Source organism: Natator depressus, chromosome 3 (genome assembly GCF_965152275.1).
Source record: "Natator depressus isolate rNatDep1 chromosome 3, rNatDep2.hap1, whole genome shotgun sequence".
NCBI lineage: Eukaryota > Metazoa > Chordata > Testudines > Cheloniidae > Natator > Natator depressus.
The window spans coordinates 121,614,730-122,191,445 of NC_134236.1; the positions used below are offsets into that span (position 1 = coordinate 121,614,730).

At 41.7% G+C, this 576,716-nt stretch overlaps 3 protein-coding genes and 1 long non-coding RNA gene across 10 annotated transcripts in view; 1 reads left to right on the plus strand and 3 right to left on the minus strand.

Moving 5' to 3' along the window:
- Positions 1-18,566: 18,566 nt before the first annotated feature.
- On the plus strand, positions 18,567-163,018 carry MAP3K4 (mitogen-activated protein kinase kinase kinase 4). Of its 4 annotated transcripts, none has more exons than XM_074948723.1 (27): positions 18,567-18,702; positions 52,718-52,908; positions 65,380-66,767; positions 74,855-75,097; positions 81,618-81,764; positions 86,975-87,132; positions 89,312-89,428; positions 89,804-89,903; positions 90,009-90,092; positions 92,679-92,945; positions 105,843-105,992; positions 107,245-107,406; positions 108,567-108,700; positions 120,024-120,102; positions 123,429-123,507; positions 127,712-127,808; positions 128,782-128,898; positions 134,158-134,258; positions 136,046-136,126; positions 136,928-137,119; positions 137,919-137,989; positions 141,825-141,941; positions 147,483-147,642; positions 158,248-158,370; positions 159,742-159,848; positions 161,098-161,277; positions 162,530-163,018. In XM_074948723.1, exons 1-27 carry the CDS (start codon positions 18,626-18,628, stop codon positions 162,548-162,550), a joined length of 4,743 nt encoding a protein of 1,580 aa, XP_074804824.1. In that variant the 5' UTR covers positions 18,567-18,625; the 3' UTR covers positions 162,551-163,018. The 4 variants fall into 4 exon arrangements, with proteins under 4 accessions (XP_074804824.1, XP_074804826.1, XP_074804827.1 ...); XM_074948725.1 differs by having other exon boundaries at positions 123,429-123,495; XM_074948726.1 differs by lacking the exon at positions 128,782-128,898.
- Positions 163,019-163,046: 28 nt separating this feature from the next.
- On the minus strand, positions 163,047-286,265 carry AGPAT4 (1-acylglycerol-3-phosphate O-acyltransferase 4). Of its 4 annotated transcripts, none has more exons than XM_074948728.1 (9): positions 286,122-286,265; positions 265,530-265,769; positions 219,207-219,376; positions 211,135-211,296; positions 207,149-207,302; positions 198,007-198,109; positions 195,410-195,485; positions 184,679-184,877; positions 163,048-167,513 (listed from the first exon to the last, which is right to left on the minus strand). In XM_074948728.1, the coding sequence occupies exons 2-9, from the start codon at positions 265,705-265,707 to the stop codon at positions 167,422-167,424; spliced, it is 1,134 nt and encodes a 377-aa protein (XP_074804829.1). In that variant the 5' UTR covers positions 265,708-265,769; positions 286,122-286,265; the 3' UTR covers positions 163,048-167,421. The 4 variants fall into 4 exon arrangements, with proteins under 4 accessions (XP_074804831.1, XP_074804832.1, XP_074804829.1 ...); XM_074948729.1 differs by lacking the exon at positions 286,122-286,265 and adding an exon at positions 285,420-285,438; XM_074948730.1 differs by lacking the exons at positions 265,530-265,769; positions 286,122-286,265 and adding an exon at positions 256,624-256,795 and having other exon boundaries at positions 163,047-167,513.
- A 25,627-nt stretch (positions 286,266-311,892) lies between these two features.
- LOC141984066 (uncharacterized) lies at positions 311,893-313,890 on the minus strand. Its single transcript, XR_012638631.1, has 4 exons — positions 313,618-313,890; positions 313,490-313,517; positions 312,784-312,951; positions 311,893-312,066 (listed from the first exon to the last, which is right to left on the minus strand). It is a non-coding gene; the product is annotated as an uncharacterized LOC141984066 (long non-coding RNA).
- Positions 313,891-320,473: 6,583 nt separating this feature from the next.
- PRKN (parkin RBR E3 ubiquitin protein ligase) overlaps positions 320,474-576,716 on the minus strand; it is a 1,223,721-nt gene continuing 967,478 nt past the window's right edge. Inside the window, exons 8-12 of the mRNA XM_074948732.1 lie at positions 526,261-526,322; positions 504,819-504,968; positions 347,998-348,084; positions 329,377-329,494; positions 320,474-322,188 (exon numbers count right to left, since the gene is read on the minus strand). Of these exons, the coding sequence (XP_074804833.1) occupies positions 322,079-322,188; positions 329,377-329,494; positions 347,998-348,084; positions 504,819-504,968; positions 526,261-526,322 (527 nt within the window). The 3' untranslated portion in view covers positions 320,474-322,078. The remainder of the gene's footprint in view (positions 322,189-329,376; positions 329,495-347,997; positions 348,085-504,818; positions 504,969-526,260; positions 526,323-576,716) is intronic.

Here is a 576,716-nt window from a genome sequence, read left to right on the forward strand (position 1 = left end):
GCACAGCCTCCCGCAGACTCTGGTACCTGCTGCCTATGTGCCAATACAGCTATGCAGGTAAAAGCTCTAGGGCTAGATTCAAGGGGAACTTAGGCATTACAATGCTCAGCATTGCAGCACCTAACTTTTAGGTGCCCTGCCACCTAGTGGAATTCACAGCCCCCAGTCTCCCTGTACAATGCATGCGGAAAGTTAGATACTTGAAAAAAGGGATTCACAGAATCCAGCAAGCTGAGTGGTAAACTGCATAAGCTAGCCAGTAAGAAATGCCAATGAGAGGGGCATGGCCTAAAACCCATCCCTCAAAGGGAGTTAGGCATGAATCCTCTCCTGGAGTTAGGTGCCTAAGCCAGGTCAGCCCTTTGTCAAGAAAAGCTGAGGAAGGGGTGGTGGTGCTGCTGCCCCGATGCACTATAGCCCAATAGTTAGAGCACTCACCCAGAATGTGGGAAACAAGGTAAAAATCCCCACTCTGCCTGACGTGCAGCAAGGACTTAAATCCAAGCCTCCTAACTAGAACATCTCCCCTGTTGAAGCTGTTCCACTTTGTATAATACTTAAATATTCATTGGAGCAGGGACTAGAACTGAGTTTCCTACATAGTGGAAGAAAAGTGGCTAAAGTTGATTTAGCTAACCACTTTTATTCCACAATAGGTACCCACACTGAGACTAGCACCAAAATAACTAAATTGATGTTAGCAGGCCCATGCCGTTAAATCAGTGCAAGTTTCTATGTAGACCAGCCTAAAACATGACTCAAGGCAGGTGCTGTTTTATCTTAACCTTAGCTATACCCTCCTGTTCCTTGTTTTGTTTTTTTAACTAAACTTTAGTATTTCTTTTTCTGTGTATGTGATATATCCCCTCATTTGCTAACTCACCAGTGTGTGACACACACCACCATTTATGCACAGATTAATAGATTCCAAGGCCAGGAGGGACCATTGTGATCATCTGTGTCACAGGGCACATCACTCACTGCCGGACTGGCGCCTCCTCCTGGTCGCTCTGGGGATTAGCTCAAGGCCACCCCTTCCTGTCTGCGGTTTACACACCATCACTGCAGCTGCCTGAAACCCCTCTCACAGCCTCAGAAACTGCAGCACCCACTTCATGACTCAGCCGTCTGGCTGTGTCACCATCTGTGTTCCCGCCGCCCCCCTTTCAGGGTTTAGTATCGCTTCCCCAGTGGCAAGTTGGGGGGACCCAGTCCCACCCACTACTCCGGGTCCCAGACCCAGGACCCTGTGGATGGCAGCCATGTACTGCATCGCCTCCAGCTTCTCAGTACATTTCCCTGGCCACTTCTCTGTGGCCCCAGCAACTTCACCCTTAGCTCAGGGCCTCAGCATGTCAATCCTAGCAGCCAGTTAGGAACTCCCTCTCACTCCTCCAGTCCCTGCCAGCAACTGCTCTGTCCATGGTGCCTGCAAGAGACACAGTCCTGAATCCTTGTGCCTCTGCCCCAGCAACTTCTTAGCCACTGGGCCCTGATACTGGTTGCTCCCAGCAGCCCTTCCCTGATTGGCTGCACCCAGCACAGCCTCTCTAAGCTTCTTGAGGACTCCCCTCCATTCTCACACCCAGGATTAATCCCTTTTACACCTGTGTGGAGTAGATACACCATCACAATCTGGTCTGACCTCCTGGAAACACAGGCCAGAGAACTTCCCCAAAATAATTCCTAGAACATATATTTTAGAAAAAACACCCAACCTTGATTTAAAAATTGGCAGTGATGGAGAATTCACCAGGAACTTTGATAAATTATTCTAATGATTAATTACTCCCACAGTTAAAAATATACATGTTATTTCCAGTCTGAATTTGTCTGGCTTCCACTTCCAGCCATTGGATTGTGTTATTGCCATAGCACCAACAAGATTTTATTACCATGACAACCAAATACACAACAATATCTTTCTTTGCTAGATCGAAGAACCCTTTATTAAATAGTTGTTCCCTACATAGATTGTTATCAAGTCACCACTTAACTTTTTCTTAAACTAAATAGATGGAGCTCCTTCATTCTATCACTATAAGCCATGTTTTCTCATCCTCTAATCATTCTCATGACTCTTCTCTGAACTCTCTCCAATTTATCAACAACCTTCTTGAATTGTGAGCACCAGAACTGGACACAATATTCCAGCAATGGTCACACCAGGGCCAAACATAGAGGTAAAATAATCTCTCTGCTCCTACTTGAGATTAATCTGTTTATGCAGCCCAGAATTGCATTCGCTCTTTTGGCCACAGCGTCACACTGGGAGCTCATGTTCAGTTGACAAAGCACTGAACCCTCTGATCTTTTTAAAGTTATTGCTTCACAGGATAGAGTCCCCCATCATGTAAGTATGGCCTACACTCTTTGTTCCTAGATGCATATGTTTATATTTAGCCATATTAAAATGCGTATTGTTTGCTTTTGCTCAGTTTACCAAAGTCACATCTGACTTTGTCCTGTTGGGTTAAAACCCTGCAGTGTTTATATTTTTATTTAAACATTTGACTTTTTCCCCTGTATATTTTATTCTACATAAATCTTTCTTATATATATAAGCAAAAAGATGTGAACCAAAATATTTCATATTAAAAAGCCTTGCTAAAAATAGACAAGTTAGAAAACAGAACAGACCAGCCAAATTATTTTTTTAAACAGCTGATCCCACTGATTCTTTAGGATGGTTATTATAGAGCTCACATGTTTAAATAGTTTATTTCTGACTATTTATAGATGCAAAGGGGAACATTTTGAAAATCAGCCTCTAACATTGTGCCCACAAATGTGTAAACAATTGCACACTGAATCCTCAGATTTGCATATGAATATGGGTATTTGCACACATTAGTCAGGTCGTTACATGTCTAACTGCTGATTTGCATGTGCAAGTATACATTTGTAAATGCAAATATGTCTTTTTCAGCTCCAAAAACTGCAGGCAGACAACTTGTGAGTATAATTTTAGTTGCTGAGCTGAGGATCAAAATGTCTGTGATCGAGTAGGATATAGACACAACACAAAACTAATAGAATTTTTTTGTTTTTAGTTGTTGCTTCCTAAGTGGAAAACTTTAAAACAAATAATGACATATCTAACCTTATTGACCACAGGAAAATCTGACTCTGTTAAGATAGTTTAGCAAGCTATAATTATGACACCTCCAGTTTAAACTTTCTAGGAGACTCAATCTTGTAGGATTGCATCAGAGGGTAATCTGATTGCTCTGCCCTTATCCGCTATAGACAAGTGATGATGAAGGCAATACTTCCCTTTCAACAGACCATGTGACACAGCTATCCCAAGTAGATCCATATACAGTAGACTCTTCTTACTTGGGTCACCCTGGTGAGCAGACTGTCATATATCTGAAGAGTGTACTTAGAATGGCTGTAGTAAATGTGGTACTAAATGTTACTTTGCAAACATATATAGATTAAATAGATTAAAACCACTTCCCGAACACTCCCACCACACACACTTATTATTTCCTCTAAAATGCAGCTGGTAGCTTGGTTACAACATATCAAATAAATCACTTAAGGCTCCATTGAACCTTTGCTCAATGTGCTGAGTAGGGGATGTCATGCAGCTGATTCAGGTGAAACTCACACTGGTTTTACAAGTGTTTTGCCTGAGTAAGGACTGAGTAAGAATTCCAGAATTTGACCCTGTACAAGTAAGCAGGGGGCAGTGTAATCACTGTTTATTTCCATGATCTAGAACAGACCAAATACAAACAATATATGTCTTCACTTTCATTAAGTCCCTATATTTAAAGTCCAAACATTAAGAATAACATATTTCCTACAATAATAACAAAAAGTAAAAAAACAAACAAAATACAATATAATTACAATTTGCCTGAATGAACTTCTCAAAATACTGTGGACTACATCCAGCATTAACAAAATATAGTATCAGAGTTTTCCAAAAATAAATCAGTATAGCACAGGCTGGCTGTAAAACATTATTGAGTTGGTATAATGTAAGATGGTATAGAATAATATAATTGATTATTCAAAGTAAGGGAAAATAGATTCTTCCATAAAGTTATTCTAATACCTTTGTAAATAGTTTTCATGCAGCCTCTTCGTGTAGGCAATTCTGAAGTAAATTCTAACATGTGAAAGAAATGGCAAATTCTACTGTCTGTTACAATGCTGTTAATCTGGAATAACACTAACAGCATTCTTAGCTGGAGTTACTCCAGATTTAGATCATGGTAATTAAGAGCAGAATCTTACACTAGTTATTACACTACTCAGTTATTTGACACTACTCCTACACTACACATTTATCATATTTATATCTGTATGAGGCTGTGTGCTTTTAAACAGCTGCTGTGGTTCATCCTCTCAGTAGCTGCATTTCACTGATGAATTAAAAGATCCTTCTATACTGTAGTTCGTATATAACTTGAAAGTGCTTTGAAATTCCTCAGTATGGAGGGTACTCTATAAATGTGTAGAAGTCTACCACTATATTTTAATGCAAAGACTGACATTAAGTATTACATTTGAAAATTAAAATCCAGAAAAATAAGGAAATTTAAAGTTTACATTTGTATGTAAACTGTCCCTTAAACATATGAATAATAATCTTTATGCATGATTGTATATAATATCTCCTTATTCTGTGAGTAGTCATATATAAAAACTAGGTTTCAGAGTAGCAGTCGTGTTAGTCTGTATCTGCGAAAAGAACAGGAGTACTTGTGGCACCTTAGAGACTAACAAATTTATTTGAGCATAAGCTTTCGTGGGCTACAGCCCACTTCATCGGATGCATAGAATGGAACATATAGTAAGAAAAGATATATATATATATATACACACACATACAGAGAACATGGAGTAAGAGGCTAATTAATTAAGGTGAACTATTAGCTCATCTTAATTAATTAGCCTCTTACTCCACCTTTTCATGTTCTCTCTCTCTCTCTCTCTCTCTGTGTATATATATATATCTTCTTACTATATGTTCCATATAGAACATATATCGAAGATATATATAGAAAATATATATACATACAGAGAACATGGAGTAAGAGGCTAATTAATTAAGATGAGCTAATAGCTAATTAATTTGTTAGTCTCTAATAGCTCATCTTAATTAATTAGCCTCTTACTCCACCTTTTCATGTTCTCTGTATGTGTATATATATATATATATATATATATATATATATATCTTCTTACTATATGTTCCATTCTATGCATCCAATGAAGTGGGCTGTAGCCCATGAAAGCTTATGCTCAAATAAATTTGTTAGTCTCTAAGGTGCCACAAGTACTCCTGTTCTTTTTATAAAAACTAGTTTTACAGCACATCAAGATGAAGATCAAAACTGGATTGTTTCAGATTAGTCTGGCTAGAGTTTATATGCCTAACTAATGAGGTAGAGCTTGAAGATAAATAACTTTATGACCTCACCCATTACTGTTATCTAACTAGTGTGATAAAATTTTGTAACTGATGATACCAAATGCCTTTGACAGATCAGCCAGCTAGCTCCAGTCAGCAATCCCTCCCCCGCTGCTACTGAGAGAATAGCATGAACTCCTTACATTAAAAAGTGGGTGGTGAAATCAGTGCATTAGCATTTTTCTTTTAGCCCTCTGTAATATATATTATCACCTATTCATTAATGACCAATCCAGGGACAGCCTAAGTAATAGGGCTGGATGCTGAATATCTCCACTAGGGATTAAGGAGAAAAAAATTCTTCTTCCAAGCCATGGAATATCTGTGCATGCCTTGTAGATAGGGTTGACATCATTTCCTTATTACCCATCATTCCCTTATTTTTTCATCTCTGTACAACAAGATCGGGAGTTGCTGAGTGCTGCAAAAAGCAACAATAAATACCCCAGCAAATGTAGGTGAGTACCACTTGTTAATTATTATTAAATAATAATTAATAATATCAGGAAGAAGAGTGGCCCGGGGTGCTCAGAAAACAGTCCCTTATTTTTGAAATACAGTGTTGGCAACCCTAATTGTAGAGATGCTATTCAAAGGCCTCACTGCATCTACAAGGGATGAAAGAAGGATCTGCATTGTGTCAGCGCCTTGAGCCCCATTCACTAACCAGCCTACATGATGCTACAGATTGATTGGCAAACCAGTACCTTTCACACATACTAAATTAACTTTCAGAACTTCCGTCTGTAGCCTGTATATTTGAATCTGTGATTACCAATCATAGCAGTGTAACATTATGACACAAATTCATAGAGTAACAAAGTTAAAAGTAGCCACTTGCTTTTTAGTTTAAAAAACTGTTTACCATCAGAGACATAACTTAGTAAAATCCTCCCAAACGTGTTTGTGTTATCCACCATTTTGGAACATCATCAAAAGTATTTCACTTTCTAGCAGTAACTGTAGAATATAGCTATGAAAGCTAGGCTCAGGCTATATAGTATTTTAATATAAAAAATTAACAATGCTCATTAATATCAGATTTAAAAAACTCTTTGTTTTTTGTGTCAAAGAAAACATTGTCAAACAGTAACACAAATGTTACATATAGCAGAGCTACAGTAGACAAGGCTAATTGTAGAACCATAAAGATGAACCGTAAAGTTGGGGGCCTTATTCTGATTATTTTCACTCGCTTCTACATATTGTGCAATTAGCTCTTAAGTGTGACAGACTTTTAGGTATCTGCATTGCAACCTCTGCCAAATACTTATCAAAGCACCTGTGTAACTTTCTCCTGTAAACCTCAGCATAAGAATTCAACACCCTTTAGCTGGCAGTGCTGTGTCCCAAATTATGCTTAGTATCTCTTTCACAGCTGGAGGAGTGAAGTTCATTCTTGGCCTGCTATTCTTCTCTTTCCATGTTTAAGAGTGACTACAGAAGACCAAATAAAACAACCTTAGACTGAGATGAACTTTCAGATGGATTTCATATACATGGACATGATAGCAGATGTCTGCTGCATGTGTTCCAATGTGATATTTTTCAGCCATTTATAGCTTATTCACTCAATTCTTTTCAAATTGATCATAGATTTACCCCTCAGCTAGAACTATTTCCATGTCCATTTTTTATTTTTGTTTGTAGATTAATAGCTATTTAAAGCCATTATATTTATTTATAAAATATAATTTCAATGAGATGATCATCAAAGAACTAAATTCCAGTTCTAAATTTCATTTCCAAATTCCAACACTCACTCTACAACAATGAACAACTATAGTGAAGGTATCTTGTTTAGCAAAACTTGAACACATTTTCCCTTTTTAAAAATAATTTATGGCTGAATACAAGCCACATATGGCATTCATTGTTGTGTCCTCATACTTCTTACACCTGCCGACTTTTTGTCTGCCATCCCTGGATGCACTCTTTATGATTTAGGTTCCATTTCTTAAATTATGTCCACATTTTCACAAATAGGTGCAGGTCAAATGGGTTGATGGAGGGAAAGTAGTGATACTTTCCAAAGGTTTGCGCAAAAAAATAAAGTTGCACACGCAAACCAAGGTCCACTCTCTAATCACTTGAGATGTAAAAACCAAGATGTCACACAAAACAGAGTCTGATGATCTTCACAATATGACCCTCCCTCTCCTTTCTGGCTTGCTCTGATCACCTGTGTTAACAAGGTTTCAGAGTAGCAGCCCTGTTAGTCTGTATCCGCAAAAAGAAAAGGAGTACTAGTGGCACCTTAGAGACTCACAAATTTATTTGAGCATAAGCTTTCGTGAGCTACTGCTCACTTCATCAGATGCATTCAGTGGAAAATACAGTGGGGAGATTTTATATACACAGAAAAAAGAAAAAAGAAAAGGAGTACTTGTGGCACCTTAGAGACTAACCAGTTTATTTGAGCATGAGCTTTCGTGAGCTACAGCTCACTTCATCGGATGCATAGCATATTGTGGAAACTGCAGAAGACATTATATACACACAGAGACCATGAAACAAAACTTCCTCCCACCCCACTGTCCTGCTCATAACAGCTTATCTAAAGTGATCATCAAGGAGGGCCATTTCCAGCACAAATCCAGGTTTTCTCACCCTTCCCCCCCCCCCCAACAGGCACACATACAAACTCACTCTCCTGCTGGTAATAGCCCATCCCTCTTTGAAACCTCTCTTTATAATGCGCATGATAATCAAGGTGGGTCATTTCCAGCACTAATCCAGGTTTTCTCACCACCACCCCCCCACACACACACCCCCCTCCAAAAACCACACACACAAACTCACTCTCCTGCTGGCAATAGCTCATCTTACAATGTGCACAGCAATAATCCAAGTTTAACCAGAACGTCTTGGGGGGGGGTTTGTAGGAAAAAAACAAGGGGAGATAGGCTACCTTGCATAATGACTTAGCCACTCCCAGTCTCTATTCAAGCCCAAATTAATAGTATCCAATTTGCAAATGAATTCCAATTCAGCAGTTTCTCGCTGGAGTCTGGATTTGAAGTTTTTTTGCTTTAAGATAGCGACCCTCATGTCTGTGATTGCGTGACCAGAGAGATTGAAGTGTTCTCCGACTGGTTTATGAATGTTATAATTCTTAACATCTGATTTGTGTCCATTTATTCTTTTACGTAGAGACTGTCCAGTTTGACCAATGTACATGGCAGAGGGGCATTGCTGGCACATGATGGCATATATCACATTGGTGGATGTGCAGGTGAACGAGCCTCTGATAGTGTGGCTGATGTTGTTAGGCCCTGTGATGGTGTTCCCTGAATAGATATGTGGGCACAGTTGGCAACGGGCTTTGTTGCAAGGATAGGTTCCTGGGTTAGTGGTTCTGTTGTGTGGTATGTGGTTGTTGGTGAGTATTCGCTTCAGGCTGGGGGGCTGTCTGTAGGCAAGGACTGGCCTTTCTCCCAAGATTTGTGAGAGTGTTGGGTCATCCTTCAGGATAGGTTGTAGATCCTTAATAATGCGTTGGAGGCGTTTTAGTTGGGGGCTGAAGGTGACGGCTAGTGGCGTTCTGTTATTTTCTTTGTTAGGCCTGTCCTGTAGTAGGTGACTTCTGGGAACTCTTCTGGCTCTATCAATCTGTTTCTTCACTTCCGCAGGTGGGTATTGTAGTTGTAAGAATGCTTGATAGAGATCTTGTAGGTGTTTGTCTCTGTCTGAGGGGTTGGAGCAAATGCGGTTGTATCGCAGAGCTTGGCTGTAGACGATGGATCGTGTGGTGTGGTCAGGGTGAAAGCTGGAGGCATGTAGGTAGGAATAGCGGTCAGTAGGTTTCCGGTATAGGGTGGTGTTGATGTGACCATCATTTATTAGCACTGTAGTGTCCAGGAAGTGGATCTCTTGTGTGGACTGGACCAGGCTGAGGTTGATGGTGGGATGGAAATTGTTGAAATCATGGTGGAATTCCTCAAGGGCTTCTTTTCCATGGGTCCAGATGATGAAGATGTCATCAATATAGCGCAAGTAAAGTAGGGGCGTTAGGGGACGAGAGCTGAGGAAGCGTTGTTCTAAATCAGCCATAAAAATGTTGGCATACTGTGGGGCCATGCGGGTACCCATAGCAGTGCCGCTGATCTGAAGGTATACATTGTCCCCAAATGTAAAATAGTTATGGGTAAGGACAAAGTCACAAAGTTCAGCCACCAGGTTAGCCGTGACATTATCGGGGATAGTGTTCTTGATGGCTTGTAGTCCATCTTTGTGTGGAATGTTGGTGTAGAGGGCTTCTACATCCATAGTGGCCAGGATGGTGTTATCAGGAAGATCACCAATGGATTGTAGTTTCCTCAGGAAGTCAGTGGTGTCTCGAAGGTAGCTGGGAGTGCTGGTAGCGTAGGGCCTGAGGAGTGAGTCTACATAGCCGGACAATCCTGCTGTCAGGGTGCCAATGCCTGAGATGATGGGGCGCCCAGGATTTCCAGGTTTATGGATCTTGGGTAGTAGATAGAATATCCCAGGTCGGGGTTCCAGGGGTGTGTCTGTGCGGATTTGATCTTATACACAGAGAACATGAAACAATGGGTGTTACCATACAGACTGTAACAAGAGTGATCAGGTAAGGTGAGCTAATACCAGCAGGAGAATGTGTGTGTGTGGGGAGGACATTTTGCAGTGATAATCAAGGTGGGCCATTTCCAGCAGTTGACAAGAATGTGTGAGGAACAGTTGGGGGAGGGGGAAATAAACATGGGGAAATAGTTTTACTTTGTGTAATGACACATCCACTCCTAGTCTTTATTCAAGCCTAAGTTAATTGTATCCAGTTTGCAAATTAATTCCAATTCAGCAGTCTCTCATTGGAGTCTGTTTTTGAAGTTTCTTCGTTGAAGAATTGCCACTTTTAGGTCTGTAATCGAGTGACCAAAGAGATTGAAGTGTTCTCCGACTGGTTTTTGAATGTTATAATTCTTGACGTCTGATTTGTGTCCATTTATTCTTTTACGTAGAGACTGTCCAGTTTGGCCAATGTACATGGCAGAGGGGCATTGCTGGCACATGATGGCATATATCACATTGGTAGATGCGCAGGTGAACAAGCCTCTGATAGTGTGGCTGATGTGATTAGGCCCTATGATGGTGTCCCCTGAATAGATATATGGACACAGTTGGCAATGGGCTTTGTTGCAAGGATAGGTTTCTGGGTTAGTATTTTTGTTGTGTGGTGTGTGGTTGCTGGTGAGTATTTGCTTCAGGTTGGGGGGCTGTCTGTAAGCAAGGACTGGCCTGTCTCCCAAGATCTGTGAGAGTGATGGGTCATCCTTCAGGATAGGTTGTAGATCCTTGATGATGCGTTGGAGAGGTTTTAGTTGGGGGCTGAAGGTGATGGCTACTGGCGTTCTGTTATTTTCTTTGTTGGACCTGTCCTGTAATAGGTAACTTCTGGGTACTCTTCTGGCTCTATCAATCTGTTTCTTCACTTCCGCAGGTGGGTATTGTAGTTGTAAGAACACTTGATAGAGATCTTGTAGGTGTTTGTCTCTGTCTGAGGGGTTGGGGCAAATACGGTTGTATCGTAGAGCTTGGCTGTAGACAATGGATCGTGTGGTGTGGCCTGGATGAAAGCTGGAGGCATGTAGGTAAGTATAGTTGTCAGTAGGTTTCCGGTATAGGGTGGTGTTTATGTGACCATCGCTTATTAGCACCGTAGTGTCCAGGAAGTGGATCTCTTGTGTGGACTGGTCCAGGCTGAGGTTGATGGTGGGATGGAAATTGTTGAAATCATGGTGGAATTCCTCAAGGGCTTCTTTTCCATGGGTCCAGATGATGAAGATGTCATCAATGTAGCGCAAGTAGAGTAGGGGCATTAGGGGACGAGAGCTGAGGAAGCGTTGTTCTAAGTCAGCCATAAAAATGTTGGCATACTGTGGGGCATTGCAGGTACCCATAGCAATGCCGCTGACTTGAAGGTATACATTGTCCCCAAATGTGAAATAGTTGTGGGTGAGGACAAAGTCACAAAGTTCAGCCACCAGGTTTGCCGTGACATTATCGGGGATACTGTTCCTGACGGCTTGTAGTCCATCTTTGTGTGGAATGTTGGTGTAGAGGGCTTCTACATCCATAGTGGCCAGGATGGTGTTTTCAGGAAGATCACGATGGATTGTACTTTCCTCAAGAAGTCAGTGGTGTCTTGAAGATAGCTGGGAGTGCTGGTAGTGTAGGGCCTGAGGAGGGAGTCTACGTAACCAGACAATCCTGCTGTCAGGGTGCCAATGCCTGTGATGATGGGGCGTCCAGAATTTCCAGGTTTATGGATCTTGGGTAGCAGATAGAATACCCCTGATCTGGGTTCTAGGGGTGTGTCTGTGCAGATTTGTTCTTGTGCTTTTCCAGGGAGTTTCTTGAGCAGATGGTGTAGTTTCTTTTGGTAACCCTCAGTGGGATCAGAGGGTAATGGCTTGTAGGAAGTGGTGTTAGAGAGCTGCCTAGCAGCCTCTTGTTCATATTCTGACCTATTCATGATGACGACAGCACCTCCTTTGACAAGTTGTATCTAAATCACAGCTGTTATGCTTCATAATCAGCACTCCATTGAGATGAATAGGGGCTGTTCACAACTCTTTTGGTGCTTGATCATATAGATAGCACTGCACTGGTTACACATGGTTCATATTTTGAAGGTTATCTTTGTAACCATCTGGAGACCTGGAAAAAGGGAGGGTTCAGATAACCCTGGGTGTTCAGGCTGCAGGAGACCATGTAGCATGTCAGAGAGAATTCTGCAATTGTGTTCACAGAACTGTGTAATCAAGTAGACACACTCAACACAACTGGACATAGGCCATACCTACGAAAGATATAGTTTCAGTCAGATAAAGGGGCAGGGTAGGCCAAAATTTAATATGCTCTAACGCTGAGATCCAGAGGATGTGTAAACGGGCAATTACTGCAGCGAATACATTGCTGCCACAAAATGGAGCAAAAAACAGTGCAATGAACTTGATCCTATGTGTGGAATCCTATCCTGCCATGGCAGGATGATGATACCCAAAGCAGAATAGCTAGCAATGTTTTAGTGTACAGGCAATGGGCCCAGGGCCAGGGTTTTGCCCATTAAGATCATGCCACTTCATCCACCACCAAAATTCATATGCCTCCTACGTGGGTCATGCAGTCATATTAATGGCATCAGCAACCCTGCACAATCACTATTTAGTACGGGAAGTAGAGAAGAATACCTTATCCAGTTGAAGTGGCAGGCCAATAATCCTAAGAATGTTTCTGACCTCATGTTACTATTACTAACAAATGCTCCTATAATAGAGATGACTTAATGGCACCAAAGACCAGCATGATCTGACATGCAGAATGTGGGCTGACAGTGTTTAGACAGAAATGTCAAGTTGACTGGCTCCTATTATAGCACAGCTGTTGAACGCTGCAGCTGAGCAAGGTCTAGCAGCTATTAGACAGGCTGCTGCAGTGAATGAATCACAGGGCTAACAGCTGATTGAGCAGACGTGTATACGAGATGATGCCTTAATTTCCCACAGAGAGTCATATATTAAATGAATTGTAGATAGGCTCAAATTATTCCATGCTGCAGATCGAGGTTCATTTCTTAAAAAGAGATCCTCTGTCATGCTATTATTGAACTATAACTACTATGAAAAAAACATAACCGTAGATGGGAGAATTGCCAAGTTTTCACATGGAAATTTGTCTTGGTACCCTGTTTGGACTCTGGGACAAGACAAAGATTTATATAACAAATAAATACTGTCAGATGAGGTTTACTAGTTCTCAGACACAGGTATCATATATCCTGTACTACTCCACTGGATCACAGAAGAGCTGTTTTAATCTCTGACCAAGGAAATATGCAAATCCATTCTTCAGCATTCTTAACTAGATTTTGCACTTCAGTGCTTTCTAGTGCCTAATGAAGGTAGGATTTTGTTTACTTTACTTTGTTTCCAGTTTTTAAAAACTTATTTATTGTGACTCTCTAATAGTTATGAGATGAGGATAACTAAACCCACAGTCACTCTTATTTTCCTGAAAAAATGTTTTTCAATGCATACATGAAATGTTCATGAGATGAACATGGGTTCGGTCCTGGGGCCGGTTTTGTTCAATATCTTCATAAATGATCTGGAGGATGGTGTGGATTGCACTCTCAGCAAATTTGCGGATGATACTAAACTGGGAGGAGTGGTAGATACGCTGGAGGGCAGGGATAGGATACAGAGGGACCTAGACAAATTGGAGGATTGGGCCAAAAGAAACCTGATGAGGTTCAATAAGGACAAGTGCAGGGTCCTGCACTTAGGATGGAAGAACCCAATGCACCGCTACAGACTAGGGACCGAATGGTTAGGCAGCAGTTCTGCGGAAAAGGACCTAGGGGTGACCGTGGACGAGAAGCTGGATATGAGTCAGCAGTGTGCCCTTGTTGCCAAGAAGGCCAATGGCATTTTGGGATGTATAAGTAGGGGCATAGCGAGCAGATCGAGGGACATGATCGTTCCCCTCTATTCGACATTGGTGAGGCCTCATCTGGAGTACTGTGTCCAGTTTTGGGCCCCACACTACAAGAAGGATGTGGATAAATTGGAGAGAGTCCAGCGAAGGGCAACAAAAATGATTAGGGGTCTGGAACACATGACTTATGAGGAGAGGCTGAGGGAACTGGGAATGTTTAGTCTACGGAAGAGAAGAATGAGGGGGGATTTGATAGCTGCTTTCAACTACCTGAGAGGTGGTTCCAGAGAGGATGGTTCTAGACTATTCTCAGTGGTAGAAGAGGACAGGACAAGGAGTAATGGTCTCAAGTTGCAGTGGGGGAGGTTTAGGTTGGATATTAGGAAAAACTTTTTCACTAGGAGGGTGGTGAAACACTGGAATGCGTTACCTAGGGAGGTGGTAGAATCTCCTTCCTTGGAAGTTTTTAAGGTCAGGCTTGACAAAGCCCTGGCTGGGATGATTTGATTGGGGATTGGTCCTGCTTTGAGCAGGGGGTTGGACTAGATGACCTCCTGAGGTCCCTTCCAACCCTGATATTCTATGATTCTATGATTCTATGAAAAAAGCCTGACATTAGTCTGTGTAAGTGCATTTGGTTGAGATACAAGTCTTACCTTCCTGTGAATAACTGACACAGAAAATGAAATAAATGTTTGAATCTATGACCATGTTCAACTGAAGAAGTCTAATAAAGGTATTCTCTGACATTGCTTGTAGCCATCTAGTTGCTGGACATATATTTTTTCTTTTTTTAACTGTTTCTTTATTAGTATTTGTTGTGGATAGAGCAAACATATCTAATCCAGAAGTAACAAAACCATAGACATGTAGGCCTATCTGATGTTTGTGATGGCATGGGGAGAACTGACCCTATATGCCTTTAATACAAAGGATTTAAAAGAGCACTCAAGGTAGAAATTCAAATAGCTATTCTACAACTATGTCCCTACTTTTGTTACTAAGACAGTGTTGCCATCTGAGTCCCACAATTTCAGTGTATTTCTTAAAGTCCCAATTCCTGGAATAAAGAGATTGCATGAGAATCTCCACATTTGTTAAAGTAAGTTTCTAGCCCCCATGGTTGCAGAGAAAAGTTGAAAACATGAACTGCACCCTAAAAGCTCAAACAAGAAGGCAAATAAAAAGAATCTTAAATTTCGTATTTTTTTTAAATCATGATTTTTAAGCCAGTCATGGTATTGGGGGGAGGGGGGGGCTAACTCATGATTTTTGTTTGCTTGAGGTTGGCAACACTGCAAAGAATACTTGAGTAAATTGAGAAAGATTTAAAAATCTCATTTACTGTTCCCTAAGCTTTGTTTCCTTTTTGCACTTCCTTCTGCACCAACGGTGAAACCAGACTGGTCAGTTTTACTTGTGGGACCTCATACATTAGTACAGTGTTGTGTCTGGAATCACAAACTAGCAGGGGAACATTTTGAATTAAAAGGAGAGAATACTTGTATTGAAAAAAATCATTAATATAATCTTATCCATATTAGGTTCTGCAGATCCTTGGTTTTTAAAAGCAAGCAAAGAAAAATCAAATGTGAGTCCTAACCTATGTATAGATTTCATTGCTACATAGATCTTTAGGTCACCAACTATGCCACATATCATGGCTGAGTGTAGATATACTTAATGGCTATCCGTATGTGAAAAAACTCAGGAACTCCATGCCCTTACTGCTTGAGCTAAAAGAGAATATCCAATAGAAGGTCACACACCTTGTTTCTTGTGGAGGCCACCAGGCACACACCAGGGGCTCCCTGCATTCTATCCCCTCCCCCCATCCTAAGTTCCCTTTAGGCCACCCTCCTATCCCCCTCTTTAAGCAACTCTCTGGAACCCCCACCTTCTCCCTCATGCAAGGGACTCTGTGTGCATCCCCATTTCTCCCTTCTCCTCTGTGCCAGGGGCTTCGTGTGCCCTCTATGTCCCTCTCAGACAAACAGAGAAATGTAATCTCTCAAGTTGAGTGTGACATCCCACTTTGCTTGACCACTCAGCTGAGGCAGTAGTATATCCTCTGCAGGCCTCCCACAAGCATAGTCACAACATGACATTATCTCCATGGCAAAAGGTGGCATCAGAAATTTTTACACTAGATAATAAAATCAGTGTGATTCTAGTAGACTATTATGGTGCTATGGAACTCAAAATCTTCCACAGTGACTGCTAAGCATAACCACATCTTTGCCTGACAAAAAATACCCAAGGAGATGGTATCAGACAATGCTACCACAATACAATACACAAAAATTCCAACAGTTTATGTATAGCTACAATTTTTGTCACACAACATCTAGTCCTTTCTATCTGCAGCAATCAAATGTACATATTGAAAAAATAGTAGAGCTTGCGAAGCAAGCAATGTGGGAGAGACCCATACTTCCATTTAGAGTACATGTATTTCTATATACTGGATAAAAATAAGGTACTTATTTATTGGGTAAATAGGGTAAGATTTATAATGTCAATTTCTTTGCTTTTCAGTACTTTGGGTTTTGTTAATGACATAAATTTTAGTTGTTACATGACAGACTTACAGATTTACCTGGCTTTTGAAACTCTTTTTTGTTTCCAGATTTACATATTTGAGCCAGAGAATCTTTCACACTCATTCACACTCATTCACTTCAGTACTGCTTTTGTTAACTGTATCATTTTACTTTGGAAAGTATACAATGTGCACAGTAATATTCTCTCTTGATGGTGAACTATCATAATAATAAATGCAAGTCTGCATAAATCCATTGATCTGGCTCCAGACATTTGGCACTGGCTATTTAACAAAGCTGATAAATTTATATTAGCAATATCTTCTGGATTATTAATGTTCAAAATTAATTTTAATACAACACAGAAAGATTCTTACTAACATAAATAGTACATACTGCTTAACTGTGATTAACAGGTCAAGTATTTTAAACGTACTGAGATATTTCTCTTTGACTCACAGGAACATGTCAATAATTTTACATCAATTAAGAATCTGTTGTAGAGTCTGGTGCAATATTTGTAGAATCTTAAATAGATTTGCACATCTGGTGTATGGTTAATTTCATGGAGGATCTTGGCATAAAACAGTGGCTCTCATTGTAATCCCTTATTTTTTGTATTTCATCCTACAAAGAAATATAATATATACCATATGGATATTATTCCTGGGTATAGGAAGTGGAAATGATGATACAATATGTAGCGCTCTTTCTAAGTCAGTACTAGTGCTAGGGGGCGCTGCTCTGCTTTCATGATAATTAAATGTGGAAGGCTTGACCACCCAAAGTGATGAACCATCTCATGGTTCTCTACATGTTAAGGGTGTTAACCTATGTATTCTAGCCAAGTTCCAGTTCAGGAAATTGCATTTTTCCTTCCTATATTCCATCTATAGTTGCAAATGGATAATGTGGTTCTACTTCACTTTTTGTTCGAAATTGGTGGAAAATTCTGCAGTGGGCTTTAAAGTGACCAGATTTCCAAAATGAAAAACCAGAACACCTATTGCAGGGGTTGAGCCTGCAGAGGATAGTTTTGTTGACAGGCGGTGCACAAGAAACTCTGTCAATTGAGGAGAAAGAATTAGGTGATTGCTTCACCCCTGTCAAACTATGCACCTCCCCTTTCTCCTCTGCCATCCTATCCATTTGACGACACTCTACAGACCAGGGTTTTCTACAGAAGTGGGGAGGGACTGATAACATCTGCCAAGTCTGGTGAGAAGTGCTCCTTGAGGTGCGTATGTGCCTAGTCAGCCTACTGTAAATTTCTCTGACAGCCAAAAGCTGTTTAAAAAAGCAAGCCCCCCCGTCTCCTCCAAGGCCACTAGAATAGTCAGTTTTCAGGGTCACTTCATGTGTTTGTTCCTGGACAACTCCTTGAGTGATTCCTATCCCTGCATCCCAGGGCATGGGGAGAGAGCTTAATTAATGTTCCCAGCATCCACTGTCTTCCTTAGATGAAAGGATGCTGGTACCACGTCCTTGGTATTAATTCAGTATCACCATCCCTAGGTGTTAAAAATCAGTCAGACCCCCCCCGCCCCCATTCTTAAAAAAAAAACCATGAGATTTTTACAGAGTAATGAAGGGTGGGTTCATTTTATTTGACTTCCGGCTTTTCAACCTCAGGGTTGAGGTTTCGAGCTTTTCTCTGTAACGGGGAGAGCTAGAAACGTCCTTTGCCCATAGCAGAGCTGAGCGTGTCCCCCATCTCCTGACCCCAAAAGCTGCAGCCTGCGCGCCTCATCCCCCTTGCGGGAACCGGGGGGGGGGGGCGATTAGGAGAAAATGTGGGTCACTAAAACTAACAAACAACGTATTTATCAATGACATCATCATATTAACCTCCCCCCCCGTTCGGTCCCCCCAGCCTTATTGGGATGCAGGCGGCCCTTTGGGAGAGGCTAGTGACAGCTCTAACACCGCCCCACCCCCTCCCGCTTCTCTCGCTCGGGGAGGCGCGAGCGCCTGTGGTTGCCCTTGTTCCTCGGCGCGCGCCGTAGCGCTGCTCCCGGCTTCTGCCCCCTGGGACTGTTTGCAAGATGGCGGCCGCGCGGGCGGCTCTTCGCGGCCGGATCCCCGCAGCCGGGTAGAGACACCTCCCCCCCCTCCTCCTTCCCCCCCCCCAACGCCGCTCCGCGCCGGGCTGCAGACAGGGGCCCGCTGCTGCCATGCCGACCTCGGTGCATGCATGAGAGACGTCGCCGAGCTGCTCCCTGCTGCCGCCGCCGCCATGGAGGAGCCGCCGCCGGGGCTGCGCCCGGGGAGGTCAGTGACCGCCGCTGCCAAATAACGAGCCACACACAGACAGGGGCCCGGCCCGCCTGTTGCCACATAGTGAGCCAGCCTTCCCGGCCGCACCTGATTCCCTCCTCGGGGACCAGAGCAGCCACCGGGTCTCCCTGCCCAGGCGCCACCTGCCCCCCGACCCACTGCCCCCTGGTGCTGGCGGCTCCGTGATCCGCACAGGCGGGGCAGCCTCCTCTCCCCTGCGGGAGCTGGGAGCCGCTTGCCGCGGATCGCTGGGGCGTGGATTTGGGGGCTGCTCGCCTCCCCCCGCCCGTGCCTGGGCGCTTCCCAGCCCCCCGCGTCCCGCGGCACGCACTCAGCTCGCGCGCGGCTGCCCTGGGGATTTTTTCCTCCTTGGGTGGAAAAGCTGCGGCTGCTTCAGCCGTTCTGCAAACGGCCCCGGAGGAGAAACTCGTTAGACAGCAACTCTCTCGCGGCGGCTGTGGGGAAAAGCAGCGCTTTGTGGGTATATCTGTGATCGTTCAACACGCACCGGAGCAGCAGGAGAGGATGAGGGTTCTGAAGCATTCACAAAAGAAACAGGCGTCCCCGTTCCCATCTCCCCCCGAAAAGCTTTACAAACTGGCAATGTTTTATGGAGGTGGCACATTCCCTGAGATCAAAAAGGAGAAGAAAACCCATTCAAATCACTTATTGTTTTTCAGTGAAGGAGGCACAGGGTGACCTATCCGTGCCGACCGAAATATAGGCATGCAAGAAGGTTTGGGGATTTTGTAGCTGTTCTGGATAAAAATAGGTAGTTAGATCTCTGTGGCTCTTAGAGAAAACAGCAGTGTCTCAGAGAAAGCACCTCTTCCTTAAATTATTGCTTTTGGCAATGTTGCAATAGATAACTGATAGAAGAAAACATTTTAAAACATATCTACAGTCTCAAGCTTCTTACTATTACCTCTGCCTGCTGAACATGCTGAACTCAAACTGGCTTCTTGCAAGTCTCCATCTCAGCCCCACTGAGAGATGAGTATGCAAATAACGTAATGTTTTAATGATTCCAACTAGCTGCAGAACTGTTGCATAACTTCAAGTTATTAATTCCCTAGCAATTATTTCTCTCTCTAAAATAACATCCTGTTGATACATTACTTCTCACCAGGAGGCATGCAGGAAACATTCTTTTAAAACACTTCAAGTGTGTACAATTAGTAACATAAGGGGAAGAGTCAGGCACACTCCATCTCAGGTGCACTGTAAAGAAGAACTAAGTGCAGTCACATTAATGAGATCCTTCTTGGATGTTGCTAGTGACTCTTTTATTACTGTAATGTGTTGAGAGGGACATGGTTATTTACCTTTAGATATAGTTTGGACTAAAGCTGTGAAGTTGGATGGCAACTAGTGTGGATTTGCTTTAATATCTTTTAAGTAAAATAATTTTTAAAAATGTCATAAAAGCCTGTGATTGTTAATATGTTAATAATTTTGTCTCATACTAATTTACATTGACATTAACAGGAGTATTATGCTCTGTAAGTGCAAATAGGACAAATGAATTCAGAAGTTTCCCAGTTTCTTTTCAGAGGTCTTCTAATAGTAGCAGTTTAGATTAAGCAGAAAAAGACTTAAAAACAAAACTGGTATAATCAAGACCCCAAACTAAGAGTCAAATTTAGTGTCTTCATGTACAGTAGATTACTTTCCCACACAAATAGAGCATGCCCGTGCATTTCCTGCTTAGGGCCACTTCTGACCTCTGCTGGATCCTGCTTATTAAAATCCAGTTTATGTGAGTTGGATGTGGGTGTAGATCAGGGGTGGGCAAACTTCTTGGCCTGAGGGCCACATGGGGTTTCTGAAATTGTATGGAGGGCTGGTTAGGGGAGGCTATGCCTCCCCAAACAGCCAGGCATGGCCTGGCCCCTGCCCCCTAGCCAACCCCCCCTGCTTCTCGCCCCATGATGCCCCCCTGGGACTCCTGCCCCATCCAACCCCGCCTATTCCCTGTCCCCTGATAGGCCCCCCCCAGGACCCCTGCCCCATTCACCCCTCCTTGACTGCCTCCTGTCCCCTGCTGCCCCATCCAACCCCCTCTCCTTCCTGACTGTCCCCCCCCCCCAGAACCCCTGCCCTCATTCAACCCTCCTGTTCCCTGCCCTCTGACCGCCCTGACTCCTATCCACACCCCTGCCCCTTGACCACCACCCTGAACTCCGCTGCCCTCTATCCAACCCCCCCTGCCGCCTTCCTGCACTGCCTGGAGCACCGGTGGCTGGCGGCGCTACAGCTGCACTGCCCAGAGCACCAGGCTCTGCAGCTTCGCTGCCCAGCAAGAGCTCGCAGCCCTGCCACCCAGAGCATTGCGCCGGCGGCACAGTGAGCTGAGGCTGTAGGGGAGGGGGAACAGTAGGGGAGGGACCGGGGGCTAGCTTCCCAGACCAGGAGCTCAGGGGCCAGGCAGGAGGGTCCCGCGGGCCAGATCCACCCCTCCCCGTAGTTTGCCCACCTCTGGTGTAGATAGTGTGGTGGCAATTCTTTCCAACAAATGAAAATTAAATACTTAAATTAATTTTTTCAGAGTGGGTAGGAGGTGTCTCAAAACAATTGGGTATTCTTAGTTTGTATAGTGAAATTGCCTGTTCTCCACTGTAATTCACCTTCATATGAACTGTAGATACTGACTTACCTTTAGGGTAAAATGATTTCCATAGTTCTATAGGAAACTTGTGCTTATTTTTTTAAAAAATGAACAGAGTACGCTAAAGTTTTTGTAGGAGAATTACAGTGGATTTAAACATTGCTGGTACATTTAGACCTCAATCTCACAATCAGATTTACGTGGGCAGAAGTTGAAGTTGAAGAACCCTGTTGAAGTTGGTTAGACTCTGCACAGACTCCAGAGTCTGCCCACAGGGATCTGATTGGAGCCTTTGGTTTTGAAAACAAGATATTTTAAATCAGTGCTCCCTTCACTTAATTGTCAAATTTTGTGTTTAAAATGTAGGGTTTTTGCTAGAATATTTGAAGGCCACTTGAAGACGTATGACACAAACTGAGAACTTCCAGTCGAGTTATAAGAGCACAAAGATGCTCTCTTACCGTTATTACCGGTCCTTCAGGTTTGTGTTGAGGCACATTTCACTGTTGTGCTTGTACTGTACTCTCTTTTGGAATAAACAATGAAGTGAGGCTCTATGCATTTTCCATAAAGAATACACTTGCATTTGTAAAATATAAGTTGACCCGTTTTGTCATTTCTGAAACATTGTCTTGGTCTAGCAAACTACTGAAATAAATCAAGGATTCCATAGCTTGTCAGAGCATAATTTTAGCAATATATTTATTGGATCAAGATAAGCACACAGTGCAAAGTCACATTTTGTTTGAATTACATAAAATCAGTTATTACTACAAGATACTCCAAAATATTTGATTGAGAATCCTTCTCCAAAAACAATATTTTCTCCCAATCCTTCCTTCTCCTTCTTCCACTCCCTCCCCTCCTCCCCCTCAGAATAAAGAGTTTTTGGGCAAGAGAAAAAGTGAATGCTGGGCAGATTGGAGCACTTAAGAGCATCAAGTGAAATCATGCTGCTAGTGGGGTTTGGGCAGGAGTTCATATGTGGTGGCTTGTTTGATTATTTTTTTTAAAGACAAATGAAATATGATTGTATTAAACTTTTAAAGGTAAAAGATGTGCATACTTATATGAATGAGAATATTTGTTCAAAGTGTTCAATTGCTTAGCACTTTTTGAGAGTTTAGAAGCTTTGGCTGCAGGTGTTAAACTGTTAGGCCCCAATTACCAGGGGTGTCCAAAAACTGCCTGGCACAAAATCCAAGATAGAGGAAAAGGTGTCCTTAGTTCACCTATACTTTGTTGATTTGCGTGCCAATTTGATCCTTGGCAAAGGGGAGAACAGCCTTAGAGATTCCCTAACTTTCACTTTGTTTCTGTAGCCCTTTTTTCTCCTGTCACAGCTCTGGTGCCAGGACTTGGGATTGGGTGGAGAAGCAAGGAATAGGGCTGCCAATGAGGCATCTGAAGCTGTTGTGCCAGCTATGTACCATGTGGAGACTGGGAAACTTCCCAGCAATTGATCTGCCAAATTTATTGGCCATAGGGCAATGATGAATTGAGTGCTTAATCTATTGGGGAATCTAGTGTTTTGGGAAGTCCAGTGTTGTTTCATGAATTGAATTCAGTATGTTTCTCACGCTGATAAATTACATTTGTAGGACTGATAGTGAAAAGAATATAAAATTAATTTTCTATTCCCGATTATATTTTCAAGTGGTAAATTAATCTGAAAGAGCTTCATCTGTTGTTTTTCATGTATTTAAAGAGACAAAAAATACTCCACTTTTATATACCATAGTCTCTTGTTTACATGTTCGAGACTGGGATCAGTGAGTGACTGTCCTCGCCGCCGCCCCCCCGCCCCCCCAAACCACACACACATGGAGTGCTAGGTGAGATGTCTTTGGCATTCATAGCAACAAGGATTAGTTTGCAGAGTGTGGCTGCTTCAGTTGTTTTCCTGGTTGTTAATTAGTGCTTTCTGTGTCAGGGTTGGTTTTATTGTTATGTAAGTGGTGATGTTGGCCCTTGTGGAATGCAAGCCATGCTGTTGTGAAAAACAGATCCACTGACTATAGAAGGAAAAGATTAGGGGTATACTGGTAATTTTTAATCTAATGAGTAATATTAATTAGTCTTCACACTTTGCTCCCTTGAAACCTGAAAATTTAAAAAAGTTCCATCCAGACATATCCTGTGAAATATTTTATACTAACTTACTTTCTTCTTTTTAAAAGTGCATTTTTATTTTTAAAAACCCTCTTACTTGAATATTTAATATATTGGCTTCTAGAAGATCTTAGAAGATACAGCTAGCTCAGCTTCTTTCTCCATCTCTGTGACTTAACTTGTTTTACACACACAAAACACTTTCATTGCTACATAGATCTGCAGAGCAACAGGTTTTCAGCATTTGTCCATAAAACATGTTAATTGCTTTAAAATTATTTGTTGCTTGCCTGGCTTGATACATAAATTCTGAATTAATATACTTTTCAGAAAAGGATTGAGGAAACCCATCATGTAGTTTAGAATAAAGAAAAACTAGCATCTGTATTATATTCTCTACATGGGGATTGAAAGCTTTACCTGGCATCTTTTAACCAGAGGCCAATGTGGAAGATATGGGTGACTGGCTCAGTGAAGTGTCAGGGTGATGCCCTGATGAGAAGCCCAGACTCTCTCCAGTTCCAGCTGCTGGGAAAGGCAAGAGTACTGGGATTCTTACCAGGGTGCTGCCCATACTCCTTACTTGGGGCCTGACATTTCAATCTTATTAGTAGGGATTAATGTGAATCTACTTTTACACTACCTACACTCTTACTTACTGCTGGAAGAGAGAAGCTTTGTATCTTTTTAATAGTGATAGTAGAGTCTTCTGACTTCTGCAGGAGTAGGTGGATCTCCCATTACCCTAGCTTTCTGACTGTTCCAGGGGAATTAGACAGTTTCTGCTACTTTACCCCTTTCCTAGCTGCCTCTTTTTTTGAAGGGTGTGGGGTGGGGACTCTTCTCTGGAGAATTACTTCAGCACTTTACTTCTGTGTTTCTCATAGCTTTCCCAGTCAATAACAAAATGAAAGTGACTTAATCTATGTCTGCTTTACTGTACCTACTGGGTTCTTAGTAGCAGCTGTGAAACTGACCCGTGTTTTGTCAGTTTTATTTTTTCTGCTCTTTGGGTTGAACTTTTACATTCTTCCTCTAAAGGTACATCTACACTTATGGTGGCATATAGTGTACGGACACTGCATGCCCAGCTAGCATGAGCATTAACAGCAGTGTAGACAATGGGGCACTGCTTGGGCGTGTAGAGTGTCCTAGGTGCCTGAACCTTAGACCATGCACCCTACATGGCTCTCTATAAGCTCAAGCAGGGTCTCCCATGTCTACAGTGCTAAAAACAGCATTGTAGTGTCCCACTCCCTTCCCACTGCCAGAGCTTTTTCCTGTTGCCTCCCCTCGCTGGAGCCTTTTGCTGTCGCGTGTAGCACCACAGTGACTAGTGTGGATGCAGCCTACCTTTTACTGCAGTATGTAGCTACATGCGGCATTATGTAGGGTACAAGTAGACCAGGTCTAAATCTGCAAGAATTACTTTAAAGGTCCTGGCTTAAATGAGTACCCATTTGATAACAATTATCTCCTGGCACAATCCACTCCTTAGCCTATCATAGTCCAAATCAAAAGGAATTGTCCAAGGAAACAAAACAGGCATAAGAATTCAGATTCTGGATAGCTAATATCTATACACTGCAGAGGACAACTAGCTATGCATGGGCCTGAAGCAGATAGAAGAAATCAACGGAAATAAAAATTGATGCTGAACAATGCAAGATTTGCTGCGAACCAACAACAATCAATTTAATCAGCAATGATGCATCCAATATAACCTGCATCCCAGAGACCTGGCTAGATGATGATGTGAGTCCTTTGTCCCTCCAGGATACTTGGTACATCACAGACTTGGACAGGCCAAGAAAGTCTGGGGCACTGTGTTCATTTTTTTTTTTATTGTTTCCAAAAGAGGTGCCTCAGTTAAGACTCATTCATTTGAATTTCTCATCTGACAGTAGAAACCAGAGTCAATGCTAGCAGATTTTATACTCATTTACAGGTCGTCACAGGCTAAAGAGTTCATAATGGAGCTCACTTATACCTTGTTGACAGTAGTATTATCCATGGAGATTTCAACATGCATGTTGACAAGGCCACAGATGCAAAAGTCCCAAAACACATATCCTCACTTGCCTCCCAAGAACTTTCATGGGTCAGCTCTGGTGCATCCCACATAACTGGTCACACCCTGGCCCTGATCTTTGGCCTAGATGTCAATAGCAAGGGCATCATGATCCAGACACTGTCTTGGACAGACCATCACCTTTTTAAGTTAGTGATCAGAGCTCTTCCAGCTTGCAAGCAACAAGAAAGAGCCATGACCCTGATTCAATCATGAAGACTCATGGACTATACCAAATTTCAAAGCCTCCTAAAGGACAGCAGTACCCCACCCACAGGATGAGTTGAGGAACTGGCCAATCATTATCATTGTATACTAATTTCAACCGTTGACATCTTGGCGCCCAGATGGCCCCTTCTTAGCGATCAGCACAGATCTCCTTGGTTTTCTAGATGAAGAGAAAGAGGTGGAAACTCAAACACCAATGGTGGAAAATGAAGATTAATACAGGCAGGATGAAACCAAATGAATTCTTCCAAGTCAATGCTGTGGCTGTATTACAGGCCAATAGCACCTTCCTTTCAGCTTCCGTTGAATCTGCCAAATCCTGCCCCAGGAGCTGTCCAGGATAGTAAACTGCATCATTGCGTCTGAATGTCTACAGCTTGCACAGAGTACAGGACAGAGTACTAAACTCTTCAAAGAATGGTCATTGTACTTAGCTGAAGAGATTGTGCACATTTGAGGATGCTTCCCAAACTACCTTGATCCGCCTTGTCTGCTCCCACCAACCAGTAGTCTGTTTGCATTCCCAGAGACCAGTACATTCACTCAGCCAGAAATTCTGGATACAGTAAAGGAGCCTTGACTCAAGACCTGTGAATTTGACCCAGGCCTTTCCTGGCTTTTGAAAGAGAGACATGAACAACTGGTGCCACACATTAAGAAACCCACCCTGGATGCATCTAGAATAGCCAGCTACTGCCCAGTGTCAAACTTCCCATTCCCATTAGCCAAAGGCCAACTTCAAGCTCATCTAATTGTGCTGAGTCTAGGTTATAAGCATCAGTCTGGATTCAGGCCAATATGGAACTGAAACCGCTTTAGTGGCACTGATGGATGATCTCCTACTGTCAAGGGGTAAGGGGCAGACATCCATTCTCATTCTTCTGAACCCAACAAATAGTGATGGGAAACCACACCTTCCCTACTAGAACCCTCACTTGTGGAGTCTCACAAGGATCAGTTCCGTCTCCAGTTCTGTTTAACATCTGCATGCAGCCACTAGTTGAACTGGTCATTCCAGTGCTGGCAATATGCAGGTGAAATGCATTTCTGCGGCATATGACCACACCACTACTACCAGGATGGCCTAGTGCTTTGATGAAATCAGCTCATTGATGGACAGCTGGTTGAAACTGACCAAGACAGAGGTTATGCTGATTGGGCAGAGGATAGCATTTTGAGGAGTTTACAGTCCTGGTGCAGTCTCCTTTGGTTGAAAATGCATACCTGCAATTGGTCAATTCTTTCTGTAGTGTAGGAGTTTCTTGAGTTTCTCACTGATGCTAAGCTCTCCCTTACCATTATCCATGAGAAATGTCTTCTGTCATCTCCCATTACCTAGGAGACTCATCCTATCCTAGTGAACTGTGACCTCACCTCAGTTATTCATGCTTTCGTCACCTCTCTACTGGACTACAGCAATGCAGTATACTTAGGCATGAAGCCCTCAGTGCTAAGGAAACGCCAAATAATACAGACGGCTGCAGGATTATCGCCTCAGTAATGCTGGCTTCTGTGAACACCTCTTCTGCGCCCTACACTGGCTTTCTATAGAATATTTAATCGTGTTCAAGGTGCCAGTCCTTTATTTCCCCCCCCAAGGTACTGTACTTAATGGCCTGGGCCTAGGGTATCTAAAAGATAGACTAAAACTCTGGGGTGAAGACTGTGATCAGTAAAGTCATTCCTCTGGCACAATGGGACTTTCTACTAGAATCTTGCCTGTGCAGGAGACAGAGCTTTCTCGGAGCCCAACCCAAAACTGGAATGAACTCTCAGGAACCAAGCATGATCACAAACCTCACCTCCTTGCACTCATAGAGCGAGACAGATTTCTTTGACCTTGCTTTCTATAACACAAACATATAGCAACATACGTGTGTAGAGCGTTTTTTAAAATTAAAAACGAAACACTACTGCATGCACTTCTCCCCCACAAGAGATGAGAACAGACACTTGACAGATGTTAGTCATGTTGCTTAATGCACTGCTGGAAGGTGCTTAGATATGGTGATGGCAGTGATATAAAAACCCTTAGTGTATAGAATAGAATTATGTAGGCAGAGTAAATGGTGGTTGTCTTTTGTGGGGGACATCGATTAAAGAGATATGTGGATCCTTTAAAAGTTTTTGTGTGGTTATAGGATACTTTCTGATTCTGCACAAGAATACATTAGTGCAGCATTGTAAAATCATTATAACAATTTGCAAATCTAGACTGAAACGTGCTTGGTCACTCTTGCTGTCATGATGAAAAATCTAATATCTTGGCTGTATGTCATTTAACAAAAAAGAAAAAGTAGTGGGCTCATGTGAATGAGCAAGTAGAATTTTGTAAGTTTGGGCTAGAATATATCAGGGCTTGAAAAATTCACCATACTTACTAGCCAAAGGATGCAACACAATGGCACAATTGATGCACTGTCAACTTCAATAACTGTCATCCTGGGCATGGAGGGAAGCAGGAGAGGTGGTAGTTGAAGGGCTGAGTGGAGCACAGCTACCAGCTCTGCTCCTTCTGCTGCAGTCCCAGCTGGTGATCCATTTGTGTCTCACCAGCTGATACTCTCGTAGTTTGTTGGAGGATTTGTAGCTTGCAAACTAGCCAGCCAAAATATACCAAAAGTTTCAGGCCTTCTTTATAGGTCACAAAGAAATGCCCCGCACCCCCCAAAAAAGGTACAGCTCCGTTTCTTTCCCTTTGCAGGTTACCTTTGAACAGTAACAGTTTTATTTAAATGAGCTTTTTGTGAAGGAATAAAACTCATAGTTCTAAACGTACTCACCTTTACATATTATGCTACAAAAGCTCAAGCTGGAGTTGAAAACAATATAATCTAAGGTGAAAAAATTTGTTAATATTTTTCTATTTCCAGTTTTACTAGTTACAAAGAACTGGGAGTTCTGATTATTATTTTTTCTGAGGTGAGAACATGAAGGGCTGCCAAAAATGTTAAAGAGCTCTATTTATTTATTTATTTGTACTTATTTCTAGCTGGTACCACTTGCAGAATAAAAGTCCTTTTCTGTAGATCATTTAAATAGTCTGCAAAAGTTGTGAATTCTGCTTGTGACCAAAACAGACATATTGTATTGAAAATTTATTTGTATTTTCCTTAATTCATTCTCTATTTTTGACCCTCTGTTTTCTTGATGTTGATCAGATTTTACTTTCAGCCACACTTCACTTACACTTATCGTTTTTGCCTCATCACTCTCTGGCCATACATTTTTCCATTATAAATAGTTATAATAGTATGCTTTGGGGTTTTCTTCCCAGGATGTTATGAAAAGTTGGGGTAAGGTGTCAAGAGTATCAATAGTGCAATGATATAGCTAGTCAGATCATGGATAATTTTTTAGTTAAATGTAGTTATTCCCCAGTTTCCCAAGATGATTTTGATTAGTTAGTAGGACTGTGAAGAGTTTAACAGGAAAGGATCTGACTACAATTAGAGAACTCTATTTGAGATATCCTGGAGAAAGGAACTATACTGTAGCCTCAGCATACCTCTGTTTGGGATGGCTTTTTATTTTTATTAAAGGGCGTTAGTGGGTGAGAGACATCTTCCCTCTTTCTAGGTACAGTATCTATGGAGTTCCATTAAAGAGAAAACTATTTGGCTTTGAGCCCCCATTTAGAAGTGAAAATAGCTATTTCCCCCTGCAGTATTTTGCAGAAAAGTATTTTATCTCTCTGAGGAAAATGTTAGACTCTCAGAAATTTTATCAGGGTCATGCAGCAGAAGTACTTATTTGGCACATCTGTCTCTTAAGGCCTTACCTGTGCTGGGGATTTACAGTCCTTGGTGGCAGGTTGCTAGCCTAGTTGCACTACCACAAGCCCCTAGTGCAGACAAGGAAAGCCACTGTAAATCATGACTGGCACTGGTGCACTTTACTTTGGTATCAAGCAGGGGTTAGCTGCATTGGTGCAAATCATGGCTTAGAGCACCTGTGCAGCCACATTGGGGGTTGACCTTCAAGGGCTGTAACCAGGACAAATGCCCAGTATAGACAAGGCATTAGTAGGACCCAAAGATGATGATTACCATTTTACGATTGTCTCAAATTACTAAGCAAAATTCTAGTCTTTATGTAACTTTCTTTACTGAAGAGCCTTTGTTCGCATCATGCAGTTATGGTCTTCAGGTGTCTCCTTTGTAAATTATTGTATCTGCGTGAACACTTTTCACTTATTGTTTTTACAAATAACATCTAAGATTGGAACCAAAATAATGTATTTTTTCCTGATTGTTTACTTTGTGCCTGTGGCTTAAGTGTGTGAATATTAAGTTTTGCTGTTTCCCCATTTTATTTTATTTTATTTTTTATTTTTAAATTATAGATTATCTTGATCAATTTTGGGTACTTTAATACTCTTAGCACTTATTTAGTTTTAGTATACTTTTATAACATTTGTGCTGTGAAGATTAGTTTTAATGAAAGCTTAGATTCTGAAAACTTGTATATAAATGATTTATTTGGGGAAATTTTTAATTCCTTTCCTTCCCTTCCAAGTCATCACCATCTGGATAAATGCTGTCATCTCAAAAAGAGATAATACTTAAGTAAAAGTTGTTTTATATTTGTTTCATCAGGTGACTGTTAGGAGTCCATTCACAAACATTTACTGTAGAAATAATGGCATATTTCCTTTAAAAACCCTCAGTTTAAATTGAAGTCAACTTTGTGTGCTCTTTAGAATATTTGTCAAAAACTGTGGGATTACTTCTGTTTCTCTTTTGAAGTGGTAGTTGAAAAATGTTTACTGAATCAAAATTACAAAAGCAAATATGGCTTGGATTTCTGCCATAAGACAGTTTAAAAGATGAAAATGTGATGGAGAATTTCTTTTTCTGACTCACTTCTTGGCCTTATCTTTACAACTTCATGTTTTCTTTTCTCCTTTCAGAAAAAGTTGGCATGTACAGAGGAGTTTTGTGGCTTATATAGCTCATTCTGTATATCAGGCCCTGCTTTTGAATTCTAATACTGATTGCTTTCATTTTGATAGTGATCTTGCTTGTTAACTTTTATTGAACACCCTCTAGTAGGGCATATTTGGGTAGATGACTTGGGTGGTAGGAGCTATGGTATTCAGTACCAGATTTCGTATATTTTTCAAACTTCTTCCCCAAATCTCTAGTTGCTTCCTGATTAACTTTTTAATATTCTGATCTGCTTGAGTTCCACCCAGAGCCCTACATTGTAACTACTTAACCCTACAGAGTAATTATTTGGATTGTAATGTCTTTGGGTCAGGGACTGTCTGGGAAATATACAAAATTGTGTGATAACACTGTTGCAATACATTAAACTTAGGAGTAAGCGTTAAGGTGGCAATGCTTATGTTACATTTCAACAGTAACTCTTACAGACCATTGCTAACTTATATAAATCTTTTTAAATAGCTGATCAGCCATAATGGCTTTTCACTTAGTTTTAAAGATAAATTTCAGGGCTGCTTTCTCAGTGGTAGAGTCGGAGCCTTTCGGTGTGTGTGACATAATATCTAGGTTCTGTGAATTTATTTTATTGGAAGAGAAATTAAAGAAATTTTAAAAAGGGCCACATCTAAGTATCTTTGTGTTCAGCCAAGATGGAGACTGAGTGTATTCAGCCAGTGGATGTGAGTTAGCTCTTATAGAAAAAGAACAATGCTACAGATCTAAAGTAGATTCTATGGACATGGAAGCTGACCCAAAGACAGGCTTTGAAAAACAGTTTCTGGGAGAGCAAGAGTGGAGGAGTTGGTAGCTGGCCAGCAAGCAGTCTGGACAGAGTGATCAGGGAGCATACTGCTTTCAAGAGATGAGTGCAGTTCACTTTTCTTGTTTTTATCTGTGACTAAGCTGAGAGTACTTAAGATTACTGTTGCATAAGTCATTTCTCTCAGACATCTGTCCCCAGAGGAAGAAAACCCTGTAACCTCTAAGAAAAGGTGCTGAAGGGTAAAGCATTTCTGTAATCTAAACCCCTCCCAGTCTAAATTCTGGGGGATGGACAAAGCTATCCTCTCCCAGTGAAATTTGTTGCCATTAAGCTGTGATGTGTGAAAATAAGGTGAGAAACCCAAAGGCTAGGGAAGAGGTGAGAATTGGCAATGGTGTTGGTCAAAATGTACTAGAGCTTAAATGGTATAAAGCATGATTTTACTTTTGGGCTTTATTTATGTGATAACTGTTAGTTCAGCTGGAATCATTAATCAGGCTAACTGCGCTATGTTGCCTATCAAGGTTAAATCATCCCTTCAGTGGTTTAGGATTAAACATTTTAGCAGAGAAGTTAGAGCAGGGTTTGCTAGCTATGTACTTGTTTGCACTGCTAAGCACCTTTATTATCCATCGGAAAGTTTTATGCTGCTCACCACTGATGTAGTATTATGAGCACGTTCCATGTAAAATTTGAGTGGCAGTAGCAAAGTATGTAATGAACTTCATGGAATCTCTGGATTTTCTCTTGAGATATAAAAAGTTGTAAGGTTGTTTTTTGTTTTAAGGAGGGGGAAGGGACAAGTAGAAGGGGTGTTTAGTGTCATACATTAAGTGGGGAAAGAGTTTGTTAAAAATGAAAGTTCTGCAGCCTTTTCTAAAGATGGACAAAACTCCAATTTCACCTGATCCCCTCTGGAAGTTTGTTCCACAGCCAGATACTCTCAAATGAAAAGGTTTTGTCCCCCAGTTGCATATGCTTTGAGCTGGACTTCATGATCTGCATTGTCTCAGAAGAGTACATCTTCCTTGGCAGTTCATAGATTGAATAGAACATTCGTGTGGGGGAGAAAATACCAAAGAAGCCCACCATAGTAGTTTTAACTTCAAAAGGGGGAACTACACAAAAATGAGAGCGATAGCTAAATGAAAATTAAAAGGAACAGTCACAAGAGTGAAATGTCTGCGGGCTGCATGGAAACTTAAAAAATACCATTATAGAGGCTCAAGTTAAATGTATGCCCCAAATAAAAAATATAGTGAGAGGACTAAAAAGAGGTCTGTGTATAAACAATAGAGTAAAAGAGGTCGTAGGAGGCAAAAAGGCATCCTGAAAAATTTGGAAGTTTCAGATCCTACTGAGGAAAGGAGTATAAACTCTGGCAAGTCAAGTGTAAAAGTATAATTAGGCAGGCCAAAAAAGAATATGAAGAACAGCTAGCAAAAGACTCAAAAACTAACAGCAAAATATTTTACATCAGAAACGGGAAGTTTGCCAAATAGGCAGTGTGGCCACTGGACAATCGAGGTGCTAAAGGAGCACTCAAGGAAGATCCAGCCGTTTTGGAGAAGCTAAATTAATTTTTTGCATCGATCTTCACTGCAGGGGATGAGAGGGAGATTCCCACAGCCATTCTTTTTAGATGGTAGAAGGGGTTTTAGAATGTAGAAGCCATTCACTGAGCCTTTCTTTTTAAGTGACAAATCTGAGGAACTGTCCCAGATTGAGGTAGAATCACTCAGTAGAAGAGGTTTTGGAACAAACTGATAAAAGTAAACAGTAATAAGTCACTAGAACCAGATGGTATTCACTCAAGAGTTCTGAAGGAACTCCAATATTAAATTGCAGAACTACTAACTCTGGCATATAATCTATTACTTATATCAGCCTCTGTATCAGATGACTGGAGGATAGCTAATGTAACGCCAGTTTTTAAAAAGGATCCAGAGGTGATCCTGACAATTACAGGCTGCTAAGCCTAACTTCAGTACCAGGCAAATTCGTTGAAACTATAGTAAAGAACAGAATTATCAGAGAGATAAATGAACACGATGTGTTGAGGAAGAGTCAACATGGCTTTTGAAAAGGAAATCATGCTTCACCAATCTATCAGAATTTTTTGATGATGTCAGCAAACGTGGACAAGGGTGATCCAATGGACATGGTGTGCTTTGGCTTTCAGAAAGTCTTCGACAAGGTCCCTCATCAAAGGCTCTTAAGCAAAGTAAGCAGTCATGAGATAAGAGGAAAGATTCTCTCATGGATCAGTAACTGGTTAAAAGATGGGAAACAAAGGATAGAAATAAATGGTCAGTTTTCCCAGTGGAGAAGGTGAATAGAAGTGTCCCCCAAGAATCTGTACTGGGACCTGTGCTTTTAAACATATTCATCAATGATCTGAGAAAAGGGGCAAACAATGACCTGACACACACAGTTTGCAGATGATAAAAAAAATTACTTAAGATATTTAAGTCCAAGGCAGACTGTGAAAATTTACAAAGGGATCTCACAAAAGTGGGTGACTGAGCAACAAAATTGCAGATGAAATTCAGTGTTGATAAATGCTAAGTAATGCACATTGGAAAGCATAATCCCAACTATACATACCGAATAATGGCGTCTAAATTAAGTGTTACCACTCAAGAAAGAGATCTTGGAGTCATCATGGATAGTTCTCTGAAAAATCTGCTCAATGTGCAGTAACAGACAAAAAGAAAAAAAAAAAGCTAATAGAATATTAAGAACCATTAGGATAGACAAGTCAGAAAATATCATATAAATCCCTGGAACACCCACATATTTACTACTACGTGCAGTTCTGGTCCCCCATCTCAAAAAGGATATATTAGAATTGAAAAAAGTGCAGAGAAGGACAACAAAAATGATTAGGGATATGGAACAGCTTCCGTATGAGGAGAGATTAAAAAGACTAGGATTCTTCAGCCTCGAAAAGAGACTACTGGGATGGGAGGATATGATAGAGGCTTATAAAATCATGAATGGTGTGGAGAAAGTGAATATGAAGGTTTTATTTTCCCCTTCACATAACGCAAGAGCCAAAGGTCACTGGGTGAAATTAGTAGGCAGCAGGTTTAAAACAAACAAAAGTACTTCTTCACATAATGTACAGTCAGTCCATGGAACTCATTGCTGGGGATGTTATGAAGGCCAAAAGTATAACTGGGCTCAAAAAAGAATTAGATAAGTTCCTGGAGGATAGGTCCATCAGTGGCTATTAACCAAGATGGTCAGGAATACAACCCCATGTCCTGGATTTCCCAAAGCCTTTGACTGCCAGATGGTGGGAGTGAATGATACTGGATTGCTCACTCAATAATTGCCCTGTTATGTTCATTCTCTCTGCAGCATCTGGCATTGGTCACTCTTGGAAGACCGAATACTGGGCTAGATGGACAATTAATCTGACCCAGCATGGCCATTCTTATGTTATGTTCCTATGAAATTTGATGTCTAAAGTAGATGGGGCTTGGTCTGTTAAATGCTTTGAGGGTTAGGACTGAGGCCTTAAACTGAAATTGGAACTGCACTGAGAGCAAGTGGAAGGACAGGAGCACAGACGTGATTTGTTCATGGTAGCCTGAACCAGGTAAGGAAGTGGGCAGCTGCATTTTGAACCTGTTTGTTGTTTTCATGTTCAGTTTCAGATACTGTGAATTACATTCATCCAATCTGGAAATAGGTGCATGGATTATTGTGGCCAGGCTCTCATGAGGGAGCAAGGGGTGGAGCTGGAGATGAAAGAAGGCATTTTTAGACATTGCTGCTATCTGATCATCCAAGCTGAATGAGGAGTCAAAGAGAATCCTGAAGCTTTGCACCAATTTGATGAATGGGGGATGTATGCCTTCAAAGGAGGATGACGCAGATGATGTGCTGACTAGTTTTCAAAGCATTTCCTTCTGCAAACTAGCATCATTTCGGTCTTTCCTAGGTTGAATTTGAGTCAGGTAGTGTTGATCCAAGAGCTGATCTCTTGAAAACAGTGGATATGGTAGCATGAGTGGAGAATTAGATATACAGTTCAGTATTGGAAGCTAAGTCCATAATGTCTCTTTAGCTCTTCTAGTCTCATGTAGCTGTCAAAGAGAAGCAGAGTTAGTAGGGATCCATGAGGGCCCTACAGGTGAGGGCCTTCAAGGAAGTTACCCATCACCACTCTCTGGGTTCTGTTGAAAGGAACGATTGGAGCCATTGTAATGCTCTGTCACCTATTCCTGCTGTGCCATGTAAATGGGTTAGCAATATCTTGTGATCCTCAGTTTTTAATACAGTAGAGGGTCCACTATTGTGAATATGGAGATCTTGCCTGTATCCATGGTCATGTGGAGGTTGTCCTTTAGTGCTGCTAGAGCTGTCTCTGCCGTGCTCTCTGAGGCATCCAGGAATTGGCTGATGTCACATGTTGTAGAAGGTTGGTGATTACTGCTTTCTCAATTACTTTTCCCAGAATAGGAGACTGGAGACAGGATGGTAGTTGGAGATGTCTCCTTGATTGAGTCATGGCTTTTTGAGGGTTGGGCAGGTTATTGTCTCTTTCAAGGAGTTTGGTAAGTGTGCTTCACAGAAGGAGACATATCCTTTACTAGTGGGCATAGTATTTCACTGTCTTTCACTGCCCAGGAGGCACATGGATCTGTTTCACAGGTTCTAATATTCTTCATGGCTACTTGAGTTTCTGCAAGTGTGACGAGACTGAACTCTGTCATGGGAATTGAGATGGATAGTGCAGTCTGGTCAGCGTCCAAGGTCTTAGTTGATTACTTGGTTTACTGTGCAGAATAGCTCTGTCTGCTGTGATTCTGCTGCATTGATGGCAGAAGAGTAGAAGACACTTTCTGCCTCCTTTACTGCATTAGCGTAATTCTGTAAGAATTATTTGTGCTATTGGTGGATGTACATCCTGCAAGATATTCTGAGCCATGCTTCCATGGCTGCCATGCTTCAGCAGCCCTCTCTCTGTGCTCCAGGACAAACGTTGCTTCAGGTGGCTTTACAGCTTTATTGTTCCAACCTCTCTTCTCCTCACAGGGACAGAGTAGTGATTAGAAGATCTTCCAGTCCTGGAAACCTGGAGCATCACATCACTCAGTCCTGCAGCCCTATTTCTCCCCTTCAACTCAACTCAGTAGTGGGCTTTCTGTGCTGAAGTTGGGACATAGATGGTTCTCAGTGCTCCAGTTCTCACTAGCTCTTGTGAGGAAAGATGAGTAGTGGACGTTTCTCTCAGGCCCTTATTCCAAAACATGAGATTTCAGTTGTCAGAGTCCTTCCTGTCCCTTCCCTTTGCCTTAAAAAGAAGAAGAAGCCAGGAATGTTTTCTGCTGCAGGGATTTACCTTGAGCTCCAATCCTTAGTCTGCTCATGACACTTTTTTTCTTTTTCCTCTCTCAAACAAATTTGCTCATTTCCACCCTTCATTCTCTGACTCCTTTTTACAGACTCTAGGCAGGACAAGAAAAACTTCCAAGAGGACCATTGTAACACTTGGTCTCTGGTGGTGATTTAACAAGGATGATGATGAAACAATGTTCACTGCTTCATTATATCTCCTCGCAATTGTATGCAGGTAGAAAATAGTTTTAATATGCTTAATAAGGCTTTAAAATGCTTGAAAATATGCTTGATAAGAGGTAATAGTATTTACCTCCTAATTGAGCATGTTATTGGCTTCTTTAATGCAAATTGTGTCACAGATTTGTCATGATCTCTGTATTTTTCTTGGCCTCAGAGGTATGTGTTTCTAATGTGGAAAATATTAGTGTCCTAGGTTTTCACATACAAACTGCTCAGAAATGCTGGATACAGAAGGCATAGTAACTTTATTTTGTATTTATGTTTGGATCCTTCATGAATGAGAATCTTTATTAGGAAATATTGAATAGCCTATTGTAATACCCTAAAAGGACATGCTGCAGTTTTGCATAGGAGGCAGTAGTAGAAATTTATCCCTGGGATGTACAGGGCTGTCGCAAACTTTGCATATTTTTTGTTACTCAGGCCACTATCTTTTCATGAGCGTGCAGTTTGCAAGTTGCATAGTATATAATATTATTATTTATTTGTATTAGCATAGTGGTAGGGTCCCCAATCATAGACTAGGACCTTGTTGTTCTAGGTGCCGTACAAACACAGAACAAAAAGAAGGCCCTTGCCTGAGGGGGCTTACAATCTATTTTTCTCTTCATACCAAATAATTGAGTGTATTGCTGCCATTTCATAAAATTCCAGCATCTAAAAAAAAAGAGTTAAAGATTTGTTCGTTGCTTTTTACCGAAGGTCTCCAGAGAGTTGTTTGTACTTTTTTCCTTGAGATTTTTTTACATTGTTCTCTCAATGCTGCTTCTATACCGAGGTCTCTATTGTCCACTTTGTGTAATGTTTTTGAAACTTCAAGAAGCTATTTACAACAGCAGTGTGTGGAATGCACATCTCAGTGACTGTTTTCGTGGATGATTACTCTAGCTACTGTAGTATAGTCTGCTATAGTACAGTCACCAGATCTGAATTTATTATTCTGCACCTAAAGTTTAAACAGTTGATCTCTGTTACTGTGATTGCTTGCAGGCTTTTGTGCCACTTCTGAGGAGATGTGCATTGCTACAGGTTGGCAAGCACTGGCTGACAAAAACCTGATCTAATGTACATGCTAAATGTTTATCTTGTTATAATTTCTGTTTTTGTGAAACACCATTTAAGTAGGACACTAGTTTTTCTCTTTAAATAGCTTATACTCTTGTATATTTGTTATGTAAGATAAATATTGTCAGCCGCTTGTTTCTGTAGTGTTTTTCCTACCAACAAGAAGAAAACCTGTCACAGAAATTGTTAACTTAATATTTTGTTCAGAGACTTTCTTTTGCAGTTTGAGTGAGTATGCGAAAACAGGAACAGCTTACTCAGCAGATCCTTACTCAGTTCCAATTGTAGGGCCACCTATGCTACCCCTTTTCAGCTATCCTAAGCAACCACAACTTAGTCTTTGCCCAAATCCACGGTGATTATCTGTTGGTCAAAGAACACGCATAATGTAACAACGAAAAGGACTTGACTTGAGTATTTGAGAGGATAGAGAGGAAAAAACAGAACAACAACAAAAACCAGGATCAGTGGAAGCTTAGCTGTATGGAGAGGTTAGTGACATATTTTAATGAGGCTACAAAATTGAAGTGTTAATCATTTGAACTGTGGAAAACAGAAGGTGAAGTTACAGCTGTTTTAACCCTTGTGTAGTGTCTTCAGAGCAGTAGTATGTTGAACAGAAGACAGTTATGGAGTCAACGAATACAATGATTAAGGGAGGGAGAACTGTAGGAAATTAGTGTGAAAGTGAATATGTTGAACAAGTGCAAGGCCAGATATTGCACAGCATGCATTAGAATTTTTTTTAAAATAAACAAAATCAAAGATTAAGCCAACTAGGGAAATAAAGGGTGTGATAAAATGAACAGCTACTAAAGAGGCTAAAATATACTGGTGGTAGGCTTACAGAAAAAAAACTGATGCCAAATATTACTTAGGAGGAAAGTAGGGAGTACATAGCTTTCACACCTCTTTCAATTTATACAGCAACTGCCTTCAGCTTTTATGGACAATGTTTCTTATCAATTTTACTCTAGAGAGTAGTTCAGATTTGGGGATTGGGATGCAAAGATCAAGAGCATTGCTAACGTTTCAGGAGGGTTTGAAAAAAAAAATGGGACTTTCCCCTTTTTAATCGCACAATAAATAATCCATGATTTTTCCAGAAAATAAATAGTATATGATGTCAAGGTATATTCTAGCCACCAAGGCGGAACACATTATTTCTCAAAAGCTACATAAATCACATAAATTTTGTGATTCCAAAGCCTTTTATCCATTTCAAAAAGTATCTTTTAGTCTACACAAAGGCCTGAATTCCCTAATACCATCATAAGTGAGTTATAGAATTTTCCACTAGCTTCATTAATGCCCCAAGGTTCAGCTTTTGTCATATAAAAGTTTTTACGATGCAGCTGCCACTCTTCTTCCAATGGAAATGGCCATTGGATTGCCCTAAATAGACATATGGTGCTTTAATCTAATTACCATTTAAAATTAAGAAAAGAAAATCAGACTGTTTTATAAAAGGTGATTTTTAAAGCACCTTTACCATCCTCCATTAGATTGATGATCCACTTTTGGTTCATCAGTCATGAATTTTCTTAGTAGGAAGTAACAGAAGCATGTAGTGTCCTACTGATACATTTTCAAGAGCCAGATCCCATGGTTTTCATATGGGCGGTGGAACAAGAGCCCTATGAGGATAGTATTTTATTTTTTTAATGAGAAGAAAGAAAATCTTTTGTAAAGATAAACTTTAAAAAGGAACATCCCTTCATTAAAATGTCCATTCAAACATGAGCTGGAAATAATTGGAGAGGAGAAGTGTAAGGGAGGTGTACTGCATTTGCTATAATATCTAAATAAGGTTTTAACTTTACCATCAGTGTTTCTACCTGTATTTGTCCCCAAAAATATGTGAAATCAAAACATTGAAAATATTTGACTTTTTTCAGTGATAATGAATTATAAAATTTTATGTTAGATCCCTTAACTTCTCAGGTTCTTGAAAGTATATATAGAGAGAGGAATAAAGATAAGTGATACAACTGCACATTGCTGAATACTACAGTTGGCTGTCACCGGATAATTTGACTCCTGCAGGTATATCAGGGGCACCAAAAATTAACACCAAATGGCAACATCTAGTCTGTTTATAATTTATATACTTTTGAAAAATTATATATATGTACTGTACTGTAACATTTTCTTGTACTGATACTTGAATCCTTCTTGATGATTTATAGAAAATGTTTATTGTTGGTCTTCACCAGCTGTGGAAACCTACAGTTTTTCCTAGCAAATGACAGTTGATCAGTTTAGATCATCTTTGCCAGGGGTCATTTTATGAATCCGCAAGCTTCATGTTTAGCACCCTTGGCCTTCTTAAGTGTTAAATGTAACAGAGCCATTCATTTTATAAACAGCACATTGACCATATGTCAATGTTCTGTTATAATGGTAACTGTTTCTTTTAAGCAGGAGTCTTGCTGTGAGAGTTTATCTGAAGGCTCTTGGGACTTGTCTAGGTTAGAGAAATGTGCGCCAGTGTAACTAAATTGATGCAGTTACCCTGTTCAAATCCTTAAAGTAGGCAGAATGCACTCGTGCATAGTGAGGCTTGCACTGGCACAACTAAGGGCTTGTCTTCGCTGCAGAATTAATTTGAGTTATGACTCGAGTGTTGCCCTTAACTTGAGCCCCATCGACACACACGTCTTACATTGCTTTTAATTTGAGTTGGCTATCCTGTGAGGGGAATATTGGCTACAGCTCAAGTTATCACAACTCTTTCACAACCACTCTGAGTAGGTCAATCATTATTTTACTGTGTGGATCCTGCTGTAGGTGTACATGTGCCTCAGGTTTTTTTAATAAGTGTCTGTTGGGGTCACAGATGCTTTCTGTGCTACTTCATGCTCCTGTGCAAGGGCTTAGCGGCCAGGACCCTCTGTCAGCGTCTGACCGGTTACTCTCTTCAGAGACCTTAAACTGGTTCTTTTCTATTCAAATTGGTGAAGAAAACTTGTCTTCACATAACAAGAGTGATATAGTGGTGGGAGTCTGCTATAGACCACCGGATCAGGGGGATGAGGCGGATGAGGCTTTCTTCCGGCAACTCGCAGAAGCTACTAGATCGCACGCCCTGGTTCTCATGGGTGACTTTAATTTTCCTGATATTTGCTGGGAGAGCAATACAGCGGTGCATAGACAATCCAGGAAGTTTTTGGAAAGCGTAGGGGACAATTTCCTGGTGCAAGTGCTAGACGAGCCAACTAGGGGGGGAGCTTTTCTTGACCTGCTGCTCACAAACAGGGAAGAATTAGTGGGGGAAGCAAAAGTGGATGGGAATCTGGGAGGCAGTGACCATGAGATGGTCGAGTTCAGGATCCTGACACAGGGAAGAAAGGTAAGCAGCAGGATACGGACCCTGGACTTCAGGAAAGCAGACTTCGACTCCCTCAGGGAGGGGATGGGTAGGATCCCCTGGGGGACTAACATGAAGGGGAAAGGAGTCCAGGAGAGCTGGCTGTATTTCAAGGAATCTCTGTTGAGGTTACAGGGACAAACCATCCCGATGAGTCGAAAGAATAGTAAATATGGCAGGCGACCAGCTTGGCTTAATGGTGAAATCCTAGCGGATCTTAAACATAAAAAAGAAGCTTACAAGAAGTGGAAGGTTGGACATATGACCAGGGAAGAGTATAAAAATATTGCTCGGGCATGTAGGAATGAAATCAGGAGGGCCAAATCGCACCTGGAGCTGCAGCTAGCAAGAAATGTCAAGAGTAACAAGAAGGGTTTCTTCAGGTATGTTGGCAACAAGAAGAAAGCCAAGGAAAGTGTGGGCCCCTTACTGAATGAGGGAGGCAACCTAGTGACAGAGGATGTGGAAAAAGCTAATGTGCTCAATGCTTTTTTTGCCTCTGTCTTCACTAACAAGGACAGCTCCCAGACTGCTGCGCTGGGCATCGCAACATGGGGAGTAGATGGCCAGCCCTCTGTGGAGAAAGAGGTGGTTAGGGACTATTTAGAAAAGCTGGACGTGCACAAGTCCATGGGGCCGGACGAGTTGCACCCGAGAGTGCTAAAGGAATTGGCGGATGTGATTGCAGAGCCATTGGCCATTATCTTTGAAAACTTGTGGCGAACGGGGGAAGTCCCGGATGACTGGAAAAAGGCTAATGTAGTGCCAATCTTTAAAAAAGGGAAGAAGGAGGATCCTGGGAACTACAGGCCAGTCAGCCTCACCTCAGTCCCCGGAAAAATCATGGAGCAGGTCCTCAAGGAATCAATCCTGAAGCACTTACACGAGAGTAAAGTGATCAGGAACAGTCAGCATGGATTCACCAAGGGAAGGTCATGCCTGACTAATCTAATCGCCTTCTATGATGAGATTAGTGATTCTGTGGATGAAGGGAAAGCAGTGGATGTATTGTTTCTTGACTTTAGCAAAGCTTTTGACACGGTCTCCCACAGTATTCTTGCCAGCAAGTTAAAGAAGTATGGGCTGGATGAATGTAGTATAAGGTGGGTAGAAAGTTGGCTAGATTGTCGGGCTCAACGGGTAGTGATCAATGGCTCCATGTCTAGTTGGCAGCCGGTGTCAAGTGGAGTGCCCCAGGAGTCGGTCCTGGGGCCGGTTTTGTTCAATATCTTCATAAATGATCTGGAGGATGGTGTGGATTGCACTCTTAGCAAATTTGCGGATGATACTAAACTGGGAGGAGTGGTAGATACATTGGAGGGCAGAGATAGGATACAGAGGGACCTAGACAAATTGGAGGATTGGGCCAAAAGAAACCTGATGAGGTTCAATAAGGATAAGTGCAGGGTCCTGCACTTAGGACGGAAGAACCCAATGCACAGCTACAGACTAGGGACCGAATGGCTAGGCAGCAGTTCTGCGGAAAAGGACCTAGGGGTTACAGTGGACGAGAAGCTGGATATGAGTCAGCAGTGTGCCCTTGTTGCCAAGAAGGCCAATGGCATTTTGGGATGTATAAGTAAGGCCATTGCCAGCAGATCGAGGGACGTGATCATTCCCCTCTATTCGACATTGGTGAGGCCTCATCTGGAGTACTGTGTCCAGTTTTGGGCCCCGCACTACAAGAAGGATGTGGATAAATTGGAGAGAGTCCAGCGAAGGGCAACAAAAATGATTAGGGGTCTGGAACACATGACTTATGAGGAGAGGCTGAGGGAACTGGGATTGTTTAGTCTGCAGAAGAGAAGAATGAGGGGGGATTTGATAGCTGCTTTCAACTACCTGAGAGGTGGTTCCAAAGAGGATGGTTCTAGACTATTCTCAGTGGTAGAAGATGACAGGACAAGGAGTAATGGTCTCAAGTTGCAGTGGGGGAGGTTTAGGTTGGATATTAGAAAAAACTTTTTCACTAGGAGGGTGGTGAAACACTGGAATGCGTTACCTAGGGAGGTGGTAGAATCTCCTTCCTTAGAAGTTTTTAAGGTCAGGCTTGACAAAGCCCTGGCTGGGATGATTTAATTGGGGCTTGGTCCTGCTTTGAGCAGGGGGTTGGACTAGATGACCTCCTGAGGTCCCTTCCAACCCTGATATTCTATGATTCTATGAACTAAGGATGTTTCTTAAAAGTGGTGGGGGAGAGAAATGATCAGACATACCACACGAAGTATAGGCCATGATAGAAGACCTGCCTGTTAAAGGAACATAGCTCTTTAACCAGAGGATAGACTAAGTGTGGCAATGTAGACGTAAATGATCTACAGAAATCTATACAAATCCAGTCCCAGTTCAACCAGCAAAGTTGAACCCCAGTCATGTGCAACCCCTGTCATGCAGGAGTGTGCTATTCTGCTCCTGGGACAGACAGCCGGAGTGCCAATAAAGAAGCAAACCCAGGTACTCCAGGGGATTCCCATCTTCCCTCTCCAGTCTGGCCACCCCAAGGCAACAGATTTGATGGGAGTGTAGAAAGTCATACTGGAGCTGTTTTGAAGCCTGCTCCCTTCCCTTCAGGAACTGTTTTATCCCTTTCCATGTGGCCTGAGTTACTGTCACAGTGGAAAAATGGGCATTAGACATCATGCCCAAGGCTACTGTATACATTCTATGCTCTCCTGCCTGCCTACCTACCGTCTTCCCCCCACTGTGCTTAGGGGACCCTTCTCACAAGAGCCTCTTACAAACAAAAGTGGCCTCATTGCTTAGTCTAGAAGCTGTAGAAGAGGTGCCGCTGGAGTACAGGGCAAGAGACTTCCAGTACCAATATCACAAAGAAGAAAGTTGGTCTTCATCTTATCCTAGACCTGAGGAGATTGAACAAATATATATTCAAATTCAGGATATTCAAATTCAGGCAACACTTATCTTCATCCCATTTCTCCAGCTCAAGACTGGTTCGCAGTTGTTGTCTTACAGGATGCGTACTTTGGTGTAACGATCTGTCTCACCACAAGAAGGTCCTAAGATTCACAGTGCGGGCCCAACCATCACCAATACAATGTACTGCCATTCAGATCCTCTGTGGCACGAAGAATCATCACAATGAGCCTAGCAATAGTGGTAACACACCTAGGAAGACAGGTCATTCGTGTCTGTCCTTACCTGGAGATTGCAACAAGCCTAGAATGCGCCTTTTCTCTTTTCTCTCAGCTAGGCCTGTGAGTGAGCTATGAAAAATCATCTCTTAGCCTGTCACAAATGAAAGAGTTCATAGGACCCCTGATCAACTCCAGTTCTGCAAGGGAATACCTTCCTGAAGACAGGTTCCTGTCAATGCTATTGCTAGTGTTGGGGTAGAATCAAATCTCACTATGCCACTATGGATGTGTCTGGGTCTGCTAGGCCATATGTTGGCATGCAAATATGTGATGCCAATTGCCAGACTTCACCTGTGCCTGCTCCAACTCTGGCTTAGGGCAGACTGTTCCCCACCTAACCATCAGATGGACAAGGAGCTTGTGGTTGCACCTTGCATCATCACAGAACTGAGATGGTAAATGTAACTCAGAAATATGCATGGAAGAGGTACTATTCTCTGTTACCTACCTGACAGTAATTAATTATGAACACATCAGGCACATGTTGGGGATCCCACCTGGATCATCTGCAAACGCAAGGGACCTGATTCCCAGAGAACATGGGACTCTTGGAGTTTAGCTGTGGCTATCCGCTAATCAAACAACATGCACAAACCTCTTAGGACACCAAAAATCCAATCTTGTTGTTAAAAAAGATTAATTTTATTAAAAACAAAAAGGGAAAAAATACAACTGGAATTTAGGTTTTTTGCTAGATCTTAAAAGAAACTATTACAAAAATTAAGCACCCAAAATAGCTTTTTTGGGGGTTCAGCTTAAAGGTTACAAGCAAACAAAAGCATCTGGCCCGTGCACAGGAATAGGGTTCATATTCACACAAACTTTAGTTAAAATCTTTCCCTGGTGGAGTGAGTGGAATGTGAGGGGGGGTGGGGAATACTTCAGATCCTTGGAGTGAGGATATAATCAATTTTTTTCTTTTTCTGGGACTCTTATTTTATCATACACAGTTTTAAATGCAGTGAAATTAACATGTTGAATGCCTTTTCCTCTCATGGAACAATTACTAGTTCATTTCTTTAGACATCTTTTATTTTTTCATGGCAGTCCTCATTGAAGTGTAAGTATATTTTGCATTCCACATTATTGCTTCACATCTGACCCTGTCATGGTAGAAGAGAGCATTGTTCCACTCTTCCTCGTTAACCTGACAGATGGTGACTTAAAAAAAACTGGTTTTGTTTTGTTTTTTTGCTTTCAGACGTGTATAAAGAAAGCACTTGCTCTACTATCTGTTTCTATTAGGCCACAGTCAGATTTTGAGGTATGTTCAAAACAGTTGAAATTTTGGAAGTAGGAAAATACCTGTATATTTTCCTAGCAATTGTAGGAGTCTCTTTACATATAATGTAGATTATGGAAATCAGTGTCCTACTATGTGAAACTCTCTTCTGTTCTAGAGTAAAATTTACTTTTATTTTTTTCCCTTGCAGCCTCCCCTCCCTTGTTAGATGAGGGGGCATTTGGCACCCAATCCACTAAACACTTACACACTTGAGTTACTTTACCCACATGAGTAGTCCTATTGAGCTGATAAATTATAACTTTTTCATTATATTGCTTTTTAAAAACTCTATAATGCCTTGTGACAAATGAAATTTTTGCACATTTTATCAAATGGACTGTGTACCGAACAGTGAAATTGCTGTTTCAAATTTATTGATAGTGTAAAAATGAAACTTTAGTTAGTAATCACATTATATATAACTGTAAATGATATTTTATGGATTCGTGTTTTGGTTGAAGCACACAAGTATCACATCGTTATAATTAAGTTTGAGATATTGTTTAGGCTAGTCCAAATCCAACAGTATAGTGAGTGATGGCATTGCAGCAGTAAACATTTGGATGAAATTATTGTAGATGTAGAGCCATGGTGAAGCAAATTTTAAATAATGATTAAATAACTTTTAAAAAAAAAGTTGATATAAATAAGATTGAGGCTTAAATTATTTGATAATTTGTGCTATTGCAATTGTAGATGTGTAATGAACTAGACTATTTTATAAACAAACCTAGTATTTCAGTGCGACTACTTGTAGGATATTTTATTTGAATTTTACAAAATTGCTGTAGACAAAAACCAAAATGTTAAACTATAGCCCTAATGCTGCACTTAAATAGGTAAGTAAGCTTACTCGCATGAATAATTCCATTGACTTCATTGGGATTATTTGTGTTTAAAGGTAAGCATGTGCATAAATGTTTGCAGTTTCAAAGGCTAAACATATTATTAAACTTTTCTTAGTGGCATATACTCCTTGTCACTTCAAAACCAAATTGCTTCTGTATGAACAATCAAATGTTGTTTAGATTTTTTTTTTAGTAGGTTAGCAAAGTTAATTTGAACATTTTTAATACACAAAGGAAAAAAATTCAAAAATAGCCTGAAGTTAGCCTCCTTAGCATATTTTTAGGCACTGAAGGGTGGGATTTTTCAAAAGCACTAAATGATTTAGGTGCGTGAGTCCTACTGATTTCAAACTGCTGATTCTGATGGAAGGATATAGATTGTAGGGACATAGCCTGATTGAAGCTTTCTTGACTTGTGATAGTTCAATATATCAGAATGTAGTGTAAGTTACAGATATAGCATGGTCTATTTGCAGATGGATTTAATGGTTTGAGTTTGTGGTGGTCTTGCAGTAACAGTTTTAAAGAAGCCCTGAATTGGTCTTTTTCAGCATAGATGATCATTTTAAGTATGAAATTTGTTAGTAGAAAAAATCTCTATGTAAAATCTAAAATCCTTCTAATAATTAGGATTCTAATAAAGAAGTATAAAACATCCACTTCAGAAATTTAAGACTATAAAATGGGAAGAAAGTAAAGAACTAGCAATGTTACTAAAATATATATTTAAATAAAAATCATTTATATTTGAAAAATCATTTAATTTTTTTATCATTTTTGTTCACCTTGTGTAGGACTTGATTTTAAAAAGCAGTTTCCTTTTTTGCATCTGCAAATGGTTGTGCCCTTAAGTATTAGTAATTGTCATTTTAACTAACAAACTTGCTGTTGCAGAGTAGGCACATTGACATCTATTTGTGCCAAACTAGTCTGCATTGAGGCTGAGCTGAAAATCAGGCACTTCATTGTTTGTTATAGGTGTATTCAAATACTGCCACAAGATTGATGTCTCCTCTCTTGAAAATATCGCTTGATTTCACCTTCAGCTTTAGATTGCTTTATGATTTATGCAGTATTGAGAGTCTATCATCATATGAAAATGATCTGATCTGTTGACTTCTTCATGTTTAATTGTCTGTTTGCTAGCCATGCGATTCAGTGTTAGGAATCATGCTTATTTTCAAATCTATTTCTGCAGAATTTGCATGCTGCTGTTGAAATAAATGGCCTTATTTCTGTTTTTATAGTAGAACATATACATGAAAGCATATTAATATTGTCATTATGGTAGTACTCAAAGTTCCCAGTTATAAGAGAAATAGCATGTTGCTAGCTGTATATAAATATAAGAAACAATCATTGCCTCAAACTTCTTATTTTAAAGGCAAAACATAGAGGGTCGGGGGATATGGATAAAATAGTGAAGCTCAGTGATCAGAGCGATGTTAGGCATATAACAACAGTTATAGCCAACTAAGATACATTCAAAGAAAGTTTTAAGGTTGCAAAGTCAAGCTCTCAGAATTTAGGTATTGCCAGAATTAAGGTTCCCTGTGCAACCTTCATTTGGCCTCCTTGTGTGTATAAATTGATAATCTTATTACGTGCTCACTTAGTGTTTTTGTTTTCTACAGGACCCTTGCATCATTCAATGAATAGATAGATTTCTGAAGATAAATAGAAATTGAATAACTATCATGAGAAATTTCAACTTTAACACTTAATATGTATAGGTTTTATACCTTTTAAAGACGAGATTACAAGTTTGGTAGATTAAGGTAATAGTATTGATGTGATATACTTCTACTTCTGTAAGGCATTTGTGTTGGTACCGCATCATAAAATAAAACAAAACAAAACTAGAAAAATAAAATTAACATGGCACAGATTAAATGGATTAAAAGTGTTTCTAGTGGGGGTCTTTTTCTTGGCCCTACACTATTTAACATTTTAAATAATGACCTGGAAGAAAACATAAGATCATCACTGATAAAGTTAGCAGATGACACAAAAATTGTGGGAGTTGTAAGTAATGAAGGCAGGTCATTGATTCAGAGGGATCTGGAAGATTTGGTAAACTGGGTTTTAATGTGGCTAAATGTATCCATCTAGGAACAAAGAATGTAGGGCGTGCTTACATGAAGGGGGACTCTATCTTGGGAAGCAGTGACTCTGAAAATGAGTGGGGTGGAGGAGATGGATAATCAGCTGAACATGAACTCTGTTCTATAGATATTGATCCCAAAGGCACAAAGAGTTTAGGGTGTTTATAAACTCTCTCACTGTCTCAACACTAAACGGTGATAGATAGGTTTGGGGTTATTTTTAAACAGAGCCCTTCATTACTTGGCAAACACGCAAAAACATTCATACAAATTGAAAGTTTATTAGTTAAACACAAGAAGTTAAAATAAGCATGTGTATTGAAACTGTGGTTGAGTGATTGTACAAAATGGACAGCAAGACTCTATCAGAGTCTCTTTTTCCTTTTGGAGTCAAAATACCAGTCTCTTATTTTCTGAACAACCTTTCTTTATTGAGAAGGAGGAGGTTAATTTTACTCTCTGTCCTGATGAGAAGGGCATTCACTTATCCTGTTCATAAACAGACAGATGCAAGTTGGACGAGAGACAGGATAGAAAAGATGGGTAAAATATGGCTTTGGGTGATGTTTTTTGGAACATTGCACTACTGGGTAGTTAGTTACGAGTGGATGGTTTGGCTGGCAAGTAAACCATGACACCTGCTGCTTGAATGTTGGTTAATTACGAACTAGTCAGGGCTGTCATCTGGTTGGAGCTTACTCTTTAGACAAGGCAGGTTTGAATGATAGCAGTATAGGTGACTTGAGGATTGGATGAAAAGCCAAGCGAGTGAGACAGTATAGAAGGAAAGGAATAGTGGAGCAGAAAATAAAACAAGGGAAGGGAAATGCAATACCGGATATTGTGTGCCTTTGCAGTGCTGCTAATTAGGTATCCCCATTGGTGGGCTAAGGACTGGATGTCATGATAATGTGATGACTTTCAGTGTTCCCAGGTGAAAACAAAGTTCCTTAAACAGGAGCAAGACAATCCTCCTTCTCAGAAAGAAAGTCCTTTAGATGAGTCAAGATGAGCGAGAAGAGTTGTAGTGCTGGCAGGTATGGGGATGAGCTAGGGAAAGATGAGATGAGATAAGGTGAGCTGGGATGCAAGTTGGGACAGGAGATGAGAGAGAGAGAGCTGAACTGAATGGATCTCTTTTCAAAGTCTCTCTTTAAGAAACCCCAAAAGGGAAAAAGTAGGCAGCATAGTTCAACCCCTCCCCACCCCCCCCATTATTTTGTCCACCAACTGGGAGTAATATCTATCACACCAATTTTGGTCTATTAACTTCTGGTTCCACATCTTCTGTTTTTTACCAAGCATGATTTGAACAGTCCTCAGATTATATCCATTTGGCCTTTTTGGTTTAGACTAGTGGTTCTCAAACTTTTTGGTTTTGCGGACTACTTGAAAATTGATGAGGGTCTTGGGGGACCACTTAATGATCTTTCCAAATGTTGTTTGTACCATTAGCTAACTATTGTAAAGAACTTTGGAGAAAAGTGCTCTATAAAAAAACCTGTAATAATAATCGTTTTTTGTTCTACAAATAAAAGCACACAACTCATATTTTAATATCAGTAGTCTTACCTTTCTAGTGCAATGGATGTGCCCTCTCTTCCCTGCCACGGCAGCCCCTGAGCTGGGGCTGGGAAGGAGGGGGGTCTTTCCCCTGCTGCGGGAGCCCCCGAGTTGGAGCTGGGAAGGAGGGGGGATCTCCTCTAATTAGGAGATTAGTTAGTGCGTGGCTCCACTAATTAGGTGGGTGGTCCTTCATTCTCTTGTGTGCGGTTGCCCAGGCGTGCACCTCAGGGAGAACTATCTGCAGACCACCTGAATGGAGCTTGCAGATCACAGGTGGTCCGCGGACCACAGTTTGAGAACCTCTGTTTTAGACTAATCCAAAATTTGTGTCTGGTTCTCTTGCGCTTGTTATTGCATTCAGCATTGTAAACAGCTTGACCTATTTTCCCTCGTTATTGTAACATCTTATGAACATTCACATATTTTTTTTACATTTGAGCTCACAATAAGGATACGCTTTGTAGGCCCAGTAGTCACAACAACTCACAGTACAACACTGTGGCCAAAAGGGCTAATGAATCCTTGGGATGCATAAACAGGTATCTTGAGTAAGCGTAGAAAGGTTATTTTACCTCTGTATTTGGCACAGGTGTGACCTCTTCTGGAATACTGTGTCTGGTAGTGGTGCCCACAATTCAAGAAGGGTGTTGATAAGTTGGGAGAAGGTTCAGAGAAGAGTCACGAGAATGACAGAAGGATTAGAAAACATGCCTTACAGTGATAGACTCAAGGAGAAGCTCAATCTATTTAGCTTAACAGTGAGAAGATTAAGGGGTGATTTGAGTAGTTTGTAAGTACCTGTGTGGGAAAGAGATATTTAATAATGGGCTCTTCAGTCTAGCAGAGAAAGGCATAACATGATTCAATGGGCATAAGTAGAAGCTAGGCAAATTCAGACTGGAAATAAGGTCTGAATTTTTAAAGGTGAAAATAATTAACCAGTGGAACAGCTTACCAAGGGTTGTGTGGGATTCTCCATCAGTGACAATTTTTAAATCAAGATTGGAAATTTTTCTAAAAGTTATGCTCTAGGAATTATGTTGGGGAGGTTCTATGGCCCGCTTTGTACAGCAGGTCAGACTAGATGATCACAGTGGTTCCTTTTGGCCTTTGGATCTATGAAATTTGGCAAAATTGTAAGCAACTGAAAATGGGGTATTTTATAATCAAAAGTGTCAGGAACCATTAACTACAGGCAGTGTTACTTGTTTCACCTATTGTAATATTTATATTATGGAAGCCCCCAAAGACCAATTGGGATTGGGACCACATTGTGCTGTGCTCTAGATAAACGTGGGCCATGATCCAGCAAACATGCATGTGTTTAATTTACTCCCATAAGTAGTTCCATTGAAATCAATAGGGCTGCTCACAGAGGTAAAGCTAAGCATATGTCTAAGTTTACAGGATTGGGTTAGAGAAAAGACAGCTCCTTCTGTGAAGAGCTTGTGCTTGTCATCTTAGTTCATTTTAATGTGTTTGTGTGTGTGTATATGTGTAATATATATATACATACAAGTAATACTTCAAGAGCTGGGAAGATGTGTATAATATATGAAGCTATCCCTAAAAATCAAGGTAGACTTAAACAAACAAACAAACAAAAAAACCTGTTAACAAGCAAAATAAAACCTGCTATGAAAAAAACTATTTTCATGCTACAAGGAGGAAACAAGAGACTGGGCCAAGAAGAAACTTATTTTATATTGAAATTGATGGAATAGGCACTGAACTTCCCTCTCCCTGATGTGAGTGTACTGGACAGAGTGGAGTGCTTCCCTTGATGGACTTAGGCAATGCCTCTGAGAGGTAGTAGAGTATCAAAGTGTAGTGGAGGACTGGAGTTGGCCAGTGACCAATTTAACTGTGGTAGTGTTTAGTAGTTCAGTACGTTTTTTGAGCCTTGCTTAAAATCATCCATCCCTTATTTGATTTTTGGTTTCTGACAATTTTTTCTTACACACATTTTTTTAAAATGCCTAGTTCTCTTACCTGTATAGTAGACCTATATGGTAACTTTTGTTATTTCCAGTAAAAGTTTTCATATTGACATGTATGACAAGTACTACATATACACTGCACAAAGGATGGTAACAAAACTGTGCATTAGTGGAAGGTGAAAGGAAACTTGCTGTGTTTACCAGCAAGTTTGCTGGTAAAAAGAGTTGTTACATGGGAGCGGCAGGAAAGTACAGATATGGGGAGGTGACATATTAATGGGTGGGCTTTCTAAAGTAATTAGCTAATTTTTTTTAACTCCCTATTCTGACTTTCTTTTCCCTTGTTCAGACAAGAGTGCAAGTCAGAGGATGTTGCTTGCAAGATTTCTGAATCTGAACCTGAGGAATTATCAGATGAAGCCAGTGCTGACATTTTCTATGGGACCTCTCCTCCTAGCACACCCCGACAGATGAAACGTATGTCAACAAAGCACCAGAAAAATAACCTTGGGAAATCTACTAGCCGCTCCACTTTAAAAGGTGTGTGACTTTTTTAAAAAAAATCTGTAATTTAAAAGTAGTAGTATATGATATTTTTTTGTAAGCATTCAGTAGTCTCTGAACTTTCATAGGTCCTTTTTATAGAGAAATCTAGATTTGCAGTAATTCCCCCTTTCTATTTAATGTACATTGGGCAATAAATCATAGCAGCCATTGTATATTCCCAATTGCAGTTCAGTTTCAGGCAGACCTGTTTACCTTCTGGTGGTCAGCAATCAAAAAAGCAGTTTTTGTAAATTGTACAGACCATTTAGTTTTTGTTACGGACCATTTAGTTTTATTAATTTTTTATTCTATTAACAAACTATAGATACTGGGTAACCACACTAGTAAATGTACGTACAGGTACATCCATTGTTACAAAATGAATAGGAAAATACACTGGGAAGCAAGCAAGCATTTTGAGCAAAATTATTCAACTTATTATACAGTTTCAGTGAATGATGGACAGCATTTTTTCTGTGCATGATATAATGCAATTTTAGGCAGAGACTAACAACCAGTTTCTTTGCTATTTGTTGTTCTATTAGGTTCCTCTCACCCCTTTTACTGTAAATCAGTTTTACAAGTAGACTTGGTGTTTGCACATATTTGCCGGGAGGGTATTGCACAGAGAAACATGGGTTCAGAATCATGGAAGTTCCCATTGGTATGGACTACATGAGAATAGTTGATTATTAGGAAATGCTGGTCACTTTTGTCCAAGTTTTCTCAGTGAACTTAACAGTTCTCTTCTCACCTGTGTGCATAGAGCTGTGTGCTTCCTGGGAGCTCTCCAGACCTGGGTTCTAGACTTGCTGGTCCTTAAACTGGCTTGCAGGATCTCACTGAATACCAGTGTGTCATTAACAGAAGTAAAAAGAAAAGGGGTACTTGTGGCACCTTAGAGACTAACCAATTTATTTGAGCATAAGCTTTCGTGAGCTACAGCTCACTTCATTGGATGCATTCAGTAGCTCACGAAAGCTTATGCTCAAATAAATTGGTTAGTCTCTAAGGTGCCACAAGTACCCCTTTTCTTTTTGCGAGTACAGACTAACACGGCTGCTACTCTGAAACCTGTCATTAACAGAAGTGGCTTTCTTGGAACTGTTCTTATCTACTGATTCTTTTACTACTATATACTGAGCGATTTTAAGAGAATGGAATCCTATTACCTGGGTTCAGAATAGTAATAATTTTCAAAGTTGTTGCCTGTAATATTAAATTGATAGCATTTTATAATATCAGGCAGCCAGACATGCTTTTCTCATTATACTTTGCACTTTTATACCATCTTCCATTCAAGGATCTCAAAGGTGCTTTACAAACACTCATCTTTAAAGTGAGAAAATTATTAAAGGGACACTCTTCACTCTAGCCAGTTTAAGAAATTGAATTAAAAATATTTTCAAATGCTTGAGATTCTGTGGTTTTACATTTACACGATCGTGTTTCTTTAATTGTTCCCCCTTTTTGCTGTGTGAAAGATCCACACAAACTGGGAGAAATTGACTGGCTATACAGTGAACTTAACTATATAGAAAGAGCTGTCAAAGACACAGCATAAACAAGCTGATAAAAAAAAAAAAAACCCAATGTCCCGTAATCATTTATAATATTAGGTAACAACAGATACATAAGTAATGTTATCTGACAACAATAGGTAAACATTTTCACCCGGAAGTATGAATTTTTAAGTTGATGGTGTTCTTTGCTCATGTTAAGTATCATTAGTAGTCAGACTTCTGATAGAAAACCGCATCAGAACTCCTGCTCTACCGAAAGTGCCACTTTACCTTTTTTTTTTTTTTTTTTTTTTTTAAGTTTATGTTGTTCATATTGGTGGCAAAGTTTTGTTAAAGCTGTTTTAAAAATAATGATTGGTTCATTGTTGTTGTCATAAAGAATATACCTACAGTTTTTTAGAAATTTTAGAATGATGTTTAGTAAAGTTACAGTGGTGGCACAACTGCACCAGCTGACGTTTGTTTTTAAAGCAGTTTTTTTAGTGTATATATGAAATCTTAACACTGAATGTATGTTTACTAAAAGGATTGCTTTGCCAGAATATAGTATAGAAAAAAAGTAAATGCTTTAGCAGAATCAAAGATATACACAGTATTCATTGAATAATTGTGGGCGTGGAGCTGTCTAATGAAACTATTCATGATAATGGAGTATTTATACTGAACATGTTCCAAAAGTTTTGATTCCCCACTATTTTAGGCATCTTCTGTGTAAGGTCATCCTTACAGTATCATTCCCAAAAGACCTTTTCTTTACAGTAGAACTTAAAAAGAAGGCACACTGTATCTGTTGTTAGCTGCTTAGTCATTTGAGCTGTTAAACTCATTTTACTAGGTTTTAATTGTGCCTTTTTAAACTCTTTTTTGTGAAATATTAAAGCCTGTCTAATTTTGCACGTAGCAATTTATCAATAGCTTTTCTTGCCTTCATGTGATTTTAATACCATGGTAACAAAACTTCAGTCTCTGAACTAAGAAAATATAAATCAGAGTAACTGCAGCTGTAGTTCATAGCAGTTTTGGTATATTTTAGGGAATTGAAATACCGAGAGTATATATCCGAGGGTTTGTATCTTTGTGAGAGAGAGGAGTATTATATCAATTAAGACAAATTTTCTTTTGTTGGTTAACTTTATCTGTGTTCGTAAAGTTCTGCCAATAGACTTCAAGCTGTGTAGAGTGAGATCTGTCGTGTGTGTCTGTGGAAGGCAGGGGGATGTCTGGCACATTGTAAGTTCACTGGAATATAATAATACATTTTTAGTTGTATTAATATTTTAAAACTTATTAGGCCTTTTTTCCCTTTTGTTATAGAATATACAGATAATATGCTGAGGCAGGAAATCTGAGGAAGTTGATGGAGGGGTTAAAGTCTTCTATCACTAAAGAACTAACTGAAATTACTCTCCTTATTTCTGAACTAAAACAAATGCTTTCTAGTTAGGCTGAGTTTGTATAATATTTGCTTTAAATGAAGCACCAAACAAACTGTTTTTGAAACAGATCATGAAGCATTTTATTTGGCTGTCTTGAGTTGATTAAATTTTACTTTAACACGAAATTACTTCTATCCTGCAGTTAACCGAGAATTAACAAAGCTTTGAGAACAAGGCCTGTTATTGGTGTCACCGGTGTTTGTTTATTTAATCGCTCTCTCACTGGATTTCTTACTACCGTGTATTCAGAAGCAAAAAAGATGACATGACAAACTCTACCGGTTTAATTAGTTTCTGGATCCTCACCTTCCCCCCACTCTGAAACATCTGCAATGTACCTTTCTTCCAGCAAATGATGACTGCAGTTCAGACTTGTCCATAAGGCTGGGCTGAGCAGTGCCCCTTCCACACCCTTGCCAGATTCTGTGCCTCCGGTGGTGCAAAAAGAGTGGCAGTTCAGTGCTCCTTACTTAGCCACTGAAATCTCATCTCTTGTACTTGATTTTGGGATTGCATCAAGAAAAAATCATCTCATCTCTCTCTCCCTCCTCAGGGGGTCTGAAATTTCTGGAACTTTGTTTCCCAAATGGGACTGCCCAATGATCTTATTCTCTCCATTTATTCTCCCCTCCTCCATTGTGATGCAACAGGCCAAATGCAGGGAGCCTGAAGGGCAAGAGAACTCTCAGGAGCTACAGAAAGGGAGCTCTGCTACAGTTGTTCCCAGGCATGGACCTTTGTTTAACCAGGGGAATGAATTTAGAGTCTGGACAGTTTGTTGGAATCTCTGCATTCCCCCACAGCTCTTGGGGCTCTTCTGGAGACACCTCCAGAAGATCAGATTAATCCTCTTCAGCCAGCCAGACTGAACCTCCTTCAGTAATCAAGGACTCTTCAGGTCATATCCACATGCCTCTTATTCCCTGCCCCAGACTTGCTTTTCCAAAGGAAAAAATTCCATGGTCCCTGCCCTGTTTTTTAAGGGGTTTTTGAGTCACTTCGTAAAGCATCTAACATCCTTTAGGACTCTCCTTCTGAATAGGAAAATCTGGGCTCCCCTAGGGATATTAGAGGATGATGATGAGAAGTGGGGCTCATGACTTCTTTGTGAGTTGTGACCCAAAAGATAAGAAGAAACTGACCTTTTGATGCTGGTCCGTCCCTCCACCAAAACAAACAACCAACCCAAGAAAAGACACAGTGCTTCAGGACATTATCTGCTTCCATGCGCTCTAGCTTCTCGCCTCAAAAATGAGAACTCTCAAATTTGGACCATGATAACTCGGAGCAAGAGAAACAGCATAGGTTATTTTGCTTCCAGACCTTTTTGAAACCATGTAGAGGAGGTGCGGGCAACCAGTGAGATCTTTTATTCAAAATTGAAAATGTAATTTACCATACCCATTAATTCCTCCTTTGAACAGATCACTCAAGAATGATAGAAAATACCCAACAAAGGTAGAAGGTTTTGTAGGGAATCTCTGAAACTTGTCAGGGTCCTACAATGCAAAGACCAATTAGTCTAACTTTGGTACCTGGAAAGATACCAGAACAAATTTTCAGATTTTCATTTATAAGCACCTAGAGGAATAGCCAACATGGATTTATCAAGAACAAATCATGCCAAACCAACCTAATTTTCTCTTTGAGAGGGTGATTGGCTTAATGGATGTGGGAAGCAGTAGATGTGATATCTCTTGATTTTAGTATGGCCTTTGGCACAGTCCTATGTGACATTCTCATAAACAAACCAGGGAAATGTGTTATAGATGAAATTACTATAAGGTAGGTGCACAAATAGTAGAAAGATCATACTCAGGAAGTACTTATCCATTGTTCGCTGTCAAACTCTGAGGCGGTATCTGTCTTTTGAAAAAAGTAGACCAAGAGGAGACTGGATAATAGTCTTCAAATATATTAAGGCCTGTTGAGGATGGTGATTAATTGTTCTCCATGTCCACTGAAGGTAGGACAAGAAGTATAATGGGCTTAATCTTCAGCAAGGGAGGTTTAGGTTACATATTAAGAAAAACTTTCTAACTACAAAGGTAATTAAGCTCTGGAATGGGCTTCCAAGGGAAGTTGTGGAATCCCCAGAATTGGAGATTTTTAAGAACAGGTTGGACAAACACTGGTCTAGGTATATGTTGTCCTGCCTCAGCACAAGGGGCTGGACTTTATGACCACCTGAGAGCCTTCCAGCTCTACATTTCTCTCATTCTTTTTATCCTCCCTAATGCTGATAGAGCAGTAATATCCCTGGCAAAGGACATGATGATTTTGCTGAGGGAGACTTTTTTTCTGAAAAGATTCCATGGACAGGAAGATAGCCACTCTTAGAAGGGACTTGGAAGCTTCATCAATGGTTCTTAGTACTTTACTGGCTGCCAGTTGCTTCACTAGAATCAAGGTGTTCTGGTATGATGACTTATTCTTGACCTTCTGGACCATGGCTGATTCAGGTCTGTTCCAAAGATATCTCCAGCTAATGAGTTTGTGGTGGACTAGTGCGTGGACTTGGGTAACTGTAAAAGCTGTGGCTGCTAACACAGTGGTCAGGTGCCAATTCTGTTTTTAGCCTTGGACAGTAGATTATTATTAAAAGTAAATCCTCCCATCCTTAATGAACATACTTATCAGAGCATTATCCCCAGAGACTGTGCAGAAAGTAACATGGAGAAACCCTCTGCCTGAACTGAAAACTGTACGGTTGACAAGTGTAACTGAGGTCATAGCTTGACCTGGAAGACCCTTAACTTACGGTGGTGTGTGAGAGAGGAAGAACTCAGCTTGGCTGTAAAAGCAGGGTGAGTCCGTGACACTGGTGCTTAGAAAAACTATGTATGTATGTATGTATGTATTTGCAAACTGAGCAAATTGGATGCATGGAGCAACAGCAAACATGAAATCCCATGATGCCATTCTTCAGGGTGGGTTTGATTTAAATCACTAGTCAGGAAGACTCAGTTTAATCATGGTTTTCTACATAAAAGTGGATTCTTGTTGGTTGTTATAACCTTCATACATATTCTTCACAACTCGAGATAGATGTAGGTTTCATTTTTAGAAGGTACACGCTATACATTTTTAAACAGTGATTTATTTTGAAAACTTTTTCTGATTAGTTTTACAGCTGTATCAGAAAATTAATGATTGGTTATTTCATTTACCAAAGGTAAGTGAAGCTGATATTTATGAAGTCATTGGGAGGTGGACTATCTCCAATTCAACAGGTTAATCATTAATATTTGGAGGATTTTCTTGCCATGCTGTATTAGGAAGAGAACATCACCAGACAGACATTTAAATTGTTTTATTTAACTAAAACAACAACGTTAAGTACTGAACAGCAAACATATAATATTTTAACAAAAAAATGTCTCTCGCGTCTCACATTTATCTCCAGACTTCTTCTCCTTGTCCAGATCTATTCAGCCCCCAACAATCTTCTATTCATTGAACTTTTTGAAACTTTGCACTTTTAGAGAGAGCTAAGGGATTGACTCTGTGTACACAAATTTTGCAGAGGGACAGTAGAGTTGAGGTCTGTTATTTCTCACCTCTATATATTAATTTATTTATTTAAAAACATTTTTGCTGTTAGCATGTTACCTCTGGAGACACAAATCCACAGTTTGAGAACTGCAAAACTAAGCATCTCTGATGGTATCTTCTAGATGGAGCACTGAGTTGCATTGGGTAGATAGGAAGATTAACCTAAATAATCTATACAGAAGCCTGTGGAACCCCATAAAATTGGGTCCCTAATCCATGAACTATTGGAATTTATTTAGAAAACTTTTCTTAAACATTACATGAATATATTGTCTCATACTATAGAATTAGAATTTATAAACCCTATTCCATGATGAGATATCTTTGAGCTTTAATGTGTCTTAATTAAAACTATCTTTAGATAGGGTTTTTTCCTCAAAAAGCATTTTTATAAAAACAAATCCGATTTTAAATTAAAAAAATCCAATTTTTTTTTTTAAAAAAAAATCATTGATTTTTATCCGCCCTGTCATTCTTCCTAGAAGTTCCATTTGAGGGTAGAATTGCACTTTTTAATATTGACCACAGGAGAAAATTACAGAAATTAAACAAATTGTGTCTCCTGCAGTTTCAATCTTCCTCAGTTTTTTTTTGCTACATTCCACAATTTTCTGTAAACCAATTTTGTACTGCCCAGTTAACCAAACTGAACCTTGAAAAAATCTGTCTCTGACCAAACAATAATAACTGTAAACTCGCCTAAATGAGATGTGAATGTCAAAGCTTAATAGGGGTTGATTAAATGCTAACATTTTTAAACCTGGGCTATCTTTTTCTCTTGTCCTTTAAAATAAAAACCACACATCAACTTGAAATCTAGTCCAATTTAAAAAAAAAAAGTTGAAAGTAATGTCATGTTCTACATCTGCAATTAGGTTCCCCAGGCCTTTTGTGGTTTTACAATGGCTTTCTTTGTTTTTTAAATGTATTTTCTCTACCCTGCTGCTGTGAGTCTTGCCCAGAAAAAAGGGATAGTGGACTGACTATGTAGAAGAATCTGTGAAACTGGCTACACACACATGCTGTCAAACGCACAAAGCAAATTGGACAATGAAGAAATAAGCTCCCCTTCCCAAAATAAATTTTACTAAGGTTCAGGGGCAAAAGGCATCTTTGGTGGATTTTTTTAAAGTGTTTAATGTTGCACTTCAGAATTAAATTCTATATAGTTGGACAAGGAAAAAGGAAGATATCAGTTGCTGAACAATCTGATCATTAAGTACACGTGCTGGAATTCCTTATAATGAGTGCCTAAAAAATAATTCAGTAATACTATAGTAGAATTCAGTGATACTACAGTAAAAAAGATGATTTGTAATTAAGAAGCCAGTGTCCACATACTGGACATATAAGAATGTGAATAGACATATAGCGTAGGGTCTCCTTATTTCCCTTTCTCACCCGCCCAAAAAAGGGCAGATGTGGGAGAATGCCGGGGTGTGGGAGCAGAGGCAGAAAAAGAGGAAGGAATGATTTACATACCAAGCAGCAGTTCACAGAATCATAGACTTTAAGGTTAGAAGGGACCATAATGATCGTCTAGTCTGACCTCCTGCACAACGCAGGCCACGGAATCTCACCCACCCACTCCTGTAACAAACCCCTGACCTATGTTTGAGCTACTGAAGTCTTCAAATTACATCCATTCCAAAGATGTCAACATTTTCCAGGGAAGGAAATAGACAAAGCCAAAGTTTTGTTGATAAAATATCTGGTAACCAAGACAACACAACTTTATTCTATGTAAGGCCTATTTTCCAGCATCTGTCATATAAACTACATCCAAAAATGCTGCTTCATCATTACATATAAATACCAAATTAAATATTTATTAGCATTAATAGAGAGTCTTTCTGCTAGAGGCAAGAAAGAGAGAAAAATTAATTTCTGCTCACTTTTAAAATGAGCTGGAGAGTCTGTGAAATTGAGATACACAAGAAGGCTATTCCTGGTGGCAGAAGCTGTGGTAAAGAAGGGGTGAGATTGTGCAGTGGGACAGAGAATATGTGGGTGATGTAAGGAAAAGGTAGGATGGTCAGAGCAGGTTCTGATAAGTAGATTGGAGTGGATCCATGAAGAGATCTATACAGTGGAGGGGACATTTTAAATTTAGATCCTTCATATGAATGAGTTTTTTGAAGAAGGGGGTGATACGGTCATGCTTCTTTGTATGCATGAGAAGGTGGGCGGTAGCTTTCTGTGTTTGATAGAGCAGGGTTCGGCAACCTATGGCATGTGTGAGCGGGGGCTGAGCGGGGCCGGGGCTGGGACCCCGGCAGGCAGCAGCGTGCCATTAAAAATCCTGCCCGCCCCGGCCCGCTCTTCTCCGCACCCACCCCCCTCCCGGGGGGGAGGGGGCAGGGTGAAGAAGCTTGGTTCTGCTGGCTGCTGCTGCAGGGCAGGCAAGTTCCCTCTCCCCCACCTCTTCCCCCAGCATGCTGAATTCCTGCCCCTCCTCTCCCTCCCTGCCACCGATCAGCTGATGGCCTTGCAAGGGAAGGAGAAGCGGAGCCGCAGCGTGCTCGCTGCTCTGGGGAGGAGGCGGAGACAAGGTGGGGACAGGGCCTTGGGGAAGGGGATTGGAATCAGGGCATATCTCCTCCAGCACCCTGCTGTGTGCCGCTCTAGGCAGGGGGCTGGGAGCACCCCCATGACCCTAGCCCACACCCCCAGCCCTCTTCCTTGACCCCTGCACCTCCCCCCACACCTCAGCCCTCTGCCCTGACCCCTGCACCCCCCACGACCCCAGCCCTGACTCCAGCAGTCCTCCACATACCCAGCCCCCCACACCCCATGCCCTGACTCCTGCACCTCCACACATACCCAGCCCCCCCACACCTCATGCCCTGACTCTTGCACTCCCCACATTCCCACCCCCACCCTGAGCACCAAACAGGAGCTCCTGCACCCCTCACACCAAATGGGAGCTGCCCAGATAAGCACTCCACACCCAAACTTCCTGCCCCAACCCTGAGCCCCCTCCCTCATTCTAGCTCCTGGCCAGACCCTGCACCCCAACCCCCAGCCTGCTCCTTCACCCCCAGCCCTGTGCTCAGTGCACTCCCACCCTCAGCTCAGTGCAGAGAGAGAGGAAGAGAATGGGCTAGAACCAGGGAGAAGGTAGGTATCCACTCTATGTGGGCAGGGCCGGGATCCCTGAGTGGCAGCGGGCTGAGCCGCTCAGTCCACTGCTAGTCTGGGGTCCTGGCCGCCGGCCCCACTCAGCCCACTGCAGGTCTGCGGTTCTGGCTGCCGGCCCTTTGCCAGCCGGGGTCCTGGCCGCAGGCCCCGCTCAGCCTGCTGCCGGCCTAGGTGAACAGAACCCCAGGCTGGCAGCGGGCTGAGTGGGCTGGCAGTGTAAGATCAGCATTTTAATTTAATTTTAAATGAAGTTTCTTAAACATTTTGAAAAACTTGTTTACTTTACATACGACAATAGTTTAGTTATATAATATATAGACTTATAGAGAGAGACCTTCTAAAAAATGTTAAAATGTATTACTGGCACGCAAAACCTTAAAGTGAATAAATGAAGACTCGGCACACCACTTCTGAAAGGTTGCCGACCCCTGTGATAGAGTATGGAGCTTTGGGACCTGGGTAGCCTATAAAACAGGGATTGCAATTAATGAAGATGAAAAGAGCGACAGGTTTGGATGGAGAAGATTTCAGCAGACATGGTGGTCACTTGTTCCGCTCTTCTGCCTCTCTATTGATTCAGCTTTGTCTACATGGGGAAATAGTGTAGCATTAGTAACAGGTATAGCTGAACAGAGTACAAACACAGTTTTTGTCCTCTGCACTTACATTTATATCCATGAGCAGCATTGATTCTGCAAAACCAGTTGCTGACATAATGCTATTTTCATATGTAGACCAGGCCTCATTCTTCCTCACTCATTCCATTCCCCACACTTACCACTAGACTTGGCTGACATTTTTCAAACAATGCACTGAAAAATGCAGTTTTGGGTTGACCAAAACTATTTGCAAATTTGTATAGAGTTTGCCAAGCCAAATGAAAAAAGTCAAAATGTTTTGGTAAGTCAAAACAGAACATTTCATTCTGAAACATTTTGTTTCGCCTTTCACGCATTTTGACAAAAGCAAACAAAAGGCACACAGAACAGTCAGAGAAGAAGGTAGTGCTGCTGTGCAAGGCAGCAGGCTCCATATAGCCACTTGTTGTGTGGCAGGCTAGAGCACTGTAGATTTACATCCCAGCTTGCCGTACACTAAATCACTATATAGACATGCCCTTAAAATCCCTTCTTCAAGGACTATTTATTTTATAAAAAGTGGAACAGCTTTGAGAGGAGAGACTGAGAAATTCCTCTATACCTATGACTAAGGCAGTCTCCTGCAGTGGGGGGGGACCCAAATTCAAATTCCTAACTCCCTATCAGGTAAAGGGGGGAATTGAACCAGGGACTCCCATATTCCAGGTGAGTGCCCTAACTGTTGGGCTAAAACTGATAAGGGGAGGGGTACCACCACCACTTTTTCCTCTGGCTGTTTTGTGAAAGGGGAGGCCAGTGGCTGGACTTTTATGCAGCAGGCATCAGTCTGTGAAGAGTGTCTTCTAGCAGAGGCTGTGCAAGCACAGAGTTTGAGGAGAACCTTGATTAGTGGCCACCTCCCTGATTGCTATCAGGGTTATAATGCAGATACTTTCTGTAAGGAAAGGTATGAGAATGTACTCAATATAGGGAATAATCGTGCATTGGCAACATGGGATGTTTACAGCATTTTGTATTGTTCCTTTGTTCTAGGGAAATAACAGTTTGTGATTTGTTTCCATCTGTTTGTGGATACAGCTAGTGTTAGCTACTAGATATATATTTTTAAAAGTGCTGAATTGTAATTAGCATTCCATCGTTGCTAAAATATTTTCAATAAGATACTACTGAGATGTGAGGATCTAGGTGGTTGGGTACACTGTTCTGACTGTTACCACTTTATTACACTTCTAATGTATTCAATGTAAAGAAAGGAGAGTTACTTGCATCAGACAAAATGCTTGGTGGTGTAACTTTGACAATTTCACATTTTGATCACTTGCTGATTTCCCCGTTTTGTAAATACTGTATGCAAGAAACTAAAGCAGGCCCCAACCTTTAGAGTCAATCTGCCTCCAGGCTGTTAGTCCCTCTGTGCCCTCTGGATTGCTGCTTAGTCACTGACTCCAGCTGCCACATGCAGCAAAAGAGGTAATTATAATTAGAAGTCAATTATTACAATTTTATTTAGTACTGCAAAATGTTCTTACCAGTGGTTGCAGAGTTAAACCTATTGTTAGAAAATCCCACAATACAATGGTGTGCTCTTCATTTTTAAGTGGATTCAGCATTTCTTTATTTCAGGAATTATATGTGTTCTAGGGTTTTCACTTGTGTATATGAATTGTTGGTGTCCATGTGACTGTGTAATTAAAAGAGCAAATTTTGGAGCTATTGTGTTGTGCCAGTAATTTGTGGATTAAGATTGATGGATATTCAGAGGTAGAAAAATCCTGTTTAGTCATTTTATAGATACCTAATATTTGACCTAGATTTTTTAATTTAGCTTTTCCCAGTTCAGTTTTTTTAAATTCCCATAGATGGAGATTTAGAGTAACGTATCACTATGTATATAACCTTTAAAATCAGTAAGTTGATCAGATACCATGATAACTACAGTATAAATTCTATTAGTGGAGGTTATGGCATTCTGTAAATAACAAGGAAATGCCACCTAAACTTATAAAATCAAAATGCAGATATTACTTTTAATTATGGAACTGTTTGCTTTCTATCTATTTAGCATATGCTATAAATAAAACAAAATTTGGACGCTTGGGTGGATAGAAAGTACAAATAAAATAAGACTCATAAAATGTAATTAAGGAGCAGTGTTCTTTAAAAAGGTCCTCATGTTGCTGTAGTCAAATTCTTTTTCAATTTCTTTTACAGAAAAGATGAGTGCACCAAATCAGCCTCCACAAAAAGACAATGGCAAAACCACTGACAATGTGGAAGAGCACAGCTATAAGCACGGGAAAAAGATTCGAGCCACCCTTAGGACAACAGAACGAGATCTCAAGAAAAATGTGCAGTGCTCATTCATGTTAGACTCAGTTGGTGGGTCCTTGCCAAAAAAATCAATTCCAGATGTTGATCTCAATAAGCCTTACCTCAGCCTTGGCTGTAGCAATGCTAAGCTTCCAGTCTCTGTGCCCATGCCTATAGCCAGAACTGCACGCCAGACTTCTAGGACTGATTGCCCAGCAGACCGCTTAAAATTTTTTGAAACCCTGCGGCTTTTGTTAAAGCTTACCTCAGTCTCAAAGAAAAAGGACCGGGAACAGAGAGGACAGGAAAACACCTCCTCTGTCTGGTTGAATCGATCCAATGAACTGATCTGGCTTGAGCTGCAAGCGTGGCATGCAGGCCGGAGCATTAATGACCAAGATTTCTATCTGTATACGGCCCGTCAAGCCATCCCAGATATTATTAATGAAATCCTCACCTTCAAAGTGAAGTATGAAAGCTTCTCCTGTGTAAGAAATGAAGCCAGTTTCAATGGTACTTCAGGAGAAGGACATTGCAAAGCAGCCCATGGAACTAGTGCTGTGGGTTACACAAGTTACTATGAACACCTCCATCGTCAGCGGGTCTCCTTTGAGCAAGTAAAGAGGATAATGGAGCTGCTAGAGTATGTAGAAGCACTTTATCCGTCTCTGCAGGCCCTTCAAAAGGACTATGAAAAGTATGCTGCAAAGGACTTCCAAGACAGGGTGCAGGCACTCTGTCTGTGGTTAAACATTACAAAAGACTTAAACCAGAAACTAAGGATTATGGGAACTGTTTTGGGCATCAAGAATCTGTCTGACATTGGCTGGCCAGTGTTTGAAATTCCTTCTCCTCAGCCGTCCAAGGAAAATGATCCAGAGGATGAGGAAGATGGTAGGGAAGCAGAAGTAAAAGAATCCTCAGGAACATGCATTGAGGAAAGTGAAGATGAAGAACAAATCTCTGAGGAGAATGTTGAGGAACTCAGACAAGCCATCAAGAACAATTTTACCAATAAGCCAAATTTTGATTTTCAGCTACAGGACCATTTTTCAAGGAAGCTTGACAGGCTTGAATCAGAGGATGACTTGGCCTGTTGGGTTATTCCAGAGTGCAGTGCCGAGGCAGGCTGCAGCAGACACTGTTTGACCTCTATTTACAGGCCATTTGTAGACAAAGCACTGAAGCAAATGGGGTTGAGGAAACTAATTTTAAGACTTCACAAGCTAATGCATGGTTCCTTGCAAAGGGCCCGTATGGCATTGGTAAAGGGTGATCACCAGCTGGAGGTAGGTTCCTTGCTGGCATAAATGGGAATACTGTAGATTCACTCGACTCCCCCCCCCCCCCCCCCAATATTGTTTCAAATGTTACCTACCACAGTTGAATCAAGAGCTTGGAAAGCATCAATTATTTTCACCTGACAAACCAGTTTTCTGACTTACATTTTTCTCCTTCTTAAAAATAAAAATAAAATCTCATTCTGGACACACCTGTTTCTTACCTTTTGGTATGTAAGCTCTGCTAATTAGAAACAGGTGTTTTCTCAGGTATTGCAATTTGATTTATAAAGTGTCTCACTCTCATTATTTAAAGTGTAGTAATAATTGGTAAATTCCAAGAATCACTAGCTCATTCTAATTGCCATATTTGTTTGAGATAACTTTATATTAATGAGTTAATCCTTTTAATTTTATGAAGAAAGGAGGTGCGCTACTATTAAGAGCCTACAAGAGCTAACAATGAAATTAAGAAATGTTTCTGTTGACCTCAGCAAAAGTAAGAATGAACCTTACATGTAGTATAAACTGTGTTTACTATAAGCACCATTATTGTTTGGTAAAGTTCTGATGGTTGGAAGTTAAAGCTAGACAAGTTCCAATTAGAAAGAAAGGCACACATTTTGAACAGTGAGGGTGATTAAACATTGGAACATACTACCAAGGGGCAAATGGTGGCTTCTCCATCTCTTGTCTTTAAATCAAGACTGGATGCCTTTCTGGAAACTGTGCTTTTGCCACACACAAGTTATAGGCTTCAATATTGGATTAAATTCTATGGCCTTTGATATACAGGTGGTCAGAGTAGGTGATCTAATGGTCTCGTCTAACCTTAAAATCTATAAAAGAAAGCAGCTTAAGTCCATTAAATTTTTCCACTGGCTCTTATTTGTTTTCATTTTTTTGTTTCAGGTTATAATACACTAAATAAAGAAAATTATGAGTGAATTAAATGGAAAGTAATGATGGAAGCAATAAACTGTGTACTGGTTGAAATGTCATGCAGTAATTAAGGTCCAGGATAATTAGCTATGGACTTCTGAAGTTTTTGTGGCTAGAATTTGTAGCCCAAACAGGATCTGAATTCAGGTCTCCAAAGGTGAATTAAGCCACAATGCCATTTATGGTTTACCGTCTATTTTTGTAGATGTAGACTTCAGCACACCGCACATGTAAGGACAGTATATGCAAACGCTTCACTTCATCTAATCCTAACTACACAGTAAACTGTTCTTACACAACATACTACAAATTTAGTATAACACTGAGCAATAGTGAAAAAACTTTAAGGCATATTGGTCACTTCAGTGTTAACTGCTTTATCCACAAACTTTACCTAAGAAAATCTGTTAGCTGTTGAAAAGAAATTGCATAATACCAGCTGCTGACTAAACTTAAAATGTTCTATGGTGTATATTTTCTTTCTTGTTAATGATGCTGCGAACCATTGTGACCATGATAGTAGTGTAAGTGTACGTGAATGGAAATAATCTTGCAAGATTCTACGTTTGTATATAACTTTAAGAAGAAAAAGTAGGGTATTGTATTATATTTTAGAAATGGCATCTGATCATGTAATTAAGTTGCTATTCAACGTAGCATAAGTATTCCCTTAGTTGTGACTGATGATATAACCTTAACAATGTTTTGATAGAAACAACAATTTTCCATGGAGAAATCCTTTCCAGTAAACTAGTTATGTACCTTCATGAATTGCTAACTCTCCTGACACTTAATACTGAAATAAGCATAGCTAATTTATGGAATTTGTTTATTACATGTTTGTATTTTGGAACAAAAATAACATTTCCTACCATATATTCTTCAATAATCATGACATAAACAGTGTTACGTAAGTTTTTGACAATATGTATTTAGCAATACTAGTAGTCAGGGTTTTTTCTTCCATCATGAGGTAGCATTGTTTAGTGGCATGACTAGTCCTGGGACACAGGGATCCTTCTGCGTTCTAATCCCAGCTCTAATATGAATTCCTTCTGTGCTCTTGGACAAGTTGCTGGATCCTCTTGGTTGTGTTTTCCTATTTGTAAAAGGATAACATTTATATACCTCACAAGGGTTTTTTGAGGATTAATAAATTCACGTTTATAAGTAACTTGATGGTGTGAAGAATCATGCTAGTAGTAGTACTGTTGATTTTGAGATCATTTTGTTCTCTACAAAAAATATATTAAAACTATTGGCTGAAGTTGCAGCCAGCTTCAAACTGGCTTCTACTTATGTTCTCCAAGATTTTGTATGAGAATATGTTTGTGCATTTCTGAAGCATATGCATGTGCAAAATCTTAGTTCATGTACATGCTGATGTGTGTGTGCCATTCTGTATTAGTGAACAAATGTGCATTCACATTTTTATAGGCTAAAAACAAATGGAAACTATGTATGAAAGTTTGGCCTGATAGGTAGAGCATACTTTTAAAAATGAATAGGAATGAAAAATAATTCCAAGGTTTGAAGGAACGTCTTTGCATATTTTTTTCCTGTTTATCTATTCAAATACAGCTGCATGCCTTTCTAGAGCAATGGTTCTCAGACCACAGCCTGTGAACCACCAATAGTTTGCAGAACCCTTGCTGGTCCCTGTGATTAAACATTCTGAGAATCAAGCAGAGGAGTACTTCTAAAACCCACTGATCATTTATCTTTTAGTAGAATAATTGAGAACACCTTTATGACCTCATAGCACTCAGTGGTGCTCATTTTCACTAAGCTGTTCCATCATTTTTGGACTATTGAAACAACATTTGTAAACTTCCTGTGCTAGCCCCCAAAATAATGGGATATTATCAAATTGGAAATCACATTTCTCTGAAATGCTTTACCTACAGTAGTAATAGATTACAGCTAACGAAGAGAATACAGCAAATATATTTTTCAGTTTGCCTACTTTTTGCATTTTGACATACTCTGAATATAGTCGTTTTCACTGTTTCCCTTTGTAAGTCAGTCCCATTGTCCTTGCTGAAAAACTTTTGTAGATTTCAAAAGGGAATAACAATATAATTTTTATAATTAAAAAAAAATTACTTAAATTCAGGGATTGCTATTAAAAGGGTTAACTTTTAGAGTCTATTAGAAACTGCAGTTTTTAAAAGTCCCTTTCAAAGAAAAATTCCAGTTAACATTAAGGTATAATATCCTTTTTTGTAAGTGTACGTATGCAACTCTGAGGTTCTGTGTATTGTAAATATCTTATCAGTTTTGCAGGGTTGTTTTTTATTACTGCAGACCATATACATTAAGTAATTCCACTTTTCCCTTCCCCAAAACAACCTATAGCGGAAACATTATGTAATTATATATTTCATTGCGAATTTTGTTTTTTCTTACACTTTATTTAATCCTTGTATGTGTATCATGTTAGTGTACAAATGTACTTGTGTTGAGAATCAAACCATAATAGGTACAATTTTTAAAAATGCGTGAATGCCGTACGTGCCGAAGTCCCAATGGGGACTTAAGTGCTTTTGAAAATAAGACTTAGGCTCCTAAATTACTGTAACTTAAGCACTTTTTGAAAATTTTACCCAGTGTTAGCAGACTTTGTTTTCTCTAGGTTTTATATTCAGCCTCCTTTGTCCTAATCTTTGGAACACATTTTCAAATGCTGATTAGGGCTGTGATTGTGGCGGGTTTTATTTCACTTCCATTTTTGTGTTTTTTCGTTTTATTAGTTTCCTGTAAAAGTATTAAAATCGTGACGTTTCACTGATTTTTTTTGTACTGAAAACACAAAAGTAAAATTTAGACTAATGCACAATTTTATATATTGGATGTGTGATATTGGCTCTTCAGTCTGAGGACTTGTCTACACAGTGGAAAAATCATGGTGTAGCTGGTGCGCACAATCTCCTCTGTACTAACTCTCTACATGGACACTTATTGTGCATTAGAAGTGCCTTTGTGCAAATTAGCTTAATACACTTTGAATGTGTGTTAAGCTAATGAGCACAAAGGCATTCCTAGTGTGCCGTCAGACTGTCCACGGGGGGAGTTAGTGCAGAGTAGCTAGTGTGCTTTAAATTCACACCCAAATTTATTCCACAATAATTTCCCCTTGTAGACTAGCTGTTAGAGACAATGACAGCACTGCTAATCTACAAGAACACTTGTTGTAACAAAACTATCCTACTTGTAGTACTTTGTTTTCAGATAAGACTTGCAGAAGGAGTTCTGTTACATATGTGTATGTTATGTATAACTTTAAAGTCTTGCAGTGATTATGCAAATGTCCTTACATTGTTTTCTTTTCCTTCTGGAAATATTACCTATTATATAGTTGTATCTGTTACAGTTTACTTTTGTGGGTTGGTGAGTCTTATTGTAAATCAGGGTGGCATTCTTGCCATAATAATTGAAATCATTGGTGTTTCATTATAAACCTTTGTGTTACTTCCGTTAAAGAATTTTTATATATTGCCTGTGTGCTTGAGTATACACGTGTACGTTTTACAAAATATAAAGAAAATTTTAATGCAGTGGCTCTTTAAAAATGAGCTTTGATTTAAAAAAAAAAAAAAAGTTTCCTGAACTCTCCTATTTTGAAAATGAATTGTTTATGTAATTTAAACATTAATATCTAAAAACTCAGGAAATTTAATTTGTTTGAATAAAAATGTTTATATGCAGTATGAAACTGAGGTTAGATATTCATCACACTTATGACCCAGTACTACAATGAGCTCCATGCAGATGAAAGGCTTCATCTGTATTAAAGTCATGTAGGACCTGGGCCTTAAAGATTATGGCCAACATTTTCAAATGTCTATTTCAAAATTAGAGACCTGGGGTAAAATTTTGAAAAGTGCTTTGGGCTATGTCTACATGGCAATTGAACAGTGGTATCTGGCCCGTGTCAGCTGACTTAGGCTTGTGGGGCTCAAGCTGCAGGCTCTAAAAACTTCAGTGTCGACATCTGGGCTTGGGGGAGCCTGGGCCCTGGGACCCTTCTCCATTGTGAGGTCCCAGAGCACGGGCTCCAGCCTGAGCCTAGACCTCAACGCTGCTGTTTTTAGAGCCCTGCAGCAGCTCGAGCCCAGTGAGCTTGAGTCAGCTGACCCAGGCCAGATGCCAGGATTTAATTGCAGTGCAGTCATACCCCTAGTGACTGAGTCCCACTTTCAATAAGAGTTAGGTGCCTTACACCCAGATTTTTAAAAGTATTTAGTTACCTAACTTGTGTGGATATGGAACTAAGGCTTGTAAGCAGTTTAGGCACTTTTGTAAATTTTACTAAGAAGGCCATATTTTGACACTTAAATGGTGCGGTATTTCAGAGGTGCTGGAAAAATGTCTGCAGAGAACGATTTGTGGCTAGTCAGAACTTCTGAAAATCAGGCATCTTAAGTGGCTTAATAGGGGTTAAGGTGTCTAATAATAGATGCCCTGTATTTGAAAGTCTTGCTGTATTATCTCCAGTGTTAGAAAATGAAATACCATTTTTAGTTATTTTGTATTTTAGTCCTGTATTCCTAAAAATAATTCCCCAGTATTATGAAAAGTCACGTTGTTTGAAAGAGTCTTTTAAAAATTTACTGAACAAACACTAAAATCTATATTCTCATTAGCTATATTCCAAGTTGAGAATTTAAATTTCATTAGGTTATTTTTGCTACTAGTGTAGCTCTTAAAACATTGTTGGCAAAAGTGTGTTTGGAAAAAAATGTATTTATATTAAAACAAAGACTTTAACCTTCAGATGTTTGCACATGGGCAGTAAAATTCATCCTTACTAATTTTTGTATGGCTTATTGCTAATGAAAAAGTCCCCTTTAAAAAGCCTTGACTGCTATTGTTATGGTTCCATTAAAGCCCCCTGAAAATAGATTAATTTAAAAAAATTGAACAGGGTAAAAAGAAGGTGTAGTGAGAATTCTTTTGAAAAGATTAATTACTGCAGTAGCAGACCATCGAGTCGCAGGGATACACAGGAGTAGTGTTGAAATAAATCATTGATTTTTTTTTTTACATTAAATTTTATACATGTATAAGCAGAAATGTTAGGCACTTTATATCACAGATACATGCTGATTGATTCATCTTGGTCTCTTGATTTTTGTCTCAGCAGAGACTGGGAGTTCTGTGGAGACAGTGGGTGAAATCTTTATCTCATTGAAGTCAATGGCAAAAATCCCTAACTTCAGTGGGACCAGGATTTTATCCAGTGTATTCCACCTTTTGGGTGGAGGAGAAGGGGTTCGTGCCTTTTAAAGCTGCTGGTTCACTTGAGAAACAGTTGATTAGCTGTAAAGGTGATTTCCTTGGTCATCCTAGAGAGGAAATGAGGGTGATGACTGGGACATAAACTTTGAAGGGGGCAGGAATTGAAGTTTCAATTTGGAATGGCTAGATTATTGGAACACAGAAATCCCTTCTATTCATATTGTTTTTCACGGGTTGGTGGAAACTCTCTGTAAGGAATCACCATACTACCTATTATATGCACAGGAATTAGTTTTACTAATTATAAGATGTGTATAATGCAAAGAAGCCCATATCAGCCCTTTTTTGTGTTTAAGGTGACTAGTCTGGTCAAATTCAAGGAGTCATCACACACTGTTTCTATCGAACAGTAGGCTAGTGCTTTTTAAAGTCCCTTTAGAATCTACGCCTGCCAACTAGTTTTGTGCCATTGCTAAAAAGCAATGAACACAGTATGTTGCTGGAAAAGTACATTGCCTAACTTTGTCAGGCAGAATAATTCTGTGTGACTGTTCTGGGGAAACAGAACTTGCCTGATGCAGTAGGAACAAAATGTCAAAAATGTGAATGTGGGTGTAAAGGAATAAACAAGTTTTCTATTAGCTGGTGAGCCTAAAAATAGTTAGCATATTTAAAGTTTTTAATTTTCATGACTGTACTTGATCATTTGATCTACTTTATATTCTTAATCCATTTACCTTTCACGTTAATCCATATTGTATGCATCTGACACTGAAGAAAAAGGAGAGAACTACATGTGAAAGATGCTAGTCACATCTCTTAATGCATCAATGGAAGGTGTTCAAATATTACAGTAATGGGTGCAATATAAGAACTGGATTAGAGTTTAAAGAGCTTAAGGAAAAATTTTGTCCTTGGATAATGCACAACTCCCATGAACATTAGTGAGCACTGCATGCATATTAAAGGACAGATTTCTAAATTGCTATCACTCACTAAACTTGCATGTGCAACTGTGCCTGAAACACACATTACATTTGGGTACACGTATAGTTTAGATAAAATCATTGAGAATATCTCTGAATGCAATCAGCTTAAGATGTTAAATATAAATTTAACTTCCTTAATTTGAAAACATACTAGCTATACTTACCATTTTGTATTACTTGTTTTAACCACAATGTTGCTTTAAGAAACATAACCAAGTTTGACAAACCCTTGCAGGAGGACACTTTCAAGATTTCTTTTTTCTTTTGGTTTTGGGGTTTTTTTTTGGTTCGCTGTGTGATGACTCCTATTTGTTGCTTTGTGCACTTTCCCCACTGTGCTATTTCTAATAGAACAGTTGGAGGAAATACGGTAATGCTACCATTCAGATACAACACACAGCTTGACAAAGCCCAGTATCACCTTGCTTTTCCAGAATTACTCCATTAGTATAAAACACTTGAATGTTTTTTGAAAAAGCTTAAATCTTGAAATTACCTTTAAGTATCCTAGGATGATCTGAATAGATGTTCCAGTGTTGTTTTAGGTTTAACACTATTCCAGGCTCTCATGTGCAATCCAGTTTTCTTTCTATACAGAGAATATTCTGCTTCATTGGATAGTTTAATCATATTCTGATCTTGGAAATAAATTAAGATTGGATTGTTCACTCTCAAGTGTCCACACCTGTTGTTAAATTATTTGTCCTCAGTCTGGCAGCTTTATGAGGAAATTGGATTTTAGCTTTTTTAAAAAAAAGACTTAATTTGAACTCAGTGTTGCAGACTTTCCAGTATATTAGATCATAGTGGATTAATAGTCTGGCTCTCAAAAGCAGTTTCTTTTTTCATGCATGCAATTTCCTTAAACTTAGATTATTTAAAATCCTTGTTACAATACTTGTTTTATTTATTTTTTTGTTACAGTTTTCAGAGTTCCCAGATCCCATGTTGTGTTCAGATTATGTGCAGTTGTCAAATTCCTCACTTTCCTCAGAGCAAAAATGCAGCACTGTATCAATGGAAGAGCTGAAATCTATGGATTTACCATCTTTTGAACCTGCATTCTTGGTCCTTTGCCGAGTACTTCTCAATGTTATCCATGAATGTCTCAAGTTAAGGTTGGAACAAAGGCCCGCTGGGGAACCATCTCTCTTGAGTATTAAGCAGGTTTGCTTCAAGAGTTTTTATTAAAAACTGCTTTCTATTCTTTAATTATAATGTTGTCTGTTTAATTGTTTTAAAGAGAATTTGTTACAGAAATGATAGTACATTATGTGTCCCTTAAATTGCCTTCAATTGCATATGGAAATGAGGTTTATGTAATAAACAACTGGTCACATATACCTGTTTGATTTATGCGGCCAGGAATCAAAATGTCTGAGTAAAGGATTATGAGACACTAAGGATAAATAAATAAATAAATAGCATTCCATTGCTGTTATAGGCTGTAGACGTCATCTGCAGTAGGGTTGAAATAGTTCTACCAGCAGTTGTGTTGAATGTGGGCATAAGCTAGTATGAGTGTAGTATGGTTTCCTTCACCAGTGTAGACTAGGATTTTTTTTTGTCTGCTCCTCATTCCACAATCTGAACCAGTGAATTCTTCTCTACTGCTTATACTCAATAGGCAGTAACCAGTCGCTTGTTTCCAAGTTTTGGGGTTTTTTCTCCGCATCCAAAAGTATTCCCTCTACTTGCTGGTTTCCTCACTTTCCTTTTGGTCTTTCTTGTGAATTCAAGACCTGTACAAAACCTGGACGTTCAGTGCAGCATGACTAGAAAAATTAAAACAAAGCTACCTCTCATTGCCAACCAAACTTGTATGTGACACCAGAGACTTGCTTCAGGTACTGGCCTGGGAGATGGCAGACAGTGTAGTCATTCTGGCTGATAGGTAGGCTTGGCTGAACTCTATTTTTATTTTTTATCATGTCAATGGATAATATTGATGTTTATTTTTAAGAATATTTTGATTTTTATTGATTTAAATTTTCTCTGTTGGAGGAAATTATGTGGGTGTGGTCAGACAATTTATTTAATGACAGCAGATGTTGAGATATAGAAAGTTAAAGCTTTATAGCCATCAAAACACAAATTGCCAACATCACATGTCAAAATATACAAAGTAAATATCCTCAAATCAAACTAAGTTCTCAAGCAGCATTTTACTTTGGCGATCTGTAAGTTTTGATTTTTTGATGGAAATTTTTTTTAAATGATTTTGTGTGTTTGGTGAAATTGATGTTTACTGTCATTTACTAGTAAAAATATAATTCTTTGGCCTACTCAAAGGTGATGGTCTACTAGGCCCTCTTTTATGGCCCTCTCCTTTCAGGAGATAGACTTTTTTGGGATAGCCTGCATTCACTGCTGATCCTAAGACATCGCTTCCTTCAGACAACCTAAAAGCTCTTGGCTTCCTCATCTAAGTCCTTTTAGGTACCACCATTTCATAAGTTCTCAGGTTGATTTAGATCCTGATTCTAGATACCCAAGATTAATTTCCAAACTGTAATCGAGCTCCATACCTCTTGACTGACTGACTGACAGGTTTCTTAAGACCACTTTCTGAGCCCATTCCTCTCATCTCTCTTGGATCTGGATGTCCTTATGTTGGAGGGCATGGGAGAAAACCACTTCAGTCTGATGGGTCTTCTCCATAATTTAAAAAAGATGGTTGCACATTAGTTTCTCTTTTTCAAACTCCTTGAGGGGTGGGGGGTGCTTTCTCTTCGTTTTCCTTCCCTTTAGTTTGTAAACCAGCATTCTTCACTGTTGGGTAGAGGTGACTAATTCTTGCTGTCAAAGTTGTATGCCTGGCAGAGACAAGATCAACAGTGAATATTCTGGCTAATTGACTCCTCAGAGAGAATGGATTCACCCCCAACAAATGCCAGAGGTGTCCCAATCAGTATTTTTAAGAACCTGTAGTTCAGAGGTACTTCTTAAATAGATCTCTTTGCTAACTGAATGAACTATGTAGGTTCAAGCCACGTACTTTCATCTCACTTTTTTTTTCTCCATCAGATGGGCAAGGAGCTTGAAATATGCATCATCCCAAGGGTCTTTCAGAAGTGCTTCTTTTTTTTGTTTATTTTAAAGTTGGAGGTATTTGGCATACTCATCACCACAGCATAGTTTTGAGATCTTGGCTTTCCTACTCCTACCTCTATAATCTCAAGTTTTCCTTTTCATTGCCCCCTTCTTTGAGCCTAGTCTTGTATTGATCACCATCCTCCTTATTGCAATCCTTAAACATATTTCAAGATGGTTATCCTGTCCCCCCTTGGTCTGCTTGTCTCAAGACTGAACATGAGCAGTTTATTTAACTGAAGCAAAATAGGCATTAAACACCTCAGCCTTGTTGGTGTCATCCATTTGTTCTGCTTATCCACTTAGTAGTGGACCTACACTTTCCTTTGCTTTTTTCTTGTTCTTAATTAATTTATAGAACCTCCTTCTTATTGTCTCTTATGTCCCTTGCTAAGTTTATGGGTTATCAGCAGTGGTGCTGGAACAATTTGTATAGTGGAGGTGCTGAGAGCCTTTGAACCAAACTGTAAACCCTGTACATGATGGAAACCACTTCAAGCCAGGGGGTGCTACCACACCCCCAGCATCCTTAGTTCCAGCACCCCTGGTTATCAGTTGAGTCATTAGAACCATAATACCCAATAGATGTTCATTCCCTTCTGAATTCTGTAACAGGTTATAGGCAACTTTTCCCCCCTCTCCCTCCCTCCCCCATTTAAAGCTGCAGGTCTTCTCTCCTGGCAGCAATCATAACCCATGTCTCTTAGGGCTGTGACTACTAGAGTTGGGTGAAATCTTTTGGATGAAACTTTCTGCTGCTGAAAAATGCATATTTGGGTCCACTGAAACACTTCACAAATTCTTGGCGAATTTGCTGAATTGTTTTGTCCGGGGGGCGGGAAACCACTGGAAAAAGTCTAGTTCCTTTGTTCCAAAAATGGCAGTTTTTCTATTTGAAATGATTGTTTAGAATTTTGTATCATTTATGTTTTTAAAAAGTTTAACACCACCAGCCCTTCTTCCCCACAAAAAAACAAAATGAAATTAGTGTTTTTCTTCATATTTTTCATTCCCCCCCAAATTAAATTGTTTTGGGTTGGCCCAAATGAACTTTTTCCGTTTTTTTTTTTTGTTTTTTTTTTTTGTGTGGCCTTGCCACTGAACCAGAAAATCAGCTATTTGCACATCTCTAATGGCCACTTCTCTGGCTGAGAAGGAAAGGTCTTCAAAGGAAGATTTGTGTAAGGTTGCCACCTGTTGGTCCTACATACCTTTTTCAGGCACTACAGGTTGAACAATCAGTCTGCACCCTTATTAGGTGAGTGCTGAGTTCTGTCATTTTGTAAGAGCTTTTCCCCTCCTTCACTGGGGAACCAGGGGGCACTGCAATTTATAGCTTTTTGATTCATATTATAGACTGATTAGGAGCAGAGAGAGAGGGAGGATTCCCTACCTGTAAACTGGGTTTCTAGGATGAAACATTTTACAATCTGGAGCCATCCCAGGTTGTTTTAAATTGACCCTTATGATTAACTAGTAGTTAGATACTTAATTAAAAAAATTGTCTATTCTCCACATGTTTGTTGCTATCCGGTTAGTATTTTTCACAAGGTGTGTTTAAGGACTAAGGAAAAATCTAATTAAAGAAAGTCTAGCTGGGTGGGGAGATTAACCTTGGAAGCTGGTGATTAGTCACTTTGCCTAGTGAGTCTGAACAGCTTAGGGAAATTGGTTGGTTCAGTTTGTCAAAAGCTTGGTTGCAGAAGCCTAATTTACAGGGGAAGAAAATCTCTGACAAATAATCATATTATAAAACTGCTGTAGACTATAGTGATTTGGAGATTACGTTATATGTCCAGCATGGTTTTCAGAAAAGAATCCTTGAATTGCTATACTTATTCCTCAGAGAAACAGCATTGGCAGCTGCACTTTCGGTCCGTGTAGATTGGACCATAGTTGACATCCCTTAGTATGTACAGTTTAGACCATGTTTTTGGAGGTGCTCACTGCTTTGTTGTTTTAAATTCCTATCAAACTGCCACTTACAACTTTCTTAGCCCAGTTACAGTTTTTTCTATAAAACTTGGATTTAATTGTTCTGTTATGAAGTACCAATAATTATTTTTGCATGTGGTAATATTAGATGCCGGGTTAAGGTTTTGGAGTGAATAATCTGCTTTATTTTTTTAATGAAATTTTTAGTTTACCTGTATTCAAAAAGTGACTTGCACATATGTGCAATATCACTCTGCCTAACTATTTGATATAAATTATGGAACAGGTACAGTGTTTCAGTGAACAATGCATATAGTTGCTATGTAGTTAAACTTCTTTGAGGCAGCTGTAATATGGATACTTCATTTGGATTTATGTATAAAAGCTGCATTATTGCAAAACTCCACCAAATGGAAGTATTAGTTTGTTCTAGGACTGTCACACAAAAATCTTGGATAAAGTTTATAAACATTTCAATTCACTACTTATTTTTGATATGATTCTTTAAAAATCTATTTAAAAAAAGGAATTAAATGTTACACATGTAAAATACTGTATGTGCCACTATGGGAACAGCTATTAACAACTTTTAGAAAGGCCATTATAAAGTGGTAACTGAGCTATTTCTAACTGTGAACCCTACTATTAGGGTCATAATTTTAACAAATGACCCATAGGCCCTGTAGTAAACTATGCAGTTCGTTTTCTTTTACCTGAATTATGTAGGTACAGTCACTAATCTTGCACTAATACTAGCAATTTTAAGGCAGTCCTTAGTTTTCTTCAGGAGCATAAATCAGCTGAGAACTTCTGTAACAACCCCTCAAACCTATGTAAATGGGTCAGCAGCAATGGTGAGTGTTAGCCAATTTGCAAATAAAAGGCTTTCAGCTGGTCACTAAGCATCCACTGCCACCACTACACTTACTTAAGAGCTGAATAATATGATATATGTCATGTGAAGGAGGGCTGATATACTGCTCCTTGGACATAACAAGTCAATAGATTGGCAGGGTGCATATTGTATGAGTGAATGGAGAGTAAAGAAAATGGACTTGTTCTTTAAAATATGTGATATGCTAGGGGTTTAGTTATTCTTTTTGCCTGATTTCCAAATCTGTTTCAACAGTCTTAGTTGTGCAAAGTAAAATGAGCTGCATTTGGTGCACCTGTAGAATCAGAGCAACCTTTCTTCCTTTATCCACGAGACAGTGTATGTATACTTTTTTAATACACCAGGTCAGTAATACATGACTACTGTAGTTCACGCAGAGGCATGTCTAAGCTACAATGGCACAGCTACCATGCAGCAGCTCTGCCGCTGTAGCACCATAGTGTAAACACTCCACGTCTATGGAAGGAGTTTTCCATCAATGCAGTTAATCCATGTCTCCAAGAGGCGGTTGCTAGGTTGACGGAAGAATTCTTCCATTGACCTAACTGCATCTACTCTTGGAGTAGGTGGTACATGGCACTCAGGACACACAAATTTTCCGAGTCCTGAGTGACATAGTTAGGTTGATCTAATTTTTAAAAGTGTAGACAAGGCCTAAGAATAAGTGATTATTTGTTTCAGTTCTTTGAGACAGTGATTGTCTTTTTGTTCTGTTTGTTCAGCACCTTGCAGAATGGGGTTGTGGTCCATGGTTGGACGGCATAGGCACTGCACCCTAATAATAATAGTAATAATACAGGATTCTACTTTTTGTATTTCTTGACTTCATTCTGTTAAGCCTTCTCATACACTGGGATCAGTGTAGTGATTTTTTTTTTTCAGAAAGAAAATTAGTCGTAACATTTTCCATAGAATTAAAAAAAAAAAAAAAAATCCCACTCCCAAACCTAAATCTAATGAAATCGGTATTCAAGGACAGTGATGCATAGTCAGACCTATGGATGGAAGTTAGGTTTGGAATAATACAGATTTGGGAATGGAAAATTCCTATTATTTCATCCAGACTATCTCTTTGCCAGTGCATGGTTGATTCCTACAGTGTGCTTCTAGTGTCTTCTTGTTTAAAAACTTATGCTTCCTAGAGCAGGTATGGAATGGCCAGCCTCACTGATGTGCCCATGGCTTGACCTGAAGTGATCACTTCTGTGAATAAGTAGATTATTCATTCAATCCTTGGCTTCTTTTGCCCAAACTGTCAACAAGGTAGGGTGCCAGTCATTGTCAGTTGTAGTGATGTGTTTCATGTTGTGGATATCTGCCCAGTAGGAATAGGATCAAGACCAGTATAGTAAATTATTTCACATAAGCTTCCAAACAGCTGACAACTGTCAAATGACCTATTACTACTGACTTGCTATGGATTTAAACCATTGATCTAATAGTGTGAAGCTCCTTGTCCAGTTATAAAATTTTAAACTATCCATTCAGTTGCATACAATGGTTTTCCAAATAGCAAAAATAAAATTTGAAGCATTTGCTGCCATCCCTACTTGCAGTAACTTGCTGAGTGGCATTACAGTCTCAGGAGAACTTATTCAAAACTTCCCAGGAGATATAGGAACAATCCAACTAGTCTGTGAAAGCTAGAGAAGCACAATAGTGACACAAATGTATTATTTAAATAAGATAAACTTTAATTCCCAAATCTCAGAGGAAATTTGAGAATAGCAGATTGATTGCAGTTTGTGGTCTCTTCTATTGCAGCTAGCAAGAGAGTGTAAAGAGGTCCTGAAGGGTGGCCTGCTAATGAAGCAATATTATCAGTTTATGTTACGTGAGGTGTTAGATGACTTACAGAAGATTGACTACAACATAGATTCTTTTGAAGAGGACCTGCATAAAATGTTAATGGTGAGTAGCAAAAAAGGGAATATTTTTGGTGTCCTGGTAAATGTGTTAGCATTACTCTGTGTTACCAGTACAAATCTGTTATATATTTGCCTGATTCTAGGTCTTGGGATCATTTCTGATTGTCCTTCCTTAGCCAGTAACTGTCTAGCCTGCTTATATTACCTTTTTTAAAAATGGCAATAATGGTCATTGTTCTAATAAATTTTATCAAAGGATGTAAAAGTATGTGAGAGACAATGTTGATTTTTTTGATGACTGGATTGTGGGAATGCTATTATCTTAGGTACTAAGAGAGTCAATAATATGCTCTTTTGGCAAATTGCCTCTGTTTATGAAATAGCTCATCATAGAATCATAAATGTGATAATAAATAAAATTAATTTAAGTAATATTAAGTTTTAAATTAAACCAAGGAAAACAGTTGTCTGACTAACGTCTTTTTGCTTTAATTTTCACCTTGATATTGTAGCCATCCTAGAAGCATGTCTTATTTTTAGTATATTTGGTACGGCAATAACTAAACACAGAAGGCTGACTTAATTATATGCTGCTGGTCTCCAGTGAGTGTAACTGAAGTTGTTTTGTTTTTGAGAGTTTAAATTAAAACCTCATTTCTTTAATGTGGCTTGATATATTTTCATTGTGTGGCTTTTTTTTTTTTTTAAGTAGCTTAAAGAATAAGGGAGGCTCAGGAAGACTCTGATTTTGGTGTCTGATGATAGGGAGAGCTGACAGCGCTGCATATAGTTAAGGTTAGCTGACACTTCCCATTATTAGATCCTGTTTTCAGTCTTATAACGTTGCCAGACTTCAACCGTTGGAGCTGAAATTTTCCGTCTGCCTTAGGCAGAATTTTTTGAAAACTTTCAGCAAAAGTGGTTCAGCCATTTCTGAGAACTAGATTAGAGGAAAAAAATGTTTTGACCATGTTCAAAAAAATAAATTAATTAAAAAAAAAGAAGCTGCTTTTAACCATTTCATTGAGAAGTTCTAGTGCCTCCATGCTTTGAAGCAAGGGCTTGAAATTTGGCAGCTGGCTTGCCTTTGTGTCAGGAATGGGTCTTCTGCTGTTCTTGTGAAAAACCTCCCCAATTGGGCCAAGTAATAAGCCTTTGAAAAAAGTCACAGTTCACCAGAGAATTGTTAGTCTGGCAGCTAAATTCTTCAAAGATTCTGTGTGTACTGGACATGCCCCAGGCTGCACAGGACATGAGCAGGGCTTTTGTTAAAAATGCTGCTCCTGGCTGCTGTGGTGCTGGGTACTAGAGCTGAGAGCAGGGGCTCTCACCTATGTTCTCAGTGCTTCCCTTACCGGTTCTTGGGCAGGAGAGAGGATGAGAGTCAGACCTAGTGAAGGGTTTAGATTGGGATTTGGAGTTGGGAGCATCTGGCCAAGGTGATTTGGTTTGGGAGCCGGTGGAGAGAAATGGGGGTAGGGAATATGAGGGAATCGGGAGGAGGTAGACAGAGATTAGATGAATTTTAGGGGAGCAGAAAGGGAGATTGGGACTGGCCAGTCAGGGAGACTGGGACTGGGAGCCAGTGGCAGGGAAGTGGGGAGACTGAGCTTGGACAAGGAGCCAGGGTGCAGGATGTGGCTATACGGTGGATATCTGCTGATTTACAGGGCTCTAGATATAAAATTTGGAATTGTATCCACCTGCGATTTGCTGGGCTCTACTTATGTTCCTTGGTTCCACTTCTGATACAATGTTCCCTTTCTATATGGGGTAAGTAAGTATTGTCATTTCCTCTTAAAAAATCTTCTAGGAATGCACACTCATCTCCTCAGGAGTGCCTTCAGAGTGATTAGCAAGAACCTCATAGTGAGGAGGAAGATCTTGTGGAGGAATATGAGGACCAACTTATTCCACTGGCTATATCATCTTTATCACTTGGTGAAGCTGTGACTCCATCTAATACATCCACAATAGAGAATTTCAGGACTTTCTTAAAAGAATGGTGGACACCTTAGAAATTTCTCTAATGGTCATCCAGGAGGGATCTCATAAATTATTTGACATTTTGCACCCACTATCCCAAGGTCATTTAGTCTAGCCTATAAATGAGGGCATTCTTGAGCCTGCCAAGGACCAGTGGCAAATGCCAATATCTATCTCAGCCATGCTAAAAAGGGCAGATTACAAGTATCAAGTTCCCCTGAAGGGGTTTAAGTTTTTGTGTTTTTTTTTTTACCCACCCGGTCCCTGGGTATTTGGTTTTGACAGCAAGGCTAAGCCCAAGAAGATGAATCTTCTAAGGAGAAAAGCTGGCTCCTTTGCTAGTTTGCAGATTTATATAACCAACTATCTAGCCATGTTAGTTAAGTATGATTTTTCTGCAATGGGACAAGGTTTTAGAGGTAACTGAAAAACTTCCTCAGGAGACCAAGGACTAAATAAAGGTGGTGGCTACCTAAGCCTGGTTGGTGATGAAGACAGCTTTGCAGACTTCCTTAGATGCCTCTGACTTTGTGGCAAGGTCAATGGCCACTGCGGTCATTATGCAAAGAACATTATGATTGCATCTGTCAGCCATTGCAAAAGAAGTTCAGGCCACAATCAAGACCTTCCTTTAAAAAGGCCATGGCCCCTTTAATTGGGGAACTGACAAAACAATTCACTCTCTGAAGGACCCGAAGGACATCTGTAGGTGTTCACACTCCATTGCAGAAGTAGTAGTAAATTAGATCCTAACCTTTCTCCTTCTCCATCTTCTTCATATCTGTACTCCAAAAGGCTCCTGACTCTTTTAGAAAAAGGCCTCTCTTCTAAACTTCTGTGACAATGCACTCTTCATCTGACTAGAGGTTTCAGATTTGAGGCTGCAGTTGAGATTCTTGGACCAGGTGTAGAGGATCTTTATTTCTTCTCCCATTGGCAATCACGTTTCTCTTTTATGGATGCTTAGGTTGTAATTACTCCTGATCAGAGGGCTAAGAAATTATCTAGAAAGATTACTAGCTAATAAATTATCCTGAGGGTTCACTAACTAGTTCCCTTCATTTCCAAAAGTTTGCTTTTTTTGAAATTGAAAATGTTTTTGATTCTCCTTCCATTTTTAATTTTAACTAAATCAACTTTTGATTGCTCTATCCAGTGTTGTTTTCTATGACTAACTTGTCTGTAATGTCCTCACTGCTTACCAAAACCAAATGTAAAATATCACCTCTTGTTGGTTCCAGTCATGCTAACTGTTCCACCCTGTTTCTGTTACTTCTGTATTATCCAGTTTCCTATACTGAACCGGTAGCTCAAGTTTATCCATTTTATTGCCCAAGCTCATCACATTAGTATACCAACATACCAGTTTTTTCTCTCTGACCTCACCCAATTTCTAGATGTATTAGGTATAGTCCTTTTGCACTTTTTAAAAAGCCCGAGTCATGTATTTCCTCTGGTTAAAGAGCCATTGCATTGCCTACATGAGATTTGAATGTTGTGCTCCTGTTTCTAATGGATTGTCCCTATGAACCTGTCGTTATGTTGACTTTTTTGGTAGGTATCACCTTGGCTTGCTGGGTGAGTAAAATTCAGGCTTTGATGATAAGTCTTCCATACACAATTTTTCAGAAAGACAGGTTTACTCTCAGGCTGCATCAATTTTTTTTACCAGAAGTGGTTTCAGAGTTTCATATAAATCAAAGTATACATTAAATGGTATTTTTTTCTAAATCTTATGGCTCGCCTTCAGACTCTGAACTCCACACACTAGATGTTTTTAGGGCTGTGTCCTTTCATAGGTCATCCAGACTCTTTGGCTTTTGCTAATAAATCAAAGGACAAGCTGTTTCCTTTCAGAGATTCTCTAAATGGGTTACAGACTGTGTTAAGATTTCCTGCTCGTTAAACTACTTCTTCCCTCTTGAGTTAGGGCACAGTCTCTACTAGGGCTCAGTCAACATTTGTAGCTTGCTTTAGGAGAGTCCCTGTTTCTGAGATTTGTACTGTGGCTTCTTGGAGTTCAGTTCATATGTTTACCAATCACTACTCCATTGTGGCAACTTCTAGAACAGATGCCCAGTTTGGAAGAGCTGTCCTACAGTCATAATTAAGATTAGATATTGTCATGGGTGTTTTTAGTAAAAGTCACGGACAGGTAGCAGCCAATAAACAAAAATTCACGGAAGCCTGCAACCTGTCTGTGACTTTTACTAAAAATACCCGGGGGGTTGGGTGGGAAGTGGACTAACAGTCCGAGCCCCGCTGCCAGGAGCTGACCACCGGATTCCGCTCCAGTCCCGGGGGCTGACAACTGCTCCAGCCCCGCTGCTGCAGTGGGCAGAAGTCACGGAGTTCTGTTAAAGTCATGGAATCCATGACCTCAGTGACAAAATGGTATTCTTAGTGATAGGTGATAGGATTCCCATCTAAATTATCTCCTTGGAAAGGACTTCTAGTCACTCTCCTACAAAGGGATTTGTGGACAAAGTGCAGACACTTTCCTTAAGTAACTGAAATTCTTCAAGATGCTTTTGTCCACACAGATCCCAAAACCCATGTTCCTTTCCCACTGTTAAGGAGTTTTTGGATTTCTGTATTAGTAAAGGAACTGAGTAGTGGTTGTGGCTGTTCTGCCCTTTATACCCTCACTAAAGGGGGCATGAGAATGCGCACAATGCATGTGCAACCCCAGTGGACATTCCTTGCTAAAAGATTCTTGGCTTATGTGGGTAGGCTGTGCACACTGACAGTGGGATGCATGTAGAAGAAAGAATCTCTGAGAACACCACTATTATTAAGATACCTTTAAATTGGCAATAATTCTTCCCTCCACTCAGTAAGCCCACCATTGGCATGCCATGGAATTCACTGTTGTCAGTAGTGGATGACAACTTGTAGCGACAATGACACTCTTGTCAGTAGTGAATGACAGCGGAGCTAACTGTACTTGTTTGCATATGGGAGAGGGTTTGGGAAGGAGTGCATGTATAGTGGAGCTCCTCATGTTTGTGAAGAGATCTGCAGTCTCCAGTGTTTTTCTTTGCATATGTTTCTCAAAATAATAATTTGGTGTGTCATTCATCTTCCAGTGCCATAAATTGCAGAGAAGCTTGCAGCATATTTTCTGCTGCAGCAAACAGAATATTACAGATAGTTCCCTCCATCTCCTTGGTATTATGTGGAATCTTTTGTGGGTGTGAAAATTCGGCCCCTTAATTACAGGTTTTATAACACGTACCATTTAAATGACTTTTTTTCCATTTGCAGGTTTATTTTGATTATATGCGAAGCTGGATCCAAATGCTACAGCAGTTACCTCAAGCATCTCATAGTTTAAAAAATCTCTTAGAGGAAGAATGGAATTTCACCAAAGAAATAACTCCTTATATACGAGGAGGTGAAGCTCAAGCTGGAAAACTGTTCTGGTAGGACTTCTTAAATCACTCTTCTTGTCCTGTCAGTTTATTCCAGACATTTAGGCCTTTTAGAGTCACACTGTATAATTCTAATGACCTGATCTTTCAGAGTAATTTCTATTATGCTCCAGATTAATGTCACACACACAATTTTCTCTGTGTGTTGTTATCAGTTCCAAGATTTATTTTAATTGCAGAATCAGGATCCAAAAATAAAAGAATACATAAACTCTATAAATAGGACTTTAGAAGCTACTTAATTGAATGTCTGAGTGGTTTCCAGTTCATGCAGTTTTAAATGACCATCTTATTTTTAACTAAATTTATCCAAGTATTGTTAGCATCGGCTAATATATTCTAGGATCATGGAAGTTAGATAGATAAGACATGGTGAATAGAACGTATGTGACCCCTAAAATTGACCTCCTATAGAGGACTTTCAAATTTCAAACTTGTGTCAGTTGAACTCACTATAAAAGAAACATGGTTACACTTTATATACCTTTTTATTATTGGACAAAATTAAGTTTCAATTTCTGACCATTTTAAAAATATCAAAATGCCAAACAGTACTGCTGCCCCTTTTTGACCTGAGTGGGCAGTCAAAGTTCAATGCCCTGGGGATATTCCAGTTAGGAGCAAAAATTGATAATGTAGTTTGCTATTTTTTTATTCAGTCTTGTTTATGTACAAGGAATGTACAAAGACCTGTTTTTCTGAAGGCCGAAGGAATGAAAACCAGGGGATAGCTGCTTTGCTTACAGCCGTAGCTTCTTTCAACTTGCACCCCTGACCCCGAATCTTCCTTTAGGCTTCTCCCAGGGTTACACTGTGCTTACAGGCAGTTGCTTGGCTTTTTTGCTGCCTCTGAGATCTGGTCTACACCTAAAAATTAGCTATATTGTTCAGGCTGTGAAAAATGTCACACCCAGGGCAACACAGTTAAGTGTAGACACAACTAGGTTGAGAGGAGAATTCTTCCATCTCCCTAGCTACTGCCTCTCAAGGGAGTGGATTTCCTGCATTGCCAGAAAAAATCCTCCATCGCTGTATAAGTGTCTGCACTACAGCAGTGTAGCTGCTGCACTGTAGCACTTGTAGTGTAGACATATCCTGAGTCTCTCTGTTTCTTGTCTGCTTCTCTCTGCCCCCAGGTAGACTTTTTTTTCCCAACCTACAGATACCCACCCACATGGTCAAAACAATACCCAGTGGAACCCTTTGTACACATGGTGCTAGTTTCTGGATAGAGTCCATTATGCCTTGTTTTAGGTGTGGCTCTTTAACCATCCCTTAAAGCAGTTTTAAATGATGTGCACCCTTCGCAGAGAGCAAATGCTAATAACCTATATGACCTTCAGTGGACATGTTAACACCTCTAAGGGTACAGGGCAAGTAGGCCAGAAATCATCTCAACAAACAACAAATTTCAGCAACTACAATTAAAACTGCAGAATAGTTGCTCAGTTTAATAGGAAATATCTGTTTCCTGAGTTTTCTCCAATTAAAGTAGCTGTTTTGATTGTCCACATCCTATGTAAGCAGTTACTGGGGAAGGTTTCAGAGCTGCTAAAATTCCAGAAAAGTACCACAGTTATGTAGCTTCCATTCAACTTGAATGAATGAGTCAGAGCAAATTCATGGTGCCTAATTCTTTCAGGGTGTGACTGCTGCCATATTTACAAAATTTCCAGTTCTCTTATTACTACTATAACATCACATAGCCCAGAGACATCAGTTCTGTGAGGAGCCCCTCAGTCTGGAATCTGGGCTCCTGCTTCTACTTGCCACATTGTTGTGGGTAACTAGGCTCCATAGATGATTGCTAGGCTTTTGGTGCCTAGCATAACCTCTCCCTCAATCAACCATTGTTCAGCTCTAGTCTTCTGCTATGTCAAAGTGAGACAAACTCATGCTGAAAACTTTGTAGTGGTTCTGGTGGCAGGAGACAACAGGTACGCATGCTGCTGCAATAACTGAAGCAGGCGTGGCCCCTTCTGTGGCAAGACTGTTTGGCCTTGCTTGCCTTACTGGGCTTTCACCCTTTCTTGAGAAGAAGGGCAGACCCCACAAGATGCTGAGACGGGGCAGCATGGCTCTCTGATGTGGGATGCAATAAAGAGGAAATAAAAGGAGTGGTAGTGCATGAATGAAAGTGACATTTCTCCCCATTTTCTTTTTGTTTCAGTGATATTGCAGGAATGCTGCTGAAATCTACGGGAAAATTTCTAGACTCTGGTCTGCAAGACAGCTGTGATGAATTTTGGGCCAGTGCTGATGACAGTACTGCATCAGATGAAATCAGGTATTCCAGCCTTCAATATCTAGTCTCTCTTATTCTGATGCTCCTTTAGTCCTGTCATGGACAAGCTGCAGTGTTGAAACTTTTTGAAGCACATGAAAACAAACTGCCCAAACCATCTCAGGGATTTTCAGTCTGTAGTTAGTAATTCATCTTTGTTTTGTGTATGTGAAAGCTAATAACCTTGGTTATAGCTAAGGGCTATATTTTATATACTGTTCTCTGTGTTGTTTTTATATTCCTGTGACATATGTGTCTGAGCGATGTAAGTTCATTTCAGTTTGCTGAAATGTTTGCACATTTATCTTGTATTTTTTCAGGCTGTTCATACTATTGTGTATTTAAAATGTAGTAACGTCATTCTAATCAACATTACAGGAGGTCTGTTATAGAGACCAGTCGGGCACTGAAAGAGCTCTTTCATGAAGCTAGAGAGAGGGCCTCCAAAGCTCTTGGCTTTGCTAAGATGCTGAGGAAGGTAAAGTAACTGTGGTGTTTGATCTAACTTACTAATGTTCATTTTTATTTCTCTGCTTAAAAAACTTCAGTTCAGTAAAGAGTTTCTTTTTATAACTGTCATTAGGACCTTGAAATAGCAGCAGAATTCACATTGTCGTCCCCTGTGCAAGAGTTCCTGAATGTCCTGAAAACAAAACAGTATGTGAAGGTAAAATCCATTTAGAGACTTCACACTTATATGGTTAATGCTAAACAAGGTATCCAAAACAAAGCTGTATGTGACTTAAGTGCATCTATTTCTTGCTGAATTTGTAGTATCAACTTCTTAGAATTGAGCTGCGGCAATCAAGTTAATTTCTTCTATTTTGAAAGTGCAGGTTTTCTAAAACCACCAGCATTTGTGTTAGCTGCAACAGCTTTCAAATAATCTACAAGATTGGGTCAAATCTCCAGTCTGTATTCCTGGTATATCTTGTACTTGGAGGAAGAATCCTACAGTGGCAAGCGTGCTAGCCTAGGTCTTGGGAGACCTAGGTTCACTTGGCTGCTCCGACACAGATTTCCTGTGTGATATTGGGCGAATCACTTAGTCTCTCTGTGTTTCAGTTCCCCATCTGTAAAATGTGATTAATAACACTTCACTTCTCTACCTCACCTATTTGCGAGGATAAATACGCTAAAGATTGTGAGTTACTCGGATACTATGGTAATAGAGTTTCCTACTGTGTCCTTTTGTCTTTGCTGTGTAAAACGTATAATATAAAATTTCTTCCTTGACAGTAGTCTGTTATCCTATGTGTGAGCATAAGTCTAGTTAATGTTAATCAGAGTTGTATATACATTTTGAGGGGAGAATAAAATCGTTAGTTTGAAATGGTTTTTTATTGCATCTATTCTGTAATGAGATCTTTTAACCTTCTTTTTCAAAAATGAATTTTGGGATTTATCATCTTGGCCTTCTGAAAATGCATTTGACTTTTAATGTTGGCAGCCTAGTCAGATCAGATGCAAATTAGTTTCACAAAATGTTTTTTTTATTTCTAAAGTATCAATAACAACCTTGTAGTTTTAAGTTCTTTTCCAGCCTCTAATCAAACTGGTTTAAATTGTAAAATTAAGAAATGTAATTTTAAAAATGTTGAGTGCAGTATTTGAATTTAGCCTTCTTGCAGAGGTCATATTTAGCCTAAAGAGTTGGGTTTAGGGGATTAAAAATTCCCTAAATGACATTTGCAGTGTCCCCTCCTCCCGACAGAGAGGCATTGACATATTGAGTATACCTACTGCACTGTTATCCTCTGTGCCAGGAAATTGGTGTAAACATAGTTGTTTAAAATGATTTGTGTGATTGCAGATGTGGTGGAGAGTGTGGGCTTAGCTTTGAAAACTGAAAAACTAGTAAAGTTAACGAACCCTTAGTAATCTTGAATTTTTTTTAATGTTTTGCCACATTCCAGCCAATGCAGCTGTGTTTGTAAAAGCTGTTTATAGAAACTGTTTTCTTGCACAGGGAAACTAGTGTAGATGGGTCCTGACAGACTCTGAATAGAGTTTTGTCTTCTCTGCAGCTAGAAAAATGCTGACTGACATGTTAGGCCTAGGGGGCAGGAGAAGGCATTAACAGGCAAAAGTAAATGGATTTTGAGACCTCGTTTATGAGGTTCAAAAACCACTGAAGGGATCATGATAAAGAGGGAAAAGAAAATGGACAAATTCTGGTGTTGTGAAAAAAAATTATGTAAATGGCTTAATGATGTAACTTTAAAAATGGGTTATACATGATAGCTAATTTTTGTTGCTTTCTGCCATTAAGCAGTTGTTAAGATGAGGCCAGGAAGGGAGGCAGCAGTCTTATTTTTTTGAATAGTGTAGTCAGAAATGTAGTTATCCGTGAAGATCCGTTTTACAGTGAACAAGAGAAGAGAGAATTAAGTTTCATTGGGCACTTGAATAGCATCATCCTTAGAGATTTTGCTCTTTTCTCTCTACAAATTGCCTTAATGTGTGAGATCCATTATGTGTAACTTCTGACAACACGAATTCCTAACTTCGTAAAAAGAGTTGTGGCACCATTTTTTTGAATAAGAAATTTATTTACCATATGTAATATTCCTTAAATAATACTTTACTTAAAATGGAAATCTGTCCTTGGACTCTATCACAATAATACAAAACAAATTAACCTCTGTAAATTTGAGTGTCAGCAATAACTAAAGAGACAAGCCATTGTTTTGATCAGTCCTTTTATGCCAAGACAGTATGTGTTTCTGTCATGGGCTGTCGAGGAAAGTTATATGAATAGTTCCAGAATTAGAGTGAACTTTTTCCCCGATTTTTTTTTTTTTTTTAATGTTCCATTGTTTAAGCAGAAGGGAACTAATATTTAATGTCATGGTAGCTTTGACTTGTTTCTTTGTTCCTTATAATGATTTTAATATTGGGAAGGGACATCTTTTTAAATGATACATATAAAATAATCATTTGAAGATGTGTGTGGGAGCAACTTTGTATTGTAAGTTGCTGTGGCATCACCATACTTACAGTGTGTTACTTTGATTTTTAGCACATAAGTCCTCAGCACAGGTGGTGTGATGTGATTAAAAGTGAGTATATTGCTAGAGTGGCTGCACTTCTAGAGATATTACCAGTTTAATGATATTTTCTATGCTTAAAATGGAGAATATGTCTAGAGCTGAAATGACCATTTTAAGCGGACTCTGCTGTGTGTGCAACAACTGAAAAGCTGAGTAGTGTGCAGTTTTGCTCACTGAATGTCATTTTATTCTTTCTGCAGGTGCAAATCCCTGGACTTGAAAACTTACATGTATTTGTCCCAGATAATCTTGCAGCGGAGAAATCTGTGATTTTACAGCTACTAAACGCAGCTGCAGGAAAGGACTGTTCTAAAGATTCAGAGGAGGTTGCATATGAGGCCTACTTACTGATGACCAAGCACAGTGATAAAGACCATGAATTAGATGACAGCTGGAGCACATGGGAAGGACAGCCAGTCAAAATAGTGCCTCAGGTGGAAACTGTTGATACCTTAAGTAGTATGCAGGTACGTGTTTTCCATTTTATGTAGTCTACTTTTCCTTGGAGGTGAAGTGCTTCCAGAATAATGACCACAGACGTTAAATGAGACATTCTGCCTTCTGTGGCTAAGGTGTATTGGAAATGTAATAGTTATCCAGGACAATAACTTAAAATGTTCTTGCTTTGATATTTTATCTCTAAATATATGTTACTTTAGGAATTGAACGAGACTATTTTTGAAAGCAACATTCTTATTTACAAAAACAGTTCCTTCCCCATTAAATCAAAATAATTAATAAATTATCCACAACAGAGCTGCTCAAGATCAGATGTATAGTTAGACTGATAGTGTTTTGTTTTAGCCAAAAAACCATCATATCTTGTGAACTGATAGGCCATTGGTGTTTCTTTTGGGTGCATTATGTCATGAAACAAATTGCTTCTGATGCTGGGCAAATCACTTATTCCAAAATATTAATTAAAAAAATGGGTGCCTCAAATTAGACTTGAGTTGGTGCTACTGGATGCTCAGCATTTTTGAAATTCAGGCCACTTATTTAGGTTGTAACTTTAGGCACCTGTTTTTGAAATCTTGGCTTTAATCTCTGTGTCTCAGTTCCCCATGTGTAGAAACTGAACTAATAGTTCACTATCTCACTGGGTTGATGTGCAATGGCATTCATTCATGTTTGTGAGGTGCACAGATACAAAAGTGATAAGAAACTTGTGAGTACCTAAATATAGGAATTCCTAAGCTCTGCAGGAAGAAATCTTCCCATTCATACCCTGAGCCAGCCGGGGGTTCCTTCCACCATTCCCTCTGCTTCACTATATGCAGCCAGGACTCCCCTTCCCTTCTGCCCACAACCCCTACCACCAGAGCCAAATAAGATTTTTCCTTCCGGTGTTCTCTACGCTTCCTCACATCCCTACCCTGATTCAGCTCTCTTATGCCCTGGCTTTTTTAGCTCCTAAACCAGCTTTGGCTTGCCTTCAGACTTCCTGGGCTGACCTACTAGTTAAGTGTTAGAATACCTCTTCCATGTATACGGCTGTTTGTAATATACAGACATTGCTTCTTGTTTGTTAATACTACAGACTGCTCAGTGATAAGTATACACTAATGATAGCTAATCTAGTCTCCGATGACGTCCTTGTTAATTTTTTTTTTTTACAGATATTGGAAAACATCAGGCTTTTTTAAAGTTAGTATTTATTTCTTCAAGAAAATCACAAGACACAGAATTTGGTTTGGAAATTATATCCACCGTCTTTTATTTTTATTTTTATATATATATATTTATATATATATGTAAAAAGCATTATTGTTTTTTTTTTTTGAAAGGCTATGTTTAAAAAGTAAGGAAGTAAAAAATTAAAGTAATATATGAAGACCTACTAAATCTTCCACACTTTCTATATTCTAAACTGCAGGGAAATGTTTAAAAATTATAAATTTTCATTGAAAATTAAAAGCAATATTTCTGAAAACATGTCTTTAAATCTTAAGCTTTGTAAAATTCTTTTTAATATAAAAAGTTTAATCCTAAAAATAATTGACAGTGTCCCTTCAATTAGAATCTAACATTCAGTTTTTGTTCTATATTGAAGTACATTATGAATGACAGTCATGACTCTGGAGTACTACCATGTAGCTGAATTTGGACTTGATCTGCTGTAATTAATACATTATCACAACTGGGTTCTTGCAGTTTGTCATTAACAGCTCAGAGTGTGAATCATGACCTTGGCTTTGCTCTGGGACCATCTGTCATCTTATTTATCTTTGTAGGTTTTGCTGAAACGCTGAACGTTGGTTCCTAAAGGATATATGCATATTTTAGGAATTCATAAGTATAACATAGTTTGAGTGCTTGCTCATGTCCATTCCATTGTAGGTGTGTGTGCCGGTGCTGGAAGTTTTTCCCTCAGTGGTATCCATAGGGGACCGGCTCTGGAGCCCTCTGGAGTGGCACGAATATGCACCAGTATAAGGAGAGCTGCTGGCTCCCACCCACCCTCAGTTCTTTCTTACCGCCAGTGACGGTACTGGAACGTCTTCTTGCCTTGGCAAGCTTACTCCTCTCAACTGTGCCTAGTTGTGAACTTTCTGTTTATAGTTGTTAGAAATTTGTTAGTTTTATAGTTCCCTTAGTGTAGACTTAGGCCTTGTCTACACTACGAAATTAGGTCGAATTTATAGAAGTCGGTTTTGTAGAAAGCGTTTTTATACTGTCGATTGTGTGTATGTCCCCACACAAATGCTCTAAGTGCATGTAGTCGGCGGAGTGTGTCCACAGTACCGAGGCAACCGTAGACTTCCGGAGCGTTGCACTATGCGTAGCTATCCCACAGTTCCTGCAGTCTCCGCCGCCCATTTGAATTCTGGGTAGAAATCCCAGTGCCTGATGGGGCTAAAACATTGTCGCGGGTGGTTCTGGGTACATATTGTCAGGCCCGCCTTCCATCCCTCCCTCCGTGAAAGCAAGGGCAGACACCGGTTTTGCACCTTTTTTTCTTCAGTTACCTGTGCAGACGCCATACCACGGCAAGCATGGAGCCCGCTCAGCTCACTGTCACTGTATGTCTCCTGGGTGCTGGCAGACGTGGTACTGCATTGCTACGCAGCAACAGTTTATTGCTTTTTGGCAGCAGACAGTGCAGTGTGACTGGTAGCTGTCGTTGACGTAGTCCAGGGTGCTCTTTTAACTGACCTCAATGAGGTCAGGGGCGCCTGGGCAAACATGGGAGTGACTCAGCCAGTTCATTTCCCTTTTAAGTTTCATCTCATGGCGATTCAGTCCTACCGGCAGTGCACTGTTTTTTAATCTGCAGCCAGCAGAAGACGATGGCCAGCAGTCATACTGCACCGTCTTCTGCTGAGCACTCAGGTGATGACGATGGCTAGTGGTCGTACTGCACAGTCTGCTGCCAGCAAGATGTATAAAGATAGATGAAGATCAAAACAAGAAATAGCCCAGATTTGTTTTGTACTCATTTTCCCTCCGTGAAATCAACGGCCTGCTAAACGCAGTTTTGAGTTCTATCCTTGAGGGGGCCATTTTGTTTCTCGCAAAGCCACCCCCTTTGTTGATTTTAATTCCCTGTAAGCCAACCCTGTAAGCCATGTTGTCAGTCGCCCCTCCCTCCGCCAGAGCAACAGTAAACGATCATTTCGCTCCCTTTTCCCTGGATTGCCCAAGCAGGAGCAGACGCCATAGCACAGCAAGCATGGAGCCCGTTCAGCTCACCCCAGCAGTTATGACAATTGTAAACACCTCGCGGATTATCGTGCAGTGTCTGCAGAAACAGCACCTGAAAAACCAGGCGAGGAGGCAACAGCAGCGCGGTGATGAGGCCCTGAACACGCTTTTCTCTAAAACCGCGTTCCCCCGCAGTTTGGAGATCATGGTGTTAATGGGGCAGGCTCATGCCATGCAACACCGATTCTAGGCCCAGGAAACAAGCACTGAGTGGTGGGACCACATAGTGTGGCAGGTTTGGGATGATTCCCAGTGGCTCCGAAACTTTCGCATGCATAAGGGCACTTTCATGGAACTTTGTGACTTGCTTTCCCCTGCCCTGAAGCGCAAGAATACCAAGATGAAAGCAGCCCTCACAGTTCACAAGCGAGTGGCAATAGCCCTGTGGAAGCTTGCAACGCCAGACAGCTACCGGTCAGTCGGGAATCAATTTGGAGTGGGCAAATCTACTGTGGGGGTTGCTGTGATGCAAGTAGCCAACGCAAATACTGAGCTGCTGCTATCAAAGGTAGTGACTCTGGGAAATGTGCAGGTCATACTAGATGGCTTTGCTGCAATGGGATTCCCTAACTGTGGCGGGGCTATAGACAGAACGCATATCCCTCTCTTGGGACCGGACCACCAGGGCAGCCAGTACATAAACTGCAAGGGGTACTTTTCAATGGTGCTGCAAGCACTGGTGGATCACAAGGGACGTTTCACCAACATCAACGTGGGATGGCCGGGAAAGGTTCATGATGCTCGCGTCTTCAGGAACTCTGGTTTGTTTAAACGGCTGCAGGAAGGGATTTACTTCCCAGACCAGAAAATAACCATTGGGGATGTTGAAATGCCAATAGTTATCCTTGGGGACCCAGCCTACCTCTTAATGCCATGGCTCATGAAGCCGTACACAGGCACCCTGGGCAGTAGTCAGGAGCTTTTCAACTATAGGCTGAGCAAGTGCAGAATGGTGGTAGAATGTGCATTTGGAGTTTAAAGGGTCGTTGGCGCAGTTTACTGACTCGTTCAGACCTCAGCGAAACCAATATTCCCATTGCTTGTTTATTGCTGCTTGTTGTGTGCTCCACAATCTTTGTGAGAGTAAGGGAGAGATGTTTATGGCGGGGTGGGAGGTTGATGCAAATCACCTGGCCGCTGAATACGCACAGCCAGACACCAGGTGGTTAGAAGAGCACAGCAGGAAGCGGTGCGCATCAGAGAAGCTTTGAAAACCAGTTTCATGACTGGCCAGGGTACTGTGTGACACTTCTGTTTGTTTCTCCTTGATGAAAACCCGCCCTCTTGGTTGACTCTAATTCCCTGTAAGCCACCCACCCTCCTGCCTTCGATCACAGCTTGCTTGCAAAGGAAATAAAGTCACTATCGTTTAAAAAAACATGTATTCTTTATTAATTGATTATAAAAATAGGGAGATAACTCACAAGGTAGCCCAGGTGGGAAGGAAAAGGCCACTTTAAATCTTGTTGAATGCCAGCTTTCTGTTGCTTGGGCTGTCCACTAGGGTGGAGTGGTTGGGTGCCCAGAGCCTCCCACCCCATGTTCTTGGACATCTGGGTGGGGAGGCTATGGAACTTGGGGAGGAGAGAGGGCGGTTAAACAGGGGCTGCAGCGGCAGTCTGTGATCCTGCTGCCGTTCATGAACCTCCACCAGACGCCGGAGCATGTCCGTTTGATCCCACAGTATCCCCAGCGTTTCCTCATGCCTCCTCTGATCTTCCTGCCACCACCTCTCCTCACGTTCATTGGCCACCGTCCTGTACTCTGCTATTGTGTCCCTCCACACAGCTCTGTCAGTGCCGGATGACTGCATGAGCTCAGAGAACATGTCATCGCGCATGCGTTTTTTTCGCCACCTTATCAGAGAGAGCCTCTGGGATGGAGGAGGGAGGCTTGAAACATTTGCAGCTGCTGGAGGAAAAAAAGGGAGTGAAATATTTAAAAAGATACATTTTACAGAACAATGACTATACTCTTTCACGGTGAACAACACTATTCACATTACATAGCACATGAGATTTTGGTACAAGGTCGCATTTTGCATCTTATATTGAGTGCCTGTGGCTTTGGTGTTAGAGATCACACACACAGGGCCGGGCAACAGAATTCGGCTTGCAGGTGGCCATGGTAAGCCATAGTCTTTCAGGTTCTGCAACCGTCATAGCAGCAGCCCCCTCCTTTCCCATATCAAGCAAAGCCCGTTGAGATGGCCATTTACTGCTGCAGTTTTCCTGTTAACGTGCAGCAGCAGAAACTAACCCCCTCCCCCCATCCAATTCTCTGGGATGGTCGCTTTTCCCCTCCCCCCACCGCGTGGCTGGTATCAGGGAAGATCCCTGCTAGCCAAACGTGAACAGCTCAGCGCCAATGCCCTCCCCCCCGCCCGTGTGGCTAACTGCAGGGAGAATTTCTTTTCAGCCACAGGCAAACAGCCCAGTAGGAACGGGCACCTCTGAATGTCCCCTTAATCAAATTCCCCTATTTGTACTATTTCCCCTATGCAGTACTGGCCACGAATGCATCCCAAGTCCTCAGGGCTACTTAATCATTAAAAAACGCTTGCTTTTATAACATGTATTATATTTAAAAAGGTACACTCACCAGAGGTCCCTTCTCCGGCTTCATTGGGTTGGGAGGGTATTTCAGTCAGGGTGATAAATAGATCCTCGCTGTTGGGGAAAACGGTGTGCTGTGTGCTCTCCCCAACCTTGTCGTCGTCCTCATCTTCCCCATCTGCAAAATCCTCAGCCATGACGGAGAGTATCCCATCCTTGGAGTCCATGGACAAAGGTGGGGTAGTGGTGGCAGCCCCCCCCTAGAATTGTATGCAGCTCAGCGTAGAAGCAGCATGTCTGGGGCTCTGTCCTGGAGCATCCGTTTGATGCTTTGGTTTTCTGGTACGTTTGTCTGAGCTCCTTAAGTTTCACGTGGCACTGTGTTGCGTCCCTGATGTAGCCTCTGTCCCTCATGGCCTCTGAGATTTTTTGAAATGTTTTGGCATTTCGTCTTTTGGAACGTAGTTCTGATAGCACGGATTCCTCTCCCCGCACGGCGATCAGATCCAGTACATCCCGTTCGGTCCATGCTGGAGCTCTTTTTCAATTCTGGGACTGCATGGTCACCTGTGCTGATGAGCTCGCCTGGCCAAACAGGAAATGAGATTCAAAAGTTCCCGGGGCTTTTCCTGTACACCTGGCCAGTGCATCCGAGTTCAGAGTGCTGTCCAGAGCGGTCACAATGGTGCACTGTGGGATAGCTCCCAGAGGCCAATACCTTCGAATTTTGTTCACACTAACCCTAATTCGAAACGGCGACGTCGATTTCAGCACTAATCCCCTCATTGGGGAGGAGTACAGAAATTGGTTTTAAGAGCCCTTTATGTCAAAAAAAAAAAAAAAATGGCTTCGTTGTGTGGACGGATGCAGGGTTAATTTGGATTTAATGCTGCTAAATCCGACATAAACTCGTAGTGTAGACCAGGCCTTAGTATTAGTTTGTTAGTCCCGAATAGGACTTAGCCTAAGGATGGGGCATGCCCTGGTTCCCGGTCTTCGAACCTTGTGACTGTTGCAAGAAACCCATGGCAGTCAGTGATCCCCATAGAAGATGTTTGAAGTGCTTAGGGGAGACCTATGTTAGTGACAAGAGCTTCAGACCGTGGACCAGAAACCAGCGGGACATTAGTCTCTAAGAGATCATTGTGGAGTCAGCCCTTACGCCAGCCTCAGAGCCGACCAAATCGGACTCTGCTCCTAGCACTGCGGCCTCAGTGTGGAGCGCGCCGCTGGTACCGGCCTCAGACTGGTGCTGATCCCCATCCTGGTACCGGCTAAAAAGCAAAGAAAGGTTGGGAGGGGACGTTCTTCTATGTCCCGTAAAGGGAAGGAGAGGGCCGGAGGAGAGCAAAGACCTGTGAGGGGCTGCTCTTCCCCTCCAGACAGAGGTCGGGCTCTGACTCCCGCTGAGTGGTTGAGCCCAATCCAAGACCTGCCTGCTACCCCGGGGAGCAGCAGAGGCACTCGGCACCTGGCAGTGCCTTCCACACCGGAGACATTTCAGGCCACAAAGGACATTTTGTCCCTGCCGGTGCAGCCCATGCCAGTCACGGAGATACCCTGCTCTAGGGATAAACCTGCCTTGAGACCCTTCCAACGGTCCCCATTAGTGCAGCACCGATCCTTGCTGCTGGGGGTGCCCTGCCAGCGCTCACCTGAGCAGAGCCATCTGGATGAAGGTTGGTTTGCCAGCCAGAGTTCCTGGAGTCGGTCCCCGGACTCCGGGCAGTGTTCCTTGGGCTCGAGGCAGCGGTCGCCAGTGGGCTGGCACAGAGGTGCAGCACCAATCCCCAGCAACCCAGTGCCAGAAGCAACCAAGCCACTTTCCCAGCTCACTATACTGCTCTGGAGGGTCAAGACACTGGAGCCAGATCACCGTACCGCTGCAACGCGAGCGCGTTGACAGTCTCCAACACATCAATTTACTCACATTCCTGCTCTGTGGAGCAGCACCGCTCGCTAAGTGTACGGCGTCAATAACAGGGGTACCGTCACCGATCCGCCAAACGCCACTGCCGCACCGAGAGCCATCACCCTCCTACAGAACCTCAGCGGAGGTCTGGGGCCAGAGCTGACAGGATCGGGGTAGACAGGTGGCCTTGGCGCCATCCTGGTCCCTCAGGCATGTATCCCCCTCCTCGGGCTCTGACAGCGAGGAGGAAATCTTGCCTGTGGGCCAGGGCACCCATCAAGGTGCTGGCATTTCCTGCTGGGTCACCAGTGGCAACATGGCCCCAGGGCCAGTGGCCTGCCCCCTGGCAATTTTGGAACCCTTGGGAATTTCCCCAACCATTGCAGGGGCATAGGTCAGCCTCGGGGGCATCTGACAAATGGTCAGCGACAGTCACCCACCTGCCCCTGATTTGGATGCGGAGTCAGAGCAGGTTCCCCAGCTTCAGCCGGCTTCTGCTGAGGCTCCCGTGGCAGAAACGGCGCAATTGGGAGACCTGCCTGTACCTGCTTCCTCGTCTTCTTTGCCTGATGAAGGATAGCAGGGCCCTCTCACCCAGTTCCCCAGGACGATGCCAAGGCTCATCAGGAGCTCCTGAAGAGGGTCCCCTCAAACCTGGGGCTGGAAGCGGAGGAGCTGGCAGACCCCTCGAACTCCCTGTTTGATGTACTGAGAGTGGCAGCCACCGCCAGGGTGACATTGCCAGTGCACGAGGGAGTGGTGAAAATCACTAAGGCCCTGTGGCAGACACCTTCCTCACTGCCTCCCATCTCCAAGCGGTCAGAGCGAAAATACTACGTCCCCGCTAAGGGGTATGAGTATCTTTATACCCACCCTGCCCCAAGCTCACTGGTTGTTGGCAGCCAATGAGCACAACAGACAGGGCCAACCGGGATCGACGCCTAGGAACAAGGAGGCAAAGAGGCTCCATCGCTTTGGTAGAAAAATTTATTCTACATCCAGCCTCCAGCGGAAAGTGGCTAACCATCAGGCCTTGCTTGGCCATTATGATTTTAACATCTGGCAGTCAATGGCCAAATTCTCAGACTTGCTGCCAGAGGAACCTAGGAAGGAATTCCTGGCTATCCTCAATGAGGGCAGGGCGGTGGCCAGGGCAGCTCTCCAAGTGGCCTCAGATGCGACAGACTCTGTGGCCTGAACTATGGCCTCGGTCATTTCGATGAGGCAGGCGCCCTGGTAGCAGTCATTGGGCCTTTCGATGGAGGTTCAACAGTCCATCCAGGACCTCCCATTTGATGATCTGGCACTGTTTTCTGAGCAAAGAGACAAGAAATTGCATGGCCTATAAACTCGAGGGCTACCTTGTGCACCCTGAACCTGTACACGATGGGGCCGTCAAGGAAGTTGAAGCTGCAACAGACCCATAGGTTTGGGAGCCCTTCTATAAGAAGGGCAAGGGCTGTAAGCACCAGCAAGGCCACCAGCCAGCATCCTCTGCTCAATCGAGCTCCACCTATGACCAGCTGGGTGGTAAGCAGGCATTTTGAGGGTGCACTCGAGCGTGACCTTCCAGCCTGTGTCCCGGATCCTGCTCCCTTGTTATTTTCCAGCCACCTGTCTCCCTTCCTCCCTGCCTGTGCTTCTATAACATCAGACCAGTGGGTCCTCAGCACAGTAGCAGGGGGATATACTCTCCAGTTTATTTCTATCCCCTCCTCTAGCCCCCCCCCCTTCTGTCCCTCTTCAGGGACCCTTTTCAGAGGCATCTGCTCGCTCAGGAGGTGCAGGGCCTTCTGCAAGTGGCAGCTGTGGAGGAAGTCCTATTGCATTTAAGGGGCAAGGGGTTTAACTTTCGCTATTTTTTAAGGCCAAAGGGGGTCTACAACCTATCCTCGACCTGCGGAATCTCAACAAGTACCTCAAGAAGTTGAAGTTTCGCATGGTCTCCCTGGCCTCCATCATTCCTTCCCTGGATCTGGGAGACTGGTACTCTGCCCTCGATTTGAAAGCCGCTTACTTTTACATACAGATATTCCATAGTCACATATGGTTCCTACGGTTCATAGTTGGGACCGCCCGCTACTAATATGCAGTGATCCCTCTTGGCCTAGCAACAGCGCCAGAGTGTTTACAAAGTGCATGTTGCTGGTTACGGCCTACCTCAGGCATCAGGGTATCCAGGTTTACCCGTGCCTGGACGACTGGCTCATCAAGGGCTGCTCCAGGGTCCAGGTCCAGAGCAGCATCAATGTGCTGCAAGCCACTTGTCAAACTCTGGGCCTGCTGATAAATGAACAAAAATCAATTTTAATCCCAGTCCAACAGATAGAGTTTATCGGGGCGGTACTCGACTCTACCCGAGCCAGAGCATTTCTACCAGAGGCCAAGTTCAGAACAATCTCGCATCTAATTGCCAGCGTCCGCGCACATCTGCTCATCACAGCCTGGGTCTTTCTCAGACTGTTGGGTCACGTGGCAGCATTGCACATATGTTGTCCGCCATTCGAGACTCAGGCTGCACCCCCTTCAAATGTGACTAAGGGTAGTCTACTCCCCAGCCAGGCATCACCTGGACAAGGTTGTCGTGGTCCTGCAAGGGTAATTAACTCTGCAGTGGTGGACCAACCTGAAGTTGGTGTTGGAAGGAGTGCTGTTCGAGAGTCCATGACCCACGGTCTCCCTGATATCGGCGCACATCTCGGTATGCTGTGGACTCAAGGGACATGGTCTTGAGAGGAGCTCACATTACATATAAACGTCAAGGAGCTTATGGCCATCCGACTAGCCTGTGGCGTCTTCCTTCCACACCTTTCCCGAGTTGACCTGTTCGCCACCAGACAGAACAGAAAGTGTCATCAGTTCTGCTCTCTCCAAGGCCTCGGCAGAGGCGTTCCCTTTCCAATGCTCTTGTCCTGTCATGGTTGGGAGACCTGATATACGCGTTCCTGCCAATTCCGCTTATCAGCAAAGCCCTCTCAAAAATCAAGAGCGACAAGGTGCGAGTCATTATGGTTGCCCCAGCGTGGCCTCGCCGGCATTTGTTCTGATCAATGGAAGTGGCTGGGGCAGCTCTGTGGCTACTGCCTAGCCGCCCAGACCTACTCTTGCAGGATCATGATCGGCTCCTGCACCCAAACCTTACCTCTCTCCACCTCATGGCTTAGATGTTGAATCTGGAGGACCAGGCCTGCTCTAGTCAGGTACAGCAAGGTTCTCTTGGAAAGCAGAAAGCCCTCCACCAGAGTGACTTACCTGGCAAAGTGGAAGTGTTTCTGCTGCTGAGCGACGGAGCACATCATCTCCCCAACCCAGTCGTCTTTGCAATCCATCCTGAATTACCTGCTTCAATTAAAGCACCAGGGCCTTGCCTTCTCTTTGATCAAAGTGCACCTGGCAGCCATGTCGGCCTTCCATCATTGTGTCCAGGTAAATCGGAATTCTCGCATGAGATGTCGATCCATTTCCTGAAGGGCCTTGAATGGCTCTTTCCGCCGATCCAGGACCCGGTCCCTGAATGGGACCTCAACCTCGTCCTCTCCAGCTCAGGGGTTCCCCCTTTGAGCCCATAGCGTCTTGTTCCCTTTCCCGTCTATCGGGGAAGGTTGCATTCCATGTAGCGATTAGCTCAGCGAGGCGTGTATCTGAGATCAAAGCCCTTACTTCAGAGCCACTGTACACGGTATTCTACAAAGACAGGGTCCAGCTGAGGCCCCATCTGGCTTTCCTGCTGAAGATGGTGTCTCATTTCCATGTTGACTAAGATATCTTTCTCCCGGCGTTCTGTCCAAAGCCTCACTTGACCAATGAGGAGAGATGGCTACACACTCTGGATGTCTGGAGTGCCCTGGCGTTCTAACTGGAATGCACCAATCCCTTCCGCGTGTTGGCCCAGCTCTTTATCATGGCAGCTGACAGGATGAAGGGCCTTCCGGTGTCCTCTCAGATGATTTCGAGGATCACCACCTACATCTGTACTTGTTGCAACTTGGCACAAGCTGTGCCTCCACCGATAGTGAAGGCTCTCTCCACTAGGGCTCAGGTGTCTTCATCTGCCTTCCTGGCGTGTGACCCTATCCAGGACATCTGCAGGGCCGTGACGTGGTCTTCAGTACACATGTTCACAATGCATTATTCCATCACTCAGCAGGCCAGAGATGATGATGGCTTCGGCAGAGCTGTGTTGCAATCGACATGTCCATAAACTTCTACCCACCTCTGGTGGCACTGCTTGGGAATCACCTAATATGGAATGGACATGAGCAAGCAGTCGAAAAAGAAAAGACTGTTACTTTTCGTAACTGGTGTTCTTCAAGATGTATTGCTCATGTCCATTCCATGACCCACCTTCCTTCCCCACTGTTGGAGTTTCTGGCAGGAAGGAACTGAGGGTAGGGGGAGCCCGCGGCGCCCCTTGTACTGGTGCATACACGCACCACTCCAGAGGGTGCCAGAGCCAGTCCCCTACCGATACCACTGAGGGAAAAACCTCTGGCACTGGTGCATGTGGTGAGCACATACACCTACAACGGAATGGACGTGAGCAACACATCTTGAACAGCAGTTACGAAAAGGTAACTGTCTCTTTTCCTGCTTAGGAAATGTTTGTTCATGTTGCTAAAGCCTCTTCTGTAGCATGGATGAAGTCTGCTTATTCCTGGCATTTATCACCTATTTTGGGTGACAGTGTAGTTATTTTGCTAACAGGCTAACTTTTCCAAGTGTAACTGGTTGATTCCTTGGCACAGTTTTTCCCAAACTTCTGAAATCTTAGCTTTCCTTCAGGAAATGAAACCTTTTATGTCTCCCTTGCAACCCAGTCATGTGGTGTTAAAGCCGTACCCATCTTAATTTTTGTATCTTACGCTTATAAAAACGATTGAGGACACATACTACTAGTCAAAGCACAATTGCCAAAGAGCTCCTCTTTGTATAAGTGGGTTTTCGCCCATGAAAGCTTATGCCCAAATACATTTGTTAGTCTCTAAGGTGCTCGTTCTCTTTGTATAAATGTAGTATCCTTATAGTATCAAAGAATAAGATTTATAATATTTGGGGGTTCCAGAAAACATTTGGGAACAGTAAAATTGCCATTATGAGACAGTTTTTTCATAAAAATGGCTACCAGAGCCTATTGTATCTGTAAGAACTTGACAGTATCATCTTTGGCAGTATGTTTAATCTTGTATTCCTAGGTTGACAACCTCCTCTTTGTAGTCATGCAATCTGCCCATCTTGTGAGTCAGAGAAAAGCTTTCCAACAGTCTATTGAAGGGCTTGTATCTTTGCATCATGAACAGACATCCAGCCAGCCAGTCATTGCCAAAGCATTGCAGCAGCTAAAGGTAAGCAGCCTTCTAATTTATTTCCATGAGGATTGTTTATTGTTTTATCATTTGCATTTCATTCATTATATAAATTAAAACACAAATGGTTCAAAAGCTGTTGACGTGATTTGATTCTAGTGATGATAATAAACCAATACTCTGCATTTGTACTTTGTACAAGTCGTTGTAGGCCATGTTTTCTGTTCAGTATCCGTTGCGCTCACACAAATCACTGTGAATGCAACTTTTGAGCAATATCATGTGCATGTACAAGTCAGAGAATCTACTCACAAAAAATAGGAAGCCAGTCTGTAGTACAGTAGACACATGAACCATGGCAAAACAAAAAGTTTCATAGAAAGGGATCACAGAGTTGAAATGAAGTACATTTGTTAGTTCTTGAAAACTTCCTGTGTTCAAAATGTCAGAAAAACCAAACTTCATTTATTATATCTAATGTATTGTCACATAAAAGCATTTTAATGTTTGCTGTCCACAGTTTTGAAAATTCTCCTCATTTTTCCATCATCTATAAAGTTATAACTTTATAGATGATGGAAAAATGAGAATTTTCAAAACTGTGGACAGCAAACATTAAAATGCTTTTATGTGACATGAAAGTGGGTAGGCCTACAAAACCACAGGACCCACGGAAACAAGGATTTACTAATTGAAGGAGTCATGGCTGTCCCCAGATGTCCCACTGAAGTCAGTGGCACCCGTGCCCACGCACCCACGGATAGAATTTGACTCTGGGTTATGTTCTATATAGATAGTAACGGTAGTGCTCTTTTTCTAACTCAGCCAGCTGTTACTGTGAAATGTAGTGTCTGAGAATGTGGGCATTTATTAACTAGTCATGTATTTATTTATTTCCCTCAAAACTATAGATTTTGGTCAGAATTTGATAAAATAGTACTGTAGCCAACAAACAGTATTTTAAGCAACTGTTTGGTTTGTATAGATCTGCATAAGTTAAGAATTGTTGATTTATATGAATAAAGCGCATCACCTGCTAAGTCACGTAATTGTAATTCATGATTGTCTTAAAAGATCTATGGGTGTACTCTCTTATACAATCATCCTCTTATTCCTGTGACTTCATCTTCACTCAGGCATTTGTTTTATCCACTCTTTGACTGTGTGTCCTTACAGTGCTTAGCATAGCGGGACCCCAACTACTTTGGGACTTTGGTACTACTGTTCTATAAATAATAATAATAATTCAGTGTGTCTCTTCAACTGAAGCTGACTTCTTTTTGTTCTTCAGAGCGATGCATTACAACTATGCAATAAGATAAGCTGCGCCATTGATAGAGTTGATCGCATGTTCACGTCTGAATTTGATGCTGAGGTTGATGAGTCTGAATCTGTCACTTTGCAGCAATACTACCGAGAAGCCATGATTCAGAGTTACAATTTTGGGTTTGAGGTAAGTGAGCAAAAGGGAATGCATTTTTTGTGGTAAAAGAATGTTTTTAACATATTTTGGGGGGTAAACTGATAAAATTCCACTCTTTCACTTCCAAAAATTAGTGAATTATGCTTTTGAGTGAATTCTGTTAATTCTTATAAGAGTATTGTGTGGAGCTGTGCAAATCTTTTCATAGTGTGAAAATTAAAACTTTAGACTACATAAGAGAGAGAGAGCAGTTCTGTTGAATCTGCCAAACTCTTAAACTCCTTGAAACTTTTACTTTGGCAAGGCATTCCTAGTTGGCCGTCTGAATTTTAAGTTTAGTCTTTTCAGGCTTTGCCCGCTGACAAATTTTTACAGGAGATCAGAAATATTTTGATGTGAGCTGTGTCACTTAATCTTTCTCTGCCTCATTTTTTCTTCCTAAGCCCATACAAGCTACTGTGTAAATACAAAATATTTTAATTGTTTAATGTTGAGCCCTTATTCTAAGGTTCTCTTTAAACCCTTCATGTCAGTTGATGCAGCTCATCAATGCCTGTCTTAGTGTGCCAACCAGGAAATGTCAGCTTCAGGCCACTTCTGATACATCTTCACTTGTTTGATTCCTTCAAACCCTTTTTCAGTACACCTTTGAGACAGTACACACTTCACTATGTACAGAATCCTTGTAAGAACGGTCTTCTAAAACAGCCCATGTTCCTACTGAATCTTTTAGTGCACATATCTACATATCCAAAGACTTTATTCTTTCTATGTAGTACTTAAATTAAATTTGCCTCTAAGGTATGAATATTACTCAATGCTAGTTTGAGACTTACTCTATATGATAGCAGAGCTGCGTATTGTTCCCGTCAAGACAATATAATTCTTTCTTGGTATGCACATTGTTTAAAAGTAGTGCATGCTCACACATAGCATGCTATATGGCTGAAATGCTACCTTTTTGTCTTGGTTCTTTTGCACTAAATGTCTTGTATTTGGGGCTTTCCCTTGAAGATATTGTTAAATAAATAATCATGCAAATGGTATGGATAGAATTAATTATATGAGAGTGAGATGTATTCGTGCTTCCTTGTAATGTTGTATTAGCTAGCAAATATTTCAGTAGATATTATATATAATGGATTTATTTTAATTTTAATACTTGAAGGATAATTTTTAATATATTGTAGTACCATAAAGAAGTTGTTCGCCTGATGTCTGGAGAATTCAGGCAGAAAATTGGAGATAAGTATATCAACTTTGCCAGAAAATGGATGAATTATGTGCTAACAAAATGCGAGAGCGGTCGAGGCACGAGACCCAGGTAATGGCTAACTGGGCACCTTATCATAATATGATGTGTTGCTCTTTTCTTAAGTATAATGCGGGATATTTCTGCATTGATTAATGAATAATAGCTACTTCCCATATAAATTATTGGTGCTTCCATTCCTTTTATTTCCATGAGATTTTCCATAGTAAAAGTACATAGCAAAGCACTACCCAAACTACTTAATGAGTTTTTCTTTCCAGACTCCTTGCCCTGAGTGTTAGCTGTCATGGAAGAGAGAGAGAAGAGATATCTGAGATAAGTAGGGCCCAAACCATTCAAAGCTTTCAAATTAAGGGCTGACACCTTGATGAAAAATTACTATTTGGTCAGGAATCAGTAAAGATGGCAGAGCATTAGTGCAGCATGCATTCGTTGGGGTGTCCTATTTAAAAGGGTGGTGATGTTGCGTGGTGAATTACTACGTGTGCAGCATCTGATGACTTTTTCCTTCAGTAAGAGTTCTTTGTATTAATCCAGCCTGAAGGTGACAAAAACGTGGCTCACAAGTGACTAGATCTTCTTCTAACAGGAAAGGTTGGGCAGTCTTCTGACTAGATGACAATGATAGAAAGCATTTTGCCATTGTTTGATATTCAGGAACAACGAGAAATCTGCTAAGACCTTGGGACTATGTACTGTTTTGAGCATCGGATGACAGGTGTCTTTGTATGAGGGTGTGGTCATTGTTCTTGGAGTAATTTCACATGTCCTTTCCGCTTCAGGTGTGTGCATGCCCAAAGTCGGAGATTTTCCCTTAGTGGCATGTGTGCGCCCTTTGTGGCCTTGTACTGCTGTGTGATGTATTTCTCTTTATACCACCCTCTGCCCTTTGTATCACCCTTGAGCCCTCTCAGTTCCTTTTTACTGCCCATGTTGGTAGTCTGAGTGTGTTGACTTGCTTTGCAAGTGTTTTCCCCATCAGGGAATTTGTTCTCTTGTATATAATTAGTGTACTCATCTATAGTTAGCTAGAGATTTAGAGTAAATTTCATTTGTTATTTTACTTAATTTTAATAGTGTGTTGATTCCCAAATGTTCTGTACTAACTCCGAGTACCAGGGCATGCCTCAATCTCTAGACTTCAAGGCTTACACCAGCTGCAATAAGTCTATGCTGGTGAGTGACCCTCATTCCAGGAGTCTAAAGTGCCTCAGGGAGGATCACATCAGGGACTGTTGTCAGATCTGCAGGGACTTCAAGTCCTGGACTAGAAAGGATAGGGAGGTGAGACTGCGTAACCTTTTCATGGAGTCCATCTTGCATCTACCATCTGAACCTTCCCCCTTAGGATAGGTACTGAGCACTTCTTCCATCAGAAGTGCTCCTCCAGACCTAGCATAGTCTCAGAACTGTTCCTGATGCCCAGGAAGGAGCATAAAAACCGTGCCTCAAAAGTATGTCTGGTTCCTCCACAAAATCGAGGTCTCTGGTACCGTCTGCCAGCAAGCAAGCTGGACGGTGAGGTAGAGTGTCCTCCGATGATTGACAGGTCCCACTACCAACTTCATCTTGTCCAGGGTTGTTGGCTCCATCACCAGTGGTGTTGAGACTGACCCCTACTGTTGTATCACCCCTTCAATGCCACAGCCTCGGGGGGGAACCTCGTGGTAATGACAACACTGAAGGCTTATGCTGTGGCATGAGATCTGCTATGCCTCTTGGTACTGGGTGCTCCAGCAGTACAGGAAACAAGTCATCCGGTACTGATATATTTTCAGTCTTTGTTGGAGTCACAACAGTATTTAGCTCTTCACATAAACATGCAAGAGTTGAGGGATAATCATCTGGCCTTTTGGACTTTTCTGCCTAGCATCAAAGGAAAACTCTGTCCTCATGAACAACACTGCAACAATGTTCTACATGAACAGACAGGGAGGGGCCAGGTCAGACAGTCTCTGTCATGAAGCATTACAGCGTTGGGAGTTTTGTATCATCAATGTAATTCACCTCAAAGGACCCCATCTTCTTAGGGTTCACAACAGTTTGGCAGATTGCCTGACCAGATCTTTCAGCAAAGCTCATGAATGGTCTCTCAGGCCAGGTATGGACAGATTATATGCCCAGATTGCAGTTCCTATCCCTCCCTGGGACTTGAATCTCATGCTACGAAGGTTGATGGGTCCACCCGTTGAACCGATGGCTTACCTGCTCATTACTCCAGCTATATATGAAATTTGCATTTTTGGCACAAAGAGTAGCAGAATTACGAGCGTTCGTAGCTGACCCTCCCTACACAATCTTCTATAAGAACAAAGCAAAATTATGTCTGCATCCAAAAGTTTTGACTTTAGTATCAGAATTCCACCTCAATCAAGCAGTATACTTACCAAGTTTTCTAAGCCTCATTCTCCTAAGGATTAAGAGAGACTCCATACCTTGGAAGTTAGAAGGGTGTTAGTGTTTTACTTGGACAGAACTAGGTCATTTAGATTGTCCTCCCAGCTGTTTGAGACTGTTGCAGAGAGGATGAAAGGCCTTGCAGTCTTGCCCCAGAGAATCTCATCCTGGATTTCCGAGTAGTCTGTCAGTCACTGTTCAGGTAGACTCTAAAACCCGTCTCCAGATTGAACTACTTGTGAGTCACCTGAAGTGGCATGGACATGTGCAATGACTCGAAGAAGGAAAAAAAATGGTTACTTACCTGTTCTGTAATTGTTGTTGTTTGAAATGCGTTACACATATCTGTCCAGTAAGAAGGAACTGAGGGGGTCGGGGACAACCCTGTCCTTTATACCATTGTGTAGCAGTATGAGGCAGAAGAGTTTGCATGTGCTGCCCCAACAGATACCGCTAAGGGAAGTATCTGACTCTGGTGCACTGGACAGGCGCACACATGAAATGAAATGTACCTGTGCAACACATCTCAAAGAATAACAGTTACAGAACAGTTAAGTAACCATTTTTTCCTGTAGCTACTCAAAGTGCTTTTTCTTCCTGCTAACTTCACCTCCTTCCCAGATTTAGCTTAAGTCAGTTTTCTTTCATCCATATTCCAGTTTTATGCAGATATTTGGATTGTTGAGCAGCAGAATTGTCTGCTCTGAATGTGAAAGATTTAGGGCTGGGTGTTATCAGCATATTGTTGGCAGCATTGCCCATGATGTGTCTCAGTCTCCCCATAGTTCTTACAAAACGTTCAGTAAGAGGGGTGACAAGATTGAACCATGTAGAACACCACATCTCAGAGCTCTTGATGAGGAAGACAAGCTACCCATCACCCTACTCTCAGATTGATCAGGAGAATTGGCAAAGCCGACCTAGCATATCTGCACCCTCACTTGGCTTCCATAGGTGGTACAGAAGTATTTTGTGATGGTTGTTGTAAAAAACCTCTATAGGATTCAGTCACTTCAGAATGAATGTCTCATGCAGTTTACAGCTAGAAAGAGACCATCCACAAGTGACAACTGCACTTCTTAGTGCTTCAATCTGAGCTGAAACCCAGTTGGAATAAGTATATAATATTAATACTGGTCAGATTCTGCTTAAGTCTACTTGCTAGTACCATGTCTTTAATTTTGCCCAGAAAGGAGTTCTTAGTGACTCCTTATTAAAGTAGTTGCCAAGATCTTATGTTCTGGGCTGGGCACTTGAAAACATATTCATAGCTACTAAGGTCAGAAGGGACCATTATGATCATCTAGTCCGACCTCCTGCACAGCGCAGGCCACAAAATCTCACCCACCCACTCCTGTGAAAAACCTCTCACCTATGCCTAAAGAAAAGGAGTACTTGTGGCACCTTAGAGACTAACAAATTTATTTGAGCATAAGCTTTCATGAGCTACAGCTCACTTCATTGGATGCATTCAGTGGAAAATACAGTGGGGAGATTTATATTTGTATATATGTATTTATATACATAGAGAACATGAAACAATAGGTGTTACCATACACACTGTAACGAGAGTGATCACTTAAGGTGAGTTATTACCAGCAGGAGAGTGGGGGGAGGGAAAACCTTTTGTAGTGATAACCAGCAGTTGACAAGAACGTCTGAGGAACGGGGGTGGGGGGAGATAAACATGGGGAAATAGTTTTACTTTGTGTAATGACCTATCCACTCCCAGTCTCTATAAACACCTACAAGATCTCTATCAAGCATTCTTACAACTACAATATCCATCTGCTGAAGTGAAGAAACAGATTGACAGAGACAGAAGAGTACCCAGAAGTCACCTACTACAGGATAGGCCCAACAAAGAAAATAACAGAACACCACTAGCCATCACCTTCAGCCTCCAACTAAAACCTCTCCAACGCATCATCAGGGATCTACAACCTATCCTGAAGGACAACCCATCACTCTCACAGATCTTGGGAGACAGGCCAGTCCTTGCTTACAGACAGCCCCCCAACCTGAAGCAAATACTCACCAGCAACCACACAACAGAACCACTAACCCAGGAACCTATCCTTGCAACAAAGCCCGTTGCCAACTGTGTCCACATATCTATTCAGGGGACACCATCATAGGGCCTAATCACATCAGCCACACTATCAGAGGCTCGTTCACCTGCACATCTTCCAATGTGATATATGCCATCATGTGCCAGCAATGCCCCTCTGCCATGTACATTGGCCAAACTGGACAGTCTCTACATAAAAGAATAAATGGACACAAATCAGACGTCAAGAATTATAACATTCAAAAACCAGTTGGAGAACACTTCAGTCTCTTTGGTCACTCGATTACAGACCTAAAAGTGGCAATTTTTCAACAAAAAAACTTCAAAAACAGACTCCAACAAGAGACTGCTGAATTGGAATTAATTTGCAAACTGGATACAATTAACTTAGGCTTGAATAGAGACTGGGAGTGATGGGTCATTACAAAAGTAAAATTATTTTCCCATGTTTATTTCCCCTCACCCCCCACTGTTCCTCAGACATTCTTGTCAACTGCTGGAAATGGCCCACCTTGATTATCACTATAAAAGGTTTTTCCCCTCTGCTCTCCTGCTGGTAATAGTTCACCTTAAGTGATCACTCTCGTTACAGTGTGTATGGGAACACCCATTGTTTCATGTTCTCTGTGTATATAAAAGCTCCCCACTGTATTTTCCACTGAATACATCCGATGAAGTGAGCTGTAGCTCATGAAGCATTGAGCTTATGCTCAAATAAATTTGTGAGTCTCTAAGGTGCCACAAGTACTCCTTTTCTTTTTGTGAATACAGACTAACACGGCTGCTACTCTGAAACCTGTCACCTATGTCTGAGCTATTGAAGTCCTCGTGGTTTAAAGACTTCAAGGAGCAGAGAATCCTCCAGCAAGTGACCCGTGCCCCATGCTACAGAGGAAGGCGAAAAACCTCCAGGGCCTCTTCCAATCTGCCCTGGAGGAAAATTCCTTCCCGACCACAAATATGGCAATCAGCTAAACCCTGAGCATATGGGCAAGATTCACCAGCCAGATACCCAGGAAAGAATTTTCTGTAGTAACTCAGATCCCACCCCATCTAACATCCTATCACAGGCCATTGGGCCTATTTACCATGAATATTTAAAGATCAATTAATTACCAAAATCATGTTATCCCATCATACCATCTCCTCCATAAACTTATCGAGTTTAATCTTAAAGCCAGATAGGTCTTTTGCCCCCGCTGCTTCCCTTGGAAGGCTATTCCAAAAGTTCACTCCTCTGATGGTTAGAAATCTTCATCTAATTTCAAGTATAAACTTCCCAATGACCAGTTTATATCCATTTGTTCTTGTGTCCACATTGGTACTGAGCTTAAATAATTCCTCTCCCTCTCCGGTATTTATCCCTCTGATATATTTATAGAGAGCAATCATATCTCCCCTCAACCTTCTTTTAGTTAGGCTAAACAAGCCAAGCTCCTTGAGTCTCCTTACATAAGACAGGTTTTCCATTCCTTGGATCATCCCAGTAGCCCTTCTCTGTACCTGTTCCAGTTTGAATTCATCCTTCTTAAACATGAGAGACCAGAACTGCACACAGTATTCCAGGTGAGGTCTCACCAGTGCCTTGTATAACGGTACTAAAATCTCCTTATCTCTACTGGAAATACCTCGCTTGATGCATCCCAAGACCACATTTGCTTTTTTCCCGGCCACATCACATTGGCAGCTCATAGTCATCCTATGATCAACCAATACTCCAAGGTCCTTCTCCTCCTCCGTTACTTCTAATTGATGCGTCCCCAGCTTATAACTAAAATTCTTGTTATTAATCCCTAAATGCATAACCTTACACTTCTCACTATTAAATTTCATCCTATTACTATTACTCCAGTTTACAAGATCATCCAAATCTTCCTGTATGATTTCCCGGTCCTTCTCTAAATTGGCAATACCTTCCAGCTTTGTATCATCCACAAACTTTATTAGCACACTCCCACTTTTTGTGCCGAGGTCAGTAATAAAAAGATTAAATAAGATCGGTCCCAAAACTGATCCCTGAGGAACTCCACTGGTAACCTCCCTCCAGCCTGACAGTTCACCTTTCAGTAGGACCCGCTGCAGACTCCCTGTTAACCAATTCCTTATCCACCTTTCAATTTTCAGATTGATCCCCATCTTTTCCAATTTAACTAACAATTCCCCATGTGGCATGGTATCAAATGCCTTACTGAAATCTAGGTAAATTAGATCCACTGCGTTTCCTTTGTCTAAAATATCTGTTACTTTCTCAAAGAAGGAGATCAGGTTGGTTTGGCACGATCTACCTTTTGTAAAACCATGTTGTATTTTGTCCCATTTACCATTGACCTCAATGTCCTTAACTACTTTCTCCTTCAAAATTTTTTCCAAGACCTTGCATACTACAGATGTCAAACTAACAGGCCTGTAGTTACCCGGGTCACTTTTTTTTCCCTTTCTTAAAAATAAGAACTATGTTAGCAATTCTCCAATCATACGGTACAACCCCTGAGTTTACAGATTCATTAAAAATTCTTGCTAATGGGCTTGCAATTGCATGTGCCAATTCCTTTAATATTCTTGGATGAAGATTATCTGGGCCTCCCGATTTAGTCCCATTAAGCTGTTCGAGTTTCGCTTCTACCTCAGATATGGTAATATGTACCTCCATATCCTCATTCCCATTTGTCATGCTACCATTATCCCTAAGATCTTCTTTAGCCTTATTAAAGACTGAGGCAAAGTATTTGTTTAGATATTGGGGCCATGCCTAGATTATCCTTGACCTCCACTCCATCCTCAGTGTTTAGCAGTCCCACTTCTTTCTTTGTTTTCTTCTTATTTATATGGCTATGGAACCTTTTACTATTGGTTTTAATTCCCTTTGCAAGGTCCAACTCTACTTGACTTTTAGCCTGTCTCACTTTATCCCTACATGTTCTGACCTCAATAAGGTAACTTTCGTTGCTGATCCCTCCCATCTTCCACTCCCTGTATGCTTTCTGCTTTTTCTTAATCACCTCTCTGAGATGCTTGCTCATCCAGCTTGGTCTACAACTCCTGCCTATGAATTTTTTTCCCCTTTCTTGGGATGCAGGCTTCCGATAGCTTCTGCAGCTTTGATTTAAAGTAATCCCAGGCCTCCTCTGCCTTTAGATCCATAAATTCTTCAGTCCAATCCACTTCCCTAACTAATTTCCTTAATTTTTGAAAGTCAGCCCTTTTGCAATAAAAAACCCTAGTTGCAGATTTATTTTTGTTAATCCTTCTGTTCAGTTTGAACTGAATTAGCTCATGATCATTTGAACCAAGATTGTCCCCTACAACCATTTCTTCTATGAGGTCCTCACTACTCACCAAAACCAAATCTAAAATGGCATCCCCTCTAGTCGGTTCAGCAACTGCTTGATGAAGGAATCCATCAGCTATCACATCTAGAATCATAGACTATCATAGAATATCAGGGTTGGAAGAGACCTCAGGAGGTCATCTAGTCCAGCCCCCTGCTCAAAGCAGGACTGATCCCCAATTCAATCATCCCAGCCAGGGCTTTGTCAAGCCTGACCTTAAAAACTTCTAAGGAAGGAGATTCCACCACCTCCCTAGGTAATGCATGCCAGTGTTTCACCACCCTCCTAGTGAAAAAGTTTTTCCTAATATCCAACCTAAATCTCCCCCACTGCAACTTGAGACCATTACTCCTTGTTCTGTCATCTGCTACCACTGAGAACAGTCTAGATCCATCCTCTTTGGAACCCCCTTTCAGGTAGTTGAAAGCAGCTATCAAATCCCCCCTCATTCTTCTCTTCCGCAGACTAAACATCCCCAGTGCCCTCAGCCTCTCCTCATAACTCATATGTTCCAGTCCCCTAATCATTTTTGTTGCCCTCCGCTGGACTCTTTCCAATTTTTCCACATCCTTCTCGTAGTGTGGGGCCCAAAACTGGACACTGTACTCCAGATGAGGCCTTACCAGTGTGAAATAGAGGGGAGCGATCACGTCCCTCGATCTGCTGGTCGATCTGCAATCACGTCCCTTGATCTAGGAAAATCTGAGCCCTATTATTATTATTACTAGCACTCGTCCTCCAATCTATATCTGGGAAGTTAGTCTCCCATGATCACGCAGTTTCCATTAGTATTTACTTCATTAAAAACATTAAAGTGGGCTCTATCCGTATCCAAATTAGATCCTGGCGGTCTATAGCACACCCCAAGCACTATCCCAGGGGAGGCTCTAGTAGTTTTCTTCCCCAATGTAATTTTTGCCCAGACGGACTCTGTCTTATCCATTCCTCGCTTCTTACTTCTTTACATTCTACCTCATCATTGATATACAATGCTACTCCACCACCTTTACCTTTATTTCTGTCTTTCCTAAACAGCACATACCCTTCAATACATGTAGTCCAGTCATGACTACTATTCCACCATGTTTCTGTTATCCCTATAATATCTGATTTCACTTCCTGCACCAGTAGCTCTAGTTCCTCCATTTGTTACCTAAGCTCCTCGCATTGGTGTACAAACATCTTAATTTTTGCTGTTTGGCCTCGCTCACATTCTGTCCCCTATTAGGCACGGTCATTCTACAGTCAGTATAACATATTAGATTGGTCTCCACACTGCCCTTCCTCCTTATATACATTCTCCTACCCACAGCTGTATCCTTTCTTACTTCGTTTTCTTCCCTCTCAGTGCTAAAATCTGGCATGGAGATTACCTGGACATTTCCCAACCATCTCCCCCAAATTCCTAGTTTAAAGCTCTCTTAATCAGTTGTGCCAGCCTCCATCCTAGAAGTCTATTTCCTTCCCTGCTCAGATGAAGTCCATCCCGAGAGAACTGTCCATGAATGCCTCCCAGTGGCTATACATCCCAAAGCCCTCCTTATAGCACCACTGCCTAAGCCATCTGTTGATAGTCATAATCTTGTCACACCTTTGTTGCCCTTCTCTAGGAACAGGCAGAATCCCACTAAAGATCACCTGAGCCTCGATTTCCTTAAGCGTCTTCCCCAGCCTAGCATAGTCTCCCTTAATACTTTCCAGCGAGAATCTAGCCATATCATTTGTTCCCACATGAAGGATAATTAGGGGATTCTTTCCTGCTCCCTTTAGGATCCTTTTCAACCTCAGGTCTACATCCCGTATCTTAGCACCTGGAAGACAGCACACCCTTCTATTCTCTGGATCAGCTCTGGTTACAGGCCTGTCTATTCTTCTCAGTAAAGAGTCCCCGATCACATAGAGCTGCCTTTTCCTGGTGATGGTGCTATTCTCCAGTCTATCCCCTGTTCCCTCTGGCTGCAAGTTCTTTCCATTCCTATTCTCCCTTGTAATCCTCCTCAACCCATCCTGTATCCTGGGACTCATATTTGGTGTAGTCTTCATTGACTCTTCCTGTTTTCCTATAGGACTAGCCACTCTTCTCTTCTTCTTCCTTGCCCTTCCACCTTCAGTGACTACCTGCTGAGCCCCTTCTTCATTTTCCAACTCGCAAACTTGTTCTTGAGCTCTGTTTCTCCTTCACTGGCCCGTCTTTTCCTCTGCCTGGTTCTTTTAGTCACATGCTTCCACTGACCACTTTCCTCACCCAGTCTGCCCTCAGAATTCCTCAGTCCTGCTTCCATCTGCAAGTCTGAGCTTTTCCCTTCAGATACCTCATGTCTTTGCTCCATAATCTGCTTGAACCCCTTTCTAAACTCAACCAGACTTTCCAACTGCCTCTCCAAACCTCAGATGTTTTCCTCCATCAGCTCTATCAGACAGCATTTCATGCAGACAAAACTCTTACCAGGTACCCCCTCCAGAATCATGTACATACCGCAGCTTCCACATCCAGTCATCTTCATTGTGTCTTCCGCTACATGGGTCGCTCCCACTGCTGCCTCTGTATCTGTCATTGCCTTCCCACCTAAATCCTGTTAATCTGGGAAACACAAACCACACCAAAACACCACCACCCACAGCAAGAACAAACCCCAAACAAGCACCACAAGACAAACTCCCACTGAAACTCCCCTGTTTACAGCTCTGTTTGCTGGCTCCTGTGCCGCTGCAGCTGTCTGTGCCGCTGGCTGCCTTTATAGGACCCGGAGTCAGAGAAGCTCCCCCCCCCCCCCCCAATCAGGGCTCAGCTTCTCTCCCAGCACAAAGCCCCTACAAGCCTCTACACATACAAATAATACAAATACAAAACCAAATACAAATACCTTCTCCTAGCTAGCTCCTGTGCCTCTACAGCTGTCTGTGGGGAATTGATATGTACTTCCTAAGATATTAGTGGGCTGAGATGTATAACCAGGCCTGAGGAAGGTAGCCTACTATCTTTATTTGGGGACGTCCGTATTAAAAGTCCAGAACTCAGAATTTCATGTCCATTTATCACCTGGCTAAAGATTAACCCCTTGGCAAAAGCCAGATACTTCACTCTGTGCATAAATCCAAACTGTTATACAGAACTTCTGTTAACATAAGCAAGTAAGCAGCAGTCATTGGGTATGCCTACACTGCAAAAATAAGCAATAAATAAATAAATAAATAAACCCGCAACAGTGAGCCACAGAGCCTGGGTCCATTGACTTGGGCTTGCACTATGGGGTCAAAATAGTAGCGCAGACATTTGCGCGTGGGCTAGAGCCTGTGCTCTGAGATCCACCCCTGCCTTGCAGGGTTTCAGATCCTGGGCGCCAGCCTGAATCCAAATATCTGTGCTGCTATCCTGTAGCGTGAGTCCTGCAAGCCCAAATCAGTTGACCTGGGCTCTGAGACTTGCTGCCATGGGTCTTTTTTTTCTCTTTTCTTTTTTTTTTGTTCCTCAATGTAGACATACCCTTAACCATGTATATTAGGATAAGTCACTAGAACTCATGTGACATTTATGTAATTGTTTTTGGCTAATGAACAATTCTCTTCTGCTTGACAGGTGGGCAACACAAGGTTTTGATTTTCTTCAAGCCATCGAGCCAGCCTTTATTTCAGCTCTGCCTGAAGAGGATTTCTTGGTATGGAATTAATTGTTCTCCCATTGTAGCCCAACCTGCTTTCAGTTCAGTTTCAATCAATAAAAATCTATTTGTCTGTCTGTTATCTGTTTTCTGTGCTCTTATGTCTGATTAATTATTGTTCCAAGACTGTTCTGTATAAATCTAAATGCCTATTACTCTAATTAAGCTTGCAAAATTCTGAATAGTGCATGCTAATGACATCAATATACAAAAATATTAAAATTGTCATGTCAGGTTTCTTCAGTAGTGAAACCTTTGTATAGTAACTACACTCACGACCTGGGATACTTGGCAGCAGTTTGCTGATGAGCTATTAATTTACACTCAACCTAATATTGCTTTCTACTGGATGATCTGAAATGTATCTTTAATAGCCCTAGTTCATGTATGGAGCAAACATAAAACATTACAATCTAACTGTATTTCTTTAGAGCTAAATCATACTAACGTACAAGATTTAAAATTTGAATCTTGCCGTGTTACTGTTAAATTATATGGTAGAGCATAGTTTGTGTTTGGTTTTGGTGGGCAGGGGTTGTTTTGTTTCTGTGAAACAGAATCCTGGAAGCTTTAGTTCTGTAATGTGGTATGTTCTAGGTCTGCAGTGGAGGTGAAAGTACAGCCCCCACAAAAGTAGCAGAACACAGAGAATAATATTGATGGCAATTGATTGTATTCACTTTTATTTAGAGTCAGCTTTTCTTTGGAATTTTGACAGATATTTCCCCAGTTAATATTTCGTCTCTCAACTAGTGTGTCTGCATTTATTTAAAGAAAAGGACAGGTTACTCAAAGCCTGTCCCAAAGTCAGTACATTAGTATCACTGCAGAATTTTTCAGCTCTACTGTTTCAGGAGGGAAAAGAGCATTGATCCCCAGTGGCAACACGCTGTAGTTGAGCCACTGTTAATTAGGAGGCAGATCATTATGAACAAATTAAAGATACATTATGAAATACTAGGGTACAGTAATCTTATTAAATAAATACTGAAACTATAGCATTCATCCTTTTCCTTTAATATTATCTTTAAAACTAAACTGGCTATTAGCACAAAAATCCTGAAGTGGACTATTTTCCAATGTTTGCGTTGCTGGGAAACATAGTGCTTTTAAAAAATTCCAGTTCTTTAAATATGATCTTAATAAGCTTGAGTATTGTGCCTGGTATGGCAGATAAGATGTAAAGTTCTAGCTTTAAAAACTAGCCCCAGCCTGTTATTTTTTCCCCAACTTTGATGCAGTTTCTAAAGTATCTATAACAGTTTGATGGATAGTACAAATATTTTATTAAATAATCTAATTGTAGTCCTGGCACCTTCTGATGTGATCTCTTCAGTTCTCAAGCTCAGATGAATCTCAGAGACTTTGAGAAAATAAATTTAAAGTGGTTTTGTTGCTTTACAATCATAGTATTCTTTCCTCTGAATGTGTATGGAACCAACACCTCAGCTAGCATTGTATAGTGTGGGAGCTATTTATGTGATAAAACCTAAACTCGAGGTTCTGACCACTTTTGGTCATTGAAAGATAACTTGGCAGTTTTGCAAAAAGTGGGATTTGCAATGGGAACTGCACACAAACATCAAGAGAATACCCCAGTAACATTCAGGATAGCTGAGCTAAATTCAGACCTGGTGTAAACAGAAAACGACTGAGTTGAAGTTAGTGGAGGTTGTGCCATCTTACACCTGGTTTCAATTTAATAGATTTTTACGGTCAGATGGGACCATTATGCTCTAGTCTTATCTCCTGTATAACACAGGCCATAGAACTTCACAGAGAAATCCCTGTGCCAACCTCAAACTCTCTGTTTTGAGCTTATATATATATACTAGAAAGACATTTATCTTGATTTAAAGATTTAAAGTCTTCAAGTGATGGAGAATCTATCATATTCCTTGATATTTTCTTCCAGTGGTTAATTACCCTTACTGTTAAAATACATCTCTCAATTTGTCTAGCTTCAGTTTCCATTATTATGCCTTTGAATTGCAAGAGGAATTTTAGCAAGGTGGAATAATGTTTGTCTATATTTATGACCCTCACAGCAGTTGTAACTGAGCACATTAAAAACATTAATAATTTTATCCCCAGAAAATACCTGTAAGATAGGGAAGCATTAGTACTCCTGTTTTACAGATGAGGAAACTGAAATATAGAAAGATTAAGTAACATGTCCAACTTCTCTCACACAGTGTGTAGCAAAGCTGGGAGTTGAATTCAATCCCCTGCATCCCAGTTCAGTACCTTAATCCCACAAGACCATCCTTTCTTGAGAGAATTGCTGATGTTGTGGGTGGACAGAAGAGGGTCTCCTCTTATGCTAACAAAAGCAATTTTTCTGGGTCAGTGTTGAGCACTATATCTCAGAGTGAACAGTATCTTTGAATGTCAGCCAGGTCTAATGCTTATCCCTGTGACATAGAACCCTTTTTTTTTTTTTTAAAGAAGATAAGGAAAATAAAGCAGTTTATTCAGTAAACGTGATACTTAGTTTTATGGTCTTTGTCAATGCTTGCATATAATTCCTACTAGCATTATAGTGTAGAGGGGCTGTTTTATTATATATCGTTCATGCAGTGTTGTTATAGCCATATTAGTCCCAGGATATTAGGAGAGAGAAGATGGGTGAGGTAATATCTTTTATTGGACCAACATCTGCTGGTGAGAGAGACAAGCTTTTGAACTTACATAGAGGTCTTCTTCAGGTCTGGTCAGGTTTCCCAGATCTGAAGAAGAGTGCTGTATAAGTTCGCAGGCTTCTCTCTCTCACCAACAGAAGTTGGTACAATAAAAGATATTACCTCACCCAGCTTCTTTCTATCATTGTTCAGTCTTTTTAACTACTTAATTCTGGCAAGTCTATTGCAGAGAGGAATGTCTAGCAATGAAATCCTAACTTTTGGCTCCAGAGATTTAACTTAATGGAATAGATAGAAGCAGTCGTATTGCACGTGATAGACTATGCATGTATTAGTACATTTTAAGCAATAACACCCTGCCTGTGTTGACTTCACCCCAGGATAATTGACTGTTAGAGAAATCATGTTGCAGTCATTGTCTAAGCTACCTCATACATTTACAAATATATTTCAGTTAGCAGCATACATAACTATATAGGTCATATCTGTGGTGAAGAAACATATTTTGGAGATTTCGGATTTTTATGTCTGAAGACAAATTTAAAGGCTTGATCAAAATTGGAAAAACTAGTAAGCCAAATTTTCTTCAAATCTAGATAAATGACTTTTTTGGGGGGGAGGGCAATTATCTTGTGTCGTGTACAATATCATAACTTTTTTGTTGTTGTTTCCCTCTCCTAGAGTTTACAAGCTCTGATGAATGAATGCATCGGCCATGTAATTGGAAAACCTCACAGTCCTGTTACAGGTTTGTACATTGGTAAGACACCAGTTACTGGCATTACTTCTGGAACCTAGCTACTGTAGTTTGTATAAATAAGTTTGAAAAATAACAATTTGATTGCAAGTTCATTTTAAAACATTAAAATTAACAATAAAAAGGTACTTTTAAAGCTTTTCCTGGTTGTTCTTATATGAACATTACTGTCTGATTTCAGAGTAGCAGCTGTGTTAGTCTGTATCCGCAAAAAGAGAAGGAGTACTTGTGGCACCTTAGAGACTAAGGTGCCACAAGTACTCCTTTTCTTATTACTGTCTGAGCCATCATTAAACTGTGGAAGTGTTAACACAAGTAATGTATAAAATGACAACAGTCCATATTTTCAAGTAGTTTTTTTTATAAAGTAAATCACTCAGGTGATTCCTCTGACTAAGGGCAAGTCTACACTACAAAATTAAGTAGACCTAAGTTATGTTGACATACAGTCACTGCAGTAATTAAATCGCTTTTGCATGTCCATGCTATGCACCTTGTGTTGGCAGTGTGCATTCTCACCAGGAGCAGTGCACCGATTTAACTGTAAATATGGGGCATTGTGGGACAGCTTCTGAAAGGTAGCAACAGTCGATGTAAGCAACACAGTGTTTACTCTGACACTGTATCAACCTAAGTGCTACGCCTCTCACAGAGGTAGAGTTATTAAGTCGGTGTAATGGGGGAGTTACGTTGGTGGAAGCTACATTTTAGTGAAGACACTTACAGAGTTAGGTCGATGTAAGCTGCCTGTAGTGTAGACCAAGGCTAATTAGTGTCCTTAAATGGCTCCCAATAGAGTCCCATCAAGTCTTCTGAAGAAAATATTATGGCTGTGAGGAGTTATAGTTTTGGGGAAAGTCAGGGCTGTATAAAGGCCTCTACTGTAGTTGATGCCATTGCAGATAAGAATAGAAAAGTAAAAGGGTGGCTACAGCAGAATTTCAGATTCAAGTCAGAGGCAAATGTTTGTAAGAGCAAGCTAGTTATTCTAATACAGTGTATTATCCAGCTGGGGGGCTTGTCTGCAATGGCAAGTCACTGCGTGGAAAGTCAGGGTCTGAATCTACAGAGCAGCTGTTTGCCACATAGTAATGTCTTGTGTGGATACTGCTAAAATGCACTGAAAGCCAAGCCATATTCCAGGATGTTTAGTGCACTGTAGCAGTGTCCACAAGTGACATTATTGTGCAGCAAGCTGGTACACTGCAGATTCATATCCTGGATTGCTGCACGGTAACTTGCCGTGTAGACAAGCTCGAGTGATTTGATGTGTTCTGTGGATCAATTTCCTTGCAATGCATTTTTGACTTGTTTATTTTTATATTACATTGAAGGTTTGTAGACACAAGTGATAATGAAGATATTAAAACTGTTTGAAAAGAAGCTTTAAAATGTTCCTTGTTGTTTGATCCCCGTTAACACAAAACAAAAATTTTACTAGATCTAAAATGAGCTACTTCCCATGTGGGCTCATAACCTCCACTGAAGTGTTAAATATGGCATTGTATCCTTGTTTACAAATCTACTTCTTGCCTAAAGTTACTATTTTCATTCCCAACTAGATATATATTTCCATGTAGTGAGTGTCATAAAATTAAGCTAATTTATTTTTTAAAAGACAAATGTTTATATTACATTAGTTTGCATTGAACATCTATTGGTTCTAAATATTTTCATAAATAAGATTATCTAATGACTAATGAATGAGTCTGATTACATTTATTTTGGTTTAGTATTAAAAATGAATTCTATTTATTTGTTAAAATAATCATATTCAGACATGATTCTGGATAAAGAGTATACAACAATACGTTTGTAATTACCATCTACAAGGGGAAATAGGTTGGAAACCATCTGAAAGAGCCGAAGTTAAATGTCAATCTGTGTAAAATGTTGATACTGTAGCTGCAGGCTATTGTGAATATCTTTATTATTGTATGGCCTAGGAAAAAGCAGTGTGATGCTTTCTTAAAATGTAGATTAGAAGAAGAATTGCCAAATATGTAAGTCAGTGCATCTAAAATTATAATCAACTATATTATTGACTCAGAACTTTAAATTGAATTAAGCAAATGTTAATTACAAAGCTTTTCTTTGATGTTGCTATTCAGTAGCGTTGCTACAACAATAGAGATGTGACATTCTGTTAGGTTTTAAATGCAACCAAACTGCCTTGCCAACAGAGTATTTCTGATTGTACCTGGAACTCTTGTAAACCTTCTTGTGATTTGGCAAGGTTAAAAATGTCCTTTGTTAAAAAGGTAAACTTCTGTGTTGTGGGATTTCATGCATGAGGAATATTAACTTTTTTTTTCATACATATGTTTCTGTCTTATGTCCTTGTAGGAGACTTCTGTGCTGATGTCCGGTGCAGTACTTTCAGTATCTTTGTTAGATTCCAGAAGATATAACTTCCAAAATCATTTTGGCTGCTTACTGCCCACACTGCAATTATTATTTCATTTTAGCACCATTGTTGTGGTTAGGAATGCTATCTAGTAATTTCTCTCATTTCCCACCTCCTTGCCAGTGCAATTAGTCATTGTTAGACGTTCATAACTCTCATTTTTCCTGAAGTTGCATACTGGTCCCTCATGTTTTCACATGGTCTTGACACACTTCACACGTGTTAAGGCACAACATGGAGTGGGGCGCACCTGTTGGTTTTGAAATCATAAGCAGCTCTTCCACGCCATGATGAATGAGGGCAAATGGGTTTAGATGGCAGGGGGAATGAAGGGATCAGAGAAAAACAGGAGAAGGAAGAAGTGTGGGTATTGTGTAAAGTACAGAGAAGTGGCATTGGGAAGAGAGAAAGTAACAGGGTTGAGCTGAAGATATCACGCATGGAGGGAGGGAAGCAAAAGTAGTACAACTGGAGGAAAAAGCATTATCTCTTTGTTTTAAGTTCAGTGAATTTAATATCAAAATAGAACACTTATTTGCAAGTAACAAAAAAAATAAAAAAACTTTATTACAGTATCTGTGTTCGAATGACTGTGACTGTAAACGGTACAAGGTTCAGTGTGTGTGTGTAAGTCTTTGCAGTATTGGGATAAAACACTGGGTTTAATGTACAGAAAGATAGAGATATACAGATATCTAACTTCTTTAAAAAGGAAGTGTCCAACTTTCTGGTCAGTTGCACAGCATTAATTGTTCATTTTGGTTGCTGGGGGGAGGTATGTTTCTTATTCTGGCAGGGTAGCTTTCTCCTGTTGTGATCCCCTGTCTGCAGATCACATATCAAATACGTAGTTTGAAAGAATAATGTGCAGTGTCCTTCTTGAGGCTAGAGCTAGGGTTCATTTTATTATACATCACACCAACAGTTTGGGTTGTAAATTTACAAGGGAGTCAGCTACTTTTCTGTCCACATAACCCTTACCCCACTCTATGCTTTCCTTTAGAATGGAATAGTTAATGTACAATAAATACTATTTAGAATAACCCAGTGAAGTGTTCTGTGCTCTTCATATAAGCTCTTAGATTCACAGTGAAACTAGTTTAGAGATGAGACTAATGTTCATTTTGGTTAAAACAATGGTTTTAGCATGCATATGAGCCCAAAATACTGAACCACTTGCAAATGCTGCTTCAGCCATGACTGAATGCACAGTCTTGGCTGACAACTTTTAGTACTCATCAAACTATTTATTTAGCTTACTGCATATATTCATGGCATTTGACCTGCATGCTTTACTTTCTATAGTTGTCCAGAAAATTAATATTTCTGGTGCCAAGAGCATCGTATAAAGCAGTAGTGTTGGCATTATTCATTTTTTAACATTTTGTTTATTTACTGCATAAAAAAGTAATAAATTAACACTTTCCTGTGAAGTTGAAAAAATGAAAATACAGTTACAGTATTTTCATTAGATGCACATCCTGTTACAGCTATTTTTTTCATTCCCTTGATTGTTTTTAATGGCTGTTTATATTTTTTAGAAATCTGATGCTGAAAGTTACTAGTATGATTAGTATTACTTATAAGTGATTTATTTTAAATGAGTTTTTTGGGTTTTGTATATACAAAATCAATAAAATATTTTGATGTAAATAGAAGCTGAACTTATATTATGTAATTGATTAATTTGTGGGGGGATCTTTAACAAAATCACAACAGTATTATTTTTAAAAATTTTTCATAACAGGTGTTTTTCTGACATTATAATAATATCTATGTGTTGACTTTTACCATTTGCAGCTATTCATCGAAACAGTCCTCGTCCTGTGAAGGTACCTCGATGCCACAGTGATCCACCAAATCCCCATCTTATCATCCCAACTCCTGAAGGGTTCAGGTATTCAGCACTTGTCCAGATTCTTAAGTGTCAGCTTTCTCCTCTTTCACTGAAAGTTTGATGTTACTGAAGCTGTTCGTTTAACTCAGGGAAGTGAATATAGTTTCTCTAAAAATTTGTTCTGATAAAGCCAATACTTCTGTTTTTGCAAGAGGAAAATCAAGGAGATTTTTAAAAAAGAGTAAAAGAAATCTGTATTTTAAAGGCATGCTTTTGGAGATGATGCATTTTCTCATTTGTTTAATGCTCTTATTGCTGCATGCTTTCCAACTTTAAAGTCGTTCTTTGTTTCCTTTACAAAATTGCTTTGGGAAAAGAATATTTTATAATGAGATTCAGTATTTTAAATACTGGTAGTTAACTAGCTTTTTCCCTTCCCCTGAGTGAGTGAGCGAGCGAGCGTGTAATGCCTCTGACTTTGCTTCTGTAGTTTAGTTTACATGAGATTTTTCAAAGATAACACCCTTGAATATGGTGGCATTTCTGTATCTTAGTGTTAAATAATTTTTAAACTATATTCACATAATTGTTCCCCATTAAAAGTTTTGGTCTTGAAATAGGGCTAAAATATTTTTGAAAAGCTTCCAAACTAATTTTGCCATGGAGCCTTCCACATAAACAAAATAAAGGGCTATATTTTCAAAGGGGATGTTGCCCAGCCTCAGAATATGGATCCACATTTTTTCAAAGCCTGGTATTTACACACACAAAGTGGGAGCTATTCTAGAGGTAACTTGAAATGTTGGTCTCTCAACATATTAGGTGATTGTTTGCCCATTGACTACTCTGCTTCTAAAACTTTTGGGACCAAATTTATTTTACCAAAAAAAAAAAAAAACCCTTTCCCCCCCCACATGAATAAACTTTAAAAATTGACACTGTTTTTGATTGTTTCACTATCTTATTTTTAAATTAAATTTTCAACTCCATCCACTTTTTCAACTGTTTCCTGAAGTCTTTCTTCTCATCGCAGCACGCGGAGTGTCCCTTGTGATGTACGGAACCATTGCAGCGCTGCTGTCAGTCGCCCCGCTCACATCGGTAGCGACTCAGCTCAACCAAAACCTGTCAGCAGTGCAAATGATACCAGGTAGTTCCACTCCGCAACGCAGAAGTCTCATTTCTGTTTACATCACCCATGCAAATTGCTCCCATTAAATACATTCCATTAGATAATTTAAACAGTGAAAGTCCATCCCGTCATGTGCTCTGTTCCAGTGGCTTCTTCATCTGTGTTCGACTTATGTGAAATTATTATACTATAGAAGTGCATGTTTATAAGTCTGCACTGAGATGCACAAGATGGTAATTTGAACATACAGTTTTGACCTTACATATTGGTCAAAAGACTATACATTAATTCATGCAGTAAAAATACTCATGCAGTTAACATGTGCCATTCAGTTCCTCAGTAGATTAGCTTTGATAGGTTATTAGTAATTGGCAAATGTTCCACTGCACATGTATTTCTCAAGGAGGTTTTAATATGCAAATTAATCAGTTTATTGTTCACAATTAAACTGTAAGAATTTTTAATATAATACAGAACTGGAAAGAAATTATTTTTAGTGAAGAAAAATACTTGTGAAAATTTCCTGGTGGCAAGTACAGAGTATTACAAATAAGTTTTGTGGGTAGATTTCTACCTGTGGTTTCTTATACCTGTGCAGAATAAGAACATGACCAAAGATGCCTTTCATGTTTCAGAGCAGTGCCATTTTCAAAGAACGTCAATAAATTGCTGGACAAATCTATTCCAGTACCTTCCCATTATCAGGCTTGCAACATTGGTGTCACATTTTAATTTGTCCCCTCACATCTGGCCACTGCCAAATGCTGTTTGTTCCTCCATGGTTTCTAAGTCTGCTTTTTCCTCTGCATCCTGACCACAAAAATCCTTGTTGATGTCTTGGTAATCTCTTGCCTCATCTACCGCAATCTTATCTTTTCTGGCCTCTTCTTACTCCCCCGCAGTCCATCCAAATAGTTGCTAAAGTCATCCTCCTCTCCTATGATTGCTGTCACTTGCTCCTCCTTGCCTTCTGCATCAAGTTTAAACCCTTGTTCTCATGTTCAAGTGTCATCCTACTCCCCCTCTCTGTACCTTCCATTCAAGCCCTTCTTATATCCTTTCCACCCCTCTCCCCTCCACTCTTTCCCCTCGTATATTCCTCCCATGTCCATGTTCAGGCTTCTTTCCCCTTGCTTCCTGTGTCTGGTGTAATCACATACGTACTGTGTGCTAATTGACCACACCTTATCCCCACAAAAATCCTGCATTGCTTTGAGTTTAGACCGGCTGTATTACATCATAATTGTGTTTGTGACAGATATAGCAATTTCCTGCAATATCCTGAACAAACCTTATTGAATTAAGTTTAAGTAATTTAGAAGTTCATTTTATTAAAAATGCAAATGTTTGTGTTACTGTGGGATTGTATGTAACGTCCCTAGGGAGGAGACATGACTAATGTAAACCCTGAGAAGTGTTATCAGCTTCAAAGGACTGTTTGAAACATGTGTCAGAATGAACTTCTAAAGTTAAGCAGGTTTCCCAGGAAATCTCTAGTGGGGGGTGACAGCGGATATAACTCCTCCAGTTTTGCAAGAACTTAGCCTTTTGAAGCTTCACCCAGTGGGAAGGGACCTTTATCTGCTAATAACCTGTTACATGAGGACAAGATCAGAGGCCCAAAGGAGTGACTTACAGATTCATGGGTGTTCTTATTCTGAGCTAAGGTGGTTATGTACCTCACAGAAGAACCTCTGGGTGCAGTTTTGAAGGCCTGTTCACCTGCCAGAGCCCTTGTTGGAGCTGGGGTGATCTCTGGTAAATTTATTAGAATGCATGTAGTTTTTTATTGTTATGTTTTCTCTGTAATGCTTTCACTTTAAGAATAAATGTTCTTGCTTAGGAAAAGTTGTGTGGTGGTTTATAACGGTGGATAATTATGCTATTGACAGCCTCTGAAGAGAAAGCAAATCAGGCTTGCTTAGGCAGTCTGACTTGATGGGGATCTCACAGTGAAGGCAGAGAACTATGTGGCCTGGAAAACACCCCAGTGAGGAGGGAAAGAGACACAGTCTCCACCCAAGAAATATAAAATGCCTGAAAGTGGTTCCCTTGCTGGATTACAAAGGGGGATTATTATCTAATTAATGTTGCAAGCCCCTTTTGGCTGAGACCACATCTGCCTCCACAGCTCTGAGCACTGTGACAATACTCAGCAAATAATCTTGGGAGTAGCAATCTCATTAGTGTTCTACGGTTCCTTATAGTTCAGGGCGGGGGGAAAAATTAGGAAAGGGAACAGTCTGTCAGTGGAACATTCATATAAGGACTGTAACTAACTTCCTGTGTGAGTTGAGTGGGAAAGAAATGAACTTCAATTTTATTTGTTCAGCAATTTTCTAGCAATTTTGTTAACTTACATTTTTGTGGTACTAAAATGTTCATCACGGCAATGCTTTGAAATAACATCTGTTAAAAGCATGAGACACACTTTTAATTACAGTGGCTAGTAATTGTGCAGAGGTATGATTATGAGTTCATAAATGAATAGCAGTTATTGTTTAAGACCTCTTAATATTTTGACATTAAGAGGATTTATGCAGTTAGAATACTGTTAATTATACTAGTCAAATGGTGACTATGTCTGGAGTCTTAAGATTTCTAAATACCTTATGGATCTCAATTCTTTTATTTGTATGGTCATAGTGCCAAGAGCTCTGTTGTGCTAATCATCATACGCACCTGGTTCATGCTCTAAAGAGGTTACAAACTCATTTGAAATAAAACGTGACAAGCAAATGTAGCAAACATTAAGAGGCGAAGGGGAGGCAGAAAGAACAGGACAACAGTAATAAGATTGCATGGTTACCTAGATGAACTATGCACACAGCTTAATTAGTCTGAACTATTTTAAAGTTTGTTATTTTTAATAAGTAACATCCGCTATCTGCAACTGCAACTCAACCAACCATCCTGGTTAGCTGATTTGTTGTAGGTGGCAATGTAGAAGCAGGTTTTGAGATATTTGGAGAGGAATGGATTATGACCTTACAGATCATTTCAGAGGGAGTGTTCCAGGCGTAAGGTGGCAGTTCTTTTGACATAAAGCTCTAACTAGCATATCTCCAAAGTATCTTGTGACTTCACGTTCTGTGACTTTTATGCTAAAAGTTTTGATTTGCATCCCAAAATGGTCTCTACATGTAGAAGCTGGCTGTACAGTACACTCTGTGTTCACTAAAAGAACAGTCCTAGTCTTTGGAAGAATACTTCTGGATGCTATTTGTGTGTTTATCAAACATTCTCTGTACTTCCATTTTAAGACCGTCATTACAGAAGACCCAGTAGTAGTGATCAGCGGTGCCAAGCACTTTACAGATCCTTTTCATGGTTTACAAACAGAATAAATAACGCATGAACTATACCTTTCATTTAGGAGCTCTGGCAGTTTCAGAAATCAAGAGAGATGTGGTTGAGTAGTATTTGTGGTTTCTAAAAACACATATTGAATCGATCCATTATTTAAATATTCCTCTTATGTTACAGACCACATAAAACAGATTTCCCCTACTCTGCCCCCAGCTCCTTCTGTCCCGCTCCCTTCAAATTTCCCCTGGAGCGTGTGAGTTACTTGAAGTGGTGCCTGAGCAGCTGCTTTTTGAACAGGCACAACAGAGGGATACAGTTTTTGACTATCTTATGCTTTGGTGTGATGTTATACTATTGAATGCAACTGGGACAGACTTGTAATTCATGTGTGATGGTGAACCCATGTATTGTGGTATCTGTAACAGTTACCGTGTGTGTGTTTCTTGTTTTCATTTTTTTAAACAGATTAAAAACGAAAGAATTAAAATGTTTGTCAAACTACAAAAGAATCGAATGATCAACAATAGTTGAGGGAAGGAAAAGAAATAAGAAATATACATTTCAAAGAACTGGGACTTCACTTCTTAAGAGCATCCACATATATATTTTGGCCAATAATATTAGAACGTTGGAATGGTTGCAGTGTGGTACAGAAATCTATGTATTCTGTTCATTAAAGAAATAATTCCCTAGAAGTTTGCATGCTGTTCTTGGAGCCATCTACTTTGCCACTCTTTTGGGAGTTGGAAATAACAAACTGCCTTGTTTTCTTCTACAACAGAGGCAATGAATTCTGATGTGCACAATCTGTATTTTTAAGTTGAACTCCGATCGCCCATGAACTAAATAAATAGTATTTAAAAACTAACTATGGAAACGGGAAATCTGTAGTAGCATTGAAGAGAATTGTCATTCAAGAATGACTATCATGTTCTGTGCACAGTGTAATCCACTTAAAGTGAACTTCAGTTTGTAATGAAGTAGAGTGAATGTCCCAAACATTTCCAACTCAGTCTGCAGATTGCTGTCTTAATTATAGTTATCCTCATTTATAGTGACGTTATTCTATGGGGAAAAAAACCCTCTTCACTAAGGAAGGTTCTATTGTATTTAAGAGGATGGAGGCCTAGCCACTGGAATAGCATAGAAACAAAGCTTTAATCTGTTCTAAACATTTGCATTAGGTGCATACAATTTATAGAATATGAGAACTTTCTAAACCAGTTGCACTAAGCAGTGTGTGGTGCACAAATGCTACCATAGTTCATTCAAGGCTGTTCTTAAAATATTCTTTTTTTATGTAATTTGAAAATTAAATGCAAAGCAATTTTAATCTATTAGTTTATATTGAGCTTTTTGACAGTTTGGGGCTGTGCTATTTCTATACTAATTTTTCCAATTTAGTTGTTGAATGTCCAAGGTCGGAGAAGGTTGTGGTTGGTCATTTTGTATTTACCCAGACCTAGTATTTGAGCAGATTTCCTTCAGTCTTTCTCACTGTTTCTTTACCTGTTTAATAATTTGCATATACAGAGGCTCATAATTAATTTGTGCAAGGTAGGGTTCCTGTTTTGTCTTCTGGCAGTATTTATCTTTTAAATAGGACTCTGAGCGGAATATAGCTCTGAAGTGCTTTGAGCTTGATCTGGTAAGGTGTTGAACCTCTGTAGATCCCATTTTAATCAATAGGCGTTTCAGGTGCTTAATGCTACATAAGATCCAACCTTTAGGTTGGTGGAGTGGGACAGTTTCTCCATCCAGGATTTAAATAATGTCACGGAGAGAACAGGAAAGAAAATGCTGAAGATACACAATACTTCAGTTTACTTGCCAAGAACTGGTTTTGCCTTTGTGTGGTTTTCATTAATGGGATCACGGTGGATACACTTGCCTCCTAAGCCTTAGAGGTTCTGTCACTTCAGAAGTGCAGTTAAATTGCTAATTAGGACGGTGGCTGTTTTTTAACAGGGGTTCCAGTGTCCCTGAAAATGATCGACTGGCTTCAATAGCAGCTGAGTTGCAGTTTAGGTCCCTGAGCCGTCACTCAAGTCCCACTGAGGATCGAGAAGGTGATTATTTCGATAACAGATTGTGATCTGGATCTGCAAATGATTCATGTGATTAATGAACGTATTGTCTCTCTCCTGATCCAGGTCCATAGAATTCCTTTATCAACTCTTTATTTCTAAACAGGTCTTTACTGTGTTAGATTTAAATTAATGACCAAATTTTCAAATTAGGGTGCCTACGTTTTCCCACATATGTATGTGTGGGTTTTTTTTTCATATGTAGCTTGTTTGACTTTTTTAATAGACCCGTGGGGTGTTCCACTACAGCAGGGTGGGCAAATATTTTGGCCCGAGGGCCACATCGAGGAATAGGAATTGTATGGTGGGTCATGAATGCTCACAAAATTGGGGTTGGAGTGCGGGAGGGGGTCCAGGCTCTGGGGTGGGGCTGGGGATAAGGAATTTAGGGTGTAGGAGGGTGCTCTGGGCTGGGACCGAGGGGTTTGGAGGGTAGGAGGGGGATCAGGGCTGGGGTTGGGGCGTGGGGAGAGGTTCAGGAGTTCAGGCTCCGAGCGGTGCTTACCTCATGCGGCTCCTGGAAGCAATGGCATGTCCCTTCTCCGGCTCCTACATGGAGGCACAGCCAGGCGGCTCTGCACGCTGCCCCTCCTGCAGGCACCACCTCTGCAGCTCCCATTGGAGTGCCAGAGGGGGCCATTGGAGCACGTAGGAGCCAGAGTGGGACCATGCCGCGGCTTCTGGGAGCTGCTTGGTGCAGATTCCGGGAGCTGCCTGGTGCGGCCTTTGCGCCCCAGACAGAGTGCAGGAGCGGGGCTCAGCCGTGTGGTGCGGCCCCCAACCCAGTGCCCCGGCCAGAGCGGGGCCGGGCCGAGTGGTGCGGCTTGCAGGCCATAGTTTGCCCACTCCTGCACTACAGCATTCAAAATGAGATTGATACCATAGTGACATTTTGTTGGAATATCCCCTGTATCAGTGACTAGATCTACTCTTCTCGCACACCTTCTCAGCACAGTAACCTGGCTGTGAGGTGAGGATTTCTCAGGCTGTGGATCAGAAGCAAAGACTGTAGCTGCTATTGCAGCATCAGTGTTACAGGTAAGTCCCCAGAGCCAGTACTTGCACCCACCACTAGTGGGGAGAAATGACTGGATCCACATGTTGGTAGATGGATTGATCTGGGCCTCCTCCTCCTCCTCTGGAGGTTTCTCTGACCCCCCCATATTCTTAGGCATATAAGTGAAATATATTTAAACAACTTCCTTAGAAAATAAACTTGTTCATTAAGAAGTTTCATTTTATATTTTGTATGACAGACAATGGACTTCTCCAGTGTTTCAGCCATCACTTATGGCTGGAGTTTGAATATAGTAGATTGTGTTGTCCGTTTCCAAATTGGAAGAAACGTTTAACAAACAATTGAACTTTTAAAGTATATTTTTTGATTTGCTTGGTTTGCCTGATCATTGCCTTTTACCTTTGCCTGATTTTGAAGGGGAGACTAACTAGGTTGGATTGACTATTTATAAACAATTTTGCAAAGTCACTTTTTATGTATACAGATGCTGAATTTCTGCCGTGTGTTATATATAACTATTTCTAAAGATACTAAATTGTCTTAAAGTTCAAAGAATGTAACTAGCTGTGGTGTTGCCTCAAATACCATAACGAAGATCAGTGTGAGTTGTTAAATTATCAGGTGTTTTAATCCTGAAATGTAAAATGTAAGATTTTGTTGTTGAATATGGCAACACTGTTAATAACTTAAAAGTAGTATGAAAACAAACAATTTTTAGGCAACATAATTTCTCACATTACTGTTTTTACAGAACCATTGTATCCTAAAGGAGACTTGAGTGGATCAGCCCGAAGGAGTTGGGAGCTTCGAACTCTCATCAATCAGACCAAAGGTAAGAGACAAAGGAACACTACTTAATGCAGTATATTTCAAGCTTAGCTAAGTCTGTATATTTAAAAAAAAAAATCCTTAATGTTGTATTTAAGAAAAATACTGATTTCTGATATCAGAGGAGTTTAAAAAAAGAACAGTATGTCGTCTTTGAGGCATTATCTACTGTTCTTGATATACAAAATTAGTATTAATAGTTGCCAACATGCTTATTATCATCAGTTGATAGAAGACATTTTTGAGAAATTGGGTTTACATGAAATCTCTAGATCTAGAGGTTCATAAAGAAGTTAGAGGTTCACACAAAACTTCAGAATTATTTAAATTTGAGAAAAGTTCTCAAATCTACATGAAGTAAAATCTTAAACTTCTTCCTTCCCCTGTTTCAATATGGTAATGAACTCAACTGTATTAATATCCAAACTAACGAGCAGTGCTTTAATTAAAGGCTAAACGAAGATAAATCATATTGTAAGTTTATTACTTCAGTGCAGCTATCTTCTTTGAATTATGTTGGTGGGAATTAAAATTATGTTAGTGGGAATTAAAAATAGTTCAGTATTTTCATCTAAGTTGCAAAGTAAGAAGTTTCATATGAAACCGGAACATATATCTTCTGCTTTCCTTAGTTCCAGCTTCCTTATTGTTTGAACTTCTGTTAAGAAAATAGTTGCATTGTACATCATAACACTTGTTCAACATGGTCTCATCATAATACAGTAGTGGCAAAGGAGTAGACATGCAATTCAAACGTAGGGGTGTAGGTCTCTGAATCAATGAATTTGTGCACTGCTTTTTTTAGACACCGCTTCCAAGCAAGGACCTATTGATGCTGTTCAGAAGTCTGTCCGATTGTTTGAAGAAAAGAGATACAGAGAAATGAGGCGAAAGAACATAATTGGCCAAGTCTGTGATACCCCCAAATCTTATGATAATATCATGCATGTAGGTCTAAGGAAGGTGACGTTCAAGTGGCAGAGAGGAAACAAAATTGGTAAGTCTGTAATGGACTTGTCATGTAGCTTAAAATACTGTATTCAGAGCTTGTTTCACCTTAAGATTTACATTTGAAATCTTGCATCTTGGTGTAGATATTAAAGTTTGTTTTACTACACAAGGAAGATTTACAGAATATTAAACACAGAATACTATTGGAACTAGCATTTCCTATATAGCATTTACTGCGAAATCTTCACTGGTCAAGTAGTTAGAAACAAAAATTGATATGTGACATGAATTAATTCAGTAGCATGTGCTGAACAGCTTCATTTTGTGCTTGATTCTGCAGTCTCTGAACATGTGACATCCTCAGGGCCATACAGGTAGTATACATATATTGTGTGGGTGCGGCCCACATAACTCATAAAGAGCTGCATATGTGGCCCACAATGATAAAATGCGTTGAGAGCCACTGTTGTAGGGTATTCTGCACATGGAAAGATTGCGAGGTTAAGTGCAACACATGTTTGGCACTAACTTCAGTAGACTAGTTTCACTTACTGATGTCGCTATTGGCCACACTTGAGAGAGATGATTATTTCCCCACTGATTCTGACTGTATATGTCTCAGACTATTACTGCATAATCATGAGAAGGTTCTACTCCTGATAAAGCATAGAGTTAACATGCTTACCTTTTAATCAACTTGAACATAGGATTATAATTGCTTTATTATGTTGAACAAGCATTACAAGTTGAAATATTTTTGAAATAAAAAAGGAAATCAAGGAAGAAAATCTGCCAGGCTGAGAAGTGTGTTTGAGCTGTTAATTGTTTTTATTGTACTTCTATAGGTGAAGGCCAGTATGGGAAAGTCTATACATGTATCAGTGTTGACACTGGTGAACTGATGGCCATGAAAGAAGTGAGTACATTACCTACAAGTGCCACTGCTATTTAATTTTAATGATGCATATGCTGTTTCCATAACCACGAATGCATAAGTTTAGTTGGCAGGTCTCCTTGTCAGAGCATTGTTGACAGATGGGTAGAGCAGAGGAAATGGGAAGGAGAGTTCCTGCTTCAGATAGGCTGTCATAGAACTTTTCTGTAAAGTCAGGTTAGTCCTAAATGATCAGTATATACATAAGCAAATCTATGTATGAACTGAGACCTTCTGTCTGTTTTGTATTACATTTTGCTTGATAAGATATTTACTAGTCTTTTTAGTTTTTTTGCATTCATCCTTATACTTACATTTGGAAGGCTGCCTTGGTGTGACTGGCTTCCAGCAATTGCTCTGACAGCCACTTGACACTAATGAAATTACAGGTTTGGGGCCAAATTCTGTCCCCAGATTTACATTACAATGCTGTTGTCTAACATTTGTATAAAAGGGCGGAATTAGGCCCTGTTTCTATTATTCCTATCCCAGTATTCATCCACTGAGCTTGTAACACTGACTCCCAGAAGTTCACCCTGATGTTGTTTAAGAGGAGGTTATCTTTTTCCCATCAGGAGCGCTCCCTGTCCCTCTTAGCCTTAGGTGCAATTATTTAATTTTCTAGATATCAACTGATATATTCATTCAAGAGAGTGCATTGAGCAAAGACTAAAGTTAGTGCAAGAGAGACTCACGCTTGCTGATGGACCTCACATTGATGGGTTAAATATTTAGTACCGGTATATTATTTTCCTTATGCTGTTTTCTAGCACTTAGAATCTTATTCCTCACCAATTGTTTTCAAAATATTCATTCCTCATTGGGGATTTATATACAAGCTGTGTTTGAACTTTTCAGTACAGAGTCTCCTTGAGTATAAAAAAGGTTCAGAGGTTTTTTTGGTTTTGTTTTTTTAATACTGATTGAAAAACAATGTTTTTTCCGTCTAGGTGTTTCTTCAGACTTTAAAAAAGAAAGCCTTTCTGAGTAAAGGAGAAACTTTTGAAACTTCAGTCCAAAATATATTATTAACAAAGCTTCAGAAACCACTGAAATAAGGGTTAGAATAGATATCTCAAATATCACTAACATCAGTAAAAATGATGGGGAGTGCTTGTTTACAAATACACATCATACCTTCATAATTTTGAAACTTGAGAGAAGTATTTGACAAAGAAAAGTATTTGAACTTTCTTTGTCACTGTTATTACCTTTTTATAATTAAGTTTATCACTGTTTACCAAAGTATGAAACCTCATGTTCTGAAATTGTTATATGGAAGCAACCAATCATAATGTCCTTGCAACACTATGTACTTCTACTTTTTCTTAAGGTTGTCACTAACTTGGTGTATTAAGTTTTTTTCTGATCTCTGACCACACAATAAAAGTAATTTTTACTAAGCTTTTTGTTTGACTTAGTCATATGTTGACTAGGAAAAGAGGAAATCACTTTTTCAGAAGAAATTTTTTTGCTAATTTGTATTTACCTCCAAAAAAAAAAGAAAGAAAAAAAGAAAAATCCATGACAAGGCATCATTGGGATATTAATGAAAACTGCTCTTTTAGTCAAAGCCTCCTGACTCTGTGCCTCCTTCCATTCCACACCTTACTCTTGGAAAAGCCTCAGCTAAACTGTGCACATGAATCACACCTGGAGTTGCAGCTAGCAAGAGATGTTAAGAGTAACAAGAAGGGTTTCTTCAGGTATGTTAGCAACAAGAAGAAAGTCAAGGAAAGTGTGAGTCCCTTCTGAATGAGGGAGGCAACCTTGTGACAGAGGATGTGGAAAAAGCTAATGTACTCAATGCTTTTTTTGCCTCTGTCTTCATGAACAAGGTCAGCTCCCAGACTGCTGCACTGGGAGGAGGTGACCAGCCCTCTGTGGAGAAAGAAGTGGTTTGGGACTATTTAGAAAAGCTGGACGAGCACAAGTCCATGGGGCCGGATGCACTGCATCCGAGAGTGCTAAAGGAGTTGGCGGATGTGATTGCAGAGCCATTGGCCATTATCTTTGAAAACTCATGGCGATCCGGGGAAGTCCCGGACGACTGGAAAAAGGCTAATGTAGTGCCCATCTATAAAAAAGGGAAGGAGGATCCTGGGAACTACAGGCCAGTCAGCCACACCTCAGTCCCTGGAAAAATCATGGAGCAGGTCCTCAAGGAATCAATTCTGAAGCACTTAGAGGAGAGGAAAGTGATCAGGAACAGTCAGCATGGATTCACCAAGGGCAAGTCATGCCTGACTAATCTAATTGCCTTCTGTGATGAGATAACTGGCTCTGTGGATGAGGGGAAAGCAGTGGACGTGGTGTTCCTTGACTTTAGCAAAGCTTTTGACACGGTGTCCCACATTATTCTTGCCAGCAAGTTAAAGAAGTGTGGGCTGGATGAATGGACTATAAGGTGGATAGAAAGTTGGCTAGATTGTCGGGCTCAACGGGTAGTGATCAATGGCTCCATGTCTAGTTGGCAGCCGGTATCAAGTGGAGTGCCCCAAGGGTCGGTCCTGGGGCCGGTTTTGTTCAATATCTTCATAAGTGATCTGGAGGATGGTGTGGAGTGCACCCTCAGCAAGTTTGCAGATGACACTAAACTTGGAGGAGAGGTAGATACACTGGAGGGTAGCGATAGGATACAGAGGGACCTAGACAAATTAGAGGATTGGGCCAAAAGAAATCTGATGAGGTTCAAGAAGGACAAGTGCAGAGTCCTGCACTTAGGACGGAAGAATCCCATGCACCGCTACAGACTAGGGACCGAATGGCTCGGCAGCAGTTCTGCAGAAAAGGACCTAGGGATTACAGTGGACAGGAAGCTGGATATGAGTCAACAGTGTGCCCTTGTTTCCAAGAAGGCCAATGGCATTTTGGGATGTATAGGTAGGGGCATTGCCAGCAGATCGAGGGACGTGATCGTTCCCCTCTATTCGACACTGGTGAGGCCTCATCTGGAGTACTGTGTCCAGCTTTGGGCCCCACACTACAAGAAGGATGTGGACAAATTGGAAAGAGTCCAGCGGAGGGCAACAAAAATGATTAGGGGACTGGAACACATGACTTATGAGGAGAGGCTGAGAGAATTGGGGATGTTTAGTCTGCGGAAAAGAAGAATGAGCCAGGATTTGATAGCTGCTTTCAACTACCTGAAAGGGGGTTCGAAAGAGGATGCATCTAGACTGTTCTCAGTGGTAGTTGATGACAGAACAAGGAGTAATGGTCTCAAGTTGCAGTGGGGGAGGTTTAGGTTGACTATTAGGAAAAACCTTTTCACTAGGAGTGTGGTGAAACCCTGGAATGTGTTACCTAGGGAGGTGGTGGAATCTCCTTCCTTAGATATTTTTAAGGTCAGGCTTGACAAAGCCCTGGCTGGGATGATTTAGTGGGGGATTGGTCCTGCTTTGAGCAGGGGGTTGGACTAGATGACCTCCTGAGGTCCCTTCGAACCCTGATATTCTATGATTCTATGATATGAAGGAAACTCCTCTTCCAAATCCCTCTTGGCAGCCTGCTTCTTCATGAAGCCTTTCTACACTGATCTCACCGGTGTTTAACCTGTTGTGTTCTAGATCATATCTGTCTGAGTCAGGTTGCAAGCTTTTTAGAGCAAGAGTCTTGGGGTTTTTTTGTTGTTTTTTTTAAGTGACAACACCCTATCCCTGTAGATGTCTATAAATCATCATATCCCCAAATCTTTTCCCAGAAATATCAAAAGACGTCTGTAGATGGCTTCTTAGCTGTTATTCCTCTCTTGGTGGTTTTTCTATTTCACACTTACGTTAATAGCAGCAGTAATGAAAAATAATCACTTTTGCAGATAAGATTTCAACCGAACGATCACAAAACCATCAAAGAAACTGCAGATGAACTGAAAATTTTTGAAGGCATCAAGCACCCTAATCTGGTTCGTTACTTTGGTGTGGAGCTCCACAGGGTAAGCAAACGTTCATCACTGGATTTTCATAAGTTAGGAGAGAACCTTTAGGAGTTCAGAAATGGAGTCGTGTGTTCTACACCACAAGTTATCTCACTTCTGAGAACTGTAATTTTGCCTAATTATCCAGGAAATCTCCGTGAACTGCATCATTTCTGTCTTCCCTGACTCTAGAATTCTTCCTGAAACGTAAGTTGTAGAAAGCTGTTAGACATCAAAGCACTAAAACTCACCCTACTAGTAACAGCAAAGGACACACGAGTGTCTTAGCACTCCTGCCCACCCCCCAAAAGCATGTTAGCTTGTGTGAAATCTTCATGTGCAAATTAGGTATGTAAACACTTCAAAAAAGACAACATTTTCAAACAGCTAATATTTGTTACCTATAGTAACCATACCACAGACTTTTCAGCATCTTTTCATGAGAAACTAAAACTGCAAAATAGTGAGGAGTTAGAGAACTGAGACGACATTCGTAGAGGCGCAGAAACTGGAAGCTGGCCCACAGAGCAATTGAAACATTCCATCATAGCAGAACCGGCAAAAGAGGGGATAAAATTACTAATCTTGTTTATTACTTGCTAGTTTACAAAATTTTCTTTTTAAAATGTGACTGTAGTTCTTAAGCTATGGAAACATTGTAAGTATATTATCTTATTCTAGTATTACAAAGTGCTCTACTTGCTATTTGGGCGATACCAAGAACCCCTCATCTATAACTTGTAGTATTTGGTGTCTCAGCTAACTTTATAGTTACAGATTTACATGCATGGGAGATCTTATACATATGTGAAAGAGAATGTAAAACTCATTTGCAGCAAGTGAGATTGAGGTTAGATATTAGGGAAAACTTTCTGACTCCAAGGATAGTGAAGTACTGGAATCGGTTACTGAGTGGGATTGTGGAATCCCCATCATTGGAGATATTTAAGAACTGGTTAGACAGACATGTGTCAAGGATGGTCTAGGTATACATGGCCCTGCTTCAATGACAGGGGATGGACTCTTGAGGTCCCTTCCAGCCTTTCATTTTTATGATTCTATGATACAGATGTTCAGTCTGTAATCTTAGAAAAGTACAATGAAATTTGCATGAAGGCCTGGTTGTCCAGGTTATCCCAATTGAAACTGACCCCTCTCAAAAAACAAACAAATAAATAAAAACCCTGCCAGTGTAAAAATAATGCAGGCAGAAGTCCAGCAGCAGGGGGGGCTATCTGGTTTAGTGCATAGAATGCAGCATGTATGATTACTGCCTTGTGGGCCGATGGCAACTCATGGCCCTCAGAGACCGAGTATGGGCTCTTGATAGAGTGGTTGAACTGGAGGAGCTAAAGAAGACAGAGGTACAGAAATGAGACTTTCCAGGACACAGTAGTGAAGTCCCATCCCCAGTCTGACAGCCTCTGTGCTGTTGAGGAGGATGAAAATCTCGTGGAAGAAGACCCTCAAGCTGGAGTGCAGAGAAATGATCCCATAGTTGGGACCATCCTTCCAGATGATGTCATGGTATCCTCTTGCACTGAGGATACCTCTCTGGGAGAGGGAACCTCAGTTATTAGGAAGAAACAGGTAATAGTAATGGGGAGTTTGATTTTTAGAAATGAAGATAGCTGGGTTTGTGATGACCAGGAGAACTGCATGGCAAATGGCCTGCCAGGTGCAAAGGCTGTGGATCTCTAAAGAAATCTAGATAGACCTATGTGCAGAGCTGCGAAGGAGCTGGTGGTCACAGTTCATGAAGGTACCGGTGACATAGGGAAAGGTAGGAGAGAGGTCCTGGAGGCCAAATTTAAGCTGCTAGGTAAGCGATTAAAGTCCGGGACCCCCATGGTAACATTCTCTGAAATGCTTCCAGTTCCATGCGCAGGGCCAGTTAGACAAGCAAACTGCAGGGTCTCAATGCATAGATGAGACAATGGTGTTTGGAGGAGGAACCTAGGAGCAACTGGGGAACCTTTTGGGAAAGGAGGAGCCTATATAGCAAGGATGGGCTCCACCTAAATCAAAACAGAATCAGACTGCTGGTATGTAAAATTAAAAAGGTTGTAGAGGAGTTTTTAAACTAAGGGAGAGCTGACAAATGTGGAGGAGCACACGATTAAGACACACCTATCCCTTAAGGAAGGAATTATTAAAGGGGATACGCCTATCTTCTGAAGAGGAGTGGCTAGAAGTTGAAAAAGCACAGGTAGGAACTGAAGAGAAACAGTGAAATGAAAGAGTCCCAATCAGAAGGCAAACAATATTGACAATTTTATAAGTGCTTGTATACAAATACAAGAAGTCTAAATACTAAGATGAGTGAAGTTGAGTGCCTGCTATTAAAGGAGGATATTGATATAACTGGCATCCCATAAACTTAGTGGAAGAATGATAGTCCGTTAGCCAGTAATACCAGAGTATAAAATATATAGGAATGACAGAATAGGTCACGTTGGTGGGGGAGTTGCACTATAGGTGAAAGAAAGCATAAAGCCACATATAATAAAAATCTTAAACAGTACCACAGAATCTCTGTGGATAGAAATTCCATGTTTGAACAGTAAGAGTATAGTAGTAGCAATATCCTACCAACCACCTGACCAGGATGGTGATTGTGAAATAATCAGGGAGATTAGAGAGGCTACCAAACCAGAAAACCCCATAATAAAGGGGGAATTTCAATTATTCTCATATTGACTTGAGTGCATGTCATCACAGGATAGGTTGCAGAGATAAAATTTCTAGACACCAGTAATGACTTCTTGGGGCAGCTAGTCCTGGAACGCACAAGGGGAGAGGCAGTTCTTGATTTAGTCCTAAGCGGCACACAGGATCTGGTTCAGGAGGTGAATATAGCTGAACCACTTGATAATAGCGACCATAAAGTAATTAAATTGAATATCATTGTAAGAGGGAAAAATACCAAAGATATCAACCACAGTACCATTTAATTTCAAAAGGGGGAACCCTACGCAAAAATGAAGAAGCTAGTAAAATGGAAGTTAAAAGGAACAATCATCAGAATGAAATACTTGCAAGCTACATGGAAACTTTTTAAAAACATCATAATAGAGGCTCAAACTATATATATACCCCAAATTTTAAAAAACAGCAAGAGGACTAAAAAAGACACGGCCACAGCTAAACAACAAAGTAAAAGGCATCCTTTAAAAATTGAAAGTCAAATACTACTGACAAAAATAGAAAGGAGCGTAAATTCTGGCAAGTCAAGTATAAAAGTATAATTAGGCAGGCCAAACAAGAATTTGAAGAGCAACTAGCAAAAGACACAAAAACTAACAGCAGAAAATGTAAGCACGTTAGAAGCAGGAAGCCTGCCAAACAATCAGTGGGGCCACTGGATGATTGAGGTGCTAAAAGAACACTCAAGGGGGTATGTGTACACTGCAGATAAAAACCTGCACTAGCCTGTGCCAGCCTACTCAGGCTTGTGGGGCTCAGGCTTGCGGGGCTCAGACTTGCGGGGCTGTTTAATTGCAGTGCAGAATTCCAGGCTTGGGATACTCCCACCTCGCAGGATTCTAGAAACCCCAGAAGTCTACATTGCAATTAAACAATTGCCCAAGCTCCGCAAGCCCAAGTCTAATTGCATTGTAGACTTATGCAGGGAAGAAGACAAGGCCATTGCAGAGAAGCTAAATAAATTCTTTGCATCAATTTTCACTGCAGAGGATGTGAGGCAGATGCCCACATCTGAGCCATTCTTTTTATGTGAGAATTCTGAGGAACTGTCTCAGATTCAGATGTTAGTAGAGGAGGGTTTGGAATAAATTCAACAGTAATAAGTCACCAGGGCTATATGGTATTCACTCAAGAGTTCTGAAGGAACTCAAATATGAAATTGTAGAATTACTAACTGTGGTATGTAAACTCTTGCTTAAGTCAGCCTCTGTACCAGATGACTAGAGGATAGCTAATGGGACACAGATTTCTGAAAAAGTCTTCAGAGGCAATCCTGGCAATTACAGGCCAGTAAACCCACTTTCAGTACCAGGCAAATTGGTTGAAACTATAGTAAAGAACAGAATTATCAGACACATAGACGAACACAATATGTTGGGGAAGAGTCAACAGAGCTTTTTTAAAGAGAAATCATGCCTCACCAATCTACTAGAATTCTTTGAGGGGGTGAACAAGCATGTGGACCAGGGGGATCCAGTGGCTATAATTTACTTAGATTTTCAGAAAGCCTTTGACATGGTCCCTCACCAAAGGCTCGTAAGCAAAGTAAGCTGTCATGGGAAAAGAGGGAAGGTCCTTTCATAGATTGGTAACTGGTTAAAAGATAGGAAACAAAAGGTAGGAATAAATGGTCAGTTTTCATAGTGAAGAGAGGTAAGTAATGGGGTCTCCCAAGGATCTGTCCTGGGAGCAGTGTCATTCAGCATATTCATAAATGATTTGGAAAAAGGGTAAACAATGAGATGGCAAAGTTTGCAGATAGTTACTGCAAATAGTTAACTCCAAAGCAGGCTTCAAAGAGTTACAGAGGGATCTCACAAAACTGTGTGACTGTGCAACAAAATGACAGATGAAATTCAGTGTTGTAATGCACATTGGAAAACATAATCCCAACTATACATACAAAATGATGGGGTCTAAAGTAGCTGTTACCACTCAAGAAAGAGATCTTGGAGTCATTGTGGACAGTTCTCTGAAAACATCCACTAAATATGCAGTGGCAGTCAGAAAAGCTAACAGAATGTTAGGAACCATTAGGAAATGGATGGATAGATAAGACAGAAAATATAAACCCACAGTATTAATCCATGGTATGGCCACACCTTGAATACTGAGTGGAGTTCTGGTCATCGCATCTCAAAAAAGATTAGATATTGGAAAAACTACAAAAATGATTAGGGGCATGGAGCAGCTTCCATATGGGGAGAGATTTAAAAGACTGGCACTGTTCGGCTTGGAATAGAGGGGAGATTTAACAGAGGTCTATAAAATCTTGATTTGTTTGGAGAAAGTGAACAGGGAAGTATTTACCCCTTCACATGACACAAGAACCATGGATTACTCAAAGAAATTAATAGGCAGCAGGTTTAAAACAAACAAAAGGAAGTACTTCATCACACAATGTGCAATCAACCTGTGGAACTCATTGCTGGGGATGTTATGAAGGCTGAAAGTATGACTGGGTTAAAAAAATAATTAGATAAGTTCATGGAGGATAGATCCATCAATGGCTATTGGCCACAATGGTCAGGGATGCAGCCCTGTGCTCTGGATGTCCCTAACCGTCTGACTGCTAGAAGCTGGATCTGGACGATGGAGATAGATCACTCAATAAACTGCCCCATTCTGTTCACTACCTCTGAAGCATCTTGCACTGGCTACTGTCAGAAGACAGGATACTGGGCTAGGTGGACCATTCGTCTGACCCAGTATGGCAGTTCTTGTGACCCTGTTTCACAAATAGCAAGGAAGTGGGAGGAGGCTACGGGTAAACATTAACATTTGAAAAGAAATTAAGATTAGAAATAAAACCAGCACAGACATCAAAGAAATCTAATTTGGTTCCCACAACAGGAAGAAATGTATATCTTCATGGAGTACTGTGATGAGGGCACTCTGGAAGAGGTGTCAAGGCTGGGCCTTCAGGAACATGTCATTAGGCTCTACACGAAGCAAATCACGATTGCTATCAATGTACTACATGAACATGGTATTGTTCATCGGGACATTAAAGGTAAATTGTTTTTTAAAAAAAGTTAAGGTAATGTTGCTTTACGGTGTTGTAAGTAAGGTATTGCCTAAAGCATCTGTGGGGATTTAAGGCAAGTTCTCTGCTCTAGAGCAGTAATTATGTTAACATGCACTGCCCCAGCACTGGACAGTTGATAAGCTTGCATTACTGGCTATTCACTTTTATTTAACTCATTGAGCTTGAAATGTTGGCACACAGGGTTGCAAAATTAGGGACAAATTCTGCCCCTGGGTGCACTTATGCAACTTCCTTTGAGTTCACTGGAGCCCTGTGGATCCATCCAGGGACAGAAATTTGGTCCTTACACTTCTAACACTAGTATTACTGTAACTTATCTGGTATATTTTTATTCTGGGCTTTTCAAGAAATGATGGAATTCTCTGGGAGCTGAAGAGTATCAAAAAGATAATTTGATCATAATATTTTCTCTGTGGTTCTCAGGGCCCAAGAAGGATTGTAGGATTTCAAAGGGATGATAGTCATCATAGTGGTGAAAGGCTGCTGTTTTATGTTAGAGAGATTATGAAAACAAATAGGTTTAAAATTAGACCTATCCAATGATTCTCTGATGTTTGTTAGTCTACGCACATTTCGCTGTCAGCCATCTCTTACAATGAACAGGCTGGAGCTACAAAAACTGCAGAATTCTTTGTCATGCTCATAGAAACCTCCTCTATCTCCAGTTTAACTCCTTTTCTGACATGATCAATAGCACGGCTTCTTGTCTCCTGCTCCTTTCAAAACATTCTCCTAGTCTAGCTGTTCTATTTTTGTTTAGTGTGACTTGTCTTCCTCAGCAGTGGTAGAGAAACCAGAGAAGGAAAGGAAAAAAATTCACACAAATTATTCCCTGTAAATGCTCAGTTTACAACAAGGCAATGCAACCCAACCATGCTGGGTTTCTATGTCCCTCTTGCTCGCAGGGTTCTGAATCATCGCAGCAGTCTAGGAGATTCCCAGTTGCTCTTGGTCCTTTGGCCTCGTGCTCCTCAGCTGGGAAAGAACTGTCCATGACCCAGAGGCCTTCCACCCAGGTAGGCCACTCTTGAGTTGGCTTTGGCTTTTTTTAGGAGATAATTGCTCTCTCCTCTCCTCCACTACCCTCCCCTAGCATTCTTTCCTTTCCTGTTTTCCCTGCTGGCCAAGGCTTTTTGTCCAGGTGTGAACTCAGCTCTGTATTCCCCATAACTCCATATCTATGGTGATCATTTCTTGTTTAGATAACTATTTAGTAGAAGGTTGCTCCCTTGTGGAAGACCAGGTTAGCTGTGACAAAACCCAAGGCCTGTTACAGAAACTGGGCCTCATGAACAGGGTCAAGATTCCTTTTGCGCCGGTGCAGTGTTTCATTAACGTTGGGACGCAATTCTAGGCTGACAAGGAGGGTGTCTTCCTCTTGTCCAAGAGAAACACTGAAGTGAGAACTTTTATCCAGCAGTTCAGGGAGCTGTATCACTACATCATCCAATAGGATCTCCACTAGCTTAGCTTCCTAATGTCCAGTATTACAGGAGTGTTCCTTGGGAACATTCCAGCTTCAAATGTTGAAGCTATATCAGATAAGGGTCAGTGCTTGAACTTCCCTAATCCTTAATATTAAAGTAGTGCTCACATGGTGACTGCGGGAAGGTCAGCTATACAAAGGGGGCATCTTTGCACCACTCCTAGTCTGTAATTTCCTTGGATAAATCAGATTAGGGATTTATATAGGTTGCCAGATGGCACATTGTAAATCATCTCCCCCGAACTCATGTTATATACATGTTCTCAAACTCAGAGCAATGAAACAGGCTCTATTCTGTTGTCCTACTAGGGTCCCCATAAAACAAATAAAGTGGTCAAATGCTTCTGTTTTTATGGAGGGGGGGGAAAATCATATAACGGAGAGGCTGAGCTACAGCACATTCCATAGTATTAGATCCTTAGTGCCCAGCTGGCATCATCTTTTGGTGAATCTTTCTGTTAGCAATAAACACCCAGTTCGTCTTTGAGTGATTGTCCATATATATTCCACTCTTGGTGTTGTATTGGAATCTTTTGCCACTGGTGTCCTTTGGAGCAATGCTTGCACGCTGACTGCTCTTGGGCCTCCCTGCTCTTCCCCACCACTTGAAGATATAAAGGGCAGAGTGGGGCCAACAGTTTCTCAGTTCCTTCTTTCTGCACATGGCTGCCGGATGGAACTGCACGTAATGCCTCTATCTCTTGCACTTGGCTAGCTTTATTTGAATACAGCTACATATCTTGGCATACACAGCAGTTAATTAGTATTAGTAGGTATGTTTTTGGGGGTGCTTTTTTTGCGTGTTTATATCTGGTACTAGACTTCAGCCCTTATGGCTGAAACCAAATCTCCCTCTCTAAAATATTGTCCCTCTTGGGAGGGAGCTAACCCCTTCGATGATGGGATTACCAGATGCCTCTTCTGTCTGGGGAAAAAGGCATATTTCTGAAAAGTGTTCAGTCTGTAGATCATTTTCAACACAAACTCAGATGGTTGAGGGGAAGCTCCCCTGAAACTTTGCTTATTTGACAAGTCGATGAGACCTGCCTCTGATCCGGGTAAACAGGCCCCTCCAGGGACAGAGCAGTTTTCATTTAAGAGTGCTCCAGTGAGCTGTGGCTCCGTTGTTACCTCCCATGTATCTCCTTCTAAAGAGACCTCTTCTGTTTTTCCTGCTCTCAGGTCCTTGTCATCAACTACTGAGAGGTGTGTGAGAGAGCGCCACACCACTCTACAAAAGAGCGCAAGCATAGATCATCTTCCGAGGGTCTGAGTAACAAGAGGCAGCTAAAGTTGCCTCACTTATTCTTATCAAAGCATAGCATATGGCCTGTGGCAGCATAAAGGACTCTGGTCACCAGGAAACAGTTTCAAGCTGCATCCATTTCTGGAATTGCAGTAGCATCAACAGGGCTCTTAGTACTGATGCTGGGACTTTTGGTGCTGGCACCAATATTTTCGGTACCAACATCTTTGGCACCTCCCACTCTAGTGCTGTCTGTTTCCAATGTGGTGCTCACAGTACTGACTTTCTTGGCACAGAGATTCACGATACCAAGTGACCTCACTGTATCAGTGTTTCCTGAGTCACCACTGTTAACATCTGGGGTGAAGGTACCCCTCTGAACTGACTGCTGGCTTGATATTGTTACTGAGTGTTTCCGGGGCACAGATGAGGGAACTCCTTATAGCACACCAAGGGACACCTAGAAAAACTTCACTAGTACTCAGAAGCACTCCTCTGAAGCTGACAGGGAGGGTAGAGGAGCCTGTCCTGGATACTCCCGAAGATCTTAGTCTGCTTAAAACCCATACACATCTGATAGGGATTCTAGGTCCCGTTAACTATCACATGCAAAGGGGATTTATAGAAAGACAGTCCTCATGGTATCATTCCTGCCCCCCCCCCCCCGCCCCAACTGCCCTTGCCCTTTTCTCCTTCCTCCTGTGGCTCCCAACCCTGGCCATATTGGACCCCATGGGGGTTACACGCAACAAGGAGACTCTCCTCAACAGCTTTTTCTCGGTGCAGGGCCTAGTCTCCAGTAAGATCCCTTAGTGTGCAACATCCTCATCAGCCCCCAGGGCCTCACACTGAGCCTCAGCAACAACCACGACCATCTGATGAACCTCAACAGATAGCAGCTGCTGTCTCTTCTTCATTGCCCGATGAAGCTGTGGCTCCTGTATTTCCTCCTATCCTGACAATTACAAAGCTTTTCAGGACTTTCTGCATAGGATGGCAGATGCTCTGGAAATCCCTTTGGAACTTGTACAGGTGAATCATAGAATATCAGAGTTGGAAGGGACCTCTGGAGGTCATCTAGTCCAACCCCCTGCCCAGAGCAGGACCAATCCCCAACTAAATCATCCCAGCCAGGGCTTTGTTAAGCCTGACCTTAAAAACTTCTAAGGAAGGGGATTCCACCACCTCCCTAGGTAACGCATTCCAGTGTTTCACCACCCTCCTAGTGAAAAAGTTTTTCCTAATATCCAACCTAAATCTCCCCCACTGCAACTTGAGACCATTACTCCTTATCTGCTATCACTGAGAATAGTCTAGATCCATCCTCTTTGGATCCACCTTTCAGGTAGTTAAAAGCAGCTATCAAATCCCCCCTCATTCTTCTCTTCCGTAGACTAAACAATCCCCGTTCCCTCAGCCTCACCTCATAAGTCATGTGTTCCAGACCCCTAATCGTTTTTGTTGCCCTTCGCTGGACTCTCTCCAATTTGTCCATATCCTCCTTGTAGTGTGGGGCCCAAAACTGGACACAGTACTCCAGGTGAGGCCTCACCAATGTCGAATAGAGGGGAACGATCACGTCCCTCGATCTGCTGGCAATGGCCCTACTTATACATCCCAAAATGCCATTGGCCTTCTTGGCAACAAAGACACGGTGTTGACTCATATCCAGCTTCTCGTCCACTGTCACCCCTAGGTCCTTCCCTGCAGAACTGCTGCCTAGCCATTCGGTCCCTAGTCTGTAGCGGTGCATTGGATTCTTCCGTCCTAAGTGCAGGACTCTGCACTTGTCCTTCTTGAACCTCATCAGATTTCCCTTGGCCCAATCCTCCAATTTGTCTAGGTCCCTCTGTATCCTATCCCTACCCTCCAGCGTATCTACCACTCCTCCCAGTTTAGTGTCATCCGCAAACTTGCTGAGGGTGCAATCCACACCATCCTCCAGATCATTAATGAAGATATCGAACAAAACCGGCCCCAGGACCGACCCCTGGGGCACTCCGCTAGATACCGGCTGCCAACTAGACATGGAGCCATTGATCACTACCCGTTGAGCCCGACAGTCTAGCCAACTTTCTACCCACCTTGTAGTGCATCCATCCAGCCCATACTTCTTTAACTTGCTGACAAGAGTACTGTGGGAGACCATGTCAAAAGCTTTGCTAAAGTCAAGGAATAACACGTCCACTGCTTTCCCTTCATCCACAGAGCCAGTTATCTCCTCATAGAAGGCAATTAGATTAGTCAGGCATGACTTTCCCTTGGTGAAGTCCTATAAGCTTCTGTGAATTCTTCGCTCCTTCATGCTGGAGAGGTTGGCTAAGGCAATCAGTGAGATCCTGCTGGAGCCAGCACAACGTCTATGACAGACACCATAATCAATTCCACTTACATCCAAGAGAACTGACAAATAGTATCCGTGCCTGTCTGTAACACAAAGCAGAAAAGTCTGCCCAAGACTGATGTATGCAGCAAAGTGCAAAAGATTTCTATTTGGGCAATTCTGCAGCAGCCTCTCCTCTGGAAAATCTGATCCTCTGTGTTTTGGACTATTGGTTATTTTTCAAGAAATCTGAATTATCTGTTGTTTATATCAGAGTGCACCTCGCAGCACTTTCAGCCAGTCCAGGGCCACGTGAGATTCTCACACTCAACGGTAGCTGGGTTCCTCAAGGGCCTAATTCATGCTTTTCCTCCAATACAGGAGCTTCCTCCTTCCTCAGATCTCAGTGTAGTTTTAGCTAGAGATTGATAGGTCCCCCTTAGCATCATGCTCTCTAGACCATCTTTGAGTAAACAGAGCCTTTTTACTAGCCATCATGTTAGCTCAACGAGTAGGGAAGAAGCAGGCAGTCATGGCAAACACGCTGTCTTCCACAAGGACAAAGACTCCATCCAAATTTTTTTACCTAAAGCGATCTCAGACTTTCGTCTAAATCAGATAAGCCACTTACCTGTGTTCTTCCCTAAACCACACACCAATGGGGGGAAGCTAGACTTCACACCTTGGATGTACCCAGAGCCCTCTACTTGTACCTTGATAGAACCAAAACACGCTTGGTATCCCCTAGACTGTTTGTTGCTTTTGAAGATAGGGTAAAGTCAAAGGTAGGTCAAGCAATATCATCCAAAGGTTTTCTAAATGGGTCTTTGGTATTAAATTATGTTAACAGCTACCTAGTTTAGACTCCGTCCCAGTCAAGTCTAGGGTTGCCAGGTGTCCAGTTTTCAACCGGATCGCCTGGTCAAAAAGGGACCCTGGCCGCTAAAAGTCTGGTCGGCTGCACGGTGGGGCGAAGGCAGGCTCCCTGCCTGCCTTGGCTCCATGCGGCTTCCAGTAGCATCGGCGTGTCCCCACTCCCGCTCCTAGATGTAGGGGCAGCCAGGGGGCTCCGCACGCTGTCCCTGCCCCAAGCACCAGTTATGTAGCTCCCATTGGCTGGGAACCATGGCCAGTGGGAGCTGCGGGGGCGGTGCCTGTGGATGAGGCAGCGCGCAGAGCCGCCTGGCTGTGCCGCCACATAGGAGCCAGAGTGGGGACATGCCGTTGCTTCTGGGAGCTGCTTGAGGTAAGTGCCACCCGGAGCCTGCACCCCCTCCCGTGCCCCAACCCCCTGCCCAAGCCCTGATCCCCCTCCCTTCCTCTGAACCCCTTGATCCCAGCCCAGAGCACCCTCCTGCACCCCAAACCCCTCATCCCTGGCCGTACCCCCAGCTGGAGCCCTCACAGCCCCCACACCTCAACTCCCTGTCCCAGCCTGGAGCCCCCTCCTGCACTCCAAACCCTTATCTCTGGCCCCACCCCGAAGCCCGCACGCCTTCCCTCACCCCAATGCCCTGAACCAGCCTGGTGAAAATGAGCAAGTGAGTAAGAGTGGGTAGAGGGAGCGACAGAGGGATGGGGGAGGGAGTGAGCGGGGGCTGGGACCTTAAAGAAGGGGCGGGGCCTTGGAGGAAGGGCGGAGCCGGGGCGGAGCAAGGGTGTTTGGTTTTGTGCAAGTATAAAGTTGGCAACCCAAGTCAGGTCAGAGCTCATTTGACTAGAACACAGGTGTTGATAGGTGTGTGTGTGTGTGTGTGTGTTTGCTCTGGTCTGTGCAGATAGCAGAGAAGATAGTAGACTTTGATTGAACTGCCCAATAAATCCACAGACTCGGGTTTCAGCGAAAGAACTTGCTCAGGTTTGTTGCCAACGAAGCAAGGTGCTAATGCCCCGGCTCAGTGCTTACAGGAATACTAGCACCTGTATGCTCATGCCAATGGACTGGCTCAGTTAGTGGCAGGACTGTCCACTATCCCGTTGGCCAGACAGAGACACTTCCTTTGATGCTTCATTTTATACAGCAATACAAACAAGTTAGTATTGCCCCTCTGACGTGGGTTGTTACCACCCATTACCTTGTACGTGTTGGTTTGATCACAACATCTTTATCCATCATCCTGAGCTTATCTTTAAGAGAGGTCAACGTGTTCCTGTTCTTTTGGGGGAATGTGTTTGTATCAACTTGGTATTGGGGTTTTCTGGTACTACCCTTCTGGAATGTGTTAGCGTGAGTGTTGTGCCTAGCACTCCTTAGGAATGTATGTTTCTGCACCGTCAGCCCTGTTCTTGCTAGATTCTCTGAGCAGGGCCTGCCTCTTGCTCACAGCCTGACTTTGCTTTATATCAGCAAAGTTTTGACCACTACTTTAGTTCAGGCCTCTGATACAAGGCCTTATATCTCAGGCTGTCTTTCTACTACAACAGGCAGCCTCTGTGGCTTCTTTGAGAAGTGTAGCCATCTCTGAAGTTTTTGAAGGGCAGCTACCTTGGCATCAATAACATACATTTATAGAATACTATTCCCTTGTAGGGGCATCATGCTTGTTTTCGCAGAGCTGTCTTACAGTCACTGTTTGGGTAGACTCCAAGCACTCACCTCCTACACATCAGGTCACTGCTGAGAGTCATCAGAAGTGGAATACATATGGACGAGTCCCTCAAAAAAGAAAGACTAGTAACTTACGATAACTGTGGTTCTTTGAGATGTGTAGTCCACATCTTTCATGACCTATGCGCCTTCCCTGCTACTGTGGAGATGGTAACACCTGAATTATGTATTGGCAAAGGAACTGAGGGATGGTTGGCCCTGCCCTGCCCCATAGACATGGCCCCAATGGATACAGCTGGCCAGAAAACTGCAATCTCAAGGGGCATGTGCAGCCAGAGGACAATACATGTAGACAACACATTGCTAAAAACCACAGTTACTGTAAGGTAAGTTACCATTCTTTCCCAACAGGTACAGATTCTGTTGGGAATCAAAAAAAGCCTATAAATGGAATTTATTCCTGCTACTCATTTTCTCCTTTTAGTGTTACTAAGCATATAACTTCTCTGCCTCCCTTATTTTAAATAATATCTAAACTTTGTTTCTAAATGCTTCGATAGCTGTCAAGGAACCTCTGAGTGAGAAGGAGAGTCCCAACTTCATGGGGCTGCACTCCCTTTCCATAAACTGAGCATTTTAAGGACTATTTACATTTTCTTTCTGGTTTCTTGGGTTTCTTTGTGGAAGAGCTAAAATGCACTAACTGGAAGTTGGAGAATATTTTAGAAGGGCACAGGAGACAAAGGGTCCTGCACTGCCCCCTGTGCAATACAGAGCAAAAGTGGGGAGCTGGTGGGAGGACATAGTGCCTAGACGAGCACAAAAATATCTTTGTGTGATGTGGATAGAAGGCTAGTAAGCGTGGATAAACCTGAGACAATGCTGGGATATACCATTTGCAGGGAGCAATTTTGTTGATCCGTGTGCGCCACTCATTTTCCATCAAGAAGAGCCACCACTAAAGTCACAGCATTAAGGTTTCAGCATCTCTGCTGGGAGACCCACCACCAACCAAGCGAGAGCTTCATTCTGATTACTCACTATTAGTCAAGATTTTGCATGACTTGCATAGTGTGCTGCTGCTTCTATACTTGCTTGCTCTAAACATGTGGGTTGGCACAATATTGAAATGGAAAAGAATGCTGGTCACCAAGGGCCAGGTTCTCCAGTCCACTAAGTTCACTTTCCAGCTCCTACATGAAGCAAAGTGAATTTAAGATGACCAGTGATTCCTCCTGGAGAACTCTTCCGCACCCCATAGGGGGAATCTCCACACATTAAGGTGGCGGTGGCAGAGTAGTCACCTGCTACAAATAAGCAACGTTTCTGGCAATGGAAAAGGGACTGTATCAGGAGTGGGGTAGGGGGTAGTGGTACAAAACTCCACTATCCCTGATAACTAGGGCCCTACCAACTTCATGGTCCATTTTGGTCAATTTCATGGTCATAGAATTTTAAAAATAGTCAATTTCATGGTTTCAGATGTTTACATCTGAAATTTCATGGTGGTGTAATCCTGGACGGGGAGGATCACAAAGAACTTGGGGTGGGGGTGGGAGGGCGATATGGGATTGCCACCTTCACTTCTGGGCTGCGGAGCTTCCTGCAGCTGGGGGAAGTCCTGGGAGATGGGTCTGATCTCCCACAGAGAGTGGTTGTGCAGGGGAAGAGGAAGTCCCATCCTTCCCCAGCCTTGCTGGGACTAGCAGCTGGAGCCTGGTCTACGGTAGGAGCTAGATTTCATGGGGAAGATCTGATTTCACGGTCCGTGGCACGTTTTTCATGGCTGTGAATTTGGTAAGGCCCTACTGATAACGCAGTGGTGTAAGCTCCATTAGCCAGGTTGGCCATAGTGTTGAATTGGGACCCAAGTGCTTTAGATAGCAGGGTTCCATTATACTGCAGTGTCCTATCTAGCTCACTTGAACTGAGCAGATGGTTACAGTGAGGGATTCCATGATGAGCATGTATGAGCCCTTGCTTGCAAGGAAACCCATAATACTGGAGTTTGAGCAATCACTTAACAGAGCACCTGGCAGCTGTCCAATTATGCAGCTCTCATTTTGACAATCTGATAACTATTTCAGGCATAGGATTACAGTGTTAATTTCCTTCACATTCTTAATGGAGCCAATTTTGAATCCGTTAACCATGACAGGGCTTCTTAAAAGTAGTGTTAGATCAGTTAAAATCTTAAAAATCCAACCAAAAATAGCTCCTAGGGACAGAGTGTGAATGTGATTTTGTGACCTATGCAAGGAGTGGAGCACTTGTTCCTTTGCCAAAAGGAATTCTGTACTTATATTGAATATAATGGACCAGGACTCCTGAATTCCTAGGAGGGTGGTTTCATTCTTGTCAACACCCAATATTTTGTTCAGAGGAGAATGAACACTTTTAAAAAAGTAGTTTGAATTTTTCATAATGTTTATAAAAAGTTGAGTAGCAGTGACCATTCTGGGCTTCCCTACACAGCTGTGCCGCTGCATCTCATTCCTGACTGATAGTCTTGGGCCCACCAATGGAGGCAGATTTTGTGGTGATTTTTGCCATATGGAGCAATGCCCTCATGAGATTCGAATGAAACTCCCCAGATTCCTTGTGCCCTAAAATGGCACAAGAACACAGGTCTCCGACGTTTGTAAGACAGATGAATTAACCCACTGGGCCACCTAGCCCCCTGGACTCTTTGTTTTGCTTTGTCATGAAATTTAATTCTTGGATCATACTGACTTGATCTGTGGACTTCATGGGTATGCCTAGGCTTAGTGTTTACAGAAGATGCCCAGCAAAAGGCCAGTTTGTGTGAAGAATGCATCATCTCTGGAGTACTGCCAAATTACACATTCGTCACTTACTATACGCCATTTGTCTTAGCATACTATGCTGAGATGTCCTAACCTCTCAATTAAGCAGAAATTTAACAAGTTGTTTAATTTTTGTTTTGTTTTGTTTGCATTTCCCAGGAGCCAATATCTTCCTTACCTCATCAGGACTGATTAAGCTGGGAGACTTTGGTTGCTCAGTAAAATTAAAGAACAACACACAGACAATGCCTGGAGAAGTGAACAGTACTCTGGGGACTGCAGGTGAGGAAGAATGTGCTAAAATGCTGACATGTTATGAACATGTTTAGCACTGACTAGTGAAACCTTCTGTCGAAAAAAGAAAAGGAGGACTTGTGGCACCTTAGAGACTAACAAATTTATTAGAGCATAAGCTTTCATGAGCTACAGCTCACTTCATCGGATGCATACAGCGGAAATATAGTGGGGAGATTTTATATACACAGAGAACAATGAGTGTTACCATACACACTGTAACAAGCGTGATCAGGAAAGGTGAGCTATTACCAGCAGGAGAGTGTGTGTATGTGTGGGGGGGACATTTTGTAGTGATCATCAAGGTGGGCCATTTCCAGCAGTTGACAAGAACGTGTGAGGAACAGTGGGGGGAGAAGGGGGAATAAACATGGGGAAATAGTGAGGGGGGGAATGATGAAGTGAGCTGTAGCTCATGAAAACTTATGCTCTAATAAATTTGTTAGTCTCTAAGGTGCCACAAGTCTTTCTTTTCTTTTTGCGGATACATGACTTCTGTCGAAACAGTGCTGGGGACAAATTTGAGTAGAGCTTGGTGTGACCTTATCGGGGAGGGGTGCCTGGGGCAACTTTAATTGGTAGAGTGTATAGAGAGAGGAAGGCCCAAAGTATAGCACAACAAACAAAAGTTTAACGGAACAAAAGATGTGTATATAGCTTCTGAAAACTAACTCATAGTCAGTGGAAAGTGTACATAGCTGTACTGTTCTCTTTGACTAGATAAACATCAAATATCTTTGTCATACTTTCTATTCTTGACACATTGATTTTTTGCATCCCTGTTATGACTATACAAGATAGCCTAAATTAAGACCAGGGGTAAGTAGCTGCAACTCCGTAGAAGTCCCAATTTCAGCAGCTATGAATTTGGTTCTGTGTACTGATTATGGGCCCAATCCTGTGTGTGAACTCCCACTGAGTGCACCTGGAGGACTTGGGCTTAATTGGGTTACAGAATTCTAGAGAGGTAAGACTGCATCTGCACAGGAAGAGTGTGTAACTACATTTCACAGGAGTGTCCCCTTTTTTCTATTTAAGAAGGTACCTTCCTCTGCCCCCTTATGGAAATGGCATAGGATTCTTTTGCATTGGTGTTGAATTTTTTGAAAATAACTGAAAAATATGTACTGTTTCAGCCCTGTTAACTCTTATCCTTGAAGATGAAAAACATTTATGCTGGACTATTTCAGAGAACTCAGAAGCCAGTAAATGACATCCTAGAACAGAAAGGAATAACCAGTAGTAATTGACTGCAGATGTATTGAAAAGCATTTGATTGCTCAGTTTAATCACTTTATTTAGATACATACTGTTCCTTCTGTTGTATAAATTGACACCACCGTATGTGTTGTTTCAAAGCATACATGGCACCCGAGGTAATTACTAGAGCTAAAGGAGAAGGGCATGGACGTGCAGCAGACATCTGGAGTCTGGGTTGTGTTGTAATAGAGATGGTCACTGGCAAGGTAAGAACATTTCACGTACCAGACTGGTTCTAAATGCTCAATAATACAGGCTCAGCTATTTGTAAAAGAGGCTGGTGCAATCCTCCTCATTGAACAGTGTAAAATGGATATTCATTTATTAGCTGGCATTTCCCAAAGAAAAATCAAGTTTGCAGACTTGTATACATTTTTATTTCCAATGACTAAGACTGACTTGGTGTTGCAGGGAGGTTCTGGAATCTCAGTCATTGGAGATTTTTAAGAGCAGGTTAGCCCAACACCTGTGAGGGATGGTCTAGATAATACTTAGTTCTGCTGTGAGTGCAGGGGACTGGATTAGGTGACCTCTTGGGGTCCCTTCCAGTCCTATGACTCTATGATACATTAACGGTTGGGGGATGGAACAGTCATTTGTTTGTTGACCTAGAGCAAGGGAGATCTTTCTGGTCCTTGGGTCTAAATGTTTAATAACTTCTTGACCATAGCATTTTCTCTTCCTCCTGTGTAATTTTTGGGGTGTGTCTCATCACTCAGCTATGTCCTGCAATCATTTCAAGACCTGTGTGTGACATTCGCTCCCCATATTCTCAACCTCTCAGGAATTTCACAATAAAATCACTAGGAAATGCCCTCTACTCTGACCACTAGAAATGGCATTTTGTCATGTAACTGCAGATTGTTTCCTGTGTCCCACTTTGTTTCTTATTCATTCTTCCCCTGGTCTGTCTTCTGTTCTGTATAAACTTGTACTACTGTTCCATACGTGTGCTGTTTAATACAGAATAACGATCTCTCCCCCTCCACAATTTTAGGCTTGCTTCAGACTGAGTGCCAGTCAAAGCGTGTTTGGCTTTCTTACTTCCTAGGCATCAGCAATTGCTCTGTTTAAGCACAGCTTGGGCATAGAAGTGTGGCTCTAAATGATATGACTTTCTTTTGGTTGCTCACTTTGACACAACGCAAAGTCTGAGGACAGAATTTAGCGTTCATCACTGTAATTATCTGGGCACCTTCCAGTAGTGCATTAAGCAACGCAACTGGCATCCATGAATTGTCTGAAAATGAGCTGCACGTGTTCATCCGAGGCCTACTGTGTTCTTAGCAGTTTGTTTTAAAGGCTTTAGACCCACAAGGCGCAATTCAAGTCCACGAGCACTGGGGTTTTTAGTAGATTTCTGGAGCTAGAGAAATATATGCTCCCTTCACTATTGGCTAACAAACAGACCTATTTACCAAACCTTGCATTCAGCAATTCTATTATTTGTTGCAGAGACCCTGGCATGAATATGAGCACAACTTTCAGATCATGTATAAAGTGGGGATGGGTCATAAGCCTCCTATACCTGAAAGGGTAAGCCCAGAAGGAAAAGACTTCCTTTCTCACTGCCTGGAAAGTGATCCAAAGATGAGATGGACAGCTAGCCAGCTCCTTGATCATCCATTTGTCAAGGTTTGTCAAGTTGATTTAATGTCAGGATCGTAGTAGATAGGAATGAGAGAGAGATGTAACTTCATTGAATGCATGTACAACTGTAGGGCGTCGTCTCCTGATAGTGCCTGCAAACCATGTGTGTTTTAAAATTTGTTACTTTTTGTATTCTGCATAGTATTGGCTTAATATTTTCACTATCAGATATCTGAATGAAAAGATCTTCAGTTATTTTCATAGCTAATAACTTAGGTTGGTACATTACCTGCTTAAAAGAGTGTGGCTGCAGCAAACTTGCACTGGTGTCTCTGTACATCTTCTAGTACACTTTCATCATTGAGTTTTAAGGGCTGTTACTATGTACATATGTCACTTAAACACAGAATAAAGCAACCTTGACACCTATCTTTAAATTTTAAAAACCTCTAGTGAGAATTTAGTGGTAGTACCAGCTGGGCTGTTAATGGGAGTCAGACCTAAAACTTTAGAGAGCACATTTACAATGACTTGAGTATTGCATAGATGACAGTCCATTCCCTGGCAATTTAAACTTTTTTATGCCAGAGAACTATATGTATGTGACAGGGTTTAAGTTTTATTTAATGACTACTTTCTAGTTTTTTGTTTTTTTTTTTGAGGGGTTGGGGTTGGTATTGGTATTGGTTTTCAAGCACCTGAAATGAAAGTGCTCTGTCCATTTCAAAGCCTATGTTGTTCAGTGGGATGTAGATTTTGTTTGGTTCTTCAAAGATTGGAACAGCTTATATAAATGTTAAACTTTTTTCATTATTTAAAGATCTTTTAATATACAATTTAAAATGTATTCATAGAATCAGAAAAAAGACAAAGCAGGCCATCTGTCCCCCTCAGCCACTGCAAGATTGTTTAAGCTAATTCAAACAACAAAGTCAACTGTGCATAATCCACACACTCCGGCTGCTTTCCCTTGGTGTTACTCCATATAGCCAGCAATGCTTCAAGAAGACCGTTCGTCTTACCGGAATTAGAGTAATGAAATCGGATCAGTCACGGCAGCAGAAAGCACTATTATTCATGGGAAAGTTTTTTTGATGGGTGGGGATAGCATACAGAGGCATTAGCTTGTATCATAATATTGTCAATGAGTGTGATGAAAAAAGAGGGAGTTAAACTGTAAAAACGCTGTCCACTTGGTGAGTGGGAAGAAGAGATGACCTACTGATTTCTTTACTGCAGGCTGTACAAGTTAGACTCATTTTAATTGCTGACAGTGTCCTGTGTCGTCCTTTCACAGGTTTGCACAGATGAAGAATGAAGTTACTCAATATGTGGCCACTTGTACTCTGGCGAAGTATCTGCTAATCACTACTGTATGTAATATTTACATAAAGACTGTGCTAAGAAACAGTATAAAATTTAAACTTACCATGACTGAAGACTGCACAAGTGACAAGCGTCACTTTTACTGCTGCTCCTGTATGTTTTACTTGGCACATGTTGCTCATGTGACAGTGTCTGCATGTTTCAGTGAAAGTGCCATTACTACTGTATATGGACCATTACCTTTTTGTTGTTCTTTCTTTAAATGTTTCTCATTTAAGTGAGAACTGTAATGTTAATATGTAGTATTTTTGGACTTTCTAGGTTCGAAAAAAGTTGTAGTGTTATCAGGCGTTCTGGACCTTGTTTTTTAAATCTCCCGTTTGAGTGCACTGACTGTGAACTTTTACTCTGTTTTTTTGCCCAGCTTCAGATTTGTTATGCAAAAGGCTGATTAATGAAATTACAAAAAAAAGTTTTTCTCAATAAATGGTTTATTTTAGGAAGTTTTTTGTGCAGTTCTCTCTCCATGGTTGAAGATGCTAATATATATAACAAACCCAAGACATTCTGGGATAAAACATCCACCCTGAAGCATTTGAGAAGCAACAAAGCATGGACTAAAATCACAGCCTTCTGTGCCAGTGAGTTCTTCTGGATAAGTTACTCTTACAAATGCCTGTTGAGTTCATCAGCATGCAAGCAAGAGTAGTTAAGGTTTTTACCCCTTGTGCTGCTTGTGAAGGAAGTATGAACTGTTCAGTGGTTACAGCTGTGTTCAATATGGCCAATGCATTTTTGCAAGTACACAGCATCTGCAGTGAGGAAAAAATCACTAGAGCTTTTGGCACAAATCACATGGGTGGGGTTCCTACAAGTACTTTTTAAAACCTTAGAACTCAGTAGTGTGGAACATAAGAGCAATCTTTTACCAGAATGTGGGGCATTTCCTTTCATTCAGGAGGTCCTGGATTTTCTTTCTGTGCTCTTAAAAAGCAGCATACCACCTCCTGATATATGTATGGGTCTCTGAAATGTCAGTGATCACCTAATTTTTGACTTCTTGTACCCCCTCTGGCTAATCTTCCCAGAGGCAGCAACATCTCCCCCTGAGTGTATCCACAGATCATGATAGTCGAACAGCCTTCATCACATATGAAGGCTTGCTGCCTATCTAACCTATTTAGAAGACCACTGATGTTAGGCCCTGCTTAGTGTAAGATACACCAACCAACTCCTAGTTTGCATTGAATTTCAGAACATACTTGTGACTGCCAGCAAGAAATATAGAATGCTGATCAATGTTAGGAAAACAAAGTCAACACAGCAAGGTATGGTGTGCAACAGCTGTATCGTGATGGTCAAGTGGTGAAACAAGTGAATGATGTAGCCATCTCTTGATTGTTCGTGTCTAATTTCCCCTACTTAGGGAGATTAACACGGATGTGTAGTTTAATTTGACAACAGTGCAGTTTTTGCAAGCTGTTCATGTCAACCCTCCTGTAGGGCTGAGAGAGCTGGATACTTCCAGTGGAGGATTTGAGCTTTGGTGATGCTGCATAACCAGAAGTGTGAATAATAAGAGATTAATTTTTAAAAAAAGCACAATGACTGCAGAAAGTTGTGTAGGGTCTCAAGACACAGTACATTAATCAAGCAAGATTGCATATAAATGACAAAAGGGAAGAAAGATCCAGATGCACTAGGATCCAATATAGAGAGTGGACATTTTACAAGTCTGTTGCATCTGAGGGTAGTCAACCGCTATAGTGGAGCTGTCACCTGAAAAAGACCACCTAACATAGTTTTGAAACATTTCTCCACAACCAACTAGGGCTACGGGAAGTTCACATTTTGGCTGCTCTGCTTCCTTGAGTGTGATACAGGAGGTAGAGTTTTACATTCTTTAATCTGCTCTTTAGCCCAGAAAAGCCAGTTGTGTAACCTAATAAAAAAACCCTCCACATTTGCCAATCAACTCTAAACATATACCTTTTAAACAGGCCAGTGGTGCAGTGTCCACAGCTGGATTGAAACATTGGTGAAGACACCTGCAAACATCACCAAATAGGACAGCCTATAAAGTCACACTACCCACCTGAAGCTCAGAGGTGTTTTGAAAAACACAAACAAAAGAAAATTTATTTTGCTTCACTTTAACAGCCTTCACATTTTCCTTCCCAGGCTGTTGAAGCAACCCTCAGCTAGAGTGTGTTTGGTATCAGTTGCATTAAAAATTCCTTGCATTTCAAAGACAAGTTTTGCACTCTAACTCTTTATTTTTTTGGTATAAACAAACTTAAGACTACTTTTGTTAAGGCAGTTGTAAAACATAAGTTGCTCAGGGGAGGGGAAGTGAACACTGATGTCTAACAAGACAATATGTATGTCATTCTTTTAATACAATAAACCAGACTTAATTTTGGCAAGTACCTTTTACAGGCATTCCAGCAAAGCCACAAGAGGTACAATGCTGATTTCAGCAGTAAGGGCAGGATAATCACTTAAATTTATGTAGAGTTTTGGAAGGTCCAATCCTACATTCCTTGTGCATCTAAAATTCCCAGTTAAAGCAATAGGACTTCTGGGAGTGCATGGAATGAAAGAGACAGATTTAAGTGCTTTAGCCTAATCTAATCTATTTTAATTCTCTCACTCAGAATAATTGATATGTATGAAGAAACACTCCACAATTACATAAACATTTTCATATTAACATTAAAATAAATACAAGGGATGTATGCCTCTGAACTAATACACATTTGCTGTTCAGCAGTGAGCCCCAGTTGAAAAAGACCCTCCCCCTACTTTACCAAACCATACACTTTATCTGCACCAGTAAAATGGCTTAAACAGAGTTTTCCCTTCCTGCCTTCACTTTCAAAATGACAGGGACAGGCTGTGCAGGATTATGGGTGGTGGTGTCAGCAGTCCCCTTCATGTCAAGCCATCCCCTAAGGGGTTTCTGTGCAGTACTGTATTGGGCTGTGTTTCTCCCTTGGTGGAGCGTTCCAGTTAGTTCTGTTCTCCTTCTCTACACCAGTAACGCACTGTGGCAAAAGCATGGGAGCAGCCTTTATTCTCAGTATCTCCAAGGAAGTTACTCCATTCTATAATGTAGAAAAGGCCAAAGGAAGCCTGCAGTCATGTCGTCTTTGTTCACCTAAAGTTCACCTTCATTTCACTGAATATTGAGAATCTGGAAGGAATAGGCTAGCCTTAGCAGTGAGTTTAAAAGACCCTTTCCCACTAAGAGCTAGTTAAGGCTGTGTGGGCAGGAAACCCTGAAGTCTCAGCAATTAGATACCAGCAAAATCAATCTGCCTCAGACTCCTTCCTTCAGACTAACAGCCATGAGTTTCAAACCCATTCCTTGCAACTGCCCCTCTACTAAAAAATAGCACTACCTACCCCCTTATTAAGTTAGAAATATTCATCTCAAGTAACATTTCAACTACCGAACAGCAAATACCTTGTTCATGGATTTCTTTGCACTGTTAGCCCTGTTTCTTTGAGTATCCCACTGCACTCTTATCTGGTACAAATAAACCTGCTTGAGAAGCTTTCACTAAATTCCCAAATACAGATGGAAGCTGTGGCTTGGTGAAATGCACTATGCCAAAATCTAGAAGAACAAGTGAATAGTGACCTTTAGGTATTCACTGGTTACAAAAAACTTTTTAAAGGAGGCGATTTCCACAGGTTATGATGTTTAAAAACCAAGAGGGCACAAAGGCAGCAGAGCTAGGATATAAAAACAAGCCTAGCTTAATGAAGGACAGAATTCTTTCCACAGGGCAAGGGACTGGAATCGCTATAGGCAGTAAGGTTTTGTCACTGGAAACTAGATCAACTCCGCAGGACTGTGAACTGGAAGGCATGCCCAGAAAAAATTAACACCTAAGGAAATCGTCTAGCTTCAAGTTATCTTAAGCTGCACCCTCTGAGGCTAAGTGTAGTTATTTCTCAGAAGAGACAAAAGCAAATGATTCCCCAACCTTGTTTTGTTGAAGGACATACAGCTGCTTTTCTTTCCTACCACTGTATGAAGGCCCATAGGTATAAGTATTTTGTAAGCTAAAAATGATCTTATTACTTCTCCCAAAATGTAAACAGCATTCAGTCTAATCATTGCACACATCAGTGCTCTGAAGCTAATCCCAAACTGCTTAGTAATTGTAAGGAATGGTGGTGGGGTAGGTACATTTGTCATGTCTCAACACCACGGCTCTGTTCAAAATTCACTGGGCCAAATTCTACCACCAGTTACATCACAAAGACCCTACTCTTGCAGTTTGAGCTGGAGGGACAGACCCTCATACTCCGTCCCGTTCAAGTTAATAGGTGCAGGGACTGAGTGGATCTCATTGTACAATTAGGACCAATATTGGAATAGCTCTGCTGAGACCTGTTTTCTGCAGAGGGCTTGGTTCAATTTGTCATTTCTTTAATTGAGCAAAGTATATTGAAACAACAGATTATGGTCATTAACATGATCTAGACATACAAAATTTCCATTTTAATTTTCTTATACCCCCATTTATGATCCATTCCTGACAGCATGTTAAGAAAAACCTGTATCCCTGCACAGTCAACTGCTTATATCACACTAGATTTTTTTTTTCTTCCAAATATAAGACACTTCATAGGAAAACCAACAAACAAAGGCCAACCTGTTTTGGAGAGGTGAGATGCAGAACACCTTTCAGCGAGCCTGAAATCTAGCCCCAGCTCCAAGGAAACAAAATGGGAGCACAAATTCAGTTACGCTCACCCCCACCCTCACTTGAAGGAGCATGATGTGCAAGTAAAGAGTGTTCAGAAGTTGCATTTGTTCCCTCTGGATTGAAGCAGTCTCTGGAGATATTACATTTGTTTCTGCTTGTTGTCATTGTTGCCATAGGTAGAGCCCTTGTTAATTTCAGTCACCCCTATCATCCATCGGACACCAACAGAAGCTGTAGTGAGAGAAGAAAAAAATTACGTAAAACTTGACTGCCACCAGGTAGCGATTACCATGTAAGCCACACAGAAGAGGTTTTAAAAGGCTAGTGGTGGTAACATGAGGCTTGCTGTATTACCTTGTTGACAATAGTAATTATAAAGCACTTTTTAATCCATAGATCTCTGGGCTTTACAAAGGAAGGTAACTATTAACCCTGTTTCACAGACAGGAAATCAGAGCCAGAAACATGCAGTGACATGCCCAAGGGAAGACAACAGTTCAGCAGGAGCTGTGGAAATAGAACCCAGCCCTTGCAAAGACTGGACATGCTTCAGTCCATAAGACACTTTATACGCTTTTGCATATTAGAACCCTACTGCTGTTCCTGCGCTAATGAGCGCCACAGTTACGAATGTGCTAAGAACTAACCACATTTCACTAGTTAAAGTCCAATGTCAGCTTCAACGTTCTGCATTTGAAGGAGCGAGTGTATTAATATGATCCATTTGCAATATTTGAACTAGAAAGGAATTTCATTTCTCACAAAAAGTGAACAGACTTGTTTAAACAGGTTTCAGAGTAACAGCCGTGTTAGTCTGTATCCGCAAAAAGAAAAGGAGTACTTGTGACACCTTAGAGGCTAACAAATTTATATGAGCATAAGCTTTCGTTGGCTACAACCCACTTCATTGGGTGCGTGCAGTGGAAAATACAGTAGGAAGATATATCTACACACAGAACATGAAACAATGGGTGTTGCCATACACTCTGTAACGAGAGTGATCAGTTAAGGTGGGCTATTATCAGCAGGAGAAAAAAAAAACCTTTGTAGTGCGAATCAGGATGGCCCATTTCCAACAGTTGACAAGAAGGTGTGAGTAACAGTAGGGGAAAAATAAACATGGGGAAATAGTTTTACTTTGTGTAATGACACATCCTCTCCCAGTCTTTATTCAAGGCTAATTTAATGGTGTCCAGTTTGCAAATGAATTCCAATTCAGCAGTGTCTGTTTTTGAAGTTTTGTTGTTGAAGAATTGCCACTTTTAGGTCTGTAATCGAGTGACCAGAGAGAGGGAAGTGTTCTCCGACTGGTTTTTGAATGTTATAATTCTTGACATCAGATTTGTGTTAATTTATTCTTTTATGTAGAGACTGTCCGGTTTGGCCAAAAGTTTTTTTTTCCTCCTGCTGATAATAGCTCTCCTTAACTGATTATAGTTGGTATGGCAACACCCATTTTTTCATGTTCTTGTGTGTGTGTGTGTGTGTGTGTGTGTATATCTGTCTTCCTACTGTATTTTCCCCTGTATGCATCTGATGAAGTGGGTTTTAGCCCACGAAAGCTTATGCTCAAATAAATTTGTTATTCTCTAAGGTGCCACAAGCACTCCTCATTCTTTAGACTTATTTAAAGTGCATTGGAAACCCTCATTCCCTCACACTCAATAATAAGCACACTGGGGTAACTTTGCTAAATACCTTACTTTTTTCAGCTAACATTGCTCTCGACTGTGTGGTGTTCTCTGGGTATCCCTTGTAGACTGATTGATAGGTTATCAAAGGCTGCATTGAAAAGATTTTCAGATGTAATCACTGCATCCTATAGCTCATTGTAGAAAGGGGAATCTGTCTATAAAAGGGCAAGCTTCATAAAGATATCTTGGTGGCTAACGCTCAAGTGCCATAGGAGCACAAGTCTCCGTGCACAGCCATGGCACTTGGAGCCTGATCCAAAGCCTACTGCAATCATGAAACTATTCCTACCGATTTTTTTAAAAGCCCAGCCCCTGTTGTGGTTTTGGCTGAGAGTGAAGGGGGAAGCCCCTGCACATTCTTTGTATCCATTATTTTTCTATCATCATTTGCAATAGCATCATTAAATTCATGTTTTTCATGAGAAGAATTAACATTGAACAAATTTCCCAAGTCCAAACATCCTGCACATGGTAGCAGAGGCCAGACGCTCAAGTGCTTTGTATCAGATCATGGCCAGTACTGGGGCACCCTTGGACATAGAGCAACTGGCCCATTATCTCAGAATGTAAAAGAAAAACAGTCATACTTAATCTAACAGTTGTGTTTAAACGGCCCAAAGTCAGTAGGAGGCCTTCTCAGGGTTGGTCCCATCAGATGCTGCAGCAGCAGTCAAATCAACCAAGAAAAACAGAAGCTGAGGAAACTTTCCTGTGTTACTTTAATCAACACCAGCTTTAAAAAGTGATTTCCCCTCTTACAACACAATGGACTGTCTCATGGGGGATGTTTCCCTTTACTGGAGTCATAAATGAGCCATTTGATACAGGTATCACATCTCCCCCACTGCCACAACATGCCAGCCAGGTGTAAAGAAAACCTCCCAGTGTCCTACACAGTGCAGTGAAAGGAAAGCATTTGCAGAACAGGTTAAAGGTTCTTGATACAGGGCCCTGGAAATGTCCCATCTGAAATTATGATGGGATATGCATTACTAGGGAGGTATTGAATTCAAACATTAGACTTCACTTTGTCTCTTGGAAAGGAGTGTGCAGTTATATCATTAACAAGCTCCTGCTCCTGGATCACTGACCTAGAGGGGAGTTTTGCTATTTGCCTCCATGGGGATAAGATCAGGGTCTTAGAAAACTGGACATATTGGTCAGAAATTCCCTAGATGGTTTATAACAGGAAGAAGCACAAGTTGATTTGACAGTAGGTCAAAAATAATCAACTGATTAATAACCTTATTCCCCCTGGCTCCTGCTCCCCAAGCACAGGGATGGCAATTCAACCCAGCCTTTACATGGTCACACAAGCTCCTCCTCCCGTTGAAAAGACTAGGGACAAGCTCCAACAGGGGAGTCCTCACCCTTGGCCTGCTCCTGCAGATATTTTGCAGGAGGAAATGCTCAAACTCCTACTTCCAGAATGACAGATTGATTCCATTTCCCCTCTCCAGCATCCATGCAGTTGTTCGCAAATCCCTTTTTCTTGGGATTTATGCACTGTTATTCAGCTGGAATCTTCTCTGGACACCTCCCCTCATTAAGATCATTCAAAGGCAAATCATTAGCAGGTGCCTGTGCATTTAATTAGTTCCTGTCATATCAGAATATGAACCTCCAAGCAAGGGTTGTTTTGTTTTTACTGAAAAGCACAGTTGGTGGCAAACGTATAGCACTAAGCCTATGAGAAGCATCACCACAAGGAGGAAAAGGCTTCTCTGATGAAAAGCTCAACACTACCAACCTATCCCGAACCAGCCAGCCCAAACATGAATAATTTCCTGAAGTCTTATGGGCAACCCTAGGGAGCTCACATGATTTCACTTACTATAGTCAAGCCTTCATCAAGGTCTTTTAGCCACCAAGCAGAGTCTAGGAGAGAAGGAGAGACAGAGGAACAGAGAAAGAGAGAGACATCCACACACACTCATGCACAGTTTATTAGAAATACATGCTCTCATGCTCTGTGAGGGCCCAATCCAACACCCACTGAAGTCCGTGGAAGACACCATAAATACTGACCAAGTTGCTTATGAATTAATGATTTTTGTACCAATCTGAAGAAAGCAAGAAATAGCTCAGCATTCTTCCCTAAAGCATCAGCACATCCCTAACCAACCTGAGAAAATACAACCAGCATGACCAAAACCAGTGGCTACCTCTTGTCCACATTCCAGTCAAGGTCACTCAAATCACTTCACTGATGGGGAGTAATTAAAAATAACCAGTCTCTTCTTTGCTGCAAGTATTCCCTGACTGGTTTGCCCAAGTAGGCAAGATGCCCAACAGTGGTTCACAAGAGTTGCTCATTTGAAATATAGCTGAATGAAGTAAAATCTTTTTGTATACAGCCAGAAGCCACTAAACGTGCAATCCACTGAGATTGTGTATCAGGCCTCTCTGGCAAATGCTAAAAGGTTTGAATTGTTACAGCAGCTCCTGTTTTGTGCCCTTGGCAACTTGTTCCAAGGAGGTGAACTGGTTGGCTTGTTAAAATACCCACCTGCCTTTTTAATAGGAAGAAGAAGAAAAGAAATTTGAAAGAGCCGCATTATCAAACTACAGAATGTTGAGAAAGACACATAGGAAAGTCAAAAGGGCATATTTTGCCTACAGGCTCAATTTCAAAAGAGACGGAGGAAAAATATAAGGTACAATAGGGATTTTCCAAACCTCTTCAGGAGAGGGATCTATAGGCTGGAAATAAGCTCACAAGACACCCTCATTTAGGAAGGCATTAAAGGAAGAGATCAGAAACTGCAGACCTTTACAGCTAATCTCAGTAGTGGGAAAGACTGTAAAGTCATTGATTACAGACAAAAATAGGAAAATACCTGGACACGTATAAGCACGACGATAGTGAATATGGATTCAAAGGGAAGGTCAGGATTAACTAATTCCTTTCAAACACAGTTTGATCTTCCAAGGATGAAGCCACACATGATCTACCTGAACCTTCAAAACAGGTCTCGACAGTGGAAGGATGTTGTAGTGGTTGGATCAGGTGAAGGCAAGACTGCTTGGTTCTTTTCCCAGCTTTCCCCCCAACTCACCATGTAACCAAATTCTACGCCGATTTACACCCTCACTGAAGTAATGGAGAGTAAGGATAATTTGGCCCATTGCACTTCATCTTACTGATCTGTAAAACAGATCACCAATTAATAATAATACACCTGGCTGGGGTGTAACAAGGTTCACTGATGATATAGAATATACTTTGAGCTGCTTGGATGAAAGGCTAAGTTAGGCCAAAGTATTTCTTTTTAAAATGTTGTATACAGGGAGTGTGCTAGGGTAAAATATTACAGGAGCAAAATCACAAGTGAAGGGCTGGTGGAATGAAATGTCCAGTCCCACCTCCTCCTGCTCCCTTTCAGGCAGCTGTTGCCCACAGTGAGATCCATGGTCCTCAGTGATGCTGTTGTATATTTGTGCACAGCAGCACATGGCAGGGAAGGGAGAAGCTGCCTCGAGATGGCCTCACTCGTGCAGAGAGAGGCCGCACTCTCACTCGGACTGGAAAAAGCCTGTAACACGAGGACTCAGTTCAACCAAAAACAAAATGGCAACAATGATTTTGGTTTCAAATGGCCAAGAGCTGGGAAAGAGAGTGGAGAGGAAGAACCAGAGTAGGACATGTGAGCTGGGATAACAACAAGACAGAAAATCAAACCATCACCGCAGTGCCTGGCAACAGAAAAAGAGGAAATCAGCATGTGGAGCTGAAAAACAGAACACAAATCAGAGCGATTGTTACGGCAACCAAGCAAACTACATCCCAGGGCTTTTACAGAGTTGTGGGCGCAGTGCTGTACCTGCTACAGAAAGGCTACTGCAGAATTGAAGAAGGTACAACAGATGGGCCTTAGAAGGATGACAGGGCTGGACAGGGGTGAGGTAGTCACGCTTAAGAGAGTATTAAGAAGTGCTCAATTCTGAGGTTTATGTGGAGGAGGTGGATCCCAAAAGCTGCCTGGGGAGGGTGGAGGGGACAGAAAGAAAAAGAAGTAATAGCACAGCACTTGAACCTTTGAAGGCAACACTGCATGGACAGGGGCTCATATTTAATCCCAAAAGGTCAGATTCTCTTTACTGAAGTTCTCAACCTGAGCCCAGTAGCAAACTGAGTAAAAGGGTTTTGTCCAAAAACTCTATTTAAGTTCGGGGCATGGAAGGCCCAGCACCAGGAGCATGCAGAGACAGGGTACAGCTGCTACTACGGCCCAGCCTATGGCCTGGATTTATAGATAGAGTTCCAGCTTCAGCCACACAAATAACTTTGTTCCCAGTTCCCCCACCCACTATAAACTATGGATATGGTGCGAAGGGAGTGCAGTCTCTTACACTTTACCCTCTTCATGCAAGGAAAGAGTTGCTTTAAGATCTAAAATGTCCATTTAAGCAGCCTGAGTTCTCGCTCAGGCACAACTGAAGGACTTTTGAAAGAATAAGAAATGGAAGACTGGGCTCAAAGAGTTCGTCAATGCGAGGAGAACCTGCCAAAGGCACCAATATGCGGTACAACCACCATGGTATTATAACAAATCCACGGTAACTTACAGCTTCACAGTTAGCCCCTGTCCCCATTCTCCTCCCCATGGGGGACTTGAAATTTCATGGCTATAATGGGATTAGGTAGAAACTTCCCCTATGGAACATCTCTCATCCCCTCCTCTGAAGCACCTCAAACTTGCCATTTTCTGAGACAGACAGGACATGGGACTAGATGGACCCCTTGTCTGATTCAGTAGGGCAATTTCTCTGTTCCTAAGTTTGATTTTACAAATATTTTATCTAAAATTTTGACTTTTCCCCTTTATGCTATATTCTATAGTTCCCCCCCCCCCAAACTTTGAGAGACTTAAAAACAATTCTACAAAAAAGAACCTTGCCATTCCAAACTATTATACATTTGTCATGATGTGCATGCATGGAGAGGGGGAAAAATTACATTTGTGCAATTTCTTTTTAATACCCTTCACATATTGTCAGATTATTCTTCACATTTCTCTTAAATTTCCACTTACAGCGGGAGTGCTCTAGACAACCAGGGATGAAAGATGCAACTCTGACAGTTCTAAGATATGCTTTTTGTAGGCAGAATGTGAACCACAGCAACCAGAATTTAAAACAGAGCCAACAGTGCAATGTGCTGCACTCGCAGAAAAGGATTCTCTAACAGAGCTCTCAACCACAAATACAAATTCTTTGGCATTCTCTGAACTCTGTTATAGCTGATAACACCACACTGGTTTTTGAGTCAATTCAAAACTACAAGCAAAAGTTACAATAAAATTAAAAGGTCGGTCTTACAGACTCAAATATTTGCAATACTTTTCAAAGGTAACACTTGAAGTCATCTTTTCTTTCTCTCTCTTATACCTTATGTGTCAAGGAGAGGTGGAATAAGGTGTTTTTATTGTTCTCCTGCAGAACATTCTTATTGACTTACTACACTCCGGTGAAAAAGAAAATTGCTAACTTGGGTATTTCCAACCTTGCTATGACTCAGTCATGTTTAAGGTTATAATAATAAAAAATCCCAGCTGCAATGATAGGAACACATGCCTCTCATTAAAGAAGGGGAAGGAGTAACCAGGCTGTGACTGCTACTATGTCATTCCAGCCTTTCTAACTTGCCATGAAAGTTTAAGTTATCTCAGAAGATGATAGCGGGGAAGCCTATGGCTAGTTGGTCCCCAAGAAACCAATTGGCGGGGAGGGGGAAGGGATGTAAACCAGGACAAGGTTGCCCCAGAGCAGTGTTAAGGAGGGAGCTGGGCTCAGATTGGGTGGCTATGGTTCCAGACCAGTTGACCAATTTACAAGGCCATTAGGGAGTTGCTCTTGATTGGCAGGGTGCTGGCCAGTGGATCTATTCACAGGGATTGAAAAGCGTGTCAGACTGAGCCTTTGCTCTGTGCAATTGGTTCTAGTACTAAGAAAAGAGTCTCAGTACAGATCCTATATGGTAATATACAGTATTTAAAAATATGTTAATTCCCCCCTCATCAGTTAATTCCTGGCGTTTCCTCAGCATAACCACTGCTGTAAGCAACATGTCGGTGCATTCTCGGTAGGTACAGGGAAGTTCCATATTTATGTTACAATACATATGTAAGTCATATCGCTTACATAACTGACATGCAACAGCATTTGAACAACCAAAGCTGCTTCATCAAGATTTCCACTTGGTCTAGTCCTGAATAGTATAAAAAAAGTTAACATATACAGAAATCAGGGAGTTTAAGAAGGGCAACTTTTTCAAAGCTGTGTGGCTAAGTTGCATGCACAAAACATGCAGCTACACATGCAGAAAGTGAAACTACACACAGAGTTTTCATTCGGACACAAATTAATCACTTCTGCAGACTAGGTGGTTTTTAATTTACTGACTATACTAGGGGCCCATTCTGCCCTCAGGTACACTCATGACAACACTAGTTCTACCACATAGAACAGTTTATTTTAACCTTTAAAACCCTGTTACAGTTCATATTGGAAGCTGTTGGGAGTTATGTCAGTAGCGAGCCACTCCTGTTTCCATTGCAGCCAATGGTAGCAGGTCCTGTGACAGCACTCGCACACGTATAATAGAAACGTACACAAGCTCATGCAGATTTTAAGAGATCTCATTATTACTCATGCTTGTTTTGAATTGTATAATTCTCTTGCCTGTAAAAGATACTTTATGGACTGGAGCCATGTCAGACAGCCCAAATGTTATCTTTTTAGCATTAGACATTTAAGAGCTATTTTCCCCCTTAAAACCCAAGAGCAATCCTTTATTCTCCTGCATATGAAATCAACCTTCCCCTTTGAAATACTGTTGACAGCTTCTTTATTAACAAAGGGTAAACTTTGGATATAACAAGAACTGTTCTCTTCTATATCAAGTGTAGAAATCCAGAACATGACCCAGTCCTGTGTTCTGTCTGAAGTCAATAACCACATTGAATTCTTCCAATAGAGTTACCAGAGTTTGGTTTAATCAGCCCTCATTTCTTGATCTAACCCATTAAGTAGATGCACCATAGGAATTAAGTGTAAAATTTTCAATGGTGCTGTAGTAATTCAGGAACTTAAGTCTCACCAAAAGTCAATGGGACTTAGGCTCCTAGTCACCTTTGAAAATGCAAATTTAGGTGTTTTGGGATCCTAAGTCACTTAGATGCTTGCTCTTTGGGACAAGGGACTCCCATACAAATAACACCAAGATCATTTATTTATTTATTATTTTTGTGTAACATTGAGAGGGAATGGCTCAGCATTCACAGTATGGAATTATAAAATCACACTGGGGGCTTGAAGAGTTCAAGCTGAACTGATGTAGTTAAATATAGTCCAGTTATCTATTGCTCCCATCAACACAAGTTAATTAAAGATACTATAATTATCTTGGGTAGATGGGAGCAATAGATAATTGCTAGTCTACTATGATATTATTGCTCTGATTCAACCATAGAATCAGCCATTTCTCTTATACAATTCTTTTCTTCAAAAACACCAGGTGCTGAGATTGCAAGCAAATACTTTTATTACTCTATAATAAGATTGGTCAGAGAGTGTCTGTCTGGAAGAGAAAGAGGGAAAGGTTTGAAACAGAATTGAGGATTACAGGCAAGAGAAGCACTCAAATACCTCTCATCTCTTTTCCCTCACAGGATGCTTGTTCACCGTAGCTCTCTTACCTTGAGCCCATAAAACAGAAATACATGACAAACCTGGCTCTGAAATTTCTGCTTTGACAGAGTGCAGTAAATCTATGATCAGATATTATGGACTTGGGTGGTCCAGAATCAGGAAGCTTATCTGTGAAATATGGGACACAGAACAATCATAAACACAAAAAATACACCTGCATATCCTGGATGCCACCTTTTGATCTAAGGTATTTTCATTAGTAGAATGGAAGAAAGAACTACATCCTAGGATGAAATATACCTATCAATTTTAAAAGTCTATTCTAGCATTAGGCTATGAACAATGGTAAATTGCTTTCAGTACATTCCACTAACCCCTGTTTACAATAATATAAGCTTCCTTTGGCTGAGATATGTTAACTCAGCTGGGCACTAGAGCTCTGACTCACATTGCCAATGAAGGCAGAGAAGCTAAGATTGTGCAAATAGAGTATGGATGTATTACATACTGGATCTGCCAAATAAACAGCTCTACTTGGTGCAGAGGGTCATGAGATTTAATGTAGTTTTATATTGTTCCACCATCATCTCTTGGCTAGTAAATTTTTGGAAAAAACAAAACCAAACCCTGCTGACTATTTAGCTATTGCAAAAGATAGGGGCCCACAACTATGTGATGTTAGGGCACCTCTCCATAGGAGCAAGTGTAGCAAGTTCATAGCAGAGATCCTCAATACACAGACAACAGGACCGTTTTTCCAGGACTGTTACTGGAGCTCTGCTATTGGCTACAACAGCTTGTGTGACCAGATGAGCTAAAATTGAGGTGTCCCAGCAGAATGTGACTGAAGATGTTGCCAATTAAAGATAAAATACATACATGTTGGAATTTGTAGGGAAAAGCATAGCCCTGTAAATTAAACAAAAGTAACTGACTAAAAATAAAACCGGAGGTATTGTATCCTGTAAAGGCTCAGTATTCTTTTACTCCTGTCCCTTTCTGAACCCTCAATTTAAATGAGCTTGCTGTTTCCTAACGAGCCACGAAGCTTGCACCTTTTGGGGCTCAGATGTGGCCCAGTATCTTTTGGGTGTCTCAACAGCACGATGAACCAGTCCCGCCCCAAATTGATTGATACTATGTTTCACATGCTACGGGATTTTTCCCTCCTCACAATAAACGCAGTGGTTGCAAGTTGTCATTAATTATCGGTTAAGCTCCAAGGTTGGGCTATTCAAAGGAACCTAAGAGAATTAGTCCCTCAGTTCCCACTGCAATTCAACAACACTGGGTGCCTAACTCCCCTGAATTTCAGGTTTCTTTTAACATTAAAACACAGAGGAGTGCAGAGCTGCTGTGAAGCATAATAGGTTCTCAAATCCCTGTTGAAGGTTAAACCCTGCAGCGTCACACAAAATGCGACTGCCAGGCACTTACTAGCAACGAGTATGGTATGCAACAATTCATTAATCTTGCTAGCTTCACTGCATCCCTCAACCACATCTCAGTGTCCTGGGAGCTTGCTCACTTGCTTTGGCTGCAGCAAATGGTTGTAGATTACTTTTTCAAACTTCCAAAGTAGAGACCTAAGAACCAGTCCTGTGGATGAGCATCACATTCAAACAGTCTCAGCAACCTGCTTATTAAACTAGCCTATTAAATTGCTGGAACCAGCAAAGTGCTCTAGTGAGGATGAGGCAGGAAAGAAAAGCAAAGGGCTTCTTTTGTATTTGTCGTACCATAATCAGCTTTCTTTGGTCCCTTCCTCCCTTATTGTTCAGGGAGAAAAGATGATGTAGTAGTTAAGGCACTAGGCTACACCTTGGGAGTCACTCGACTAAGTCACTTAAGACCCAGATTTTTAAAGGTATTTAGGTGCCTAACTCCCATTCATTTCAGTAGCAGTTAGGTGCCTAAATACCTTTAAAAATCCAGCCTTAGTCTTTCTGTGCCTCAGTTCCCCACCTGTAAAATGGAGCTAGTAGCACTTTCCTACCTCACCGAGGTATTGAGAGGGTAAATGCATTAATGATTGTGAGGAGCTCAGATATAATGGTAATGGGGGCCATATAAGTACCTCATATAGATAATAGAGTGGTGTCAAATGCCTTAGGCTATAACCTACTGCAAAGGACTACACAAGCACCATCCACTTAGACAATAACCCCGCTACCTCTTGATCGGAGTGTCAAGTCCTCCCCAGGATGAAGGAATGCTTGAGGTGGCTCTGCCTCTCTTTTCTTAGACTCATGCCTCTCTTTTCATCTCCCTCCCCCCTTTTGAGCAGTTGACTGAACATGGATGGCTTTCTACAGGAGATGCCCTAGTTCCAACCACAAATTATTGGATTAGATGCAGGAACCGCGGTGTGTCATGCAAAAGGCAGACTGGATGGCCACAGTGGGCCCTTCTGGCCTTAAAAGTTCATGAATCAATAAATATGTTGCATTTCTTTGGACCTTTTGTAAAACTCCAAGACCAGGAGAAGGTATTTGCAACAGTCAGTGTCACTGGATGCATAACTCAACAGAATGAATGAGCATTAAATTCCTCTCCTGGGCTTTCATGATGTCCCCAAGCCCACACTCTACAAGAAGAGAAAACTTCATAAACCTGTAGGCAGCAATCTGGAGCATCACTGATTCTATGGCTTCTATGAAAACCACCACCTTATTAAGTGGCACGCCAACAAAAAAACAACTACACCAGACTTAGAGCAGTAAGACAACAGATAATATGGAGATACAATTGATACTCTATTGGATTTATTCGTTATAATGATTTTATACTTAATGGGCCAGATCCTCAGTAGCTAGCTCCACTGCCTTCAACAGGGTTGTGCCAATTTACACCAGCAGAGGCTCTGGGCCTACATTTTTAGCATCAATGTACTCAACATGATCTCGGTAGCTGGCAACAATACAATGCTCATACACAAGTACATAACCTCTAAGAATACTGTTGAGTTGGGGGTCTGAAAAGGCTTTGTTTCTTTATTTTCTCATTTCAATTTTAAGCTTCTTTTCATGAGAGAGAGAGAGAGAGAGAGAGATCGATCGATCTGAGGTCCAGAAGAAGGTGAAAGGCAATCCAGTTGAAAGTCTCTGGCTGAAGATAAAAGAGGAAGAAAAACAGGGGTGACATAATGGTAGGGGCCTAGAGCAACAAATCAAAAGGTGGATGAGGCATTTTTTAAGAACAAAAACCAAACTACCTGGTAGTAACAGGGAATTTTAACTACCCAGACATCTGTTGGAAAAAATAACAGAAAAAAAAAACACAGAATGTCCATTAAGTTCTTGGAATGCATTGGAGGCAATTTCTTGTTTCAGAAGACAGAAGATGTAACCAGGGGAGACGGGGGGCAACCGTTTTAGACTTGATTCTTACTTACAGGGAAGAATTGGTTGTTAAATCTGAAGTTTGAAGGGAATTTGGGTGAAAGTGATCATGAAGTGGTAGATTTCATGATTCTAAGGAAAGGAAGGAGTGACAGCAGCAGAATGAGGACAATGGACTTCAAAAATAATCAGATTAACAAACTCAGAGAACTGGTAGGTAAGATCCCTTGGGAAGAAATTCTAAGAGATAAAGAAATTCAGGAGAGCTGGAAGTTTCTCTGACAATATTAAGGCCCAACAGCAAACTATCCCAATGCGAAGGGAAGATAGGAAGAATAGTAAGACGCCAATAGGTCTCTATCAGGGATTCTAATGATCTGAAAAATCATAGAATCATAGAATATCAGGGTTGGAAGGGACCTCAGGAGGTCATCTAGTCCAACCCCCTGCTCAAAGCAGGGCCAATCCCCAACTAAATCATCCCAGCCAGGGCTTTGTCAAGCCTTACCTTAAAAACCTCTAAGGAAGGAGATTCCACCACCCCCCTAGGTAACCCATTCCAGTGCTTCTCCACCCTCCTAGTGAAAAAGTTTTTCCTAATATCCAACCTAGGAAAACCAACCAAGTTTTTCACTAGGAGGGTGGTGAAGCACTGGAATGCTTCAAAATCAAAAAAGAATCTTGCAAAAAGTGGAAATATGGACACATTGTTACAGATTAGCAAGCAAGTAGGGACAAAGTCAGAAATGCTAAGACACAAAACAAGTTATACCTAGCAAGGGACATAAAAGGCACTAAGAAGAGTTGTTGTTAATACATTAGGAGAAAGAGAGGTGAAGGCAAATGTAGGTCCAGTACTTAGTGGGGGAAGGAGAGCCAATAACAGACTATATCAGCAAGGCTTTGGTGTTTTATGTCTATTTTGCTTCAGTCTTTATTCAAAAGTTTTATGGTGACCAGATGCTTAACACAATTAATATTAACGGGGGAAAGACTACAAGCCAGAATAGAGAAAGAACAGGTTAAAGAATATTTAGGTAAGTACAGTGTATTCAAGTTGACAGGACCGGATGAAATTCATCTGAGAATACTTAAGGAATTAGCTGAAGCAATTTCAGAACTGTTAGCAATTATCTTTGAGAACTCCTGGACGATGGGTAAGGTCCTACGAACTAGAGAAAAGCAAACATAGTACCTATCTTTAAAAATGGGAACAAAAAGGACCTGGGGAATTACAGGCCAGTCAGCCTAACTTCAATACTTAGAAAAATACTGGAACAAATTATTAAACAATCAATTTTTAAGCACCTAAAGGATAAGAGAGGATTATATAAATATTAGCCAGCATGGCTTTGTCAAGAAGAAATCATGCCAAACCAACCTAATTTCCGTCTTTGACAGGATTACTAGCTTAGTGGATGGGGGAAAAGTAGACATGATATATCTTGATTTTAGTAATGCGTTGAAACAATTCCACTTGACATTATCATAAGCAAATTTTTAAAAATTGGTTTAGATGAAATTTCTATAAAGTGGGTGCACAACTGGTTAAAAGACCATACTCAAGAAGTAGTTGTTATCAATGGTTCACTGTCAGACTGGTAGAATGCATCTCATGGGGCTCACAGAGATCTGTCCTGTGTTTGGTATGATTCACTATTTTCATTAATGACTTGGATAATGGAGTGGGAGTATGCTAATAAAATTTATGAATGACACCAACCTGGGATGGATTGCAAGCACTTTGGAGAACAGGATTAGAATTCAAAATGACCTTGACAAACTGGAGAACTGGCCTGACTTCAACAAGGTGAAATTCAATGAAGACAAGTGCAAGGTACTTCATTTATGAAGGAAAAATCAAACACACAACCTCAAAATAGGGAATAACTGGGCAGGTGGTAAAGAGTCCTGTGGCACCTTATAGACTAATAGACGTATTGGAGCATAAGCTTTTGTGGGTGAATGCCCACTTCTTCAGATGCATGTCAGGTGGTAGTATTGCTGACAAGGATCTGGGGGTTAGAGTGGATCACAAACTGAATAGGAGTCAACAATGTGAGGCAGTTGTGAAAAAGGCAAATATTACTCTGGGTGTATTAACAGGAGTGTAATATGTAAGACATAGGAGGTAATTATCCTGCTGTACTCATCATTGGTGAGGCCTCAGCTGGAGCACTGTGTCTAGTTTGGGGCATCACACTAAGATGTGGACAAATTTGAGAGAATCCATAAGAGAGCAATAAAAATGATAAAAGATTTAGATCTGACGTATGAGGAAAGGTTAAAAAAAACTGGTCATGTTTAGCCTTAAGAAAAGCAGACAGAGAGGACTTGATACATCTTCAGATACATTAAGGGCAGTTATAGAGCACAGTGATCAATTGTTCTCCATGTCCACTGAAGGTACAATAAGTAGTTATCAGCTTACTTTGCAGTCAGGGAGATTTAAGTTAGACACCAGAAAAAACTTGCTAACTATACAGATAGTACTAGAATAGGCTTCCAAGGGAAGCCATGGAATCCCCCCCAGCATTGGAAGTTTTTAACAACAGGCTAGACAAACACCTACCAGGGATGGTCTAGATACACTGGGTCCTGCCTCAGCACAGAGCATCAGACTATATGACTAGTAAGGTCCCTTCCAGCACTACATTTCTATGAGTCTATGAAATCAGACCTGAGACACGAAGTTCAAACCCCATCTACACTCCCCCAAGCTCAGGGGAATTTGGCACCAAAGTTTTGGTTTGTAGCCATCTTTAATTTAAAAAAAAATAATAGTAATGAAATGTGGCCCAATGCCTGCTCATTTTCCTAACAAGGGATTCCACAAAAGTCAATAGGAATACTCTTTGTGTATGACAGGGCTCTGTAGCATGGATATCAGGCAATACTTAGTTTCAGAGTAACAGCTGTGTTAGTCTGTATTCGCAAAAAGAAAAGGAGTACTTGTGGCACCATAGAGACTAACCAATTTATCTGAGCATAAGCTTTCGTGAGCTACAGCTCGCTTTGTCGGATGCATAGTGTGGAAAGTGTAGAAGATCTTATTATATACTCACAAAAAGCATGAAAAAATACCTCCTCCCACCCCACTCTCCTGCTGGTAATAGCTTATCTAAAGTGATCACTCTCCTTACAATGTGTATGATAATCAAGTTGAGCCATTTCCAGCACAAATCCAGCTTTTCTCACCCCCGCCCCCCAACACAAACTCACTCTCGTGCTGGTAATAGCTTATCTAAAGTGACCACTCTCCTTACATTGTGTACGATAATCAAGGTGGGCCATTTCCAGCACAAATCCAGGGTTTAACAAGAACGTCGGGGGGGGGGGGGTAAGGAAAAAACAAGGGGAAATAGGCTACCTTGCATAATGACTAAGCCACTCCCAGGCTCTATTCAAGCCTAAGTTAATTGTATCCAATTTGCAAATGAATTCCAATTCAGCAGTTTCTCGCTGGAGTCTGGATTTGAAGTTTTTTTTGTTGTAAAATAGCGACTTTCATGTCTGTAATTGCGTGACCAGAGAGATTGAAGTGTTCTCCGACTGGTTTATGAATGTTATAATTCTTGACATCTGATTTGTGTCCATTTACTCTTTTACGTAGAGACTGTCCAGTTTGACCAATGTACATGGCAGAAAGGCATTGCTGTGCTAGGAGTGGCTTAGTCATTATGCAAGGTAGCCTATTTCCCCTTGTTTTTTCCTACCCCCTCCCCCCCAGACGTTCTTGTTAAACCCTGGATTTGTGCTGGAAATGGCCCACCTTGATTATCATACACAATGTAAGGAGAGTGGTCACTTTGGATAAGCTATTACCAGCAGGAGAGTGGGGTGGGAGGAGGTATTTTTTCATGCTTTGTGTGTGTATATAATAAGATCTTCTACACTTTCCACAGTACGCATCCGACGAAGCGAGCTGTAGCTCACGAAAGCTCATGCTCAGATAAATTGGTTAGTCTCTAAGGCAATACTAAAACAATGACATTTTCAGACTGTGTGTTACAACCTCACAGCCACCAACAAACAATTTTATCTTTAGCCACAATAATGAGAGTCTGGGGAGGGGCAGGAAGGAACGCTCTCTGAGTGCTAATTATAAATATATTCCATTAATTATTCAGTGCCAGGTAGGGCCAATCAAACTGGTTTAAATGAAATAAAGCAGTTCAATCATTTTTCCAAACTCTGGAGTTTTGTGTAAGTATGAACAACAATTTCCACTTTTACTCCCCTCCCCTCCATTTCCTTACCCAGTTCAGAGCTGGAAGTTCAGAAACAGGATTTTCCTGAGAAATTTCCAGCTCAATTTTGCAGACTCCAGAAGGTTAGACAGTTCAGAGAAGCAACTTACGGAGATTCACTCATCATTATTTTAAAGTACAGTGCAGCTGTGCCCACATCCACAAACCCCAGTTCTCTCACATGCACTGGAACAGCATTGCTTCTGGACCGGTCTGTCTACAGCCCACGTTTTAAATCTACACCCACATTTTTACATTAGCAACTGAATTGTGGGTGTAAGTCTGGAGACCTGCACCCTAATTACCTGATTGTAAGTGCAAATATGCACCAGGAAATTACATCTGATTTGCATCTGGAAATTCATTAGGCAAGTGCAAATAGTACCCAGCAAAAAAATGAAAGATGGGCCTTTGCCCTTTTAAAGAGCTATTCCTCAAGTGATCTTCAAACAACTTACCCACAATGATGACAAAAGCAAAACTAGCCAGCGTCAGTGATGATCCACTGCTGACCATGTTGATAAGCAGCTGGAATAAAGGATATAGCAGCAATAAGGCCCAGAAAAGCCAGTTCAAAAGAGTCCATGGCCGCCGAGGTGGCACTATGGGAGTAGCTGGATAGGTTCCTGTTCGGTAGTATTCTTCTTGAAAGGCATCCTGGTTAGAACAAAGAAACGTAACATTTGAATCCCTATTGGATAATAGAAGCAGCCTTTTATAATTCTGATATTTCTCTTGCTGAACAGTAGTTATTCTGAAAAGAAGATCAAACACCAAGTGATGGCTGGAAATCTTGTGCTTTTTAGTGAATGAAAGTTCATGCTCCTGAGTACACACTGATTAGTGTTCCCTTCCCTTCCTTTGCTCGTTTAGATGACTCTACATTCCCGCAAGTCTGCAGTTTTAATGAGCATCCAGCCTGACCGTACTCAATTCTGCGTACATCCTTACACCAATAGGTACAGGACTGCTGTACCTACAGACAGCAGTGACAGCCATCAGACAAATACCCTTGGTACATCACAGAAATGTCTAGGAATGCTCTCATCACCAAACCCTCCATTTTCTAATGTTTTCTGCAACTTGTATCTAAACGGTTTCCACATTCCAGATGGGAGTTCGGGGTAGTGCCAGCTGGCCTCGTCCTCCAAAGAATGTTTTTCCTCAACACCCACCTTTTTGGCAGTAGGCTGATGCTGCCAGCGTAACCCAGATTCACGGAGCGTGGGCCTTTATCCTCCCTCTAGAGCAGTGGCGGGCCACGAGACAGTTTATTTACATGGACTGTTCGCAGGAATGGCTACCCACAGCTCCCAGTGGCCACGGTTCACCATTCCTGGCCAATGGGAACAGCAGGAAGTGACGTGGGCCGCAGGGACGTGCTGGCCACCGCTTCCTGCAGCTCCCATTGGCCAGAAACAGCAAACCACGGCCAATGGGAGCTGCGGGCAGCCGTGCCTGTGGATGGTCAATGTAAACAAACTGTCTTACGGCCCGTTAGCGGATTACCACAGGCTGCCCACCACTGCTCTAGAGACTTGTCCACATAAGAGGTTTGAATCTCATCTGGTTTTCAACTAGAGGACTTTTTCCTGTTACCTTCAGTAGGAGAGGGTTGTGCTTGTAGCACTGAAGGTCTTAATTCCAGTGCCATCCCCTACATCATATAACAGAGAGAAGCATGTGGCCCTTAGCTACTTTCTCAGCTCAAGCTCACCACTTTACCTGTTCCCACTGAAGTCAATGGAAAAAACCCTCCAACTGGCTTTGGGATGGAGCATCCAGACACTGCAGCAATGTTTACCAGGAGAAAAAATTCACTGAAGATAATGGATTTACACCAGTGTGAAAAACATTGTAAGAGAAGTCAGAATGCGGCCGTATCTCCCTGTCCATCAAGTTACATAGCTAGCTTTGTGACAGAATTAATTAATAACTCTTCAGTAGCCAGCATTGCCCCAAACAACTGAGTAAAGGTCATTTAATTTCTGTTCTTTTACATGTTCTTAAACTCTAATTTACTCTAGTAATTCTTTAATCAATAATAATTTGAGCAATTACAGGCTACTGCTGTTTTATCTAACTCCAAGTGAACATACAACTTTCAAAAGATTATATAATACTTAAAATGTTACTCTTTCTTTTTAGGGAGATTAAAGAAATGTATTACACGCCTTTTCTTGCCTGTGAATTAGAATGAACTGGAATCATTATGGTCAATTAACTGTCTTGGGCAAATTACCCAAAATATGAAATTTCCTTTTAAGTGCCTTGAAGGTCTGGCTTATGAGCAGGTTAACCTAAATATACTAATAATGAGTGGCTTATGTCATGTCACATATAGTTATGTTTCTAAATACCAGCATTAGTCAGGAATTCTTAATTTTCCCTTGCTGTTATAGACATCACCACTAGGGGGATTCTGCACTACCAAAGCAAGTGTTTAGCCTTGCTCTCCGCAAGAGGTTTGAGACTGACTTACACAAGAGGTGCAAGGACTCAGATTTCTTCACCTTTATCCATGACATTGTGGATGCAATGGTAGCCTGGTTAAGCTGGGTTGCCTCCATTCAGTTATGGAGCCAAGTTTCTTGCTGTGAGGAATTTCACAGAACTTTGCAGATAAGGTTGTTGGAATCTGTGCCAACCTGTCTGCCTAGATTTCTAGGTTTTTATAAGGTCACTCTTTAACCATGGCATCCATGAGTAGCTTAAATTTGTTAAAAATATTACATCAAGTCCTGAAGCACTAAGTCAGCCTGATGCAAGTGATGTGATTCAGCAAAAATCTCCACTGAGAATATTAAAAAAAAAAAAATCTATTAAAGCAAACATTTACTGAAATTTATTTTGGTAATTTGTTCCCACATTTCAGGATGATTCCTGTCAGTGCTTCATCAGTTAAAGCACGTTTATTAGAAATAACTCAACACTGTCACATTTGTGCATCTCTTTCCATTTCATTAATTAAAGGGCTTTTTACTTAGTTCAGCACTTTTTACTTAGTCAAAACTCCAACTCAAATCTAGCTTTACTTAAGTGCTGGATAGGGCTCTTCATAGACATAAGGCCAGAAGGGACCATAATAATCTCCTAGACTGACCTCCTCCATATCACAGGCCATAGGACTCATCTGAGCTGATTCCTGTGTGAACTGGAACAGCACTTCTCAAACTGGGGTCCGTGAGTGTACTCCAGGAGGCCCGCAGGCCCCACTGATCAACTCCTCTGCCTCCCTCCCAGTGCCTCCTGCACACCTGGGAACAGCTGTTCCCTGGGGCCTGCAGGAAGCGCTGGGAAGGAGGCAGAGAAGTGGGGATGGGGCACACTCGGTGGAGGTGGTAGAATCATGTCTGGGGCTGCTGGCCTGCTGATCAACTATTTCCTCTCCCTACCAGTGCCTCCTGTACGCCGGGGAACAGCTGTTCAGCAGCATGCAGGAGGCACTGGGAGGGAAGGAGAGGAGCAAGGCAGGGAAGAGGTGGGGTCGGGGTGTGGCCTGAGGGGAAAGGTTGGAGTGAGGGCAGGGCCTGGGGCAGAGCAGGGGACTTGGGGGTCAGTGAAAAATTTTAAATCAAAATGAGGGTGCTCGGGTTGCTAAAGTTTGAGAACCACTGAACTGGAGCATATATTTTAGAAAAAACATCCAATCTGAATGTAAAGATTTCCATTGACAGAGAATCTACCACAAACCTTGGTAAATTGTTCCAATGGTTAATTGCCCTCACTGTTAAAACTGTGCATCTTATTTATAGACTGATTTTGTCTAGCTTCAACATCCAACTCTTATTATACCTTTGTCTGATAGATGGAAGAGTCCTCTGCCATCAAATTTCTTTTCCATAGAAATTTGATATGTGTGTGTGTGTATATATATATATATATATATATATATATATATATATATATATATATATATATATATATATATATATATATATACACATACACACACACACACACACACTCATTGACTGCGATCAACTCATTCCTTAAGATTATCTTTGTTAACTAAACATATTAAGATCCTGGAGTCCATCACTCTAAGGCACGTTTTCCAACCCTTTAATCATTCTTGTGACTCTTCTCTGAGCCCTCTTCAATGAATTAAAAATAAACATTAACTGGATTAAAAACTGCCTAACTGATAGGTCTCAAAGCATAATTGTACATGGGGAATTATCAAGTGGGTGTGTTTCTAGTGGCATCCCACAGAGATTGGTTCTTGGCCCTATGCTAGTTAAAAGTTTTGTCAATGACCTGGAAGACAATATAAAAATCATTTCTGATAAAGTTTGAGGTGACACAAATATTGGTGACGGGATAATTAATGAGAGGACAAGTCACTGATACAAAGCCATCTGGTTTGCTGAACTGGGTTCAAGCAAACAAATGTGTTTTAGTATGGCTAAAAGTAAGGTCATACATCTAGGAACAAAGAATGTAGGCTGGGGGACTGTACTTTGAGAAGCAATGGGTCTGAAAAGAACTTGGGGGTTAGGGTGGATAATCAACTGAACATGAGTTTTCAATGCAACACTGTGGCCAAAACGGCTAGTGTGATCCTTTGATGCCTAAACAGGGGAATCTCTAGTAAGAGTAAGGAAGTTGCACCAATGCCAAACAGGTAATACAACACCACTACTGAAACCGTGTGTCTGTTCTGGCACCCCTTACTGGTATCTTTCTGTCAGCTACCAGCAAAATCCACATGCGGACTTATTTCCTTTTAAATTGTGTGGATTTAATTCTACATGGAGGAACTTAATTGATTTCAATAGAGTCACTCCTGATTTATACCAGTGAGAGATAAGGAATGGGCTCGGGGGGTCTAAACTATCAAAAATATTTATCTTGCTCCTTTTATTATCCCAAAATGTATTTTCCACTTTGACCCTCAGATGCTGGTGTCATTAATACAATAAAGTAACTTTACCTGATGAAAAGTCAAACTGAAGGAGCTGAAATTTGTTTAAATAATCACAATTTTGTGTACAATGAAATTATGAACCCGACCCCCTTGAAAGAGCTGAATACTCTCAATTTCAACTGAAATCAGTGACTCAAGGGTGTTCAGCACTTCCCAGGAGACACTCCGCAGGATCAGCTGCTAATTTTTAAATTACATGAGTTTTGTTACTCTGCTTTCCTTTTATTTCCAGTTGCTAAAGTGAGTTAGGTGATTGTTTTTACATCAGAACAGAAATGCCTACTAATGTTTGTCCTGAAGCCTATGAATATATATGTCACCAAATTTGGGCTGTTGCAACCTTCAAATCCCCCCTTGGTCTAAAAGTTCCAAAGTCTGAATCCTGTTTGGGTTAGTCAGAAATAAAAATTGGAGAAAAAAAAACATATCCGAATGTTTACATATTTTAAAAAAAGATTCGGATATGTTTTTTTTTTCTCCAATTTTTATTTCTGACTAACCCAAACAGGATTCAGATTTTGGAACTTTCAGACCAAGAAGGGGATTTGAAGGTTGCAACAGCCCAAATCTGGTGACCTTCTGAGCATGCTGAAAGATATATCTGCTTAAGAGAAGTCCAGGATTCGGGGCCCCAAGTATCCCCACACATGAAGAAACCCACGAGAGAGGAAAAGATGCTGTTAATATAATATTTGTATGCTTACTTATAGTGTTCTCCTGTGGATTTCCCCACTCTCCTATAGATGCACGTTGCTAACTCCACCATTAATCTCCCTGGCAATTTGCCATTGATCGTCATGCCAAATTGTGTTGTGGGAGCATATTCACTAAGGACTGGGGCAAGACCAATAAATTCAACGTCCACCTGGGTCTATGCCATGTGCGCTCTGGTGTTCAGAGGCTGAAAAACCATTGCATTAATTCTCTGTGCCACCTAGTCCATTAGCAAAATATGCCATATCGATGAAAGATATAAAATTTTGCTACTCCAGAAGAACCAACTCTTCAAACTTGATTAACAGATTGCTCCACTATGCAAATGTGTCCCATGGACCGAATTACTGTCTCTATCTCCTAGCTATGTACATAGTTCAATTAGAAAGTTGAAGTTGGAAAAATTGAATGTTTTACTGGAGCTCAATAATATGAACATATTTTCATCTGAATTACACTCAACTCCCCATTTGTTCAGATAATTGGGTTGCCACAGCTGCTGCCTATTTGTTTAACCCCTCAGTTAATTTACCCAGGAAATAGGAAAGCAAAAATCAATCAATCACTCTTGTATAACAAAATGGGTTCCATTCATCAGGGACTAGCATCTACAGGAGCATATAGCGGAAGGAGCAAAAGGTCAGAAGAATAAAAGGCCATTTTGAAGCACACTCCTTTGTTTTGGTGGAGGAAAGATTCTGGGGTTTCAGTGTGTTTGTTGAGAGTTAAAATTGTGTTTGTGCTCACTGAGAGTGGAATGTTTGCTGTGGAAAAGAAATTTTTTGCTGACTGCCATATTGCCAACTCACAGCATCTAAAAAGAGAGAGTCAGCATCACAGTTGCCAACTTTCATGTGGTAAATAAGCACCCCAACTTTCGCAATAAGCCAAAAATCAAGTGAATCCCATTTTAAAACAAGGCCAAAACAATCCCTAAGAACCCCAACACTCTGTGTGACTAGATCCCCCTGAAGTGCAGTCTGGGACTGCGGTGGGCCCTCTGGGCACCCCTGACTCTCTCCCCTTCTTGCCCCTCCTTGCCGGGAGCCAATCAAAAAAAAAAAAAAAAAGAAGCAACAGGCTACAAGCCAAACAAGCAACAAGCCAAAAACTAGCCAACAAGCAACTCACAAGCCAATTAAGCCAAAACTAAGGCCAATTTCTGTATTTTTTTCCACGGGTTTGGCATGTCTGGTCAGCACTCAAAAATCATGGTTTTAAAAAATACTATATGTTGGGGCTCCTCTGATCTGCATTCTGTGTTGGAGCGATGACCTTAACAGCATCCCAGTGCTCACTGGTATGGGTAGTGAGTTTCAGCTGGCCTGGACAGTTGAATATACCCCAACTCACTAAGGTCATAACCTGTATCTAAAAGTGTCATGTAAAATATCAATAGAAAGCTAATAGCATACTGATAATTCATATTACTACATGGTGTATGTGTGGAGGACAAATTCAACATTATTTCCAATACATTCGTAATTTTTAGCAAAGAATTTCTGCTAGGAATAAGTGATATTTGTTTCCATTGCCAGGGCCATTTATCTGCAAAGGCTGTGTTTGTTAGGTTTGCTATAATGGCTAAACCAGAAAATGAACCAAACTGAAATGGAACGCACCCCTGCATTTACATTCCACACACTACTGCAAAAATCTTTGTACAAAATATGCTTTGTGAGGTATCATTTGAAAACTAATAACTTGATGGTAAATATCACGGAGAAATGTATGAAGCAACATTATATGTAAAATTATGAATTCCCCCTATATGATATAGTTAGCACATGTTCAAACTCACATTGCCCTGAGTAGGCAAAAGTCGTTAAACAGGTCTATCCTAAACAAAGGAGTGTGTGTTTACCTCAATTTACATACAAGTAGTAAACAGGGTCCTTGAGTCAGAAAGGGGGGAAATGACAGGACACAAGGCAAATCTACATTTCAGCATACACAGGGGAGAAGAAAGAGCCTGGAGCCACCTTCACCACCAAACTCCATGTCACCTTCTTCACTGTTTGAATAAACTTTGTTTGGAGGGGTAAGTCCCAGAAATATCTACTTCAAAGGGTGACTGGACTGTAAAAGTGAAGGCAAAACCACCCCAAGGCATCTCTCCATAGAATCATAGAAGTGTAGGACTGGAAGGGACCTTGAGAAGTCATCTAGTCCAGTCCCCTGCACTCAGGGCAGGACTAAGTAATAACTAGACCATTTCTGACAGGTGTTTGTCTAACCTGTTCTTAAAACCTCCATCCCTCTCTCTTTCACCTAAGACTATAAAGGAACCAGCCTTTTGATGATGGGGGAGATCCTGACCTGAGAATTTGGTCATCACTCGTGTTGGGAACACACGGTAAAGATTTTACCTTGATCCAAGTCTAGCTGGTTACGTTTTAGCCACTAGAAAAATGTTGATATTTATTTCTCTTTTAACTATTTCTGACTTTAATGCCTTATACTTGTACTGTCTTAAAACCTCGCTCTGTAGTTAAATAAATCTGGGTTTTTTAAAATTAAAACTAATCCAATGTTGAGTTTAAACTTAACTGTTCGGTAACTCCAGTTAAAATAGCGAACTGGGCAGGGGCAACAGACCTTTAGTATCTGGAGAGGGCTGGACAATGCAGAACACATGTTTGGGGCCAAATCCAGGACTGGGAGTGTGTTGGGGCCACCATGCAAGTCGTAAACCAGGCAGGTGGAATCCAGAGTGTGACTGGAGTGTTGCTGACAGGCTCTGAAGTCAGAGCTGCTGGACCAGGGCTGTAGCTACACACAGACACTCAGGGTGTGACCTGCAAGCTGGAAGCCGATTTGTAAGCGGCGCAGGTTGGGAGCTACAACAGCAAAGCATTGTGAGGCACCCAAAGTTGCAGTGCAGACAGTGATGACCCCTCACTGGTCTGGATTGCATCCCAGAATGCAACAAATGGCATCTCTGATTAGAGAATGCATAACTGAAACTTGACAAGAAGGTGATAATGCAGTAGAACCTCCTTGTCTAAGGAAACAGGATCATGTCCACTGGTTTCCATTAACTACCCTGAAAATTCCCTCATTGATTCAAACCCATTAATCCAAACAACATAGAGGACATTTATCAATATTGTGTGGATTTATGCCTGGATCCTGCAAGGCAAACATTACTCTGGACTTGATTCATGCTTTACTTTAAGCACTTGCATAGTACAGTGATCTTAGGGGAAACTAGGGCTTGATCCAGCACCACTCAAGTCAAACTGGAGTTTTTCCATTGACTACATGGAAGCAGGATCAACCCCTTACTCAGGTGCTTAAAGTAAATCCTCTGCTTTGGTGCTTTGCTGGATCATGGCTGGAGCACTCAGCACTTTGCAGGACTGAGTCCTTAACATTTAAACAGTAATTCTGGCATGCCCCGGGTACACTGCAACAGGCCAAAGAAATGCATTGCCTCAAGGGCAATAAAACACAAACAACATACAGTAGTATGTCCAGCAACACAGGATAGGCACCAGGGAATATACTCAGCAGCTAACAGATGCCCACCTTGGGGTGCCTCACCTCATTTTTAAAGGTATCCCATTCATACATAGGTTGGCTGATAAGTACATATCTTGCAGTGCATCATTGCCCCATTAAATAAATCATTTGTTAAGTTTTCAAAAAATAAATAAATAATCTGAAAATATTAACCTGCAAAAGAAAATCCATTTTAAAATATCCCTAATGTGGCTCTGTTACTTATTATCCAACTTAAAAATATATACTTTAAAAAAAATGGTGGTAAAAAAATTAGAGGGAATTACTGTTTTTCCTCCACAGTTTCTTGAAGAAGCAATCAAGAGTTCCTTTCTCTCAAAACTCTCTGCCTCCAGCCCTGGGGAGAATATGGATTTTGAGTAAGAGCCTGATTCTGCTCTCATATACACTCGTGAGAGTCCGGAATAAATGCAACGAAATCAGTGGAGTTTCACTGGAGTACAAGAGGCATGGGAGCAGGCTCAGACCTTAATCTTTTTAAGGATTCCCCTCAGACAGAGGAAGAATTGGCTGCACAGAGCTGCATATTTTTCCTTCCTATACTTAATGGAATATTAGGATTTATAAATAACTGGATGTAGCCCAGCGTATATTACATAGAAGAAATTATACTGTATACCCAGCCTATTTGTGAACCTAGTACAGGATATTTTTAAACTATTTACTGGCATTGCCTGAACATTAGCCGGTAAGAAAGAGATCAATAAGATATTTGATAAGTAATATAAAGGCTGTGACAGGGAGACAGAAGTAGGGGAGGAAGTGGAAAGCAATAATCACCACCTTGTTCAGTTCAAGCGTTCTATTGTCAATTGACTAGATATTATCTTGGGGACAGAAATTCCAGGGAAGAAGCCACCACATGGTAGAGAGTAGTAAAAAGTGGCATATTAGTGACCCATGAAAGGACCACGTGTGTTTACTTTATACCTTCCACAAGGTCATAAGGCAGAAGGTGACTTAATATACTTACTGTGGAAATATACCGTTTATGTCCCCCTCAAACCAGGCCTCAGTACCATGACTTTGGAGCCAGGGGGGAGGGGAGGAGCCCAAAGACAAAGCTGACAGAACTATGTCTACAAGACTTGAAAGTAATTTATACTGTATGTCCTTATTAATAAGCTGCTTAAGGGAGTTATGGATGAAGCCAAGAACGGGGCTAGAACTTAACCAGTTCAGGAAAAATGTCCTTTACACAAACAGTTTGAATACAGAAACACAGTAAGTGGTATAGCAAGTGGCTTACTATTCCATCAATATGTTGTACATGAAACAGGTCTTGGCAGACCCCATAGCCATCTCTGGGTCTGAAAAGTCCTATATTATTATTATACATCAAAAGATGTCACTCATACATTTCCTGGCTAATCAGACTAGACCCACATTCCTTGCACATACTGACTCCCATTGACTGAAATGGGAGTTTGGGGTGCGTAACTAATAGACCCGCAAAACATTGCCTCCTATGTTTATAGACTAGGAAAACCCAGAAGCTGAGCAGTTCTGCCACTCTAAAGATGCCACACTCCATTAGCAGAAAAACACTGACATACCTATTTTTATCATTAACATGTCCTAAATTAATATTTGTTTTTTAAAATGTATGTCTCCTATACATCCTGTAGCAGAGACAGGTGCTCAGCCCATTCTAAAATTATTTTTGTGACTCTGTTAAAAAAAATATTCCCAAATTCACGAGTGGGAATATTGAATCTTCCATCTGCAGTGTACCCAGAGAGAATCAGTTATGAGGTTTTCTTGCATACAGCACTTTTAAATGCCTTCTCCATGATTCAGAGGCAGTTACCATTTTGTATTCCTCTGTTCTCTCATTGAAACTTTACTTATGTTCTTTTAATTTAAAATAAAGGTGATCCTGACTGACTGACAGTATAAGGCTGCTTTTTGTGTATGGAGAAAGAACACCTGCCCTACTAAAAAGCCCTGCTGCAGTATGCATGATAATATTAATGTAAATTATTTATCTTAATCTAGTGGTTCCAAATAATAAACCAACCTTTTCTTGATAGAGTTTGTGAAGCCACTTAGAACATTCCTGTTCATCTTCTGGGACTTCCTCTAATGCAATCCGTCTGCAAACAGTAAAGAAGAGATAGTAAAGAAAAAGTACACTCATATTGTTTAATGTGGATCTTAAAACTGCTATCTAATTAAACTACTACTCATTTACTTTACTAATTATTTTTTTCCTTTTAGTTCTGCCTTTTGAGGTACAAATTCTGGACATAGTGATGTGTAGTTTCAAGTGTAAGAGCCATAAACAGTCTTTAGAAATATCTGGAGCTAGAAATATACTGTAAAACTTGCAGCTCAATAAAGACTTCTTCCAGTTAATAGGATGATGGTTTGCATTTCTATATTTCTACATAAAAGTTTCAAATAGGTTAACTTCCTACCTCACAGATTAAGTCATCCCAAGATTTTGTTTAACAACTGAGCACTCAGAGGTAAAACTTGTTTCCCTTTGCAATTAGGGTCAATCATATTTAGTGCTTTTGGAACAGCTATTCCCAGTGCTTAAAATGTCTTTATAAAAAACCTTTGCTTTATTTCAATTGTAATTTACCAGTAAGAAAAGGAGATACCTATGAAAAACTACAACCACCTCTGGGAATGAAAATTACATTGTCCTTGGACAAGGACTTGACATTGTTCACTTCTAGAACAGTACCCAGAGCACCTGCTAGCCTAAGGCACCAGTGAAAATTTTAAAATCGAATTGCCCATAAATCACCACCACCAGAAATGCATGTCCTGTGTCTTTGAAAAGCTGCAATTTTTTGGGCTTTGTAATGGTATGAAGCAGCCATTCAAAAGTCCCAGCAATTCACAAGATACCAGATATTAGAAAAAACGTTATGATTAACATAATTCCCGTCCCCTCAAAACTCCAATTCTCCCATCTTGAGAACTGCTACAAATAGAAACTAATACTTGTTTCACAATTGGCAAGCTGGAGTGCAGGCTTTCAGTGGAAAACATTCTTTTTCTCTAGAAATCCATGAGACAGCAGCTGTTAAAGTGATACAATAATTTAAGTGGAAACAGGTAGGTGATCAGAATCTTAAAAATGCAAATTGTCTCATGATCAGCAAGACCTTGAAACACTTTGCTGGGCAAATATGATGCTTCCAGGATCAAACTTATCAGCACTGATCTTGAAGCAGTGACCGGAAAGGAGAAGTTTAGTGCCCAATCCTGCGCTTACTTCAGGATCTACGCAGGAAGTTCAAAGAGGCAGAGGAACGGTGGACTAGTGAGGGCCATGTACAGCTAATCTGTGTTTCCAGAGCCACCCTCAGGATGATACAGGGCTCACAGCCTGGAGGAAAAGGAGAAGGGACGCATGCAGGGAGGCACATATCCTACTTTAGAAGGACTGTTGAACGCCTGTGGTTAGAACAAGCTGCTCACTTGTGAGCAGTATATGAGCTGGCCACTTGATCACATTCTTCAGGCATCACACAGGGATTCTAGAGCGTGCTAATGGGTTTGGTAGCAACCTCTCCCCTCAAATTCTCTCGAGAGCTTGTAGCTCTCTCGATATTTTCCACTGGCACTGTGTGGATACTCAGGGGTGTGTATATACAGTGGCTTCCTATTAGAGCTAGTTGAAAAATTCTGAATTTTGAGGGGAAAAAAACTGTGCTACAAGTGCCATTAAACACATGAGAAGCATAGCAGGCTACCTATCAGCTGGTGTTCTGTGCTCATGAAAGTAACCCCCAAAACACAAACAAAGGAGCATTAGCCAACTGAATTAACACAACGTTTCAATTCACAGGGATTCCAGCTACAGATGGCAGCTTCATATTGTGGCCAGGAACTCAGATTCTGCTGTTTGGAAGCTGCATCTGAATCAGCACATCTCCCTTTTGTGGGCAGTGCTGTAGGTTTCCCAGTATAGCAGGGATTAGAGCATTGTACTTCCACTCCTGGTGGACTCTCTAGCTTCAGTGACCTGTCACCTAGATTCTGCTGGTGGAACCGAGACTGTGAATAAGGTCCTACATATAATCACACCTCCGCCAAGTGATGGCAGATTATGGGACCTTGCTGGTTGGCAGAGAAATCCGGGACATGGAGTCCAGGTATTTCTTATTGTAACTTGTTTTATTTACACGATATGTACTAGTACCTACACAGAAGTGGTCTCACAAAACACAGGCCGACCCCTCTTTCAGGATCTCACCCAAAACAACAATGGCATGTCCACTGGTAGCAACTAACTAGACACAATTCTTGGGGCAGAGAGACTAAGGCAATGGACAAACTTTTCCATGGCTTACAACAGCTCTCCCAAAATGAAAGTGCATCACAAGATAAACAATCCAGCATTTCATCAAAGACTAAACAATGCTTTTGTGCTAAGGAAAAACAAAACTTGTTAACCTATATGTAACTGCTCTCTGAAGACTCCTATCATATAGTGACACAATTTGAAAACTTACAGCTATAAATGTTCACCTTAGCTCCTCTGAAGAAAGTTTTACATGAATTTATAATCAATTACCTGCAAGAAAAAACATTTCCCTGCTTGTTAGTAAAGTGCACACCACTGTATATGGAAAAACATGAGCATGGATAACTTGCCTTACATATAAATCTGCATGGTATTTCTTCCCATTTAAAACTCCCAGCAAAGTTGGATTCTCATTATTTCTAAAATTGAGCGTAGAATCATACACAGCTGAAACTACAAGGAAAAAAAAAAAGCAGTTTTACTGTTTGTAAAATCAATTTTCAAAGTTAATAGGGTGGTCTTGGTTATATTTAAGGTGCTTTGAAATGACATTTCATGAACTATTTCAATTTTCCATATTCATTCTCTCTCAGATAGTGGGTATATTTAAACATATAGCCTCCAGCAGCAGCTGACATAATTAAAGTTGTAAGCAATGTCAAGATGACAGGGACAAATTCAAATACACATTAGTAGAAGCAGGGCGTCTAAGCATGTTTTTCAAGACCAGTACCAACACAATTTACTTCTAAAAGGGTTATCTTTGTCTCCTATGATGAACAGGTGGGTGGGTGAGAGAGGGGAAAGAGAAGAAACTAGACGTGATTAATACAAGAATGAGAGGACACCCAAGGAAATTGAATGGTAACAAATTTAAAACTGATAAAAGAAAATACATTTTTGCATTAAGTGAATAGTTGTTGAAGTCACTGCTAGAAGATAGTGAGGTCAAAAGCATAACAAGATTTAAAAAATAAATTAGTCATTTAAGTGACTAACATCCACAGTTGATCTAGAAAACACAGAAGTTTAGTTGGGATACAAACCCTCTTGCGTTACAATACAAGAGGTTAGGAACAAACTTTCCTCACAATTTTTCCATCCATTATGGGGCTCTTGCAGCCTCTTCTGAAGCATTAGCTACAAGCCACTGTCAGAGACAGAATACCAATTTAGACTCACTATAGGCTGATCTAATCTGGCAATTTCTATGTAGGCACATGACTAAGATGAGAATCATTGGGATATGCATTTCACAGAACTAAACTGCAGCCAAACTCTCAACAACTAGGGAATAAAACTTTCTGTAATTCAACAGATGGCCTGAATATTTCCCAGCAACAATAAAAAAAAAAAAAGCAAAGTATATTGTTAGTTCATTAAAATAAAATGCTATGGTACAGCTTAGAGACAGAGAGAGGGAGAGAAAGGGCACAGGAATAGTTGACAGAGATGGAGGGGTTTTATTTTATTTTGAAGAGTAATAGACTTCAGAAGTCCAGACGCTAAATACAGTAAAACCTCACAGTTACAAACAAGACCGGACAACCACACACCTAACCTGAAACTGCAAACATACAAGTAGGCAACAGCAGAGACACCCCCCCCCCCCCCAAAAAAAAAAAGGCAAATAAAGTATAGTATGGTGTTAAACTACTAAAAAAATGGAAAGTTTAAAAAAAGATTAGAAAGGGTAAGGAAACTTTCTGTGCTGGTTTCATTTAAATTAAGATAGTTAAAAGCAGCATTTTCCTTCTGCATAGTGAGGTTTCAAAGCTGAATTAAATCGCTGTTCAGCTGTAAACTTTCGAAAGAACAACTATAATGTTTCATTTAGAGTTACAAACATTTCAGAGTTACAAACAACCTCCATTCCTGAGGTGTTCATAACTCTGAGGTTCTACTGTAGATTCATACATGAGTTAGCCTTTAACACACTCTATTTCTCATCCAGGTCATAGAATTGGCGAACAGCAGTTGGTTCTTCTGACCTGATCTACTCCCATTTGAAAGGGGAGGGGGTAGGTCAAAAAGCACTAGGGAACAATTAGTGTACAGCAACGGGGTTCACAGGGACACAATGTGTAACAGGCTAGTGTGGGGTGGATTTACACCCCAGTTTGCCACAAATTAAGTGTCTGTGTGGACGAGCCCTAAATCTGTTAATTCTCTCTCCTGGAAACATGTTACAAATTTTGACTTTGCACTGTATAGAATTTTTCCTCGAATTGTGGGATCAGACATCCTGTATGAACACATATTGAGCTGGAAACCCTAACGCCTGCTCAGCAAGCCCAAACAACATGGCCCAATTCTCCTCCCAGGTATCCCTGTCCCTGGGTACATCCAGAGTGATTCCACTTAAGTCAATAGATGTAAAACCAGTTGAGAGAAGAGAACTGGGTTCATTGCGTGTAGGAAGTTTGGTTTGATCTTTTAGAGTTTAGTATAGAACTGCAGGGCACAGTTCTGCAATAACCAGCCACCATATGAAGACTATTTATATCCCACTCTGAAATCCAGCCCAGCCCTGGTTTTAAATGTCCATGTTTGCAAGGTGTTTTCAGCTGCTACTTATTATTGGAAATAAAAACCAAACAAAAACACGAAACCCCCACTGAAACACATTCCTAGCTGCATGTTTGCACACTAAAGATAGGAAGGATCCATCTTTTCAAGGTCTCATATTTTAAAAGCCTCTTAGGGTAAAAAGCGCTTATTAATCCCTGTATTACATCTTAAAGGATAAAAACAGTGGTAATGACACAGTTTAATGCGACTTGTGCAATAAGGAGTCTGTTAGGTTAATCATTACTTAGCAGCACAGAAACCATAAAAACAGGATTTACCCAGCATTCATTCTGTTGTCTTACCCTATACACATAATAGTTAGTGCTCGTCTTCAGAGGAAAGAAAATAGATTCCTTTTCCGTCTGACTAACCTAGAGTATGATAATCAGTCCTGAAGGGAATACTTTTTAAGGATATAAGCTCATTTGTTGCTTGCACGACACTGGCAAATAAAAGACATAATTAATATTGTACTCTTGATTAACACTGTTATTGGGAAGTGAAGTAACTGTTCAAATTAATTCTGTTTGTTCAAAGCTTTTCCACTTGGTAAGCACAGACAATGCACAAGTGTAAATTTATAAAACACAACAATAGAGGTGTCAAAGAGAAAGACTGAACAAGACCAGAAGTTGCCAGAAAGTTTCTATAAATAAGGTGGCATTAATACAAGTTGTGTTTTCTTATTCAAGAATTGGTCATGTTTGTGCAGAATATGGGAAACAGGTTTTAATTCTTTTTTTTAAAAAAAAAAGTAATACTTTATAATCCCTAACTAGAGTTCAGCAGGAAGTGGTTTTCCCCTACCATGTGAATTTTGGAAGTTTCAAACAATTTTCCCATGCCAAATTGGGACCAAAAAAAAATCAAAGTATTAACAATTTTCAAAAACTGAAATTATTGAAACGAAAACATTTAAATTGACCCAATCCAAAACCTTTTTTCATATAGTTAAAGTGTTTCTTTTGATTCTGTCCTATTTTATTTCATCATTTCTTTTACTATAAATTTACCTACATTTCAAAACAAAGCATTTTCAAACTGAAAAACAGAATTTTTGTTTCGAAAATGTTGAAACAGGACACTGAATTTCCCATTTTAAATTTTGGAAAAAAAAAAGAAAAGAAAAGAAAAAAAAGTTTAGAAATTGCCATTGAAACTGTCACAGGGTCCCTTTAAGAAGGAGCTGGGTCAGTGCATCTATGACTGGACAGCTGACCTCAGTTAGGTTTAAAAAAAGGACACCTGGGCTTAACGATGGGGGAGGGGGAGGGTGTGGGTATTTTGCTTATGTTGGAGAAATAAAACTGCCTGGAAAGACTGTGCGCGTGCGACAGTGGGTTCTTTGTGAGCTGGGGAGAAGGCCAGCCAATTACACCAACCTTTTCCCACGAAAAGGTTCAGTTTCAATGAACTGTTATTTTCTGACAAAAATGTTTCATCAAAAAAATTCCCGACCAGCTTGAACCATACACTTAACAGAGGTTTCTTCTGTCCAAAATGCTGTTTGCTTTGCAACGCTTAACAATGTGAGTGAATCAGGCCAAGGACTGTTTTAAAATTGGAGACAGGCCCTTTCCAAAATCCCAGATCCCTGAGCTCCTGAGCTTTGGGGAAGTCTAAATCTAGATCAGCACTGTATGGCTCAGGCCCTTGTCTACTTTCCTTGAGGAGACAGTGTTCTCATTGTATTCCTTAGTCCTTCATTGCACATGTTGGTCAACTCCTACATAGGACACATACCCCCTCTCGCCTTCATGTAACTGAAAAGGACTACATTGTGCAGCCCAATTTGCAAAAGACAAGGTTATCACTGTCATAAAAGCTAAATAGTCATGTTATCTGCCTCTCTTGTGAAAAGCTCTACAAAATCTGAGAGATACCTAGCACATTACTCACTGCAGAATATTTTGTTACAGATAACTGTTTAAGATATGCTTGGTGAAAATCTGATCCTGTTGAAGTCAGTGGGAATTTTGAGATTGACTTCAGTGGGGTCAGGACCTTTTGAACTGAATGAGGTTGTCTTACCTATGAGTTAGTGTTCTAACTGCACACATATCTACCATTCCAAAAGGATTGCTAGGTCTGGGCTAGCTATCAATACACAAATAAGTAGCTCTATCCATTTTTGGTTTTCACAACAGTTTTATTTGCTACAGGCTGCAATGCACCTAAATCCCCAGAAAATAACTTCCAAAGTTGTGTAATCATTGTACCAAGACCAACTAAAGAAGAGACAAGCAAAGAGACAACTGTGATGAATTGGGCATTCTGTCTGTACTACTTCTGAATTGTAGACGGTTTTATTAAGTTTTCTCATAAAAATACTGTGTCCTGGAAAGCCTATATGTATATGGATGCAATCAAGGCTTGTCTACACTTAAAACACTGCTGCAGCTGGGCTGCTGTAGTACTTCAGTGTAGACATTACCTATGCTGACAGGAAGGGTTATGCTTATGCTCAAATAAATTACCTATGCTGACAGGACGGGTTATGCTAATGCTCAAATAAATTTGTTAGTCTCTAAGTCTCTCAAGTACTCCTTTTCTTTTTACAGTACTGTACTGTATTTGCCTGGGTTTTTTGGGTTTTGGGTTTTTTTTGGTCTCTGCTGCTGCCTGGTTGTGTACTTGCAGTTCCAAATGAGGTGTGTGGTTGACTGGTCAGTTGATAACTCTGGTGTTCGTAACTCTGAGGTTCTACTGTATAAAGATTATGGGTGATGTAAACAAGCTTTTTGGTGAACCCCTGAAATGTAAAGAAAACAGTTTTGGGGAGTTCAGAAGAAAGGGGATCTGACCTAAACTGAGGTATCAAACCAAATTAGGGGTTTTGTAAGAAAATGGGGGAACTAGTCGGGTAGTTCCCATGGAAGATGAGGCCCACAAATTAATGGGTTTAGAAGAATTCTACTAACTCCACTCCTCTGACCTAAAATCGAGGTTAACGGACAAGGACAAGAGACATAACTGTAGCCGGGAAGTGGGCAATATGCGGATAGCTGGCAAAGGTTTGATAAAAAAAATTCAAGGGACAGTGGCACAAAGCTGAATGGAGAAGGAGAATGGGCTAAACCCAGACCTGTGAAGGGAGGCAAACCCTAATCGGACCCAACAAAGGAACATAGGGATCTGAAATGCTTTTACTGTAACAAAAAAGGTCATAAGATGTTACACTGTCCAGTGCTGGAGAGACCAGGGGCTAGTGATAGCCTACAGTGGTTCCAGGGGGCAGTGACTCTACCAATGGAAAACCCAGATCCAGCCCTGACAGTCAGTAAACCTGATTATTTCAGACGCAAAAGGAGAATCAAAAGTTTCCCACTGGAGTTGGATGGGGAAAAGGCCCAGCGGTTGAGTACAATGGAGCCCAAGTAACTGGCACCCAGAGGTGGTGGACCCCTCAAGAATCATCCCTGATATTGTCATGACCATTCAGGGAATAATGCCAAACCAGGGGCCTAAGGATGTCAGGATACATTCCCAGCTACTGACAGAGGTCTTGCTGATGAATGACTTAGAATCCTGGCTCAAGGCCACTTGTGTGGTTACTCGGAGTATAAAACAGAAAGCAGCAGCCCTTGGCTCTGACCCTGGGCTACAAGCTAACAGGCAGAGAGGCAGCTCTGAGCTGCTGCCTGGCAACCTAAATACATGCCCTGGGACTGAGCTGAATCCAGCTGATGAACTAGGGTGACCAGACCGCAAGTGTGAAAAATTGGGACAGTGGGTGGGGGGGTAATAGGAGCCTATATAAGACAAAGCACTAAATATCGGGACTGTCCCTATAAAATCGGGACATCTGGTCATCCTATGATGAACCTGAGGGAAAGTGGGTTCCAGTGACCAGGCTGAGTCAAGTTGCCCAGCTCCTGCTAGGGAATTCCAACAGTAACAATTGACTTACCCCTCTCCAGAAAAGCTAGGGTTGCAGCTGACTCTCCTGGCAGCCCTCTGACAGGAGGGCACCTGGAAAGGTTTCTCTGGGATCAGCTGCTACTCTACAGGGAGTGTATGCTCCCTGGAAATGTTGAGCCATGGGGAATACTGAGACAATTGGTGGTACTGATTTAGGCTACTCAGCCTAGCCCACGATATACCTTTCTCAGGGCACTTGGGAATACAGAACACTAAAAAGCACTTACTCCAGAATATCTACTGGCCTTGGGTTTCTGAGGCAGTGCAAAAACACTGCAAGTCCTGTGACCCATGCCAGAGAGTAAGGAAGGGCCAGGACAAGGGTAAGGCAGTCCTAATTCCCATTCCCATCATAGAGGAACCCTTTCAGAGGGTTGTGGAGGACCTTGGGGCGCCCCTTAGCAAAGTTACCCAGATGGAGAAAAAATATATTCTGATAGTAGTAGTTTACACTACCCGCTATCCAGAAGCGGTAGCTCTGTCCTCTATAAAGGCAGACAAAATGACTGATGCCTTGCTAGAAGTATGTAGCCAGGTAGGGTTTCCTCATAAGGTTTTGATGGATCGGGGACAAACTTTACATCTGTCCTACATGAAGGGATGAGAGAGAGATGTGGGATTCAACACTTCTGGTCACCTTCCTATCACCCCAGATTAACAGGCTATTCGAGAGATTTAAAGAAACCCTTCAAATGTTGAAAATGTTTGTGGACCCACACCGCAGTGACTAGGTTAAATGTTTACCTTAGCTGCTGTTTCCCTATCAGGAGGTTCCCCAGGAATCCACAGGATCCTCCCCTTTTGAACTGCTCTCTGTATGGAAGGAGAGTACAAAGCCCCCTGGCCCTAATGAGAGAAGAGTGGGAAAATACAACCTCTCCCAACAAGGAGTCCATAATGAAGCATGTGTTGGCCTTTCAGGAAATACTCACTGAGTCCCTGCATTTCACCCAGGAGAATCTAGCTTAAGCTCGGGACAAACAAAGTTTGATATGATCACACTGCATATGCTTGGACATATGATACAGCTGAGAAAATTATGGTGCTCATTTCAGTGCACAAGAATAAATTCCATGCTGCCTGGGAAGGGCTGTTTTAAATCAAACATTTCAATGAGGTAAACTATGTGGCTGAGCTATCTAAATCGCTCCCATCGACACTGAGTGTATGTGTGAACATGACAAGATATTACGGCAGAGAGAATCTGGCCCTGGGAGGGGAAAGAGGAGGTTCTCCTCATAGATTTGGTAGCAGAAACAGGGGACAGCCCCGCCCTGGACTCCTTATCTCTCTCTGATCACTTAACCCCCACATAGCAAGCAGAACTCAGAGCAAAGCTGCAGGCTTACCACTAGGAATTTTCCAATAAGCCTATACACATCTTGCCTGCTGTCCAATTAAAAGTTCACCCTTCAAGCTTACTGGGAAAACAGCCCAGAGCCTGGAGAGAGAAATTGCCGATATGCTGGAGTCAGGGATGATCCAATGGCCAATAGTCCATGGGCATCCCCCAATGTACTGGTACCTAAGAAGCCTGGGTCAGAGTCTGTGGAGATTATAGAAAGCTCAGTATCATCATAACATCTGATACATACCCCATGCCTAGAACAGAGGAGATCCTGTCCAAGTTGGGAGGAGCCCCAATTCCTGACCACAACTGACCTCAGTAAAAGTTACTGGCAGGGGCCACTGGCCTCAGATGCTAGGCTTAAATCAGCATTTACCACCCTAATCGGGCTCTGAGTTCTTGGTCCTACCTTTTGACCTCAAGGGGGCTCTAGCTACCTTCTAGCAACTAGTAGATGAGTTACTACATGGGATGGGGGCGTTTGACCTGGCACACACAGTATTTGCATCTTCAGCCAGACATGGGAAGAGAATGCGACCCATGTAAGGAGCATGCTTCACACAGCAGGCCTGACTGTAAAGATGAAGAAATGGAAGGTTGGAATGGCAGAAGTGGAGTCTCAGTCACAGAGTGGGGAGGAGCTGCATAAAACCAGAACCTGCAAAAGTGGAAGTCATTAAGAATTGTCCCACTCCCAATACAAGGAAGAAAAGATACAATCGTGTATTGAGATGTCAGGATATTACAGGAGATTCGTCCCTCACTTCAGAACACTGACTGCCCCATCACTGATCTATGTAAAAAGGGTGAACCAGGATCTGAACACTGTCAACAGGCCTTCTGCGAACTGAAGAAAGCCCTGAGTACAGACTCGGTTCTGGTAAGCCCAATCTTTGACACATCATTTATGGGTTTTAGAGACACCTTTGACATAGGTCTGTGCCCATGCAAAGGGATGAAAAGGAGGGAGACACCTCATTATGCATCTGAGCAAGAAACTGCTTCCCCGAGAGAAGGCCCTCAGCAAATTGCAACCCTATCTTTTCAGATATTTCACTGTGTATACTGATCATTCACTTGGTTGCATCAAATGAAAAGATGAATGCCTAGTTGCTAAAATGGAGCCTGGTGCCCCAAGATTATGATATGGAAATGCTTCAGGTTAAAGGGAATGCAAATTTGGTCACTAATGCTCTGTCCACGAAATAAGTTAGTGGGTCCCTGTGGTGTGCCTGACAGCCACCCTTGTTAATGTCCACTTGTCTAAGGGGGAGATGAGACAGATGTGAGACTTGGAAGTGTAAGAAGTTCAAACAACTATATTTAAATGTGCCAGACAGGCATGGACTTTGGGGACAATAAGCATTAAATAGGTTTCCTGTCCAACCTTCTGAAGCTATGCCCTTAGGACAGGGCCATTGAATGGTGATTACCAGTTCCAGAGTAAGCAAAAACAAGTTAGCAGAGCCGCCTCTGTGAATTTTGCTGTACAGTCCTAATCCATTAGTCTTTGTGAGCTGGTAGAAATATAGATCAATGGGGATTCTAGTTTAATTTTACAGACACACATTCTAGAGGAAAAAGAACAAGGCAGGATGACAGCAGGAGACTGAAATGATCATTTAGAATTTGCTCTGTGACACTTTCCTTACCTACATTTCTCAAACATTGCACGGTGACAGCAAATCCCTTTGTCCGGGGCAGCAGATGATACTTGAGCTTAGGCAGGCCTTTGGCTTCAGCAACCTGCATGCTGATTTGGTGCTTCTGCTCTGTGAATCTCGTGCCCTCACAGTGTATCAAGAACTGAAAGCAAGACAGGGCTGTAGTTACAAAACCAGCTCACACATTGATCACAAAACAAGCAGTCACTAGTTTGGGTTTCTTTAAACCTTCCTTCTCCTTAGCTGTATTTTGGGAATGAAGTGGGTGAAAGGAAACAAAAATCTTGAAATACCTTACTTTCCTCCCGATAGCTCTTTTGTCTGGTATTACGGCTCAGACTACTGTGATCTGTGGAATTTTGAGCAAGAAATGCAAGTGTTTCTTTCAATAAAACCACTCCCTTTCTTATATCATCACAGCAGACAAAAAAAAAAAGTTCTCCAGTGATAACACAGAGGCTGGTTACCATGAGGAGCACCAAGGCAATGCACTAGGGCTTCTGTTCTGACTGAGTAGTATATATATTATCATCATCATCTCAAAGGGGATGTACTAGAGACAGGCCCAAACCAGAACTTCAGATTCCAACTCCCCTCAACTATGGGAAAGTTCAGATCCAGATCTAGATCTCGATCCGTATTTCATGGTTGGCCTCTCAGGCCCATTCCCAATAAATATTTACAGAAGGGACCCATCTGTGACAGTCTATACTATTATGTTCACCACTTTGTACATAATTTATCGTAGTCTTGTAAAAGTATGCCTTGTGAGGTATCATTTGAAACATCAGCCTGCTGAACATTATTGTCCTAGTAAAGTATGTGTAGCAACACTATATGAGAGGTTATAAGAGTCTACTGTATGATTGTTACTGAAGTGTGTTATAATTCTGCGTAACACCCATGAACCAGTTTTTCAGAGACAAAAACTCACTGGCCCAGCCAGGTGTTAAAGAGTTATCACCGGCTTAAGCAGCCATTCTTCACTAATGGGAAGGTGCAAATAAGAAATTTACATTTAGTCACAGAGATGGTCCAACCCTCACATCCGCAAAAGACTACTTGCTGCCTGCACCCCAGTCGGGGGTAATTCTCAAAGAGGGGAGGGTGGTATGAGAGAGAGAGAGAGAGAGACACACAGAGAGAGAGAGACAGAGACAGAGAGGCCTTCATTTCACCTCTCCTCCATGGCATCACAGACTCTCAAATCACTGAACTAAGCAGGAAGGGTCCCAGGCTGAAAGGAGACTCAGCTTGTGAAATTTACAACAGCGTATGGTGAGACAAAACCTTTGCTTTTAAACTCACTTAGCTTAAGATATTAGCCCGCGTTTTCCTCTTATTTTCTTTTCTAACCAATCCTGACTTTTATGCCTCATCATTTGTAATCACTTAAAATCTATTTCTGTAGTTAATAAACTTATCTTATTGTTTTTATCTTAACCAGTGTGTTTGGATTAAAGTGTGAGGGTACCTCCATTTGGGATAACACTGCTACTGCATGTATCATTAATTGCTGAAATGGACTTTCTATGAGCTTGCATTGCTCAGTAGTGTGCTAGACAGTACAAGACACATTTATGAGGGAACAAGGCTGGGACTAAGGATGTGCAGGTGTTGCCTTATATGTAATACACAAAGGACTGGTCAGAGGGCTCGTGTATTTAACTGGGGGTGAATTTGCATGCTGAAGGCTGGGAGAGCAGGCCAGGAGTGGATGTTCTGACAGCATAGCAGTTTAAAAGGCAGCGCAGACTAGAGAATTAAGAGGACACAGCTGCTCAACAGTCCAGATTGTACTGTGGGTAATTTTCCACCAGGATGTCATTTTCTTCCACCTTTTAAAGTTCAATAGCACGGACAGCTACAAAGATACATGGGCTGTAAGATGCTGAGGAGGAAATAATCCCATTCACATTCCATCAATATAAACCATATAGCCTGAGGGTTTGATACCTGAACATAGTCATGACACAGTGCTCCCAATGAGATAACAAAGATCAGTTATTTTAATTTCCACAGAGAAGAGGAGCTGTACTAACCTGCATCATGGCCCTGTAGAGCCCCCCGGCTACAGCACAAGTAATTACATGTAAATGCATGTTTCCTAGTGGTGAGATGGGTGTGAACAAATCCTGGCTCTTAAATAGCCTTGGTGCTAGAGAGGAAGTATATGCCCATCCATCGGTTAGGGCGCCAGCCTTGGGAGAGCTGGGTTCAAGTCCGTGCTCTGCTACAGACTGCCTGTATGACTGTCATTTAGTTTCTCTCCATCTCGTTTCCCCATCTGTAAAAAGGGGATAACAGCATTTCCCTACTTTACATGGGTGTTGCAAGGATAAGTACATTAAAGATTGTGAGATCTACAGATACTGCAGTAATGAGGGCCATATAAAATATCTAGAATGGATAGAAAGGGTTCTGGCAAGTCTTTAGGGGAGCCCGTCCTTCTATTGTGTCCTAAGAATCTGACTACACCGTTCATAGGAGTATAGTATGCAAGACACAGAAGGTAATATTTCCACTTAACACAGCACTGGTGAGGCCTCAGCTTGAGTATTGCATCTAGTTTCAGGCACCCACACTTAAAGAAAAATGTGAACGAACTGGCAGGAGTCCAGAGGAGAGCAACAAAAATGATAAAAGGTTTAGAAAACATGACCCAGAAGGAAAGGTTGAAAGACTTGGCTTGTTTAGCCTAGAGATGAGAAGGCTGAAGGGGGACATGGTAACAGTCTTCAAATACATAAAAGATTGTTATAAAAAGAGGACGGTGATCAATTGTTCTCTATATCCACTGAGGGCAGGACAAGAAACAAGCAAGCAGCTTAGTTTACAGCAAGAGATATACAGGCTGGATATTTGGAAAAACTTTCTAACTAAAAGGGTAATTTAGCACTGGAAGGTTACCTAACCTAGGGTGATTGTGGAATACATATCACTAGAGGCTTTTAAGAACAGGCTGGACAAACACCTGTCAGGGATGGTCTAGGTTTACTGCATGCTGTCTCAGTCAAAGGGATGGACTAGATGACCTCTTGAGCCATAGGCACTGACTCCATGGGTGCTCCAGGACTGGAGCACTCACGGAAAAAAAAATAGTGGGTGCTCAGCACCTACTGGAAGCCCTGCAGATGAGCTCCTCCCCATCCCTCCCAGGGCCTCCTGCCCGCCGTGATCAGCTGTTCAGCAGCATGCAGGAGGTGCTGGGGGCGGGAAGAGGCAGGGCGGGGGTTTGGGGGAAGGGGTGGAGTGGGGGTTGAGCACCTCCTGGGAACTATGGAGGTCGGCACCTGTCTTGAGGTGCATTCCAGCTCTACATTACTATGATTTCTATGATTCCCAGCTGCAGATGCAATTACGTTTCATCTATGAATGTGGTGAGGACAGAAAACTATAGACCTGTAAATGCAGTGCCACTAAACAGTGTCCCATCCTATATAAAATATACCATTTCTGGTGAAATTATTCAGATATGAGAGCCTAAAATGTAATTTCCCCCATCAGCACATGCATGAGAACAAATTGATTGCTGGAAGATTAGTGGAAAGTAAACACAAAGGGGCTGAGCATTGCCAAAGTGAGCTTATTTTTAAATGAAAGGAAATATTTTGTGGCATTTGACTAACTCTACTAGTAACACAGAGCAAGGATTTGTCCCACAGAAATTAGAGATGGATCATCTGCTCTAACCCCCAATGCACCATGCTCGTGCAGTATACACATCTTGTTAAATATGCAGATGAAGCATTCAGAAGGTGATGAGAAAATCCTTTCAGCAGGTCTAACCGGTTTCCTTTCTGTACCCAAGGTGCTATTCCTATCTCCTCATTGTTCTCTGACTTTTTCTGGGAAGTTCATGAAACACTAAACCAAATTCACAGCATTGGCCCAGTGAAGGCCTGTTGCAATTATGTTCTCTGTCCCTCGAGAAACAACAGTGCCCTAAACTCCACTCCCCTGTCACCACTTACCCAAAAATTTTCAGGGTAATCCCGGATATTGAGCAAGCTCTGCATGACAATTTTCCGATCTTCCTCCCATTTACGCTTGCAGAAGACTACCTCTAGGAAATACCACATCCAACCAATGATAGGCACATAAGAAAGTTCCTTTTTTGCAAGCACTTTGGAACTCTGCAAGGAAGAGCATAAGAAAAGCATTACATTGTTTCTTTTTAAAAAAAATAAAATCTGTTTATTGAATTTTATGGGTACATGACACACAAAGGGCCAAATGCCAATACGCTGACTCACGCTGAATAGTATCTTACTGTGCAGCTTGTATCATTGGTTTTAACACTCAAAGGTTCTTCACAACATCAGGTAGGGAGCAGAATTTGGCCCCAACTATGTGCATAAAAGGAAGTTATATACAATTTTAAAAACCCACATCAGCTAAATTGTTTTGGAAAGCGAGGAACTCATGCAAGGGGTTAGGCTGCCAGTCACAAAGAATTAAGTTCTTGATTTATCCAGAGAACCAATGCTCAGCATAGTTGCTGCACCGTGGTAGGGGCTATTGTAAGTATCAAATATCTGGACTGATTTTTGGAATCAGATTTGTACAAATATGAATGAGACAAAAATGGCCAGATTCATGCATGCCATGCCACAGCCTGGGCAGTGGCAGCACAAGCTCCTTTAAGGGATCCTGCCACTATGCTTCCATGCTGGGCTAACAGGATTAGATATTATGAGGGAAAGAGAACTTCTTTTTGCAGGTCTTTGTTATTGAATCTGAACAATCTGTTGTCGAATTTTTTGACTGTCTGCATCACAATCAGCAGTCTACCCATACAACTTACAGAGTTCATAGGGAAAAATTTAGTTACATATAGGCTTTTTTATAGCACTCATCACCGTATTCCCTCAGCACCACTCATACATCAATGAATTTCTCTTCACAATACCCCCGTAGAGAAAGGAAGCATTGGCTCCATTCTATAGATGGGATACAAAGAGATTCAAGTGACTTGTCCAAGGTCATGCAGGTGGTCTATGCTAAAGTCAGTAATACTACTCAAGTCCCAGTCCAGGGCCCTAAATGCAATACTTTCCTTCCTCTCACAAAACCACCTTTCCACAATGTGTTTTATTGTTCCTTTCCTCCCTTTCTAACCAGTTCAACTCTAAACAGTCTTGCAGTTTGTTTGGTTATTTAATGGTCAGAATGAAGAATAAAGCTGTGTGAAATGTTGCTCCAGCACTGACTGAAATAAGTTCCATTTTCTACAGGGTAGATGCAGCAATAAGGGGGTCCATTGTGCATTTGTTCTATCATCATAAAGCGCTGTAGCCAAGTGCTTGGACATCAGATTTGACTAGTGACAATGGGTGAACTCGACATTCAAGTAATGACTATTAGAGATATATTTGCTTTTTTCATTACTACGGCAATAGAGACAACTTAGTTCTTGTCTTCTAGCCTCATCCTTCTTTTCTGCTCTCCCCACCTTAGAAAATTTCTGTAAGTAATTAAGCTACCTACAATACTCATGAGACTAGAAGGCAAATATACGTCACTTAGCTTTATTAGTAACAGCCACACAGAAGCCAAGGAGAGCAAATGTGGGGAAGTCAACTTCCAAAAACTGGAAATAGGAATTAAATTTTTCCAGTCATCCAGACTGCAGCACACAGACCCCCACTCTCCCTCCCTCCCTCTCAGTTCTATTAGTTAATTAGTAGTGATGGGCCCAAAGCAGAACCCTGAACCCTCTACCCTCACAGCTTGGGGTAGGGGGGTTTACCATCAGAATCTGAACTTCATGGCTGAGGCCAGCTCTGTTGATCAGTGATCTGATGAACACCCGGTTAAGAATCAATTTGTGCATGAATCTGGCCATTTTTGTCTCATTCATATTTGTACAAATCTGATTCCAAAAATCAGTCCAGATATTTGATACTTACAATAGCCCCTACCACGGTGCAGCAACTATGCTGAGCATGGCCCAGCTCCCCAGGGGCCCTTCCTGCCCCTAGCATTGGTCCTTCCCATATAATTGTTAGCTCCCTTGTCTCTGTCTCAGTCTCAGGATACCCCTGCATCCATTCCCACCTGCTAGGATACCTTTCTACCACCGATACTCATCACCTACTACCTAGGTATATGTTATTTGGATTGCCAGGAACCAGGTACAATGATGAATCCACTTTACAATATTTCATAATCATTAACCAACAACCCTTCCGCCCCAAAGAAAAAAACCCATTGTAAACATTTGACAGACCTAACATATTTAAATTTAAAGGGACGCTCTTTTTTTTTTTTTAGTTCAGTTTTCAGGTAGAGTACCCTTTAAATGTGGTGATTTCTTAACTAATTTCTTAGAAAAAATAAGGGTTTTTCTGCTAACATTCAGAACAGTCTCTCAAAATGGGCCTGAGCATGCAACAGTAACAAACATGCTTAGCTTCACTTCCCTTCTCCTCCCCGCCCGCCCCCCACCGCCCCACTCTTGCCTGATGCCTTTTCAGTTTCTGCTTTGCTATTACTAGTAAACACCCTCTGGCAGAGCCTGGGAAGGATATACATCAACAAACCAGTGAAACTCACTAAGTGGTCTCAAATGCACCAAGTACAGTAAACAAACAGAAAAAATTAGACAAATATTTTTCTTCGTCTTTCATTATAGTATATTTAGTGGTTACTTCTAATAGTAACTATTTTCAGATGGAAGTGTGATTTTCAAGTTGCTTGCGTCTCTTTAACATAACATTACACTTCTTACAAAAAACAAACCATCTAAAAGAAAAAAAAAAGCACAGTTAAGGTCATATGTCAACTGCACAACCTGAATTCTGTCCCTTTAGCAATACTTGCCCCTCTTGTTTCCAATCAAGTGCTGACCAGGAAAGGCTGCGAGGTTTACTTTGTGTTTTTGGAGCATTCTGGGATCCTCAGATAGCAGATGCTATAGAAGTGCCAAGGACCACAGCATTAAATAGGAAAGAAACCTCATGGGTGCACAGAGTGCAGTGTAAGGAAATGGGATGTATTGTATTATGCATTAATTAGAAGCAGTCACAAACTATACACTGCCTCACACTAAACAGTTACAGAGCTATATATCCACATTTAGAGCATGCCTGTTGGGTATTGTCAAGGTGTCTGCAGAAAGCCAACTGTACTGCATGAATATATTAAAGATTCCCCCTTCCCCCTGCAAAAACTCGAAGTGGACCTTGCACTGTGCCAAAAGATCAACAAATCCAGGCTGTTTCACACCAGCAAAGGAAGAAAATTTCAGCTAAGATCCCTCCCTGACAGCACCCTGACCCCAGATATTTAAAATCTAGGAACCATTAACTCAGGGGCCTCAGCTAATCTCAGCTGCTACAACCATAAGGTGGGGAAGAACGATGTGGTATTCCAAATAGCCACACAGCTTTACAGAACAAAACCAAGCACCTTGAATTGCAGCTGGAAGCAAAAAGAAAGCCAGACCAGAATTAGGTAGGCCCGGGGTGGCCAACCTGTGGCTCTGGAGCCACATGCGGTTCTTCAGATGTTAATATGCGGCTCCTCGTATAGGCACCAACTCCAGGGCTGGAGCTACAGGCGCCAACTTTCCAATGTGCTGGGGAGTGCTCACTGCTCAACCCCTGGCTTTGCCACAGGCCCTGCCCCCACTCCACCTCTTCCTGCCTCCTCCATTGAGCCTGCAGTGCCCTCGCTCCTCCCCCCTCACCCCCTGGAGCCTCCTGCATGCCACGAAACAGCTGATCGGGAGGTGCGGGGAGGCACTGGTGGGTGAGAGATGCAGGGAGCAGGTGAGGGGGGGAAGCTGATGATGTATTACTGTGGCTCTTTGGCAATGTACATTGGTAAATTCTGGCTCCTTCTCAGGCTCAGGTTGGCCACCCTTCAGGTAGGCAAACGTTGCCCAAAAGAGGGAACAATCTTAGTCTTGTAATACACCGGTAATAGTCAATATGTACTGTACCGAAAAGCAGAAAAGATAAGATTGACCTGCAACAGGGCCACTGCAGCACAGCTTCAACGACAATTGAATACAAGGGTAACGGTGAAATTCTGCGTTATGCAAAAGGTCAAAGTCGATGATCTCATGATCCCTTCTGGCGGTAATCTGAGTCTACAAAGGTTATGCCTCCAAAGCACAATAAAGGTTCTTACCATTTCTTGTCACCATCTACTGTTTAATTATGCTGTCTTAGCATATGCAAAAATTCTGACAGTTACATGCGGTGGTAAATTCTCTATTCTCCCCCATTTTTGATTAAACAGAAAATGACATGCTGGAATGATGTTTTAAAAGTACTTAAGTGAATATCTATGCTAGAGATAAGGAACGTATGCGGAGGCAATTTGGACACTTGAATTCTGCCCAGTATGCGAATACTCAAGGCTATATTGGATTTGTTTCTTGTTTTCTTCTGCCAACGGCTTCCCCCAAAACTTCGTTTTCGCACTGAAGTGGATAATCTCTTTTAGATGCCCATGAAGAGAAACTAAAGCATCTTATGCTATTTTGTGCCAGAAGTCTGCATTAAGTGTAGAAGGAACTCTCTAATTACAGAGAGCTAACTACAGGAAGGAAGCTTTTCAATGAGGTACATTAGCAAGACTGTTCTCTTGTGGGAGGAATAAATTAGACTTGTAATAGACAAATTATCCCCTCCTTTCTCCCAGTATATAGAACTAGAACCTGCTCTGTGCATATATAACATGCAGAAGAATGGAGGAAAGCATGCATCCGCAGAATTTATTTTATCCCATTAGCGCTCCTTTTAATGAACTGTTTCTTTGTAACATACTAATCCTCTTCTGTAGCCTTTAAATTTCACCTTCCCTGCAAGAGAAATTCCATTGACCACCACTGGGTGACTGCACATAAGATATTGCCTTCCGGCAGAAAAGGAGGGATTTTAAGGCTCCAGAACTATATTACAATTGCATATGTGATTACAAGGATGCCTGCAGGGATTAAAGCTGGATGATAACAGAAAGGATATATTTCTTCATATACTCAATCCAGCTTGGAAATGAATTAGCTTTGGTTGTGTATGCACTTGTGTGTTTAGTTACAAACACCTGTGTGATCAAGTTCCACTTGTATGAATGGCTGCAGAAAGCAAATTTCAATTCTACATATACATATGAGTAACCACAACAACTGAATTTTAGATTTGTGCAAGCATTTGCATACTTATCCACTTAAAGAAAACCCCTCGTTACTTATCTGTGTAGTCCCAGCTAGCTAACCAACACAGCTTGAACCGTGAACACCACATACTGACAGAAAACTAAACCACTTAAAGAGCCAACAACAATTTGTTTCATAACTTCAAACTGCTAGCAGCAAATAGGCTAAATCTGACTGATAAATTATTTGCTGTGAAATGTTTTGATGATCTGATTTGTTGGATTTTGGGAGTGCTCTGTTTTTGGAATATATTTCCCCAAAACTAAAACAATCTGAGGGTACTAGAATGGAGCTGAGGGGGCATTTCCTTAGCCCCCACAGCAGTCCTCATAGAACCTTAAGTATGCTTAATTTATAAGGCTTTACTTTCCTGAATTCAGTAATTCTTCAAAGTTAATGCTGCAATCATATTTTTTCTCTCTCTCTCTCACACACACACACACACACAGAGATCTGAGTGACAAAACTTGCACACGCTTGCTTGCACGAATCCCACTTTTATTTCCTGAATTCGCTTTTATAAATAAAAAGTGAGTGCTCTCAAAAAATGAGCAATTAACATTCACGTGAGACATGGGTCCCTACTGGACAGTGACCTGGTAACACAACAAAGTACCTAGCCCCATGTCTGAGTCTAGGATTATGCTCAATGCCTTTGAAAGTCATCACAACTGTTCAAAAAGTAACTTCCTTATGTTTCATTTTTATTGCCATGTGGAGAGATTTAGAACAATTAACCAGGGCTAAGAAGAATTATCTGACTCATCTGCACTCCATAGGGTGTTTTTTTTAAAATAAGAAAATTAAAATTAAATTAATTTAAAATGATGGTTCTGTACCAAAGAATTTTGTACCAGATGATCAACCTCAATAAAATGATGACTACCCCCCCCTTTTTGAAATATATTTATTTTGCAGCCAATATTATGAATTGCTCAATGGATAATGTACACCAGTCCGAACTTGATGCTTTGCTGAGGCAGACAGTCCACTGGCATTCGGACTACACCACCATCACCACATATTATACAAAAAGAAAAGGAGGACTTGTGGTACCTTAGAGACTAACAAATTTATTTGAGCATAAGCTTTCGTGAGCTACAGCTCACTTCATCGGATGCATTCAGTGGAAAATACAGTGGGGAGATTTATACACACAGAGAACATGAAACCCATTGTCACCTAGCAGGCCAGTGTCAGAGCCAGAAATAGAGCCCAGATCTCCTGAGTTCCAATCAATAGGGGTAGAAACGCCTTATCTCCACTGTTTCGCAGATATTTATCTGTTAAATTGTTCTAACCTTTTCTTTTCATTTTTTTTAAGGTTCCCTGTACTATATATATATATATAAAGTGATAGTTTTCTTCTACGGTTTCTTACATCCATTACCTTCCTTGAGAACACAGCAAGTCTGAAGCATGATGAAAAGGTTATAAAAAACTCTTCCAGAGCAGCAAGAAGCTTATAGCTGATTCAGTAAAATGCACAGTCTGAGGAGTTTTGGTAATAATTTCCCCCATTTTTTCCTGCCTCTGAGTGTGACAAGGGCATTTTTATTATTAGGTCCCTTTATCATAATTTTACAAGATTTGTGCTGTTGCCTGTAAAGCCCCACAGAGGCTCAGAACATAGGGAATAACACTGAGGTGAGAAAATATGGAAACCCCATCTCCCATACTCCAGCTCAAAGGAAATGTCAGACGAACACTAGTCCATTCTAGTGCCGAGGTTTGGACAGTGGTCAGTAGCAAATGCTTAAGAGGAGGATATAAGATAAATGTAATGGACTACTGTAACATGCTTATGGGAGGCAGAGGGTGGGGGGAGATAGATGCTATCTTCCTAACCCCTAGCTGTTAGGGTACATCTTCACTGCAGAGTTAACTCAGTTTCTGACTCAGATGTTGCCCTTAATCTCCTCCCACCACAAACAAACAAAATGCTCTCTGAATTTGGAGAGGTTTTCTGTTTGGGCTAGTTGGCCATCTTGGACTGTAGGCTAAACACTGAATCGGGGTTTCACTCATGCTGGTAACCCACCCACTTTGCAGTGAGGACGCAAGCTAAACGTCTCAAATGCTAACAGTCCTCCAGTGTCTTCCCACAATGCCCTTGTGTGTGTTCAGGACAGACAAAATCTCCTACAATTTACTGGGGAAGAATTGCAGAGCATTTCAGTTTACATCAACACAAAGAACCATGGGAAATGCCCCCCAAAATCCTAGTGAATGACAGGGGAGTGCAGCACCAGTGAGGACACAGTAACTTGAGGATGGCTTTGCAGTGGAGCTGCTCACACCCAGGCGAAGCTAAGCTGACCCAGACTCATGTGCTGACCATTCAAGTTAATTCTGCAGTGAAGACATACTTTAAATGGTTGGCTTCTGGCCTGAATCATGAAGGTTAATATCCCATGTAGTAATAATTGTGGATATCTTAACCATATAAAAATGTTTAGTCTTTTTAAAAATCTTACTGAACTGTTGAGCTCAGTGAAATATGGTAGCAATGAGTTCTACAGATTAAGTTCTACATTAAAAATATTTCCTTTTATTAGTTTAAACGGTGCCTTTTTTTTGGATGCCTAAGTGACCCGCTCCACACCATTCATTCATTCTTCTGTATACCATCATCATATCACCTTTTATTCATCTTTCCTCTGGATAGTCCTAACCCGGTCAATCTGTCCTCCAATGGAAATCTTTCCAAACTAGGAAAGACAGCAAGATGAAGGGGGAAAAACACTAAGATCAAGTAATGCCTGAAAAGAGCTGTATGAAATTTGGACACAAATCTGGTTATTTACTAAAATATGAATGTTTTCTGTACAAGTTAAAGGTGAAATTTAATTGGCTTAAATGCTAATCAGAACTCACCCCTAAAACCCCAAATCTTTCACAAAAGTTCCAACCACAGAGAAAGTCGATTTCATAGTTGTGATTAAGGATTACGATGGCATTCTCTTTCCCGTACTTGTGGTAATTCTCTGGGTCAGTGTAGAGGGTGCAATCAGTGCCTGACCACCATTCCAGCAACATCACCATTTCTGGAACAAACAACAACAAATAAATGAATATATAAATTACATGTGCACTCACAAATCACTTACGCGCCGAAAGCATCACTTGCCTCTTACGGGATGTAGCAAAAGAAATCACTGCAGCTCATCTAGGTTGAATCTGCAAACATCAGTCACACACTCATGCAGTTGGACAGAGAGTGGGGGTACAGGGTTAGATGGAAGATAAGTAGAACAACACTTTCTACAGTGGCCAAGTTCTTTTGAAAAAAAGCTTTTGAAAGGAAGGCAGGAATCTGCTTCCATTTTGTGGGAGATCTTGCCAGCACTCTAGCAACTCTGAAGGCTGAGGTCAACCAACAACCTATAGCTAGGCTTGGAAGGATTAGATTGTTTATCGGTAAACGCCAGTAAATGTCAATTTCACTGTACACACACACACCCCAATGAAAAAAAAAACAATCAAAATTTACAGATATGCAAAGAAAAATGCTGCTGGAGAACTTAACAGTTTGATTTAAGGATATTTACTTTGTATATTTTGACATGTGATTTGACAATTTGCACTTTAATGGTTATAAAGCTTTAACTTTTTGAATCTCAAATGTCTACTGTCATTAAATATCGTCTAAACCCGTCATCATCTGACCCTCCCCTCCAATAATTTCCCACAACTGTAAAACTTTAAATATTATCCATCAAAATTGTAAACAAAAATAAAAATAAAAAAATAAATCACATTTGGCCAAGTCTACCTATAGCACATAGGGCCTGATCTCAGCCGCCTTCTGGGGGTGTTCAGAATCTTGCTAGATCAGGCTCAGACTCTAGGGCTCTTAATCTCATCTGCAATATGAAAAAATATAATTGCATATTCAATTATTTTGTACTAGGGTGTTCATAAGGTACCATCCATTATTACCACTCATGATAACCGCCTCCTGACCCTCTGCCTCTTCAGATACGAAGAAGAGAAGAATGAATACCCACTCCCCAGATCATATCCCTATAAATACACAACAGTAGTTTGTTTGGTAACAGGTGACTTCTGTACACTCACCAAGAGGTTTATCCTCCTGGTCAGGCAGCCAAATCAAGAGTGCTGGGCAGAGAAGCAGACAGGTGGGATCAAAGCCACAATGTTTTCCCCTTGGGTTGGGCTGGGCCTCAAGTGCCCATATTAAAAGACTGATGTGAGTGAAATGAGCAGTGACGATTATCACTTCAAGCACTCGTCCAAACCAGGCGGCAGTAGCACTGACCCCATTCTCTGCTGGGCCAGAGCACCCTCTCTGAATATGGCCCTTCCTACTGCTGACAGACAGGAGGCACTCCTTCCAACAGGGCTAATACTGAGGAGGGAGGGGCCAGTCAGCTATTATGTTAGCAGCTGCACGTCAAGTATGTTACACACTGGAACAGCTGTCAGTTGGGAAGGCTCATTCTATGGCAGGGTGCCCATTTCATAGAACCACACTGTTGCCAGCTTTGTCTAAGGCTGCACACTTTGCTACTCAAACAGCAGCTTTCTCAGAAGACCCCGCTCCATGTAATTGGATCAGAATTAGGGACCCAATCCACCTTCTGCTGTACTAAATGGAAAGGCTCCCTCTGGATTTGATGGGAGTTGGATCAGGCCCTAGATGGACAAGTCAATAGCATGGGATGGTGTAAATGAAGGGAAATGATGAGGAAGTGAAATTTAAATGGACACTGTCCGTTTATAAATCATTTATTTGAAAAAAATCCTTTCCTACTTCACTAACATATGTTATTAAAACAAAAAAAGGTAATTGTTTAATTGGTTATTCCCCACTTATGCTATTTGTTTACTTTCTGAACTTCTCTCAGCCTGGACAATGAAAATAGATGAGTCAATTTCACTTTGGTTTACAGTTAGTTACTCTGGTGCCCATGGAGAGGCCTAACCCTACAATGTTTGGGTTGCAAACTCTTTGTGGAAATGTTTAAGTGCAAACAACAATTGGTTTCATTCTCAAGAAGAACACTGCTATTAGGAGCAGGTTTTGAAACCACATTAAACTAAAGCAGTTTAAGTGTGATTTAAAGTGAAGTACGTTCATCTTAAGGATTTGCACTGGTACAAATGAAGTCATTTTATATCAATTTAGTGACACTAGTGCGAGTTTTCTACTAACGGCCTATGGTAAAATTTTCAAAAACACCTGAATCCCGTTTTGAAAAGTGCCTAAGTTCCACTGACTTCCAATGAGACAGACTCATTAGTGCTTAAGTTACTTTTGATAATGGGATTTAGGTACTTCTGAAAATTTTACTCCTGGCCTCAGAGTGCATAGGTAAAGATGTAGTTAGAGAAAGAGGGTCATATTCAGAGGCATGGGAACTGTCAATTCAACCCCATTACACGAACTTAGACACCTTTACATTTGGGGCTTGTCTACATGATGCCAAAGTACACTAGAGGTGTGAGATTTTTAAACCACACAAACATGCTGGGCTTTACCTGCCCTGCACAGACCCTGCTGGCACGCTATAAAAGGTACCTAGTTCACATCAACACAGACTACAACATCAACACAATGAGCGAGTTGTGCTGATCATCATATACACATCTGCTTGGAATTCGGCCCAGAGACAGATACTGGCATTGCTTTCATACACTTACAAGCATCCAAAGTGAAGACTAGAGTTTGGCTGTAAATAAAAGGGACAGCTATTTGCTTCTAGGTTGCTTCCATCTATTAGTCCAGCATTGCTTGCACTGAAGTCATTGCAGTGTTGCCTACTATCAGTTGTATCATGGGTCTCAATATCTGGTGTTCTGTTTTAAGCCCAAGATGCTGGATTCACAAGATTCCATGAGAATCTTGACATTCATTTATAAAAGTTTCTAGCTCTCCTGGGTGTGGAAAAAAGCTTGAAAATGTGACTTGAGTGCACCCTAACATCTCAGAAACTAGAAGGCAAATAAAAACCCCAACATTTATCTATTTTTATAGTTTCATTTTTGAGTGCTTGGTACCAGCAACACAAAGACAAAACACTTGTTGACTTCAGTGAGAGCTAGATTAGGTCCCGTGTTGGTGTTTTTTCTCAGGGACAGATGCTAGAGCTAAGAATACTTGCCAAGAACAGTGTGGAGTGGTTGTCTGGGAAACAAAGGAGAAAAATTGGATCCATTAAAAAAATTAAAACCACACTTGTATACAATAAGAACATAAGAATGACCATACTGGGTAAGACCAATGATCCATCTAGCCCAGTATCCTGTCTTCTGACAAAGGCTAATGCCAGGTGCTTCAGCGGGAATGAACAGAACAGGGCACTTTATCGAGCGATCCATCCCTGTCGTCCAGTCCCAGCTTCAGGCAAAAATTGGAGCCAGGCCAGCCTTTGAAACACTTTTGAAATCTTTTCAGTTTAGTTTTCTAAACCAAGACAACTGGGAATAGCCAAGAACAAATATATTCCTTTTTTCAGTAATCCTTTGGTAATTAATTGCCTGAAGCTTTGGGATGACATCGTTCTGGGGGGAGAAAGGCCACGTTGTATGTGCTAATGTTAAACTCAGATTAATAGGATCCTCCATCCAGACAGCAGTATCTTAACATGGTAAGACTAGCTGGTGTCTTATACAGTTTACTAGTGACTTCCCAGTGTCTCCTGCTTACTCATAATCACAGCAAATAACTATTTAACTGTCAGGAAAGGACAAGGAAACGTCCTGCTAACTTTTGTTGCAATGGTTAGAGGTGGCGGTTAAAATTGCAGGGTGGGTCTGAGCCATGTTAATGAAAAAATGCTTCTAAATGTCACTGTTTCGGAAAGCATCAGTTTCTAACAAGGACCAAAGTATTTCATTTGAGAGAGAATGCTATGAAGATACACAAATGAGTAAAATAAATGTGGTTAAGCCTCCAGAAATGATCCGCTAAGAAATTCCCTATAAGAAACAATCCTTTATTATAATTTGAAATCCTACATCTCCTGTAGTTTACATTTTTCTATTAGCTTTTTGCTCAAATTAAAAAAAAACATTTAAAAAGTACTGAAACTAAAGCCTGAGTAATTTTTGATAGCATCTCTAAGACTATGTAGCAGGGGCAGAACAATAAGGATCACAGAGAGGAAGGAAATTTGTGGTGGGGGGTTTTGCTCAGCTTTATATACAGTTGAGGAAGGGGGAAAAAAATCTGTTAATTCATTCCCTTATCCTCTTTTGCTACCCAATTCATCACTTAAATCATTTAAGAAGTTCAAGGGAACAGATAATTGTGTACGACTTCTCCAAACAAACTACACGTTATCTAGATAAGAACCCTTTAATGAAGGTCATCCTGTTTTATTCCAAATGTCACTTTCTTTTTTTTTTTTTTTTTTAAAGAATCTGAACTGAGCTAATAATACATCAGGACGTTCATTATACAGGTACTTCACATGCATGTAGCATTTTAATTACATGTTTTCAACCTCAAATACATTCCATAGCAGAAAGACTCCATTTGTGCTACCTTGGTGTGATCCTGTATGATTTTTGCCTGAGAAAATACTGCAGGATTAAACCTTTTGCCTCCTGTTTGCCTAGTTATTTATAATTGACGTACTTGTTCAGCTGTTGCAGAAAACATGCCCCAGAGTAACACTGTATGCTTTTTTATTAAATGCCAAAAAAGCAGTCTCTGAAGTTCTTAACATTCCCCGCCCCCCGCTTATTCTTCCCACTCCTTTTTTTTAAAATTCCTCTAGACCTTTTTCTCTTTGTGATTGTCATGTGACACTCCCTAGTGCCAGTTTGCAATAAACTATCATGCTACCAGCTTACTCCCACAGACTGCTATAGTAATTTATTATTTGGCAACTTGCTGTGGCAGCTCAACAGCACAAAGTCATTCACACACACACACACACTCAGCCCACCTCCTCTGCACTGCTGCTGACCAGTGCAAATTAGCTGTAACCCTCCCCTTCAATTAAACATTCTTTTTGCAAATCAGCCATGCTGTAAACCATACATCAACTTTTTCTCAAGTGCACAGCTAGCACCAATTGAAAATTTTCAGACTAAATTGTTTTACAAGGTCTTTCCAACAAAAAGTTTCTGCTTTCCACAGAAAATTTACACTTCTTAATAAAAAGAATCAAATGCCCCAAATCCAAAATATTTCAGATGGGATATGCTGCCACAATGCCTCTCAAGAGTTTGAGTTTGTTGTTTCATGTCCCCATTCTGCTCTATAGGCTGGGGTCCCCACCCTGACTACACCTCCCATGATGCACCACCTTCCCTCCACAAAAGGCGAGAGCTGGAAAGGTCACAGGAAATGCAGTCTGACAAGGAAGCCAGGTCTATAGAAGAAAATGGGTGTCTGAAGCATACAAATTACAACTCCCATGAGGCATCATGGCAGCATTTCAGAATAGAAATATGCCAAATTTTGATTTCTTTAAACCGAAAAGTTGAAATTTTCTACTGAAATACCCATCTCTGATCTTCATTTTTCCTTTTGTTCTTTGGAAACCCTTTACGTTCCCTAGGCTTTATTCTCTGTTGCTCTTCCCCTGCACAGTCAATCACTTACACCAGTACAAAGCAAGCGTAATAGGATTTTGGAGCATTTTGCACCCACTGTGCACTAGGGTAAGTGACAATAAAATATGTAAGGCAACAGAGAATCAGGCCCTCTACATATTATCTTATAAAATTATACCAGTGCTGCAGTCAGTGTCCCTGTAATGCTTTTAGGGTTCTAGTTGTGCTCACAACTTAAAAACTTATAGGGGGTTGGACTAGATGACCTCCTGAGGTCCCTTCCAACCCTGATATTCTATGATTCTATGAATCATTTTAAAATTTGATATTTAATTTTGTATAAGTGATATACATGTCCCCTGAGCCAACTCCAAAAACTCTTCATCCTTTAGCCGGTGTTCATATAAAGAATACCACACCTGCTAATAAATATAACCAATCAAATTCATTCAGGGCTGAATCCTGCAGTTTTTACTGAATCAAGCAGTCCGTCTGATTTCAGAGAGCCACTGTTTAGGGACAGAGGCGAACTGACAACTGCACATTGGAGTTTGTAATTTTAAATAATTGGTAATATATATATATACACCGTGTGTGTGTGCGCGCGTGTGTGTATATAGATAGATAGATATAGATATATGTTTTTTATTACACTAAATTACAGTAAAATAAATAGTACTGACTATGTAAATAGGAACTACACAATTGAGCCCAAAGTATATTCAACATTTTATAAAACTGAACTTCTCTTAAGTTCAATATGCTTGTATTTGTATCTAAAATTCCTCCAATGACTGAAATTTAGACGTTTACTATGCGGTGATCTCAGATTAACCTAATATCTACTTCACTTAGTCTTTCTTCATTGGACAAAATTAAACCTGAAATATTATTCCTCATAGTTGTCTCTAACACATATTGCTATAAACATCCTCTTCCAACAAACAGCTTCTGTAAAACCCTTGCGCTTTTTTCCACTCAGTGCTTGAATACTCCAATTGATCTTTGCCAAATTCAAATTTCCAGCTTTCACTGTGGTTCCTAACCTAAAACGTTCCCACCTCCACTCTGACATGAACAGCAAAGGAAGGAAGGAAGGTAGAAAAAAGAAAAGAAAAGAAAAGAAATCCCTTTGTCTCTGGGGAAGGAGGAAGGAAATCAGAACACAAGAGGATCTTTACACTATGCTCGTGATAATCTTTGCAAAATTCTGATAGTAGAGTGACAAGCATGACATTCATGTATTTACACAGACAGATGCTATTTCTGTTTTCTCTAGCACTTCATTGCCCTGATCCAAAGGGTAGTAACTAATTTGTATAAAGATTCTTGGCCCCTTGACCTGTAGTATTTCAATCCTACCCAGCTCAACATTCCTACATTTTTAAAAAGTCTCCAGGACACCTTTACCCAGAACTAATTTCACTTAATTTTTTTTAAAGGGGTGGGGGGAAATCAGTCTATTGATGCTTGCTATTTCCTATTTCAAAGAAATGCATTTTAAAAAGATGGTTCTATTAAAATAATTTAAAACTGTATTGTATGTGTAGATTACTTTTAGTAAAGACTTCTGTTCCATGAGACATGCTTGATAAGTCACAGAAATACTTACGTATTAGGTTAAGCATATGAAATTGTTTTCAATAATTAAAGGGGAAAATGATGGGTATGCAATCCATCTTAGTAGCGTATTCAATTTTTTAAAATGTTATAATTGCAGATTTTGCAAACACATGGCCTGTTCTAAAACTCAGCAACACGTCTTCCCTTTACATAGGGCTTCATTTAATCTAACATGAATATTAAGAAGGCACCCAGAAAGAGGACAGTTTTAATTTGGTTTTTCCCATGGGTTTGTTGCTAAAGCAGAAGTTACCACACACTTACACTGCAACAAAAATTAAAAACAAGGCAAAACTAGCAGACAATGCTGTAGCAAGAGCCATTCATAAAGCCTAGTACTATGTTAATTCCTCAGGATATGAATACATGGCACAGAAAACAGGGAAGGAGATTCCACACCATAGGATCAGCAATAAGAATATGAAGGCAGCCCTGGGTTTCAGGCTCTAAGGTTGTGCTTGTGTACATTAATAATTAGAGCTGAGCTGGAATGGAATTTCTGTTCCACGAAAACGTCGGAGATTTTTGAAAAAGATTTTGTTCCATAGCAGAATGGAGAGAAAGGCTACAACTACATTGCACATCACTGGGGGTGACTTATAGGCTACATGTAGCTGCACGCTGCAGTGGAAAGCAGGCTGTGTGGGGAAAGGCTCCAGCAGCAGTACATGACGCTACTAAAAACAGCAGTATAGATAGGGAGAGCACTGCTTGGGCATGTACAGAGCCATGTAGAGTGCATATCCACAGAGTTCAGGCATGTCTTTACTCGCCTAAGCAGTGTCTCACTGTGTACACTGGTATTCATACCCATGCTAGGGGCGTGTAGCATACGTAGTCTACATGCCGCCGTACAGAATGTGCAGTGTAGATGTACCGAAAAGTCTCCGAATGCTAGGGAAGCCCACCAACCTACCTTCCAGGAGAGTAGCCCAGGGATCCTGCTGGGTGGGGAAACGGCCACCCAGCCACAGTCAGAATCCATTCCTTTTATGCTGTCTGAGTGGTACATGGGACCCAATATAACAGAGAATCTGGTCTTGATCTTCAACCAGGATAAATCAGCATAGCTCTACTGACGCCAATGGACTTACACCAGCTGAGGATCTGACCCGGTTTCATATTTTGGGCTATTTGTTTGAGAACCAGTTTTAAAAACAAACAGACAGAAAACTGTTCTCTCTCTGTGTGTGAGGTTAAGATTCTTGTTGATACTGTGACTGCTTCAAGCTGGTGGCTCATATTTTTACTCTAAAAACATAAACTGGATTCCTAGAAGTAATACACACTGGGTCAGCGACAAAGACCTTTGAAATGAGATAAATAGACATTATCTGAGGTCCACACTCCAAAGGGACTGCTAAATAGGATGTGCAGAAAAATATGCGCAAAGAAACAGAGTTGATCTTAAGGCCTAAAAGTAGGTAGCACGGAAAGGGGCACAAGCGGTAATTGAAGAGAAAATTAACTAACGAGTTCCTCTTTCAAGTAGTCATCTTTGTTTTACTTGTCTCTTTCCATAAGAGATAGTGACACCTCATGAAATACTGAGAATAACATGGTTACTTTCAGAGAAATACCCACGTACAATTCTAGAGAGTTTGTTCTCTGTAGATTCCACCCTTCCCCCACCCAAGTTTTATTTAAAATTTTACATGGGACATTGAAAACAAGTTACTTGGGACCCATCATCTGTGGGCAGAACGGAAAAGGAAACCCAGAAGATCCAAGTGGTGGGAGGGTAGGATGGTGAAGTGCTGCTTCTGTGGCATTACAGCCTCCTTTCTCTGATTCTGTAGAAGACATTCAAAGCGGTTTGATCTGAAGCAGTATCCCCACCACTCCCTCTTGATTTTAGCAGAGAAAGTAATGTTGACCTTGTTATTTAGCTTGACCTTTCTAACTCCTTCTCCATGCCCCTAACAATATAGAATTCCTATGTGTGTAATATACTGCACACATTTTGTGAGGGAGCAGCTACTCTGTGGCATGTGCCTTGAAAGCCAATTAGTAAGTGAAAGTTTGGGAATTATTCCACTCAATTTCTATTTGAGCTCACCCACTGTACTCAGTTCTGACACTGACTCAGAGGGCAGCTACTCTTAGAGTACCATATTGATGACACGAGGGCCGGCCCTAGACCAAATGGTGCCCCACGTGTGGAGCATCTTCGGATTGGGATTGGCATTGATGGCCCTTCTCTCGCACCGCATTCACCATGAGGGAATTCAGGGCGGGATGTGAAAATAAAAACTCCGCATTTTTTGCAGGTACATAATATTTCCTATCTGCCCATTTGCACGTAGGGGGAGACAGAGGCTGGCGTCTGACAAAGAAGGTTTGCACGTTCAAGTAGTATACTGTTACTAGGTAGGGCAATTTTTGTTGTTGAGGAGGTATGGAGAATGTCAATCAGTTTGTGTTGTTGTTTCTTAGAGTGGCTGACTCCCTACACATTCCACTTGAGGTGGTCAAGGAACAACTCCTGAAAGTGACAAAAATCATCAGCCACTGTGGGAGGTGGCGGCATGACTACTTCATCAGGTGAAGATGAAGGAAATGGGAGGACTGGAGATACCTCTTCATCCTGCTCTCCTTCCAGTTCCTCCCCCAGTGGTGGCTGTGGTTCTGGAGGTCGAGAGATTGTTGAGGAGGGGATTGATGGAGACCGGCATGTTTGCAGCAGTGGGGGATTACCAAATTGTGCCCTATACATGGCCCAGGGGCCCCAATATGGCCAATGGTGTGTGTGTGGGGGAATATATGGTTGCATCCATGGTGGGGCCTGAAAAGACTGGGTGCCCTTAAGTGCAGCAGGGTAAGGCTGGTAAGTTGATGTCAATTGTCCTGATGTTGATGGGGCAAGAGAGTTGATAGTGATGTCGATGAGGACAAGGGACTAAGGAAAGGAGGTGCTGTCCCTGTGGGAGAGCATGAAGAGTGTGTTGATTGAGAAGTGGGTGAGACTTGGGACACCTCCTGTCTGAGGAGTGGAGAATCCGGAGTGTCAGATACAGCTGTGTGAATTCTTGTGGGTGATCTCTCTTTAGTGCCTGTGTTGAGCACAGTGCCAAGGTGTGATATGGAAAAGTCAGCAGATGGTGCCAGAGAGCTTTTCGGAGCCGTACCTTTAGTAGGAGTTTGTAACCTGGCTAGAGAGTCTCTCTTGGAGCTGAGAGCTTCAGTGCTGTGTGCAGCATCGGGGCCGAGGGCTTCACTGGAGCCAGCTGTTTTGCCAGTACCAACTGCATCCTTGGTGCCAGAAATGGACCTGGAGCTGCCGAGGAGATAAAGGGCTCACTTCGGTCACCCACAACAGGAGGTGGCGCGATAACTGCTGCTTCGCCCTGGCACAGTCCTTAGACTTACTTTCAGGGGCTGAGGTTGTCAGTCTAGGACAGTAGTTCTCAACCGGTGGCCCATGGGCCACTTAGGGCCCAATCAGCACAGAGCTGTGGCCCATGTGACATCCTCAGGGCCATCCAGGTAGTATTGGGTGCAGCCCACAATGGTAAATAGGTTGAGAACCACTGGTCTAGGTGCAGCCTCACGTCTCTTGTCAGAAGCCGTTAGCACCACTGCTCTAGCCAGAGACGGCATTCCTGCAGTTTGCGCCTCAGGAGCTGAGGGAGGGACCACTCTCTTCTTGGCATCAGCCTGGTCAGAGGATGATCTTCCCTTACTTGGACAAGGGGAGGGAGGGTCGGCAGATGACCTTTTCAGCGTGAGGGTCTCTCCGGTGACGAGTAAGAACCAGGGTCCGACGCTGGTCGCAGGGACTTTCCATAAGGAATAGTTTGAGTTTAAGGTCCCCGTCTTTCCTTGCTCTTGGCTTTAAGCCCAGAAAGTAGGAACACTTCTGGGAAACATGTCCCTCTCCCAGTCAATGGATACACTGGGAGTGGCCATCCATTACAGAGAATGTAGCCTGCACAACACACACTTCTTAAACCCAGAGGAGCCAGGCATAAGGGTGAAGGAGTAGCTTCCCTGATGGGAATTAGGGAAAACAAAAAAAAACTAATTTTTTTTTTTTTTAAAAGGATGAAGGAGAAGAAAAGAAAATGAAGCAGCGAACTAACAACGAGAGGAGAAAAACAGGTAAGAGTCTATCTAAACAACAAAAGTGGGCTCTGCTAACTGTTCCGTTCCACACTGCAGGTGGTAGAGAAGGAACTGCGGGTGGTGGGACTACTCAGCGCTATTTACACTACCTGCGCACAGCGCGGGGGGAGGGGAGGTGTGCCTGTGCGTCCAACGGGCACTGCCATTGAAAATCTCAGACTCCAGCCAGAAAGGCACTGCCGCACCCACAGTGGAGTACCCCTGGGGACATCACTCAAAGAAGAACACGGTATTTGATGGCACTGCTCAGCAAGTCTCGCTGGTTGATTTTCACCCATCCAGCTACATAAAAGAGCCAATACTACTTTCTCCTCATTTCTATTATAACACAAAGGCAAGCCTCACTGGAACTTGGCAAAGAACAATCCAACCCACAGGTTTCAGAGCACTCTCTCCTGGGGCTCCTCCTAAGATGGCAATGCTCTGCATCACTCAACCCAGAGCTGAGTGTAAAAACTTATAGCCCAAGACATGCAGAAGTTAAGGTTTCAACAGCAATGTTAACTTGACCACACGGTACATATGTGGCAGTTCCAGTTTGTGTTTTTCTGGTCACTGTGTAGCGTAATTTATTATTGTTTAAGTCCTAAAACAGAAGCTCTCAAACTTATCTTAATGGAGAGATGACAGTGTTGCAGATCCCAAGTATTCAAAAATCATAAATCAGGCCCTAAAAAGTCATGAGATTGGCATAAAAATTATGAGCTTTCAGAAAAAAAATATATATATATATATATATTTTTAAATGTATTTGCCATCTGGTTTTGGAGGTTTTAGGATTCATGTTTTCAAGCATTTTTCTGCAACTAGGAGTAGGGTTACGATTATGTCACAGAGGTCACAGAATCCATGACTTCCAGAGACCTCCATGACATTTTCTGCCCTGGGGCCAGACTGCTGTCAGCAAGTAGCCCTGTAGCTCTCAGCTGCTGCTACCAGAAGCCCCCAGCAGTTTCTAGCCACTGGGCAGCAGGGGACCCCGGAGCTCCCTGGGGGTCCCCCAAAGCTCCCACTCGCCGTGGGCAGCTAGGCTCCCCACAGCTGCCCAGCTGTGGGGGGCAGCAGAGGGAGGGCAGAGTGACCCTGCAGCAGCCCAGCTGCTGGACTCTCCTCCCTCCCTGTTTTGTCAGGGATATTTTTAGTAAAAATCACGGACTGGTCACGGGCTTCCATGAATTTTTGTTTATCACCTGTGACCAGTCTGTGATTTTTACTAAAAATATCCATGACAAAATCTGAGCCTTAACTATGAGAGCTAGAAATTTACTCTTTTGTTTGAAATGAAAGCTGAGATTGTCACATAATGACATGACTCTTAGAGCTGGCTCTTTAAGAGAAGACAAATAAGATTTACAATAAGGTAATGAAAGTTGACAAAACAGATTGCTTTGCAGACCCACCCACGACTGCTTGGATAATATACCCCTATTTGTGATTACACAGGGACCCTGTGGCAACTACAGTAAGTGTTCACAGGAAGATATAAGTATCAAGGCAATATTTAATGCCCCTGAGCAGCTGGAGCCAGCACCATGAGATCCGCCAGTTATCTACAAGTAATTTCACCATCCATTAGTGGCCCATAGACCAGAGTTTGAAAAACTGGTCTTCTACAGTGTACACCACAGAACAAACAAAATGTGTACTGTGGTCAAACTAATGGTGTTATTGGACCCTTAATGTTTGTATTTCCTGGTTGACGATTTTGACTGTGCAACCTTAACGCTGCAATAATAAGTTTTTGTAGTTCATTATGTTACCTACATTGTTATGAGCAAAAGCCCAGGGTATCAGGGTATGCCCTCATGAGATTATGTTTTCATGCCTCATGAAATGCTTCTCTAAGAACGCAATACTTATTGGCCAGCACCGCATTCAACATCTCCTCCCACATGGAGCTGATATTTAAATGCTTCATTAGTGCTTTAAAACAAAACACTCCAGGAAGTGGGAATCAGCATTTTCAAGTTTTTTTTTTTTGTTTTTTTTTAAATTAGCCTTTATCACCACACCTGATTTTACAAAATACTCATTGCTTTTGTGTAAAAGTAGGTTGTCCTCCTCAGCTTAATCCAAAACTGAACAGAAATTAGTTTGAACAAGGGAGGAACAGTAGCTGCTCCATTTCCTAGCCATTCATTCCCCCTCTCTCCACATCTTCTGAAACCTCAAACCAAGAACACAATTTCACTGCAGCTAGTTTCTTGTCTTGCTCCCAAGTGGTGCTCAACCAGCCCCTTCAGTGACTGAGGGGAAGTGATAGTTCAATTCAGCTAGGAGACAAGCACTGGGGATAGAGAGCAGAACAGAGACTAGGGATTGGTATAGAAAGCAGTCTGGAACAGAGACTGGCTATGGGAAGAGAGGGATAGTTTGATTATGGAACCGGGGGGGGGGGGGGGGGGAAATAAAAGCCCAGGGAAGTCTGTAATACTACAATTTGTGGTTTGGGTTTTTGTGTGGTGGTTTAACTTTATTAATGGGTGCAATAGCAGGGGATTGCCTTGATAACCTAGGAAGTCCCTTCCAGTCCTATGTTTCTAAAGAGTATATCTAAACCAGTATAAAAACAGAGAGATTAGAAGAATCAGATTATCACCCATTATCTGAATGTGCAATAGTGTAAGTATCTTGGAGGTGTGATTAGAGAGAGAAAAATGAAAATTATTTCTCCTCTGGAATGAATTCAGCACAGGTGAGATGTGCAGGATTGGCAGACAGAGACCACAGTTTTCCATGAATCTGTAGAACAGGAACAATGCGGGCAGTGGAAGCCTCCTTTCACGGTCCACGTCAGTTTGCCGACATGTCATCATTTCTATGTACCGTATGTATTCCTAATAAATCCTCAAGTCTTGATATAATGAAATGCTACAAATAATTTCTTTTTGGGAGGCAAGAGAAGGCAGCATTATGATCTGGCTTCTCATGCACAGCATGTTATATCGTGCTTTAGGGATTCATCATAAGAGCTGTGCTGTAGCAACAGTATTTTAAACTAAAGCATCTTAGCACCTGCACTGTTTACACTGGATTTAATTGTGATTTAAGCTAATGCAGAATAATCATTCCACCTCTGCCACTCTGAAAACACTGCTCAGAGCACAACCACCCACTTTTTATTTAGATTTCTTGGATTCCCAGACTCTTGGCTTGTAACTTAGAGTATCACATGTCTCTTGAGGGACCAGAACTGTGGCCCAGAGTTTATTTTACTTTCTTAGCATGTCCCCCACCCCAAACTCAGTGATCTTTACCAATTCTTCTTTAAAGGGACATTGTCAGGTCAGAACTGGGTTCAAATTGAGACCAATAGAAATGGTTTCCATGCATACAAAAAAAAAAAAAAGAGAAGAAAAATCCTTTTCAACAATTGCAACCTAAATGTTGCAGCTTTGTGCATAGTACATAAAACCTTCAAATTGACTAGATATTTAAAAAGCAGTCTCTTTTCCTCACTGAAAAGAAATGCCAAAAGAATATATACAGTAAAAGTGGTGAAAAACAATGATGTAATATTTCATTCATTTTTAATGTAAGCCACTCTTTGTACCATAGGTAAGGACACTTGGTTTAAAAAAAAAAAAATCTGCCTAACCTGACTGCATTCCATTAATTCCTCCCCAAAATTTACATAGTGCAACCAGAAGAGAGAGACGCTAATGTGTTTGGAAAACCCGAAAGCAAGTGATGTTCACATGTTGAGACTCCACTAATTCATCTAACCATTACCTTTTACAGCTCAGACTAAAAGAACCTGCAAGAGGGCTTTATGAGCCTCCCACTTTGTATTCCCAATGGGACAATGCAACAGCTCCAGAAATAATATGCATGGTAGCACTACCCACCTGTTCCTTCTGCACGATCACCTGAGACACAATGTCGTGTGCCTACATTCAAAGGCACCTGCACTGAACAGCTTCCCTAGCAAACTGTATCATTTGAGTTATGTGGTGAACTGCAATCTGATATGGTCATAATGATTAAAGGCTGCATCCTGTTTAATCACAAACAGACCTTGCCAGCACCAGAAGGCATGCTGCCTCCTTCTGGAGAACAGGACTGTATTGTATTTGCCTGTTATAATTGTAATAGGAGTCCTCTTTCCACTCAGTGCTAAGCTGAGCAGCCAGTCAGACATGCCACTTCCATTAGCCTTAGCAGGAAGAGCTATTGGTTTCCTTTAAATGCATTGGCTTGTCCCAGAAGTAACGATATAGCTTGAGGAAGTCACCACACAATAACCTTAACTGTGTTAAACAGGAAAACGTTTTGATGCTGGCCTCCCCACGTTCATTGTAAATACACCCTGTGTAAGAGGTGAATATAAGGGGATTACAGAGACAGGAGAAACTAAGAATTAAATATTTTAAGACTCAAAAGGAATATAATTATATATAGGACTGTTTAGTGTCAGCAGAAAATGGAGAAACTTAATTGGTATTAAGAATGTTAAAAAATGTCATGACAAATTGATGAAAATTTAAAAAGTTAGAGAAAAATTTTTTTTTATAAATTGAAAAGAGAAACACACAACTTTTTGTACTCCTGGTCTATGTCTCTTTCCAAATAAGCAACATCCCTTATCAAATTTCACATCAAGTAGCATGAGGCCTATCCTAAAATTACGAAGTATTGTTGCCTTATGACACCCAAAGAATGCACACCACAGATTTTCTTTAAAAGAAACCAAAAACATTAAGTATGCTCCCTCCTCAATAGGAGGCAATTTTCAGGAAAAGATGAATGTACTGAAGAGGTGTGTGTTATGAACTGGATGCCACTATACAAAGATTCTTTAGGAGGAAGCAGCATGCTCATAGAGAATCCTATAATAATAAACGTATATGGTATTGTTTTGTATGAAATGCCCCTCTGACATGAGAAAGTGGATTGGAATATTAGAATACAAGTTATCCTGCTATTTAAAATGAAATGAGAGCAAAAACCCAGCATTTTCTTAACGAAATTAATCAAACTATGTAACCCACACTGTGATCATTATAAAAATAATACAAAAAAAACAAAAAACAAAACAAAAACACCCCACACTTAGAAATGAAAGACCTGAATGTAATTTAAAAACTGAGAAAAGTGTTTTAGCAACCATCAAAATTAGATACCAGTTCTTATAGTACACATGGGCAAGTGAGTTTTTTTCTTTACAACTAACATTTACATAGCTGAGCCAGCTGGTCAACTGGTGTAAATCAATGTAACACTATTGACTACAGTGGAGCAATGCTGATTTACACCAGCTGAGGATCGGATTTGAAAAATATGTTGCAAAACTAAAGCTTAATTACTGCTTTGATCCTCACACAAACCCTTTTCTCCTTGGTTGTTGCTTAGTTACATGAATAAAGAGTTTATTTAAATGAGTAAGGATTGGACCCTTTATCCTCTCTTGATGAACATTAGCAACAAGAAAGGCTATATGGGCAGAAGGAAATGCTCACCCCACAGAGGAAACTAAGACCCACACAAGGTGCTTCCAAATCACATTTAGACCTACTAGATAGAGTGAACCCTACAAACATGGCAGCCATGGAACTTTGTGCTTTATTACAGTGATGTATATTAACTCTCAAGCCAGCAGGAAGGGAGGTGCAGTTAAGTACTTGATGACACATCACTGGACTGCAGTGGCCAGAAACCACTGTTACTATGGGAAAACAAACAATGGTACAACGGAATCTCCAAGTTACAAACTGACCCAACAACAACACACCTCATTTGGAACTGGAAGTACGCAATCAGGAAGCAGAGACCAAAAAAAGGAAATACTGACAGTATAGTACTGTGTTAAATGTAAACTACTAAAAAATAAAGTGAAAGTTTAAAAAAAGATTTGACATGGCAAGGAAATTGTTTCTGTGCTTTTGTTTCATTTAAATTGAAATGGTTAAAAAAAGGCATAATTTTTCTCCTGCATAGTAAAGTTTCAAAGCTGTATTAAGTCAATATTCAGTCAAACTTTTGAAAGAACAATAATGTTTTGTTCAGAATTACAAACAAGCTCCATTCCCAAAGTGTTCAAAACTCTGAGATTCTACTGTAATTGGAAAAGATGGATTCCTGCAACACTGTGATTATACAGAGGTTAACAGAGCTCAATGTTTCTGTTCTTTTAATAAAAGCTTTGAAATCATGAATGGCCATCAGCCAATTTCCTCCCCCTGCCAAGTTGCTACACTGACCAGTTAATGACTACATAAAGAGAGTGTTGCTTTAATGCAACATTATGGCTATGTCTACACTACAGCTGGGATCAACGCTCTGAGATTGATCCACCGGCAGTTGATTTAGCGGGTCTAGTGAAGACTCACCAAATCGACAGATCTGCTCTCCAGTCAACCCCTGTACTTTACCCCCAATGAGAAGAGTAAGGTATGTTGACACAAGAGTTTCTCCTGGCGACCCCCTGCGGTGCAGACCCCGCAGTAATGCAACCTAAGATATGTCGACTCCAGCTATATTATTCACATAGCTGGAGTTGCATAACATATGTCGACTTACCGCGGTAGTATAGACATAGCCTGAGACTGATATTTTAAATGCACAAATGCAGGAAATTCAAAATTGCGATTCCATGGCAACCACAACTCGGTCTCTGTGAATGTTGTGTTTAACTCAATTATCACATTAATCTGTGTTACTTTAATCTCCACTATATAGAAGCATTTGAGCATTTTATTCCATACTTACCTATTATAAAGCTTTGTGCACCTTCTTTGAAGATATCTGGTACTGGTCACCTTCAGAGAAGACACATGAGACTAGACAGACCTTGTCTGACCTACGTGCAATGCCTATATTCCTGTGATGTAGCCAAATTATAGGTGCTGTGTGAACTATGACTGAAGTAATCTGCAGGGATTGAACCCAATGTCTACAAGCATGAGCCTCTAATACTCAAAGGACCAGGTCTATTAGCTTAGAGGCAGTAGCAGACTCAAACCTTTACACAAAGTTTCACTGCTAAAGGGGAGAAAAAGTCACACTCTGTGGTAGCATGGGTTACACACTCACTTGTCCAGAGCAGTTCAAATCCCCTCACAGGCCATCACATGTAATGAATGATGCCCTCAGCTAGGTCATTTCGGGGACTGAACCAAAGCACCTTTGGATCTATAAGCATAAGTCTCTACTGCTTTGAGCTAATGACTCTTGTGCCGGATTCAATCTCTGTAGGTAATCTTTCCAGGCGTGTCATTACAGCCACCCTACCTGACTTTTCTATGTGGGGAATCTCAGCCATAAGTATGATTATCATAATGTGCATTCACTGAAAACAAATACAGCTAAAATTGCTTCCCATTTACTTCAAAAGGCCCCTGAGAGTCAGGGAAGTTTGGATCCATACCTGAATATTGTCGACTTTTTCCTTCAGTGAGCTGAACTAAAACCCCAGATGCAATCATCACTGAACTTTGGGAAAGTTCACACCGAAATCCAGACTCATACCTATCTCTACTAAAAACTGTGCTGTAATCTTCTGAAAAATACCAGGTGTCCTCCCCGTTCTGTTGTGATCATTCAAAATTGGACAAATGAATTTCTTCTCCCCAACTCCCACAAAAACTATTTAAAAAGTAAACAGACATCTTGACTGGGAGAGCAAGCATGAGCATGTTAGCCTGAAATATACATTTCAGAAAATAGCGGCTTGATACTATCAGTTTATCTCAATCATAATTACAGCACTGGGCTAACCAGATGGGCAAACATACCAAGTTTGTTCCTCTTTAAGTATGCCTACTTTGCAATTAGACACCGGTGGCTTGGCCGTGCTAGCTGACTCGGGCTCGTGGGGCTCAGGTTAGGGGAATGTTTAATTGCAGTGTAGACATCTGGACTTGGTCTGGAGCCTGGTCTCTAGGACCCTGTGAAGTGGGAGGGTCCCAGAGCTTGGGCTGCAGCTTAAGTGTCTACACCTCTACGCTGGGAGCCCGAGTCAATGGCCCAGTTGCAGGTGTCTAATTCCAATGTAGCCATTGCCTCCATGTAAAAATGTCTTGCCCCAAGTGATGTTAGATGTGCATTAAATAGCTCTCCTTAAAACAGCTGCAAGCTCTCAGTCTAAAGTTTCACTGCTTTTTTTTTTTTTGCGCCCTTTCCCACCTTACAGGAACCTCTTATAGATCAATTATTTCACTCTATTATAGGAGTATGTGGAAACAAAGCCAAGTACTCATAAGTACATTAAGCTATACTATACACAGGCCTACAGTAGTGCACTGATTTGAAATACCCTTTTTGACCCCTTTCGGGAATTCATCATGTAATAGAGCAGTCCAAAGGACATATTTATCTCCCATCTGAAGGCTTCCCTTATCTCTCCTCCCCAAGGAATTTAGCAATACCTCAGCAAACTTTTATGAGCATTTGCGCAAGCCAACATCCTCTTCCAAATGGTAATGTGACCGGTTGGTAAAGATAAGAATCAAGCACACAGTTCCTGCCTCACAAGTCATCCACAACTGTCCCTGAAGGCCTAGATGTGAATTCTTGTTAAAGACTTAATGAGGCATCAAATGGAGGTATTAGTAATGACCTTCCAGCTGCTATACAGAAGTGAAATGACAGTACACACTGTCCCTTTAAGACAAAGTAGCTCCCCTAGCACACCTCTGTTCAGCTAACATCTCATTCATTTGTGTTTTAGTAACACTTAAAAGCTTCAATCAAGAGTGAGGGCCAGCTGTGCTAGGCACTGCTCATACACAGCAAGCCACAGTCATGAAAAGGAACAGTCTCAGAGAGCTTACATTCTAAATAGACAAGACAAGGAATGGAAGAGAGATGAAGTGACTTGCTCAGGGGTTGACAGCAGCTCAATGGCAGAAATGGGGAAAAAGCACCTGTCGAGTCCCAGCTCACTGTCCTCTCCACTGGATAACTCTGCCTCTAGCACTAGATTGTTAAAATATGCTTACACATAGCTTCATAATCATCTTCTTCGGCTACCCTTCAGTGCGAGGATGTCGTCTGCCAAGGGGGCTCATTGGTGAGTTTAAGTGGCTTAGGACCCCAATTCTTGCCCTGCAGATTTTCCCACAGAAGTGACAGGTGTAATCTTGGAGGAGACAAAGTTGTTGGCTGGAGTGTTATGTCCTTTCTTTCCTCCTTTGTCGTTCTCTGTCTCATGAGCATGTCTGTTCTCCTCCAAGTGAGCTGTGGCTTGGTGTACGGTGGGGCACCACTGTGTTCTGTTCCGCACCGAGTCCTCCCAGTTTGTTGAGTTGATGCCTCCCTTTTTAAGATGTACTTTCAGTACGTCTTTGAAACACTTCCGCTGCCCTCCACAAGCCCTTCTTCCCTGACTTAACTGAGAGAAGAGTACTTGCTTTGGGAGGCGAGTCTCAGGCATATGTACATAGTGGCCAGCCCAGCAGAGTTTGTATTTCATGACCTGTGCTTCTATACTGCTGATGTTGGCTGCAGAGAGAATGCTGATGTGCTGGCACAGCACATCCTGTATTCAATTTCTGTGTCAACATCGGCATAATATAGAGTGCATTGAAAAGTAAGGAGAAATTTCAGTCCAGCTTTCTACATGTCAGATCTTGTCACACTCTTTGGGTATGAGGAAAATAAGATTCAGTGTTTTCAATGTATTTATACTACGGGCTTAGGTCAAGTTACGATCTGGGGACACCATTTTCCACTCAGACCCACACAGCAGTTCTGGACTCCAAATTTCTTCTACTTCTATAGAAGTCTGTCTGCCAGTTCCTGTTATGTGCCCATAGGAAGAGTGGAATTTACAACAATTAATATAAAGATTGTCTTCAAAATGAGTAATGCCAGAAGACCAGGAGATTAACAATTAAGGTTCATATCTTTGTCCAACCTCTACCTGTAGGTCAGAGACAGCTATACAGATGGCACTGAATGTGGGTGTATTTCCAGTGCAGGCCTCAGACCACCACTCTTCCTACATAACAGTTGGTGAACCACCCACCCACTACATATGGGTGTAACACACTGGAGCTGTGAGCCAGTGTTAGCTCTCTGCCTCAGCAAGAGAGGGCTTTGCAGGAGATTAGACACCGACAGCTCGATGCCACACAACTCTGTCTTCCTCACCACCAAACCCCTTAAGGCTCTCCCAGCCCAAATCTTGCTTGGCAGGTAATAATCAGTGAAATCCATCTCCCAAGCTCCTCAGAGATGTTTCTCTGCAATGCATAACCCCTATTGCTGAACAATTACAGAACGTATTAAGTACACTGCTCTTTTAAAGAGTCGGTACATTACAGCTTATTAACATAACCGGGGTAAATACACCCTTCGCTTCAAGCAAAGTACTGTGTTTGTTTGTAATCAAAATAAAACTAGTTTATTCATAAAAGAGCATAGGTTAAGTGGTACCAATTAGAAGGAATAAAGATAGAAACAGTTACCAATAAACAAAAGTAAAAATATGCATTCTAATGGCGAACACCTAACTTAACAAGCTACAGTTTTTGTTCAAGGTAGTTTCCTCACCAATCTTCCTTTTCCAGCAACAGCTAGCTAACTCTTAGCAAGGATCCCCACAGAGTCCAAGGCACTCGTTTTCTTTGTCTCCTCGGGTGAAGGAAAAGCCAAAGTCTTTTTTTATGGTGTTTTTATATCTCAAGGTCTGCCTTTGTTTCAAGGGTCAAAATGATCCCCTGGAGTTTAGTATCCTGTCTCTTGAAGGGGGTGGGGCGTGACTCCATCTTGATTAAGGGGCCCTGGTATGTTCTAATGTGATGCTTCCTGCTTCAATTTTACAACATAAAATTATTCTCTTCTGGCAATCGCCAATAAAAATGAATAGCACACTGATTTTGGCGAGACTTGGTTTGAGGTGTTGGCCTCTTTCCTTTATCTCGAGAAAACCACTTTATCAACTCCCCCTGGTCACAGACTTTGAAGAATATCAGTGAATATCCATAATTCCACACACAGGATTGTCGTACACGTTTCACAATGTTATTGACAAGTGTGTTAGTTTTCAAATGATACCTTAGAATGCATATTTTGTACAAATAGCATGGCAGTAGTGTGTAGGGGTGTGAACACAGGGCCTCAGACCACACTCTCCCTGCTCTATAGGCTAGAGCAGGGGTAGTCAATAGGTGGACCATGGGCCAAATCCAGACCACCAGACCACAAAACCTTTTTATTTACTCATCATCATCGTCGTCATATATTTAATTATTTTGTATTATTTTCTCTTGATTCAGGACCTTGACTATCCCTTGACAAAAAATAAATTGATTCCCTCTGGGCTACAGACTCAACCTTCCTGCTATAAAGCATAAAATAACACATCTGGCTTCTTACCTTTCACATACAGCCCAGAGACACCACCACCTCCCCTAATCCTCCATTCTGGTGTGGATCAAGGTACTCAGTCTACTCCATACACCCTCCTGATGTGGTTCAGAGAGCTCACCTTCCAGATTCAGTGCAAGAGATCCACCATTAGCCCATCTATTCTCTGCACAATACAGGCAAATCCTGGAATATCCCACATACTTCAGTGGAGGCTTTACTACTTCTTGACAGAATCAAGTATGGCACACATATCAGCCCTGCTTGGCAAGTTCTTTCCATGTCAAGTAGCATGCAATTACCAGCTCCTGCCAGCCCATTCCCATTCCCCTTCCCTCAGGTCATATCACCAGGCCATGCAATGTGACCTAAAGGGGGTGGGACACCCCTTGTCTATTGCCTGTTATTTCTGCTCACGTGCAAACACATCAGCAACATATGGGCCATCAGCAACCACCTCTATACCACTTGTTGACAATCTCAGGGCCTCTTTTCAGCCTAAGATCCAGATCCCAAGGATACATGGAACTGCCATTAATCCACCCTTACATCTTCCTAGCTAATGGCTGAATGTACTTGTCAGTTCAGGGCAACTATGCCTGTATTCCCTCCCCATGGTTCAGCAAGGGCACCCACTCTAGGCTCCCAGCTCCTCAGCCATTAGCTCTCTTGGGCAGAAAGCCACATCTCCCTCCTGACCAGAGTTTTTCCAGGCTACACAGCTACCTGCCTACATTGAGATATTCCCAGCAAGACTGACGACCCAAAAAGACCAGCATCTGCGCTTTGCTTTCTCTTTGAAAGCTTTGAACAATGTAGTTGCCAGCAGCCACAAGTTACCCCACAGCTTTCTCTAAGCAAGCATTTATTCTTAAAATGGAAACATTACAAAGAAAACAGAGACAACAAAAGAACCTACACACATGCTAATAAGCTCACACAGAGATCAACCGAGCTCCAACAAGGCCTCTGGTAGGAGTCAGTACTTCAAACCTCACCGAGGGATTTTTCTGTGGTTACAAGTTCATAACAGCCATTGCTCAAAACAAGCACACCCATGAATAGTTTGGGGCACGTCTTCACTGGCAACATTAAAGCACTGCTGCGGCAGCGCTTTAACATGGCTTGTGTAGTCATGGCACAGCACTAGGAGAAAAAAAAAACCAACAACAACAAAAAAAACCCCACACACCTCCACGAGGGGAGCGGCTCCCAGAACTGGTGCACGGTCAATACTGGCACGTTACAGTGCTGAAACTTGCAGCACTGTAAAGTGCCAGTGTAGACAAGCCTTTAGTCTTTCCTTTATACTGCTTGGGCCTTCTATCTTGGCCTTATGTAACAGGCAATGAGCAGACAAGGGGTCGGTTCCTCAAAGTGTTGCTTCAAAAGCCTGGATTTTTGCATAACCAGGGGTGAGGAATTTGCAGTCACCTCCCACTAGACAGCTCCCAGGAAATCCACTTCACATGAATTGTCCCAAAAGCCCATCCTTGTCTGCCACATTATTCAATATACCCAGGCCCACAATAATACATAACTTTTGCATTTTATACAATGGACTCCAAAGATTAACTTAATTCAATAAGATTTTGCCAGGATATTGCAGGACATTGCTATAACTATCACAGTACTCAGCATACAACTAGAAGCTTCTAGCATAAAACTAGAGACCTTATTCTGGGAATTCAGTCATGCAGGCAGACTTGAGCTTTGTATGACAACAGTACAGATGTCCAGCAGAAATTATGTATTCATTTAGACTGAGGCTGGGCAGTGACTTGGGGAGGACAGAGCTATGGTTGTCATTGGGACATTAACTATGACTTCATTGAGTTTCTAGCATTCAGGGTATTTATAATATCTTTAGTATTGTTTTGTCAAAGTGTAACATATCCTCAACCTCAACTCTAGTTTAACTAAGTCTGTCTGGAAATTAATCTGAAATTTCATATGTGAGTGTGCACGTGTGTTCGTTCACACTTAAAATGGGAACAGCATATTTATCTACGAGCTGGTGACCGATTTCTGTTTCCACATGAAGGCAATAATCTTTCGTCTCGATCGGATATCAGTATCACAAAAGCAATCAGCACCATATACACAGAATTGAGTTTATGTTCAGACAATAATAAACCATATCCATAGATATGTCAGATATAACACTTCACAGATTAATTAAATTGACAACTTGGGAGGAGCAGTGATCAAGCTCTGAAGATGTAGCTGAATTCAGACAATGAAAGCATTTTTCTAAATACAGCTGGGCTAAAATTTCTCTCCCTCTGTCCTTTGTCTGTGTGGAACAAATACCATCAAGAAATGCAAGGCCAGAAAGACCCTTGAGATAAGAAGCCATTACAATTTTGTTCTTTCAAACTCAATTAGACTATTTAAGTTTGCTCTAAAGCCACTTTTCCAGTATAGCAGCTTCCACTAAGTACAGGGTACTATAAAGCTACCTTTGCTCGGATAAGACCCCAGGACAACAATAACGGCTGGAAAATGTAATCAGTTTTTGATTATTTTGAAAGCAGCATTAGAAGAAGGTACAGAAAAGACCCAGAGTGCAGCAAAACATTTTAACAAGAGCCCGTGTAAAATTCCTTCTGGCTAGAACCCTCCTAGTTTCCCAAAACCCAGGTAAACTTCTTAAGTGGTGACTGCCAGAAATTTCCACATTCCTTCGCCCAGCACAGTAAAATATATCCATTCCTCAGAATCTCTCCTCAGTACTGCACATTGATTCGTGGACTTTGGTTCTAACTACAAAACCACAAAAGGTCCTAGCCATGTATGGAAGAGACTTCTTGTTCAAAACGTAACTTTCCAAGTCATAAATACACAGTATTGAGATTCCAACTAAAAACTGCTTAAATACAGAATAGATACAAGCAGGAAAAATTTAAAAACAGTGTCATAAATATAAAGGGAAGAGTAAACCCCTTTAAAATCCCTCCTGGCCAGAGGAAAAATCCTCTCACCTGTAAAAGGGTTAAGAAGCTAAAGGTAACCTCGCTGGCACCTGACCAAAATGACCAATGAGGAGACAAGATACTTTCAAAAGCTGGGAGGAGGGACAGAAACAAAGGGTCTCTGTCTGTCTATATGCTGTTTTTGCCGGGGATAGACCAGGAATGGAGTCTTAGAACTTTTAGTAAGTAATCTAGCTAGGTACGTGTTAGATTATGATTTCTTTAAATGGCTGAGAAAAGGATTGTGCTGAATAGAATAACTATTTCTGTCTGTGTATCTTTTTTGTAACTTAAGGTTTTGCCTAGAGGGATTCTCTATGTTTTGAATCTAATTACCCTGGAAGGTATCTACCATCCTGATTTTACAGAGGGGATTTCTTTACTTCTATTTACTCCTATTTCTATTAAAAGTCTTCTTGTAAGAAAACTGAATGCTTTTTCATTGTTCTCAGATCCAAGGGTTTGGGTCTGTAGTCACCTAAGCAAATTGGTGAGGCTTTTTACCAAACCTTGTCCAGGAAGTGGGGTGCAAGGTTTTGGGAAGTATTTGGGGGGAAAGACGTTTCCAAACAGCGCTTCCCCAGTAACCAGTATTTGTTTGGTGGTGGTAGCGGCCAATCCAAGGACAAAGGGTGGAATATTTTGTACCTTGGGAAAGTTTTGACCTAAGCTGGTAAAGATAAGCTTAGGAGGTTTTCATGCAGGTCCCCACATCTGTACTCTAGCGTTCAGAGTGGGGGAGGAACCTTGACAAACACTAATAATCAGGTTCAAGCATGCCCTTCCTTCCTCTAGCACCAGGAACTAAAGGAAACGTTAACTATGTATACCCCACTGTGTTAGTGCGGGAGGGAGAGAATACAAACACAAATACTAATTAAAATTGGCAATGAGAAGGCAGGAACAACCTACCAGTAGACAGTCAGACTGGAAGGAATCTCTTATGCTGTGTTGGCTTTGTAGTTTCCTATTTTAAGTTATGAACACTATCACAGTGGACAAAAAGGATACTTGTAAGACCAACTGCCTACCAGAAAGCAAATGGCCTGCAGACCTGTTTGTGTTTCAGTTTGTTTTTCCATCCTGAAATAAAGAACTTGTAACCCCAGTGGTGGGGGGAGAGGGAGAGAGAAAAAAAATTCAGATTTACAAACAGTATAACAGAGGAAATTCAACTTGGCGAGTGTTGCTGTGTTTCCAACAGGTTTTTTTTGAAGGCGTTTTGTTCCCTGCTGCAGCATTCTTCAGAGACAGGGACAACACAATCCTGAATATCTACATTCAGTTACAGCATGGAGCCTCATCCCGAGGGTCATAAGCAGGTTCAGGGGAGCTAAAGCCATCAACCACCCTCCTTTCCTCATGGGTAGATAAGCAGAGTGGGGAGAGAGTCCAGAAACTTTCCTGTTCACATGAGCATCATGTTATAGTAACCACTGAGTTGAAGATACGAAGTAGTAATAGAAGAGAATGTTATTTACCACCTGATTTGGGTAAGAGCCCTGTGGAAGACATCGCCAAGGGAGAAACATGGGACAATACACTAATAACTAGACCAAGCCTGGGCAAACTTTCTGGCCTGAGGGCCACACTGAGGTTGCAAAACTGTATGGAGGGCCAGGTAGGGAAGACTGTGCCTCCCCAAACAGCCTGGCCCCTGCCCCCTATCCGCCTCCTCCCACTTCCTGCTCCCCTCAGATCCCCCGACCCATCCAACCCGCCCTGCTCCTTGTCTCGACTGCCCTCTCCTGGGACCGCCAGCCCCTTGGGACTCCCTGCCCCTATCCAACCCCCCTGTTTCCTGTCCCCTGACTGCCCCAACCCCTATCCACACCCCTATCCCCTGACAGGCCCCCCCAGGACTCCCCCACCTTTCCAACCACCTCGTTCCCAGGCCCCTCACCCCAGAACTTCCACCGCATCCAACCACCCCGACAGGCCCCCCGGGACTTCCAAACCTATCCAACTGCCCCCTGCTCCCTGACTGCCCCCTGGGACCCGCTGGCTCCGGCCCCCTTAGCATGCCGCTCAGAGCAGCATGTCTGACAGCTATGCTGCCCGGCCGGAGCCAGCCACGCTGCCTTGCAGGAGCGCACAGCCCCGCCACCCAGAGAGCTGCCCGCATGGCAATGTGTCTGCGGGGGCCGGGGGATAGCGGGGGAGGGGCCGGGGATTAGCCTCCCCAGTGGGGAGCTCAAGAGCTGGGCAGGACAGTCCTGTCGGCTGGATGTGGCCCGTAGTTTGCCCACCTCTGAACTAGACTCTAGTATGGGTGTACAAGAAGTCTACCTCTCCATTGCAGGTCACGATGCAGTCCTTGTGCTTGGCGGTGCACGTTATCCTCGAAAAGGCAGGGAGAAAGATGGGTGTGTGCCCCACTCTCACCCCCTCCATCCTCCCACACACACTCTGCACCAGCCCTGTCAACAGAAAGTGCACAGGGGAGTATGCCCCACCCCCCCCCCATCCACTCAAGGTGCCCTTCCCTCGGGCACTGGAGAACACTCAAAGAAATACAGAATTCCTCCTACAGCGTCACATATGGTTAGAGCTCTGCATAACCTCCAATGCAGAATTGAGTCCAATTTTTATGTGCTAGTCTTTTGCCACGAACAACCAAGGCCCAGTTCTCCGCTCCCTTGTACAACAGCTACACAAGATGCAAAGAGGGTATAAGAACAATGCCATTCTGGTTTGGTAGTGCTTTACACTATTGAATCCACCCTTCAGTCTTTAGAAGATTAAGGGTGGGATTTTCAAAAGCATGCAAATAATTTAGGAGCACAAGTTTCAGTGACTTTCAAGGGATACGGTGCTCCTAAATCATTTAAGGGTTTTAGAAAACCCCACCCGAAAACCAAATAAGAAAATATATCATTGTATTAGTATGTTTTAACAGTAAAAAAAAAAAAAAAAAAAAAAAATTTTTTTTTTAAAAAAGCAGCTGATCATATAATCGCAAGGCCAAATTCTGCTCAGAGTTATACCAATGTAAAACAAGAGAACCGCCACTGAATTCAATGTCAAGAAAAGCAGAATTTGGCCCAAAGACACTGCAGATTGTGAACTGGCTCGCCAGCTTAGCAAGAGCTGCTAACAGATTTATTTCACCCAGAGATGCAGACACTAGATAATTGTGCATGGACTGCACCCCCTTTAAAGTCTCATAAAGCAGGGAACTGTGTTTACAATTCAGTCAGAAGTCTGACTGAGCCACAATAGTAAATGGTGGAGACACAGAAGGGCAGATGGAGGACAAGAGTGTGATTACTACAGGCACTATCTTGACGTTGACTGGTAGCAGCCAAAGGCTGCCTGGAATCTGTCAGTAACCCACATTGCCTCAGGACTATTCCATGGCCCAGGCTTTATGCCCTGCCCCCTGCCATCCCTTACAGAATACACTAATCCTATTGGATATTATCACATCATCATAGAGCAGACCCTCCCAGACCCAGACATGAAGTTCTTTACCTCCTGTGCACAACCTGTCCTAAAACCAGAAACATCCCTCTGAGCATCCACAATCTCCTCCTGCGAGCTGGGAAGTCTTCTCTCCATTACAGGTCCTGGCTTCCTCTTCTGCTCTGCTGTGTAAAGCAGATGGACCTGGCTGTCTGAAGAGATGTAGCTGCCTTCGGTCCCCTACCCTTTTCTGTCTGGCCACTGAATCCTATTATCAAGCACAGGAAAGGGAGGTTGGGAGTGAGAGTCAGACTCCTCTTGCATAACCCCAGCCACAGTGCCGGATTCTCCTCTCACACAGCTGCAATGCCATTCACCTTCAGTGGCGGTGCTCCTGATTTACACCATTCTAGTGGGAGCAAAATCAAGGCTATGAATCCTCTTGAAACCTAGACCAACACTACTGTCAGAATGTCTACAAGTAATCAGCTCTTGGATGAAGAGCAGCTGGCTCAAGATTGAACCAGGCGAGACTGAAGTGATAAAAGAGGAAACATTTTGAAGAATTAGCTGAAATGTCTCAACCTCTCAAAAGGAATACAGCTTCCATTCATTGAAGTGGTGTGAAGCCTCGATCCTGTTTGACACCTCACTTAGCTTGCATGACTAGGTAGCATCAGTATCTTAAACCATACCTTCTTTCACCACCAGCTTGCTAGGACACTTTGTCCCTTCCTCCCAGATGAGGGCCTGGCTACAGTGATCCAATCTCTTGTCACCTGCAGGCTGGATTACAATAATTTACTGTATCTGAAGATGTGGCACAGACTCCAGCTGGTACAGAATTTGGCTTCGCTCCTTCTTCATGAGCATATCAGGCTTGTAACTCAAGTCCTTCTACTAACTGCAGTCAGCTTCTGATGCCAGTTTAAAGCCTTGGTCCTAATACACAAAGCAATTAAGGCGGGGTGGGCAAACTTTTTGGCCTGAGGGCCACATCCGGTTTCAGAAATTGTATGGATGGCCGGTTAGGGGAGGCTGTGCCTTCCCAAACAGCAGTAAGCCCCCATCCGACCCCCCCTGCTTCTCACCCCTTACAGACCCCAGGACTCTTGCCCCATCCAACCCCCCTGTTCCCTGACGCTCCCCCCCGCCCCCGGGACCCCTGCCCAATCCACCCCCCCTACTCTCTGACTGCCCCTGGACCCTGGGTTTTTTTTAGCCATCCTCTGCAGTGTTCCCATGGGTCACTTGCTGGTTTGAATTAGAGAGAATGGTAGATTCTTTGTCACTTGACGTCTCTAATTTAAGATCGGAGGACTTCAGTAACTCAGCCACAGGTTATGGGCCTACTACAGGAGGGGGTGGGTGAGGCTCTGTTGCCTCCAATGTGCAGGAGTCAGACTAGATGATTAGGATGGTCTCTTCAGCCTTAAAAGTCTGAGTAAATTCTTCCCGCTATATACTCTAAAAGAAGATACTATGACCCTGTATCATCACAAGGCAATTGGCAGAAGAGGCAGCAGCAAAACCAAATATTTAAAACTGAGCCCCTTTCAGGAGCACATTAGCAAGTTTGTTATTATACAAAGGCTTAAGAGGCGTCTTTACACAAGATCTAAAAAAAATACGTAAATAAGTCAGTAGAACGGAACAAGTGCCCTAAAAAAAAAAAAAATCCAAAATTTTGAAATTGATTCCATTTTGCAAGTTTAAACAAAATATAATGGTTTTCAAAATGTGAATTTTAAAATCAAAAGCATTCTAATTTTTCATTTACAAAACATGGTTTTCAGTAAGTGAAGAATTCTGATAACTATTTTGACCAGAAGGATCACAAAAATGTTTTTTATGAAAAACTTTAAAATATGCTCTCTCTTTTTTTTTTTTTTTTTTTTTTTTTAAAAAGAGGGCTACTTTTCAAATTAAAAAAAACAAAAACAAAAACACGTGTTAGAAAAATTTCACCCAGCTCTACTAAAATCCTTATGAGGAAGGTATGTGTACGCAACTGTAAATAATGAACAAACAGACTATCTAGGCGAAGTCCTAGCAGGAAAATGAATTCTGCTTGTATCAGTAAACCAGGGACATGCTTTGAAAGCCAGTGGAACCTTGCCATAAATTCAGTAGGGCCAGGATTTCAGAAAAAGTCATACAAATGAGACCCATATCAGGGTATTTTACTTCCTTCTTTCCTTTCATTGTTGAGTCTGGTATTTGCACACAGTCCTCCTTCTGCCCCTTTGCCACCAGCAGGGATGCACAGTATTATCATCAGCACAGTAAGCAGTTTGGGAAAAGGGGAGTAAATTGCTGTCACTATCCGATCTCAAAAAGACAAGGAGTACTTGTGGCATCTTACAGACTAACAAATTTATTTGAGCTTACTTCATTGGATGCCTGTAGTGGACCGTAGCTCACGAAAGCTTATGCTCAAATAAATTTGTTAGTCTCCAAGGTGCCACAAGTACTCCTTTTCTTTTTGCGAATACAGACTAACACGGCTGCTACTCTGAAACCTATCAGATCTCAGCCTTTGCTAACAGAACCATAGTCCTAACCTCTCAAGCCATTAATTTTGGTAAATGACTCCTAAACCAAATAATATTTTGGGGTTTCACAACTACTGGACATCACAGACAACTGCCTATTTTTCTTCTCATTGTTAAGCCAATGTCAGTGAAAACCCTTCTGTTCAAGGGAGAGTACAGAGACCCGAGGCTACAATAGTGACTGCGGGGCAACTCTGCTGGTGCTTCCTGGACTGTCAGGGAGAACCCTGGGCAAAGCCCAATTATGCAGATTCTCTGAGGGGGTTCTTATTTGGACCAAAGTAAGGGTGAGTTTCAGCAAAGAGTTTCTTCTCCATCCCCTAATCCCTTGGCTTCTTAGTTTCAGAAGGCATTATGAATATTTGCCTATCACCTTTAAAAAAAATAAATAAATAAAAATAAAAGGTGAACAGACGTTATCTGCTTTATGGCCCACATACCAATAATGGATAGGTGGGGAGGAGAACATTTGGTTAAAAAAATGTAAATGCATCTTTTAGGTCCCCTATGACCAGGCCTCACTAGCTCCAGATCAGTGAGGTATTAGGCCATGCATTATGTTTGGTGATGACCACAGAGCTCAGCTCCACGAGGGATTGGGGAGTATTATCTAGTGAAGGTTACTTTTTCACTCTCAGGTGTAATATTACTATGATTACAACACATTTTAAAAAAGCCTACCCAGGTTTTTTGTAAGTTAAATTTACATTATCTGAAGAACAGAGTTTAGATATTTTAATTAGTATAAGAAGGAACCAAAAAGTCAACAAGAGTTCTGGTTGTGTGTGTTTTAAACAAGTTAACATTTAAATTGCTACCATCCCAAGTTAGGGGATGTGCTCTGTTCTGTCATACTTCTATTTGGGAAAGACCTCATATTCCCCCTATTCTGACAGTGATTAAATCAACACCTCTTTCCCCCAGTTCACTACCTTTGTTCTCAATAGAAAGGTCAGATCTCACCACTTTGCTGATTTGTCATGAAGTTTTATGCAATGCAGTGTTTCATGACTAATACCAGCACGTGACTCGATGGTTTATCTAGCGGGAACACAAGGCAACTTAGAACGTTATGTATTACAGTGGTTATGACACATACAACTTTGCAATTTGGCCATAAAGCTTTGTGCAATATGGAAAAATCCACTGTAGCATTGCTATAAGTGCATCTCTTTAAATCTAACGCATAAGACAAAGAGCTATGGCAAATAACGTACCATGCTCTACCATTTACCATCTTTATTAATGAATGTTTACATTTGGATTTAATCCTTCTAAGAAATTACTGTTCTACTAAGAATGGATCTCAAAGACAACTAATCAGTTATATAAATTACGGGCCAGTTCATTCCTTGGGTCCATGATAGGCTTTCGTTCATTTCTGGTAAGTGTCGTTTAAATTATTAAATGATAAAACCTCCCAGAATGCTGACAAAGGCACTGTAGTATATTTTGTAAAAATAATGAAGTCTTTGTAATATGATCTCATTGCAGCTGCCAGCTATTAAATCTCTGCTGAAAAGTGGGACAAGATTATTTGATTAGCTTTGGAGAAAGTTACTGGGTGTATGAATTAATAACGTGAGAATTTCTTCGGGGTAAATTGTAATAGAATTCACACAGCATAAAGGAGAACATGTAGTTGCTCTGCCCACACAAGCAGAGCAGGGCTCTACCTGTAACTCAGAGTACTTTACACTGCAGCCACAGCCGTAATTCTCAGCTTGGGTGGACAGACACATGCTAGCTTTGATGGAAGTAGCGTGCTGAAATTAGCAGTGTAACCACAGTGGCAAGACCGGTTGCCTTGAGTCCAATCTCACCCAAGACCCTGGGTAGATATTGCACGGCTAGTCCATCCACTGCCCATGCCACAGTGGCTACATTTCTGTTTTTAGCATGTTTGCTCAATCAAAGCTAGCATGTGTATGTCCACCCAAGCTGGACATTATACCTTCAGCTGCAGCATAACAAGGGCCCTACCAAATTTATGGTCATGAAAAGCGCGTCACGGACCGTGAAATCTGGTCTTTTGCATGCTTTTACCCTATACTACACTTATTTCACAGGGAGAGACCAGCGTTTCTCAAAGTGGGGGTCCTGACCCAAAAGGAGGTTGCGGCGGGGGGGGGTTATTTTAGGGAGGCTGCAGTATTGCCACCCTTACTTCTGCACTGCCTTCAGAGCTGGGTGGCTGGAGAGTGGTGGCAATACACCACCAATACCATACCACGCCATCTTTACCTCTGTGCTGCTGCTGGCTGCGGCTCTGCTGTCAGAGCTGGGCTCCCGGCCAGCAGCCACCGCTCTCCAGCTGCCCAGCTCTGAAGGCAGCACTGCAGCCAGCAGCAGAGCAGAAGTAAGGGTAGCAGTACCGCAACCCCTGGCGATCCCCCCCCCCCCCGCACCCTCTCCTTTTTGGGTCAGAACCCCTACATTTATAACACTGTGTTATACATTTCAGATTTAAAAATAGCTGAAAAAAAATGAAAATTATTTTTAAAAACCTATGACTGTGATATTGACCAAAATGGGCCATGAATTTGGTAGGGCCCTAAGCCTAACCTTTCCCTTTCAATCCCTACTGCTTACTTGCTCCATGGGGGAAAAGTAAGCCATGACCTTCGTGGCTCATCTCGCTTCCTGTGCATGCCTGCCTATCCACCTGCACAAGAGGAGAAGGAAGTCATGTTCTCCCCACCACAACATTTCCCTTCACACAGGTAGCAAGTATAAGGATGCAAGAGGGCTCCTTACACTTCTAACAGGACACTGGGCCTTGGGGCACATATGTACACCTCAGCATGCTTTGAGCTGTAGTCACAGGGCACATGATTAGGAGCGAGCATGCATCTGTTGATAATAGCCAGGAAAGGGTGACCTCAGGGGAAGGATGCATCTTCTCCCTGCCAAGTTTATGCAAAGTAGAAAAGTCAGTTACACAACTGTGCATGTTACTTTCTGCCTTTTCCATCTGTTATTAATAAAGCACACCCTGTGAAAGGGGACGTGAAACTGAACTGAGGATTTAGGCTGTCACAGCAGCCTGTCTGCCGCACCAAACTCCTTCAGACTCTACCATTCTTAATCCTGCCTAGCAGGTAACATTCAGTGGTCCCCAGTTTCCCAGGGATGTGTTTCTGCAGTGTCCAGTCCTTCTCAAGATACCCACAGAAATCAAGTTTGCTGCCTCCAAAGTGACAGTGTACACACCAGCCTGTTGGCTCACTGAGGGCACACTGTACCTTAAATATAGTAAACCTCTCTCAATGCTAAGAATGTTTATTAATAAAAGAGCAGATTTAAGTGACACTAAGGCAAACAAAGAAAGGGTTACAAACAAAACAATATAACACGCTTTTTAGTTTCTAAAGGCAGGTCTACACTTAAAATGCTGGTTTCAGAGTAGCAGCCGTGTTAGTCTGTATTGGCAAAAAGAAAAGGAGGACTTGTGGCACCTTAGAGACTAACAAATTTATTTGAGCATAAGCTTTCGTGAGCTACAGCTCACTTCATCAGATGCTAACGTGCCACAAGTCCTCCTTTTTACTTAAAATGCTGTAGTGCTTCAAGGACGCTGCCACTATGCCGATGGGAAAGCTTCTCCCCTGTCGGCACAGTTAATCCACTTTACAAGAGGCGGTAGCTATGTCGCTGGGAGAAGCCCTCCTGTCAACATAGTCTACGTTGGAGGTTAGGTTGGTATAAGTGCATTGTTCAGGGGTGTGGATTTTTCACACCCCTGAGCCAGGCAGTTATACCGATGTAAATTTAGAGTGTAGATTTGGCCTAAGATAACTTTACAATCTTTGCCGAAACAGCTCTCTCATGTCCATCAAGTTATCAGCAGCACCAGCCTTCTGGTAGGAGGATCCAACGTTCACAGAATGAGAGGGTGCTCTCTTTTCTGTCCTGTAAGTGATGGAGAACTAGAAAGTCTTTTGCTCTCCTTATATTTCCCGAAGTCCATGGTCTTTTAAAATGGAACCCAGACAAAGTTCCTTCGCCCTGCTGGTGTGCAGATGCCAGGCTGTCTTCTTCATGGTCCTGTGAATTTGCTCTCTTTAATTACTTTGGATACCGTGGATGTTCCTTCATTGTCTCCAGCATCACCTTACTCAATTTACAATGCAGACATGGGCAAACAGCTAAAACAACAGGTTTCAGAGTAGCAGCCGTGTTAGTCTGTATTCACAAAAAGAAAAGCAGTACTTGTGGCACCTTAGAGACTAACCAATTTATTTGAGCATAAGCTTTCGTGAGCTACAGCTCACCGATGAAGTGAGCTGTAGCTCATGAAAGCTTATGCTCAAATAAATTGGTTAGTCTCTGAGGTGCCACAAGTACTGCTTTTCTTTTAGCTAAAACAACGTTCTTTTGTCTAGGACAACTTTGTTTCACAACATGCCTCCACAGCGTGTTTTAAGAACATATTACCAGCATACATACATACCTCTGCACATACAACTATACATACACCATGCAAAGATATTCATTACCAGCCTATCACCAGCTATTAAGATAATACCTTACAAGATGCCATTTGGCTAAATGCTCGGACAACAGCAGGTTGAGTGGGCCCTTTGCTAGTTGACATAAAGGGTCTCTTAGGGTCACAGAAAATTTAAATCCACAGAAAGCCAAAGGGTACATGTTACTGTCTGCACATAGGGGCAAACTCTACCCAACCCCCAGGACACAAGGCCCCATGCTTGGCAGAGCTAGCTCTGTTCCTTCCACTGAATGAGGGAGGCAGGATGCAGAGCACCTGTGCAAGGGCTATGCATGTCTTATGCACTAGAGCACAGTTCTGTGCGATTTATGTATACCCTGGAATAAAGGGAGGTCTTGTGGTATATGATGGCAGGTGAGAGCTGGGCTAGTGGATCCATTGTTTTTCCATTTCATTTCTGCTCCCTCAGCAAATAAGGGTGAGGAGCACCCCCTATCCCCGGCTCTCATATCCCCCAAACAGTCATTTGTAAGTCGTAATTTGCAAAGTAACTTTACCCAGAAGTGTAATAATATCTCTTTGAAAGCACAAGAACAGTTATTTAGCACTGCTTTAATTTATTTATAAGTCAGATTAGGAGCCAAGACATTTTAAAAGTAAGCATTTGTTCACACAACTGTACCACTGCTTTTATTCTTCAGTTTCCTTTTGAAAGCCAAGTGCACCCATTGTGAAGCAGCATTGTCAATACATAGGGCAAAATTTACTCACCCATGCAGAGAGCCTGCAAGAGCACTGAAGTGCGTGAGCTAATTCTCCCCTGAGCAGATGGCCCACACAAGGCCTAGGCCCCACTGAAGACCCTCTGCATGGCACTAAGTGACACCTTGAGGATGTTGTTTACCCAATCACTGGAGTCACATTCTGGTTTATTTTAGCAGAATAATTTTTAATGTGGAGAAGAATCTCTCTGTAGCAGAGCTACATTCTAAAGGCCGCTTCAAAAACTGGTCCATGCTGGGGGTCAGCGCTGCCCCAGTCAGAGCTCTGCCACAGAGACTGTGACCTTAAGAACCCTTCAGTGCCAACTGATACAAGAATATCCTGAAGCTAGTACGTACATTCTGGTTCCACCAAAGAAAATCAAATGAGATCTTAAAATGAAAGACAAGGTCACGATGGTCATTAATATCATTGTGAAATGCATGTACACAAACGATGTAAAAAAGTTCGCTGGATACAGAAAATATGTTCATAAAGACTGTCAAGGCAGAGGTGACAAACAGCTTTCTGCCAGACAAAGGATGTTTATTCACCTGTCTCCCTCAGTCTAAAGTTAACAAAACCGGAAGGTCCTTCACATACGAAGTCAGCAGTGCAGGAAGCAGCACACCAGAGAATAAGCGGCAGGCAGTCGTCCTGACACGGAGAACAAACAAACAAGGAACTCTGGAGAAGATAAGAGAAGGCAAGGCAGATACTCCTTCATTTTGCACCTAGGAAGTAATCAGGCAGTGCAATTACATGAATGAAAACAGATCACAACCTGCCCTGCTCGAAATACTGCAAAGGACATTTGGGTGAAAAAAACTTATTCAGACTGGAGGTTAACTTAAGTTTAGTCTCTAGGAATCATGTTATGATTCCGGTTTTTTAATGTAACCCTTCTGTTTGCATTGTCCTTACTCACTATCTCTTACATTTTGAATGTTGATAATAAACTTATGATTGTTTTTACTATAACTGTAGCTCAGTGCTGTGGTATTACATAAGCAGCTGATCCGGAGTTGAATCAACCACGCTGGTGTGTACACTGACCCCTTGGGGACAGCAGATGTGTTTTTTTCTGTACGTAACCAGTGGGTAAGGGGCTGGACACTACAGAGAAATGTTTCAAAGGGACTCAGACTGGGTACACCTATTAGCCTACAAGGCAAAGTAAGGGCTGGCACAGCCCAGAGGAGGTTGTTTGGGTGGCTAACAGGCTAGAGGTGTCAGGGAGCTGACACCCAGTTAAGCACATGCAAGTCTCCCTCTCACTGGAGGGGGATGTAACAATGTCACTGTCAGTCCTGGTCATCCCAAGAACAATCACAGAGACATAGTCCCTCTCTCAGCTCTCATGTAGGCTGTGGGAGTACCCAAGCTATACCCTATCTGTAAAGGGTCCAGACTGCTCCCCACATTACACTAGACCAGCTCCACAGACCAGCACAGGTGGGGGGCATGGTTCTGCATCATCCTTTTTGTGGTGGTTTGCAGCCTCCCCAAGATCATACAGAGGAAACAGTCCTTCTACAAGTGCAAGAACTGTGATTGCCCCCCAAGGGCTCCACTGCACCCCACACTAAGAGGGGGGGAGAGAAAGATTGATTCTTGAGTGCTCTCAGCTTCTATGCAAAGGCTGAGCACAGTCTATCCCTATGTAGTTTTATAAAAATCTGGTGGTTTGCCAGATCTATGTTCCAACACCAGCTTTTAAGCACACATTTATTTTAAGCTCCATGTTGAACTTTACACTGTTTGATATTATATTACAGCAGCACCCAGCAGTTCAGTACAGAGGAGGGTTTATCGGCGTTGTCATTTTAAAGAGGGGAATTAACAGAGATTTGAATCAAAATTATTAAACACATGTTTGAAGCTAAGCCTTATTGGCCTAAAAGTGTTTTCAGCCCAGAGCAAAGATTTTGTACCAATATTTTGTTTCATTTGGGATAGAATGTTGTACTCACTAAAGTGAGTGACTGACAATCACATACTGGGCTTGAGCCAAGAATAATGCAGACTAGCAGTGTACAACTTCCCCATACAGTTCTGCCAAGGCAAATGAACACCCTCTGCTCTTGCAGCCAACAGGGAGTGATGTGGACAAACAAGACTCTCACTAAACTCACTTTGCCAGATCCACATCAGGATTTGACTAGTGGTTTGCAACGGAGACAGTGTGAGCACGAAGGGTCAGCATGCAGTAGCCTAAGTTAGTTACAAATTACTTCTGCCCATTGGAGTTAGAAGCAAATTGCAGCCGTAATAACCCCCTTCAAGTTAAAAACTTCCCTGCAGCATTTGATCGTATTTTAAAAACTGGTCAGTGAAGACTGAAGTGCATTATTTCATTTAGGGTGGTGGCCTCTCAGGGCACCAGGAACATTGGTCAGGCAACGCAGGGAAGCTCATATAGCTGCCATCTATAACTCTTCCTGTTTTAAGGATGGGGGAGGGGTGTACTAAAAATAAGCCAATGATCTCTTGAAACTAACAGCACATATAAGGTCTGATTATGATCACTCTTATCTGGTGCAGGAGAGATTAGAGTCAGGATGAGAACATATAAATTCACAGACTATTCCAAGAAGCCAGCAGTACTTAGTCATGATGAGAGAATAAAGGAAGATAAGCTACCATGACAGCAGATGCTGAAAATGGACAAGTGAGAATACTGTATGTCCAAAGCAGAAAATAAAGCAAAACCAATCTCTACCACCCTTTGCATTTGTGACGTCATGAGAACTTCTGTAGTGTTGAAGATGAAACAATTCCCCTGAATTTTGTGAAATTATCTTTACCTTCAACATCAAAACGGAGGTGCTCGCTTGATCTAATGGAATTTGCTATGCTGCCCTCACTTAGCTCTGGAGTTATGCCAACAATTCCTGCTCTATTTCACTGTTTTGGTTGACTCTGTGATTCATGCTATTACAAATTGCGCAAAGCAATATGAGGGTTATCACCATTTCAAAGTACGCTTCTTTACTTTCTCCAAGCATAAACCAAGGGCCCGATCCTGCAAAGACTTCCGTCAGAGCTACACATGGAATGACCCAACCTAAGTTGTTTTGTTAATCAATACCCCAAGGCTCCAAAGACTTTACTGCTTACACTTTTTAAAACACTAATTTTTACTGATTAGTTTAATGCAGTTTCTTTCAAATACAGATTGTGTTGTTGTTTTAACCTTAATACCATTTTCCCCTTGTTCAAACACCAAGCACATATGGATAACTCATCATATGGATGACTCATTCCAGGCTTGCTGACCTTTAGTGCACCACGCGGGGGCGGTGGGAGGAGAGAATCACTCTTACCCTACAGCTAGCTTGCTCTGGGCATGAACGGCAAAATTTTAAAACAAGGCCTCTTTCAGCCAAGTCAATGTTGTGGGCCAGATGTGCAACAGTGGCTGAAGCAGCGCATTGCATAATTGAGGACAGTGTGCAACAGTGGCCACCACTCCTGATCCCAGGTCTATCCAGATGCTAGGCCAGCCTCTAGCATAAACTAGAGAAGCTCAACAGCTTTATTTTCCACTGAATGCATCCGATGAAGTGAACTGTAGCTCATGAAAGCTTATGCTCAAATAAATTTGTTAGTCTCTAAGGTGCCACAAATACTCCTTTTCTTTTAACAGCTGTTCTCATCTAGGACAATTTTGCCAGCCTCTAGGGGCCTTGTGAGCAGCTGGGGGATCCCAGTGTAGTTAAGAATGCTATTGCCCTCAGGAGACAGAATGTTTAACTAATGCACTCTAAGAGATCAATCAGTAATCAATACTCCCATCCACAAATAAGACAACACCAGGTTGCAGCCCCTGCAGTCACAATCATGCATGAGGGTGGAATAGAAGCAGCTGTGGCTCGCCAGCCACACAAGTCCTCTCAGCAGGGGTACTTCTCTAGTAGACAACTAAGCTGGCTTTAGCGCTACACTGCCCCACTGGCCTTGGCTCAGCTCCAGTATCTGGCCCTATGCATGGAGTCACTTATGCACACAAGTGAATAGCATCTGCAAGCAAAACACTCCATGTTCAGATACAAATAGAGTACAAATGCAATCTGAGTATTAAAACACATTAAAAGTGACAAAACTTGTTGCCTGCAATACAAATGGAGGCTTCTTTGAAATCTGGTGTGGCAGGGTGCATTCAATTTTGTGGCTCCCTGCTTTGGGTTCCCACGGTCCTGCTACACCCCACTTCAAGCAGCAGTGAGCTGAGGGGAACAGAGAAGGGAAGGTGGGTCCTTCAAGCTTGCCTAGAGAAGACTCTCCAGAGCATCCATTTTGAAAGCTAGACACACCTAGCCCTCCAAGGGCTAGCAGCCACCAATCAGGGCCTGCTGGCTGCCTGGTCTTGGCAGTTCAGTTCCAGGCTGGGAGCAGTGCAGTGAAGGATGCTCCTCTCTGGCCAAAGGAGCCTGGCAATCAGACAGAGGTACACAGCTGGGAAGAACCTGAGAACACTGGCCCTGACTTATGGCTAGAAAGAGGGGCCGGTAGGAAGAGGCCCATGGAAATAGCAGTGAAGGACTGAAGTTGATCAGCACATGGCTGGTGTGTATAGGGTCCCTGAGTTGGAACCCAGGGTAGTGGGCAGGTCTAGGTTCCCCTACCAGCCACAGGTAAAGGGACATAAACCTCAATGGAGGAGGCATGGCTTATCTGGGAGCCCAAACATGGAATGAATTTAAACGGCCCAGAGCCAGGGCTGAAGATCCTAGTGAGGGAAAATAGAATCCCATAAACAGTCTAACACTGTGGAAGGGGTTCACTTGGACTTTTTGACATGGCTTAAGGCCCAAGACATTGAAAAAAAAAATCAACAAGATCATCTGGCAGACTGCAGAGGGTGTGGTAAGTGGTAAGTGTCCCTTTGCAACTATTCTTGTAAAAAAAAAAAATGCTTAGACCCTGGTGTAAATGAAAACCATGTAAAAAAAAAGTAAACACCTCAAAAGTCTATCCCTACTAGTCTCTAGAAAATAAAGTGAACTTGGGGTTTTTGGTGGAATGGGCCTGGTGACAGCTCTGTGAGGGGAAATTATCAGACATCAGATGTCTTTTCTTTGGAGCTTCCCCTGATCCAATGATGGCTTCATGAGATTCTAAGAGGCTCCCTTTCTCTTTATTTGAGAGTCATTTGCCATTGGACCCCTCCCAACTAAATCATTCCTATGCTCATCTTCCACCAAGTGCCTTCCAGTAAACAGACACTAATGTCTCTGCCCTTAAACACATCTTCAAGAGGCACTGAGCAGACTGACATCTACCCCGCTCTCCATGCATCAGAGCTTAAGACAGTCTAATCTACAACATGCCCAAGGTTGGTCACAGAGCTGCATATGGCAGGGGTGGCCAACCTGAGCCTGAGAAGGAGCCAGAATTTACCAGCGTACATTTCCAAAGAGCCACAGTAATAAGTCAGCAGCCCCCCCCCCCCCCACACCATCTGCTACCCCCTCCCCCCGAGCCTCCCACCTACCAGCAGCCCCACCGATCAGTGTCTCCCCCTTCCTCCTGATCAGCTGTTTTGTGGGGTGCAGGAGGCTCTGGTGGGGGGGCAGGAGGGAGGAGCGAGGGCACAGCAGGCTCAGGGGAGAGGGTGGGAAGGGGTGGAGTGGAGTGGAGGCAGGGCCTGTGGCAGAGCCAGGGGTTGAGCAGTGAGCACTCCCCGGCACATTGGAAAGTTGGCGCCTGTAGCTCCAGCCCCGGAGTCGGTGCCTATACGAGGAGCTGCATATTAACTTCTGAAGAGCCGCATGTGGCTCCGGAGCCACAGGTTGGCCACCCCTGGCATATGGGTTCTTGCTCTCAGGTGTAAAATGAAAGAGTCCATTCAAATGACAGTGTTACCAGTTTAAAAGATTGTGGTTACACTGATTGACTGTGTGGATAGAGGAGAGCGAGACGGGGAAGAGGAACTCCATTTTGTCTCCCAACAAGCAAAGTGTGTCATGTGTTGTGGAAAACCAGCAGCTGCTTATGAGCAGAGAAGTATAGCTGATTTTCCAAAACACACAGTGATTCATCAGGCACTGATGGGTAGGATCAAGCCTTTTCCTGTCTCAGGTTCTTAGTACTGGATAAACTGAAACATTGCTTTCAGCAAGCCCTTGTTACTGCACTTAACTGCAATGCATTTCTAGGGGCTCAGGTTTAGGCAGTTTTCTGATAGAATGAGGATATTCTCTCTTCTAGAGCTGTGCCAAGTCCTGTGCAATTAGAGCACTGGGACAGTCGTATGCGGATCTCTTCCGTGCACCTCACAAGGCATGCACTTTTACAATAACACCGAAAAGCCAACCTGTCCGACAGCATGTTTCACCACCACGTGAAACTTGTATTTATGGCTCCAGGTGGTCGAACAGCAATGGGCCAAATTCTTAACTCCTTGCTCACTGAAGTCAATGGAAGTTTTAGCTGAGCAAGGACTTTGTAAAAACTGAACATGGATTTAAGGATTTAGCCCAATGATTTTAGAAACAGTGACAGTTGGGAACACATTAGTATTCTACAGTCCCTATGCTGCTATTGAAAATGGGCAGGTTACATTGTTTCTCCTTTTGGGCTGATTCTGATCACAACTGTTTTTTATGCTAGCGGAATTCTTCTCCCCTCTGTGGACTTGTTCCTGATTTACACCAACGAGATCACAGCCATTTGATTTTTATTAAACATGCATAAACACTTTACCATGTATTGTAGAAAAATACAGGCAATAATAGATACTTATGCGCCAAATTCTGCCACCCTTTTCCTCCCTGAGTGCAATCTTATTGTAAAACTAGACCCACTGACGTCAAAGGAACCAGATGTGCTGCAAAGTAGTACTGAACATGAGTAAGTACCAGAATCTGGCCCTATAACTTTCTCTTAGTAATATTCTGAACATTATTTTCCTCAATAAAATAAGAGGCCAAAAATTCAGGAGCCCTTATTCAAACAAAGCTCCCATTTGGTGCTAGATGAGCAGTCTAACTATTGTATTCTCTATTAGGATTCATTAGGAAAAGGATAGATAAGAGAAAATATATTGCCTCTATATAAATCTATGGTACGCCCATATCTTGAATACTGCATGCAGACGTGGTCACCTCGTCTCAAAAAAGATCTATTGGAATTGGAAAAGCTACAGAAAAGGGCAACAAAAATTATTAGGGGTATGGAACAGCTTCCATATGAGGAGAGATTAATAAGATTGGGTGGGACTTTTCAGCTTGGAAAAGAAATGACTAAGGAGAGATATGATAGAGGTCTATAAAATCATGACTACTGTGGAGAAAGTAAATAGTGTTATTTACTCCTTCGCATAACACAAGAACTAGGGGTCACCCAATTAAATTTATAGGCAGCAGGTTTAAAACAAACAAAAAGGAAGTATTTCTTCACACAACGCACAGTCAGCCTGTGGAACTCTTTGCCAGAGGATGTTGTGAAGGCCAAGACTATAACAGGGTTCAAAAAAGAACGATACACAGTAACTCCTCATTCAACGTTGTAGTTCTGTTCCTGAAAAATGCGACTTTAAGTGAAACGATGTTAAGAGAATCCAATTTCCTCATAAGAATGAATGTAAATGGGGGGGGGGGGTTAGGTTCCAGGGAAATTTTTTTTTTTGCCATACAGTACAGTAGTATAGTTGGGAGGTGCCCCCGCCTTACCCACACAGGCACCGCCCACTAGCACTGGAGACAATGAGGCAGGCAAGGAGGCTGAAGGTGCTGTAGGCTAGGAGAAGCACATTGCGCCGGCAGCTTCCCCTATTCTGCAAGCACCAGAGGCAGGGGCTCAACCCTCGGCCCACCTACTCCACCCCTTCCCCCAAGCCCCCCCCTTAACCCGCCTCCTCTTCCCTCCGCACACAGAGTCCTTGCTCCTCCCCGCTCCCTCTGCCTCCTGCTCGTGGCAATCAGCTGGCTTGCGGCATTCAGGAGGCAGAAGGGAGGGGAGAGGAGCGAGGACACTGCCTGCAGGCTCCCCCTCCCTCCCCCGCCTCCTGAACACCGCAAGCCAGCTGATTGCCATGGGCAGGAGGAGGAGGGGGAAGGCTGCTAGCTATGGACAAAGCAGGCAGCCAAATGATATTATAGCAAAGCATAGCACAACTTTAAATGGATCATGTTCTGTAATTGAGCAGGGACGTAAGATTGAAACAACATTAAGTGGGGAGTTACTGTACATTCATGGAGGATAGGTCCATCAATGGCTATTAGCCAAGATGGGCAGGGATGCAAAACCAAACTCTGAAGCGTCCCTAGCATAGTCTTGGTTTGCCAGAAGCTGGGAATGGGCGACAGGGGATGGATCACTTGGTCATTACCTGTTCTGTTCATTCCCTCTGGGACAGCTGGCATTGGCCGCTATCAGAAGACAGGACACTGGGCTAGATGGACCATTGGTCTGACCTGGTATGGTCATTCTTATGATTATATACACCTAAATACTGTGCACAGATCAGTGGTGTAGGAAATTTGGGTGGGCCCCGACTTTTGGGTGGATGGGCAATGACAGACTGTGCTAGCTCAGCTTCTCCCCCGACGCCACGCCCTCTTTCTAGCCCTGGTGCCCCCAGACACAGGGTTGCACCTGCCAAGATGGGCATGCACATGGGGTGGCTTAGAAAACGGCAAGGCAGAGCTGCTGGAGTGGACACACAGCTCCATCCTGGATTTCATGTGCTTGAGTGCTTTCTGAAGGGTGGACACACAGCTCCATCCTGGATTTCATGTGCTTGAGTGACACTCCAGGCCGCTGTGGCAAAGCTACACCTTTGCTCAGATTTGGGTGGGCCAGGATGCTAAGTGAGTGGGCTGTGGCCCACCGAGGCCCACCAGTGGCTACACCCCTGGCATAGATACAGTACTCTAAAATTTGACATGTTTATTCAATGAATAAAAGCAATAGTTTCAAATCAAGCTAGTACTGTATGCAGGAGTCGTATCGTGAGCCAGTATTATTTATCATCTTTTCATGCCAACACTACTGAAATCTGGAACACTTACCCAATTTAAAAAACAAAGTCATGTGTGTCCATGAATCTCTTCAGGATAATGGAGAAATCGGAAGATATACTAGATGAAAACCATTTAGAATGGTATGTAACTATATACAGTGACAGTATGCCTCTGTAAATATTAAGTTGCATCATTCCTTGGTCAGTATTTACTTTTTTGGCCAATCAAACGTGATGCTTATCATAAGAATCCAATATCTATGTTATCTTGTGTCAAATGAATGCCCCAGTATGAGTGGACGAAAAAGTTACACTCTAGCACATTTTGATAAAAAAAAAAAAACCCTCACATACTTTAACCAATACACATATAGTATCACAGCAAAAATGTAGGGATTTATATGCATGAATATGCAAACATAGATAAGATTAATACCTAACAACTAATTCATTGGTCAAGATATGGAAATAAAACTTTTTAAAAATTCTTACGGCTTGAAATGCAGTAAGCCAGTCTGCAATTGATCTTCCTGAAAAGCTGCTTGTTGACTGGCCAGAGGACAAGTGTGAAGAGCTGAATGAAGTTAATCATCAGTCCGGACACTATAAATATGTAGCAGATAAGAAGGTGGCAAATGAACTGAGACTTCAGAAAGCCAATGATGTCCATGGTTCTTTAAGAATGGAAGGGTAACTGCCAGAAAGAGAAAATCCAGGAATTCAGAAGATAGTCTGCAAAACCAAGCAACAACAGCAGCTGTTAGTAAACAGAAATAAAGTTAAATAGAAATAAAAATTTGAATACGTAGATAACTCACGACTAGTGTTAGCAGTGAAGTCACTGCTTTCCTACTAAATCTTTTTTTCTATTCTTAAGAGAAAGACCTGGTTACAAATACTTACAAAAACAGACACTGAAAAACAAAGCCACATTTTCAAACAATTTACATCGCTTGGTGATGAACACGTGCTCCTATGCCTAAATCCCACTGACTTCAAGAATGAAGTGCTTTGCTGGATAGAGATGGGATTACCCAGGTACTCAATGTCAACCATGCTCATATGCTCTGCTGACTCAGATCCTTATTGATAAAGTATGAAATAACTGTACAGAATGGTGTTCAGACAATTACATTTGAAATAAGATATATTCCTTGAACTTTACCTTCATGAGGAGCCCCAAAAGTTACATTCGTACAGTCTTGAGAAATTAAAGACAAAAAACAAAGAAAAACTGTTTGCTTCATGCCCTGGGACAGCAGTTTTAATCAAGGTCCACCAGACCTCTGAGAAAGTGGCTGATAGGTCACGCGTCCTTAGTCCCTGCTAGTGAATGGTACTACATACATACCTGCATGTGTAACTTATTTTGCTTTGGAAGCCCAGTCCCCCTCTACAAAACACTCAGTTCTGCCAGGTGCTAAACATTCTGGCTCAGTGCAATAGAGATGAGAAGCACATGCTTAAATTTTAAGCATGTGAGCAGTCCCATTGAAATCAATAAAGCTACCCAGCTGTTTACAGTTAATCACATAACTAAGTGTTTTGCTAGATAGAGCAAGTGAGCTGATCATCTTGCAGGACTGAGTCTTTATTCAATAGTGCAGAGAAGCTGAAAAAGTGAACCAGCTCAGAACATTTTGCAGCTCACTTTTAAGCCTACAAAAGCTCCAAAGGACCATCAAACATCAAATCCTTTCTCGATCATTTGAAATGAACATATAGCTTAAAAATGAGGAGAAGAAGTAGTCCTCCTTTTTAAAAATAGCATGCGGCTTTTCTCCTGCTATTCTAATATAATGCAATTATCAAGTCTTGGTTTACTTCTTTATGCACTGGCATCCTCAATGGGATCTCCGCTGCAGAGCTCTCAGACTAGTTTTGGTTAGGCAACTGTTGCTACAGAGCCAGCAAACAGCACCCCAACAATATAGCCTTTAGATCCCTTGTAAAGGAATTGTGTGTGAAAGTGGTGACATTTTAAAAAAATTTTTACCACCATTAGGCAATTTTAAGATAGAAGTTAAGGCCCAAAAGGTGACCTGCCAATGTCCCTTGAATAGATAAAGCAAGAACTATCACAGATCCAGTCTATTACTCAAAATCAGTAGCATTAATACAGAATGTTCTCTCTTTCCCATCTGTGCCGACATGCTTGACAAGGGAAATAACCCTGCTTGACAGATATCATCAATGGAAGGTTATAGCTCTGAATAGCTATTTATACCTATACCAACCCTGGAGACCCTAAAAATAACAAAGATTGACTATTAAGACTTCATGGGCAGAAAATGTGATGGTTGTCTGGTTGGTAGCATCATTTTTTTTTTTTAAACAAAAATCTGAATTCAGTCAGCTGGGATCATCACTGTAGCTAACACGATCACATTACCAGGAGCATAACTACAAAGTTACCAACAAAATCCAAGTAAATTTGCATTTTGTATAAGTAACATATAGATTAGTTTTAACAAAGCATGCTTCCATGGATAAACAAACCTTCCATTAGATTTACCCTTTCCATTATTAAAGTAAGCAGTTAGGAGTTTTCTGCCACACTGCAAAAGAAAGTATGTTATCTCATTTTTATGATTGTTAAAAACCTCTCCTCAGGGCGTATTTACGTCACTGCTCACTATACATAAACATGCCTTTTTTGGTATATTCAAATTAAACCCTCAATCTATCATTTGTGTTTTTCTTCCCCAGTTGGGCACAATCCTGCTCCTGCAGGAAGCAGACCCTCAATTCTAGACATCATTTTGAGGGCCTGTTGTCATTTGAACTCAGTGAGGGACCTATCAAAATTTGGGGGGGGGGGGGGGGAAGAGAGAGAGAGAGAGAGAGAGAATTTGCTTGTCACAGCATTCAGTACGCACAGCTTGCTCAATTGCTTCATGTTTTCACAGTTTTCTCATTGGGCACAATATACACAGGAAGCAGTATAAACATTAGTGCTCAGACATGAAAGACCCAATTCAGTAGTGTTTACTCAAACAGAACTCCCACCGATGCCAGTGAGAGTTCGGCCTGAATAAGGAGCGCATATTTGGGCCCATGCTCGTGAGGCAGAATTCTGGTCTTAGATGTATGAACTACTCCCTCCATTGATTTCAGCAACATATGAGCCCCCACATTGCATTGTGCTGTAATGCTAGTGAATTGTTCATTAAAAAGATAGCCCATCTCATTTGCTATAAAAATCAAAGGTCACTAATTGGAAAAACTAACACTAATAAAATTTCATACTAATAGAAAAAACAAAATGTTCCTTTAATAGCTTACCCTGTTCCTGGATCTTCTATGTCGAAGGAAGTTACACAGTGGGATCTGGTAACCCCACAGTATTTTCACCTGGATTGCTAGCTCTTTGAGGCAGGGACTGACTTTGTGCAGTACCTAACACACTGGGGCCTTGATCCTGAGTTAGTGCCCCTAAACACAACTGTACTATTTTATTGGTATTGTAGTAAACAATCCAGATCCAAATCAACTTGAACCTGATACCCCATGTTTAATGGCTCATCTGTTTCCGAATACATTGGATTGACACCACTGTGAAGCAATAAGGAAGTGATTTGTCCAGGGATTAAAGGTTGTTTTTTTGACCAAGCTGTAGCTAGAAAAGGACAATTAAAACACCGAATCTCATAGTTGCTGGTGACTTACATGAAATGAACTAATGGTGGTATCGATCCCCATCTTAGTGTGCAATATATGCCCTTTGTGTAATGAAGATTTGCTTCCTTCTACTTGTTATACTGTGTACTGCCTGAAGACAAGTTAAGGTTGACAATTCTCTGTAGGTTGGAAAGTGGCAATGTGGCATATGTTTATTGCAGCAGTTGCAGGTTGCAGCCATTATCAATAAGGCTGGAAAACAATTATTATAACACCCTTATCACATCCCTGTTTTCACGTGTTATTAAAAAATTCATTTTTGAGACCGCAAGTTTATTAGTTTGGTCAATGAGCCAAGGGTTTTTTTAAGTTTGTTTTTATGTTTGAGGAGTATTGGATATAGTTACAATTCAGAAACCAGCCTTTGATCTTATAGAACCTCAAGATAGGACTGGTGCTTTTTCCTCAATAGGGTTTTAATAAGTTTTGCCAAAAGTAAACAAGTATATGGAGAAAACCACAGGAACCCTCTCTCCTGATACAGACCAACTTCCTCAATCCATCAGTGGGACTACTTACACGTTTAAAGTTAGATAAACATAGATAGCAGGCACTGAATTACAATTGCATGGGAAATATATCAATGCATGCCGTACGTTGACTGAAACTCCAGCAATTAGGCTTATCATAAAATCATTCATTAAAACCAGCTAGCCTCTTTAATTCCATGTCACAGAATCCCTCTAATCTAATGTAATTCCCAAAGACCAGTGAGGGTCTGGATCAAAGAAGAAACCCATAATATAAAATGAAAACAGAGTCTGGTATAATGGTGATCCGGGGGCGGGCGGGAAAATCACTGTTTGACATGATTAACAAAATCATGTATTAAGGGTAGCTGATCAAAAGCCTTTCAAAAGAAGGAAGAATATACCATTACTCCACTGATTCATTCTTTTCACTGTTACAGTAGTTTTCCAAAGAAAAATGTTAAACTTGAACACGTTACATTTATGTTCAACATATGACATACTGCAGGCCTTTGATGCTAAACTTTGTAAGATTAAAGCAATAGCCACTGATAAAACAGGGTATTCAAAATAATTCATGAAGACACAATGGTACATTTGAAAGTCACTGTCTTGTTTCATAGCTCAGCCACAAAATTTAAGTTTAATAAAAATAGTTAATTTAATTAGGGATGGAACTTTGTCATAAGGACAAAGTAGAGACACTTGTTCTTGTAAAAAAAAAAAAAAAAATTAAAAGCTTAGGGAATTACAAAGCCTTATTTCAATAGGTTCTCCCTCTCTCTCGGCTCCCCCAATTCAATCCAAGCTAGTGTTTTGGATTTAAGAACATTCCCCTACAGTGTTTGCAGCTCAAACACCACCGCACTGGTGCATGAAACACCACAAGTGCATGAAAGAGTGAAAGTAACCGTAAATAAAAATGCACTTCTTGTAGCCTGGGAAACAGTATAAATAAAAAGGCAAATAGTGCAAGGTACAATTTTATTTTAATAAAATCAAAAGGTACAGTTGTCAACACAGGCAAGGACACTGATTTTTTTTAAACACTGAGGGGACAATGAAGCCCTGTGACTAAAACCAATGTCACCCTATTGTTTTCAGTAGTCATCCACAGTTAACCCCAGTGTAAATGAGAAGAGGATAAGGCCCATAACTCTTAGAGTGTGATTTATTAAACATACACACTAATTTTCTTACAGCTCATGACTGAAAGCCATAACAGCCGTTTGAAAACAAAAGGCCCAATCAATACATTCTCAGAAGACATTAAGATAGAAAACAGTTTTTTTGGCAGCCATCTTATCAACACCCTTAAATTAATTGGGGGAAAGTGGTCAGAACAAACAAACAAAAGGATGCTTTGTGATGGGCATTTCCCTTTGGTATGAACAGATAGAGGGCCAAACACTTGTCTAGTGAGTAGTCTAAGGCTACACACTTATTTGACTAAGGGGTTACAAGGTCAGGACCATAAATAGCAGCCATTACTCTGCACTCCTCCTTTCCCGTTATCAGAGACATCTAGTTTTGCTCTGAAGCGAGACAGATCAGACATCTCTTCTGTTTACACCACTTCCAAACATTCCTTTTATCCCCACATGCAGGCTGTTGCAGTAGTTTATCTCCAGTGCCCCCTACTGACCAATTCTTTGGTCCCGAAATGAGTTCTCTCTCAAAACACGTTCAGTGACTTAGCCCTCTGGCAAGGTCAAATTTTTCGGAACCTCAGAAGGGAACAGAAATGGAAAGTCCAGCTAAAGAGTCCACACCAACTGCCAAAGAGAAGAGCTTTAGGCCCCTCTCAAACTATGAAGTTCCCTGCTCTTCCCCCCTTACTGGGAATTGTAGAGTTCTCTTTGGTCCTCCCTCTTTCCTATAGGCCTGTGACGGGGTTGAACCCCCCCCCCCCCATTCAGGGTTCTACCTGATATGCTGGGGTCCCACTGATTCTGCCCGTTCTACCAGCCTGGGTTTCCTTACCCTGCTCTAGCTGAGCAGGCCTTCAAGCCTTCTCTAGCACATAGACAGGTAAGGCCACACCCAGCTGCAGACAGATTGAAATCAGCTCAGGGATTTACTCAGCACTCACATGCACACCTCCTTTGGAGCGTAAGCCCAAAATAATATTGTCTTGTACTGTATAGAGAGATCTGCACATTGCGAACTCATACAAATCACCCCCTCCCTCAATGTGGAGGGAGATATGCACAGCTTTTTGTGCCCCCGCCCTCATGAATTGTACAAACTGGGATTTGTAACAAACAAACAGAAGTTTAACAACCACAGAAGGTAGATTTTAAGTAATTAAAAGGGATAGCAAACAGAACAAAGCACATTACTGAGCAAATAAAATAAAACAAAACATGCAAACTAAGTTTAATACACTCAAGAAACAGGTTACAAAATGTAATTTCTCACCCTAAAATGTTGTTTTAGGCAGGCTGCAGAGTTTCTGTAGCTTAGCGTTCCAGTTATTTCCAGGACTCAGGCCCTGTCTTTCTCTTCAGGTGTTTTTAGCAATCTTCCCTCTTGGACTGGGAGGCAATAGAGAAGCGTCTTGATTGACTTACTTCCCAGCCTTTAATAGAATTTACCTAAGGCAGGAATCTTGTGTTTCCCAGTCTGATCCCCCCCCCCAATGGAAAAATACTGAAAGCCCAAGGTGGGGGTCTAGTACCAGGTGACCCACTCACCTGACCCCACAGCATTAAAGCAGCAGCCTGGGGAGCTTCTCAGGAAGGCAGGAGATTAGTATCTTCCAAGTCTTGTTGTTCTTCCTAATGGCCCACTGAGGCTGATTGGGGGGGAACGCCCACCAGACAGTAGGCAAATACACACACAGTTGTAATTGTTACATAGTCAATATTCCTAACCTCCAATACAGAAATGATACATTCATACAAATTGGATAAACACATTCAGTAGATCATAACCTTTCTGATGATACCTCTTGCATAAAACATCTTAGTTATGCCATATTCATATCATAACAATATTTCTATGAAGAATATGGGGTGCAGTGTCAAAAGGCCCTCTTCAGCCTACCTTTACCAGACCCTTCCCTGAGATTGAGAGCTCCCTCGCTCTTCCTTCCTGGGTCTCCTTCACTGCACTCTCTTTCCTCCCTATGTAGTCCACCTTGATCCTGTCACAGCTGGGATCACCAACTGTAACTGAGGGCTTGGCTACACTTACATTTATAGCGCCCTAACTAATCACCCCCCTGAGCGCAGCAAGTCAGAGCGCTGCAAAGCGCTGGCGTAAACAGGCTCCTAGTGCTCGTAGCTAATCCCCTCGTGGAGCTGGATTACCAGCACTCGCGCACGCGACCACATTCACACTTCAAAGCGCTGCCAGAGGAGCACTCCTGTTACAGCGCTTTGAAATTTCCAGTGTAGCCCTGCCCCGAGTCACCAGATCAGGATCAGCTGGGGGTTAACTGCCACATCACAGGAAAAGCTGAGCTGAGTCCCCTTAAAAGTGCCAGCTAGCCCATGACAGTCACACAAGGAGATTATGCGACTTGCCTAAAGGTCACATAAACTGGGGCGGAGAGAGTCAGGAACAGAATTTTAGAGTCCCTAGCAGCAAATTCAGTCAAACTGCACTGTTTCTCTGGGCTCTAGGCTACGCTAATGGGACACAACAAGAAATCACATTTCTGCCTGAGCATTTTGTACCTGCTATGCTTACAAGTAGTACCTAAGATATGTTTTACCTTAAAGCACTGTGTTTAAACCAAAGCATGGGTTTAAACTGCTTTGCTGCATATGGATGGATCTGTTGTAGACTAAAGCATCTAAATCTGGGGTTTAGGCTCTTAGTCCCAGTGGTAGGCGCTGCAAAACCCACACTGAGCTGCCACCCGACTCAGCAGGCACCGACATTTTTCACTACAAAAGTCTCCTAGGTGCAGAAGTTCCTGCCTCTAGGCATGTGCTCTGCTGCCTCGCTCTAAGGACCCAGGCATTTATCTCCCATGTATGTCCCAGCACAATCCTTAAATCAGGTGGAAGAGGCAGCAGGGGACACAGGACGGTGACATTCAAGGGAAGGGACACACACACACCCCCACCCCCCTCGCCTGTAGGGCCTGATCTGTTAGAATGGGGCCCATTCAAAATCCAGAGGAGGACATGCCTCCTTATAAAACTTTTAGTCCAGGGGTTAGAGCACTCATCTGGGATGTGGGAGACCCAGGTTTAATTGCTTCTTCCCCCATCAGGCAAAGAGGGGGGAATTAAACCAGTCTCCCACAGCCCAGGTAAGGGCTCTAACCACTGGATTAAAAGTGATAATAGAGGCCGAGGCACCACCACCTCTTGCATTTCTTGCCAGCAGCAGCTTAGGCTCCTAAACCATTTGAGTTCAGGGGAGGGATTTGCAGCTGTTGCTAGCAGAGCAGGGGATCACTGCATCTTGGATTAAGGCATCTAATTCCATGAGAGGTGCAAGGTTTAGGACACACCCCTCTTGTCAGCATCTCCCATTGGCTAGTTTAGGTAGTTCCCTGCTGAGCATGCTGGCTTTTGTGGATCCCATTCTTTAGGTATGTCTGCGTCTATGCATTGTATAGGGAGCCAAGATACCTAACCCAGGCTTTACGGATCCCATTGTTGCACCAGTGATTTTCTAGGGGCCTAAAAGTTAGGTGTTGCAGTACTCAGCACTGTCATGTCTAAGTCTCATTACAGATCCGGGCTATGGTTAAGTGCTTTGCTGAATGACAGTCCAAAGTGTTGAGCTTCAGGGGAAGTTTAGAACAGCTAGATATCTTACAGGACACTGCACACTGCCACATTTGCTGTTGACTGAAACTGACTCTCACAAACAGGAACCAGTTGCTGAGGCAGAGAATACAGTCAGGCTAGAATAAAGCAGCCTCAGTACTGGGTTTAAATAAGCTTTTATTCAAACAAGAAATAAGCATTATCCTAAAACTATTTTTCAAATCATCACCGAATGAATACAAGGATGACTGCAGTACAAGAGTTTCCTCTAATGATGCTTCTATATACATACATATAGCAAGTCACAGGAAATCGTGTTTTGTTCTTCTTCCTTGTGGTTAGCAAGTGCGTACATGATTCACACTAAAGCGTCTCCACAAGAAAGCATAGTCCAATAGATGCCACAATAGCTATAACTGAAGGAGTTTACAGGAATTGTCTCTATTTTCCCATTTTTTCCTCTTAGAACCGGATCCAGTTCCCACTGAAGTCAACTGACAAAATGCCGCTGACTTCAGGGCATAGGATCAGGCCCTGAGGTCCCAATTCAGGATTGCATTGAATCCCATGGTTAAATATCATTGACTTGATCAGCACTTAAGCATAAATGATCTGGAAAAAGAGGTAAACAGTAAGGTGGCAAAATTTGCAGATGATACAAAACTACTCAAGATTGCAATCTGCTTTGGACGTAACTAAGTTACAAAGGACTCTCACAAACCTGGGTGACCAGACAACAAAATGGCAGATGAAATTCAGTGCTGATAAATGCAAAGTAATGCACATTGGAAAACATAATCCCAACTATGCATATAAAGTGATGGAGTCTAAATTAGCTGTAACCACTCAAGAAAGATCTTGGAGTCATTGTGGATAGTTCTCTGAAAACATCCACTCAATGTGCAGTCCAAAAAAAAAAAAAAAAAAGGCAAACAGAATGTTGGGAATCATTAGGAAAGGGCTAGATAAGACAGAAAATATCATATTGCCTCTATATAAATCCATGGTATGCCCACATCTTGAATACTGCATGCACATCTGGTTGCCCCATCTCCAAAAAATATTTTTTTATATAATTAGAGGTATTGGAAAAAGGTACATAGAAGGGCAACAAAAATGATTAGGGGTATGGAACAGCTTCCAAATGAGGCGAGATTAATAAGACTGGGACTTCAACGGAGATTACTAAAGGGGGATATGATAGAGGTCTATAAAATCATGACTGGTGTGCAGAAAGTAAATAAGCAAGTGTTATTTACTCCTTCTCAAAACACAAGAACTAGGGGTCACCAAATGACATTAATAGGCAGCACGTTTAAAAAACAAACAAATGGAAGTACTTCTATGCACAATGAACCTGTGGAACTCTTTGCCTGAGGATGTTGTGAAGCCCAAGACTATAACAGGGTTCAAAAAAGAACTAGATAAGTTCATGGAGTATAGGTGCCTCAATGGCGTCCCAAGCCTCTCTTTGCCAGAAGCTGGGAACAGGCAACAGGGGATGGATCACTTGATGATTAGCATTCTGTTCATTCCCTCTGAAGCAGCTGGCATTGGCCACTGTCGGAAGACAGGATACTGGGTTAGACAGACCTTCGGTCTGACCCACTATGGCTATTCTTATGTGCTGCAGTACCTTCCTGAAGAGGGATGCTTTCCTCCACCGGGGCCTTTATGCTCAATTCCCCTTTACAGTCAATTCATCCTTTGTGAAGGAGCACTCTTTAAATAGTTCCTTTTAAAAATTATAAGTGTGTTTCTACTTCCTTGTTTATGTCTATAAAGCTCTTTCAGCAAACTGGAATTTTTAAAAAGTTGGTCCATTAAAATAATCACATTGACAGTGTCCCAGCTGATGTAAGAGGGGGAACAAAAACAAAAATAATCCCAGAAATCGTTAACTAATAAAGCCTTTTGCCCCCTTTCAGAAGTAAAGGAGTGGTGCAAGCTCTTTCCAGGTTGTTTGCCACAGCATATTGCTTTTTGTATATGTTTTAGTTCTGTTGTTAATAATGCAGAGGGATGTTGCTGTCTGCTCTATCACCCTGAATGCTGCTTCTCTCTCTAGTAAAAAGGGAGTGCATGCTACCACATATCCGAGTATAGCAAGATAAGTGGATGAAGGCAACCTGAGAAGGCGACAATGGTGTCCTGGTCTGTAACAGGGGCTCCTAGGCAATACAATAATATAAATAATAAGGATTGGGAGCAGCCACCTGAGTTATTTTCAAAGGGAGCAGCCATACGTGAAGCAGCTTCACATATGCTTCTTAAAAGAACCAATTAAATCCAACTAATTGTTCAGAGCAGCGTGACAATGCCAGGGAATGTGGGGAGCGGAACAATGAATGCTGAGTTATCGGGAGGGAATGGAGAGCAATGTTGCAGGTGGCCGGGAGGAGGAGATGTGTGCAAAGAGCTTGGAGCTCAGCATTTCCGAAGGGCTTGGAGCCGGCAATGGGACTGGATAGAGGACATGATGATGATCCAGGGGTGCCACACATCACTGAGTTCATACCTCTTTTAAAGGGTAATGTTCTGAAATGGGCAAGCAAGGTAAAACGGCACCAAGTTTTCTATTGTTCTCTGGGCCTAGAAGTTCTTTTGGCTGCACTGAAGCTTAGAGAGAGTTTATATTGGAAAGGGGTTTGCTGAGAGTACTTGGAAGAGACTAGAGGGCCCAAAAAATCTTTGCTATCTTGTTTTAAAATGAAAACTATGAGTGAAATTCACTCTGAGCAAAGGGTTAGCACAAGGTCCAGGTGTCACTTCCAGCCTTTGAATCTTACGGAGTGTAGTCCTTGCTGTCTTGAACAAGGGTGAATTCTCACATGTTATTTAGTTCTGGAGTTTAAACATTTATTTCCAGTCCCTACCCATGGGGAGCCCTTGATTTTTCTTAAAGGGAAATGACAAAGCCATTTAAAAAATGTTTTTTTTACACTACTATTCCACACCAGCAACACATAATGTCCTGCAAACACTTACATGCCCGAGCAGCTTTGAGGCAACTAATCCCCCCTGAGTGCAACAGGACTATCCATATATGTACACAAGTGAAATTACTGAAGTGTTTGCAAGATCAGGTCCTTTTAGGTGTAGAATTAGAAAACGATAGGATTTTAAAAATTTATTTATTGCTGCATTTATACAGCTCCTTTCAGTGGAGGAGTCCAAGCCACTTAAACACAAATGAACTAAGCCTCACAGCACTCCCTGAGGTATTACTATCCCTATTTTACACAGAGGGAAACCTAGGGTAGATGGAGTCTGTTGGTGCCAATGGACTTAGCAGGTATGAACACAGAGTATGTTCCAGTCCACTCGCTCCGTATAAAACCTGATCCTAACTTATTCCTTCTCCCTCCCAACACTCAGAAGTAAAACCAGGGTACTCAGTAGTAAATTTGGTGGGTCTCTATTATGATTTGGAGGTTATGAATTTAGGCCAGGCTCCACAAAGGGACTTTTTGTGAGTACCGCAATGCCTAACTTTTAAGAGCCTAGGAAACTCACCTGAGATGTGAGAGATCCCGGTGCAGTTTCACTTTGGATAAATAAAAAGAGTCATCAGGCCAGAGAGAGAGGATTTGTTTACACTGCAATTCAAAGCTTGTGGCTGGCCCACACCAACTGATTCGGGCTTGCTGGCTTGGGCAAAGGGGCTGTTTAATTGCAGTGTAGCCATTTGGGCTCAGGATGGATCCCGAACAATTAAACAGCCAATTAGCCTGAGCCAGAGTCAGCTATCACAGGCAAGCCATGAGTTTTTAATTGCAGTGTAGACATACCAACATGGGCAGTACATGCACCGCCGGCTGGGGGAGGCTAGCCCCCAGCCTCACCCCTTCCACCCAAGGCCCCATCCCTTCCGCCCATTGCCCCCGCTGGAGCCAAGTCCCTCCCCCCCCACCTGAGCCCTGAGCCACGCCTCCCCCCACCATGGTCCCTGGCCCAGTCCCTCAGCTAGCCTCCCCGGCCCCGGGAGTTTAGGTGCCTATAAAGTTCACTGCCTATAAAGTTTAGCAGCAGTCAAGCAGGATCACAGTGAAGCCAAAACTGGAACTTCGGCACCTAAGTTCACAGTTTAGTCCCTCAGTACCTTTGTGGATCTGGGCCTTTAAGGTCCACAATGTAGCAGGAGTAATATCATGTACATAAGACCTTCATTATTCCCACCTGGAAGGGGTTCTGGGAGGCAGAGGATAAAGCTGAAATAATTAACAAACAAAAACCACCAAACAAACCTCATTTAGGGCCCGATTGATTAGGGCCTGATCCAAAGCCCAGTGAAGTCTGTTAAAAGACAAGACTCCCATTGGCTTCAACAAGTTTTGGATCAAACTCTAAGAGCTTGGAAAACTTGACCCCCTCAAAAGTAGCTGAATGAAGAGTAACTATGAAAGTACTTACATTCTCAGAATGCAAAGCCAGGACCAGATCAAAGCAATCTGAACTCCCTTTCAGCAAAATCCTTCAATTATAGCCTGATTCAAAGCCCATTTAAGTCAGTGGGAGCCAGATTTTTAAAAGGTATTTAGGCACCTCAAGATGCAGATTCACTCATGGTAGAATTTTCAAAAACACCAATCTAACTCTTTAGGCACCTACAGAACGTTTAGAAATCTAGCCCTGAGTGTCTTTTCATCAACTTTAATGAACTTTGGAGTAGGCCCAAATTTCAGTGTGTGACACACTCCACTTGTCCCAGACTCCTGTGTCACACTAACTGCCAGGTGTTGGGTCCTGTTAAGATGGAGGGCAGGGAAAGAGCAAGAGAGAATGTAGCACATTTAAGAAATGGTCCATGTATTTTTGGAAATATTTAGGGGAATGGTCAGTAGCAGGTTCCTGGGAAAAAGGGGGAAAGACTAAGGTGTCCTGGCTACATCTGTGATTTTGGAGGGTGGGGGGAGAGATACTGAACCCCTAGGCACTCAAGTAATTGTGCCAATAGAGCTGTGAGCCAGTATTAGACAACTCACATTCAACACTATGTAGCATTGGAACTTCAGCAGTAAACCTCACATTACATCGGTGGCCCTCCCATTTCCCCCTCACTCAGCTGTAGTTTTGACAGCATTGATTTCACTTTTTCTAAGATGGCCCCTGCCATCAGATCAGAAATACATGGCTTTGTGGATATTCAAGACTGTTTCAGTCTCTATTTTAGACTTTAGACTTAACGTATTGATCTCAAGATAGCCAAAGCTACATGAGCCTCAATGTCAGCACGATTCATAGACAATGACCTCCCGCAGGGTCTGCGTGTAGATGTGACCCTCTGTGCACAAATCCCTCTTGCCATGTAGAAATGGGAAGCAATAATTCGAATGGCACCGGCTCCCTATCCCTGGATGTCTCCAGACATTTGAGTAACTGTATGTGGAAGGGGCAGGATGGTTTGAGTGTGTGTGGGGTGGGGTGGGGGGGCATGCATTAGCTATCATACAGCTACTCCTGGAAATCTCTCTCATGAAGTGGAGGGAGCAGTTGCTGTTCAAGTTTTTCAGATATGCTCTTACTAGCTTTTTATCAACATTTTTTTTTAATCAGGTCTTCCCTCCTTTCTTATTGTCCTGACCTGGACACCAATCCTGCAACTGGATCCACAGATGAACCCTTACATATCCATGTGGACCCAAATTCAGGGTTAGGCTTTAGTTTAACGTTAGCAAGAAAAATAAACTCTCTGATTTCACTCCCTTTCTCGTTGATTATTGGGGCTATTTTCTGTCTCATATGTTTATAAAAGCCCTTCAGTCTCTTTGGCTGGTAATAAGTCATTCTGCTTGTTTGCCTCTCCCATTTTCAAATTATTTTATTACAGTAGCATCTAGAGGCCCAAACTGAGGCCAGGGCCCTATTGTGCTAGGTGCTGTACAGAAAGTTGAAGACTGTCCCTGCCCTCAAAATAGGGTTGCCAGCTCTGACTGAAGCTATTCTGGGGGATCCCCCCCCCAACATGATGTAACATCATTGTCTTAAAAATATCCTATTAAAGTCTCCCAGATTGCTTTCAACAGTCACTGGGAGATCAATGCCAATTCCAGAAGACTCCAGACCAATCCTGGAGGGTTGGCAACCCTACCTCAGAAGCTTACAGTCTAATCAGATGGGGGAGGAGGGGAGTAAACAGAAGCACAGAGAGTTAAAGTAATTTTTCCCCAAGGTGAAATAGCAAGTCAGTGGCAGCAAGAGAATCCAGGTCTGCTGACCCCTAATCAAATGCCCTACCCTCTAGACAACTGCCTGATTTCCAATACAGGGATTTTTTGTTTTTCTGCAAATTCAGACCCTTGCAACCATTTCCTACAAGCTTTTTTCCAGAAGTGATCCTCTATAAGGTATTCACCCCTGCCAAACCCAATGCTTCCGCTTCACTTCATTTCCATATCTCTTTTCTGAAGAGCCAGGTACAGAGAAAATGAAGTGAGTCAGCAAGTTCTGAAGAGCTGTTCTTCCAGCATAACAGCAGGACAGATTTTTTTTTTTTTTTTTTTTGGGGGGGGGGGGGGGGAGTACACAGACCCTCTCTTACTACCGTCCTGATGCCAGGTAGCAAATAAGTGCAGGCTCAAGCCCATCAAGCACCAAATCAGTATATCCGTGCCAAAAACATAACTGGGAAGGGCCACACAACACCCTCACTGTCAGGAAGTCCTGTTGCAGGTTGAGTTTCCACATGCTATGGTTACAGGGGGTGCCTGAAATGCTGCTCCCAACTGTATTTTGGTGTAAAAGCTGTGTGCTGTCCCTGCACATCCCTGGCAGGTGGTGCAGCCCTGCTTTAATTTCTGCAGTGGGGTCACCAATAAGTTCAGCAAAGCTTTTATGTATCAAATGCCCCAACCTTCTAGGAGTCTAATATATTAACAGAAAGTTCAAACACACAAGAAAAACTTCACCCAAGCTTCTTAGCAGGATGGCAGAAGCCATCTGAGTTTCACTTCCACAGCCAGGCCCTTTAAACACAAGGCACTTGACCTTCATTCCTCACCTGGAGCCAGGGGCTTCCAGGCAGCTACAGCTCTTTTTCCAGACAGCATACAACTCCTTTCAGGCTGAGCCTCTTGCAGCTAGCTGAGATGTTCTTCTCTGAGTTCCTTTCCTTAACAGTTCACCTTCTCTGTTCCATAGGAACTACTCTCCCTGGGAGCCTTTCACAAGGTCCAGGTGCTCATTAACCAATTAGCTGCATAGGCAGTTAGTTTCTTACAGGTGAGCAGAGATAGGTTTGTTCCCTATCACAGATAGACTGGCCCTTAACTCCTCTTAAAGGGGCCAGCCACCCATGAACTAAGATTTCCTCATATAGTAACAGTGAAAATATAACTCAGCCAAGCAACGAAACCCAAGCAGACAGTGATGTCTCTAGGACCCATCAGTCAGGAAATTGCAGTTGTTAATGAGTGTTTTACGCATGATGGTGGCAGGTGCCTAACACAAGTGTCTATGTATCCTAATGCAACACACAGGCTAGCGTGTGCTGATATTGCCCTCTTGGTGCTGACCCAAAGTAAGGATAAGAGATATATAAGCTAGGGGAGTTCTCCTTTAGCTCAAGTGGCAGAGACAAGTGCTTTTGAAGCTGAAGGTGTTGCATCATTAGTCCTAGCCAGGGCGGGGGAGAGGGGGAATGTAAAGCACGATAGCATGTGTGTATAATACAGTAATTATATCTTGGTGGTAATGCATGATTTCATTATACGGACCTCGGTGGCAGAGCTGGGAGGGCTGGTATTGTGTCCTCCAGGGTTAGAAAGCCTCATCGGGGAGTGCTGCATAGAGTGTTCTACCTTGCCTCAAGCAGTAAAATCAGGGCACATTATGTGAGACTGCACCCTTCCCCCCTAGTAGGGCCCAGGCCAGCCACATAATTGTCTTCAAAGATACCTGTGACAGAATCCCTACCCTACTATGACACCGCAACCTGTAATGCACTGAGAAATTTAAAGTGGTACGACATGACCGACAGACAATGGTCAGTCCACATAGCTATTTCCATTTCCAAGGGGGATACAGTTTTCCCACAATAACCATACTTTATTTAAGGGCCTTGCGCAAGCACAGATTACCTCAGTGGGTGCAGCACTAGAAGCTCTGTGATACTCCTAAACAGGAAAGCTTGCCTCATATTCCAAAGATGTATTGCAGTCAGACATCCTGCAGAAATTCTTATGCAATACCTTCACCCCTAGAGCAGAAAGCAGAATTGGGTCATGTTTCCCCCTGCTTGAAAGTATTGCAGGAGGCACTGATCATGCTCAGTTCTTCCCTATAGCTCAGCAGAAGGAAGGTTTTTCCCTACCCGATTGAAAGTCATCTAAAAAGAGGCCTGAAGACTGTCTCCCACCTGAAAACACCTTTATGAGCTGTGAGCATCAGCCTTAGAAAAGAAAGAACAGGTAGCTCCTGTAATGCTGAAGTGTTCCACTGTTCTCAAGTGTCAGAAGAGAAGGGAGCTCTCACCAATAGGTGACCCCTTCCTTCACAACTGCAACTGGAGATGGGGGAACAGCCAACATTTAAGGCATGTGATCATAGGTAGGAGAGCCCCCACTCGCAAATCAGCTGCCGTTCATCAGAGATGAGAGAGACTACCCAATTGCCCCCACACTCCCATGACTTACTTCTTTTAAGCAAAAAGTCAGGCTAATTCTCTAGGAACTCCTGGTCTTTGCACAGTACAGTGAAAAGAGAGGACCCAGCCAGACACAAATTTGTTGCTGAATAGGACTTTGTGACTATGATACAAAGCAATATGATTGACAAGAACTGAAGTCTACATCTAGTAGCCTGGAAAATACCTAATATAGTCAGTAGGATGGAGTGTGGTGTAGTGGATGAGGCACTCAACTGGGAATTACGAAACTTGGTTATTGACTGCCTCTGATCGGATCTGGATACACAGGGCAAGTAACTTCACCTCTCTGGATACACAGGGCAAGTAACTTCACCTCTCTGCGCCTCAGTTTCCACACCTGTAAAATACAATCCCTTACAGCTTTTTTAATGAAACACTTTGAGATTCTATGGATGGAAAGCATCTCTGTAATGACATTCTGTGTGTTCCTCTGAAGCCTAGAATGTCTATTCAGTCAGTGTGAAGCGATGAAAGGAGCTACAAGCTTGGCTGAGAGCTCTTTTTGTTCAGAACATCAGCAGGCTCAATCTTCACTGGGTTTCACAGTCTGTTGCCATCCATTTTTTAAGTTCTCAGCCATTTTGAACTTTACTGATTACTCCCATGAGGTGTACAGCTATAGTAAGGCATATATCTATGTCATGCCAAGAGTCTTAGACCATTGTGATATCAGAGGTAACTCAACTAGTTACCAATTTCACCCTACAGTTAATTTGCATGCATCATTTTCATTGGTTGTATGAGGGAGACTACACAGATGGTGGATTACCTGGCCCAACTGCCATCCACACAAATCAACACAAGTCTCCTAGCACAACATCCCCAAACATAAAAACAACATAAACCAGCCTACGTAATAACTTCAAATATGACTCTGAAGGCTAGCCTGTCTGTTGAGTCAGTGTGAAGGTATGGAAACAGCTAAACGCACAGTTGGGAGTTCTTTACCTTCTTTTTGTTCAGAATATCATCAGGTTGAATTATCACTTGGATTCACAGTCTGTTACCATGCAATTTTTAAGTTCTCAGCAATTTTTGGCTCCCCTCAGCCCCCTACATGATTTTACAGATGATGCCCAGGTTTTTAATAATTACTAGTAGCTGAATAATGGGTAACAGTTTTATATTAGCTGTATATTCACAAAGAGCAATCCCGCCCACCAGCCAACTGGAATACTTCTTCTCTGTTCAGGTCACTGCACACTTTACAATGTGATATTTCCTATGAGCCAGTGGTGGAATTCCAACCTCTTCCCATGCCAGAATATCACTAAAGATTAGGCATGTCCCTTTTTGCAGAGCATTGTACCTGTAGTCTCACTTTTCCTGCATATTTATTGCAATTTTTAAAATGTGATCAATAATGTAAGCGCACACACCTACATTTTAAAGAAATAAGAAAAACACAGCATGATTTTGAACCTTAGTTCTGTATCAAAGTAAGGAATACACACAGAAACCATAGGCACCTGAAGCCAAATTTTCCTGTCAGTTACACTGGAGTAAGCACACAGAAGTCAGTGGGCTTGCTCTGGTGTCAAAGAGAAGAGAGTTTGGTTCTTGGTCTCTTAATTTTTTCTTTTGCAAGTGATATTCAGTTTGGGATGGCAGTGATTATCAGTCCAGAGTGAGGTTATGTTCCCTTGGTATAACTGCCAGCATTAGTTGCATCACAGTTCTTAGAAGCGCATACACCGTCTTATTAAGCATGTACAGGTGTTGGAAATGCAAGACAAATAAATATGGACTGAGACAAAAAACAAATGCACAGAATGTAAAGTTCTGGTCAGAATGGAACAAATCCCCGTTTACTGTTTTGTACACACATGGGTAAACGCTCACTTGTTGAATCAAATCCTCTTATGGATCATTTCACAGCTGAACAATGCTCTATAGCAGTGGTTGCCAAAGTTTTTTTTTGGTTTTTGTTTTGGTTTTTTTTTGCGGACCACTTGAAAATTGCTGAGGGTCTCAGAGGACCACTTGATGATCTTTCCAAATGTTGTTTGTACCGTTAGCTAACTATTGTAAAGCACTTTGGATAAAAGTGCTATATAAAGAAAACTTCATAATAATAAACTTTTTTTGTTCTACAAATAAAAGCAAACAACTCATATTTTAATATCAGTAGTCTTGCCTTTCTAATGCGATGGAAGTGCCCACTCTCCCGCGCTGGGGATGGGAAGGAGCGGGGGTCTCTCCCGCATCACAGCAGCCACAGAGCTGAGGCTGGGAGGAGGGCCATCTCTCCCTGGCAGCCACAGCCCTGGAACTGGGGAAAGTCACCTCTTTCTCTGGCCGCCGCAGGACCGCACATCCCAAATTCCCAGCCCCCCTCTTCTCACCCCACTGCCCCCTCCCACTTACCCCCTATTCCCCCCAAGGCCACCACCTCACTTTACATGTGCTTCTTCTCCAGGGTCCAGGCACCTAATGAGTGGAGCCATGCCTGCGCAGCTCCACTAATTAGGTGGGTGGCCCTTCATTCTCTCGTGTGCGGCTACCCAAGCACGCACCTGAGAGGGAACTATCCACGGACCAGTCTGGTCCGTGGACCACAGTTTGAGAACCTCTGCTCTACAGTAAAGATTTGGACTAACCAATGCAGTGTTATGCAGGCAAAGTTGACCTACTCTTATTACTGCTGATAGGCTGAATATATTCATTTTTAAAGAAAACCACAGCTTTAAAACAAAAAAAAGTCAACCAAAACTTTAAAACAAATATCCAGCACTAAGCACACAGCCTAATCTTCACTCTTTTTAAACATTGCTCTGAAACTGTTTTGGCTTATGGAATTCTTCTAGGTACAATGGAAAAATGAATACACTGCATTTATTTCAATACATACCTACATTTTAGTCAAACAGCTAATTATCTAGGCATGATACAGTCCTCTTGATGTAGAGAGCATCTTCATGAAAACAGCTGTGAATAGATGGTCACAAATGTCTGTTTCCAAGGCAACACTACCCCTCTCGGCCCCCCTCCGCTAACCTCCTCTATTGTAATAGGGGAAAACCAAAATGAAAGTGGAGGGGAGATAACAAATTGCATGCTGCATCCTAACAAATGTCGATCTAAAACGTACAAAAAATGCTAAATTGTGAAAGAAGTATAGATATTAATATTTAGGTCCATGGTATTTGTAGTTTCCATGGGAACACCACAGAGAAAGGAAAGAGCATGTTGCATGGCACAAAGGGAGCCAATGTGTAGCAGGAAAATTCTAGTCGGCTTCAGCTTTTTCCAAGCAAAATGATTAAACTTAGTTTAAAAAAAAATAAAAAAATGTGAAACCAAGGTACTGCACAAATGGAGAGAAGAAAAAGGAAAAATAATCAGAGTAGTTCTTTCCTAGGAGCCTGCAAACCGGCTGCTCGCTTCTAATCACACGCTGCTCACATAAACACCTCATTGCAGCCTGCTTCTTTCTGTCCTTTGACTCTCTGCACTCACTGTCTTCGTGCTTTTTTTAAGAAATCAAGCCAAGTAAAGAAGAAGCAAATGTAAAGTTCTTTGGAAGTAGCATGAATAATATCAGATCACATACCTTGTACCTGCCGGACCTTGACATGTGTGCTTAGAAAGCAGAGACAGAAAGGGAGAGAGAGGCTGAGACTCAGAAATTCCCACTAGTTTGCATGAGCTGTAAGTCAGCCAACACTGGAAAGAAAGCCAGACTCCACCCTCGGGTGGGCCATTAAAAAAAAAAAAAAAAAAAAGTGGTTCTCAGCTGACGTCTCTCCCCACTACATGTCACTTCCTTTTAAAGCTACAAGTCAGCAGTTAAGGCGAGATGGCTACTTACTTCTGTACTATGACACCCCCCAGCTTCCTTCCCCCACCAAATAGTAGAAGGAAGTGGTTCACGTTTGAAAACACACTGCTACAGAAACCTCCTACCGGAACCCAAACAAAAGCCTATTGTAGATCACTTTTTTTCTATCCCTTTAATCCTGTTGCTTCCATTTAGAGAGAACACTTCTTTCTTCCCATGCTAGCAGTGGTTTTAGTGACATGCCCTAAATACATTGGCTAAATTAGATCATTATTCATTGAAAAGGAATATGACCAATTTGCATTATGCAATGCAATAGCGGCAGCTTTTCCTCCTCTAAATTATAAGGAGCACAGGAGATGCAACAGTTGAGGCAGAAAAACAAATATACAGGCAACTAAAACTTTTTAGAAGAACACTATATTTAAGTATAAGCACAGCTGATCCGATACAATGATACTTTTTCAGTACACTGAGCATTTTTTAATGAGAACAAGTGCTGCTAGTCATACTGTACCTGTTGTGTCCTCATATGCTGATTAGAGGCTGCGCGTTAGATCTAGAACATGGGAATTGAGCATCTGGACTTAATCCGGTAACAATTCTGGCGAGTCCGTCAATTGGCATTGAGAGTGTTTGACACCTGGCACAAAACGCTCAGCGCCATGCAGAACTCTAAAGGAGCTAATGTTTTATAAAGAGTGGATCTGAGACAAGCCGAACAGGTGGCCATATGATCAATATAAACACCATATAGGACAGATAAGAGAGGTCCAATAGAGTCATCGGGGGAGAAAACCCCCAGAATACCTATTACTTAAAAAAAGGGACACTAATCTGGACACAACAAAAACAAATTTCAGATAGCAGGTTTCCAAATTCTGAATATTCTGACACACAATATTCACCATCTGTGAAACCAAAACATTTACTGTCAGTCTTTGACTGTTGAGTGGAAAGCAGATTTTATGAATGAACACAATGAGAAATAGCAAGTATGCACAAAATGGTAACATGGAAAAATAAAGCATGATTTAACAGCAATACAGAGTTCCAAACACCATGAGCTCAAATTGTGAAACATATAATACAGTCTTTAATTACAAAAACAACTAGGAGTCCTTGTGGCATCTTAGAGACTAACAAATTTATTTGGGCATAACCTTTTGTGGGCTAGAACCCACTCCATCAGATGCATGGAGTGGAAAATATAGGAGCAGGTATAAACACATGAAAAGATGGGAGTTGCCTTACCAAGTATGAGGTCAGTCTAATGAGACAATTCAATTGACGGCAGGATACCAAGGGAGGAAAAATAACTTTTGAAGTGTAATGAGAGTGGCCCATTTCAGACAGTTGACAAGAAGGTGTGAGTAACAGTGGGGAGAAATTAGTATTGGGGAAATTAGGTTTAGGTTTTGTAATGACCCAACCACTCCCAGTCTTTATTCAGGCCTAATCTGATGGTGTCCAGTTTGCAAATTAATTCCAGTTCTGCAGTTTTGTGTTGGAGTCTGTTTCTGAAGGTTTTTTGTTGGAGAATTGCCGCTTTTAGGTCTGTTATTGAGTGACCAGGGAGATTGAAGTGTTCTCCTACTGGTTTTTGAATGTTATGATTCCTGATGTCAGATTTGTGTCCATTTATTCTTTTGCGTAGAGACTGTCCGGTTTGGCCAATGTACATGGCATAGGGGCATTGCTGGCACATGATGGCATATATCACATTGCAGGTGAACGATGGTGTGGCTGATGTGGTTAGGTCCTATAATTACATGATCCCATCTATAAGGAAATTTGTCTCACTCACCTGAAAATTATCATTCTGGAAGGGGGAGGGGTCCATAAATTCAGTAGGGATGGATTTTTCAGCGCCCCCCCCCCCCACGCTGCAGGAGGCAGAGGCAGATGTTTTTGATTGTCTAGGCTGACTCTCCAGATAACTCCTTCCATTGAAGAGCCCCTCCAGAAAGTCGCTTCCAAAGCTGGTAACTATTATATATGAATAAAACACTGTTTCAAAATGCATTAACAGCTAACACTGCCCAACAATAAGAAGTAGTAATGGTCCTTCAGCACATCAATTAAATATAAGAACACAGTTTTCCATCATGAAACACTGTTGAAAATTAATCTCCCAAAAGAAGGAAATGAAAAGTACAGGATGGGATGAATTTATGGACCCATCCTCGTACCAAAACAGAAATGTTCAGGTCACACAAATTTTCTCATTTTTACTGTGGGGTATGGATCTATAAGTTCAGTAGTGATGCAATTTTTGTAGTAGTACCCACCCTCACTTCCAGTCACTATCACTTGTTGGGTGGACTACAAGTGAGCTACACCTTGCAGAACCCTGCTTCTGAAGGCTGCTTCATCTTACTGAAGTCTATCATTCTTATAAAATTTAGTGAACATATGTAGGGATGGCCAAGTTGCAGTCCTGCAAATTTGTTCATATGGTGTATTGGACCTGTGGCCCATGTAGACTGCCAGTGCCCTCGTGGAATGGCCTCTAATCTGGAATGGAGGCATTTTCCCCTTGGCTTTATTTGCCTCAGAAATTCCCAACTTAATATATCTCTCCATGGAAGGCTGGGACCTTTCAGTCCCCTAACCTTGTGGTATATTAGACATTTTCTGTAAGAGGACTCCAACCCTTTGGCGCTTTTCATTTTGGGGGGGGATGTCAGAGAGTATAAGCAAATGTTGCTCTGGCATAAAAAAAAAAGCGGCCAACACTAAAGCTCTGAGGATTGCTGAGGCATTTTCATAGTCTCCGGTGGAGGGCTGATTCCCACCCTTCTGTCAATGATACCTTTCGATGGGAAGTACAGTGTCCTTAACAAGGGTTGACAAGGCTGCATCCATTTGAGGAAGAACAATCAAGAATGCTTTCGACTGATAGATGTTATAGAATTTTTTGGCTCATTTGATCTAATGCTTGGCCTTCACTGGGTTTTCTCATTTCTCTTTGCAGCCTTAAGCAGGACAGCTGGGATGGGTACATAAGGGTGAGTTTTACAGCCCATTGGAAAACATTTTCAAGTGTTTTCTGTCCCTTTGACCTCCCCTGCATCCCCAACCTCTTTTTCATCCTTTTTGGCTGAAAGCTTAGGGGAGATACTAAAGAAAGCAACTGTCTTTCTCAGGATATATGTAGAAAAACTGTGTAGGGAACAAGTCACCTCCACTTTGGATTCTGAAAGAATCATCTCTTCCTCAGAACAGGAGGAGTGTCTAGACCATTGATGGGCAAAGTATGGCCCACGGGCCACGTCCAGCCCATCAGACCTTTTAATTTGGCCCTCGAGCTCGCACCAGGCTTGCCCCGCTCCACGTGACTCCCGGAAGCAGTGACATGTCCCCACTCTGGCTCCTATGCATAGGGGCAGCCAGGGGGCTCCGCACGCTCTCCCTGCCCCAAGCACCGCCTCCGCAGCTCCCATTGGCCAGGAACCGTGGTCAATGGGAGCTGCAGGGGTGGCGCCTGCAGATGGGGCAGCACATACAGCCACTTAGCCGGCACCACACCTCCACATAGAAGGCGGAAGGGGGATAATGCCGCTGCTTCTGGGAGCTGCTTGAGGTAAGCGCTGACCAGAGTCTGCAACCCGACCTCCTCCCATGCCCCAACCCCCTGCCCCAGCCCTGATCCCCCTCCTACACCCCAAACACCTCATGCCAAGCCCTACCCAAGAGCCCACACCTCCAGCTGGAACCCTCACCCCCTCCCACATCCCAATCCCCTGCCCCAGCCTGGAGCCCCCGCCCGCACCCTGAATTCCTCATATCTGGCCCCATCCCAGAACCCGCACCCCCTCCTGCACCCCAACCACCAATTTTGTGAGCATTCATGACCCACCATACAATTTCCATACCCAACTGTGGCCCTCAGGCCAAAAAAGTTTGCCCACCCTTGGTCTAGACATAAAGGATTTTTTTGCTTTATGTCTGCATTTGTGGTCACTACTCCACATAGAAGGAGGACTAGCAGGAGAGAAGACTGAGGATTTGGAGTGATAAGAGTCAAGGCAAAACACCTGTGCCTATGCTTTCTACCCTTATGTCTTCCCCTGGGTCTGATCACCTCACAGGGAGAGGAGGAGGAGGCGGCAATGGTGGAAAACAGCTCCTAAGACGAGTTCTCTCTCCTATGACTACGTGAGAATCTGTCCCTGTACTTTTTAGTCCTTTTCCCTGCCTCACCTGGGCTCCAGACGGGAGGAGAGGGAAGCGAATGAGAAATAGCCTCTATACCCACATTTCCTCGTGTCATGTTTTTTCCATTGGACGCCATTAGGAGGACTGTAAGATGGCTGCTGAGGAGGCAGAGCCAGGAGCTGTTCTCAAATGGCTGCCTGTGGAATGCGTGCTCCCAGCTCCAAAATAGCCACTGTGATGCTGCTGTGATGGGAAGAGGGCACATTGGCAGGACACCGATTCCTCTGTGACTCCAGCGGTTCTTGGGACCACTGAGGACTGAAGGGAGTGCCCTGGCTGCAGCACGCCCATTGGCAGGTAGGCAGTCCCCTGTCGCAGTGCTTTGGTTGGTGAAGTGGAGGAGGGAAGATGATGGGAGTTTTGGAGGGTTTAACTGCATTGATTCTGCTGACTGGCGCTTCTGAGGTCTCAATGCTTCTGCCAGAGATAGGGCCCAGCCTGTGTCAATGGCTGCAGATTGGGGCCCCATTGTCCTGGGCCCATTTTTCAGAAGCTTGATTTGCTGGGCCTCTCTTTTGTCCACAGCCACCTGCTATGGGAGGCTGGCAGCCTGCTTTCTAACCACAGTACCACCACACTGGGGGAGCAAGAGGAACACTTTTTCCCCTTTGATACACTCGGTCCAGGGTGCTGAGCACAGGGTACAGACAGAGTCAGACTGAGGGTTAGGCAACTTAGGAACGTGCTTAAGGCCCTATTTTGGGGGGAGCCCAAACTGAGCTCCATCTGGCCTGGTTCAGGGATGGGTGCAGGCGCTGGCCCCACAGCAGTGGTGAGGAGGAACAGTGCTAGCTGCCCCACTGCCCTCTCAGATTTGGCTCCACCAGCCATCTGTCATGACGGGGGTGGAGTCCAGGGGTAATGGGGCTAAAACTAAGCAAGTAGCATTATGACCCGGTGCACTGCTCATGTTTGACGCTGCTGGACATCCATCATGATGGAGGTCACTAGGGCCAAACCTGATCAGGCAGTTGGGCAGCCAGTGCTGCTGCTCCTCCACGCTGCCATGGGGCTGGCTCCTGCACCAGGACCTGAACCAGACCAGTTGGAGCTTTGTCACCATCATCCAGGTGCTGGATGGGGAGCTGCAGTGAGTGCCTGCATGTGGGAGTCAGCCCGGAAAGGGGCAGCAGTGTTTGCTTAGGGCCCACTAATGGGTTAATTCCTGGGTACAGACCTTGTCCCTTACCATCTTGCTTTTTCTGCCAATACCTGAGATTAATTTGGGGGAGAGCTTGGTAGACGTTCCCACACTTGCCTGGAGTTCCATAGGGCAAATTTAAATAGCCTTAATATTAACCAGTAACCGCGTCCTAAAAAAATGATGAATGCTGCAGCTGACCACTAACCCTAACCATAGAATATAGAGCAGCTGCAAGGCATAATTTAGGACTCCATGGTTCATATTTGGCCCTCAGACTGCCCTTTGGCCACACTAGTTTCCATGACAAAGTTACAGTGAGAGCAGCATTTTTTTTGCTGTCCGTATTTCAAGATACTCATAGCTGGAAAAATCTTTTTAAATGTTTTTTAAAAGGGTGAGCACAATACTCATCCTCACACAGAACTCAGGGTTGGGAGGCACATTGTACACCCATATACCCTTCTCGATTCACACCCCACATATTGAAACTGAAAGCCAGGGAATGAAACTCACACCTTGCTCAGCCTCTGAAGTTCAGACACAATGCACCCTTGGATGTCATTTCAAAAAAGGTTCATTAATTTGAAAGGAACATAGAAAGCTATCCTTTCCCAAAAAAACTTTCTGGGCCCAATTTGTCTGGCTTGGCAACAATACAATATGGTCCTATATGGCAGACCTTATAGAGACAGAGAGGCTAAACTCTTACTTACATTCTAACTGGTATAATTGAAATCCAGTCTTATGGTAAGATTTATTTTATGTGTTTTAAATGGCCAGGGACTGCATCTCATGATACCTTCTAATCTCAGTTATACTGTAGCACCTGGAATCCTCTTAACAGAACAGATCCTGCACTCATAACAGGACCCAGGGAAATCTGATTCCTGATCACTGAGGGCCCAATTCAGTGGGACATCTTGTAGAGTATGATACTACTGAATGTGAGCAAAGGTAGCAAAATTGGGCCCTGAAGAATTTATATAACTGTTATCCTATTCCCTACACTGCTTATGCCTTTGATAAAACTGTAACGTTTGACGAGATCTTTTAAATAAACTATGTTAACATAATTGGACATTCATTAACTAAAAGAAGACACCGTGCATGTAAGACCAGTAGGCTTAAAGTTCTTGACAATGTCTGTTGCAGATCCCAAGGAACAAAACAAACAAAATCAAAACCAAAAAAAGATGTTTTTAATTGCAAAATAGCAGAAGCAGAAATTGTGTAAGAAACAGTCAACAGGAAGCAGAGCAGCAAAGAGAATTAGAGGAGAAGAGCTTGGAGACAAGCAAGAGGAAGTGAGACAGGACAGAAGAGAACAAACAGTGACAGGGAAGAAAGGCAGAAAAGAAGTTCAAGTGTCTATTTGATCAAAGAGAAAAATAGGAAAGACTTGTGTTCAGTTTGCTTTAGGCTGCCAAATCTCTATTGCACCTTTGGAAAAATGCCACATGCTGCTAACTATAGTACTACCAAAACAAGAGATAAAAGAACCACCACCTACCTAAAATATATAGAGAAAAACAGAGTTGTAAAATAAACAAAATTAGAATTTACAGAATCCTGCAAAAAACACAGAGAAGCTCTAAAATCATTGGAAAAACAGAGAATTGGTGGGAAACTCACATGACTGGAGTACTGTCATGGATAGATATAAGCTGTTCAGGAAGGACAGGAAGGGCAGAAAAGGTGGGGGAGTTGTACTGTATGTAGGAGAGCAGTATGACTGCTCAGAGCTCAAGTATGAAACTGCAGAAAAACCTGAGAGTCTCTGGATTAAGTTTAGAAGTGTGAGAAACAAGGGTGATGTCGTGGTGGGAGTCTACTATAGACCACCAGACCAGGGGGATGAGGTGGACGAGGCTTTCTTCCGGCAACTTGCAGAAGTTACTAGATCGCAGGCCCTGGTTCTCATGGGAGACTTCAATCACCCTGATATCTGCTGGGAGAGCAATACAGCGGTGCACAGGCAATCCAGGAAGTTTTTGGAAAATGTAGGGGACAAATTCCTGGTGCAAGTGCTGGAGGAACCAACTAGGGGCAGAGCTCTTCTTGACCTGCTGCTCACAAACTGGGAAGAATTAGTAGGGGAAGCAAAAGTGGAAGGGAACCTGGGAGGCAGTGACCATGAAATGGTCGAGTTCAGGATCCTAACACAAGGAAGAAAGGAGAGCAGCAGAATACAGACCCTGGACTTCAGAAAAGCAGACTTTGACTCCCTCAGGGAACTGATGGGCAAGATCCCCTGGGAGAATAACATGAGGGGGAAAGGAGTCCAGGAGTGCTGGCTGTATTTTAAAGAATCCTTATTGAGGTTACAGGGACAAACCATCCCGATGTGTAGAAAGAATAGTAAATATGGCAGGTGACCAGCTTGGCTTAACAGTGAAATCCTTACTGCTCTTAAATACAGAAAAGAAGCTTACAAGAAGTGGAAGATTGGACAAATGACCAGGGATGAGTATAAAAATATTGCTCGGGCTTGCAGGAGTGAAATCAGGAAGGCCAAATCACACTTGGAGTTGCAGCTAGCAAGAGATGTTAAGAGTAACAAGAAGGGTTTCTTCAGGTATGTTAGCAACAAGAAGAAAGTCAAGGAAAGTGTGGGCCCCTTACTGAATGAGGGAGGCAACCTAGTGACAGAGGATGTGGAAAAAGCTAATGTACTCAATGCTTTTTTTGCCTCTGTCTTGACGAACAAGGTCAGCTCCCAGACTACTGCACTGGGCAGCACAGCATGGGGAAAAGGTGACCAGCCCTCTGTGGAGAAAGAAGTGGTTCAGGACTATTTAGAAAAGCTGGACAAGCACAAGTCCATGGGGCCGGATGCATTGCATCCGAGAGTGCTAAAGGAGTTGGCTGATGTGATTGCAGAGCCATTGGCCATTATCTTTGAAAACTCATGGCTATCGGGGGAGGTCCCAGATGACTGGAAAAAGGCTAATGTAGTGCCCATCTATAAAAAAGGGAAGAAGGAGGATCCTGGGAACTACAGGCCAGTCAGCCTCACCTCAGTCCCTGGAAAAATCATGGAGCAGGTCCTCAAGGAATCAATTCTGAAGCACTTAGAGGAGAGGAAAGTGATCAGGAACAGTCAGCATGGATTCACCAAGGGCAAGTCATGCCTGACTAATCTAATTGCCTTCTATGACGAGATAACTGGCTCTGTGGATGAAGGGAAAGCAGTGGGCGTGTTGTTCCTTGACTTTAGCAAACCTTTTGACACGGTTTCCCACAGTATTCTTGCCAGCAAGTTAAAGAAGTATGGGCTGGATGAATGGACTATAAGGTGGATAGAAAGCTGGCTAGATTGTTGGGCTCAACGGGTAGTGATCAATGGCTCCATGTCTAGTTGGCAGCCGGTATCAAGTGGAGTGCCCCAGGGGTCGGTCCTGGGGCCGGTTTTGTTCAATATCTTCATAAATGATCTGGAGGATGGTGTGGATTGCACCCTCAGCAAGTTTGCAGATGACACTAAACTGGGAGGAGTGGTAGATACGCTGGAGGGTAGGGATAGGATACAGAGGGACCTAGACAAATTGGAGGATTGGGCCAAAAGAAATCCGATGAGGTTCAACAAGGACAAGTGCAGAATCCTACACTTAGGACGGAAGAATCCAATGCACCGCTATAGACTAGGGACCGAATGGCTCGGCAGCAGTTCTGCAGAAAAGGACCTAGGGGTTACAGTGGACGAGAAGTTGGATATGAGTCAACAGTGTGCCCTTGTTGCCAAGAAGGCCAATGGCATTTTGGGATGTATAAGTAGGGGCATTGCCAGCAGATGGAGGGACGTGATCGTTCCCCTCTATTTGACATTGGTGAGGCCTCATCTGGAGTACTGTGTCCAGTTTTGGGCCCCACACTACGAGAAGAATGTGGAAAAATTGGAAAGAGTGCAGCGGAGGGCAACAAAAATGATTAGGGGACTGGAACACATGACTTATGAGGAGAGGCTGAGGGAACTGGGGATGTTTAGTCTTCAGAAGAGAAGAATGAGGGGGGATTTGATAGCTGCTTTCAACTACCTGAAAGGGGGTTCCAAAGAGGATGGATCTAGACTGTTCTCAGTGGTAGCAGATGACAGAACAAGGAGTAATGGTCTCAAGTTGCAGTGGGGGAGATTTAGGTTGGATATTAGGAAAAACTTTTTCACTATGAGGGTGGTGAAACACTGGAATGCGTTAGCTAGGGAGGTGGTGGAATCTCCTTCCCTAGATATTTTTAAGGTCAGGCTTGACAAAGCCCTGGCTGGGATGATTTAGTCGGGGATCGGTCCTGCTTTGAGCAGGGGGTTGGACTAGATGACCTCCTGAGGTCTCTTCCAACCCTGATATTCTATGATTCTATGTTTCTATGTGTCACTTCATATGTAACCATGATTTTCTCCTTTCTGATGTAAGCAGAGTCAGGATGAGCTCCACCCTGACATCTGGTGGTGAGGTGTGGCAAGTGGTGGAAAAGAACTTCAGGGGCTGATGTCATTTGCATAGGCACACCCACCCCACCTAGAATGAGGCCATAACTGCCCAAATGGTCACTTTGGCTGTTGTGGGATCCCCAGTGTCTCTGTTATTGGGGCGGGAAGAATAAATTGTTATTACCCTGATTATGGGAACTGTGCTTGGAACTGTACTTGGCCTTTTGTTATGATGGAGGGACTCACCATCAACTAAGTAGCACTCGCTAGGCAAGGGACATGGATTCCAAAACTCTGTGAATGGAGAGAAGCTTGAGACAGGTATTTGTATCTGGTGGTGTGGGTCCCTTTGTGAGGGCTTGAAACGCCAATTACACCTCTGTCTCTCTCCACTGTGGAATGTCAGAGCTAATTTTGGGTCTATTAAGAGTCTTGCTACAGGTACTGTGCTGAATTCACTTTGGCCTTATGGTGCACCAGCACTAAGGCTCCCACTACTAGAGCTGAAATCACTGAGCACTGTGTCAAGTAGTGGGGAGCCGGAAGAACTAGAGTGCAGTGGTGCTGTTCGTGGATAGGCTGGCGGAGTGTTCGTGAGACGGCGAGGTGAGCTGTGCAGAGCGGAGCTGTTCGTGAGACAGCGGAGCATTCGTGAGATGGCGAGCTGAGCAGAGCTGTTCGTGAGACGGCGAGCTGTGCAGAGCAGAGCCGGTCGTAGTGGAGCGGAGCCGTTCGTGAGACAGCGGAGCAGAGCAGAGCCCTGTGGGGCAGTCAGCTTCAGGACACGTAAGGTGCCCCTTACCTCTTTCCCCCACACACAGGCACATTTTAGCCAGACTGGGGAGTAACACTCTGCAGATGAACTTTTGAACTCTGGGGCTGGACTTTTTGAACTTTGGGTGATTTGTGGATTGCTGGACTCGAGACGTTTGGGTTCTGGGACTCAAGAACCCGAGGGAAAGGATGTGGCCCAATTTGCTGGGATGGGTCTTTGCTCATGGTTTGGTTAATGAACACTAGTTGTGGTGTTTCCCCAGTTTAATGCTGATGTCGTTTACCTCATGTTATTAAAGATTCTCTGCTACACCGAGACTCTGTGCTTGTGAGAGGGGAAGTATTGCCTCTTTGAGGCGCCCAGGGGGTGTGTAAGATTTTCCCAGGTCACTGGGTGGGGGCTCGAGCCAGTTTTGCATTTGCTTTGATGAGAGGGAACCCCTGTGTACTGAACCCGGCCCTTGCTGCTACCAACTTGGCCTGGCAGAAGGGTTACACTTTAATATTGTGGCAGACGAGTTTGGGCAGTTATTAGCATGTGTTGTTTTAGTGAGACATTTACCTCAAGTAAATTGGCTCAGCAGCAGCCCAGGGGCCTATTCTCTACTTGCTATACCAATTTTAAAACTAGCTGAAGTGGTCTTAAACTGGTGTAATGGAGGGGAAACTCAAGCTTGTGACAAGTCTGCTGACCCCTGATCTAGTCAGGCAAGTGTGTTGTTAAAACGGGCAGGGTTAAGTCTTGGCTATAAGGGGTCACGTCCACTGTTCCCTCTAAGCTGTGCGCATGTGTGCACGCACACACAGATCCTAAACCCCGTGCACACGGCGAAACACCACGAGCACAAACATTTGCACAGAAACACAACAATTTGCACAGAAGAAATTTTTTGTGCACATGGCCTGTCAAAAATCAGAGGGAACATTGGGCATATCTGTTCTAAATATGAGCATATGTCTACTGGGCATGCTCAAAAGTAATTCTTTATTCACATATTATGATAATATATAACAAAATGTTTTTCTAACCTAAGATCTGATCCTGCGCCCAGGCTCATACCTTAGGGCTAGTCTACACTGGCAACACTAAAGCGCTGCCATGGCAGTGCTTTAACATGGCTTGTGTGGTCGTGGTGCAGCACTGGGAGAGAGCTCTCCCAGCGCTCTAAAAAAAAACAACCCCCACCTCCACGAGGGGCTTAGCTACCAGCACTGGGGGCATGGCTCCCCAGTGCTGGTAGCTAAGCTTGAAATACATCAAACTTTCATCCCAATACAAAATTCAGGAAGTATCACAAGGGAGTTAGATGACCTAGTAGCAGTACAACTGTTTGTAAAGAGCTAACATTGTCCAGAGAAAGATCCAGGAAATGAAAAGAAACAGAGGCTGCCTGTAACAAAAACTACTGAGTAACTCGGCAAAGCCATGGACTCCAATTCTTAGACCATTTCAAAAACAACACTCCTCTTAAAACAAACATTACAGGAAAAAGAATCTATCATTCTCAATGAAGTATAATACCTGCATAGGGATGGAGTTTCTGGATTAGACTCCTCAGTGCTTCTAACTATTATTTACTTTTACTCATCCTGGATCCTTAACCCTAATATAGTCTGACTCTGTTATACCTACAGAACCTGGTGCCCAGGAAAAATGGGATGAGGATGGGTTGGAGAAAGCATATGTTGCCCAGATTCTTGGTTACCTCGGGTCTGCTGCAGCCCCCAGAGTAAGTCAGAGCAGCCTAGGGGCTGCTTTAAGTTATGGCAGACTTATAATAATTGCCTACAGGCTATATCACAGCCCAGATTCTCAGTAGCAGTATGTGCTATGGAAACATGTGTGTGTATGTATTATAGTAGGATAGTATGTAACATCTTTAGGAAGGAAACTTTACTATTGCAACCCCTGGGAAGTCTTATGAGCGTCAAAGGACTATTTGAAACAATGAGAACTTTTAAAGTTAAATGAGTTTCCCAGAAAATCTCTAACGTGAGGTGGATGCAAATGTAACTCTTGTTATGCAAAAACCCAGCCTTCTAAAGCTACTCCCTGAGGAGAGATGCATAGTCTATGAATTACTTATTCCCAGATCAAAGATGCAAACTGTATAAAAGAGTCACTCAGAAATTCAAGGGTGTGTTGCTGAGGAATTCACAGTGTAAGCAGGAAACTGTGTGGCCTGGAAATATCTCAGTCTGGAGGAAGAGAGACATAGGTCTCAGCCCAAGAGAGGTGACAGAGGGGAGCAAAAGTCTGAGAGTGGGTGTCTTGACTGGACCATGGAGGGGGAATATAGGTGCAATTGCACTGAACTGTGACAGTAAAATCCTCATCACTGGAGGTTTTTAAGAACAGGTTGGACAAACTGCTGTCAGGGATAGAGTAGGTTCACTTGGTCCTGACTTGGTGCAGGAGGCTGGACTAGATGACCTCCCAAGGTCCTTTCCAGTCCTACATTTCTATAATTCTATGTCAATAATGGCAACAACAAAAAATAATTAAGTCCTTGAAATAAAACTATACAGATTAAAAAAAAGTATCAAACCAACAGGCAATTTCAGCTTTTAAGAATGAAATAATAGAGTAATGAGGGGTGTTTTAAAATGGATTGGTTATTGAAGATAATGTGCAATTAATCTTAGTTTCTCTTCATAGATTCATAGATATTAAGGTCAGAAGGGACTATTATGATCATCTAGTCTGACCTCCTGCACAACGCAGGCCACCGAATCTCACTCACCCACTCCTGCAGTCACCCACCCACTCCTGCTCTCAGCCATGTTAAAGCTGTTTCTTTAGCTTAATCCACAGGAAATGTGCCTGGGGGCCTCAGATTCCAGTTAAACTCCATTTTCTTTATTAATTGGCATGAATCTCAGGTATTTTATTTCAAGGATACTTTGGATGGCCTCTAGTGATACATGTTCACATGCATTAAAAAAGTCACACTTGGCACCCAATTTATTTCCTCCACTAATAGCCTCCGCAAGTGCATCTGGCAGCTTCAGCTAGTGAACCTACACCTTTAATTCAACAAATTCAGTTAGTAAATGCCAGGATTTGGTTTCTAATCCTAGCATCAACTCCTTCCTATAAATTTATTTTGTCACTGGCCAAGAATACCTGCCACTCACTGTGACAAAGGAAACTGGGAATGAAGCTATGGTATTTAATATCTCTTTGTCACCTTTTGCTCACCACGTCCACAATATATCCTGATATTTTCTATAAAAGCCCGTTCTTCATTGCAAAGGTGTTGTGGGGATCTAATCAGTTTCTCATAAACTCATGCCCAAAATATTCAGTATACTTGAGAGAAATCAGATTGTGATTTGCACTATCCCTAAAAAACATTTTATGCTAAATCATCAGGTGTCTTTTCGAAAACTGCAAGAAACTGTGGGTGAAATCCTGGCCCTACTGTAGTGAACAGCAAAACTCCAGTGACTTCAATGGGGCAGGATTTCACCCAAAATATGGATATTCACCTTATAATTTTCACGTCATAATTTAAATCAGCATTACTTTGCGTGGCTATGATTTCACGTCAGAAGAATAAGATGCAGTAAGCTATGTAAGTATATATTGATGAAAAAAATCACGCCACCATAAGGATTTAAACGGATGGGAAAACACAAATTAATCAAGAATACTAGCACTGAATGCAGTGAAACTCAGAGTTTGTACACATAGGGATGAGGAAGTTAGTGCAAAATAGTTAGGATATGAATTTAAAACGCAATAGCAATTCCACACTAACTCCCTATGGGAACATTTTATTCTACACTAATGGGCTTGTCTACATGGTGAGGTAACGCACACTACAGGGGTGGGGATGACTGTTAAAGCGCACTAATGTGTTTCGCGCTAACTGGTCCATGTAGACCCTGCTGGCGTGTACTAAAAGTTCCCTAGTGCACTTTAACATAATACTGCTGCACTTTATTAAAGCACACTAGGGAAATTTTAATGCACACCAGCAGGGTCTACATGAAGCATTCAATGCATAACACAAAGCAATCCCATTTTATTAGCATCAGTGTCTCACCACTCGTGGCTGCTTACTCTCATGACACAACTCTCTCCTGCCCACCCACAATGAGTAGTAGCATTTCAGACGTGAGTAACACAGCCTAGGTTTGTTTATATGCTGAAAATGGCTCTTCTACCCTGTCCTCCTCTTATCATTCCTTGTCCTCCTTTTTTTTTTTAATAAGGGGAAAAAAAACCAACAAATAAATCCAGATTTATTTTAACAAGGCAATCAGAGTTCCAATAACCCGTGGCAGAAAATCTCCATCACACTCTAATGCTGTTACAAGATTTGAAACAGCCACAGAAGTGGTGTTGCAGCAACCCACTTAAAAAGGTTGTGCTGGAGACTGAACTATATGACTTGGTAGGCGTAGAATTGCTTACTTTTTTACTGACAATTAAAATGCAAGATACATGTGTGACGTTCAGGTAAGGAGATAAACTCCTAAAACTAATCATATACATCAATACTGATGGTATAATTCTAATCCAAACCCAAGCCCTACACCTATGCAAAGATCCACTATGGCAGTGAGGCTCCCATCTGGGCACAGGGGCCTTCCTGTGCTGAGCTCAGTGCAGGGACAGGGCCATATTTCTGTTCCTGGCCACATTCATCTCCATAGGCACAAGGTTCCAAACCGCATCTCCCTGCAGTTGCAATAAAGGGGGTATTCACACCCCTAAGTGAAGGCAGGCCAGGATACTACAGCCATTTCCCTCATATTTCCACCTAGAGGGAATGGCTTTATTTTACAGCCAGCAGCCGCTGCTGGGGAAATGTGCTGAATCACATATTTCAATAGCTGGCTGGGCCCAGCTTGCACTTTTGTGGGCTTTGCCATCAGGCTCCAGGTCCTCCCTTGATGGAGCAAGGATTGGAAGAAGTTTGCACTTGTGAGGCCCCTGTAGACCTACTGATGCAGGGGACTCAATCTGACTTCTAGCCCTATATACTTTGAATGAAGATGTGTAGCTCTGTCTACTTATAAAAAAGATTCCATACCCTTGATTGTAAATTCTTGAAGGCTGGCACAGGCGTTTTGCTACATGGTTGGAGAGTGCTTAGTAGAATGGCGCCATGATCCCTGATTGGGGCCTGCAGCCACTACTATAATACAAATATTAATAAGCTACTCATTAATGGAGAGAAGAGGTCACAGATTTTGTGTATAAAATGCTCCTCTATGTTATATATACCCTTAACTGTAAAATGGAGTTTGGACAGTCAATTTGCTATATAAACTAATGAACTGAAGACTGATAATCCCGTAAGAAAACTGAATTTTCCTCCCAAAATGCCTCCTGAAAACTTCTGTCTTGTAGTCACCTAAACCATTGTTAATGATTTTTCAGTTCCTAATATGCTGAAATTATGCCCACAGTGTGATTATGTCATTTTAGAAGCATGGAAATCAGTATTTATAAACTAAAGCTTTTAAACTGGATGATAGCAGCAAATGGAAGACAGAAAAGTAACTGCAGAAGGATCAAAGTAGCAAATGTAAATGAGGCAAAATCCAGTGACTAATGTTACAACCCTCAGAATTTAAAAATCAAGACTAATGATCACTTGCACTGCTGCGTCTGGCACTTGGGCTGATAAAAATAGAGTAATTAAGAACATTCTTAAGTATTCATGGACCAGTTGATTACCTCCTATTAATTAGGCAAGAATAGCATTCATTAATGTTGTATTCAGTCTGCTGTCTGCATTACTGTAAGTCACTTTGGGCAAGATTGTGGCAGCCTTACATGGCATGTTTTGGGGGTGAAGTTCAGGTGAACCCGCTGAGAGAGAATTCGGGGAAGGAATGTGCCTCCAGCTCTGCAGAAGGCTGCAGGACACTCTCCCCTATGCTTCTGGTCAATGTGAGGTGGAGCCATGAGGAGAGGCTATTTTGCTACCTAAATTTGAACCAAGAAGTAAAAATCTTGGGACCAGATTTTCAGCTGGTGTAAACTGACATTGCTCCATTAACTTCAATGGAACTACACTAATTTACACCAGTTGAAAATCTAGCCCATTAACTCTACTTTACACACTTGTATAAGTGAAATTGGATATGAATGAACTGGTATTGAAAATATAGTAATTTGCTTCTTCTTAACCTTAGGGTGTGTTCTCACACAGAAAAGAGGGAGTGTACTCCCCTAGAATAGCACAACTAGAGCTGGCTCTGAATTGCAAAACATGAATCCAGATTTAGATTTCAAATATCTCAGAGCTGACAGGTCTTCAGATCCAGGGTTTGGTTTCAGATTTATATATTACACAATAAAAACAACATTAAAAGAGCATTAAGGTTCAAAGCCAAAGACTCAAAAGTTAGGAAATGCTAGAATTAAGGTTGCCTGTACAACCTAACTCATCCCCTTGTGTGTGTGTGTGTATATATATATATATATAATGATACAATCTTTAATTACATGTTCACATAAGTTGTCATCCTCTATGTAAAGCAGCACTAGAGGGGATGAGAAACACACTGCCAGTGGGTTTCACAGATATTTGCTAACAGCAGAAGACTGGTGAGACTCAGGAATCTTAGGTTCCATTCCAGGATCTATAGATTTCTTAACCTGTTCCCTCAAGCTTGAGCCCTTCTGCCCCATTCCATCAACTGTTCCTGCCCTTACTGTCTCTTCCCATCTCATCCTAGTCCCCTTTTCCAGCCAGACCTGGGCTACTTTTACACTGCAACCAGAAGTGTAATTTGCAGCTTGTGTAAACACTCCTTCACTAGCCTTAATCTAGCTAGCTCACTAAAAAGAGCCATGAGGATGTGGTGATGTGGGCTTCAGCATGGCTCGCACAGGCTCACTTGGCCCCCCATGTACATACTCACATTGCTAGCCCATACTGAAACCAACTCTGTCCACTCCTGGTGGGACACAGGGACTACTTAATATTATTGATACTGTATGTTTGAATAGGAGCTATGCATGTGAATAAGGGATTGCAAGGTTCAGGCCCCATGTTTGTATCCATGTATCTTTGCCATGTGAGAACCTTAAGGAGCTAAAATGAGGTCCAAGACTGCTTTGCTGCTGAAGGTGTGGCTTTAAAACGAGGCAGGGAAACTGATCTGGGCTCTTGTGTGTTTGTTTTATCCTATTGCATAGCATCCCATGTTTATTCGGTGGTTGGGGGGGATGACTGTGCACCTCCTCCCATCTGCCACAATTCAAAGGTGATGCAGTAAAGTTTTTGGTCTCTTAATTAAAGTTACTGTTGAGCATTTTAGCTGTGCTGTTGCTTGGTTTCCCTGATGTAAAGATGAAATACATTGTGTCGTTTCAAGAAGAGTTTCTACAAAGAGTAAACGTAAGATTTTTGTTCAAATGTAGTACAAATGTGTGATTGTTTTTGGCAGGTGGGTTTTGTGAAAATGGAATATATTCTATGGTTTCTACTTTGATACTTGTAACAGAGCATGAAAAGCTACAGTTTTCCATCATTCCTCTTACTAAAAACCTCTTCAAGGCTTCCATTCTTTAACAAATTCTTATATCAGATGCTCCCATCTTCAGCATGGTGTAGAAGGTAGTAAGGGAAAGGAAAAAGGGCCAGAAAGACCCTAGAATTACTGGAAGGAGGGAAAAGAGAGGCTCTGGAGTCTTCTCTGCCCACTCCTAGCAAGCCCACAGAAGCAAACAGAACAATTAGGGTGTCATAGCTTTGGGTGGACCACGTCTAGCTGAAGTGAGGGTGGAGCAGAAGAGCAACCACTGTGAGCAGATGCTCCCCACAAATCCTGAGAAACAAAAACAGGAAAGGCCTGAAGTTATAAGCAACTGAAAAAGGAAGACTGAAGGGTTATAATGGAAAAGGCTTGCAGCAGCATTAGCTTAGTTTCTGTGTCTTCTGGCCTTGACAGTGAGGGAGAGTAGGACATGAGGAGAGATGAGCGGTGCAGATGGACCTGCTGGCAGCAGGGTTCTGGAGCAAGGGAGCTCCAGTTCATCCCCATTTCCATTAATCTTTCTACATACAATTCTACTGTTTCCCTCAAGCGAAAGGATTTTTCTCAGCCCATTCTCAGAATGAGATTTAACCAAGCCCCATTGCTCCTTCTGTCAAGCCGTGAGGGCTGGATGGCATGCAGCCCCTGCGCAGTGATGCAGGGAAAAGCAGGAGGCCTCCCTCTTCCCCACAACTGACACAGGTGCCACACATAGCAGCAGTCTCTGCTTGGGGAAACACATGGACTGTTTGCTCCTGCATCACCCCTTGGGGAGCAGGGCACCAAAAAGGGAGCATGAACCATGGCTCCACTCCACCCTCAGCACCAACACACAGGGTGGAGCTGGCACACCCAAGGGATTATGGGGGTACACATGCATGCACACAGGGAACCCCAGGAGACACTGCTCCTACTTGATGTACAACCACCCTAGCCCTCCACCTGATGTGGTGGCAGCTCTGTATCAGCCCCATATGGGCCTCTGACTTAAATGACACAATCTAATCCTAACAACACAGATAGCCTAGGACTGGACTCTGCTGCCTACACTCATGTTAAGTAGTATCTTAACTCTGCAGTTAGTCTAACTGCCATCATTGGGGGTACTCGTGGAGAATGGTGCCACTCTCTTCAAATGAGGGAGGCAGAATCAGGTCCCAGGTGATTTGCCAGAGTCTGTGTGATCACACTGGGCTACAGAATCCGCACTGTTCTGGTTGGTCAGTGCAACCTGCCAGACCCAAACTAAAGGGTATATGCAAGAAATGTAACATTTACTGGCAATGCTGAGTCAATTTCTCATTACAAAAACCCTGTCATTGAGTGAATTTGACATTGACAAGCTCAAAGAAGAGGAAAATGCATAGTCAACTAAAGGAGATACATAACAAAATCCAAAATTTGTTTGACAAATATTGGCTTCCCATTAGCTTGTGTGCTTTTTCTGCTCGCATAATCCTAAAATGCTGCCCATCTCAGTCACAATTTAAAACATTCTGTGCTGGCAGAGACTGAAGTATGCAGAGGTAACCTGAACCAGTGGCAGGGCAGAGAGGATGAGACTGTCTTACCACCCTAGTTAATTATTTCCTGTGTGCTACAATATATAACCTGATAATGCTGCTCTTTGTACATACAGGGTCAATAGACTGTCTTTTACATAGGGTAGCTAGGCTTGTTATTTGTGAAAGTTATCTATTATAGCTGGAGTAAACAGTGACTACAACAGTTCAAGCTGCCTAAGTGTTTCCATTATAACTCACCTATTTCAGTGGCTTATAATTCTACAAAAATTTTGCCTTTTTAAGCTGAAATTTTCTTCTTCTGCTCTCCACCCAACAGACAATTTTTTGGGAAAGTTTGAGCAAAAATGGTTGTCATTTTTTAGTAAAGAAGGGGAGGTTTTTTTTTAAAAAAATCCCCACATTTTTGCCCTTATAAAACAACCTTTATAAAATATTTGAGAGTTCGGGCTTTCCAGTTTGTGGCAAAAAGCTGATGTTTGACAGCAATGTACCCCAATCCTGCAATAAGCTCTGAATGAGCAGACTCTTGTTAAGATTTGTTCAAGACCACATAGGAAGTCAGTCTTGGGCCTGGGTTTAGAATTTAAGGGTTCCTAGTTCCATGATCAGACATTTAGCCCACTCTTCTCTGGTTATCATTAAAGATGCCTGTCGACCCATAATATTTTATAAAAGAATCATGGCTAAGACCCGATCCTGCACTGTGAATTCAATGCAGATTCATGTGGGTGCAGCTGCACTCCGCTCACACAGCCTGCAATGCAGAATCAGGGTAGTCAAAATTCATTATTATGAACTATAAATGTCTGTAACAAAGTCACTGCCTGGATAAAATATTACATATGTTTTTGTTTAGATTTGATTTGTTTTATTAATTATCATTATTCCATTTGCTTTTATCCCCATAAGGAAGTGAATGAGTTGCAAAGGATCTGTGCTTAAATGAAAAGGTGTTATTTTATGTTTGCTCTGGGAGTATGAAAGTCCTGAGATCTCTAGAAACATTAAATCAGATCTTGTTGGATGATCTTTCAATTATACTGAAGCACGGTCACTTTTGAAAATTGGAGCTAGGCTTCTAAGTCACTTAGGCCTTTTTGAAAGTTTTACCTTAGACGTCTGTCTCTCTCCAGATTTTTATACCATGCCAATCGCATAGTACACGAATGCGTTAAAAAAGAATAAAAGAATACTTTTTAAAAAGTTTAACTGTGAGAAACTATATCAGTCAACTTGACCGTGCAGTTAGTGCTATTGCAAATTTTGGAACTTACTTACAAACAGCCATTCTCATCTCATATGGAGTCATCAACTGACCACTTGGGACTAGCCTGGTAGCCCCAGGATCAAGGGGCCGTAAAAGTGACTGAAAGCCACCTTTATAGCCCCACTCCCAATGTCCTAGTCTGACTCTCATAAGGTTATTTCAACAAGCACAATTTTAAGTATAGTGGCATGTGACTTCAATTTCCACTTGCATGACCACTCAATATCTGGGTGTCTGATACAGGCTCTCTTTAGATAGTGGCTGAATACAGTACAGCTTGAGGATATCCTGAAATGGTTGCTTAAGGTAGGTGCAGTGGTTCTCAAACTGTGAGTCTAAGTTGGTCGCGACCCCATCTTAATGGGGTCACCAGGGCTGGCCTTAGACTTGCTGGAGCCCGGGACTGAAGCTGACACCCGAGCCCCAGTGCCCGGGGCTGAAGCCAATGCCCTGGGCAGAGGGGCTCTGGCTTTGGCCCCCCAACCCAGGGTAGCAGGGCTTGCGTGGGCTCCGGCTTCGGTCCCCCATACTGGGGTCATGTAGTAATTTTTGTTGTCAAAATGGGGTTGCGGTGCAATGAATTTTGAGAACCTCTGAGGGGATTGCCTAATGGAGAGGACCATTAGTGCAGATTTCATTGCACATGAATTTAAATAAAGTAATTCTGCCCTCAGGTCTGTGAAGTCAAAGGTTGTTATACCTGCAAATCTCTGGACAGAACTGGGCTCTGGATGTTTATTTTCACAATATCCTTCCATGGATATTGGTGCAGATTTGGCCCCCTCATTTTCATTTTATATGAGAAATAAAAACTGAATTGTTAACAGCTTCATGCTCCAATTTATTCATTATTTAAAAAATAAAATAGGAGACTGATCAGCCTGCCCAACTGCATCTCTTTTGCTTCATGCTATGTTTCCATATAATTTTGCCCAAGAACTCTTGCTCTTCTTGCCTAGTGGAGCTGATCCTTAGTGCAGATTTTAATGCACTCATCTCTGTTTTTTCTTTAGCCTATGTGCTGAACACATCATTTATAGCCATAGACACTGCCCATAGCAATTCTGCTCTTTGCATGCCACTGTATTGAGAGTTTCTCTAAGCTTCCCTCCTGTCCCACCTTCATGACAGTGTTTCTCTGTTATGGCTGGAAGGTTACAGGAGGACATCTGCAGCAAGTTACTCAATGAGTATGAAACTCACTTCTACCAGAATAATATAATCGATTCCAAGGCCAGAACGGACCATTGTGATCATCTTGTCTGGCCTTCTGTATAACACAGGCCATAGAACTTCCTCAAAATAATTCCTAGAATGTAACTTTTAAAAACACATCCAAACTTGATTTAAAAATGGTCAGTGTTGGAGAATCCACACCATGATCCTTGGTAAATTGTTCCAGTGGTTAATTTCTCTCACTATTAAAAACCTACTCCTTATTTCCAATCTGAACTTGTCTAGCTTCAGCTTCCAGCCAATGGATTGTGTTATACCTTTCTCTGCTAGATTGAAGACTCATTATTAAATATTTGTTCCCCATGTAGATACTTACACTACTTCAGTCAGTCTCTGCGTGGCCACAACATTGCTGGCCTCTTCTTACAGGAGTGACTCTTACCAAGTTTTCTGGCATACCTAGCAAAAGTGAACGCATATCAGTAGCCCAGGCAACCTTCTTGTTCCAACGCCTTCTGACAGTTCAAACTTAAGTCTTCTTAATAAATATAGAGGTCAAGTAAACATTTCACAACCTGCCAAAAGGCACTGGTGGGGAGGGGACAATTCATGCATAAACTCAGACAAAACTGAATTTAGCTTGGGCTTCGGATGTGAAATTCAGCGGTAATTATTATTTTAGTGTTACAAAGACAAGTGGAAACTTCTGGCAGATTCTGTATAAAACAACAACTCTTTGCACTTATGTTCCCTCAATGATCTCAATGCACTTTAGAAAGGTAAGTTAATTATATTATCCTGTAGGGCCAGAAGCAGCCAAAGCCAGGACTCAGTGAGAGGGGGCAAAATGGGGCCCAGCCAGGACTACCCCTTCCCTGGACCCACAACTGTGTAGGAGAGACCCCACCACAACTCTGGGAGCACTAGATCTCTCTTCTCCTGCCCTCCACCATACAGCCCTGGGGAAGAACTGCAGAGAGCAGCCAGCCAGAGACTCTATCTGCTAAGAGCAGAAACAGCCAAAGCTGGGAGCTCTGGACATTCCAGTCAAAACTGGAGAAAGTTCTGGTTTTCTCTGCCCTGTGCTGAGAGGCAGTAAATTCCAACCCTCTCCCCACCAGCCAGTCTCTCCACCTCAGCTTCACTCCCCACCTGATTCTCTTATCCTCTCCTCTCCTGCCCTGCCCCCTTCACCCCACTTCCCTTCCCTAGTTCAGACCCAGGCAGTTGGGTGGCACTGAGAGACCAAGCTGCCACTCGACCCACAACATTCACATTGCTGTTTTTAGTCCTGCAGTAGGCCCTGAAGCCGAGGGATTGAAGGCAAAGGGGTATCCTCTTTCAGCACCAAGAGACAAGAGGAAAAGACTCCAGGAGCTGTGGCCCATGGTGGGCAGAGGAATTGCTTTTTGTTTGATATTTTTCACAAATTCTATGTTGAAGAATAGAACTATGCCCCAAAAGAGGCTTGGACATGGCAATGAAGCTTTCCTGGGCTGCGGAAACAGGCTAGCAAGCCCTACCCATGGGTATCAGTGATAATAGCAAAAGTATTTCTTTGTTGGTATTAACTGTGTCTGAGAGTTTGTCAGCATAGCTATAACAGAATAGCTATAATGACAAACCTTTTCTAGTGTAGAGCTGCCTTTATATTTTTATTTAAAGAAAGCTACCATAGAGTTCACACAAAGAACCACCAAAATAAAACACCACCGCTTGTTCTGATTCATGTGCATTGTAAATGTCATCTCTTTTCTCTGGGGGACATGATATTTACACACTACTACTACAGTGGAAGATGTCTTTCCATAAAAGGGCTTATTGCAGATCCTATTTTAAAAGCTGTATTTGCTTTCCATAAAATCCCCTGACCTGAATAATTAAAAACAGCTTTGATCTCTGTACTTTTAAAATATTATAAAGACCCCAGTGATTGCAGCTTATGCATGCCCTTATCATTGCTAAATGAATCCTGACACTAACATTTTGGCAAAGATTAAGATTTAGATTTAGTAAGGTCATTGCTAGCATTTACCAACTCAGATCAAACTAGTTTCATCCCTGATCAATTAAGTAATTTTAATTTATGTTCCACAGTCATTTTTGCCTTTAGGCAGCAAATGAAGTCTATTACATATTGCGACAGTGAACGCAGCAAAAAGTTTGATGTGGGTGACTGGGATGTCTTTTCAACACTTCAACTCATGAACTTTGGATATAATTTTATTTTCCAGATTCATTTACCACATCATGATCTCCTTGTCTTGGGAAGAAAATAGTTCAGAATTCTTCCTGGTTTAAATTTGTCTGGGGTTCTAGACAAAAGCAACCTATTACTGAGACTTTTGCTTTTGTTCTATATAATAATCTCTTTTGGACACAGTATAAAAGGAGTTTGAATTCTATTGCTTTTTGTGTACTGCTGTTTTACATTTTAAAGATATACAGAAATATCCTGAATTCCTCACTCATCACTTAAGCTAAAGGGGATAAGAACTTCAGAATATATGGCATAGCTTTTAACCAGGGAGACAATATAAACAGGTACCAAGTGAGAACAGGAATAAAAGGGTACACAGTGTCACTTGTATGTAAATTAGGAAGGCTTTCAATGGTGCACTCATGTTAGCCAATGGTATGTCATAATGTATATGAAAATGAGAGAGGGAAAAGATGGTCTTGTGGGCAAAGCATGAAACTGAGATGCAGGAAACTGGGAGTTCCTGCTCTGCCAGAGACTTCCTGTGTAGAGCTGGGTGGGATTTCAAAAATGCTCAGAATTGGCCCAACTTTGCTCCCACTGAAGTCAATGGTAGAATTCTTATTGACTTCAATAGTAGCCAAGTTAGGTTACAATGCTGAATGCCTTTGAAAATCCTACCCTTATCCTCATTTTACAGATGGGGAGCTAAGACACTGAGAGACTAGCAGAACTTTGCTACTTCCAAGGAGTGTCATGAGGGTAGTTTCATTAAATGTATGTGAATTGCTCTGGCTCTCTGGTGACAAAAGCCTAAACATAAGGTAGGTGATGATGTCCTACTGCATATTCTATTTGCTGATGGAGAAACCATTCTTCATTATTATTTAAAAAAAAAGACCTGAATGTAATACAAAAATAAAAAAAGACAAATTAAAAGAGAAGAAATGCTAATAAAATAGTAATAAAATAACATATGACCCCAGAAAGAGTGATGGAAGGAAATCCATGCCTCATACAGTGTAAAGGGAAAGGAGGAAGAAACAAGGGACCCCCACATTCCTTGAGGGTATTCACATTCAGCTATGGTCAGGAGCAGGGAGGGAATGTGGCAGGAAAAAAGTAGCAGAAAAAAGGCAATGAGAGATCTGGTTGCATGGTAGGCCGTGAAGAAGCTGCAACACCAACAGCAGTCTAGCACTTACCTAAAAACAAGACCAGCCAGATCAGGTCAAAGCCATGCTGCTAAAGAAAAGAGGTGAGGGGTCTGATTTGCAAAGCCATTTCCTCTCTGGAAGCTGAGGGCCTGAAGGATTGTGCTTTCATTTGCTTTGATGATCTCTGAGAGACTTTTCTGGAGATTCTCTATCAACTGCGAGTTGTTTTTTCTTAGCCTTTTATTTCCCTAGATCTTTCCTTTCTTCTTCTTTCTGTCCTCTTGTGATTTTCCTCTTCCTCCTTCCCCACAGCTTGGACTCTAATGAAAAGTTAAGAGCAGGAGTCATTAAACTGGGAAGAGACCTTTATGCTCCCAGGATAGGATACAAAGAATACAGAGGGACCATGGGGTCACCCTTTATACAGCCTGTCTTTCACTTGTTTCTTCGCTTCCTCACAGGTGGATCTGTAATTAACTGACTTTGTACATAATACAGATTATGCCAAAAAGCATTCGCTTTGAATATGTGATTTTACTCTCTAGAGGCTGGCTCACAAAATAAAGAGGAAAAGACTTACTACTAACAAAAGGAAAGGGCCAAATAACGATATTTAGCTACCAGCCCAAGTAGGGCAGCTGTGAAATTGCTCCATCTCCTGGGCAGCCCAAGGAGGGTGTTAATGGATGGCCACTTCCCAGGCACCCCCTCATGGCCTGGGGTGGCTCTGCAGCAACCTACCTCAGTTTCCCTCTCTGACAAGGCTCCTCAAAAACTCATCACCCAGCATATATCATTTTAAAACATTCCCCTTCTGGAGAGGGATCCAATTTGTTTAGTCCATATGTACTTCACCCCACTGGTCACTGTTCAGTGATCCAAACAGTTCTGTCTCCTTAAATCAGGAGCCCCAAGCTCTCCTTCCCAGAGCTGGGTTCAGTTCAGTCTCTCTCTTTCCTTGGACTAGGAGTCCCCAGCCCTCCTTCTTAGGATCGCATTATAATCCCATCAGTCCCCTTACTCCCTGCAGCACTCACCTACAACTACTTCCTCAACCCAGCTACAACTTCCTCCTCCCATTTCTTGTTCCTCTCAGGTTCTTCAGAGAAGCCAGCTGCCCTCACTCAGGCTGTTAATGAGGCACAGGTGGTTTGGACCAGTTCCCTCTTAAAGGACCAATTCACCCTGTGACAGAGGAATTATTTCTGAAAGAGAGACAATCTATTCATAAGTAGCCCAGTGTGCAAGGGGACTATACAGGATGATGCAGCCTTTAATATTATCTTTCTGATGGGACCAGCCCACTTTATGGGCTGTCGGAGAGTTGGTGAGTGGCATGGCATTATTGCCTCCCTTCACGTTTGGGGGGCCCTCTGCTCCCAAGGCTGTGCTGAGGAATGCTTCTCATGCGAAGGGTAAGGGGCTCCACACACTTCCCCCAGGCTCGTTGCATCTGCATAGAGTCTTCACAAACTGACCCTTACAAAGAAGTCCTTTAGCAGCTCACGTGGCAGAAGCCCGTGTTTCTGAAGGAGTACGATTCTGGCAAGACTAACTAGATTTGCATAGAAACTGATTTTTGTTTTGAGGAATCATCTCTTTCTGTCTATTGTAGTGGGTGATATTACAGGAGGATCTTCAGGGCTCATTGAGCACTGTAAAGCCCATATAGGGGTGGAGAGGAATTAAGGGTTCTACAATACAGAAAAGTGACACGAAGAATTAAAAAAAATAAAACCTTACCAAACCCCTGCAGCCAGAAGAAATGTGCCTGAGGATATATAAGTGGTAACATATGATCATTTCATGGCTATCAAAATGTATGTTAGTTTGAGTGCTTTATAAAATATTGAAATGTAGACAAAAGTTACCTTTCAAGCTGGCAGCTCAGAGCGTGATTTTTTTTTTTTTTACATGCTGCATGACACCAACTCATAACAACAAGATGATGTTGCCATAGGAAACAACACCAACTGGAAGAGAGAACAACTTTTAACAGATCTCAGTAGCATTATCTCTCAATAATACAGAAGATAAAACAGTACCATCAAATATCCAAGGTAGGGAATGCTAACTCAATTCTACAGCAATTCCACAGTCTAGGGGTTTCAGGACTATTTCAATATGATTCCCTCATATCTGTTGAATCAAATGGACAAATTCATACATGGTGTAAATGTGTGCCACTCCACTAGCCTCTAAATACTGCCCAGATTTAGAATGGAGACATGAAAAAAATGGATGCTCTGACCATATCTCCCACTTAAGAATCTAAACTGTACTCACAACTCTGTACTCCCTTTTCCAGAAGAGAGGAATAATAATAATAAAAAAAATCACTATTGATGAGACACGAAACCTAGATTTTTAAAAGGGAACAATATTATTTTGTTTTCTTCAACTTTGTATGCCTAAGTGGAGGGGCTTTGAAGAGAGCTAAATGTCCAGCCTCTGAAATTCAGGGCATTTTAAGTTGTCTAAAGTTAGGTACCCACAAACAAAGACACCAAAAATAATTTAGTCGGTTTGAAATCTAGGTTGTAAATTTTATTTGAAAACTAGAAAATAATTGTATTATCCATCTTCCCCAGCCTCATTTGTGCTGAGGTACTGTATATTATCTAGCAAAACAGGATGATCCACATTTTGAAAGTAGCTGACAACACTAGCAAAAGCACACTTGCATACATATATACAGAAAGGCAGAGCAGGAGGTGATGGACAAACACATGTGAAGTAAAGGGAGGTACATTCTCCTAAATTTGGTACACAGAGATATAAAATATTGGCTTACAGATTGTGAAAAAAAAAAAAAAACACACAGTACAATAGAATCTGTATAATATTTGTGTCCTAGATGTAAACACATTGTGTTTAGTGGTCTGAGCAGCAAACTGGGCATGAGGAGACATGAACCTGCTAACCTCCTACACGTGGAACACTCAATGATGTCAATGGTAGCTCCATGCCCAGAGGCCCCTTAATGTCTCAGGGCCTCAGTCTCCCATATGCAAAATGAGAATACTTTACCCAATTTAGTAAAATACTTTGAGATCCTTGCATAAAAGATGGTAGACACAATGCATTGCTATCATATGGCTTTGCACATATGCAAGGAGTCTTAAGTCTTCTGTCTGGAGAAATTGTGATTTTTCTTTTCTAACAGGTGAAAGTGAATAACTCCAATGTGTTCCCTTGGTTTCATTAAATAAGTATTTCCACTATGACTGCAGTATTGTTCTGAAGTACAATATACTGGATTAGATTTACAGTTAGTTCAAAATGGAATTATTTGTTTTGCAGTTTGTGACATAGGCAACCTTAATTATAAAAATAATTTTAGTTAACATTCATGGCACCCAAATATTTTTTATGCTCAGGTATGAGATATGCTTTGTCCTTAAGGAGACTAGCTTTTGGATTCTTAATCTACCAAGTGTTCAGATTTAATTGCTAATTAACTGGAATTAAGTATTAGAAATTTTCTTTGTTGTTGTAGGGTTGAATGAGTATAGGGATAATTATTGAATGTTTCATTATCCATCCTGTACATAATCCATTTAACACAAACTAAATTGCATCCACACTGCACTACAAGAGCAAGTCTCTGTCGTTTTAATTTGAAGATGAAGACTTGAAATAAAGAATTCAATTTAAAACAAACGAACTAGTCGTTAAAAAAATAGAGAACATACAGTTCTTCCCTTCGTTTATGTCAGTATGATACTCAGCTGTCTTTTAGATGCACACTATATTGGGGACAGTTTGTGATACTTCCAACCAGATTAATTTTTTTAATTACATTTTTATGAGAATTTAGTGCTTGTGAAGAGGATAGAAGAGACAGCTCTGGAGACAAAATGTGCATAGGAAGTAGCAGTGCATGATTGCCAAGACTATCCTGCCAATGTCCTAAATTCTGTCCTGACAGCGTGGAAGCCACCGAGTCTTTTCATGGACTTCAATGGGTTTTGGATTGGATCCCTTGGCTGGATCTGAAACATTATTTTAGAATTGAGAAGCTCTATTAGACTGATCCAAAGCCCATTTAAACAATGGAAAAACTCTTACTGGTTTCTCTTTATTTGAATCTGGCTTTTTGCCATTACCAACAGGCATAGAAAGGATAGTTTCTCCATTCATTGTTATGGTAATTTCTGGAGACAAGGAAGTAATATACTAGGCCTGATTCTAATGACCTTATTTACATGGGTATAAATCCAGAGTAATGCCACTGAAGCCCATCTAGTTATACCAACATTAATGAGATCAGGATCAGGTCTGGTGTGCTTATACCATCAGCTCAGTGGAGTTGTAGGGTATATACTATATGTTCATATAGGATTACATAATTATCATTTTCCACAGTACCTCTTAAAGTAATGTATGGGTTACAAAGTCTGAAATAGATGGATAGTTGTTAAAAATCACTTTGTTATTATGAGCAAATTAAAAAAAAAATCTGACAGACAATTCTCCACTCTACTTCCTTTCAATGATGTTCAAGTTTCAGAATAGCACTGTCAGGTTTAAAGAGTACTTAGTCTAAAAATAAGATGAGTGATTGCAGTGTTAATCCAGATGGAACATCTGTTCACTGAAAATAATATTTGTAATAAATTGTACTTTTAATGCCCTTCCCCCCCAAAAAAGGCACATAACATCTAAATAATTTTGCCCAAACACTTAAGTTGATTTCCAAATAACTGAAAATATTGGAAAGGTGAGAAGGTTAGTGAGTTAGAATAATATTGAAAATGAATTTAACCCCCCCAATATTTGGCATTTATATATATATATATAGATAGATATAGATTTTTATTGTGGATTTAAAAAGCACTTTACAAACGGTGGGTAATATAATTATCTCCGTCTTACAGATGGGAAAAGTGAGGTGCAGAGAGTGGAGGGTCTCACAGCAGGTCAGGAAAACAAGGATTAACAAAAAGAAGAGGAGTACTTGTGGCACCTTAGAGACTAACCAATTTATTTGAGCATGAGCTTTCGTGAGCTACAGCTCACTTCATCGGATTAACAGTATCCCTTTACAACAGGGTTCCCAAACTTTTGAAAGTTGAATCCCCCCTTTCAGGGAAATGAAATCACTTCTGCTTCCCCACCTCCCTCAGATAATTCTTAGCATCTTTTCCCATTGTGGAAAATGTTAAGGTTGATCTACAATATGATACTTCCTCTCATGCTTTAATTAGCAATAAAATAGTTAACAGTGCTCACCTTTAAAGTATCCCTCCTGGGATCTGAGTTAGCATTCACTGAAATGAATGGTTAAGTTCTCATCTTGGAGAACTTTTTCTAGGCTCTCTGCAAATTCAGGCAGCTTCTCTGTATCATATGAACTTCTTGTTTTGAAGATTTTCTTTGCAACCATAACAGATAGAAACTTACTTTTAAAAAAATAAAATAAAAGCTGACGCTCTGGAGAACAACTAAGAGATCTGTCCAGACTCCCTTCCCCCTTACTGGGGGTACAGCCCATACTTCAGGAAACAATAATGAAAAGAATAGTCTGTTTTAGCAAAAGTCTGTATATTGAAAGATGCGATTTTCTGAGTAACCTACCTGGTGTTTGCTATTTCATTCCTGACGATCAAGATGGTTCATATTACCAGTGTAGAGAGAAGGCACCACAGAGTCAAGGAGGCTCAGACAAATCCTGTCCCACTTGCAACTGGGACTCCAGAAGAGAAAATGGCCTGAAAGCCTTCTGATTGAAGTAAAGGTTTTGATCCCAATTGCCAGAGCAACAAAAAAGGCATTTCTTTGCAAAATACAAAATAGAGGCCAGGAAAGGTCACCACAGACCTTTTGAATATATCAGAAAACAGATACTCCCCCCGCCAGAGTATGGGGAGTAGAAGGCTGAGGAAAAGAGTCAGAGAGGGAGTTTCAAGGGGGAAGAGTGTGCCCAGCCAGCAGGGCCGGCTCTACCTTTTTTTCCGCCCCAAGCAGCGAAGTACCAAAAAAAAAAAAAAAAAAAAAAAGCAGATGCCAAAGAAGAAAAAATAAAACAGCTGCCGCCAAAGTGCCGCCGAAGAAGAAAAAAATAAACCGCCGGGCTGCCGAGGGAGCGGTGCCACCCCAAGAACGGCCAAAGTGCAGCCTCTTCTGATTTGCCGCCCCAGGCACCGGCTTCCTGAGCTGTTGCCTAGAGCTGGCCCTGCCAGCCAGAGCTCTTATCCTTGGGAAAATCCTGAGCCTGCTGCTAATACAAGACCATGCATAAGCCCTAACTCCAGGGCTGGAGCCAGTGCCGGGTTTACAATGGCGCCAGTGGTGCCATGGAGCCGGGCCCATGCTCAGAACGGGCCCGGCCTGCTCTGCTTGCACTGTGCCCTGAGCCCCTGCCAGCCACCGGGTCTCGGGGGGGCTCTGGCCATAGGGAATCAGGGGGAGCGTATTCTAGTGTTGGGCAGGGGGGCTGTGTGGCCCACCCCCAAGGGGAAGAGGCATGATGGCAGCACAGGGCTGGGTGGGCCATTGTGCGCCTGGCAACTGGCTGGCTGGCCCCTTGCTCTGGGGACTGACTCCCCCCCGCCACGCGCCATGCTCAATTGCCCCTATGGGGGGGCCCACAAATATGTTTGGCGCCAGGCCCACAAAAGGTTAATCCGGCCCTGGCTGGAGCACCCATGGAAAAAAATAGTGGGTGCTCAGCATCCACCGGCAGTCCCGTGGACCAGCTCCTCTTCCCCCGCAGTGCCTCCCACCCACCAGCTGGCCCCAGTCAGCTCCTCCACTTCCTCCTAGTGCCTCCTGCCTGCTGCAGATCAGCTGTTCAGCAGCGTGCAGGAGGTGTGGGGGTGGGAGGGGCATGCTCGGGGGAAGGCGTGGAATGGGGTGGGAAGAGGTGGGGCAGGGGTGAAGCAGGAAGAGGCAGGGTGGAAGTGGGGCCTTGGGGAAATGGGTGGAGTGGGGGTGGGACCTGGGGCAGGATGGGGGTTGAGCACCCGCAGGGAAATGAGGAAGCCGGCACCTATGAGACCTCGTATATTGCCTGTAAGGACTTCATGGAAAATGCCGGGGCAGAGACCAAGAGAGACAAGACACTTATCAGGACAGAGACACTGCCCGAATCAACCCTCCTCAGAAACATCTCAGTTCCAGACTCCACCCAAGGCCAAGGAAACAGTAGTTTCAGGAACCTAGAATCACAATAATGTAGGACTGGAAAGGAACTTAAGAGGTCATCTAGTCCAGTCCCCTGCACTGAGCCAGGATTAAGTACACCTGTACCATGGGTGGCCAACCTGAACCTGAGAAGGAGCCAGAATTTACCAATGAACATTGCCAAAGAGCCACAGTAATACGTCAGCAGCCCCCCATCTGCTACCCCCCCCGCAGCCCCCAGCGCCTCCCGCCCACCAGCAGCCCCACCAATCAGTACCTTTCCCTCCCTCCTCATGCCTCCTGCCGACCACAATCAGCTGTTTTGCAGTGCGCAGGAGGCTCTGGTGGGGAGGAGCGAGGGCATGACAGACTCAGGAGAAGGGGCAGTGGCCTTGGGGGAAGGGGTGGAGTAGTGGCAGGATCTGGGGCAGAGCAGGGGGTTGAGCAGTGAGCACCCCACAGCACACTGGAAAGTTGGCATCTGTAGCTCCAGCCTCGGAGTCAGCGCCTATGCAAGGAGCCGCATATTAACCTCTGAAGAGCTGCATGCAGCTCCGGAGCCACAGGTTGGCCACCCCTGACCTATCCCATCTCTGACAGGTGTTTGTCTAACCTGTTCTTAAAAACCTCCAAGTGAGGAAGGCAAGCAGAATTTGGTCCCTAGAGCCTAATTCTGCAGTTGTGATGTGTGCATAAGGCTTATTGATTTCAATGAGAGTTACGTGTGGGGAACAGTTACAGTCAGGCCCTGAAAACAAACGATGCAGAGCAAATCATGTACCCCTTTCTTTAATCCTTCTTCCTCCCCTGATTATATCTTGGACACATGTCATAATCCCAAACCTCTGACAAGTCTGTTTCTAGAAGAGATATTTCTAATCTTATTACTCAGAAACTTCCTCTGCTGGACACCCCAAAATAACTATAGAGGCTGCCCCGAAGCCCATTGACTGCAATAGGAGTTTGGATCAGGCCCATAAATTACATATTTCTATGCATTATAACTGAGTCATTAACCCTCGAGGGATAGTGCTATCCTGGTGAAACTCACTTTACAGCCACGCTGTCTTTCCTCTGTAAGAAATATGTTAAGCAAATGTGGGACAAAGAGAGATGGGCCTCAGCTTAATCCAAATCTTTGTTGGTATGAAAGAGAGCGACGCAGGGCTGAATTTGCACTGAAAGAGGTGCTCGGGCTCAAGCAACCTTTTTTTTAAACTTTCATAACTGACGCGTCAGGCCGGATGCCAGAGGTGCCAGGGCTATGAACTGCCAAACCTGGCACAATAGAGATGACTTCCCAAGTCACACTGCATAAAAATAAGAATTACTGTTCCTGGATGCAGTGTGATTATCACTAGCCAGTTAACAACAAGCCATGTCAATTACAAAATATACCCTAGTGCATGCAATCAAATCAAGGTATAGAGATCTTGATAATAAAATACCCCATTAAGATGATACAATTTGAACGTGCTAGGCTGCATTACACTACTGCAATCCAAACTTCAGTGCAGCCAGTTTCGTGTACATTTTGGTTCTCCAGAGCCCTGGGGGACAATGGATCTTGAACAATTAACCTTTTGCTCTCTTATCTTAAACGTTCTCTTCTCCTCTTTCCTTTCCTCACACTTTCTGCTCCTCTGTGCCTTTTTGCTCTTTCTATTCTCTACATTTACTCAGTTTTATCAGCCCCACATACTTTTTATATAATGACCCCCAGAGATGATTGAATGCTCTCATGTGTTTCCTCCAAGTGATGATCAAGTAGGAAACCCATGCTCCCTGGATCTACATGGATTGATAACAGTAACACTTCTTTTCAGATGCCTACAATCCAGCCATAAAGCAAGCAAACAAACAAAAACAAAAAATCCCTTGATTCAGACTTGGAACATGAAGTTCTTAGCCCTGGAATTTATTTTCTTCTAATAACAAAGTTCTTAATCAAAGTGCCAGATTCTCAACAAGTATAAATCAACAATCTATACCAGCTAAGGATCAGGTCCAAAATCTTTTTACTCATTTATATTATATTCAAGTGCAGAAAGTACAATAAGAAGCACAAAAGTCCACTCATTTCAACTGCTTTATTCTTCTTCTGTAATTTAAGTGAGTTGTGCAAATCTTTACATAGCCTGTGACCGGCCTTTTGGTGTTTAATAAAAACAAACCAAAACAGTTTAAAGCAGGTGAGATAATAAGGATGTTCAGATTTTGAGGTGTGGCAAATACCTGGTGCACTCCTATTAACATGCACTCACCAAAATGAATGCAGGTGCCTTGATAGTTTATGCAGGGAACACTTTTTCATAATTACACCCAAATTCTAATAAATCTCCAGAGAACCACCATCATGATAATAAGCCCCAAGAAGCTGCCCCAATATCATGCCAAACATATTGCGGTAGGCAAAACAAAAGAAACAAAATCTCAGGAATCTCTCTCATATAACACCGTTACTCCGATTTGCAGCCACCACAGCAAAAACATTCAGCGTTAAGGCTGAAACTGCATCTTTCACTAATCCTGTAATAGCTGCATATGATATGAATCTGTAAGGAATATACTGAGTGATATTTCATAACATATGTTTCAAATATACAGGCACAACTAGGATGTCTCAGTCTGCAGTTTTTACTAAGATTCTGGGTCAGAGTCAGGGCCCCAGCTGATAATCTGTCAGGGAAGAAGACTGCAAAGGCAGAAAATTGCCACAGCCTCCCTTCCACTAGGGGAGGTGTAAAGAGCCAGAATTTCCCCCAAATTTGATTGTGCTAACTGAGAAAGGGCAGCTCTGATTCAGTGCATACCCACATTGCTGCTTTTGCCAGTGAGATTTATGGAGCCCTGATCAGAACCAAAAGAACTGAAACCCAAGGAGAGTTGCTGGTGGTGACGTTGCCTGCCTTATATACCAGTAGGATGCCCTGGTGCAGGGAGATATAATTTACCCCTCCTGTGCCAGCACTAGTGAGTCTGGCCATCTGAATTTCTCCTGCCTTTGTGGGTTTAACACTCTTAAGATTACCTGAACTCAATTTTTGGTGTGCTCTGATATACAAGGAAATAAACAAACAAATAGTAGGCCTGATTCTGAACTCCTTGATCCAGAAGCCAATGGGAGTTAAGCCTAAGCAAAGAGTTCAGGATTTGACCCAGACAACAATCAAGTGGTTGGCTGTTCTTAGCACTACTGAACTATTAGTCAAACCAGTGGTCTCCCATGCAGGTCCTGTTCCACTCTAAACCACAGTTCCAGCACCACTCAAATCTGCATTGAGCTCGAGGACATTTCATGTGCATGCATCCACCTGCAAAAAAGCAAAGAAGACAGAATTGTCTTTGGGCCTTAGCAAACAATGTAAGGAGAATGTGTATAAGCCGGTTAACCAGTGGTCATTGAAATTCATTTCTAAGTACTAGATTATGCCCATTAAGCTCATCTATAGAGTAAGGAGTGGTGCAGAACTGCTGAATCCCTTCCTGGAGCTCTCCAGTACCTGTCACTGTATCCCTTTACTGGACGTAGCTTGCTCCTCGCTGCTAGCTGGTCATACGCCACAGGTTGGAGGAGTAAGGACTGCAGCTCTGCCTGACCCTTAAAGAGACTGTGCAAGGTATTGAGAAGGATTCTTGTACCCTCCTCAACTAATCATGTAAGGACTAAGTGATACTGTATCTGGTCCTTAGAAATAGCTCACAACTAGATGAAGAGCTGATAAGAGTGGATCAAAATTCAGTTCTTAACTGGAGTTTGGATTTAACAGCTGTGAAATTGCAAACAGAATACATCCAGATATACAGATTTTAGTGATGGATTGATATTTATCTCAAAATGGCACTAGCAGTTAAAGTTGAATGGCCTTCTTTACATCTGGAGGATTCTTTTAATCACGTTGGTATGTTTCCTATTTTTTTTGTTAAGTGTTTTGCATTTCCCTGTACTTCGAGTAACTTAATCTCCATGCCCCTGCCTTCAATCACTTTTTTTTTTAAATGGCTATACATTAAGAGTAGCCAATGGTCATTAGAGCAATGCACGTCAAATGGTAACTATGTCAACTATAAAATGAAATCTCCTGTCTAACTCAAGCCTAAATGTACAATATAAACAAATGCTGAAAATAAAAGTCCTGACAATATATCATGATCTCGTTCTTACACTGGATTTGTACATAGATTAAACTCCAGATGGCTAATATAATCTCTTGTAAACACAGAAAAGCCAAAATTTGGTATTTAGATGCCTATTGTGTAGATAAGGTATATTACCCTTACTGTTGTGACACATTTTAGGACAAATTGGGTACTTAGGATGTCTACAGAGAACTGGATATTTCTATCCTTGTTTATATTTAACAGCAAAAAATTTACTAGTATTATTCATTCAGGACAACCTACAGTTCTACAGGATAACCACGTTCACGATCACCTGTGAGTAGAGTTGTGCAAAGAAAGCTGTGCAAAGTTGTGCAACATTTTATTATGTGGACGATTTCAAGATTCTAAATCTTGTTTCATGCCAATTCAAAATGAAACCCAAACATTGTGAAATTCTCTGCAAAAGAAAATTCCAGGAAAACATTAATTTTGGACTGATCGAAACATTTTGTTCAAATAAAATCAAAACAATTCATTTTTTACTTTCTTATTTTATAATACACAACCAAATAATAAAATCTGAAATGAAAAGTCAAAAAGAAAATAAAAGAAAATCAAAACCTTTTGTTCTGACAATGTCAACATGGATTTAATCTGTAAGTGGTAGCTAGGATTCTTTTCCCCCAGAAAAGAAATTGTAGAGAAATTGATAGGATTTCTTGAAGTGTTTTTGATTTCAACCAAACTGCATTTTTTAAAGGAAAGCTGTTCCATCAAACTTTTACTGACCAGCTCTAACAGTGAGGTTTACACTTGCCAGGTTTGTATATCCTGCGTGTGGCGGTTTCCTGATTTCAACACACTGCTGTCTAAGGTTGTGTGTGTAAGTACTATGGGGAGGGATAAACACTGAACAGAGATAATGGACAAAATTTAAAGGGCAGACTAAAGACTCATGGCTTGCTTTAAATAAACTGACAATCTGAAATCACTGCTGCGGAAAGAAAGAAGACAGCTGAAAGTGTAGACAAGTGAGAGTTGACAGTGCCTAGAAGAACATACACTATTTTGATTATTTTTTAAGTGTCTGATGGTATTCTATTTATATTAGGGTTTCTTATCATGGACATCACTGTAGTACCTAAGCACTTTTGAGAAACAGTATTTTAGACCTGTATAATAAGGTTCCTAATGGACTCCAGGGAGTCTTCTGCTCTTCCTCAGTCTGAGCTCCAGGAGTTGCTGCTTGCGGTGTGTGTCTATCCTCGACGAGTGTTTTATATATATAATGCTATAAATCATCCCAGTTATGGTGGGAAAGCTTTATTAAATAGGAGAGTCTTACAGCACACCTTGAAGATGATCTGGCCCCTCTAATCTAGACTGATCTCCTCTGGAAGCTCATTCCATTGCAGAACCCCTTTGACTCAAAATGCTTTTGTGATTTTGTCTAATTAATATATAACTATGCAAATCATTATTGCTACCACTGTTATATAATACATGGCCAGAAAGGGTTAAACAGCTTGCAGGCTGAATGACCCAAAGCCAACCTTTAAATTCATGTTAGAAAGTTATGCAAATGGTAATTAGGGTCATTCAATGTTAGATTGGCTAGAACTTTGAAATGCAAACCTATATTGTTAGAAATTAGAAGTGATACTAATTGTCTGTGTGTACTCATAAACGTTAGCCATATAAACAGACAGTTCCTGTCTGCCACTATAACTATTAATTCAGAGATCAAAAGGGAGTATTAACATTTAGATGAATCTTGGGTGAAATAATGTCATTGTCGATATGCCTCTTTGTGATAGACTGCCTAATGGATAAATTGCCCTATGTTAATTTGTGTAATTAGTTACCGGTGGTGCTTAGGAAACAGAAGGTTACATCAAAAGCCTGTTGTTTACCCAGGACTGTATGGCTGCTAGAAAACTGTACAAAAGACCCTTGGATCCTGATCCTGTCATCTCAGATATGCTTAAACTTCATCTGGGGAAGTTTGAGTTGTAAGATTGAGATGAAGTTAAGCTGGAATACCCTGAATATGATATTGGACATTGGACTATAACCTATGGACTAAATTCTAAAAGAACTCTTTGCAACTACAAAGCTCACCATCTCTGCTATGAATCTGAACCTCAAGAATTGAACTCATGTCTGTATGTATATTGATCTTTTAACCATACTCTCTCTCTTTTCTTTTTTAATAAATTTTAGTTTCGTTAATAAGAATTGGCTGTAAGCGTGTATTTGGGTAAGATCTGGAATATTCATTAACCAGGAAGGTAATGTGTCCAATCCTTTGGGATTGGTAGAACCTTTTCTTTTATATGATGAATAAGATTTTCATTAATCCTCATCATATCTCATTTGGGTGACTAGGTGTAGGCCTGAGGCTGGGTTACTTTAAGGGAACTGTGTTGTTGACTTCTGAGAAACCAGTGAGGTATAACAGAAGCTGTTTTGTTCTGGCTTGGTAAATCTAAGTATTGGAATATCCACTAGTTTGCGGGATTGCTTGACCCATGCTTTGCAGTTCACCCTAATTGAGTGACCTCAGCTGGCTCCCCTGGGATCCTGGTTACAGTTTTATTTCCCAGCTCATAAGCATTTGATCCTGTCCCATTGTCCCAGAGGACTGCATCTGTTTTGACAGGTTGTGGATTGAACTGATGGAGCTGGATCTTGACCTGTTGATGGCTCTGTAGATAAAAACCAAGGCCTTCAACTGACAATGGAAGTGGGGCTGGAACAAATGGAGGGATTTGAGCAGAGGGATGATGTGATCACAGCAGCCAGTCCTGCTGAGGAGGTATCAGATTTAAAAAAAAAATTTTTTTCAAAGAATTAGACAGATTATTCCATTTTGTAGGAAGACTGATAGCGAGGCACTGATCATTTCTGTTAGCAGTGCACACTGTCGTTTTCTGGCTTTCACCAGCCAGTAGGGAAACATCCAATTTGTAGGTGGTAGTTGGGATATTTCTCATTCATATAGTGTAGAGAAATGTAAGAACTTTCTTCTTGCCAAAATGGTTACATTTTCCAGCAAAGTAATTTGAAGCGGAACAAAATACAGTGCAGAGCTCTGCTGGGATCTCACTTTATATTTTAACATCAGTGATTCCTTACATTGATACGGGATAAAACAGAATGTGTTAAATAAGGCTGTACTGTTAAAGGATGCATTAGCAGCCTTTTGATTTTGTACCAAGAAAAACTTGACCAAAATATAAATCTGTAGATTATGGGTCACATGACACTGGGAACAATGGGTTGCAAGCAGTCAGCAAATACCAGCACAGAAGCTGGAACGTACTGTACCCATTATCAGAAGATAAAGCAAGCACAGCACCTTTTTATACTTCAGTTCCACTACGTCTAAGAATTCCTAACTTGCTACTATTGCTTGGGGATTTTGCATTCTGACACATCCCTTGTCCTTGACCTGGGTTGGGTTACAAACAAGGGATAGTCTTGTCCTGTTCATAGCCAGTTTGTGGAACAATTCTCTTTACAGTAGTACACAGAAAAAAATAGGAGGGTCTATTCTCTTCTTGATCTGAGTGGTGTATGCAAGCAATGTCCATGACCATTCGTGGGAGTAATACAAATATGTTCTTCATGCATCTAGCAGAGAAAAGAACAGGTAGTTTTCTGTAGATTAAAACAGAGATTCTGTTGCACACAGTGGCGATGAGAAGGTCATGACCTCAGCACTGCTCCCAGTGTGGCCAGTGGCTTTATGGTGATGATTTCTATCTTTTCTACACCTATTCAAGAGCTGTATTTTTAAGACTAATTTTTAAGGTTCTCCGTAATTAAATCCTCTTCTACCTCTTTGTCCTCTTCCTCCTACAGGCCCACTTGCTAACAACACTCCAAGTCCTATCCCCCTTTCTCACTCTTGATTTCGTGCTTTCATTCCTGACGCTCTTTGTGCTTGGATAAGTCTCCCACTTTCCATCTGACAAGTGTCCTATGTATTGCTTCTTCAAATCCCCTTCTTCCTACTTCCTTTCTAATAATCTCTCCACTCCTTTTTCTATCTGAAGCGTTAGCTTCTTGGGGTCGGCAGCATGTCTTACTCTGTGACTGTAAAGCCCTGTGTGAATAACTGGTGTAATCAATTAGCAGCAGCAGTAGTAATTAATATTCATATTGTTGCTCCTTTTTTGAGCCAAGCAGCTCAGCAAAGTTCAGTGTTCTGGAGATGTTCCTGCTGGAAGCAGAAATTGATGGAGTCTGGTACTTTCTTTGATGCAATCTTGTTTATTTAAAAGTAATGCGTGTCTGAGTGCAGAGGTCACCAAGAACCAAAAAAGCAGTTTCTTAGCTTACAACCTCAAGCCTCTGCAGCCAACACTAGACTCAAATTTCTCACTTTAGCTTTTTCCAGGGTCACACTGTGCTTACTGGTCATTGTTTGGCTTTCTTCCTGTTTACCTTTGCCTCCTGCCTTCTCTGTTCTTGTCTATTTTCTATTTCTGGGTTCTGCCTGCCTTCCTCCCTCCTGCCCAAAACAAACAAACCCCCCCCAATACTCAGCAAAAATGCTCGCAGCCACACAATCCAAAACTCCTGGGTGGACTTTATCAGGCCTTGCTGTAGGAGCTATGTGGGTCCAATTATCCCCCAGCAGGTGCTGCAGGGGGGTGTCTAGGTAGTGGGGAACACTCAACCTTCCAGCTGAGGCCTCTTGGCCCTTTCTTCTGCTCTCAAGGTCCCAGAGAAAACAACAAAACAGCCCACAGTCAGTAAACAATGTTAAGTGAAGGTATGAAGGAAAAGAAAGGAAAAATACCCTGTAGGTAGTTCCCATCAGGATCAGGGCCTCTCTTACATCTCAGGGCCCTGGGGGTATCACAGTCACTTCAGAGTTCACTGGGTGTCCAGTGCAAGTTTCAGTCTTTTCCCCCTTTGGGGCTGGAAAATGTGATGGGGCAAGGCCAGATGGTTATGGAAAAGTAGTGGGAGATAGATATATTAGCTCCAGGCTAAACAAATCCCTGGTACCAGGTTAAGTGAAATGGAAGCTGCTCCAAGTCAATTAAGACACCTGGGGCCAATTAAGAACTTTCCAGAAGGCAGGGAGAATGCTAGGTTGATTGGGACACCTGAAGCCAATCAGGGGCTGGCTGAAACTAGTTAAAAGCCTCCCAGTCAGTCAGGTGGGTGGGCATGTCAGGAGTTGTGGGAGGAAGTTGCACTGTTGGAGAGGCTGAGTAGTACATACCATATCAGGCACAAGGAATGAGGCCCTGAGGTAAGGGTGAAGTGGAGCTTGAGGAAGTGAGGGCTGCTGTGGGGGAAGTAGCCCAGGGAACTGTACATGTCATGTTTCTAAAAGGTCAGCTACCATAGCTGATACTATTAGGGTCCCTGGGCTGGAGCCTGGAGTAGAGGGTGGGCCCTGGCTCCCCCCCCACCTTTGCCCCCTGATTAATCACTGAGACTGGGAGACAACAGAGACTGTGCAAGGAATGATAACTTCTCCTCATCTCCCTTGCTGGCTTATGATGAAAATGGCTCAGTAGACTGTGACCCTTGTCTCTAGAGAGAGAAGGGTTACATGGAGGGTCACAGTGAGCCTCTGAGGCTAGCAAAATCCACCAGAAAACGCGGGACCCATGGAGGCAAGGACAGAGCTTTGTCACAAAAAGCTCAACGGCCGGTTCCCTTCCTTAACTATCTCACAATTATTTTTGTAAGTGAAAGGTGTATTCACACATCAATTTCAATGAGGTTTTGTATTAACCTACAACAAAGTTTATCCCAGCTCATAACACTATGTCATCATTCAGTTAGGTTGTGGTAAATACCTCAGTATAGTTTGTAACACAAACATTATGAGCAAGAATAGTAACTCTGGAGTAATTCACATTAATTCTTTATGTTACATCCTGGTCTTGTGTACAGTGGTAAATAATACATGTCTGTTCATTCCTCCCTGTGCCCACTCAACTCACACTAGTGTCAATGTTTGCTTCTCTTCACACATGCCCAGACTAGTGATTTGCTTAGGGAACTGGCTGTTACCACTCGATTCTTCCACTGACTCACTGTTTGATTTTGGGCAGCTCACTTAAGGCACTCTGAGCCTCATTTCCCCTGTCTATAAAACAGATAATTCCTGCCTACCTAGTCACAAGAGTCTTCTGAGACTTAATCAATGGTTTTAAAGCACTTTGTGATCCTTGTATGGAAGGTGCTATTCTAAGTGATTCAAAAACCGTATTATAGGGATGACTAGGCTCCCTTTGTGTCTCTCTCTCTCTCTAGGTAAGTACAAAATCATATACATGGCTATATATACATTAATATTTAGACTGTAAAATTAATTTTAAAAAGGGAGGTTACTGCAAGTGTTAGTTACTCTCCAATAAACTCACCATTTTTTTCTATTGGTACATGGCAACTAGGACATGGTTTGGTTGTTTTCTTGATTGTTTCTCTGGATGCCTCCTCCCACCGTGCTTGCATGGCTGTATGCGCATCAATCTTATATCCCTGCAAAGAGAGAAGCAACTGTGAGTACAATATAGCCAAGTTCCTCTGTGAATCAAGATCTGAAGCATGGTCGTGGCTATCTACTAGAGTAATACAGACAGGAGGGTCTGAAAGTTCAATAAAACTGAAGTCTGCTGGAATTCTGCCCCTGCTGCCTCGTAATTTAACCCATTTTGGTATGACAGAGAAAAATATTAAGATGGTGGAAAACTGCTGAGTCATGTACAGTACAGTTGGAGGATGGAGAGAGCTCAGTCCCTATGCAGGAAACTATTTGCCTCTGCTTTGCAACATGAAGCATGTTCCTTTGTTTTTGAGTTCTGGATTTTATTCAAATACATTATATTTCTGGTTACGTGCACAAGCTATGCTAATAAAGATTAGAGAACAGGTACAAGAATACTGGAGAGGAAATAATAAGAAACCGATGAATAACAAAGAAAGAAAACATCCCCTCAAATAGTACAATGTTGATAGCAAGAGTCACCATGGAGCATGCATTAAAAGTGACTCCCGTGTTTGTCCTATTTCTAATTGATATAAAATTACCTAATCTACACAGGTGCCATACTTGAGAATGCCTTAGCAATTTCTGACCTTAAATGATAATGTAAGGACAAAAGGGATGATAATGTCATTAAATAATTTCTATAGTTCAAGGTTTGGAAAATAGATCGCTGATTTCCTTTGAAATATTACGGTGTAAAAACATTAAATCATGTACAGTTTCTGGCTTAAGTGAAGTATGATTCTCATCAATTGTGTAACTAGAGACTGAGAAGGCTCTCTCGGAGGGCGCACTGGATGTGGGGATGGAATGCACAAACCGTGCAACTCGACTGAGCAGGGGAATGTTGTACTTGTGTTGTCTCCACTACTCCAGCAGTTGCACATTCTTTGTCAGCTTCAGGGTGATATGGTTAGACTCGTCGTCATTGTCAATTCCACACTCGCTATCCGAATTCTCAAACTCTGTATATGACCATTTTGTCTCCGCTGGTGATGGTGTCTGTGTACCTGACGAAACCAGCATAAGATTGTTTGAGACAAAATTGCAATGAGACAAGCTTTTTGGTCTCTTGATCAACTTCCTGTCTCTCCTCTCCAGTGAAAACTTTCATCCCCTACATTCGTGGGTGCAAGAAAACTGCTACTCAGTGCATAGGCTTGATTTCAAACTTTTTCATGAGACATTGCAAGGCTTTGGATTTGAGCTGACTTAGACTATCTTCATCAGTGGTAGAAGGATGGAAAAGCTTTTTCATCCTTTCGTGGCGAGTGGACTATGATGATTGCTCTAGTGCATCTGATGCTAAGTCTGTTAAGATGCTCAAGGTGTTGTGATCAAAGCTATCAATGAGCTGCGTATCCTCCTTTTCTGTCAAAATTTCATATACTCTGTCTCACTGCTCCTCGATTGTTTTAAACGTGAGTAGTTTGCTGTTCCATTATGTTTCTACATTTCTTTTCAGAGACTTCTGCAGTCTGCTTTGAAGTCCAAATCTCCCGATGTAAGTAATGAGATATCAGCTTGCGTGGATAAGTTTGGTTATTGCTTCTTTCTGGTTTCCCGGTTTGGTAGTGTGCTCAAGCACGGTATTTATAATGTGCACTGAGCAGCTTATGCACACATAGGACTTGAAAGTTGCAACCATGTTTGCTCCCTGGTCAGTAACGAAAACCATCTGGTTGGTAATGCTGCGTATAGCAAATCTTCTGAGTGTCTGAATAACAGCCGATCAAATGTTCTCTGCAGTTTTTGGTTTCCCGCTGTCAAACAGAGTCACACAAAGCGCCCACTCCACCAAACTGTTGTGGCTCTATCTAATGAATAGTTACTCCCAAACATGCAACATTTCTGTAATCATCCATCCACAGATTGAGGCACAACACCCAATGTGCCAAGAATGTTTTTCAGCTCCATGGAGATTTGTTGTCTTTTTTCCTTCTGCCACAAGTGCAGCATGCCGGGCTACAGTTGTGGAATGTGGTATTAGCGCACCTGCATCCATTTGACCATATTTGGCACCCATGTTAATCAAAAATTAAGCATATGCAAGGAAGCCCTTGCCTGTTGAATGGTGATTTGCTACCTCTCAGACTCCATGGACTTTCAGAATGCTCAGTAATTCAAAAGGGGGTTGCTGGTTCCCAGCACAGATGCACAGAGGATGTGCAAAGAACAATGCAGAATAGACAGGAATGGCGGAGCTTTGTTTGTGCCCTAAGCAACATCTTACAGGAAGGAGTCAGATACAACGCACTTCTAAAATGACTGCTATACAACTGTACATTAGCAGCTTCTCAGAAACAAACAAGCAGTGATTGTAAATAGTGAAGAAAATGTTATATTAGTCCTGCATCTGCCTACTCTTTAAAGTAGAATGACCTAGGACAGCAGTCTGAACTGCCTCTGTGAGTGGAAAGGACCATTTGTTTGAGCACAGAACTAGAAACTAGGAACACCTGAGTCCTAATCTGGCTCTCATACTGACTCCCTTAGTACGTAAAGGAAAGTCACATAACCTCTCTGCATCCATTTGCTGACCTGTAAAATGAGAATGACAATAACTTCACAGGGTATAGTGAGAGTTAATTACCTACTGATGTAGAGACAATTAAAGATGAAAAACACAGCATAAGTAAGTACTATTATTGTGTGTGTAGACTAATATCTGCAAGAGAGAAACGCGTGTAATTTTTGGATTCAATCCAGCAAAACTTGAATGGCAATGTTTTACCTAAACTGAGCTAATCAAAACTATATGAAACAATGCTTGGAAGTGTCCTTTTCCCACATCTGCTTTCTTTGTTGTGGCCTCATAATACCAGGCGCTGAGCCAAAATCTCATATGCCAAATTGTTAACTTGATTTGTATCACTTGTGTTTGATCTTGATTTTGAAAACAAATTTGAATTTGGGAGAGGATCAGTTTACAAGTAATTACAAAGCTTAATAACTTTCAAGTCTGAACATGTATACCATTCAATGGGACAGACCAAACTGACTTTTTAAAAGACTGAATGATTACACTGGTGTCTTTCCACTGCAAAGAGTCTATTATGAAACAGATGCAAGAGCATAATAATTTCAGTCTATTAGAGCTTTAGACACCCTCCCTACCCTTCTCTGACTGCAAAGTTAAAAACCACTTCTTACAGGAAATAAATGTGAAGAAATGGCGCACAGTGGCCCTGTTCTTCCTGAATCAGTAAAGAGATCATATCATCCGGATAAGTCAGCCTCAGCCTAGAACACATACTGTATATATTTTCATCTAGTTTATTCCACAAGAGGAACAATAGAAAGATAAAGACAGTTTCTATGGCATTGGGGATATCTGTAAAATACCAAGGACTGACTCCATCTTTTCTAAGTGGCCCAGCAGAGAATAAGAAGCATTTTTTACAATGTAAACAAGCAGATAGAATATGATGTCTGGAATACTACTGAGTGGAAAAGGACCTGAGAACTCCCCGTGTGATGCTGTAGCCAAAAGGGCTAATGCAACCCTTAGACGTATAAACAGGGGAGCCAGGCAAAATGTCAATGGAATATGAAGAGTGACTTTTGTTGCTGCAAAATAACCTTCAGAAATTGCTTCATATTTTTACCGAACCCTGTGGAAGCCCTACAGAGCATCTACAGTCATGGCTTAGGAGTTGCCAGTGTACTGCAGAACACTGTGGCCAAAAGGAAAATTATCCTAATAGAAGATCTGATTGCTTTGAGATTTACTGGACAGGAAGGGGCAGGGAAAGGAGTCAAGATGGTAGCAAACAGGTCTGAAAGAAGCAGTTCACTGACAGAAGTAGAGGTGAGGGAAAAGAAGTGAGCTTTTTGTTTCTGTTTTATATCATTAAAACTCCCTGTGGTATTGCAGTCTCATGTACTATAAAACTATTGAGGGCTTCTGAAGACAATATAAGTACATAATACTGTGAAATAGCCTGATAAAACACACAGTGGAGTTAACATTTCTGCTAGTCTGTGACTTATTTGTCTCCATCCCAACAGCATTCTTACATACATTTGATTTGTTCATTATCACATACTCTGGTCTTTTAATTTCAGTTTGTGTGACCAGGCTGAGCCAAAAGAGAGAAAAATCATAAAGAATACTGCAAAATTACTGGATTTTCCTTCCTCCTCCTTCTCTAGGACCATCCATTGCCAACAGATGGATGCCCATTTTTATCAGTTTCAAAATTGACTTCAGTGGTACTAGTGCACAGCAGAAAAGCTCTGAAGAAGTTCCTTGCCTTATGAGTCTTTGAAATGGTGTTAAATGCTGCAGCTTCCTGACACTCATATAGGTTTTACTGAGAAAGAGTGAGATCAAGAGAGCATGTGCACAGGCCTCAAATCCCTGTTCTCCTAGTACACCCAGAAGGCATGCTTAATTAGAACAGGATCTTCTCTGAAACAAAGAATTTGTGGGGAAAATCCAAAGCTGCTGTAAAACAGCATAGCTCCACTGAAATCAACAAAGTTCCACTGAGTTACATCAGCTGAAGATCTGACCCAGAAAGACCAAGATGCAGTATGGTACTATATGGCTAACTCCACTGGAGACAGATGCGGATGTATTTGCCCAGGACGCCCAGAGGAGCTCTGAGCCCCACCGTGAGCGGAGGTGCGGGGAAGCTTAGACTCCCCCAGTCTCCATTACTCACTGCCCATGTCTAAAGTGATATTTGCAATGTTTTTCAGCATAGGAATCAAGCCAGGATCTAAGCTTGCATGAGAATGAGCCTATATGAGAGGTCATAATAGTGTGGAATCCAACAACATATACATGTTCCTCCTGATGATTCATGCCCCATTTGAAGATTTAAGCAAAAAGCAAATGTGCCACTTCCTTTCCTATTAATAAACCAGCTTCTTGCTCCCTCTTGCGTATTTTAATATTATAATATTTATATTACACAAGCTCCTACATGCCACATCCAGGCTGTATCCCATTGTGGTAGGTCCTGTATAAACATATCAATGGCAGTCCTTACCCTAAAGAACTAATGGCTTCTTTTGCACTGATCCACTTGTCCAGTACTACACCTGAGCTTTGTCTTCTCTTCTTCCTCATATTCCCCAGAACTAGATATCAGATCCTCAGCAGTATTTTGACATATATATTTATCACCACTATTACATGTGGAAATAGACTTGAGACCATAATGCCTCTGTGCACTGGATATGCAATATCAAGGGCCAATATATGGACCACTAATTGACCTGGACCTCTCTTATGATTAATACTTTCATATCAGTTACCTTGCCAATCGTTAGAATGGTAAAATACTAAAATATTAACATTCATATGCAACTGACTTCTAAGAAGATGTTTCTATATATATCCCCTTCCGTTTTACTCCTCTCCATAAAGTGAGCCTCCCCTAGAATTTCTTTCTTACCACTCCATTCTCATAGTGACATCACCCCTCTTTGGCATGGAAGATAGCACCTGCTTGTGGCTGGCAGTGACATATAATTACTGCAAACTGTCACTAACACCAAGACCAGTCTCCACAATCTTACATACCAGCTGGGAATCTATAGCTAAAACAGCAGAACAGATTAGGTAGATGTTGTTCAGTGGCTATGAAGGACACCTTGGTGAGTACTATCTGTGAATTTCATGACACCTATTGGTGACTTCAAGATCTACATGCTTTTAAAAATTCTAGGCAATCAAGCGTTATAGACTAGCTTGCAGCTCAATAAGCATTAATGTTAGCCTTTCCAAGAAATGCTTTACAAAACATTTCAGTAGAATGCTTGACGACACTCACTATCTCTCTTGGTAACAATGATTCATGTTGTAGTAATACAACAAATTGTTTTGATCTCGCTTTCATAGAGTCACAAACAGCAGAAATTTAGCCCAAATACTTTATGCTCTCTAAAATTGCGGCTATTTGGGACCCCTACCTTTAATATTAAACATCTGTTCAATTTTTATTTTGCTTCTAATTTAATTACTGGATTTACAGAAACTTAGAGAAGTATGGAGTATGTATGGATGAACATGGAGGACTGGATGGCTCAAGAGATTGGTAATAGAACATGAGGCTTTTCACCCAAGGCCCCTGGTGAATATCTCACCTGTGCTAACAGTATCTGAAGGCCATTAACATCTGATTGCTGATTGGGGGCACAGCTGAAATGAGTTCATAATCTAATCTTGTTCCAGTTTTTAGTGGACATATATTAAAATCACACCCAAAAAACTCCACAGTCGGTACTATGTGATATCTCTAAGGTGCCACAAGTACTCCTTTTCTTTTTGCGAATACAGACTAAGACAGCTGCTACTCTGAAACCTATCAGGAAATTGAGAACTATATTGTTGCATCAGAGGTCAGGTAACATTTGTACTGTAGTACAAGAAAATGCTAAAAACTACATGATCTGCCACCACACATTTAGCTTTCACTCTTTTCCCAACTCTATTCAGTGTTCAGCTTTACAATCTGCCAGTGTTACTAAAAGACATGTTTGCCAGGCTCCAGAAGAATCTAGATTCCCAGAAGAACACCACCAAATAAGGGATATGCCTCACTGATAAATATAATGAACACTGTACTACCGGATTCTGCTGTAATCCACCTCCCAGTTACATCATCAACACAGGCACTTAATGATAAAATGAACTAAAAATAATAATTCTAAAATATAAGGTGATGAAATGTATGGTATAAGGGGCAGCATGAGAATTTCATTTTCTCCCACATACCTCGCATTTTAAGCAGTACTAGTGTGGTTAATTTATCTCTAGCATAGTTTACATATTAATTGGCTCATAATTTTCAATACCTAAGTGCAACACCATTGTATATGAGGCTATTTTTTGATTCTTCCAGAAAACTGAATTGGCCAAAGCCTTCTTTTCTTTTCAGTTAAGATTTTTGAGACGCACAGTACTCATTCCACTGAGCAGAAATTACTCTAGCTCTTCTTCCCCTGGATCATTTAAATCATAAAGAAACCCAGATGCACTGGATTAGCAGTAGGCAGTTATTAGTCACTTGTGGACTTGCACAGATCATGACATTTTCACATGTTGAAGCTATTAAGATCTAAAAGACCAGCCATTGCCAAGCCATTAGTAATTCATTGTGCTCTAATGGCTGGCCACTGCCTGCTTGCAACTTCCTAAAAGTGTACATATTGTCATGATGCAGAATGCAGACCTGAAAAATAGACTTAGACAGATATTTTCAAACAGCATGTGGTTATTTACACAGAGATTTTTTTTCACCTTTGGTTAGTGAGGAAGAACACATCTGTCCAAAGTTTGGTGGCAATACTTATGTATATATAAATAGTCTTTATAACATGCCTTAGACTACCTCACCTGTGCTCTACCCACTAATCCATTTAACAGGACTAGTAACGTTCCAAACTTCTGAACAGCTTCAAACACCTGTAATATTTTTAAAAAGGCAAGTTTTTGAATGAAGTTGCCAGGGTCACATTTTCTTCTTTTCCCTAAAATTATGCTTCTCTGAGGTCCAAAATGGGAAAATTTCAGTTCTGCACCAGTAACCTGTTTAAGATGTAATATCTAATGACCAACTAGGGCTCAAAATGGGAACTCTATTCTGTTGGAAAGGGGGGATTTCCAGGTGCCCAGCACCTGCTCGTAGACCTGGAAACCCTTGAGAAATCAGAATTTAAAGCTATCTCATCCTTATCCTTCCACTGCTGGAGTCCCACTGTCATTTTCCCTCCCAAGCAAGCATCAGAGGATCTGGATATACGACCTAGATTTATGCTGATGGAAGCGGGGGGGAAGATCAGAGTCGAGTGGGGAAGAGGAGTAGGTAGAGCTGGTGAGAACTGTAGAGGGGTGAGGTTAACAAGGAAGGGAAAATGGAGCCAGGGAGCAGGGAGAGAAGAGAAGGAAGAAGAGGGTTAGTGGAAGATCAACAAGATTACAAAGATGGGCAAAGTTTGAAAAATGCTTTGAAGGTACATTTTCAGTAGGTTGCCTTGCTAGGCAGCTAGAGTGCATTTCCCCACCCTGCTAAGGAGGGGAAAAAGATGGTCAGGCTTGAAAGGCAGTCAAAGGCATATGATAAAGACTAATTATAACATATACAAATAGGTATTGCCAATAAGCTCTGGACAATGTGTTCTTGCTAAGGAGAAAATCTGTGTAAAGACCCACCCACATGCTGTTTGAAAATACATTTCTAAGTCTATTTTTCAGGGCTATATTCTGCAGCATGATGAAATATACTTTAAAAATGTTACAAACAAGCAATGGCCAGCCATTAGAGCCCAATGAATTACTAATGGCTTGGCAACTGCTGACTATGTCTGGGTGACCCCAAGGTGTTGTTGGTGGGGAATAGTGACAATAAAATATGTTTTAATTTCAGAAGACTACGGAAAAGACCCTTACTGAGAGCAGTTAGAGTAGCAGGACTCTCAAATGGGAGGGGGACTGAAGAAATGGGAGCAGTACTGCATGATTCTTGCCCTACCTCTGAAAACTTAATACCATCATTGTATTAATCTACATGGAAACAAAAGACCAAAGATAAACAATATTTCTCAAAGGATAGTACACTAGTGAATATTAATATATTAGAAAGTTAACCTTTCCCTCATAGGGTTCTGTTTGTAATAAGGAAAGTGCCAAACAGAACCAAAATGAGAAAGCAAAGATGGGTAGGTATGAATCTTCAAATTATCTTCAGTAAGCCACATTGGCTCACCATACATATTTCACTCCATATACTCCTTATACAAGTGTTTCATATGTCATACACGAGTGTTGTATTGCACAGTAGCATTGGAGGGAAAAGAAAAAGTCATAGCACTCACACTGTCAAAAAGACTATATTGCTGGATTTTTTTTTTTAACTCCTTCGTTTTTTCCATGATCCAGATGGGATGAAGACAATGTAAAAGATGACATACTTAATTATTTTGTTTGGGGTACAATAGCCAGCACTCCATCTCCTCTATTGCATACCGCAAAAATACAAACCAACCATTTTGTCAGTAGTATACCACCACCTTGTGGAGAAAATGCAGTACTGCTGCTCTCTTCCTCCCTGTCTCTTAGTTCTCAAGAGAAAAAAAGAAATGGGAACTTACGGTAACTGGTTTTTTGAGATGTGAGGCAGACGTGTATTCCAAGTAGGTGTGTGTGTGCACCCTGCGTGCTAGAGCCGGAAACTTTTCTTAGCACTACCACCAGTAGAGGGGCAGCACTCGAGCCTCATGCCTGTAGCCCCTCTCCTGGCGATATGCGGTGGCACCGCACCTTCACACCAGATGTCCGGGGAAGACTCTGACACAGAGGGGATGGAAGGTGGGTTGTGGAATACACATCTGCATCACATCTCGAAGAACCACAGTTACAGTAAGTAACAATTTCTTCTTCTTCAAGTAGATGCAGACACGTATTCCAAGCCGGTGACTAGTGAGCAGTATCCCCATCTGAAAGTGGGGGGCAGACGCTACCTGAGTAAGACTGCCCTTCCGATATTAGCATCCACTCTAGAAGAAGCAGTGGTCATGTAATGGTCTGTAAATGTATGTACGGATAACCATGTGGCTGCCCTACAAACGTCCAATATGGAAATGCCCATGATGTTGCCTGTGCTCTTGTTGAATGTGCCCATATCTGCTGAGGAGGCAGAGCCAATGTTATCTCATACGCAGTCTTGATGTGAGACATTATCCATCTAGAGATGGTCTGTGCAGAGACTGCTTGACCCTTCATGCAGTCCACATATGATACGAACAGGCGAGGCAGAGCACGAAATTGTTCAGTCATCTTCAGATAGAAGGCTAGACAGCATCTAATGTCTAGTTCAGGGGTCCTCAAACTTCATGGCACCGTGACCCCCTTCTGGCAACAAAAATTACTACACAACCCCAGGAGGAGGGACCAAAGCCTGAGCCTGCCAGAGCCCTACTGCCTTTGATGGGAGGGCCAAAGCCCAAGCCCCACCGCCATGGGTGGGGAGAGGGAGGGGAGAGGCAAAGCTGAAGTCCAAGGCCTTCAGCCCCAGACAGGGGTCCTGTAACCTGAGCCCCGCTTCCCAGGGCTGAAGCTCTCAGGCTTCGGCTTCAGCCCTGGGCAGTGGGGCTCAGGCTTTGGCTTCAGGCCCCAGCAAGTATAAGTCAGCCCTGGCGACCCCATTAAAACGGGGTCGCAACCCACTTTGGGGTCCCAACCCAGTTTGAGAACCACTGGTCTAGCATATGGAGGCACTGCTTCTTCGGGGAGGAATGCAGCTTGCCATATGGTTCAAATGAAACTGAGAGACCACCTTGGATACAAACTTTGGGTGTGGCCGAAGCATAACCTTGTCCATGAAGAACTGCATACAAGGAGGCCCAGCAACTCACACACCCTCCTGGCAGAGGTAATGGCTATCAAGAATTCAGCTTTCTGAGACAAGAGGGGCAGCAGACAGGAAGCAAGGGGCTCAAATGGAGGCCCCATTAGAGCCACTAAACCCTTGCTCAGGTCCCACAAGGGGACCGGCTCTTGGACTGGAGGATGCAGGCAGAGAAATCCTTTCAGAAATCTCGACACCACGGCATTGGAGAAAACCGTTTTCCTTTGGATAGGTGGGTGAAAAGCCGATTTTGCTGCCAAGCGCATTCTCAGGGTACTGAGTGCTAGGTCCAATTCCTGAAGGCATAATAGATACTCCAAGATGTCCTAGAGTCTGGGTTGATCTGCTTTGAGCTTGGCAATGACCTGGGAAAGGACTGCGATAGGAGGCATACCGCAGAGTTGACTCAGCTGCAATGGAAAGTGTTGGAGAAGTAGCCCAGGTTGAGTCCCCGCATAGAGCAGAATAGGTGACACTTTCTGTTTTCCCTTGTCGCAGAAAGGTCTATCAGAGGGATGCCCATGTTGCGAACACCATCCGAAGGACCTCTGTATTCAGGGACCACTCTTGGCTCGGGGAGAAAATCCTGCTGACATGACCCCTGAGACCTCTGGTTAGTGGACAGCTATTGGGGTGATGTCCTCTTCGGTATAGAACTGCCACAAGTTGATTGAGTCCAGGCAGAGTGATGTGGAGTGAGCTCCCCCTTGTTTGTTCACATAGTACACTGTGGCGGTTTTGTCCGTGAGTATGTGAACCACTGAATGCCTGATAAAGTCCCAGAAGGCATGACGTGTTGTGGATTGTCCAAAGCTCCAGCATGTTGATGTGAAGTGAGGTCTCCTCTTCCGACCACAGACCCTACACCCTCATTGAGTCCAGATGCGCTCCCCAACCCAGAAGAGATGCAGCGGAAACCACTGACTTGGTCAGAGAGGGCCGCACGATGGGGACCCCTTGTCACACTTGTGTGGGGACTCCCACCAGCTCAAGGACTCCAGGACTAATGGAAGAAAGCGTACCAACTTGTCCGGAGAATGCAGGGCAGGGAGGTGAACCATGATGAGTCACATGTGAAGAAGGTGAAAGCACAACCTGGTGAGTTGGGTGCAAGCAGACATGTGGACCAACAGGCTCACACACAAGCAGACTGTCATGGATGGTTGTGACTGCAAACTGAGGCACAGTTGTCAGATCGCTTGGAAATGGTCGGTTGTCAGGCTTGCCTTTGACTTTGTGGAACCTAACATGGCCCCAGTGAACTCTATTTGCTGAGTGGGGGCAAAGGTCAACCACATGGTGTTTAGGAGGAGTCCCAAATGGTCGATTAAGTGTAGCTTGGAGGAGCTGAGCACCTCCTCTCTGGATTCGCCCTGCAGCAACCAGTCATCGAGGTAGGGGGAGATATGGATTCCCTTCCCTCTGAGGTACACCAGGACCACCGCCATTCATTTGTTGAAGACCCAGGGGGCAGAAGAGAGGCTGAATGGGAGAATGGCGTACTGAAAGTGGCGATATCCTACCATGACTCGGCAGAATGGCCACATGGAAGTAGATGTCTTGAAGGTCCAGATTAGTGAACCAGTTGTTCTGAGACAAAGCAAGGAGGCTAGCTTAGAGTGACCATGTGGAACCTCACGTGTTTGATGAACTTGTTCAGCCCATGGAGGTCGAGGATAGGCCTCATCCCAGCCTTGCATTTCAGTATCAGGAAATACCGGGAGTAGAACCCACAACCCCAGTGTTCTCACAGAACCTCCTCCAACGCTCCCAATGCTAGCAGAGAGATGACCAGCCTCAGGTGCCTGCCAACCTTGGTAGCCATACTGATCTACCAGTGGCCTCCAGACTCCCTTAGGTGAACTAGAGCAGGAGGACAAGGATCCCATCTCTGAAGCAAAGGAGTCTTGGTACCTTGGAGACTTGGGAAGGGCAATTCCAGAGGGAGCCAACAGGTGATCTGACTCATCTGTGGCCCAGAATAAGTTTGGGATTGGCACCGCTGATGTAGCCAGCACCATCGATGCCAAAAAGGTTGGTGCCATAGGCACGGTTGGTCCTCTTGCAAACGACAGTACTGGAGTGCCTGTCTCTGGTACCACATCCATACTAACCCAGGAAGGGGTGTTTCAAGGTGCGGTGCTGAGACTTCAGTGGCATGCTCCAACTGAGGGGCCATCACGGCCGCCAGCCTTGTGAACTCTTGGATCAGCAGTGAGGATGGGACTGAAAGGCAGAGTAGATCCAGAGCAGCCTGATATGCTGACACCACTGACATTGTTGGTACCGGCATCATTCCCATCGGTATATAGATGCCCAGAGGCCAGAACCAGAGTCCATGGTACGATGTGTCTGCCCTCCCTACCCTGTAACGAGGGAAGGTCAAAGGCTTGTGGGCCGGAGCCGATGCTGTGCTGATCCTTGCTTTTCTTAGGGGAGGCAGAAGTGACCCCTGAGACCTTTGGTTAGTGGACAGCGATGGGGGGGGGAATGTCCTCTTCGATACAGAACTGCCAGAAGTTGATTGAGTCCAGGGAGAGTAATCTGGAGAGAGTCCCCTGTTTATACATGCAAGGATAGCATTAGCCCTTTTGGCCAAGGTGTCACCCTGGGAGCTCATGTGCAGCTGATTATCCATCACAACCTGAATCTTTTTTAGTCACTGCTTCCTAGGATAGAGTCCTCCATCCTGTAAGGAACAAAGAATATAGGCCATCCAAAGTGTATGACTTTCCATTTAGCCATATTACAACACATATTGTTTGCTTGCGTCCAGCTTATCAAGCAAACCGATCACTCTATCAGTGACATGTCCTTTTATTGTTTACCAGTCCTACCAATCTCTGTGTCATCTGCAAACTTTATCAGAAATTATCTATCTTATTTCCCAGGTCATGGATAAAAATGTTAATTCTTTTTAAAAATAGCCTGGGGCCGAGAGCCAATCCATGTGAGACCTCACCAGAAACAGTGGCTTAAAGATTATTCATAATTTTTCATTGCATTTTTAAACCTGCCAGTTTTTAATCAATTTACTATGTACCATGCTAATTTTATATCTTCATCAAAATGTTACCTGGTACCAAGTCAAATGCCTTATAAAAGTCTAAATATATTACATCAACACTATTACATAAAACCAACCAAATTTTTACTCTCCTACACCCGTCTCTTCTGTTCCTTTAGTATGTAAATTACACCACTTTTGATTTTTGTATACTCAGGCTCATGGAGCCACATTCAGAAATGAGGTATAAGGGGATGTAAAGTGGGAATCTGAGTCTCAGTTGGTATAACTAAGACACACCAAAGGGGCTGGAAACAAGGTGTGAATTGCATCATCTTAAATTCCTTTACATTCACCTCTTAATGTGGCTCAAAGAATGCTTTACAGGATCATGAAAATTAGAGATAAAAAAGATAAAGGAGATCATCAAGTTCATCGCCTGCATGTGCAAATACGCATAACAGTCCTCTAACGAAATACAGCAGTTATTAACATGATGCTACTCTTGAGCCAATGTACATTCACAGAACTAAGGGTTATCAAAGCCCTATAAAGTAATTTTGCCCTCCCCCATATTGGAATTTTTGCATGCCTGCCTCTGGAAGAATTATAATCTCCTGAAATTTGGCAAAAAGCAAAATTTCAGGGATGGGAAGCCATGCAAAATGTATTATATTTCATTGTCTCTCCTGCGATCAAAAGCTCTCATCTGGGATTCCCATGTCTTTGGTTGTTATCCTTTGCCCTACATCTCTCTTGTCCACTGCACTTTTACTTCCACCTCTCATGCATTCACCCTTAAATAAGAAAAAATATACAGTAGTGTCCTGGGTTTCACGTGCAATGTGATTATCTGGCCACAAAAAAGGCCACATAATTTATCGCCTGTCCTCCCTTCCCAAATGTGGTGGCTGATCTGAGATTAACCCAGGACCATCCCTTCCACAACACCCAGTGCCAGGCAGCCTGCGGCTCTCATCTTGCAAAGAACTCCATATGGACAGATTCTTGTGCCCGGGCAGAGCTCTCTGCATCATCGGGGTCTACCTCCTGTGATGAGAACTTGGAAAGTGCAGTTTGAAAAAAAATACCAAACCTTCCCCTCTCCCAATGCAATTAATCAATTAAAACAAAAGAAAAAGGAAGCTGAAGAGGTGTTGAAGAATCTGGAAAATATCAATGAAGTTATGTGCAAAGTGTGGCAAAGTAAGCTCCTTGGGGCAGGGGCTATTTTTATATTTCGGTATCTATTGTACAGCACAGAGCATGTCATTGAAGTTTATCAAATAAATAACACTAATAATATAATAGTGTTGTGGAATAACATAGGACGAGACTCTCTCTTTCCAGACCAGTCTCCTTCTGTCCAAACGAGACTCTCAGCCTCTCTCTCACATCCATCTGTGGAGGTCTAGCTATCAGCTCAAGGTCAGTGTGTCTAAAACAATGCCCTTAATCTTCCCCTCCCCCTACGGGCTTCCCCCATCATCTCCTCTTTACATCACTGTGGACAACACCACCATCCTACACATCAATCAGGTCCATAACCTTAGAGTCACCTTCAACTCAGATCATTCTCTAGGTCCTCACATCCTTGCTATGTTTAAGTTTTGCAGATTCTTTCTACATAACATTTCTAAGATATGGCCTTTCCTATCCATCTACACAGCTAGAACTCTCCTCAAGGTTCTCATCACCTCATGTCTTAATTACTGCAACATCCTTTTCTCTAGCCTTGACAAATGCAATCTTGCCCTGCTCAGACCCATTCAGAATGTTGCTGCAAAGATCATTCTCCTAGCCTGTCACTCTGATGGTCACCCCCCTTTGCATCCCTCCTCTGACTCCTCTTTCTCTACCACATCAAGCAGAAGCTACTTGCTTTCACTGTCAAGGCCCTTCAGATTATCCCCACCCCAACCCTACCTAACAGTTGTCATTCACTATCAAGAGATTGACTCCTGTCTCTGATTGGCCCACAACATCAGCCTCCATTGCACACCAGTTAAATTTTCAAACACTTTTGTGCTTTCTCCCATGCTGCTTCTTACTCTGAGGAGGAGCACCTCATAAGCATCTGCAGAACTAACTCATTATCCTTCTTTAAATTTCTCCCTTGATGTGAGCCCTAGCAAAAACAAAACCTAACAGTGGTTAAGCTGTTTGTGTGCTGAGACCACCACCCATCATACTGACCAGTATTATCTAATTGTTTCCTTGTTCTCTCCCATCTGTTGTCTTGTATTAGACTTGGACTGTAAGCTCGTAGGGGCAGGGACTGTGTTTTTGTTCTATGTTTGTACAGCGCCTTGCACAAAGGGGACCTGGTCCATGGCTAGGGCTCCTAGGTGCCACAATGATGATGATAGTTGAAAGGATGTGTGTGGTGGGGGCGGGGTGATTAGTTCCTCTTCAGGCATGGGGGGAGGGGAATATTTGGGCCAATGTTATCATAGGGAGAGAATAATTTTCAGGCAGACAGTGGTCTAACAGAATGGCTCCAGGGAGGGTGGGGTAGCACACAAACACCTCATTCCCCCCCATACGAGCACTGCTAATTATGCCAGTTGGTGGTACATTGCCTGAATACCAATAGCTCACTGTTGGCTGAGCCACAGAGATCTATGATCTTCCCATTCAGGCAAGAGGATTCCAGACAGTACTATGTGATCTAAACTTAATCATCCCAAACAATAATGGGGAACAGTAGAGGAGGTCCAGGCTTAAGTCTGCTCCATGTTTTGGGTCTGACTCTATTAGGTACATAACACCTGGTGGGTAGTGCTGAGTGGCCTCGGATCCGATATATCCAGTGTAAGTTGAAGGCGTGCACCCTTTTTAAGATCAGGCCTCCGAAAGGCTACAGGCAATGTCAACTGTTAACAGGAACCCTGATGCATGCTGGATTTATTTTGATGGCACACAATATTTATTTTAGGAACAAGATATTGAGATACCAAAAATAATGGCCATTATTTGCCTAAATTCAGCCTTAAAGGACAATGAGAGAGTACTATCTTCTCCAGTGACTGAAGCAATGACAGCCTTCACCTTTGTCCTTAGGGGAGAATTGGAAACCAGCGTGTAAGTTGATTGCTGCTTGCAGGACCATGGCAAGAGCAATCAAACACCATTTTGTCTTGTAACTACGACAAAGCCTCACGTATATGGCTATCCAAGCAGTACCAGTAATTTAGCAGGGCACAGAAGAAGCAGAAATTTGGTACCATAATTGTTTTTTCCTTTGGGGATTAAAAAGCATGTGTTGATGTAGCTACTGCCAGCTTCTGATTCAAAAGTGACAGGTGAGTTTCTCAGAGTGGACATTTTTTTCCCAATAAATTAATGTCAGAATAAATTCATTCAGAAAACACTGAACAAGAGTAATTAACATTCACTCTCAGCTGAAGAATAGCTTTGATAACATCTAAACTTATCTGATTATTTTCTTTACTCCAAACACTGTTCATTACACGGAACTTTGGTTTCAGTAGACTGAGTGTTCCTGGTAAACATACAGCACGATTAACTCATGAGAGCAAAATATTCTGAATGGACATTTTGTAATTATAAGAATCCCAAATGTTTTGATGAATGAAGTGAAAAACTGGAACACTTCAGGTACCTGGAAAGAAGTTCCTGGGATACTGGGACATCATATAAGAAAACAGGATTATCTCAATTTAACTGGGACATATGTTTTCTTTAGCAACTGAGGTGTGTATATGGCTGAAACTCCACTTTCTTTAGTGTGCTAATGCTTACACAAGCATTAGTGGGTTGAAAGGCAGTGTGGTCTTGTAGTCTGAGTTCTTCCCTACATTGACTCCTAATTTCCTCCTATTTGCTTCACTTCCATCCCCTTCCGCATCCCATCTACTCAAATAACCAATGAATTTGTTAATGCTTACATTAAAGTGTCCTCACAGGGTCAAGGGTTAAAACCTCAATGAGTTTAATGGTGGTGGGGCAGGGGAGTGCAGCCCTCCAAGGGCCGCTGTTTCAGGCTGTCTGCAGACTTAGTAAGACAATACTGTAGTTGTTACATTCAGTAAAAATCTGATTCAGTCCATAACCACTTGATTTACTAACTGGTGAGCTGAATATAAGCTGATGGGTAAGTGTAGTTGGGTAGTCACTTGCCCCACCCTGAAGGGTTTAAAACAGCCCTGGGAAAGGGCTGCCAATAGGCTAGGCTGATTGGGGAAGCAGCCACAGCTGGGGCCATGCCTTAATCAGGCCACAGCTGGTCCTATAAAAGGCTGAGAGCCAGGAGTTCAGGCAGGTAGTCTCTCTTGCTTGTTCGGGCCTGGGCCTGGGCCTGGGCCTACGCCTACGCGGAAGCTGAGCAGGGTACCCAGAGTGGAACAGGGCTGGGGGAAGGCCAGAGGAGCTAGGGAGCTCCAGCCTGGAAAACCCTGCAGGCCTTGCAAAAGGCCAGGAAAGGTACTGGGGCTACAGAGGGGTAGCCTGGGAATAGGCAGAGGCAGGTCCAAACCCTCCTTGCTGATGATGAGTGGCCACTACACTGCAGTCTGCCCCAGTGAGTGGGGGTTAGATCATGACTGGCAGTAGCCACTGAGGCAAGGTGGGTTTAGAGGGTTGGAGGTTCCCCTGGGAGGGAAGACCCAGAGTGTGGGGGTACAGCTGGGGCAGAACCCCAGGGTAAAGGGCACTGGGGTCCAGGAGGGACACAGGGGCCAGCGGTAAGTGAGCCACTGGCCTGCAGAGGGTGCTCTGAAGGCTGGAAAGAGCTAATTCCTGAGACAACCAGCAGGAGGTGCTGCACTGGTGAGTTGTCACTGCGCTACAGTAAGCAAGACTTCACAGAAAGCATTTCAAAGATATTCATGTTGAACTGACACAATCCCAAAGGCCCATCAGGGAGGCCATTTCTTTATTGACTGATAGCAGGGCTCTGCATGTTTCTGGCAGAACTCAATGGCTGTATGAATCAAAGAGTCTGAAACCTATGGGGAAGCCAATTCAGCAGTTCCAGTGATTGGAGCAATTCAATACAAACAGGGTTGCTTTTACTTACAATTATAATTAGGACCAATTCTACAAATGTTGCTCTAGCTGAGCCAAAGCTAATTATAGGAATGCAATGAGTTATGGGGTTCCCTACCTTCTGGGCTATGGCTTCCTGTGAACTGAGGAGAGTGCTGCATTCCCCATCGTGGTATTCTTCTTTACATTCACGGCAGAACACGAACTGGAAAAAACCAACCCACAAGTCATAAAAACAAGTTAGGGATAAAACCAGCAGATTTCAGTCACAGAAGTGATAAAATAAAAATAAATTTGATTAATCAAATGAGCTTTTGTGTGGGACATACAAAATCGTTGGATACTAATGGGTTGTTTTTCTTTCACAGTGCAAATCTGTTCATACAAAAAGGGGACAAGCTGAATTTAGCGCTTTTTATAGTGTTTAATATTGGAAGTCGTTTATATGCCAAGTACCTAGTCAAACACATTCCCTTTTGGAAAACTATTATATTATTTAGTAAAAGAGAACTTTCTACAAGTCACTTGAACCACAGCACAAAACATAATATTATATCCTTTCATAGATTTCTATAGAATGGTTTAAAAAAATAAAAGCAAAACAAAAACAAACCACAACACTATAGAAAGACTATGATTCTCTATTCAGTTGTGTAGGCTGTTAGGGGAATTGCTGTAGAATTTTATTAATTTTTTTAGAATTGTATTTGTTTCATCCCTGTTAAATTCTATAGGTCTTTTCATAAGAGTTCAGCCACACAGAATGTCCTTTACAGACTAGTAACACATTTCATCTGTAGCGTTGCTTGAGCTGTAACTGCTATCTAAAATGGTTCATATGCAACAAGCTTGTTCCATTTTTATACTCCAAAATGAAGATATCTGTCTTGACATGTGTCAAAATCTTTGACCCATCAATTCCACATTAATTTCTGTGTCCTTGTGGATAAGAGGAAAAGTCAATAATGTAAAATGCGTCTCTCTCGCTGTGCCGAAGCCATGCTGTCTTGACCCACCTTCAGACTCTGAAGGACCTCTCAGCAGTTAGCTATTCTGACTGGCATTATAAGCAAGACTGATAAAGCAGCCTTGATTTTTAGATACAGAGCTGCATTCAGATGTAATGAATAAGGATATCAGGGGAACCTGACACTGGGACATTTATCTGCCACAAATTCCATCTCTGCAATTCCATTTTGAACTCTTTTGAGCTTCTGTTGTCAATTTTGTAAGTACTATAGAAAATCACATTTTATTATCATGCTGAAGAAACTACATTTTTATGCCATGAAGCACTGTGAAAGAAAACAAGGCCAACAGGACTGATTCTACTCTCCAGAAGTAACATGGGAGTCATCATGGAGTGCTGGGGAAAAGGAATGGAATGAAATGAATGTTTTTGTTTTGTCCAGATCAAAGTTACAGCCCTTTCTTGTCTGTCAGTTTTCTTTGGCTATCATGTCTATTATCTGTAATTTCTTATTTTTCCTTTAATCACCACTTATGTTAATTCAGTTGTGCTTATCATTAATCTGTTTAATGATGGAGGTATCTTTGCCAGGCACGCTGTATGTATGAGAGACTGCAGTATTGTTGTTAATAAATGTTTTGATTATGGTAGTACCCAAAGGCCCCAGTCAGGACTCAGCCTCAGTGTGCTGGGCATAAGAATGGCCATACTGGGTAGGACCAAAAGTCCATCTAGCCCAGTGTTCTGTCTTCCAACAGTGGCCAATGCCAGGTGCCCTAGAGGGAATGAACAGAACAGGTGATCATCAACTGATCCATCCCCTGTAGCCCATTCCCAGCTTCTGGCAAACAGAGGCTAGGGACACCATCCCTGCCCATCCTGGAATACACAAATAGCATCCCCAGAATGCCTTAGTTATACTGTCCACTCTCTTTCTTCTTTTTACTTTACCTATTCCTGGCCTCTATATTTCTTTGTCCCTACACATATCTCTATGAAAGGGTTATGTGATTTACATTGCTAGACCCAATGTTTTGCCACAAAGGGCTGCAATTCCCTAGGCTCTCTCATCTCACTCTAATTCAATTTTTTGGAAGTTTCACAAATCTTAAAGACGGAAATTTTGCAAAAAATCCCCTCCCCCTCTCGCAACAATATTTGGCTTACCTCATATTGCAGTTTACATAATACCGATATCTGTTGAAACAATGCTATTCGCAAAACTATGTTGTATTACAATTCTGTGTGGCCCCTTCCATGGTAATTTTATATGCTGCAAGTAACTCCACAAGTGATGTCATCCCATTGCTTTCTATAGAAATGAGTCTGATCTTTTGGTGAGACTGTAAACTCTTTTCACAACTTAGATAATGGATGAGATGTAAAATCAGTTAAACCAATCAATAGGGTGTTCTTCCATGCTATATCAGAATAAATATGCCTTCCCTGATACAATTCATTAAGTACTCCCCAGTCACAGCATAGCATGAGCAATAAAAAAAAAAAAGGCACATCAGTTTAAACAAGAGTGGTTAATAAAATAGTTTCATTCATTTTAACTTTCAGATGTGGAAAAAAAAGATTTGGAAATGAAATATGGCAAAAAAGTTCCTCCAGTTAACCTGAATTTTATGGCTTCATTAATAATAATAATAGGAGCTATTTTGCCTCAGGAAAGAAAAAAGAATTTAAGTTGTTTAATTAGGACGTAGCACTTTTGCATAAATTTTGTACTAAAGTGTTTAAAAATTATCATGTGACATAATTGCTAATTGAAATCACACTTTCTCCCCTTTATTTCTTTAAATAAAAAGAGCCTGACAGTTTAATTTGATAATAAGTACGGGTCAAGAAGTTACTATTTCTTAGTATATTATTTATGTCTTAGAATTTGCTGTTGGCACCCACATGAAAGATACTAGTCTTGGAAAAAACAAAAAAAGACAAATCCTAAAAGTCTCAAATCTATCCTTTAAGGTTCATGCACGACATGAGGACTAAGGGGGAAATTTTCAGAAACAAGTGACAGCTTTAGGCACACAAATCTAATTGAAAAACAATAAGACTTGTGTGTGCCTAAATTTATTTAGGTTCTTCTGAAAATCTCCTCTTCAATCATAAAGAACTAGGAGGCTGCAGCTGAAAGAAAAATACAGGAAGCTTCTCAAAATAATCGAAGATGGGCCTCAGCAAAAATCCTGGATCCAAACAAGCTCAAATTTAAGAAGTGTTAAAAATCTGAACCTCAATCTAGACACAATTTTATAAAGGGTTCTTATCTTTATAATTGTTCAAAACAAAAGTGCACATCTACACACCTGGACACTGTCATGTTCAAAGCCTGGGTTTGGAATTTGCAGCTTGATCCCATCTCTAAAAGTAGTGTTGGGGGAAAAAATGATGCTGGGGGCAAATTTTGCTCTTAGTTAACGCTGGTGCAACTGGATTCTGACAGAGGTGCCTAGGAGTAACTGAGAACAGAACTTAGCCGTATGTGAAAAAAACTTTTGAACTCTTCAGGCAAATCTAATTAGAAAAGCTTAGCTCTTAAATACTAAGGTGATGGATACTTCAGAAATACAGTTTTGCCACTTCTCCATAATACTTTGAAGATTTACCATTTCCTGGACCAGGCACACAAAATTCTCATCTCCCTTCTTGACTACCACCCCCTCCCTGGTCCCCATAATGCTGACATTGTCCCCTCTTGTATTTACAAAAATAGAACTATTAAATTCATCTTTTTGCATGTCATTCTGACCACAGCACTCCCATTTTTGAATCCCTGTACTAGCTTCACATTCTCCAATGCTTCAAGACTGAGATTTTTATCGTCACCTTCAAGTCCCCTTCCATTTTGGGCTTCTTACACGTACATATTTGTGCCTTCTTCTTTCAGGCTGCCTCTTACACCTGAAATACCTTCCCAGAATTAATAGGTAACACCCTTCATGCCCTTCAAATTTCTCCTTGAGATTCGCCTCTATCGGGATGCCAGTAAGACATTACAATGAAAGATGGATTGGGGAAGCGGGAGGGGAGAATAGATGGGGTTAACTAGTTCTTTTATTAAACATTATAAATGGTTAAAGGAAATGTGTATAAAAGTCACATTTATTTGATTGAATTTCTCTTCCCTCACCCTCATCCAAGCCTGACTGGGTCTCTAGAAAATACTATAAAATAATATATGACTACTACTACAAATGTGTTTCCTACAAATAGTTTTACTGTCAAAGATTTCTGCACGCACTGCCTGCTCTCTACTGTATGCTTGTATAATCACAGACAAACACCTTATGGATATTCAAGGATATCAATGTAAATTGCTGTATGAAGAGGTAAAATCACCTCCCTACTCATTATTCCCCTGTTTGTATCCAGTTCTGGTGTCCACAATTCAAGAAGGATATTGATAAACTGGAGAAGATTTAGAGATGAACAAAAAGAATGATTAAAGAAACAGAAAACATGTCTTATAGTGGTAGAGTAAAAGACTGCAATCAGTTTAGTTTAACAAAGAGTAGATTAAGGAGTAACTTAATCACAGTCTGAAAGTACCTACATGGTAAACAGAAATTTAATGATAAACGGCTCCTCAGTCTAACAAAGGCATCACAAAATTCACCTTGTTGAAATTAATTGAAGCAAGACAAATTCAGACTAGAAACAGGTGCACATTTTTAATAGTGAAGGTAATTAACCATTGGAATAACTTATCAAGGGTTGTGGTAGAGTCCCCATCACTGGAAATTGTTAAGTCAAGACTAGGTGTTTTTTCAAAAACAAGATGCTCTAGTTCAAACTGGAAATAATTCAGGGAAGTCCTATGGCCCATGTTACACAGGAGGGAACACTAGATGATCACAATGACCTCTTCTGGCCTTACAGTCTATTTGAATACATCCAAAAGTCACATTAGCCCGTTTTGCTAGAGCACCACACTGGTAGCTCATGTGCAGTTGATCATCCACTATGACCCTTAAATCTTTTTCAGATACACCATTTTCCAGAATACAGTCCCCCATGCTGTAGACATGGCCTGCATTTTTTGTTTTTAGATGGAAAACTTTGCATTTGGCTGAATTGTTTGAATTGCCACAGATTGTGTGATCCAGATTGTTTGACTGCCCTGACCTCATCACTACGTACCCCTTTCCCAGTCTTTGTGTCAACTGTACATTTTATCAGCAATGATTTTATATTTACTTCTAGATCACTGATGAAATATTGTATAGTGTCAGTCCTAGTACTGCACCCTGTGGAATCCCACTAGAAACACACTTGTTTTTATGATGTTTTTCCATTGACAACTACTTTAAGATCTGTCACTAAGCCAGTTCTTAATCCATTTAATATGTATTTTATTGATATTGTCTGGTGCTAGTTTTTTTTAATCAGAAGGTCATGCACTACTAAATCAAACTCCTTACAAATTCTAAAGTATATTTTATCTATGCAGTTATCTTTATCAACCAAAGTTGTAAATCTATGAAAGAACGAAATCAGGTTTGTTTGACATGACCTATTTTCCATAAAACCACATTGACTGGCATGTTCATTGAAGGTATGCAAGTGTAAAACAGCAGAATTTAGCCCACTCCAGGTTCCAGTGTGTGTGGAGGGAAGATGTCCTAAAAGAAAAAAGACTTCTCTCTCTCTCTCTCCTGTTTCTGATCCTCTACTTTGCTCTTTTTCACCTCATCTCATTTGTAAGTACTCAGTGCCATCAATTTAGAACCAGCACTATACAGTGGAGACGCATCATATGCGCATTTAACTTACGCGAATTCAACTATACGCGCTTGGCAAAAAAAGAAAAGAAAAATAACAATAACTAGCGGTGGTGGAGTGCTGTACAGGAGTCAATGGGAGAGCGCTCAGGGGTCGATTTATCGCGTCTAGTCTAGATGCGATAAATCGACCCCCATTGGATCGATCGCTGCCCGCCGATCCGATGAGCATGTTGCCACACTGAGTGTGATTCTAGTGTTTAAAGATATGTATTTTTTGTACAACATGGCCCCTAAACGCAAGCCAACTATTTCATCTGGTGCTCAACCGAAGAAACAGCAATCTGTTCCAATGCTGGAGGAAAAACTGGCTGTGTTGGACTTATTGAGAGACGGTATGTCGGTCTCCAACGTGGCGCATAAATATGGCCACAATGAATCTAGCATCCGTGCCATCAAGATTTGAGAGAGAAATTCATCAAGCCGTGGCATCAAGTGCTCCAATAACTACTAAGGTGACGAGCCAAGTGCGTGATAAGACTTTAGTGAAGACTGAAAAGGCATTAAACTTAGGGCTGGAAGACATGAACTGTAAATATGTGCCTATCGATGGCAACACGTTGCAAGAAAAGGCTCTTAGCCTCTACGTGCTGTTCAAACCTCCCACCGAAGAGAGACAGCCTTCTGATGAGAAGGAATTCAAAGCCAGCCAAGGCTGGCTTAACAGTTTTAGGAACCGCTTCAACCTCAAAAACGTGCAGGCTACTGGTGAAGCTGCATCTGCCAATGAAGAGGCAGCAAAAGCCTACCCCAAACAACTAAAGAAAATCATAGAAGAAAAGGGCTATCTTCCGGAACAAGTTTTTAATGCTGACGAGACTGGACTCTTCTGGAAAAAAATGCCCAACCGCACTTACACTCCGAAATCAGAAAGACAAGCCTCTGGCTTCAAAACAGCTAAAGACCATGTGACTATGTTTTGTGGCAATGCGGCTGGGCATTTAATAAAGCCAGGCTTGCTCTACAGGGTTGCAAATCCCCAGGCCCTAAAAGGCAAGAACAAAAATCTCCTGCCTGTGTTCTGGCAATCAAATAAAAAGGCTTGGGTGACGGCAGCATTATTTCTGGATTGGTTCCACAAGTGTTTCATTCCGGAGGTCAAGCGGTACCTCGAAGAGAGAGGACTTGACTTTAAAGTGTTGCTGATTGTAGACAATGCTTCTGGCCTCTCTACGGCACTCCAGTTTGCGCACAACAATGTTGAAGTCGTGTTGCTCCCTTTTTTATTCTTTCATTCTTCTGTCTGTCTTTCTTTTTGACTATATGCAATTTTTGCCCTACGAGCTGACTTTAGAACCTAACCCCCATGTAAGATGGGACTCCACTGTAGACGGAAGACACCAAGACAAATTAAAGCTCCAAGATGAAGACCACGGTCAACAATTTTGCTTCTCAAGTACAACTGAACTTCCTGGGTAAAGCTCATCTGTGCAAGAGAGAGAGCTTTCTTGGGGCCAGTCCAAAACTGTGGAATGATCTTCCTCAAGAACTAAGGACAATCAAACCTCATCACCTTCCACTCCAAATGCATAAACACTGAGTAGCACGTACATTTTAAAGAAAAAGCCTACCAAACAAAACAACAACGCTTGGGAAAAGGATGAGAGAGAGGAGAGAATGAACCACATGTCAGGTATTAGTTATGTTGCTTAATACATTCATGGAACACACTCAAATACTACAGTAATGAGGACAATAGAAGAACCTATAGGGAACAGAACAGAAACTAACCAAGTATGGTCTAATACAAAGAGGACCAAAGAGAGTCTTTGTTGAATCCCAAAGCAATTGGCTATTCAGCACACATCAATCAAATACACCAAGAGTTAATGGATAAATATAAGGTACTTGTTATGGTGCACCCCGTAAGGCTTTATGGAAATATGCTTATGAATGTATATATGACATAACTGGAATATGTTTTATGATACATATGCCATGTAACATATATATGTAAAGGTTATGATCTACTGAATATATTCATCCTATTTGTATGCATGTGTCATTGTTGTATTTGAAGTTATGAATATTGGCTGTATACTTGTTTGATTTTAAATAGCCTTAGTAAAGCATTTGGTCAGCTTCTTGAGAAAAGAATGTGCAAGTTAAGTGCCCAGTCAAGAAGCACTTAACGGACAATGGATCTTGGAAGCTCCAATCCACATAAGAAGTCCACATGAGGACGTTCAAGGTAGCATGTGAACCATGGCTGCCACCTGTAAGTTCTGAGTCATACGTGGACATGTGACTTGCCCACGTGACTTTAAAACTCCGAATTGTAGCAGGATTTCTACATGGGGGAGGGAGGGGTATCCACCCACAAGAGAAAGTATATTTAAACCCCTGGGAGACTCCTCCATTTTGTCTTCAGCTGGCTCAAGAGATAGCCTCTCCATCCCCAAGCATAACTGAAAGAAACTGGTACAAAGGACAGTAACTACAGGGGGTGTGAGTGATTGCTGGACCCAAACTAGAAGAAGACAAGTCTGTAAAAGGAAGCTTACTAGAACTCCTCTGAGGGGGAGGTTTTATCTGTATTCAGTTTTCTTACTGTATTAGGCATAGACTTGCAGGTTTTATTTTGTTTTGCTTGGTAATTCACTTTATTCTGTCAGTTACTACTTGGAACCACTTAAATCCTACTTTCTGTATTTAATAAAATCACTTTTTACTTATTAATACGTACTCTGGGTTAATTAATACCGGGGGGGGCAACAGCTGTGCATAGCTCTCTATCAGTGTTATAGAGGGCGAACAATTTATGAGTTTACCCTGTATAAGCTTTATACAGGGTAAAACTGATTTATTTGGGGTTTGGACCCCATTGGGAGTTGGGCATCTGAGTGTTAAAGACAGGAACACTTCTTAAGCTGCTTTCAATCAAGCCTACAGCTGTTATGGGACCTGGTTAAGACCTGGGTCTGGGTTTGCAACAGGCTAGCGGGTCTGGCTCAAACCAGGCAGGGCACTGAAGTCCCAAGCTGCCAGGGCAGGAAAGCAGGGGCAGAAGTAATCTTGGCCCATCAGTTGGCAGCCCCAAGAGAGTTTCTGTGATCCAACCAGTCACAGTACTTATCTGGACTCCCACCATGATAGTATCTGACTGCCTCACAATCTCTAATATATTTATCCTCACAACACCCCAGTGAACTAGGGAAGTATTATCTCCATTGTATGGGTGGGGATCCTGAGGCACAGAAAGACTCAGTGATTTTTACAAGGTAACACAGGAAGTCTGTGGTGGACCATGGAACTGAACAAGTCTCAGGCTAGTGCCCTAAGCATTGGACAACCCTTCCTCTTCAGCCCTTTAATATCATTGGTTATATAGTACATACACTTTAGTGTGTGTATATATATTTATACATATATATTGTCTTTAGATATTGCAAAAATCCCCAAATCCCTCTTGGGCATAATGGTCTGTGGACTGGCAACATTCCTTTTTTTTTTAAACAGGCTGATCAATGAGTTTAAGCCACAACAACTGGTTTTGTAATGAAGAAATGGTTTTCCAAAGTCTAATGTAAGTAGAAATAGTTTCACAATTTATTTTGAAAGTCAAAGAAAACATGTTGTTTTTGTGTGAGTGGGTGGAGGGGAAGGCTATTTAAAGATTTCCCACAGTTGTTAAACACCTGAACACAATTACCCGCTAGTGCATTAGAGTCATGGGATGAAATTTAGAAGTCTATTTTCACTGTCCATGCTGACTAAAGAAACCACAAGTATGTTGGGAAGCATGTAGGAGTTCTAAATTCAATTTCTCTCCTGTATAGTGGTTTTTGTCAGACAGGTAAGGATTTTTTAAGTATAGTGTTTATCTGGAGAGTGGCCCTTTAAATAATAACAAAGAAAGCACCAAATAAGCAAAAGTCTGTTGTGGTGTTTTTGTGTTTTGCTACCCCATAAAATGAACAATTCGTCAAAAAAATAGAGTTTTGTTTTGAAAATATATAAACAACATAAAATAAGACACCAAGTTTTAACACAAAGTCCAGTTTTTATAGTCAAGCAATAAACTGTGGATTGAAGTAGGGATTTACAATGAAAACACAGACAAGCCCTGAAGCAAATCAGAGCTGCTAGGCAATGTTACATACAAAATCACTACACATGCTATACAACGTAACCTAGGCATAGTGCATGTTTGTTTAGTAAAATAAAAGTACCATTTTTTCTAGTGCATTGCAAAATGTATATTATAGTGTTAATTATAGAGAAATATTTACAGTGAAGCTGTTTCGTTTAAAAAAAAAAAAGACCCCAATCCCCCACCACCACCTCCTTCATTATAAAGGATTCCATTCATTACTTATACTTCAGAAATGTGCAGGAGTGAGAGAGCAGTCTGATTGCTTAATTAGAGTTCAGCCTACATAATTATGAGAGAACCATCTCACTAGCCTGGAACTATGCGCTTATTACGTTGGCTTTGAGTGGAAATAAGTAACAGGGTGGCCACTTATTGAACACCCCTTTGTGGCCAGGGATCGCTTTGCAGGCACCTTGCCTGTTAGCCTCCCCCTGCAGACCCTTTAAATCAGGGGTTCTCAGACTGGGGGTTGGGACCCCTCAGAGGGTCACAAGGTTATTATATGCGGGGGGAGGAGGGGGTTGCAAGCTGTCAGCCTCCACCCCAAACGCCACTTTGCATCCAGCATTTATAATGGTGTTAAATATACAAAAAAGTGTTTTTAATTTATAAGGGGGGTCGCACTCAGAGGCTTGCTATGTGAAAGGGGTCACCAGTATAAAAGTTTGAGAACCACTGCCTTAAATGCTCCAGTCTCTGTTGTGACTTCCAGCACCCCTGTCTGAGGCTGGTTTAACTGCAAATAAAGTCTACATAGTCCTCAGAGTCCTTAACCACAAAATTATCCAAACAATCTTCAGTGAGTCCCCACCATAAGGTCCATAATCATAATTCAGTTTAGCTCTGGTTCTTCTGCCACACCCCATGGTCATCCTCTGTCACTCTGCTGCACCCAAAGCCACCACTCTCAGCTCTTTCTAGCTGAAGCTCTGGCCCTGGCTTTCTTCTCTTTCAGTGTTTCCCATGTTCTGAGGGAGAAGGTAAGTCTATATACTGCCCTCTTCCAGAGAGCTCCTCCTGATTGGCTGCAAGTAAGGGGAGCCCTACCCCACCCTACCCTATAGAGCTCCTGATTGTGGGCCCTTAAAGGAAGTGTCCTGGGTTCCCTACAAACTCCTAATTCTCCTGGACCACTTCCTCTCTTCTACCACCTGGCCATTTTCTGGGCCTTTGTGCATTCTAACACCTGGAATGGGGTCTTCTGGCCCTCTTTATTCTTAAAGGGCCAATACACCCCGTTACAGCCAATTATACCTTTTTAAAAAAATAGAATGTCACACTCCTTTGCTGTGCTGCTTTTGGGAGCCACACTTCTGGAATGGTATATTGACTTTGCCTTTGGCACCATGTTATACCACGCACCAAAGTGTCAGCTTTGCAACCATATGTCCCGTTTTGTGGTATTTATGTTTACAGTGAGTAAACTCCTTCACACAATGCGCAGACAACCTGTGAAACTCGTTGACATGGCATGTTGTCAAGGCCAGAAGTATCAGTGGATTAAAAAAAGAATTAGATAAGTTCACGGAGAATAGGTCTGTCAATGGCTATTAGCCAAGATGGTTAAGGATGCAACCCCATGCTCTGAGTATCCCTAAACCTCCAGCTGCCAGAAGCATCAGGCACTGGCCACTGTCACAGACAGAATACTGGACTAGATGGACCATTAATATGACCCAGTATGGCCATTCTTATGAGTACCTTCAAAACTGGTTAGTTAAAACCTGCAGTACCTACATTTACTGTAGTATTTGTGTCAATGCCCATTCTCAGTATAAGGAACACTGCAACTACCCCAATAAAGATTACCACATTAAAGTAACCATCCTTTTTAATGAGCCCGTTTTATTAGCGCTTAAAGTAATCACAAGAATACTAGTACTGGTAGAACAATGTAGGTCTTTTCCCTTAAAATATAGCGCGCATACTTACTGCTCATACATCAGCTAAAATCTAACTTTTGTGAAGAGTACGACAATCTGTCAAAACAGTGTCAAAAATACAGGAGCACTCTCGGTGCAGCTCCTGCAATCTGAGGGCAATTTGCCATCAATATCATAAGTGGCAATTTTCTATAAACATTAAAAGCTTTAAGTGTATGACAGCATCAAATGTCTGCAAGAGCTCTCTGTTATCCTATAAAACATACAAGTGAAAGTCTCCCTCCTGACTTATACACATTAAAATGTATGTATATTCCTCCCTAAGACCTAGATCTTGGCCTTTATTCCACAGTTCTCTACAGGGGGCACTGGGGAGCATTGAAGAGGTTACGCCTGAGGCAGATCATCTCTTTCAAAACTTCTGCTTTTGTTTGGGGGCCAGGTGCAATCTGCATCTGATGAGCTAGCCTCTGCTTGCTGAGTTCTGTGGGTGGTCAAATATGCCTCCCCATTCAATCCCCTTCCTCACTGGCTTTCTACCCAAGTGAGGGGGTGGGGGGGGGCTGAAGAGGGGAGGATCAGGAGTGAGCAATCCCTGAGCTCAGGGAAGACAAGAGACTGCTATCATGAGATGACCTTGGAAAGCTGCTGAAGAGACTGGGAGGGAGGAGAGTGCCTCCTTCACAGCTCTCCACTCCTGCCCATGTGTACGAGGAGCACAATCTAGTCCTTAGCTTTCTGACTAGAGTCTGAGACCATATTAACACATTCCACAATGTGATGCTGTATAACTGAAACATGACCATTTATATCATTAATATTGCCACTCTTGGACAATTGCAAAAGATCTTGTACAAAGTATATCATGTAAGGTGTCAATGGAAAAGTTATGATTTGCTGAGTGTGATTATCATGTTTGTAGGCATGTATCATCTTTGTATCTAAAGTTATGAATATTGACTATGTACCAGTATTTCAAATGTGTTTGCTCCTGGGGTAAAACCACCAGGTAATTTATATCCAGTCTGGCCAGCACATTGTGAATGAACTATTCAAGCTGAATGCCCATCAAAGAATACTTAGCTCTCACAGTGGGTCATAGAAGAAGCTTTTCCTCACCTGACGAGCCGTCTTGTGGACACTTTAGCCAGATTATGGGTAATGGCTACTCCTATGAGTCATCAAATTACGCAAGGGCATGTGACTAGCTCATGTGACCCTGGACTCCATCTTGTGCCTGTAATTTTCCACAAACTAAGACAGTGCATTCCCTCCCCATGGGAAAAGGTATAAAAGACCCTGGAAACATCTCCCTTTTGCCTCTTTCCTGCTCTGATCTCCAAAGGACTGAGGACCTTCCAGTCTTTTGGAGGTTACCAGAGACTTTACAAGCCACCAGTTTATTCCATCATTGCTACAGATCTGATCCAAGAGGTTTGCAGTGTTTGTATGTATCTGATTTCTTTGACCATTTTAACTCTCTCCTTTTTCTTCCCTCTTATAAATAAAGCTTTAGATATTGGATACTAAAGGATTGGCAACAGTGTGATTATTGGGTAAGATCTGAGTTATATATGGACCTGGCTATGTGGCTGATCTCTTGGAATTAGAAGGATCCTTTGTTTGATTAAATTGATTTTAAATAACCACTCAGCATAAAGTCTAGGGGGATGAAACAAGGGCTGAGATGTCTAAGGAGACTGTAGTTTGGACTTCTTGTTAACCAGTGTGGTGAGACAGAAGTTTACTTTTTGTTTCCGGCTTAGTATATCTTAAAATAGAACCACCACCAGTTTGGTATGAGTCAGCCCTATTTCTCAGCAGTTTGTCCTGAATCTGGTATCCTCAGCTATGACCCACTGAGGCAGGATGACACACCTGTCCCACTTCTTCCTGGCCCCACCCTCACCTCGCCTCTTCCTTCTCCTGCTCCCCCTCCTCCTCCCAGCACCTCCTGTGCCCGCCGCTGATCCTCTGCGGGCACAGGAGGCGCTGGGGGAAGGGGGAGAAATTGATTGGCGGGGCCCACTGGTGGGTCCTGAGCACCTACTATTTTTTTCTGTGGGTGCTCCAGGGCTGGAGCACCCACGGAGTTGGGGCAGATGGTGGTGGCAGAGTTGCATGGCTTGCTCTTTGTGACTCAGATTAGTGTCAGGCTGCTGCTGGCACCACTGGAGGGAAGAACTATTGTATAATGACTTGTATAATGACTGCTCCCTTTGAAGTCAATGGCAACTAAAGCCAGTGCTGCAGGATGAGGTTCTAAGGCCACAGGCACTAGCTATCTAGTATGTGATTTTGAGCAATTTTATGCCTGGATGACTAGGAAAATGTAAGAGGTTGCAGGTAAACTTCAGATTCCTGCAAACGATTTCCATAATAAATGGCATGATGTTTCTTTGGGAAAGCTCTGGACAAAAATTATTATCCTTTTCCTATCATTACTGGATTATTTTAGGCACTCAATATGAGCAATAAAAGGATTAGAAGGAAAACATGATTTAGGACAGTGAGAAATATTTTAATGGGAATCCAAAATACAGAGTGCGTCTAAATTTTGATGTACCTTAAAACTGTTGAAGAATATGCTGTGGATTTGAAATATTTATTTAAACTAGCATTCTGCTTCTTAGAACTGAGGAACAAACAAACCAGCCTACCTAAAAACACAGCTAATACTGACAGCCTACAGTGTGTTTGTTCTGACACAGCAAAGAGTAAGCGCAAGTTAAACAATACCCCACAGGCCAGACTGTTATCACAGTTACACTGGTATAAATCCAATTTAACCCCACTGAAGTGATGTTGGGTTTATACTGGAATTGCTGAGATGAGAATCTGGCTGGATGTCTCTAAAGCAGATCTGCCATTATAAGTGATGCTGTACATGAACAGGGATAAAAACAATGAGGAGTAAGTACTCCTCGTTGTTTTTGCTGATACAGACTAATACGGCTACCACTCTGAAACATGAATAGGGATGCATGCCAAACAGAACCACGGCTGGAGCTCTGTCTGGAAGGAAGGCACAGCTAAGTAGTAAAAGAAAATTTAATAATTTAGGAATGTATTTAAAATGAAATTTTAAAAGCACATAACAGCATAACTTTAAGATAAATTTCAACTTTAACCTAGTATCAGGTTGAATTTTGGAACTCTGGTATCACAGTCTGAGTGGCTAGGAGCTCCATAAAGTTATCCTTTAATTTATCACTTCTCCCAAGTTTAAAGAAAGACAATTGTTGTTGAATGCATACAACTAATAATAAGGGATGTCACCAGAGATGAATTTGGCTGTTTGTCTTCTGCTCTATCTCTAGCAGTTTCTGAGGTTCTATGGCAGAAAGGGCTACAATTTCAAAGGACTTCAGTTAATACACCCACAAAATTATTGTGACAGACCAATTTGCATGTGAAACCACCCCTACCTAGGCATCTGAGCATCCAGCTATACATTTACATGTAAATAGACCTGGAAATCTGGTGGGTGCATTAACATGGTTGTGTGAAAATATAGTCTGAAACACTCACATTCAGTATGGGATTTTCAAAAGAGCTTAAGGGAGTTAGGTGCCCAACTCACACTGAATTTCAACAAAAATGGCACCTATCTTCTCTGTGCTCCTTTGAAAAAATCTCGATCACCATCAAAACCTTTCTTACATATAAGCCTTTAGTCTGTGCTGCTCAGATTACTGTTGTTGATCTTGCCAAATTCAATCTTAAAGAAAACAACATAAAAAACCTTTCCCAGAAGATGGCAGCAGCGACACAGGAATCAACACTGGGAAAGCTCTGCTAAGCTTCTGCAACTGAATAAAAAAAAAAAAATCATATTGAACAGCCAGGACCCAGTCTAGGGTTACTAACAGCTGATACATGCAAAACTAGTCCTGACAAGACAGTCTCAAAGAAGAAATGGAATTCAGATGCAAGGGAACACATAAAAAGGAGGAAAGGGACCTCTTTATTTCAAGGATATTGCATCTTAAGACTCCTGAACAGGGCAAGCTGAAACATCATAACCCCCCATCACCTTCTAAATATCATCATCCAGCAATTAAAACAACATAAATAATATATTACAGAAAATTAGATACTGTGGTACTTTCTTAGGGGTTTTGCTTTGTTCACATTCTCTCCGAAGTGCAGTTCATGCTGTCCGTATGTATGTGTGTTTGGGAGAGAGAGAGAGCAAGCATGCACATTTTCCTTTTTTAGAAACCTATTTTTTCTAAAATGATTAGCTTCAAGAAGAACTCTGTGGGAATGCATGTCCTTTTAATAACACCAGACTGGACAAAGCACTAGAATATACTATGAGGAAAAATTGTTCATTGTGGAGAGATGGACTATATGATCTTGTGGGTCTCTTCTACCTTTAATTTACTTGGAAGCTATGAACATGAGAAACAATTTAAAAATAAAGAACAATGACTATCTAGTAATCAAATCTGATTAGAGTGCTCTTCGAAGTCTATATCATCCCGTGCTATAGCTGAGAGTGAGCATGAAAGTCTTGTGGTGCAAATTCTAGCTGTGGGATAGTAATCTAATTGAGGCAAGTAGACACATTAGATGACTCTGACTAGAGGTGGCTCTGAACCAAAAAAACCCACAGACCCAGTTACCAACCTTTGGTAACTGTTGTTCTTCGAAATGCGTTGCTCATATCTAGGGCCCTACCAAATTCACGGCTATGAAAAACACATCATGGACCATGAAATCTGGTCTGCTGCCATGAAATCTTGTCTTGTGTGTGCTTTTACCCTATACTACACAGATTTCATAGGGGAGACCAGGGTTTCTCAAATTTGGGGTCCTGACCCAAAAAGAAGTTGCGGAGGGAGGGGGGTGTCACAGGTTTATTTTAGGGGGGTTGTGGTATTGCTACCCTTATTTCTGAGCTACCTTCAGAGCTCGGTGGCCAGAGAGCGGCAGCTGCTGACTGAGGGTCTAGCTCTTCAGGCAGCAGTGCAAAAGTAAGGGTGGCAATACCATACCATGCCATCCTTACTTCTGCTCTGCTGCTGGGGGCAGCTCTGCCTTCAGAGCTGGGTTCCTGGCCAGCAGCCACTGTTCTCCAGCTGCCCAGCTCTGAAGGCAGCACTGCCACCACCAGCAGCACAGAAGTAAGGGTAGCAGTACCGCAACCCACCCTGCAATAAACTTGCAACCCCTTCACACCTCTTTTTTTTGGGGTCAGGATCCCTTCAATTACAATACCATGACATTTCAGATTTAAATAGCTGAAATCATGAAATTTATGATTTTTAAAATCCTATGACCGTGAAATTGAAGAAAATGACTGTGAATTTGGTAGGGCCCTACTCATGGCCATTCTATTCTAGGTGTGTGCATGCCCATGTGCACAGTCGTCAGAGACTTCTGCCTTAGTGGTATCCATAGGGTCAGTTGCAGCACCCCCTTGAATGCTGCGCTCATTCATCAGTATATCAGGCTCTGCTGGCCCTATGCCCGCTTAGTTCCTTCTTTCCGGCAACTCCAACAGAGGGGTAAGAGGGCAAGTAATGGAATGGACATGAGCAACATCTCGAAGAACAATAGCTATGAAACTAAGGTAACTGCTTTTTCTTGGAGTGCTTGCTCATGTCGATTCCATTCTAGGTGACTCACAAGCAGTATCCTTGGAGGTGGGCTCAGAGTTCATAGTCTAGCGGCTTGCAACACTGTTCTACCAAAGCTAGCCAGATGATCTTTCATTCTGTCGGCCACTGTGATGAACAGCTGCATAGATTTGCAGAATGGCTTGGTCCATTCAGTGTAGAAAGCTAGCATCCTTCTGACATCTAGGGAATGCAGCAATGCTCCTCCTCCGACTTACGCGGCTTTGGAAAAAAGATGGGCAGATAAATGTCCTGGCCCATATGAAACCAGGAGACCACCTTGGGCAGGAAGACTGAGTGTGGATGCAGTTGGACCTTTTCCTTGTAAAAGACTGTATAAGGCAGTTCCAAGGTAAGTGCCCTAATCTCAGAGACCCTGTGGGCCAAAGTTATTGTGACCAAGAGAGCTATCTTCCAAGAAAGGAGGAGGAGAGAACAGGAAGCTAGAGGTTTGAAGGGGGATGCCATGAACCAGGATAACACAAGATTTAGGTTCCATGGAGGGACTGGGTCCCTGACATGCAGGAAGAGGCGCTCGAGGCCCTTGAGGAACCTGGCAGTCATGTCGTGGGCGAAAACTGATCTACCCTCAAGCTGCGGATGGAAAGCTGAAATAACAGCCAGATGGAGTTTAATGGATGACAGGGACAGGTGTTGGAGATTGAGGTGCAGAAGTAGTCCAGGATCAACTGCGGCAAAGCCTGCTCGGGCTGAATGCCCTTATTTGAGGATGAGTACGTAAACTGCCTCCACTTGGCCACGTAGGTCGCTCTAGTGGAGGGCTTTCTGCTGCCCAGCAAGACTTGCTGGACTCTGGCTGAGCACTCTTGCTCCTCCGCATTTAGCCATGCAGCAGCCAAGCTGTCAGGTGCAACACTTCCAGATTCAGGTGCAGGAGGGCGCCGTAGTTTTGTGACAGCAAATCTGTCTGGAGCGGTAGCCGTAACAGAGCAGCCACCGAGAGGTCAAGCACTGTGCTGAACCAGTGCTGGTGCGGCCAAGCCGGCGTTATGAGGATCACCTTCGCCCTGTCCTGCTTGATCTTCATGAGGACTCTGTGGATCAACGGAACTGGGGGAAAGGTGTACATGAGAGGTCCTGACCATGGCAGCAGAAAAGCTTCCAACAGTCTCCAGTACTGCCATTGGTGGGCCACTGCCCCTGCTGCCAGGCCACTACCAGGGCCGTACCAGTCTCACTGGTTGTTGGCGATTTGTCTCTCTTAGGTGAGGGGCTGAATTCTCCCTCCAACTCGGACAACTGCCCTTCCGACACCCAGGGTGGAGTCCTAAATGCCAGAGTCTGTCGACTGACCCTCATCGGCGTTTGGTAAGGAAAGGGTGAGGAATGGTGCTTGCCCGAAGAATGGTACCGGAGAATCAGAGACCGGTGCCATGACCAGGAATGATCCTGTACCAAGGGGGATAGACGCTGGGGGGACTGCCTAGGCACTGGGGATTGATGCCGCAGTGATCTCCGGCGGGAGGCTCAGCGGTACTGCAGGGATGGGGATCAGTGGCGTGACTTGAGCATCCTGTGCCTCATAGGTAGGGACCTTGGTGTTAGGGACCTGGGTCTTCTAACCGGAGACCGAGGCTGCAACGCCAGTGTCCTAGGCCGTGGTGACAGGGTTTGATGCCTGCAGACCGGGGACGCTCAGTTGCTTTAGTGGGAGGTCCCATAATTAGCTTGCCCTTAGAGGTCTGGTCTTAACTGGGTCCATTGCCTGGCTTGGCGTCTGCGGTGCTGGCTGGCCTACTTGGTTTTTGGCCACCAGGGCCGCCTCGGGCACAGGTGACCCTATGAGGGGCCAGGATCCCCTGCCACTCCTGGGAGTTGCAGGCGGATCCCTGGCTGGGCTAGGGGGTCCAACCACAGCAGTATCCCCATGTAGCTCTGGGGCGGGCATGTGGCCTAACACAGGTCCTTTGCCCAAAGCCCACTTATCCTACGGTGCCGACAGGTCCTTGGGCTTCAGAAGCTTCTTGGGCACCTGTGAGGGGGAGCGCTGCTGGGCAGATTCCGGTGCCAGTGATGCACTGTGTGCTGACACCGAAGTACTAGGCGTGGAGTCCGATCTGGAGGGCTCTGAGACAGGACGAATTACAGCCTCCATGAGGAAGGCCCTCAAGCAGATATCCTGCTCCTTTTGAGTTCAAGGGTGAAAGTTCTTGCAGATCCTGCACTTGTCTTTTCTGTGCGATTCCCCCAGACACTTCAAACAGCTTTTTGGGGGTCACTAATGGGCATTGGCCCGGTACACGATGAACATGGCTTAAAGCCTGGGGAACAGGGGCATGCCCTGTTCCATGGCAAAGTCCCAGATGGGTCTCTAACTATTAAAACTATTATCTACCACTTAACTTGATGGTCAAACTAAGTACCTAACAATTAACTACAAAGGAGACAGAACAATGGCTCTGAAAGAACTACTAATGCCCTTGCAATGCAAGACAAGGAGCTCCGACCAACCATCACAGGTGGTAAGAACGAACTGAGAGGGCATAGGGTCGGCAGCGCCTGATATACCGATGCATGATATACCACGGCATTCAATGGGGTGCCACAGTCGACCCTACGGATACTGCTAAGGTGAAAGTCTCCGATGATTGTGAACATGGGCGCGCACTCACACCTAGAATGGAACCAACGTGAGCAAGCACTCGAAGAAGAACACTACATTTTGTACAACATGAGCAAGCACTCAAAGAAGAACACAATATTCTGTACAACAACTTTGCACTGGTCCAATCTCTACAATGGACTGACAAAACCCTGGATCTGAACTCTGTGAAGGTATGGATCCAGAACCAGCCTTTACAGATTCAGTTCATCTCTACTTCTGAAAGGATGATAAAGTCAAATATCAGACAAACAAGATGGGTGATGTAACATCTTTTATTGGACCAACTTCTGTTGGTAAAAGAGACAAGCTTTCAAGATTCACAGAGCTCTTCTTCAGGTCTGGGAAAGATACTCTTGGTATCAAAGCTAAACAGAAGATTGAACAGATAGAATATGTGCTAACTACTTATGCTAAACTAATCTGTTCAATCTTCTATTTAGCTGTGGCACCCGGAATATCTTTCCCAGACCTGAAGAAGAGCTCTGTGTAGCTCAAAAGCTTGTCTCTCTCACCAAGAAATGCTGGTTCAATAAAAGATATGTCATCCATCTTGTCTCTCTAATATCCTTGGGAATGACAAGAGTACAACAACAGTGCATACAGCCAAATATGGGTGATCTGTAAGAGAGAGGGGAAATAAATCACTAGATGTATAGGAAGTCTGCAGTAGTACTCTTGACCTATTACTAATAGGCTGGGCATCATATTAGGTAAACTTTCCTTAAACTCTGTTGGAGAAAGTGATTGGCCTAAAGCTGAAAACATCAAATTTTATTTTTCAAGGAGGAGAAGGTAACTATATTCTGCTTCCTGAATGAGCAGGGATTTTTTTTATTGTGATTTTAAGAAGTGAAGGCCTGATCCAAAGTCTACTGAAGTCAGTGAAAATCTTTCCTTGATTTCAATAGGCTTTGGATCAGGCCCCAATTCTCTCTGATATCCTATGGCTCCTCTGAGGAAAAAAATGCTTATATTTTTGTTCCTCTCACTTCTATAGCAACTTGTATGGTTTTAAAATTATTTTGTTCTAAGATCAGGTCACTTATTTTTAACCGTAGGCAGATTGTGACAAATGTGTTCAAACAGTACATATTTAATAAATAACATGACTTTACACTGATCTTGCTGTGGTTTGTTTTCCTAAAAGATTATTTTTAAAGAAATAAGCCAGATTGTAAGAACAATTATCCATAAAGTTTAAGTTTATGATATTAGCTGATTTACAAGCAATGCAAATATATTGGCACTCCTCCAATCTCAGCTTAGTCAATACAATTCAATGAAGCATCATGCTAATGAACACCACAATATAGAGTACATTTTAGCAATGGTAAAACTATATTCAGAAATCAAATACATTAGGGTATAGAATCAACAAATATTGACAACAACCAAAATATATTGACAGGTAGCAAGGTTTTTCCTCACTGCTAAGAAACCCCATAAATTTTGCATATCTGTAGAAAATTAATTTTACAACTCAGCACTTTGTCTACGGCGTAACCAATCCAATGTTACATTCCTGTATTGCCATTGATTAGCAAAATCAGAAAGATATGCTTTCTAGATTTTTCAGGGGCTTTAAAGTTGTTGTAACATTTTCTTTTGCCTATTTAAGGTCTGATCCTGCATGGTGCTCAGAACCCACAAGGCCCATCAATTCATATATTTTAAGGTCAGAAGGGACTATTCGATCATATAATTTGACATCCTATGAAACAAAGGCCATAGACTTCACCCAGTTACTCCTGCAATAATTTGTGTTTGTCTAAAGCACATCTTCCAGAAATTGTAACATTCAAAAAAGCACTTCAATCTCCCTGGACACTCAATAACAGACTTAAAAGTGGCCATTCTTCAACAAAAAAGCTTCAAAAACAGACTTCAATGAGAAACTGCAGAACTGGAATTAATTTGCAAACGTGACATTGTCAATTTAGGCCTGAATAAAGACTGGGAGTGGCTGGGTCACCACAAAAAATAATTTCCCTCTGTTGATACTCTCACCTTCTTGTCAACTGTTGGGAATGGGCCACATCCACCATGATGGAATTGGCCTCGTTAGCACTACAAAAAGTAATTTTCCCTCTGTTGATATTCACCCCTTCTTGACAGCTGTTGGGAATGGGCCACATCCACCCTAACTGAATTGGCCTCATTAGCACTGACCCCTCACTTAGTAAGGCAACTCCCATCTTTTCATGTGCTGTATATTTATACCTGCTTACTGTATTTTTCACTCCATGCATCTGATGAAGTGAGTTATAGCCCACAAAAGCTTATGCCCAAATAAATTTGTTAGTCTCTAAGGTGCCACAAGGACTCCTCATTGTTTTATCTTCCAGAAAGGTATCCAAGTCTTGAATTCAAGAAACAGGAAATCCACCACTGTGGATTTAAACACTGGAATCAGAATGGGAGGGGGAGGTCCTTGGCCCCTATTCCTGCAAATAAATGTGCTACCACAGATCCCTGTGCCCACAGGGAGTCACATTGATTTCAACAGGAGTCTGAGCTAGCATATCTCCTTCGGGGTCTTGGGAATCACTGACTGTAGTGAAAAATGATCTGTTCCTTTAGAACAAACATATACACCTGATAAACTGCTGTCTTATTAGTTATTGCTTCTAAGAAGCTACGTTAAGATGGGGCTTATTGTTTGTTTGGTTTTAATAAAAAGGAGCATGTAAGAGTTCATACAGTATGAAAATTAGGCTTTGTTCTGATGATCTGATTCTATACAAAGCTGTATGCTACACTGGCCAGATCCTCAGCTGGTGGAAACTGGCAAAACTCCAATTTTTCTTCAGTGATGTGGCCCTACGTGTTTATTTCTATATTCTATTGTATGCATTCATTCAGCGTTTGGCATCAGCAATTACTATAAAAATATAACTACCAGCTAAACATTCGGTCTTCAAGACATTTGATTACTTTCTCTTATTGCTCTTCCCATGCAGCCCATCCAAAACGGTAACTCCAAAGTAATTTTTTGTTCCCACTGCTATGACATCTAGTTCTTGACTCTCTTTACTGGCTCCCTCTCAGCTTAAAGCTTCTCCTCTTTATAAAGAGCTTCCAACCTTGTATACCTCTGTGCCTTTATCTCCTATACTTCCACTCCGCTTACAAATTGCCCAAACTTCTCTCCTGATCACGCTGCACCTAAGTGCCTTTACTTTTCTCTTTGCTCACTCCTGACATCATGCTTTTCTTTCATGTTGCTCATGACACTTTGAACACCCTCCTAGTTACTGTGCATCATTGCTTCCCCCCTCTCAAAAGACTTAGGAACACACAACTATGCTGTGAGGCATTACACTTATAAAGATACATGACTGGACTGTCTTGGGGGCAGGAACTTTGTTATTTGTTTGGTGCTGTTTACCTACTGTACCTCAACCGTGTATACTTACGGCACTATATGTAAATTGAACAACGATAAACGGTTTAGCCGAATTCTGCAAACAGGATTACTAAACTTGTGTAATAGTAAAAAAATAACTCAAGAAAAAAATAAGACGCTCAGTTCTACCTAGTGTTGTTCAGACAAAACCCTGCTGGAGGAAACTGCCAGTAGCGTCAAATCTCTACTACACGAGCACAAATGCCTGTGGTTCTATTCTGTTGTTGATATTGTACACAATACTTGGTTGTTTTATGCATAATTTAAAGAGGAAAGATGTATATTATAGGGTCACTGATAAATAGTTTAGGCCAGCATTTCATCTATCTTGAAATAATTATAATCTAGTGGGAAATGTCATCTTTTTCTTTTCCTTTTCTTTTCTTCAAAATTCCACTCTCTCTGCTAGTAGGAATTTAAAGCAAAACAAAAAACAAAAATAGCCGCTGTTAGTGTATGACCCTGGAATATTTTTGTTCTGCTGCTTTAAAGGCAACCTGTCAGCATACACAGAAAACACAGAAAGGTTACCCTTACAAAATATATTTAAAGTATTCAACAGTAACGGTCAAAACTACAATGGCTCACAATTGTGTTCTTGCAATATTTGGAACTCTTACTATGTAATACAGTAGCATTTTATTAAAAAAGGATAACTAGCAAACCCTGGTCTGAGACCTGTGCTGGACACCTACATGCAGTTTATTTACTCTATTAAGGGTTCACTGATTGCCCTAAACTCCCTCTGACTTCAATATACCTTTTGGGTGCACATGAAGGCAGGATGGTTCTGTAAGTAGCAAAAATAAGCAGAGTCGTGTTTATTTGTGTTATATTGGGAAAATGAGTGTTTGTCAAATAGAAAATGACTTTATTATACCCCAATAAATTACAGTGTGCTGTTATTTTCCCACTGGAAAACCATGTGTGTATCAATTTTCACAGCTGCTACATTGTTTTTAAGATGGTCCCAAGATACAAAATTTTGATTTGTATCTGGATTTTGAGCCTTTTCACATTTAAGGGGAAGAGTTGGGGATGAATCCCTGGATTAGGATCAGCCCATTTTATAAATTCAAATTCCAGCCCTCTTCCCTTAAGCTTGCAAAGTCTGGATGTGTTCAGATCTAGGATTATTTTTTGGCTTCACCACCAGTTAATTAAGGTTAGAAAGTTAGACCCAACAAGGGTTACCTCTGATCTGTGCACTGATCCTGGGCATCTGATTTATCTACCTCTTCACCTTGCCAAAACATATCAAATATAGATACATACACATTTTTTGTTGACAAAAACATCCAAACACACACACATTCAATAAGTAAAGATTTTTCATGACAAATGACTTATTTCCATATACTCCAAATGAATAAATAAAATACAATGATTTTACTACATTGATTACTAATAAAATCAATGACTGCTGAGCACATTCACCGGTTTTGGACACATTATGACAGCACATTTTCATTTGAAAAAAAAAATGCCTTTGATTTTTGACCGGTGTTACTGTCTTTACAAAATCCAGCTAGAGGCTTTTGCTTGCATAATGATTCCAAAGGATATAGCTGCATTGCAATATATGGGAAATCAAGACATATAACTCCTAAATCCCAGTGGATTGAGTTGAAGAATTAGGTTCCAATCAATCAAACTATTTAAGCATGTGCTTAAATTGAACAATGTGAGTAGTCTCATAGAAGTAATGCTGAAATTTAAGCATACGTTTAGGTGCTTTGCTGGATCAGGCCCTTAGCTCCTAGCCTAAATTTATACTTGTTGCATAAAATATGGAGGTGCAGGTTCATCTTCAAAAGTCTGTATTAGAGACACATGGAGTCATGCAACTAAAACACAAATATTGTGTTGCCTGTAGGAGGCCTTTCCAAGATATGATCTCTTAAGCCTGAAGATTGATGAATTGAGCTAATATCAGTCTTTGTAAATTTGCCTCTTCCATTGGAAAGAAAGTAAACAGTATGAAATATTGGTGGTGTTTTGAATGTGGTTAATGGACACCAAAGCCCTTGAACCAGCCCCATTGGCAGCTACATTTAAACTGCTACTCTTCTTGTTTTTCCAATTCCTTAAAGCAGCAGGGGTCCTGTACACCTCACCCTTTCTTGACACTGGTATAACATTTACCATTATACATACCTGATATTTGAAGGATGTGCATCTTAGCATTGAACTGTAGACAATGGCTAAGCTATAAACATTTGAAGTAGCATTCTGTTGAGACCCTGCCTGCAAGCTCGTCCATCAACCACAGAAACAGTAAGACTTGACAAGATGTGTGTTATTCTGAGATAACACATGCCTTGCGGGTGTTGTAAAATATGAGGGAAAGCCAAATGACTTCAGTGACCTTCAAGTGTTATCTTGCAGTAACACACACACCTTGGAGTATCTTACCAAATTAAAAAATAGCCCCAAACTTGCAAAAATGGAATACTTTTTTCAATTTAACAACTAAACAAAAGAAATAGGGTGCATAATAATTACATGGCCATTAAGAGCAAATAGTTTATTAATTGTTTCATTTCTGGATTGCGGAGAAAAATAATAGGTAGGTCACAGGTGAGTGAAATGAAATGTCATGTGCATTCTTCATGCTATTCGAGTACAACAGTTTCCCCACAAGATTTTTCATTAAAATCTTTTTTTTTAAATGGCAGAATGGATAGATTAGAAGAGTTCATTTGTTTTGTTTTTTTCTCTCTCAGGCACCTTACTAACCTTCAAGGTGGATTCAAATATATATATTATACATTTTTTTCTTAGCTTCTGATTGGCGTTTAGAATGTAAGAGTTACCCTGCATCCAGCCATAGTTCTATCTAGGTTGGTATTCTGCAGTCAAATTGTTTCTGAGGAAAGCGATAACTATGGCCGTGCAACAGTTTTCCACTAAGTTCCAGCATACCTGAAGCTTAATAGGGTCAGGTTTTGAAACAAACATAAAACTCAGATCATAGAATCATAGAATATCAAGGTTGGAAGGGACCTCAGTAGGTCATCTAGTCCAACCCCCTGCTCAAAGCAGGACCAATCCCCAATTTTTGGCCCAGATCCCTAAATGGCCCCCTCAAGAATTGAACTCACAATTCCTCAAAAGATTCCTTACAAGCCGAAGATCACCATGGATCAAGTGGGCTCATTTTTTAAATGAATTGTGTCTAATTTGTGATCTTGCACTAAAATCATGTGAACTGCATAGTTTCTATGTAGCACCAGGTATACCTTAGCAGTTTTGAATAAGTTACTATTTAGCATTTTGGTTATTCAAACAGACCTACAGCTCATATGCCCAAAACTCTACTCTGTGCAACAGTGCTATAGAACTGGAGTAACTTTATTGACTTTGAAGAAGTTATTCCAGATTTACAACAGTGTAATTGAGAGCAGAGTTTGGCCTTGTGAGTTTGTGTACACAAAAGCATGCTCCTTGATACCGAAGAAAATAATAAGATGAATCCTTTGCAAAGCAAAACCAGCAAAAACACACACTGCTTTAGCAATAACTCCTGCATAATGCAGTTAGCAAGTTCTCCCAGTGTAGTTCATGGAACAAAAAATTCCTTCATGATTCTTTTGGGCAATCAACTGATGCTCTAAATAATGAGATTTGAACCTTATATCCAGATCATCCAACTGCAAAACCAAAACCTGGCCTTCCTGACCCATCTGTAAGTAAATATTATCTTCAGCTGGCAGAGCTGCAAGAGTTATCGATCGTTACTCAGACATTTTAAATTATCTTGCCAGACTACTTGTCTTAATGTCTTCTTGCAGCCAGCTCCATAGTTGTACAGAAGTCTGCATAAAAAATGTTTTCTTCTTATTTTATCTGGAGTGATGATCAGGGTATACCTCATGTTCCAAACTCTAAAATAAACACGTGCGCATGGCTATGGCACTAGTAAATACCTCAACATTCAAACAGGACAAACAAAGAACACATAGTCCATGGGAATTAAATTTATTTTACACAGAACAAAGAACTCACAGCTGAATGAATTTTGACTTGCTAGAAGTTCCCAGGAGTTAAACAATAAAAAAGTGGAGCTCATCATAAAGAAGGTTTGATAGAGCAAATCTGCTGATGGAGTGAGGAGACAAGCAGTACATGGAACTACTTGCCCATTGTTATGCTTGTTCCTTGTTTTGCTCTTTCCATCATTTGCTTTTGTGCTCCCATAGCTCTCTAACCTCTTTCAGTTCTTTGTTCTGAAAGGCAGAAAGATCCCTTTAAAGGAAACTCACTAATGCATCCTCAGATTTTTTGTTTGTTTTGATAACCTATTCTGTGAGATCGTTACCGTGCTCATTATTCCACAAACTTCTCCATCATGTTCCAGTTTTCTAATTCTTGTATTACTTAACTTCATTTTCTATTCTTTGCAAAAGTGAAGAAAGTACACCTAGATCCAGTTTAGCTTTTTGTATATCAAATCTAAACACTTTAGATACTTTTCTGGTAACCTATCTTTTTCAGTAAGAAGCAAGCACAATATTTCCAAACCATTTTAGCACTTAAATAGTTGAAGCTTGTTATCATGTTAGCTGCTCTTTTCCAAGAGCAACTTTACCCTAAGGTATAGTCCACAATACTGGTATAGCATTTTTGATGCAATGTTACTGGTGTCATATGTAACAATAACACCCCCTCCCAGGCTTTGATTCACATTGTTTACCCTAGCAATACAATCCAGCATCTGATTTGCTTTCAGCACTGCAGCTGTATTTTAGTCCAAAGGCTTTAGGGACTTTTCTGTAAACAACTCCCAAATCTCTCCCCCATTTAATCATCTCCATTATGCTCTGGCAAAAATCTTTTTTCCATGTGAGCTGATTAGCAAGGTGCCTGAGTGTAAATAATAGCTTATTCTTTCAATCTCCTCTCCTACTGATTCATTCACAGTAATGCCACAACACACGGTTAGCACCATCAGAAATACTTTCAAGAGAGTGAATTATGATGTCACAAACAACTGCGATCTCTCTGAGACAAGCAATCAACAGGAAGCCAATTACATGGAAGAAAGCTAACAATGAGTATGGCTGCTTTGTACCTATTCATGTAATTAACAACTAGTGGTAAGCCATGAACCATTTTGCTCACGTAGTAGTGTTACAGTTTATAACCTATACATCCTACAACCACTAGATGACAAAATAATCAAACATTAGAGGTGTCAGCAATGTGGTTTATTTATTTAGCCATTTGAGGACAAAATGATGAAATACACTTGAACAGGTGAGAGTTGTGGTACCTGTACATGCTGTGGGAGGACAAACAGACAGACACACTCAAATGTAGCCTATTAATATGTACATACAATGCCTTTATACAATAACTACCCATCAAAGGCTAAAATAATTGAACTGAAGAGAACCATTTACTGTACATTCCCATTACATGTTTTAATGGCTCGCCAAAGTACTGTTATGAGATGATGTTTGTTGTCATATAACACAGGGGACCAAGAGACCATGTCAATTAGGAAACACTTTTTGTAATTACCATTTTATAATGATTATCACACTGACGCTGTCTTCTAATGGCCTCGCGGGGGTCATACATTAGTAAATAAATGATTGGCATTGAAACCAGCCCAATCTTTGGGGGATAGTTTCTTTTAAAATGAATTATATGAGCCTCCTGAGTTCTGTATCAAAACAGAACTAACCACTAGGACTGTGTAATCCCTTCTGTGTTGCGTTTGGGACTGTTTTGTGAACAGAATCCTGCAGTCCATTTTTGCAGTGGATGGAGGCAAAGCACACTCTGCAGGCTTAAGTGCAACTCAAATCTCAAAGAGAAATTCCCTACAGCTGGTTCCCCTCTCTCTGTCCTATGCATGCCCATTTCCTCTCCCACAAGAGCCCGTGGATCCTCCCCTTTATATCTACAAACATCTTCAGGGGTACAAGGACTTGCTGATGGGAGGGAAATAAGACTGGCCACCTGGGGTGAAGAAGGTTTACTGGCCTCCCAGTTGTGCAAGCAACCTCAGCCCATGTTTGACAATCTTTTGTGGGTATGAGTGAAGTACCTAAACAAAGGATGAGTCAAAAAAAAGGAAGATCTTTCAAGTGTTTTTTTGGCATGAGCTTAACATTCTCACAGATCTATGCTGCAATCTCTATTCAAAGGAAAATGATTTGATTGGTATGTACTTAAGGTCCAGTGAGATCATTACATCTATGGAGTGACACTGCCCACAACTCTGGTGGCTTATACAGCCTGTAAACCGCCCTCAAGGGGTGGAGGTAGAATTCCCTTGTGCAGGCACTGTGTTGGGTCAACACAGGCTCTCTACACTTCACCCTTCCTGCCTCCCAATAAGCTCTGGCATAGGGGACACATTGAGGGCTGGAGCCAGATGTGAGACCTGTACATGTGCATCGATATTTCCTTTCTGGCTTGCACCACAAGCAATAGGCAACGGAAGCTGGCTGATGCAACTTATATCAATCTGCTGGGCTGCTGAAGTTATGCAGGGTGACATTTCAGCCCTGGGAGCAGACTAGAAGTGAGAAGATGGACAATTGGGTTACTGCTACCTTCCCCTCCCCCCTCACACACTTTTGGGCTACATCTTTTGTGCTGCCCCTCTTGGAAGAGCAGCACAGAATCTGACCCCCTGATATGTAATCCATTGTCTATTTAAGAAAAACAAGACTGGCATAACATTAAGTAGTAAATAGCAATATATGGCACAGGAATTTAAAACCAGAATTAAAATCAAGTGCTTCAAATCAATTCCCTTTCCCAGTCAGTTGCAAATTACACAATCTTCAGTATAGGCTTAACGAAACAGCAGGTTTTGACATCAGTTTGCCTCTCTTGTCATTACCAGGGCTCTTACAGTTCCCTCAGACCAACAGAACTGCTATGTATCTTTATAAATCTGAGTAGCAGATCCACTCTCATAACGTCGACCCCAGCTTGCCTTTCAGCTGAAAAGTATTTTACGGAATATCTGAAACAGGGAGATTCAACTCTTTCTTAGTTATACCAGGCACAAAAGCCAAACGAATGCTACATATTTCGGTACAGCTCTCCCCTGACCCTCCTAAGCCCCAGGCAGCATTTTGCTGTTTTTTCACTTCTCTCTCTGCCATCATAAAAGTTCACACAAGTGAAATGCTGGGGTTAAAGTGTCTGGTGTGCGTGTGTGTGCACACACAAGGTTCCTAACCTATGTCTCAAAAAATCCCCTTGGATTACAATACTGAAAATTTTAAAATCAACTTCATTTTTAGGGGTTATCCTGTTTTCTCTTAAAATGCAGCTTTTGTTTCCAGTTAGTTTCTTACCAATTTCATGCGCCACATCTTCTGCACTAGTACAATGCCATAATTTCTGAGTTGTAAGATCTACAATGGAATATTTTTTCTGTTTTTTTTTAAACAAAAAACTTTACATTGCAAATTAAAAAAAAAAATCAAGGGAATTTTTCTGTTGCTTTTAAATTTCTTTTAAGCAGAATTTTACAAAACCTACATTTCAGGGCAAATTTGACCTGACAGTGTCCTGTTAAAATGCAGCTAATATTATTATTATTCTCTTATCTGGGTATTTATTTCTCAAATGGATGAATCCACGACATGTATCTAAATATGGCCTTTTGTATAAGGTTTATAGATAATTTCACTTAATAGAATGAAACAAAAAAAAAAAACCTGCCTAGTGATTTAGGCCCCAATCCTGCAAATAGTAATGTATGTGTTTAAGTATGTGAGTAGTCCTATTAAATTCAGTAGGATTCCTCACGTGAGTAAAGTAAAGCATATGTGTAAGTGTTTGCAGGGTCAGGACCTTATATATCAACTGAGCAAAATAGTATTCCCGTGAATACAAACAAACCAAATCCCCAAAAACCTACTGGAAAGCAAACAAGCTTTGTGATATAACTTTGAGAGAACGAGGAGATTGGAGTAATTGGAGTAAAAACAGGGATGAGCAGTAACTGTTACAGCGGTAATAAACTGCAGAACAGGAAGTCTAGAGACTCTTAGCTACTACAATGATGGGTGGTACTGGTAGCATAAAATCCTAAAACAGACATTAATGAATAATTTACTAAACAACTGTGCCCAGAAATTAATCTCACTTGTATATATTTTAAAATATATTGCATGCTAGCAATTTTGGCCTATGCAATAATAGTAAAGTATAGCTTATTTTTTCCTGTTTCTTTCTTTCTTTTTTTAAAATCATTTATTTCATTTTAAGCATTTAAACATACAGGAAGCAGATTTGAATACAACCCATGCACGGTGAATCCAAATAACCCAGAGATAATTATACAATGAGGTACGCATGTTGCTATAGTTTGGAAGCACTTCTTTGGGAAGCATGTCCAGAAATCCAAGGAAGTCTAAGATAGAGGGAAATCAGTGAATTAACAACAGGGAATATAGAAAAACAGGAGTGGTGGTAACTCAACAAGATGCAACTTTATGTTTGCCTGCATCTGCAATTATTAGCTTGTTGTAACAGAATAATTTACTACTCAGTTATTTATTAGAAGCTTACAAACAAACAAACTTAGGGTACGTCTACACTGCGCACTCCTTATGGTAGCACATACATACACTGCACACCCCCTAGCATGGGTATAAACCATAGTGTAGACAGTAAGACACTGCTTAGGCAGTGAACCCTGAACACTATGACTATACACCTTTCTACACACAGTGAAGCACTGCCTCCTTTCTCTATACTGCTATTTTTAGCAGTATGGTGTCCCACTGCTTCCCCACTGCCGGAGTCTTTTCCCACCACAAGGAAAGGCTCCAGTAGTGAGAAAAGACTCTGGCAAGAGGTAATCGGAAGAGAACGTCTCCAGCACCAGGTACCTGGCAGAGCCTTTCCCCACTACCTCCCCACTGCCAAAGTCTTTTACTGATGCATTTAGCTACACATCTCAAGGCAGATGCAGCCTGCTTCTCACAGCGGCATGTAGCTATACGTAACTTATATGATGCCACCAGTAGTATGCAGTCTAGATATAGCCTTAGTACTCTAGTCTCCTTTTATTTGGACCATAGAAAGCAAATAGTGCACGTCTTCACACTGACTTTAAAGTTCTCGAAAGAGAAGCTGAAACAGTCAAGCAACATTTATCAAATGGCAAGAAGGCCTCGCATTTCACTAATCTGGTCTACCACTTCTGTGGTGGAGGCCACCAGGACAGATGTTATCATTACTGGAAGTGGAGGTATGTTTCTGAAAGCAGCAAATTTGTGAACGATATTCACGTTGACTGGAAAATTCTATGACATTCATGGACATAATCATATGGCCTCAATGCTTCTAACACTAGTCTGAAATAATCATATCCGTATGTAATCTATAAGGTATTTGTGAGAGCTCTGGCAATTGAATGATTCTTCCCAACCAATCTCTCCACTTCCCATGGCAGAAATCATACTGAAGAGGATAAATGGTCTACAGAACTGAACTAGGGGTTGGGAACTAAGAACCACTGATGTCTAATCCTGGTTCTGTCTTTGACTGGGCTCACTATGTGGTCTTGGGCAAGTCAAAATCTCAGTTTCCGTACTGCCCAATGCCTATGAGAGGAAGTTTAGGACCTCTGATTAGCCCCCTAAATCTTGTGACGTTTTGGGGTCCATGATATGTCTCTTACAACGTTTGTCAGAGGAGTGATACTCCTCAGTTCCATCTCCTAAGCCCACAGAAGCAGGACTCCATTCTGTCCCTTGCTCTTCTCATTTCTCCCCCTTCCCTCAGGTTTCAAGAGATCACCATAAGCACCTCCTAATATCTGCAGGAGAGGAGATCCTTGCTGCAGAACTTAGGAGGTGCACAAGAGCAGCAGCAGACCTCAGAGAGTGAGCAGGAAAAGCAGAATGATCCTCCCCTCCTCTGCAGCCCCTTTCTCTCCCTTACTGATTAAAATCAAGGAATTGCCCACACAAAAGTCTTTGTGGAGGTGAAGTTAAACTTGATTTTACTTATCAGTAAAGGAAGGGTGAAAGCCTTCAGAGGAACATTGGCAAAAAATAAACCCAAACCCAAACCAAAACAAACAAATCCCCAAACCATTAAAATACTAGGAAATTCCAAGCTAAAAGTTACATTACAAGAAAACTCACCACCTGAAAGCATGGAAATTCATTGATAAGGTACTAAACTACCTTAAGTCCAGCCCTTCAGTGATGCTCTGGCAAATAGTACACTTAAGGCAATCATTTCTCACTCCCCTTTAAGGACCCAAAACCTACACAGTGGCAAGGATGCTCAGCAAGTTCCAGCAAATATCCTGCAGCTGACAGGAGTTGGCTCTATGATTCTATGTGGCAATCAGTGATGGAGAAACAGTTAGTGGCTCCCCAATGGAAACATGAAATCAATTATAAACCAGTGTTCTGTGATGCACATTTTATGCCCCACCTATGAGTTTTACAAGTGCAGCCAGTATTCAAAATTTAAAGCACAGTCTACTGACTCTTTAAAACCTTAGAAAAAGTCCTTTATCCCAAAATAACACATATTATAAAGTAGCTATAAGAAAACCAAAGAAGGTAAAATGACAGGGTTGGATCACTAAAGGAAAATAGTTAATCTATTTTGGGTAAATTAAATGGATTACCATACTTTCAGATGTTTGGATTTCTTGTAAGTTTAACCTAACTCTGAATTTGTTGGCTTTATGATGCTCACTGAGGGCCCCCTCTATTCCTTGTGCACTACAAACCTTAGGGGGTTGTCATGGCCCTCCCCATCCTTCATCCCCCATGAGTCTGAAGAGGGTTGTTGTGCCCCACATAACCTTTAGAATGCTCTTTGGGAGCCAAATAATCCTTCCTTTTCCCTCCTCAAGACTTACGAAGCTTATAAAATCTCCAATGAGTAACAATTGTGTCGTCAGCCACCTGACACGTATTGCCTTAAATACCTGCATATTTCATGCGTCAGCCAATCGGATTCTTCCACTTACTCTGTTCCCCCAGTACCCATGACCAACTGCTACTTCCCCCCATTTTTATATTGACATACAGGGCCAGATTCTACTACCCTTACCAGTAGCACCCACATAGTGCCCTTCTCTATGAGTAGCCCCTTTGTCTTCAACGAGGCCATTTACTCTTGATTCTGATTAAAGGGTTTCTTCCATCTAATGTGATCCTTGGATGTATAAACAGGTGAATATCAAGTAGGAATAGCTAAGTTATGTTATTTCTACGTTTGGCACTGGTGCAACTGCTACTAGAACACTGCGTCCAGTTCTGGTATCCGCAATTCAAGAAGCTTGTTGATAAACCAAAGAAGATGGAAAACATGAGTTATATTTGGACTAACAGTGAAGGAGATGGACATGGGGGGGTGTAATTTAAAACACAGCTATTGGCTGTAGTGTCTTTATTGTTCTGGCAGCACAACAGAAACCAAAATGAAAATGAGGCTCTGTACTGGGAAGGGTGAGTGCACAGCACCAAAATATTTAAAGGGACAGGGTATCACATTCTTCCACTCTACTTTTAAATACTTTCCAAATACATATATATATATTATCGTTTACATGGCTAACATAAAACATTATATAACCAAACTAAAAATCGTGGGTGAGACTATTGCAGACTCTTAAATTGCAAGGGATTATTATGCACTGGAATAGCAACTAACTGGCTCCACAATTTATAAATTTAGGTGTACCACTGGTTTTCACACTCTCTTGGGATAACGTGGTGGTGGCAGCGGCATTGTCCTGAACAACAGGAACAGTCAGGTAAGGAATCCACTAGATCTAATAAGGGATCAACTGCATTTGGTACCAAAATATTTTCCAACAAGTTGTCAAAATCAGGAGTTGTAGTCATTTCACTCACTCCATTTCAGTTGCAAGTCCACACTAAATCTCCTATATGTAAAGAATGATGATTAATTTCCCATCATCGATCAGTTTGAATAGTTTGGGATTTGGCTACATGAGGCAATATCAGGATGAAGCAGGTCCCAACAGATATACAAAGATCACTTCAAGAAAAGAGTTGCAGGTGATTCCTGGGTAGTAGCATGTGGTATATTCCTGCAGACAAGCAAGAAATGTGTCCATTTTCTACTTATGACTCCAAACAGATTTGTTCGCTCTTAAGGCATGCTTAAGTGTCTGTACTAAATGTCCTGCTAGTCCATTTGTAGCAGGATGGTATGGAGGAGAATGTATGTGTTGACTTCCATTTGAAGTTAGGAACCTCTGAAATTCTTCATAACAGAATTGAGGTCCATTGTTCCCCCCCAACTAGAACAGTAGACCAAATTGGCTAAACAACAAAGATATCCAATGGTCTTGGTAGCTGTAGTAGAAGTCATTCTAAAAATATCTGGTCATTTCAAATGACCTATGACCAAAAACATATAACCTTCTAATGGTGCAGCAAAGTCCACATGAAAATGCGTCCAAAGAGTCTGAAACCATGACCAAGACTGTAGATGAGCTGCACCAGAATACAGCTGTATTTGCTGACACATAGGACAACATTGCACCTTCCTCTTAATGTCTTTGTTGATCCCTGGCCACCAGACATGACTCCGGGCTATGGCCTTCATTCGTACAATGCCAAAAGGACCTTCAAGAAGAGCTTCCAAAACATAAGATTGAAGTGATTTCAGAATGATCATTCACATTCTCCTCAAAATGCAACCTGGATTCACAGATAATTCAGGTTGACATGACATGAATTGTGTGAACTGGAGATTCTTATGATCCTACACTGTATCCTGTAGTACCAGTCCTTTTACAAGAGAAAACACATCATCCTTAACAGTTTCTTTGTTGATGGCTGTGCTAGTGATGGGTAACGTAACCACCCAACTGAGAGAAAACACTTCGTCCAAGGTTTCTTTGGGTTGACAGGAGCTTGAGCATGGCAGGCCCAACGGCCCATCAACGTTGCTGTGCTGAATCCCTTTATGGAACTGAATAGTATAGCAATGAGCTCAAAGTAGTAATTCCTATCATTGCTTACAAGCAGCAACTAATGATGGAATTCCATGTTTCAGTCCAAAATTGAAATTAAACAGGCAGTGATCTGTCAGCAAGGTAAAATGTCTACCATACAGATAGGTATGGAACTGCCAAATTCTGAAGATAATGCTGAGAGATGTGTGCTGTATTTGCGCATAGTTCTTCTGAAGGGTGGTGAGTGTTCGTGAAGCGAAGAAAATTAGTTTCTCCCTGCTGTCAGAAAAAAGGAGGGAAAGAACTGTACCCACTACATATGATGAAGCATCACCAGGCAACTGCAATGATAGTGAGTCATCAAAGTGCGTAAGAATTTTGGCTGATGTCAAGTTTCTTTGCTTCCTTAAATGCACACACACATTCTTTTGCCCAGTTCTTTTTTTCTTTCTTGTAACAGTTCACATAATGGTGCCAATATTGTCACTAGATTAGGCAGAAATTTACTGCAGTAGTTAACTAGTCCTAAGAATGACACTAACTCTGACATGTTCTTTGAATCGCCTTCTCTATCAGGCTATTTCCTTAAGTGCCTGGCATCAATACATGCCTACAATATTCAAATGAATGTTTGAAAAACTCAAAATTTGTCTTGACGTACTATCAGTCCAAGGTCTTCCAAACATTGCAAGACAGTGTCCAAATTTCAAAGATGATTCTCTTGATCTTTCCTCTGTAACAAGGATGTAATCCAAATATTACTAAACTCTGTTGGGTCTCTTCAGGATCTCATACATGGCTTTCTGGAACAGGGCAGGTGCCAATGTGATATCAAAGGGCATCCTGTTGTAACAAAATAAGCCTTTTTGCAAGTTGATTGTGAGATATATGTGAGAAGCCGGATTAGTCTCCATATGTAGGTGTGAACTGAGCAAATCCAACATCTAACAGTAGTAAACAAACATAAAGCTAAATTCAGTGACACTCTGAAATCTCCACAAGATGAAGTCATCCTTCTAGATCACTGGTACAACTGGTGTAGCCCACTCACCCAGTGAAACAGGGCCAAGACTCTAATGTTCACTAAACAGTCCAAATTGGCTTCCACCAGAGCTTTGGAGCCTAAGGCATTACTCTGGACTTGCAATATTTTGTCTGGTAGTCATACATAATAGTGAGCTTCACTGACACATAGAGCTTGGACAGATGAGCATTTTCAAAAACTTTGGAGTGTCTGTACAGTATTTCTTGAAGGTTTTGAGGTGCATTCATGATTGCCTTGTTCTTGAACCAATTAATCTTGAGCGTCTCAAGCCAAGTTCTGCCAGATAATAGTGGACACTTTCCTTCAATCTCATACAAGGGTAAAATGATTGATTGTCCATCTAGCTGAACTTTCACCTGGAATATCCCTTTTGGGACTAACTTTTCTCCAGTATAAGCCTTCAAAACTGTGGTGGAGGTGTCTTCAAGAGAAAATTGTAACAAAGTCTGGTGATAACCAGATGCAGAAGTCGGTGAGATGGCAGCTCCATTCTTGCAGGAGCTCTCTCGATCAAGAGTGTGACCCATGATGCCAGCTTCTGGTAACACGTGCACTGCTAAGTTTTGGACAGTGTTATTAAAACTCGTCTTTTTCCACATTATGAGTTTCTGACTTCTGTTGTTTCTTATGCCCAGTCTTCACAGGTGTCTTCTTGGATGGACGATTGCTCTGTGTTGCTGATCATTTAATGGTCCGATAGGTCACAACTATGTGTCCTTTTTTCTGGCACTTCCTGTAAGTGACCTGTCTAGCAATCCTTCTCAGCATGCATAATTTCTGCACAATGGCCATACAGAAATTCCTTATGTTCCCATGGTCCTCTGTTTTGCTGATTCATGATGTGTATTGCTTGGTTCACACAAAATTCCAGAGAATCCTTCTCTGTGGTTTCCATGGCAATGGGTACCTCAACACCTTTCTTGAATGAACGTGCTGATACAATGAGTATCTTTTTCTGGATCTGACCATAGCATAATCCAGAGACAAACTGAAAGGCATCACTTAAAGTTTGTCCAAACTGACAGCGCTCTGACAACTTCCTTAGAGCAGCAATGAAATATGCTTCTGATTCTCTACTTCCCTGCTGTCACTGATGGAACCAATATTGTTCTGCTACCATCAATGAGATAGGAGAGAAAAGTTCCTGCATTGCCATAGTACTTGCAGCATGGGGCATTTCTGGGCACAGTTGGAGACAATAGGTCACGTAGCAGTCCTTATGCCTTCAGACCCATCATTGTCCTCAATACTGAAACTCGCAGTCTTCCTGGAATGGAACTGCAGGCTATAAATTGCTCAAAATGTTCAAGGTACACCACCCATGATTTGCGTTTTTTGTTTAACTCAAAGTTCACAAGAGTTATGATTTCACTTCTCAGCTGTTCAATTTTGTGCCATCCCAGACATCTTCTCTTACATAGGGAAACTTCCTGCCTCCCACCTTTCCTCTCTGGTCTTGCAGCTTCTCTCTGCCAGGCTATGCACTATTCTGGTGTGTGTGTCTCTCTCTGTGTCCAGAAATTCTATCTTGGACCTGAGAAACCTTCCCAATGAAAGTTATGTCTACACAGAGATGTTTCCATGAAAAGTGTGGGTTTTGACAAATCAGCACTTTCTGATAAAAAACATGTGATGGGTTTCCCCCGGCATGCCACTTGGAACTGGGGTACCACTGAGCCTGCTTGACTCACTAACCTGGACTCCCTTTACACTGTATTGCTTTGACAAGCTCTCAAGCCCCCTCCAGCACACATACAGGTAGGGACACACCCAGCTGCAGCTACACACAGAGATGCTGAGATCAGCTCTGCATGGGAAGGATTGCTAAGGAACTACCCAGTCACTCAAGTTGCCCCCCCACTTTGAAGGCTAAGCCCAAAATTATATTGTCTTGCACTGCATAGGGAACTGTACGGCGTAAACTCATGAAATTCACCCCCTCCCTCAATGTGGAGGAAGATATACAACAGCTTTCTGCCTCCAGTTAGGATTTCCACACACTGGTTTTAGACAAAATAAAAACAAGTTTATTAACTACAAAAGAATACATTTTAAGTGATAATAAATGACAGCAAACAGAATAAAGCAGATTACTTAGTAAATAAACAAAATCGCAAACTAATCTTAACACACTAGACAAGTTGGATGTGAATTAGCAAATTCTCATCCTGAGTGGTAAACAGGCTGGTAGATTCTTAAGGCACAAGCTGCCTTGGCTCTGCAGCTTAGGTTTTCATACACAGACTAGAAATCCCTCTAGCCTGGGACCATCACTTCCCACAGTTCAGTCCTTGTTCCTCAGGTGTTTCCAGGTGTGTTGTTGTAGGAAGAGTGAGGTACCATCCTAATGTCATTTTCCCCCTTTTAAATCTTCTTCCCACTTGCTGGAAAGCTCTTTTACTATGACCTGGGTCAAACATTTCCCATTGTGTAGTGCTATCTCTGAGAGGTTTCTATTGTACACAGTTCCTGGAGTAATCCTTGTGCTTGTGTGCATTTTCTCAATAAGCCATTAACATTGTTTAGTTTTTTTAATGTTGTATCTGAAAGGCTGCTTGTGGGTGTTTTCAACCTCACAATATGTTTCAGTAACACATACATAGCCAAACTTCGTAACTTCACATACGACAATAGCACATACAATCCAATGAGATATTAACGTCTAGCAGATGAAGACTTTTAGAATGATACCTCACAAGGCATAACCTAATTACATGACAGTGGTGAATACTGGGGTGCCAGGTTGTCACAAAGCATTCAGTTGAAAAATTCCGGACCAGATCTAGATACCTCCTACAGTTACTTACATTGACCTTTTAACTTGTTAGAATACAGATCAAACCAAAAGCTAAATGAGCTGGGCTGTTTAAGACTATTCCTTTTCTTAAACTGCATCCACTCAGCATTGCAGAAGTGCCACATGTTGTTTGAATTGTTTTTTTTTTATATATATCAAGGTAATCTTTTTTAGATGAAGCTCAAGGCTGAGAAAGCATGAAAGGCAAATTACTCTCTCATCCACCAGAGGCTGGTCTCTGTAGATCAGAATATCAGCAGAGCATTGTAGTGAAATTCTTTAGTTGCCAAAGACTACATTATGCATAGGCTGTAAATTAATGGATTTTAGTTTTAAATATTAACTCTCTTACCATTCACAGAATATTAAATTCACTAAGTTTATCTAAGGAGATATATAAGGGATTCACTTTCTTTTGTCTAAAAATATCTGACAGCTTCACTGATTTAATGATACAGCTTGTCATTCCACATAACAACTGTAAATGCTACAGCAGCCATGTCACCTGCATCTCATATAATGCACTGTTCACATAATTAATAAAACATTATGGAGAGACTGGGCTTTAGTTGCAACAGCACCACCATACAAAAAGACTTGTATCCCATTCTCTTAAGACACACTGCCACTGATTGTGACCAAGACGACAAGCGTGCATATTAGTTATAACTAGGCATATGAGTTAAGGCTGCGATAGCAATTTTAAATGACATTTTATTTACTTTACAACCATAATGTTGTCTTAGCATAGCTTTTTTAAGATGGAATTTATATATAGAAAAATGAATTTGGGAAATTTTTAAAGATTTCAAAACTGTTATTGGTTATATTTTTTCACTCCTGGTGAGGGCTTTATAATTGGACTTTAGTAATAAAACAGCTTGGTTATAAAAGTAGAGGAACACCAAAAAAGTTATACCAAAAAGATTTTTTCTAAAATAGATTTTTCAACAACACATGGCACAGAGTATATGATTTCATGGTATAAAGGGATAATTGGCATATATTGAGACTGTATAACTCACTCATGGTTTCACTACTCATAAGTAAGGTGGCGGTCCTCAAAACCTTTATTTCACACTATACCTCTCATGTATTCTCCTCCTCTCTTTATTAAAGGATCAAAGAAAATCTGTTAAAAACGTAAGGCATCACAGTTTGAAGATACCTCAAAATCTCCAAACTCCAAAGGTGCAGACTCTAATCATCTGTAAGCAATCGGTTTTGTACTGTCATATTTTCCTTTGTGGCCAGCAGCGTACTCTCCATCTCAAAATAAAATGTTAGATATTTACTCACTCAGGGAATGGGACAATGTATCTGAGCTTACCTGACAATTTCCATTTTTTGGGGGGGTAAGGGGGAGGAGTAATAAGGTCCACAGATGCTTTCATGAGGTACTTCAGCCTGCTTACAGCTTGGAGGAAGAACCAGTCCTGTCAGTTGCAGGTTATGTCTACACTACAGATGGGACATGTAATTTTCTGCTCGAGACCTGTTCAAGATCTATTGCAATCTAACTTGGCTTTCCTGTGCAGAAGAAGGGGGCTGAGGCAATTCTGCCCACCCTGGCTTGTTGGGGGCAAACACACTCTGCCTACAAGGCCGACTATACTACCCAATGAAACACTCGATGGGGGGGTGGGGCCAGGAAACATGAACACTTTCTTTCACTTCCAGCTTTTTTCTGTGTAGATCTCTCCTTGAATCCGGCAGGGGCGCCAGCTGCCACAAATGCCTTAGAAGGGGAAGCAGAACTGACAGGACAATATACCGAATGGCAATCACAGCCCTGGGATATGGCTGTGGAATAGACTCATTAGTGAGCATAAACATTAGTCAACAATTTGAAATGAAATAATTGAAATTTTCCTCAGAACAGCTCTCAGTTGGGGGTGGGGGGAGGATTTGCTGAGCCATAGGCCTCTGGGGAGGCAGAAAAAACTGGAAGGAACTTCAGTGGACAGGGCATTCCCCTACTGCCAGTAACCGGTCTGGTTGTGCCCCAAGCTGAAAGCTGGCTGCAGTATCCATTGTAGCAGATATGTGTATCTTTGCATGATGAGGAAAAGGTATCGGCCAAATTAATCTCTGGTGGAACTCCATTGACTTGCACAGAGTTCCCCCAACAATGAGTTTGGACCACTAGATGAAAATATTTATTTGAGCCAGGGAAGAAGATAATTGATATCACTGCTGTTTTAATGTAGGATTCAGTTCTGCAAGATTTTCCTATATACCAGTGAAGCACTAAAGGTTCTAACCTGAAACATAGCTCATTAAATACACAGACAAAAGTTGATGACTAAGATTTGACATCGAGTCCACCAAGTGCTTTGAAGGTAAAGAAAAGAGGCAGCTCAGTTAGCTTCAGCTGGCAGAGGTTTTTGAAAGAAATGCAACATTAAATGCTTTGGTTAAATTTGCAGCATACCCTTAACAAAACCTTCCTACACAGGAAAAAAACCCTAACTAACACAACAACATATATTCACTCCAAAATATGAAGAAATCAGAAAAAGGAATTCTGAAAAGGTTGTGTTGGCTCACAGGATTTCTGCTGAGGCACTGTGAAATCTATGTCTCTTTTTATAATTTTGACAACAGAGAAGAAGAGAATGAGGGAAATTACATCTGAAATAGAAAATGTCGGGGTCTTGAGTCACCACCCAGAAGCAACTTTTTATAGATGAAAATCACAATCGCTCTGACAAGCAAAGTATAGTTTGAATTTTTGTGTGTAATTTGACTTTTCTGGGTTTGCTTTTTATAGATCCTTTTCCTGCCCAAAAAGGCAACTGCAAGCTCAATGTCTTTCTCCAGCTAAGACATCTTGTGTGCTTCCATTTGCAATCAAGACACATGAAAAAAAAACTGCAGCATTTTTCAATCCCAGGAGCTGAATAGTGTTATAGTCTCTACCAGTAGGTGTTGTTTTTCAGTGGTAGTACATAATAATTGAGGGGAGAGGGAAGGAAGAACTATTACCTGATATATAACAACAAACAGGTTCTCTGGAACTAAAATAACCAGTAAGCACTGGTAAATGATGAATTTTGTATTATAGTGCTCTTCCTTTCAGGATGGAACGTGGAACAGTTATGCTCATTCAGAGCTGAACAGCAGAGTTTTCTACAGTAATTAAAGTAAATAATTCCCAACAAATTTATCTGAAGAATGTAGCCTTAAGGAATATCTATGAGTAGATCATATGTATTCCTTATTCAAGATTACTCAATGTATTTTTCACAATTTTTTTAAGCTATTTTAAAATGGCGCAAACAGCTCCTGTCAAGTATTCTTTACATACAATTTACTTTTTGTTCTGTGTTGGTTACTTGTGAGGTCAGATAAGTTACATGGTATTGTTTCTGTTCCCTGACTGCATGAACATGCAAGCATTTTGAGGAATGAATACTCCCCCACTCATGTGTGTTTAAAATTCAGTTTCTATAAAATACTCAGGCACATGACTCAACATTCATTTTCCATGAACATCTGTGCAAGAAAAACTGGGAACACAACCAAAGCAGATTCTTTTTAAAATTCAGCAAAATTTTGTGCAAAAGATTTTGCAGAATTCATCAGCTCTAATTAAAAATTTCAACAATAACAATAAAAATACCCTTCAAAATTGGCTAACAATTAAGAAACCAATTTATTAGAGCTTTACTGTACTGATAAACATACAAATGTGGTATGGATTTTTCTTTTTACTTTGATACAACACTCAGCATCCAGTACCTAATACTGTCAACATGGAATTATATCTCATGTACAATAATCAGTAAACATTAAAGTAACTCTAATTGTGTACTTTTATTACAAGTACAATTATATAATACTCATTTATACTCATGTAAACATATAAATATTTTGAAAATATCTAAAATAAATCTATTTTCAAATCTGGCAAATGCATTTTACAGGCTCGTTCCCTCCCTATGATGTACAATCATCTACTATTTACACAAGCATAATCATACTCACAAATCTTATGGGTAGGCATAGCATCAGTGCATACCGTCCCTTAGAGGACAGGAACAAGCCTTGTGTTTTTGGACAGTGTAGGATTCTCATATTTACTGACACATAACCACTTGCTGCCATTTTATAGAATTCACAAGACAACCCCCACCGCCAAGAGCTTTTACTGATTTTTAACTACAGTGGGTCCTCCCATCTGCCCTCCTACTTCAGCCTTGCTTGGGTTGCTGGGAAGGACTTAAATCCTGCATAAACTATTGTCAGGGCAGGCATGATAGATGTTGAATGGTCTGATTGATGCTCTGTGCCCAGCCTACTAGTATGTGTAATTTACCAATGAGTGTGTGTCTGAAGGATAAATTCTTTGTTGAGGAATCCAGCCATATCCACCACTGTTGAATGTTTCTGTACCCCTCCATTTCTCCCACACACAAACCCCACACTATTTACATGGATTTTATTGTTGAACTCCACTTTATATTAATGTTAAAATAATGTAATATATGTCTCTTATCCTCCTTTTCCTTCAATTTCTCCTTAGTCCCCATTATTCTCTCCTCCTCCTCTTGCTTACATTTCATGCCAATCTCCACCACCTCCTCCTTCCGCAAACCTCTTTACTCTCTCCCCCTTACCGACACTATCCATTAACCTACCTCTGATCGCCCAACTTCTGATTCAACCTCTAATCACTGCCACTTTTCTCCTCTACTTCCTTCTCTCTGCAGCTAGTATTGTCTCTTCTCTCCTGATCCTTTCTCCACACACAAAGTCCTGCATCCTTCTCTTCAGTTCCATCTGTACCACTTGCACCCTCTCACTATCTCTGGTCCTTTTTCTCCAGACTTAGCACTCCAGATCTCCCTCTCCCTTCGCACAGAGTACATTCAGTGCTCCAATGGGAATAGGAAACATGGCGGTATCCAGCTCCCTGTGCTAAGAACAGATAGCATGATCCTCAGTGTCAACACTTTTCTCTTTCCACTATCAGTAGGGAATGAAAAATGCACTAAGTAAGCTCTTCAGGGTGGCGATTGTACCTTTTCTGTGTTTCCATAGCATCCAACACAATGGGGCTCCATTCCTGACTGGGGGCTTTGGACACTGCCCTAATATAATTATTTACTATCATGATGGGACTATCTGGATCTCACATCCAGCCAACATGCTCCTTCCAACATGCACTGAAGGTGGGTTGGGGGCCTCAATACAGGTTGTTATGGCCATCTCTCTAGCCCTCCATGGAACTCAGTGGAAGTATTGAAAATTCCCAACGAAATCCTTGCATGTCCCTAGTGGCCCTGCCCCGTTCTTTGAGAACCCTCAAACTACACTATAGAACAATCTAACAAAAAAAAAATCATTGTCTCTGAAGCTATTCAAATGTATGGGAGTGTTCTGTAGGGAACAATAAGCATTGGCAGGGAGATAACCTGAATAACCTATAGGTCTTTCCTATCTCTAACTGTTATGAATCTATGAAATGTACATTTGCTGGTTAATACAGGTCATGTATGTGTGAACTTGAACATGCATGAATATACTTCGCAGGGCTCATCTACTTAATAGGTGTATTACTTACTGGATTTTGTAAGGCATTTTGATGGACAAAGTCTACAACTGAGCTTGGCACTGGCTATAGTGAATAATCTTAAGAACGCAGAGACTGTCCCTTTAAACTACTGCATAGTTTGGCAACATATCTGACACAGTTTTGTTTTAATATTTGCTGCTTGGGGTACTGTGTACAATGGGAAATCGGACAGAGTTAAAGTATAAAGTATATAATTACATAAAAGAAAGTGTCAAGGATGCCTGGACCCCTGGATGGCACAAAATTAAATACATAATAACAATACGCTCCATGGATGGGACAGCACAGAGCGGTGCTGCTTCAGGAGCAGACTGTGACTCAGAGACTCTGTTCTGCCCTTCCCACTGCTACCCATGATCTAGAGTAAGCACAGTGGAGTAAAAGGGCTCCTTATCCCCCTTACTCACCTGTGTGTGCACACAGGACTGACTGCCATCTAGCCCTAAACTCTAGTTTAAAGAAAACTACTCAAAGTCTGTTGAGAGATTAATCAAATTACAATTCTTGAAATGTCATTGACAAGAATATATAATAATCTATGTCCAACGCTCAATATGAGTGGGTAGTAAAATAATCTACCTTTGTTCTTAACAAAATCCAAAAATGAAGGCAAGCAGTGGCTGAAGCTTACTGCACAAAGTGTGCTCTATCAATATGCTTTACCTACCTCTCCTAGAGTGGCACAAGTTGAAAGTCAACCAGTTTGTTACAAGTATGAATTTCATTGTCGATTATACTATTGCTCAGAAAAAAATGAAAATGACAAGAACTGAGTTACAGCTGGAAGGGCCTGGGTTACTATAAAATATACCCATGTGACCCTAAGGGGCAGAGATGTGCCAAGTATCCAAAACAAAATTAGAAAGCCTCAAAATCTGAAGGTTTCACATTTCACTTCAATTTTCAAAAAACGTTCCAACTACACGAAAAGCCAGTGAAATATTGCAGGTTTGGCTGGAAAGCAGATCAATTTTTGACTGAAAATGTCCCATTTTCAGGCATAATCCCCGATTTTCAAAAATTTAAAGGTTGAATTTTGTTTGAACAGGGATCAAATTTCACAACAAAATATACAAGTGGCTCACTGCTCCAGAGAAAGACAAAAACATCACAAGGTTCCTTCCCATATGACTTATGGTGGAAAAAACCCCTCCTATATGATATACAATCACCCTATAATATCTTTGATCAGCGTGAGTATTTGGTCAAAACACAACTTCAATTAGACTTGTTTCCACTATCAATTTTTCTCCAGGTAGGCATTAAAATTTGGTAGGCACAACATTGATTAATGCCCCCCCTCAGCTATTTAAACTGTATAATTCTGCCTATGAATTCATTCAAATTTAGCTCTTATTAAGTTAGGCCTCTCCAAGGTGCACTGACAGCTGGAAAGTCCAGTCAAGGAATTGTGATGTGATTGGAATAACAGAGACTTGGTGGGATAACTCACATGACTGGAGTACTGTCATGGATGGATATAAACTGTTCAGGAAGGACAGGCAGGGCAGAAAAGGTGGGGGAGTTGCATTGTATGTAAGGGAGCAGTATGACTGCTCAGAGCTCAAGTATGAAACTGCAGAAAAGCCTGAGAGTCTCTGGATTAAGTTTAGAAGTGTGAGCAACAAGGGTGATGTCGTGGTGGGAGTCTGCTATAGACCACCGGACCAGGGGGATGAGGTGGACGAGGCTTTCTTCCGGCAACTCACGGAAGTTACTAGATCGCAAGCCCTGGTTCTCATGGGAGACTTCAATCACCCTGATATCTGCTGGGAGAGCAATACAGCGGTGCACAGACAATCCAGGAAGTTTTTGGAAAGGGTAGGGGACAATTTCCGGGTGCAAGTGCTGGAGGAACCAATTAGGGGCAGAGCTCTTCTTGACCTCCTGCTCACAAACTGAGAAGAATTAGTAGGGGAAGCAAAAGTGGATGGGAACCTGGGAGGCAGTGACCATGAGATGGTCGAGTTCAAGATCCTGACACAGGGAAGAAAGGAGAGCAGCAGAATATGGACCTTGGACTTCAGAAAAGCAGACTTTGACTCCCTCAGGGAACTGATGGGCAGGATCCCCTGGGAGAATAACATGAGGGGGAAAGGAGTCCAGGAGAGTTGGCTGTATTTTAAAGAATCCTTATTGAGGTTACAGGGACAAACCATCCCGATGTGTAGAAAGAATAGTAAATATGGCAGGCGACCAGCTTGGCTTAACAGTGAAATCCTTGCTGATCTTAAACACAAAAAAGAAGCTTACAAGAAGTGGAAGATTGGACAAATGACCAGGGAAGAGTATAAAAATATTGCTTGGGGATGCAGGAGTGAAATCAGAAAGGCCAAATCACACTTGGAGTTGCAGCTAGCAAGAGATGTCAAGAGTAACAAGAAGGGTTTCTTCAGGTATGTTAGCAACAAGAAGAAAGTCAAGGAAAGTGTGGGCCCCTTACTGAATGAGGGAGGCAACCTAGTGACAGAGGATGTGGAAAAAGCTAATGTACTCAATGCTTTTTTTGCCTCTGTCTTCACGAACAAGGTCAGCTCCCAGACTGCTGCACTGGGCAGCACAGCATGGGGAGGAGGTGACCAGCCCTCTGTGGAGAAAGAAGTGGTTCGGGACTATTTAGAAAAGCTGGACGAGCACAAGTCCATGGGGCTGGATGTGCTGCATCCGAGAGTGCTACAGGAGTTGGCGGATGTGATTGCAGAGCCATTGGCCATTATCTTTGAAAACTCATGGTGATCGGGGGAAGTCCTGGACGACTGGAAAAAGGCTAATGTAGTGCCCATCTTTAAAAAAGGGAAGGAGGAAGATCCTGGGAACTACAGGCCAGTCAGCTTCACCTCAGTCCCTGGAAAAATCATGGAGCAGGTCCTCAAGGAATCAATTCTGAAGCACTTAGAGGAGAGGAAAGTGATCAGGAACAGTCAGCATGGATTCACCAAGGGCAAGTCATGCCTGACTAATCTAATTGCCTTCTATGACGAGCTAACTGGCTCTGTGGATGAGGGGAAAGCAGTGGACGTGTTGTTCCTTGACTTTAGCAAACCTTTTGACATGGTCTCCCACGGTCTCCCACAGCCAGTAAGTTAAAGAAGTATGGGCTGGACGAATGGACTATAAGGTGGATAGAAAGTTGGCTAGATTGTTGGGCTCAACGGGTAGTGATCAATGGCTCCATGTCTAGTTGGCAGCCGGTATCAAGTGGAGTACCCCAAGGGTTGGTCCTCGGGCTGGTTTTGTTCAATATCTTCATAAATGATCTGGAGGATGGTGTGGATTGCACCCTCAGCAAGTTTGCAGATGACACTAAACTGGGAGGAGAGGTAGATATGCTGGAGGGTAGGGATAGGATACAGAGGGCCCTAGAGAAATTAGAGGATTGGGCCAAAAGAAATCTGATGAGGTTCAACAAGGAATGACCGAATGGCTTGGCAGCAGTTCTGCAGAAAAGGACCTAGGGGTTACAGTGGACGAGAAGCTGGATATGAGTCAACAGTGTGCCCTTGTTGCCAAGAAGGCCAATGGCATTTTGGGATGTATAAGTAGGGGCATTGCCAGCAGATCAAGGGATGCGGTCGTTCCCCTCTATTCGACACTGGTGAGGCCTTGTCTGGAGTACTGTGTCCAATTTTGGGCCCCACACTATAAGAAGGATGTGGAAAAACTGGAAAGAGTCCAGCGGAGGGCAACAAAAATGATTAGGGGGCTGGAACACATGACTTATGAGGAGAGGCTGAGGGAACTGGGATTGTTTAGTCTGCGGAAGAGAAGAATGAGGGGGGATTTGATAGCCGCTTTCAACTACCTGAAAGGGGGTTCCAAAGATGATGGATCTAGACTGTTCTCAGTGGTAGCAGATAACAGAACAAGGAGTAATGGTCTCAAGTTGCAGCAGGGGAGGTTTAGGTTGGATATTAGGAAAAACTTTTTCACTAGGAGGGTGGTGAAACACTGGAATGTGTTACCTAGGGACGTGGTGGAATCTCCTTCCTTAGAAGTTTTTAAGGTCAGGCTTGACAAAGCCCTGGCTGGGATGATTTAGGTGGGGATTGGTCCTGCTTTGAGCAGGGGGTTGGACTACATGACCTCCTGAGGTCCCTTCCAACCCTGATAGTCTATGATTCTATTCTATGATATTATGCACATTGTTAATGTGTCACACTGGTAAATTTTGATATGGGGCCTTTCTCTGAAAAAGGACTCATCATCTCTGGCCAGTGTTAGTTTTTACCTAAAGTTGATACCCCCTGGTAAATGGAGGACCATATTAAATTAAATCAGTTACAGCTCCGTTCCTAGAATGCATTGTCCATCCATATAATTAAACACCAACACAATTGGCACCCTTTTTGGAATATATAGAGGACACACCAAGTACTGAATGGCCATGGAAACAAAACTACCCTCTTGCTCCTCAAGGCACGTCCTTTTAGGTCAGGGTTGAGACTCATTGGCAGGGACAACTTCCTTTGCTACTTGTATCACAGTGTACCTGTTTAGTGGAAAGAGGAATTCAATTTTCAGGGCTCTCAGCTTCGTATCTTTTATGATTGCTAAATGTATTCACAAAAACATGGAAAAACAAATTTATAAAGAAAACTGATGGAGACCTTTGTGCTGTCCTGCATACTTCTAATGTATTGCATGTGACCTAGACACACGTTGGCATCTCAGAGTATGCAGGTTATGTCACATCATGTATTAATTAGTATTATTCTGTTACTTTCATTGTCCCCAGAAGTGTTGTAGGTATTTAGAAGAGCAGATAGGCAAAACCCTGCTCCAAGTTGCTTACAATCTAGCCTTTAGAAATACTAGTAAGGGTGATTACAAACAAGTGGGACACAGGTTGGGGTAGGAGCAGGTTATATAAATAAGATCACGTAGAGCCTCAGTTTGTGTATAATTCTCAGTGAATATATTTTTCCCCTTCTAAGTTTTAGTTTCCTATTTTAGGACCTGACATTGCAAAGGGTTCTGCTAATAAGGACCTCTTTAAGACTGGGGGCTGAATTATCTTCCTTCTTTTAGCTTTTGCCAAAGAGATAAATCTTTAGGAGGGATCTGAATTTGAGAAAAGTGGTAGATTGAGAAACAGATTTGGAGAGAGTGTTCAAGGTGTGTAGGTCACCATGAAATAAAGCACAGAGGCATCTGTATGAAGAGGTGCAGAAGCAAATATCACTGGGAGAGGCATCAAGGGGAAAAGGAAAATTTGCAGGCTGGACGCGATACAGAGCCTTGAAGACAAGTTCAAGAAGTTTGAACTTTGTATGTGTAGAGTTACCTGTTTAAAGGCTCACTTATACAGCCTATGATATTACTGTGTGCTCCTATGTGGTCATGCTATTGGTGGCATTTGTTAAGTACATAAAAATAGCTAAATAAAAATGAAGAACAGAAAAGCCTTGGTGAAGAGCTGACCGATAACCTACATTTTCTAGCAAAATGGTTCCACTTTTTCTGTAATTACAACTTTTTGCAGGATGGTGTGATTTGCTGGTGACATTGCTTTCCATACTGACATTATTTAAGAGCTGTTGCACCAGAGATGGTTGTTAGATATTTTATCCCCACTTATTTTCATTCTTATTTTGCAGGTGTGCATGTGTTGTGGTTCAGTGATTTCTGCTTGCCATTTCTCTTGTGATTTTAAAATTGTGTAAGGGATGCACTCAGCTTGGGATGGAGGCTTTTATCATTATATGTTCTTTATAAATCTGAATAATTAATTAATGTTACAGAATTATCTGAACTCAAAGACTTTTTCCCCCTTGATGTTTATCATCTTCATTTTGAAGCGCAAATTATTACAAACTGAGTTTCGGGTTTTGGATATTACGATGGGCAATTTCACTTGGGCTTGACACATCCCAGCGAGAGGCAAAAACATCCATCATTCCAAATGGTGGCTGCTTGGCACCTCTGAATTCATCTCTATCAAGTTCCACGTTTGGACATAAGCTAAAATCATGAATGATGTTTTGCAATCATTGCAGTCTTGCACGGATGATTCAGACAGTTTCCTAAATGTCATAAACCTTGGTCCCAGCACCATACAGCATGAACACTTTCTTTTTCTCCCTTCTTTTGAATCGTATATGAAAAGCAACTAAAATTTTCTCAGAGTGATCTAGCTATTTCTTCCCAAAATGTGTGCGGAGTTGTTAGCATCTGACATGTCAAAAAGGTGAAAAACTCATAAAAGCCTCACAATTTCCCTTGTGTGCCTGTGAGAGAGACAGTGAATAGCTGCAAGCGCTGGATGGAGCAGAAAGACTCTTTGTGACTGTAACCCACTTTAACACAGAAGAGATGGGGCTCTGGATCAGTAGATGTTCCTATTGTTCAGTGGTGATTCTGAATGAATGTGTTCTGTAATGCAGGCTTGAAGGTCTTTAATCTGTCATATGCTTCCAAGTGTGTTGAACTGTAACTAGATTTTATTGTTTATAGATTTTTTTTCTATTTGTCAGCAGGGCAATCTCTTACTTGCAACGGTTGTTTTCCTAGCAAAAATCCAACAATGCTCTCAAATAATAAAACTAATTCCTGAAAATTCCTGGGAACAACTACATTCCTCTCAAAATCCTAAAATGCCACAAATTACCCCTCATGTTAGACTTCAACCATCATAGCCTCATACCACATCCAGTGCCCTTCTAACTAAAGAAAATAAGAAGAAACGCATTTGGGGGGCCATGGTGCTGCTTTTTAATGAGCCACAAAGGGCACTATCCAGCAATGCAAGGCATTCTCTCCCCTATCCGAAGGGGATGTGCCGACTGCATGGCAGTTCCAGTATCCACTGGCCTGAGGAGCATCAGTCAGGAATCAGACTCAATGCCTTAACACATGTGTTGGCTGTTGTCTGATACAAAGAACCCATGAGAGATAAAGGAGAGTACCAGACTCTCGTCTCTGACAGCGTGTGGTTTCTGAACATATTACCGTATTGACAATGAAGTGTTAAATCTCTGCATGCACATTGTGGTGTGTAGAAAGCTGCTGTTGCTAGGGCTAACCCATAGTGTGTTAATGAATCTGTAATCAGTGGTTTGGCCATTAGTCTACATGGCTGTGATCAGATGTACCCTCCAACCCTTATAAGGATAAGCTGTACTGAAACCACCACCTAGCAAAGTTCTGGCACAGCATTTTGGAGGGGGGAAGAAATGGGCTGGTAATTACTACCAGAGAGTCGCAGCGATCTCCTGGAAGACATACTACAGGGAAAAGGGAACAAGTCAAGCACCTGCATATTGGCCCTGGCAAAGTAACTGAGCCTGGGTTGGTGGGACTGCTGGCAATACTGCTCTGCTTCCCCATTACAGCTGGTCAGGTCAGGAATTTTCTGATGGAAAATGAAGTTTCCACAAAATCAAAATTTTCCACAGGAAAATCTCAGTTTTGCAGAACAATTCTGATTTTCCATCTGGAAAAGTGAAATGAAGTATTTTGTTTCAGGACAGTATGACCCAAACTGGAATACTTCATTTTGTTGAACTGACCCAAACTGTTTAATTGAGAGTCAGTTCAATGCAACATTAAATATCATTTCCCAATCAATGCATTGCCTTATGGGAGTTGTGGTTCAGGCCTTTATTCTCTCGTATAGGCTGAGCTCCCTGGAGGACTACATCTCTCATGATGTAATGTGGATTTCTCTCTGACCAAGCTCTCCATGGGTCATCGTGGGTCACATGACTCGGGGTACACCACGTGAAATGTAGTCTGGCCAAGGAGCCTGCCTGAAAGGAAGAATGGGAACATGATGGTCCTGAACTACAACTCCCATAAGGCAATATGCCACAGTGGGAAAATGCTATTTAATGTTGAAATGACTCAAAACTAAGTGATTCGGGTCATTTCAACAAAACAAAATGAAGCATTTCAGTTTCAGGAATGATGAAATGTTTCGTTTCAATCAATAATGTCAGAACAAAACATTTTAATATTTCTGAAATTGAAATGTTTTAGAATTTTCTTTTGTCAAAAATTTTCAAAATTTAAACTTTTCATTCCAATATGGGACAAAACCAAATGTTAAAATATTGTGTTTTCCCACAAGATGGAAATTCTGGATTTTCATTAGCCCTACTTCTTATCAATGGATGTACACGCTCTCAACCACTGTACAGTGCTGAACAAAGCTCTCCTCCACCTAAGCCATGCTGCATCTCATTTATATTTTTTCTGAATCTATGCATCTCAGTAGTGTACTTGATGCTGCTTCTCAGAGAGGAGGCACCCAGCCATTTATGGTCATTTTGGTGATAAAGTTACACAGGCTAGACCCCACTGTCAACAGCAACCATAACTTTGGCCTGTGCTGTTTACCATGTGGTGTTCTCTTTTCTGCTGCTGGGAACCTCCAAAATCCCTAACTTGTCACTTTGAGCTCTCTAATGCAACCAATAGCCTCTTCTCTGACCCTCACCAATGGTATAATAAAGTGAGCTCTTCCTCTCTTCCCACTAGTACCATTCTGCCCAACAGCACTCATCAAGATGCCCCTCTTTCTCCTGAGGTATAGTTGGCAATGTAATAATATTGGTAGTGTCATAATTTTCTCTCTCAGAAGAATTATCCAGACATCTGTCACCCATGGATGGACTCTATTTCCTGCATATGATGACACAAAAGTGTTCACTACATCCTTCATACTTGAAAGCCACCCATGCCAAGTTGCTGTCTGCCTTTCCCAGTCAAATAGTGGAAAATGGATGGATATTTCTTTGGTGGATCAGTGTGGACTACCACAAGTAGAAGTGACAGTTTACAATAATGAAGCTACCAAGTTTTATTTCAGAAATGTATTGATCCTGGATCAATGTCTAGCAAATGGGAAAACATTTGAACAAAGTACATTTTGCGATGCACTAACCTGAATTCATAAAATTCTGTGATCCGCAATGGGTTGCCCCCTTTTTTGTGTCAGTGTTATTTATGCAGTGTACAAACAAGTATGGCACATAAGTATACCTGTCTTTAATTTCTAGACCACCCATCATTGTGAAACTGGAACACTGAGGTATAAGGAATAACAATAAAATCATATTCATACACTTACTAAATCAACATCAACTAAGAAAAACAAGAAGCTCCCTGAATTACAAAACATCTCAGATTCCAACCCTTCCTTTTTAAGACACCCTTAATAGAAAAAGCCTAAAAAAACAGAAGAAAACAGATAGGGCCCTTGAAATAAGTCCTGAAGGTCAATGATCTGGGCTCTGTCAAATTAAATGAGAATCTGTGAAATTCTGCTATACCAATATAAATTAGTTTAGGCTACTGTCAAGGTTCCTCCCCCACTCTGAACTCTAGAGTACAGATGTGGGGACCTGCATGAAAACCTCCTAAGCTTACTTTTACCAGCTTAGGTTAAAACTTCCCCAAGGTACAAATTAATTTTATCCTTTGTCCTTGGAATATCCACTGCCACCACCAAACTCTAACTGGGTTTACTGGGAAACGCAGTTTGGAAACGTCTTTCCCCCCAAAATCCTCCCAACCCTTGCACCCCACTTCCTGGGAAAGGTTTGGTAAAAATCCTCACCAATTTGCATAGGTGACCACAGACCCAAACCCTTGGATCTGAGAACAATGAAAAAGCATTCAGTTTTCTTACAAGAAGACTTTTAATAGAAATAGAAGTAGACAGAAGTAAAGGAATCACCCCTGTAAAATCAGGATGGTAGATACCTTACAGGGTAATTAGATTCAAAACACAGAGAATCCCTCTAGGCAAAACCTTAAGTTACAAAAAAGACACACAGACAGAAACAGTCATTCTATTCAGCACAATTCTTTTCTCAGCCATTTAAAGAAATCATAATCTGACGCATACCTAGCTAGATTACTTACTAAAAGTTCTAAGACTCCATTCCTGGTCTATCCCCGGCAAAAGCAGCATACCAACAGACACACAGACCCTTTGTTTCTCTCCCTCCTCCCAGCTTTTGAAAGTATCTTGTCTCCTCATTGGTCATTTTGGTCAGGTGCCAGTGAGGTTACCTTTAGCTTCTTAACCCTTTACAGGTGAGAGGATTTTTCCTCTGGCCAGGAGGGATTTTAAATGGGTTTACCCTTCCCTTTATATTTATGACAGCTACTCATAGAAATGGGATCTGGGTTGAAAGAATTCCATAGAACTTTTTTTATAAGCCAACATTTTAAGCCAACTAGCTACATCATTTATGTCCTCAGTATTTAATCCAACCTCTGTGAACCAGACATGAAAACACCCACAATAGTTTTGAGTTGTTTGGCACGTCTAAGTACACAGCTCTTTTTCTTCGTCTCCCTTTATCACAAAAACATCTTTACAAAAGATTATGACATCTGAAAATAAGAGAAGTACTTTTGTGGGTGACTCAATTTTTATTTGCAGCTAATGCCTGCTCCTGATACAATCGCACTGTTGTGGCAGGAAAAAAATGTTATTTTATCTAGTATGACCTATTGTACCTACTATATTATAGCAGAGAAATTAAACTTTTTCCACTATTGGGATCTAAACAGATATAATCTGACTTCTCTGGGTACTACACAGAGAAATAAAATATTTAGTATTGTACAACAGCCCATTATGAGATAAAATGGTGCAGTTCGGAAGGGTATACAAAAGAAAAGGAAATATTATTTCATTATGAGAGTATTTTCTGGATAAAAATTGACAAAGCAACATTTATACTATGTACTGATAATTAATGAATGGATACGCTACACCTTCATATTTTTACCACTACATTCACTGTAGCTATCATTATCTAGCCATGCAATCAGTTTGTTCTGTAACACTTCCTTCCCTTTGGACAAAATTGTGTTTACAGTGTTGTTGGCCTTTATTTCGATTCTGAGGAATAAGGATCTATCCCTTGTTCAGCTGAAATGTTATTCATACGAGTGTTCTGCAGTTTGTTTTGAAGCCAGATAGAAATATTTTGCAGATTTGTACTGAATACAGCTTCAAGTCTGATTTAAGGTTAATATTTAAAAATGTTTTTCTGAAAGATTTTCTAGTGGACATAATAAACAGATGTGTGTGCATCTTTACACACTCCCCCGGCCCCCTCCCAATTTGGTTTCATTGGGCCTTGACTGTTCTAAGCACTAGCTTCTTTAGTGAGATACATTTATATTTCCAGACCTCCCAGAGTGTTGTGAGGATAAAACCATACTATGGTGCTGGGGCCATGTAAATGATATGATAGATAGAAAATAAGAGGATTTATTGATTTTTTTTTGTCCCATGTTTAGTTGATGCCATTTGTCTTTTCATGCAATAAATACATGAGTGCTGAGATTTTCAAAGGCTCAGCCTACTTCTTTATTTGCTTTTCTCATCAATGAGATTCGTGTTTTAGCCTTACTGAACAGATATTGACCAAAATGCTTGTGATTCAACCAGCTCTTGAAAATGTTGGTGTCCCTAAGACTTCCATTACTGGTTAGCAGTGCACTGGTCTGAGTAAAGACCTTTTATACAGGACCTTGGAATTGTTTTCTTGGGACTGAATTCCACCCTCAGAAATGTATAGGTGGCTTCCATTAGCTTCATGAACAACTGTGCATATATATATATGCAAGGGCAGAATTAGCCCTTGGATTGCTTAGGTAAGATGGGCTGTGGTGGGAAAGCTGTTGCTTCTCTTATGGAAAATTAGTACAGTCTTGGAATATATAAATAATCCTAAAAGTATGTTAAATACTGCTTTGTTAAGCCTTAGCTCTAATATTGCTTAGTAGATACGTTATAATTAATTTTTATTAATTATTTATAATTAATTAATTTATATTGCATCCTGCACAGAAAGTATCACTAAAATCTCTACAGCTGTCACAGGCACTGACTTTTGTTTTTGCCAAGGGGTGATTTTGAAGAGGTGTGGGTGTTTGGGTGGGGGCTCTACCAGTTTTGGGGGGAGGCTATTTTGAGCATATTGATACACTTCCTTCATATCCTAGTTATTGAATGTGTCTCTATCATTGGTATCTTAACAATTTAATCATTCAAATAGTAATGAACTACATAATTATATTATCATGAATTACAATATATTAAAAGAATTGCACTCACCTACAAGCTGTCTTCACTAACGTCCCAGTTTAAAGACATTACGTCTCCATATAGTTTTCTGGGTGAAACTGTCAGCAACAACACTGTGGCATGTGGGTACTGGGTTTACAATGGGCCCGCCCCCCCACTCCACCTGTGCTCCACCTTGAGGCCTTGCCCCCATTTGGCCTCTTCCCCCCAGGGTCCCGCCCCTGCTCGGCCTTTTCCTCCCTGTGGCCTGACCCGCCACTCTCTCCTCTCCATCTTCTCCACCTGCTTGCTCCTCTCTGCCCTCTCCCCGCCGTGAGAGTGGCGGATGGGGGGGGGCGGGCAAGAGGCTGTGCAGGGGGTGGGACCTCTGGGGGGGCACAGTCAGATAGACAGCCCCCCAACCTGAAGCAAATACTCACCAGCAACCACACACCACACAGCAGAACCACTAACCCAGGAACCTATCCTTGCAACAAAGCCCGTTGCCAACTGTGTCCACATATCTATTCAGGGGACACCATCATAGGGCCTAATCACATCAGCCACACTATCAGAGGCTCGTTCACCTGCACATCTACCAATGTGATATATGCCATCATGTGCCAGCAATGCCCCTCTGCCATGTACACTGGTCAAACTGGACAGTCTCTACGTAAAAGAATAAATGGACACAAATCAGACGTCAAGAATTATAACATTCAAAAACCAGTCGGAGAACACTTCAATCTCTTTGGTCACTCGACTACAGACCTCAAAATGGCAATTCTTCAACAAAAAAACTTCAAAAACAGACTCCAACGAGAGACTGCTGAATTGGAATTAATTTGCAAACTGGATACAATTAACTTAGGCTTGAATAGAGACTGGGAGTTGATGGGTCATTACACAAAGTAAAACTATTTCCCCATGTTTATTCCCCCCCCCCCACCGTTCCTCAGATGTTCTTGTCAACTGCTGGAAATGGCCCACCTTGATTATCACTACAAAAGGTCCCCCCCCCACTCTCCTGCTGGTAATAGCTCACCTTAAGTGATCACTCTCATTACAGTGTGTATGGTAACACCCGTTTCTTGTTCTCTATGTATATAAATCTCCCCACTGTATTTTCCACTGAATGCATCCGATGACGTGAGCTGTAGCTCACGACAGCTTATGCTCAAATAAATTTGTTAGTCTCTAAGGTGCCACAAGTCCTCCTTTTCTTTTTGCGAATACAGACTAACACGGCTGCTACTCTGAAACCTGTCATGATAAGGTGAGTATTTTTAAATTTTGGGTACCTGAAGTTAGGCACCAAAATCCTTACTTAGATTTTCAGAGATGAATAGTGAAGAGAAGCCTTTCCTAGAGCAAAAGTTCTTGTGGTTAAGGTATTGGACTGGCACTTGGGAAATCTGACTTCTGTTCCCAGCTCTGACAGAGAAAAGGGAGTTAATGTTGATGTGCCTAATTTTTCCCCATCTGTAAAATTAGGATATTACTACTCCGCCTCACAGGTGTGTTTGGAGATAAGTCAATTAATGTATATGATGTGTCAATACGTCACAGTGAGGAGTACCACTGAAAGGTTTATTGGGAAATATTTACTGATTTTATTAACAAAATAAGTACTTAGCACCTCTGAAGTCTGTGATTTTGGTGCCGAAATATGGATTTTGGTGTCTAATTTTAAAGGCCCACATCAGAAAATATATCCTAAGCTATTTGCTAAGTTGACACACTGAGTCAGTGACAAAAGCCAGGAACAGTATCCAAAAGCCTTCACTCCTTGACCTTTGCTGTAAACACTAGATACATTTACTCCCTAATACTGTGGTGGTCTCTCATTCCGCAGACTCAGGATTTGGGAGTATTTAAATCACAGAAACAATGGGGCTTAGTGTCATGAACCACTGCTTTTAAAACAGTAAAATCTGCTTGAATTAATTTTAATAATTTAAAATGAATGGCTCAAATATTGCAATATAGCATCTATACGCATCAAAGCAATAAAAAGGGTCGAAAATATACAATTTTACTATCATTCATTTAGTGAGACTACATCTACTAATGTTCAAAAATAGAATATATCCATTCAGCTTGAGAATAAGGTTTTCAAAGTATGTCTCCAAGCAGCATGAAGTGCGCTATGAAAAAGAAATCATGTATGATAATATGCAGCAAGCAAACATTATCAGAAGTATCTAGTTATCCTAAGTATTTGTGTTAAAACGTATTGCAGCTGCAGGTCATCTTTTTGGTTTGGGGAGGAGGTAATAAAAAGCAACAATTATTAGCTGCAAACTAACATGAATTACAGTAATATTTATCACATAAGCTCAGACACATTTGTCATTACAGGTCAACGTTGAAAAAGAAAACAGATCTCACAAACCTCAAAGAAAAATGTTCCTTAAACAACAAGGTCACCTAGCGGTATTTGCTCGAGAAACACTAAGGTCTATCATATCAAATAATGACATTGTGTGTGCTATCCAAACCCAAAAGAAAGCCCTAGGCAACCTCAACATTCTAGTGCTGAACTTTTACCATCCACATACATCTTGTCAAAATTTCACTTGTGTTCAGGAATTCTGAGGCTAAGCCCAGATCCTATAAAAAAAAAAATTGTTCAGGTACATCACCAAGGCTGGGAATAGATCTCTATGGCAGAACACTCCAACACACAAAAAATCCTTTTTAAAAATTATGTTTACTAAGAAGTGCAGAAGAGATTAAATTCGCCACTGCGCAGGGGCCCAGCATAAGTCCTATGCACTACTTAAGTTTCATTTAAGTCCTCAAAATAAAAAATAAGTGGTTGCTCCTCTACACAGATGTTAATTTCATCCAAGAAGAATTACAAGGAATACATGAACAAAATACATCGGAATAATGTCCTGCAAATCAACTTTTAGATTGAATGCCACATTATTTCTCCAGCATGTGTCATTATTTTATTTGTATTTGTATTAACATAGTGCCTAGGAGCTCTAGGCATGAACCCGGGGCCCATTGTGCTAGGTGCTGTACAAACACTGAACAAAAGATTGTCCTTGGCCCAAGAGATAGATATAGAGACACAGGATCTCAAGGAAACAATGTAACAATATCAGTCAACATGATAGTCAATGGTGTCAGCACACAAGTGGCCTCCGAGTTATAGGAAGCATGATAGCCAAGAAGAGTTTTAAGGAGGGTTATGGAGGAAGATAAATTTGTTTTGGAGATATTAATGGGGAGCTCCTCCCAAGCATGTGAGTCAGCATGGGAGAAAGCACAAAGGTGTTTGTTTGAAAATTTAACGAGTGGGCAATAAAGACTGGGATCATGGGCCAACTGGAGATGAGAATTAACACCTTGATAGTGAATTAGAGATAACAAATAGGGTGAGGACAGGCTGTAAAGAACCTTGAACATGAATACAATAGGTTATGCTTGATGCAATAAAGAAGAAGGAACCAGTAGAGGGATACAAAGGGAGGGGTGACATGGTAAAAGGGACAATCTAGAAAAATGACTTTGCAGCAGCATTCTGAATGGATATGAGCAAGGCAAGATTGCATTTGACAAAGCCAGAGAGAAGAATATTGCAGTAATCGAGATATAAGGTGACAAGAGCCTGGATAAGAGTTTTAGCTGTGTGAATGAACTGGAAAAGCCATATCTTAGAATCTGGAGGACACAGACCTCTCACTAGGTCCTTACATTCAGGCTGAGTCAAAGATGATGCCCAGGTTACAGGTATAACAGGCAGGATGGTGGTGATGTCCTCCGTGATTGAGAAAGCAGGTGGAGGCAGGGTTTGGAAGGGAAGATTAAAAGCTTGGTTTTAACTATATTAAGCTTGAGCTGACAGTTAGATATCTATGAGGAGATGTCAGAGAGACAGGCAGAGATTTTTCGTTTAGACAGAAGGAGACAGGTCTGGAGTAGAGAGGTAGATCTGTGAGTCATCTGCATACAGACGGCAGTTGAATTTGTGTTTGCAGATGAAATTAAACAAACATAAGTTTTAGAGGAAAAAGAAAAGGGGACAAAGGACTGAAAGCTGTAGAAGCAATAGGGAGAATCCACTGAAGGAGCGATTAGAGAGGGAGGAGGAAAACCATGAGAGGAGAGAGTCATGGAAGCCAAGGTAGGACAAGATTTAAAGAAGAGGTGCATGGTCAACAGTGTCTAAGGTGGTTGACACGGAAGAGAGGATGAAGATAGAATAGTGGTTCTGAATTTTGGCTAGGAAGAGGCCATTAGAGAATGTCGAAAGCAGTTTCAATGGATTGCAGGGTCTGGAAGTGAGATTTGAGTGGGTCTAGGACTGAATTAGAGGACAGAAACTCCACAGCGGCTGTAGAAAGCATGTTCAATGAGCTTACAGATGCAAGGGAGACAGGACAGTAGTTAGAGAGGTAAGTAGGCTCAAAGGTAGGTTTCCTAAGATGGGAGAGACTAAACCCTGCTTGTACTGTGAGGGGAAAAGCTAGAGGAGAGTGAGAAGGGGAAGAGTAAGAGTAAGAGAAGGGGAAGAGTAAGGGAGGGCATGAGGGATAACAAAAGAAGGGATAGGATGGGATGACGGGGCACCTACCTGGAAGGGTTAGAGAAAGAGAGCAGATAAGAAACATCTGCATCAGTGAGAAAGGAAGAGAAGAGAGTTGTTGAGTGAGGAAGGTGGAAGGGAACGTGAGCTGAGGGGAAGGTCATTTTGTATGTTTTGAACGATGAGAATAAGCTAGTTGCATGAGCAGCTGTTCTGAGAGAACACAACTTAATTAAATTTTGTGGTATTAACAGATTGACAATTCAGACAATCTAAAAGAAGAAATCCTAATAGCTGAGTACATATTCTTGCCTCAGAGAGAAAGCAGGATTAGGATCTGATTTTCTGTTTGAAGAGATGAAGAGATAAAGTATATTAATCTTTCTACAGAGCACAATAAGACAGTATCACACTCTTTCCACTGCCAGACAGATATTGATGCCAACCAACGGTACCTATATTTTTACTCTGTATGATATACATATGCCACATATTTACTTTATTTTATATGATTATTCAATATAATCAAAAATCAACGGCTAATAATCACAATCATTACAATTCAAATAAGACAATATGCCATTTCAAAACAGTAAAAATAGATTGTAATTACAAGTTAGGTACCTGTAGAAATAGAAAAAATACAGCATATGAGAAAGGGGAAATGGCATATATAAAGATAATGTTAAAAAAAAAGAAAAGCACAGAACAACAGTTAATGGTCCTTAACATAGTGATAAAGATGGGAGAGATCTCATGCATGCTAATGCAGGGGACCTATAGTTTTGTAATGTGAATTAACAAAGCAAAAAGAAAAAAGGAATAGGGAAAATAAAAATATATGGCTGAGTGCAGGCAACTAAGGGAATGGTGTGTTTTAAATACACAACAACAATCTCACAGTTCGTTACATATACACATTTTGTGCGACACAGACAAAGTCTGTGCACACATACACACCTTATACACTCAGACACATGCTAATCGCATCTCCATAGTTAAGGCAGAGATGGAATATAAATACATCAATGGAGTAGAGAATCAAATCCTGAATGCGCAATTGGATGTGTCAGCAATCTGGTTCACTGCAGCAAGACTTTTATTGCATTTAATTCATGAGCTAAAACAGAAACTGATACAGGTGAAGTTTAATTTATTATGGACTTTGTGGGAACAAGGTTCCTACATTAATAGCAGCTCCATTCTACATGTTAAAGTTCATGACTTGAGAGAGACACCCCTTCAAGAATCTGACAAAGGTTAAAAAAAATCCTACCAAGACCACCATGGAACATCCACAACCACCCACCAAGGGATCATTCCAATAGTGTCCCCTTAGCAATTGTTAAACCCCTAGGAGACATTCTTAAAAATCTGTAACTGGATACTTGCAAAAGTAAAAAATGTTCACTAACATGTTAGCAACGGTTCTTTTACTTGAAAGTCAGAGATGAAATGCCTAAGATCTCAACTGGCCAGAGCAGCAGAACCACGAGGCGCACACAACTCTATGATTAGATGCAAATCCTTTTCTGCATGAAAGGTTATTATTGCTACTGAAAACCGAGTTTGGAAATCCTGAGCTCTACATGTGCAATATTACACTATTATAACCAAGAGCATCGGGAGGTTTATTATTCAGAGACCAGCACACATCCACAAAACAAAAGAAGTGTGCTCATCTTGTCATTCCTGTGTAAAGCTTTTTGGGAAAATGATGATAAAAACACCTACAGCAATATTGAGTCAAGATTTCAATACCTGTAAAATCATTATTTGACATAGGCTGAACTATTACATGGCAAACGAATACCTTCTGCATTACCAGAAAAGCTCGGAATGCATTACAGAAAAAATAGGAAGCATTTTATTCTTATTAGTAAAGCTTTCAAAAGATATGTTTATAAATAAAATATCACCCTACTAGAGAGAGCAGCAGCACTTAGCTCTTTAGTATGCCAGGACTCAGATACCATGGTGATAAGCAGGTGTAAAAACGGAGAGACACAAACAGACAACATGAAATCAACATAAGTCTAAAGAGTGTCAGAAACCCTCGACAACGTTTGCAGAGTTTAGAAAAGTATGTTTTTTTAAATATTTTATGGAGAATAGGATTGAAATTTTAATTGTAAATATTGTTAGAAAGAAATGCAAAACAGTCAGCAAGTTCTAAAGCACTCCATAGTGTGATATCATATCACTGAACTTTAACACAATCTTTGAGGTGCCGGGAAGTTATCATGGCACTATGACCCTTATCCACCAAGAAACAGTAGCCTACCTATTACCAGAGCCGCTTTCTTAAAATGACAGCATATGCTTGATCAGCAAACTTGCTATCACACTTCATGACACCTAAATCAAACATACTGTGCATGGAAAGAGTTTTTTCCCCTTTTCTACATTCAATTTAAGTCTATTGTCATACATGTAATGGACAGGGAACCTAAGTCAAATGATTCTTTTGTACAGTACATTTTTAATTATTTGTTTTTCCCATCGTAACCAATCTTTGGATTCTTATTAAAAGCATTGCCAAATTGCCATTACCAACACTTCGTAACTCATGACAGCTATGGTATCATTTTGCAGTTGATTCACAGCTGTTGAATTTGAGAGGTATACTCTATAATGCTCCTTGGAGTCATGAAGTCTGATCTATAGCACACATGCCACAGGCATGCTCACACACAATCCTGTTGCACCTGTCACAGCTCTACAATGACCTAGTAATTAGATTTTACTCTTACAGGGGGAAAATGGCTATACAATGCTAGGAATTCTCTAAATCTTCTTTTGTTTCCATTTCGTAAGCTTTGAAATCTCACTTACAGCCCAGCTTCCTCTTCCATCTCTGTAGCAGATGATGTACTGTAGAACAAGAATGTCAAACTCTTTCTATGTAGAGAGCTAAATTAAATTTTAAATAAATCACAGGCTGGGCTTACAAACTCAGGATCGTATACTACTTGTGATCCACAGTATACCTGCCACTGATGATAATAGGAGGGATAAAGGGAATAATAAGGCTCCTGCAGTAGTTACTAAACTTTTAGGAAAGTTACTGTTGCATTTTCCATTCAGATTCATTAAGTGGGGAAAAATTATGCAGGGCTACTCCTCTCTCATGTTTATTTGGCCACTCATGCATGCATTTGTGGTAACTGCACATGCAAATTAGTCATACATCTACATTGTGCATTAGCAGTTGCCTAATTAATTTTTAGAAAATCTCGCCTGTAAAATGTCATCATTGAGCTTCAATGTAGCTCATCACTGAAGTGAAAGGGGCCAATTCAGAGGTTGAAGCTAATGTTCCTGTTTGTGTAAGACAGCTCTCTGTTAGTTCACATTTGGAAAATTACCCCTACCCCCGAATGGGCAATAAAATAAAAATACAAAGTACATTTAACATTAACTGGAAGTATGTGCTGAATTTGAATCTGTCAGGGAAGCCAGATCAATGACGTGGCAATTTGATACCTCTATTTTACATGTTTCACTAAATATGCTGCCTGTCAATCCTGCTCCCAAATCAATTTGATCCCATACAGGAAGAATCAATCACCCAAAGAAGCTACTAAGAAAATAATAGCAGAATCTTTAAGACAAATCACTGAACAACATTCACCTGCTAGCCTGCCTTCTGCACCTGACACTCAAGAATTTATAGCATCAACTCACTTAACACTGTGATCCCTAACAGCAGACTACAGATCTGCTGCTAATACTGAGAAAACTTACAAATGCAGAATCATCTAACGAAGCTTGCCCTCATCCCCTTCATGGGTCCAGAAGGTCCTGAATGTAGCAGATCTCATGGGGCTCTACTGAGTGGAAATTGAGAAAGAGTTTGTGAAGAGCTTATGCTCAACAATGTCTCTCTCTGCCTCAGCATGCAAGGGATGGGGTGAGGGTGTTAGATAATAAAGCTGGTGAATCTGCATCAATTTAAATACCCCTCCGTGCCCCTTGGAAGTTGGGGATACAACAGCCATGGGAAGCTGCTTGTGGGGGAATAACTGTCTAAGTGGAATTATAACTAATATGCTAGATAGAAGCAAGATTCCATCCCCCAGCTCCTGGGAAATGTTCTGTGCATAGCCCATTTACTTGGTCTACTTCATGGGTAGTCAATTATTTTTTGTCAAAGTTCAAATTTCTTGGTCAAGGTCCAGATTCCAGAGAAAAAAAAATAACAATACTGATAATAAGTAAATAAAAAGATTTTGGGGTCCATTCAGAAGCATCTGACAGTCTGGATTTGGCCCATGGTCCACCTATTGACTACCCCGGGTCTACTTCCTATAATTATTTATTGCACTGCGTGTGGATGGAGTATCAGTTCTTCTTGTGAATCCTCTGCATGGCATGAGGTTTTTGCACACAGACCAGCCATAGATTGGGACAATGCTGGATTACTAATGACTTTTAAAGCAATGCTGTTCATAACAAGGTGAAAGGTTCAGTGAGCTCAGTACCAATTCAGATTTTAGCAGCATTCACTACAGACAAATGACTTCCAGGCACCTTACTGTGTGTGGGTCTTTCAGTGAAGAGCTTAGAAATCAAGGCCTTGTCTGGGGATGTGGGTACTTTTTGTAAAAAGTAAAATGTCCTTTGTTAGCAGGCTGCAACTCTTCGCTACAAAGATATCAGAGCTGACCTATGTATGTAGAACCAGATCCTCAGCTGATGTAAACTGGTGTAGCTCTGTTGACTTCAATGGAACTAAGTCAATTTACACCAGCTGGGGATCACAGCCACAATTTGTGAAGCACTCTGGGATCTAAGCTGCATAATAAAATAAATAAATATGAAGGGCAACAATAAGCAATTGCAGGTATTAAACTCCTGACACATATCCTGGATCTTCACATGCCAAGCTGAGGAAAATCAATTTAAATTCCATTTTAATTTGGAACTCGTGTTGGACAACTGATTGCACTTGTTTTGGACGTTCGAGTCTTGGAAAGAGATCCTCCACAAATAGATCTATGAATGTGTAATACCAGATTGCTGCCTTGAGATTATGAATAGGTGAGTCAAGGTTTCGTGAACCTTGTGATCTACTCATAGGTGCTGGAACTACAGATGTGGGGGTTGCTGCAGCACACCCTGCATTGAAGTGGTTTTCGTTAAATGCAGGGTTTAGAGTTTGGTTCAGTGGCTCTCAGCACCCCCACTATAAAAATTGTTCCAGCACCCCTGGATCTACTTTTACATTTTGCAAAATTAGTTTGAGTTTACAAACAGTTCCTGTGATTTAAACATATCTGTTCTTTCCAGATATTTTGGTGAAAATCTGTCCCAAAATACTCTGCTAAGCAAGCTCCAGGAGGGCAAGTTAAAGCTTCCTGCTGGGCTTCTTATTCACCCGCTTTTCCATGATTTCAAATGCCTATAAAAGAAAGTGTAATGTGCTTTTACTTTGTTCCTCCCATTTTGGTCACCTGAACCCATTTCCATTCTCATAGATGGGAAAATTTCCCAAGAAATATGGTGAACTCCATCAAGGACAATGCAGACTTGAAAAATTAAATAAGAGGATCACATAGCATCATCTCTCATTAAAATCATAGGAAAATCCTAGTTACACACCACATAAAGGCAAAATTAAAGCTCCTTCTACAAATAGGTTTTTAAACACCAGCAAAAGGGGCTATTGTGGGAGCTGGATATGAACTTGTCATGGCCAGGATGCAACTACACACAACATTGCTCCACATCTTTCAATATATAGCATAAGTAAGAAAGCCTGAGAAGTACAGTGAGGTTCTTTGATATATCAGAATGTCTCTGGTGCAGTGAATGTGTATTTTAGTTGAAGAGAGCAAATTAGCAGCAAACCTGAACTTCTTTCACATTCAAATTAAATACATGAACCAAATAGGTATGAGTGTGATCTTAATCTTTATCATAGATGCTGTAACAGGGCCTGAGGCTTGAATTGCCTTCCATTTAGGTTTATAAATAGATTTAGACATTTTTTGCAGTTTACTGTTACAGTAGAAGTTTCTACCTGATTTGATATTAAATGGATAATGTAACGCATGCTCTTCCATTTCTGAGTGGTTAATGACTTTCTAAATTAGTTAGTAGGCCCAAGGCAAAGATAGGGTGATTTACATGTCTGACCACTCATTAAAGTACCTCTTGCTGGAAAAAAAGCCTGTTAACCAAAATGACACTGTGGTTTTACATTGGCAGTATATCTAACCCCGATCAAAAGTTTTTGTTTTTTCTTTTTTGCAATGGCTACCTCTACGGTAATCCTATAAAAGAGTGGAGGGAAAATAATCAGACTTCTCTTTCTTTATATATTGTCACCAGAAATAGATACTTGAATCCAAGTTCTGCTCCTTGGTTATTTTAGCAATGACATTTGTAGTTAAAAAAAAGATTCTTTAAAGGTAAACTGCAACACTTGAAAATAAAAATAAATTAAAAAGTACTTATGATTCTAAATCAGTGATATAAGTTTAACGTTATTAACTATTCTAACTTTCCTATCAACATCCAAGTCCAGGATTCTGCATTTCCCTTACAACAAATTGATGAAACCCAGATACTTAGAGCAGCACTTGGCATGTCCCCTATACCAGGGCTTGCATTAGAATCCTCAGAAGGACAAGAAAGATTGTCTTCCTCAGTTTCTTCCTAGAGGAATTCTCCCCAGGCTGGATCCAGGGTATTTAGAGCCCCTTTATGATACTCCAGACATTTTCAGGTTCAGTTTACCAATTGGGTTGCCAACTTTCTAATCGCACAAACCAAACACCCTAGCCCTGCCCCTTCCTCAAGGCCACATCCTGTGCCACGGCCTCACCCCCCGCTCACTACATTCCCCCTTCCTCAGTGGCTCCCTCTTCCCCACCCTGACTCACTTTCAGTGCACTGGGGGAGGGGGTTGGGATGAGGGAAGGGATGAGGGTTCTAACTGGGAATGTGTGCTCTTGAGTGGGGCCAGAAATGAGGGGTTCATGGTGAGGGAGGAGGCTCCAGGCTGGGGCAGGGAGTTGCAGTGCGGGCTCTGGCTGGGAGTGTGGGCTGGGGATGAGGGGTTTGGGGTGCAGGAGGGGGCTCCAGGCTGGAGAGTGGGGCTGAGGGGGCTGCAGGTTGAGGTTCAGAAGGAGGTACGGGCTCTGGGTGCAGGCTTTGGGGTGGGGCCAGGAATCAGGGGTTTGGGTTGCAGGAGGGGGCTCTGGGTTTGGGGGAATCTCAGGGCTGGGGCAAGGGCCCTAGACTTACCTTGGGCAGCTCCCAGTCAGTGGAGCAGCAGGGCTAAGGCAGACTCCCTGCCTCTCCTGGCACTGCTCTGAGCCCTGGAAGTGGCCAGCAGGTCAGCTCCTAGGAGGGGGTGGGGAGGGGGGGATGGAAGGCAGGAGGGCAGGCAGGCCTCACCCACAGACACCCTGCCCCAACTCCCATTGGCTGCGGTTCCTGGCCAATGGGAGTGCGGAGCCGGTGCTCTGGGCAGGGGCAGCGTATGGAGCCTCTTGGCCCCCGTGCCTAGCAGCCAAACCTGCTGCCCGCTTCCGGGGCGCAGAGCGGTGCCAGGACAGGTAGGGACTAGACTGCCTTAGCCCCACAGCACCGCCAACTGGACTTTTAATGGCCCAGTCAACGGTGCTGACTGGAGATGCCAGGGCCCCTTTCCGACGGGGTGGTCTGGTCAAAAAACGGACACCTGGAAATCCTATTTTCCAATCCAAAGCTCCCAACTGAATAAACTTTTAAAATCACTGTAACATTTACTGCAATATACATGCATGGCTTTCTTATTCTCTTTCAAACTGTGATTAATGACAAAATAGACTCACCCTACTCACTCAGCTTTATGGGGTGGGATTTCACTCTTTTCACTGGTGGTGGGGTAGGTTATGTTTTTTCTATAGCTCTTGTAAATCAAGATACTGCACAGGAATCCCCATTGTTTTGAATTTAAAAAAAAAAACATGAAAAGCAATGCTCTCTTGCACTTGGTGAATTTCACTCTCTCAACGTCTCACACCAAATCTCACTTTAGAATATCCATTTTACCTTTCCAAAGCCACTAGTTTTGCTGCTAGTGGCTCTCACTATTCTTCTTGCCTTGAGGTGAACAAAGTGATTTAGCAACAAAGAGGTTTGTCTTTTTGAAATGGTAAGAGTTGCAGGTCTTCCTTCCTGCTCCTTTGAAATGATGAGGCCCTTGGTAGCACAACAACATGGACATATTGCTCCGGATCCCATCTCTTGATCTTTCTTTCAGCCTTTTACAGTTACTACAGAGAAGACTTTTCAGATACTTGTACTTAATTTTTCCCCCTACGCTGCTTCCCTTCAGAGAAAAGCAACACAGTGAAACATTTTGATGCAGAGACAGAAGTTGCTGACCTAAGGGTTTTATAAACTCTTTCAGACGTCTGTCTCTTTGGTTTTTGTACTACACTAAATAGACTGACAGTGTTTAATTAATCAATAATATTTACCTTTATGTTAAAAAAGGAACATTTGCTGCTTTCTCGTGGTGTGCAAAGTTCTTCATATGGCTCTGTTCACCATGACATACTAGGTCATTGTAAAAAAGCTGTCATGGTTACTGTGACCTTGAGCTGACTACCACCCTAAATGCCAACTGCCCTAATGTATTTCAAATGTTCTATCAACGTTCTTTGTTTAGTATATAGAATATATAGTATTGTTAGTTTGGGACAGATCCTACTTTATTTCCTCATTTACTGCTCTTTTGGGATTTATAGGAAAGAAATTTTGCCTAGTGTAAATTGGCATAGTTTCTTTGAAGCTCATGGAGCTACAATGATTTCCATCATCTGCAGATCTGGCTGAAAATCCCTCCCTCAGCACAGCACACAGAGGAAGAACTTTGTATTCCACAGCAAAGTAATCCACAGTATCGTACGTTGATTTCTCAAAAGTTAGATGGAGTGTCCCATGGTAATCATTTTCCTATCTCTTCTGCCTGTATTGTTTTACAAGGCACCAGTGTGATTGATGAAATCATTAACTCTTGCTACTGTACATAAAAGATGACTAAAACAATGCTGAAAATTTGAGTTCTGGAAAAAGCTTTGCTACCAGGGATCTTTACACATCTGCATTCTTCACTAATTGCTTTTGATAGAAAACAGTGGGGATTTTTTTTAAGCTGAAATCTTGCATGTCACTTGGGCTAGAAAGTGAGTAGGAGGCCAGGGATTCTGATCCTTCCTATTTGAAAGAGCAGCGAGGTATTAGAATTCCTCCCTCCACGCCCCCAAAACACTAAGCTCTGTCCTACAGGACCAAGGCATCTACTTATGTGGAGTTATTTTTTATTGTGAAATATAATCCAGGCAAAAGCAGGATTAACAATCACATTCCATTTTAACCATAGGTACATAACATAGGGATGGACAGCTGTTTGGATGCTTTCCTTGGCTTGAAATCCTACTGTCTGCAGTCACATTTGATGCTCATAGATGATCTCTTGGTTGCCTCTAAGCATGAATTTCAGTGGAGCTGTGCCATCTGAACACATGTGCCTTCTAAATTACTTGGCCGGCATCACTGGGGGTTAGGTGCCAAGTGACCATATAGGCTTAGACAGGCAGCATTCACAAAATTGCAAATGCTGGCTCCTCTGTAGAAAGCCTGTCCTCTCTGACAATGCTGAAAAATTGGCTTCATGTGCCTTCCAACATGTGATTGCACCTGTTGGCACATACATGGTAAAAAAAACAAACAACCCCCACCTCCCCCAAAAAATTCCTAATAATTCACAGCAATAAATGACTGCTGACAGATCAGGAAGACTGCATTGCCACATGTGCATTGGAAACCTCAAAGAAAACTCGTTTGTGGTATTGCATTACTTCTGAGGCAATAAGAGCGTAGGTAGAAGAGTTCTCCATTCAACGTATTTAGCACAGTGGCTTGGGTCTGATGGCAAAAAACACGTAGGCCTCTGAATCACAACATGGTCTCTCTGGGGCCATTCACACTGCCACCATACCCCAGTGTGAGACATCTGACCAAGTGGCAACATACATGGTTGAACTGAGCAGCATTTTTCAAGACACATCTATATGTTGTCAGCGTTGTTTGTGTATCCATACCTTACACACTGCCTGTGTTTGTATTAGTAGTTTATGATCGTATCCACTGTCACTGGGGGACAGACTGCCCGGAAGAGATGCAGAAATATTAACATATGGAGAAACAGCCAGTGTGTTCTACTGCACAGAGAGTTGATGGGAAGGAGTTCTATCCAAATTGTTTATGCAGGCACCGTTATAGGGCTTTTTCCCCGCAATGCAAAATACCAGCATGTTAAGCCACCTATAGAAGGTCGTCGAATACCAGTCCTAGGGCTTTTAGCTAGAGGGAAATGTAGTGGTCTGCTGAGGTCAGGGGCTGGCACTCCCTCCCTGAGCCCCACCAGGCCTTACCCCCTCAAATATAGAAGTCAAACGATGCCTATGCCCTAGCTCCCCAACACAGCTGAAGCCCTGCGCCCCACCCCACTGGTCCTTCAAATTTTTATAGCATTAGGTTGAGAACCCCTGCTCTAGTTAACTAATCCAGGTGGTAGTTCAGAGCACTTTCCCAAGTAGTCAAGGCCTGCAGCTTCTCTAACCTTATTGCTCTTGCCCCTGGACTTCTTACCTTGCTTCTACTCATTCTAGTCAGACCCCTTTCTTCTAGAGTCTACTAGGTCTCAGATATTCCTATCCCTTCTTCCCTCAGGGAGGACTGTCACCCTACAGCCCCTTCTCTGTTGCCAGTCTCTTGGCTTTATGAAAGCCCTGCCTATTCCCTCACAGGTGAGCTTGCTTCCAGTTAGTGGCCTCCTCACAGCATAAATCCTCCCCCGCCACACACTTTGCTGCTTAATTGGCTGATTGCGCCCCCTTGACCTAATTCAGTTCTCTCAGGGCTCGTGTGGGAAGTACATCTCCATCACAAGGCCTGATTTAGTCCAGGCCCCCCAATGCCAAAGAAAGAAACACTGAACCCTGAAGTGATGAAAGACGTGCATTGTCACAGTGATTAAAATTGTAGTGAATACAAGGCCTTGAAATTACCTTAGTTAAACAGCAAAGAAAAGCCACAGCTGAACTCAGCAGAAGATATCCTTTTTTGACGACCTACCTGCACGGAGGCCAACTCTTTATGGAAGCAGATGTTACATTATTACCCCTTCTAAAGAAAGCCTATTTGCAGATACTTGTTTCCATAGGAAACATGGCAGTGAAGAGGAAACAAAAAGAGCTCTATGAGTTTAAATCGACTGTAGTATTAACAGAATTGAAATGGCTAAAGAAAATCCCCAATAGTTTTCGCACTGTTGCCAAAGGTGATTAAAATAGCTTGAGAAGAAATGGTTGTGTTACTGTGTATGAAAAGCTGTAACAGTCCATTGGCTGAATTCCTACTGAACTGTCACTGGCACTCATCTATTTGTCACACACTGATCAATTTTGAGTACACTACAGATAAACCAGAATTAGTATGAATTCACTGCACTTTTTCCTGGCTCTTAGTGGGACATTCTGTAATAGCAATGAAATGAAATCATGCTTCACTGTTTCACATCATCTGTTTAGATGGTATTTAGAAAAATAAATAATAATAATAATTAACAACAACAATAATGATGATGAATAAGAAGACCAAAACCAAGAGTCAGCTTAAAGGAGTTACTAAAAGAGAAACTCTTGGGTGAGCTGAGGTGAACTGACTTTAATACAAACCTGCCCATGTAACTCTAATTAAGCAGTAAGACATACAAGGAAGTAAGCATTAGGCCTGTTAATTAATTTGGATGATGCTAGATAGAGAAGAATCCTGAGGAAAAGCCAAGGGCACTAATATACCAGTGCAGTTAATGATTAGAGAGGAACTCTACTTCAGTGTCTTTTAGCCTGTACGGAGTACAGTGATTAACTACAGAGAAAAAAGGATGTTTGTTTTGTTTTGTTATGGAAGGTTTTACATCACACTTCTTGTTCACTGTATTGATGGTTTAAATCAGGAGGCACCAACATTGCTTTAAGAGCCATCCATCGTAAGACAAAGTCTATCAGGCATTGAACATCCACTATCCAATTATCCACTTAAAATTTTCACTGAGTTTATTTTCTACATGTTGACAGAATTTTATTGTTTATACATGTACAGGTATTTTTTTAAAAGCACAACAATGGAGTTTTAGGCACTGTTAGTAAAGTCAACGAGAACTTTATTGTGAAAATCCCTTTTAATTTTTTACAAATGTACTCCTTAAAATATTTCAACTTAATGGTGGGACTCAAAAGGGGCAAAAAGGGGTATAATGCAGTTGCATTCCTGTCATATACCCCATAAGTACCCTGCTTCAGCAGAGGAAACCAAAGGTGCAACGAGCAGGCCAAATCTTTTAGATTCTGGCAAGCATGGACTCTCAGGCGATGTGAGCCATCTTAAGCATGATCAAGAAACCCTGGACACTGGCCCATCACGGAGTATCCTTCACCTAAACATGAAGGTCTCTCAGCTGCTAAATGCTGCGTTCTCCAGTCCCTAGCCTCCAAACATAACATATGCAATCCATCTATAGGAGACACGCTGACTCCCTTTCTGACAGCCACCTTTACTTCAAAGGTTTTTGTATAGCAAATATGGCCATGCTATCTATGTTTCTGTAGATCTTGCTGAAATGGATACACTCCCATCAAATTCAGCCCTCTGTGATATTGTGAGTTGGTCATTTCAGAGTGGCACAGGTTTACAAGCCCTCTAACCAACACTGGCCTACCTCAAATATTCAAAAAGAACATACATAAGAACAGCCATACTGGATCAGACCAAAGGTCCATCTAGCCCAGTATCCTGTCTTCCGACAGTGGCCAATGCCAGGTGCCCCAAGGGAATGAACACAACAGGCAATCGCTGAGTGATCCATCCCCTATCACCCATTCCCAATTTCTGGCAAACAGAGGCTAGGGACATCATCCCTGTCCATCTTGGCTAACAGCCATTGATGGACCTATCCTCCATGAACTTATCTATTTTTTTTTTTAACTCTGTTATAGTCTTGGCCTTTACAACATCCTCTGGCAAAGAGTTCCACAGGTTGACTGTGTTATGTGAAGAAGCTTCTACATCTTGCCATTTAGGTGGAGATATTAATAGCCAGTAGTCCCACTGTCCCCCCACCCCCACAGCATGTACTTCATCTTCCTCCACCACACGTCTCCTGGCACCAGAGCCCCCACTTTTTATTCTGCTGGATGGAAGCAAAAATACTCCCCTTACCTCACCTGGACCACTAGCACAGTTCAAACTAGCAGCATTGTATTGAGAAACTTCCTACAGTGTCAACATCGCAGAGTTAGAGTAACCATACCTATTGTGAGCAACCATAAAAACCCTCGCTGGAACTACTGGAAAGCAAACTGGCCCAGTTTTACACAATCTACCGACTGCTACATCATTTGCATCCTACATAACATCTTTACTGAAGAAGCTTACATATGGTTCACGAAACACATTTACAAAGCCAAATCCAAGAGGTTATCATAAGACCTACATTCCCTGCCTATATGATGAATGTGCAAAACTAAATTTAACATGTCAAGATTCAGTCACAAGCCTGGACAGTAAGCAGCAAACTTGGTGCTTCTCAGAAGCCTCCAGCATGACATCGCTACTCTGTCTCTCCGAACAGTACTGCAACCCACCTGATAAATGTCACAAAGGTGGATTAGGACAAAAAGTTTGAAGGAGATGTGAAGAAATAGTGGCAATACAAACAGTGAATACCTGAAACCAAAGAAGACTTCCAGACTTTCACCACAGATGAAATAAAAAGGGCAATCAAAACTGAAAGCAGATAAAGCCTGTGGGCTTGATTACATCTACCCCAAATTCCTGAATAACCTGGGAAAAACTAGCAGACAATGGCTAGCCATCTTTCTATCTTTAGTCATCCAAGATACGGAGCAGAGCAAAAATAATAACCTGGCCAAAAACCTGAGAAAGACCACCAAATTGCAATAAGTTACCACCCCATATCTTTGCTGGATCCATGTACAAATTAATTGAAAGGTCCATCCTTCAAAGAATTGGTCCCACCATTGATGATGTCTTCAGTGTAGATCAAGGAAGTTTCAGACTAACCCACAGTACCACTCACCACCTACACTGTGAATGTCTTCCAGATTATGCAGAAGACAGACACAATGTTCCTAGCTATTTCTGCTGCATATGACACAATCCGGCATACAGACCTGTTGTACAAATGGCCATTGGTTCTACTGAAGCAGGTTGTCTTGGCTGTGGAACTGCTGTTGAGAGGCTGCCATTTTCAAATTTCACTTTGACCAAAAAACAGCTCCTGGAGGTCTCAAAACAGCCAAACCTGAGGGCTCAGTTCAAGCAACAACATTCAATCTCTTTGCAAAGGAACTTCCCAGCACCACTGCCAGGTGTTTTATTTACACAGATGAAATTTGTCCAGCAGTACAGGACCAGCATTTCTGTCATCTAGAAAAAGTCCTGAATGCTGACATGACAGAGATGGGCCACTCTTGTAAAAGGTGAAGACCCTAAGCTAGTACCAAAAAGCAGTTTCCAGATGCTTCCATCCATACCACACAAAGGCCAACAAACAGCTCAACGTCCTCCTGGAAGGACACAGACTGGACCATGGCCTAACACCTGTGTTACACTGGACCATACACTGACTTGCAAGGAACACTCTACCAAGACCTCGCTGAAAATGAAGACAAGAAACAACCTGATCAGTAAGCCACCTGGTTCTACCTGGAGCTCCAATGTGCAAAAATTAAACATTCTGGGCTAGCCTTGTACTATTCTGTCGCAGAATGTTGCTCCCCAGTGTAATTTAGCTCTTTTCACACCAGATTAGTAGACACTCAGCTGAATGAAAGTATGGGTATAACAACAGGTATCAGAAGACTGTCCAACCTGGCCCAGTAGCAGGTTCTATCAAGCATTGTCATCAGACGACAAGTAGCCCTGCAGAATTTATTCCTTAAATTGCAAGATATGCCACACCTACGCCTGTTTAAACATGGGTTTAATTTACTGAGCAACCAATGGAGCACAAGGCACCCCATTTGGACAAACCCTCTAGGTCCTTGGTCCTAAGGAACCTTGAGATCACCTCCAAGTGGCAAGAACAAGCTTCAAACATAGAGTATCTTGTGACTGTCCAGACCCCTGGTTTTGACCTTCCATGCTATCACTGGAAGGTCAGCTACTGAGTGGTTAAGACACTTAGACTAACATGCTTAACTTGATTGTCTATGTAGATTCAATCACAATATTATACATACACACACACACACACGTATATAAACAAAATAGGGGCATAGAAAAGTATTATTTTATTAATACTCTGGCTTGTTCCTTTTATGGATGTCACCTATTCATAGAGCTGCAAATTCAGTGATTCCACATCCAGTGACTTCACCTCTAGCTGCAGAACTGTATCCCAAAATATAAGATTTAATTTTAAAAAACTGGACCAGGGCCCAGATCCTCAAAGGTATTTAAGCACCTAACTCCATTTAGGTGCTAAAATACCTTTGAGGATCTGAGCCCAGATTCTCAACTCATGGACACACAGGCTACCAAGCTAACCACAGAACCATCCTTCTCACTGTGACTACCATAACCAATTGTCTGTATCTCTGCATTACTCCCAGTGTCATGGTGCTAAATATGTTGCATTTTTTCTTGACACCAGTTAAAGTTGCGCCCAATATGTTGCTAGATTTCATGATTAAGAAGAAAACCTTGAAAACTAAATGTAAACAACAGTGTTATTTTCCTGAGATTGTAGGTATCCTGAAACAATAATTTGAACAAGTATGAATTGCCCTATTCATCTCAAAAGGGTATTACCTGTGAAACCTAATCATGCCAATTTAAGGCACAATACTGTTAACTATTTCACTGCTGATCATTTTAGCAGAAATATCCAAATACTATGCTTATCCCAAATTACCAGACTGCCTCCTATACCTTCACAGCAACCTGATTCAAACCATATTGAAGTCAATGGAAATTAGGCTTTGGAACGAGCTCCAGGTGAGAGAAGCCCCAAAAAGTGTCCCCTACTGAGAGGCAGAAACCGCCAGCTTCCCCGCTGATATCCTCCATAATGTAATTATGTGTTGTCAATACAAAATATGCAGCATTCCGGAAGTGTGTGGTCAGCATAAAATGGATTGAATTTAAATTTCAAAATAAATAACATAAGGGCCACTGTACTCACTGTATTATTTATCATATTTAATCCAAACTTCAATTTTTGAATTTAGCTGAAGCGGCTACAGAATTTAAAGCAGAATGTCACAGAATCCGGAACCCTGAGGCCTCAGCTATGGATACCAACCAAAGCTTACAGATAAGGCACAAAGTCTAAATACAGGTAAGCAGGTACAACTCCACTGATGACAATGGAGAGACGTCTATTTACCCTAGGTCTGAATTTAGCCCACAAAGTGCAGGTTGGGGATAAGAGGGCTGAAAAAGGATTTTAGAAGGGGCAAGCAGGGGGAAAAAATCTAAGTTACCCTAACATATAATGAGAGAAAGCTAGGCTTCTTTGAAACAGCCATTACACACTTTTTTCTCTTTAGCAGGACACTTCAGACATCTTTAATTTACCACTTCAGTACAATAAGTTTCTGCCTTAATATGCAAAGCAGAACTTAACATACACTGGACAGCTAGGTACTGTGCCTTGTGACTGTGAAGGATGCGTATGTTTAGCTTTGGACTTTAAGATGGTCACCATGCTAATCTACTCATCGTCTTGCAATAGGCAATATAGTATTCAAACACTGCTGTGGGGAGAGTTTCAATAGCACCTCCAGGATTTAGGAGCACAAGTCCTCCTGTGTTATACAGGAGATCAGACTAGATGATCAGAATGGTCCCTTCTGGACGCAGAATCTATGAGTCTACTGAAAGTCAATGCTCCTAAATCAATCAGGCACTTCTGAAAATCTCCCATTACATTGTCAGCCTGATTCTCTCATGTACACCCATGTAAATCCATTGATTGTAATGGAATAACTCATGATTTACAAATCTGTAAATGAGAGAAATATCAAGCCCTTTGATTCTACATGGAAGAAAAGCATAAAGTTTTTTAGAGAGAGGATGAAGTTTGATCACAGCATTAGAAATGAGGAACTACTCAGTTCTAATCCGAGCTCTGATGGTGATTTCCTCAAAGGCGCTGGGCAGGTCTCATCTCGCTGCTTCAACTTCCTCATCTGTAAGAATGTGAATAATACTTACCTGTTATAGTGGTAGCACTGCTGTTACTACATGCTGAGTATAACCCTCAACTATGCCAAGTGATTGGGGCCAGAAAATAAAAAGCAATTTCTTACTAGCGTTCCTGTGTACTACACATATGTCACAGAGTCACTCTGAGGATTAATTATGTAATGCCTTTAGAACGCTCTGGACATGAGAAGTGCTATATAAATTCTAAGTATTATTATTAAATTGACTACTAGTTATTTTTGCTATTATATCTAACTTTTAACAGCGAAATTGTTTTTAAAATCTTGGAATACAATCTTATGGCTGTTCCTAAAAGATTTCTTATTTTTCTACTGAGTCATATCCTGGTAACCACAACCAGTATGTAAAACAGTGACAAACAATATATTTACTAGCATTTAACATAGTGCAGGTCCTTGTGTTCTCTATGATGTTGAAATCATGGAACTGGCTTCATATTCACTTCCCACATGGACCCCCCAGAAATCACCTTCCCTGCTATGCCCAGACATGCAGGGTTGAGAATAAACTGGGAAATATTTTGGTCTGGGTTCTACTCTGTGTTGCTTCACATCTCCCTGCTTGTTGTATTATTGAGACTGGGATCTATTTAGGCACAGTCAGCAGAGCTTGACCCAAGATGCAAATATTAGTGGCAGAGAAGTAGCTGCTGACAGAGAGCAGAAGATTTGGAGGGGAAAGGGCTATATGGCTCTCCTTCCAAGCTCCCTTCACTCTCCACCAAGAGAGGCTGAACCATAGCCACTCTCACTCAAAGAAACCTACTGGGCTCTCTTAGAGTCTCTCTTCAAACTCTCAACAGCAGCACAGAGAAGGTGGGTGGGTGGTGGTGGTGGGGAATTAAGCCTTAGCCACCCATCTCTCAGAAGACAGGAGAAAGAGGAGGGTAGTGGCAGCTCCCCTTTAGCAAGGAGGAAGCAGGGAAGAACTGTGTATTCTACAAAATGATTGACTTACATTCTGCAGCAAAGCAGCTTTCCTGATTTCCGTTATGTGCCAGCACTTTAACCTGTGGCATGCTGGAAATCCCTTGGCATCATGAAACACAGTGCATTTCATTCACATACCGATTACATATTACAGTATAGAGTGTACTATTTGTTTGAATATTTAGCCTAATAAAACCATTTATATTGATTGCTCTCTATAAATATATCAGAGGGATAAATACCACAGAGGGAGAAGAAGTATTTAAGCTCAGTACCAATGTGAAACACAAGAACAAATGGATATAAACTGGCCATCAGGAAGTTTAGACTTGAAATTAGATGAAGGTTTCTAACCATCAGAGGAGCGAAGTTCTGGAACAGCCTTCCAAGGGAAGCAGTGGGAGCAAAAGACATATCTGGCTTCAAGACTAAGCTTGATAAGTTTATGGAAGGGATGATATGATGGGATAGCCTAATTTTGGCAATTAATTGATCTTCAACTATTAGCGGTAGATATGCCCAATGGCATGTGATGTGATGCTAGATGGGGTGGGATCTGAGTTACTACAGAGAATTCTTTCCTGGGTGTCTGGCTGGTGAATCTTGCTCACATGCTCAGGGTTCAGCTGATCGCCATATTTGGGATCAGGAAGGAATTTTCCTCCAGGGCAGATTGGCAGAGACCCTGGAGGTCTTTCACCTTCCACTGCAGCATGGGGCACGGGTCACTTGCTGGAGGATTCTCTGCACCTTGAAGTCTTTAAACCACGATTTGAGGACTTCAGTAGCTCAGACATAGGTTAGAAGTTTGTTACAGGAGTGGGTGGGTGAGATTCTGTGGCCTGCATTGTGCAGGAGGTCAGACTAGACTATCATAATGGTCCCTTCTGACCTTAAAGTCTATGATTCTATGATTCTATATATTTGGAACACTTTTCTGCATTTGAAGTTGCAACAGAATCTCCTGTTTGCACAAAATTCAGTGTCCGTTTGCAGCAGAAAAGAGGAGTCTTGCCACTGCCAAAGAGTTAAATCTAGTTTGGCTTCAGAGAGAGTGGGGCAGTGTCATGAAGTAGAAATGCCAACACCACAAAGCACTTCAATGTTTTTCAGTAGCTGGTGTGAGAGATGTGGTAATGTTCTGCAGTATCACTGGAAAAAAACTTACTGAATTAAGTTTCAGTATTGTTGGGGTCCACTGTATTAAATGCAAAGGATTGTATTATTGTGGGCCTGGATGATCAAAGGACTATACTGAACAATGTGGCAGACTAAAATAGTCTTTTAGGACAATACCGTAAAGTGGATTTCCTGGGAAATATCTAGGAGGAGGTGAATGCAAATTCCTCTCCCGCTCATTATAAAAAAATAGCCTTTTGAAGCTATGCCCTGAGGAAGGGACCACTGTCTACTGATTATGTGTTCCTGGAATCTGAAAGCATATAAAGGAAAGACTAATTTATGCATGGGTTGCTTGTTCTGAGCTGAGGCATTGATGAACCTGTAAATACAGAGAATCCCTTTGGTGGGGTTTGAAGGTCTGCTACCTACCAAAGCCCTTGTTGGAGTTTGGGTTGATCTCTGATGAGGTTGTTAGCATGCAATTTTTTCCTTGAATGCTTTCACCTTAAGAATAAATGTACTTGCTTATAAAGGGCCATGTGGTAACATGTAACTGCTGGCAAGTACCTGGTCATTGCCTTTGAAGAGAAAGCAAAACACAGATTCTAACTTTTTAGGCAGTCCGGTTTGCTGGGAATATTCTGTGTAGACAGAGAACCATACAGCCTGGAAAAAAACCAGTCAGGGGGACAGAGCTATGGGTCTCCGCCCAAGAAAGGTGATGGCTGAGGAGTCAGGAGCCTAGAGTGGAGCCCTTGAGGGACCACACAAAGGGAATACAGGTGCAGTTGCCCTGAACTGTGACAGCTGGAACACTTGAACTCTTGTTACCAATGGACGTATGGAGCATGTATGCAGGCCACCCAATTCTCTTCCTTTGTCAATTTTCCTCCAGAGAGTGAGAGAAGTTGAAATTTCACATCTCAGTTGTTCACAAACTTTTGAGGGCTTCCTACCAGCTGAAGATGGAGGGAGGGAGCCAATCTTGAGATTACAGATGCTTTGAAAATCTTCTACTCCAGAGATTAGTGTTATAAAAATACAAGAATGTTCAATGTTTAGTTACAAAGAAAGCAGTGAAATGGGAGCAGAGACATCAGCACGAACTCTTTCTAGCATCAGAAAAGCTGCTTTTCTTTGGAAGCTCTTTCAGCACATCATGCCATTCTATAGCCATCAATAGATCTGTGAGTGACCATTGTCCTATTTATTAAACTCTTTGTTGTCGCAAAATCCTATTAAGGGTCTCCCTTTCATTTTAAATCTATTAGGTGTCATTTCAGAACACTTTAATGACAATAATGCCAAGAAGTCTACATTAAACTAGATATGCTGAAAATGAGGTAAACCTTGAAATCAAGCAGAGTTCATCTATCGTTGAAGAGTAATAACCTACCATACACTTCAGCTGAACACTATTTTAATATTTTCCCTAGAGTATTGCAGTATATCAGTACCTGAATCAACTGAACAGAAAGTAATATAATATGGCTTTGAACTGTAGCTTCAACTGATATATCAGAGTGGCTTTAGTTAATGGCACTTATTTGCAATCAGGGAGAAGCACCTATGAATCTCACAACGGGCAGATTGTGAGCTCTAGGGCTGGAAGGGGTGCGGGTGTCTGATCTCCTGGCTGAGCTCTGGGAGGGGGAGGGGGCAGAGAAACAGGAGCTGGGTTGTCATAGCAGTTTCTTTAACTCTCTACTCCTGGGAGAATTTTGTGTGTGTCTCGGTATTGTTACAGACATAGTTGCTGACGGGTATTTTGAAATAAATTACCAAAATAATTGAAACTGGCGTAATCAAGTAGTGTTGTTTTGACAAATAAAATGTGCAGAATTTTGCAGAATTTTAAAATATTGTGCACAAAATTTTTAATTTTTTGTGCAAAATTTTTAATTTTTTGATGCAGAATTCCCCCAGGACTAATAATCTAATCCATGTTTAGCACCATGACACTGGAGTAATGCAGAAATGCAGACAATTGGTTATGGCGGTCACAATGAGAAGGATGGGCCATTTGTTGACTTGCTAGCCTGTGTACTCTTGGGTAAGTCACTTAGAGACAGAATTTCAAAAGTATTTAGGTTTCAGAGTAGCAGCCATGTTAGTCTGTTAGTTGCATCCGATGAAGTGAGCTGTAGCTCATGAAAGCTTATGCTCAAATAAATGTATTAGTCTCTAAGGTGCCACAAGTACTCCTTTTCTTTAAAGGTATTTAGATGCATAGAGATGCAGACAGGCACCTAATGGAATTTTCAAAAGCACCTTGGTGCCTAACTCCCATTGATTTCAATGGGAGTTAAGTGCCTGTGTGTTTCTGAAAAGCCCAATACGCACTGATCTACATTGGAAGGTACCTGAATACCATTAAAAATTTGGCCCTCTGTGCCTCAGTTCTCCACCTGTAGAAATGGGGTAATTGCACTCCCTACCTCACAGGGTTGTTGTTAAATACAGTATCTGAGGTGCTCAGATACTACAGTAGTGTGGGCCATATGAGAAAGAAAAATAGCCGTTCATTTACACTGGTGCAAACCATGAGGAATTCAATGAAGTTTATATTAGTTTAAAACCAGCAAAGATGGAAGGGGAATCAGGTCCACAGTATATAATGTTTGTTAAAATAGATGCCTAAACATTTGCTAACACAAAAGGGCAACAGCATCTTTGTTCTGTTCTGATTGTAAGGTGTGGATTTCAATTAACGTGATTCTAAGAGAAAACAACAGACTCTTTCTTTTCTCCTTGAACCATGTGCATCAGACAGCAGTTGTCTTCAATTTTTCTCTTACCGTCACTTTGTAAAAGAGTGAAGATCATGGTACATAATTGTCTATTATTGGTGTAATTTAAAAAATGACTTTTAAAGGGGAGGGGATTGATTAGAGATCCCCAGGACACCCTCCCCCACTCCAAAACAAGAAAACCACCTTCTGGATTAATGGATGGATAGACAAAACACAAACCAGCAACTCCTCCCCAGAGTTACTCAGCAGAGACAGAGGAGACAGTTGTCCCACAAATCTATAGAAGGGAGCAAATCTAGATGCTATGGGGAAACCGCTGGGGTTCATGGAGAGCTGGGAAAGCCAGAGCCATACTGGTTGCCACCTGGCAATCTTCCTCACTCACTCCCAGTTGTAGAAAGGGCCAGCTTTCCTACTCACTATAGCCGGGTGATCCTCTCAAATACCGCAGGAAACGGAAAAGAGCCACAGGCTGTATCTGACCAACCCCATCTCCCTTACCAGCCCCATAAGAGGGAGAGATTCCTTCCCGACCCCCACAATAGGGGGAAATGCTGAGGAGGAGGAGGTTTGGGCAGACACATTCTTGGTACTGCGGCCCCAAGAGTTCAAAAATCATGACTCCTAAAAAAAAATCATGTTTTTGGGTCTGGTTTTTGAACTCCCCTGAATGAACCTGGTGGGACATAGTGTTCCCGGTTCTCAACTCTGCAGATAAACATTGCCATTCATAGGACTCTGCTGGTCCATAACTGACATGCCAAAGTACAAATTTTATATCGGCTAGCATGTGTGTTTTACACACAGGGGGGCAATGTGGAGCTGCACTGCTCCAAGAGGAGAACCAGGAGATAGTGTGCCTCAGACTGGTACTGTCTCTCAAGGGGGATGTGCACGCTGCATTATCTATTAGGATAGAACAGACTGCTCCTCTCAGTGCCCTGGTTTTGGTCTGTGGGCCAGTGTAGAGGGGCCATGGTCCCTTCTCCCCACCCCTCTCCAGCTGATTTGCTCCCTGGACTGCTATCGTGATGTGTCCTTGCACTTGGGAGGGAGAAGTTCTCTTGGCACTCACACAAGGGCAAATCACAACCTAGCCCTATGTATGTGATTTGGGTAGCACAATATTCAGTCAAGCGAATATCTACACTGTGTATTGACAGTTGCATTTTGGTGAGGTTTGGCTGATTTTCTTAGTAATATGGATTTCAAATAAGGATAGAAAGTTTCCATTTATCTGGAGCATAAAAGGGACCAAGCCTTACCCTGGTTTACACAGCCGCAATAAATAGGAACTGCTATTTATTTATAGATTTCATAGATTAAGGGTAAGCACTTTCCCCAACACTCAGAATCACAAAAACATTGGGCTTGAATGGACCTTGAGAAATCATCAAGACCTGCCCCCTGTGCTGAGGCAGGACCAAGTTAACTTACACCATCCCTGACAGGTGTTTGTCCAACCTGTTCTTAAAAACCTCCAGTGATGGGGATTCCACAACTTCTCTTGGAAGCCTATTCCAGAACTTAACTACCCTTATAGTTTTTCCTAATATCTCACCTAAATCTCTCTTGCTGCAGATTAAGCCCATTACTTCTTGCCTACCTACAGTGGACAAAGAGATCAATCAATCAATTACTATCCTTTTTATAACAGCTCTTAACGTATTTGAAGACTAATCAGGTCCCCCCGTCCCTTTTCTCAAGAACAATCATGCCCAGTTTTTTAAAAATCTTTTCTCATAGGACAGGTTTTCTAAAAAAATTTTTTATCATTTTTGTTGCTCTCCTCTGGACTCTCTCTAATTTGTTCACATCCTTCCTAAAGTGTGGCTCCCAGAATTGGACAACACAATACTCCAGGTGATGCCTTACCAGTGCTGAGTAGAGCAGGATAATTACCTCCTATGTTTTACATATCACAGTCCTGTTAATACACCCCAAAATATGTTAGACTTTTTCGCAAGTGCATCACATTGTTGAGTCATATTCAATTTGTGATCCACTATAATCCACAGATCCTTTTCAGCACTACCACCACCTACCAAGTTATTCCCCATTTTTAGTTGTGCATTTGATTTTTCCTACCTAAATTAAGTACTTTGCACTTGTCTTTATTGAATTTCATCTTGTACATTTAACATCAATTTGTTAAGATTGGTTTGAATTCTAATTCTCTCCTCCAAGTGCTTGCAACTTCTTCCAGCTTGGTGTCATCTGCAAATTTTATAAGCATAATTTCCACTCCATTATCCAAGTCATTAATGAAAATATTGAATAGTACCGGACCCAAGATTGACTCCTGCAAGACCCCACTAGATATGCCCTCCCAGTTTGATAGCAAACCATTGATAACTACTCTGTGAGTATGGTATTTCAACTACTTGTGCACCCACCTTATAGTAATGTCATCTATACCACGTTTCCCTAGTTTGCTTATGAAAATGTCATGAGGGACTGTATCAAAAGCCTTAATAAAGTCAAGATGTATCACATCTACTACATCCCTCCTATCCACTAGCATAGTAACCCTGTCAAAGAAGGTAATTATGTTGGTTTGGCACGATTTGTTCTTGACAAATCTATGCTGACCATTCCTTATAACCCCATTACTTTCTAGATGCTTACAAATTGGTTGTTTAGTAAATTTGAAGTTAGGCTGACTGGTCTATAATTCCCCAGGTCCTCTTTGCTCCCCCTTTTAAAGAACATGTTGATGCAGCCAAGAATAAAATTAAATTTAAAAAATATATAAATAAAGAAACCACTGCTGGCACTCCCTCTTTAGGCTTCCGCTGGTGAAACTAGACTCTTTCAAGGGGTCATGTTAGGTTTCTTCAAATCCCCTAAAAAAGAGATTACTAGTTCAGGTGTTCACTAATGTCTGATGCCTGTTCTATAGCACTAGAATCAGATTATAGAGTGGCTCCAATGCAATATATAAAACAAGCAGTAAATGTGGAAGAAAATTCCATACTAATCGACACTCTGGGCAGCGCTAAAAGGGACACAGGAGAATTCAAATGTAAAACAAAGAGAGGAGCCTTGAATAAATGTGGTTGAACGATAAATAATATACACAGAATGAGATGACATGCATGCTTAATGTTGAAGGAAAATGTGTGTGTCTGATACACTGAAGATGTTTTTCAATAACATTTCATCCTTGTGAAACTATTAGCTCTGTAAAGCTGCCAAAGTCAGACTTCTTTGACTTGTGCAGCCAACTTTTCAGAAAAAAATATCTAGTTTGCATTCATGAATCTGTATATTTTACTCATTCAAACTGAAGCCCCATCATTATCATCATAGACCACATGCTTTGCAGTGGGTATTTCTTAAGTACAGTGCTTGCTGAATGCCTTATTGCATGCTGAGAATCCTGTGCGGAAGGATGCTCATTTTGCATAAGTCAGACAATAGAGAAGTATAGCATACATAAGTCAAATAACTTACAAAAAAGAATCTTATGAAGGGCCTAAATCATTCGTGGCTGCTGCCTATAACGTTTGCACTATATTTACAGGTCAACATATCCTGTTGTAAGTATTCTCCACACAGCAGGAAGCGCCCTCATCTCAACAGCTTTAGTATAAACTACTATGTGACTGTGAGCAAACAGATGTGGGAATGAATTTATATACTGAACTTCAAAAACAGACTCCAACGAGAAACTGCAGAACTGGAATTAATTTGCAAACTGGACACCATTAAATTAGTCTTGAATAAAGGCTGGGAGTGGATGAGTCATTACACAAACTAAAAACTATTCCCCCCTGCTAATGTTCCCCCTACTGTTACTCACACCTTCCTGTCAACTGTTTGAAATGGGCCATCCTGATTATCACTACAAAAGTTTTTTTTCTCCTGCTGATAATAGCCCACCTTAATTGATTACTCTCATTAGAGTTGGTATGGCAACCCACATTTTTTCATGTTCTCTGTATATATATATCTTCCTACTGTATTTTCCACTGCATGCATCTGATGAAGTGGGCTTTAGCCCATGAAAGCGTATGTTCAAATATATTTGTTAGTCTCTAAGGTACCACAAGTATTCCTCATTCTTTTTGCTGATACAGACTAACACGGCTACCACTCTGAAACCTGTTAATAGCAGTGAAACTGACAAGAATGTGAAATTCCATCCACAGCTACCAATCCGAGCAACCATATTTCATTTCAAAAACACCATGTGCCAGTGTTTCCTAAACAAATTTATTTTGGAATTTCTAGTTCACAACAAATGATAAAAATTGGTTTTGTTATAAATTGGAATGAAACCAAGTTCTGAAATACTGAAATTTCTTGGAAACCAGAAATACCAATTTTTGGCTGGCTCTATTTCTCGTATGAACATCTAAACTGCAGCTCTGCCTGAACATCAATTTCTGATCACTTTTTCCAGTTTATTTTTTGTATTCAAGAATTTCAGTAAAACACTATATGGACATGCTACTGCATCTTTTTGCTCGCAAGTGGTCTGGAGGTGACAGAATTTATTTTTAGTTTACATTTCTGTACCCCCACATCTCAAACTTTTCTAAACTATAGTACAAACATTCCTGCATGCATATAAGCACACATACTGTGAGCCACTCAGGTTTATAATTTACTGGATAACTATATTATCTAACAGAGGGGTTTTTTCCTGGCAAAAGAGAGGTAACGGACACTAACTGTAAATTAGGATCAGGCCCTCTGATGACAAAGGTTTAACTTCTTATGGAAATTCCAGTAAATGGCTGGTAAGTCAGTTATTGCCAATTACATAACCTAAGTAGTTGAGGTTATTTTAAGTCAACCACACGTATTAGTGGAAGGGATATGTGACCAATCATTACTCTCAGGTAGAAGTGGTTCTACAACTGCATTAACAACACAGTCCATACAGCTTGCTCTTACTCGTAGGTTCCAGATACCAGATTTGTCAGGGAAATAGAAGTCTAGTTAAGACTCAATAATAACAGACCAAATTCAGACCTCATGAAAGCGGGAACAAGGAGCTGCACCTGCTTTCTCCAGGTTAAAATTTGTTCCCATAGGATGCAAGTTTTAATACTCTTAATAAGAGATAAAACCTCTTCCATTATGAGCTTTTTTGCTGCTACCCCAATATTCTAAGCTAGTTTTCAGCCATGTGTTTTCAGTATAATCCTCTTTTATTTTACTTTTCCTCTATTATGTTTTATATTTTGGATTTGTACATCATATAAATAAATCCTTTAACTCTAATCCTCTGATTGTACTATTTAAAGTGCTTTTCTACTCTGAAGAGTGATGCTGTAAAAATGGAACTGTCTTATTCAACAGACTTGTTTCTTGTGTGTATTCAGTCCTATCTGCTGACTTTAGTGGAAAAATATGTTTTTAACTGCTTTTTACTGCTGTAAGCACTGCAGGGGCCGACACAGCAAAGCGACACTGATCTCGATTTTATTTCTTCTTGTGCATCATAAACAGAATTGTTCGCTGCATTCTTATTAGTTACACCTGTGTAGTCACATTTAAGGCAACAGGGTTCCACAAGTGTCACTGAGGGCCCCATCTGAGGACACTGGGGTTGCATTGGTATAAAAGAGGGATGGATCTGTCCTTGCAGAACCTTCATTACTGGGAATGATGTGTGAGGAGAGAGCTCAGCTTGACACTATCCAGGCTCAGTTTGTAGTGCAAAAATATCTTTTATTTGTAAAGCAAGCATACCAGATATGGAAATCATTTGTTATTATTTCCATTGCAGTAGTGCCCAGGGGCACCAATGAAGGATTAGAGGCCCATTGCACTAGGCACTGTACAGACATGCAGTAAAAACACAATCCTTTGCTCCAAAAAGCTCAGAGCCACGCTAACCAAGGAATGCCAAAGTGCCATTTTTACAAAGCCACATTCAGAGTAGAGCTGCACCGAAAGGGAATTCATTGTTAGTGCCTCTGTTGAAGGATCAGTAACTTTGTGTGTTTGCTACACGTACAACTGCAAGTCTTTATTAGCTTATTAGACTAACAGGAGAGCATTTGAATCAGTGAATTGTCAGTGCCTAAAGGGTCCCCATAATTTATGTTTGCGACAAGCAAGGACGTTTGAATATGGGAACCCAAGTAATAGTTCAGGTTGTTTAATAAGAACAAGCCCTTAATGGATGTTGAGTTGATGAGACAGAGGGAAAAAAACATACAATGTTTAACACAGCAGATAACTTTCTGCTTTGGAACTACTCAAGCTGGCACATCCCCTATATATATAAAAATCTTGTGACTTTACTCCGTGTGGTTAACTCTTGTGATTTTATTGTGAGTCGTATGATATTTAGTTTTCAGAGTAACAGCCATGTTAGTCTGTATTCACAAAAAGAAAAGGAGTACTTGTGGCACCTTAGAGACTAACCAATTTATTTGAGCATAAGCTTTCGTGAGCTACAGCTCACTTCATCGGATGCATACTGTGGAAAGTGTAGAAGATCTTTTTATATACACACAAAGCATGAAAAAATACCTCCTCCCACCCCACTCTCCTGCTGGTAATAGCTTATCTAAAGGGATCACTCTCTTTACAATGTGTATGGTAATCAAGTTGGGCCATTTCCAGCACAAATCCAGGTTTTCTCACACCCCTCCCCCCCCACACACAAACCCACTCTCCTGCTGGTAATAGCTTATCTAAAGTGACCACTCTCCTTACAATGTGTATGATAATCTAGGTGGACCATTTCCAGCACAAATCCAGGGTTTAACAAGAACGACGGGGGGGGGGGGGTAAGGAAAAAACAAGGGGAAATAGGTTACCTTGCATAATGACTTAGCCACTCCCAGTCTCTATTCAAGCCTAAGTTAATTGTATCCAATTTGCAAATGAATTCCAATTCAACAGTTTCTCGCTGGAGTCTGGATTTGAAGTTTTTTTTCGTAATATAGCAACTTTCATGTCTGTAATCGCATGACCAGAGAGATTGAAGTGTTCTCCGACTGGTTTATGAATGTTATAATTCTTGACATCTGATTTGTGTCCATTTATTCTTTTACGTAGAGACTGTCCAGTTTGACCAATGTACATGGCAGAGGGGCATTGCTGGCACATGATGGCATATATCACATTGGTGGATGTGCAGGTGAACGAGCCTCTGATAGTGTGGCTGATGTTATTAGGCCCTGTGATGGTGTCCCCTGAATAGATATGTGGGCACAGTTGGCAACGGGCTTTGTTGCAAGGATAGGTTCCTGGGTTAGTGGTTCTGTTGTGTGGTATGTGGTTGCTGGTGAGTATTTGCTTCAGGTTGGGGGGCTGTCTGTAGGCAAGGACTGGCCTGTCTCCCAAGATTTGTGAGAGTGTTGTGTCATCCTTCAGGATAGGTTGTAGATCCTTAATAATGCGTTGGACGGGTTTTAGTTGGGGGCTGAAGGTGATGGCTAGTGGCGTTCTGTTATTTTCTTTGTTAGGCCTGTCCTGTAGTAGGTGACTTCTGGGAACTCTTCTGGCTCTATCAATCTGTTTCTTCACTTCCGCAGGTGGGTATTGTAGTTGTAAGAATGCTTGATAGAGATCTTGTAGGTGTTTGTCTCTGTCTAGAGGGGTTGGAGCAAATGCGGTTGTATCGCAGAGCTTGGCTGTAGACGATGGATCGTGTGGTGTGGTCAGGGTGAAAGCTGGAGGCATGTAGGTAGGAATAGCGGTCAGTAGGTTTCCAGTATAGGGTGGTGTTTATGTGACCATCGTTTATTAGCACTGTAGTGTCCAGGAAGTGGATCTCTTGTGTGGACTGGACCAGGCTGAGGTTGATGGTGGGATGGAAATTGTTGAAATCATGCTGGAATTCCTCAAGGGCTTCTTTTCCATGGGTCCAGATGATGAAGATGTCATCAATATAGCGCAAGTAGAGTAGGGGCGTTAGGGGACGAGAGCTGAGGAAGCGTTGTTCTAAGTCAGCCATAAAAATGTTGGCATACTGTGGGGCCATGCGGGTACCCATAGCAGTGCCGCTAATCTGAAGGTATACATTGTCCCCAAATGTAAAATAGTTATGGGTAAGGACAAAGTCACAAAGTTCAGCCACCAGGTTAGCCGTGACATTATCGGGGATAGTGTTCTTGACGGCTTGTAGTCCATCTTTGTGTGGAATGTTGGTGTAGAGGGCTTCTACATCCATAGTGGCCAGGATGGTGTTATCAGGAAGATCACCGATGGATTGTAGTTTCCTTAGGAAGTCAGTGGTGTCTCGAAGGTAGCTGGGAGTGCAGGTAGCGTAGGGCCTGAGGAGGGAGTCTACATAGCCAGACAATCCTGCTGTCAGGGTGCCAATGCCTGAGATGATGGGGCGCCCAGGATTTCCAGGTTTATGGATCTTGGGTAGTAGATAGAATATCCCAGGTCGGGGTTCCAGGGGTGTGTCTGTGCGGATTTGATCTTGTGCTTTTTCAGGGAGTTTCTTGAGCAAATGCTGTAGTTTCTTTTGGTAACTCTCAGTGGGATCAGAGGGTAATGGCTTGTAGAAAGTGGTGTTGGAGAGCTGCCGAGCAGCCTCTTGTTCATATTCCGACCTATTCATGATGACAACAGCATCTCCTTTGTCAGCCTTTTTGATTATGATGTCAGAGTTGTTTCTGAGGCTGTGGATGGCATTGTGTTCTGCATGGCTGAGGTTATGAGGCAAGTGACACTGCTTTTCCACAATTTCAGCCTGTGCACGTCGGCGGAAGCACTCTATGTAGAAGTCCAGTCTGCTGTTTCGACCTTCAGGAGGAGTCCACCTAGAATCCTTCTTTTTGTAGTGTTGGTAGGGAGGTCTCTGTGGATTAGTATGTTGTTCAGAGGTATGTTGGAAATATTCCTTGAGTCGGAGACGTCGAAAATAGGATTCTAGGTCACCACAGAACTGTATCATGTTCGTGGGGGTGGAGGGGCAGAAGGAGAGGCTCCGAGATAGGACAGCTGCTTCTGCTGGGCTAAGAGTATAGTTGGATAGGTTAACAATATTGCTGGGTGGGTTGAGGGAACCATTGCTGTGGCCCCTTGTGGCATGTAGTAGTTTAGAAAGTTTAGTGTCCTTTTTCTTTTGTAGAGAAACAAAGTGTGTGTTGTAAATGGCCTGTCTGGTTTTAGTAAAGTCCAGCCACGAGGAAGTTTGCGTGGAAGGTTGGTTTTTTATGAGAGTAACCATTTTTGAGAGCTCATTCTTAATCTTTCCCTGTTTGCTGTAGAGGATGTTGATCAGGTGATTCCGCAGTTTCTTTGAGAGTGTGTGGCACAAGCTGTCAGCATAGTCTGTGTGGTATGTAGATTGTAATGGATTTTTTACCTTCAGCCCTTTTGGTACGATGTCCATCTGTTTGCATTTGGAAAGGAAGATGATGTCTGTCTGTATCTGTACAAGTTTTTTCATGCAGTTGATAGATTTCCACTCCATACGGCTAAATGCAGTGCCTTGCATAATGACAGGTTTCAGAGTAACAGCCATGTTAGTCTGTATTCACAAAAAGAAAAGGAGTACTTGTGGCACCTTAGAGACTAACCAATTTATTTGAGAATAAGCTTTCGTGAGCTACAGCTCACTTCATCCGATGGATCGGCTCCCCTGTGCATGCTGGGATACACAAGTTCTCACCTTTGGAATTCATCATCTTTTTTCACTTGGGGAACAAGGATCATCCTCCTTGCAGAAGTGGCAGGTGGTTTGGCACCCTCAGAACCCACAGATCAAATGAGATCTGTCTGAGGTAAGTGTAAAGTATAGAAAGGACCAGAGGCACTGCTGCCTGGTCCCCTGGCTCATCCCTGACTTCATAGCAGCATGGCTCCAGCAGGGCTGTGCTGACAAGAACTCACCTCACCACCTATTGAGACAATCAGGGTCCAGACACCCCAAGGGAAGAAAAGGGGGTTGAACCGGCTCAAAGAATAAGCAATTGAATCAACTGGCGGTATACAGGGTTATTGTGTATAAAAATGTGCCAAGTAAAATATTTTATGAAAGCTTGTTATATTATGAACCTGATGGTCATTATGAGATATGTATGCAGATTGTGCAACACTCAGCTCCACCTCACAACAGGGAGATAGTCAGCCAGGCAGGAAGGGGCTGCCTCCCCAAACACAAGAGACTAGCACCAAGCACCTAGCATTGTACAACCCAGGAAAAGACAAATGGTGGGCTACTAAAGTTGAGGGGAAACACTGAAACAACTTGAAACCGAAAAGAAAATCCCAGTCTTGGAAAACTAAGAAAAGAGGGAATTTTCCTCATCATGAATCACCATGGTCCGAAAGAAAGACACCCCCCTACACACACTAACCCTGTTAAAAGGAAAGGGGTTTGAAGTGAAAGCTATCCAGAAATCAAGGGCCAGCATCTAGGCGGGTTACTGTCCATTAAATGCTGGACTGCCTCCGCAACGGAGGGCATGCTGGGAAAGTGAGCAAAGGCAAAAAGCAACTTGTATCACAAAAGGGATTTTGTATCTAATTTGTAAGTGTAAAACCTGAGGCTATGAGTTTATTTTCTGTGTAACCTGTATGTATTTGCTTCCCCTTCCTATTTCATCTTTGAATCTGTGGTTTTCTATTAAATAAACCTTTTGTTTATTTTTACCCCAAACAGGACTCTCTTGTGCAAACTGTGTGGAGTGGGAGTCCCAAAGTGATCTGATAACTAGGGTGCAGATTTCACTCCTTCCCTGAAGGACAAACCAGAGGGGGAAAGTCTGAGTATCTGGTAGTTAAGAACTTGGGGCTGTTGCGGTCACCCTGCGAGGAGTAACTAGGCTGTTGGAAGCCACGGTGAGACCTTTATGCTTGTAGACCGGCTACTGGTGTTAGCCCAGGGGGTGTAAATGCTATGAGAAGCCAGGATTCATATCAATGTGCTTCATATCAGTGAGCTATAGCAGCATAGCATTAAGACACCCAAGGTTCAGGGCAGGTGGTGACAGAACCCCTTACCAGTCTGAGTGATCCATAAAATGTAACAGCTACCTACCTGGAACCTCCCCATCTTCCTTGGAGTGGGTGAATACGGGGGGAACCCAAGCAAGTTAATGCTGGCTCAATACATAGTACACCACAGACGGAACATTAGTTTGTGATTTGACTCTACTGGTGGTATATTTAACTAACTAGTTCATTACACAGTGGTGGTAGACTCACAGGGGCGTCTTCTCAGCAAAAGCAAAATAGCCTATGGCTGCTCTCCACAAGCTCCTGTCAGATGCAGTCGATACTTAGGACAAGGTAGCTGGTAATAGTCATCAGCACCTGAAGTTTCATTAATCTTCTTCACCTTAGAAACAAGAAGTGATTCCCATGGAATGCAGTAACACTAACAGCCTGCCACTCATTTACCCTGGCTTAAGTGCTTTGGCTTTGAGAAGTACTCTCTTTTTGACTGGTGTCTGAATGATACTACATTCACAGCTCAAATACATCACTCCACATTGTTACCCATCCCACCCCACAGGAGAAGGGAAGCCATACTGGGATTATTCTTGGCTCCCTGAACAAACAAAAACTTTCTGTATACAGTGGAACCCCTTTTATCCGAGCCTCCATTATCCTCCATTATCCATATTAACTGAACCCGGCAGCAAGCCCCATCTCCCCTAGGGTTGACAGCCCGAGCCCAGACCATGTTCCTGATTATCCAAATTTTTGATTATCTGATCTGGCTCTGGTACCAATTAGATCACATAAACAGGGTTCCACTGTATTTTCAAACGTACACACAATAGATTTTGCCATGAGGTTTTCAGCTGGTTTTCTGCTCTCAAGTAAAACGAATAGTTCAGACATCCAGACATATGTAGTGTGTTTGCGCATGTGCAAAAAGCTACTCTGTTGCGGTTGCACAATTAAAATAATAGAAAGTCTGGAAATTCAAAATTAAGGTTCCAACAGCACTGCAAGCTCAGCAACATTGCACAGCCTGTAAGTGTAATGGTACATATTACATTACCACATTGATACTAATTATTCAAGTACACTTGGAAAGCCTCAATTGCAAGAATTGCCATAATTCATCACAGAATCTTTTATTATCCTCAGAAACTGCTGGTATTCATGTAAGAGCAGATTACTTGCCTGTAACTGGAGGTTCTTTGAGATGTGTGGTTCCTATATGTGTTCTGTACTTTGGGGTGCACATGCACGGCATGCACCTGAGTCTGGAAGTGTTCTTAGCAGTGTCTGTTGACCCATACGTACGTAGTGCATCCCCTTGTGCTAGCAGCAGAGGGTATAATAGGTTGTGCGGGTCTTTGCCTCTCCAGTGTCCCTCTTACCGCTGTGCAGTGAAGTCCGCAGCAGAGGGGATACAGGGCGGGTATTGGAATACAAATAGGGACCACACATCTCAAAGAACCTCCCGTTACAGGTAAGTAACCTCTTCTTCTTCGAGTGATGGTCCCTGTATGTATTCCAAACATGGGTGAGTAGTGAGCAGTGATCAGCATGGAGGTGGGTGCAAGGATGTGATAGGAACTGCATTTTTGTTCAGTACGGCTTGGCCCACAGCAGTGCCTGTAGCCACTGCTTGAGCGATGGCGTAGTGGGATGTGAACGTGTGGATGGAGCACCAGGTTGCTGCAGGACATGTCTTGCCACAAGCCATCTGTGAGGCAGGCAGATGTGGCTGCTTGCACTTGTGCAGAGTGCTCTGTGATTCCATGAGGCAGTGGTATGTTGGACTGTGTGTAGCATTCATGGATGCACCCAGAGACCCATTTGGAGATTTGCTGGAAGGAGAGGGCTTGGCCCTTGGATAAGTCAGCAATGGCCACAAATCATTTCGGCATGGTCACGGTTGCTTTGTCACAGTGGATCTTGCACTGCACTTGTGGGAGGAGGGGAATGGGGGGAAAGGAGTAGTGCAGGTCGCCTGTCCAGGGGAGGAGAAGGGCGTTGCTCTGCAAGTCTTCCCCTATGGCTCCCCTGGAACAATAAAGGGGCAATTTTCAGTTCTGTTGAGTGGTGAAGAGGTCCCATCTGGGGGTGCCCCATTTGTGGAAGTGGCATCAGAGAACGGCATTGTGTAACTCCCACTCATGGTTGAGTACATATAAGATAGAATGTCCTGCTGAGAGTGTCGACTAGGGCATTTTGGGTGCCTGTGAGGTATGTGGTTTGGAGCATCACATGGCGCTTGATGCACCAGTTCCAAAGGTGGATGGACTTGGAGCAGAGGGGGAAGACTTGGTGCCGCCCTGCTTGGTGCCGCAACTGCTGCGATGTTATCGGAAAGCAATTTAAGGTGGCAGGACAGGATGAGAGGAAGAAATGCCTGGCACACAAAACAGACTGCCCGCAGTCCTAGCACATTGATATGAATCTTGGCTTCTCATAGAGTCTACACCCCCTGGGCTGTGCGACCACCTAGATGGGCTCCCCAACACATAAGGGAGGCATCTCTTGTGATATAGCCTAGGGGTGGGAGGGGCGAATGGGGTACCAACCATGATCTTGGAAGAATCAGTTCACTGTGTGAGGGAAGCGAGCACCATTCAGGGAATAAGGACCCTGGCCTCCATATCATCCATGCTGGGTCTGTAGATGGAGAGGAGCCAAATCAGGAAGCAATGCATATGCAGGCATACATGCAGTGTTACATAGGTGCAGGCTGCCATGTGTCCAAGGAGAGAAAGACGATGGTGGACTGTGTTGTGTGTCTTGTGACACAGGTCAGCAACAATGGCTGTCAGTGTTGCGAATCAATCTGCCAAAAGAAAAGCCCGGGCTCTAATGAAGGAGATCGTCTATGCAGGAATGAATACTGACTTTTCCTCATCGATGCAAATACCTAGAGATTCCAGGAGAGTGCAGAGGGTGAGGATGGCAAAGGTGAGTTCTTGTTGGGAAAGCATGATAAGGAGCCTCTTGTCTTAGTAGGGGTATATGGAGTAGCCGAGATGGGATATTTATGGTGCTATTACGGTGAAAACGTTCGTGAAGACTCGTGGAGCTGTGGTTATATCAAAAGCGAGGCCCCAGAATTGATAGTGGTGGTGTCCTACCCAAAAATGTAGAAATTTCTGGTGGAGTGGCTGAATGTCCATGTGGAAGTAGGCATCCTTCATGTCAAGAGCTGCAAACCAGGCCCCACAGGGGAGAGATGGGATAATTGATGCCAGAATCACCATGCGCAACTTGGATTTTCTGATAAAGGTGTACAGCAGCTGAAGGTCGAGAATGGGGCGGTTGGGAGTCCTTGGAGTGCCCATGGAGATACCAGAGGGCCCCAGTGGTGCCTGTGGGACTGGCTTGTCTGAGCGGCGTGGATGTGGCGGCAGGATGGGTGATGCACACACTTATGAGTGCTCTGCATGCACAGGTACTGGGATTACTGTCAGTACCATTAAATTATCAAGCTTTCCCCTCCACCTGTGGAAGCTTGGGTGCTGGTCCAGACAGATCCACGTATGACATCTCACCCCAACCTGGCTCAGCTTGGGGAGGAAACGCTGCACCGCGGAGCAGTCCACTGCAGGGATCTGCTCTTGTGCTCGTGAGATTGCTTCTTACTCTCATGTCTGGGTTTGTCCTTCACCATTGGTACCACCAGATCTGGGGCATGCAAAGTGCTCAGAGGGGCGCTCACTACTGGTGATGGTGGCTGTACTGGAGTGGAGGGGTCCAACGGTCCCAGATCCAAGTGTGCACACGGTCTCATTGCTTCCTCCATTAGAAATTTACAGCGGTGGAGCTCCTGAACTTTCTGGGGCAGGAAGGACTTACAGCTGAAGCAACGAGCTGTGATGTGAGCCTTGCCAAGGCAATAAAGACACCTCTGGTTCTCGTTGCTCATGGAGGATGATTGCAGGCTGGAAACACAGTTTTTAAACCCCGGAATGTGGGGCATAGTCTTGGGGGGTGGGAAAAACGGTCCCCAAATGGGGAGAAAACTATCAATAACTAAACTAAACTACTCTATATACAACTATCTACGAGAACAGACAAAGTCACTCTCTTCGTCAAAACTAAGAACATGAAGGAACAGCTGGTTCTGACTCAGGCCATGCAGCGGTGAGAGGCATCGACCTGCATAACCTATCATACCCTCGGCTGCGAGCACAAGGGGATGCATTACACAGGTATGGGTCAACGTATACGCCTAAGAAACACTTTTGGACTCAGGTGCATGGCGCACATGCGCACCCCAACATATAGAATACATATAGGGACCATCACTCGAAGAAGAATGATCCATTATCCTTTTTAAAACTGAGTTAACAGCTCATGATACCATATTTTGTTTGTTATTGTCAGAAACAAGCTAGGAAATAAAATATATTTTGAGAAGTAATAGTTAAATGCTATTTTTTTCTGAAGCTCTGGATTCACCGTAGAACAGTTTTGAGACTAAAATTCTTATGTCTCCCCGAATGTGGAGCAGTTTCTATATAATGCAACTACCAGGGTTTTATACACTATTTGTAGAGTATTGCCCAATTCTATAACTCTTGCCCTATGTGGTTCTAGCTGCTGATGTTCCCTGTTCTTGCTCTTTCGATTTACAGCTGACCCCATTCACCCTATTTCATTTGAGATAGCAGTCAGATCAAATGCAAAAGACAGGGGGGCAGGCTTTTGTTGGTGAGATGGGAGGGAAACAGCACAGCAGCAACAATATACAGTATCCATTATTGCTTCCTCCTTTCCCAAGCTTAAATTTTTTCAAGGTCCCATAAGCATCTTTGAACAAAATCTGAAGCTGAGGGAAGGTTTATGTTCATTCACAGCAACTTCCAATTTGTCCTCACTTAAAACAAATAGTTAATACATTCACATCAAATAGTAGTAATTCTTTTCTTCATTCAGATAAAACAACAAAATAAAGGAAACATTTGTTTATACTGGATTAATTTGTTGTTCAGTGAAAGTATATAATCCAGGTAGAGATCTCATAGTCATCAGTAGAACTGGATTATCTTCTTTCATTAAAAAAAGATTATAAAGCACTAATCAGGAAAAATGACAGATAAAAAGCAACACGGAGAGGCAAGAGATAAATTATGGTTAAGCAGTTTATAATCTAACCTGGCCAAATTTACATGGCTAAAGAAATATGTTTGACCTGTAGGATTAAAGTTTGATTGCACATTATTGCAATTGTACTGAGTTTACAGAGTGATGGAAGAACAGTAGCTAGCTGCTTTCAGAGCTCTAGTATTAGTATATCACAGTAATACTTACATCTACTTTCAAGGGCACATCTGTAAACTTATTATGTTATGACTATTACTTTATTTGTGCCAAAAGTGTACTAGGCACTTTGGACAAAAGAAAGTGCCTCAACGATCTTCCAGCCTTAGATCTGACATAATGAATGGGGGTGTTAAACAGAAGGGAGGGAATGGGGAGAAGAAAGGTAAGGGTTATAACAATAAGTGTTTGCATTCACCCAGTTAAATGGTTCAGTTATTTCTTCCCTGTATTGGTGATATATATTTTTTTATTTATACTGTATATGGTTCTTGGTATGTACATGGGAAAGCTTTTTAACGGTCATATCATATAAAATGTGTTATGAGATAATTTGTAAATAGATAGAGGCCAGATACTCAGCTTCTGACTGCTTTGCACTGCCCAGGCAATGCAAAGCATCTGGGAAACTTCCTGAAGTTGGGATTTCCCTACATTTTGCCTGATCCTCCCTGACATAATGGCCCAATAATAAGTTAGTGCTCTAACTTGCATTAAGGGTCAGTTTGGCCCCGGAACAGCCCCAGGATCAGAGAACATAAAAACATAGCTCTGGGCCACCTTTGCCTCCTTGTCTCAGTACAGCTAAGCATTGAGTCTTAGAAAATTAAATTAATAATAAATAAATAAATAATGATTAAAAAACCCATTAATGCAGCACTGAGCCTGCTGAGTTAAAAATACAAAAAGACGGGAAAGAGTCATGGTTATACTAGCCAGGGGCCATTTGTACATATGTAGTATTATCTTGCTTGAATGCACAGGGTTAAATTTGGTGAGGGGGAAAAAAGGCTATGGATCTTGTTGTTGTTACTGATTTTGTCTTCTAGATTGCTGGGCTGTAATTATCCATTGAAATCAAGGTTTGTCTCCTCCACAGTCAACATTATAGTGACTGTAGGAAGCCTCAGGCATTGATGGCACTCAGGTCACCCTGGTCATCTATATTTTATCCAGAAAAAAATGGGAGCACCTTCAATGTTGAGATCCCAGAATGGAGGGTGCTCCCAGACTGGGACTGGACAAAACACATGAATGAGACCCTTGATCAATCTAGCCACAGTAGGGTGGGTGTGACACAGGTTCCTTGGCAAAGGGTCTCCTGTTCTTTGGAAACAACCTGCACCTCAGACCTGATAAACTCACTACACCAAATACATGTCATGCTGGATATTTATCTATTAAGAGAATGTAAGCTGTCTACAGAAAGCTTGTAACTTGTCAATATTCATAATCATTGTGAGACGCGTGTGTACAGATACTATTTATGGAATAAAGTAAAGTATACTTTATGGACTTGGAGTAAAAATTACTCACCAGGGAATAATATGTCTCAGTGATGGCCCTTTCAAACAGGAGGGAGCTGTCACTCTGCCCTCGTTAGCCAGTGATGCAACGCTATGCTCAATTGTCTAGTTTTGCTCCATCCCAAGACTTCCAGTGAAAAACTATCAGCTGGAAACAATCAGAATCACATGGAGGTAACAAAAAGCACTACAACAGACAGAGAATCACCCTGCCTATGAATAAAGACAAAAAGACTGTTTTAGTGTAGCACAATTGGGGGGAGGCACTCTGTATCCATTCACCAAGGAGACATCTTGAGGAGTGTGTGTGTTCTCATGAAAAATTTATTCTGGTTCTTGTAAAGCCAGACTGAACTTTGGGGCGGGAACCCACTATATTATACAGGAAAGGTAACTATTAATAAGTGTAGACCCAGGATTGCATTTTATGATTTTGTTGGTATTGTAACCATTTGCTTTCATCACTCCATCTTATTTCTAGTAGAACTTCTATCCTTTCTTAAATAAATCTTTTGTTTTACTACAAGTTCTGTGTGTTCTACAGGAGTAAGGGATTTAAGGTAAAACTGGTGAATTGGGGTACACTGCTTCTTTGGGACAGAGGATCTGGTATTTCGGTAAGTAGCCAGTGTGAGTGGCTGGATATCACAGGGGAATGTTACAAAGGGACTCAGAGACTGGAGTACACCTATTGTTAACTTGGAAGGCGAAATCAGGGCTGGCATAGCATGGAGGAGAGTGCCTGGGTGGTTGTCAGGCTGGTGATGCTAGGGAGCTAACACCCAGCTTCCACAGCCTAGTGGAAGTTTTTCTCCTATAAACCAAAATGTTCTGGACCTTGTAGAAGAGCTACTTTCAGTGGCAGTTAACCAGCCAGCATACAAACTGTCAGATGTAATGAAGTGGATCCAGGTGTAAGATCCGAGCTTCATTCTGAAAAATAACATTGGGTAGAACAGATAGGGTGATCGGGCGCTATATTGACAGGTTCAATAGATCCAAGTACCAGAACTATTTGGGCCAACCTGGGGTCTGAATCTTCTCAGGGCCTGTGGTATTAATGAGATTTACAGGTAGGCATATGTGATGGGGAGTACCAGGCCCTATGAGGCCCCCTGCTGGAGGCCTTGTAGTCCTATCACACCCCACAGCAGGAAAGGAGCAAAGAAGGTGGGTTTTCCAGGCCTGCCTAGAAAGGGAAGCAGCTAATCAGAGCACAACGAGCTCAGATAAAAGGAGCTGCAAGCCTCAGCATGTCCGTTCCTGGCTGGGACCTAAGTGGCAAGGAAGTGTGCTCTGCTTGGGCCACAGGAGGTTGAGAGATAACCAGAAGTTGAGTTCTGGCTGCATTTTGCTGTCTGCAAGGAGAGAGTAGACCTGAAAACTGTAACTCAAAGGGAATGGGTGACAGGAAAGAAACCTGGTGGGAAAAAGCCCAGGGAAAACAGTAGCATCCAATTGGAGGAGTTGAAGGAAGCAATGCGTGACTGCTGTTCATAAGGTCCCTGAATTGCGCCTGGAGTAGTGGGCAGGCCTTGATTCCCCCACCAGTCCCTGGGAAAGTGGCTAAGCCCTGAGATGGCACATATAGAAGCCCAAGGAAAGGGCTAGAATTGAAAGTACTCAAGGACAGGGTTGGTAAGGGCAGACAGACTGTCTAGTGAACTCTTGGCTACCCCCCTGGAAGGAGACTGAAGTTCAGAGATGACCCGGCTGGAGAGTTTGGGGAGTGAAAACCAGTGAAAATAGAGTCTCTACAGAGAAAGGCCTGGTGGCAGTGCTGTATAGCAGGGCAGGGAAGGACTTAAAGTTAGGCCAGAAGGAGCTGAGAACTGAGCTCAGAGGCAGGGCTGAAGACACTAACAAGGGCACAGTGATAGTCCTTGTTGGACCTTTGTTACCCAAAAAGGAGTTTATTCATGTATATTGACTGTGTGACTTGGCCTGAGGGCTGAGCCACTGAAGACCTGCAGCTGACAGGCGGCACTGACAGCAAAGAAAAAAAGAGCACGATTGCACCCAGCTGACAGGAGGTGCTCAAGAGAGGGGAGTATCCCCCGTCTCAGCCTACATGAGTCCCAATGTCCATGAGATAAGGGAAGTCAGACAGGGAACTTGGGCTTGAACTTTTATAGAGCAGAACACAGAACATTTCTTCTTTTGGTATGTGGCAAACAGCTCTATTTTTGTGCATCCCCACCAGCAACAGAATTGATTCCTTGACAGTCCAATGGTGATTGATTGAGAATTATCAGTTTAACTGCTCCACTAGGGTATTCTGTAAGCCTGGAAGACACAGAGTCACTGGTGTGATTTGATGATCAAACAGCTTTTTGGCAGAGACCAGGATAACTGTGCTCCTCCCTGTCTGTTGACATAATGCATGGCCATTGTGTTTCCATCATTATTTGGACACCATGGCTCTCCACAGCAAAGATAGTAGTGCTGTGCATAATAGATAGATGGCTCCAAGCTCCAGGACATTTACATGGACATGAGTTTTCTGGGGGGGACTAGAGGCCTTGAATCTGAAGGGTGTCCAAATGAGTTCTCCATCTGAATTTGGAGGCATCTGTCACTAATGTCTTGGTAGGTAGTGGTAGAGAAAGTGGTACTCAGCTGCATACTTAAAGAAGGTCCTTCCAAAAATTTAATGAGGAGAGGACTTTTCCCAGGACTTTCACCTTCATAACCATGTTATGTTTGCAGGATATATATATTATTTTTAGCCAGCCTTGTAAGGAGTGTAGGTTAAGTCTGGCATGCTGTGCAACAGAAGTGCAGGAGGCCATTTTATCCAGCTGCCTGAGGCATGTTCATACAGATGTCCCCGGATGAACCTGTAGATGACTGATGTGGTCTATTATGGTTTGGAACCTCTCCTGTAGCAAATAGGCTCTTGCTGATCTCAAATCTAACAGAGTTCCTATTAATTCTATCCTTTGTGTCCGCAACAATGTGGATTTTTTTTCTCTACTGATCTTGTGCTCCAGGGTGTTAAAAAGTTCTAGGATCATGTAAATGATCCTGTTCATCTGTTGGGGTGATCTCCCTCAGATGAGCCAGATGTCAAAGTATGGATTTACCTAATCCCTTGTTTTCTGAGACGAGCTACCACAACTGCAAAGAACTTGGTGAATACCCTGGGTGCTGTGGATAGATAAAAGAGCAGGACTCTGTACTGGTAGTGTGATGCGCCTATTCAAAATCAGGATAAACAGACACGTGAAAATAGGCAACTTGCAAGTCGAGAGCTGTGAGCCATTCTTGGGGTACTAACTAGGGAATTATGGAGGCCAGAGTTCACCATCTGAATTTGAAATGACAAATTAAACCATTAAGACATTTAAAATCTAGAATGGGGCATCATCTTTGCGATTAAAAAGCAATGGGAGTAAGACTCCTTTCTTCTGAATTCCACACTGGGAAGAGGCTCCCCATAAACATTAACAAAACGAACTCACTATCCTCCTTTAAATCTCTTCTTAAAATGACCATCTCCTGCAAAGCCTACAAAAAACCTGACAGTAGTTAACTGTTGGCAAGGTGAGACCACTGCCTATCAGGTTGACTATACTGTCTCATTGGTTCCTTCTACTCTCCCATTTGTCTGTACCCAGCTGTTGTCTCTTGTCTTATACATACTTAACTATTAGCTGTTTGGGAGCAGGGACTGTCTCTTTGTCAGGGTTTGTAGAGCAGCTAGCACAATGGGGTCCTGGTCCATGCCTGGGGATCTCAAACACTATAACAATAACAACAAACAATAGGAACAGAAAGGATTACATCTCCCGTTTTAACAGTATCTTGTGAGAGAGGATGGGTAAGGGGTAGGAAGGGACTAGAACTGGATAAAATACTCCTTGTTTCTAATTTCAAAGATGAAGAATGGTTCCCCATAAGATCCCTGTGGTCTGTGCTTGTAAGGGCAATCCCTGGACTCCCTATCACACCAGCATGGCTTGTAAGAGGGAGAGTGAGGTGCCTGGGCAGGAGACATCTCTCTGCTATGCTCTGAAGGGGGGAAGTGATGGAGTGATGTAGTTACTGATACCAAATGTGCTGATGTCAACACTGAAGAGTCAATAGAGGGGACGGCGTGGACTGCGGTTTCAGATAGGGTCACAAATACTGGATGAGCAGCTAGTGCCAAGGCATCAGAGAGACCTGATCTGGGCCATGAACTGTCTTTTGATGGAGGGACATGAGCTGATCCAGAGACATGGTGGGTCTTCTATCTCATCTTACAAGGCACCAAGGAAGGAGACACTTTTCTGCATTTACCCTGACAGTGATGCTCCTTACTACCCCTTTCTGAGAACAGCTGGGTAGAGGAGTTCTTGACATCTGTGCTGGACTCAGCAGTGGAGAGGTTTGGTATTCTTGACGCAGAATGAGCTCAGGAGCTCGGGTGTAGCGCTATGGCTCACTGAGGAGGCTTAGTGAAGTTTTTAGTCAGTGGAATAAGTTACAACTATTAACTGAGCACACTAATGAACTATACTAACTAGCCTAACTACCAACTGCACAGAGTAAGTGAATGCTGTAGAGATCCAATCTTGACAATTTAGCCAAAATCTGTACATGATTGCACAGCACCATCATTTACATAACCGGGTAAGTCAAGTTGGCGAATGTAATTGTTCAGGATCAAGTGTATACTGTTGACATGAAAAATATTTGAAGTCTAATAATTTCTTGATCGCTTTGTAAGTACCAGTGACAGCTCTAGATTTTTTTAAATTTTTTTTTAAACAACATGCATTGGGCTTTTTCTTTTTTAAATCCCATCAGGAATACAAGTGAATTCTTGCCTAATAAAACAGTTGCCCGGAAATCTTTTGCATATATTGTTGGCATTATGGGTGAGCAACATCAGTTTCCATGTAAGGCATCAACAAAGGAATTGCATTATCTATTTTAGAAAACCCAACCCTCTACTAATTTTTTTTTATTATGGCTATTATATTTGTAGTTTTTGTAATGGAATTTAATTTTAAACATTTTTCACTTTATCCATCACCTTCATTAATGCTCTTTATTTTTCCTCTCATAGAGTTTCATTTAATTCCAAGAAATAGAGCCCATTTTATTATCACCTTGACCAATAAATCTGTTAATGATTAGTTAGATTACCAGTCACACCACTCCGTATGCTTCATAAATGTGGGTGATTAACATTAGTGCCAAATTGCTCCAAAAATATTTGAGTAGCTCCCAAGCAGCTGGTTAATGTGAACCAAATGGGCTTTATTTCTGGACAGATTTCATCCAATAACCTATACCCTCTGTTTAATGCAATGAGTTCCTCATTCAAACAAAACTGGAAGGAGAAATACTGATTTATGCACTGAGGGCCTCAGAATAACATAAGTGGCATTTTTTGTTTGTAACTCTGTGCCAGATTGGCTTTGCTGATAGGTTCCTAGTTATCTTACAATTATTATTTCTTCTCATTCTGTCCTTCTAATGGAGACACTTGCTGAGAACATTACAGTTGAGTGAGAATAAGATCTTTCTCTGTTGATGCCATCTGTCTGGATGCAACAAATGTGTGTTTTCTTTCTCGTTTGATATTCCTTTGAGTTTCTTATACATCTTTGGGATATTCACTGGACACAAGATATATGCTTGCAAGTAAATTTTTTGAGCTCGGTGGAGCTGCAGGAGGTTAGTTATATCACTGGTTATTATTTTGTGAAGTTAAATATGACTGGGTGAGAAAGCCCAACTTTTCTGTTGTGTGCTGAATGGTGCAATCAAGAGAAAAGAGGTGAGAGAAGCACTAGTGTCCTTCTGTGATAAATGAATGGGGTGGAGCTCCCTTTTATGAACACCGAGGCAGCCAGTTAGCTATAAAGTCCCGCTTGGAGGCTGCTTGCTTTACCTGTAAAGGGTTAAAAAGTCCCCCCAGGTAAAGAAAAGGGAGTGGGCACCTGACCAAGAGAGCCAATGGGAAGGCTAGAACTTTTTAAAATGGGAAAAAAGCTTTCCCTTTCTCTCTCTCACTCACTCACACACACACACACCTACCTATACTTTAAATGCCATCGTAGAAATTCTCTAACAGTCAGTAGTACTACAAAATAAGATAGAAGGGGTCAGGAAGAAGATAAAGAAATTACAAAAGAATACTCAGTGTAAGTTTCTGAGACAAATAAGTCACATGATAGTGGCAATAATAGTGGTCATTTTTATTTCTAAAGGTGCTTAAACTTTTATTTCTTAAAAGTGCTTAAACCAGAAGGTATGCAAGGGCTGAATGCAAAATCCTCAGTGAGTTTCAACAGACAGCAATAGAGTCCATTGCTAAATAACATGTGTGAATTAGCAGAAAGAATCCTAACTAGCTCACTACTAAAGAACAGAAATAAACCTCATAAAAGGAAATACACACACTTTGCCCTTGCCCAAAAGGGTGCCTCTCTGGTTGTCTTCTGGCACTCATGAAGGCATATATGATAATATGTGGTAAATTTACCCAACCATTTCACCTTAAAAATACAGCTAAAGAATCCAAGACTTAGCATTATCTGACAAATGATTAGGAGGCATTTCTTTTTCCTCACACACCAATGAAATTTAGAGACACAGAAGATGTTGTCTTAAGACAGAGCCCGTGAGGCATTGTACTTTCATCATTTCCTATTTGTCATCTCTAAAATAGAACCTGAAACTTACTCTGTGCTTTACGAAGAATAAGAATTTGTCCCCGTCCTAAATCATTTTCATTTTAAAGATTTCCATTGATAATAACAGTAGGAGACACACTGACTCCAATGGGATCAGACCCTTAGACAAAACAGGTGCACAAACAACAATCTTTTCATTACGGCTCAGATCCTGAGCTTCACAGTAGGTGAAAAGGTGACTTTTCCTTCCCCTATCCTAGGGCCGTTCATCTCCAGGCCATTCTTGAGTGTAAATTAGAGCAGCATCAGAGCTGCTTTAATTTACACTGCGTCTCAATAGCCTCCACAATGGTTAAACCAGAACTGGACACAGTATTCCAGCAGCAGTCTCTCCAGTGCCAAATACAGAGGTAAAATAACCTCCACTCTTATTTTAGTAGAGTTTATACATACAAGGATCGGATTAGCCCTTTTGGTCACAGAATCGCACTGGAAGCTCATCTTCAGCTGATTGTCCACCATGACCCCCAAATCTTTTTCAGAGTCACTGCTTCCCAGGATAGAGTTCCCCCATCATGTAAGAACACCTACTTTCTTTGTTCCTAGAAGTATACCTTTACATTTAGCTGTGTTTAAAACATGGATTGTGGATTTACTCCTGCTTGGTGCTGAAGTGGCATAAACACATTAATCTAATATATTCAGGGTGCTTTTCTTTCTGTTCTTTGAACTAGTTTGTATGGCCTAATACTAAACCAGAAGTAACTCCTCTAAAGCCAACAGAGTTATATCAGTGTAACACGATTGTGAAATCAGAATGGGAAGGTTACTCACCATGGAAAATAGATCCTGTCAAACTAACTTATGTTTTTTTGTTTGTTTTTTTAAAATAAGATTACAAGTCTGGTTGATAAAGGTAATAGTGTTGATGTAATATACTTAGACTTCTGTAAGGAGTTTGATTTGACTTGATGTCGCACAACAGTTTAATTTAAAAGCTAGAACAATAAAAAATTAACATGGCACACATTAAATGGATTAAAAAGCTGGCTAACTGATAGGTCTCAAAATATCATTGTAAATGGGGAATCATCAAGTGGGTGTGTTTCTACGGGGGTCCCACAGGGATCAGTTCTTGGCCCATTTTTATCTATGACCTAGAAGAAAACAAAATCATCACTGAGAAAGTCTGCAGATAACACAAAATTTAGATTACTTGGTAAGCTGGGCTCATACAAACAATCCACGTTTGAAACACAGCTAAATATAAAGATATATTTCTAGGAACAAAGAAAGTAGGTGGTCTTACATGATGGGGGACTCTATCCTGGGAAGCAGTGACTCTGAAAAAGATTTGGGGGTCATGGTGGACAATCAGCTGAAGATGAGCTTCCAGTGAGATTCTGTGACCAAAAGGGCTAATGCAATCCTTGTATGTATAAACTCTACTAAAATAAGAGTGGAGGTTATTTTACCTCTGTATTTGGCACTGGAGAGACTTCTGCTGGAATACTGTGTCCAGTTCTCGTGTCCACGATTCAAGAAGGAGTGGCGAAGGTTCAGATAAGAACCACAAGAACGATTAAAGGATTAGAAAACATGCTTTATAGTGATAGACTCAAGAAGCTCAATTTATGTAGCTTTATAGAGAGAAGGTTAAGGGGCGACTTGACTAAAGTCTATAAGTACCTACATGGGGAACAAATATTTGATAATGGACTCCTCTATCTAACAGAAAAAGGTATAACATGATTAAATGGCTGTAAATTGATGCTAGACAAATTCAGACTGGAAATAAGGTGTAAAATTTTAACAGTGAGGCAAATTAATCCCTGAAACAATTTACAAGGGTTGTGGTGGATTCTCTACCCCTGGCAATTTTTAAATCAAAACAATGTTTTTCTAAAAGATATGCTCTAAGAATTGTTTTGGGGAAATTCTATGGCCAGATCCTTTTTGGCCTTGGAATCTATTAATCATATGGGGAAAGCATCTCCCAGAGAGCCTGTGTAACCCCAGAACTTGATATTACTGCAGTCAGCAATTTTGTGTGTCTAGCTACTGCTAGCTGAAAACCAAATACAACATAGCTAGAGATAACGTTAGACTCTGAGAGGTAAGGCCAAACAGCGGCATGTTTGCAGTTCTGCTAATCAGAATGGGAGGATGGGACAAAAAGTTAAGGTACATGAGAATGAAAGGAATATTTCAATAGTCAACCTTGGTTTTAAATGCCCCGACATACAAATGTAATTGTTGTTATGACTAGAAATACTAGGAATGCTTTAAGAAAAAATAAGTAGTTTGCTAAAATTAAACAAATTGGTGACCCATTAAGGGTTACTATGGTAACCCACTAGAAGTCACTATGAGTTATGTGCTTTGTTTAAGTTAGCTATAAAAATAGGCAAAAGAATACACTTTGGAGCAGTCCAAGGAAGCTTTTATTTGGGCAAGGATTTGACACCTAAACTCCCCAGCAAGTGGACAGAAGGAGGGCCCCTGGAAGGCTGGTTATTAATTACTTGAAACCACCTCAGACTTTGGTTAAATATAAACGTTTGGAATGTTCTGAACCTATACTCTCTGTGTGTGTGTGTGTGTGTGTGTGAGACCTAATTCAAGAGTAGTTTTAGGTAAAAGCATTCTTGTTTGTACTAATCATTTATCAGATAGAGGAGCTGTGTCCCCATTAATTTATTCCTGACACCGCCTGGAAAGAAACACCTAAGTTGCCACTGCTTTGGGTTCTAAAAACCCTGGGTAACACCTGAGTTACAACATCTCCCCTGTCCCAGAGCAGGACTCCTTGCACTTTGTGTCTGTGTCCAACACAAACAAGTCTGTGGCCAGGTGACTCCACTCCCAAAACACCTTCTGTAGAGTAGGGCCTCCCATTGGTGGTCTCTGGAGGAATGTCTACTAAGGGAGTCTGCCAGGGTGTTCTGAACTCCTGACAGATGGACATCAGTCAGGGTAATCTGCAGAGGTATACACCAGTTACAAAGAGTCTCCACACGGAGTTGCAAGCAACTGTCCAATCCCTGCTTGTTGATATAATAGACTGCTGTCATGTCTGACAGCACCAGGCTATGATACCTGACTGGCTGTGAATGAGAGGGAGGAAATGCTCTCATGTCAGCAGGTCGGTCCTTATCTCCAGCATGTTGATGTGGAATATTAATTTCTGAGGGGACCATGTCCCTTTGGCCACATGCCTCTCTGTGTGGTCCCCCCAATCTATCAGGGATGTGTCTGTGGTCACAGTCATAATCAGGAACGGGAAACTGAATGGGACACCTATGTACATCTTTCCCCTGTCCTCCCACCAGCCAAGGGAATCCAAGATCCTTTGGGGAACTGAGTCAAGGCTGTGTCTGGCCGGGGTGTACACAGTCCATAACCACAGTTGCCGACATCTGAGGCAGAGCCTTGGATATAGGGTGTCATAAATAGAAAGGGAAGGGTAACCACCTTTCTGTATAGAGTGCTATAAAATCCCTCCTGGCCAGAGGCAAAATCCTTTCACTTGTAAAGGGTTAAGAAGCTAAGGTAACCCCACTGGCACCTGACCCAAAATGGCCAATGAGGGAACAAAATTCTTTCAAATCTGGAGGGGGGGAAACAAAGGGTTTGGGCTGTCTGTGTAATGTGCAATGGGCTGTAGTCTATTATATTTTGCAGGGAACAGATCAGGAATGCAAGCCTTACAACTCTTGTAAAGTTAGTAAGTAATCTAGGTAGAAAATGCATTAGATTTTCTTTTGTTTCATGGCTTGTAAAATAAGCTGTGCTGGAGGGAATGTGTATTCCTATTTTTGTATCTTGTTGTAACTTAAGGTTTTGCCTAGTGGGATTCTCTATGTTTTAAATCTGATTATCCTGTAAGGTATTTACCATCCTGATTTTACAGAGGTAATTCTTTTACCTTTTCTTTAATTAAAATTCTTCTTTTAAGAACCGGATTGATTTTTCATTGTTCTTAAGATCCAAGGGTTTGGGTCTGTGTTCACCTGTACAAATTGGTGAGGATTATTATCAAGCCTTCCCCAGGAAAGGGGGTGTTGGGTGTGGGGGGAATATTTTGGGGGAAGATGTCTCCAAGTGGTCTCTTTCCCTGTTCTTTGTTTAAAACGCTTGGTGGTGGCAGCATACTGTTCAAGGACAAGGCAAAGCTTGTACCTTAGGGAAGTTTTTAACCTAAGCTTGTAAAAATAAGCTTAGGGGGTCTTTTGTACAGGTCCCCACATCTGTACCCTAGAGTTCAAAGTGGGGAAGGAACCTTAACATAGGGTCGTATAAGTACTTGCAGCCATGTGACCCAACAGGGCCAGGCAAGACAACACGGACATCCTGGGGCTCATCTGGCTTGGCTATATGAGTCCGTCAATGGCTAGGAAGCAGTTGTCTGGCAAGTAAGCCCTGGCTGACACTGCATTCAGCCCAGCCCTGACAAACTCTCTAGTTTATCTCAGTTCCAGGGTGGACTTGTCCAGGTTCACCCTGAGACCCAGCCTGTCGAACAGGCCCAAGAGCATGACTCTGGCTTCCTGTCAAGACAACACCTTTAGGAAACATTTGTCCAAGTAGGCGTATGCTGCGACCCTTTGTCAATAAAAGTGTGTTTCCACTACTGACAGCATGTTGGCAAAAACCCTCAATGCCACTGCAACCCCAAAGGGGAGCACCGGCCACTGGTAATGCTGCTGAGTGGCAACAAACCTCAGGATCTCCCTGTGCACTAGATGAATGACTATGTGGAAATAGGCACTCTTGAGATCGAGGGCTCTGAACCAACCTCCATGACCTACTGAGGGGATAATCGAAGACAGAGTAGCCATTCTGAACTTCAGACAACAGACAAATTTGTTCAGTTCCCTGAGGTCAAGATGGGTCTCCACCCACACAACTTCTTGGGGATGAGGAAATACCTTGAGTAAAATGCTTTCTCCTTGCTGCTGAAGGCACAGGTTCTATTGCCTCTTGAAGAAGGGACTCTACCTCCTGCAGAAGACCCAGCTTTGTGAGAAGCGTCCCCGAATGAGGATAGGGAAGGGGAGTTGGGGATCAACAAAAACTGTATGATGTTTGTAGGCTAGCTCATACTGCTGCAGACGGTGGAATGCCAGAGGGGCTGACCTCTGCCTAAACTGTGGTTTGCTGACTTGTGCTTCATTGCGGGTGTATAAATGCAGAGGGAAAGGAGCACAGCTCAGGATTCTTCAATGAATAGAGGGACTCATCATTCTTCGTGCTAAACACTTTGCTACACTTGAATAGAGGGTCCTCCACCATTGATTGCACCACCTTCAGAATCTCTGATGAAGAGATTGAATGCCTCATCATCACCACTGTAGCGCTGAACCTTGCCGCAGCATCCACCATATCAAAGGCTGCCTGGAGGGAGATCTGGCCATGAGCCTTCCCTGGCTAATCAGGGCCTGAAACTACTTTCTATTGTCCTGAGGCGGCATCTTAATAAATTTGATGAGTCCATTGTGGGTGGTAAAGTTATATATGGCCAACAACAAGTTTGAAAATTCGAAGCTGGATGTAGGCTGACGAGTATGCCTTCCTCCCAAAGAGCTCCACTCTCTGAGCTTCCTTCTCATAATGCATAGATCTGGCCTGTCTCTGCCTACTGTATTGAGTTGCCACTATCACCAGGAAGTTGGGGGCCAGGTGAGAGAAAAGGTATTGTAACCCCTTCATGGGCACAAAAATCTCTCTCCTCTGCCCACCTGGATGCCAGTGCACTCGTGGCTGGCATCCTTGGACAGCTCAAAGATAGCTTCGTTCGTTGTCAGCACCACCCCGCTCAGGCCTGAGCTGTTCAGGACATCCAGTAACCTGTGCAGAGCTTCCTAAACAGACCTCTTCCAGGGAAATTTGCAGGGCCTCTATCATCCTCTTAAGAAAGTCCTGAAAGGCCTTAGGTAAGAAAGCTTCCATCACCACCTCATCTAGAGAGGATGAGGACAAGGTCACCAATACAGGATCATCATGCGCAGGCTCCCCTCCTGTGTGCTGCTGTAGCTCCTGGGAAGGCACTCTTTCTCCCCCTGGGAGCCTTACGCTTCCGAGACTCCCCAGCCCCACAGCATAGGTACACTGGGTCACGGATTTTCTGGGTCCCAATGCTGCCATTGTGGGACCTCAGACCCCATCAGTTCAGGTCCTCAAGATGGTGGGCACTAGCACATTCAGAGTGGGTACCTCCTCGGAAGGGAATACAACACCACCCTGGACATCTTTGAAGCTCTGTCTGGGCTAAACCTCTGTGAGGGGCAACTCAGGAAACAGTCCAAGAACAGGTCTCCTTGACCCTGGTATTCCCTTCCATGTCCAGTGATTCTAAGCCCAAGTCCAATGGGTAAACTCCTAGTGCCAGAGGAAATGATGACCAGTTCTGCTTGTCAACAGTACCAGTCAAAGTCTGGCTTTACCCCAGCTTGGTGAGGGGGGTCAGCGAAGGGCACCACAGCAGTTTTGGTACCAACTGGCATTCTGGTGCTGGGTGCAGGACTTCAGCCAGCATTAGCGACTCTGGTTCCAGGTGAATCATCAGATCATCAGGTTCCAAGAAGCAGGCCAGAGTTGATGGAGCTGCTTCCTCCTCCACAGCATGGGCAGTCAGTGCTGAGGGCGCTGGTCCAAATTTAGTCACAGGAGGTGCCAAGGTACTGGAGGGCAAACTATGGTCTTGCTCTTAGATGAAGTCCTGGGCCAGTCCTTCATGGCACCGGACAGTACCAATTCGCAGCACAAGGCCTCCCCCAACTTGGAACAGGATGGGGACTTCTGCTTCTTCTCGATGGACTTGGATGGGAAACTTTTCCTCTTGTCCTTATGGGAATGTCTGAGTCTCCCTTCCCCATTTCTATCCCAGCTCTGCTCACTTGAGTGTCTCAGAGCTGAAGAGAGAGCTGAGGTCCTAGAATTGGCTGAAGCTGCACTCCAAGGGGTGCTCCTACCTTCTTCAGGCCAACATGTGGGGGTGAAGGGCTTCTCAGTCAGAGTTCAGACCTGCTCTCATGGACTTCTCCATGAGGTACCTTCTGAGCAAAACTCCCTTGATTACCTCATCCTCCTTGGAAACAAACCAGCAGATACTGCATCTGGAAGGGATGTTGGTTTCCCCCAGGCAGTACAAACAGGTATTGTGATTGCCCATTACCAGGATGGCATTCCATTCAGCTCTTGAAGCTAGGGTTACTTAGCATATTCTCCCACCACCAGGAAAGAACAGATGGAGGGTGGATAATTTCTCCCTTATCCAGGAGGTGGGGCCCCCAAGGAAGGAACCAAACAAACTACGCTATACTAACAAGTAAATGTTAACTATTTCTATTAAAAAAACCCAACTATTTACAGATAAGCTGAAGAAGCGCAACAAATACTAAGGCTCCATCCCAGATCATGAGTGGTGAGAAGAAACTGAAATGTCGGTGTTCTAGCAGCAGTGCTTAATTTGTGCTGGGGCTGAGCCTTGGCACTCTAAGGTTGGCAGTTCATAGCCCCAGCACCTCTGGGCTCCCGGCCAGTAGCTGCTGCTCTCTGGCTGCCCAGTTTAAAGGCAGCACTGCCACCAGCAGCAGCGCAGAAGTAAGGGTAGCAAGGCTATTCCATGCCCTTACTTCAGAACTGCTGCTGGCAGTGGCACTGCCTTCAGAGCTAGGTGCCCAGCCAGCAACCACCGCTCTCTGGCTGCCCAGCTTGAGCCCCGGCAACACTTTCATTACAAATTAAGCACTGTCCAGCAGCCCCCCCCCCCATGCCCTTGAGGAAAAGCAAGTAGTGAGCAGGGGCACATGTGTGGACTGAGCAGACACTGGTAGGAAGAATTCTCTGGTCCTGGGTGCATGGAGCGCATGCGCAACCTGAAGCCCACTACACAAAGGGATAAGAACCTGAAGAAGAACAGGGCACTTACAAACAGATTTCTAACTTGAAATTCATGTCTGCTGAGATAATTTATGTATGTTCTGCATTTTGGAGTTTTTGTTCTGAATATAAAAATGAATAAATAAGCACACGCACACAGTCAGTGCCTGAAGCCTGCCGCATCCAGCCCTAGTATCTGACTTGCTGCCTCCAGTGACTTTCTGATTGGGTAGGAGTCACCTTGAGAGGCCTTGAAACAGTTTCACTGGCAATCCCCACAACAGACGTTCTACTATATTGCAAGCAAAACAACCCTCCAATTTTCATTATCAAGGTAAAATGGACAGAACACCACCTCTAAAACGAAAGAATTAACATTCTGATTCGAATGTAATACTTGAAATGCCTCCTAGCCATGCACCCCTCTGGATCTTATGGTACAAAAGCTCAGTGGCTTGTGATTTATTCCAATAACTTGTAAAGAACTGAATAAAGTGTATATGAGTAAAAGGTTATTTAAAGTTGGTTATTACAGTATTTTGTTATCACTATGCTCCAACCTCTACTACAAGAATAATCCTTAAAAAACAGAATATACTGAAGCTGACATTGTGAAAATAAAAACAGCAAAATGTGAGGCTTGGCTGTGCTGAAGTCTGTGCAAACACATTCATTATGTAATATGGTAGATGTCATCTGTGACGGAGCTGTAAGCTGGAAAATTGTATAGGGCAGATATTTCTCATGTTTTCTTTTTCTTATGAACATACTATGACACCTCTGCACCTGAGCTCCACAACTAGAGGTTCAATATTTCAAAATCTACTTTTGGCAGGGAAATTTTTTTTAAAAAAATCAGTAATATTTGAACTAAACCATATCAAAGCTATTTTGTCTGCTTCATTTTCGTTTTCAATTGGGTTTTAAATGCACACCATCTGTGTCCTATCAAAATAAGGTCAAGAATCTCCAAAGATTTTGTCACAAAATGATTTTTTTTATTTTATTTTCGATAAAATGTATGAACATTTATCATGGATGGCCTTTGCTAGATACTTTTATGTGTGGGTATATTATGTATATTTACAAATACACAACAATTGTTGTTATGATAGGGACAACCCTATGGGGTAAGGCCCCTACTTTTGTTAAGCCCTCAGTAAAACAAAGACAATTCCCATCCACATAATTTACAGTCTAAGATTATGACAAGACACATCAGGTGGAAAAACAGACAAGACAGGGCAGAGAGGGGTGTCTCAATGAATGTGTGTATTGAGAGAGAAAGAAATAATCTGCTGATGTTTGGAACAAACTCTACTGAACATGTATAAATAGTGTTTTTGAGAGGCTTATAACTCAGCTCAATCTGGATAGATTTTCATGTGTAAAGCACCTCTGATTTAGGGTTGCCAGGCATCCGGTTTTCAACCAGAATGCCCGGGTGAAAAGGGACCCTGGCAGCTTTGGTCAGTACCACTGACTGGGCTGCTAAAAGTCCGGTTGGCCATAGCAGCTGGCTCTGCGTGGCTCCCGGAAGCGGTTTGGCTCCTAGGAGCAGGGTCGGCCAGAGAGGTTCTGTCCACTACCCACACCCTGCATGCCAGCTCCGCAGTTCCCATTGGCTGGGAACCACGGCTAATGGAGCTGCAGGGGTGGTGTCTGTAGACGGGGCAGCATGCAGAGCCGCCTGGTCGCACTTCTGCCTACGAGCCAGAGGGATATGCTGGCCACTTCCCGGGAGCCGCCGGAGGTAAGCACCACCTAGAGCCTGCATCCCTCACATCTTCTGCATCCCAAACCCCTGCCCCAGCCCTGAGCACCCTCCTACACCCAAACTCCCACCCAGCACCTGCACCCCCTCCCGCATCCCAGTCTCCTGCCCCACCCCTAAGCCTCCTCCCATGCCCAAACTTCCTCCCAGAGCCCATCCCCCCCTCGCACCCCAAAACCCTGGAGCTCTCTCCTGCAGCCCAAACCCCTCATCCTCAGCCCCACCCTACAGCCCGCACGCCCCACCAGACTCCTCAACCCCTCCCGCACCCCAATCCTCTACCCCAGCCCGGTGAAAATGAGCAAGTGTGGAGGAGAGCAAGTGTTGGAGAGAGGGGGGAAGGAGTGAGTGGGGGCAGGGCCCCGGAGAAGGGGTGGGATGTGGCGGTGCCTCAGGGAAGGGACAGGCCAGAGGTGTTCGGTTTTCTGCAACCAGAAAGTTGTCAACCCTATTCCGACTCCAGGACCATCCCTCTGACAAATTTTTAGTTCCTGCTCCAAAGCATGGAGGTGCCATTGCTCTTAAAAGGGATAATTGGGGGGAAAAGTTTAACATTGGCAAAACTACTTATTTTTCCTAATCTCATTCTCAGAAAAGGCTAAACTGTTATGACTGATTTAAAAACAAAACAAAAAACCGCCTGAGGCCAAGAGAGCATGGAAAATTTCAGCTTGAGTGGTGTGAGTTTGGCAAAATTATAAGCAACTAAAAACAGGGGCTTATAATGGGAAATGGCAGACAATCTTAATTATGGGCATTGCTACAAGTGCTGTCTCTAAAAATAAACTACATTAAATGAATGTTAAGATTGCCTGGCTAAGCTCTCAGAAGTCAAGAAATGTCAGTTAAGGCTGCTCTGCTGTGCAAATGAATTACGAAAAAGTTTAATTGTATACTATTTCTAAAATAATACAATAAAATATCAACTATTTTTCTGCAACCTTAGATACACATGTGCAGCATCTGTGTGTATACCACACATACAAACAATGAATGTAATGTATACAGAATAGGTCCTGTGGAGTCCTTGTGTGATTCATTGTGTAACTTCTGAGATGCACTTACAAGGATGTAGAAAACATGTGATACATTATATTTGAGAAACTGTATGTGATTATGCAATTGAAGACTATCACAATGCAGTCACACAAGGGGGCAGAAAGTTAAGGTTTATGTGCATACACACAGTGAATTGTTCTGAAGGCTTGAGCAAGGCAAATAAATTGTTCACTCAGAAACAATGCAGTATGAAAAAACAATCAGGAAGAAAGCCTATTAGTCAGGGCAGTATTGATTTCAAGATCACAAATTGAGGAAGAGATCTTTTTAGCAGTAAAACAGAATGAAGAGATGACATAAGAGAAATGCACATAAGTTTGGATATGCCTCTTTAAGAGAGTCAACCCACTAAACTGAGTATAAATTCTAAGTTGCAATTTCCTATCTACCTTAGCAAAATTCAGTTTCTGCTGTTTGCTATCTCAGCTGTTGCCCAGTACACCAGAATACATATTTTCCTATGTCATGCACTGAGGATTTATGACACTTCCAAACAGAGTTTGAGTCTGATCTAAATGAAGTCAATCAAAGTTTTGTCAATGACTGCATGTGGAGAAGGGCCAGGTCTTAGGTGTACAATACAATTTTCAATAAAGTATATCAGGTATACAATTTACAAGTGCCTTAGGCAACTTCAATTTAAGCAATCTGTTACAGAATAGAACATTGTTCCAAAGGATATTAAAAATAGAACTACCAGGGACAAATTCAGCAATGACAAATGGTGGGGTAAATAAGTTAATCATAAAACAGTGTATTGTAACATGCACAAATATAGCAGTCAGTAGGTGAGCAAAGCAAGAGTAACTTAAACCAGTTTAGTAGTCTGTGGGGACCAAGTTCACTTGTGATGTGATTGTGCAAAATTCCTGTTGAGCTACATTCAGACCTGATGTAGGAGAGTGAAACTTAACTTCAGTGGGAGTTGCTCCAATTACTCAGGCCTGAATTTAGTCCAGAGAATACAATACTAAAGTATACTTCACTTAATACATGTGCAAATTAACACTAAAATAACATTAAAGTAATATTAAAGATCAGATTTACATCTATTAAATGGGGATTCAAAATTGAGTCCGAAACTCCATTTTACAGTAGTACATGATCTATTAGCACCTAGTTTGTGGAAGATCATGCAACTTTTAGAGACTTAAGAAATACCTAAGAGCAAGTTAAGGCCAAAGTTTGAAAGTTGAAGTGTTTTTTCATATCTTACACAAAAGAATGAATTTGGCTCTCAGTGGAAGTTTCTGAGGTGCTGCCTTTGAAGTAGTACTTTGGCATGCCTTAATGTAGGGATCATTGACAGGACTTTAAATGGTTGTGGTTTGCCAGGCAAATGCTAAATTAGCTACTGTTTAATATTAATGTGACAGTCTGTTACTACAAATCTGGATCCCTCAGACTCATAAATACAGTTCTAATTAAGAAACACTGTTTAATATGCACACCCTTGGTTCCTTAATTAACAGATTATAATGATACTACCATAGCCATACAGGTCTATCATATCAAAAACCTACTTGTGCATTGCTCACTTTGCAGATTGCCAGAAACTCTAGGGTATGTCTACACTAAGAAATTAGGTCAAATTTATAGAAGCCGGTTTTGTGGAAAGCGTTTTTATACAGTTGATTGTGTGTGTGTCCTCACAAATGCTCTAAGTGCATGTAGTCGGCGGAGTGTGTCCACAGTACCGAGGCACCCGTCGACTTCCGGAGCGTTGCACTGTGGGTGGCTATCCCACAGTTCCCGCAGTCTCTGCTGCCCATTTGCATTCTGGGTAGAAAGCCCAGTGCCTGATGGGGCTAAAACATTGTCATGGGTGGTTCTGGGTACATATTGTCAGGCCTCCGTTCCCTCCCTCCCTCCGTGAAAGCAAGGGCAGACATCGCTTTGCGCCTTTTTTCCTGAGTTACCTGTGCAGACGCCATACCACGGCAAGCCTGGAGCCCGCTCAGCTCATTGTCACCGTATGTCTCCTGGGTGCTGGCAGACGTGGTACTGCATTGCTACACAGCAGCAGCAACCCATTGCCTTGTGGCAGCAGATGGTACAATAGGCCTGAAAACCATCCTCATCATGTCCGAGGTTCTCCTGGCCGCCTCGGTAAGGTTGGTCAGGAGCGCCTGGGCAGATATGGGTGCAGGGACTAGAGTGACTTGACCAGGTCATTCTCTTTAGTCCTGCAGGCAGTCCTATTGTACCATCTTATGGTGAGCAGGCAGGAGATGTGGATGGCTTGCAGTCCTTCTGCACCATCTGCTGCCAGCCAAAGATGCAAAAGATAGATGGAGTGGATCAAAACAAGAAATAGACCAGATTTGTTTTGTATTCATTTGCTCCCCCCTCCCTTCCTCCCTCCCTCTGTGAAGTCCTGCCTGAAATACCAGAGGGAGGGATAGCTTAGTGGGTTGAGCATTGGCCTGCTAAACCCAGGGGTTTGAGTTCAATCCTTGAGGGGGCCATTCTGTGTGACAATTGTTTTTGTTTCTCCTTGATGTAAAGCCACCCCCTTTGTTGATTTTAATTCCCTGTAAGCCAACCCTGTAAGCCATGTCGTCAGTCGCCCCTCCCTCCTTCAGAGCAACGGCAGACAATCGTTCCGTGCAGACGCCATACCACGGCAAGCATGGAGCCCGCTCAGATCTCTTTGACATTTAGGAGCACATTAAACACCACGTGCATTATCCAGCAGTATATGCAGCACCAGAACCTGGCAAAGCGAAACCGGGCGAGTAGGCGACGTCAGCGCGGTGACGAGAGTGATGAGGACATGGACAACAGACCTCTCTCAAAGCATGGGCCCTGGCAATGTGGGCATCATGGTGCTAATGGGGCAGGTTCATGCTGTGGAATGCCGATTCAGGGCCCAGGAAACAAGCACAGACTGGTGGGACCGCATAGTGTTGCAGGTCTGGGACGATTCCCAGTGGCTGCAAAACTGTCACATGCGTAAGGGCACTTTCATGGAACTTTGTGACTTGCTTTCCGCTGCCCTGAAGCGCATGGATACCAAGATGAGAGCAGCCCTCACAGTTGAGAAGTGAGTGGCAATAGCCCTCTGGAAGCTTGCAATGCCAGACAGCTACCGGTCAGTTGGGAATCAATTTGGAGTGGGCAAATCTACTGTGGGAGCTGCTGTGATGCAAGTAGCCAACGCAATCAAAGATCTGCTGATATCAAGGGTAGTGACCCTGGGAAATGTGCAGGTCATAGTGGATGGCTTTGCTGCAATGGGATTCCCCAACTGTGGTGGGGCCACAGACGGAACCCATATCCCTATCTTGGCACCGGAGCACCAAGCCGGCAAGTACATAAACCGCAAGGGGTACTTGTCAATAGTGCTGCAAGCACTGGTGGATCACAAGGGACGTTTCACCAACATCAACGTGGGATGGCCGGGAAAGGTACATGACGCTCGCATTTTGAGGAACTCTGGTCTGTTTCAAAAGCTGCAGGAAGGGACTTTATTCCCAGACCAGAAAGTAACCATTGGGGATGTTGAAATGCCTATAGTTATCCTTGGGGACCCAGCCTACCCCTTAATGCCATGGCTCAGGAAGCCATACACAGGCAGCCTGGACAGTAGTCAGGAGTTGTTCAACTACAGGCTGAGCAAGTGCAGAATGGTGGTAGAATGTGCATTTGGATGTTTAAAAGCGCGCTGGTGCAGTTTACTGACTCGGTTAGACCTCAGGGAAACCAATATTTCCACTTTTATTACTGCTTGCTGTGCGCTCCACAATATCTGTGAGAGTAAGGGGGAGACGTTTATGGTGAGGTGGGAGGTTGAGGCAAATCGCCTGCTCGCTGGCTACACGTAGCCAGACACCAGGGTGGTTAGAAGAGCACAGGAGGGCGCGGTGCGCATCAGAGAAACTTTGAAAAACAGTTTCATGACTGGCCAGGCTATGGTGTGAAAATTCTGTTTGTTTCTCCTTGATGAAAACCCCCGCCCCTTGGTTCACTCTACTTCCCTGTAAGCTAACCACCCTCTCCTCCTTCCTTCGATCACCGCTTGCAGAGGCAATAAAGTCATTGTTGCTTCACATTCATGCATTCTTTATTAATTCATCACACAAATAGGGGGATAACTGCCAAGGTAGCCCGGGAGGGGTGGTGGAGGAGGGAAGGACAAGGCCACACAGCACTTTAAAAGTTTAAAAGTTTAAAACTTATTGAATGCCAGCCTTCTGTTGCTTGGGCAATCCTCTGGGGTGGAATGGCTGGGTGGCCGGAGGCCCCCACACTGCATTCTTGGGCGTCTGGGTGAGGAGGCTATGGAACTTGGGGAGGAGGGCGGTTGGTTACACAGGGGCTGTAGCGGTGGTCTGTGCTCCAGCTGCCTTTCCTGCAGCTCAACCATATGCTGGAGCATATTAGTTTGATCCTCCAGCAGCCTCAGCATTGAATCCTGCCTCCTCTCATCATGCTGCCGCCACTTTCAGCTTCAGCCCTCTCCTAGCCCGCCACCTCTCCTCCTGGTCATTTTGTGCTTTCCTGCACTCTGACATTGTCTGCCTCCATGCATTTGTCTGTGCTCTGTCAGTGTGGGAGGACAGCATGAGCTCAGAGAACATTTCATCACGAGTGCGTTTTTTTCGCCTTCTAATCTTCACTAGCCTCTGGGAAGGAGAAGATCCTGTGATCCTTGAAACACGTGCAGCTGGTGGAGAAAAAAAAGGGACAGTGGTATTTAAAAAGACACATTTTATAGAACAATGGGTACACTCTTTCACGGGAAACCTTGCTGTTAACATTACATACACAGCACATGTGCTTTCTTCCAAGGTCACATTTTGCCTCCCCCCACCGCGTGGCTAGCCCCTCCCTCCTCCCCGTGGCTAACAGCGGGGAACATTTCTGTTCAGCCACAGGCAAACAGCCTAGCAGGAACGGGTACCTCTGAATGTCCCCTTAAGAAAAGCACCCTATTTCAACCAGGTGACCATGAATGATATCACTCTCCTGAGGATAACACAGAGAGATAAAGAACGGATGTTGTTTGAATGCCAGCAAACATACACTGCAATGATTTGTTCTACAATGATTCCCGAGTACGTGCTACTGGCCTGGTGTGGTAAAGTGCTCTACCATGGTGGACGGAATAAGGCTGCCCTCCCCAGAAACCTTTTGCAAAGGCTTTGGGAGTACATCCAGGAGAGCCACAAATGCCAGGGCAAATTAATCATTAAACATGCTTGCTTTTAAACCATGTATAGTATTTTAAAAGGTACACTCACCAGAGGTCCCTTTTCCGCCTGGCGGGTCCGGGAGGCAGCCTTGGGCGGGTTTGGGGGGTACTGGCTCCTGGTCCAGGGTGAGAAACAGTTCCTGGCTGTTGAGAAAACCGGTTTCTCCGCTTGCTTGCTGTGAGCTATCTACAACTTCATCATCATCATCATCTTCCTCGTCCCCAAAACCTGATTCCGTGTTGCCTCCATCTCCATTGAAGGAGTCAAACAACACGGCTGGGGTAGTGGTGGCTGAACCCCCTAAAATGGCATGCAGCTCATCATAGAAGCGGCATGTTTGGGGCTCTGACCTAGAGCGGCCGTTTGCCTCTCTGGTTTTCTGTAGGCTTGCCTCAGCTCCTTAAGTTTCAAGCAGCACTGCTTCAGGTCCCTGTTATGGCCTCTGTCCTTCATGCCCTGGGAGATTTTGACAAATGTTTTGGCATTTCGAAAACTGGAACGGAGTTCTGATAGCACGGATTCCTCTCCCCATACAGTGATCAGATCCCGTACCTCCCGTTTGGTCCATGCTGGAGCTTTTTTGCGATTCTAGGACTCCATCATGGTCACCTCTGTTGATGAGCTCTGCATGGTCACCTCTGCTGATGAGTTTGCACTCACCTGCATCTTGCCACGCTGGCCAAACAGGAAACTGAAATTCAAAAGTTCGCGGGCCTTTTCCTGTCTACCTGGCCAGTGCATCTGAGTTGAGAGTGCTGTCCAGACCAGTCACAATGGAGGACTCTGGGATAGCTCCCAGAGGCCAATACCGTCTAATTGCATCCACAATACCCCAAATTCGACCCAGCAAGGCCGATTTCAGCGCTAATCCCCTTGTTGGGGGTGGAGTAAGGAAATAGATTTTAAAGAGCCCTTTAAGTAAAAAAAAAAGGGCTTCGTCGTGCAGACGGGTGCAGGGTTAAATCGATTTAAACGCTGCTAAATTCGACCTCAACTCCTAGTGTAGACCAGGGCTAAGAGCCTCTACCACATACACACAGTAACTCTCTATATGTAGGCTTCCCCTGGCAATTCTGTTGAAAAGTAGCTAAAGGACACATTAACACGAGCACATCACCAAACCAGATTCAATAATTGCATCTCCATCCTTCAATAAATAGCTTACAATGACACTTGGGATTTAGACAGAAAAAGCTAACTGATAAGACTTCCTAGCAGTCTGCTCCACAAGTTACCCAAGAAGTTAAAAGTATTTCATTGTGTGCGTGTGTGACCATAAACTTTGGCTCAGAGATAAGGAGGTTTTAAAACTGATATTTAGCAAAAATGTTCCAAAATTCTGCTGTCTCCCTAGGACATTTTTTAAAAATCCATTAATAACATGTTTGTCGTTGTTGGAGTGCCTATTATGAGGTTCAGGCTGTGTGAAAGCCTGTCTCGACACAAGAGATATGGCAGGCTTGTTGGGATGGAGAGGAGGTGATGGAAGATGGATATGTGCTCCCTTGTTGACAAGTGGTGGGGACAAGCAAGGAGACAGCTCAGTAAAAATTTTCATTAAATCAAGAAAATACACAACTTGCCTCTAACATCACCTCTGTTGGCTTCTTACACCAGCTGCTTCTCTGGAACCCTACTGAGGAACAAATTGCTTTCCTAGCAGGACATTTGGACACTCCTGCATTAATAGATATGGATCTCAGCATGCCAAGCCAAGCAAGAAGGAAATTTAATATGAGCAACACTGTCATCTCAATTTAGGACAACAGCTAGGATGCCCTACAGGGCATTACAACAGCTTCTAGAAGTACACAACATAAGACATTCTTACTGTCTTAAGGCTATGGAAAGCTGGTATTTCTAGTAAATAGCGAGACCAAGGAGAAAGGAAAATGTAAATGCATATATGACAACAGCATTGTACTGTCTGGGAGCATCAGTTTCAATTCGAAGGGCTTTCATTTCTGCAAAGAACTGCAGCAAAGTTCGTAGGAAAAAAATGAAAAAGTGAAGAGATTAATAACACTAGGTGGCAGGCATTTCATTTTCAGGAGGAGGGAAATTTCAAAGAGAAAAACCTTGGTAACTTTGATAGTGACAGCTTCAACATAACTAAGTAGTGCTACACATTACAAGGAACACAGAAACTTTGGGTATGCATCTTATGATAGTGAGGTTTTTTTTTAAACAGTCGCATGCATGTGTTCAACTTTTTATCTTGGCAGAATTCATTATTTATTAGTTCTGTAATAAACCTCTCTATTAATTAAATCTAATCCAAAACCAGATTTAAGATGGCTCATTTTAGAAAAAAAATGTCTAGGGATGGTTCAAAACTGGGATCGTTTATGAGAATCCTCTGAACCATGGTGCTTCAGACAAATTGGAACTTGGATTGTTACTGACCCCAGTTCTGCAGAACCCAAACCCAGCCCTCTTAGTTCAACTCCAGAGATGTTATACTTACACTGATGTTTAAGCACATACAGTTCCCAAAGCACTGCATATCAGAGGCTTGACTCTCCACTGTCTTGCGACTTGGGCAGTCATTTACATCTGTGCCAGGGAGTGCACATCCACTTTGCACAGATGTAATGGACTATACATGCTTGAGGCAGGTAATTTAATATTGAATGTTGTTATGGTGAGACAGCCAGTTCAGGATCCCACAATGTAGATGTACTATTACAGACTCTTATGAACTGACGCTCTTATTACAAGAGGAATAAAATAAAAATCATGCAAACCACAGAATTCATGCAGCTTGACACACATCAAACCACCCTTTAAATCATAAAAAAAACCAACCTACATATACATCTAGTGATGGGGAAAACCTCCAGAGATTCATAGTTTGAAAGTCCTACAAAAGACTGTTTTCTGGTAGCTCTTCTTTGCTTCTTGGTATTGTCTTCTTCTGGGAAACTAACGAGTGGGGCTTGCAACAGCTTCTGGAATTTTTTCTGATGGAAAGAGATCTCCCCCAGCCTATGTCTTCAAGGAGCCACCAGGAATGATCACCACTTCCCTTAATCTTGACTTGTCTCATAGACTCATCGATATTAAGGTCAGAAGGGTACATTATGATCATCTAGTCTGACCTCCTGCACAATGCAGGCCACAGAATCTCACCTACCCACTCCTGCAATAAATCTCTCACCTAGTCTTCAAAAGTGCTTATCACAAACACACTCTCCACAACACAAAGCAGCACAGAGTACTCTCAGTTGTCAATGCTGTCACACCTTTTCTGACTGGTACGAAGTACAGAGAATGAAGCCACTCTTGCTGAGAAAATCAAAATGGACTGTGGTTATTATCCCAACCCATGGGACAGATTCAGTAATCAGGAAAACAGACAAAATATTATGTGACTAATTTAACTGGCAAAACCAGCTTGAAATTTTAAAAATACAAAAAATTGCAGCAAAAATTGCATATTCATAAAATTCCCAAGAAGCAAAACATTTCAGTTTTGCTAAATTGCTCAAATTTTGTCAATTTTTCAGAAATTTTAAATTTCAGTGAGTAACATTTAATGGAAATATCTGATCAGCTCTAATCTATCTCTGTGTATCTTTAGAGGTAGACATACACAGAAAGAAGAGAACAAATATCCTGAATGTTGATACTGATTAATTTCCCCATCATTTTCCTTTAATTGTGCAGAAAGTTAAGTACATTGGTTACTTACTTGAGTGCCTCAGTCCACAACTAAGTACTGTACAACAGTGGCTCTCAACCTTTCCAGTCTACTGTACCCCCTTTTCAGGAGTCTGTTTTGTCTTGCGTACCCCCAAGTTACACCTCACTTAAAAAACTACTTGCTTACAAAATCAGACATAAAATTACAAATGTGTCACAGCACGCTATTACTGAAAAATTGCTTACTTTCTGATTTTTACCGTATAATTATAAAATAAATCCATTGGAATATGAATACTGTACTTACATTTCAGTGTGTAGTATATAGAGCAGTATAAACAAGACATTGTCCATATTAAATTTTAGTTTGTACTGACTTTGCTAGTGCTTTTTATGCAGCGTGACCAGATGTCCCATTTTTAAAGGGACAGTCCCATTTTTGGGGACTTTTTCTTATATAGGCGCCTATTACCCCCCACCCCCTGTCCTGTTTTTTCACAGTTGCTATCTGGTCACCCTATTTTTATGTAGCCTGTTGTAAAACTAGGCAAATATCAAGATGAATTGATGTACCCCCTGGAAGACCTCTGCGTACCCCCAGGGGTACGCGTACCCCTGGTTGAGAACCACTGCTGTACAGCGTATAAGAAGCCATGATGCTACTGCAACTACAATTAAAATGTGGCTGGTGGAGATAATAGAATCATAGAATATCAGGGTTGGAAGGGACCTCAGCAGGTCATCTAGTCCAACCCCCTGCTCAAAGCAGGACCGATCCCCAATTTTTGCCCCAAATCCCTAAACGGACCCCTCAAGGATTGAACTCACAACCCTGGGTTTAGCAGGCCAATGCTCAAACCACTGAGCTATTCCTCCCCCCTGCACAGTGATACAATTGTACATGTGTCCTCTTGATCTGTCCACTTCTACCATACCTGAAGCCATCAGAATGTTAATTTTTTTTTTAAAAGTTGCTTCTAAATGAAAGAGTAACCTAGAAATAAAATAATCCATCTTTTTAACTTTTCTGTTCTAAATTTTCTTCAATATGTGAATTGTTTGCAAAACTGAAACAGTTCATAGGGGAAAAAACATTCTGAGACTACATTACTAAAAAATAGATTAAAAAAAGGCCTGCTCCCAGAATCCCTAAGGACAGTCTCCCTATATTAGCAAAAATAACAGGGTATGCAAGAAAGTTTATCACTAGTATGAGTTTCAGCTTGGCATGTGTGTAGTGGGAATCAATCACAGATAACCTTGGGCAATGAACAATAGAAATCTAAAATCAAACAAATGTAAACATCTAATGCCAAAACTACATTAATGCAAAAGGAAACTCCAAATTAAAATCCACACTGTAACTTTAGCTCTTCCCCTCAGCCTGGACAACATAAAATTAAAGTAAGGATTGTAGTCATATGATCAGAAAAACCATGAGAGAAATATTTTATATGCTAAGATCTCATAATGGTTGCCTTTGTAAGTAGATACTCATCCACTAGTAACTAAAATGAAACCTGTTCATAGCCACTGGAAAAGGCATAACTCAGTATACATTCATTAAATATAGGTACTGCTCCATACTAAGGACTAAGACTCTAATTCAAGGAATTTAAACACATGCCTAACTTTAAGCATGTGATTAGTCCCACTGAAGTCAACGAGTCAGGGCCTCTCTTCTCTCCCTTTGATGCCCTTGTACAACTTCCATCAAACAGTTATAACCACACATTGTTCTCTGTGTATTATGTATATATACCAACACAAGAATATTCCTTAGCTTAGTGCAAACATTTCTTGGCATAAAGTCATATCTTACAATCTATGTATCTTAGGTATTTCTGAAACTCTCCATTAGTGACACTATCTTTGGCAATACCAGACCTCCCATCACTGGTAGCGAACTAAGTCTGGTAGATAAAAAGTATGACTGAAATCACTCCCTAAATTTTTTTTTTTAACTAACCTATATGAAACTGCACTAGGTCATTGTTTTACACTAGTCATGGTCCTGTCAAGGTTCCTTCCCCACTCTGAACTCTAGGGTACAGCTTAGGTTAAAAACTTCCCCAAGGTACACACTTTGCCTTGTCCTTGAACAGTATGCTGCCACCACCAAGCGTTTTAAACAAAGAACAGGGAAAGAGACCACTTGGAGACGTCTTCCCCCAAAATATCCCCCCAAGCCCTACACCCCCTTTCCTGGGGAAGGCTTGATAATAATCCTCACCAATTTGTACAGGTGAACACAGACCCAAACCCTTGGATCTTAAGAACAATGAAAAATCAATCCGGTTCTTAAAAGAAAAATTTTAATTAAAGAAAAGGTAAAAGAATCACCTCTGTAAAATCAGGATGGAAAATACTTTACAAGATATTCAGATTCAAAACACAGAGGATCCCCCTCTGGGCAAAACCTTAAAGTTACAGAAAACAGGAATAAACCTCCCTCTTAACACAAGGAAAATTCACATAAAACAAAAGATGAACTAATCCGCCTTGCCTGGCTTACCTATACTGGTTGCAATATTGGAGACTTGGATTAGGATGGGTTGGAGAAGATGGATTTCTGTCTGGCCTCTCTCAGTCCCAAGAGAGAACACACACGTAAACAAAGAGCACAAACAAAAGCCTCCCCCCCCCAAGATTTGAAAGTATCTTGTTCTCTTATTGGTCCTTTGGGTCAGGTGCTAGCCAGGTTAGCTGAGCTTCTTAACCCTTTATAGGTAACAGGATGTTGCCTCTGGCCAGAAGGGATTTTATAGCATTGTATACAGAAAGGTGGTTACCCTTCCCTTTATATTTATGACAGGTCCTGAACCAGAATCTCAGGAATGAACCACACCCCACTCGGGAGAAAATGTGGATTTGGATCAGTTCATGATTCTCTCCAGTGTAATACCCACCACCACCACAACCCATCTATACACATATATCTTTTTAAGCCATTTCAAATGAAATGCCTGAATATGGAGATCAGAAAAACAGGGTTAATAAAAACTGTTTACAGAGCCCTCAACTATAATGGTACTAGTGGATGTCACTAAAATAAAAATGGAACCCTTTGAAAGGAATAATACTGTGTTGACATTAAAAACTTCCAGAGCACCACATGTTAAAATGCAATAGAAAACAAAATAGTTCTAAGAGAGACCAATTAAATGAATATGGGGTCTGTATACTATGCAATTGTTTCCAATGCCATTGTTCGCTGTATTGTATATAACCACACATTGTTCTCTGTGTAAAATCACTTGAGATTCTCAATGAAAAGATAAAATAGAAAAGCAGTGAAAACATCTTCAAAGAATACATGCGCCAGAAATAGTTCTATTTAAAACAGAATAATAATAGTGTTGTGAGTGCTACATTTCAGAGTTTTCTATAAGTGGAGAAAAGAAATGACATGAAAAGAAAGGCAAAAGACCACATACACACACAAAAGACAGAAACTGCTACAGATTCAATACAACTAAAAGATGGAAAGACATCAGTGAATCAAACTGCACTCATATATTTCAAGATAAATGTGAAATCCTATACCGAAAAACTGATTTTAAGGGCAAAAATTAGAACTCATTTCACAAAAGAAAGGCTATCACTCTTCTACACTTATTTGATAACAGCTGTATGACTGCTTTGCTCCAAAGTGCTTTTCCATACAGTGTGGTGTGGAGGAGCAAGAATATGGAAATCCCAGAGCAAATGCTAAGAACCCTACTGAATGGGAGCAGCTCACTGGCAAGTTCCCCATCTGGAGGCTTTGTGGGTAGCAAGTTATGCCAAAGTGGGGAACAGAGCCAAGGAGTAGCTGCTCTATGCAGCAGGGGTAACCCGACAGATTTCCAGGTACAAATATAAACTGCAATTGAGCATTAACTCAATTTTTGTGGTTTTTGCATGGCCTCCCCCAACCCCCAAAGTGCAGGTCAGCATAGCGCCATGGGGGAGAACCGGAGAAAGCCAAGAGCAGCATGATGCCAAAGTGAGAGAGAATGGTTGTCAGAAGGGAGGGAGATTGAGAAGTAGCGTGGAAGGACCAGTATGCTATGCAGAGGCCTCTAAATCTAAATGATCCAGGGGTCTGATGGCCACATCTGCCCTGCCTTCTCAACCTGACTACAAACCTTTCCCCTCAGGGTAGAATACAATGGAATGCTTGTGAGTTTAAATAGACAGATTCTGAATTACCTTCTCCCCCTCTCTGGAATTTCTGTGAAAGGGAATTGATATGGTTTGTGATTTATTTTTAATGGTTGTGGCCCCCTGTGATTCCATTTGCATTTATTGCTTTATTAACATGCATATCAATGGAAGTACCTAGACAGCTATGTTCTCTACAACAGTAAGTACACACGGCATATTAAAAACAAAACAACCCACAGAGCTGAAATCCAAATTTGGAACCAAATCCTCACCAGAACAAAAAACATATTACAGTATGGACCTCAAGGTAACTAGAGCAGTCAGTGGCTTTTGAAATGATGCATAGGACACACATGGAACTAATTTTTTCAATGTCAGACTACATATAGACTAGGGAGACTGTCTATTTTACCACAAAAGGTGTTGTAATGCTTATTGAATTTTGTGAAGCTTGGGTTGGCTTAGTCTGTGTCACTATGTAGTGGGCAACAGTGGCATTCCAGAGAAAGATCTTGAACCTCTCCTACCCCTTAAATAATTTGAACTCCTAAAAGAATGAGAGAGACTCATTGTCAATCAGGATGGAGCGATTCAGCTTTGGTCACTGCCAGCTGTATACTATTTGCCTTTTGACATTATTTTGGATGGCCTTAGTGGAATTCTTCAGGTCTATTACAGCTCAGAGCTTTCCCTAAAATCTTGGTAGTAAAAGGCAGGTACCATTTGAGGGTGATTGTTTCAAAGCAATGAAAGACTCATTCAAATTCTGTTGATTAAAACATACGAGAGAGGAGAAGAAAACGTTATCATGAAGTTTCACACTGGGAAATATGCTCTCTGACTTTTTGAAGTTATGTGGCAGTATTTAGAAAGCTGCTACAGAGATGAACTCTGATTTCATATATGGATGGTTGTCCAATGACAGCATACAAGTGTTCTGCAATGTTGCACACAATATTAGACATTCAGTCTTGACTGGTTTGTATTTGGAATTTATTCTTTCTGAACTTGGGTCATCATGGCAAAGGCTGCTATGGGTCTGAACAGATAATCTAGAAAAATCGGAAATGGCAATCAGCAAAGTATCCAATGTATTTATGTTGATCAAAACCAAGCTGGGTAGGTCAAGGTTTGAAAAAACAGAGAAAAAATTAAATTAAATGTTAAAAAAGAAAAGGTGAAGGTAGGAATTATTTATTAAAATGGACATGTCAACATTTCTTCAGTTTGTTTATTTAAGAGTCACAGCACAAGAAAGGGAAGAGAACTGTTTACAGAGATATGTAGACTATTAATAATATTCTGGGTACAACAGCTCAGGTTTGCTCATAGTTTATTCAGTATGGCAGCCATTTTGGATCCTTCCTGATATTTCCTAAGAGAGACTGTGGGATCAACTTCTGACATGTTGTGAAAGCTGGTACATGATCGGTGGTCAGTGCCGTGTTTGGTGGTGATCCACTTGGGTGAGAATGACTTAGTGCCAGCTGGATGCTCAACTGATTCTAAAGATCAAGCAGGACTTACCCAGGCTGCAGCAAACCTTCACAGTCTCATAGCTAGAATGGTCACTGTTTCTGACCAGACAGATCTGGAGGCCTAATAGAAACGCCATGGCTGGAGCCTGGCCAAGAATGAAAATGGAACGGGAAAACCATGCATTTCTGCACCTTAAGGATTCTGTGATGAAGCATCAGGTATTTACCTACAGCTGCTTGGAACATTCTAGGCTTGATGGAGTATTCCTATCTGAGACAAGTTCAGACACATTTAATGCAGATACAAAGGCTATGAAGGAAACATATTGTGGCAGATATGGAACTGCTCTGTAATAATCTAAGAATACTGATCTATACATAATTTTAAGAATACTGTATGTGACCTGGTCATGGAGGTGCAGTTACTGTATATCGGGTTATTAGGCTTTCCTGTATAAGTGTATCAATTTAGCTTAGTAGGGCTGTTGTTGGAAAAAATAAGCAGGAAGGCAATACAGTGGTTCCCTTATAAGAACAGCCAGGCACACACTTGAAAGACAACAGGGAAAGCTATTATCTTCAAGGATCCTGTATCTGTCTTGAACAAGTTGCAAACCTTTCTTGCCAGTAGTAGGAACCAACAGATCAAATGGCTATGAAGAGTTAAAAAGTGACTTATTCACTGAGAAGAGAAGTGATCAAAGGACTGGGTAAGAATTAAAGCAACACTCCCCAAAAGCAGGGGGAACAAGAACTTGCATGTGAGTTAAAGGACAACATTGTCACCCACACCCTAACGGTGTCAGGGATTTATAGAAAGATTAGACCTACCAGGATCTCCGTGCGGAAGATGGAGATATTCCTGGTAAGCCAGACATGCACACAGTCTGTTTTATTGTTTGAAGATCTTTCTCTCTATGATGCTTTTTGTGACAGGTTCGGTCACAGAGACCCCCTTGGGACTGCCACCTGATGTGCTGAGACTACCTCTGCCAGTTTGGGCCTCCAGAACCCTGTGCTGCTGAGCCAGACACACCAGTCTGCTCCAGCACAGACCTAGGGTCTGAACCACATGCCCCAAAGCTGCAGACTTAACTGAAAACAGCTTAAGAAGTGCTCCAGTCTCCAGCACCCAGACACCCAGCTCCCAATGGGATCCAAACCCCAAATTAATCCGTTTTACTCTGTATAAAGCTTATACAGGGTAAACTCATAAATTCTCTGCCCTCTATAACACTGATAGAGAGATATGCACAGCTGTTTGCTCCCCCAGATATTAATTACTTATTCTGGGTTAATTAATAAGCAAAAGTGATTTTATTAAGTATAAAAAGTAGGATTTAAGTGGTTCCAAGTAATAACAGACAGAACAAAGTATGCTACCAAGCAAAATAAAACAAAACACGCAAGTCTAAGCCTAATACACAAAGAAACTGATTACAGATAAAATCTCACCCTCAGAGATGTTCCAGTAAGCTTCTTTCACAGACTGGATTCCTTCCTAGTCTGGGCCCAATCCTTTCCCCAGTACAGTTCTTGTTAGCTCCAGCTTAGGTGGTAACTAGGGGATTTCTCATGACTGGAACCTCCTTGTTCTGTTCCACCCCCTTATATAGCTTTGGCACAAGACGGGAATCTTTGTCTCTCTGGGTCCCCACCCCTTCTTCTAAATGGAAAAGCACCAGGTTTAAGATGGATTCCAGTAACAGGTGGCATGGTCACATGTCCTGTGAGACCCCAAGCCTTCATTCTTCCTGGCCTGACTCACAGGAAGGCTTGCAAGTAAACAGAGCCACTTACAACCAATTGTCCTAGTTGATGGGAGCCATCAAGTTTCCAAACCACCATTAATGGCCCACACTTTGCAATAATTACAATAGGACGCAGAGTTATATTTCATATTTCTAGTTTTAGATACAAGAATGATACATTTATACAAATAGGATGACCACACTCAGTAGATTATAAGATTTGTAATGATACCTTACAAGAGACTTTTTGCAGGAAGCATATTCCAGTTACATTATATTCACACTCATTATCATATTTTCATAAAATCATATGGCGTGCAACATCATGCTTTTATTCTAACTGAATAATACTTTGCTTTAAAAAGGCATATTTGCTTACTGGCTACCACTGCCATAGCTCCCCAAGGGAACACAACTGCAGGTACTGAAGATAAATCACACCTGCTGAGGTAATCACAGTTGATCATAGGAGGCTACAGATCAGGGCCTGGTCTCAGAGGAGGAGAACTGTATGATTCCACCCCAACAGAGACATGATGGCTCGAGGCTTAAGACATCATTGGGGGTGCACCTGAAGAGACCTGGAGGGATCAAAGGTGCAGTTAGCCCCATAACTGTGACACACATCTCGAGGGCAAAGAGGTGGTTCTTGGTTGCTGGCAATTGACTGCTCTGCCAAGTGAGGTAGCACAATTTATTGAATGTTTGAAAAGAAGTGAGGTTGTGGTCATTCCAAGTATGCTGCTGTCAAGGTTCCTTCCCCACTCTGAACTCTAGGGTACAGATGTGGGGACCTGCATGAAAACCTCCTAAGCTTACTTTTACCAACTTAGGTTAAAACTTCCCCAAGGTACAAACTATTTTACCTTTTGCCCTTGGACTTATTGCTGCCACCATCAAATGTCTAGCAGGGATATAATTTGGAAAGAGTCCGTTTGGAAACGTCTTTCCCCCCCAAATCCTCCCAAACATTACACCCCCTTTCCTGGGGAAGGTTTGATAAAAAATCCTCACCAATTTGCATAGGTGACCACAGACCCAAACCCTTGGATCTTAAGAACAATGAAAAAGCATTCAGTTTCTTAAAAGAAGAATTTTAATAAAAGAAAAAGTAAAAAGAATCACCTCTGTAAAATCAGGATGGTAAATACCTTACAGGGTAATTAGATTCAAAACATAGAGAATCCCTCTAGGCAAAACCTTAAGTTACAAAAAGACACAAAAACAGGAATATCCATTCCATTCAGCACAGCTTATTTTCTCAGCCATTTAAAGAAATCAGACTCTAACGCATATCTAGTTAGATTACTTACTAAGTTCTAAGACTCCATTCCTGTTCTGTCCCCGGCAAAAGCATCACACAGACAGAGAGAGAGAGAGAGAGACTTTGTTTCTCCCTCCCCCCAGCTTTTGAAAGTATCTTGTCTCCTCGTTGGTCATTTTGGTCAGGTGCCAGTGAGGTTATCCTAACTTCTTAACCCTTACAGGTGAAAGGGTTTTTCCTCTGGCCAGGAGGGATTTTAAAGGTGTTTACCCTTCCCTTTATATTTATGACAGCCGCAAAGGCAGAAAATCCCACACAGTGCTAGGGTATACTATACCCGGCAGGGTTGGGAGTGTAGTAAGAAAAATACAGAACTCTTCTTGAAGAAAACTATTGATTGTATTGATAAGGACACAACTAATACTGGTGCAAAGTTCTGCTACATCAACTCCTTTGGTTTCATGTGGGGCCATTAAAAGGACTACCTAGTTTTCTAGGAACAGTATATGGAATTGTTAATGTATGGGTTACTGGCATAGATGATTCTTGTCTTAGCAAAGCAGTGACCTTTTCACACAAAATCTTTGGCATCATCATTCATATTTGTCTTCAGGCAAAGACTATAGAGTTCAAAATAGAATGTCCCCTTGTTCATAAAAAATATCTACCTAGATACAAAATATAATGATAATCTGACTTAATTTACTGTGTGTTTTGTTTCACTGTTTTGTGTGTAGAGAAAACTGTTGTTAGTTTTGAGAAACCCCCTCAGTCTGTAGAGACGTAATTTTTTTTAAACTCAGGAGCCAACATTTGGTCATCCATATGGAGAAATCCAGATGATAATTTTCCTGAATGAGTGAATTAGAAAATGTTAATTTTACACAGATAACATTTTTTGTAATCAAGTAACATTTGCGAATGGTTTTAGAGCAATTGATATCTGCCACGTGCCATTTCTTCAGCTGGAATGTTCTGCATGGTTTAAATGTCCTTTAATGCACTTTTGAATAGTTATATGTCACACTCTGAAATGGAGATTGAACTCTTCAGCTTTCTGTTGACTGAAATCATGTAAGAAATTGTTTGCTAATAGTTAATGTCATATCCCACTGGGATAAGCACCACTTGGTTTATACTAAAAACAATACAATACCATTAATGTGTTTCCCTGGACAGTGAATGTTTGTGATGTATATTATGAAAACACCATTGGTGGGAACCACAGGAGCATAAAAAGCTATTATTTCAATGTACATTTATTGCTAAGTTTATTTCCTTTCTGATTTATTTAACTCATCAGTTACAACCTCTTCCATTCCCATAATCATTCCTACAACTGGAAGATGTGGCCAGTTACTGGTTCAGATTAATGGCACTCCATAGACCGCCAACAAAGCACTCTCTTCTCCAAACAAGAAACATTTTCCTGGAAAAATCTAGGTAATTATTACATTATGTTATGGCTGGATGAAACTTTTTTTCATAGTGTGAGATAAAAATTTCATATCTGCAAACATCTGAAAACAAAAATCCAGTAGATCCCAATTACCATAAATTTCAATAATGCACATTAATATATGCTGATTTACATAAAATGGTATAGACATGTTTCCTGTTTGTCCCATTTATAGACTCCCCTCACATTTAAGAATTATATATCAACTCTCGTTCATTTCACACCAACTCATTCCACCCTACTCCTATTCTTTCCATGCCCACTCTCTCACACACTGCAGGTATAACTCACACCACAACTATCCCAATTCAGTCTACATTTACCCATCCATTCTGCATGCACAAAACTCCCCATTCCAAATACACATAGCCTATCATTCTGCGCACCCATCCCTGCTCTACATATCTAACCATTCTGTATGCACCTATAGTGACTCTCAGACTTGACATGTCTATGAGTTTTCCCTATAGACTATGGGTTTTCAGACTCTTCTGTGCATCTGTGAAGAAAACCAAACCTGATTGGCTGTTTTTCTCCATTCCCCTGCTTGCTAGAGAAGGGCAGCCAATCAGAGCTACTACACATGCTGATGGAAAGTCTAGTTTCTCGGCATGGGTAGCAGGTAGAACTCCAACTCCCAACCCCCACAAATGTCCAGGTGTAAGCTGCTGTTCCCAGCCAATGGAGGCAGCTCCCCATTACTTAGGCTAGTGAAGGGGGTGAAGATGCACTCTCCCCTCACTGGAGAGCTCTCCGTAGCCAGTGAGGTCCAAGTCAGGGAGTGAAGCTACTGGAATCCCCAGCCATCCCCACAAGGTGGCTTCCTCCCTTTGTGTACCCAAATGTGATGCACCCATCCACTCATATACTGAACCTATCTCCCTGTATACTCCCATTGTGCTGATGCCCCAATTCCCCCATAGGCTGACTCCTATCCCCATCTCCCATATGAAGCTTACCCCCACCCCCCTCAGTTTGCTACTTCAGTCCCAACCCCCTAACCTAACTACAGGTCCAGGGCCTTACCAATGGTGTCTTCAGAGGCCTCTCTCCTCCCATCCCACTGCCTTCAGGACAGGTCTGCTTCTCTCTCCCCAACTTCCAGTCTAGGAGGAGGCACCAAGAGAGGACTCTGCATGCTTAATCTCAAATAAAAGAGCAGGGGACTTTAGGGAAAGGGACATATACCTGGATGTACAAAAGGAGTTAGACTGAGTATCGCAATGCCTAACTTTTAGGGGCCTAGGAAATTACTGGATTTACAAAGCATGAACTAGGTCCTTAGACTCCTGTGCAACTCATGGGCAGAGATGGGGCCTTACAGTGTGACCCACAGAAGCCAGCACGCTAGGCAGGGAGTTGCCTGAGGTAGAGAATGGGAGATGCCAACCAGAGAGGGGTGTGCTAAGCTCCACCCCTCTCATGGAAACAGGCACCAAAGCCTGGGATGCAGGAAGGCACTTATTTCTGCTAGGAATTCACAGCCAGGGACCCTCTCTTGGAGTGAGGTGCCTATACTGCTTCTGCAAGAAGGCAGGCAACAGGAGCAGCATCCTCATTACTTTTAACTTAGTGTACTCACCTGGGATTTGGGAGACCCTTGGTTCAAGTCCCCATTCCACCTGGGAGGAGAGAAATGATTTGAATAGGGATCTGCTACCTCTTAGGTGAGGTACCCTAACCACTGGGTTATGAGATATTCTGATGGGAGGCCGTAGAAGCTGTTTCACTGTGGCTGAGCAGGTGGCCAAAGAGAATGGAGAGTGGGTATTTCTTCCATGCTGCCACCTGGGCAGCACTGGATTGGGTCTAATTTACTTTCCTCTCTGCACCAACTCAGCAACCTTGGGGGGAGTGGAGACAACGTTTCACCCTCTCCCCATCCATTTGCTTGAGGAATAGTACCAGTGGCACAGAACCTGGTCTCCCTCCTCATGTTCAAGCTAAAATATGGAGAGTCCATGCTGGGCAAATCAGGGTGAGTCTTTCTTGTCCTTACTCCACTGAGTGGCTAAACTACAGCTAGGCATGCCTCGGCCTTACAAGTTTAAGAATCCAGAACCAAGATTACAGTTCCTTCCCAGGTCTCACTTGAGGCTGTGAAGCTATGTCTTGCCCCTTACTCTGGGCAGCTGAGCCCTTATTTAGCCTTATTATTTATTTTCATTGTTAATTCTAATAATTCCAGAAAGATAATTTTCAAATTTTTATTAGACTGCATATGTTCCATTAAAATAATTATCCGTGAAGGCAAAAGAACATTGGTGTGTGCCTTTTGCTTCTTTAGGATGTATAGAGAAGGCTTGAAAGGTGGGTTTGGGGTTTTTTGGCTTGTTTTCTAACATTAGAAATTCATGCCCACCTCCTAAAGTAAGGGCTCAGAAAGTTCAAAAGATACAAGAAGTCCTCCAGCAAAAAAAGGGAAGACAGACAAAACTTTACATATCTTTTAATTGAAAGGGAGAAATAAGTGGGAAAAGTCATTTTTGACACATCCCAATCCTGTGAAAGAAACCCTATCTGGCCTTCTTTATATATTTTAATGAACAAGGCGCAAACCATTATTTTTTCCTTTGCAGATCATCTTCAGCATTGTACATTGTTGTTAGGATTAACGGCATGTGAAGGAAATACAAGGATTTTGTGTATTCCAAGGATCAATCATGTTTAATGTATCTACTCTAGGTATTACAAGGAGCTCATCACCGTCATATCTTGATGTTGGATATCTGATTTTTGTATTGGTTTCAAATAAAATATTAAAAATATTAAGAAAGATAAGGCCAATATATATTACTGTGCTGTGCTTTTTGTGTGTGGGGGAAAACCATGGCAAGGTTAACCAAGCAATTTTGCCAGCTGATTCCATTTGAACAAGTGAGCCACCAGTATCTTAACACTTTCCACTTTATCTCTTAGCTCATGTCTTGTAAGTGTCAGCAGAATAGATTTTCTATCATTGCAGTGCATGTCACCCAATTTAACATAAGAGCTCTTGGGGGGGAAAAAAGCCAGTGGTTTCAATGATTTAATTTCTGAGAAATGTGTGGATATAATGGAGTTAACAGAGACATGGTTATCCAACCATGACACTCTGCCCTTGGTCAAGGCCTCCACATTCAGTGATATAATATATTATCCACATCAGAATTTTCCCTTTTATTTTTTCTTCTTTATCATGTTCTTTTAAGCACACACTGTATTGTAGCTTTCTATTATCTCTCACAACTCTCACTGAATTACAGATGTTCGTTCTCCAAATTCAGAGTATTTTTTTAAAATGTGCAAAAGATGTCTTGTTTAGTTGGAATACGTTATTTTAAATTTATTTTCTTTTCACCAATCATTTGTGACTTTAAAACATTTTCTTTACTCTCTGTATTATTGCTTTGCAACGGTAATGCTGCTGTTAAGACTGAGCTGCAACTTCTGTCCTAAACCTACTTTCACTCACTTGTAGCTTTCCCCAAATGTTCCCTTTTGGACTAAAGCTTTCAATGCTTAGTCTCTTATTCAGGAGTGGATTTTTAATTGACATTTCATAAACATCATCTCTTCATCCATTTTTGAGTTATCCAAGATTAAATGGATGCATTTTCAGCAATTAAGACATTTACAGATGTTTCTTTTGAACTCTGATAATTGAAAAACAGCTTTGTTTTAACACTTCAAAATGATGCATAGAGATCTCCGATTATGAAATAGTGCCTTTGCCATTTATTTGAAATAGTTTTGAAATAAAGTTCTGCATGTGACACGTATTGTTAAATGACTTATTGAAATAGAAGTGACAAGAAAAGCTGTGCACAGCACAATTGCTTCCTACTTACAAAATTTAAACAGATGATTTGTTTTCTGTAATTACATTTAATTACAAGTTTTTTAAATAAATAAGATTATCTGTAAACCTTTTAACACTATTTTTTGCTGTTCAATGAGTGCACACCTGCCTCATTCGTTGCACACCAGCCAGTCTATCTCAATTTTATATAGAATACCTAGAAATATTATATTGTAGTATATTAAGTATTGTAACCTGTATACTGAGGACCAAATTTTCCTCTTACCCTGATGCAAATGCAAAGTAAATCCATGGTCTTCAACTGATTTACTCTACCTCTACACAATTTTAATTGCAAACTGAGGGTAGAATGATGATCCTTTGCTCAAAGACCTTATAAGAAATTGCACATAGCTGCTATGCCCCTGGGAAGGAACTGTTATTCAGAAAGTCACAGCCCCTTGCTTCTGGGGGAAGATTTACTGCAGTTTTTTACAAGATGTAAATGACCTCCCAGTCATGCTAATTAAGCTCTGTTCCAGCCAAGGCTCCATATCTACCCCTCACTGCCTGCTTGCTCGCAAGTGGGAATAGCCATCCCATGAAGCCTACTTTCCATCCAGTGCCTGGACTTGCAATCAAAGCAGATAACACAGTGGGGTGAAGGGACTCCCTTACTTTAATACATGACCAGTGGCCCAGAGTGAACCATGGAACTTTTTTCATTCACTGTGCACCATCCAATCTGGACAGTAAATGAGAAAATAACCATACGGGACCATGTAATTAAATATATTGTAACATGTGTAAGGGTGTAGAACTAAGGTTGCAGAAGTAACCTTTACTTTGTGTCAGAATCTCAGTATGTTATTTAGGTCTTCATGTACTGAAAGATCCTTGTTCCCTGTAGTGGGGCAGTTACCTCGCTACTAGGAAAAAAGGGTTAAAGGCAGCTGAGGTAGGCTGCTTTGGGGAGGCAGCCACAGCTGTGAACACACCCAATCAGGCCACAACTGTCCCTGATATAATGATAAGGGAGGAGCTGGGTCAGTCTCATTCCAGCCTTGGAGAGAGAAGGACCTAGCTACCTGGGAGCCCAGGGTACCAGAAGCAGAACTGTGCTGGGGAAGGGCAAGACAAGTTGGGGAGCTCCAGCCTGGCAACTCCCCAGGCTGAGGCCTTGTTAAAAGCCTAAGCAGGTACTGGGGCTGCAGAAGTGCAGTCCGGGGATAGGCAGAGGAAGCTGGTCCAACCCCTTTGCCAGTGATGAATGGCCATTACACACTGCAGTTTGCCCCAGAGAAAGGGGGCTAGATGACAACTGGCAGTAGCCACTGAGGCAAGGTGGGCACAGGGGGAGGGAGTTCCCCTGGGAAGGGAGACCCAGAGTGTGGGGGCACTGCTGTGGGCAGCACCCCAAGGTAAGGGGCAACAGGGTCCAGGAGGGACACAGGGGCCTGAGGCAGGAGAGACACCGGCCACCAGGAGGCTCTCTGAATGCTGGAATTGAGCTAATTCCCAGACAACCAGCAGGAGGCACTTCGCCAGTGAGTCAGCAATCTACAACATTCCCTCAACTACACTGGGACTCCTAAAGGATTCTCATGTCACCGAACATTTGAGGTGGGGGGGATGTGCACCGGTACAGGAAGCCACAGTTGTGGCACTGATTTTACCATGTCTGTAACGATCTGCGTGGTGGTGTTCAGAGTCAACAAGTGATTTGTGGGAGCTCTGTGTCCAGACAGGTGAGCTGTATTCTGTGGTAGAGTAGACAAAGGCCAGTGAAGAGATCCATAGAGTTTTTACATTGGGTCCCTAGATTGTTCCTGCCCATTTCTGGATGAGGCTTACATGGATCTGTATTTTGTCATGGACGTTTTTCAGGTGTTGGTGGTTTGTGAGTTTCAGTATAATATCACACCAAGATATTTGGGGGTGGAATCTTATCTGCTGGCCACGAAAGTACGTATGCAGTTCTACCCTAGCCTCTCAATTGTTTTGACAGAGTGCTGACACAAGAGTCTTGCTGGATTTGGATTTAGCCACTAATATAAGAAATATGCTTCCCTGGTTTTAAAGTTCTGGGTTAGGATTTCTTCTATGATAGGTAAATCCCATGATGGTGTGGTCAGAGAAATGTCATCAGCATAGACAAATTTCTGTCATGATGTTTGGGGAAGGTTGATGACAACCTTCTTGTGGTCTGCCTTATTGTGCGCCAAGGCATAATCAATGTCATTCACCAAAGTCTTGGATTGAACAGCAATGGAAATGGCTCCCATGCAAAAAGTACTCCTCCCAGAGTCACTTTAAGAGAACTGTACACCCAGTTCTACGAATTTGCCAATTGAATGTTGAAGGTGTGTCCCAATCTAAACGTGACTACCTAGCTCATATTATGATCAACATCATTGCACTGCAAGAAACCCATATCAAAGATGACACTCAAGAATCATGCTGCTGGATTGTCAGCTACAATCTGGAGGCTTCCTTCCATCACCCAAGATATTGACTTGCCATATACCTCTTCAAGCAGGGCATTGAGGATTATGACATGATCGAGTCCCGGAGCAATTCTGGAGCCTTTGCCAGCTCAATTATTTGCAAGATAACAGTAGTTAATGTGTATAAGTCCCCTAATACAAATTGGCCTTCTCCCTCCATACCCACATCTTATTTTCTGGCTAAGTACATCTGTGATTTCTTTAGTGACCATATGATTTCAGTCTATCGAAGCAATGATACTGCAGGGCAAGGCACATGCAGAATGGTCACAAACAAAGACATACCTTCTTTTCAACGCCAAAAAAAAAAAAGGCACTTTTCATTCTGCCCACTGTATCAGAGACTACAGTCCAGATGTCTGCTTCCTCACCAAAGACACAGTTCAGAATCCATCAGAACACATCCAGAACCATTTGTAGCCCAATAGGGCAAGCTTGTCTACTATATGTAATGTCTTGTCTTTATTATATTAAGCTGGTTTTCATTATATTCAGCTGTACCCCAAGAAACCTTCAGGCCTGTATCCTATAAAATGTTAGCTTACGCATAAATTAGCATAAGTGTGGTTAAGTAGGCCGTAGCCTTTGGCACAGATAAATGGCCTATGGTTACCTTTAGATTTTTGGGAACTAACGAGAGCTTGCTCAATGGTAGGAGTTAGAAAGTACCAGTAAATGTTACTGCAAGGAACATGGACGAAATAATCGCAAATCTCCTTAAGCAAGGGGTAACAAGTATGATAATGAGTTAAGATGGCAGTTACACATATCAATATGTTACCCTATAGGATAAGTACACTGCATTATTATGTGGGTGAAAAGCTAAATTTGGGCATGGAGGACTGAGCATGAGCAGATGATGCTCAGGCCCTATAACAGGGCAGCCACCATGTGGTCTGGGGTCAGTTTTTTTCTGGGCTTCTTCCATCACTATCTGCTTTCAACTACTTGATCCTTCAGCTAGTTGAAGAACTTGATCCGTTGGCATGTCAGAGACAGGGCTGGCCCCTTTGTCTCTTACCACCAGGTCCTCAAGGAAGGGTTTGAGTATGCAATTCTAAAAGCTTATGCAAAGAATGCTACCACAGATAACTCTGATATTGTATTATCTCCGCCTTTTTATGTGGCTTGGGTCCTTTCTGGCTTTGTTCATTATTTTAATAAAGATCTCTAAGGCTTTACTTTGCCCTCAGTGTGAGTGTCCCTGTCATCCACCCTGACAGTCCTCACAAGACACTGAACTCCATAGTATTAGCTCTGTGTTGCCTGATTCTGGGGTAAGAACCTTATCACAGTCAGATAAATTGGCCATCAATGCAAACATTATTAACCTTAAAATGGGTCAGGCAGCACAATCTTGCAAACTTTCTACACAGTCTCCTTCTTAGGGAATGCACAACATGCTTCAGGTGGCATGTGGCCAGGATTCATCACCGAATTTGGTCCACTGATTGGAGCCATTAGCTTCCCCCGCCTGTGCTGGGTACTGATAGAGTGCAACGTGAACACTCATCCATGCCCGCCACTGCACAGTCAGCCTCAATAAGTGATAATTCGCATTGGGACTGAACTCCCAGTAAATAGGTCATCGCCCAAACCATGAGTGAACTTTCAAAAGGCAAACAGGCCAGGATTCATTGCCACAATTCAGGCCACCATCAATGTGATTCCTCTGAAGCCCAAAAATTTCACTCGCTTCACCCAGCTCATTCAAATAACTGCACGAAAAAACATCTCCAGTGGCTATCAAAAAAGATAGGCTATTAAAGAACTACCAAATGTCTGGAGACCTGAACACTGAAATTCCTTACGAGAATCACGGAATTTAGCATGCTATCGAAAATAGGGCAAGATGACTGAAGCTCTGGACTTTACTCACTCCAGCTGCAAAGTTTAGCTATTATTGCATCAGCATGGGGCTGAAAACCCAGTGAAAATTCAAAATCCTGAAGTATCAGCTGATGCAATTACAAGAATGCTTCTTATGAACTCAAAAGCAGTAGAGGACAAATCTACTAAGCACAAAATGCATAGAGTTCGCCAACAAATAGTCGGTTCACTCCCCACTTCCTCCCCACATCATTATCCATCACGGCTGAAGAGGTAAACAAAGATTTCCCACTTGGGAAAGCTGCAGGACATGAAGGTGTCTTTTCCGGAATTTCTTAAAAACCTCAGAGCCAAGAGACAGAAATGGTAGGCAATGCTGTTCTCTGATATCCATTCCTCAGGGTTTGTCCAGAGGATCTGGTGAGAATCTACGGCCATTGCTAAGACCGAGAACTCACCAGTAATCCATCACTGTATTGACCCATATCACTTCTCTGCATGTTGTACAAGCTCAGGGAAAGAATATTACTGGCAAGGATTATGCAGGTTCTGGAAGCAATGTTACCAAATGAACAAGTGAGTTTCCAACCAAGCTGCAGCTGCACTGACCAACCATTAACCTTAATACCACACACTGAGGTGAGAATTCCAGTGAAAACTTAAGACTGGGGCAGCTTTCTTAGACTTATCTGCCACCTGTGACACTGTATGGAGGAATGGCCTTCTCCTGCAAACCAGCAAAATTATCCTATGCAATGCAATGATAAAGTTATTCCAAGAAGTTCTGACTAATTGTAGGTTTCACGTGTTCCTTGATGACCCGGTCACCAAGCCATGCACGCTCAATGATGGCCTGCCACAGGGATCAGTCCTAATATCAATCCTGTTTAACATTCACAACAATGTAGAGAAACTGTTTAGGGGTTTCTCTGATCAACCAGTGGAAAATTGCCAGAATTTGGCCAATGCTTTCAGTGTGTTACATGGGACTGTGCTTGTTTTTGTAAAGGTTACATTATGGCAGAGCTTCATATTATTGCTTCTCTGAAACAAGTCTTCATAGACTCCACATTTATACAAACTGCTGTTGGGGGTTATCTGTCTATCTAGCTAACCCCCTATTCTTCCTCTGGGAAGTAGTAATTCCCTCAGGTTCCACCTGCTACCCTCCTGGTCCGTCCGGGTACTGACTACTTGGAACTCAGGTAAGTATTTAACACATTCTTTATTAAGGATGTGAGGCTACAGGCACCAGAGCTCTACTTCAAGGCGAGTCACGGTGGAGTAACCTGACCAGCAGATAGCTCCAAAGAACTGGTAACAGCACATAGTATATATAAACAAAGTAACCAATGAAACACGGAGTCTGAGCTCTGTTGGATAAACAAGTTTACAACAGCTCTTGATTGGTTAGGTACACAGGAACCTGTCACATGAATTATAACCATAAACAAGATTCTGAGACCTGCATACCTCCGTCCAGGAGTCCCCTCTGCGCGCATACAGACCCACAAAGGTCACACAGCAGATGCCTTGATTGACAGTCCTAGGTGGCACTAACTCTGTTGGACACATCCTGGTAGCATAGGCTACAACTGTTACTACTCTTTACATTTTAATTTGCAGAGTGGATTCAGGCCCTGATTCTCCACTCTGTCTTGTGCAGTCATTTACATGAGTATAAAGTAGATGTAGAACAATGCCAGATCAGAATTGCTATAAAAACTGTAGAAAACAATGCTTGTATTGGGACCTGTTATATGCATCTATTTATGGGAGCTGCTGCCTCTGAGCCTTCTGATTATTTTTAAGTTCTTCTGAAACTGGCCCATTGGTTATTCCAAAAATTAAGCCAGAGATATAGGAGAACATCCTTTTAATTCTTGTGCATTCAGAACTTTGAATTTACCGTGGCTAAACCACGATGTTAGGTCAATAGGCTCATTCTAATCTTAAATCTTATCATTCTAATCCTGCCTTTTTATTCCATCTTTTCTCATTGATTAAGCAGCTCCTGCATTTTACAATAATGCAATAATACAATAGTGTGACTCCAAAATCCCTGAGGATGCCTCCACATGAAAGGCTCTATATAAGCCTACTTTGATTTTATTTATTTATTTTGCATATATAAATAATCTTCTGCATTCAGCTTGTGTTTTGGATTCCTGGTCAAATGTGAAGTTTTTAGATTGCTCAAATAAGCCTGTTACATAATTAGGATCCTGTCTTTCATCTCCTCCAATCCCAGAAAACACATTCTTAGTTGATTGCATTATTGGGTCATCTCCTATGGCTCAATGATGTACATCTTTATTCACAGCAAAATCTCACCCCTTTATCGCCAGTTATGTTAATTTACAAATTCATTTTTATTTGCCTTATCTATTTTAAAAATGTAGTCAGTTTACAAGGACATATCATGAGTGGGGAGAGCCTCAGATGTTCCCTATGGTCTCAGAGGAGTCCTTTAGGACTGGAGTTTCTTTTTTTCCCTTTTTCTTATGATTTTAGAAATGGTAGGCTGGATCAGGATACGCATTCATCCGGCAGACAGGGCTTGGTTTCATGTACAAGAAGAATCCACTGGAGCTTCCTGCAATCAGATTTTACCTCCCCTTCTTTACTGATATTACACCCAACATCCTACTTGACTGGCCATACAGTGACACCTCCCTCCATCAGAGGTGGTCTGCAGTGTCTCCGCACCCACCCAGTGGAGTTTCTCTCGGTGAAAGAGGCCAAGCCTGCAATTGCATACAGCTTTATGTGCCACTTAAACCTGGACTTCAGACTTCATTAATGTTATGTAATATAATGGCTGAGCTATAGAAGACCTCTCTGACTGTCTCCATTCCTCCAGACATCACTCTGGATACCCTGTTCAACTGGCTTGGAGTAGACAGAATGAAGGGGATTGAGAGTTCTCTCTGCTCACTAGATCACAGTGTCTATGAGGCAAATCACTTCTCCTTTCTAAGCCTCTTTTCCAAATCTGTAAAATAAATGCTTGAGGTGATCTACTGGAAGCCACAAACATTGTCTATCATGTTCACTTTCACATTTCATCTACAGTAAATGTCATTTCCCCCATTTTACGGGTGGAGAAACTGAAGCAGGCAGGTTGAGCACCCAGAACTCCTAACTAAGCCAGTGGCAAATCAGGGTGTTGAGCACCTCCAAAAATCAGATCTTAAATGACTTTTCAGGGGAGCACTGTGGTCTACTGGCCTAGGTAAAGGACTGAGATTCAGGAAACAGCCCTAAAACCAAAATTAAAAGGTGATTTAAATCAAAGCCCCATTTTATTTCAACTTTCAACTTAAAAATGGATCAACATAAGTGGTGCCAGTTTTAGCCCACTTGTGTTTCATACAGAAATGGATAAAATGGCTCTATTTTTCTTTTGCAAAAGCAAATGGGGTGGATTCAGAAACGGATCCAGTTTTATTCCCTCCCACCCCGGCACCTCCACATGCACAAACACAGTACTGGATAGCAGGTTCCAGTTTTGATTTATCACTTCTAGCAATAATTAGACTTAACCATGGTTTCTCCTAACACAACTTTCCTGACCAGTGTGAATATAGTTATGTCAGAACTTTGTTGTAAAAGTACAGGTTGGTAGCCTGTATGCATCTGGCTGGTACAATTATCAGGCAACTCTCATCTGTGCTCCCCGCTCACCTCCCCCCAAAAGCCTTCCCACACTGTTTAAGGAAACTATACGAGGCTAGCATGGTTTTAGCTATAGTACAAATAGGGTCACAGAGACACTCATTTGTTTTCTACTGCCATTCTATCATATAGTTCTCTGTGCAGTTGAGAGGTAAAAGAAAAAACATGTATTCTTAGACATACTGAACTGAGTATAAGTAATTGATTTGTTCTCCTTATATAAACTATTTGTTTTGCTTTTTCTAGCACTAAGAACTAATATCATCCCCATTGTTAATGGAAACCTTCTCCAGAATGCTTTATCCAGTCACTGCTGACATCTGAATTTCATATCTGTCACAAGATCAATGAATCTCAATACTGCAAGGCATAGCCACTGGAAATGATGTTCTTTGTCAGTGGTACGGCATGTTAATTTCAGTGTGTTGTTATAGGATAAGGGCGTTATTTCAACTCATCAGTATTCCACCACATGTTAAAGACTCCTATGTTTTTACAGATCATTACAAACCATGTTAGACATTACCAGAAAAAAAAAAAGAGAATTTCAGTCATTCTATGAAAGCTTGTCATATTTTAGCAATGAAACAACTTGCTTAGCTACTGAAGCACAATGTGTCAACAAGATGGAATTCCACTTTCTAGAGGCTAGAGTACCCACTCAATAGAAGAAAGCAATACATGATTAGTGCCTAGAGCTTGTGGCATAATGCTAGCAACTCAGCATTTAGCAATAATGGAAAATGTCTGTCTCATTTTCATTCCCCTTGAAAAAAGTCACAATATGATGTCCTGAAACACTTCTGCTGTGAGTCAGCTCCTTAATCTCAACAATATCCTTAAACATTACCTTGTCCATGATAATGTATTTATGGCAGACCTTCTTAAAAGCACAAATGTAATAAAATGTAGGAAAAGAACAGAAATATGAACTATAATAATGAAGAGTGGCCCTTCAATTTTATAGTGGATATTGGCTGTCTTCCTGATTTCCACTTTAAAGCTTCACAAATGATGTATAAGGCTTGAGGTATTTTTTCTGTTTTATCATTTTCACAAACCCAATGCTTCTCTCTCTGAGATCATATCTAGGGTACCAGGCTCTATCATCACTTTTTTCCTCATCTTAAAACGGAGGCAAAGTTTCAGATTGTTGCACACACAGTTCTTTGTTACTCATTATCTTTCACTCATCTGACTACAGAGCTTAGTAGTTTGGGGGAAAAAATCCATTTTATGTGGCTTGCAAGTATTTTTCTGAAATACCAATACTAGGTTTGACTGTCTTTATATTTTTAAATATCTTTAAAAATGTCTAATTTTACATGTCCACTGATGAAGTATAAAGGCACATGTGATTTAACTGAACAGCTCCCTGTTTGCAAATAAAGTCTTCTTCCTTAGGCAGATTTTTAAATCATTCTTGACAAGGTACTGAATATGAAACATTGTCCTAAAATCAAATGGCTTAAGGATGGTAGGTTACCCACAAATAAGGAGCATGCCGACCAGTGAAATGCACTGCATTTGCGCTGAATTTTGTCAAAGAGAATACTTATAAGTGACAGCTATATGAACTCAAAGCTGTTTTCTACTACCTGCATTTGTATTTTGTTGTTTTGTACGTTGCATTTTGACGCTATTATACTTAACATTAGAGCTGGTTGAAAATTTTCCAGTGGAACAGTTTTCTAACAGAAAACGGGGGGAATGTGTTGAGTCAGTCAAAACTTTCAAAATAAACCAGGCAGGCAGGAAGGCAGACTGCCCGGTGGCCCACCAGGCAGCCAGCAGGGAGGCAAGCTGCCTGGCTCCCAGACTCCCCAGCTGCCTCCCTTGCAGGCTGCCAGGCTTCCTGGGCTCTGAGGGTCCCCAGAGAATACACTGCAGATGATATACAGACTATTTTGATTGCTTTTGGTGTATGCTTCCTTAACTATGGAAAAATAATCAAAAAGGAAATAAACAGAATAAAAAACTGATACATGCAGTACCTAGCCTTAGCTATTTTGGCCTATGGAAAAGGAATACTAATAATAAGACATTGTACTTGAATATAATTTATTTTTTAGAGAGTAACTGCAGTCTTAAAATTCTACCTGCCTTGCAGGAAGGGAATGTATTTTTTTTAATTTTTTTTTTTTTTGCAAGAACTCGGTTATTCAGTGGGACTTTCCTTACAGAACATGAAATCTGCTGAAAAACAGAGGGAATTTTAAGAGTCAATTTTTGTATTGTTGTTTCAAGTGTACAATATTTCTCATGTCACTATTAACATGTCACACAGTAAGGCTGAGATTCTCACTTGTGGATTCTGTAATCAGCTGAGGGGGGCAGGAGGAAGGGCTACAAAGATACACATTATGATTCCCTGATCCTGTAGCCATTTATACAGCCAGCCCAGTCCCCATCTTAGTTTAGAGCAGCTTTAGGGCTGGCTGGCTCTGGCCACAAGTAGAAAGGTCTGCTACCAGGGATCACTGGAGCACAGTAGTACTCCGGCTACGTACGCTTGCTCTTAGCCATGCCCCCAATATGCACAGTACACCAAAGGTGGAGATGGAGAGAGAATGGCTTAAATTATAGCTATGCTGGCTCTACATGATCCAAGGATTTCCCCTCCATTTTAAGGGAATCCCTGTCTGGCTGGATCTGCTGGCTTTACAAACCTTTTTTGCTGCTGGAGTGATACAAAGGGACCATTTCTTATGAGAGAATCTGAACCTGAAAAGTCTCTTCTACTTCTCACTATAATAAATTAAGATGAGTGGTATGAATTCTTCAGGTGTGTGGACTGTATGTGTATACTAAAGCATCCATTTTAATAAGCCACTAATATACTTTTCCTTTGAGCTCAGTTCTAACCTCAGCAGGTTCTCAGTTTTTAATGCCAAGCTTTTCTTTGATATATAGGAAGTAATATCTTAGGATGATAGAAAACAAGACAAAGATGTTTTATTTATAGAGCTTTCACGGGCCTTGATTACCACAGCTTTTCCTGTACCCAGGCCAGTTGGTACAATCTGTAGTGTCTTTCATATTTTGTTGCTGTTTTCTTGTATTAAATATGTCAACATTTTACATCTGAGCAGTAAAAGTAGAGAGATAGGTCTGTTGAATAGCAATGAAAGCAAAACAGTGCATAATGCTAATACCTTGGGAAATTAATTAATATTTTATGAGTAATAAAAAGTGTGAAGGATTAGCCAAGATTGAAGGTCAATCAGTGGCACCACTACATATGGAGCACTGTTCATAACTGAGGAAAAGATTTCTCCATAATGCTCCTCCAGTCAAAAACAAACAGCTCCAGATTCACAGTGCTCTTCTTATTTATTTTAAAAGAATCAAAGCCTGATTGCAATGGACACTGTACAGAAGCATATAAAAAGACAGTTAATACTTTCTCTCTTAGAATGCACAGCCAACCATTTGTCTTATGGCCCTCTTTTGAACTTGTAAATTGTTGTATATACGGTATACTACTATCTGCAAAGATACTTGTGCCAAACTTTTGTCCTTTTTTTTACACGGTGGTAAAGAAAACTTCTTATCTGTGGCCCTGATTCTGAAATCAGGTAACTTATATACATGTAGACTACACCCTGAGGTCCCGAGGTCATGGCATAGAATGCATCACATGATTCCTGCCATGGGGGTTCTGCAGAAAAAAATCTTCTCTAAGGACTTTCTTTTTTCTGCAGAGTCAGAGAGGGACTCAGAGCCACCAATTTCTCCCCTGTTCTCTCACGCTTGGGTGTGGATTTTGGGGGAGTGCCCAGAATGTGGTTCATTAGACCAGGCTAATATCCAAACTTTGCTTCAGTGAAGTGTGTCCTCTTCTCTTAACCCAAAACAACTAGTCAGATAAAATTCAAGTCTCATAATCTGGTCAGTAACTACTAAAGCAGAGAGTCCTTAAAAGAAAACATAACAGCTCGCTAAACAGGTCAATATGTATAACCTTTAAATTAAGTACATTTTATTTACAGAGCAACTACAGATTCAAAATGTTGAAGAATCAAGCTACAGAATGCAGTTTGATTTTTATCACTTTAAGGTACAGAGTAGAGCAAAAATTATTGGTGATTGTATCAGGGCTGTCAAGCGATTAAAAAAATTAATCGCGATTAATCACACTGTTAAGTAATAATAAAATATGTATTTAAATATTTTTGGATGTTTTCTACATTTTCAAATATACTGATTTCAATTACAACACAGAATACAAAATGTACAGTGCTATCTTTATACTTATTTTTAATTACAAATATTTGCACTGTAAAAAAACAAAAGAAATAGTATATTTCTATTCACCTAATACAAGTACTGTAGTGCAATCTCTTTATCATGAAAGTTGAACTCACAAAATGTAGAATTATGTACAAAAACTAACTGCATTCAAAAATAAAACAAATGTAAAACTTTAGCGCCTACAAGACCACCCAGTCCTACTTCAGCCAATCGCTCAGACAAACAAGTCTAGTTACATTTGCAGGAGATAATGCTTCCTGCTTTTTGTTTACAATGTCACCTGAAAGTGAGAACAGGCATTCACATGGCACAGTTGTAACTGGCGTCACAAGATATTTACATGCCAGATGCACTAAAGATTCATATGTCCCTTCATGCTTCAACCACCATTCCAGAGAATGTGTGTCCATGCTGATGATGGGTTCTGCTCAATACCGATCCAAAGCAGAGCAGACCGATGCATGTTCATTTTCATTATCTGAGTCAAACGCCACCAGCAGAAGGTTGATTTTCTTTATTCGTGGTTCAGGTTCTGTAGTTTCTGCATCGGAGTGTTGCTCTTTTAAGACTTCTGAAAGCATGCTCCACACCTCGTCCCTCTCAAATTTTGGAAGGCACTTCAGATTCTTAAATCTTGAGTTGAGTGCTGTAGCTATTTTTAGAAATCTCACATTGATACCTTTTTTGCATTTTGTCAAATCTGCTGTGAAACTGTTCTTAAAACAAACATGTGCTGGGTCATCATCCGAGACTGCTATAACATGAGATATATGGCAGAATGCGGGTAAAACAGAACAGGAGACATACAATTCTCCCCGAAGGAGTTCAGTCACAAATTTAATTAATGTACTATTTTTTTTAATGAACATCATCAGCATGGAAGCATATCCTCCGGAATGGTGGCTGAAGCATGAAGGGGCATACGAACGTTTAGCATATCTTTCATGTAAATACCTTGTGACATCGGCTACAAAAGTGCCATGCAAACGCCTTTTCTCACTTTCAGATGACGTAAATAAAAAGCAGGCAGCAAGTATCTCCGTAAATGTAAACAAACTTGTTTGTCTTAGTGATTGGTTGAACAAGAAGTAGGACTGAGTGGACTTGTAGGCTCTAAAGCTTTACATTGTTTTGTTTTTGAGTGCAGTTATGTAACAAAAAAATCTACATTTGTAAGTTGCACTTTCTTGATAAAGAGATTGCACTACAGTACTTGTATGAGATGAACTGAAAAATACTATTTCTTTTGTTTATCATTTTTACAGTGCAAATATTTATAATCAGAAATATTGAGTACTGTACACTTTGTATTCTGTGTTGTAATAGAAATCAACATATTTGAAAATGTAGAAAAATATCCAAAAATATTTAATAAATTTCAATTGGTATTCTATTGTTTAACAGTGCGATTAATCACAATTTTTTTAATTGCAGTTAATTTTTTCGAGTTAATCATGCGAGTTAACTGCGATTAATCGTCAGCCCTAGATTTTATCCTTTTTAACCAATCCTGAAATTTAATCTGAGGTATTTCTTTTTGTTTAGTCGTTCTTGTTTCTCATTTCTTTTCCACTGCCACCCTTTATTTTGTAGCCCTGTGCCAGTTCAGAGAACTGGAGAACTTAATGTTTTACATGCACCACTGCATGGACAGATAGGAAGTTGTACCAAGGTCGAGAGATGCTAACCTACTCATAGAAGAAAAGTTACAGTAACTTCCTAGTTCAGCAAACAATTATTCTTCTGTGCTATCAGTTTGGGCAACATCAAAACCACAGTAAAAAAAGTACATTTTCCACCACAAAAAGACAACAGCAACAGCACGCTGCTATTTTATAAATATATATATTTTCTCTCCTTCCGCCACCTGCATGAATTTAGGAATAAGATCAGGCACAGGAGGACTCCCTTGGTACCAGCATCAGTTAGTCACTTCAACCTATCATTTAGTAGGGCCCTGTGTATAGAACTTTTTCCCCTCCAGCCCTTTTCTTTTAAGATACAGTGGTAATTTTATTCAAGAAAATGACTGATTCACCTGGTCTGACCTCTTAGCACAACATATTTTTAAATGCTGCTTATTTTGTTTTCCTAACAATACCATTCATTCTGCACATCCCTAGTTAAAAATGGGTTTAATGAGACAATGAAGCACAGAGTTTTCTGCATTAATCTTCATTATGTTTCTTAAAATATTCACACAATGTCACTGAGGTATCATTGACTGGTCATTCTCTCTCCCTTCATCCCCCTCTCTAATTAAGAAGGGTGGTACTAATACAATAATAAATGGTTTGCACTAGATCTTATTCAATTTTGCTGAGTGCTGGGAGAAAAAAGTCAAAGCTCCTGGCTTGTCATTTGCACAGTTCAACTGCTCACTGTAACTACTTAGATCAGCAACTTCTCAAACCAATTAAAGCAAAGGATTCTGGGATGGACATACTTTACATGACAAAGTAGTGATTTCTATGCTCTGGCATGGTATTAAAATTGTTTATTGAAAGCTACTGAATCTCACTGTGGTATGAAGGGTAATTCAGAGTCATCAATGTGAAAAGAAAATACGTTGTTTTTTTTAAGCTTCTTGTTAGATCCTGCAATCTCAATTGATTCCCAATGAGCTATAAGGAAAGTGCACAGTCTTACCCCACAGCCCAGTCCATTGCTTGGCTCACATACGATTTTTCTCACTTCTGGTTCAGGAAGCAGGCCAGCACCACATCCTGGAGTAGGACACAGCACTCCGCCCATCTGCAGCACACACTCTTCTGCACCATAGCGCTGGTAGCGGTTGTACTGCAAGGAAAAATACATGTACTGTAGTTCAAAGAGCCTGGGGGGAGGGGAGGAAATCCCAAACTGTCTCGCTCTGGTTTATCTTGCTCAATTAAATCAGCAGTTATGATGTTTCTTTTATACAGTAAAATCAGGTTATTTGTCAGATGTTTGGGGACATCAAAGTACTGCCACATTGTTTCAGTACACAGGGTAAATGCCACAATGCTTCATTCCACATTAGATACAAATTGGGGGGAGGAAATCAAAGAGCTGTAGCCAGAAATTAACAGTATAATGAGTCAGAGCCAAAAGTATCCCACAATTACACAAGACAACTTTCTTTTGAAAAACATATTCCAGATAGACAAACTGAGCCACAAAATCTTTCTGTGGGTAACAATTTATTTTAATTTCATGTGTAGGTGTTTCTATTTCTCATAGTACTGTCAGTGTTTCACAGACTTTCATTAAGTAGCCTCACAACACCAGGGAGGGAAGAATCTCCATTTTACATATGGAGACACCAGAAAGTTAAGTGACCTATCCAAGTTTACACAGGAATTCTGTGTCAGAGTCAGAAATAAAACCCAAATCCTATGAGTCCTAGCCCAGTGCCTTAGCCATGACACCACTCTGCCGTGTGTCTAAGAAAGAAGTATAAATTGGACCATCTCAGTCACTTTTAATCAGTACCTTACTTCAGGACTGCTTGCAGAGTATGGGTGGCAGAAACTGATCCTAAGTAAAGAAATATAAGGGTGTCTCTGGTTTATCACTGGGGTTAATCACAGCCAGCGAACTTGTTTTTAAACATGACTGTCTTTGTCTACAGTAGATGCTAAGGAGAATTGACCAAAACATGCAGGAACATTTTCATCCACATTTTGAATCTTTGGAAAATTTAGACAAACTCAACAAGTTTTAAAATATTTTAATCAGCATGTTAGTTAACACGTTTAAAAACCACCATTCATTTCAGAGTGCAGACAGACCTTAAGACAGTTAGATGGAACCCAGGTGTTAAATACAGCCTGTGGGCTAGATCAGTCCAGCCCAATATATATTTATGTGGCCGTTGGCCCTCCTGACATATTCAGATTGCACAAAATTTCAGCTTTCATTTTTTAAAAAGTAAAATTCTAGCTCTTGTGGTTGTGAAGAAAACCTTAAAAATGTTACATGAGGGTGTTTTCTTCTTAAGTCTGCAGAGAGCCTGAAACAATAAAGGAGACAGGTTTGAACTCTAGCCACATCACTAGAATGTGTCAAGTAAATGACACTTTAAAGTCATCATTGCACTGTCAATCACTGTAGAGAGTGAAATGGGATATTGAAAAAAGGTCCAGAGAGAGGTGGGAATTGAGAATTTGCAACTGCAGGGAAGGAAATGCAGAGCGAAGAGCAGAGAGGAAAGACAGAGAAGAAGGACAGAAACAGAAAGGAAGATGGAGAAGAAGGAAGAGAAACAACGGATAGAAATAACAGCCGTCCAAATGGTGGGCGTATTTTCCCACTGAGTGACAGTGAGTCAATTAAGTATGTAACAAATAATAATAACTAGAAGTTTGGTTATTATGTAAAGGCCCGTTTCTACCCTTGAACTATAGTACACTTCTCCGTGATGTCAGTGGGCCTTCTGCTGAAGATGGAGTGTACACAGTCCCAAATTAAGGCCTCAGGCCTTAGACCACAACGATAAGTGGAGTTTGGCACTCTGGTCTAGATGGAATCTAACATGGTGTAACATGCATACTGCAGGTGCAAGAAGAAGTTTAAATTACACCAACTCACACTTCCGATCTATACATTTGGTTTTTAGTCACTGGTGTAGCTGCAAAAGTATAAACTCCTACTGTAGTCATGCTTTATGCCACTGCAGTAACTGGTCTAGCTTACCCTGGTTTCAAATTGGGATAAGCTAAATGGATACAAATCAGCTTGCACCAGGTTAAATCAGGTCTAAAGTATGGTTTTGCACTGATTCAGCTCTACCAGCAGTTGGTAAAACTCCAGTGTAGAGCAGGTCTCAGTGAATCTGGCCCATTGCACAATGAATAAATAAAAGAGAAAAAACTAAAAGGCAAGAGGGAAATGAGTTGGATGAATTTTCTCAGAAGATGGGGAAATGAGCTGAGGGTGTGCAAATATCACAAAACACAGTGTAAAATTACAGCTTTAATGAAAAGATTTAGTACTTCTTAAAATTCTACCTAATATATAACTCATGACAATTTTGGATTACCAAAAAAACAACCGCACCAAAACTATGGAAAAATGAAGCAATGAATCCAACCCCCCCGACAGGGAGGATGCAAATGAGCACTTTAAACACAGGAGCTCCTATGCACATTTTGCAGGTACAATTTAGGAGGCCCCTCATCATTTTGCAGGAGTTACATGCTACAGTAACATATTCATTTTCGCTGTATTTTTTAAAACAGGTATGAGAGTTTTGAAAGCCACAGTCAAGTTACATAATATCCATGTTAAAAATAATAATCTTATATCCTGTTTTATAAAATCTTTTCCAAACAGTTGGGAAAAATCTATAAAAAAATCCACCTCTCTTTATATTGAACAAAGCAAAATACAAAAGCTAATTGGAGAAATACCCTTTTAAAGAAGAATCATTCAGCGTATGAGAGGCATGAGCAAATCAATTGGAAATTGGGGATTAATATCTTATATGCTTTACAGCCTTCTTGTTAGAAAGGAATTTGAAGACATCAGCATTTAGAGAGGCATATATGACACATGTCTGCAAGGTCCCCTTGAACGTGGGGGCTCAACGAGTCAAATGGTGTTTAACATTATTATGCATGAACCCATTTATCCCAGGGTAATGGGATAAATATTTAATGTTGGAATCTATCAATTTTCAACCAAGTTTGTGATTCTTGCAGTAAATATGTTGAGTGCTCCGAGTCATTCTGCTGGCCTTGAACGGAAGTGCTGGTAATCACAGCTGCAAAGCTCTCTGAGGACCTCATTTTTCGTAAAAGCACAGAGTGGACCTGAAGGTGAGGAGGGAGATTGTCTTACCCTGTCTTAAAAGGTAACATTCAATTGTGCTGAATGTTTGATTGTTAGTAGCTTCCTATTATAGACACAAACACCAGCAATACTATAGTTGAGGGTCTGTCAGCATTTCCATTATAAATCCTCAGCTGAAAAGAGAAAATGATCTCCAGTCTCAAACTTGACATAAAAGAAGGCTGCAAGATTTCCCCCACTGTAATAAAAAAATTTTCATGACAAAAATCAATTCTGTCTTTATAAGTTATAGGCAGGAAAATGGATTTACAGGGTTCATTGGGAAAAAAGCATCATATTTTGTCCAATGAATTTGACAGGTTATACTGGTTCAGCACAGAAATCATGCCAAATCATTATACAATTATAGCACTGTCAAGAATGATTTTCATACCATAAAAAGCCAAACAAATGGATCAATTGGAAAACAGAGAAGATCCTACTAAATGCTTTGCACATTTGGCTATCCACTTACAAACCTGTCTCCCACCTCTAGAGCTCAGATACATTTACAAAGGTGTCATTTGCCAATAGTTTTCTTTTCTGTCTATACTGTAGATCAATTAAAGGCCCAGACATCAACTGAAAATGAAGAAGCAGAACTGTACAAGTCTACTGTCATAACAAAAATCTGTTATATTCTAATATACATTGTATTCTAAGGTTAAAGAACAAAATATCTCACTTTATATTAAGGGTACATTTATAAATAGCTTATAAAGGGCTAATACACAATGAAGAAGTGTTTAAATCATTTGCTATAGAATTCAAGAGGGCAACAGATTGCTGTCAGAGGGCAGCCCTAACTGCAGTGCCCTCTTGCAACAGGCCCTGGCATGACCGGTGCACCCATTTCTCCCCTGAGGTAACCCACAGACTCTACTTTAGGCTATCTTGCTTTGATAGTACCTCTTCATGGGGCTGGGTTTATTACAAGAACACAGTGCAAATAGTTCAAAATTCAAATTCCCAAAACATAATTTGCACTGCGGTGATAAACGAGTAATCTTTAAAATCACATATCCTCAGGGCCATTGATGTAACACAGACCACATTCCGGTGTCTTCCACCACACCTGGATTCTTTGTTGGTCCTCTTCTGTCCCTCTTTCAGGATGGCCCCCACAGCCCTTCCAGCTGGAGTGCAACCCCACTCTTCCTAGCAGGAACCCCCACGGCATCTCTGATGGGTGATCTTCCTCACAAGAGGAGCATCCCTCACTCCTCCTGACCCTCTCTTTGTTCTTCTGGGTCCAGCTCTCCAGTACAGAGATGTCAGCTGCTAAACCTCACCAGTGCTCCCCCTTCCTTCAGCCCTCTCCAGCCTTCAACTTTGGCACTCTGGCTTAGAGCCAGCAGGCACCTCCTGTGCTGCTACTCTTGCCATCAGTCCTTTCCATCGATCTGCCCTACCTCTCTGCCTTGGGGACACCAGCCAGCAAACCCCTCTTTCTGCTCTCCTTTCCTTCAGCCTTCCCCCAAGAGACACCTTCTGTATCTAGCAGCTCTCACTTGCTTCTTTTCCTCACTCTCACTCAAGCAGCTCTGATTCACTGGGTCTCTTAAAGTCCTGAGGTGCTGCCCTACCTCTTAAATGGCCAAATGGAAGCACCTGTTCTGGCACAGGGGAGCTGGATCCACTTCATTCTCTGGGGCCAACCATCCTGTGACAGTTGCATACAATCATGGATTAGAACTCTCTAATACCTTCTACTTAGCATTATGTGTAACACATAGAACTCATGTCTGTAACATGTTTACAACAGGTGAAATTTTCATAATTGCCCAAGTGACTTAGGAACCTAACTTATTTTCAGAAATAGGCAAAATACACATGGCAATAGGTTTTAGGATCCTAAATCACATAGACACCTGTGAAAACATTACCCATCTATTTATCATTTATGAACACCTTATACATTATTTATGGATGTATCCTTAATATCAATTGGAACTGAACAAACTATACTTAGGATAAAGGTATATTCCACCATTTCAGACAGACTTCTGAACGATCTAATGGACGGGGCACTGGACTGGACAGCTACTAAAGAGATCTGGAATCAATTTTTGACTCAGGCACACACGTTATGGGTAATTTTAAGTAAAACACTTGATCTACTCTGCATCTCCATTTTCCATCTGTAAAGTGGGGGGGATACTTCCCTACCACACAGGGATGTCGCAAGGATAAAAATCCATTGATAACTGAGAGATCATCAGGTACTATGGTGATGAGGGCCATATAAACAGAAAGAAATTAACATTTCCCCAAACAACCATTTAATAATGACATCCAGCATGGAAGGAATCAACCACAAGCCTTCTACCATTGTTAGAAACTAGCTTTAAAAGTAATCTGATGTAAATTTGTGAGGCATTCAGATATTGCTATGATGAAGGCCACAGAAATATCTATAAGTAAATAACTGGAGACTCCCGATTTTCATACATGCATAAACAAACATGGAAAAAACTTGTATTGTGTAAATTTCCCAATTAACAGTATTTAAAAAAATGCTTAAAATTAGGGTGACCAGATGTCCTCTTTTTATAGGGACAGTCCCGTTTTTTGGGACTTTTTCTTATATGGGAGCCTATTACCCCCCACCCTCTGTCCCATTTTTTCACAGTTGCTATCTGGTCACCCTACTTAAAATACACTTAAAATTGTGCTTAATTTTAAGTGACAAGCACTCCATCAACTAAGTCTTTTGCATGAAAAATATATTAATGCTACAGGAGAAAAATCCGCTGAGGAGTTCTGGAAGGTGACCAGATCATTCTGGGGACTGGAAAGGGGACATGGTAGCCTATCACTATTATGACACAGATTTGAATGCAGCAAGGTTGCTAGTAATCACAAAGCTGAGGGTATTTGAAGTTTGTGGGCATTTAGTATATTTGGAACTTTAAAGGGCCAATTTACCAAAGCTGAAAGCAATGGTTAGCATAAATGACCGGGAACCAAAATTTAAAGTGTGGGTGTTTACAAAAACTGTGTATTGTTCAAGGACATAACAACTGGATGTCCAAAAAGCCACATTTCCACAGACATAAAAGAAGGTAAGCTTGCCAAAAAGCCATACTGGTTAAAAGGAGATTTGGAAGCGCTGCTAAAACATAAAACATCAATATATAAAAGGAGGAAAAACAGGGGAAAAGGGCAATGAATATAAGCTACAAGTTAAAAAATGTAGGTGTCAAGGGAAGCTAAAGGAATCAATGAAATATCAATGGCCAGTAAGATTAAACACAATAAGATGGCATGTTAAAAACATATTAGGAAACAAAAACAACAAAAATCCCTAGGTCAGGTATAAGTCCATTGCTAGATGTGGATGGTAAAATTGTAAATCATGCTGCAGAAAAGGCAGAAAATGTTCAATAGATATTTCTTTTCTGTATTTGAAATGAAGCAGGAGAAAGTATCCATCCCATATGATGTTGTGGATAGAATAGAAAGTTTACCATCTGTGATAAAGGAAGTTGTGAGTCAGCAGCTGCTCAAATTAAACATTTTCACATCCACAGGACTGGATTACTTCCACGTAAGAGTCTTAAAAGAACTACCTGAGGAACTCTCTGCATCATTGTTATTTTTTAAAATAAATCTTGGAAACCTGGACTAAATCCAAAGGATTGGAGGCCTACCAATGTAGTTCCAATATTTAAAAAGGGTTTAAAGGATAACCCAGATAAGCCTGATGTTGATTCTGGATAAAATAATGGAAAGTTAATTTTGGACTCTATCCATAAAGAATTAAAGGCTAAAAATAGAATTTTTGCCAGTCAGCATAATTTCGTGGAAGGTTATGTCTTATCAAACAAAACTGTTGTCTTCTTTTAAAAAAAAAAAACCAAACAACCAAAAAAACCCAAAAACCAAGATAACAGGTCTGATTTTTTTTTAAAAAAGAAACTGTGGTGATATAGTAAACCTTGATTTCTCTAAGGCATTTGACTTAGAGCATGTCTTCACTGTGGGCTAAATTGGCACTGCTGCGATTGATGCAGCAGCATTGATTTAGCAGGTCTGGTGAAGATGCGATAAATCAATGGGAGAGTGCTTGCCCCTTGGCTTCAGTACTCTACCTTAATGTGAGATGGAAGCTATGTTAATGGGAGAGCATCTCCCGACGACACAGAGCAGTGTAGAAACTGTGTTAAGTCAATGTAAACTACTTCAACTTAAGTTGTGTAACTTACACTGCCGTAACCCTCTGGTCTAAACATGGCCTTAATTCCCCATGACATTTTGAGTGAAAAGCTTGCATTATGTGGAATTAACAAGACACACATTATTCTATGGTTTAAAAACTGGCTTGCTGACAAATCTCGAAATGTAGTGTTAATGGGGAGACAAAGAGTAGGACAATTTCTTGCAGGGTTCCAGAGGGACTGGTTCTTGGTCCAACAATATTCAATATTTGTATCAATTATCTAGATGATTATATAACATTCTTTGGTGTTAAAGTTTGCAGAGGACACATAGATTGGTGCAGTACTAAATAATGAGGAGGACAGGTCTGATCTGAATCACCTGGTGAAATGGCCACAATCCAACAAAAATGCATCTTAATACAGCAAAATGCAAGATAATACATCTGAGACAAAGAATGAAGGTCTGTAACTACAGAATGGGGGAGACTGTGGAAAGCAATGACTCAGAGAAGGACTTGGGGATCAATGAAGATAACCACCTGAATTTGAGCTCTCAGTGCAAAGCTGTGGCAAAAATGGCTAAAGCAATTTCTGGATGTATAAGAAGGGGAATATCTAACAGAAGTAGGGAAGTAATTTTGCCTCTATACACAGTATTGATAAGACCACTGCTAGAATACTATGTCCTGTACTGGTGTTCATGTTTCATGAAGGATGGGAAATATGGGAGAGAGTTCAAAGGAGGGCCACAAAAATGATCCAGGGGCTGGAAAACAAGCCTCAGGATGTGAAGCTTAAGGAGCTCAACCTATTCAGCTTATCAAAGAGAAAGTTGAGAGGTGATTTGATCACCATGTATAGGTATTTATACATGGAAACGATATTCACTGGAATGAGGTAGCTTCTAATCTTGCTGAGAAACAAGTTTGATTAATAACAAGATTCACTAGCTGGAAGCTGAAGTTAGACAAATACAATCTTGAAATAAAATGCAATTTCCTAGCAGTGAGTTTAATTACACATTGTAACAGTGTAACTCACCAGTGCTTGGAGTCTTTAAGACAAGAATAGATAGCTTTCTAAATGATATGCTTTAATTCAGGCATTGGTGGCACCTCAGTCTCTCCTATTCTTTGCCTATGGCACGCAGCAGTTGAATCTCCTGAGTCTGAAATACTTCTGTCTAACAGAAGTCATTGGACTCAGTAATGGGGTATTTAAGTGAAATCTGATGGTATGTGTAACCCAGGAGGTCACACTAGATAATCTGATGGTCCCTTCTGGCCTTAAACTCTATGAAAGGTCTATGTAAAATACCAACCAACGAAACCTCTGATCAGAAATGGTATTAAATGTCATGCTTGTTGCCAGTCTCGGGTGGGGAGGGGGGAAGGCAATGATTTAATGAACCTAAGACTTTTATATACTTGAAGTAGTGCCTCCAGATCAGGGTAGAACTACATTGGAAAAGCAGACTACAGAAGCTTCTAGTGCCACTGCCAATGCTGAACTGTATCTATTCTTAGGCTAAACAGAGAACTTCTAAAGTCCAGCGTGGTTATCTAGCACTTAAATGAAGTCCAGATCATTCCTTCCCAGAGAGAAATCTATGAAAAAGACAAACTTAAGCTGCAGTTTCCACCACATCTTGATGTTGAGGTATGCACAGTTTGGCACTTATAGATTTAGCAGGGACCTCCTAATGGAGAGGGGCATATAGATGGAAGCTGGACAATCACAATATCTTCCCCCTCCCACTTCCCATTCCTTCATGGGATCCACTTGGAGCTCTGAACAGTTCCTGATTTTCTAGCCACCATATATTAGGCCTGGTTTTACTCTCACACTAGTGTAAATCCTGTGGCTTAACAGAGTTACTCCTGATCGACATGAGTATAAATCTGGTGTAAGTGGGGATCAGAATCTGCTCAGCTGCGTTAAGATTTGGAGATTAAACAAGCCTCTAATAGCTAGGTGCACAAAACCATTCTGAAATATGTTTCTGAAAACATTACTTACTTGCCAGGGCTCTCTAAAATAGAATAAGCAATATTGTAATTCTGTATTTTAAAAATTATGTATATTTCTTTTTCTTTCTACGTATCTAAAAACATCTTTTTGATAGTACGACTCCCAGGGAATTTAGACTAAAGTTTAATGATAGGTGCAAATCAAGAATTTCTAATATTTAAAAGGTAATTTAATTACTTTTTAAAACTCCAAGTAAGGGTGTTTCAGAGGGAAAAAATCCACTTGCTAGGGTCAGGTTGTTTTTACTATTCCCATAAATCAAATAATCACCTGTATATTTTAAAATTAATTTTGGAGGCTTCTAGTCTATAGGTGGACTTAGCCTTTTAGGTAATTTTTGTCACATGTTTATAATATATATCTAAAATGTACATAATGCAATTATTTGACACCAAAATCCAAAAAATATAAGATACCTAGTGCTAACATAAATACTTTAAAAAAATCTATCAGGTATGTACGTATGATTATAAACAGGAAGAGAGGGAGTAACTGACATTCACACAAAGGGAGATGATGGATTAGAATTCAGGAGTTCCTGGCTCTTCCTCATTTGTACAGACCACTCTGCCACTCTACAACCCCTGTGCTATTGGCCACCCACTGTTGGCTGGCTGGCATAGGGAAGGGTGAAACTATGGTACCACCTCCTCTCTGTTCCCTTTGGGACATTATGCACGCAGGCATGGGGAGCAGGAAAGGAACTGTGCTCTTAGTTCCTGGGCTGGAATTCTGCCTGGATCTTGAGGGCCATGAAATGCCAGATAAGGCATCTTGGGCTCCCTCTGCAATTGTGCAAAAGCATAAAGACCAAGGTGAATCTGGCCCTTAAAAACAAGAGAATATTTCAGATAAGAAGCCAATGATAAGCCCTGTGCAGGATGATTTGTAGATGAAAATTGCTGCAAAGGAGGAATTTGAAGGAGAGGGTGCAAGATGGAGATTATTTTAAGTTTATGGGACAGCATGAAAGAAGGCATGAAGCTGAGAAAAGGAAATAAAATAAGAAGCAAGGAGAGAAGACTATGAAAAATATAGGTGGTGAGAAGGGGGGTGTGGGACATGAAAGCAGATATAAGAGAGGCATGTAGGGCCTTGACAGTGAGGTTCAGGAGATTGGATTTTTTTTCTCCAGTTTAGAGATGAAAAGCCAGTGAAAGGATTTAAGAAATATGATGATGCCCTCTCAGTGACAGAAGAAAGCAAGATGACTTTAACAGTGAACTTTTACATTGTGTGGAAGGAGAAGAGAGTATTGGGGAAGGCAGAGAGGATAAGGTTAGAGTAATCCAGGAGAGGCCAAGGTGCAGAAGAGAATTCTAGCTGTAGGTGTAGTCAGGAGAGAACATGTTTTGAAGATATTCATAAAGGAGGTGGTGACTGGATTTGGTGGGAGTAGAGAAAAGTCATTGGTGATATGACATTGGGACACTGTAAAGCTCATGACATAGTTAATGGGAACAGAGATAAGAGGTGGTAGGGAGGGATCAGGAGTGCAGACATATTTCAGTTTCAGAGAGAGAGTGAGTTTGGGACTGTGGTGGCATACACAATGATTGAGTTGAGAGTCAGATGGAGATCTGAGGCTGAACAGATGAGTAGAGGACAGGTGCTGAGAGGTGGATTCAGAAGTCACTGGCAGAAAAATATAGCTGAAGCCAAAGGAATGGATGGAGTCAACAAAGGAAAAGAGAAGGGGAGAGAGGACAAGACAATGAGGTAGCCAACAGATAGGAAGAGACTTATATTAATGAAAGAGAAAGATTTGAGGATGAAACTCCATATTAACAAAACAGCCCACAATTTTCTCAGGGTTACCTAGGTATTGGAAAGACCTGGGCAAATTCTCCACAGCAAATAATGTATCTAATGAATATTATTTCTTTCTCTGTTTGTGAATTTTCCAAGGGCAGCTGACAATTTTCTCAATTTGAAATTTCTAAATTGAAATTATTTGCTTAACAATTTATATGAGTAATTCTTGGTACATAGACAGTTACGACCACTTTGTTGCAGTAGTATATTTGAAATTCAAACTCCAAACTGTTGACTACTTTAAACTCGTCAGACGTATTTCTGTTTACTGATTGGATGAATGTAATGTGATAATGAGTTCAAAATTCACTTCATGTGAATATTCTTTAACATACACTTAAAATTCACTGGTTCCACAAATATTCATACCATCAAACTCATTCAGTACTATATGTGATGGAAACATAGTACAAAAAGGGCACAAGCACATTTTCAGCAAATTTCTTTTAAAATATGAATGAATGTTACATTAAGTGTGTAAAAGTTTGTTATTACAATAACCAGGGTGTGGGCGGTCAAGCCTAGTGGTCAGAGCTGGAGACATATTAGGTTCCAGGCCAAGCATCAGAGCCAGAGCCAGTGCAAGAGTAAGGCGTCAGAGCAGGGACCTGGAGTACGTCAGGAAAGCAAGAACTGGGAATAGAGGAGGGTCTGGGATAAGGACAGGAACCATAAGCAGGCAGGAATGCAGGATTCAGGAGCCAGATAAACAGGAGGGGTCCATTGTAGCAGCCAGCCAGGGATTTCTCTAATTGCTCTGACAACTTCCTGTGTTGCTTCCTGGTTTATATAGAGCTCCTCAGCCAGTCAGGGTTGTTGGATGTTTCCCTCAATCAGGAACTTCAGGGTAAGGGCCCTCTGCAAGCCAGCACTTCACTGGTTCCCTTTTCTGGTTACTCAGGTGAGCTGCTGGGTGTCAGCTGTGGCCAAAGGACACATGGGGCCTGCATTCGAAGCTCAAGATCCCTCACAGTTATAAAAAGGAAAGTGAAAAATTGTTCTCCTTAACCACTGAGAACAGGACAAGAAGTAATGGGCATAAAGTGCAGCAAGGGAGATCTAGTTAGGTAAAACTTCCTAACTGTCAGGGTAGTTAAGCACTAAAATAAGTTACCTAGGGAGGTTGTGAAATCTCCGTCATTTGAGGTTTTTAAGAACAGTTTAGACAAACACCTGTCAGGGATGGTCTAGATAATACTTAGTCCTGCCTCGGTGCAGGGGACTGAACTAGATGACCTGACAAGGTCCCTTCCGGTCCTACATTTCTATGATTATTTACACACACACACACCCCAGAATTCTCTCAGCACTACTGTCACACCTCATATAACATAAACAGGGTTCTGTTAAAGCTACCACACATAGCAAAAGATTGTTCAGATACACACCATCCTGGGACAGTGCTTCTGCAAAATTCCAACACTGGGGAGGCTCCTTTGCATAAAATCTCCTAATGCACAAAGGAATTTTGCTGAAGAATGGAGTGCCTCCCAGAAGGCTTACTCTGAGTCAAGGGATACAACATCCAAAATGTTCCCAAAGAAAAGACTGCAATGAGTTGCAGCAACAGCAGCTAATGAGAGATCTGTTAAAATGGATCACTTCACTGTCAAAATATCAAGAAACTGGCCAAAACATTATGCAACACTGTCAGAATTGACAATATAGCAGAGAGGTCTAGCTATACGTTACTGAGCAGCTTCTTTCCTTGTCACTAGCCTGTCATCTGCTTTCTCTATGCTATGTCCTGTTGGGGGCACTCAGGTACAGCAGCAGATTTCTCCTGCATTATTTGTTTTCTCTTTTGCCCCTCACACATAGCTATTTTATTCATGAATCACAATATTCCATTTAAACAATTAAACATGTTTTTTATCACTCTTGGGGAAAAAAAGAAGAAAGTTTCTCAGAGTCATTAGGAAGAATCCATAACACAGTTCCATACAGATTGCCAGTAATCTTGCTGTGTTAGTATACTGTAGTGTTTAGGTCTGAATTGAAGCACACCATCTCTTTTCTCTAGCTTGTTGTTGAATTACTTGTCTTATGCAAGTAGCCATGTTAGTCTGGATCTGTAAAAGTGGCAAAGAGTCCTGTGGCACCTTATAGACTAACAGACTATAAAGTGCCACAAGACTGTTTGCCGCCTTTGCCTTATACAGTATTTGGACAGAGCCCACATTTACATTTGCTGCATCTTTAGCATATTTTTGTAAGCAGCTTGTAATATCATTACTCGTGAACTCATTTCCATTTAATCACAGAGAAAGCCAGCCTCACAGGACAAATAGCTGCTCTGTAGGAGACTGACTTTCTTACACTGTTTTATTTTTCAGCGGGTCCTTAGCTAATAAATCTTTCCTCCCAGTCCTCAGCATCTGTCATGTACCTATGAAGTGAAGTGGTTAGATAGAGGGCTGAACCTTATCCAAGTGAAAATGAAGGATTATGAATGATGAAATCAAACTTCACGGGGGAGGGGGGGACAGGCGGGTGAAGTCCCAAACAGCTAAAATCTCAATTGTGGTAACATGCAAAAGTTTAGATTTTGGCTCTGCTGAGGCAGTCTGTTCTGGAGATTCTCTTTATGTTTATTGGTTTGTACAGAACAAGAGCTTTGTACATTGGGAGAACTTACACAACGAAGACCCAAACCAACCAGAACCACTCTTGCTGCATTTCCTTCATGTTATAATACACCAGGAAACCACAAGAAGATAGATAATGAAAAGCCAAAACACTAGGATGTCCCTTCTTCTGCAAGTGTTTCTGAAGAAGATTGCCTTTGGAGACTAGAGCTGTATGAATAATCAATTTTTTGGTTCACTAGCCAAACTGGAAACAAAATGAAAATAATTTTCATTTTGGATAAAAAACAAAATGTTTTCTTTTTCAGTTGCCTCAGACATTTTACTTGCTTTTTTTAAACATTAAAAGTAAATGAAATTTGGAACCAAAGAAAGTGGCATCCCCCTAATACTTATGTGAGAAAGCTGTTAGTCTCCACTTTGCCGGATTCAGAGCAGGGATTTGAAACTTGGTCTCCCACATTCTGAATTCCTTAACCACTGGGCTACAGTTGGGGCACCAGTACCATCTGTGCCTCCTCCATTTTGTGAATGGCATACAAGCCCCCTTGCAAAGCTAGCCCAAATACATATTTCCTTTTAGAAATGTCAACACAGCTCATTTTGACATTTAAAAAAATATTTGACCAAAACAATTAACCAAAATACATATGAAATTGTGAAATGTTTTGGCCGACCCAAATCTGCATTTCAGAGGTAAAAGTTTCACCCAGGTCTATTGGACGTTTTACTAGTAAGGACTATGAGGAACCCTCTCAAAGTGACAGATGAGGCAGAGCAGTAATCTGTTGCCATCCATTTGTGTTGCTCTACCAACACTCTGTATTTCAATAAAAAATGTTTCATAAACCAGTTAATAGTAGTAAAGTTAAAAAGTCAACAAAACACAGCATGTAGCAGTGAAATGAATATACCGTGTGGTGGGACAGGTTTCCATCCCAGTTAGGAATGGGTTAAAGAGCTCCCCTGGGCACAATCAGACCTAACCCAGTGCACCTATGAAGCCTGTCAAATCTGGAGAGGGTCAGCTCCTTGCAAAAGAGGATCCAAATCCAGTGCAGAGTGGCACTCAAAAGCAAGATCTAGAGCTCTCTAGCCCAGTGTTCTTCACTTCAAGGCCCACGAGCCAGTGGTGGCTCCCCTGGACCCTAAGTGCGGCTCCCTGTCAACCGTGCTGTCCGGCTCCCTGCCTGCCCGGGCCCCATGCTGCTCCCTGAAGTGGCCAGCACGCCCCTGTCAAGCCACAAGTCCCAGCAGCTCTACTACTCACCTGTACCCCACCGTCAAACCCCTCAGCATGATGCACCAGGACCAATACTTAAGGTAGGCCTCTACTCACTCTGAGAGGTTCTACCTGGGGACAGGCGAAGTAGACAACATCTGGATGGCTTCATTTCAGGAAGAAGGAAAATTGGCTGCCTGCACTAGGTAAGAGGCTTATCTTGTTAAGATGTATTATTTGTGTTGCGTTGTCACCTAGGAACCCAGACTATGGGTGAGGATATCATTGCGCTTAGCACTGTACAAACACAGAATAAAAAGAGCATCCTTGCTCCAAAGGGCTTATAGTCTAAGGATGTGCCTGCACCACAGCTGGAAAGTATGATTTCTAGCACAGGGTGGATGTACACAGACTAGCTCTGGCGTGGTGACACAACACTTCTTTCAAGCAAGCAATTATAGCTATGACAGTGAAAATCAATCCCTCTTCTGCAAGTTAGCTTCTTCAAACTGTTCAGCCCACAGTCCTGAACAAGTTACCAAGTAAAACAATGTGCAAAAAATGGATGATATTGTTCAAAAAATGTCTGTTGAAACTGGGATTTTCTTTTTCTTTTTTTTAAACAGGAACCTGGGTTTTGGACTCAACTAAATTTGTCATTAAAAGTGTCCGCTCTCCATGGAAAATTTCAATATTTCAAAACAAATATTTTGATTTTCTGGGTAAAGTTCTTTTTTTTTTTTAGCAAAAATTTCACTTTATTTGTTGAAAACTCACAATTTTCTGCATGTGGGGAAGGTGGAGGAGGGAACAAATACAAAAAGCATGTTCTGACCAGCTCTAGTTGACACCTCATCCATTAAAACTGTCTCCAGTCAAAACACTTATCTGGTGATCCAAATTATGGCCACTTCTTTCGGTTTCTTGCACTGGCCTGGTGTGTCGCTAAAGCAATTTTGTAACCCTATCAGGAAACTTGAAGACTCCTAATCAGTTCTTTCAGTTTAAACAAATCCAGGTTGTATCAGTTTGTCTCTTACTTTTGCTTAATTTTATAAAGTTTTATACGAGTCAAGCTAAACTTGCTACCTTTCACCAGGTTGAGGTTATTAAGGATATAGGCTTTTCGCACAATGCATATCACGATATTGCATTGCACGATATGCACTTATCAGGAATACTGGAGTTCACATAATTGAGATTCAACTCCTCTCTACAACCACTCTAAGTATTCTGGTGGGTGACCCCTTGCTATGGAACTCCTTTTCACCAGACACCAGCATAACCACAGAACTTACCACCTCCCAAATTAAACGTAAAAAACATCTATTTGCACTAGTTTTCCCTCACTGTTCATGTTTACGTAAAGAAACCAGGCACACACAGTCAGTTCTCCAACAGTTTGTCCTGCCAGGTGCCAAGCATCCTCATCTCCTATTGGCTATTGGTGGTCAGCATGTTCAGCACCTCACAGGATCAAGCCCCAGATGGAGGAGAGGATAGTACAGCATTGGGGGGGGGGAGAGAGAGAGAGAGAGAATTTCACATTTGCTTTATTTGAATTTCTGTGAGTTCTGATACCACAGTGACGGAGACATTAAAAACCGATCTACACTAATCATATTGCAAGGTGCATCTATCCTCCTGTGGTGTTTAGATGCTGCTTGTAATTATTAGAACTGGGAGCACTGGCTGTTGGGAGTCTGAAAGGACAGGAAACAGGAAGGGTGGGGGAGTTGAAGAGGCTGAGTGAGAGTTACCGAGGGTGCAGCAGCAGCTTGGTAAAGAGGTTTCCACTTTAAAAATAAAGTCCTGTTGAAGTTCGTTAGTACCTTGCCTGGTTATTACAAGATTTTAGCGATGATGATGGGATCTTCTGCCTCTGAACCCACCTGCACCCTTTCTGCAAAGCCCAGGTGAGCCTCCAATTGCTTTTACTGCCTGGATCCATATATTTGAGACTTATCTGCTTGCAATCAGTGCTACACAGATTTCTGAAGTAAGAAAGCATGCTCTGCTAATCCACTGCCTTCGAGCAGAAGGGCAGCATATATTTTACACTTTTCCCTTTGCAGATGATAAATGAGAGACTGCACTCACTGGATTAAAGAACTTTTTTGTGCCAAAAGTGAATGTAGTAGTTAATCGCTACAGATTTCGCCAGCGTGAGCAGAAAACAGGGGAGACTATAATGCAGTATATTGCTTCCCTGAGGAGTCTGATAGTAACTTGTGACTTTGGGAATATGGCAGATGAGATGATCAGAGACCAGCTCATTGAGAAAACAACAATGCTTCATGTAAGAGAACACTTACTTCAAGAACCACAACTTACACTAGAAAAAGCAATAACCATTGCTACTCAGATTGAGTCAGCTGCAGCTGAAGCCAAAATAATGAGCATGGATACAGGAGGCTCAGTCCAGGCTGTGATTCCTTTGCAGAAAAGTTCACTGTCACTGCAGACAAACGACTCCAAGAGGAAAACTAATGAAAAACCACCAAATCAGCAAATTCAAAATATAGTAAAAGCATGGTTTCGCTGTGGATCCCCACAACACCTTGCAAGCTACACAGGATGTCCGGCAAAAGTAGCTCAGTGCAATCACTGCAAAAAGATTGGGCATTTTGCTAAAGTATGTCGCAGCAGCCAGTTCAATCAACAGGTGCATGCAGTTACAATACCAGATGTTACTGTGCTGAGCGTGGACAAAATCACTACTGCACATATTCCAGAACAAATAAAGTGCACTGTAAAGGTTTCCGCCATACCCTCAGGTAATTCACACTCTATTCAACTAATGTTGGACACTGGCTCAGCAGTATCTATACTACCTGATTCCATCTATTTGCATTACTTTAAAGATGTGCCTCTTACTGAACCCAAACTTCACTTGGTGTGCTCTTTGAAAAACCATATTCCAGTACGTGGCTGCCTACCAGCAGCAGTTACTTTTGGGGATTGCTGTGTAACTGCAGAGTTCTACATTGTCCACAAAGGCACTCCTATCCTTGGCAGAGATTTATTGGCTGCTTTAAATCTCAGGGTAGTTAATGGATGAATTGATCTTCCTCAGCAAAGCACTCTTGCGATACACACACCAGTTTCAGCTGGGACCCAACACCAGGTTGAAGAGAAACTCGGCTGTGCTTATGGGTTTCTGCATAAAGTTAAAATGTGGAATAATGTGATGCCTGTACGACAGAAGTTACGGCACTTACCATTTTCAGTCAGGGAAGCTGTTTCAGAGGAACTGAGAAAACTTGTTCAAAAGGACATTATTGAAGAGACTGACTCCTCAGAATTGGTTTCACCTATAGTAGTGACGCAGAAGAAGGGTGGAGGCATTTGCCTTTGTGTGGACTTAAGGGAGCCAAATAAAGCGATTGTGATTGACAGCCATCCTCTTCCTCACATAGAAGAAGTATTTGCAGAACTCCGTGGAGCAAAGATGTTTTCTACTCTTGATTTGCAGAGAGCATACTACCAGGTTATGTTGCATGAAGATAGCAGAGACCTCACAGTATTTATTACACATGAGGGACTATTCCGTTTTAAACATGTACCATACGGTCTCACTATCTGCCCCAAGTGCCTTCCAAAAAATGATGTGATTGATTCTGAAGAATCAACATGGAGTTCAGTGCTATCTGGATGATATTATCGTGTTTGGAAATACTTCTGAGGAGCATGACAATAACCTGCAGTCTGTACTAAACTGCATCAGCAAAGCAGGCCTCAAGCTCAATAGGTCCAAATGCAAATTTAGACAAGCTGTACTCTCCTTTCTGGGGCATACAATTTCACAGGCTGGACTAAAATCCTGTGTCACTTGCCAAATGCATGATAAGACAGCAGTGAAATGTACCCCTCCATTACAGCCTGTTCCTCTTCCTGAATCTGCATGGGAAGAAGTGGCGATTGACATTGTAGGACCCTTTGATACTGTTCAAAGTGACTGCCGTTTTGCCATCACTTTAATAGACCATTTCAGTAAATGGCCTGAGGTAGCGTTTACATCGCAAATCTCTTCTACTACAATAATTAAGTTCTTCTCTTCAGTTTTTAGCAGGGAAGGTAACCCCAACGAACTGGTTTCAGATAATGGTAGTCAATTTACTTCCCTGGAGTTTGAAACTTTTCTAGCAGAGAGGAACATTTTACACAGAAGGTCATCCCTATATTACCCTCAAGCCAATGGGGAAATCAAACGGTTTAATGGAAGTTTGAAAGAGAGTTTGCAAACGGCTAAACTGGAAGGGCGATTGTGGAGAACCTTCACTACTGATTTCTTGCAAGCACACCAGACTACACAACATGCCACAATGCAAAGATCGCCCGCAGAGTTACTGCATGGGAAACAGATGAATACTAAACTGAACATTGCTGGACTGTTAAAGGCACGACCTGATGCCCCAACCGAGGATGACGTGAGAAAAACAGTTGAACAGAACCAAGCAAAGTATAAGTCTTTCACAGACAAGCGGCAGGGTGCTAAGGAACCAAAGTTTGAGCGTGGTTCCTTCATTAGAATATGAAAACCTGGAATTTTATGAAAAGGGGACTATAAATTCACAGCTCCTCTTAAAATCATAGAGAAGAAGGGACCTTACACCGATCGACTTTCTGATGGGCGGGTATGGAATGCTTCTTATCTTGCACCTGCCTATGCACCAAGAAGAGATTATGCCAACACCCAGTCTGCACTGGATGACTTCACCGTAGTATCAACACAACAAGACATTGCACTGGAACTTGGGCTTGAGTGATGGCCTGTCAGACCCAGATGACCACCTGTCTGGACTAGAGACTATGTTATGTATTATCTACAGAGTTTTCAGTGTAATATTTCTGCCAACAGTATAATGTCTTGTTTCATATTAATGTTTACTTTAATTGGAAGAGTTTCTTAAGAGAGGAGGGAATGTGGTGTTTAGATGCTGCTTGTAATTATTAGAACTGGGAGCACTGGCTGTTGGGAGTCTGAAAGGACAGGTAACAGGAAGGGGGAGGGTGGAAGTTGAGGAGGCGGAGTGAGAGCTACCGAGGGTGCAACAGCAGCTTGGTAAAGAGGTTTCCACTTTAAAAATAAAGTCCTGTTGAAGTTCGTTAGTACCTTGCCTGGTTGCTACAACACCTCCTTAGGCTTTTGAGAGGGGGATGGGTTGAAGAGGATGTAAGGGGTTAAGATGGGTAGAAACTGTTAGTCCCAATGGGCAAGTTGGAAGCAGTATGGTTTTCTATTGTACACATGAATACAGCATATGACAGACACATTTTTAAAGACTGAAAAAAGTAAAATATGTGCTGTCTGGTCATGTAGGTAAGAAAATTCCCTGAGTCTTTCCTTTCTTCCCCTTGGCTTTTGTAGAACCTGTTTTCCTAATTTAGATGTATTTTCATTTTCTTCATTTTTTTTTCAGACCAAAGACTTTCTCTCATTAGTTGCTTCCCAACTGTTAATTTTAAGCGTGCACACTAGTTCCAGGCAGTGTTACAAAAGTCATCATTAGACTTGTTACAATTTTGCTTTTGTGAGTAGATAATCTCTGTACTTAGGTGTGTCACAGTTTCAGGGTTGACTGTATCCCCCCCCCACACACACACACACACCAGTCTTCCTGTAGGGCACCATCTTTCGGTTTCCAGTTCCTAGCTGTCACCTCTCTCGGGTGCAGACCCATGTCTCTCACATCCAGACTGAAAGCGTAGGCTTACAGTCCCTCTTCACTTCACTGTGGCTTCCCGAGAAGGTCTGACCGGGGTCCAGCCAGGGGCGTTGGAACTGGGGAGGTTGGGGGACCATGCCCCCCGCTTTTAAAAATGAATGTAGTTTGGGGGAAGGTGGCCACATTGCCCCCCCGAAACTGCAAGTCTTGGGCATGCGCGGAGTGGTGCCAGCAGGGGCTGTGCTTTGCAGCGCGGGAGCTGATAAGGTGATCAGCTCCTCCGCCATGAAGCGCAGCCCCCTGGGTGTTGTGAGGCTTAGTTTGTTTAATATTTATGAGGTGCTTTGAGGGTCTCATATAGAAAATGCTATACACATTCAAAATGTTGTGGTAGTTTTGAATAATAGGCTTTTAAAAATAAAGAAAAGTTCTGGACCAGAAAAAGATATAGATAATATCAAAGATAGCTTTAAATATCAATCCCTTAGGTAGACTTCATCCTTGTATTTTCTTGTTTGCCTATCTGCCACTTTACAGAGACTGTTTACTGCTGGAATCCTGAGTTGAAAAGCTGTGGCAGATAGCAGATGTACCAATTAATAACCTGTCAAGGCTGATGGATAGATTAAAAAAAATATTCTCACACACATCTCCTGTGTGTTTTTCTTCCCCATTTCAAGGCACTGGGGGCCATGAGACATACTCTGCTTCCCTGGAGAGAAAAGAAACTGTCTCATTAGCGTCTATCTTTCATGACACTATGATGCTGCCTTTGAGATGTTAACTCACCTGTTCTTCTCCCAGAATTCGGAAGTGATGAAGCTCTTTAATCAAGGAGTCTGGACAGCCAGCTGTTGGAAAGAAACAAAAAAATGCATTTTAAAATTCACTGTTCGTATTTTTGGGCCGCAGTATACCATGTGTAGATGCAGCGAGGACTGGATACACAGATCACATTAGACAAAAAAAGATTACATGAAACAAATTAGAAAGATAAGCTACAGTTCTATAGGCATCTGAACACTGAAAACCAGCTACCAAACAAATCCTACCACGTTTCAGAACACACAGGAATGCTTTGAAAGGTCATGTTCTGTATATCTTAGCGCTTTTCCTAAAGGGCTACAAACAGGAAAGAGAGAGAGATGAAAATACTGCCAGCCCCTAAGTGTAGGAGTCAACATATTGTAATTAGAGGGATTCACATGAAAAGCCTGGAACTGAACACAACTCAGTTCAGATCCAAATAATGGCCTGGGCCCATTTCTAAGCATAACACAAGCTTTCCTTGAGTCCCTGCAGGATTTCACAGATTTTGCAGGCCCCAGATACCACTATACTTTTTGGCTGCCTCCAGTATAATCCACTTAGCACATGTAACTATCACTCCTTGGTGTAAAACACAAACCAAATACAGGAAGAAGAGAGGTTTACCAGGCTTTTGATTAGAGCTAGATTGTCACAGCCCTTACACATTAGCACAGGGAAAAAGGAATAAGCTCTCACCTCACCCCCACTCTCTTGCTCAGTCTGTGACTCCATCCACAGTGGGGAGAACAGAGGTCACTCCCCTGATACTCCTTGTTGTAGGGTTCTGAAGTCCAGAATCTGGACAAGAAAGATCAGAGAGCAGCAATGCTCCCCTGCTCACGACCAGGGTATCTGACTGGACACATAAGTGAGGGGTGTCAGGTGACTGGGATGTGGATAGACAGGCCTAGTGGGTTGAGCGGGTGTCAGAAACCAGGGTGAGAGCTGGAGGGAACAGTCAGAAGCCAGAGGTAACAGTCAAACTGGAAGTCAGGAACTAGGTCCCAGAGACAAAGCCGGAGGCAGGAACCAGAGTGCAGAGCCAAGCGTCAGAGCCAGAATCACCTGGAGCAAGCAGAGTAACAGGCAAAATGGGGGCTCAGGCAGGGATGGGGCTTGGGCAAGGCAGAAGCAGCAGGAACAAGGCAACACTGGACTAGTCACAGTGGCTAATATGAGTGCTGAACAGCCAGCAAGCAGCAGCTGCTGCTGCTGGCTTAAGAGCCAGTCTCCTGGCCTTTCCAGCCAATCAGGTGAAATGGCTAATCAGGCAGCCTGCTGCAGGCCAGCTGTGCTTATTAGGTTGCCTGGAGACTAGTTTACTGCAGGCCCTGATTCCTGAGCGGGAGGGGGAAGGAAGCTGCTCCATAGAAAGGGGTTAAGAAATTTACTCCTCTCCCATGGCAAGGCAGGAATTAAAATTTTTTGTGCCTGCCCCAGTGCCAGTGCACCTTCCGAGATCGGACGGGATCGGGGGCCTTCCGTCCGGTATGGCCGTAGGTCAGTGCCAGTGCAGCTACCAAAAGTTACACTCTCATCCTCACGAACTAGCATTAGTGGGATACAGGTAATGCTGAAGATGGTTTTCAGGATCTCTGTCAGTACTGGAGCTTCATAGCAACAAATATCCAGCAGCACTTGTAACATATAGCAACAATCATAATTCTTCACTCGTATCAAATTTCTTGTTAAGTCCTATTGTTTCTTCCCCTTTATTAAAAATAATTCATACCTTAAACCCTCTTTCTTGTCCACCTCCTCCCCATACACATATAGGTTTGTGCACATACAACTACAGCTGGGCAAAAATTATCCACCAAAACATTTTTCAGCAAAAAATGAAAATTTGGGCTGCCCAAAACATTTCATTAATTCATGTCAATTTTGCCAAATTGTTTCAGTTTAAAAAAGGCCTTTTTATAAAAGTCACAACGATTTGTTTTGTCATTTTCTGAACAAAATGTTTAAATGTTATGTTTTGAAAACAAAATTTTGAAATCAATACAAAACGTTTCAGGTTGAACAAAACGTTTCATTCAATCCAAAATGAATTGTTCTACCCTTTTAGAGTCACAAAAATTTCAAAAAAATCACTTGGGGTTGACCCAAAACTATTCTTTTGCCCATTTTTCAAAACAGCCAGCAAACTGAAAAATCAGTTATTCCAACAGTGCTACAAATGACCTTGACTGAATTTAAAGGGGAATTTTAATTCAACTGTGTTTATAACCCTTTCATTTTCATTTTATCCCTCCCATTTGCTGGGCTTGCGACCCCAGCATTATCTTTGACATCTCTCTCTCTATTTTCCCCATACTCTGTCTGTATCGACTTCATTTAGCTTCTTACTCCTTAGTATACTAATTAGTCAGCCCTTACTTACTATTGCCAATGCAGAAACACATGTTCTTGCCTTGTTCATCTCTCACCTTGATGATCGTGACTTTCTTCTCTCTAGTCTCACTGGTTTTTAACTCTGTACCCTCCAATTTATTCAAAATGCGAATGTAAGGGAGACTGTTGCCCCCTTACTAACATTCAGTGGGGGTGTTTTGGTTGGCTAGCTCCCAGTACTAAAAGGGGAAGGATCTATGGGGAACCAAGACCCTGAGACTGATAGTCCCCAGGAACAATGGGCAGAGGCCAATGCTCCAGGTCAACCTGAATGACAGGGCGGGCAGGCTAATCAGGGAGTCAGGAGGCCAGGGTGGTCCCGTCCTTTGTGTGAGCTGGATTTGCCTGGGTCAGACAGAGTGGAGCTGAGCAAAGGAAAAAGCAGGGGCCCAAGCTAAGCTGGGGAGCAGAGCTGTGCCAGATCCAGAGGGACCAGAAAAGCAGCCCAGAGAGAGCAAACCCTGTCCTGGGAGCAGAGCTGCAGCCCCAAAGCCAGAGGCACAGCCCAGAGAGAGCAGACTTGCCCTGGGAGCAGAGCTGCAGCAACCAGAGCCAGAGGGGCCAGAAAAGCAGCCCAGGAAGCAGGTCAGTTCTGGGAGCAGAGTCACAGAAGCAGCCTGCAGAGCAGACCTGTCCTGGGAGCAGAGCTGCAGCAACCAGAGCCAGAGGGGCCAAAGCAGCAGCTCAGGGAGCTGGAGGCAGAGCAGCAGCAGCAGTGCAGAGACAGAGTGGTGCAGCTGGGGCTGGAGCAGTCTGGAGCTGGGTGTGGTGAGCAGCTGGGGAGACCGAGGGGGACCCTGGGCAGCAGGCCCACCACAGGGAGACGCCTCAGCCAAGGGGCTCTGCAGGCCAGGCTTGGATCGTAACCCCGACAGGGCGGGGGCGACACTCGGAAGAAGGGTCCTTCCACTTAGAGCCTGAGAGCGTGTGGCCACCACCAGAGCAAGTGTCAAACCCACAGCATCCCTACAGCACAGCCAGGGCCTGAGAAGAAGGCCTGGGACTTCCAAGAAACAGACTGTGAACTGCCCTGACATGCCAGAGACACTGTTTGTGATGTTCCCTGTCACAGAGTGGGGTGATGTGTTTCCTTTAACCTTTCCCATTTTTCCTTATTCTTTTTAAAATTAATTGTTGATTAAATAACTTGCATTTGCTTTAACTTATATATGTAATGGTCAGTGGGTCAGAGAAGTGCCCAGTGCAGAGAGAGTACCCCGGAGTGGGGACACCCTAGTCCCTGTCCTAGGTGACCACAGCAGGGTTGGGGGTCGAGCCCCCAGGAATCCTGGGCCCAGCCTTGTTGGGGTTACAAGGACTCTGCCAGACAGGAGAGTGGAAGGGGAGTCCTCAAGGGCAGGGAGGCCACTGGGTAAAGGAAGTGGGAGCGAGGACTCAGATCCTTTCGCTAGCCCACTTCACTGGGGTAGTGCAGAAGCCAGGAAAGTTCCCCACAAGAGCGGGACTATTCCCCTGCTTACACTAACACATCAGTTACTCCAACCACAGCACCACCTTCTTGAATCAGTACCTGATACATGGCCCAATAAAGTCAATGGAGACTCACATTGACTTCACTGGCTTTGAATAAAACCTTACTGCATAAAAGTAAAGCTCCTCTTTCTCACCTTCAAGGCTTCACATAAGCTTTCCCAAATTTAAATCTCTGCTCTTATTATTTCCTATAGTGATCCCCACTTAAAAGGCTGCATTTACCACATGGTGCTGTTTGAGAGTCAAAGTAAGATATTATTGCGAGGTAACTCTTGGCAAATGTTATCTTTAAAATATTTCCCACCTCCCATTTGCTCTCTGTGTTCCTCCCAATCCTCTCTTAGCTTCACACTTAATGTTTGTCTCTTCCTGTCCTCCAAACACCCTCTCTCTCTTATCCTTCAATCATCCCTTCCTGAAACCCACTTCTTCCAGAACTCCACCCTACTTTGGAAATGACAGATGAGGAGAACACTCTCTCCCATATATGAGTTGTGTTTCTCTGTCTCATCTTTGTCTTGTCTCTATGAGATTGTAAGCACATTAGGGTCAGGGAGAATTTCTTAGTCTGTGTTTGTGGAGAGCCAGGTATGATGCTACACAGTTATTTTTATCAATATTAATATTCACCAAGTGCATCTATCTAGCAGAAAAGAACTTTTCCATACTCTGTATTTTCTAGTACTTTCGCCTGTCCAATTTTCACATGTCTCCAGGAACTAGGCTTTCATTAGACTTTTGGAAGGTGATTCTACAGTCAAATGGATCTCAGTGTCAGTAAGACCAAAAGGAAGATGTCACTGTTTAGCAAGATGGTGGCCAGCAGTTCAGAAATGACAACTGTATTGAAAATCTTTGTATTCAAATACAGCTACTTCTTGGTGAAAAGTCCTTTCAATGTATCAGAACTTCATGTTGCTTGTGTGAACAAATCAAATGGAGTTTTATTTTAGAAAAATGGAAATAAGGAAGTAACATGGCACACAATAAAAAGAGCAAGTTCAAAAACAGCTATTTTGCTCTCTTGGGATGTTTCTGGGTGTCTTCATTTTATTTCAAATGTCCACTTCAATTGCTTGTTTTCTTTAAGTGGGCATTAGTAAAGCATGCTCCAGTACTGTGGCCCCTTTCTATATAATGTCCAATAGTTCTGAAGAAACTTTTGGGGATGATTAGTTTTTGCACTATGACTTGTAAAGAAGACTGTAACCAGACGGTAAACCAAAAGGAAAGGGGTTTTGAAAAATATATTCTACTGAAGAGCATTAAAACCACAAGAGTCTTCAAACATTTTCCTTTTAATTTCTCATCAATTATCACAGTGCAAGTGTGGTATCCATGGGGTTCACTGGCAAACCGGGAACACCAAAGCTTAGGGGGAAAATCAATATTATTTCTAGCTCTCTGATGTGCTCCTGGCAGTAGCACATGGCATAAATAATCTGCACTTTGCAGATTTCTGCTATTTTGTGTGGAATGCTTTGAGGATTATTTTTTCTGCCCTCTGTAGTACAGAATCCCTAATGCACTGTAGCCTCATCAATTACAGTAACTTTCTATTCTCCCCCTCTTCCTTCTCACTTAACTATGACTTGAAAAATGAACCACAGACATAGATGAAATGACCACACACATACACAAAAAATATAAAAACCTAGTGTGATCAAAGGAAATAAGGCAAAAGCACTGAACAAATGCCTTTCATCAGAAGCCAAAACACTGGGGTGATTTCATCTGCAGGCTGGTAAAACAACACTGAAAATGTTTACTAGTTCCTTCTTCCAACTAAATTCAGGTCTATATGATGGAGGCCTTCATATACGTCGTTTTGCTGCCATGACCTTGCAGGTTTTTGCTTACTGCTGAAGCAGAATAGGATCCAATGAGTACACAGTTGGCCTAATTCTCTACTCTGTTATGCCATTTTTACTCTGTGGTGACTATGTTGACTTCAAAGGAGTTACACTGTCATGAACCTGGTGTGATAGCATGAAGAATCAGGACCAACATCTGAGTGAGCAGAAAACCAGCATCTGAACAGATGACCTCAATGCATCTTTTTAAAAAATGCTTTAAAAATTGACTAAAAATAATTCTTTGTTTCTATTGCAATGTTCATCCCAATTTATTTGTTTCAGTAATTTTCAAAGTTACTTCATTCTCGCTTCATGTCATTATTTCATTCAAACTAATATGTGGGTAATTTGTGAGTGAAAGGTACATTTTAAGATACCAGAATTTACACTGTCAGAACTGCCATCTCACTTCATTGCAGCATTCACTTTATAAAAATACTTTCATTTAGATCACATAAGAGGAGATATCTCCAAGAGAAGACCAAACAAGCAAAATTTTAAAAAATCCAATTTAAATGACAAGCATCATGAATCCTCTGATTTGCATTGCTGCAAACAATACACAGTTTCAGTTACATTTGCTATTAAACCATGATTCCAACTATTACCAATTTAATTGCCCATATCTTTACCTTTTCTCTGACAGGTTGACAGAATTAGCCTCTGTTTTTTTATTCTTATTTAAAATTATTGCTTCATATAACCCCCTTGTAAACAGCAGTGGAAAATTCAAATCAACTCTTTTAACTTAGATATTACATAAGCTGGCAAAAATATAAATTAAATTAGTTTTTAAATGATTATCCACTACTTAAAGAGTAACTGAGTATACATAAATATAAATATTATTTAAAATATTAATAGCAAAGCACCACATTAATGCAGTGCACATAATTGAAACATACACTTAACTTTAAGCAGATGAATAGCCAAGAGCACTTGGCATCTTGCAGGATTGAACCCTTATGCACAGCAAATATTATTTGCACTTGCTTATAGTTTATTTCTGAACCAACATTTTTGAACTTTAGAAAGCACATGCTTTTCTTTGAGGGCTCAAGTCCTGGAGCCTTAAAATTCCAACTTCCCTAGCAGGAAGAGAATATAGGAAATCAATGTTATTCAAAGGAATTCTTCCCACAGAGCAAAGCTATCTCACACAGGGCAGGTAAAGTTTTAAGATTCCAGGTCTCTACATAACAAGCTTGCAAATATACAATGTTCTAAATGTATTAAAATTGCCAAAAACAATTTTATGCTTGGTAACTAACAGTGGAATGGATTGTTTTCTAATGTTCTAAATAAAAATAAATCATATTTGGGCTGAGTACAAACATGAAAAATGTGACTTTTTGGGGCGGGGGGGGAGAGGGATTATAAATGTCTGGAAAAGAAGGATAACATGAAGCTGTAATAAATGTCCATTCATTTGTCATGTCATTTTCCTAGTTCTCTTCCAAACTATTCAACTAATTAGAATAGTGATACAAAATAAGACCTTTATCCTGCTCGTGTCATTTCCAGTGAAGAAGAAGCCTGAGTCTGTGATACGGTAATCACTCTTATGGGAGCAGACAGTGATGTCAAAGGATTTAGTGACTTCATTGTACTGGTGTTAATTAAATCTTTGATGTTTCAAAAGAGCTTTTCTCAGTCACAATATTTGTACTCATATGAACAAAGGGGAAGTTAGGGAAATTGGAAAGCCCATTTTATGGAATAAATATCGTACTTTATGAAAACAGAAACAGGAGTGATGAAGACTATCTAGTGACAGGTAATTGACATGTAATATGTAGTCATTAAGTGTAAAAACCTATCTTTAAAATATTGCCTATGCTGAGAGGTCTAAAAATTTATTTGCAGAAAGTCCACACAAAGAAGGTCATTATAATAGTTTTCAAATCTTAACAAACAATAGTTTTCATTTGGAAAATCCTGAATATCACTTTTTAAATCAGAGGTGGGCAAACTACGGCCCATGGGCGACATCCGGCCTGCGGGACTGTCCTGCCCAGCCCCTGAGCTCCTGGCTGGGGAGGCCAGCCCCCGGCCCCTCCCCTGCTGTCCCCCCCTCCCCCGCAGCTTCATCTCACTGCCCAGCTAGCACTCTGGCCTGCCGCTCCTGCCAGGCAGCGGGGCAGTTGGCTCCTGCCGGGCGGCGAGGCGGTTGGCTCCGGCCGGCCGGCGGGGCTGCGAGCTCCTGCTGCTTTGAGCGGCACGGTAAGGGGGCGGAGAGCGGGGGCGTGGGGGTTGGATAAGGGGCAGGGGGCTTCGGGGGGCAGTCAGGGGACAGGGAGCAGGGGGCGGTTGAATGGGGTGGAGATTCTGGTGGGGGCGGTCAGGGGACGGGGAGCAGGGCGGAGTTAGATGGGGGGGTCCCGGGGGCCTGTCAGGGGGCAAGGGTGTGGATAGGGGTCAGGGCAGTCAGGGGACAGGGAGAAGGGGGGATTGGATAGGGGATGGGGTCCCGGGGGGGCAGTTACAGGCAGGGGGGTCCCAGGAGGGAGAAGTCAGGGGACAAGGAGCAGGGGGGGCTGGATGGGTCAGAAGTTCTGAGGGGGGCAATCAGGGGGCAGGAAGTGGGAGGGGGTGGATAGGGTGGGGCCCAGGCTGTTTGGGGAGGCACAAACTTCCGTACCCAGCCCTCCATACAGTTTTGCAACCCCGATGTGGCCCTCGTGCCAAAAAGTTTACCCACCCGTTTCAAATGCTGCTTATGTAATGCAATATCATAATGTAGCCAGACTTCAAACTGCTTGAATTCATAGACTCATCCTGTACTTATAGATAATATTTATATAATATGTCTTTTTAAGGCAAATAAACTGACCAAAATTCCAGCCACAAAGAATTTACAATCTAAGGCCTCAAGCCTGCAATCTGCATAAGCTCTTGAAGTCAGTAGATTTCCATGTAGGCGTAAGAATCATCCATGAAGATCCAGTATTGTTAACCACAAATGTTAAAAAAATCACGCATTAAGGCAAAAAATACCCTCATAAGATTGGCTTAAAAATCATGGAATTTTTTTAAAAATAGGGTTCTTTTGGTTTGTCTTCTGGTTTCTGAGCTGTTAGGGTGCACTTGCTTCACATTTTCACACTTTTATCAGGAACCATGAGGGTTAGAAACTGGCTTTATTTTAAATGAAAGCTGAGATTCTCATGCAGTCTACTAAATCTAGCAGCTGAGGCTGTAAGAAAAACACTGTTTTCAGAGTAACAGCTGTGTTAGTCTGTATTCGCAAAAAGAAAAGGAGTACTTGTGGCACCTTAGAGACTAACCAATTTATTTGAGCATGAAGTGAGCTGTAGCTCATGAAAGCTTATGCTCAAATAAATTGGTTAGTCTCTAAGGTGCCACAAGTACTCCTTTTCTTTTTAAGAAAAACACTATATACCATGACTGATGAGAGCTGGCAACACTGAGAATCTGATTGCAAGATTGGGTTCTAAACAGACAATGCACCAATGAAATCTGTCATCAGAGATGCAGCAAAAAGCAAAGTAACTGAGAAGCATGCCTTTTTAGTTCCACAACATTTATTTAGAGCCCAACCTGTAGCCCAGGGTCCATTTGTGGTCCTCAGGTCCTTTAACTTAGGCCCTGGAGAGGGACCATTTTAAGAGGAAAATGTGCATGTGATTGCTTATTGAAAAGTTTGTTCCCTGACAGTTTTCTTTAGAAGAGGAGGAGTGAAGACATAGTACCCTCTCAAATGGAGCGGGTAGTGAGGGCTGGAGCCACAGTCTTCACAAGATGGGGAGGGAAACCAAACAAGCACCCCAGCAATTGCTGCAGGAGGAGCTGGGTCTTCCATAGCACAGAGCACTAGGAAAAGGGACAGCGGCAGCTCAAGTCCCACAAAAAGAAGTAGGGAGCAGCAGGGAGCTGATTTGAAGAGGCCATGGAGGCTCATTATTTGACTTGGGGCAGTGGGCAAGTTAGGGAGAGTAGGTCAGAAAGGAAGGAATTTTTGAGGGGAAGCATTGCCATTAAGGAGTCAGAGGGAAAGGAGGGAAATATTTGGTGGTTGGTGGATGTGCCTAGGAACACTAGAGATTTGCGGAGGGAGAGATGGGCTGAGTACATGGGGGCTGACTGGAGGGAGACCAGGCTGGGGGCTCTCAGGGGGAAAAGAACAGGTGTTTCTTTCAGGCAATGGGGCTGAGGAGGGGCGTTTCTTAGGGGATCAGCTGGGAAAGTTTGATGGGTGTGTTTCGGAGGGATGGGGACACTAAAGGCAGGACTCAAAAAAGGAAGCCACCACTCACCTTCTCCAGGCCCAGCTGATTCTCTGAAAATACAGCAGAGCAGCTATGTCGTCAGTGTTTAGCGTGAGAGCTGATTTGGGAGCCAGTTTTAGACACCCAATTCAGTTTTCTTTACAACTTGAAACTGAAGAGAGGACAGGAAGGGGAAAATGGCAACTTTAAACTGCCCTCCCCTTCTAATGGTGGCTCTTGACATGAAAAGCTGGGCAACAGTGGTTTGGAGATATTTTCTGTGTGTGTGTTGTGGGGGGGCTTGTATGCCTATATTTCTTTTAATTACTTCTTGAAGAAAGACTAGGTTTCATAACAGGCTTTTGAAAAAAGTGGGTTTTGGACGGGAACTTGAAGGAAGAGAGGCAGGAGGCATGGTGGACCAGATATGGAGCTATTTCCAGAATATCCAGTTACCCGTAAAGTAAGGGTGTGTCACAACTGAGACATGGGCAGTCTGACCTAGTGGTCAGAGCAGGAGTCAGGCTGGTCAGATAGCCAGGATGTCAGAATCTGAGACAGCCCAGAGGGCAAACCGAAAGTCAGGTGTCAGGAGGGAGGCAGGGTCATAGAATCATAGAATAACAGAGTTGGAAGGGACCTCTGGAGGCCATCTAGTCCAACCCCCTGCCCAGAGCAGGACCAATCCCAACTAAATCATCCCAGCCAGGGCTTTGTCAAGCCTGACCTTAAACACTTCTAAGGAAGGGGATTCCACCACCTCCCTAGGTAACGCATTCCAGTGTTTCACCACCCTCCTAGTAAAAAAGTTGTTCCTAATATCCAACCTAAATCTCCCCCACTGCAACTTGAGACCATTACTCCTTGTCCTGTCATCTGCTATCACTGAGAATAGTCTAGATCCATCCTCTTTGGATCCACCTTTCAGGTAGTTAAAAGCAGCTATCAAATCCCCCCTCATTCTTCTCTTCCGTAGACTAAACAATCCCAGTTCCCTCAGCCTCCCCTCATAAGTCATGTGTTCCAGACCCCTAATCATTTTTGTTGCCCTTCGCTGGACTCTCTCCAATTTCTCCACATCCTTCTTGTAGTGTGGGGCCTAAAACTGGACACAGTACTCCAGATGAGGCCTCACCAATGTCGAATAGAGGGGAACGATCACGTCCCTCCATCTGCTGGCAATGCCCCTACTTATACATCCCAAAATGCCATTGGCCTTCTTGGCAACAAGGGCGCACTGTTGACTCATATCCAGCTTCTCGTCCACTCTCACCCCTAGGTCCTTCTCTGCAGAACTGCTGCCTAGCCATTCGGCCCCTAGTCTGTAGCGGTGCATTGGATTCTTCCATCCTAAGTGCAGGACTCTGCACTTGTCCCTGTTGAACCTCATCAGATTTCCCTTGGCCCAATCCTCCAATTTGTCTAGGTCCCTCTGTATCCTATCCCTATCCTCCAGCATATCCACCACTCCTCCCAGTTTAGTGTCATCTGCAAACTTGCTGAGAGCGCAATCCACACCATCCTCCAGATCATTAATGAAGATATTGAACAAAACCAGCCCCAGGACCGACCCTTGGGGCACTCCGCTAGATACCGGCTGCCAACTAGACATGGAGCCATTGATCACTACCCGTTGAGCCTGACAATCTAGCCAACTTTCTACCCACTTTGTAGTGCATCCATCCAGCCCATACTTCTTTAACTTCCTGACAAGAATACTGTGGGAGATCGTGTCAAAAGCTTTGCTAAAGTCGAGGAATAACATGTCCACTGCTTTCCCTTCATCCACAGAACCAGTTATCTCATCATAGAAGGCAATTAGATTAGTCTGGCATGACTTTCCCTTGGTGAATCCATGCTGACTGTTCCTGATCACTTTCCTCTCATCTAAGTGCTTCAGAATTGATTGCTTGAGGACATGCTCCATGATTGTTCCGGGGACTGAGGTGAGGCTGACCGGCCTGTAGTTCCCAGGATCCTCCTTCTTCCCTTTTTTAAAGATTGGCACTACATTAGCCTTTTTCCAGTCTTCCGGGACTTCCCCCGATCGCCATGAGTTTTCAAAGATAATGGCCAATGGCTCTGCAATCACATCCGCCAATTCCTTTAGCACTCTCGGATGCAACGCATCCGGCCCCATGGACTTGTGCACGTCCAGTTTTTCTAAATAGTCCCGAACCACTTCTTCCTTCACAGAGGGCTGGCCACCTCCTCCCCATGCTGTGCTGCCCAGTGCAGTAGTCTGGGAGCTGACCTTGTTCGTGAAGACAGAGGCAAAAAAAGTATTGAGTACATTAGCTTTTTCCACATCCTCTGTCACTAGGTTGCCTCCCTCATTCAGTAAGGGGTCCACACTTTCCTTGACTTTCTTCTTATTGCCAACATACCTGAAGAAACCCTTCTTGTTACTCTTAACATCCCTCGCTAGCTGCAACTCCAGGTGTGATTTAGCCTTCCTGATTTCATTCCTACATGCCCGAGCAATATTTATATACTCATTCCTGGTCATTTGTCCAATCTTCCACTTCTTGTAAGCCTCTTTTTTGTGTTTAAGATCAGCAAGGATTTCACTGTTAAGCCAAGCTGGTCGCCTGCCATATTTACTATTCTTTTTACACATCGGGATGGTTTGTCCCTGTAACCTCAATAAGGATTCTTTAAAATACAGCCAGCTCTCCTGGACTCCTTTCCCCCTCATGTTATTCTCCCAGGGGATCTTGCCCATCAGTTCCCTCAGGGAGTCAATGTCTACTTTTCTGAAGTCCAGGGTCCGTATTCTGCTGCTTTCCTTTCTTCCTTGTGTCAGGATCCTGAACTCGACCATCTCATGGTCACTGCCTCCCAGGTTCCCATCCACTTTTGCTTCCCCTACTAATTCTTCCCAGTTTGTGAGCAGCAGGTCAAGAAGAGCTCTGCCCCTAATTGGTTCCTCCAGCACTTGCACCAGGAAATTGTCCCCTACCCTTTCCAAAAACTTCCTGAATTGTCTGTGCACCGCTGTATTGCTCTCCCAGCAGATATCAGGATGATTTAAGTCGCCCATGAGAACCAGGGTGTGCGATCTAGTAGCTTCTGCGAGTTGCCGGAAGAAAGCCTCGTCCACCTCATCCCCCTGGTCCGGTGGTCTATAGCAGACTCCCACCACAACATCACCCTTGTTGCTCACGCTTCTAAACTTAATCCAGAGACTCTCAGGTTTTTCTGCAGTTTCATACTTGGTCAGGTTACTTGGAGATCAGTAGTAGAAGTGATTCTGAGCAGGGAGAACCCACTTACATGGACAACTTCCTCTTCCTGTGCTTGGGTTAAATAGAGGCTGGGGACAAATCAGGACCCTCAGGATTCCACCAATCAGATCCTAGAACTGGAGTCCTCCTGTTAGAGATCAGCTGCTATTCTAGCAGCTGTTAAGAGGGTGGGAGGTTGGGACTGCCGAGTGCTTAAGAGCCCTGATGACCAGCATTCAAAACCCAAAGTCCCTGACAGGGTATGAGGACAATCCAGCAAAAGTACATAACAAATGTGTATCTTGTACACATACTAAATACCACCTCTATTAAGTTGCATTTCCTAAGGAAATCAGAAATGTTCTAATTAAGTAGCTATACTGATTATCAGAGGCTTATTAAAATATACATGTATCCACTACAAGTCACTACAACACCCTGTGTGCCATTCAATTAGTCTAGCTATGCTATTTATTTATTTTTGAGAACAATTAAAAGTATTACACTGGATCAATTCCTATGTAATCTTGTCAAATAAAAGGTGTCATTTATAAAGACTGTATTGTATCCCCGATAAAGTCGGCTTGGGGCTGGATTAATTTTTAACTCAGCTGCATGTAGCAGTAAAAAACAAAACAAAACACCCAAACACATTGAGGGAGACTACTTCTCCCCATTGCAACAAACAAAGAAGATAACTGGCCAGATAACTGGTTTGTGTTGGAGGGGTTTTTTGGGGGGGGCTTAAGGAAATATTTAGAACAGATCTGGACAAACATTATTGATTTAACATCACTTAAATCACTGAACTATAGAATGCCAGGATTCTATTTTTGGCAATGTAGTTGATATGCTCTGCACTGCTGTCTGACGAACTATCCAAATAGTTCCTCAAAATCTAAAATTTTCTAAAAAACAAACAAACTCAACATTGCTCAGTAGAATGAGACCACGTGGTGACCAGACTCCAGAGCAGACTTAGCAGACTGCACCAACTCGTGTTGCATTCCCAGGTTCCAATTCCATCCTCAAGCACACCCATGCAGTTCCTGATAAAGTCAGTGAGCATAGTGCTTACATATCAGAGGTCAGAACAGAGTCCATACTGTCCATCCACAATGGAACACTAAACCAGGACCCTCAACAGCTCGACAAAGTTACTAAACTTGTGCCAACTGGATGTCATTCTTTGCATATTTTACAGAGACACTTTGCAGACACGGTCCCCGACAATCGGTTCTGATTTTTATAGTTACGTATTGCTATAAAACCTATTTTTACAGGTATTTACATCTTGGCACCACCAATAAAAAAAAAAGAGCAAAACTCATCACAATATTAACTTTTTAACTGAGATACAATGGAGTGGTTCTAAGCTCCTTCCCCTGGAATAAAATCTCTCTACTGGCTTCAACTGCATAAACTTTGTTAGAGTGGAAATCTCATCGCAGGAATCTGGGTTGAAAGGAGTTTTGCACTGTTGGTATACTAGGTTTTTAGCTCAATCAGCTCAATTCATGAAAGGTTTTTTTCATCTTTTATTCAGAAAGTAGTCAAAATCTCCAAAGCAAACTCTGTTCTTTTGAATTCCCACCTTCATGCTGGCACTGGCCTTTGATGATGATCCAGTACTTTTCAGAAAGCAAGAGAGAGGTCAGGAGCTTTCAGCATGTGGTGAAGACTTTATAAGAGTGGAAATTGTCTTCTCAGAGAAAACCCAACTATTGCTGAATAAAAGTCTACACAGGGCAAAAATAACCATCTAAGAATTTCATTTCCAGTTATTGAAGGCCATCTCTTGAAAAGACTGTCATTTCTGAATGCCAGAATGAAACAAGTGCAATGTAGAAGGCACTAAAAGGGATTTTAAAATAGAAATGAAACCAAAATTCACACAGTAGTTTTTCCACTGATGGCTTGATAATAGAAGTATATTATAATACCGCAGGTCCAGTGAATCAGATTTTGAGTGGAAACATTTTTTGTTGCACTTAAAACTTGACTTAAAAACTTCCCTTCTATAATGAGAGAGAGAGAGAGCGCTGTCTCAGCAATTCATGTTGCAATGAAATCCCTTGTCACATGAGCACTTTATATTGCATCAAATAAGGCTACAATGCAGGCTATGTAATGTGGAATAACCCATTCTGCCATCAAGAAAATTGTGCCAAAGAACAAACACAGATTTCCACCCCTTCTAACTACAAAACCTGTTGTAAAGGAAATTAAAATGGAATATAAAAAAGGTCATTTACTGTAACCAGGAGTGTAAAAGTCAATGTTCACCAAAAATCTGAAAGAAGAAACCAAATACACACAAACACACAAAGTATTACTTAAACAATTACTGTTGGAGAGTAGAATGGCAAATAAGATTCAGTGACCCAGAAATAGCAAAGCTTTCTTTTGTTACATCTGGATTTTTTTGCCCGATATGATGTCACTCTATATAAACAGTGCATAAAGCACATGCAATTCCTTTATAGCTGTACAGCATTTATGAGTCCAACATAAGTCTTTCACTGAGAGCTTAGACAAATATTTAGACTGCTACATTAGTGGTTCAGACTGTAAATGAAACGAGCCTATGCTACTCTAAACGCAAACACTCATGGACGAAAACCCATCCAACCAAGAGAGAATTTTAATAAGCCATGGAATAAGTAATGTCTCACAAAAAAGCTCAAAAATATTTGGACAAAAGACTATGGTTTACTGCTTTCTAAAGAGATCTTATGGCAGATGATCACCTCCAGAACTTTCAAGAGTGAAGCATTTGTTTACAAGTGACCTGCATTCTTTTTGTGCTGCTGAATTCTTACTCTGTTAGCTATTTCTAATATACCCCTTCCTCCTCCCCACCAGCAATATATGTATTCACATTCTATATGTATTCACATTCTATCGCTCTCTGTGATGGAACCTGGCAATGTTCCACTCTCTGTGAAATGAAGACAGTTTTGCATTTCACCTTAATCAGATCAAATTAGGACAGGTGGTAACCCTGCAGGCAACATAATTATGAAAAATGTCTGTGTTCAATACAAACTGTCCTTCCAGCCTCCTAGTCTAATAGGACATCATAGTACAATCTTTTTACATTTTACTGGCAGCTCAGAACACAAAGGCCCACAAAGGATCAGATTCTGCTCTCATTTATGCCAGTGTAAATCCAGAGAAACTCCACTGAAGTCTCCCTGTACTTCTACTGGCGTGAAAAGAATCAGAATTTGTCCCTGAGTGCATAATTTGATGTGGGGATGAAATCTAAAGTTAAATACAGGACAAAAGAAATTAAGTCTCTCTCTACTCAGGAATAATTTTAGTAACAATGTGCAAGACAAGCTGATCCTATATTACAAACGGCGAGTCGTGTTTCTGCTATAAAAAAGGCAGTAATAAATACTGGAGATAGTGCGGCTGGTTTGACAAAGAGAAAACTTGGAAAGGCATCAGTGCTCCCAAAGGCAGAAAATTAGGGATTTTCCTGATTGTGCACTGATATGATGGCCTTACTTCTGAACAGAACACTTACAGTGAATAGCTGGCTCGGCAGAATTGATATAAACTGAAAATTGGATGCAAAACTCCATTCTACATTAAGGGGATAATACACCCAGCTTCATTTACAATATTACTCCTCAGAAGACACCCCAAGCACCGCAATAACAAATGTTATATCAAAGATGCACTCAGCAACAAATGCAATATGAGTCTCTGTGAGGCAATTTTTCAGAGTGTCAGAATTATAATATCACTCCATGGAAACAAATTAAGCAGCACAAGCTCGGCTGTTGGGATCACTTTATTAGCAATGCAATGCTATTTCATAAAGAATGCATTGCTGCATATCTGTCAATAAACATCAAAGATGGCCTATCCATTTTTATGGAGCACAACTTATTATTTGCATATGAAATAAACAAAACACTTTAACATCCGGCTCTCTTTCTGCAATGCATTTAAAATATTACTGAAAAACTGATCGTCTTTACTGCTCACCTAGAGTCCATTCCAGTTTGGGGTTGTTGTTTTTTTAATCAAGAGGGTGCAACATTTAACAGGCTTCCCAAAAACATCAGTTAAGGAATACTGAATATTATCTACCAAATGGGTACATATCTCTTTTTGAACACTTGCTGACATCTCCTGGAAAACTCTGAAAAAAATATTCTCCTTGCAGACAATTCTGCTTAGATATATCATACCACATACATGCATAACCTTAACTCTGTCCCTCGTGCACAACCATTACAATCCTGGGCCAGGTCATTGGCTATCGAGTACCTATGAGGTAGTGATATGTAAAGGTGACTCACCTTTGCACTTCCCTGATCCTCAAGTTGTTCTCAGAAGGCTGTACCTCTTGCATTGTGTTACAGCATTCTGATGGCTGCTATAACTTATTTCCGGAATGCAATGGCCACAAGGGGACAAAAAGAGAGCTAAGGATTGGCATGGTACTACATGTAGCAATGGATAAGAACACCTACATCAGCACTATGCCATCAGAGACTCACCTTCATATTGAGATGACCCTCCCTGAGCAGGTTCATGCACTTTTATGGCCAAATTACACTGGCAGAGCAGCGGTAAGCAGCTGTTCCACCATACCAGAGGATCTCACTTCCCAGTCTTTAATTATACGATCACATAACATTTCTCAAATAATCCAGTATAATATCATGCAACTTTTTTCTGTTTCATAAATACACATGGGGAATATCTTGTAACAGTTTTTGTCTTCTCTTTTTTCACTAACAACTAATTCAGTGTCACAGTGGTCAACTTTGGTCAGCTTTTTAATGGAATTTACCCACCTAATACCTTTAAAAATCTAGCCCTTATACTTTTTATGATAAATCTTCTTCTCTCTAAGGTACAATACATACGCTAATTACTTTGTACACACCCATTTGTGTACACTTTTCTTTTCATCTTTCTTTGAAAACTGGAAATCAAATCCTACGCAGGAATATAGAAAGGAGCATAAACTCTTGCAACCAAGTGTAAAAGTATAATTAGACCATCCAAAAAAGAATTTGAAGAGCAACTAGCAAAAGACACAAAATCTAACAGCAAAATTTTTAAGTATATCAGAAGCAGGAAGCCTGCCAAACAGTCAGAGGGGCCACTAGACAATTGAGGTGCTAAAGGAGTACTCAAGTCAGATAAGATCATTGTGGAGAAGCTAAATGAATTCTTTGCATTGGTCTTCACTGCAGAGGATGTGCAGGAGATTCCACACCTGAGCCATTCTTTTAGGTGACAAATCTGAGGAACTGTCCCAGAATGAAGTGTCAATAGAGGAGGTTTTGATAAATTTGATAACAAATTGATAAATAAGTCACCAGGACCAGATGGCATTCACCCAAGAGTTCTGAAGGAACTCAAATATGAAACTGCAGAACTACTGACTTTGGTTTGTAAACTATCCCTTAAATCAGCCTCTGTACCAGATGACTGGAGGATAGCTAATATAACACCGATTTTGAAAAAAAGGCTCCAGAGGTGATCCTGGCAATTACAGGTCAATAAGCCTAACTTCAGTACCATGCAAATTGGTTAAAACTATATTAAAGAACAGAATTATCAGGCACAAAGATGAACATGTTGTGTTGGGAAACAGTCAACACGGCTTTTGCAAATCATGTCTCACCAATCTATTGGAATTCTTTGAGGAGGTCAACAAGCATATGGACCAGGATGATCCAGTTGATATAATGTGCTTGGACTTTCAGAAATCTTTTGACAAGGTCCCCCACCAAAAGCTCTTAAGCAAAGTAAGCAGCCCTAGGATAAGACAGAAGGTCCTCTCATGGATCAGTAACTAGTTAAAAGATAGGAAACAAAGAGTAGGAATAAATGGTCAGTTTCCACAGTAGAGTAAGATAAATAGCAGGGTCCCCCAAGGATCTGTACTGGGACCAGTACTGTTCAACATATTCATAAATGATCTGGAAAAAGGGGTGAGGTGGCAAAGTTTGCAAACAATGCAAAATTACTCAAGATAATTACGTGAAAAGCTGACTGTGAAGAGTTACAAAGGGATCTAACAAAACTGGGTGATGGGGCATCAAAATTGCAGATGAAATTCAATGTTGATAAGTCCAAAGTAATGCATATAGGTAAACATAATCCCAACTGCTTACCACGCAAAAAGAGATCTTGGAATCTTCATGGATAGTTCTCAGAAAACATCTGCTAAATGTGCAGCAGCAGTCAAAAAAGCTAATAGAATATTAGGAACCATAAGGAAAGGGATAGATAATAAGACAGAATACCATAATGCCACAATATAAATTCATGGTACACTCACACCTGCAATACTGTGTGCAGTTCTGGTTGTCCCAGCTCATAAAAAAATATATTAGAATTGGAAAAAGGACAGAGAAGGGCAACACAAATAATTAGGATATGGAACAGCTTCCATATGATCAGAGATTAAAAAGACTGGAACTGTTCATCATAGAAAAAAGATTACTAAGGAGGTTGGGGATATAATAAAGGTCTATAAAATCATGAACGGTGTGGAGAAAGTGAATAAGGAAGTGTTGTTTACCCCTTCAGATAACACAAGAACCAGGGGTCACCCAATGAAATTAATAGGCAACAGGTTTAAAAAAAAACATAAGGAAGTATTTCTTCATACAACACACCCTGTGGAACTCATTACCAGGAAATGTTGTGAAGGCCAAACCTATAAATGGGATAAAAAAAGAATTAGTTCAATTCCTGGAGGATAGGTCCATCGATAGCCATTAGCCAAGATAGTCAGGGATGCATGCTCTGGGTGTCCCTAAACCTCTGACTGCCAGAAGCGAGGGCTGGATACCAGGGAATGGATCACTCGATAATTACTGTGTTCTCTTCACTCCCTCTGAAGTATCTTGCACTGGCCCATCAGATAGGATACTGTGCTAGATGGGCCATTGGTCTGAACTAGCGTGGCTGTTCTTATATTCTTATCCAGCTACAAGCTTTTTTCAGGTCCTTTCTATTGTTTAGAATTTTTTAGATTTGAGTCCATAGCCAGACTAGAGTACTAGAATATGAACCACTTTACAAACTGCAGATATGAGATCTCGATATTTGTAGAGGCCAACTTAAATAGACATTGGCTCTAGCACTTAATACATGTACCATGCCGATAAGTAATTTCAAAACTACTGCCTCTTTAATTTTCACTCATTTTTTTTTCAATGGGGGCGGTTCTAAAGATGGAACCTACACATAAACCTTCTGTCTGTTTTTTATTTAGGTCCAAGTGGTGCCAAAGGGAAACTTTGGTTATTTAAACTCAAAATAGGGTGGAGAGATGGCTTTCTTCTATGTGATTAAATATTTGCTTGCTTTGTTGATGATTTAATTGCACTTATGACATCAGTTCTCACACTGTGTGACACTTACTCTGTTCTACCATTTTATTCATTATTTCCAAAGGGTGTTTTTTTGACTAATACTTCATATGGCAAATGCTGAACCCTATTACTTTTTCCTTTCATTATTCCTTGTATTTGCTATTTATTTTCCACATTTGTTTGCTTTACTATGGAACAGAAATTCATCCTTTCTGAAAAGGTGTGTGGCTCCAGAATCCCAATGGACATGAGTTTCCAAAGAGCTGTGAATGTATTTTTTATTGCAAATCTTTGAATATACAAATACAACTTCATGCATAAAAACTGAAGGCTCTTAGAGAAGCTTGGAAAAAACAGCATACCCTGAAGTGTCAAGTCAGTTGGAGATTCTTCACATTACTCTCCTGCCTGGTCTATAGGATTTACTTTCTATTGTAGCTCAGCTCCTGTGCTCTTCTGGACAAAGATTGCCAATTATGATAAACTACCCTATATAGTAGGATTTTTGACTCAGACTACAGTAAACACTATATAACAAGATTACCTGATTCCTTTTTAAAGATCAATAATTTAATTTCTAGACAGGGGCCTTAAAGGTTAATTTCTAGTGCTTTAGTCACTAAGCTATCCAGCATTCAAGAGACTTGCAGGTGACATACAATCGTAACTAGCTAATCCAAATCAGTTTGTTAAAAAAAATCCTCAGATTAACAAATCAATGATACTTACACACTACAAAATTGGTTTCCACTTAAAAGGCTCTATTCTTACTGGATTTACACACTTTATATGCAGCATAAATCTTGTTGTGATGTAAGTTAGCTGGGATTCAGGAAGAAGTGATTTTCGTCTCGTCAGTGTACTAGACACAAACTGGGCAGCCGAAATCCTATTTCAGTCTGACTGGTGCCTTTTGGGGAAAATGGGGGTCAAAGGAGGGAGCAAATCAGGTTTTTTTATGACTTTACTGACATATTACTCTACCTGGCCATTTTCATTCTTCTGCTTCCACAACTAACTGTGATTTGCCATGTACAAAGCCTGCACATTCCCACCTATTAATAGTTGCTCCAATGAGAATCATTTGCTATGCTGTCACAGATCTGGTTGGCTGCTCTCTTGGGGGCCACGTACTGGACTTCTGTCAAGGGAATACAGATCTCTGGAGCCCAAAGTGGTTTAAGTCTCCTGAGTCAGAACCGAGTCCAGCCATGACCCCAATCTCAGAGACCCTAGGCACACTCTCAGGCCACGGACCTGCTGTCTAGCACATAGTCCTGAGAGCTGGACCCTGCTTTCCAGCTGCCTACCCCCTCTGAACACAGTGCTGACCCTTCAGACTCCCCCATATTTCAACATACTGTGCCCCAGAATTCCATCCCAATGTGTGAAACTTCTGGTTTACAGCTTCTCTCTCCCAGGGAGCAACACGGTAGGTGCAAAGCATTTAACACAGAGAGACAGTTTGCCCAGAGTGTAACACAATTGTTCTCTTACTAAATCATATAAAGCACAAGAGAGTACGGATCATATAAAACAATAAACTCTACATGTATTTCCCTTCTCTATCTCACCCTTACCTCTGGAGTCCTTGAGGTCATTTGTGTCCATAAAGAAAGACAGGTTTCCCTGCCTCCTGCAAGCTGGCTTCTCACTCTTTCCTTCCTGCAGCTTCTGTCATCTTACTGTCTCCTGCCCAATGCTTCTGTAACACTGACAGACCCTGGTCGTCGGTGGGCAGGATTGAACCTGGGGTCTCTAGAGCTAAATGCATGAGCCTCTACTGCATGAGCTAAAAGCCACATGGCTATTAGCTAAGGCTGTAGAGCAGACTCAATCTCTCTCTCTAAGTGGTCTCACTGCCACTAGGTGGGACAGAACCCCACACCCAGGAGGTATGTGGGTTACACTTCCTCTTCCTACCTGTGTCCTCTGACCCTGAGTGTTCCTTATTTAAACTCCCATCTGGTCACCTGGCTTCTTTTGTTCAACCCCTGGTAAATTTCCAGTGCACCATCCTCCATCCAAAAGGGTAAGATAAAACTGGGTTTCTAAAGATGCAGCTGCTCTTTAGTATAACTATTGCTGGTGAAAGCATGGTTGTTCAAAGTCAAGCACCTTCCCATTGTATCTGTTCTAGGAGGACATGCCACAACCCTGCTAGCCCATGCTGGATACATGTTCAGATTGGCATTCATGATACAGCCATTCTTTACAGTAACATTTCATAACAACTCCATAATATAAACCAGAATTTCTAAGCTGTACAGAGGGATTACCAGATCACCTGACATGCTCAGTTTGTAATGTGTTGATATTACATGCATGCATGGGAGCCCTCCACACCCATCCCCAAAGGACTGATAACATTAACTCTCTCCAGTCTATGGCAGCAGTTATAAAAGTCACTGTAGCGAGGGGGTGTGGCTCTGCGCTGCCCCGGAGAGGGTCTAGCCCCGGCCTAGCCCCTTTACAGGTGGTGGAGAACGTGGGCACGATCCCTTGGCACCTGTGAGAAGGGGTCTGAGGGGAGAGCCACTCTGAGAGAGCCATGGAGATGGATCGACTAATTAAGTTCCTGACAAAGACCCAGGAGCGACTGCAGGCTGCCGCCCAGCTCCAGCAACAGCATATGGCTCAGCTCCAGCAGCAGCAGCAACTCATTCAGCAGCTAGGAGCCCAGCTGCAGCAGCTCGTGATGGCCTTACTGTGCCCCGCGGAGCCGCAGCCGGGAGACCAAGATGGGACCTGCCGATGACCCCATGGCTTTCTTGGTGACGTTTAAATGGGTGCCGCTGGTTGCTGGGTGGGCCCCTGGCAAATGGGCCACTCTGTTGGCCCCATACTTGACCTGGACTGCCCAAATGGCATACTGGGGGCTGGCTATGGATAAGGCAAGGGATTATGACCAGGTAAAAGCAGCGATACTGGACACCTTGGATGTTAGCCCAGACACCTTTTGGAAGCAGTTCCGAAGTCAGACATACCCCACAGGCACCCGACCCCGGCTGGTGGCCCAAGCCCTGAAGGAAACGTGCAAGCAGTGGCTACAGCCGGAGAGGAGGATGGCAGAAGAGGTCACGGAGCAAGTCATTCTAGAACAGTTTGTCCACATCCTCCCGGCCCGAGGACGGGCCTGGGGTGCTCCGCCATCGGCCAGCGATGTTAGCAGCTGCTGTCATGCTGATGGAAGACTTCCTCGAGGCCGAAGCGCCGTGAGGCCTGCCATCTGAGCCCACCTGCCCGGGCCAGAGCGCCCTAACGCCAAAAGGAAAGGGGGGTCCCCCTGACCGAGCGGTGGAACCTCCCCCGCGGGCAAGAGGCTTGCTCAGGGCTTCAGGCCAGACGCCCTGAACTCCTGTCTCGACAAGGGTCTACAACCACTGTGCTGCATGTCCCAAGGACCAGTCGGGGTGTACCCAGGAGCCCACCAGGAGCCCCCACCCAGGGCGGTCGCCCTGAACTCGGGCCCCGCTTTCTATGTGGGAAGCATGGACATTTGCAGCAAGACTGTACAGAAATGGACTGCAGCTTTGGCCATGTCTGTGCAGGGGAAACCAGGGCCTGGCTACCACAGGCTCCCAAGTTCACGGTTCCGGTAGTTGTTGGGGACCATCCCACACAGGCCCCGATAGACTCCGGCTGCAAGCAAACACTGATTCGCCAGGCTTTGGGACCCCGGGCTGACCCCAACTTGGGAACAATTTGGTGCAATGCATCCACAGAGATGTACGGCCCTACCCCAGTGCCTGGATCCCGTTAACAGTGGCTAGGGTCACCGGACGAATCGTTGTCGGCCTGGCCCCTTGAATTGCATATCCGGTGATCCTGAAGTGGGATTGGCCCGCATTCGAGGAGATCCTCCGCTTGACCCCAGCGCTAAAAGGAGAGCATCCCAAGGTGCTGCCAGAGGAGGAAGACGGGACCCCAGAACCTGAGGGAGGGACCGAGGAAACAGACGGCCCCCGGACTGGGCCCTCTGTTGAACCCCAACTCGACACCAATTTTTGCCGGGACCAAAAAGCAGACCCGACCCTGAGCCGTGCCCATGAACAGCTAGCCGCAGTCGACGGGACCATGGTCGATCCCCGGTGCGCAATACAGTGGCCCCACTTCAAGCTACATCTGGACCGTCTTTATGGGATCGACCGCAACCCCCACACGAAGGAACCACAGATGCAACTGCTGGTACCACGGTGTCACCTACGGGCCGTGATGAAACTCCCACACAACATCCCCGCTGCCGGGCACTTAGGCCATGAAAAGACCCTAGCCCAGATTTTGACCTGGTTCTTCTGGCCCTGTGTTCACCAGGAGGTGAGAAACTATTGTAGCTCCTGCCCAGAGTGCCAGTTAGCCGCTCCCGCATGAATACCCAGGGCCCCTCTAGTTCCCATGCCCATAGTGGAGACGCCATTCGAGTGAGTGGCCATGGACCTGGTGGGCCCGCTCCCGAAAAGTGCTTCAGGATTCCAGTATGTCTTGGTCATTGTTGACTATGCCATCCGGTTCCCGGAGGCCGTGCCATTGCGGAACACCACTGCCCGGACCATCGCCAGTGAACTGGTGAAGGTCTTTGTGGGCCTGCCCTGCGAAATCTTAATGGACCAAGTCACCAATTTCACCTCCCGGCTATTGCAGCAGGTTTGCGAGCTCCTAGGGATGAAACAATTACGCACCTCCGTCTATCACCCGCAGACGGACGGGCTGGTGGAACAGTTCAATCGGACCCTAAAGGAGATGTTGCGGAAGTTACCCCCAGAGGAGCTACACCGGTGGGACCAGCTGCTCCCTCCCTTGCTGCTAGCCATCTGAGAGGTACTCCGGTCATCGACCAAGTTCTCCCTGTTTGAGCTGCTATATGGACGCCATCCACAGGGCCTGTTGGACCTCATGTGGGAAACATGGGAGCAGTCCCCTTCACCAACCCAGGGCCTCCTGAAGTATGTCCTCCAGCTGCAGGAGTACCTCGCTCAGGCTTGAGCCCTAGCTCGCCAGAACTTGAAGGCCGCACAGGAGACACAGGAACAAAATTATAACCAGGAAGCGCAGGTGTGTGCCTTTGAACCAGGGGATCGGGTCCTGCTCCTCCTGCCATCGAGAGAGTCGAAGTTGCTGGCCCGTTGGCAGGGACCCTATGAGGTGGCTCGGAAGGTTGGGCCCGTCACCTACAAGATCCACCATCTTGACCGGTGCAAGAAGACCCAACGGTATCACGTGAATCTGTTGAAACTGTGGCGAGAGCGGGAGGGTCTGCTGATTAACCCTTAACTGGAAGAGCCAGAGTTGGGTCCCCGCGTGCCCCTGACCAAGAACCCCACCAGCCTCCAACTCGGCGACACCCTCACGGAGGAACAGCGCAAGCAGGCCCAATGTCTCCTACAGGTGTTCCGGGGAACCTTTACAGCACTACCTGGTTATATAACCCTGGTCCATCACTCTATCCAGACCGAGCTGGGGAAGGTAATCTGGGAGACGACCAGGCCGCTGCTGTACTGAATGCAACAGGAGACAGAGGAAGAAGTACAAGCCATGCTAATCTTAGGGGTCATCAAGCCGTCACAGAGCGAGTGGCGCAGTCCGGTGGTCTTGGTGTCCAAGCCCGAAGGCACCCGGTGCTTTTTTATAGACTTCCAGCGGGCGAATGCCATCTTACGGTTCGATGCCTACCCTATGCCCCGGGTATATGAACTACTTGGCCTCCTAGGGGAGGCCCAGTTCATTACCACCCTGGACCTCAGTAAAGGGTACTGGCAGATCCCGCTCGACTACACCTCTAAGGAGAAGACGACATTTGCAACCCCATCAGGACTCTACCAGTTTACCCGGAAGCCTTTTGGCCTCCACGGGGCCCCGGCGATGTTCCAGCGATTGATGGATCACCTGTTGTGACCCCATCAAGCCTATGCAGTGGCCTATTTGGATGATGTCGTGATATACAGCCGCCACTGAGAGGACCACCTGGAATGCGTAGCGGCAGTCCTGAGATCCCTGCGATGGTGGGACTAACAGCCAACCCCAAAAAGTGTCGCATTGGGCAGCAGGAGGCCATGTACCTCAGGTACACCATAGCGGGAGAACGAGTGAAACCCCTCATGGGGAAAGTGCAAGCCCTGGCAGCCTGTCCACCACCCACTATGAAACGCCAAGTACGACAGTTCCTGGGGCTCGCCAGCTACTATTGGTGGTTCATTCCACAGTTTGCTTCCGTCGCAGCCCCTTTAACAGGACTTTTGACGAAGAACAGTCCCCAGCGGGTGCAATGGTCCCAAGACTGTGAAGACACCTTCCGGACACACCAGACATGTCTCTGCCAGGAGCCAGTCCTATACAATCAGGACTTTGACACGGGGTTCATCCTCCACACCGATGCCTCGGAGGTGGGGCTTGGGGCCGTCCTGTCCCAGGACGTGGATGGAGACGACCACTCGGTCCTATACCTCAGCCAAAAACTGTTCCCTCGTGAGAAGAACTATGCTGTGATTGAGAAGGAAGCACTCGCAGTGAAGTGGGCCCGTGATGCCCTGCAGTACTACCTTCTCGGGGCTCTGTTTACATTAGTCACGAACCATGCCCCCCTCCAATGGTTAACGAAAATGAAAAATAACAACGATCGATTACTGTGGTGGTATCTGGCCTTACAGCCCTACGCTTTCACCATCCGGCATAGGGCTGGTAAGGACCATGCGAACGCAGACTTCCTGTCCGCCTAGGAGGGATGGAAGAGTATGGCCCTGACGAACGGGAGCCAGACTTGAGGGGGGTGTGTGTGTAGCAAGGCGGTGTGGCTCCCCGCCGCCCCAGAGAGGGTTGAGCCCCTCCAGCCACCAGAGTGGGCGGAGCCACGAAGCTCTGAGCCCGCCCCTCAGAGGGACAGGCAGCGACCCGGAAGTAGAAAGGCGCAACCTGGAAGTATAAAGGCAGGCCCTCAGAGCCCATTAGAGGGCCAGCTGCTGGAGAGGCCAGACATAGCCAGCCTAGTTCGCGACTGGGAAAACCCCACAGCCCCAGGTCCACGCCAAGACTGGCCAGACCTGCCCTGCGCCAGCTCTCCAGGGGAGTTCCCGGACCTGCCCTGCGCCAGCTCTCCAGGGGAGTTACCGGGCTGACCACTTGTCCACTGCCCCGAGGAGCCCATGGTGCTGGACCCCCCGGAGAACACTGCTGGGACCCAGGTACCAGAAGGAGGGGAGTTAGGAAGCAGCCCGGGGGCAGCCAACCCTAGTCTGGCTGTAACTCTGCCAGGACCCATATCAGTGTGTTGCGGTCAGGATCCCTGCTGACCCAGCAGCGGGTCATTTGCCGCTGCTAGGGCCCCGGGCTGGGGCGCAGTGGAGTGGGTGGGCCTGCGTCCCCCCCCTTGCCACTCAACTAATGGGCGGCAGCCTCCCCCTCTTCCAGGTCCTTGAAAGTGTTGCTCAGCCCGCCTGAGCTACTGACTATTTGTTCCTCCTGCCCTGACCCAGGGCCTGGCCTGCTAACATTGGGCTATTTGCTCAGCCCCTGCCTGAGGGCCTGAACTACTATTTGGTGCCCCGCCCTGACTCAGGACCTGGGCCTACGGTGCTCGTTCCAGTTCCAGTTACCGCAAGGGCTGCCGAGGGAGACTCCGGTGGCCGGACAAATTCCCCCAAAGTCAACTGTGTGTAGCAAGCTTGTGTGGCTCCCTGCCACCCCAGAGAGGGTCGAGCCCCGGCCTATCCCCTTTACAGTCACTAACATTGCTAAAACAAAGCAAGGCAAACAAATAACAGGTTATACCTGCAGTAATCAGGTGATGCTGAATGCAACAGTTAACTTTGCTGCAGCAAGTTCTGGGGAGAAGTTTGGCCCTATACATTTAAACTGCTATATAACATTATGGCTGTGTCCCAAGGAATTTAAGTCATTTATCCCTCATCACTGCAAGAGTTTGACATCCTTGTTGTATGGCAATGGACTTTTGAAGAGAACCAAATACAAACACTGCTCAATTTGAAACAAGATTTTGAATGAACTGCAGCAATGGCCTGGGATACTCCATGAACAATTGGGAATTAACTGATCCTGTACAAAAACAACAACATTTGTTTGAGAATGACGAGACAGAGGATCAAAATATATCACGTATTTCTGATCTTGAAGAGAAGTGTCATTGTTCCCCACAAGTTTTAAATCCAGACTCCACAGGTGCAAAAGTTGGATGATAAACTTTATCAAGCACTTTTGGATCTTTGGATTAAAAGCAGCTATTTAAATGTCAGTTATTTTTGTGATATTTCACATCTTTCTGCTGAAGTGGGATTAACCAAGTCTGAATTAATACATATTTTTAAAGCAAGGAACGAAAATTGTATTTTCCTAAGTTGTTATTTCAATAGTTTCTTCAAATACAGTAAACTGTATTTTCAAGGAAAAATATACTGTTTCAGTTTGAAGGTGGTGGAGGATTATCTTCTATCCTTTTGGTTGTGGAGGATTATCTCCTATCCTTTTACCTTCAGAGGTGGGTGTTGAGTGGGCTGCCAGAACACAACACGCTAGGGACCATTTGGACTATAAAATTATATTAAATCAAGTTTCCAAATATCTAAAAGGTAAAATAATACTTTGCGTGATTGCCATCGATTCAAAAGAGCCGTGGTTGCCATCAATTTAAAAGAGCTGTGGTATAAAACTGATTCAGGTGTCATGTACTTAATCAACCAAATCTCAAACAACTCTAGTAATATTATTTCCTATCTTTTCTGTAACTTAAAAAAAATGCTCTAAAGGCAAACAAAAATGTTTTAAATAAAAGAAGAGGCAACAGCTTCAGTATACATTTTTTCAGTCTTGTGCTCACACATGTATTTGAACTGAATGTTATAAGGCAAAGAAGGTTAATGTTAACATTTAAAGACACTGTCATAATCTAAAAGGACATGTGATGTTTTTAAGTTTCAAGCTAATACTTTGTTATTCTGTTATCCAGGAGGAAAAAAATATAAAAATGGCTGGAATAAATAGCAAGTATATTGTGCTGTACATGGATCTGAGAGGTACCAACCTAATTTGGTCCAGTCTAGCACAACCAATTGTTCCTGCCTCAGGGATCCCTTAGCATACATTTTCCAAACCAGATAGCCTCTATTACTAGATGAAAGACATGGCAATATTTCAAACTGCACATTAGAATGGGTTTCTTCTCTATGTTAGATATAATTGCCTGTAATTTTTTTTTTTGTTTTAAACAGAGTCAATCCTCCATCCAAATAGTTGAAAAGCTAACTAACTTCAAGGTTAGGTCTGAGTAATCAATCTTTGCTAGCCACAAGAATAATAAAAAGAGCAAAAATAATAGCAATGACAATGTCGTAGAACTGCTGCTATTAACCTCATTGTTTGTTAGAAAATGGAGGGAAAATAATCTTTTAGAAGTCAGCAAGACCAAATAAAAATTGGATTGCAGCCTAAGCAATACAGACTTCATGTAGCACACTGGCCTTGTGACACAGTTTGGGATATGCTGTGGGTTCCAGATCTCAAGAATGACAAAAATAAATAAATCCTTTCCCACCACATTGCTCACAGAACTATGCAATGAAAAGTTCACTCTGGTGAAAACAGAGGAAGCAGTAGGTCATCATAATGAGAGAAATATCATTTCTAGCTGGTTTGCTGTGTGCTGCTGGCATTAGGTACATCCCATGCCATGCAACAGTCTTTTCTCCCTGGAAGGCTGTGCAGGTGGAAGCATTTGAGAGGACAGTTTGTATAGCCACATTGAATGGGAGCTGTAACTGAATAAACAGATTACTCCATTCCTATGTCCAGTCACTACAGGGCAAAATGCAGTAATGTGGCCTGTCGGAAGGAGTTAGGGAGAAAGGAGTGAAGGTGTAGGAGGGAGTATAATGGGGAAAAAATCCTGAAGGCCCAGAGAGACAAAAGGGACAAAATCTGATAATCAGAAATCACCAAATGAAAATGAATGAGTAAAAGGTATTTATCTGCAAGTTGAAATAGAGGAACAAAAAGGTCAGGATAGCAAATAAATGGAAAGAACAAAGAAAAATACATTTGGCACCCTCCTTTTTATCTTCCTAACAAATAAATAGTCCTCAAAGGACACTATATTTATGCTGTAACAAGTGACCTTGTAATTCTTATTATACGTATCATGTAATGACTAGAAAATTACATGGATCTTCTATTTTCTGACAGGCAGGATGACATGATATCTGAAAAATAAACATTAAACAGTGACTGAGGTTTTTTTCCTAACCTTGAGCGTATTATCAAATAATATGGAAGAATGTGTAGTGTAATTAACCTTTAATTGCACAATATTTGCCAAAGAACAGAGAGCAGCCATGAAATCACTGCATACTGTCAAGTAGTAAGATTGGCACTTCCTGCTTCTTTCAGCAAAGCAAAAAGGTAGCGCTACTAAAATATTATGTATACAAAGACAAAGCATATTTTGTGTGTGTATCTTGCACGCACATATTTGAAAATTACACCTTATTAATATAGGTCTAAGATTCTCTAAAGCTTTATATGAATATCAGGAAATGCATTGGTTTTTTTAACATGACGTGGTTCAAGCTTGCAATACTAAAGCACACTTTGTTAATGCACACAGTCTGTATTGCTGTCATTCATAAGAAGTCCTGGGGGTGAGACAATTTGCCTGATGCCCTCAGTTTTCTAGTCTTTGTCACAACTAGGAGAAACCAGGCCCTCAACTTAGTTATACAGCAGCTGTTATCATCTAACTCACAATAAATGGAAAATGAAACCTCCACTAGTAGCTTAATCTCTAAGTCCTTTTGCAGGTTTTTTCAAGTCCCTTTTTCATCTCTGGTAGCTGTCAGAGAATACAGAGGCACCCTCTTTATGACTGAAAATTCTAGTTACACAAAGTATGTCCCATCTAGCTGTTTGAAGGCACATTTATTATTATTTTATTATTAGTATTATTAGTATTACAGGAAGTCCTACAAGTCCCAACCAAGAGCAAAACCCCATTGTACTAAGCACTGTACAAACATTACCTGAGACAGTCTCTGCCCCACAAAGCTTACAGATTAAACAGACAAGAGAGCCACAGAATGGGAGGGGAAACAGATCTTCAGAACTCATGCCATGCTTATCAGATACTCTGGAAATGTTGGAATTTTTCAGCTGCATGACATCTTATGTGCAAAACATTTGCAAATCAGACAACCATATCTGAATATCTAAACCACGCTTATAAAGATATTCATTGTGTTTGGCATCATGTCAACATTTTAATGAAGTGCTCTGGCATGAGAAATGTTGTTGGACTCAGGCTATAAAAAAGGAAATCTTTTTTCTGTAATTATCTTAATCTGTGAATGTGATCCGCAGTCTTGTATTTACATGATACAAACCAACAAAAGCAAGGAGTCTCAAATCTGTGTTTGGCACTGAAGGTCCAATGGTGCAATGTCTTTATTCCTACTGAAGTCAAAGACAGTGGACAGAATAACTAGAGCTGGTGGGGAATTTTTCAACAAAATTTTTTTCATCGGACAATGCTGATTTCTGGAAATGAAAACCGTTCATGGGAAACATACTGGGTTCAACAAAAGTTCTGTCAGAAGGGTTTCTCAGGTCTATGCTGGAATTACTGGTCAAAACCACAAGTCCCCTCTAACTAACCAAACACCTGGTAATTAGGGCACTCACATGGATATGGGAGACATGGGTTCAAGTCCCTGCTCCAAATCAGGAAGAGTGGGATCTGAATCCAGGTCTCCCACATCCCAGGTGAGTGCAAGTCTCCCTCTTTCTCTCAAAAACTTCAAAAGGTCCGAGTTTTGTCCCAGTGCAGAAAGGGACAAATTTCCAAATTCTTGAAAATGTTTGCAGGATGGGAAAACTGTTATCCACCCCGCTCTAGCTGTAACATCAGACCCCAAATCTTTAAAGCATCACATTGTAGAGATGGAAGAGTGAAGACACAACTGAATGACCAAATGTCAACTCTGAATTTTGTCTTTTTTTTTTGTCTAAACCTCAATGCTATTTAAATGTAGCTCTTTGCTCAGTTATGCCTGTCCTATATAAAAGACAAGAGAAGAAAAGATCCTGGCTCCCACAAAGCCTTTCATGGAATATATGAAAGACACTATTTACACAAGAAACTGGAACAGAGGCCTCCCTTCAGAGCCACTCTAGACTGTTGGGTAAATGTGTGTTGAGGCAGGGTTTTTTTAAAAAGTATATTAACTGCCCAAAGAACCAAAACATTTGAAAGAAGCAATTCCAGTGTATTAGGTATATACGTACCTTTACTTAAAAAATATAGCGTGCGTGTTTGCCTAATATTATATGGGTGGTTTTTCCTAGTTTCTTCTTTAAAGGGTGCCCATAAGTAAGGACTTTGAGGTGGCTGTACTGTTGTCAGCAGTGTCACTAAGAATATATAGTGTATAACCACTTGTTTTCATTTTTTAGTGGCTGGTTTAATCCACTGTTTAGCAACAAATACCGAGCTTACCAAATCTCTGGCAAGCAAGGGAAAATCAGTAGTGTTTTCTTAAAATAAACTGGGATTCACTAATGGGACATGGCACCATGGGTTAAATCCTGGTCCTATTGAAGTCCATAGGAGTTTTGCCATTAGATTCCATAGGGTCAAGATTTCACCTTCTGTAGTATCATCATCTATTTAGAGTTGACGTTATGCTCAGTGCTAAGACACTTGGTATCCCGAGGAACTTGTAATCTAAATAGACCTATAGTACAAGATGTACTGGACTTAGTTTGTAACAAGGGAGATTTATGTTGGATATTATGACAAACTTTCTAACTATAAGGATAATTAAGCACTCAAGCATCTGCTTATCTTTAAGCACTGACTTCACTGGGACTTGAGCACATACTTAAGTATCATTCCTGAACAAGGAATGCCTTCTTGAACTGGGGCCTCAAACAGGCCACCGTGCAGGGTCCTATAGCGCGGGGGTCCAGCCCAAGCCCAACGTCTACACCGCAACTAAACAGCCCCTTATGCCGAGCCCCATGAGCCCAAGTCAGCTGGCACAGGCCAGCCACAGGTGTCTAATTGCAGTATAGGCATACCCTAAATGCAGCTTTTAAGTCTGCTTTGTGTCACTGGAGTTCATCGAACAGATTTAGCTGGGTCAAGATTCTGTCCCAAAGAGACTTACTGCTATATTAAGAAAAACATTTTTTTACTCTTACTAAGGAGTAAGGGGAGTCGATATGTACACTTTTCTTTACTGGACCAAATTCTGTGGTTGCTAGCAGTGTGTGTACCATACACAGCTCCTACTGAAGTCAAGTGGAGTCAAATGTGTATGTCAAAGAAGAACTGGGTTATTAAAATTTTAGTTGATGTCTAAATGAAATATCCTCTCTAGTTACATATGAAGGAGCAACACACTGCAGGGAGAAAAACATTAGCTTCATGGTTAAGAGAAACAGACAATGTGTCAGAAAAATTACTAGGTAGTACTGCTGTGTGTGGGGATGGGTTTTTTTGTCTAGTTTGTAATGAAATCTTATTTTTATTATTGTAAAGCAATATTTTAATAAAAGACCATCTTAAAACAAAGATTATTTGAAGGCCACTGTTACTAAAATCATTGATCTAGAGCTTGGACCAATGCTCTAATAGTAACAATTCCCTTAACAGAGTGGTTAATACTAATTCAAAATTTCAAACACTGACTTACTGAAAATCTTTATCAACAGTGAAAATAAAACTCACTTTACACTGGCCTGTTTAACATTAGACTAGTAAAACAGACACAAAAATATGAACACCTTTAACTAACAACTGACTATATCCACAATTCAGAGAATGTACTTGGGATTCAAACTGTGCTATAAAAAGAAAATTTAAAAATAGAGCAGATGCTACAGAGTCATCAGTAATTGTTCCAAGGCCCTTTTTTCTTAAAGGAAGCTAAACGCTTAATATTGAACAATGAAAATGAAGCTGTGAAATTCCTTTTCTTCACTCCAAAGGAACAAGAAGAAGGGATGGGAGGAGAGGAGATATCTCCCATAACAGATTTTTATATATATATATACCTGTCAAAACAAACAGCAGATGGAACAATGAACATTGTCATCCCCAAATCAAAATTACTAGGGTGCAGGAAAGTCCACACACCGTAATAAATTCTGTAACACAGACTACCCAGATCCTGACTTTTACCTAGTATCTGATTCAAACCAATAATCCTTACTGAATATATGTAGAGAACTCCAGGTGGCTGTCTTGCAAACCTCCTGAATGGAAATAAATCAGAAGTTTGCCTTATATGAACTGGGATTTGGTATGACCTTCATGCTGCAGGCCTGTCAAGCTGTAACAATAATGAATGCAAACAGACAGCCATTAGACACAACAAAATCTATGTTGCAGCATCTATGTCAAACGAAACAAAAAGCTGGGCTGGACTACGTAAGGGCTTTAGTGCCCTTCAGATAAAATCCAAAGAACATCGTAACGTCAAGCTTTTGGTTAAAGGCCTTTCTGGAATAGACATGTAAACCTGGGAAATAATCGGCAGGGATTACTGACTGAATAAAGCAAAACTCTGTCAGCACCCTCTCAGGAAATTTAAAATAATCTGCAGCACTGCCTTGTCTTTGAAATGTTTAGTCTAAAGCAGATCAATCATACTGGAAGTTCACGCCCTCTTTATGCTGACACCACTGACACCAAGACAATTTCCTTTAAAACAAGACAGTTGAGTTTACATGTACCATGTGGCTCAAAAGATGATTTTGTCAGTTTAATCAGGACCATAATCAATATCCAATGACACAGGGAGCACTTTAATGGAAATTTCATATGCAACAAGACCTATGTAAGTCTGATGACATGGAACTGCAAAAAAGTTCTATTATCTTCAGTTTATTAATGGAATGCTGAAAAAGCTTCCAAATGACCTTTGAAGGAAACTGCTTGTAATCAAGACTCTGACAGGTCCACAAGGTGGCAAGTTTGCATGTGAGGCATGTAAAACGATCCACCAGACTTATGAACCTGTTACTTAAACTGCCCTTTTAGCCAGCTCCACATGAGTAGCTTATAAGGCATTGATTCACCTGCTCAGAAATGCTCAGTCTCTAGCTTTTTCACCACCTCAGGAGCCATAGTGAAAAAGAAGAGAATACTGGTTCTGATGCAGGCTGGTAACTTGGCTCTTGATCTTGATGTGGCCTGACTTTCAGGTTGGTGGGAAAGGCCATCGCCATCACTAATGAGGTGAAGAACCATATTGTTCTTGACCAATGTGGGCTATTAGGACAAAACAGATCTTTTTCTTTCCTCAATGTGTTCACTAGCTTTGCTACCAGAAGTAGAGAATTAAAGTCATATAGGAACTGCCCCCATATCCCACACTTCATGGATTGAAAAAGAGTCACCTATTACCAGTAAACTGCAGAAGGAAGAGATTGCTATTTCACTGTTCAGAAGCACCGTAAATGATTTGTACCTAGTGTCCTCTACTTGAGAAAGAAAAGATTCACACACCATTCACATGGGTCAACTAATTAGCTTGCCTGTCCGCCATTGTGTTTTACCTTTCTAGCAGGTAAGTGGCCAGTTGGAATTTTGTGAGTGACACTGTCCAATTTCACACTCAGAGGGCTTCCTGACACAGGAGGCACAATCTTGTTCTCTTGGCACGTTAATGTAAAATACACTGATCTGACTGATTTTCTGAATCATGGCCATGTATACTAGGCCTACAAAGTGCCTTCAGGATTGATTCTCTCCCCCAGGCATGTGTGTGCCGCCATTCTGAAGGAAGGAAGTGTCTTGGGTGTGCAGTCATACACATATGTATCAACTGCTGCCTACCCATCTTCTGAATTTTTGCCATCAAATCTAGTGAATTTCTAATTTAGTGTTACACTTGGGGCTTATTTAATTCACAATGGTTTAGTTCCAAATGATACTCTGTACGGGATCATTTATAAGGAAGCCTTGGTGTATCATGTGAATAGTTTCCAGAGTATTATCAATTAAACTGTTTTAGAATGAGATATTTTTGTTCCAATAATTATTATTATTTCTATGATTTCATCGCTGGTCTCAAATGTGAATACACCTGTTTTTCTAATAATTGTGGATGTGAAAGAATAAATTCAACAGATTCAACAGATATTTTTGGGGTTAGATTCAAGTACGCTTGCACAGAGGGGGTGAATTATACCCTCATCATTCCAGTGGTGATCAGTGTGAACTAGAGTAATTCACCCCCACAGACAGGTAGGCAGGTAATAAAGAATGTTTAATTACCGTACAGTAACTGTGGGTCTGTAAGATGTGTTGAATTTTTAGCATGCATTCACCCTATGCATAAGAGATCGGAATCATTTGACCAGCTAGCTATGTCCACTGGAGCTACGCCTGGCTCTGAGTGCCTTGTGGCAGACCAAGGCCAACCATAAATCAGTTCCTTCATCAAAACAGACTCCAGGTGGTTATAGGGAGGGAAGGAGGCTGGGTCATGGAATATATATATGGATGACACATCTTGAGGAATCACAGTTATTGTAGGGTAAATAACCATTCTTTCTTCTTTGAGTGTTTGACCATATGTATTCCAGTTCTGAAGGCTTGCAAGCAGTGACCTGATGGAAAGAGATGGGTACTCAGAGTCTAACTAAACAACAACTATAAGACAGTTCTGCCAAAACTGAAATCAGACATAGATGCCTCCTCAAGGGAGTAATGCTTCATAAATGTATGTACTGATCCCCTACTGATTTCACAGTGGGGAACACTTCTCATGAAGCACAGAACCTGCCTGAATGAGCTATGGCCTGCAAAGGACAATCTAAACTAGCTAGCTCATAACATAATTTAATACAATCAGAGATCCATTTCAATAGTGTTTGGGAAGATATAGCCTGACCTTTCTACCTTTCTGCAAAAGCAATAAACAACCTTGGGGAGACCATGAACAATCCAGCTCTATCAAGACAGAAGAACAAGGCTCTGAGCACATCCAAAATATAAAATCCAGGTACCTCTTGGTTAGAATGTGGCTTAGGAACAAGACAGGCAAAAGGATCATCTGGTTTATATGGAAGTCAGAGATCACACTGGGTAGAAATTTTGGGTGGAACCTAAGTGTGACTTTGAGAACAAAGTGTATGGTAGACGCTCCATGACTGCCTGCATCTCCCCTATCCTGCAAACTGATGTGATTGCCACTGGGAAAGCTATCTTCATTGAAAGACGGTATGAAGAGTATGAGGTCAAGAGTTCAAAAGGGGGACTTATCAACCTATCTAGAACCACAGTGAGATTCCATGGGGTAGGGAAGGAAATACATGTACTGGAGGAAATACGTGTATTAGCCTTTTAGGAACTTAGCAACTGTCAGGTGTGAGAATACCGTGTGACCCTATATAGGGGAGTAGTGGTAAGTTGACATAGCCTCTAGGTGCACTCTTACAGAGCTAATGGAAAATCTTGAGCTTTGCAATGACAACAGGATGTCTAAAATGGGAGGAATTTGAGTCTCTGTGGGAGAGAGATGATGTTGCTCTGCCCAAATGGAGACTCTTTTCCATTTGGCCACATAGGTCACTCTTATAGAGTCTTTTCTGCTTTGGACTAGAATACTGTGAATATCCCTCTTTTACTTCTGAACAACTTCTCTTAATGTTCATCAGCCAGTCACCATCTAGGTGTGAGATATAAAGAGGTTGGGTTTGGATGGAGATTTTTCCTGTTACTCTGGAAAATTATGTCTGGAGCAGAGGTAATGTTACTGGAGGTCAAACAGAAAACTACATCAGGTCTGGGTACCAGAATTGTGTGAGCCAAGCTGATGCTACCTAGATCATTACTGAAGCCTCTATACTGAGCTTCCTCAAAACCCTTGTATCAGAGGGCTTGGTAGGTAAGCTCAGCTGATCTTATTTATCTGGATCAGAAACAGATCTCATTAACTTGTAAAGAAGAAAAAACTTCAGGTGAGCCTCTCTTGCCTTCTGTGTATATTTAGAAGATGAACAACAAATTGAACATTTTTCAGGTATGCCCCCCACCAAAGCAGAGTAAAGAGCTCAGATGTCCGTCATTGAGGCGTATAGGCATCTAACATGAGGGGTAGTATTAAATTCCTGACAATTTGGGTTTAGCCACAGGGATTAAAGCCTGATACCAATTATCGAAAAGAAACAAAGAAAGTAGCCAAACACAAACCTAACAAAGTCTAAATTAACTAAGTACTAAACCTAACACTACAGGTAGATGGAGAATTATATACAATAAAAAATAGTCCGGTCCACAAGTGTGCAAGAGACAGTGAACACGGCTCACAGTTCTATCTCGTAGCCCTGAGTGGAAACAAGGAACTGAGGGACAGTAGGTCCTGCTACTCCAGTTGTGCCCCTGTGTGAGGGTATGAAAGACACACAGGGCACAGGCAGATGGACACTGCTGGCCAAAAAATTCTGATCTTAAGCACATGTGCACCAGAATTGGAATACAAGCCCTTGACGAAAAACTTCAACTTTTGGATGGGATTTCCAAGGGTCATCACTGGCAGAGGCTATGTGGGAGATGTGTTGCATAATCTCTCTGCACTCCAGGCATTTTGCCCACTTTCTGGCTGTGCTATTTGGCTCTAGACAGAGTTGGAGTCTAGGTGGCATATGCGGTCTTCCAACCCCAATCCGCTTTTTGGGACTAAAGGCCTGTAGCCAGGGTTCCAATCTGATAGGCTTTAAGTAAGATTGAGAGGTGGGATTTTCAAAAGTGGTTAGTATTGGTTTAACGCTGCTCCCATTGAGGTCAAGAGGAAACGTCTCATTGGCTTCAACTGGAAGCAGAGTTAGGCAAAGGCTGAGTGTTTTTGAAAATCCCACCCTACATTTGATTTTTATGGCAAATGAGTAATTTTCTTTAAAGAAAATTGGGGCCCAAGTGAACAATGGCAAAATAACTTGCTATCTGCCACTTCCAATCAAAGTGCTATGTCTAAGGACGGATACAACAGCATTTTTGCTGGGGTAAGTTTTCATTTCTGCACAGAAGAATCCCAAAGTTTAGGTTCGACTCTACAGTGTGCCCTGAGGATTAAAACACTATTTAAGATTTACAACAGTTGCTAGGGCTGCAGGAAGGAGAATAACATAAATCATTTGATATAATAAAATTTCATGTGTACAAGCTGCCATTCTAGTTTATCATCCAATTGTTTCAACATTCTAACTGTAAGTCTCCTATCAAAGAAATTACTTGTCCTAATAAGAGTGTGAGTTATTGGTAGTTTACAGATTATTCATTTCAGTGGACATAAGTTCCCTTTCCTTTGAGACCTTATGAACTTCCATTGGTGTTGATTTATAGAGATACTTTGAAAATCGTTACTTAGATGCACTTAGAACTTATTATCTTCCCTTACAAATTGTTAACATTAAATTGTTCACGGTGAAAGAGTTTTATTACAGAGGAGAAATTTACAAGTTCAGATTTAAAAAGGGCTTCATATCCTCTGGATTTCTGGACAGCAAATATTCAGCAGTATCCAGTCTCATGAGCCGTTTAAAAGATAGTTAATTTCATAAAACCACCTAAAATAAAACTTCTATTTCTCATTTTAAAGCTTTCACCTCTTCTGTTTTGGAGTATTTAAATGTATATTTTATTGATATTTACGTGTTGTGGCAAATAAAACACACAGACACATCAGTACACAAACAGAAAGAATGTCTATCCTAGAGATATTCGGAGCTGAAGAAGCTCAGTCAAGCACAAAGCATAATCCCCTATCACAGGAATGAACAGAAGACTAACATATATGCTGAAATGGCTCAGCTATTGTTCCCTAACTAAAAAGAATGAAAGATTCAGAAGAACATATAATGAGGGGGAGAATTATAGACAAGAACATGCATAATTGGAAAACAGAAAGATAAAGCAAATGAGGATTGCTATATACCTATTTAAAGATAAATAAATACGTGGAGATTTGAGCTGATGTGTTTTTAAGCAATACAGCAGATCTGGCCATTATCCAAACAGGCTGAGCGGCATTAGGTGCTAACTTTTTATTTTCACAGCAGGTGTTCTCATGTAAATTCTCCCAAAGGCTGAAGATCTGGCTGCTGTCTAATTTCCTATTTAATAAATATTTTTAAGAACATTTTTAATGTACAATCTAAGCCAATTTCTAAGAGAATTAGGGAGTTCAAATATAACCCTTTCCACCCTATACATTTACCATTCAAAAATTCTAAAGAGCTATTTGTGTGCTCCATCTTTTAACAACTTTATGTAACATACATGCTTTCAGCGATATGATTCTTCCATGACCTTTATTTTGCTATTAAAAATGACAAAGTTATTTTATTTTCCTTTTCTTTTTTTTCAGAACAATATTGTAACTGTTTAAGTGATAATGCATTGGACTTTTAAATCTGTCTTAAATATTATAGAAGTGCCACTCATGACTCCATAGTGAAGAGTGAATTCCATATTGCACTCAAAGCAGAAATTCGACCTCTTTGTTTTATATAAAAAACACAGCATGTATCCTTCCCAAAATTACCGCACATATTGTTTGAATGCGGAATGAATTTCCCAAGAAGTTACAAATAAAACTGTTATTATTCATTTATGAGTTAAAATTAAATTTAAAAATGGCCCTTTAGACAGTTAACTCATGCGTCAATCTTTTCTTTGTGCTAAATTATCTTAACAACAGAACATAGACACTTAAAACTTCCCACACAATTAAAATTCATTGAAATCTTGTGCATAGGCTCTATTTGAAGAAACTGTAATTATGTTAAGTTATTAATGATTGCTGGGTCTAATTGTTAGGATTACATAAGCTACAGGCAAGGATCAGGTCAACAGCTCACGAGTAACAGTAACTAAAGTGAGCCCATTGTGACACCAAAGGTAATTTAACCAATCACTACCCTTCCTCTATAGCAAATTTGCTTGCAACAATTTTATTGGTTATAATGAATCAGTATGAAGAAAAGTGGGGATGTGTCAAAAGTTCTCAGTGGCAGATAACTTAGCTCAGCTGTCAGTGCTTAGGCAGCATACTTAATACATTCTTAGGCAGCACACCATGGCAAGTGAGGCAGAAGCATAGAGGGAGACTTTAAAGAACAAATACTTCAAGACTCAGGAGCTGCCCCTCTTCTCTATTCACACAGCTCTCTGAACAGTTGAAAATTGTGAGCTAAATTTGTTGCTCTGACAATACCAAGCAGATGTAAACCCAGTTTAACTGCCACTGCATTCTGGATGCTTTCCATTGCTCTTGTGTACTAGTGAACTTGCCCTTAAAATGTAAAAAACAAAATTAAAAGTATTTAAGAGTGATACTAGGAATCTGCAACTCATTAGAAATAATACAGGGTAGCAGTCTCTCTGTGTTTCCTTATCAGTACTCAGGTATGACAATTTTAGTAATAAAAACCAAAGAAATTCCAAAATAAAAAATATGTGAAAATGGAGTTAAGATTGAGAGTACATATCAGTAAATTAGAGTTTAAACAAAATACAGGGATGTTATAATTATCCCCAAATCAAGCACTGTGAACCCAGGAAATTCAGATTTAGTATTACACTCTGAAAAATGCAAATATGTTAAGGCATGGAAATGTACAGTTATGGTGCCTATGTAACCCTAACTGTGCCCTTTAGCAACCCCATGAAAGAAAAACTATCAAAATGTTTCTTTAATAATCAGTGTAATTTAATCTGAGACTACAAACACTAAAACTATATGGCATCATTACATGAAAGAGTCAAAGTTGTGTGGGTGTCCTAAGTGTACATTTCCATACTCATTTTAAGTGTAACCTCAACTCTGTATTTTCCTGCATTTGGAATACTTGGTTTTAAGATAAATATAACATCTCTATAAATTATTTAGTCCTTAAATTACTGAAATGTAGTCTCAACCTTCACTCCATAGTTTTTCTCTAGTAGAATGAATTAGCGCGAGGAATATGTTGTAAACAATAATCCATGAATATCATATTACGAGTTTAATGAATTTTCTACAGCTCTGTTCTTCCCCATCTGGTATTCCCTTTACATGACTATTCTAGCAAAGGCACTTATAGGCAGGCAAGTTTGCAGAGATAGTTAATCTAAATATTTGAGATAATTTAAACAAAGTGAATTTTGTTATTTTGCAAATATAAATATTTGGACTGTAAACCTCATTATATAAATGTATTCATATCCAATTGGGTAAAGAATACCTTGTGACCTACAGGAACTATCAAAACAGCTCAGTTTTTGAGTACTGAATACCTGTAATGAACTGTTCACAAACTACCTAGAGCTAAGAATTTGTTGCATAAATTATTTGGCAAATAAATTCAAACAATAGAAAATCTCAAATGGTTCACAATTTACAAACATAAAAGAAATGCAAATTTTGTTAAATAAATAATTAATGAAAATGAACATGAATATATAATTATGTCTTTATCTTGTAGTAGAAGAGCTATGGATATTTTGTTATTTCATAGAAGCCAGGTAATCAACATCACATTTTATTTGACTCTGAAATAACTATAATATTATGATGGTTTAGAAATGTCACTTAAACCATAAATGTGTAATCAACATTAAAAGTAAAATGTGTTACTCAAAAATACAGTTATAAAAGTATGAATATTTACAAAATCTGAAAACTCATGCAATATAAAAAAGAAAAAATTACAGACCGGAGAATTACAGACCAGTCAGCTTTACTTCAATACCCGGAAAGATAACAGAGCAAATAATCAAGCAATCTATTTGCAAACACCTAGAAGATACTAAGGTGATAAGTAACAGTCAACATGGATCTGTCAAGAACAAATAATGTCAAACCAACCTCATAGCTGTCTTTGACAGGATAACAAGCCTTGTGGACACTGGGGAAGTGGTAGATGTGATATGGCTTGACTTTAGTAAGGCTTTTGATAGTGTCCCACATGACTTTCTCAAACAAATTTGGTAAACACAACCTAGATGCCACTACTATAAAGTGGCTGCTTAACTGGTTAGAAAACCCTTCCCAAAGAGTAATCATCAGTGGCAGATTGAAAGGGGTCCCACAGGGATCAGTCCTTGGTTCAGTTTTGTTCAATATCTTCATAAATGATTTAGATAATGGCAAAGAGCAGGTGTGGCCAAACCGGTGGCTCTTTTACAGTTAAAGTGCAGCTTGAGGAGCTTCCTATGTCCCCCCATTCTCCATCTATCAGACTGGGGATGGGGAGCTCAATATAAACGTCAAATGAAATTGCTCTGCCACCAGTATCCGCCCTCACTCCCAGCCTTCCTGCTGAGGTGGGGGGTTTTCAACCCTCCTCCAAAGTTGGGGAGACAGATTCAAATGAGTCCATCACATTCTCCATTGCTGGGAGAGGTCAGTAAGAAGACCTCCCCATGGTAGTATCACCCTCATTAGGAGAGAAGAGGGATATTACTCCTTCCTAGCTTGTCAAGCTTAGAGGAGACAGAGAAGGAGTTTTTTTTGCCCTGATCTGCAACACACGGCTACTGATCCTGGGTCCTAAAGAGAACAGTAACTTGGGTTTTTTTCAAACTCTGTCACCTCAGGACCACTTTCTTTCTCTTAGCACCTATCAGTGTTGTTCCGTAGATCTCTGTCAGCTCCAGAACTCCTGCAACATGGTAGCCTGACCCCTGAGACATCCCCCTCTGGCCTTCAAGGACCAGTATATACCACATTACAAATATGTTTGAACATGTTAGCTAATACGTTCTTATTAACACCACAACTTTAAATCCTCAAGCCTGACTTGTGCATTTTCTGGTGAGTACATAAGAGACCCAGAACTGGGCTCATAACATTTACTTGAAAGACCAGAACCACCAGCCAAAATTTAGCAGCCTGCAAGTAAATAACAATAATATTTTACATTTACACAGTGTCATTCATTTTGACAGGTTTCAGAGTAGCAGCCATGTTAGTCTGTATTCGCAAAAAGAAAAGGAGTACTTGTAGCACCTTAGAAACTAACACATTTATTTGAGCGTAAGCTTTCGTGAGCTATAGCTCACTTCATCGGATGCATTCAGTGGAAAATACCACTAAAGTGCTTTACAAAATGGCATCATTTCATCTACCACTGAAACATAAGAAAATCTGGAGTTGAACATGGAATGTATGTTTTACTCACACAACCACATTATACAAAATGTTAGGAAAGGACGTGAAGAAGTCTGGAGAACTTAGCATGCATGGATACACTTTACTTTTACAGATATTATTACTTAGTGTGTAAATACTTATTTTTATAACTGCATTAATAACTTTTCAAAGTGTATCTCTCTCAGCTATTCTTAATATAGAGTAACACCCATCCTACGCAGCCACCTAAGTGACAGGCAAAATTCTTTTTTCTAGTAGAGGGTAGATTTTTTACTGATGTTTGAACAAAACTGTACTGGAAATGTTTGGGATGTTTTAAAGTCATTTTAAGACTTTGGATATCCTATTAAAGGTGGGCTGCAGTACAGGTTTAAGAGTGTTTTTTAAAAATTCCAAACATGATTTCCCCATATTAATAAGCAAGTACATGGTAACTAACAGTTTTAATGAACATATTTCTAAGTGACATTACACTTATATACAAAACTTTGACTGGAAAACAAATGACTATTTAGCTTAATCACTGTGTCAAGTACACCCTCACGCAATATGCCAGCAGAAGGCACTTTCCTATCCGACTCCAAACTGTAGCACTTTCAACTCATTTTTTCCTCTGTACTCGTGATTTACTTAGTGGGCCTCATTCCTCATTGTGTTCCACCTTGGCTAGTTAACGACATATGTGCAAAGCGAGTATAAAACACTACCAACTGGTAACAGATCCTGATTTAAAGCACACTGGTGTCAATGGGAGCCCCTCCACTGACTTCTATGGGCTTTTGATCAGGACCTACATGAATGGAAAATTCTGATTTTGTAGTGTTTGAAACCAGTTTTACATTACACAGATGTAAATGACTACAAAAGGCACAGGGCAGTTGAGAATCAGGCCCAGTATTTCAAGGGTAGGCTTAAAACATTATTTTCATAGTTATTTTTGAATCTACGTCATGTGTTTGTTGTACTGGTGTGAGACTGAAAATAATCTTGATACATGTGAGATTTATTTATAAATTAATATAGCAAAATCATAACAACAATAAGAATATAGTATAATAGAATAACGTAGTAGTACAAATGATGACATGGCCAAATTAATTTATAGTAAAATATATCATCCCTTGAAAATATAGAAGGTATACTGTAAGTGCTGTACCTCCATAACTCTAATGTCATGCATGTTAACACATTTCAGTGGAATGAGGAGAGAGGCAGTCTGCCTGGTTACCAAGGCCCAACCCCCCAGGTCTTTAAAAGGTCAAAAGCAATGCTGAATTCCTCCTGGATGCCCTCAGACAGTGGACTTTCAAAAATGTACCAAACAGTTTGTAGTTCAAATTCCAATAATGTATGATGTTGACACTGCAAACAATAAAACTTAAAAAAAAAATAGATGCACAATGTACTTCCAAGTAAGCCAGGACCGTAGCTGAATGTTATTTTGGGCCATTAATGTGCAGACTATAAAGTAACCTTGTGAATTTTACAGAATTATTGAACAAGGTCTTGCCAGGTTTTTCCCTTGACTCCAATCTATGATACTGTCTATACATTTTTTCCACAACTGCAATGAAAGAGACTCTAATCCCACACTTGAAGGCTTCTGAAATTAAAACAAAAAGACAAGAACATAAAAATGATGTTTGAACGTTTCTCTTTTTACATAAAAAGCACTTAAAGGACTGCTACACTTCTAGGACTTAATACACACTGCCTTCATACTCTCTCTCCCACCTTCTGGGAGGTGCCAGTATTCACCAGTCTGTTCTCAAGCTTCCCTCCTCTCCAAAACATCATTCTCAGAATAAGATCCTGATGTAATCTTGCACTTGAGGACATTTGGATTTAAGAAAAATATTGGTTTTGAACTGTGTCAAAATGTAGATTTCCTTGTGGCTGCAATTAGTTACTGCTTAGGCCTTAGTCTTCATGGCAAATTTAATATACCCAAGAGACCTATTTTGGCTCACCTTAAAGACCAAACCCACTATGAAAGTGTATCACTTATGGGAACTGAGCTTTAGCTTTTCTGAAAGGTTTTTACCTGACATAACTCCAATATGTCACTGAAAGACAAAAAGACCGTTCCCCAATCAGCTTTTCATTGGGAACCCTGAGGTAAACATATCCAAGCTAGCAAAACAAACCAAGTACTTTAAATTCAGCAACACCATCACATTTCCAAGAAGGACAGTCAAAGAAATGTTTCAGAGTAGCAGCCGTGTTAGTCTATATTCGCAAAAAGAAAAGTAGTACTAGTGGCACCTTAGAGACTAACCAATTTAATTGAGCATAAGCTTTCGTGAGCTACAGCTTGATTATCACTACAAAAGGTTTTCTTCCCCCCCTCCCCCCACCCGCTCTCCTGCTGGTAATAGCTCATCTTAAGTGATCACTCTCCTTACAGTGTGTATGATAACACCCATTTTTTCATGTTCTGTGTGTATATAAATCTCCTCACTGTATTTTCCACTGAATGCATCCGATGAAGTGAGCTGTAGCTCACGAAAGCTTATGCTCAAATAAAATGGTTAGTCAAAGAAATAGAATTGGAAATTATACAAAACTATATTACTGAAAACACCCCCATTGAATGAAACCTTCAAACATATCCTGTGCTGAAAAAAATGCCTCAAAGAACATCCTGTCATTCATGCAGATCTCTTCAAAGTGAAGTGAGTTCTCAAAAGAGAGAGGAAAACACAAGTGTTACGGATTTGGAGCTGCCTATAATTTATGAATACTGTATCTTGACTGGGTCACTGTGTTGCTGACTGTATGCATACATTATGTAAATTTTCTAGCTGGCTTGTCAGGAAATGCACCCAGGAAAAAGGGGTTGTTCCTGAAATTTAAACATCACCCAGCAAACACTTCAGGGGATAAGACAATGCAGACCCATTAGCTTTGAAGTCCACCTTGGACACCTTGCTGAGCTGCCAACAGGTTTAACCAGGCTCAGGAGATAACCCGAGAGAACAAAGACCTTTGGCTACATTTAAAAGGGTGTGCTTGAAGAAAAGGGGGAAAATGACTGGAACTGATGGGGAGCAGACTGACACCTACATTCCAGAAGTTGGAGGTCTGGGTAAGATATATCTATCTAAGCCTTGAGGAAAGATAAGTCATGCATATAAACTATTATTTTTAAAATATTTTCTTTTATGTTTTGATTGTTCCAGCTGTTAAGATTAAACAATACTTTGTTTTACAAAGGCTGCTTGGGGTCACTATATTTGCCACTCATCCCAGCTCCTGGAAGGACGAACCACAGGTACCAAGTCCAGTAGGACCTGCTGGATAAGCACAACTGATACACAGGGTGCTGCAGTCCTGGGCTTGGTCTAATAGTGAAAAAAAGTGGGATTCCGCCCCAGAGAGGTGAAGATTCAAGGCCTAAGATCTGGAGGGATGCACTCAGAAGAGATCGGAAGAGGGGACTGTTGGGCAGTTAGCCCTGAACTATGACAAATGCTACAATATCTAGGATGAAAGAGGTTCCTTGTCCCAGAGGAGCCAACATTTCCCCCCATGAACGACCTTCTCTCTCCTGCATCTCAAAAAGCATTTCATGTGAATTCAAAGACTAGTCACAGGATATTCCCCTTTTTGCATTCTGAGTAGCACTTGAAAAAAAATGTGCACAAGTTTCTCATAAGTGTTTTGTTGTTGTTAAATGCTGGTGATCTGCTGCAAACAATGAAATACCAAATTTCTCAAGCTGGGAAAGAAGAGTGATGGTAAAGGCGGGGAGTACAAGGATCAGATACAAAATATTAAAAATGACACAAGCCCCATACCATATAACCACAAATAAAAACAACAGCTTTCATTGAAACGGTATCATTTCGAAAAAAATGAAAGACCCATGAGTAGACATGTGCAATAGACCTCCGCGTATTACTATTTATTATACTCGTACCTATAGAACCCAATCAGGGACCAGGGGCTGACTGTGCTAGGCACTGTGCACACCTGTAACACAAAGATGGTCCCTGCCCCCCCGTGCTTACTATCTAAAGTATATGATGAGAAACAAGAGGCAGATACAGCAATAGATAGAGGGGGCACAAGGTAACAATGAGATGAATCTAATGAGCAGAATATAAGTACCAGAATAAGCTGCCTAACCATTGTCAAGTGTTTTGAAGGCATCACAACAGAGGTTAGTTTTAAAAAGAAATGTGACTTAGAGACATGTCATGTGACCAAATCTGAGACTTAGAGAAGAGAGACTTGCATTCTGACACTGTTCCCCACTCTTGCCCCCTCCCCTCAATTCAGGAAAAGACATGCATTTTATAGTCTCCTAGAGTCATACATTTGTTTTGGCTTGAGTGATCACTACCTGGTTTACCCAATGCCTATAAAAAACAAAGTGAACATTTTAAAAAGTTTATTCTGTGGAAAACATCAGTATGTCATACTTAATCATGTTTTCCTGTTGGCTATGTAGAAGTGTTACAAAACACCAAGAGATGTCAGCAGGCAGTGTAAGCAAGTGCATTGCTATGGAAGCATTCCAGTCCTGACACTGTGTTGGTGTGATCTCATGTGTAAATGGATAAATCTGTGTTGTTAATAATTCTCTAAATTAATATTGCTGCACATATTCAAGGAAATTATTACACAAGGTTTGCTTATTAATACACTGGCACCATATTTTATGCCCTCAGCTAATAAATGCCTCAGCTCCAGCTCTTTGCTCAAATACCACAGTGTTTAGAGGCAAGTAATTGGGGGAAAAATAAAATTTAAGAGAGGTCAGTAGTGTTGTCACGAGACGTTAATCCCCTACTCTGCATTGCTTTTGTGTGTGAAAAACTTTAACCGGAGAAGCACCATTGAATATTGGTGCTTCAGGCAACTGGATGGGAACTACTGAAATCCTTTTAATACCACGGGATCCCATTAGAAATCTGACTGTCTTCAGAGGTCTCAATTTTACCTGCTATGTTCCCTTCCATCACACCAAACAAAAAGCTACACTAGAGACTTACACTCAGTTTTATTGCCTAAAACTACCTACAAACTATATATCAATACAAGGCTAATTGTGCATATTTAAATCCTATTGCACGACTACATAAAAATGCAAAATGCTTCACTGGTATAATGTCTAGTGCTAGCTCAATCCAATAAGGGCTGCCCCAAGGCAACTCGTACAAATCCAATTATCTCTTACATACTTAAACTACTTTCTTTCACAACATTACTTGTATTATGCAAATATATAAATCTAATTTTAACCCGCAAGACCATCTAGAAGATTAAAACAGTACTCATGTCTTACCTTCACTAAGTGTAATTAAAAGTATTTTAAAATTTACTCTTTGAGAATAATTCCAATGAAAGCAAGAGCTTGATATTGTCCTCAAATCTTAGGCGATAATACAAACACCGGGAAAAGAGGCAGCTGTTTCAATTCAGCAGAATTTCCTATTTTTAAGCAAGTGGTATTTGTTGCTCAGGTAAAGAGAAAGTGACAACTGAAGGGACTAATGAGACCACTAGATTTCAATAAAGAAAGCAGAGATGCTGAATATTAAGCATCTGATTCACTGTTGCCTTGCAACTTGTGTAGTCATTTATACTGGTTTCTAACCATCAGAGGAGTGAAGTTCTGGAACAGCCTTCCCAGGGAAGCAGTGGGGGCAAAAGACATATCTGGCTTCAAGACAAAGCTTGATAAGTTTATGGAGGAAATGATATGATGGGATAGCCTAATTTTGGC

Excerpts from the sequence above, each read along its gene's own strand:
- MAP3K4 (XM_074948723.1), top strand. The coding sequence starts at position 18,626 with ATGAGAGACGTCGCCGAGCTGCTCCCTGCTGCCGCCGCCGCCATGGAG. Across the intron at positions 120,103-123,428 it reads TGCCTGAAGAGGATTTCTTG|AGTTTACAAGCTCTGATGAA; the intron begins GTATGGAATTAA and ends TCCCTCTCCTAG. Across the intron at positions 137,120-137,918 it reads GCAGAGAGGAAACAAAATTG|GTGAAGGCCAGTATGGGAAA; the intron begins GTAAGTCTGTAA and ends GTACTTCTATAG.
- AGPAT4 (XM_074948728.1), bottom strand. The coding sequence starts at position 265,707 with ATGGACATCATTGGCTTTCTGAAGTCTCAGTTCATTTGCCACCTTCTT. Across the intron at positions 219,377-265,529 it reads GGCTTACTGCATTTCAAGCC|AAATGGTGATGTTGCTGGAA; the intron begins GTAAGAATTTTT and ends TGTTTGTTCCAG. Across the intron at positions 167,514-184,678 it reads TGCTTTTGTCATCATTGTGG|CTTCTGTTGGTGTCCGATGG; the intron begins GTAAGTTGTTTG and ends CTCTCACTACAG.